The sequence below is a fragment of the Elephas maximus genome, chromosome 1 (genome assembly GCF_024166365.1).
Source record: "Elephas maximus indicus isolate mEleMax1 chromosome 1, mEleMax1 primary haplotype, whole genome shotgun sequence".
Classification (NCBI taxonomy): domain Eukaryota; kingdom Metazoa; phylum Chordata; class Mammalia; order Proboscidea; family Elephantidae; genus Elephas; species Elephas maximus.
In genome coordinates, this window is record NC_064819.1 from 91,613,436 (window position 1) to 92,099,629 (window position 486,194).

Consider the following 486,194-nt stretch of genomic DNA (forward strand, 5'->3'; position numbering starts at 1 on the left):
GACCCATAGCGACCCTATGTACCACAGAAAGAAACACTGCCCGGTCCTGCGCTATCCTTACAATTGTTGTTATACTTGAGTCCATTGTTCCAGACACTGTGTCAATCCTCTTTTCCACTGACCCTGTACTATACCAAGCATGACGTCCTTGTCCAGGGACTGATCCCTCCTGACAACATGTCTAAAGTATGTAAGACACAGTCTCACCATTCTTGCTTTTTAAGGAGCGTTCTGGTTGTACTTCTTCCAAGACAGATTTGTTCATTCTTTTGGCAGTCCATGGTATATTCAATATTCTTCATCAACACCACAATTCAAAGGCTCCGAGTCTAATGAAAATTCAAGTGGGACCTATATCAGATATGGGAAATTCCTGATGATGTGGATTAATCAAGTATTGTCTCAATTATCTAGTGCTGCTATAATAGAAATACCATAAGTGGGTGGATTTAACAAACAGAAACTTATTTTCTTACAGTTTAGAAGGCTAGAAGGCCGAATTCAGAGCACCAGGTTTAGGGGAAGACTTTTTCTCTCTGTAAGCTCTGGAGGAATGTTCTTGTCTCTTCAGCTTCTGCTTCCTGATTCTTTTATATCTCAAAAGAGATTGACTCAAGATATATCCTATACCAATCCTGCCTCATTAACATAACAAGGACAACACATTCTCATAATGGGATTTTAACCATGGGCATAGAGGCTAGTGTTTACATGTATTTTGGGGGGACACAATTCAATCCATAACACTCGATCTTTGGCCCCCCCAAAATTTAATTCCTTGCCACATGCAAAATACATTCACCCCATCACATCATTCCAAAAGCCTTAAATCAACTCCAAGTTCAAAATCTCATCTCCTGAATCATCTATATCAAATATGGGTGAGACTTCATCCCATCCTGGGACAAAATTTCTTTTCGTCAGTGAACCTGTGAAATCTAGATTACAAATTATGTGTTTACAAAGTGGAGCCCTGGTTGCTCAGTGTTTAAGAACTATGGTTACTAACCAAAAGACTGGCAGTTTGAATCCACCAGCCAGTCCTTGGAAATCCTATGGGGCAGTTCTACTCTGTCCTATAGGGTCACTGTGAGTTGGAATTGACTTGATGGCAGTGGGTTATTTTGGGTTTCCAAAGTACAGTGGTAGAACAGGCACAAGGTAGACATTTCCATTACTAATGGGAGAAATTGGAGGAAAAGAAGGAATAATGGGCACCAAGCAAGTTCAAAACCCAGCAGAACAATTTACATTAGCTCTTAAGCTTTGAAAATAATCCTCTGTTCTCTGGGCAATGACCCCACCCTCCATATTCTGGGTGTTGGTCATGCCCTCTGGATTCTGGGTGGAGGCACTTCTGCCCAGGGATTCAGCTGTGCCTTCCAGGCCTCTGGTATGGCAACTTGGCTCCCTCAGGTTTAGACGTTCCATTCTCCTAGTCCATCTGCGTGGCTACCTTATCCCCTTGGCCCCAGCAATTCTCGTTCTTCTGCCTCTAAGCATGACAGCCCTGCTCCCTCAGCTTGGGGCAGTTGCTCCATCCCCTGGCACACCTTAGGCAGATTCACACTCCAGAACCAAGTTGATGAATACCTGACTCTTTGAGACCTAGGAGGCAGTGGTCCTGCCTTTTGAGATCCAGGAGACGGTAGCCCAACCCTTTGAAACCAAGAAAGCCCTGGTTCCACTGCTCCTTCCAATAGTTCTGGTCATCTCTGAGCTGCTTCAGGGATGGTCCTTTTCTTGTCTTGGGGGACAACAGATACAGCTCCTTTGGCCTGTTTCCTGCCTGTAGAACTCTAAGGGGCAGACAGTGTTCTTTCCTTTGGTTCTTTTTCTGTCCCCTTCAGTCTTTTTTTTTTTTTTTCAGTCTAAGCCGATGTTTTTTTTTGTTGCAGTAGTTGGTTAGACCCATCAGTCACAGGCTTTATCTCTTTAACAAAAGATTGTATAGCCAGGTCCTTGTTGAACATTCTAGGACACATGTCCTTAGTTTGTACAACAGAATCTTCCAAATCTTTAAGTTCTGTTTTTATTTTGCACAGTTCATTTTTTTAAAAATAATTTTTATTGTGCTTTAAGTGAAAGTTTACAAATCAAGTCAGTCTCTCACACAAAAACTTATATACACCTTGCTCCATACTCCCAATTACTCTCCCCCTAATGAGACAGCCCACTCTCTCCCTCCACTCTCTCTTTTCATCTCCATTTTGCCAGCTTCTAACCCCCTCTACCCTCTCATCTCTCCTCCAGGCAGGAGATGCCAATATAGTCTCAAGTGTCCACCTGATTCAAGAAGCTCACTCCTCACCAGCATCCCTCTCTAACCCATTGTCCAGTGCAATCCATGTCTGAAGAGTTGGCTTCAGGAATGGTTCCTGTCCTGGGGCAACAGAAGGTCTGGGGGCCATGACCACCGAGGTCCTTCTAGTCTCAGTCAGGCCATTAAGTCTGGTCTTTTTATAAGAATTTGGGGTCTGCATCCCACTGCTCTCCTGCTCCCTCAGGGGTTCTCTGTTGTGTTCCCTGTCAGGGCAGTCATTGGTTGTAGCCAGGCACCATCTAGTTCTACTGGTCTCAGGATGATGTAGTCTCTGGTTAATGCGGCCCTTTCTGTCTCTTGGGCTCGTAATCACCTTGTGTCCTTGGTGTTCTTCATTCTCCTTTGATCCAGGTGGGTTGAGACCAATTGATGCATCTTAGATGGCCGCTTGCTAGTGTTTAAGACCCCAGACACCACTCTTCAAAGTGGGATGCATAATGTTTTCTTAATAGATTTTATTATGCCAATGTACTTAGATGTCCCCTGAAACCATGGTCCCCAAACCCCTGCCCCTGCTACACTGGCCTTCGAAGCATTCAGTTTATTGAGGAAACTTCTTTGTTTTTGGTTTAGTCCAGCTGTGCTGACCTCCGCTGTATTGTGTGTTGTCTTCCCTTCACCTAAAGTAGTTCTTACCTACTATCTAATTAGTGAATACCCCTCTCGCACCCTCCCTTCCTCCCCCCTCTTGTAACCACAAAAGAATGTTTTCTTCTCAGTTTAAACTATTTCTCAAGTTCTTATAGTAGTGGTCTTATACAATATTTGTCTTTTTGCAACTAATTTCATTCAGCTTAATGCCTTCCAGGTTCCTCCATGTTATGAAATATTTCACAGATTCCTCACTGTTCTTTATCGATGTGTAGTATTCCATTGTGTGAATATACCATAATTTATCCATTCATCCATTGATGGGCACCTTGGTTGCTTCCATCTTTTTGCTATTGCAAACAGTGCTGCAATAAACATGGGTGTGCATATATCTGTTCGTGTAAAGGCTCTTATTTCTCTAGGATATATTCCGAGGAGTGGGATTGCTGGATTGTATCGTACTTCTATTTCTAGCTTTTTAAGGAAGTGCCAAATCGATTTCCAAAGTGGTTATACCATTTGACATTCCCACCAGCAGTGTAGAAGTGTTCCAATCTCTCCACAGCCCCTCCAACATTTATTATTTTGTGTTTTTTGGACTAAAGCCAGCCTTGTTGGAGTGAGATGAAATCTCATTGCAGTTTTGATCTGCATTTCTCTAATGGCTAATGATTGTGAACATTTCTTCACGTATCTGTTAGCTACCTGAATGTCTTTAGTGAAGTGTCTATTCATATCTTTTGCCCATTTTTTAATTGGATTATTTGTCTTTTTGCAGTTGAGTTTTTGCAGTATCATGTAGATTTTAGAGATCAGGTGCTGATCGGAAATGTCATAGCTAAAAACTTTTTCCCAGTCTGTAGGTAATCTTCTTACTCTTTTTGTGAAGTCTTTGGATGAGCATAGGTGTTTGATTTTTAGGATCTCCCAGTTATCTAGTTTTTCTTCTGCATTCTTAATAATGTTTTGTATACTGTTTATGCCATGTATTAGGGCTCCTAACGTTGTCCCTATTTTTTCTTCCATGATCTTTATCGTTTTAGACTTTATATTTAGGTCTTTGATTCATTTTGAGCTAGTTTTTGTGCATGGAGTGAGATATGGGTCTTCTTACATTTTTTGCAGATGGATATCCAGTTATGCCAGCACCATTTGTTAAAAAGACTGTCTTTTCCCCATTTAACTGTTTTGGGCTGACGGCAGTGGGTGGTGTGTGTTGGTGTGGGGCCTTTCTCAAATATCAACTGCTCATATGTGGATGGATTCTCAATTCTGTTCCATTGGTCTATATATCTTTTGTTGTACAAATACTAGGCTGTTTTGACTACTGTGATGGTACAATAGGTCCTAAAATCAGGTAAAGTAAGGCTTCCCATTTTGTTCTTATTTTTCAGAAATGCCTTATTTATCTGGGGCCTCTTTCCCTTCCATATGAAGTTGGTGATTTTTTTCTCCATCTCATTAAAGATTATCATTGGGATTTGGATCGGAATTGCATTAAATGTATAGATCACTTTTGGTAGAATAGACATTTTTATAATGTTAATTCTTTCTATCCATGAACAAGGTATGTTTTTCTACTTATGTAAGTCTCTTTTGGTTTCTTGTAGAACTGTACTGTAGTTGTCTTTGTATAAGCCTTTTACATCTCTGGTAAGATTTATTCCTCAGTATTTTATCTTCTTGGGGGCTACTATAAATGGCACTGATTTGGTGATTTCCTCTTCGATGTTCTTTTTGTTGGTGTAGAGGAATCCAACTGATTTTTGTATGTTTATCTTGTATCCCGATACTCTGCTGAACTCTTCTATTAGTTTCAGGAGTTTTCTTGAGGATTCCTTAGGGTTTTCTATGTATAAGATCATGTCATCTGCAAATAGAGATTCTTTTACTTCTTCCTTGCCAATCTGGATGCTCTTTATTTGATTATGTAGCCTAATTGCTCTGGCTAGGACCTCCAACACAATGCTGAATAAGAGCGGTGATAAATGGGGTCCTTGTCTGGTTCCCGATCTCAATGGGAATGCTTTCAGGCTCTCTCCATTTAGGGTGATGTTGGCTGTTGGCTTTGTATAAATGCCCCTTATTGTGTTGAGGAATTTTCCTTCTATTCCTATTTTGATGAGAGTTTTTATCGTGAATGGGTGTTGAGCTTTGTCAAATGCCTCTTCTGCATCAGTTGATAAAATCATGTGATTCTTGTCTATTGTTTTATTTATGTGGTAGATTACATTAATTGTTTTTCTAATGTTAAACCATCCCTGCATGCCTTGTATGAATCCCACTTGGTCATGGTGAATTATTTTTTTGATACGTTGTTGAATTCTATTGGCTAGAACTTTGTCAAGGATTTTTGCATCTACATTCGTGAGGGATACAGGTTTATAATTTTCTTTTCTTGTGGTGTCTTTACCTGGTTTTGGTATAGGGGATATGGTGGCTTCATAGAATGAGTTTGATAGTATTTCATCCTTTTCTATGTTCTGAAATAACCTTTAGTAAGTAGTGGTGTTAACTCTTCTCTGAAAGTTTGGTAGAACTCTGCAGTGAAGCCATCCAGACCAGGGCTTTTTTTTGTTGGGAGTTTTTTGATCATCTTTTCAATGTCTTCTTTTGTTATGGGTCTATTTAGTTGTTCTACCTCTGTTTGTGTTAGTTTAGGTAGGTAGTGTGTTTCTAGGAATTCATCCATTTCTTCTACGTTTTCAAATTTGTTAGAGTACACTTTTTCATAGTAATCTGATATGATTCTTTTAATTTCAGTTGGGCCTGTTGTAATATCGCCCATCTCGTTTCTTATTCATGTTGTTTGCTTCTTCTTCTGTTTTTGTTTTGTCAGTTGGGCCAGTAGTTTATCAATTTTGTTGTTTTTTCAAAAAAAAGGTTTTGGTCTTGTTAATGTTTTCAATTGTTTTTCTGTTTTCTATTTCATTTAGTTCAGCTCTAATTTTTATTATTTGTTTTTTTCTGGTGCCTGGAGGCTTCTTTTCTTGCTCTCTTTCTATTTGTTCAAGTTGTAGGGATAGTTCTTTGATTTTGGCCATTTCTTTTTTTTGGATGTGGGCATTTGTTGATATAAATTGGCCTCTGAGCACCGCTTTTGCTGTGTCCCAAAGGTTCTGATAGAAAGTGTTTTCATTCTCATTGGGTGCTATGAATTTCTTTATCTCATCCTTATATGTCTTCTATAATCCAGTCTTTTTTGAGCAGGGTATTGTTCAGTTTCCAAGTTTTTGATTTCATTTCCCTGCTTTTCCTGTTATTGATTTCCACTTTTATGGCCTTATGGTCAGAGAAGGTGCTTTGTAATATTTCAATGTTTTGGATTCTGCTGAGGCTTGCTTTATGGTGTAATATGTGGTCTATTCTAGAGAATGTTCCATGTTCACTAGAAAAGAAATTGTACTTGAGCTGTTGGGTGGAGCGTTCTGTATATGTCTACGAGGTCAATTTGGTAGACTGTAGCATTTAGATCTTCTGTGCCTTTATTGAGCTTCTTACTGGATTTCGTGTCCTTCACTGAAAGTGGTGTGTTGAAGTCTTCTACTATTATTGTGGAGCTGTCTATCTCACTTTTCAATGCTGATAGAGTTTGTTGTTTGTATCTTGCAGCCCTGTCATTGGGTGCATAAATATCTAAAATGATTATATCTTCTTGGTGTATTGTCCCTTTAATCATTATATAGTGTGCTTCCTTATCCTTTCTGACGGGTTTAACTTTAAAGTCTATTTTGTCAGAAATAAATATTGCACTCTTGCTTTTTTTTGATTGCTGTTTGCTTGATACATTTTTTCCATCCTTTGAGTTTTAGTTTTTTTGTGTCTATAGGTCTAAGGTGTGTCTCTTGTAGGCAGCATATAGATGGATCTTGTTTTTTAATCCATCTGCCACTCTGTCTCTTTATTGGTGCATTTAGTCCATTTATATTCAGGGATAGGTATGAATTTAGTGCTATCATTTTGATGTCTTTTTTTTTTGTGTTGTTGACAGTTTCTTTTTCCCATTTAATTTGACGTGCTGAGTAGGTTATCTTTATATATTGTCCCTTCCTCATATTTGTTGTTGTTGATTTTGTTTCTGCTGGGTCTCTATTTTTTTCTTGTATTTTATTTTGATGAGTAGGATAGTTTGCCTCCTTTGTGGTTACCTCATTACTTACCCCTATTTTTCTAAATTTAAACCTAACTTTTATTTCTTTGTATCGCCATATCTTCCTCTCCATATTGAAGATGTATGATTACATTTCTTAGTCCTTCTTTATTATTTTAATGTTGTCTTCTTTTATATAATAACTTCGATGTTACCCTGTGTTGGGCTTTTCTTTTTTTTTAAATTACCTTGCTTTGTTTTTTTGGATTTCCCTGTGTGGGCTGACTTCTGGTTGCTCTGCCCAGTGTTCTAGTCTTGGGTTGATACCTGATATTATAGATTTTCTAACCAAAGAACTCTCTTTAGTATTTCTTGTAGATTTGGTTTGGTTTTTATGAATTCCCTAAACTTCTGTTTATCTGGAAATGTCTTAATTTCACCTTCATATTTAAGAGACAGTTTTGATGGATATATGATTCTTGGCAGGCAATTTTTCTCTTTCAATTTTTTAAATATGTCATCCCATTGCCTTCTTGCCTGCATGGTTTCTGCTGAGTAATCTGAGCTTATTCTTATTGGCTCTCCTTTGTAGGTGACTTTTCTTTTATCCCTCGCTGCTCTTAGAATTCTCTCTTTAACTTTGGTTTTGGAAAGTTTGATTCTAATATGTCTTGGTGGCTTTCTTTTAACATCTACCTTATGTGGAATTTGATAAGCATTTTGGATAGATATCTTCTCATCTTTCACAATATCAGGGAAGCTTTCTGCCAACAAATCTTCAACAATTCTGTCTGCATTTTCTGTTATCCCTCCCTGTTCTTGTAGTCCAATCACTTGTAGGTTATTTCTCTTGATAGAGTCCCGCATAATTCTTAAGTTTTCTTCATTTTTTAAAAATTCTTTTATCTGATTTTTCTTCCAATATGTTAGTGCCCAGTGATTTATCTTCAAGTTCAGAAATTCTAGCTTCTAATTGCTCAATTCTGCTCCTCTGACTTTCTACTGAGTTGTCTGCTTCTGTAATTTCATTGTTAATCTTCTGAATTTCTGATTGCTGTCTGTCTATGGATTTTTCCAGCTTATTAAGCTTTTCATTATGTTCTTGAAAAATCTTTCTAATTTCTTCAATTGCTTTACCTGTGTGTTCCTTGGCTTGTTCTGTGTATTGCCTCATTTCCTTACTGATGTCTTGAAGGGTTCTGTATATTAAACTTTTGTATTCTGGCTCTGGTAATTTCAGGAATGCACTTTCATCTAGAAGATCCTTGGATTCTTTGTTTTGAGAGCTTGTTGAGGTGATCATGGGCTGTTTCTTTATGTGACTTGATATTGACTGTTGTCTCCAAGCCATCTATAAGTTATTGTATTAGTTTATGCTTGCTTACTGTGTGGCAGCTTCTTTCTTTGTTTTGTTTTGGTATACCCCTGTGGGTTGCTTGAGTTAGCTAGCTTGGTTATTTTTACCTTTGGGGCTCTGACGTCCTGTCCCAGCTGTCTAGAGCTGTTATCAGGTATATCATTCTAGGAGTCCATTCAGTTTTCTTGTATTAATTCAGCTCAGGTTTCCAGGTAGCTGATCATCAAGTGTGTTGTACAGTCTCTGTCCTACAGTCTTAAAGGGGCAGGAGTGATTGGTGTATATGCCGGTATCTGATTTCAGCAAGGGGTCATGGTCTCAACAAGGCAGGAGGCTCGAATGGATCCCTGAGTGTCTCTGAGGAATGCGTTTCCCTGTTCCCTACAGCACGCAGGTGGGTGGTTTCTGCAGATGGACCTTGGGCACCCAGAGTTTTTGCTTGTAGGGACTGGGAGGTACCAGTTATCTTTGGACCCCTCTTGCGGGTGGCTGAGTGAACTGAGTGGAGCTACCAGTCCTTAGGTCCCTGACGTGGGTAGGTGAGGACCTTGTTTAATAGGCAAAGCAATGTCAAACATCAAACACCCACCTCTCAACCACACAGCTGAAACGTTTGGAGTCTGCCAAGAAGGGTCTATTCTCCCAAAATAGGCCCATACAGGTCCATGCAGAAGGGAAAGGTGCTCAAAGTCAGTGGACGGTTTATTCCTGGACAGGAGCTGCTTCTGTCCTGAGCCTCCCTAGTTGTGGAGCTAGCAGATTATCTTTTCCCTGAATTGCAAATTTTTTCCTTCCCCAAGGCTGAGAGGATGGCTCTAGGTGCTCAACAGTGCCTGTCTCAGGCCCAGGGAATTCAGCTGCTGAAGCTGGCTTTCGGGTGGGGGGGGGCACGGTAAAATATAGGGAAGTACTTAGCTTTTGCTGAGAGTGCTGCTCTTCTCAGGTTCCAGAGGTGTGAATAGGCTGTGTGTCTGGCTGCTTCTCCCTGAGGAAATTGTGGCCGAACACTAGTACCAGCCCGCTGCCATGGCTCCGGGAATGGTGCCTGAGGGTTTCCTGTGATTCAGGTCTGGTAACTCCTCTCTGCTTCTGAACAGTCTCTTCCTCCCCCTCCCCTCACTTCTTTTTCTAAGCTTACCTTTGAAGCTCAGGGCTCCTAGCTTGTCACAAATATACTTGTTTCACTTGTTTTTTCGGGTCTTTGTTGTAAAGAGGGCTCACTGGAAGAACCTGTCTATACCGCCATCTTGGCTCCGTCTCCTGCACAGTTCATTTTTAAGTCCATCTCTTTCCTCTTGCATTTTCCTGTAAGTTTCAAGAAGAACCACTTGGTCCCTTTAAGATCTTGCTTAGAAATTTCATCAACCAGATATCCAAGTTCATCAGTTAGAATTTCTACCTTCCACCAAACATTTGAACATAATTCAGACAAATTCCTTCCACTGCATAAAAAGCATCATCCTCCATTGTCCAAGCACATGTTCATCATTTTCTTTTAAAGCCTCACCAGAAGCACAGTTAACATCCACATTTCTAGAAACACGTTTCTAGTGCCACATGTATTTTCTAAGATGATACAGACTTTCTCTATAACTCTCCTCACTTTATTCTGAGCCCTCACCAGAATTGCCTTTGAGGTCCATAATTCTACTAATGGTCTCTTCAAGGAAATTAAGGCTTTTTAAAAGTTTTCTCACAGTTTAGGAAGTTAAATGTCTGAAGTCAGGGTGTTGGCTCTAGGGGAAAGCTTTGTCTCTCTGTTGGGTCTGGAGGAGAGTTCTTGTCTCTTCTTAGCTTCTGCTCCATGTGACGAAGTATCTCTCTTCCCCCTTGTCTGCTTGCTCGCTTGCTTGTTTGATCTCTTTTATATCTCAAAAGAGATAGACTCAAGACACACACTACACTAATCCTGCCTCATTAACATAACCAGGATAACCCACTCCCAAAATGGGACTATAACCACAGGCATAGAGGTTAACATCTACAACACATATTTTGGGGGAACACAATTCAATCCATTACAACCAGGGTACGAAACCACTTGTTTTGACTCCTGGGTTCTGCCAATGTGAAGGCAGAAGAAAGGCAAGGAAAAGAGGGCTGAGAAAAAGGACTCAGGTCTTGCTCACCTTGGAAATTACTTTCCTCCACTTCAACTTATACATATCCCACTGCTCATGGAGAAAGACGCTGCTTTTCTCAACAATTGACACTCTGACCTCCCCACTAGGCTTTCATTCCAAAATCTTTTCCCAGACCCAGACACTCTTACCTCAGACAGAGGGGTGAGCTCTTGGTTGTAGTCTGCAGGGAGATGGAGAGGTTAGGGGGTGGTGAAGCTGGGAGAAGCAGTTAGGAATCAAATAAGAATTGGTAGACCAGAGCTCTAGGCTCTGGCTCTTGGCCTGACTTCCCCAGCTAATGATACCTCCCCTTTCTGTGCCTCGGTTTCCTCATCTATAAAAAGGAAATGGACTGAATGAATTCTAAATTCCTTTCCAAATCAGCCATAAAATTACAGCCCCATTTGTATGTGCCCTCCTGTCTACTTCCTTGATATGGGAATATAGATTTCTCTTTGCATACCTGTGAAGAGAAATTTGGATTGGAGGAGTGGGAGGGGAGGCACTTAGTGAGATGTTGGCACAGGCCTTCCCTGCACCCCACTTCCAAGTAGTCTTCCTGAGAAATTGAAGTTTTCCCCCTCAATTTTGATCAAGATATGTTGAGGAGAGTCTTAGTTATCTAGGCGTGGTATGACAAAAATACCATAAGTGGCTGGTTTTAAAAACGAGAAATTCATTTGTCACAGTCTAGGGGGCCAGAAGTCTGAATTCAGGGTGCCAGCCCTAGGGGAAGGCTTTTTCTCTGTTGGCTCTGGAGAAAGGTCCTTGTCATCAATCTTCCTTTGGTCTAGAAGCTTCTCCACTCAGGAACTCTGGGTCCAAGGCGTGTGCTCTGCTCCAGGTTCTGCTTTCTGGGTGATATGAGCTCTCCACGTCTCTCTGATCATTTCTCTCTCTTATATCTTAAAAGTGATTGGCTTAAGACGTAAACTAATCTTGTAGCTTGAGTCCTGCCTCATTAACATATGTGTCACTGGTCCCATGTCATTAACATCTTAGAGCTAGGATTTGCAACACAAAGGAAAATCACACAATAGTGGGAATCATGGCCTAGTCAAATTGATGCACATATTTTTTGGGGACACAATTCAATGCATGACAAGGAGTTTGGGAGCCCAGTTTTGATTTAGTTTTCAGTGCATGGGAGTGTTATCAAATCAAGAAAAATGCCAAATTTTCCCCAAGTTAAAATTTATATGTGTTATATGCTTAATACTAGACAGCAAACATACAACATTGTCATAATTTTATTATTTCAGTTGCTCACTTAGTTACAACTTTATTTATTTGTTAATCTAATGTCATCAAAGCCAATGATTTGACTGGGAAATTCATATTGTTTACATAGGAAGCGTTTTTTACTGCTATTCAGATATTTAGAGACTTGATAATCTTGGTATATTCTTGGTATATCCTGACTATATGATAGTGTGTCTCAAGATTACTATTCACTATATCTGAAGCTCTTTGAAAATAAGGCTAATCATTATATTTGGAGATATATTTGTCTAAAGTTTTCAAAATTTATTTAAATGACCTTTTAAATTAATTTCTATTAATTCACTTTCAAGAGTGTTTTTCTAAATTAATCATTACCATATTAAGTTTTGTCATCTGCAGATAAGTTTTTACTTTGCTAATGCGCTGAAAATGTTTGACCAAAATAACTCAACAAAAAGATGGACTATATTGGACTCACTAAAAAGACTGATTAGACTGAATAATGATTTCCATAACTCTTACATAGAAGCTGACAGGTTCATGGACTGCAGCTGATCCAGTATAATATGGAACCAAAATTAGCTATATGGGACTGAGTAAATGAAAAAAAAAATTTAAATTGAACTCATAGATATGGTTTGTGCCTCTAATCCATTGAACCTGACACTGTCACTGCTTCCCCTCCCCCTTTTGAGGCCCAGCAGAGCATCTCTCTCTAAAGCATGGTGAAGTGAGGGAAAACATTGCAGAAGGCAAGTTACTTCTTTGTTAGCCACATGAGGCCACCCCAGCCTGAAATGGAGAACTCCACTATGTGAAGGTAAAGGGAGAACACTCAGTGGTGCTTGGTCACAATTGTAGTGTGGTGTCCCAAGTCTTAAATGCTTGATAATTCAAGCAGCCCCTAGAGTAAGCAATAGTAGCAATCATGTCCATGTGAGAGAAACTACTTGATTCGTCATGGATCAAAAGATGCTCTAGGAAATCTTTGGTCAAAAGGAGGGAAATGTCTCAGGAAAAGACAACTTTCAGTGAAGTCAGTGAGACAGATGCATAATATGCTGACCATGCTATCTAATTTTAGTCTGGATTTCTAGACTAACAGTTTTTCCTAGGTGGTCAAAACCAGATGTGAAACTATATGCCCCAAAGGACCTTAGACAAGTGACCATCTGCACCCCTCAAAATACAGGTACTCAGGAAGAGTGCTGTCTGGGTGCTGTTGCCAACAAGATATGTTTGCAAAATAGACCAAGAAAATACATTTAACTGTTTTGTGATCATGATTTAAGCATCCTGTGAAACTATCTGTAATCACTAAGTATGCTATCAATAATCAGTAACTAATCAGAGTGTGATTATAACAATAGTCATTGATTTTCCTGTAATACCCTCCCTCTGGTTTGGTTCCTCTTTCTACCCCATAAAAATATATAATGAAACTGCCCTGGGACTACCTGGTTGCATTTTCAATGGGCTACATAGATCCTCAATTGAAATTGTTTTAAATCCTTAATAAACCTCCCTGTTTTGACTTGAAACACATTCAAGTATTTTTCTACAACATTGGTTAATTGTCTTTTTAATTATTGAGTTGGTTTATACATTCTGTGTAAGAGTTTTTTGTCAGATACAGCTACTGCAAAAATTCTAACAAGGAATTTGAAAAAATCCTCTGGAGGGCAAAACATACTGATTTTTCACACATTATGGAGAATAATGCTTCATATTGGGAGGTGCAGGCTCCAGGAACCTCACATAATTCATCTTTGTATTCAGAAACCAGGGCTAAGTGCTTAATTTCTCTGAGGGGGCCAGGGGCTGCTGGAGGAATTCCTGCTCAACTTGTAAAACCTACCTGAGAAGAGTTCTCTGAAGATTGTGTAAAGACCTCCCAAACCCAAACCTAAATAAAGGTTAATTCTCTTTCCCTAAGCTTGAATGCTCAGAATTCAACCCTATCTCCTGGTTGGCCTACCCCAACCCCAGTGTTTGACACCTAGGTCTGTTGGCCCCTGCCTCCACAGTTCCTTATCCTTTTTTCACATTCTATCCCCTCCATTCTGGCTTCAACTCAGATTCCTCCAGGAAAACTTGTCAAGGTCACGAACATCCAGAGTGTTGCCATATGTAATGGAGACGTTTTGTGATCTCATCTTTCTTTGCCTCTCAGCAGCTTTCCCTGCATTGAACAACTCCATCTTTTTATTTATTTTGCTTAATTTCTGTGAATTTACTTCACAACTTATATTATGAAGTAGTTCTAGCAGAAAGAAAAGAATAAAGATTGTAAGAAATATTTGTGAAGCCACCTCCAGCTTTGTCAGTAACTAATATTTGTAATATTATTTGTTATAAGTAATATATAAAGCAAATAATATAAATATATACAAGCAGTCCTTACATTGCATGGTTCTGATATTCATGTGTTTCATTTAATATGGTACTGTGCCAAGCCAGGACTGCCTGTGGTGAGTGCGTATCTTGAATTTGATGTATACCTCTATCTTTTTACTACTATTTTTTTTAACCTCTTTGTTTTTCATGTCTTTACACTTTGTATAAATGGATTCTTGCTGAATGTATCATTCTGCAGCTTGCTTTTTCAGTTAACGTTATATATGAGATGAATCCATGTTTATACATATAGCTCATTTGTTTTCATTCCAGAATACTATTCCACGGTATGAATGTGCTACAAGTTATCTTATCCCCTCTTCTTTGACCTTCAGGTTGTTTCTAGTTTTTTTCTATTACAGATATTTCTGTAGTGAACATTTTAGGTTTGGCCTCCTTGGTCCTGGGTGCAAATTCCTCTAGGATATGTATCTAGGAGTGGAATTACTGGTAACATGTGTGGATATCTTTAGCTTTCCTACACGATATCAGATTGTTCTCCAAAGTGGTTGTATTAATTTATACTCCTGCCCTTCTTAAAATACTGCCCCCGCCCCAAGCTTCTGTGATGTTATGCAGTTCTTGTTTTCTCTGCCACACTGGCTGCTGCTTCTCAGTCTCCTTTGTGATTGCTTTTGCTCTAAATTTTGAAGAGCTGGAGAGCTTTACCTTGGTAACTTGTGACTTGCTCTTCTCTCCATGATCTTTCTAATTTTAAATACCGTCTATACACAGATGGATCTCAAATATGTATATCTACACATTTTTATAATTTAAAAAATAACTGCACCTGGGTTGTCATTACTGTTCCACATTGGTCAATGTGTCTGTCGTTGTACCAGTACCAGGCTGTTTTGACTTCTGAGATCAAGTAGTGCAAGTCCTCCTACTTTATTCTTCTTCTTCAGTAGTGCTTTACTTATTTGGGGCCTCTTTACTTTCCATATAAAGTTAATGGTTTGATTTTCCATCTCCTCAAAGAATGTTGTTGGTATTTGGGTCTGGATTGCATTATATTTGTAGATTGCTTTGGGTAGAATTGACATTTTCACAACATTAAGTCTACCTATCCATGAATATGGTATGTTTTTCCATTTATGTAGGCCTCTTGGTTTCTTGCAGTAGTGTTTTGTAGTTTTCTTTGTATAGGTCTTTTACATCCCTGGTTAGATTTATTCCTATGTATTTTATTTTTTTTAGGGGCTATTATAAATTGTATTGTTTTCCTGGTTTCCTTTTTGTAGTTCTTTTTATTGGTATACAGGAATTCAACTGACTTTTGTGTGTTTATCTGGTCTCCTGTTACTCTGCTGAATCTTTCTATTCTTTCCAGTAGTTTTCTCATACAGTCTCTTGGGTTTTCTATATATAGTATCATATCATCCACAAATACGGGGAATTTTATTTCTTACTTACCAATTTGGATGCCCTTTATTTCTTTTTCTTGCCTTATTGCTCTAGCTAGGACTTCCAGCACAATGTTAAATAAGAGTGGCGATAAAGGGCATTCTTGTCTTGCTCCTGTTTTCAAGGGGAATGTTTTCAGCCTCTCTCCATTAAGAATGATGTTGGTTGTTGATTTTGAATAGATTCCCTTTCTTATGTTGAGACATTTTCCTTCTAAACATATTTTATTAAGAGTTTTTATCAGGAATGGGTGTTGGACTTTGTCAAATGCCTTTTCTGCTTCAACTGAGATTATCATGTGATTCTTTTATTTATGTGATAGATTACATTGATTGATTTTCTAATGTCGAACCATCCTTGCATACCTGGTATGAATCCCACTTGACCATGGTGGTATATTATTTTTTTGATAAGATGCTGAATTCTACTGGCTAGAATTTTGTTGAGAATTTTTCATTTATATTCATGAGAAATATTGGTCTGTAAGTTTGGCTGTTAACCAAAAGGTCAGCAGTTTGAATCCACCAGCTGCTCCTTGGAAACCCTATGGGGCAGTTCTACTTTGTTCTATAGGGTGTCTATGAACTGGAATCGACTTGACAGAAATGGGTTTGGTTTGGTTTTGGTATCAGCGTTATGCTGACTTCATAGAATGAGTTTGAAAATATCCCTTCCATTTCTATGTTCTGAAATATTTGAGTAGTACTGGTGTAAGCCCTTCTTGGAATATTTGGTAGAATTCTCCCTTGAAGCCATCTAGGCCAGGGTTTTTTTGTTGTTGTTGTTGGGAGGTTTTTTTTTTATTACCTTTTCAATTTTTTCTCTTGTTATGGGTCTGTTCAGATTCTCAACTTCAGTTTACGTTAGTTTGGGTAGGTAGTGTGTTTCTAGAAATTTGTCCATTTGCTCTAGGTTTTCATTTTTTTTTGGAGTGTAGTTTTTCATAGTACTCTGTTATGATCCTTTTTATTTCAGTTGTTTCTACTGTAAAGTCCCCAATTTCATTTCTCCTTTGGGGTATTTGCATCCTATCCTGTTTTTCTTTTGTCACTTTGGCCAATGCTTTTTTAAGTTTGTTGAGCCTTTCGAAGAACCAACTTTTGGTTTTGTTAGTTCTTTCTATTGTTCTTCTTTTCTCTATTTCATTTATTTCTGTGCAATCTTTATTATTTCCTTTTCTCTAGTGGCTGTGGGCTTCTTTTGCTGTTCTCTTTCTACTTGTTCGAGTTGTGTAGCTAATGTTTCGATTTTGTTGCTTTCTCATTTTTTTTTTCCTTTACATTATCTTTATTTCATCATAATTCTTGAAAACTGTATTGCCTGGGTTCACAATTGGTAGTTATTTTCTTTAAGCACACTGAAAGTGTTATTCTACTATGTTTTGGCTTTCATTATTACCATTGAGAAGCTAGCTGTCTAAATGCCATTCCTTTGTAGGTAAAAACATCTTTTAGTGAGTGGAATCAGACTGCCTGCATTTGAAATTCAGCTCGGTGGTTTACGAGCTGTGTGATATTAACTCTTAATCCATTGCCATCGAGTGAATTTCAACTCATAGTGACCCTATAGGACAGAGTAGAACTGTCCCATATGGTTTCCAGGAAGCACCTGGTGGAATCAAACTGCCAACTTTTGGTTAGCAGCTGTAGCTCTTACCCGCTATACCATCAGGGTTTCCATGTGATATTGGACAAGTTAATTAATCTCCCTATGCCTCAATTTCCTCTTCTGTAAAATGGAGACAATAATAGTACCAGTATCTACCTATAGGTTTATTGTGAGGATTAAAATAACTAATATGTGAAACATTCAGAACAGTAGTAGCACATTTTAAATGCTGTTAAAGTGTTAGCTATTATTATTTTTTTTATTTCCTTGCTTTCAAGATCTTGTTATCACTTATGTTCAGGAATTTTACTATGATGTATCTAAAAATGTGGATTAATTTTTATTTGCCTTGTTTGGAATTCACTGAGCTCTTTGAATCTGTGAATTGGTATCTTTTATTGCCTTAGTTATCTAGTGCTGCCATAACAGAAATACCACAAGTGGATAGCTTTAACAAAGAGAAATTTATTTTCTCAGAGTAAAGTAGGCTAAAAGTAAAAATTCAAGGTGTCAGCTCCAGGGGAAGGCTTTCTGTCTCTGTCAGCTCTGGAAGAAGGTCCTTGTCCTCAATCTTCCCATGGTCAAGGAGCTTGGCATGTGCAGGGACTCTGGGTCCAAAGGACACTCTCTGCTCTTGGTGCTGCTTTCTTGGTAGTATGAGGTCCCCAACTCTCTGCTTCTTTCCTTTCCTGAGAGATAAAAGGTGGTGCAGGCTACACCCTGGGGAAACTCCATTTACACTGAAACAGGGAGGTGGCATGGGTAAGCGTGGTGTTACAATCCTACCTAATCCTCTTAACATAAAATTACAATCACAAAATGGAGAACAACCACACAATACTGGGAATCATGGCCTACCCAAGCTGACACATATTTTTTGGGGGACACAATTCAATCCATGATATTTACCAATTCTGGAAAATTTTTAGTCATCCTCTTTAAAAAATTCTTTTTTTTAAGCTAAAAAAATTTTTTATTCGGCTTTAAGTGAAAGTTTACAAATCAGCTAAGTCTCTCATACAAAAATCCATACACACCTTGCTATGTACTCCTGGTTGCTCTCCCCTTAATGAGACAGCACACTCCTTCTCTCCACCCTATATTTCCCTGTCCATTCAGCCAGCTTCTGTCCCCCTCTGCCTTCTCATCTCCCCTCCAGACAGGAGCTGCACACATAGTCTCATGTGTCTACTTGATCTAAGAAGCTCACTTCTCACCAGTACCATTTTCTATCTTACAGTCCACTCCAATCCCTGTTTGAAGAGTTGGCTTTGGGAATAGTTCCACTCTTGGGCTAACAGAAGATCTGGTGACTATGACATCCAGGGTCCTTCTAGTCTCAGTCAGATCATTAAGTCCAGTCTTTTTAAAAGAGTTTGAGGTCTGCATCCCACTGCACTCCTGCTTCATCAGGGATTCTCTGTTTTGTTCCCTGTCAGGGCAGTCATCGGTTGATGCCAGGCTCCATCTAGTTCTTCTGGTCTCAGGCTGTTGTAGTCTCTGATTTATCTGGCCCTTTCTGTCTTTTGGGTTCATAATTACCTTGTGACTTTGCTGTTCTTCATTCTCCTTTGCTTCAGGTGGGTTGAGACCAACTGATGCATCTTAGATAGACCCTTGCTAACCCCTAAGGCCCCGGAAGCCACTCACCAAAGTGGGATGCAGAATGTTTTCTTAATATATTTTACTATGCCAATTGAACCAGATGTCCCCTGAAACCATGGTCTCCAGGCCCCCATCCTTGCTACTCTGGCCTTCAAATTGTTTGATTTATTCAGGAAACTTCTTTGCTTTTGGTTTAGTCCAGTTGTGCTGACCTCTCCTGTATTGTGTGTTGTCTTTTCCTTCACCTAAAATAGTTCTTGTCTACTACGTAACTACTGAATACCCCTCTCCCCCCCTCCCTCCACACCCTCGTAAACGTCAAAGAATATTTCCTCTGTGTTTAAAGTATTTCTTGAGTTATTTTAATAGTGGTCTCATACAATATTTGTCTTCTGGCAACTGACTAATTTCACTCAGCATGATGCCTTCCAGATTCCTCCATGTTATGAAACGTTTCACAGACTCAACATTGTTCTTTATCAAGGCATAGTATTCCATTGTGTGAATATACCATAATTTATTTACCATCCCTTGATGGTCACCTTGGTTTCTTCCATCTTTTTGCTATTGTAAACAGTACTGCAATGACCTTGGGTCTGCATATATGTGTTTGTGTAAAGGCTTTTATTTCTCTAGGATATATTCCATGGAGTGGGATTACTGGATCATATGGTAGTTTAATTTCTGGCTTTTTAAGGAATCATCATACAGATTGCCAAAGTGGTTGTACCATTTTACATTCCCAACAGCAGTGTATAAGTGTTCCAGTCTCTCCACAATCTCTCCAACATTTATTATTTTGGATTAATGCCAGCCTTGTTGGAGTGAGATGGAATCTCATTGTAGTTTTAATGGCTAATGATCACGAGCATTTCCTCATGTATCTGTTAGCTGTCTGAATATCTTCCTTGGTGACGTGTCTGTTCATATCCTTTGCCCGTTTTGTAATTGTGTTATTTGTCTTTTTGTTGTTGAGTTTTTGCAGTATCATGTAGATTTTAGAGATCAGGGGCTAATCGGAAATGTCATAGCAAAACCTTTTTCCCAGTCTGCTGTAGGTAGTCTTTTTTACTCTTTTGGTGAAGTCTTTGGATGAGCATAGGTGTTTGATTTTTAGGAGCTCCCAGTTATCTAGCTTCTCTTCTGCATTGTTAGTAATGTTTTTTATACTCTTTATGCCATGTATTAGAACTCCTAGCATTGTCCCTATTTTGTCTTCCATGATCTTTATTGTTTTAGATTTAGGTCTTTGACTCATTTTCAGTTAGTTTTTGTGCATGGTGTGAGGTAGGGGTCTTGTTTCATTTTTTTGCAGATGGATATCCAGTCATGCCAGCACCATTTGTTAAATGGAACGTCTTTATCCTATTTAACTGACTTTGGGCCTTTGTCAAATATCACCTACTCATATGTGGGTGGATTTATGTCTGGATTCTCAATTCTGTTCCATTGGTCTGTGTATCTGTTGTTCTACCAGTACCAGGCCATTTTGACTACTGTGGTGGTACAATAGGCTCTAAAATTAGGTAGTGTGAGGCCTCCCACTCTGTTCTTTTTCAGTAATGCTTTACTTATCCGGGGCCTCTTTCTTTTCCATATGAAGTTGGTGATTTGTTTCTCCATCTCATTAAAAAATGTCATTGGAATTTGGATCAGAATTGCATTGTATCTATAGATCGCTTTTGGTAGAATAGACATTTTACAATATTGAGTCTTTCTATCCATGAGCAAGGTATGATTGTCTACTTATGTAGGTCTCTTTCGGTTTCTTGCAGTAGTGTCTTGTAGTTTTCTTTGTATAGGTCTTTTACGTCTCTGGTTAGATTTATTCCTAAGTATTTTATCTTCTCGGGGGCTATTGTAAATGATGTTGATTTGGTGGTTTCCTCTTTGACGTTCTCTTTGGTATAGAGGAATCCTACTGATTTTTGTATGTTTATCTTGTATCCTGATTCTCTGCTGAACTCTTCTAATAGTTTCAGTAGTTTTCTTGAGGATTCTTTAGGGTTTTCTGTGTATAAGATCATGTCATCTGCAAATAGAGATACTTTTACTTCTTCCTTGCCAATCTGGATCCTCTTTATTTCTTTATCTAGTCTAATTGCTTTGGCTAGGACCTCCAGCACAATGTTGAATAAGAGTAGTGGTAAAGGGCATCCTTGTCTGGTTCCCGGTCTCAAAGGGAATGCTTTCACTCTCCACTTAGGATGATGTTGACTGTTGGCTTTGTATAAATGCCCTTTATTGTGTTGAGCATTTCCCTTCTATTCCTAATTTGCTGAGAGTTTTTATCACGAATAGGTGTTGGACTTTCTCAAATGCCTTTTCTGCATCAATTGATAAGATCATGTGGTTCTTGTCTTTTGTGTTATTTATATGATGGATTACATTGATTGTTTTTCTGATGTTGAACCATCCCTGCATATCCAGTATGAATCTGATGTGGTAATGGTGAATTATTTTTTTGATATGTTGTTGAATTCTATTGGCTAGAATTTTGTTGACGGTTTTTGCATCTAAGTTCATGAGGGATACAGGCCCGTAATTTTCTTTTCTTGTGATGTCTTTACCTGGTTTTGGTATCAGGGATATGCTGGCTTCATAGAATGAGTTTGGGAGTACTCCATCCTTTTCTATGCTCTGAAATACTTTTAGTTGTAGTGGTGTTATCCCTTCTCTGAAAGTTTGGTAGAACTCGCCAATGAAGCCAGGCCAGGGCTTTTTTTTGTTGGGAGTGTTTTAATTGCCTTTTCAATCTCTTCTTTTGTTATGGGTTTATTTATTTGTTCTACCTCTATTTGTGTTAGTTTAGGTAGGCAGTGTGTTTCTAGAAATTCATCCATTTCTTCTAGGTTTTCTAATTTGTTAGAGTACAATTTTTTGTAGTAAACTGATATGATTCTTTTAATTTCATTTGTCTGTTGTGGTATCGCCCATCTCATTTCTTATTTGGGTTATTTGCTTCCTCTCCTGTTTTTCTTTTGTCAGTTTGGCAAAGGGCTTATCAATTTTTTAAATTTTTTCAAAGAACCAGCTTTTGGTCTTGTTAACTCTTTCAGTTGTTTTTCTGTTCTCTCTTTTAATTCTGCTCTAATTTTTATTATTTGCTTTCTTCTGGTGCCTGAAGGCTTCTTTTCTTGCTCTCTATTTGTTCAAGTTGTAGGGATAATTCTTTGATTTTGGCCCTCTCTTCTTTTTGTATGTGTGCATTTATTGCTATTAATTGACCTTTGAGCACTGCTTTTGCTGTGTCCCATAGGTTCTGATAGGAAGGATTTCATTCTCATTGGATTCTATGAATTGGTTTATTCTATCCTTAATGTCTTCTATGACCCAGTCATTTTTGAGCAGGGTATTATTCAGTTTCCAAGTGTTTGATTTCTTTTCCCTAGTTTTTCTGTTATTGATCTCTGGTTTTATTGCCTTGTGGTCTGAGAAGATGCTTTGTAATATTTCGATGTTTTGGATTCTGCTAAGGCTTGCTGTATGACCTAATACATGGTCTGCTCTAGAGAATGTTTCATGCACTTTAGAAAAGAAAGAATACTTGGCTGTTGTTGGGTGGAGTGTTCTGTATTATGTCTATGAGGTCAATTTGGTTGATTGTGGCATTTAGATCTTCCATGTCTTTATTGAGCTTCTTTCTGGATGTTCTGTCCTTCACCGAAAGTGGTATGTTGAAGTCTCCTACTGTTAATGTGGAGGTCTTTATCTCACTTTTCAAAGCCTTTAGAGTTTGTTTTATGTATCTTGCAGCCCTGTCACTGGGTGCATAAATATTTAATATGGTTATATCCTCCTGTTGTCTCTTTAATCATTATATAGTGTGGTTTGTGGTGGATTTAACTTTAAAGTCTATTTTGTTAGAAATTAATATTGCCACTACTGCTCTTTTTTGATTATTTTTGCTTGATACATATGTTTTTTCATCCTTCGAGTTTCAGTTTGTTTGTGTCTCTAAGTCTATGGTGTGTAGGCAGCTTGTAAGAGTTTTTTTTTTTTTGTCCATTCTACCACTCTCTGTCTCTTTATTGGTGCATTTAGGCCACTTACATTCAGCATAATCATGGATAGGTATGAGTTTAGCGCTGTCATTTTAATGTCTTTTTGTCTGTGTTGTTGAATTTCTTTTTTCCACTTTATTTTTTGTGCTGAGGCGTTTATCTTTATATATTGTCTTTTCCTCTTATTCGTGGTTGATTTTGTGTTTGCTGAGTCTTTACGCTTTTCTTGTTTTTTATTTTGATATGTAGGATTGTGAATCTCCTTTGTGGGTTACCTTATTTACCCCTATTTTTCTAAGTTGAAACCTAACTTTTATTTCTTTATATTGTCTTGACTTCCTCTCCATATGAAGGATCTATGACTACATTTTTCAGTCCCTCTTTATTGTTTTAATATTGTCATCTTTTACATAATGACATTGCTTTTTCCCTGTTTTGAGCATTTTCTTAAATCTTAATTTATTTTTGTAATTTCCCTATCTGGGTTGATATCTTGATGCTGTGTCCTGTGTTCTAGTCTTGTGTTGATATCTAATATTATCGATTTTGTAACCAGAGAACTCCCTTTAGTATTTTCTGTAGTTTTGATTTATTTTTACAAATTCCCTAAACTTCTGTTTATCTGGAAATGTCCTAATTTTGCCTTCATTTTTGAGAGACAGTTTTGCTGGATATATGATTCTTGGCTGGCAATTTTTTTTTCTTTAGCGCTGTACATAAGTCATCCCATTGACTTCTTGCTTGCATGGTTTCTGCTGAGTAGTCCAGGCGCTCCTTGGAAACTCTATGGGGCAGTTCTACTCTGTCCTATATATATGGTCACTATGAGTTGGAGTCGACTCGACAGCAGTGGGTTTTTTTTAGTCCAAGCTTATTCTTATTGACCCTTCTTTGTAGGTGACTTTTCTTTTATCCCTAACCAAAAAACAAACCTGTTGCCATCAAGTTGCTTCAGACTCATAGCAACCCTATAGGACAGGGAAGAACTGCCCCACAGACTTTACAAGGAATACCTGGTGGATTTGAACTGCTGACTCTTTGGTTAGCAGCTTTAGCACTTAACCACTACACCACCAGGGTTATCATAAGGTCACTCCAGGGGATCATGCCTGAGGGGTACCAGTTCCCACTGGGTCAGGTCTGACAACTCCTTACTGCTTCTGAACCGTCTCTCCCTCCCCCTGCCGCTCAGTTGGATTTTCTAACTTTGCCTTTGATGTTCAGGGCTCCTAGCTTGTAATATATATAATCGTTCACATGTTTTTTTCTGGTCTGTGTTGTAAGAGCAATCACTGGAAGTGTCTGACTACTCTGCCATCTTGGCTCTGCTTCCCAATTTCTTCTTTTTTGATGTGTGCATCTACTGATATAAATTGACCTCTGAGCTCTGCCTTTGCTGTGTTCCAAAGATTTTGGTATGATGTATTTTCATTCTCCTTTGATTCTAGGAATTTTTTGATTCCATCTCTGATTTCTTCTATTACCTGGTGGATTTTAAGCAGGGTGTTATTCAGTTTCCATGTACTTTTTTTTTTTCCTTGCTGTTCCTGTTCTTAATTTCTACTTTGATGGCAATGTGGAGAGAAGATGCTTTGTGTTATCTTAATGTTTTGGATTTTGTTGAGGGTTGCTGTGTGGCCCAAGATGTGGTCTATTCTGGAGAATGTTCCATGTGTGTTGGAAAAGAATGTGTATTTTGCAGCTATTGGGTGGAGTGCTCTATATACAGTAGTTCAAGTTGGCTGATTGTGCTTTTTAGCTCTTCTGTATCTTTGTTGAGTTTCTTTCTAGATGTTCTGTCCTTAACGAGAGTGGTGTGTTGAAGTCTCCTACTATTATTGTGGAACTGTCAATTTCTCTTTTCAGTGTCGTTAGAGTTTTTTTTTTTTTAATGTATTTCAAAGCCCTGTCATTGGGTGTATAGATGTTTTTTATGGTTAAGTCTTCATGGTGGATTGTCCCTTTAATTATTTTGTAGTGCCCTTCTTTGTCTTTTATGGTGGATTTTGTTTTAAAGTCTATTTTATCTGAGATTAGTATTGCTACTCCTGCTCTTTTTTGGTAGTTATTTGCTTGATGTATTTTTTAATAAATTTACATCTTTGTTTCTAACATGTGTCTCTTATAGACAGTATATTTATGGATCCTGTTTTTTTTTTAAATCTATTCTGTCACTCTCTGTCTCTTTATGGGTGCATTTAGGCCATTTCCATTCAGTGGAAGTATTGATGGGTGTGATTTTATTGCTGTCATTTTGTAGTGCTTTTTTTGTGGTGCTAACATTTTCTTTGTTCCTCTTACTCTTCTGTGCTGAGTTCCTTCTGTTTGTGGATTTCTTTCATTTTTGTAAATTTTGTTTTTATTGAGACTTTATGTTTTTCTTCTCCATTTTGATGAGTAGGTTTTTTAACTTTCTTTGTGGTTGTCTTGAAATTTACCCTTATCTTCCTAGGTATGAACCAGTCTATTTTAACTTGGTATTGCATTGTCTTCTTCTCCATCAGAAAGCGCTATACCTATTCTGTGTATTCCCTCTTTAACTGTTCTTATGTTGTTGTCATTTACAGATTAACCTCTCTGGTTCCCTGTTGTAATTCTTTTGATTTCAGATAGTTCTTGAGAGTTTATTTCCTACATTGGTATCTGGCTGGTAAGATCTTGCATCTTAGATTCAGGTGTGGTTTCATGTTCTTTGTTCTCAGACCAAAGGAATCCCTTTAAGAATTCTTGTAAGTTTGGTTTGGTTTTTTACATATTCCTTTAATTTCTGCTTATCTGGAAACATCCTAATTTCAGTATCATATTTGAACAAGAGTTTTGCAGGATATATTATTCTTGGTTGGCAATTTTTTTCTTTCAAGGGTTTATATATGTCATCCTGTTGCCTTGTTGCCTGCATGGTTTCTGCCAAATAATCAGAGCTTAGACTTATCGTTTCTCCTCTGTATGTGACTTTTTATTTTTCTCAAGATGCTCTCTGGAGTTTGTCTTTGACTTTAGCTAGTGTGATTATGATATGCCTTGGTGTTTTTCTTTTGGGGTCTGTCCTATATGGGGTTCGTTGAGCTTCTTGGATGGTCAGCTTTTCATCATTCATGATCTTAGGGAAGTTTCCTGTCAGCAGTTCTTGAGTGATCCTCCCTGTGTTTTCCGTTTTCTCTCCCTGTTCTGGAACTCCGATACTTGAGCATTTTTGCTTTTGATTGTATCCCACATAATTCTCAGGGTTTCCTTATTTGTCTTCATTCTTTTTTGATTTTTCCTCAAACAGAGTTGTATTCAAGTGTTTGTCTTCAATTTCACTGATCCTGTCTTCCATCATTTTAAACCTGCTCCTCAGCCCTTCTATGACACTATTTCTGAAATCTTGTTGTTTATCTTCTGGATTTCTAATTCTTGTTTCTGTATGATTTCTAGTTGTGAATTTATTTGGGCATTTTGTTCCTGTATTCTTCCATTTTTTTTGTCTGTATTTTCCATGAATTTGTCTGCCTTTTCCATAAATTTGTCCATTTTTCCTCATTTTTGTCTGCTTTTTGCTTCAACTGTTGGATAGCTCTGAGTATTAGAGGTTTGAATTCCCTGTCAGGTAGTTCTAGTGCCTTTTCTTTGCTGGAAAGTCACCTGGTGTTTTATTATGGATGCCTACTGGAACCATCATGTCCTTTTTTTTTTTTTAAATATGTTTTGATATTTTGCGCAGTCTTTGGTACATTCAGTAGTTATTTTCTTTGTTTCTTGATTGTAGATTTGTTTGTTTCATACTGCTTTTATGTTTTATTTTGTTGTGTCTAAGCAGGCAGGCTGTGTGTTGTTTGTTATTTGCTTATCTGTAGTTGTGATACTTTTCACATCCTTATCCAATAGGCAGGGCCAGTCACTCAGTTATGGTGCAGCAGGGTAGGTTCAGCTGATGAGAAAGGCTGAGATTGGTTGTTTGTGGCATGCACTGGGTCCAACAGGATGGGCCAGGAATAAGTGCCAGGCAGGTTCCTGTAAGCCGTGCCTGTGCTGCTCGGCATTGTGATGTTTAGCACATGGTGCAGGTAGGCAGGATAGAGGGGGGAGATTGTGATGTGTGGAGCTAATATGGGTATGTGAAAGAGGTGAGAGAAACAGTATCAAAACAAACAAACAGAGGGGGAAAAAGAGAGTGCTAAGCGAGCTTGCCATTGGAGTGGAGAGATGAGAAACTGACAAACTGAGAAAAGTAAAAAAAGAAAGAAAGAAAAGAAAAAGGGAAAAAAGTAACTAGACAAAAATTTGGAAAAGAAAAAAAAGTAAAGTCCCCAGGGGTCCCACTGGTGTGGCCATGAAGATTGGGGAAATGGCTCCCAGGCTTCACAGTGTAGCCTGGCAAGGGAGGGTATAAATGTCACACAGCATCAGGTATTCAGGAGACAGGAAAAGAAGGTAAGTATAGACAGATGAGAACTGAGAAATGAAGAAAGACAGAAAGGGAGAAAGAGAGGAAAAAAGAAAAGAAAGAAAAATGATATGCCTCCAGGTGTCCCACCTATGTAGATTGAGGGAGTGCCTCCTAAGCCATGCAGTGCAGCGCAGCTAGAAGGGGCTCCCAGGTGCACAAAAAGAAAGAAAAAGAACAGACAAAACAGAACAAAGCAAAACAAAACAAGCAAAAAAAAAAAAAAAAAAGCCCAGGAGATCCCACCAGTGTGATGTCACAGGCTGGGGGAATGGTTTCCCAGTCGAGCACGGCTTCACAGCCTTTCGATAAGAAGCAAAGGTGGCACATGCAGCCAGGTGTTCTAGAGAAAGGAGGGGAAGGTGGTGGGAGGCACGAAGAAACCAAAAGAAACAGAAAGAAGCAACAACAACTCAGGGACCCGGTCAGCGTGGGCAGGGCGAATCCAAGTGGCCTGGACCAGAGGTAGTTGCCCCCCAACCAAGAGACTGTGGCTGTCCGGAAGCAGAGGAGGCTGAAGGGGTGGGGAAAAAGGGTGGGGGTTAGGAAAGTGTATATTTTTTGTTATCAGGTGCTCTGTCTCCTGCTGGGGAACTTCGTGAAGCTGCTTTTCAGTACTCCCTGTCCACTGATCTGTGATGTGGGTGGGGCAAATCAAGCAGCACGGATGCTGCACTTCCCAGCCTGCCAATCCACCACAGCCAGACAGGAAGCTCGGAGGTAGAGCAGGGGGGAGAGGATGGGGGGGTGGGAAAGTTTGTGTCCCTGGTTACCGGGTGCTCTGTCTCCTTCTGGGAGCTCTGTGAAGCTGCTTTCCCTTGCTCCCTGTCTGCCAGTCCCCAAAAGGAGTCCAAGATGGTGAACCCGTGCTGCGTTAGCTGATAGGGCACTTCCGCATGTATCTCTCCTCAGTTTCTTATTCCTTTTGGTGTTTGGCTGAGTTCTTTATCTCTTCATTTGACACTTCGGGTTCTAGGAATGATGTTTATCACTGTTTTCCTTAGTTTTTTGGGTGTTTGGTATGGAGGGACAATGTGGTGCTTCTGTCTCTGGTGCTGTGTTTGCAGGAAGTTCACTCAAAGATTCTTGAAACTTCTTTTGATCAGAAAATTGGTCACATTCTTCAAATTTGCTTCAGAGCCTTTGACTTTCGCAAAGCAAATTAATACAAAAGAGATAAAATTTGCCCCCATTTTGTCCAACACCCAAGGATAATATCACACAACTTGGGTTTCAAACTTGGTTGGAGTATAAATGTGACAAACTCTTTGGCTGCACACAACTTGTGTTTCTATGATTCATTCACCTTCTGTAAACATTTAGTACATCTCTCTCTATTCCACTAAAACATCCCTTTAAAAAGCACTTTAAGAAAGAATCAATGCTTTGTTAATGTGAAGGATTATCTTTTCTGAGGTTGAGTTGTAATAAACATTGTGTTTTTGACATCCATAACTTTTCAATTTGGGGCTTAGTTTTCAAATATTTTAAAACTAAAATATTCTTTCCCTGACCTTCCTTCCAATATAAACCCAAGTTTATACTAAAAGATAAAATTCCAACATTTCAGAGAAAGTGAAAGTCTGCAAGTTACCTTGCTCCCTGGAGGTATCACTGTCGATAGGTTTTTCCCCCATTGAAAATATATTTTTAGTAAGTGGTATCATAATTCAGTATGTTCTTAGCCTTTTAAAAACCTGGAAAGTCTGTAAAGCACATATATATTTTTTAAAGCAATCTATTTAACCATTCTTTCATTTTCTTCTCAAACTTTTTATTGTCCACTTTTGTTTTAAGGTATAATTTTTAAATAGTTATGAATTTGTAAGGGATGAAGCAGAGGAAGATTTACTGTGAAGCTAATGAAGCTTAAACTTTAGGGCTCCTCACCTACATGGGCACCTTCCAAGGCCTGTCCAGGGCCCCAGAAATGTAAGCACATCTGTTTTGTAGCAATACATTATAATCTAGCTTCTTTTTTTGGCTGCATAGACATTTATTGCATGGCTTTTCTTTTTGGGATGATGGAAATGTTCTATATGTGGTGACATAAAGAGGGTATGTACAATTGCTAAAACTGAATGAGCTGTACGTTTAAAATAGATGTCTTTTCTTATGTGAAAATTATGCCACAATAAGGTTGGTTTTTAAAGTACTATTCTCTTTGACTTTTTTTTGTTGTTGTTCTTGTTCTTAGGAGCTATGCCCTTCAATACCTTCAGGTTAAAGGTCATGATGTCTGTAACTTAGGAAAAACAGGAATAGCCATATATTTACATATTCAGAGAGAGATCAAACAGCTGTGGTAAAATGTTAGTAAATGATGAAACTAGGAAAAGCATTTAAAAATTAGAAATAAAAAAATTGCATCTTTGCTTTCTGTCTGGACATTGGCATTTTCTTCAATTGTGATTATAGGTAGAACACCACAGTAGTATTAGCCTTATCTCTGACTTTGCAATCACTAACAATACAGGTGTGTTCACGTCTCATTCTCATTGCATTGTCGCAGTGAGCTCAACACATTATTTATACACATCCATGCTATGCAGCTGTGGGAGCTGTTAGGCTTGCTCCCAGCCCTTGTTATCTGACATGTTAAGAAAGAAGTAAGTTATTGTATTTTAGTATTCTCAATGATTTATTGTATTTTGATGAGAATTACATCCAAGATCCAAACTCTGTTGTTATTTTTATTGTTAATATCATAATTTAACTCTGATTTTAAATAAGAAAGTGTAAGAAGGCTTGACACATAAAGTATTTTCATAAATATTTGCTATTCTTAGTGCTATTCAACCTTGCACTCTTGAAACAAACAGAAATAATTTTTTTTATTTTTAGTTTCTTTTTTTAATTTTTTTTGTTCTTTAAGTGAAAGTTTACAAATCAAGTCAGTCTCTCATACAAAAATTTATATATACCTTGTTATATATTCCTAGTTGCTCTCAATGAGACAGCACACTCCTTCTCTCCACCCTATATTTCCGTGTCCATTCAATCAGCTCCTGTCCCCCTCTGCCTTCTCATCCCCCCTCCAGACAGGAGCTGCACACATAGTCTCATGTGTCTGCTTGAGCCAAGAAGCTCACTCCTCACCAGTATCAATTTCTATCCTATAGTCCAGACCAATCCTTGTCAGAGGAGTTGGTTTTGGGAATGGTTCCTGTCTTAGGCTAACAGAAGGTCTGGGGACCATGACAACCAGGGTCCTTCTAGTCTCAGCCAGACCATTAAGTCTGATCTTTATATGAGAATTAGAGGTCTGCATCCCACTGCTCTTCCGATCCCTCAGGGGTTCTCTGTTGTGTTCCCTGTCAGGGCAGTCATCAGTTGTAGGTGGGTACCACCTAGTTCTTCTGGTCTCAGGCTGATGTAGTCTCTGGTTTATGTGTTTATGTTTAAGTGGCCCTTTCTGTCTCTTGGGCTTGTAATTACCTTACAAACAGAAATACTATGAAATACAATATTTGGTATTCTCAAAAGGCTTTGGAGTTGTAATAATGGAAACAAACTTTGTCGCACTTCCTACTTGTTTTTTGCTTAAAATAGTTTTTGTTTTAAATATAATAAAGGGGAGAAAGCTGTAGTCTGTTCTGCAGTAAGGGGGTCTCTAAGGGTTTAAAACATGCCCTGGAGACTTAAGTGGGTCACTGTGTCCTGGGAGGGACACTGGAGAAAGGGTGGTCTGCAGACCCCTCCCAGCCTGCATTTGCTACCATTTCCCACTTTTCTTCTCTCTTCCTTCCTTTTTTTATTTTTTCTTTTATCCTTTTTCTCCCTCTTCCTTCCTCTCCTCTCCCTTTCACGAACACCTTCCCTCATCTTCCCCTTTTCCATTTTCTCCTTTGTATTTCCTCCCCACTGTACCCTCACACGTGACTGGGCTCACCTCAGACCAGGCCAGGGAGAGACATTGGAGAGGCTCAGAGAGGTGTCAGCCAGGGGACTTTGTAACCATAAAGTGCTATTGTTGTTTTGTGCCCTCTAGTGGATTCCGACTCATAGCGACCCTATATGACAGAATAGAGTTGCCCCAGGGGTTTCCTAGGCAGTAAGGCCACTACTATCAAACCGTGTCAGCGAAAGTCTTTCAGTCTCTGATGGAAATCACTCAGGGAGGAAATTAGGATTCTCACTGATGGTGGACTGTTCACAGGATCTTAGTTGTAGCTCTTTGACCGGGCTGGCCAAGTCCCCGTTTCAAACAGGACGGCCCAGAGGCGGCACTGTCTCTTCTGGGGTGATGCGAGGGTACAGGAGGTGTTTCTGGGTCTCTCAGAGTGCAGGGTGGGGCCCAGGGGAGAAAGCAGGTTGGGAGCAGCATTTTCCTACTCACGTGCCTGGGAATCAACCGGGGTGCTAGGTTTTAAATCAAACATAATTCGGATAGGACCCCAGGAACCAGAAATCCCCCGGAACTGGCAAGATCTGCATTTTCTCACCCTCAAAACCCAGGCACATTCGGTTTGAGGACTAGAAAGTAAAAAGGAGCTTGTCCTCTGCCCCCAAAAGCGCAGTTATTCTGTTCGGATCGTCAGTCAAAAGTTTTTATTTTCTTTTGGCCAGAGTGTGGTGATGGTGGACTTCAGTCCTCCCAGTGACTTCCATCCCAGCAAAGGAGAAAAAGAGCAGTCTGGGAGACTGACACAGCTGTGTCCTGGGTTACACAAGCCCTGGTGATGAATGGTTTGTTTTCTTTCTGGACCCAATGGTGGTGACTAAAGTCTGTGGGGAGCTCGGCTTCCTGTGCCCCGTGGCTGAACATAAGGATATGAAAAGTCCTCAAGTGGTTCTAATAAACAGGCACTTTTGAGGACCATTGACCAGATGTTCCAACCAGGAGGGGTGTGTGGGGATAAGGCAAAACTTTCAGGGGAAGGCAGCTTTAGGATGACAATATTATTAAGATGTAATTCGTAAGCTACACCATTCCCCTTTATAAAATCCCATGTGAAAGTGTACAATTCAGTGGTTTTTAGTATATTCACAAGGTGTGCAGCCATCACCACTATCTAATCAGGATGATCATTAAGAGTATACAGATGTCTGACGATGGGTCTCAAGACAGAAGTGAGGGCATTCCATGGCAGGAGACTACTTGAGCAGTGGCATCCTGGTGGGACAAGGTAAGACTGGGGGAATCCATTTTGACAGGAAACTAGGGATGATGTCATCAGAGAAATGGTGGGTGATGCCAGATAGCAGGTTGATGCAGCTGTGCTGGGCTTTGGGTGGTAGAATAAGGTATTATGTGTTAAATTCAGGAGACAGGAAGCTGTAGTGGTTTTGTGGCCTCAAGGTTTTATGTGGGTGTGGGAATGGAGTTTAGGAAGCCTGGGCAGTATTCTAAGCTGAAGGAACATGAACGCCTGGACTTGGGTGGTGCCAGTGGGATTGGAAAAGGGGTGGAGGAGCTCACTCTGAGTACATGAGAGACAGGAGAGAGCTAGGAGTTAGAAGGGATTCAGGATGGTGATGCTGATAAGGGCGTGATGATGGGAGGGAGAGACTGGTGTGCTGGGACAGGCAGGGTTTCTCTGAAGACCTGCTGGGTTTGAGGGCAGTGGTTTCTGGACACACAGATGTCCTGAAGAGGGACTGGAAGAGGGACAGGAGCCTGCAGAGAGGTTTGTGTTTTCGTGGACATTGAGTCACATCATTGGGCTTATGATCACCAGGGGCTGAAGAGGCAGGCCACCCTGGGTGAGCGCAGACATTTACAGGATGTGACCCGAAGCAAGAAAACTGGCTGGATCTGAGAATCACTGGAAGGAGAAGGAGGGGATTATAGTGGCTGACATATCTAAGGGAGTTTGGAGTATGACTTACTCAACTGTGGAAGGTGCTTCTGAAAGGCAGGGGTGGCTGAAATCTGCAAATTGGTGGTTGGTGGTGACGTCGTCAGTCAGGCTATGCCTGGTTGAGGGTGGGTGTGTTGGGAGAATGTCAATGCAGTTGCCTCTCTCCAAGTTAGTCCTGGATGATAAAGCAAGAGTGAGGCTTGTGGGGTGGAGTTTGGGGAGACCAGCGGTACTCTGCAGGTGGGGAGTCACCTTTTCTGGGAAGGTGGCGGTGACCTGGATGCACTTCTGGGATTGGGCCAGAACCCTAAACTGCTCAGTGCTGTCCTTGCACCATTTAGCTTCTAAAACTCTGGTGGTATAGTGGTTAAGAGCTACAGCTGCTAACCAAGAGGTCGGCAGTTCGAATTCACCAGGCGTTCCTTGGAAACTCTATGGGGCAGTTTTACTCTGTCCTATAGGGTCGTTATGAGTCGGAATCGACTCTATGGTGGTGGGTTTGGTTTTTGGTTTTGAGTCCCCACAGATCTAACCTACCTGGAGAGTCTGAAACTGCAGGGTCTTCTCGCCTCTGGTTCTTTTCTTTTTTGTTGTTGTTCTTTCTTTCTAAATTTAAGAGAGTCCCTGAGTAAGTTCCTAGGGCTGCTGCACTAAAGTACCTTAAGTTGGGTGGCTTATAAGAACAGACATTTATTGTCTCATAGTTCTACTGTTGTTGCTGTTGTTGGGTGCCATCAAGTCGACTTCAACTCACAGCGAGTCCGTATGACAGACTACAACTCCCACACAGGGTCTTCTTGGCTGTAATCTTTACCGAAGCAGAACGCCGGTCCTCCTCCTGCGGAGCCACTGGGTGGGTTCAAACCAGCGACCTTTTTGTTAGCAGCCGAGGGCTTAACATTGCGCCACAAGGGTCCCACCGCCTCCGGTACCTTACTGCATCTGACTTTGTTCTGCACCCTGCTGCACGTTTCCGAGTTCTTGGCCCCTCCCCTTGATTAGGTTTACTTGGTAGAACTTTCAATTCTGAATCCACAAGTGTAGTCCCACCCCCTCCTGGGCGTGGGGGGAAGCTCACCCACTGCTTTTAACCGCCGTTCCAGCTCGCGGAAGTGGGCCTCTGCTGGGGCCTGCGGCTGACTTGGCTGTGATGCAGGTGGGCTGCCACCCCCGGGCCCTTTTCGGGGCTGCCCTTTTCCCACCCATGGGTACTGCAGCTGATGAGTGGGGTTTCTTGAGGTCCTCAGTCGAGCTCCGGGAGGGTTTCATTGAGAGTCACGGCAGCGTCTCTCCCGTCCCAGCGGATCTCTGGTGCGGTGACTGTGGGCTGGGATGGGGCTGCAAGCAGCCAGTTAGCGCACCGCGTTCGGTTTTTCTGAATCTTTTGGCCCTCCTTGGGGTCTCGCATCCACCTCCCCGCCTCTCTGCTCCCTCCCCCCATCTGTTCTGGTGTCCTGGCTACACCTGCTCTCTCATCCTGGCCGCTGCCATGCCTTCGTGCCCTCTTCCTTTTCGGGCGACCCAATCTGATGCCCCTGGGGCCCTGACCACCTCCTGGTTTGCCCCTTTGAATGATATGTGCGGCTCTTGGCTGTCTGAGGCTCAGGAGACCACTTTCTACTCTGTGCGTGATGGCATCTCCGGCCGCAGTCACACAGCACCCCGCTCAGGTCAGATGCACTGATGAAACTCCGGTCAGACACCTTTCCTCTTCTCGCTTTAGCTAACAAGAAGGATCCAAGCGCCACTCGTGGGTTTCTCAGTACCCGGGGTCGGGGGCCAACCTTTGATGAGGGACCACAAGCTCATGTGGGGACCCCAGGTCTGAACCACTCTTCCCCCTGCTGTGAGAACAACAGGCTGCTCCTGACTCTTAGATGAGGCACTTTAGACTCTGAAGGCTTCAAGGGCCAAGAGATTCTTTTGGAGACTTCTGTGGTGTGTACCCTCACCTCTACCTCTCCCCTGGCCTCCTGTTCTTCTGGACCCTCTCCCCTCTTGATTCTCCCCCACTCCCCACTCTGATTTTCTCCTATGTCTGTGTCCCCAGCATCTCTCTCCACCCCCGTTTCTTGTACCCCCTGCCCTCCCCTCTCCTTGCTGTCTCCTCCTTTCTTCAGTTCTCTGATCCATTTCTAGTGTCCTCACTCTCATCTCCTCCCTCTCCTACTGCAGGTTCCTCCCCCTCCTCTTCTGTGGGCCATTTCTCCCCTCTTTCTTTCACTGTAACTTTCTGGTGGTGTCCTTTGCCCAGCTGGATCCCTCCATCCCCACCCACTTGAAGCCTCACCCCAGGGAGCCCTGAGCTAACAATCATTGGGCCTCAAGAACAGTGTGCAGCCCCTAGTCTGAGCCTCCCCATTCCTGGCATTTTCACCCTCCTTGTCACTATGAGTTAGAATCAACTCGATGGCAATGGGTTTGGTTTTTTGGTTCTTCACCTGTTCAGGTATCTGCTCATGGCCTTCTGCCACCATGGGACTTGGTCTGGAGCCACCTTTTCCCCATGCCTTCATCCCAAACCTAACCCTTTGTGGCCTCCTCTCTCCAGCCCACAGATGTGGACCCCCTCCCTACCTAATCTCTCTGCACATCTCCTCGCATGGGACCTTGCCACCTTCTTAGGCACTCACCAAGTTCACATCTCTCACAAGCCCACTCCCATGGGACCCTTGTAATCACCACCCCACTCCACATTGGCCTTCACCCCAGAGCACCCCTCCTCACTTGATCTCACCCCAACCCAAGTTCCACCAGTGCCATCCCTGCCCCATGTGTCCCTCCCCAATCCTGGGCCTTCACCACCATCTTCCCTGTTCCTCTCACCCTCCTGCCTCCCTCTCTTCCCCAGACCCCACAGTGCTCTTGGTCCAGCTGCCCAGCTCCTTGGCTGTCACCCTCCCTCTTTCTTCTCTGACCCCAGCAGCTCCCACAATGGGCTTTCTCCACCCTTCTCCTGTGATGGGATGGTTTTTTAACCCTGTCATCTTTTGTGTGTGCCCTAACCTTCTTCCACTAACACTGGCACAGCCCTATACCTCTTCCACCACGCAGCTTGTGCATTTTGCCCACCTGCCTTGGGCATTGAAGTTCTCTCTTTTCAGGCCAGTGCTCTTACCCCTCTTTTGTACCTCATACTCCCCTTGAGCACACTGCTCAACACTTTGAGACCTCTGACACCCCCCAGGGTCACTGTTGATCCATCCAGCATGCTATCTGGGGCCTCACCATTCCTTCTTCCACTTGGGTCAAGGCCCCAACTTTATTCCCCTAGGCATACTGATCCCAGCCCTGATTCAAGGGTACTAACCCTGTGACACATGGGGCTACAACCCAGGCCACCTCCTACCTTGCTGCCACACCCTTCCTTGCCCCCCACTTGTCCTTGTTGAGCCTTCACCAGAGGCAATAGGCCCTAGCTGTCCTTCTAACCTTAACCCCCATTTGCACCCCAGCACTGCAGGCCATGGATCCGCCAGGCCCTGGGCCCTTCACTGCCACTCTGTCTCCTTTGGCAGGACCTTCCTCCCACCTCTGGCTTTCACTCCTGTCCCAGAGATCTCACCCAGGTATTCCTATACCCTTAGGTAGCCCGGGCCTCCCTCCCCTGGCACCTGTCCTATATGTTTGTCTATCTTCATTCCCCCTTCTTCCATTCCCTAACTCCCCTCCCCTTCCTTCCTCTTAGTTCTCTTCCCTATTCCCTTTGCATTTGAAATCTTTGTTCATGTCTCTTTGTACGTGTCTATTTTTGCATCTTTAGGAAGTCAGAATAACAGAACCTTCTATTGAATCTGACAGCTAGTGGGCTAATGTGGCTTCAGGCCAGAGCAGAAAACGTGCAGAGGACCAGCTCTGTTCTGTCTCTCTTAGACTTGGAGGCAGGGCTTGGTACGTGACTCACTGGTTCTGTCCTCTCCCTTCCCAGGGCCCTCCGCAGTGAAAGTGACCCGCACGAGGTCATGGAGGGCATCAAGGATCCTAGAGGTGTCCTATCTGATGGAAATGGGACCTATGAGACACAGTTGTCCACAAGACTTCCTCAGTGAGAGGAGCAGAGGTACAACTGCCATGTGGAACACAGCGGGAAGAACAGTACACACTCTGTGACCTGTGGTGAGCACGAGTGATCCTGGAGGGAGCCCTGACCCTGGTAGTCAGGGGTTAGGGTGGAGGAGAGGATATAAGACTTGTGGATGGAGGTGGCCCAGTGGATAATAAAAGTTCTTTTTATTTCTAGGAAGAAGTTTCATCTATGGTTTCCTCCTTCCCAGAACTCCACACTCTTCGCGATGACATCATGGTGGTCTCCAAGGATGGATCTGTGCAACCGTGAATCCTAGCTGTGGGGCATTTGGATGAAAAGTCTTTCCTGCACTATGACAGTGAGACAGGTAAGACAGAGACCAGGGGGGCATGGGCAGAAGCTCACCTGGGAGCTGAGACTTGGGACACAGAGACCATGAACTTGACAGACATGGGGATGGAGTTCAGAACAATTTTGGCAGAAATCATGGCCTTTCCTGGCCAGCAAGAAGGTGAGAATGAAGAGGGGGACTTTTCCTGGAGGATTTGGGGCAGAGAAGTGGGGACTTGTCTCTTTCCATTGGATTTAGTTGGGGATGTGGGTGACAGGGATGGGAGTCTATGGAATTCAACTGGGAGGTGTATTGTCTCTCAGCCACCTCCAGGGAGAGAAGGAGGGGAGCAAAGAGAGGCCCTCTGAGCTGGAGTCTCTCGCCATGGGTGGGTAAGGCAGAGTGGCCCAGGGGATGGAGAAGTGACTGCTGGGTGGGGGCAGGCTTGCATTCCCTCCAGCAGGTGATGGGCTATGAGATCCAGGAAGATGACAAGGCAGGGGCTTCTGGGGTTTCTTCCATGACGGGGAGACCTTCCTCTTCTGTCACCCGGAGATCCAGACATGGACGGTGCCCCTGTCCTTGGCCCACACCTTGGGTACGGAAATCAAGAATATCTAGGATGAAGATAGGGACAAAAGCAACGATTATGGTCCCTGTGTGCAGGGAGATATTTGTGGAAAATTACAGAAATATCTAAAATCCTGGATGAGCTTCAAGGAGCAAACAGGTACTGATGCAGGGGCAGGGCCTTCATCTTCCCTGCTGTGCTCTGGGTTCTCCTCACTCTGCATTACCTGAGGGAAACCATCAGTGTCTTATGGGATCCTTACATGTCTTGTTGGCACATTGTGTTCCGAGTTGCTCATCCTCTTAAAGCCACTGGGTAAAGACGCACAGATGGGTGGGGAATGACCTGTCCAGTGTCAACATAAAGGAAAGCAGAGGGCCCTTAGACAGAAAACTGAACTTGGGAAAGTGAGAGTTAGTCAAGAGACATTGCCTTTTGTCCATGGGGGTCTCAGAGCCTTGGGGCTACTCCCATCTGGCTCCCAGCCTAGCTCGGCCTGGAGAGTTCCCCCTAGCTCTCATGACCCAGGAGACCCCCTAGTCATTTTCCCTCCCCAACATCAACTTGTGGATCCCGAGAGTGAGGCTACAAACTGAGGCCCCATCCTGCTGCCAAACTAAGTAATTGGGGTTCCATGGTCCCAAATAGACTTGTGAGCAGTATGAAGCATGAGCGTTGATGGGTGAATGTGGCTTCAGGCCAGAGCAGAAAACATGGAGAGGACCAGTGCTGTTCTATCTTCTTTAGACTTGGAGGCAGGGCTTGGCCATGTGCCTCACTGGTTCTGCCCTCTCCCCTCCCAGTGCCCCCAGCAGTGAATGTGACTCACCGCAAGGCCATGGAGGACAACGAGGAGCCTGGGGATGTCCTATCTGGTGTGAATGGGGCCTACATGACCAGGGTGTCCACAAGACTCCCTTGAGAAGAGGAGCAGAGGGACAGCTGCTATGTGGTACACAGCAGGAAGAAGAGTACACACCCTGTGACCTGTGGTGAACATGGGTGGTCCCAGAAGAGGCTGCAACTTGGTAATCAAGGACCAGGGTGGAGGAAAGGATAGAAGGCTTGTGGGCCTGGGGGGCCAGTGGGTAATGAGGTTCTTTTTCAGGATGGACCTTGGTACAAGACAGTTTATGGCCGATCATTCCTGGTATTGTTGCTGCTGTCATTATTAGTGTTATTAATGTTGTCCTTTGATGCTGCAAGAGGAGGAGGCGAGCCAGAAGCAGAAGACCCAGGTGAGAAAACTGTGTAGTGTGAGTTGGGGATGGGAAGGGCCCTGCCAGGAAGTGGGGTTCCCTTACATCTCCTGCTGTACAGATAGGGGTGGAGAGGACACGCCTTCTCACTCTCACTAGAGTGTAACAGGAGATGAAAGCTGGGGTATTTGGGAGGGGAAGTGGGAACCACAGGTTCATCAACATCCCTCAGCGCTGCCCAAAGCCAGGGTGAGGCCAGGGTTCCCTAATGTCCAGCCTGGGCCTCTTGCTACCTGGTTTGGGGGGGCAGGTGGGGAGCCGGGGCTTCCCTCTGTGCTCCCACCTTTCTCTCTCCATCTCCCAGGCTCCCAGGCATAGCCCAGACAGGATGTATGGTGAAGCCTGAGCTGATCGACAAGACCTTGGATGATTATGGAATCAGAGGGAACAAATAGTGCAAGAGTTTATGATCTGGTGAGGTGGGAGTCGTTATTTCTTACAGGAATATGGATGAAATGTGATGACTCTAGTCCATGTCTGCCTCTCCCTCCAAGTGTCTCCAGTCCTCATGAGGAAACAAGAAAAAGACCCCTGAGCCTCCTGCCTGAAGCTCCCTGGGGAGCCCCCACTTAGAGCAGACATTTGAGCCTTGAGCACAGGTGGGCGTCTTCTGTGCATTTGGTAGCTCCTCAGATCCCTCCTGCAGACCTGAGTCCTGTGTTTGGTTTTCTCTGTCCAACTCCTGTCCTGTGCTCTTTTCAAGTCCCCATCACACGTCTTCATGTTCTTGCTGCTTTCTCGTGGATGATGTGGAGAGGACATGAGTGATGAACCCTACTGTTTGGGAAGAGGAACCAGCCCATCCTCAGGGGAGCTATGGTGTTTGGTGTTGTCCTGTCTCTGAGGGTTTCCTGTCCATCCGTCTGGGTGACAGTCCGCAGTGTCTCTTTACTAGGTCATTTGGCCTGAGCTCTCTCCTCCTTGAGCCAGTTCTGCTCTCTTGTGATGGTCACTGTCCTGTAAATGTGGAATAAGGGATGGCCAAAATGCTTTCCCCGATAATCAGATTGCTTGAGGAGAAAGAAAGAGAGAAAACAGAAAGTTTATCTTACTGCAAAAAAGCAAATGTGATTCATGAAGCCATGAGAGGGTGGGGTGTCTTTCTGCTGCTTCTACCGCTTCTGTGTGACCAGTGGGAGGGAGACAGCAGCACTGACTTCTCCTTGAACGCAATTTCATCACAGTTTGTTCCTTGTTCCTGGGCAATCTTGGACAGTGAGTCTCCTCCCTCACTGCAAAGGGATCCATCCATGTTGTACCAGGTGGTGGCAGTGCAGGCCCGTTGTTGCCCCTGCTCTCAACTGCAGTGTGGGTTCCTTGTGGGGCAGAAAGTATTGCCTCCATGTAAGTGGGGGCATTTGTCAGGAAAAAAGTGTGACAAGCATGTGCTAATTTCTCAAAAGTCCTGCATTAAATTTTGATATCCAATAATGGTTTTATGAATATAGCATTTCCTCTAGTACTGATCTTCCAACATTTTAAAGGAAGCAGGAATTTACATGTGGAGAGCCCTTGCAGCGAGACCCCAGGCTTAGAGGGTGGGGAGACACAGCCTCAGGCTGAGGGGTCTCAAGAATTCCCCTCTTCTGCATTGAGAAGGTCCCCTGTGGGCAGTGGCCTGGTCAGATCCCTGTGAGGAACAGGGACAGGGAGGCCTGGCCATTTCAGCCAAGCAGCTGGACTTGGGGTGTGGCTGTGTTTCCTATGGCCGTGTGAAATGGTCAATAGCAAGAAGACCTCAGTGCAGCTTGAGAGCCTGGCAGGTGCAGGGGAAGGTGGGGTCTCTGCAAGCAAGGGGTGCCCCTGGGTCAGGGCAGTTACAGACCCTGTGTTGGCCACATTTTTCTTGATGAATCTTCTGGTCACCTGAGCCTCCTGATGGGCCCTCCTGCTAGGAGCTGCTGGCTCAGAGAGTGGCAGGGGTAGGAGGTAGAGAGGTGCTGAGCTGCAGGTGGTGGTCGGTGCCTGTATTTGAGCAGGGTCAGTGAAGCAGGGATGGGCACTTGTGTGTATGAGCTTCTGCAGGTGAAGAGAGTGGAGAATTAAAGGAGAGAATGAATTGCGTTTGTAACCCGTGCCAAGGCCTCAAAGAACAAGGAGTTGGGGCCTTGTTCACTCTGTCAGGGGGTGAGTGGGGCTTGAGAGGAGGGAGGGCACTGGGTTTCCATGTCTTGATCTTGTCTTTTTGTCTTGCCACCTTTTCACTTCTAGGTGACAAGCAGGGACAAGTGACAGTGTTGCTGTCATGATGGGAGGAAACTAGTAAAGGCTGGAAAAGTGGGGTGAGAGGCATAAGAAAGTGGAGCGTCTCTTTCCTGAGGACAAGGCAGAATCCATTTTTGGAGAGAGCAAGAAGAAGTTCTGAGCGATTAGAAACTGTTCTGTAACAGTTGAACACTCACTGATTTCTCTTGATGGTTTTCCATTTGCCCTTTGTCTCCAGAGCAAGTGGAGTTACAACACATGGATGGATACCAGAAGGTGCCAGTAGACCAAATGGTGTTGGGCAGCTGGGCTCTCAGTCTCTGCTGTCAGCTCCTGAGTGTGCTGATTCACCTGTGGATGCATAGGCTTTTTTTTTTTTTTTTAATTTTTATTGTGATTTAAGTGAAAGTTTACAAATCAAGTCAGAGTCTCATACAGAAATTTATAAACACCTTGCTATATACTCCTAATTGCTCTCCCCTTATTTTTTATTGAGACAGCACACTCCTTCCCTCCACTCTCACTTTTCATGTCCATTCAGCCAGCTTCTGACGCCCTCTACCCTCTCATCTTCCCTTCAGACAGAAGGTGCCAACATAGTCTCATGTGTCTACTTGATCCAAGAAGCTCATTCCTCACCAGTATCACTTTCTATCCCATAGTCCAGTCCAATCCCTGTCTGAAGAGTTGGCTTCAGGAATGGTTCCTGTCTTAGGCTAACAGAAGGTCTGTAGACCATGACCTCTGGGGTCATTCCAGCCTCAGTCAGACCATTAAGTCTGGTCTTTTGATGAGAATTTGGGGTCTGCATCCCACTGCTCTCCCACTTCCTCAGGGGCTCTCTGTTGTGTTCCCTGTCAGGGCAGTCATCAATTGTAGCTGGGCACCATCTAGTTCTTCTGGTCTCAGGCTGATGTAGTCTCTGGTTTATGTAGCCCTTTCTGTCTCTTGGTCTCATAATTACCTTGAGTCTTTGGTGTTTTCCATTCTCCTTTTGGATGCATAGACTTTTGTAATTATTATCATAAATTGTTGTTGTTAGTTGCTATCAAGTCAGTACTGACTCATGATGACCCCATGTGTGGAAAGTAGAACTGCTGCATGGTTTTTTTTGTTTTTTTTTATGTATAATTTAAAAATTCAACAATTTTGGGCCCTTGGGGCACAGTGGCTAAAGCACTCAGCTATTAACTGGAAGGTCGGAGGTTTGAACCCACCAACTGCTCTGCAGGAGAAAGATATGGCAGTCTGTTTCTTTAACAATTTACAGCCTCAGAAACTCTATGGAGCAGTTGTACTCTATCTTATAGTGTCGCTGTGAATCAGAATCAACTCAGTGCTAGTGGCTTGGGCTTGGGCTCTTACCCTCCTTTTCTGAGTTTTTCTTCCTTCCTTGACATGAACTCATTGCCCTCTGAGTTTCCTATTTAATCTTTCAAATTGCTGTTGTCAATTTGATCCCATATAGATAGTTCTTAAAAGAGATCAGTGCTCAAGGTAGACACTCTTTACTAGTTAAGTCAAGCTATTGTTTGTTTTTTAGAAGACTGGAGGAGATATTTTTTTGTTTAAGGTTTAAAGATTATCTCAGGGCAATAGTTTCAGGGATCATCCAGCCTCTATGGCTCCAGAAATCTGGATTCCATGAGATTTTAAATCCTGTTCTGCATTTTCTCCCTTTTGATCCGGATTCTGTTAGAGAATCTTTGTTCAAAATATTCAGTAATAGTAGCTGGGCACCATCCAGTCCTCTGGTCTCATAGCAGAGGAGGCAGTTGTTCATGGAGGCAAGTAGCCACACATTCCAGTTTTCCTCCTATTCTTAATTCTCGTTCTTCCTCTGGTGCTGCAAACAATGGAGACCAATTGTTTTACTTTGGGTGGCCGTTTGCAACCTTTTAAGACCCTAGGCACAATACCCGAACTAGGAGATTGAACAGAAGCACAAACACAATATTAGGCGAGTTAACTGAGATGTCCAATGAAACCATGACTCTAAACCTCCGGAACAAGACACCAAATCCCATGATATGTATTATGGATTGAATCGTGTCCCCCCAAAATATGTGTCTACTTGGCTAGGCCATGATTCCCAGTATTGTGTGGTTGTTCTCCATTTTGTGATCTGATGTAATTACCTATGTGTTGTAAATACTAACCTCTATGATATTAATGGAGCCCTGCTGGTGTAGTGTTTAAGAGCTTGTCTGTTAACCAAAAGGTTGGCAGTTTGAATCCACCAGCTGCTCCTTGGAAACTCTAGGGGGCAGTTCTACTCTGTCTTATAGGGGCTCTATGAGCTGGAATCAGCTTGATTGGCAATGGGTTTGGCTTTTTGTTTTTGGCTTATGATGTTAGTGAGGGAGGATTAGAGGCAGTTATGTTAATGAAGCTGGACACAATTTACAGGATTAGGTTGTATTTTGAATCAATCACTTTTGAGATGTAAAATAGAGAAGTGAGCTGAGAGGAGAGGCACCTCATTACTACCAAGCAAGAAGAGCCATGAGCAGAGCGTGTCCTTCCACCTTCCTGGGATGTCCTTCCCCCACCCCCTGGGAGAGTGCTTTTATGTTATGGAGTCACCTGGGATCCTACTAAATTGTAGACTGAAAATGTCGGGAGTGGGGCCTGTGAGCCTACTTTTCCAACCAGTTTCAGGCAATGCTGAAGCTTGCTGGTCTGAGGATCACACTTGGAGTAGCAAGCATCTCTCCTTGTCTCTCTCCTGTGTTGTGTCTAGTTGTCTGTGTCCTATGTCTTTCTCTTCTTTTACACCCTTTCAGATTTTTGGCAGAATTAATATTTTGGTAGCTTATTTATATTGTATTTATTTTTGGTGGCAATATATATAATGAAACGTGTCCATTCAGAATTCATACGTGACCAGCTCAATGACATTGGTTACATACTTCACATTGTGTCACCATTCTTAAATCTCTACCCACATTTTTTTCTTCACCATTACTTTAGGCTGTCTGCCCCTTAAAGCTTTCATCTGTGCTTTAGATTGACTGTTGTCAGGTTACACTCATCTAGATAATTCTTTATAAGAGCGCTAGCTAGAAGCAAACATTCTTTATTAATAGGTCTAAATAAAATGTTGTTTAGTATAATGATGGCTTCATGGGATAGTTTCAGTTCAAGGTTTAAAGGTTATTTTTAGGCATTAGTGTCATGGATTGAAATGTGTCCTCGAAAAATATGTGGCAGCTTGGTTAGGCCATGATTCCCAGTATTGTGTGGTCGTCCTCCATTTTGTGATTGTAATTTTATGTTAAAGAAGATTAGGGTGGGATTGTAACACCCTTACTAAGGTCACATTCCTGATCTAATGTAAAGGGAGTTTCTCTGGGGCGTGGCCTACACCACCTTTTATCTTACAAGAGATAAAAGGAAAGGGAAGCTAGCAGAGAGTTGGGGACCTCATACCACCAAGAAAAAAGCACCAGGAGCAGAGCACATCCTTTGCACCCAGGGTCCCTGTGTAGAGAAGCTCCTAGTCCGGGGGAAGATTGATGAGAAGGGCAACAAAGAGAGAAACCCTTCCCCTGGAGCTGATTCCCTGAATTTGGACTTTTAGCCTACTTTACTGTGAGGAAATAAACTTTTCTTTGTTAAAGCCATCCACGAGTGTGATTTGGGGATTTGCCCAGTCTCAATGAATCCACTGAGTCAGGTTTCCATATGAGTCTGAAGTTCTGTTCCATGCTTTCCCTCCTTTTGATTAGGATCAATCTATTGGGTCCTTGATCAATATGTTCAGTAAAGGTAACTGGGCACCATCCATTTCTTCTGGTCTCATGGTAATGAAGGTAGCAGTTTATGGAGGCAATTAACCCTGCAGCCTATTTCCTTCTCCAAATTCTGGGTCTCCTTGCTCTGCTGTTCCAGATGAATAGAGACCAAATTGTTGTATCTTGTGTGGCCCCTCTCAAGCTTTTAAGACTTCTTGTGGTAGTATATATATACAAGGTATGTTTGCATGCTTCAAAAATGTCTATAATAATTGTTCTGCTTGATTAATAGCTTGGCTGAGTACAGAATTCTATGCCTGAAATTATTTTCCCTCAGAATTTTGCTTCATATGTTTATTTCTTCCCTTGAGAAAACACAGGGCTCAGGCATTTACAATGTAAAAGTTTCATTTCAGGGCTGCCCACAGTTTTGGGAAATAGTAGAGATTTATACTACTGTTACTGTACTTGTTGCTGTGACAATTGGCATTTGGAGGAAGACAACAACTTCACATTCAGAGAGTATAGGTGAGGAGCAACCTGGACACCTGGAAATGAGAAGATAGGACTCTGAGATATTCCAAGGTAAGGGACTGTATTTTTTTTTTTTTTTTTTTTTATGTATCCTTCCCTTCTTCCTTCCACCAGCCCAGTTACAAGTGTGGTTAGGGCATTGGGCTCTTGGTTCATTGATTTTGTGAAATTTTTTTTTCCCCCATGGAGAAGGATAGAACAGCAGCTGGGTGTCAGGTGTGACTCCAATTCTTGTCAGCCTAGAAAACTGAACTGACAAGATTTAGGGGTCCCTGACCTTGGTCTCCTCCTCCTTTAACTTAGTTTGTGATTCAGAGCCTTACTCCATTCACTTGGGCCTCAATTTTAATCAGCCTTACATCAGGCTCAATGTTTCCTGCCTGACCTGTATCACAGGAATTGAGACCAGAAGGAATGGAGGAAAGGTTAAGGTTGTGATATTCACCCTAAGCCCACTTTTGCAGATGATTGCCTTGCCTACCCTCCCCACAAGCCTAGCTAAGCCCCTGTGTCCCTGCCTTAAGTTCTCAGTGGGGAACCCTTGCAGTTAGCTTCTGCTAGGATGTGTGGTGAAGGAGGAGAGAGCAAGTTAGATTCTCTACCCTCAACCCTTAAGACCCCATAGTATTGTCTGAAGTTTTTTCACAACACGCTTTCCCAGAAATTCTTGTACAGCCAATGTCTGTGCCTGTATTTTTGGAAGACCCATCATGGAGTGAGGGTGATCTATATCCCTGATGACACTCTGAAATCATTTTTCTTCTCACGGAAACCAGGTGAGATTGACAGAACATGACTTGTGTCTTTTTCCCTCTAAGCTATATATCTATTTCTATGTCTTTCTATCTTAGAATATTTTTACCAGCAACAAAATCAGCAAGATTAATATCATGAGTTATTGTTACCCAAGTCAACAATCATGAACATTTATCTCACTATATATCTCTTCCAACCTTATTTGCTTGGCTCTTTTCCAGCACGTGGGAGGCATCATTAAGCAGGTATGTTAAGGTCTTTGTGGCCTATCCATGAGAATATCCACATCTGTAAAGGCAAAGAAGAACATGTAACACCTGTAAATTTTTAGCTAAATGCTCTTTTGTTACAAATCACGCTTGCTTGCTTGTGATGAATTTCTAAAACTTAGAGAGCAGTTTTTTTTTTTTTTTGTCGTGCTTAGGTATTACTATTGTTGCTAGCTGAGGTCAGGTAGGACCCTGATTCACAGCAACCCCATGCACAACAGAAAGATTGTGGATTGCATCATTGTGATTCATGTAGTTTTCATCCACTGATTTTTGAAACCGTATCGCCAGGACACTTCTAGCTCATCTTACTCTGGAAGTTTCATTATCATAGCAACACAAAGCCTCCTTGAGACTATCTTAATTGGATGTCACTATTGGCCCCCATTCTCTGCCTTGAACTGATAAAGTCATGGAAACATCCCCTCTCCTCAGTTCTCCAAGACTCAGCTGCAAGTCTTCACAACATCTGGTACATCCACCCAGTTGCCAGTTGGGCCAGTCTATGTCTTGTTTAGATAGTTGAGCAATGCCACCTCCAAGAAAAGTAGGGAAATATATTGGATCACTATTTGACCCTGCATTTAATGGTGAATAAAGTGATTGAGTGGGGCAGGAGGATGTGGGAAAAGGTATCTTAATGGTGAAGAAAAAATTGCATTGATTAAGGGTAGGGTTGCACAGCCAATTATTGTAATTGCTGTCAATAAGTTGTGCACCTTTAAAAAGTTAAATTGGCAGAAATTGTGTGATAGATATATTTACAGCAACAACAAAGAGAGTAGCAGCTGAGGGGACTAATTGGTAAGTATAAGCAAACACCCCATGGGATTTGGCTCTTTGTTTGGAGGTTTTAGGGTCATGGTTTCATGGGACATTCCAGTTAATTGGCCTAATAATGTGTTTAGTGCTTCCGTTCTACCTAGTTAATTGTGAAGTGCCTGGGGTATTGAAAGCTTGCAAGCGGCCATTCACACCACAACAGGTGGTCTCTATTCACCTGGAGCAACAGAGGAAGAAGGAGAATCAGGAATAGGAGGAGGATATGGAATGTGTGGCTAATTACCTCCATGAACAACTGCCTTCTTTGCCATGTGACCAGAAGAACTGGATGGTGCCCAGCTACCACTGCTGAACATCTTGATCAAAGATTCCATCAAAGAGCCCTGATCTAAAGGGGGGAAATTTAGAATGAAATTTTAAATTCTCACTGTGGACTTTGTGGAAACTCTGGTGGCTTAGTGGTTAAGTACTACGGCTGCCAACCAAAGGGTCGGCAGTTCAAATCCGTCAGGCGCTCCTTGGAAACTCTATGGGGCAGTTCTACTCTGTCCTATAGGGTCGCTATGAGTCGGAATCGACTCAACAGCACTGGGTTTGGTTTAGTTTTTTTTGTAGACTTTCTGGAGTCTTGGAGGGGCGATGGACCCCTGAAACTATTGCTCTGATATAATCTTTAAACCTTAAACTGAAATATAACCCAACACTCACTGCCGTCGAGTCGATATCTGACTCATAGCGACCCTATAGGACAGAGTAGAACTGCCCCATAGAGTTTCCAAGTTTAACTTAACTAGTGAAAAATGGATGCCTTGAGCATTATGCCTTTTAAGAACTATACATGGAATCAGACTGACAACAGCAACTAGAAAGATTAAATAGGAACCTAAGGGGCAGTGAGTTTATGTTAATGGGGGAGAAACAACTCAGAAAAGGAGGGTGGGAATGGCTGCACAACTCGGAGAATGCAATCAATGTCACTGAATGGTACCTGTAGAAACTGTTGAATTGGTGTATGTTTTGCTTTGTATATTCTCAGCAACAACAACAAAACAATTAAAATTTAGAAGAAAAAAAAAAGTGATCATGTAACACCAAGACACCATTCTTGGTGTCTCAGTGTCCTGCACTTTGAGTGCAACTGTCATTACAAAAAGAATCAAAGAATAGACGTGCCCAGAGTTGAGAGTAATCCCTCAGTATGGTAGGCCTGGGACACCAAGTCCCTCACCCCTGTAGCTCTTCACCCTTGTGCCCTTCTTGTGTGATTCTGGTTCCTTCCTAGTTTATTCTACCCAAGTGTCCTGACCCAACAGAAAAGGCATATCTGCAGCTGTGCTCACACTTTGAGAAGGAAACTTCAATGGTGTAAATACCTTGTGAACATTTGCTAAGTATGGGTTACTTTATTTTTCTATATTATTCATTAGAATTTTTATTTCATTTTACTGTCTGCACAATAAACCCTGACCTAGTGAACCTGGAGATCTCATCACTTTTTCTGTTCAAGCAGACCCTGACTAGTGAGGTGAGGAGAAGACAGTCCTTTTTTACAGTTGAGAGTGGAGGGAGAACCAGATAGGCAAGGACAGGGGGATTTTTACTTGGAATCTAGTAGTATCTCTCTCCCCACCACCAAATTCAGCCCTTTTACTCCATTTCCTGGGAATGGGAGTGGTGCAGCATTGACCCCCTGTGGTTGGTGGTCTTTCTTTACCCAATTCTTACACAACCTTGAGATCAACTGACCTTCTTATGTCCTTGTGAATTTCTTTATGAGACACGAGGTCTGGCTCCATTTTCCTGTAAAGTAGAAAAGGCCTGAGACGCAGCTATGTTGGCTAAGGAATGGTGTCATCTCTACCTCTGGAGAGACCATTACCATGTTCAGGGGAAGGGCCAACCCTCACTTATACTGAGAGGAAGGTCTGAGATATGATAAGATATGCTTGAGTGATGAGGACCTGCCGCCTCAACACTAATGGCACAAGAGCATGGAGATGCAGGTAAGACTTCTCCCTCAGCTGTGTGTTAGGTCATCTAGACCTCAAGGAATAGACCATGAACATTTCCTCAGGTGCCTGAGACATACCTAGAATGAGATAGTCCTGCCATGGGGTCTTAGGCTACAATTACTCTGGTGGATTTTAGGGCTCTAAGAGGAGGGTGTGTAGGAGGCTTTGTGTAAAACAGAAACCATAGCCCATTACTTATTTGATTTTACAGTAGCTTTTTCATTGTAAAAAAAAAAACAGATCCCCTCCCTCCCCCCGAAAAAAGAACCTAACAAAAACACTGTGTCTTTAACAAAAGGCAAACACACCTGTTGTCTTAGTTATCTAGTGCTGCTGTAACAGAAATACAGGTGGGTGGCTTTAACAAACATAAATTTTTTTTTCTGTTAGTTTAGAAGGATAGAAGTTTGAATTCAGGGCGCTGGCTCCAGGGGAAGGCATTCTGTCTCTGTCAGCTCTAGGGGAAAGTCCTTGTCTCTTTTCAGCTTCTATTCCTTGGCTCCTTGGTGATCTTCATGTGGCATGGCATCTATCTTCCCCTATCTCTGTTTACTTCTCTGTCCTAATCTGCACTTTTTATGTCAAAGGTGGTTGGCTAAAAACACGTTCTACACTGATAGGGCCTGTGAACATAACAAAGAAAACCCATTTTGAAACTGGATTATAATCACAGGAATAGGAGTTAGGATTTACAATACATATTCTGGGGGGACCCAATTCAATCCATAACACCTGTTAACCACCGAAAAGATGGAACTTTTGTTTCCAGAAGTCCTCACATTTGCCACATCTCAATCATAACATTTTCCCTCCCTCAAATAAAAGGATTTCCTGTCTTTTATGATAACCACTTCTTTGCTCTATCTTATACTTTCATTATTCAAAGTTGTAGTTTCGTTCACCTTTAAAAATGTATCTTTTGTTCCCTTTTATTCTTCCTTTATCTCTTTTCTTCTCCTGAAATTTAAGTGCCCTGTAGTTTCCCATAGATTTGATTTTGCCGATTCAATCCCCAAAGTGTGGTTTAATCTGTCTCTCTAACCTCTGTATTTCCTATAGATTCATAGTTGAGTATAGAGGCTTGATCATATTCAGGTTGAATTAATTAATTTATTTTTGACAAGGGTACTTCATTTGTGGTTTTATGTTCTTCCACCAAGAAATACTTCATTTCTGGTTCTCTCTTTTTCCTTTTGTTTTTGGAGGGGGACTGTTTACTGTCACTGCTTTTTAATGGCTAAATCCACTAATTCATTACGGGTTACAAAAGAGTGTTATTCTCAGTCTCTCATTCCTTCTTCATTTATTAGCTAAAAAAAACTTCTATAATAAGAGATTTATTTTAATTCTACTACTTGGTACAATTTTTTTTTTTTTTAATGAGAAACAACCCAACCAAGTGTCCTGCAGTGTTTGGGTACAGAAAGCATTTTACTACTCAATAGAGAAATCTGATTAGATGAGTTGTCTCCATCCACTGTCGGGCCCCTCAAAACAGTGCACTCGGGATGGCCCTGGCTCAGATCCACCACTGACTGCTCTGGTAGGGATCACAATAGAGAACACAGCTGGTAAAAAGTGTAGAACAAACTTCAAATTCACACACAAAAAAGACCAGACTTACTGGTCTGACAGAGACTGAAAAAGCCCCTGAGATTATGGTTCCTGGACACCCTTTTAACTAAAAACTGAAGATTAGTCCAAAGGACTAATTAGTCCAAAGGATTAAAAGACTGAGTCCAGTACAACTAGATGGTGCCCAACTACCACCACTGAATGCTCTGACAGGGATCACAAGAGAGGGTCCCAGGCAAAGCTAGAGATAAATGTAGAACAAAATTCTAACTCATAAAAAAAGACCAGACTTATTGGCCTGACTGAGACCGGAGAAATCCCAAGAGTATGGCCCCTGGACACCCTTTTAGCCCAGTAATGAAGTGAATCCTGAAGTTCACCCTCCATCCAATAAGGGAGAGGAGGGCTGACTGTAGGTGAATAGATTTATGCCTGGGTTCTCAATTTTGTTTCATTGGCCTATTTGTCATTGTACCAGCACCAGGCTGTTCTGACTACTGTGGCTGTACAGTAGATTCTAACATCAGGTAGTGTGAGGCCTCCTACTTTGTTCTTCGTTTTCAATAACGCTTTACTTATTGGGAGCCTCTTTCCTTTCTATATGAAGTTAGTGAGAAGTTTTTCCATCATGTTAAAGAATGCTGCTGGTATTTGGACGGGGATTGCATTTTATCTGTAGATGGCTTTGGGTTGAATTGATATTTCACAATGTTGAGTCTTCCTATCCATGAGTGCGGTATGGTTTTCCATTTATGTAGATCTCTTTTGGTTTCTTGCAGTAGTGTTTTGTAGTTTTCTAATGCATAGGTCTTGTACGTCCCTGGTTACATTTACTCCTAAGTATTTCATTTTTTAGGGGCGATTATAAATGGTATTGTTTTCTTGACTTCCTTTTTGAAGTTCTCTTTGTTGGTGTATAGGAATCCAACTGATTTTTGTGTGTTGATTTTGTATTCTGCTATTCTGCTGAATCTAGTAGTTATAGTAGTTTTCTTGTGCAATCTTTGGGGTTCTCTATGTATAATATCATATTATCTAAAAACAGGGATAGTTTTACTTCTTCCTTTCCAATTAAAAAAAAAGAAAAACTTGTTGCCTTCAAGTCGATTCCGACTCATAGCAACCCATAGGACACAGTAGAACTGCCGCACAGGGTTTCCAAGGAGCAGCCAGTGGATTTGAACTGCCCACCTTTTCGTTGGCAGTTGATCTCTTAACCACTATGCCACTATCCGATTTGGATGCCCTTTCTTTTTCTTGCCTTATTGCACTAGGTAGAACTTCAAGCACACTGGTAGACAGGAGTGGCATTAAAGGGCATCCTTGTCTTTTCCTCTTCTCAGGGGGAATGCTTTCAACCTTTTTCCATTGAGAATGATGTCAGCAGTTGGCTTTGTATAGATGTTGGTTATTATGTTGAGGAATTTCCCTTTTATTCCTATTTTGCTGAGAGTTTTTATCAGGAATGGGTATTGGACTTTATCAAATGCCATTCTTCATTGATTGATATGATCATGTGATTCTTTTCTTTCATTTTATTTATGTGATGGATTACAGTAATTGATTTCTAATGTTGAAGCATTCTTGCATACCTGGTTCGAATCCCACTTGGCCATAGTGTATTATTTAGGCACTGAGTTCTTGATAGACACCCTGCCAGTATAAGCAGAATTACCATCTGTGTACTTAGATATCTGTCTATCCAATGGTTCCTTCTACCATTTCTGCCTAGGAGCTAAGGTGCTTGTCTTTTCCTGAACAATGTGGGATGATTTTATTTTGAAATTCAGAAAAAGGAGATCCAGGCCAAGGAGCCAGTATGAGAAAAAGCCCATACCACAGAAACACATGACATATTTGGAGAAAGGTGGGTGTTTAGGGGACGTTCAAAATGACTACCACCCTCCAAAATCACATCAACCAACACCAGATCTGAGCTCCTACCACATATCAGGCACTGGTCTTTGTGGTTTGTGTACTATAACTCCAAGCATCTTCATCAGGGCCCCGTGGGATCAGTATAGCTTGTGAAGCACAGAAACGTAGAGGAACTTACCCACAGTCACCAACCATTAATTAGGGGAACATGGAATCTGAATGTGCATGTTCTTTATTCTGAAGCCCAGAGCAGTGGAACAGATTCTGCAAAGGTTGTTTGGACACAAATTGGGATTTAAAAAAAGTCATTTTTAAGTAATGATTTAAATGATAGTCAACATCTGTGTAAAAATTACTAGCGTTAAACTTGCCATAATGGAATTCATAATTTATTTTCAAAAATGTTTCCATATGCTCAAATATCAATAGGAAATTAACACAACTCCACTAGAAAAACAAGCAAAGCATATTAACACCAAATTCACAGAATCAAGAAATAAGTATTACCAATTAATGATGAAAATAACCAACTTCACTAACTAGAGTGATAGTATATAATTTGCCGACCCAGATACCAATATGTAGATTTTTATTACATCCCTACATACACTATTGAAAATCTGGAAGCGATAAAAATGTCACTTACCAAGGATTTAGTTACATGCCTTAGAGCATATATTCAGCCATAAAATGAAATACTATGTGATTTTAAAGAAAAGTTGACATAAATCTATATACTTTTAATTGGCAAGCTATCCATGTGGTAGTGTTATATAAAAAAGATGTATAATTTATATGATATGGTTTATATGACTCTATTTTAATGCAAATACCTTTGGAAGTATATAAACACTAAAATAGTTATTGGTAAGTGGAGGGTTGGATTAAGCAAGAGGAAACCAAAAAACAAAACCTGTTGCCGTCTGGTCTATTCCAACTCATGGTGACCCCATGTGTTACAGAGAACAGTTTGAAACGGTTTTCTTGGCTGTAATCTTTATGGAAGCAGCTTGCCAGGCTTTTCTTCCATGGAGCCACCAGACACAGTCTAATTTCCATTTTTATGTTGTGACTAAGAGTTTCGGGTATCTACACCACACCTATTAACAGTTTCCTCCATGTTATTCAGGGTCCCTGCGTCCAGCCCTGTATGATGCATGATGCTTGCACTCAGAGAGTCATGACTATCTGGTTCCTCACATTCCCACCTGCCCTGAAGGGGAGCTGGGACACTGACACCTGAGCAGCTGTGTGAATGACTGTCAGGGCAGGGACTAGGAATGAAAATCCAAATGGGCCCATTAGAGGAGGAGAGTGTAAAACGATGTTTTGAGTGGTGCTGGGCCCTAGAAAGGCTCCACTCGCAGCAAAGTGAAGAAAGAACTTCTTTGCCCAGGGAACAAGGAAGCGTGTCTCTGCCCATGTCTGTAGGTGAAGAAGGTGTAGCCTGTAAATCCTGAATCTCCCTCACGCTTCTCCAAAGTTACCTGAGGCCATTTGCCAAGGAGATGTGCCCTAGGGAAAAAGATTAATAACATATCCCAGATATGAGATACTGAAGAATGAAAACACTACCATGGCCCCAGTGTGGTCTAAGCAATAGCAGATTGACACCACTTGGGAACACAGAACTACTATCTGACCCAGCAATCCCAATCCTGGGTACACACCCAGACGAATGAAGGCAGTCACACAAACAGAAACCTGTACCCCAATGTCCATTGCAGCACATTTCACAATTGCCAAAAGGTGGAAACAACTGAAATGTCCCTTACGAGATGAATGGATAAACAAAATGTGGTATACACCCACAATGGACTATTACACAGCCATAAAGAGGAATGAAGTCCTGATGCATGCCACAACATGGATGAACATTGACAACATCCTGCTGAGTGAAATACATCAATCCCCAAATGACAAATACTGTGTTATCTCACTTAAACATGAAATAAGCAAATATATAGAAACCAAAGATTATCACTGGTTACCAGGGATGGGAAGGAGGGGGAAGGGGGAGTTTTTGCTTATGGGGCAGTGAGTTAATGGTGATAAAATGATTTGGAAAAGGATATCGCAAGAATGGTTACACAACTTGAAGAATGTAATCAATGTCAGTGAACTGTATAGGTAGAAATTGTTGAGTTGGTGTAAGTTTTATGTATATTATCACCATAAGAAAATAATGTTTAACCCAGACATCTCCGCAAAGTAGACAACCACGAGGGGTGGCTCAGGAGAGGCTGGATCAATCTTGTGGGCACTAGAAATGCTCTGTCTCTGACCTGGAAACTGCTTCCGTGGTGTGTCCAATCTATGGGAACTCCGCCTGCTGCATTATGATACCTGCATTTTTCATATGAACCAAATACTTCAATAAACAACAATGAACAAAACAACTTGGAAGCTTGTTAGAAAAACAATCTCAGGCCCTTTTCCACCCTCTGGAATCAGGATCTGCATTTTAAGAAGCTCCAGGGGGGTCACGGTGCCCATCACAGTCTGAGAAGAGCTGCCCTGAAAGCCTGGAAGAGCAAATAGGCTGCTTCACTCTCCCTGACTCACACCTATGGCACCAGGGAGTGCCTGAGGCCAGTAGTTGTCACACTTTATCATAAAGGTCACCAAAGAGCTTGTTAGAGCACAGAATCCTGGACTCCACCTCTAGACAGTCTGGTTGGGCATGGGGCAATGGCAAAAATGTGCATTTCTGCTAATTTTCCAGATGCCATAATGCTGCAGGTCAGTGAGTCTCACTTGGAGGACAGCTGGCCTGAACCAAAGGAAAGGGAGCGAGTGGAAGCCTGACTCCCAGAAGGATCTGGAAGTGATGCCTACCAGGCACATCCATGGCTGCCCACAACACTTGGGCCAGGTGATTTGATTGATGGTGTCAGTCAGCCTTTGCCCAGGACCACAAGGCTTACTTGCTGAGTCCATGCACGAAGTGGCCATGGGGTGTCAGGGATACAGAGGTGACAACCTGACAAGGTTTGTATCTCACCTATTGCCTTTGAGTTGATTTCAACTTATAGCCACCCTACAAGACAGAGTAGAACTGTCTGCATTTGGTTTTGAAGCCCGTAATCTTTATGGAAGCCCAGTGTCACATCTTTCTCCCATGGAGCAACTGGTGGATTTGAATAACCGGTTTTTTAGTTAACAGCTGAGCCTTTAACCACTGCTCCACCAGAGCTATTTATGTGTCAAGGTACATGTATGTGTAGTCCCTGACTTACAATGGAGTTCTGTTCCTAGGACTCCATTGTAAGTCAGTTCTGACGTAAATCAGATACTTCATTTTTTAGAATAATTTTCATTATTATTGCCTTTTATTATTAGTATTTTTATAAATCTGATTTATTTGTCTTTGGGGATTGGAAACATTACATATACACTTACAGATATATTTAAATATATACATCATAAAACATTACATATGTCCATAAAAAGCAGATGACATTGGCTTACAACTCCACTTGCAGAAGCTCCTGTGTCATCTGTATTACCCCGGGAATGGAGATGGCATTTCTAGTCAGAAAATTACTAAGAGTTTCTGTAACTTTGTATGTAGTACATTTTACTAATGATAAGAAGTAAAAAAAAAAAAAAAAAGGCAGTCACAAGTGGGGTTTGTCGTAACTCAAAAACATTGAAAATTGGGGACTACCTGTATTTCAATGATAGAGACACACAATATATAAACACGTTTATTATAATGTTAATGGTAACTGTCTTGGAGAAAACTATGCCAGGCTAGAAGATTGGTGGTGGAGCAGATGGCAGCAGTGATATTTCAGACCGGGTGGTTAGGGAAGGTCTTTCTGAGGATTTGACCTGTGGATATTTGAGCAGAGGCCAGCATAGGTGGGGAGGAGATATGTGAATACCTGGGGAGGGGAGGTGTACTGGGGAGAGTCAGCAGGCACAGATGCCCTGAGACAGGACTGACCATGTCAAGAGACCAGAGCTCATAGAGGTGAGAGAGCTAGGCTGAGAGTGGTGGGTGAGGCCAGAGTAGTCAGAGGGGCTTGTAGAAAATGGTGGGGTTGCAATTTCATTGTGCCTAAGAAGGGAACTCCCTGTGTGATGCAATGGGTTAAGGTGTTGGGCTGCTAACCAAAGAGTTGGTAGTTCGAGTCCACCCAGAGGCACCTAGGAAGAAAGATATAGGGATGTACTTCTGAAAAATCAGCAATTGAGAACCCTATGGAGTACGGTTCTACTCTGACACATAAGGGGTTGCCATGAGTTAGAGTTGACTCAATGGCAACAGATTACTGGAAGAGGAACACACTGGAGTGCTATGTGATTTTTAGTGTTGGGGATATGTTGTAATTCACATAGAAAAAGATCATGTCCGTCGTGCGGGTCACGGACAGCAGGGCACGAGGGTCAACAGGGAGTGGAGCTGGAAGGCCCAGCCAGTGTCCTGGTGTAGAGGCCATGGTTCTAGGACAGAAGCAGTAGTGGTGTGAGTAGTGAGCGGATTTAGTGTTCATGTATTTTTAAGACAGTGCTAGCAGTAATCCAGGAGCACTGGTGGCATAGTGGTTAAGCACTCAGCTACTAATGGAAAGTTCAGCAGTTGGAACCCACAAGCTGCTCTACGGGAGAAAGATGTGGCAGTTAGCTTCCATAAAGATGACAGTTTTGGAAACCATATGGGACAGTTCTACACTGTCCTACTCCAAGATGGCGAAGTAGTCAGATGCTTCTGGTGATCCCTCTTACAACAAAGACCCCCCCCAAAAAGTGAAATGATTGTATATATGACAAACTAGGAGCCCTGAACATCAAAGGCAATGTTAGGAAATCTGACTGAGCGGCAGGGGAGGGAGATGCGGTTCAGAAGTGGCGAGGAGTTGCCAGGCCTGACACAGAGGAAACCGTTGCCACTCAGGCACATCCTCCTGGAGTGACCGTGGCAGGGCTGGCTGCAGCATTGGGGTTCAGTTTCCTCACAGAGAGACAGTGAGTTGCACAATCTACTCACACGTCCGGAACAAGAGAAGAACAGTGCTCTTGGCAAAAGCTAAGTACTTGCATTTATTTTACGATGTCCCCAGCCCCCAAGCCTGCTTCAGTGGCTGTAGATTCCCCTGGGCCAGATATAGCTCCTGCTGTACTCTCAGAGCCATTCTCCTGGCCTTGAAAAAGAAATAAATTAACAATTGGGGGAAAAGATAATCTGCCAGTTCCACTAAGCTGGGGAGCTCAGGACAGAAGTGGCTCCTGTCCAGGCACAAACGGTCCGTGGACTTTGAATACTTTTACCCCTGTATGGACCTGAGTGGGCCCATTTCAGGAGATTAGGCCCTCATTGGCAGACTGCAACGGTGTGTGTGCTCAATAACTGACTTCAACTGTTTCAGCTGTGTGGTGGAAAGGTGGGTTTTTGATGTTTGACACTGCTTCACCTATTAAACAGGGTCCTTACCTACTCACATCAGGGGCCTGAGGACTGGCGGCTCCACCAAAGTCACCTAGCCAACCACAACAGAGGTCAAGGATAAGTAGCGCCTCCCAGTCCTTACAACCAAAAGCATTTGGTGCCCATAGTCGAGCTGCAGAACCCACCCACCTGTGCGCCCTAGGGAACAGAAATGTGCTTTCTTCACAGACACTCGGGATGGTTGTCAGCCCCCTGCTTTGTTTAGAACGTGACCCCCTGCTGCTACCAGTTACCTGTGTGGGCGCCAGTCACCCCTGCCTCTCTAAGATTGTAGGACAAAGCGTGTACCACACATTTGATAACCAACTACCTGGACACGTGAGGTGAATCCATACAAGAAAAGTGAATGGATTCCTAGGCTCATATCCCTGGTAACAACTTTAGCCATCTGGTGACAGGATGTTAGAGCTTTAAAGGCGTAAATAATCAAGCTAACTCGCTCAAGCACCCTACCTGGGCATATCAAAACAAAACAAAGCAAGTAGCTAGGATACAGTAAACAAAATAATACAATAACTTATAGATGGCTTGGAGACAACAGTCAATATAAAATCACATAAAGAAGCAGACCATGAATGCTTCATCAAGCTCTCAAAACAAATAGTGAAGGAATCTTCTGGATGAAGATGTTTTCCTGGAATTACCAGGTGTAGAATACAAAAGATTAATAAACGGAACCTTCAAGACATTATGAAGGGAATCAGGCAAAACACAGAACAAGCCAATGAACACACAGATAAAGCAGTTAAGAAATTTAAAAGGTTATTCAAGAAAACAATGAAAAATTTAATAGACTGCAAGAAACCATAGAGAGACAGCAATCAGAAATTCAGAATTAGGCATCTCAAAAGAAAGAGGAGCAGGACTGAGGAACTGGAAGGCAGATATAGTGAGTATGAAGATAAAACACTTGGCACCAATATATTCGATAAAAAGTCAAAAGAATTTAAAAAAAATGAAGAAAGCCTAAGAATCATGTGGGACACTGTCAAAAGAAATAAGCTATGAGTGATTGGAGTACTAGAACAGGGAGGGAAAATAGAAAATACAGAGAGAATTGTTGAAGATTTGTTGGCAGAAAACTTCCCTGATATCATGAAACATGAGAAAATATTTACCCAAGATGCTCATCAAACACCACATAAGGTAGATCTCAAAAGAAAGTCACCAAGACATATTATAATCAAACTTGCCAAAAGCGAAGATAAAGAGAGGATTTTAATAGCAGCTAGGGATAAATGAAAAATCAACTACAAAGGAGAGTCAATAAGAATAAGTTTGGACTACTTGGCAGAAAACATGCAGGAAAGAAGGCATTGGGATGACTTATATAAAGTGTTGAAGGAAAAAAAACTGCCAGCCAAGAATCATATATCTAATAAAATTGTCTCGCAAACATGAAGGCTAAATTAGGACATTTCCAGATAAACAGAAGTTTAGGGAATTTGTAAAAACCAAGCCAAAACTACAAGAAATACTAAGGGGAGTTCTCTGGTTACAAAATCACTAATATCAGATATCAACCCAAGACTAGACCACAGGACAGAGCAAGCAGATATCAATCCAGAAAGGGAAATCACAAAAACAAATCAAGATAAAAAACACTGAAAACAGGGAACCAGTGATGTCATTATGTAAAAGATGACAATATTAAATGAATAAAGAGGGACTAAAAAATGTATTTATAGATCTTTCATATGGAGAGGAAGTCAAGGTGATATAAAGAAATAAAAGTTCGATTTAAACTTAGAAAAATAAGGGTAAATATTGAGGTAACCACAAAGGAGAGTCACAATCCTACACATCAAAATAAAATAAATAAAAACATAAAGACTCAGCAAAAACAAAATCAACAACAAGAAATAAGAGGAAAGACAATATATAAAGATAAACTACTCAGCACAAAAAATTAAGTAGAAAAAAGAAACTCAACAACACACAAAGACATCAAAATGACAGCACTAAACTCATACCTATCCATAATTACACTGAATGTAAATGGACTAGATGCAGCAATGAAGAGACAGAGAGTGGCAGAATGGATAAAAATACACGATCCGCCTATATTCTGTCTACAAGAGACATACCTTAGATTTAAAGACACACACCCAAAAAAATCAAAGGATAAAAAAAAAATCAAGCAAACAATAATCAAAAAAGAGCAGGAGTGGCAATATTAATTCCTGTCAAAATAGACTTTAAAGTTAAATCCACCACAAAGGATAAGGAAGGACACTATATAATTATTAAAGGGACAATATACCAGGAGGATATAACCATATTAAATATTTATGCACCTAACGGCAGGGCTTCAAGATACATAAAACAAACTCTATCAGCATTGAAAAGTGAGATAGACAGCTCCACGATAACAGTAGGAGACTTCAACATACCACTTTTGGTGAAAGACAGAACATCCAGAAAGAAGGTCAACAAAGATGCAGAAGATCTAAATGTCACAATCAACCAAATCGACCTCATAGACATATACAGAGCACCCCACAAAACAGCAGCCGAGTATACTTTCTTTTCCAGTGCACATGGAACATTTTCCAGAATAGACCACATATTAGGTCATAAAGCAAGCCTTAACAGAATCCAAAACATTGAAATATTACAAAGCATCTTCTCTGACCAGAAGGCCATAAAGTAGAAATGAATAACAAAAAAAGCAGGGAAAAAAGATCAAACACTTGGAAACTGAGCAATACCCTGCTCAAAAATGTGTGGGTTATAGAAGACACTAAGGATGAAATAAAGAAATTCCTAGAATCCAATAAGAATGAAAACACTTGCTATCAGAACCTTTGGGACACAGCAAAAGCGGTGCTCAGAGGCCAATTTTTAGCAATAAATGCACACATCCAAAAAGAAGAAAGGGCCAAAATTGAAGAATTATCCCTACAACTTGAACAAATAGAAAGAGAGCAACGAAAGAAACCCTCAGGCACCAGAAGAAAGCAAATAATAAAAATTATTAAATGAAATAGAGAACAGAAAAATAATTGAAGGAGTTATCAAGACCAAAAGCTGGTTCTTTGAAAAAAATCAACAAAATTGATAAACCATTGGCCAAACAGACAAAGGAAAACAGGAGAGGAAGCAAAAAACCCAAATAAGAAATGAGATGGTTGATATTACAACAGACTCAACTGAAATTAAGAGTTATATCAGACTACTATGAAAAATTGCACTCCAACAAACTTGAAAACCTAGAAGAAATGGATGAATTTCTAGAAACACACTAACTAGTTAACCTAACACAAACAGAGGTAGAACAACTAAATAAACCCATAAAGAAAGAAGAGATTGAAAAGGTAATTAAAAAACTCCCAACAACAACAACAACAAAAAAGCCCTGGCCCGGACGGCTTCACTGCATCGTTCTACCGAACTTTCAGAGAAGAGTTAACACCACTACTACTAAAGGTATTTCAGAGCATAGAAAAGGACGGTACATTCCCAAACTCATTCTATGAAATCAGCATATATCTGATACCAAAATTAGGTAAAGACACCACAAAAAAAGAAAATTATAGACCTATATCCCTTTATCCCTCATGAACTTAGATGCAAAAATCCTCAACAAAATTCTAGCCAACAGAATTCAACAATATATCAAAAAAAATAACACACCATTACCACGTTGGATTCGTACCAGATATGCAGGGATGGTTCAACATCAGAAAAACAATCAATGTCATCCATCATATAAATAACACAAAAGACAAGAACCACATGATCTTATCAATTGATGTAGAAAAGGCATCTGACAAAGTCCAACACTTATTCATGATAAAAACTCTCAGCAAATTAGGAATAGAAGGAAAATTTCTCAACATAATAAAGGGCATTTATACAAAGCCAACAGCCAACATCATCCTAAATGGAGAGAGTCTGAAAGCATTCCCCCTGAGGATAGGAAACAGACAAGGATGCCCTTTATCACCACTCATATTCAACATTGTGTTGGAGGTCCTAGCAAGAGCAATTAGGCTAGATAAAGAAATAAAGAGCATCCACATTGGCAAGGAAGAAGTAAAAGTATCTCTATTTGCAGATGACATGATCTAATACACAGAAAATCCTAAAGAATCCTCTAGAAAACTAATGAAACTAATAAGAGTTCAGCAGAGAATCAGGATACAAGATAAACATACAAAAATCAGTTGAATTCCTCTACACCAACAAAGAGAACGTTGAAGAGGAAATTACCAAATCAATGCCATTTACGGTAGCCCCAAGAAGATAAAATACTTAGGAATAAGTCTTACCAGAGACATAAAAGACCTGTACAAAGAAAACTACAAGACACTACTGCAAGAAACCAAAAGAGACCTACATAAGTGGAAAAACATTCCTTGCTCATGGATAGGAAGACTCAACATTGTAAAAATGTCTATACTACCAAAAGTGATCTATAGATACAATGCAATTCCGATCCAAATTCCAATGACATTTTTTAATGAGATGAAGAAACAAATCACCAACTTCATAAGGAAGGGAAAGAGGCCCTGGATAAATAAAGCATAACTGAAAAAGAAGAACAAAGTGGGAGGCCTCACACCACCTGATTTGAGAACCTATTATGCCGCGACTTTGGCCAAAACAGCCTGATACTGGTACTATAACAGACACATAGACCAATGGGACAGAATTGAGAATCCAGACATAAATCCAACCACATATGAGCAGCCGATATTTGACAAAGTCCCAAAGTCAGTTAAACCGGGAAAAGACAGTCTTTTTAACAAATGCTGCTGTCATAACTGAATATCCATCTGCAAAAAAATGAAACAAGACCCATACCTCACACCATGCACAAAAAAGAACTCAAAATGGATCAAAGACCTAAATATAAAGTCTAAAATGATAAAGATCACAGAAGAAAAAATAGGGACAACATTAGGAGCCCTAATACATAGCATGAACAGTAAACAAAATATTATAAACAACGCAGAAACACCACAAAAGAAACCTAGAAATAGAAGTACCATATGATCTGACAGTCCCGCTCCTTGGAATACATCCTGGAGAAATAAGAGCCTTTATAGGAACAGATATAAGACAGAAAATGATACTGGTGAGGAGCGAGCTTCTTGGCTCAAGTAGACACATGAGGCTATGTGGGCAGCTCCTGCCTGCAGGGGAGATGAGAAGGCGGAGAGGGACAGAAGCTGGCTAAATGGACACAGGGAATACACGGTGGAGAGAAGGAATGTGCTGTTTCATTAGGGGGAGAGCAACTAGGAGTATATAGCAAGGTATATATAAATTTTTGTATGAGAGACTGACTTGATTTGTAAATTTTCACTTAAAGCACAATAAAAAAAAAAGATATGAAATTGACTGGATAGAAGCCTTTTTTTTTTTTTTTTTTAGAAGTAGTTCAATGGAGAACCACACATTTATTTACCTTAAATCACCGTTGTTTGGAGGTGGCTTACTATACAAGTGCATTATAATAAATACACTCTAATTATTTAAAAATCAACACCAAAGAAAACAGAAAATTTAAATATTAACACTGAGGTAAAACCAGAACAGTACTGGACAAGCTGGCATATCTGAAACATTTGCTGTAAAGCTTTTACTATTTACCTAGCCATCCGGATCTTCAGCCCTTTAAGGGACCTCAGTCCCCGCAGAGGAGAAAAGAGCTGGGCAGCCCTGGAGCCCAGCCATGCCACCCTGGGTTATACAAGCAGGGGCGCTGGCTGGTTTGGGGTTTCTTTCTGGACCCAGCTGGGGTGACTAAACTCGGTGCAGAGCCTGGCGTCCCGTGCCCCTATGCTCGCGAGTCAGGGGTCAGAGGGCGAGAGTGCAGGAAGAACAAGAAGTTTATGGGACAGAGTAGAGGGGGCTGGAGGCAGGCAGGGAGAGGGCTTCTTACAGCCCTTGACCTTGGAGTTTGGTGGGAGAGGGGAAGCCTAGGCAGGTTCTATCCCGAAATGGAGAACCCAAGCTTTCAGAGAAAGGGAGATTAGGCTCCATCTTTTTTTTTTTTTCCTCATTGCAATCATATGTAAATGCTTTGGGACAAACCTAGCTTATTATAATCATTATTGTTAAAGTATTGAAAGTATGTGGAGGGGTGAGCTGCTTGAGAGTTTGCTGCAGCCACTGTGCCTAGGAAATCCCTGAGAAGGGCAGAGGTGCTAAGGTGGGGGATAGGGGGTAGCAATGGTAGAGGACTGTATTTGTCCTGGGGGAGCAAATCCAAGGGGGTGCCAGATGAGACTGTCCAGCAATTCACCACTTGGTGGTGGGGGGAATCACACCGCCCTACCCTTTTGGAGAGGCCTGCAGAGAATTGCATCCCTTCCTCCCACCCTGTCCCCTGTCCCCCCAAGTCCATGAATCACCCTCTCTCCCACCCTTCAGGAAGACAAGGCAGGCAGGGGCTGGGAGTGGTTGCTCTTGAGAGCTGGTTACCTTCCACAGGAATCTGGAGAAGGGTAGTCATCATGGAGAACAGGGCTCAGGACCAGTTGTCAGAGGTGCTGGGTTCCATCTCCCTCTCTGCCCCTCACTATATTGTGTCCTCTAGCAATTAAAACAGTCTCTGGGATAATGAGTTTTTCTTATCTGTAGGAGGACAGACAGGACCCTCCATCCCGATTGTCCAGCAAGTAATTGGCCTAGGTCCAAACCAAGGGATTCTGATTCAGAAGATTTTGGCTGTAGCTTGGGCTTAAGGATATGAAAAGTCCTCAGGTGGTTCTAATAATCAACCACCATTGAGGACCACCGGTTAGATGTTCCAAACACCAGGACATGTGTGCGGGGATAAGGCAGAGCTTTAAGTAGAAGGCAGCTTTAGGATGACATATTGCCTTAGGCTGGGTTCCATAGAGAAGTAAAGCATATAAATATACATATATAGATTTATACCAAGGAAATGGTTAACATGGTTGTAGAGGCTGAAATGTCAGGGTAAGATTAAGGGAGTCAATTTTGACAGCCAACTAGGAGAAATGAGGGCTAATGCCAGAGGGCAAGTTGGTGCAGCTGTACTGGGCTTCCCATGGTGGAGTAGAGGCTTATGTGTTAAATTTAGCAGAGGGGGAGCTGTAGATGGCTTTTGGGCATCGAGGTTCATCTGGGTGCAGGCATGGTGTTTAGGAGCCTGTGCAGTATTCTAGGCTGAAGAGAGCTGAAAACCTGTTCTAGAGTGGGGACAGTGGGGTTGGAAATGTGGCGGAAGAGCTGCATTTGAGTACATGAGAGGCAGGAGAGAGGGGGGAGTCTGATCCTGTTGAGAGCAATAAGGGAGGGAGAGGCTGGCATGGAAGGGAGGCAGAGTTTCTCTGTAGGTCTGTTGGGTTTGAGGGCAGTGGTCCCCAGAGATGCAGATGTCCTGAAGGTCGACTGGAAACGGAAGCCTGCAGAGAGGTTGGTGTTGGAGTGGACCATGAGGAGTCACCTCACTGGGCTTGTGGTCGCCATGGGCTGCATAGCAAGGTGGCCCTGTTCCAGCGCAGACACCTCTAGGATGTGGCCTGAAGCAAGGCATCGTGGCTGGACCTGGGAGTCATTGGGAGAAGAAGGAGAGGATTATAGTGACTGAAATGTCTAAGGGAGTTTAGAGTGTTACTGAGTCAACTGTGGAAGGTGCTTCTGTAGACAGAGGTGGCTGAAATCTGAAAATAGGGGTCAGTGGTGATGTGGTCACTCAGGCTGTGCATGGCGGAGGTTGGGTATGTTGGGAGGATGACTATGCAGTGGTTTCTGCCGACGTTTGTTCTGGATAGAGGAGCAAGCATGAGGCATCCAGGTGGATGGCCAGGTGAAAAGAGCTTGGGGAGACCAGTGCTGCTCTGCAGGTGGGGAGTTGCCTTTTTTGGGAAGGAAGGGGCTGATTACCTAAGCAAGGTAATCATGTGCTGAGGGCATCAACAAGATAGGGCCACCAGTTGTCCAAAGCAAAGACCCACAGATACCAGGCAGACAAGACACAAGGAAAAGTGAGCGCTGTGGTGAAATTGTCAGGGCACTAAATGAAATTGATAGCAGCTCCAGTGCGTGAGAATGGGCAGACCTAAAAAGAAATTCACACAGGGCCTTGAGGGTGCCCACAAAAAAAACATGCAATGTTTTTTAAGCTATGAGTCCCCTACCACTTTACCACCTTTGTTGACATCTGTCTCCTACAGTCACCTCCCATGTAATTGAAACTCCTTATCTCATTGGGTCTTTTAGGAGTATACTCTTTCTTTCTAATAGACAAGAGTTGAGGGTGGGCTGTCTAGTCTAATTCTTGCTACATTTACCCAATATGTAGCTGGATCCAAATGAGTGGTTACTGGGCAGGGCAGATTATATTAATAGCCAGGTCTCTGATTTATTTTGAGAGAATGGCCTTCTATGTCCAAGTCAGCTAATCCAGTAACTCCAGCCAGCAGGGCCAGCAATGCTCCGTGACATGATCTAAACACCAGGGTACGCTCTTGCTCCTGTCCTGGTAAATAACCAAGAGGAGCTCCAGTCAATTTTTCATTGTGGGAGATAACAGAATTTTACACTCATTGTCGAAACAACTAAGTCCACTGAGTCATTTTCTTCTTCGAGGAATATTCTTTTTCGAGAAAATGTGGTATATAGTAAAAATCTTAGTCTCTCACATCCACTAAAAATGTTATAACCCAGTTCATTTCATTCCACTAAAATGGCATATGCCACTTTTGTGTTTTGTTAATATCATAGTCACATTAAAAAATTACACCACAGATAGTATACAGAGAAGGGGGTGCCACTAATTTTCAGTGTTTAGGGCCCTCACATGCCTTAATCCCACCCTGGGGGAGGGTGGCATGAACTAAATATGCTTCTGGGATTTGAGTCAGAGCAGGCAGCTGCTTAGGGCTATCTGTGCACCCTTTGGCTGAGAGCCGGTGGGAAAACCCCCAGCATTCCCCTCAGGGACTCTGTCACCTGCTGGTTTCCTAGTTTTGAGCCTCCCCTTGGTGACTGGCTCACCAGTACAACTTTCCTTTGGGGCTTCGTAAGTGCAGCCCTGCCCATCCCTTTCCAGGGAACTTTTCTGTACTTTATTCACAGGTCGGCGGGGACCTTCACTGGCCACTTTTACCTGCGGGCTGCAGGCACACGGAGCTCAGCTTCTGCTCTGGCCCCTGGAGGCCCTGATGGTGATGTGGGTGGCCCGCGTCCTGCCTGTCCTTTTCAGAGCTGCCTTTCTCACACCCCTGGGCACTGCCACTGGTGAGTGGGACTCGTTGCGATCTTGGGTCAAACTTCGGCAGAGTGTATCATTGGGCGTTACTGGGTGTTGCTCCGGCCCCAGTGGGTCTCTGGTGGGGTGACTGGGGGCGTGGATGAGGCTGCAAACTGCCCATTGTCACAGCGCACTCGGCTTTTCCAAATCTTTTCTGTGCTCTTGCTCCCCTCCTTCCCCTGCCCCCACATGGCTTTTCTGAGTCCTGGCCGCATCTGCTCCCCCTCCAGGATCTGCCTGCCTTCTTGTCAGTCCACTGGCTTTTCAGACTGCCCAGTCATCTGAGGCTCCTGGGGTTTCGGCCACCTCCTGGGTTGCTACTTTGATTGACAGGCAAGTCCCTTGGCTGTGTCAGGCTCAGGAGACCACTTCCCACCCTGTGTGAGGAGGTACTCTCAGGCTCCAGGCGCACCCACACCTACCACCGGAACCACCAGGCCCCTTCCTCCCTTTGCTGCCTGGATGAGTCAGCAGCTTAGCTCCCTGCCCACTTCCCTCCTCTGGGAACAAGAAGGATCCCAGCGCAACTTCACTAATAGGTGTCTCAGTACCTGGAGGGAGCAGGGGAGGCTTCTTTCCAATAACCAGGAGCTCATATAGGGGCCTCAGGCGAACCACCCTCCCTCCTACTGTGTGGAAAGACTGTCACACTGAGGGAGGTTTGAATCTGAAGGCTTCAGTGGTCAGGGGATTCTTTTAGAGACTTCTCTGCTCTGGACTCTCACCTCTCCCCTGATCTCCTGTTCCTGGGGGTCCTCTCCCCTCTTGATTCTCCCCTACCACTCTAAGATCAGCTCTGATTTTCTTGTACGCTGATGTCTCCACACCAGCATTTCTCCTGACCCCCACCCTTATTTCTTGTACCCCCTGACCCTACCCTCTCCTTACCATCTCCTTCTTTGTTCAGTTCTCTGATCTATTTCTAGTTTGTCCTCACTCTCATCTCCTCCCTCTCCTACTGCAGGCCCTTCCTCTCTTTTGAGCCATTTCCTAAGAGACCATCTAAGTCCCCTTTCATCTTTCTGTTGCCTTTTGTTTTTTGAACATTTCATTGTGTTTTGGATGAAACTTTACATAGCACATTATTTTTGCATTCAACAATTTATACACAAATTTTTCCGTGACATTGTTGCTATGCTCACAGTGTGTCAGCACCCTTCCCATTTCCACCCCGCCTTCCGCTCCACTTTTCATGCCTCTCCTTGCCTTCTTATCTCTGCTTTTGGGCAAATGTTGCCCGTTTGGTCTCCTGTAGTTGGTTGTTCTAAGGAGAACATTCCTCACTGGTGTTATTGTTTATTTTATAGGCCTATCTATTATTTGGCTAAAAGGGGACCTCCAGGAGTGGCTTCAGCTTCAGGTTAAAAGGGTATCTTAGGGCAATAGTTTCAGGGGTTCCTCCAGTCTCATCAGTCCAGGAAGTCTGGTCTTTTTTATGAATTTGAGCTTTGTCCCACATTTTTCTTCCATTCTAACTGGGACCTTCTGTTGTGTCCCTGGTCAGAGTGTCATTAGTGGTTGTTGTTGTTAGGTGCCGTTGAGTCGTTGAGCTCACTGTTGCAGCCACTGTGTCAGTCTACCTTGTTGAGGGTCTTCCTCTTTTCCGCTGACCCTATACTCTGCCAAGCACGATGTCCTTCTCCAGGGACTGATCCCTTCTGACAACATGTCCAAGGTATGTAAGGCACAGTCTCCCCATCCTTGCCTCTAAGGAGCATTCTGGCTACACTTCTTCCAAGACAGATTTGTTCGTTCTTTTGGCAGTCCATGGTATATTCAATATTCTTTGGCAACGCCACAATTCAAAGACATCAATTCTTCTTTGGTTTTCCTTATTCATTGTCCAGCTTTCACGTGCATATGATGCGATTGAAAATACCGTGGGCCAGGGGCACCTTAGTCTTCAAGGTGACATCTTTGCTCTTCAACACTTTAAAGAGGTCCTTTGCAGCAGATTTACCCAATGCAACACGTGTTTTGATTTCTTGACTGCTGCTTCCATGGCTGCTGATTGTGGATCCAAGTAAAATGAAATCCTTGACAACTTCAATATTTCCTCTGTTTATCATGATGTTACTCATTGGTCCAGTTGTGAGGATTTTTGTTTTCTTTATGTTGAGGTGCAATCCATACTGAAGGCTGTGATCTTTGATCTTCATTAGTAAGTGCTTCAAGTCCTCTTCACTTTCAGGAAGCAAGGTTGTGTCATCTGCATAATGCAGGTTGTTAATGAGTCTTCCTCCAATCCTGATACCCCGTTCTTCTTCATATGGTCCAGCTTCTCATATTATTTGCTCAGCATACAGACTGAATAGGTATGGTGAAAGAACACAATCCTGATACACACCTTTCCTGACTTTAAACCAATCAGTATCTGAAGAAAATCAGAGCAAGTCCACGGGAGCCAAAATATGACCTTGAGTATATCCCACCTGAATTTAGAGACCATCTCAAGAATAGATTTGACGCATTGAACACTAGTGACCAACGACCAGACGAGTTGTGGAATGACATCAAGGACATCATAGGTGAAGAAAGCAAGAGGTCATTGAAAAGACAGGAAAGAAAGAAAAAGCCAAGGTGGATGTCAGAGGAGACTCTGAAACTTGCTCTCGAATGTCGAGCAGCTAAAGGAAAAGGAAGAATTGATGAAGTAAAAGAACTGAACAGAAGATTTCAAAGTGCGTATCGAGAAGACAAAGTAAAGTATTATAATGACACGTGCAACGAGATGGAGATGGAAAACCAAAAGGGAAGAACACGCTTGGTATTTCTCAAGCTGAAAGAAATGAAGAAAAAATTCAAACCTTGGGTTGCAATAGTGAAGGATTCCATGGGGAAAATATTAAACAACACAGGAAGAATCAAAAGAAGATGGAAGAAATACACAGAGTCATTATACTAAAAAGAATTCGTCGATGTTCAACCATTTCAAGAGGTGGCATATGATCAGGAACCGATGGTACTGAAGGAAGAAGTCCAAGCTGCTCTGAAGACATTGGCAAAAAACAAGCCTCCAGGAACTGATGGATGGAATATCAATCGAGATGTTTAAACAAACAGATGCAGCGCTGGAGGTGCTCACTCGTCTATGCCAAGAAATATGGAAGACAGCTTCCTGGCCAACTGACTGGAAGAGATCCATATTTATGCCTATTCTCAAGAAAGGTGATCCAACCGAATGTGGAAATTATAGAACAATATCATTAATATCACACTCAAGCAAAATTTTGGTGAAGATCATTCAAAAACAGCTGCAGCAGTCTATCTACAGGGAACTGCCAGAAATTCAGGTCGGCTTCAGAAGAGGACATGGAACCAGGGATATCATTGCTGATGTCAGGTGGATCCTGGCTGAAAGCAGAGAATACCAGAAGGATGTTTACCTGTGTTTTATTGACTATGCAAATGCATTTGACTGTGTGGATCATAACAAACTATGGATAAAAAAAAAAAGATAACATTGCGAAAAATGGGAATTTCAGAACCCTTAATTGTGCTCATGAGGAACCTTTACATAGATTAATTGTCATTAGTGGTAGCTGAGCACTGTCTAGTTCTTCTGGTCTCAGGCTAGAGGAGACTCTGTTTTGTGTGTGCTGTTAGGCCTGTGGACTGATTGCTTCCTTGAGTCTTTGGTTTCCTTTGCTCTTCTTTGCTCCTGAGGAGAAGAAACCAATAGTTGTATCTTGGATGGCTGCTCGCAAGCTTTTAAGACCCCAGATGCTACTCACCAAACTAGGATATAAAACATTATCTTTATGGACCTTGTTATGCCAATTGACCTAACTGTCTCCTGAGACTATGGTCCTTAGCCTTCAAACCCAGTAACTCAGTCCCACAAGGTGTTCGGATATGTCTAAGAAATTTCCATAAGTGTGCTCTAGTATATATATGAATATATATGTAGCACACACAAATATGTACATACAAATAGCTACAACTACACCTATATATGCACAGCATGTACCCCCATATGCCCTCCCACACTTATATAGCATTCATATCTACCTATGTAACCACTTACAAATTTTTTATTGCTATTCCTGTTGTCGCAGAATTGTACACGTTATAGCATTTACCATAGTTTTCCTTTATTCTTGCATACCTCTCAGTGTCTTTGTTTACTTTGGTCACATTGTGCTGACATCCCCCATATGGTGTATTGCCTTTCTTTTCACCAGAATTAACACTTGTCTACTATCTAGTAGGAAACCCTGGTGGCTTAGTGGTTAAGTGCTATGGCTGCTAACCAAAGGGTGGGCAGTTCGAATCTGCCAGGCGCTCCTTGGAAACTCTTTGGGGCAGTTCTACTCTGTCCTACAGGGTCGCTATGAGTCGGAATTGACTTGATGGCACTGGGTTTGGTTTACTATCTAGTAAGTGATTCCCCCCTCTTTCCCTCCTATTACTGGTAACCTCCGAAGAATGTTGCTTTATGTGTGAATCTCTTCTTGACTCTTTATAATAGTGGTTCATACAATATTTGTCCTTTTGTGATTGACTTCTTTCACTCAGCATAATGTCTTCCAGATCCATCCATGTTATCAGATATTTTACAGGCCCATCACTATTCTTTACGGCGGTGTAGTATTACATTGTGTGTACATACTGTAGTTCATTTATCCATTCATCCACTAGGTTTCCATCTTTATGAATAATGCTGCAAAGAACATGGGTGTACATATGTCTATTTATATCACTGCTCTTATTTCTCTATGTTATATACTTAGGAGTGGGATTGTTGGATCATGTGGTATTACTATTTCTAGCTTTTTGAGGGAGTGCCATACCAATTTCCATAATGGTTGTACTACTTTACAGTCCCACCAACAGTGTATGACTTCTGATCTCCCCACAGCTTCGCTAGTATTTGTTATTTCCTTTTTTTTTTTGATCAGTACCATTCTTGTAGGGGTTAGAAGGTATTTCAATGTAGTTTTGATTTGCATCTCTTTTAATGGCTATTGATCACAAGCATGTCTTCATGTGTTTGTTAGCCACCTGAAAGTCTGCTTTGGTGAAGTGTCCGTTCATGTCCTTTGCCCATTTTTTGATTGGATTGTTTGTCTTTTCGTTGCCAAGGTGTTGACGTTTTCTGTAACTTTTAGAGATTAGACCCTTTCAGCTATGTCATTGCCAAATTTTTTTTCCACTCTGTAGGTTCCCTTTTTACTCTTTTGGTAACTTCTTTTGTTGGGTGTAAGTATTTAATTTTTAGGAGGTCCCAGTTATTTAGTTTATCTTCTGCTGTTTCTGCATTTTCATATATTCGATAGTGTATTTATGCCATGGATTAGGACCCCTAGTTTTGTCCTTATGTTAACTTCCAGGAACTTTATAGTTTTATGTTTTTAGGTCTTTGATCCATTTAGTGTTTGCTTTTGTGTGTGGGGTGAGATATGGATCCTGTTTCATTTTTCTGCAAGTGGATGTCCAGTTTTGCCTGCACCGTTTGTTATAGAGACCATCTCTTCCATATTGAATGGAATTCAACCCTTTGTCAAAGATCAGCTGTCCATATGGATTTAATTCTGGGTTCTAATTCTGTTCCATTGATCTATGTATCTGCCATTATACAGTGCCAGGCTGCTTTCACCTCTGTAGATTTTTAGTAAGGTCTGAGATCAGGAAGTGTGACGTCTCCTACTTTACTTTGTCCTTCTTCTTCAATAACGATTTAGCTATTTCAGGCCTCTTTCCTTTCCATATAAAGTTAGAGATTAGTTTTTCCATTTCATTAAAGAATGTTATTGGGATTCGGATCAGGATTGTATTATATCTATAGATTATTTTGGGTGGTATGGTGGTTAAGATTGTGCATCAACTTGGCTGGGCCATGATTCTCAGTGTTTTGACAGTTGTATAAGGTGAACTTCCAGTACAATATTGAGTAACTGTGGTGTTAATGGGCATCCTTGGCTCATTCTTGTTTTCAAGGAGAATGTTTTCAATCTCTCTCTATTGAGAATAATGTTGGCAGTTGGTTTTATCTATATGCCCTTAATTATGATGAGGAGTTTAGCTTCAATTGCTATTTTGTTGAGAATTTTTATCAGGAAAAGGTGCTAGATTTTTATCAAATGCCTTTTCTGCATTGATTGAGATGATCAGGTGATTCTTGTCCTTTGATTTATTTATGTGGTAAATTATGTTGATTGATTTTCTAATGTCTAACCACCTTTGCATCCCTGGTATGAATTCCACCTGATCGTGATGTATTATTTTTTTGATATCCTGTAGAATTCTGCGTTGTGTTAAAATTTCCTACTATTATTGCAGAACTATCTATTTCTCTTATCAAGTCTCTTAGAGTTTGTTTTATGTATTTTGGTGTTCTATCATTGGGTGCATAAATATTTATTATGGTTATGTCCTCTTGGTTAATTGATTTCTTGATCAGTATATAATGCCCTTCTTTGTCTCTTATAATGGAGTTTGACTTAAAGTCTAGTTTATCAGAGATTAATATTGTCACTCATGCTCTTTTTTAGATACTATTTGCTAGATATAGTTTTTCCATTCTTTGATTTTTAAACTTTTTATGTCTTTGTGTCTAAGTCACATATTGATACGTCATTTTTTAAAATATATTGTACCATTCTGTATCTCTTGACTGTTGCATTTAAACCATTTACAAGCAGTGTGATTATCAGTAGATATGGATTTACTGCTGCCATTTTGTTATTTATTTATTTATTTATTTTTGTGGTGTTAACACTTTCTTTGTTCTGGTTAATTTTCTGTGCTGAAATTCTTTTTATTTATGGATTTTCTTTTCATATCCTTCATTGTTGTTGATTTCTTCTTTATTTTGGTGAGTAGATTTATTAATTTTCTTTGTGGTTACTCTGAAGTTTACCTTTATCTTCCTTAATTTTGAACATTCTGTTATACCTTTTTTTATTTTTATTTTTGTTGTGCTTTAAGTGGAAGTTTACGAATCAAGTCAGTCTGTCATACAAAATCTTATACACACCTTGCTATGTATTTCTAGTTGCTCTCCCCTTAATTAGACAGTGCACTCCTCCTCTCCACCCTGTATTGTCATGTCCATTCAGCCAGATTCAGTCCCCCTTTGTCTTCTCATCTCCCCTCCAGACAGGAGCTACCCACATAGTCTCATGTGTCTATTTAAGCCAAGAAGCTCACTTCTCACCAGTACCATTTTCCAGTCTATGTTTTTTAATAATTTTTATTGTGCTTTAAGTGAATGTTTACAAATCAAGTTCGTCTCTCACATAAAAACTTATATACACCTTACTACACGCTCCTAATTACTCCCCCCCCCAAAGAAACAGCCCGCTCCCTCCTTCCAGTCTATCTTTTCGTGACCATTTTGCCAGCTTCTAACCCCCTCTACCCTCCCATCTTCCCTCCAGACAGGATATACCAAAATAGACTTAAGTACCCACCTGATGCAAGTAGCTCACTCCTCATCAGCATCCCTCTCCAACCCATTGTCCAGTCCAGTCCATGTCTAACGAGTTGGCTTTGGGAATGGTTCCTGTCCTGGGCTAACAGAAGGTTTGGGGACCATGACCTCTGGGGTCTTTCTAGTCTCAGTCAGACCATAAAGTCTGGTCTTTTTCTGAGAATTTGGGGTCTGCATCCCACTGTTCTCCTGCTCCCACAGGAGTTCTCTGTTGTGTTCCCTGTCAGGGCAGTCATCGGTTGTGGCTGGGCACCATCTAGTTCTTCTGGTCTCAGAATGATGTAGTCTCTGGTTCATGTGGCCATTTCTGTCTCTTGGGCTCATAATTACCTTGTGTCCTTGGTGTTCTTCATTCTCCTTTGATCCAGGTGGGTTGAGACTCATTGATACATCTTAGATGGCCGCTTGCTAGCGTTTAAGACCCCAGATGCCACTCTTCAAAGTGGGATGCAGAATATTTTCTTTATAGGTTTTATTTTGCCAATTGACTTAGATGTCCCCTGAAACCATGGTCCCCGAACCCCAGCCCCTGCTTTGCTAACCTTCGAAGCATTCAGTTTATTCAGGAAACTTCTTTGCTTTTGGTTTAGCCCAGTTGTGCTGACCTCCGCTGTATTGAGTGTTGTCTTTCCCCTCACCTAAAGTAGCTCTTATCTGCTATCTAATTAGTAAATACCCCGTCTTACCCTCCTTCCCTCCCCCCTCTCGTAACCACAAAAGAGTGTTTTCTTCTCAGTTTAAACTATTTCTCAAGTTCTTATAATAGTGGTCTTATACAATATTTGTCCTTTTGCAACTGACTAATTTCACTCAGCATAATGCCTTCCAGGTTCCTCCATGTTATGAAATTTTTCACAGATTCCTCACTGTTCTTTATCGATGCGTAGTATTCCATTGTGTGAATATACCATAATTTATTTATCCATTCATTTGCTGATGGGCACCTTGGTTGCTTTCGTCTTTTTGCTATTGTAAACAGTGCTGCAATAAACATTGGTGTCAGTCTGTTATGTCTTGATATCACCTTGACTTCCTTTCCATGTAGAAGTTCTATAACTACAGCATTTATTCCCCGTTTTTGTTTTGAGGTTGTCTTTATTTACAGACTGACATCTCTGGTTTCCTGTTTTCAGTTTTCCTGATTTATTTTATTTTATTTTTTAAATAATTTTTATTGTGCTTTAAGTGAATGTTTACGAATCAAGTCAGTCTCTCACATATAAACTTATATACACCTTGCTACATACTCCCATTTACTCTCCCGCAATGAGTCAGCCTGCTCCCTCCTTCCCGTCTCTCCTTTTGTGACCATTTTGCCAGTTTCTAACCCCCTCCACCCTCCCATCTCCCCTCCAGACAGGAGATGCCAACATAGACTCAAGTGCCCACCTGATGCAAGTAGCTCACTCCTCATCAGCATCCCTCTCCAACCCACTGTCCAGTCCAATCCATGTCTGACGTGTTGGCTTTGGGAATGGTTCCTGTCCTGGGCCAACAGAAGGTTTGGGGATCCTGACCACTGGGGTCCTTCTAGTCTCGGTCAGACCATTAAGTCTGGTCTTTTTCTGAGAATTTGGGGTCTGCATCCCACTGTTCTCCTGCTCCCTCAGGGGTTCTCTGTTGTGTTCCCTGTCAGGGCAGTCATCGGTTGTGGCTGGGCACCATCTAGTTCTTCTGGTCTCAGGATGATGTAGTCTCTGGTTCATGTGGCCTTTTCTGTCTCTTGGGCTCATAATTACCTTGTGTCCTTGGTGTTCTTCATTCTCCTTTGATCCAGGTGGGTTGAGACCAGTTGGTGCATCTTAGATGGCCGCTTGCTAGCATTTAAGACCCCAGGCTCCACTCTTCAAAGTGGGATGCAGAATGTTTTCTTAATAGATTTTATTATGCCAATTGACTTAGATGTCCCCTGAAACCATGGTCCCCAAACCCCAGCTCCTGCTTTGCTGACCTTTGAAGCATTCAGTTTATTCAGGAAACTTCTTTGCTTTTGGTTTAGTCCAGTTGTGCTGACCTCCACTGTATTGAGTGTTGTCCTTCCCTTCACCTAAAGTAGTTCTTATCTACTGTCTAATCAGTAAATACCCCTGTCCCACCCTTCCCCCTCTCATAACCACAAAAGAGTGTTTTCTTCTCAGTTTAAACTATTTCTCAAGTTCTTATAATAGTGGTCTTATACAATATTTGTCCTTTTGCAAATGACTAATTTCACTCAGCATAATGCCTTCCAGGTTCCTCCATGTTATGAAATGTTTCACAGATTCCTCACTGTTCTTTATCGATGCATAGTATTCCATTTTGTGAATATACCACAATTTATTTATCCATTCTTCTGTTGATGGACACCTTGGTTGCTTCCAGCTTTTTGCTATTGTAAACAGTGCTGCAGTAAACATGGGTGTGCATATATCTGTTCGTGTAAAGGGCCTTATTTCTCTAGGATATATTCCGAGGAGTGGGATAGCTGGGTTGTATGGTAGCTCTATTTCTAGCTTTTTAAGGAAGCACCAAATTGTTTTCCATAGTGGTTGTACCATTTAACATTCCCACCAGCAGTGTAGAAGTGTTCCAATCTCTCCACAGCCTCTCCAACATTTATCATTTTGTGTTTTTTGGGTTAATGCCAGCCTTGTTGGAGTGAGATGGAATCTCATTGCAGTTTTTTTTTTCTTTTATTTTTGTATTGTGCTTTAAGTGAAAGTTTACAAATCAAGTCAGTGTCCCATAGAAAAACTTATATACACCTTGCTATGTACTACTGGTTGCTCTCCCGCTAATGAGACAGCACATTCCTCCTCTCCACCCTGTATTCCCCGTATCCATTCAGTCAGCTGCTGTCCTCCTATGCCTTCTCATCTCACCTCCAGACAGGAACTGCCACATAGTCTCATGAGTCTACTTGAGCCAAGAAACTTATTTCTCACCAGTATCATTTTCTGTCCTATATTCCAGTCTAATCCCTGTCTGAAGAGTTAGATTTGAGAATGGTTCCAGTCTTGGGCAAACAGAAGGACCTGGGACCATGAACTCTGAGGTCCTTCTAGTTTCAGTCAGACCATTAAGCTTTGCTTTTTTATGAGAATTTGAGGTCTGCATCCCACGGCTCTCCTGCTCCCTCAGGGGTTCTCTTTTTTTTTTTTTTAATTAACTTTTATTAAGCTTTAAGTGAACATTTATAAATCAAGTCAAACTGTCACATATAAGTTTATATACACCTTACTCCATAGTCCCTCTTGCTCTCCCCCTAATGAGTCAGCCCTTCCAGTCTCTCCTTTCGTGACAATTTTGCCAGCTTCCAACTCTCTCTATCCTCCCATCCCCCCTCCAGACAGGAGATGCCAACACAGTCTCAAGTGTCCACCTGATACAAATAGCTCACTCTTCATCAGCATCTCTCTCCTACCCACTGTCCAGTCCCTTTCATGTCTGATGAGTTGTCTTCGGGAATGGTTCCTGTCCTGGGCCAACAGAAGGTTTGGGGACCATGACCGCCAGGATTCCTCTAGTCTCAGTCAGACCATTAAGTATGGTCTTTTTGTGAGAATTTGGCTTCTGCATCCCACTGATCTCCTGCTCCCTTAGGGGTTCTCTGTTGTGCTCCCTGTCAGGGCAGTCATCTATTGTGGCCGGGCACCAACTAGTTCTTCTGGTCTCAGGATGATGTAGGTCTCTGGTTCATGTGGCGCTTTCTGTCTCTTGGGCTTTTAGTTATCGTGTGACCTTGGTGTTGTTCATTCTCCTTTGCTCCAGGTGGGTTGAGACCAATTGATGCATCTTAGTTGGCCGCTTGTTAGCATTTAAGACCCCAGACGCCACATTTCAAAGTGGGATGCAGAATGTTTTCATACTAGAATTATTTTGCCAATTGATTTAGAAGTCCCCTTAAACCATGGTCCCCAAACCCCTGCCTTTGCTCCGCTGACCTTTGAAGCATTCAGTTTATTCCGGAAACTTGTTTGCTTTTGGTCCAGTCCAGTTGAGCTGACCTTCCATGTATTGAGTGTTGTCCTTCCCTTCACCTAAAGCAGTTCTTATCTACTAACTAATCAGTAAAAAAAACCCTCTCCCACCCTCCCTCCCTCCCCCCCTCATAACCACAAAAGTACGTGCTCTTCTCAGTTTATACTATTTCTCAAGATCTTGTAATAGTGGTCTTATACAATATTTGTCCTTTTGCCTCTGATTAATTTTGCTCAGCATAATGCCTTCCAGGTTCCTCCATGTTATGAAATGTGTCACAGATTCCTCACTGTTCTTTATTGATGTGTAGTCTTCCATTGTGTGAATATACCACAATTTATTTACCCATTCATCCGTTGATGGACACCTTGGTTGCTTCCAGCTTTTTGCTATTTTAAACAGAGCTGCAATAAACATGGGTGTGCATATATCTGTTTGTGTGAAGGCTCTTATTTCTCTAGGGTATATTCCGAGGAGTGGGATTTCTGGGTTGTATGTTAGTTCTATTTCTAACTGTTTAAGATAATGCCAGATAGATTTCCAAAGTGGTTGTACCATTTTACATTCCCACCAGCAGTGTATAAGAGTTCCAATCTCTCCGCAGCCTCTCCAACATTTATTATTTTGTGTTTTTTGGATTAAATTTTTTGTTGTTGTTGTTGGAGTGAGATGGAATCTCATCGTACTTTTAATTTGCGTTTCTCTAATGGCTAATGATCGAGAGCATTTTCTCATGTATCTGTTAGCTGCCTGAATATCTTCTTTAGTGAAGTGCGTGTTCATATCCTTTGCCCACTTCTTGATTGGGTTGTTTGTCTTTTTGTGGTTGAGTTTTGACAGAATCGTATAGATTTTAGAGATCAGGCGCTGGTCGGAGATGTCATAGCTGAAAATTCTTTCCCAGTCTGTAGGTGGTCTTTTTACTCTTTTGGTGAAGTCTTTAGATGAGCATGGGTGTTTGATTTTTAGGAGCTCCCAGTTATTGGGTTTCTCTTCGTCATTTTTGGTAATGTTTTGTATTCTGTTTCTGCCTTGTATTAGGGCTCCTAACGTTGTCCCTATTTTTTCTTCCATGATCTTTATCATTTTAGTCTTTATGTTTAGCTCTTTGATCCACTTGGAGTTAGTTTTTGTGCATGGTGTGAGGTATGGGTCCTGTTTCATTTTTTTGCAAATGGATATCCAGTTATGCCAGCACCATTTGTTGAAAAGACTATCTTTTCCCCAATTAACTGACACTGGGCCTTTGTCAAATATCAGCTGCTCATAAGTGGATGGATTTATATCTGGGTTCTCAATTCTGTTCCATTGGCCTATGTGTCTATTATTGTACCAGTACCAGGCTGTTTTGATTACTGTGGCTGTAAAATAGGTTCTGAAATCAGATAGAGTGAGGCCTCCCACTTTCTTCTTCTTTTTCAGTAATGCTTTGCTTATCCGAGGCTTCTTTCCCTTCCATATGAAGGTGGTGATTTGTTTCTCTATCACATTAAAAAATGACATTGGAATTTGGATCGGAAGTGCATTGTATGTATAGATGGCTTTTGGTAGAATAGACATTTTTACTGTATTAAGTCTTCCTATCCATGAGCAAGGTATGTTTTTCCACGTAAGTATGTCCTTTTTAATTTCTTGTAGTAGAGCTTTGTAGTTTTCTTTGTATAAGTCTTTTACATCCTTGGTAAGATTTATTCCTAAGTATTTTTTCTTCTTGGGCGCTACCGTGAATGGTATTGATTTGGTGATTTCCTCTTCAATGTTCTTTTTGTTGATGTAGAGGAATCCAACTGATTTTTGTATGTTTTTCTTGTAACCTGAAACTCTGCTGAACTCTTCTACTAGTTTCAGTAGTTTTCTTGAGGATTCCTTGGGGTTTTCTGCATATAAGATCATGTCATCTGCAAATAGAGATAATTTTACTTCTTCCTTGCCAATGTGGATGCCCTTTATTTCTTTGTCTAGCCTAATTCTTCTGGCTAGGACTTCCAGCACAATGCTGAATAAAAGAGGTGATAAAGGGCATCCTTGACTGGTTCCTGTTCTCAAGGGAAATGCTTTCAGGCCCTCTCCATTTAGGATGATGTTGGCTGTTGGCTTTGTATAGATGCCCTTTGTTGTTGAGGAATTGTCTTTGTATTACTATTTTCCTGAGAGTTTTTGTCATGAAAGGGTGTTGGACTTGTCAAATGTCTTGTCTGTATCAATTGATAAGATCATGTGATTTTTGTCTTTTATTTATATGGTGGATTACATTAATTGTTTTTCTAATATTGAACCATCCCTGCATACCTGGTATGAATTCCACTTGGGCATTGTGGATTATTTTTTTGACATTTTGTTGAATTCTATTGGCTAGAATCTTGTTGAGGATTTTTGCATCTATGTTCATGAGGGATATAGGTCTGTAATTTTCTCTTTTTTTTGTGTTGTCTTACCTGGTTTTGGTATCAGGGATATGCTGGCTTCATAGAATGAGTTAGGTAGTATTCCATCCTTTTTATTGCCTTGAAATACCTTTAGTTGTAGTGGTGTTAACTCTTCTCTGAAAGTTTGGTAGAACTCTGCAGTGAAGCCTTCCGGGCCAGCGCTTTTTTTCGTTGGGAGTTTTTTGATTACCTTTTCAATCTCTTTTTTTGTTATGGGTCTATTTAGCTGTTCTACTTCTGATTGTGTTAGTTTGGGTAGGTAGTGTATTTCTAGGAATTCATCCATTTCTTCTAGGTTTGCAAATTTGTTACAGTACAATATTTCCTAGTAAACTGATATGATTCTTTTAATTTCAGTTGGGTTTGTTGTGATATGGCCCACCTGATTTCTTATTCGGTTATTCGTTTCCTTTCCTGTATTTCTTTAGTCAGTCTGGCCAATTGTTCGTCAGTTTTGTTTATTTTTTCAAAGAACCAGCTTTTGGCTTTTTTTTATTCTTTCATTTGTTTTTCTGTTCTCTAATTCATTTAATTCTGCTCTAATTTTTATTATTTGTTTTCTTCTGTTGCCTGATGGATTCTTTTGCTGCTCACTTTCTATTTGTTCAAGTTGTAGGGATAGTTGTCCGATTTTGGCTCTTTCTTCTTTATATATGTGTGCATTTATTGATATAAATTGACCCCTGAGCACTGCTTTTGCTGTGTCCCAGAGGTTTTGATAGGAAGTATTTTCATTCTCTTTGCATTCTCTGAATTCTTTATTCCGTCCTTAATGTCTTCTATAACCCAGTCTTTTTTGAGCAGGGTATTGTTCAGTTTCCAAGTATTTGATTTCTTTTCCCTGATTTTTCTGTTATTGATTTTTACTTTTATGGCCTTATGGTCTGAGAAGATGCTTTGTAATATTTTGATGTTTTGGATTCTGCTCTGGTTTGTTTTTTGACCTAATATGTGATCTATTCTAGAGAATGTTCCATGTGCACTAGAAAAAAAAGTATACTTTGCAGCTGTTTGGTGGAGTGTTCTGTATAAGTCTATGAGGTCAAGTTGGTTGATTGTAGCAATTAGATCTTCTGTGTCTCTATTGAGCTTCTTACTGGAAGTCCTATCCTCCGATAGTGGTGTGTTGAAGTCTCCTACTATAATTGTTGAGCTGTCTATCTCTCTTTTCAATTCTGTTAAAGTTTTTTTTATGTATCTTGCAGCCCTTTCATTGGGTGCATAAATATTTAATATGGTTATATCTTCCTTGTAAATTGTAGCTTTAGTCATTATGTAGAGTCCTTCTTTATCCTTTGTGGTGGATTTAACTTTAAAGTCTATTTTGTCAGATATTAACATTGCCACTCCTGCTCTTTTTTGATTGTTATTTGCATGATATATTTTTTTCCATCCTTTGAGTTTTAGTTTGTGTCTCTAAGTCTAAGGGTTGTCTCTTGTAGGCAGCATATACACAGATTGCGTTTTTTTTATCAAGTCTGAGACTCTCTGTCTCTTTATTGGTGTATTTAGTCCATTTACATTCAGCATAATTATAGATAGGTATGAGTTTAGTGCTGTCATTTTGATGCCTTTTTATGTGTGTTGTTGACAATTTCATTTTTCCACTTACTTTTTTGTGCTGAGAAGCTTTTCTTTGTAAATTGTGTGTTCCTCATTTTCATAGTAGTTGAATTTATTTTTGCTGAGTCATTATGTTTACCTTGGTTTTTACTTTGAAGTATGGAATTGTTAGACCTCTTTGTGGTTACCTTAATATTTACCCCTGTTTTTCTAAGTAAAAACCTAACTTGTATCTTCCTATATCGCCTTGTTTTCCTCTCCATATGGAAGATCTATGCCTCCTGTGTTTAGTCCTTCTTTTTTGATTATTGTAATCTTCAACATAATTGCTTCAATTAGTCCCTATTTTGACAATTTTTTTCTTTTTTAAATTAATCTTATTTTGTTTTTGTGATTTCCCTATTTGAGTTGATATCAGGATGTTCTGTTCTGTGACCTTGTGTTGTGCTGGTATCTGATATTATTGATTTTCTGACCAAACAATTTCCTTTAGTGATTCTTGTAGCTTTGGTTTTTTTTTTTTTTTTTTTGCAAATTCTCTAAGCTTATGTTTATCTGTAAATCTCTTAATTTCACCTTCATATTTGAGAGAGAGTTTTGCTGGATATATGATTCTTGGCCTGCAGTTTTTCTCCTTCAGTGCTCTATTTATGTCATCCCATTGCCTTCTTGACTGCATGGTTTCTGCTGAGTAGTCTGAACTTTTTCTTATTGATTCTCCTTTGTAGGTGACTTTTCTTTTATCCCTGGCTGCTTTTAAAATTTTCTCTTTATTTTTGGTTTGGCAAGTTTGATGATAATATGTCTTGGTGATTTTCTTTTGGGATCTATCTTGTGTGGTGTTCGATGAGCATCTTGAGTAGATATCCTTTCATCTTTCACCATGCCAGGAAAGTTTTCTGCCAAAAGATCTTCAGCTATTCTCTCTGTATTTTCTGTTGTCCCTCCCTGTTCTGGAACTCCAAGCACACGCAAGTTATCCTTCTTGATAGAGTCCCACATGATTCTTAGGGTTTCTTCATTTTTTTAAATTCTTTTTCTGATTTTTTTTCAGCTATGTTGGTGTTAATTCCCTGGTCCTCCAGATTTCCCACTCTGCATTCTAATTGCTCAAGTCTGCTCCTCTGACTTCCTATTGCGTTGTCTAATTCTGTAATTTTATTGTTAATCTTTTGGATTTCTGCATGCTGTCTCTCTATGGATTCTTGCAACTTATTAATTTTTCCACTATGTTCTTGAATAATCTTTTTGAGTTCTTCAACAGTTTTATCAGTGTGTTCCTTGGCTTTTTCTGCAGTTTGCCTTATTTCATTTCTGAGGTCATCCCTGATGTCTTGAAGCATTCTGTAAATTAGTTTTTTATATTCTGTATCTGATAATTCCAGGATTGTATCTTCGTTTGGGAAAGATTTTGATTCTTTTGTTTGGGGGGTTGTAGAAGCTGCCATGGTCTGCTTCTTTATGTGGTTTGATATCGACTGCTGTCTCCGAGCCATCGCTAAGATATAAATTTTTTTTTTTTTTTTAGTAGTGGTTTATTCTGTAATTGCTCACTAAGTCTTATCTTGTTTTGTTTTCTTTCGATATACATGGATGGGCTACTAGATTGTGCTGTCTTGTTTGTTGTAGCCCTTGACTTACTTATGACCTATTATCAGCTGGTTTGGGCTGTTGCCAGATATATATGCCTGAGTCTATTGACTATTCTTGAGTAGAATCTGATTTGGGGTCATCAAGTGTGTGCTGCACCCTAACACCTATCCACCTCGAGAAGTAGTGGTGATAGTTGTGTGCACCAGATTCTATTAGCAGCTGGGGTTCACTCTCCAGGGGGGGCAGGATGCTGACAGGCTTCCCCCAAGTGTCAGTGAGGTAGGTGTGTCTCTATTCCTGTAGCACCTTGGTAGGAGGGCACTACAGCTGTACCTTAGGCCCCCAATGCAAGTACCTCTACCGATTAGTAGGTGTCACCCTCCTTAGACCCCTAAGGCAAGAGGCTAGGTGGTCTGGGGGGAGCTTCAGCCCTCAGTTCCCTGTTGTGGGTCAGTGAGTGTTCTGTTGAATAAGCAGAGATATCAGACCTGGGAAACTTGTTTTTCCAGAATATCCGCTAAAAAAAAAAATGCAGTCAGATCGGTATCAAAACTGCCTTTGGATTATAACTGCCACCTTGTTCCCTGTAAGGATGAAAGTCCGAGATTTGGATCATATATGCTTGGCTGTAGCTGTTTCTGTGTTTTTAGTCCAATTAGGGGTGGATTTTTGGTCCCTGGGTTTTTTGTGGTTGCTTCTCTCAGGCCAGAAGAATGGGTTAGGAAAAGACCAAAAAAAAAAAAAAAAAAAAGGGAAAAGCAAAGCCTCCGCGGAGCTGGAGCTGGAGCCGTTCTCCCTCTGGCTCAGGAAATTCCAATGTTAATGAAGCCGCCTGGGAAGGGTGGGGGAGGGTTCAGAAAAACAGGAGAGTAGCACCCCGGAATATAGCCAAAGTTGCTTATCTTGCTTGGAATGACTGTTTTATCTGAGATTCCTGAGGGGCATGTCGCCTATGTGTGCTGGCTGTGTGGAGATTGCCCCTGAGGGTCTGGCCTGTTGAGGCCACAGTCAGATCCTCCGCTGCCAATCCAAAGCCCAGCATCAAGGTTCCCCTGCTGGGATGCTGCACTCCTGGCTCCAAAATCAGTTGCGCCTCCGGGGACTTCTCGTCCCGCCAGCCGCGTCGTCGCGCCACCTCCGCGGATCGGCTGGTCCCCCTCCCGGGGTCAGTTCAGGGGGGTAGGGCTGCACCCCTAGTTTGCGCCGTCACAAGATTTTGTGTTCAGCTCCCCTGGGCCCAGACCTAAGCCCCGCGCCAAGGTTACCTGACTGGGACGCTGGCTCCAGGCTCCGAAAACAGTTGCTGCTTCCCCGTATTTGTTCGTTCTCCATCTCTAAATCTGTGTTTGTTGTTCAGGGTTCGTAGATTGTTATGTATGTGATCGGTTCACTTGTTTTTCCAAGTCTTTGTTGCAAGAGGGATCCGAGGTAGCGTCTACCTAGTCCGCCATCTTGGCCCCACCTCCCCAGTTGTGGTAATTCTATTATAGCAGTGCTGAGTAACTAAAACACATGGTGGAGTAGACAATGGCTTGGAAATATAAGAGGAGTTGGGCTCCATTTCCCTCTCTGCCCCTCACTAGCCCCGTTGCCTTGTGACCTTAGCATCTAAACATCATCTCTCTGAATATTAGTATTCTCATCTGTAATATGGAGGCAAGATTCACCCTTTTTCTGTGCTGAATAAATTATGAAGGCCAGCTTGAAGAATGTGAAGATAAAATCTAAGAAATTGTTTAGCACTTTCTGAAAGAAGTTTTAATTTCATCCATTGAGGAAAAACATGGGTTTAGGAATTTGGGGCCATGGTCAGTAGAGACAAGGAAGTTTAAAATTCACATTCTATGTGCTAAGCTTTGTATTCAGTTTTGCAGGGTGAAGAAGATGAGATGAACACAGGGAATGGTTTGCTATCTAGTAAGCAAGTATAAGATGAGATACAAGGTGGGGCACAAATATTTTATATAACTGGAACCATCAAACATGTTCAGGTAAAGGACTACCTCAGTGGTCTCAAAATTTACTGCACATTGAAATTGCCAGGGGTGCTTTGAAATAAATACTAATGCCTGGAACGCTTACCACATTCTGACTCAATACCTGGACATACATGCTTAAAAAAAACCCTCAGGAGATTCTTCTAATGTGTAGCTAAATTTGAGGACCATTTGGCTAGTGTTCCAATGAGCAAGAGAAGTGTGGGGATAAGGCAGAGTTTTATCTAGAAGGTGGACTTTAGAATGAACTTGGAGCATGTGGAAAGGCAGGGGTGAATGTATTCTAGAGGTTTTACTGCAACCTAGGAGACACATCACCAGAGAAAGGGGGAGAAATGCTAGACAGCAGGCTGGGGCCTGATGATAGAGTGGAGGTGTTAGGTGTTAAATTCAGTAGACGGGGTGGCGACAGGGTAGCCATGGAGAGCTTTTCAGCACTGCTGCTAGAAGTAAAGTGTTTAGGAAGTCTTTGCGATATTCTAGAGAGAAAACCAAGGAGGTCTGGACCAGGTTAATTGACTGTGGGATTGGAAAGGAGGTGGAGAAACAGAAGACAGAGGGGGAAGGCAGAGAGGACCCAGGCTGGTGATGCTATGAAGAGAAACAGGGGTGGAGGGGAGGCTGGCCAGGTGGGTGATTTGAGAAATTCACTGTAGACAGGTTGGACTTGAGTGGTGAATGGACTGAGAGGTGGAGATATTCCAGAGGCAGAGTTGTCTCAGATGAGGGTTGAAATTGGGAGTTTGGAGAAAGGCTGGTGTTGGAGACAGACACTGGTGAGCTGCCCTGGGAGACTGCTGACTCTTCAGATGTGGTCAGAAAAAGAGGACCTGGTAGGATCTGTGAGTCTTTTGGAGAAGTAGGAGATTATAGTGACTGAAAAGTGTAAGAATATACGTTTAATTTGTGGCAAGCATATATATAACAAAATCTTGTGTAAGAGCCTGTCCAATCTCAATGATTCAAGTGCGTGGCTTCCTCCTGTGAGGCATGGGTAGGCAAATCTGGAATCACAGGTGGGTGTGCCTGGGGAATAACAATTTGATCGTGTCTCGTGGGCGGGGCCCTCATTAGCATGGCCGAGCTGGGGCTGCAGGTGCTATTTAATCTTCCTCAGTGGGCAGTGGACTGTGGCTGTGGCTGCGGGAGGGAGTGCAGCAGTTTGGTGCTATGAGACTATATGGAGTCTTGATATTCCTGGCAAGAGCTGCCCTTTTGTCACCCTGACCACCGCCGCTGGCAAGTGGGAACCATCGTACTGTTTGCACAGCTGGGCTCGGGACGCCTTCTGGGAGTTCGAAAGGGTTTTGGTGAGAATCTCCCTGGATCCTGACCCAGGAGAGGCCTGTTGAGTCAGTGATGGGGTGGGACATGTCCATCACCACTCGTGTTCTTCTTCTGATCGCTGAACGGACACGCTGCAAACTCCTGGAAGCAGATCTCACCCCTTCCTCGCCATCGTAATGTTAGGGGAGAATAGCCTCTGTTCTTGTCTTTGATGTGGGAAAGAATTCAAACACTGAGGCAAAAAGTGTCAAGAAAGCAAGGGGTTTAATTAGCTAACAGAGGGTTAATAGCAAAAGTACACTTGACCAGAGAGCATCAAGCGGGCTGCTCAGAGGGAGAGTCTGAGAGCCCCGATAGTCGTTTTCTTAGGGTTTTATACCCTTTTTCTCTTCTCTCTCCCTGTTAACATTTAACAGCCAAGTCAGGCATCCCGTAGAGACTATTTCCTGGGCTTATTGATAATTACCAAGTTTAGGAGCCCTATCAAGTTAGAGGCCCCCATAGGGACCATTTCCTTGGCTGAACATTTAACTACATAGGAACCATCTTACTGAGGAATGTCACCACCCCGTCTCTTCCTCCTCCCAAGTGCAAACTCTCCCCCTCCCTCTTACATCTTTTCCCCCTCAAGTGCCATTCTCCCAAATCTTTGGGGTTGTTGAAGGGGGTTGGTCTGTCTTCTGTAGCTACTTCTTGCTGTCATTAAGGTGTAGAGCTGCCCCTAAGAGAGGTACTTGTTCTCTAACGGAGGGGGTTAGCTTGACTTCGGAGCCGAAGATGGAAGCGAGGATGGAAGCAGAGAGGATGGAAGCGTTGGGCAGCTTGATCCAAAGGGCTTTCAGGACTTGCATTATTTGATGATGTCTGAATTACAGCTATTAGCACCTGAAAGTTTACTGACCTGGAGGATACAAAACGAGTTAGTGTTTTAAAGAGGCAGGGCCCAAATAGTGAAAGAAGAATCAAAGACATTAAAGGGCCAAAGAATAGTGTTTTCTTGGGGACCTTGGTTGACAGTGGCCAGTTTACTGAAATTGGTAGATTTTATTCCGTAGGCTTTCATTTCGTCAACCAGGCACACTAACATGGTCTCTCTCCCATCTGCCTCCTTGGGCATTATAATCCCATCCCAGGTCTATGCCTGGGACTGTGGCGGTGCCCATGGAGTAGGCCTGTTGGTTTTGTATATATAACCCATCTGCAAATCGTCTGACTGCCTCGGTGAGATTTAATCTTTCCCCCTGGGTGAGCGTTTGGTTACAGATTATCATTATGTCTGTCCAACTCAAATCAAAGGTGAGTGTTAAGTTCTTAAATTTTTCTATATAGTTGTTAGGGTCGTCAGAGAAACTTCCTAGCTCTGTTTTTGCTTTCCTAAGTCCTGCATTAAAAAGGGAACCTGTAGCCTGACTGGTCCATGAGGGCCAGCCACTTCTTGAAGGGGGCACAGGTAGGGTGGTGAAGGTGCTGTGGGTGAGGAATTGAAGTAGGGAGGAGTAGGAAGACCAAACATTTCTTTGGTATTTAAGGGTGTGGTTGTAGGGTTGGTGTTGTTTTGTGGGTTAGTAGGGTTTGGGTTTTTTTTTTTTAGGGTTTGGGTCTAAGGTGCCTGTTGTTTGGTTCTGGCCAGATTTCTCTATTTATATTGAGAATTTATATTGAGGCCATGCGGTGTTATAAAAGAAGACTAATCTCTTTTTCTTCAGGGTTTGAGGGTCAAACCTGTCTCAATTTTTTTTTTTTTTTTGAGGGTACATCCCAGGGGCGAGGCTGGTGGTACTGAGTTTTGGTTTCCCATCTGAAAAGGGACAGAGTGAGTCATAGGGGGTAGGACATCTCCTGTGCTCCCTATGTTAAATTGCTGCCCAGAGAAGGCATCCCTTGTCAGGCCTGGTCTTCTAGAATTAACTAATCTTACTGTGTAGCCTGCACCTGAAGTTTCTTGCCTAGAAACTTCTTACTGTCTCTGTCCTTATTTATGTTGGGCTTCCAGAATTAACTAGTGTTACTGTGTAACCCGTCCTGAAGTTTCTTGTCTAGAAAGTTCTTACTGCGTGGGGCTTTCAGAATTAACTAATCTTACCTTGTAGCCCTTCCTGAAGTTTCTTGCCTAGAAACTTCCTACTGACCCTGTCAGCCATTTAAGGATGGGGGTCCTTTTGTGCCTCTTCTCTGGGAAGTCTTCATTTCACTGGCAAATTTTACTATCCATTGAGGCTGATGCCTTGATTGCCTCACCCCCTGGCCCACCGTATAATCTTGTGGGTCCCTTGGAATTGGGCGTAGGAGATGATTTAGCATTTGTGAAAGTCCCTCTTCTGTCCATACCCAAGGGGGGATAATCTTATTATTTTCTGGGCCTCTCCCTTCCTTTTCTCTGTAGAACCAACAAACCGGCTCCTCATGTCTGCCCCTGTCTGTATACTTTACGAATTGTTTCTGCACACAGAAAGAGGGAATCAGGGCATGGAAGGCTGTCATAAAGTAGGCTCCTGCAGCCCACTTCTTTGTATACTCTCAGACATTCAGATTCTTTGTAAGCAGGGTAACAGATGTAACTTTAGTTAGCCTAATGAATGACTTTAAGATTCTTGATTCAATGAGGCAGACCAGTGTGTCCATATTCATTCTTTTATAACATGAAAGCAGGAGAAGCTGATCAAGGAAAGGCCGCGTGTGTTTAGCTTCACAATGGCAGTATAAACAGGAAAGGGAGAGAGGTCCTTCACTGGAACAATTAGCCTATCACAAATACAGCACTGATCTCTTTGGCAAAGCATACATGGAGGAGATAGATGTAAGTATGTTAGCCAGAAGTTGAATGGGGCTGAGAGGTCCAAAAAGTAGTTGGGTGACTGACCTCTTAAAGAGACTCACTGATTTGGCATGACTATTGCTAAGGTTACCAGGGGTCAGGTATTCTGGGCTGAAAATATGCCGTTTTGTGTTTTATACCCTTTTTCTCTTATCTCTCCTTGTTAACATTTAACAGCCAAGTCAGGGACCCTGATAGAGACTATTTCCTGAGCTTATCATTTAATTACCAAATTTAGGGACCCTATCAAGTTTTTTTTTTTTTTTTTATCAAGTTAGGGACCCCTATAGGGACCATTTCCCATCTTATTGAGGAATGTCACCACCCCCGTTTCTTCCTCCTCCCAAGTGTAAGCTCTCCCCCTCCCTCTTACACTAACACTAACCTTAACTGGCACAGCCTCTCCCCACCAGCCTCGCTCTTTGCCCCCGCTGCTCAGCCTCCTCCCCACCACTCCTCTTGTTTCTCTACTCTCAGGTGCTGGTCCATCTTCTCCCTGCCTGGTCTTGTGTCCTGTGCTGATGCTTGTCTCTACCCCTCCCGTGCTGCCTCACCCCCAAAACCCTAGTCATTTGGTTCCTTGAGCCATCCATTCCCAGAGTGCCCTTGTCCCCAACTCCATCCTTGGGCTATGCCCTGCATCCCAGATCATTGCACTCACCACTCTGAGGGCCCTGCCACAAGATGAGCCAGTGCCCAGTGTCACCTCTTTACCTCGAACTTTCTTCCAGCTGTATTCATCTTGCTGTGCCATTTGTATACCCCCCTGACCCATGGGCCCTCACTACCCCAAGTTCTGGAGCTGACACTTAACTGGCCTTAGGATCATTGCCCAGCGGCTCAACTCCACAGTAGCTAACACCACCACCACCACGTAAACTTAACTCTTTTGAGCTTCTACTCCAGCTTCCCTCCCAGCTTCCCCTGGCTCCACTACCTCCCACCTCTCCCAGTGCTCTTCCCTGTCCCCAGGAAGAACCCCCTCCCTGCTCCACAGGTCTTTGCTGCCTGCTCCCTTGTCTCCTGCAGGCCAACCTTCACCCTTGACCCTTGTCTGTGGCCTGAGCAGGAGACTTCTACCTTTCCTGGCCCCTGTGCTACATCCATTCTCCATCTACCTCCTTTCCTCAATTCCCCTCCCATTCTGTCATTTCCTATCTTCCTTTCATTTGAAATCTTCCTTTTTGTCCCTTGTATATATCCCCCTCCTGCATTATCAGGAACATCAGGACACTAGAACTTTCGTGTCAAACCTTTGAGATTTCGTCCTTTTCTGTAAGACTGTGTATGTGTTCTCCTCCTCCTACAGGATCCCACAGTCTTCGTTATGACCTCATGGTGGACTCCCAGGATGGACAGTGAAACCATGATTCCTCCCTGAGGGGCATTTGGGTGGAAAGCCCTTCCCGTACTATGACAGTGTGACTGACAGGGCAGAGCCCTGGGGGCCCATGGACAGAAGCCCACCTGGGAGTTGAGTCCTGGGACATAGAGACCAAGTATTTGACAGATACAGGGATGGAGCTCAGAATCATCTGGTAGAACTGTGATAAGGTGAGAGTGGGAGGGGACAACAGGGTATAAGAGCTTTGACACAGGGGCAGAGAGGCGGAGACCTGTCTCTTTCCACTGGATTGAATTATGGATGCAGGTGACAGGGATGGGGTCTGTGGAATTCAGCAAGGAGGTGAGCCTTTTCTCAGCCAGCACCAGGGAAGAGATGGTGGGAGGGCCTCTCTTGGCTGGAGTTTCTCACTATGGGTGTGGGAGGCAGAGGGACCAGGGGATGGAGAAGTGATTGCTGGGTTGGAGCAGGCTTGCATTCCCTCCAGGAGATGCTGAACAATGAGATCCAGGAAGACAACAGCACCAGGGTCTTCTGGGATTTCCTGCTTTGATGGGGAGCCCTTCCTCTCCTGTCATCCAGAGACCTAGAGATGGACAGTGCTGGCTCAGACCTTGGCTATGAAAATCAAGATCTGAGATGCAAATAGGTATAAAAGCAAGGATTACCAGGCTGTGTGCAGAGCTATCATGAATCCTGGACACACTACATGGAGAAAATAGGTACTGACCCTGGGCAGGGTCTTCATCTCCTCCTGCTCTGGGCCCCCTGGATTACCTGAGGGAAACCCTCCCTATCCTTTGGGATACGTATGGTTTCTGTTGGCATATGGTGTTCTGAGTTGTCACTGGGTAAAGACACACAGGTTGGTGGGGGAATGCACTCTCTGGTGTCAACATCTAGGGAAGCAGGGGACCCTTGGCCAGAAAACTGAACCTGGAAAGGTTGGTGTTAGGCAGGAGAGGCTGCCCTTTGTCCTTGGGGGCCTCAGAGCTGTGAGCCTGCCCCCATCTGGCTCCCAGCCTGCTTCAACCTAAAGAGTTACCTCTTAGTCCCTGTCTTAGTCATCTAGTGCTGCCACAACAGAAATACCACAAGTGGATGGTTTTAACAAAGAGAAGTTTGTTTTCTCACAGTAAAGTAGGCTAAAAGTCCAAATTCAGGGTGTCAGCTCCAGGGGAAGGCTTTCTTTCTCTGTTGGCCCTGGAGGAAGTTCTTTCTCATCAATCTTCCCCTGGACTAGGAGCTCCTCTGTGTAGGAACCCTGGGTCTAAAAGGCACACTCTGCTCCCAGTGCTTCCTTCTTGGTGGTATGAGGTCCCCAACTCTCTGCTTTCTTCCCTTTCCTTTTATCTCTTGGGAGAGAAAAGGTTGTACAGGCTACGCCCCAGGGAAACTACCTTTACCTTGGATCAGGGAGGTGACCTGAGTGAGGGTGATGTTATAGTCCCACCCTAATGCTCTTAACATAAAATTACAATCACAAAATGGAGGACAACCGCACAATATTGGGAATCATGGCCTAACCAAGTTGATATACACATTTTTGGGGGAACGTAATTCAACCCATGACAATCCCCATGACCCAGAAGCCCCCTTAACCACTTCCCCTCTCCAGCATCAACATGTGGATCCAGAGAATGAGGCTATGACCCAAGGCCCCATTCTTCTGCCGGTCTAAGAATTGGGGTCCTATGTTCCAAACAGACTTGTGAGCAGCATGCAGTCTGAGCGCTGGTGGGGGAATGCGGCTTCAGCCAAGAGCAGGAAAAGTAGAAAGGACCAGTGCTGTTCTGTCTACCTTCAATGGGGAGGCAGAGCATGGCCATGTGCCTCCAAGGTTCTGCTCTTTCTTCTCCCAGTGCCCTGGAAGTGAATGTGACTTGCAGCAAGGCTGTGGAGGGCAATGTCACCCTGATATGCTGGGCTTCTGTCCCTGGAAAATATCACTGACCTGGTTTTGGGGTTGGAAGCCCCTTAGCTGAGACTTTTAGGAGTATGGATGTATCCTGCCTGATGGGCATGGATGTACCAGACTTGGGTGTCCACAAGGATTCCCCAAGTAGAGAAGCAGAGGTTCTGCTGCCACGTGGAACCCAGAGGGAAGAAAGTACACACACTGTTATCTCTGGTAAGCAGGGGCCATCCTGGAGTGGGCCCTGACTTTGGTAGCCAGGGGCCAGGGTGGTAGAAATGATAGAAGGCTGTGGGTCTGGGGGACCTGGTAGATATTAAGGTTCTTTTTCAAGAGTGGGACTGGTGCAAGAGAGTTCATGGCTTATCATTCCTGGTGTTCTTGTTGCTGCTGTCATTATTTTTGTCCTTTGATGCTGCAAAAGGCAGCGGGAAACATCAGGTGTGGAAAGCCCAGGTGAGAAAACTTTGCCACTTGAGTGGGGGTGGGGGTGGGGGTGGGTTCAGCCCGGAAAGTGGGGATCCTTCTTATTTCCCCTTGCACAGATAGGAGTGGAGAGGACATGCCTTCTTCTTGCTCACTGGAGTGTAACAAGATATGGAAGCTAGAGTATTCAATAGAATTCAATAGAATACCAGAGAGCAGATATACACCAACCATTTGAGGGGATCAGCCCATTCTCAGTGGGGCTGTGGTCACTGTTTTTATCTTGCTGCTAAGCTCTTTTCCCGTCCAGCCCCTCCTTTGCACAGAACATAGAGACCATTTACAGAGGGTCATTTGGTCCCTGTTCTTGTGCCCTTACCTTGCCTTTCCTGAGCCAATTCTCATTTCTTATGGTGGTCAGTGCCAAGTGAATTTAGAGTAAGGAATAGCAGAAAATGACTTTTGCTCTACAATCTAATTGCTTTAAAGAAGAGGAAAAGAGAAAATAGGAATATTTGTTCTTCAATAAAAAATAACAATGATGCTGTGACACATAGGTGGAGGTTGGGGGCTGCACACTGTGGTGTCTTCTAAAAAGCAAAAACAGGCAGAGACACACACATATAGAGGGAAGAGACCAGATGCGGAACCAACCACCTACAAACCAAGGAATGCCAAGGAACACCTGGGGCTACTTCCAAGGAGGGACTTTACCCTAGAACTGATGCTCTGATTTGGATTTCTAGCCTCCAAAACTGTAAAACAATAGATATCTGTTCTTTAAAGCCACCCATTTGTGTTATTTTTGTGACTGCAGCACTAGGTAACTAAGACAATATTCAATTGTCTTCACATAATTTGTTAAAAAGACTGTTCTTTTCTCACTGAATTACCTAGGCAACTTTGTCAAAAATCACTTGACCATAAATGTAAGAGTTTATTTTTAGAATTTCATTTTTGTTGTATTTATCTACATGCCTATCCTTACACCACTAGCACACCATCTCGATTATACTAAGGTCCAACTTTGCTTTTTTTTCAAATTTGTGTTGGCTATTCTGTGTCCTTTGCATTTCCATATAAATTTCAGGATTATTTTTACAAAATTGCCTTCTGGGATTTTAATAGGGATTGCACTGAATCTATAGATCAATGTGGGGAGAATTGCCATCTTAGCAACACTGAGCTTCCCAATCCATGTCTCTCCATTTACTTAGACCTTTAATTTCTCTCAGCAATGTTTTGAACTTTTCAATGTACAAGTCTTGCACTTTTCCTAAATTTATTCCTGTTTAAGTTATTTTTATGCTATTGTGTAATAAAAATTTTGGATTGTTTGTTGCTGATATATAGAAATGAGATTAATTTTTTATATAGATTTTGTATACTGTGACTTTGGTGAGCTCTTTTATTTGTTCTCACAGGTTTTCAGTCTGGATTGATTCTTGATTGATTTACCTTCCTTATTCCACTGGCTAGAACCTCTAGTACAATGTTAAATAGAAGTGGTAAGAGAGGACACCCTTGCTTTAAACCTGATCTTAAGGGGAAAAGCATTCAATCTTTCATCAGTATGATTTTAGCTGTAGGCTTCTAATAGATGCCCTTTATATCAGATTGAGGAAGTTCCCCTCTATTCCTAATTTGTTGAAAGTTGTTATCATGAATGGTTGTTAGAATTTTGTCAAATGCTTTTTCTGCACCTATCAAAATAATTATGTGTTTATCCTCTATTAATATGGTTTATTTAATTGATTCTCAAATATTAAAATAACCTTGTATTCCTGGGATAGATTCCAACTGGTCATGGGGTATGTATAATACTTTTTATATGCTTCTGTATTTGGTTCACTAATATTTTGTTAAGGATGTTTGTGGTTATGTTGATTAGTAATATTAGCTTGTAGTTTTCTTTTCTTCTGGTGTCTTCGTCTGGCTTTGGTGTTAGGGAAATGCTAGTCCTATAGGATGAACTGGAAGTCTTCCCTTCGTCCCTATTGTCTGAAATATTTAAATGATTGCATTTAAACATTTGATAGAATTCACTAGTGAGGTTATCTGGGCCTGGGCATTTTTTTTGTGGGAAGATTTTAAATTACTAAATTAATTTCTTTACTTTGTTATAGGTCTATTCAGATTGTCTGTTCTTGATTCAGTTTTGGTAATTTATGTCTTTCTAGAATTTGTCCATTTCTTCTATGTTATCCAATTTTTTGGCATAAAGTTGTCTATTTTATTCCCTTATGGTCCTTTTTAATTTCTGTAGGGTTGTTAGGGATAGTCCCAGTTTTATTTATGATATGGTAATTTGTGTGTTCTTTCTTTTGCTCAGTTAGTCTAGCTAAAAGTTTGTGTTTTCAAAGAACAGACTTTTGGCTCTATTGATTTTTCTCTATTGTTTATCTGTTTTCTATTTCATTGATTTCCACTCTAATCTTTATTTTTTCCTTCTTCTGCTTGCTTTGTGTCTAGTTTGCTCTTCTATATCTAGTTGTTTTTTTAAAGTGAAAACTTAGTGGTTGATTTGACACCTTATTTTCTAATACAGGAGTTTAAAACCATCAACTTTTCTTCAATCACTACTTTAGCTTTATCCCATATTTGTGTGTGTGTGTGTGTGTTTTAGATGAAGGTTTACAGAGCAAATCGCTTTTCCATGAAACAATACACATGCTATTTTGACATTGGTTGCCACCCCTGTGACATGTCAACGCTCTCCCTTTCTTGACCTTGGGTTCCCATTTTCCATTCATCTAGCTTTCCTGTCCCTTCCTGCCTTGCCCCTGGGCTGTTGTGCCCAGTTGAGCTACATGTATTATTGTTTGTTCTAAGTCCCTGTCTAATCTTTGGCTGAAGGGTGAACCTCAGGAGTGACCTCAGTACTGAGTTAAAAGGGTATCTGGAGGACATACTTTTGGGATTTCTCCAGTCTCTGTCTCCAGTCTCCAGTTAGGCCCTTTTTGTTAGTTTGAATTTTGTTCTACATTTTTCTCCAGCTCTGTCTGAGACCCTCTATTGTGATCCCTGTCAAAGCAGTCCATGGTGGTAGCCAGGCACCATCTAGTTGTGCTGGACTCCACGGTGCAGGCTATGGTAGTTGTGGTCCATTAGTCCTTTGGACTTATCTTTCCCTTGTGTCTTTGGTTTTCTTCATTCTCCTTTGCTCCAGATGGGGTGGTACCAGTGGAGTTTTAAGACCCCAGATGCTACTTAGCAAAGTAGGATGTAGAACATTTTCTTTATAAACTATGTTATGCCAATTGAGCTAGATGTCCCCTGGGATTTAACCTATAAATTTTGGATGTGTTGTGTTTCCATTTTAATTTAGTTCAAAATATTTTCTAATTTCTGTTTTGATTTCTTCTGTGATTCATAGGCTATCACAGACCTGTAACTCCAAATATTTGGAGATTTCCCAAATTTATTTCAGTGGTTGATTTCTAAATTAATTCCCTTGTAGTTGGAGAAGATACTTTGAATATTGTCAATCCTTTTAAATTTACTGAGACTTATTTTATGGCTTAGCACATGATCTATCATGGAGAATGTTTGATATGTACTTGAAAAGAATGTATTTTGCTCTTGTTGAGTGGAGTTTTCTATAAATGTCATCTAGGTCAAGGTTGTTGATAGTATTGTTCAAAGTCCTCTGTATGCTGTCTAATTTGCTGTAGAGTTGTTCTATTACTGAGAGTGAGGTATGAAAGTCTCCAACTACTATCACTGAATTGTCTATTTCTTCTTTAAATTCTGTCAATTTTTCTTCATGTATTTTAGAGCTGTTTTGTTAGGTGTCTATGCTTATGTAATTGCTTTATCTTTCTGATGAATTGGCCCTTTTATAAGTAGAAAGTGTTTCTCTTTGTTTCTAATAATATTACTTGTCTTAACATCTGACATTTATTTCTTGTTTTATTTTGTCTGATATTAGTATAACCACTCCAGCTCTTACAGTTACTGTTTACATGCTGTATATTTTTCCATCCTTTTTCTTTCAACCTATTTGAATCTGAAGTGTGTCTCTTGTAGGTAGCATATGGTGGGATATATGTTTTTAAATCCAGCCTGACCACTCTGCCTTTCAGTTGGAGTGTTTAGTCCATTCACATTTAATATAACTGATAGTTGGATTTCTGTTTGTAATTTTGCTATTTGTTTTCTATATGTCTCAGATTTTTTTTGTTTCTTTATTTCTCCTTTATTGTCTTCTTTTGTGTGTTGTTTTTTAAATGCATGATTTTAATTCCTTTGCTTTTTTTTTTCCAGTGGTTGCTCTAGAGATTATGATTATAATATACATCTTAATTTATGACAATCTACTGCAGATGAGGAAACCCTGGTGGCATAGTGGTTAAGTGCTACAGCTGCTAACCAAAAGGTCAATTGAAGTCTACCAGGTGCTCCTTGGAAACTCTGTGGGGCAGTTCTACTCTGTCCTATGGGGTCACTATGAGTTGGAATTGACTCAACAGCAACGGGTATTACAGATGAATACTAACTTAATTCCAGTGGAATATAACAGCTTAGCTCCAAAATAGCTCCATTTCTTCCCCATTTCTTTGTGTTATTAATATTACACACACACATCTATGTAAAAACACCTTATTATTATTATTTTATGTGATCTTATGAATTTGTAAAGAAGAGGAAAAAAGAAAGATATATATCTATCCAGTCTTTTATATTTACTTACACATTTACTTCTCCTGGTGTCCTTTATTTCTTCGCGTGGATTTGAGTTACCTTCTGGTGTTATTTCCTTTCAGTCTGAAGGAGTTCCATCAGGCAATTCAGCTAGCAACAAATTCTCTCAGTCTTTGTCTTAGAATGTTTTTATTTCACTTTCATTTTTGAAAAATACTTTTGCTAGATATAGAATCCCTGACTGACAGTATTTTTTCTTAAAAAAAAAAAAATTGGTGTCAAGTTGAATTCTACCTCATAGAGATCCTATAGGACAGAGTAGAACTGCCCATTAGTGTTTCCAAAGCTGTAAATCTTTATGGAAGCAGATCACTATATCTTTCTCATGCACAGCGGCTGGTGGGTTTGAACTGCTGACCTTTTAGTTAGGAGCTGAGCCCTTAACCACTGTACCACCAGGGATCCTTTTTTCTTTTAGTGCTTCAAATGTGTGATTACACTGCTTTCTGGCCTACATTGTTTCTGATTAGAAGTCATCCATTAATAATATTGTTGTTCCGCTATATGTGATGAGTTTATTACTGTTATTTTACTTTCATATTTTGGTCTTACTGCCTTCCCAATGTTCTCTTTGTCTTTCAACAATTTGACTATGATGTCTCTATGTATAAATTCTTTTTTGTTTATCCTACTTGGAGTTCATTGAGCTTCTTGGATCTGTAATTTTTTCATCAAATTTGGAAAGAATTTGGCCATTATTTCTTCAAATACTTTTTCTACCCCTTTCTTTCTCCCCTCTCCTTCTGGAGCCCATTACATGCATATTGACATGCTTGATATTATCCCACAAGTTTCTTAGAGTCCATATTCATTCTTTTTTCTCTCTGCTTGTCATGGATTGAATTGTGTCCCCCAGAAATATGTGTCAATTTGGCTAGGCCATGATTCCCACTATTGTGTGATTGTCCACCATTTTGCCATATGATGTGATTTTCCTATGTGTTGTAAACCCTACCTCTGTGATGTTAATGAGGCAGAATTAGAGGCAGTTATGTTAATGAGGCAGGACTCGGTCTAAAAGATTAGGTTGTGTCTTAAGCCAATGTCTTTTGAGATATAAAAGAGAGAAGTGAGCAGAGAGACATAAGGACTTCTTACCACCAAGAAAGCAGCACCTGGAGCAGAGCTCATCCTTTAGACCTGGAGTCCCTGCACCTGAGAACCTCCTAGACCAGGGGAAGATTGATGACAAGGACCTTCCTCCAGAGCCAACAGAGAAAGAAAGCCTTCCCCTGAACCTGGCACCCTGAATTTGGACTTCTAGACTACTAGACTGTGAGAGAATGAATTTCTCTTTGTTAAGCCAACCACTTGTGGTATTTCTGGTATAGCAGCACTAGCTGACTAAGATAATATATTTTCTCTTTATCTGTATTCCCCACCTCTACAAGATGTTCTTCAATATCAGATTTTGGTTTTAAGTGAGGTTTCTTTTGTTATTTATTGCTTTTACTAAAACTTTAATTAAGAAATCTTCTGAAAAATTATTTTTCAGACTTTTATTCTCAGATTGCTTTTTTTTTCATGGTAGGCTGGTTTTGTTTATTCCAATAGGTATTTTTGAATTTCACCTAGAATATGTATTATTTTTTTTCTTCTTTTGAGTGAAAATTTTCCAGGTGGTTGGGGAGAAGGGCATTTTATACAGAAGATTTGCTCCTATAAAATCATGATTGTGAAGGAATAGGAACCCTGGATTCTCAAGTAGAAGCTTTAAAATATTTATGCCTAGACATCACATTCAGAGGTTCTATTTAAGTAGTCTAGGGTGGATTGAACACCAGTATTCTTTTTTTTTTTTTTTCCAGTATTCTTCTTGAGGCTTGTCAGATGATTTTAAAGTTTAGTCATCCTTAAGAATTTCTGCTGTAGGGAGATCTTAGATGATTTCCCCTATTTCTGCATCTACTCTTTATTATATAACATACAAACTGGATCAGTCCTCTGTATCTTATCTTTTTTCTTATGATTTCTCGTTCTTTTGTGATTTTATTCTACATTTGTGGTGTCTTCAAGTTGGACTTCAAAGTCAGTAACATGATTTTAGAATGCAATTCACTCTGTTACTCATTTCTATTAAAATATCATTTCATTTCAGCAATGCCTTTTATTTTTAAAGGCCAGTGGTAACTGGGTTTTCTTATTAGTTTTACCAAGTGAGGCTGGAAATCTTGGTTTCTCCCTGGACAAGCATTAGATTCCCTCTCATGTGTACCAGAGGGGAGGTCAGCTCTGCCTAAAGACAGGAACCTGCTGTTAGACCATGTGGGCAGCTGCAGGCTTTGTTGGCTTCTGGTGGCCTGGCAGTGGGGAAAGAAAGGCTCAGGCAAGGTAGAGATTGTCTTGGTCCAGCAGAGTGAGCTGCCCAAAGCAAGAGGTTGACATCCACCTTGAGCCCAGATCAGGAGAGCAGTGTCTCTATATAAACCCTTAGATGGGCCACTCCTTCTGGCTTTCCGTGCAGAAAGTACCTGTTATATCAATAAAATTACTTCAGCAGAGATTGTCCAGAGAAAAGCAGTCAGGGAATGTGCTCATTTCTCATAATCCCTGTTTTGTATTTTGAAGTGAATAAAAATGTTTTCTAATTTTACTTGGATACTCATCATATACTTTCCTGTATTGCAGATCTTGTAATGAAATTTAATTAGAAAAGGAAGTTACATTTGAAAATGCCACCTAGGAGGGTTCCAGGTGGTAATGGCAATCCTGAGGTGCAGGAGGTGGCAGACACAGCCTCAGGCTGAGGAATCTCAGTGAGGCTTCTATTCAATCTTGAGATGAAGATCCCTATGGGCTGTGAGGGCAGAAGCCTAATAAAGAATTAACTTTGACTATTAAGAATCAGGACAAAGCTGGTTCCTAGGAGGTGAAGGTCAAATACATCCTCACTTTCCAACTTCTTTATTTTGGACACCAGCCATCTCTCCACGGCACTCTCTCTCTCTACTGGATTTGAAAGTGTGTTGCAAGATCTCAAGAGCTCATGGAAACACCATATCTGCACATTTATTATAACGGAGTAGGATATAAATGAAGAAGAGTATAGGGCGAGGTGTGGGAGGGGCCCCAGCTCAGAGCTTCTGTATTCCCAGGGAGCATGCTTACCCTCCGGAGAACAGATGATCGTGCTCTTCAGTCAGGATATTTTAAACCAGAAAATGCTCTACGATATCTGTATCTTTGCTAGGAGCCTCTGCCAAGACATCAGCACACCAAAACTTTCAAGGGACAGTAGGTTCAGCCACTGTACTTGTCTAGTATGTGCCTACCCTCAATCCACTCATTTACAATTACAGCTTCTACAATTATAATTTTCATAATTGTAATTACGTCTGTGACAATCATTCCTGATTCCATTCTTCACAGCTGAATCACAGTCATATCATCATCCTCCCCGCCCTTTCTCCCCCAGATCCACCAGGAGAAAAGAAATATATCCAGTGGGGATTCTCCCTTGTGTCTCTTCATTTGGGCGTAAGTACAAACTCATGAAGACATGTGAGCCTGTCCCTCATGCCATTAATCGTCCTGTATTTTAGATAGCCAGTGTTTTAATTCCCCATCCCTACCCAACCAGTATGCAGAGGAGAAAATCATGTCTGTTAGTTCAAAGAATATTTTGTTCCAGTTAGAACTCTGAGCATCTGCATCAATAAGCAAAGCCCAGACCAAGGCAACGAGGGCAAGCCACCATTTTGCAGCAAGTCTTGTTGCCTACGCTAATTTGTCACTTCAAACATCTCTCTCTTCCCATACCTCACTCCATGCACAAAAACGAGCTCAAAACGCATCAAAGACCTAAATATAAAATCTAAAGCAATAAAGATCATGGAAGAAAAATTAGGGACAACGTTAGGAGCCCTAATACATGGCATAAACAGTGTAGAAAACATTATAAAGAATACAGAAGAAAAACTAGATAACTGGGAGCTCCTAAAAAATCAAACACCTATACTCATCCAAATACTTCACCAAAAGTGTAAAAAGACTACCTACAGACCGGGAGAAAGTTTTTAGCTATGACATTTCTGATCAGCACCTGATCTCTAAAATCTACATGATACTGTGAAAACTCAACTGCAAAAAGACAAATAACACAATTAAAAAATGGGCAAAAGATATGAATAGACACTTCACTAAAGAAGACATTCAGGTAGCTAACAGATATATGAGGAAATGTTCACGATCAGTAGCAATTAGAGAAATATGCAGATCAAAACTACATGAGATTTCATCTCACTCCAATCACTCCAATAGGCTGGCACTAATCCAAAAAACACAAAATAATAAATGTTGGAGAGGCTGTGGAGAGATTGGAACACTTCTACACTGCTGGTGGGAATGTCAAATGGTATAACCACTTTCGAAATTGATTTGGTGCTTCATTAGAAAGCTAGAAATAGAACTACCATACAGTCTAGCAATCCCACTCCTTGGAATATACCCTAGAGAAATAAGAGCCTTTACATGAACAGATATATGCACACCCATGTTTACTGCAGCACTGCTTACAATAGGAAAAAGATGGAAGCAACCAAGGTGTCCATCAATGGATGAATGGATAAATAAATTATGGTATATTCACACAATGGAATACTATACATCAGTAAAGAACAGTGAGGACTCTGTGAAACATTTCATAACATGGAGGAACCTGGAAGGCTTTATGCTGACTGAAATTAGTCAGTTGCAAAAGGACAAATGTTATATAAGACCACTATTATAAGAACTGGAGAAATAGTTTAAACTGAGAAGAAAACATTCTTTTGTGGTTATAAGGGGGGGGGAGGGGAGGGAGGGAGGGTGGGAGAAGTACATTCACTAATTAGATAGTAGATAGGAACTACTTTAGGTGAAGGGAAAGACAACACAATACGGGGAGGTCAGCGCAATTGGACTAAACCAAAAGCAAAGAAGTTTCCTGAGTAAACTGAATGCTTCGAAGGCCAGTGTAGCAGGGGCAGGGGTCCGGGGACCATGGTTTTGGGGGACATCTAAGTCAATCGGCATAATAAAATCTATTAAGAAAACATTCTGTACCCCACTTTGAAGAGTGGCATCTAGGGTCTTAAACGCTGGCAAGCAGCCATCTAAGATGCATCAATGTGTCTCAACCCACCTGGATCAAAGGAGAATGAAGTACACCAAGGAGACAAGGTGACTATGAGCCCAAGAGACAGAAAGGGCCACAGGAACCAGCAACTACATCATCCAGAGACCAGAAGAACTAGGTGGTGCCCAGCTACAACCTATGACTGTCCTGACAGGGAACACAACAGAGAACCCCTGAGGGAGCAGGAGAGCAGTGGGATGTAGACTTCAAATTCTCATAAGACTAGACTTAATGGTCTGACTGAAACTAGAAGGACCCGGTGGTCATGGCCCCCAGACCTTCTGTTGGCCCAGGACAGGAACCATTCCTGAAGCCAACTCTTCAGACATAGATTGGACTGGACAATGGGTTGGAGAGGGATGCTGGTGAGGAGTGAGCTTCTTGGATCGGGTGGACACTTGAGACTAAGTTGGCATCTTCTGCCTGGAGGGGAGATGAGAGGGTGGAGGGGGGTTAGAAGCTGGGGAAATGGACACGAAAAGAGAGAGTGGAGGGAGAGAATGGGCTGTCTCATTAGGTGGAGAGTAATTGGGGGTGTGTAGCAAGGTAAAAAAAAAAAAAAAAACTAGTCGAGGTGTATATGGGTTTATGTGTGAGAGACTGACTTAATTTGTAAACTTGCACTTAAAGCAGAATAAAAATTATATGTATATATAAAAAAAACTCTCTTATGCCTAGCTACCTGAGGCCAGGTAATCTCATCCCGAGCCACCCAGGGCTAGATCAACGAGTGCAAGAGGAACATGTCCTGATCCAGCCCATCCCTATATTTCTGCACCTCCTCTAGTTCCACCCAGGTGGTTCTCTCAAGCGAGTATACGATGCTATCTATTTGCCGACTCCCATTAACTGCTAGTCCTGGAAGTGGGTTCTTCTGATGGGCACTAACATGTCTTACTCCAGTGCACCCATCATATTCCATAGGGCTGGGCCTCATTCGGGCATCCGTTTACTGTTCATTCAGCTAGCAGCTCTTCAGTCAATCGAGCCTTCAATCATTGTGGTACTCTCAATCAAAGTCCAATATAATTGTCTCTCAAATGCAAATCTCTTGATCTCACGGGCTTTTGGTAAAAGCCCCATGTATTTTTTCCCCTTTTAGGATATCTAGTAAAAGCTGGCTTAAAGGCAGTTGTGCATGCCTTTTGAAATATTCCCCGGTCAGATACAGTATCCATTTTCTTTCATGTAACAGTTTTACTAAACCTTTTTAAACATTCAGGTCTCATAAATTTCACGTTACCCCTTTCATTTGAGCTACTACTGATAACAGCAACCAAGGAATTGTACAAGCCCAGTGTTAACACCAGATGGTGCCAACTCCCAAAAGAAAAAAAAAAATGCAAACCCATTGTGGTCAAGTAGATTTCCACTCACAGTGACCCTATAGGACAAGGTAGAATGCTCTGTAGGGTTTCCAAGGAGCACCCGGTGGATTCAAACTGCTGACCATTTGTTTAGCAACCATAGCTCTTAATCACTATGCCACAAAGTTTTCTAGTGTCAGCTCAGGTCTTGTCAATAACCAGGAAAAATTAAGAAATCCTTAGGAGCAGTCAGTAACTTGGGAAAGCCCTTAAATTGTTTTTCTAAAAACTAAGGGCAAAAGGCCACACGAGTAAACTCATCATACCCCAGGTGCTGGTCTGGCTTGAAAGAACCAAGAACAAAGGCCACATAAGGCAATTCCACAATTTTTACCTAAATTGAATCCCTGGTAGAAAAAGGGGCAGGAAGGCCTTGAAATCTTCAACCAAGCAGCAGGAGTTTGGGGAAAGGCTGTGTTTGCAGTGGCAGAGTGGATCATTAAGGGGCAAGGAAGGCCGAAGTGCAGCTTGAGAGCCTGGGCTGGTGCAGGGGAAGGTGAACAGGGGGTGCTCCAGGATCAGGTCCCATACAGACATTGTGGAAGCCAAGTTTTTCTAGAACCGGGTCCACTTCTCACCTGAGCCTCCTGGATGGGCTTTCCTTTGTTGTTGTTGTTAGGTGCCATCTGGTTCCGACTCATAGCAACCTTATGCACAACAGAATGAAACACTGCCTGGTCCTGCGCCATCCATACAATCATTGTTATGCTTGAGCCCATTGTTCCAGCCACTGTGTCAATCCACCTTGTTGAGGGTCTTCCCCTTTTCCGCTGACCCTGTACCCTGCCAAGCATGATGTCCTTCTCCAGGGACTGATCCCTCCTGACAACATGTCCAAAGTATGTAAGACACAGTCTCACCATCCTTGCCTCTAAGGAGGATTCTGGCCGCACTTCTTCCAAGACCGGTTTGTTCATTCTTTTTTTTTAAATTTATTATTTTTTTAAAAAATAATTTTTATTGTGCTTTAAGTGCAAGTTTACAAATCAAGTCAGTCTCTCACACAGAAACCCATATACACCTTGCTACACACTCCCAATTACTCTCCCCCTAATGAGACAGTCTGCTTTCTCCTTCTGCTCTCTCTTTCCTGTCCTTTTCGCCAGCTTCTAACCCCCTCCACCCTCTCATCTCCCCTCCAGGCAAGAGATGCCAACTTAGTCTCAAGTGTCCACCTGATCCAAGAAGCTCACTCCTCACCAGCATCCCTCTCCAACCCATTGTCCAGTCCAATCCATGTCTGAAGAGTTGGCTTCAGGAATGGTTCCTGTCCTGGGCCAACAGAAGGTGTGGGGGCCATGACCACTGGGGTCCTTCCAGTCTTAGTTAGACCATTAAGTCTAGTCTTATGAGAATTTGGAGTCTACATCCCACTGCTCTCCTGCTCCCTCAGGGGTTCTCTGTTGTGTTCCCTGTCAGGGAAGTCATCGGTTGTAGGCAGGCACCACCTAGTTCTTCTGGTCTCAGAATGGTGTAGTCGCTGGTTCTTGCGGCCCTTTCTGTCTCTTAGGCTCGTAATCACCTTGTGTCCTCGTCATTCTCCTTTGATCCAGGTAGGTTGAGACCAACTGATGCATCTTAGATGGCTGCTTGCTAGCATTTAAGACCCCAGACGCCACTCTTCAAAGTGGGATGCAGAATGTTTTGTTAATAGATTTTATTATACCAATTGACTTAGATGTCCCCTGAAACCATGGTCCCCAGACCCCTGCCCCTGCTACACTGGCCTTCGAAGCATTCAGTTTGTTCAGGAAACTTCTTTGCTTTTGGTTTAGTCCGGTTGTGCTGACCTCCCTGTATTGTGTTCTGTGTTTCCCGTCACTTAAAGTAATTCTTATCTACTATCTAATTAGTGAATACCCCTCTCCCATCCTCCCTCCCTCCCCCTTCTCGTAACCACAAAAGAATGTTTTCTTGTCAGTTTAAACTATTTCTAAAGTTCTTATAGTAGTGGTCTTATACAATATTTGTCCTTTTGCAACTAACTAATTTCAGTCAGCATAAAGCCTTCCAGGTTCCTCCATGTTATGAAATGTTTCACAGATTCGTCACTGTTCTTTATCGATGCGTAGTATTCCATTGTGTGAATATAGCATAATGTATTGATCCATTCATCCTTCGATGGGCACCTTGGTTGCTTCCATCTTTTTGCTATTGTAAACAGTGCTGCAATGAACATGGGTGTGCATATATCTGTTCATGTAAAGGTTCTTATTTCTCTAGGATATATTCCAAGGAGTGGGATTGCTGGATCCTATAGTAGTTCCATTTCTAACTTTTTAAGGAAGTGCCAAATCGATTTCCAAAGTGGGTGTACCATTTGACATTCCCACCAGCAGTATAGAAGTGTTCCAATCTCTCCACAGCCTCTCCAACATTTATTATTTTGTGTTTTTTGGATTAATGCCAGCCTTGTTGGAGTGACAGGGAATCTCACTGTAGTTTTGATCTGCATTTCTCTAATGGCTACTGATCGTGAACATTTCCTCGTATACCTGTTAGCTACCTGAATGTCTTCTTTAGTGAAGTATCTATTCATATCTTTTGCCCATTTTTTAATTGCATTATTTGTCTTTTTGCAGTTGAGTTTTTACAGTATCATGTAGATTTTAGAGATCAGGTGCTGATCGGAAATGTATTAGCTAAAAACTTTTTCCCAGTCTGTAGGTAGTCTTTTTACTCTTTTGGTGAAGTCTTTGGGTGAGCAAAAGTATTTGATTTTTAGGAGCTCCCAGTTATCTAGTTTTTCTTCTATGTTCCTCACAATGTTTTCTATACTGTTTATACCATGCATTAGGGCTCCTAATATTGTCCCTATTTTTTCTTCCATGATCTTTACTGTTTTAGATTTTATATTTAGGTCTTTGATCCATTTTGATTTAGCTTTTGTGCATGGAGTGAGGTATGGGTCTTGTTTCATTTTTTTTGCAGATGGTTATCCAGTTATGCCAGCACCATTTGTTAAAAAGACTGTCTTTACCCCATTTAACTGTTTTTGGGCCTTTCTCAAGCATCAACTGCTCATATGTGGATGGATTTATGTCTGGATTCTCAATTCAGTTCCATTGGTCCATGTATCTGTTGTACCAGTACAAGGCTTTTTTGACTACTGTTGCAGTATAATAGGTTCTAAAATCAGGTAAAGTAAGGACTCCCACTTTGTTCTTCTTTTTCAGTAATGCCATATTTATCCGGGGCCTCGTTCTCTTCCATATGAAATTGGTGATTTGTTTCTCCATATCATTAAAGAATGTCCTCGAGATTTGGATCAGAATTGCATTAAATGTATAGATCGCTTTTGGTAGAATAGACATTTTTATAATGTTAAGTCTTCCTATCCGTGAGCAAGGTATGTTCTTTCACTTTTGTAAGTCTCTTTTGGTTTCTTGCAGAAATGTACTGTAATTTTCTTTGTATAAGTCTTTTACATATCTGGTAAGATTTATTCGTAAGTATTTTATCTTCTTGTGGGTACTGTAAATGGCATTGATTTGGTGATTTCCTCTTCAATGTTCTTTTTGTTGGTGTAGAGGAATCCAACTGATTTTTGTATGTTTATCTTGTATCCTGATACTCTGCTGAACTCTTCTATTAGTTTCAGTAGTTTTTGTGAGGATTCTTTAGGGTTTTCTGTGTATAAGATCGTGTCATCTGCAAATAGAGTTACTTTTACTTCTTCCTTGCCATTCTGAATGCCCTTTATTTCTTTATCTAGCCTAATTGCTCTGGCTCGGACTTCCAGCACAATGTTGAATAAGAGTGGTGATAAAGGGCATCCTTGTCTGGTCCCCGATCTTAGTGGGAATGTTTTCAGGCTTTCTCTATTTGTATAAATGCCCTTTATTATGTTCAGAAATTTTCCTTCTATTCCTATTTTGCTGAGAGTTTTTATTATGAATGAGTGTTGAACTTTGTCAAATGCCTTTTCTGCATCAACTGATAAAATCATGTGATTCTTGTCTTTTGTTTTATTTATGTGGTAGATTACGTTAATTGTTTTTCTAATGTTGAACCATCCCTGTGTACCTGGTATGAATCCCACTTGGTCATGGTGAATTATTTTTTTGATATGTTGTTGAATTCTACTGGCTAGAATTTTGTTGAGGATTTTTGCTTCTACGTTCATGAGGAATATAGGTCTATAATTTTCTTTTCTTGTGGTGTCTTTACCTGGTTTTGGTATCAGGGATATGGTGGCTTCATAGCATGAGTTAGGTACTATTCCATGCTTTTCTATGCTCTGAAATACCTTTAGTAGTAGTGGTGTTAACTCTTGTCTGAAAGTTTGGTAGAACTCTGCAGTGAAGCCACCCGGACCAGGGCTTATTTTTCTTGGGAGTTTTTTGATTACCTTTTCAATCTCTTCTTTTGTTACGGGTCTGTTTTAGTTGTTCTACCTCCGTTTGTGTTAGTTTAGGTGGGTAGTGTGTTTCTAGGAATTCATCCAGTTCTTCTAGGTTTTCAAATTTGTTTGAGTATAGTTTTTCATAGTAAACTGATATGATTCTTTTAATTTCAGTTGGGTCTGTTGTAATATCGCCTATCTCATTTCTTATTCGGGTTATTTGCTTTGTCTCCTGTTTTTCTTTTGTCAGTTTGGCCAATGGTTTATCAATTTTGTTGAGTTTTTAAAAAAACCAGCTTTATGTCTTGTTAATTCTTTGAATCGTTTTTCTGTTTTCTATTTCATTTAGTTCAGCTCTAATTTTTATTATTTGTTTTCTTCTGGTGCCTGAGGGTTTCTTTTGTTGCTCTTTTTCTATTTGTTCAAGTTGTAGCGATAATTCTTTGATTTTGACCCTTTCTTCTTTTAGTATGTGTGCACTTATTGATATAAATTGGCGTCTGAGCACCGCTTTTGCTGTGTCCCAAAGGTTCTGATAGGAAGTGTTTTCATTCTTATTGGATTCTATGAATTTCTTTATTCCATCCTTAATGTTTTCTATAATCCAGTCTTTTTTGATCAGGGTATTGTTTGGTTTCCAAGTGTTTGATTTCTTTTCCCTGCTTTTCCGGTTAATGATTTCCACTTTTATGGCCTTATGGTCAGAGAAGATGCTTTGTAATATTTCAGTATTTTGGATTCTGCTAAGGCTTGCTTTATGACTTCATACATGTTCTATTCTAGAGAATGTTCCATGTGCACTAGAAAAGAAAGCATAGTTGGTTGCTGTTGGGTGGAGTGTTCTGTACATATATATGAGGTCAATTTGGTTGATTGTGGCATTTAGATCTTCCGTGTCTTTATTGAGGTTGTTTTTGGATGTCCTGTCCTTCACTGAAAGTGGTGTGTTGAAGCCTCCTACTATTATTGTGGAGCTGTCTATCTCAGTTTTCAATGCTGTTAGAGTTTGTTTTATGTATCTTGCTGCCCTGTCATTGGGTGCATAAATATTTAATATGGTTATATCTTCTTGGTGTATTGTCCCTTTAATCATTATATAGTGCCCTTCCTTATCCTTTCTGATGGATTTAACTTTAAAGTCTATTTTGTCAGAAACTAATATTTCCACTTCTGCTCTTTTTTGATTGTCTTTTGCTTGATATATTTTTTTTCCATCTTTCGAGTTTTAGTTTGTTTGTGTCTCTAAGTCTAAGGTGTTTCTCTTGTAGGCAGCATATAGACAACTCTTGGTTTTAATCCATTCTGCCACTCTCTGTCTCTTTATTGGTGCATTTAGTCCATTTACATTCAGGGTAATTATGGATAGGTGTGAATTTAGTGCTATCATTTTGATGTCTTTTTTTGCGTGTGTTGACAGCTTCTTTTTCCCACTTGATTTTATGTGCTGAGTAGATTTTCTTCATATATTGTTCTTTCCTAATATTTGTTGTTGTTGATTTTGTTTCTGCTGAGTCTGTATTTTTCCTTTGTATTTTATTTTGATGAGTAGGATAGTTTGTCTCCTTTGTGGTTACCTTATTATTTTTCTAAATTTATAACTAACTTTTATTTCTTTGTTCACCATATGTTCCTCTCCATATGGAAGGTGTATGATTACATTTCTTAGTCCCTTTTTATTATTTTAATGTTGTCTTCTTTTATATAATAACATCTCCATTACCCTGTATTAGGCTTTTTTTTTTTTTTTTAATCTTGCCCTTTTTTGTTTCAGATTTCCCTGTCTGTGTTGGCTTCTGGTTGCTCTGCCCAGTGTTCAAGTCTTGGGTTGATATGTGCTATTATTGATTTTCTAACCAAAGAACTCCCCTTAGTATTTCTTGTAGTTTTGGTTTGGTTTTTATGAATTCCCTCAACTTGTGTTTATCTGGAAATGTCTTAATTTCACCTTCATATTTAAGAGACAGTTTTGCTGGATATATGATTCTTGGCAGGCAATTTTTTCCCTTTGATTTTTTAAATATGTCATCCCATTGCCTTCTTGCCTGCATGGTTTCTGCTGAGTAGTTCGAGCTTATTCTTATTGGCTCTCCCTTGTAGGTGACTTTTCTTTTATCCCTCGCTGCTCTTATAACTGTCTCTTTATCTTTGGTTTGGCAAGCTTGATTCTAATATGTCTTGGTGACTTTCTTTTAAGATCTACCTTATGTGGAGCTCGACGAGCATCTTGGATAGATATCTTCTCATCTTTCAGGATATCAGGGAAGTTTTCTGCCAACAAATCCTCAACAATTTTCTCTGTATTTTCTGTTATCCCTCCCTGTTCTGGTACTCCAATCACTCGTAGGTTATTTCTCTTGATAGAGTGCCACATGATTCTTAAGAGTTCTTCATTTTTTTTAAATTCTTTTATCTGATTTTTCTTCAAATCTGTTAGTGTCAAGTGATTTATCTTCGAGTTCAGAAATTCTAGCTTCTACTTGCTCAGTTCTGCTCCTCTGACTTTCTATTGAGTTACCTAATTCTGTAATTTTATTGTTAATCTTCTGAATTTCTGATTGCTGTCTATGGATTTTTCCAGCTTATTAAGTTTTTCATTATAGTCCTGAATAATCTTTCTGATTTCTTCAGTTGCTTTATCTGTGTGTTCCTTGGCTTGTTCTGCATATTGCCTCATTTCTTTCCTGATGTCATGAAGGGTTCTGTATATTAAACTTTTGTATCCTGGCTCTGGTAATTCCAGGAATGCACTTTCATCTAAAAGATCCCTGGATTCTTTGTTTTGAGAGCCTGTTGAGGTGATCATGGTCTATTTCCTTATGTGACTTGATATTGAGTGTTGTCTCCGAGCCATCTATAAGTTACTGTATTAGTTTATGCTTGCTTACTGTGTCATAGCCACTTGCTTTGTTTTGTTTTGGTATACCCCTATGGGTTGCTTGAGTGAGCTAGTTTGATTGTTTTCGCCTTTGGAGCTCTGGTGTCCTGTCCCAGCTGGATAGAGCTGTTACCAGGTATATCAGTGTAGGAGTCCATTCAGTTTTCTTGTATGAATTCAGCTCAGGTTTCCAGGTAGCTGATATCAAGTGTGTGGTACAGGCTCTGTCCTATAGTCTTAGAGGGGCAGGGGTGATTGGCGTATATTCCCGTAACTGATTGCAGCAGGGGGTAATGCTCTGAACAAGGCAGGGCGCTGAGAACCGACCCCCAAGTGTCTCTGAGGAAAACGCATCTCTGTTCCCTAGAGTGTGCTGGTGGGTGGGCTCCGCAGAGGGACCATGGGCATCCAAAGTTTTTGCTTTAAGGACTGGGAGGTACCAGTTATCCCTGGGCCCCTGTCATGGGTGTCTGGGTGACCCAAGTAGAGCCACTAGTCCTTAGGTCCCTGTTGCATGTAGGTGAGGACGTTGTTTGATAGGCAAAGCAAAGTCAAACGTCAAACACCCACCTGTCCACCGCACCGCTGAAATGGTTGGAGTTTGCCTATTTCGGGAGAATAGGCCCACAGAGGTCCATGCAGAAGGGAAAGGTGCTCAGAGTCCACGGATGGTTTATGTCTGGACAGGAGCTGCTTCTGTCATGAGCTCCCCCAGTTAATGGAGCTAGCAAATTATCTTTTCACCCCAGTTGCAAATTTTTTCCTTCCCCAAGGCAGGGAGGACGGCTCCAGGTGCTCCCCAGGGTCTATCTCAGGCCTAGGGATTCAGCTGCTAAAGCTGGGCTGGGAGAATGGGGTGGGCATGGTAAAATATACGCAAGTACTTAGCTTTTGCCCAGAGTGCCCTTCTCCTCAGGTTCCGGAGGTGTGAGTGGGCTGTGTGGGTGGCTGCTTCTCCCTGAGGAATCTGCAGCCGAACTCTAGGACCAGCCTGCCATTGTTGCTACTGCTGCCACAGTCACTCCGGGAATGGTGCCTGAGGGCTTCCCATGATTCAGGTCTGGTAACTCCTCTCCGCTTCTGAAAGGTCTCTTCCTTCCCCTGCCCCTCAGTTTGTTGTCTAAGCTTGCCTTTGATGCTCAGGGCTCCCAGCTTGTCACAAATATACTGGTTACACTTGTTTTTCGGCTCTTTGTGGTAAAGAGGGCTCCACGGAAGTATCTGTCTGTTCCGCCATCTTGGCTCCGTCCACCAGATTTCTTGTTCTTTTGGTAGTTCATGGTGTATTCAATAGTCTTCGCCAACACCACAATTCAAAGGCTTCAAGTCTTCTTTGGTCTTCCTTATTCATTGTCCAGCTTTCACATGCATATGATGTGATTGAAAATGCCATGGCTTGGATCAGGTGAGCCTTAGCCTTCAGGGTAACATCTTTGCTCTTCGACACTTTGAAGAGGTCCTTTGCAGCAGATTTGCCCAATGCAATGCGTCTTTTGATTTCTTGACTGCTGCTTCCATGGTTATTGATTGTGGATCCAAGTAAAATGAAATCCTTGACAACTTCAGTCTTTTCTCCGTTTATCATGATGTTGCTCATTGGTCCAATTGTGAGGATTTTTGTTTTCTTTATGTTGAGGCGTAATCCATACTGAAGGCTGTGGTCTTTGATCTTCATTAGTAAGTGCTTCAAGTCCTCTTCACTTTCAGCAAGCAAGGTTGTGTCATCTGCATAACGCAGGTTGTTAATGAGTCTTCCTCCAATCCTGATGCCCCGTTCTTCTTTATATAGTTCAGCTTCTTGGATTATTTGTTCAGCATACAAATTAAATAGGTATGGTGAAGGAATACAACCCTGGCGCACACGTTTCCTGATTTTAAACCAATCAGCATCCCCTTGTTCTGTCTGAAAAACTGCCTCTTGATCTATGTAAAGGGTCCTCATGAGCACAATTCAGTGTTCTGGAATTCCCGTTCTTCGCAATGTTCTCCATAGTTTGTTATGATCCACACAGTCAAATGCATTTGCATAGTCAATAAAACACAGGTAAACATCCTTCTGGTATTCTCTGCTTTCAGCCAGGATCCACCTGACATCAGCAATGATATCCCTGGCTCCACATCCTCTTCTGAAACCAGCCTGAATTTCTGGCAGTTCCCTGTCGATATATTCCTGCAGCTGTTTTTGAATGATCTTCACCAAAATTTTGCTTGCATGTGATATTAATGATATTGTTCTATAATTTCCACATTCGGTTGGATCACCTTTCTTGGGAATAGGCATAAATATGGATCTCTTCCAGTCAGTTGGCCAGGAAGATGTCTTCCATATTTCTTGGCATAGATGAGTGAGCACCTCCAGTGCTGCATCTGTTTGTTTAAACATCTCAGTTGATATTCCATCAGTTCCTGGAGCCTTATTTTTCGCCAATGCCTTCAAAGCAGCTTGGACTGCTTCCTTCAGTACCATCAGTTACTGATCACATGCTACCTCTTGAAATGGTTGAACATTGACTAATTCTTTTTTGTATAATGACTCTGTGTATTCCTTCCATCTTCTTTCAATGCTTCCTGCGTCATTTAATATTTTCCCCATTGAATCCTTCACTATTGCAACTCGAGGCTTAAATTTTTTCTTCAGTTCTTTCAGCTTGAGAAATACCAAGCGTGTTCTTCCCTTTTGGTTTTCCATCTCCAACTCTTTGCACATGTAATTATAATGCTTTACTTTCTCTTCTCAAGCTGCCTTTTGAAATCTTCTGTTCAGTTCTTTTACTTCATCAATTCTTCCTTTTCCTTTAGCTGCTCAACATTCGAGAGCAAGTTTCAGAGTCTCCTCTGACATCCACCTTGGCCTTTTCTTTCTTTCCTGTCTTTTCAATGACCTCTTCCTTTCTTTATGTATGATGTCCTTGATGTCATTCCACAACTCGTCTGGTCGTTGGTCACTAATGTTCAGTGCATCAAATCTATTCTTGAGATGGTCTCTAAATTCAGGTGGAATATACTCGAGGTCATATTTTGGCTCTCAAGTTTCAGCTTGAACTTGCATATGAGCAATTGATGGTCTGTTCCACAGTCAGCCCCTGGCCTTGTTCTGACTGATAATATTGAGCTTTTCCATCATCTCTTTCCACAGACGTAGTCAATTTGATTTCTGCATGTTCCATCTGGCGAGGTCCATGTGTATAGAGAAAGAAGGTATTTGCAATGAAGAAGTTGTTGGTCTTGCAAAATTCTATCATTCGATCTCCAGCATTGTTTCTATCACCCAGGCCATATTTTCCAACTACTGATTCTTCTTCTTTGTTTCCAACTTTCGCATTCCAGGCTTTCCTTTAGCAGCTGCTAACTCAGGAGCTGTAGCGGTTAAGAGGTATGTCTGCTAGCCAAAAGTTCGGCAGTTTGAATCCACCAGGCACTCCTTGGAAACTCTAAGGAGCAGTGCCACTCTGTCCTATAGGGTCACTATGTGTTGGAATCGACTCAATGACAACGGTTTTTTTTTTTTAACTTAGGAGCTGAGGGCTAGGGGAAAAGACTGAGTGGCAGGTTGAGGCCAGTGAGGACCCCTGAGCAGGATCTGTGGAGCAGGGACTGGCACAGGTGTGTATTTGTTTCTCCAGGATAAGAGAGTCTTACACTTTTGAGAGAAAGAACTGTGTTTTTGACCCACTGCTAGGGTGAAAGAACAAGGAGTTGGGGACCTTTCTTCGCCAAGCACATCCCATTCTTTAAAGGCTCTTGGCCCTACTGTCACAGGACAGAACACTGTATTTTTTCTACCCCTGTATTCCTTCCTTTAGTACTGAGGCTCTGATACTTCCTAGCATTGCTTAGATGGTGAGGGCAGGAGCACGTGACAAGGTTCAGAGGTTGCTAGGAGGAGATTATTCTGAGTTTGTGTGGCTACAAACCCAGCGCCAACACCAGATGGTGCCAACAGAACATAATAGCACGTGAAGCTGAGATTTCAGTCTCGGTGGTCAGGCCTGAGTCCACTGGTTCTGTTGGGGAAGAATAGCATCTATAGCCAGATGGCGTGGACTCAAGTCCCTGCTCTGCTCTTGCTGGCAATTTCCCTCTTGGTGCCTCAGTTTTCCCACCTGTGAAATGGGGAGGAAATTAGGGCACTTACCTCTAGAGCAGGTTTCTCAGCCTTGGCACTATTGACATTTTAGGCCGGATAGTTCCTTGTCGTGGGTGGGGGGGCGTTCTGCACATTGCGGGACGTTTAGCAGCATCCCTGGCCTCTACCCACTATATAGCAGTAGGGTTCTCCAGTTGTCACAAGCAAAAATGTCCCCAAACATTTCGAATGTCCCTGGGGTTGAAATTACACCTGATTAAGAACGGCACCAAGAGGCTCACTGGGTTGGGTATTGCTGGGAGTCTAAAGGCAGTACTGAGTCAGACATTTTTATACCCTGAAGCTTGAAAGCATCTTTTGCTTTGGTCAAAATAAGGGTCCCCCCCCCATATATTTTGTCTTTAGATACTCTATCTTTTAAATACTGGTGGAGAAGTTTTTGAGAGTTACGGTGAACTACGGCTGCTAACCAAAAGGTCGGCAGTTCAAATCCACCAGCTGTTCCTAAGTTAACTTTTGAGTTTTTTCATTCCTTCTTAGGTATATTCTGAAATGTATGAAATTCAGTTCTTATAATTAGTGTAATTTGAATTGGACGATGCATGCTATTACCCCTAGTGGAGTTCTGATTCCTTTAAGGCAGGGAATGTGTGTTCTCTATTCTGCTATCTGGATGATCTAATTCAATTTCTTTACTTTAATTCTCTGAGCATATTGCTCCTCATCTATGAAATGTGAATATGAATAATACTATACTTGCATTGTCTTTGTTCCTGGGTGGCTTATTGCTTCATTCAATAAATATTTATTGTGCACCCTCTACATGTCAAGTACATGGCATTATACTGTTTCAGGGATCAGATCAAATCAAATGAGAAATTATTTCAAAACTTTGTAAACTTTCTATATGTACTCTATGCCTAAGAAGATTCACTGAGACAGTGAAAAATGAAGGAAAGCTGACAGCGTCCTGGAATTCTACAGACAGGAAATGGACTAATGGAATGACTTGGTGGCAAACATCTAATGTCCTCCAGGAAAAGGAACTTTTCCTGAGAAAAGTTCAGAGACAGGCAGAACTGTTGGAGGGCCCTGTGAGCAGGGTTGAGATTGTATCTCATTGTACTTTTGAGAGCTCTGGATGCATAGTGGTTAATGAGAGCTCTGGTCACATAGTGGTTAAGAGCTATAGCTGCTAACCAAAAGATCAGCAGTTCAAATCCACCAGTCGCTCTTTGGAGACCCTGTGGGGCAGCTCTACTCTGTTTTACATGGTTCCTTGAGTCAGAAACGACTCGGCAGCACCTAAAAACAAAAGTAGTTAATGACAGAGAGTATCTTTTCATGTGTTTGTTGGACCCTTAAATGCCCTCCTTGGTGAAGTGTCTGCTTTGTGACTTTTGCCCATTTTCTAAATGAGTTATTTGTCTTTTTGCTGTTGAGTTGTAGAGTTTTACATGTATTTTGGAAATTAGATCCTTATTGGATATGTTGTTTCCAAAGATTTTTTTCTCCAGTTTGTAGGTTGTGTTTTTACTCTTTCGATAAAATCTTTCAATGAGAGTAATTTTTGTGAGGTCCTAGTTAACCATTTTCTCTTCTGTTGTTTGTGTATTTGCAGTTGTGTTTGGTAATCTATCTTTAAAAAAAAATTAGGTTCCATAGTTTTCACTCTATGAACTTTATAATTCTAGCTTTAACATTTAGATGTTTGGTCCATTTGAGTTAGTTTTTGTGTATGATGTGAGGTATGGGTCCTGTTTCATTTTCCTGCTTGCGGAAATCCACTTTTGCCAGTCCCATTTGTTAAAGGGACTGTTTCTTCGCCCTTGAATGGACTTTGACCCCTTGTAGAAAATCAGTCATCCATACGCACTCTCTTTTTAGTTAACGAATCAGACTCTGCTTTTGCTGCTTACAACCAAATAATCCAACCAATTACTTTATGAAGTGCACAACCGTGTGGAGGAAGTGGATTGTGATATACATAGAGGTATTTGGACCATTTTTGTTTTTAAAAAATAAAAAAAAGATTGGCTATTGGAGAAAAACACGTTTCTTCCTACTCGGTAAAATTTTTAATGTCAGATGGAACTTGTAGGATTGTGAAGGGGCTTTCCAAATAAAAGGATAAGAAATGAGCATATGTGACCCTTATGAACTTCACAGCATGTGAGTGAGAGCAAACACATGATTTGTCTGTCATTGTTTTTAATTGCCATCAAGTCAGCTCCAACTCATGGAAATCTTATGTATAATAGAATGAAATGTTGCCCAGTCCTGTGCCATCCTCAGGACTGTTGGTATGTTTGAACGCATTTTTGCAACTATTGTGTCAACCCATCCCATTGAGGGTTTCCTATGTTTTCACTCACCCTTTCCCAAATATGTCCTTTTCTAGCCATTGGTCTTTCCTGATGACACACCTGAAGTAAGCTAGATGAAGTTTTATCATCTTTGCTTCTAAGTAGTATTCTGCTTAAATTTCTTCTAAGACTAATTTGTTCATTCTTCTTGCAGTCCAGGGTATATTCAGTATTCTTCTTTGTCTTCCTTTTTCCTTGTCCAGCTTTCACATGCATATGAGGTGATTGAAAAGATCATGGCTTGGGTCAGGTACACCTTAAATATCAAACTGATATCTTTGCCTTTTAAAACTTTAAAGAGATCTTTTGCAGCAGATTTGCCCAATGCAATATGTCACTTGATTTCTTGACTGCCGCTTCTGTGGTTGTTAACTGTTGATCCAAGTAGGATGAAATCCTTGACAACTTCAATTTCCTCTCCATTTATCATGATGTTGTTTATCGGTCCAGTTGTGAGGATTTCCATTTTCTTTATGTTCAGGTGTAATCCATACTGAAGGTCTTTGACCTTTATCAGTAAGTATTTCAAGTCATCTTCGTTTTCAGCAAACATGTTTGTGTCATCTGCTTGTCACAGGTTCTTAATGAGTCTTCAATTTTGGTGCCTCATTCTTCTTCTTCTTTTTTTTTTTTTTTCATTCTTCTTCTTATAGTCTGGCTTGTCATATTATTTGTGAAGGGGCTTTCCTTTAATTGAATAATTAAGATGAAAGGATAAAATCTTGCCTCATACCTTTTCCAATTTTGAACCACACAGTATCCCCTTGTTCTGTTTGAACAACTGCTTCTTTTTTTGTGTGTGTTTTATAGATTTTATTGCTATTCTTGAGATTATATTTAAAGAGCAATCTTTGATGTATATATTAATTTTGATTCGTAGAAGCTGGTCTAAGATATGACTTGTGAAAATCAGACCAGAGTCACTGAATTTATTCTTCTTGGTTTTTCTCGTTTTCCTCTTTGTTTAGTTACTGGCCATTTGTATAGTCACTTTGTTAGGCAACTTTCTTACCACAGTTACTAGCATGGATTCTGCTCTTCAAACTCCCATGTACTTCTTTCTTCAAAATTTATCACTTCTTGAAGTTTGTTTCACCTTGGTCATGGTGCCTAAGATGCTGGTAGACCTAAAGTTCCCAAGAAAAATCATCTCTTTGTAGGCTGTGGTATCCAGATGTATTTCTTCTTCTTTGGCAGCTCTGAATGTTTCCTCCTCTCTATGATGGCTTACAATCACTTGTGGCTACCTGTTACCCTCTCCATTACGCAGTCATAATGAACAAGACCTTGTGCTTGTGGATGTCCACAAGCTCTTGGATGTCTGGTGTTCTGATCTCTATGCTATAGACACCTGGGATTCTTTCTGTGAACCAAATGCCGTAGACTACTTTTTTTGTGCTGACCTCCCACAATTGAAACTAATCCCTGAGGACACAACCATGTATGAAATGCAAGCACTGGTCTCCACATTACTATTTATGTTTCCCTTCTCCCTCATTTTGGTTTTCTACACCTGCATTATGATAACCATCCTGAGAATGCTTTCTAGTAGTCGCCACCAGAAGACACCCTCCGCTTGTTCACCTCACCTCATTGTAGTGTCCCTCTTCTATGGAACTGCTAATCTGACCTACCTATGGCCTGAATCCAACCAGTCATCTGGGAACAAGAAGCTAGTGTCATTGTCCTACTCTGCCATGACCCCTATGCTAAACCCTATCATCTACAACCTGAGGAACAATGACGTCAAGGGGGCAGTCAAGGGGACATTCACTTGGAGAGTCTTGCAGAAGTTAGATATGCTTTGAGTCCCCGTATGTAGAGTGTTTACAAAAAAAGAGGGGCAACCAAACTCACTAAAGCTTAGGGTGAGGGAGTAGAAGATCTGTTCTTATTTCATCCGTGTAACTTACAGTAATGGGTATAGATCAGTGTATCAGCCACGGTTCTAGCAAAAAACAGATGTTGCTGTCAAATTGAGATGATTGAGAAAGATTTTAGAAGGAGATATTTACAAATTGTGGTCAGGATTAGGGAATTACCACATAGTTATACAAGAGAAATTCCATGCCTCTTTGCCCAAAGTGGCAAGATGGAGTATTAACTGGAACCTAGGGAATTTTACAGGTTAAAAAAAAAAAAAAAGCCAATCAACAGGATCTGTGTCTTTTAGTAGAGGAAGGCATCTTCACAAGCCTTATTCTGCTCTGACCCTGTCAAATCTACTGCCGGTACCTATTCTTGACCAAATGAAGTATGAGACAGAGGGAAGAATGCCTGTTGATGTAGTACATAAAGGACAGCCATCTGGAGCACAGAATAGGATAAAAAAGGGTAAAGGATAGAAACTGAAATACCAACTATAAACCACTACATATTCTGTAGTGAATTTGCTACAAAGATGAATCATGTAATATGTTTTTTCTTTTTTAAAAAAATTTTTATTGTACTTTAAGTGAAAGTTTACAAATCAAGTCAGTCCCTCATACAAAACGTTATATACACCTTGGTATATACTCCTAATTGCTCTTCCCCTAATGAAACAACACACTCCTTCCCTCCACTCTCTATTTTCATGTCCATTCGGCCCTGAACAACTGCTTCTTGCTCCATCTACAGGTTCCACACGAGCACAAATAAGTGTTCTGGAATTCCCATTGTTTTAATATTATCCATAATTTGTTGTGGCCCACACAGTTGAATGCCCTTGCATAGTAGATAAAACACAGGTTAACATCTTTCTGATATTCTCTGCTTTAGGCCAAGATCCATCAGACATTAGCAATAATATCTCATTCCACATTCTCTTCTGAATCTGGCTTGAAATTCTGACAACTGCCTGTGTAAGTATGGTCACAGTTGTTTTTGAATTATCATCAGCAAAATTTTACTAGCATGCGATATTAATGATACTGATTTGCCTAGTAACATAAAATTATATTTAAAAAGACATGAAATAAGAAAAGCAGGTTAGATCAGGCCATGACTTTTTTTTTTGAAAGAAATTGAGAGAAGGAAATAGATTCCTTTTAGCAGTAGACTAATTCCCTCAGGCTGTGAGCTGTCACGAACTAGTAGAATCTGAGGGAAGCATTCCTAGTTACCACCTTTATACTTGTCTCTAGATTTATGCTTTGATACAAAGCCCAGAACTTGAAGGTTGAGATCATCTAGTCCAGAGTGTAAATCTGAAACAACATCCCTTTTAAGTGGGTGTGTGGTCTGTGTGTGGATGTTGTAGACCTCATCACATTTCATTTTGGGTATTTCACATAGGAAGCTCTTAATCATGGTTATCTATAGCCGTTTCCTCTTTCATCTACCTAGACATGACTCATAAGCCCACATAGAATAAGCCTAATAGCTCAAAATTCTCTCCTAATTTCTTCTTATAATAGAAGACGTGTATCCTGCCTTTTGTCCCCCTCACAGAATCCGTATAATCTCATCACCCTGATTGTTCTCCTTTGTCTACTCTCCGGGTCACAAACGCGTAGTCGGGCATCATGTGTCTGTCCTGTTATAGAATGCATCATCTGGGGTTCTTTGCCCTGTGGTTTCCAGTTGGGTTTGACAAGAGGAAACACAGCATATGGATCATTGTATGGAAGGAGAAAGAATTCAAGGCATTCCCTACCACCACTTCCTCCCTTTTCCTCCAGCGCTGTTCTACTGTAATGGCTTCATTCCTCTACCTACAGTGCATGCTGGGCAGTGCTTCTCCAAAGGGTGTAGCTTTGCTGGATTCTTGAAACTCCCTTTTGCTGTCTCTTCAGACTAGAGATGGTAATAGCATCCAGCTGTTCCTAGTTCTAGGAAGCTTGACCATCCATTGCTGTTACCTGCTTACCCCTCTGAAAGTACTTCAGTAATTAAATGCTTTTCAGTGACCACTTTGATTGTGCCATCTGTTCTCTGCCAGGACTCTACCTTATATGGAGTCCTAATAGGTAATTTACTCATGTTGGAGAATTGACACATTGCTTCTCTATGCTCATGCCAACATTTGGTTTACTATATTACATGGGAATTGGGAAGTGTACTGGTAACAGAGATGGAAGAAAGGCAAAGGCAGCAATAGGCTGGCAATTAATGTGTGAAGTTCAGAGGGACACCCATGTGTAGAGGCTTCCCTGGGTGTCTTGGGGAGATCAATGAAAAGGATGACAAACTCGCTGTCAGAGGGAGAGCACAGCCAGAGCAGAATGATTACTGTTGTCTCCCAAAATAACAGAGATGAATTCCAAAAGGAAGGAATATAACCTAGAAGCAAAAAGCAAACATGTCCAGAGGTGGGGGCAGGATTGAGGCATGCCATTCTCTGCTCTTGATCTCCAGTGTTTGGAGATTGGTGCAGCTTGTGGGATGTCTGAGGCCCTATGACCTGGTGCGACAGTGGTCTCCCTAGAGAACAAGTACAAAGTACAACACAAGGAAGGAATGCAGACAAGTATCCAAGAGTGGCCGGGTGAAAGCTGAAGCTTTCTTGAGCACAGAGTGAGGACACACACTATTCCACCACCTTCTCTCCTCCACCTGCCCTTCTCATCCCCACCTGCTACTTACCTGAAGCAAATATGCACAATCTAAAAGATATTCTAATCTCATCTTTTTTTTCTAATTTATAATCTTTCACTCATCATATTAACCATTTATCGCATCCTCAATGAAAGGGTATGAGAAAAATTAGTAAAACAATGAGTTCCTCTTTAGGGCAAGTAAATGATAAGGCTGGACTGGGAGTAAGACATTTTAGCCCTTTCATCCCCAGGAAAGGAGGGTTGCTACCCTGGCCTAGGGTATTGGATACTATGTGGAAGGGCTTCTGAGCACCTGGGGTGATAGACCCTCCTCCTTACATCTCCTTACATCTTCCTTCGTGTTATATAGCAGAAGACAGACCTCATCACAGAGAAGCTCAAGGAAGAGAAGTCAGGGTCCAGAGAGAAATGAAGTAGAAGTGAGAACCACTGAAGTCTTGTTAGTCCCACACAGAGCAGCTCTCTCATCCTGTGAGAGAAAATGTTAATGACCAGATTCAGATGCTCTGGGCGTTTTGAAGTTAAAAGGTTCACCTTTGACTTGATAAGATCCTCTATAGCATAAGGCTGTTCCCCACTGCCTCAGTTCTTGTCATATTTCAGAAGCCATGAGCAACACATCCGTGTCTAGGGCCCAGTCACTGCCTGGGGAATGACAATAAAGGATCCGAGCAGAGCCTAGGAGAAGATGATACTTAAGGCAGGACGGTGAGATGCACGAAGTGAAAGACATTGGCACCCATCATCTCTATTTCAGGGTTATACAGCTGGCCCATCCACCCAGCCTCCCCTTCCATACTAGTACATGCAGAGTACACCCCTCAAGTAGTTCTCATGCCATGTTGGGTCAATGAGTTTCTTGAATAACCGATTAATATTGTTACCCAGTTGAGATTGAGGAGGCTTAGCCCCAGAAACCAGAGCAGTGTCAGGAAAAAATGGAAGAAAAGAACAGTACCGGGTCCACGCATTTACTCTCCTGGAAGTCAGTTTGCAGCTTTCTGTTCGGTGTGAGTGGGCACCCGGTGTCCCTAACCAGAATGTTGCCTCTCTGCTGTTCTCATCAGTAACTGGGGCTTAACTTCTTTCTTCCTGCCAGTGTGCACAACTGGGAGGCTGTATCAACATATACCTGTTACCCATTAACCTATCGCTATCGATTTGATTCCAAGTCACAGTGACCTTATAAGACAGAGTAGAACTGCCCCATAGAGTCTCCAAGGAGCGCCCTGTGGATTCAAACTGCTGACCTTTTGGTTAGCAGCCATAGCTCTTAACCACTACACCACCAGGGTTTCCATATACATATTAATTACACTTCATTAATCCTTTACGAGTACTTTGTTTAATGACATATTCTTTCTTGTCAGGAAAGAGAATAGCAGAAGGGTGACATTTTCCATACAGGTAATTTAGTTGACATGAGAACCAGTTCCTGGTGCCCTGGGTGGCGTATTAGCAGCACTCAGGCAACTTTCCAATTCTGCTGTTTAGGATCCTCATGGAGGTTCAGGGGAACCATGGAGCCCAGAGGTGTTAACAAGTGTGAGGGTCCCTGGTGAAAGACAGTGTACCCTGGATAACGGTGCTCAGGGTAGGCGATGACAGTGACTGAGCAGGCCTCCAGCCTCTGGTTTCGGCCTTCAGTCTGCATTTTCTCAGGCTTCCTGGCTACCAAGCTCCTGGATCCCAGCAATCCCCTCTGTTACCCTTAACTTCTCACGGCTGGGTGCAAAGGCTGCTAGACCAGGAGCGATCTGTCTGCTAGTCTGTCTGTCTGCCAAGTCCTGTCCAGGATTTTTGGCCTGTGTGGGTCACCATCTCTGGGCACAGAGTAACAATGGGAAGGAATAGGGCAAATCATCCCTGTGCAGTAGGACTCCTACAGGTCGGACAAAGGAAGGCCAATCCCAGCGCCTTCCATACCTGAGACCTTCCTCTTGCGCATCACAGCCCCAAGGATCAGAGCGGCAAGGAGAACTCGTGATTCCCACAGTGATTGGGGTGAGCTGGGAAGCTGCTTCTAAGAAGAGGATGGAAGCGGTCCTGAGCCCTCAGGCCAAAGCCTGACCCTGCCACGGGCACCCAGAACAGCTCCAGTTATGCCAGTTCTGCTAAGAGGTTTCCACTCCTACATCCCCCTCTTTAGCCCACTTAAGTGTAAGGGGCCTAGGAAGCCCCTCGTACTGCACAAAGCACGTGTATCTCTGCTCCTCTCCAGAGGGCACCACCATGGCTGCCCACCTCTGGATGGTCCCTTGCCCTGCAGGCCTGGTCTGCACAAGCTCTGTGTCTTGGGTCTGGTCCACCCCATCCTGCTGCCGGGTCATGGTGATCTCTGCCATGTAGAAGCCCAGGGCCCAACACCTCAGGGTAATGTTCCCATCAGGGCCTGGGTGATGGGTCACATATGCTGATGGCTGATCTGAAGAAGGTCAGACATCTCCGTAACATTTAAACACATAGAGGAGGCATACGGTTTTTGCAGGGTAAGGAAAATAAGCCAGCAACCCAGACAGCAACCTGCTATCTAGGGGTCAGCAATTGTCAGACTTAAAATTTGGGTTCTAGGATAGTCTTTCTTGTTAACTATTAATTCTCTCCTTTTTCAAATGTGCCTCATCTGCTGTTATTTTTCAGATTTGCAATTTCTGTTTGGTTTCTTTTCTAGCTCTCTCTCAGGTTTTTTAACTTCCAGTTCTCTGATCAGGTTTTCAAGAATGTCATTTCTTTGAACAAAAACACAAAGTAGCTTCACAATCAGGGAACTGTTTCTGGGACGACTTCCATCACTGTTATCTCTGTTGTTTCTGCTTCATGGTGTCTTATCTCCTCAGTGTGAACACAGATATCTTTGATTGTGCACTGCATCTTTTTACAAATAATAAAAATAACAAAAAAAAGATAGAATTAATTTTAGCCTAAGATGATGATTTTTTTTATCTCCAGAAATTTTCTGTACATACGTGTCTGTTACACCTGATAGGTTTCCGATTCAGGACTGCTTCATTCCAAACTGGAAGGTGGAATCCAAATCAGATCACCAAGAGGAAACGTGCACTATGATAAAATTTTGTGGGAGTTGTTTACAGCAGGTCAAAACTACCTGTGGAAGCAGCATTTTTGAGTCCCTGCTTAAAGTGGAGTGGTTCACCAGAGTCCCTACCTTCATGTCCTCTGGCATCCACCTCTGTTTCCACTCAGCACCAGAAGGCAGCCAAGAGCTTCTTATATCTGCAGGTTCAGCAAATGCCTTCAGGGAAGAAGGGGCCCTAGTGCCCTAGATTCCTGAGCTCACCTTCCTGGGCTGTGTTCTCACCTGGGGCCATCTCCAAGCTGGAGAAGTTCCCTCCTGCCTTCCCAAGGGCACTGAGCCTCAGGGCTCCCTGTCACAACCTCTTACATCATGCCTGTCTCTTGGGGCACTTCACTGTGAGGCATGCAGAGTTGAGGAGAGGGATGAGAAACCCCTGGGAGGATGGGGATGGGTGGTGGAGAGAGAAACCAAAATGAAATGAGGACTCTGGAGACAACCCCCCCCACCTGTCTTTTTCCCCACTTGCTTTGGCCACCCCACCCCCCCAGTCAAGGGGTTGAGGCCCTTCTTAAGGGCTTGCTCAGCACCCACGAGGCCAGACCTTTGGCTCCTCCCTCCCCAGCATCAGTTTATCCTGATTCTTTACTCACCTGCCAGATCTCAGTCAAGGTCAGGACCCACTAGACCAGCAGGAGGAGAGCTCCAGGAAGCATGATCTGGCTTCTCTTGGAGTCCAGAAATGATTCTGGACTATTATTCTGTTTTATTGAGACAATTCCCCCACTATCTCTGATTGGCAAACCCAATGGAAACCAGAGAGGGTATGGTGTCACTCGTTCTGGGCAGGATAACAAAAGCAAGTAATGAGAGGTGGGCACTAGGAAAGGAATGTGCTACAGAGTTCTCAGGAGAGACCTAGCCTCACAGTTGGTCCCTTGGCTGAGTTTGTCTTGCCCACCCTGCCATCTGTGTCACAGCTGGAGATGTTTATATCCAAGTGGAGAGTTTCTGATATTCCTTGATCCTTTAACCAAGAAACAGTTGTTGTCCCCCTCTCCCCGTGAGTCCTGGACCCTGCTTTCAGAGTGAACCGCTATGCTCATTTTTTCTCCTTCTTTTCCTAGAATCTCTCTTCCTGAGCTAGACTTGCAGGTCCCAGCTCTCCTATTCTGGAATAGTGCAATGGTTATGAACATGGGGTATGAGGCCAAATGCCTGGATGCTCCACCACTACTTGTGGTGTGACTTTTGGTGGGTAACTGAACCTCTCATTCCTTTTCCAGTGTGTGTCAAAGAGAAGAAAGGCAGTGACCCCCCATAGAAATATTGTGAAGATGAAGTTTCAGTAGCTTCAGGGTAACTCTGCTTCAGGCTGTAAACCTGACCGAGGAGATTCCAGGAAGTGTATCCAGCTGAATCAAGAGCTGAAGGAGCAATGACTGCCACAGAGGATCCCTGTCTGGGCTGGTGACTTAGAATTGTTTGACACCTGTGTCTCCAGTGTTGTCCCTCAGAGTCAGTCAGATGGGCAAACTCTCATTCAATACTCTCATTCCTTCAGTGGATTATAAAACCCTTCTACAATCTGATGAGAGCCTTCCCAATGCCTGCCTCCAGCTAAAGTACCTGCAATCCCATAAAATTTTGCATGCAGCTTTTAGGGAGTTTGGGGAACCCTGGAGGCCAAGGATTTATGGTGTCTGTCCACACTTTCTTTCAGAGTGAAAAAGAAATTCATGGAAACAGCATCTCTTCACGTGTCTCCTGCCTGTCCCCTCCCCTCTCAATGTCAAACGTATTTCCTGCTATTGATCATAATACAGTTTTAAATCCCCACTCTGTCCCTTCTGAGGTTGGGCTCCAGCACTTACCCACAGGGAACCAATGGAAGAAAGAATGCATTCATTTGAGAAGAGGAAAAGGAGGAGTTAAAGGTGTCTTTTCCCTGTGGTTGTCACTGTGGAGTAGTGGTTAAGAGCTATGACTGCTAACTAAAAGGTTGGCAGTTGGAACCCACCAGCACTCCTTGGAAGCCCTATGGGGCAGTTCTACTCTGTCCTTTACGGTTGCTATGAGTTGGAATACATGGCAAGGTTTTTAAAAGTTTTTATTGGAACTTTGATTGAAATTATAAGGGGTATTTATTGATTCTTCAGGATATGCAATGCCCTTCTGGGTCTTAGGTTATCTTGGTGCTTGTTTTTTAAACTCTGAGCTGTGGAAATTTTAAATATACATTAAAGTAGAGAGAAAAATACAGTGAATCTCCATGCACTCTTCACTCAGCTGTCAATCTTGGTTTATCTATATTCTCAACCATCAGCCCAGCTGAATTATGTAGATGTAAATCTGAGACAGTACATTATTATTTTTTAAACAATTTTTATTGTGCTTTAAGTGAAAGTTAACAAATCAAGTCAGTCTCCAACACAAAAACCCTATATACCTTGCTACACACTCCCAATTACTCTCCCTGTAATGAGACAGCCCTCTCTGTCCCTCCACTCTCTCTTTTTGTGTCCATTTCACCAGCTTCTAACCCCCTCCACCCTCTCATCTCCCCTCCAGGCAGGGGATGCCAACATAGTCTCAAGTGTCCACCTGATCCAAGAAGCTCACTGCTCACCAGCATCCCTCTCCAACCCATTGTCCAGTCCAATTCATGTCTGAAGAGTTGGCTTCGGGAATGGTTCTTGTCCTGGGGCAACAGAAGGTCTGGGGCCCATGACCACCAGGGTCCTTCTAGTCTCAGTCAGACCATTAAGTCTGGCCTTATGAGTATTTGGGGTCTGCATTCCCACTGCTCTCCTCCTCCCTCAGGGATTCTCTCTTGTGTTCCCTGTCAGGGCTGTCTTCGGTTGTAGCCGGGCACCATCTAGTTCTTATGGTCTCAGGATGATGTAATCTCTGGTTCATGTGGCCCTTTCTGTGAGACATTATATTGTTTTACCTGTTGGTAATTTTTTTAAAAAAGATGCCAGCATTTAGCTTCTTTGAGAGGAAGAGCAAGAGAGACAGGAGAATGATGAAAATGACAAAACATATTTTCAAATACAACTAAAATATATATTTGTGAGAATTCTGTGTGTGTATATATATATATATATATGGAAAACCCGATGGCGTAGTGGTTAGGAGCTACAGCTGCTAAGCAAAAGGTCAGCAGTTTGAGTCTACCATGTGCTCCTTGAAAACTCTATGGGACAGTTCAACTCTGTTCTACAGGGTTGCTATGAGTCAGAATTGACTGGATGGCAACTGGTTTGGTTTCTTTTGGTTTATGTATACATTCCATATAAATATACCTACTAACATTGCAAAGAATGGGAATTGCAGAACACTTAATTGTGCTCAAGAGGAGGGGATACTGATTGGCTTAAAGTCAGGGAAGGTGTGTATCAGGGTTGTATTCTTTCACCATACCTATTCAATTTGTATCCCGAACAAATAATAAGAGAAGCTGGACTATATGAAGAAGAACGGGGCATCAGGATTGGAGGAAGACTCATTAACAACCTGTGTGATGCAGATGACACAACCTTCCTTGCTGAAAGTGAAGAGGACTTGAAGACTTACTGATGATGATCAAAGACCACAGCCTTCAGTATGGATTGCACCTCAACATAAAGAAAACAAAATTCCTCACAACTGGACCAATGAGCAACATCATGATAAACAGAGAAAAGGTTGAGGTTGTCAAGGATTTCATTTTACTTCAATCCAGAATCAACAGCCATGGAAGCAGCAGTCAAGAAATCAAAAGATGGATTGCATTGGGTAAATCTGCTGCAAACGACCTCTTTAAAGTGTTGAAGAGCAAAGATGTCACCTTGAAGACTAAGGTGCACCTGACCCAAGCCATGGTATTTTCAATTGCATCATATGTACATGAAAGCTGGACAGTGAATAAGGAAGACTGAAGAAGAATTGACACCTTTAAATTGTGGTGTTGGAGAAGAATACTGAATATATCATGGACTGTCAAAAGAACAAAAAAATCTGTCTTAAAAGAAGTACAGGAGGCGAGGCCAAGATGGCTGACTAGGTAGAAGCTACCTCGGATCCCTCTTGCAACAAAGACTTGGAAAAACAAGTAAATCGATCACATACATGACAATCTATGAACCCTGACCATCAAACACAGATCTAAAGAGTTGGCCCGAGTGACAGAGACTCAGCCAGCTCAAGCAGGCTGCACACTGACTCCGCTAACGAGAGAACGAGCAACCACAGGGAAGGAGCGACTGTTTTCGGAGCCTGGAGCCAGCGTCGCAGTCAGAAAACCTTGACGCTGGGCTTTGGACTGGGCACAGGGGATCACGGCATCCTGAGATGGCACAAACATGGGACGCAGCCCTAGTCCCCAGAAGTGACCTCGGGGGAAGCCCAGACAGTGCACACAGGCAGCGCAGTGATGCGGCTGACAGGAGGAGAAGTCAACGGGACGCAGTGACTGATTTTGGAGCCTGGAGTGCAGTGTCCCAGCCAGGGAACCTTGGCGATAGGCTTTGGACTGGGAACGGAGGAACTGACTTCGGCTTCTGAGACAGCACAAGCACAGGACGTGGGCTTTACCCTCGGGGGCAATCTTGACCGAGACAGTGCACACAGGCTACACACCCCTGGGGAGACTCAGATAAAACAGTCATCATCAAGCAAGATAAGTAACTTTGTCTGTATTCCTGGGTGCTACTCTCTCCTATCTATCTGATCCCTCCCCTCCCCTTCCAAGGCTGCCTCATTAACATTGGAATTTCCTGGGCCACAGAGTGAAGTGCTCTGTGTTTTTTTTTGTCTTTTCTTAACCCATTCTCCTGGCCTGAGAGAAGCAGCTTCAAAAAACCCAGGGACCAAAAATTCTTCCCTGACTTCCTGAAATTGGACTAAAAATACAGAACCTGCTCCAGCCAAGCATATGAGATCCACTGTCTTGGGCTTTCATCTCTACAGGGAACAAGGTGGCTATTATAATGCAAAGGCAATTCTGATAGTGATCTGACAGTAATTGTTTTATCGGATTACTGGAAAGACAAGTTTCCCAGGTCTGATATCTCTACCCATTAAACAGAGCCCTCACTGACCCACAACAGGGAACTGAGGGCTGAAGCTCCACCCAAACCACCTAATCTCCTGCCATAGGGGTCTGAGGATAGTGACACCTACCAGTCTGTAGAGGTACATGCATTGGGTGCCTAAGGTACAGCTGCAGAGCCCACCCACCAAAGTGCTTTAGGAATAGAGACACACCTACCTCACTGGCACTTGGGAGAAGCCTGTCAGCATCCTGCCGCCCCTGGAGTGTGACCCCCCGCTGCTCCTAGAATCTGGTGCACACATCTATCACCACTACTTCTCTAAGTGAATAGGTGACAGTCTACACCACACACTTGGTGACCCAAAATCAGATTCTACTCAAGAATAGTGAATAGACTCTTATGCTGATATATCTGGTAACAACCCAAACCAGCTGGTAATAGGACATAAGTGAATCAAGACAGCGCAATCTAGTAGCCCATCTACATATATTGAAAGAAAACAAAACAAAATAAGACTCAGTGAGCAAATGTAAAATAAATCATTACAATACCTTATAGATGGCTCGGAGACAGCAGTCGATATCAAACCACATAAAGAAGCAGACCATGATTGCTTCTACAACTCCCCAAATTAAAGAATCAAAATCTTTCCCAATGAAGATACAATCCTGGAATTGCCAGATACAGAATATAAAAAACTAATTTACAGAATGCTTCAAGACATCAGGGATGACCTCAAAAATGAAATAAGGGAATCTACAGAAAAAGCCAAGGAACACACTGATAAAGCAGTTGAAGAAATCAAAAAGATTTCTCAAGAACATAGTGGAAAAATTAATAAGTTGCAAGAATCCACAGAGAGACAGCATTCAGAAAACCAAAAGATTTACAGTAAAATTACAGAATTAGAGGAGCAGAATCGAGCAATTGGAAGGCAGAGTGGGGGAGTAAGAGGATACAGCAATTGACACCAATATAGTTGAAGAAAAATCAGATAAAAGAATTAAAAAAAATGAAGAAACCCTAAGAATCATGTGGGACTCTATCAAGAAGAATAACTTGTGTATGATTGGAGTTCCAAAATAGGAATGGATAACAGAAAATACAGAGAGAATAGTTGAAGATCTGTTGGCAGAAAACTTCCCTGACGTCATGAAAGACAAAAGGATATCTATCCAAGATGCTCATTGAACCCCATATAAGACTGACCCCAAAAGAAAATCACCGAGACATATTATCATCAAACTTGCCAAAACCAGAGATAAAGAGAAAATTTTAAAAGCAGCCAGGGATAAAAGAAGGACCTCCTACAAAGGAGAATCAATAAGAAGAAGTTCAGACTACTCAGCAGAAACCATGCAGTCAAGAAGGCAGTGGGATGACATATATAGAGCACTGAAGGAGAAAAACTGCCAGCCAAGGATCACATATCCAGCAAAACTCTCTCTCAAATATGAAGGTGAAATTAAAACATTTACAAGTAAACACAAGCTTAGAGAATTTGCAAAAACCAAACCAAAGCTAAGAGAAATAGTAAAGGAAATTGTTTGGTCAGAAAATCAATAATATCAGATACCAACACAACACAAGGTCACAGAACAGAACATCCGGATATCAACTCAAATAGGGAAATCACAAAACCAAATTAAGATTAATTTTAATAAGAAAAAAATGCTCAAAACAGGGAATCATTGAAGTCATTATGTAAAAGATCACAATAATCAAAAAGAGGGACTAAATACAGGAGGCATAGAACTGTCACATGGAGAGGAAAACAAGGTGATATAGGACGATACAAGTTAGGTTTTTACTTAGAAAAATAGGGGTAAATATTAAGGTAACCATGAAGAGGTCTAACAATTCCATAACTCAAAATAAAAACCAAGAAAAACATAACGACTGAGCAAACATAAATTCGACTACTATGAAAATGAGGAACACACAATTTAGAAAGACAAACATCTCAGCACAAAAAAGTAAGTGGAAAAATGAAATTGTCAACACCACACACAAAAAGGTATCAAAATGACAGCACTAAACACATACTTATCTATATATGACGCTGAATGTAAATGGACTAAATGCACCAGTAAAGAGACAGAGAGTGTCAGACCGGATAAAGAAACATGATCTGTCTATATGGTATCTACAAGAGACACACCTTAGACTTAGAGACACAAACAAACTAAAACTCAAAGGTTGGAAAAAAAATATATCAAGCAAACAAGAATAAAAAAAAAGCAGAAGTAGCAATATTAATTTCTGACAAAATAGACTTTAAAGTTAAATCCACCACAAAGGGTAAAGAAGGACACTACATAATGATTAAAGGGATAATTGACTGGGAAGATATAACCAAATTAAATATTTATGCACCCAATGACAGCGCTGCAAGATACATAAAACAAACTTTTACAGAACTGAAAAGTGAGATAGATACCTCCAAAATTATAGTAGGAGACTTCAACACACCACTATCAGAGAAGGATAGGACTTCCAGTAAGAAGCTCAATAGAGACATGGAAGACCTAATTGCTACAATCAACCAACTTGACCTCATAAACTTATACAGAACGCTTCACCCAACAGCTGGAAAGTATACTTTTTTTTCTTGTGCACATGGAACATTCTCTAGAATAGATCACGTATTAGGTCATAAAAAAAACCTTTGCAGAATCAAAAACATCGAAATATTACAAAGCATCTTCTCGGACCACAAGGCCATAAAAGTGGAAATCAATAGCAGAAAAATCAAGGAAAAGAAATCAAATACTTGGAAACTGAACAATATCCTGCTCAAAAAAGACTGGGTTATAGAAGACATTAAGGAGGGAATAAAGAAATTCATAGAATGCAATGAGAATGAAAACACTTCCTATCAAAACCTCTGGGACACAGCAAAAGCAGTGCTCAGAGGTCAATTTATATCGATAAATGCACACATACATAAAGAAGAAAGAGCCAAAATCAGAGAACTGTCCCTGCAACTTGAACAAACAGAAAGCGAGCAACAAAAGAATCCATCAGGCACTAGAAAAAAACAAATAGTAAAACTTAGAGCTGAACAAAATGAATTAGAGAACAGAAAAAAAATTGAAAGAATTAACAAAGCCAAAAGCTGGTTCTTTGAAAAAGTTAACAAAATTGATAAACCATTGGCCAGACTGACTAAAGAAATATAGGAAAGGAAACAAATGACCCAAATAAGAAATGAGATGGGCCATATCACAACAGACCCAACTGAAATTAAAAGAATCATATCAGATTATTATGAAAAATTGTGCTAACAAATTTGCAAACCTAGAAGAAATGGATGAATTCCTAGAAAAACACTACCTACCTAAACTAACACAATCAGAAGTAGAACAACTAAATAGACCCATAACAAAAAAAGAGATTGAAAAGGTAATCAAAAAACTCCCAACAAAAAAAAGCCCTGGCCCGGATGGCTTCACTGCAGAGTTCTACCAAACTTTCAGAGAAGAGTTAACACCACTACTACTAAAGGTATTTAAACCATAGAAAATGATGGAATACTACCTAACTCATTCTATGAAGCCACCATATCCCTGATACCAAAACCAGGCAAAGACACCACCAAGAAAGAAAATTACAGACCTATATCTCTTATGAACATAGTTGCAAAAATCCTCAACAAAATTCTAGCCAATAGAATTGAACAACATATTAAAAAAAAATCCACCATGATTAAGTGGGATTTATACTAGGTTGGGTTATTTTATGCAAGGTTGGTTTAATATTAGAAAAACCATTAACGTAATCCAGCATATAAATAACACAAAAGACAAAAACCACATGATCTTATCAATCGATGCAGAAAGGACATTTGACAAAGTCCAACACCCATTCATGATTAAAACTCTCAGCAAAATAGGAATTGAAGGAAAATTCCTCAACATAATAAAGGGCACCTAGGGTTTTTTTTTTTTTTTTTCATATAAAGCCAACAGCCAACATCATTCTAAACGGAGAGAGCCTGAAAGCATTTCCCTTGAGAATGGGAACCAGGCAAAGATGCCCTTTATCACCGCTCTTATTCAGCATTGTGCTAGAGGCCCTAGCCAGAGCAATTAGGCTAGACAAAGAAATAAAGTGCATCCGAATTTGCAAGGAAGAAGTCAAATTATCTCTATTTGCAGATGACACAATCCTATATACAGAAAACCGTAAAAAATCCTCCAGAAAACTACTGAAACTTATAGAAGAGTTTGGCAGAGTCTCAGGTTACAAGTTAAACATACAAAAATCATTTGGATTCCTCTACATCAACAAAAAGAACATCGAAGAAGAAATCACCAAATCAATACCATTCACAGTAGCCCCCAAGAAGATAAAATACTTAGGAATAAATCTTACCAAAGATGTAAAAGACCTATACAAAGAAAACTACAAAGCACTAATACAAGAAATTCAAAAGGACATACTTAAGTGGAAAAACATACCTTGCTCATGGATAGGAAGACTTAACATAGTCAAAATGTCTGTTGTACCAAAAGCCATCTATACGTACAATGCACTTCCAATCCAAATTCCAATGACATATTTAATGTGATGGAGAAACAAATCACCAACTTTATATGGAAGGGAAAGAAGCCCCGGATAAGTGAAGCATTCCTAAAAAAGAAGAAGAAAGTAGGAGGCCTCACTCTACCTGATTTTAGAACCTATTATACAGCCACAGTAGTCAAAACAGCCTGGTACCGGTACAAAAACAGGCACATAGGACAATGGAACAGAATTGAGAACCCAGATATAAATCCATCCACATATGAGCAGCTGATATTTGACAAAGGCCCAGTGTCAGTTAACTGGGGAAAAGATAGTCTTTTTAACAAATGGTGCTGGCATAACTGGATATTCATTTGGTGAAAAATGAAACAGGACCCATACCTCACACTATGCACAAAAACTAACTCCAAGTGGATCAAAGAGCTAAACATAAAGACTAAAATGATAAAGATCATGGAAGAAAAAATAGGGACAACGTTAGGAGCCCTAATACAAGGCAGAAACAGAATACAAAGCATTACTAAAAATGACGAAGAGAAACCAGATAACTGGGAGCTCCTAAAAATCAAACACCTATGCTCATCTAAGGACTTCACCAAAAGAGTAAAAAGACCACCTACAGACTGGGAAAGAATTTTCAGCTATGACATCTCCGACCAGCACCTGATCTCTAAAATCTATATGATTCTGTTAAAACTCAACCACAAAAAGACAAACAACCCAATCAAAAAGTGGGCAAAGGATATGAACACACACTTCACTAAAGAAGATATTCAGGCAGCGAACAGATACGTGAGAAAATGCTCTCGATCATTAGCCATTAGAGAAATGGAAATTAAAACTATGATGAGATTCCATCTCACTCCAACAAGGCTGGCATTAATCCAAAAAACACAAAATAATAAATGTTGGAGAGGCTGCGGAGAGATTGGAACTCTTATACACTGCTGGTGGGAATGTAAAATGGTACAACCACTTTGGAAATCTATCTGGTGTTTTCTTAAAAAGTTAGAAATAGAACTACCATAAAAAACAAAAAACTACACAACCCAGAAATCCCACTCCTCGGAATATACCCTAGAGAAATAAGAGCCTTTACACAAACAGATATATGCACACCTATGTTTACTGTAGGACTGTTTACAATAGCAAAAAGCTGGAAGCAACCAAGGTGTATACCAACGGATGAATGGTTAAATAAATTATGGTACATTCACACAATGGAATACTACGCATCAATAAAGAACAGTGATGAATCTGTGAAACATTTCATAACATGGAGGAACCTGGAAGGCATTATGCTGAGTGAAATTAGACAGATGGAAAAGGACAAATATTGTATAAGACCACTCTTATAAGATCTTGAGAAATAGTATAAATTGAGAAGAAAACATTCTTTTGTGGTTATGAGAAGGGGGAGGGAGGGAGGGTGGGAGAGGGTTATTTACTGATTAGTTAGTAGATAAGAACTAGTTTAGGTGAAGGGAAGGTCATCTCAACTGGACTGGACCAAAAGCAAAGAAGTTTCCGGGATAAAGTGAGTGCTTCGACCTTCGGCGGAGCAAGGGCGGGGGTTTGGGGACTATGGTTTAAGGGGACTTCTAAGTCAATTGGCAAAATAAATTCTATTATGAAAACATTCTGCATCCCACTTTGAAGTGTGGTGTCTGGGGTCTTAAATGCCAACAAGCGGCTATCTAAGATGCATCAATTGGTCTTAAACCACCTGGATCAAAGGAGAATGAACACCAAGGTCACATGATAACTATGAGCCCAAGAGACAGAAAGGGCCACATGAACTAGAGACTTACTTCATCCTGAGACCAGAAGAACTAGATGGTGCCCGGCCACAACCGATGACTGCCCTGACAGGGAGCACAACAGAGAACCCCCGAGGGAGCAGGAGAACAGTGGGATGCAGACCCCAAATTCTCATAAAAAGACCAGACTTAATGGTCTGAGTGAGACTAGAAGAATCCTGGCGGTCATGGTCCCCAAACCTTCTGTTTGCCCAGGACAGGAACCATTCCCGAAGACAACTCATCAGACATGGAAGGGACTGGACAATGGTTTGGAGAGAGATGCTGATGAAGAGTTAGCTACTTGTATCAGGTGGACACCTGAGACTGTGTTGGCATCTCCTGTCTGGCGGGGAGATGGGAGGGTAGAGAGGGTTAGAAGCTGGGAAAATGGCCATGAAAGGAGAGACTGGAAGGAGGGAGCGGTCTGACTCATTAGGGGGAGAGTAAATGGGAATAGGTAGTAAGGTGTGTATAAGCTTATATGTGACAGACTGGCTTGATTTGTAAACTTTCACTTAAAGCACAATAAAAATTATTTAAAAAAAAACCGAAATACAGCCAGAAAGCTCCTTAGAGGCAAGGATGGTGAGACTGCGTCTTACATACTTTGGACATGTTGTCAAGAGGGATCAGTCCCTGGAGAGGGACATGATGCTTGGCAGAGCACAGGGTCGGCGGATAAGAGGAAGACCCTCAGAAAGGTAGATTGACACAGTGCCTGCAACAATGAGCTCAAGCATAACAAGTGTTGTGAGGATGGCTCAGGACTGGGTGGTGTTCCATTCTGTTATGCATAGGATCCCTATGAGTTGGAACCGACTCGACAGCACCTAACAACAACATATATATACTGAATAATTGGTATCTCTGAACCAAACCCAAAACTGAACCCATTGCTGTCAAGTCCTGTGGTGTGACGGATGGTTTTTGTGTGGCCTTTCTCACCATGGTCTTGTAACCCCTACCCAAGTGCAAATAGGGTAATTGTGGCCAAGGAGATTGGTTTGAAATGACCCATCCCAAGGGAGGAAAGAGAGGATCTCACCACCAACAAGGAAGTAGTGCCAAGAGCAGAGTGCCTCCTTTGGACCCAGGATCCCTGTGCTGAGAAGCTCCTGGAATCAGAAGACAGAGGAGAGAAAGCTATAACATTGAAGATGTTGAGTAGTGGTGGCAGAGAAACAGTGACAGCAGAGATGGCCAGGAGATCGTGCTTTGGGCTTCTTGGCCCCAGTGAGCAAGAAAGCTGAGTGGTTTCGGCCAGGAGGGTTGCTGGAAGAGTAGGAAGCCTTCAGGTACTTGGTGGAGCTAGGTTTGCTAACCCACAGTGCTAGGACTGAGCACCTTCGGGCTAAGGTTTACTGGCAGCGTGGGGTGCCTCTGGACACTTATTACACTAAAAGAGCTTTGTTAACACTTGCCCAAGCAGGGCAGAGGCCAAGAGCCAGAGAGGCGTGCCCGTGAGCACAGCTGAGATGGAAGAACTGTATCCTGAGCATTCCTGAACCTGAATTGTAACCTCTTACATCTCTGATAAACCCCATAATCATGAGTATTATCTGTGAGCTCTTTGTGGCCATTGCAATGAATTATTGGACACAGCAGAGAAGCAAAGAGTGCCGGGGAAGGGATTGGTGGGGTCAGAATTTGTAAAGATGGCAGAGAAAGGAGGCATGCCTAACCTCCGCGTCAAAGGAACCAGAATTGGGCTATAGATCTCGATTCTCCTTCCCCTTTGTGAAGTTAGAGGAAGTCAGACATGCCAGTTGTACAAGTCCATCCTGACACAAGGTGACTCCGTGTGTTACACAGTAGGACTGCTCCTTAGGGTTTTCTTGGCTGTGATCTTTTATGGAAGCAGATCGCCAGGACTTTCTTCCTAGGCATCTCTGGGTGGATCCAAAGAACCAACCTTTAGGTTAGCAGTTGAGCGCAAACTGCTGGTACCACCTAGGGACCTTCAGCACCTCTTAGACACTTAATAAAAGAAAGTTCAAAGCTGAGAAGCCAACAGGAAGCATATCCTTTCTAAAATTTCTTTTGGCTTGTTTTCAGGGCAGCATCTCTGAATTGTAACACTGGACATTTCTATTCCCCCATTGCAAAGGGACTCCTGAGGTCAAATGAAAAAAAAAATTGTCACTCCTGTTAATTTGTACTTGTGAGGTCCCTACCCACTTCATGGGCCTCCCTTTGGATTAGGTAGAATAGAGAAAAAACCGGGGCAAGAAAATGACACCTGGATCGTTGCCTTCAAGAAATTTTCCCTAGGACAGACAGACCAAGAGCATTAGAGCAACAAATGGGAGCAGGTCGATCAGGGAGGGTTTGATCTTGCGTTTGCATTCTCACCTTTCCCCTTTGCCATCCATAAACCAAATAAAGAAACCCGTTGCCACAGAGCTGATTCTGACTCACAGTGAGCACATAGGTCAGAGCAGAACTTCCCCCTAGGGTTTCCAAGGAACTGCTGGTAGATTTGAACTGCTGACCTTTTGTTTAGCAGCCAAGCTCTTAACCACTGTGCCAGCAGGGCTCCTAGCCAGGCCCAAACTTCAGCATGATGGATACTACACAATGTCAGGATACAATTCTATCCCCACGGTATAGCCTCCTGGAGAATGCTCATGAGGTATTCTGAGAACTTCTCTAAAAAGTGGTCTACTTGCACCAATTACCCTGGTTATCCCACAGAAGAAGATTTATTATAATAGACCCATTATGGTAGAGAAAAGTGCAAAGTGTTTTTATTCATTGGGATATTTTTCAAATCGTGGAAGTTTCACTTAACAATAAGTGGACACCGACGACCACACTCTCTCACTTTTGTTCCAAGCCGTTTTGAGACAGATTCCCACTTCTGCATTAGGCCAGTCTTCGTGTGCAGCAATTTTAGTCTAATGGCTTCTGTACTGGGTGGTGGGTGGCTGGTTTTTATTTTCCTTTTCAGAGACGTGGAGTATCTTTCTTCTTAACTGATTTTCCAGACGTCAGGGCTTCTTTAGGGGGAAGCTGCTTAAGGAGGGTTCTGGGTGGACAAGTCCTTGAGGATTTGCTTAGGTGTCCCCAGACACTGTGCTGACTGCCTCCTGAAGGTCCTAAAAAGGCCTCTTATGCTGCCGTGTAACTAGAGGTGGTGACAGATCCTCCCAGCCCCATCACACAGCTTTCACATGAAATCTGGGATCAGAAAGGTCTCTTAGTGTTTCTTCAAGGACCTCACATTTGGCTTTGTTTCCTCTTTTTTCTATATTTGAATTTGGACAAGTTTCCTCTGCAATTTGCTCTCTGGAAGGGTATACAGTGAAAATCCAGGTCATTTTCAGATTCTGAATGGGATTGGAAAGTCCAATTGTCTAGTTGCCTGGGGTGGGCACAGGGGGACTGGGTACCCAAAAGGATTTGAAGTGTTTTTAGGAGAATCTTCCCCTTCCAGTAGGGCAGAAGTAACTTCTATAAGGAGTCAAACAGTCTATGGACATCTCTGGGATGGAGGGAGTAGAGCTATGTATCTTTTTGATGTGGGTCCTGAGGGGAGTGTTTGAGACCGTGTGTTTGCCAGTAGATAGTTCACTGAGCAAGTGTTTCTACTTGCAGTAATGTCAAGGGAATTGAAACCATTTTGCAACCAACGAAGCACAGATGAGAAGATGAAAACAGGAACTTCTGGAGAAATCCTTGTTTGTAGGTTTCTCTTAAACTTTGTACTTGAGATTGTATAGCAGTATCTTCTTGAAACAACTTCCACGTAAGAAAGTCATTGAGAGGGCATTTAGCAAGTTGTCACAGGGCAAATATTGAAAAATTAGTGCTTGACCGGTACCTGAAAGGCCTGGCCCTCTGCCAGAGGCCCCAAAATCACTGCTGTAGCCTAAGTTGGCAGGAAGAGTCAGATGGAACTGCCATGTACTGTCTCTGGTGGAAATTACTGATACCACAGGGATAGCAGGCCAGCCAGACTCTTTCCAGGATGGAAGATTGTTAGTATTAAGCTTGGAGCCTTCATCATTACAAGAGGTTCCTGGTGCCTGGAGAGTCACTCATCTCTGTCTCCAAGGCAACTACGACCTACAATCTGTACAGCTGACGTTCTTACCCTCTTTGGGTCTTGTCATCTCTATCCCAGACTGTACACAGGCAACGGGTGCAGTAGGTGTCCCCACAGCTGCTGAAAGGAACCCTGGTGACATCTGTCCTCTTGACACCAGGATTCTGCCCTTCCCGGTGTGAAGAGGCTTCCAAAGACCCATGTGACTTTAGGAATATCTACATCTCAGTAATGGTGCTGTGGTCTTCCAGGCTACCTGGTCCCTTCCTGGCCTCCTGAGGGGTGGTGGAAAGAGGTATTTTCAACAACCAGTTCATTCAAGAAAAACGCTTACTGGCTCACCCATCTGTGTTCCTAATGCAGGAGTGGTGGGTGATTGGGGTGGAGTAGCACCCGGGTCCTGTGTTGCAGCTAATTGCATTTGTCACTGATGACCATAGAGGAAATCACTAAGACCTTAGGATGAAAAGTATGAATACTTGTGTACAAGCTACAGTTTTGAGCCTTAACCCTAGGTCACACAGAAGAAAGAGCTCCACTGCCCCTTCTTTAGGAACTGTTTGTGCAGATGGGCTGGCTGGACTTCTCAACAGTTCTAACTTGAAGTTGGGCACTTTACATGCAAATGGTTCTGATGACCCATGTGGCTGGTTACATCACTGACTGCCCCGGGAGCTCAGAGCCACAGCCAGGCTGTCCCTCAGAGAAGGCGCAGTGTTTGGCACCATCAAAGCAGGGTGGGAAAAATTCTCAGTCCAGGAAGAAGCACCACTGTTGCTGGTTACTTGCTTACCCAGTAAGAACTGGATGAACCTTAGACCAGATTCTGTCTCTACACTTTTCTATAATAAATACAACTGCACGTCCCTGCAGGTGGTCTGAAGTCCCACACTACTCAGTTTGGCTGTCTTCACCTGTACTTGCCCTGACATTTCTTTAGAGGTAGGATGGGTTATACTCTTTTTACCCCCTCCCCAAATAATGACACATTAAATGAAGAAATTTCCTCTTCAGAGCCCTGCAATGCCTACTCCCCGAGCCCCAGCCCTCCTCACTTTAGGTCCTACTGCTGACAGGGGTTTTTTCACAGGGAGAAGTCAGAAAGCTCCACAGAACGGGGGCAATCTGATAGTCCCACAGTCCATGACACATGCAAAGTTACTGAGGCAGAAGAGTGTAAATGATGTATTGGCCAAGACTCGCTTGAACTGAGTTGCCATATTACCTCTTCACTTGTTCATAAAGCAGCCTTGACGTGTCTCGCTAGGAATTCGATGGACACAGATCCTGATGAGGAAGGGGCTTCAATCAAATGCACTCTTTTCACATTTTGTTGAAATAAACCTCCACATTTGGAGAAGAGTCACTGTTTGTCATTTCAGCACATGCCCAGCCACCTCATCTACTCCATTTTCGGGAAGGGGGTGAAGGACGCAGTGGCGGAGGGAGCCCCATCATGCCCCTGCTACATGTTCCTATGCTTTGTCTCTTGAACTCACATAGGAATGAGCTGGGGAAGGTGGTAAAAAGCTGGCCTGGCCAGCCCTGACTTAGTGGTTAAATCAAGGTAAAGATGCTGCAAGGCTCTCAGTACTCTGGAACTCCACGACTGAGAGTGAACCCTTACGTTACATTTTTTTCTGGGAATGGGTTTAGGGCAGAGGTGAGAAAGGCCACAAGGAAGAAGGAAGTTGGCCCACTGGGAGCATGTGCTGAGCAGGAAAACTACCTGAAAGAAAGTCTTGGAAGCCCCAAGTCCATTCTCTCAGAAGTCTCCTTCCCAGCAGGCAACAAGTTGAGAAGGTTCTAACACGCTCAGTAATTAACACTGGGACCAAATGGCAGATACTGAAGATTTTATGAAAAGGTTTCAGGTTGTCTTCACCATTAACTAGCTACTTAATACTTCTTGAAGTCTAACTTTGGACACAGAAGGGCACTAGGGGAGGGGACTTACACGGTTGTGTGCCTTTAACCCTCTACCTCAGGTTCTCTGAAAAGGATCTCTCTATGAACCACCATGGCAGAGGCTGGAACAAACACCAATGTCTAAACATCTAGAAAGAAAGGTGCAGGCCACAAGGAAGCAGTAGGGGCTTACTGGCTTTTGCTGATTGTTGAAACTTAGTTCTACGTGTCCAACTCCCTCTTTGGAATATGTGGTAAAGCAAAGGATGGCTTTTCTAAAATGAAATAAAATGTTGTGTTATTAAAAAGAAAACATTAGTGCTTGATTCAAAGATAGTTATGATTCCAGGATGATCGTGTCTCCCAGATGGCAAGAGTGAGGTGGGCCAGGGACTTTTCTCAAGGATCAAAGAGAAAAGCATCAGGGAGATAAGCACTGGGAGGTTATCTCACAATCAGGTACAGTGAAGAGCCTGGTGTTGATGGATCACAAGTGTCTATTCCTATTCAGATTTCAGTGATCAGAACCAGGTACAGAATGTGGCCAACACTGAGGAATCAATTATCTAAGCAAAAGAGGGCAGGTGTAAGTGGACAGGGAAAACCCTGTGATTTCTGCCTTGGAATAAATTTAAAATGTTGATATGCTTACCTTGTAAACAGGCAGATAGGCAGGTAGGTGGATCAATGGATGGGTGAATGGATGGATGGACAGGTATGAATTTTCCATATGTGTCTCTCTCTACCTCTGTCTATGTCCGTCTGTACTTTGTCTCTATATTTCTGTCAATATCTGCCATTGTCCCCTCATAACCATACCTCTGCTTTCATAAGTAACATCTTTTATCTCATTTTAGAGGATCTTGACTGTAAATTTTATTACTGGCCACACAACAACAAAAAAAAAAAAAGAAGGAAAGAAATCTGTGCAAACCAGGATAGGAGAATCAAACTCTTCTGACTTGGAGCAGAGGGAAGGTGCATGGAGCTGAGGTCTGCAGGGGAGAGCAGGGCTGTGTTTCACTTGCAGAGCTGAGCCTGCTGAAAGCAAACAGAGTGTGGGAAGAGTGCCCAGACATTGTGCCCTGGTGGATTTGAAGGGAGGGCTACTCCTCCAGATCCCTCTCTGTGTGTCCTTCGATCTTTGTTCTCTAGGTCCAAGTTGTTGGTATGAAAAGGATTTGAGAATTTCCAGTCTTTCAATCAATCTCTTTTCATTGGTCTTTCTGCATTTTCAAAACACAGCCAGAGATACAAGTTGGTAGTTTCGATGGAAATGAAATTGTAGATAATTCTTGTGAAACTTGCTACAATAGTTGAACTCTCTGTAAATGCCAGAGTTACATTTTTGGTCACACGTCAAAGTCAGGTGTGGCCAACTCGGAGTTAAGTTAGACCTTGAGCTCTCTCATTCTGGGTGGATTCTATGTGAAACATATTTCCAGTGAGAATATTAGAGCCAGAATTTATTGCTCCACTATTGCTCCTATTTTTCAGAACAAGAAAGGCTAGCTTGATATCTGTGAAGTCCAGGCCTGTCTGGAAGGCACCTTCATTTTCCCATGAATGTCCAGCTTCCTGGTCAGCCACATCTACCTCACTCAAACCGCAGTACAGAAAGAACCCTCCTGTGCTGCTCACTCAGAATCAGAGAGAGCAGAGTAGCGGTGCCCCTGGGTGGCCACAGGGCTGAGGCTAGACTATCCAAGCTCCTCTTTTACCCCTCAATTGGGATATCGTCAGGGTCTCCCTCTGCTCCCAGGATACTGCACACAGTTCTGGATGTAAGGGTTGCCTTGGTCACGGGTCAGGCTCAGGTCCAGTTCAGCTTTCCAAAATCCACATTGATATTGACATTTCCTTTCACCACTGGGTGACTCTGGACTTTGGCCCCAACACAAAGCGAGAACTCCAGGCCATAACAGGTGAGATTCAGGCCTGGCGTTAGTCTATCCCAAAAGCTTTGGTACCCCAGACCTAGTCCCTCAGCCTCCTGGGATGGGACCTTGAACTCCTGGACCCTGTCCCTTGTTCCTGCTGCTGTTTTTGGGAGTGGAGGCTGCTCATCCCAGGAATCAGCTCTGTCTCCATCTCCCGAGGTCCAGGAAGGAGGGAGACCCCAGAGAGGTGAAAGGAAAAGAAATGGAACATGAGGGTGTTAGGGGGGAGGAGAGAGGAAGGAGCCAGGGAGGAGAAGGAAGTGGGAAGGGTTACAAGTTCTGTGTCTAGGTATGTTTAGGGACAGGCACAGGGAATTTGGAATCAGTGGCAACTGGTTTGTTTTTTTTGTTTGCTTGTTTAGGGAAAGAACTAAGGACAGGTGTTAAGACACTCAGCCCTGGGTATTCCAGGGTCCCACTCCTGGGAAAGGACGTCACCGCTATGTCCGAGTCCACCCCTGAGCACCCTGCGGTTACAGCCCTCGGCTACCTGGAAGGCCAACTGTTCGTTGCCTATGACCGCAAGAGCTACAGCGCCAGGCCCAGGGGCTCTCAGCCCGCAGGCAGGGAACTGTTTCCTCTGCTGGCCGCCAAGGAGGCGGCGTTCTTGGAAGGTCGCTCAGAGGAAGTAGTTTGGGGTCTGAAGACCATCATGGGCTACAATGAGCTCAGCGGTGAGTCTGGCCCAGGTGTCTGGCCCTAATTCCCCTGGATCCCAAGGGCAGGCCCTTCGTCTGTCCCCAGTTTCCCGTTTCTTCCTTTCTACCTCCTGGGCTCCGAGGGCTGCCCTGCACCCTCTCCACTCTCTGAGCGCTTATGGCCCAGGCGTCCTGCCTCTTTCTATCTCCTCTGGCAATCCAAGCCTCCAGAACTTCAGTCTAGACCCCCTTCGGTCTCGCTCCCTGCCACCCCCAACCCTGCACTTGTGGTCCCTGCAGCTTGGTCCCAAATATCATTTCTTCCCTGACAACTAATCCAGGGGTTTGGGGGTTTCGGGCCAGGGGAGGCCGCCCAAGGACTCCACAAACTGCAGCTGAGCCACGACTGCGAGCTGCGCAGCACTGGGAGGTTCTGGCGCTATGGCTACGACGAGGACGACTTCACAGCTTATGACCAACCACCTGGGCCTGGGGCGTGATGCTCCCCGAGCCCGAGAGCCCGGGAGGAGGCAGCTAGTGGTCGGGCGCCGCCTGTCTGCAGTGCGCAGGTGGCTGTACCGAGTGAGACATAGCGCTGCGGGCCCTACTGGCTGCGGGCCTTGGGGGCCAGGCACCAGTCGGTAAGGAACCCACAAGCACACAAAGAAACATCATTCCCGAATCAGACAGTGAGAAAGACTCCCACGCCCAACCCTCCCAGTCCCAGATCCGTGTCTTGACATGTTCAGGTCTCCGGTTTCAGTTGATAATGTGATAAATTAGAAAGCATTAGTACTTGTTAAAAACGAAAAAACAAAACAAACCCGTTGCCATGGAGTCCATTCTGACTCATAGTGACCCCAGAGGACAGAGTAGAACTGCCCCATAGAGTTTCCAAGGAACGCCTGGCGGATTCGAACTGCCAAGCTTTCGGTCAGCAGCGGTAGCTCTTAACCATGACACCACCACGGTTTCCATTACATTATATTAAAAAAAAAAAAAAACCAAACCCACTGCCCTTGAGTCGATTCTGATTAAACTCTGGTGGCGTAGTGGTTAAGTGCTACGGCAGCTAACCAAGAGGTTGGCAGTTCGAATCCGCGAAGCGCTCCTTGGAAACTACTGGGCAATTCTACTCTGTCCTATAGGGTTGCTTTCAGTATGAGTGATGAGTTACATGACATAGAGTGGGGAAAATAGAACGACGAAGGTAGGCGTAGGGGAACGGGTGGTAATTTGAAGTAAGGCGATCAGGTAGGTGACATTTAGCAATGTCTTGAAGAAGGTCAGGGGCTGGGCCATGCAGTTAGCTGGGGGAAGAGCTCCCAGGGATCACCCTTTGCGAATGCCTAAGGCTCCCCACGGGGGCAAGCACTGACGCTGCAGCGGAAATGGAGGCTGGTGGACCGACGCAAAGGAGCCCGGGTGGCGCAGAGATAAAGCGGTTAACTGCTAACTGAAAGGTGGGCGATTCAGGCCACCAGCGGTCTGCTTCATAAAGATTTACAGCCTTGGAAGCCCTATGGGGTCATTATGAGTTGCATTTAACTCCACGGCAGTGGGCTTGATTGGTTTGATTTTGGACGACTTCCTGCAGGTTGTGGGGACCTGGATTTCTGTGTTCCCTGACCACATTACTGCCTGGGGTTTCTTAAAAACTGTAGGATTGAAAGATGAGGAAGGGGCTGGTGAGTGGAGGAGGCTCGGAGGGAAGTACCTGAGGTGGAGTCCCACTCCCACCCTGTCTCTGTACTGTTTCTTGGATCTAGTGGCCCCCAGTGTCGTGGTGACCCAGCGGAAGGACCCTGAGGGCAATCACACCCTGTGAAAGAGAGCATTCGGTTTCTCACCTGCCAACATCACGCTGACCTGGCTGCGAGACTGGAAGGAGCTGATCCCGGACTCAGGACTCGGGGGAATCCGACCTGGGGGGAATGAGACCTACCAGGGCTGGGCAGCTGTGGGGGTCCTCCTGGGAGAGAAGCTGAGATATACCTGCCTGGTGGAGTACCTGGGTCTGAGGGGGCCCCTCAGTGTGACTTGGGGTGAGGTGTTGTCAGACGACCAGGAATGAGTGGGGGGGGGGGTGAATCTCATCCAAACCCTGCCCATATTTTCCACCCTTCTACTCAAGCCCCTCCCTTCTTTCCTAAATGGAGACCCTGGAAATGTTCGCAGTGGTCCTATGATCACTCACATCTCAGCCCTCACTGGGAAGTCCTCCTCACTGCAACCCCCTTCAATCCTCTGGACCTTCTGTCACAGCCCCAGGCTCTGACCTCTCTCTCTTCTACCTTCCAGGGAGTAATGATGGCTCACTTCCCACTGATAAGCCAGCTCTAGGTGAGTCTGAGATCTAGCTGAAGCTTAGAGAAGGGAAACATTCATGGCGAAGGGTTGGAGAGGGAGAAAACGCACAGCCAGAGAAGAAGCTGAAGGGTTGAGGGAGGTGACGAAGAAAGATATTCCCACATCATCATTTCTCTCTCACGATCTGTTGTTATAGGTTGAATTCTGTCCCCAGAAATATGTGTTTTAACAAAGTTCTCATCAATTTTATTGTTGAAGTGAGCAGACCCAATGTACACCAACATTTTAGCCTGAGGCCTTCTTTTGCCTTTTAGGTGTGTAAGACAATAGGATAAACTTTTATTATGCCTAATACTATCAGGATGTAGACTAAGAATATTGCTTGTAGTAGTACAAATAAATCTGGCGTTTGTAAGGGTGTTACAGTGTGTAACCAAGTAGCTTGTTATCCAATGTTATGTATATCCTGTTCTATTTCTCCTGGGTTATTTATCTAAATGTAACAAGAGGTATTTGTTACAGCACATATTACACTTTCTTGGACCAATAAATAAAAATCTAAGGCTATTTTGTTATCTCATGTCACCTTGGCTTAAATAAGTAGAGAACACTGTTGTGTTTCTATTTCACTAGCAACATGTCTATTATTTGTTCCATAGCGATTGATAAATTTCTTAAGAAGATTTCTCCAATTCCAATATACCATGAGTAGGAATTAAATTTACCAACCATGCCTTGAGTGTTGGACCAAAGGGTAAAAAATTAACATGACCTTTCTAGTATTTACTACGAATATCTAAAGATAATCTTAAAGTTCTCAAAGTGTATTCATTGCCCGGAATAGCTAGGAATCTAAATGAGAGATTGTCTATGCAAATTCTCTATTAGTTGGAAAGGGATCATCTAAATTTGTTTTGTTGGATCTACCACACAAAAACGTATTATTTATAAGGCACACGAAGTTTGTCTAGAGAAAACAGAAGGCATAGAAAAATTTATATATGACAAACTAGTTTCCATTAAAGAATACATGATTAGCAAGATAATACAGGATGGATTTTCCTGTTAGAGGTCTCTAGTTAATCTGTCTAAAACATATTAAGTGTTTTCCCTGAGGGCAAGCTGTCTCTCATTGGTTTACCTATTAAGTCATGGCTCAGTTTCTCAAAAGCAGAAGTGGAATTTAAGACAAAATGGAGTCTGAGTCATGAGGTTGATCTCTGAGAACCTGACTTCTTTAAGTTACAAAATTTTCTATATAGCAAGAGGGTAAGAGTTTGATACAAGCATTAGACAGGTATTTCATACAACATTGTCTTGAAAACTGATTAAACCTTAAATAGAACTCTATTTACTGATCTTTGGAGTCAGTTTCTCAAAACAGGCTGAATTCTTCAACAACGACAACAATAAAAAGCTTAATGTCTGGAGCAAAATGGTCTTATTAGTTTATCTGGACAATTGTTTGAATACAAGTGGCTTTAGGAATCAGTTTTTTTCTCAAAGCTCAAGGTTTAAAAGGACACCCAAAGGTGATGGCCTATGTAGGTTGTCTCAACTTCTATGAAAGTCAGAAATCTGGATTTTTGGAAAATTATATATAGTCTTTCATGGTTCCCTCTTTGGATCAGGATCTTGTAATAGAATCTTTGATTAAAAATGTTCAATAAATGGTAATTGGGCACTATTTGGTTTTTAAGATCTCAGGCACCATTCAGTAAGTCAGGAGGTAGAATAGAAACACTAACACTAGGACAATTGTCTGAAATAATCAATGAAACCATGACTCTAAGATCTTTGAACCAAGGAAACAAATCTCATGAGGTGTTTGTTTACACATAAGTAGCATCAGTAGCTGTTTTTCATGTGTCTCAGTAACAAATACATTCTCTCAAACCTAAGATTGTGTATTGATATACACACAGCAACATTTATCTATGAAGTAACAAACTATTCTTTGAGAGAACTAAAAGAAAATCTAATGTTATTCTAATTTGTAAAATCATAGCCCAAATTTTAGACACTTTTCTGGTTATGATATTTACAACTTTGCTAAGTTTACCAAAAGGAACTTTTAATTCAAGAGTTAAAATAATTAAACCCATTAGTTAGAGAATTTAGGAGAAAAGAGGAAAATGGTTTCTTATACCCAGAATGTAGGACCTCAAAGCATTATTTCCAGAAAGAAAGACTTTAAAATATCAGAAATATTTTTACATAAAACGCATAGTATCATTTTGTTTACTCAGTCTTATGCAGTTAACTTCTGTTGCAAGTGATTCCGGATCAACTGCAGTCTGCAAAACCATCAACTTCTGTATCCTGGAAACCTTGATCGAGTGTAGTCACAGTCTTTTTGCAAGTTCAATACAGTCCATATTTTTTGTTGAGCTATTCTGGTCCAATGTTCTCAGAAAATTAGCAAAGTGAAAATTTACCTGTAGATGACAAAACTCATTATGGCCATGATTAATTTGTAAACATAACTCTTAATAGTCAAAGACCTGATAGAAATTAATCATAAGCATAATGTAAAGGCCAAGTAAAATCATTTAAAAACAATTTAGATAAAAATATTTTTAAATACACCCACTAACTATATTTTTAAAGAACTTCAGACATAACACATAATAATCTTGAGACATAAAACCATATAGTCAGTATATACTAAGAACATACCAAGATTATCAAGTCTCTACCTGAATAGTAATAAAAAAAAAATAACTTCGTAAGTAAGAGATTTGAATTCTCTAGTAAAACTATTGGCTTTGATGATGTTAGATTAAAAAAATAAAGTTTGAACTAAGCAATTAAGAAATAATAATAAAATTATGACATAATATTATGCATCTGTTGTCTAATATTAGGCAAAAACATAAGAGGAAATACTAACATATAAATTTTAACCCAAAGAGAAAGAATCAGCACTTCTCTTGATTTTAACAACAGGCTTCACATATTTTATAACATGTTAAATAAACCTTTTTAAAACTTTTATAAAAATTTTGTGGCTTTCCATGAAGTCTCAAACTTATCAAGAGTATAAGTTACCATGAAACAACACTTAAGGTATGTAACCAAAGATCTCAAAATAAAAACCTTAGCTTTTTTTTCTTCTCAAAGCCGTGTGGGTTGGTTTCTGACTCAGGAATCTTATTCTAATGAGACCGAACTTTTGTTTTAGAGGCAGACTACATTAATAAATTAACTCTTTAACTCAGAAATCAAAGAAAATTTTGTTATTTTAACAGTGAGAAACCTTATTCTTTTTTTTATATAGTATAAAAGCTCTTAAAAATCTCATAAATTAAACCATTAAACTTCACTCAGACTGATAAAACTTTTGACCATATCAAATAAATTTCTTTTTAATAAACTTCTTAAAAGTTGTCTTTGTTGTATATCTCTTATAGTACATCCCTTTCAATGGTAAAAATGAACTCACTTATGAGCTGACCCAAATATACACACACATATATCCTTTCTCTTGTGGTATAAAAAGCAAAAGTATGTACGCTTAAATTATGTCAAATATCTATTAACTCAATTCAACATCAATAAGTTACCTAAAGGTCTTAGAAATTATTTTAAGCTTGTATACCATAAAACATAACAAATTGAAATAAAATTGCTTCAAATATTACAAGTTTTCATTTAACTTTTACTATTTTTCCTATTTTTTCTCCCAATCTAAATTTAGCCCTTAAAGATTTCATCAACTGGCTTTGGAAATCACAAAGTCAGTTTAACTGACCAATTCATTGATATGGATATAACCTTTAAGTCTCTGACCAGGGTTGGAAACATTTTTCTAGGCCATTTTAGGTGTGTCATTATGATTTTTATTTGACCTTGGTGCCTGAGGGCTGGGGGCTGAGGAGGCCTGATTTTGTCCTGCCCTACCTACCTCGGAAGCCCTGTTGGCATAGTGGTCAAGTGCTATGGCTGCTAACCAAATGGTCAGCAGTTCGAATCCACCAGGCGCTCCTTGGAAACTGCATGGGACAGTTCCACTCTGTCCCTTAGGGTGGCTATGAGTTGGAATCTACTCGACAGCACTGGGTTTGGCTTTTTGGTTTCTACCTACCTTTTAAATCCAAGTAGAAGAAAAGATTAGGTCATTCTGATTCATTTACATATGTTTAAATTGACAGAGGTATTTTGAAAGGCTATCTACCCAGTAAATACCAAAGCTCTTTAGCAATTTTGTAAATGAATCCATCAATTCTTAGCTAGGGAGACTGGGGCCTGGAGAGAATAATCTCAATTCACTTACATATGTTTAAGTGCACCTAGGCATTTTGAAAGGCAAAAGATAACAATTTCTTTCTCTTTATCTCAGAGTAAACTTGGCAGGTCAGTTCTATTAGCCAAGGGATTTTTAACCCTATACTTCTTTCAGTTTTTGGAGCTTTTCTTTTAGCCTAATAGGAATTTATTTGTCTCATGCACTGCAGCCAAGAGTTTTCTCAGCTCTGGGAGATAACCTCTTTTTAAAATTTTAACACTCTGCCTGGAGTGTTCTCTGTATTGTGATTCAAATCCCAGTCTAGACTGAAAATCTGTTCTCACCATGTATCTCTCTTTCTCTTTTTTTTTAAGAAAACAAAAACAAAAACTTTAAGGCCACGGAGGGACTCTCAAGCTTATTTTCTCAGGCTATTCTCAAACTGAGACATATCTACAACCCACAGATAGGGTTGGTAATTCCTGGGATTACAGTCTTCTCAGGGGTGAACACAAAAAACCACCCTTTTCTACGTGGAAAAGAAAGAGAGAGGAAATAAAATAAAGAAAGAGGAGAGCAAAAAGAGCAGAGTGGATACTAAGATGAGAAAGAGGAGAAGAGTGTTCCAAAAAATCGCAGAGGGACTTCAACCCCCCAAGTCACCAATGGGGAGAGGGCCCCTTAATTAGGCGAGAGAGGGTCCAGTGGGCCACAACCCCTATTTCCCTCGTTGTTATGGTGTCTGGTCTTAGGACTGTGCTTGGCCACCCTCTTCTTGCCTAATTTCCTGAGACCAGTGGAACAACCTGGTTGAGCACGCTTACCTGAAGTTAGAGGCCTCTCCCATCCAGTTTCTGTTCCCGAGCTGAGGTGGGGACCCGGTGGGCTTTGTCCCAAGCCAGAACTGTGGTAGCTGCCCAAGACTACTTACCGATCAAATGAGATCAGGGCATGCCTTAAGGGGTATCAGGGGTCCGGATACTCACTGCCTGGGTTTCACAGTCAGCAGTCTCCTGTGGAAGTTGCCAGAATTTGTAACCAAACACCACTAGGGTTCTTGTCCTGTCTTATTAAAAAAAAAAATTATCCTATCGAAATAAGATGGACACTGATTGCAACGGAAACAGAAAGTGCTAAGTTTATTGTCTGCACATACAAGGAGCACCTGGGGTCTAGTGACCATAAGGCCACGTGCTTGATGACTACGGGGGCTAGGGAAGTTTTTGTTTCCAATGGCATCAGGGGGTTGGGTTTGGTACCGGGAACTTTCTGCCTTTAGCCCTCCCATGCCTATATTTGGGGGTCGGGGGGTCAGCTGAAGAATGGGATTTCAATCTGTAAAAAAAACAAGGTGTAATTAGGGCTAGTTAGTGGACAGGGCCACTACCTACCGTGACTTCCTGCTCAAAACAAGCTTGTGGTTAGCAAGACAAAGGGGGGGAAGGGGTGTGGATTGGGGTTTTCAATATGGGTGAGCAGCCTGTTTCACTTGGACCCCTGTTGCGGGTGGCTGGGTGACCTGAGTGGAGCCACCAGTCCTTAGGCCCCTGATGTGGGTAGGTGAGGACCCTGTATAATAGGCAAAGTGGTGTCAAATATCAAACACCCACCTCTCCACTGCACAGATCAAACAGTTGTAGTCTGCCAACAAGAGCCTATTCTCCTGAAATAGGCCCACACAGGTCCATGCAGGGGGAAAGGTATTCAAAGTCCATGGACCATTTATGCCTGGACAGGAGCTGCTTCTGTCCTGAGCTCCCCAGGTTAGTGGAGCTGTCAAATTATCTTTTCTCCCAGGTGCAGAATTATTCCTTCTCCAAGGCCGGGAGGATGGCTCCAGGTGCTCAACAGGGCCTATCACAGGCCCAAAGAAATCAACAGCCACAGAAGCTGGCTTGGGGGAGGGGTTGCGGTAAAATATACGCAAGTACTAGCTGTTACAAAGAGCACCATTCCTCTCTGGTTCCAGAAGTGTGAGTCGACTGGCTGCTTCTCCCTGAGGAAACTGTGGTCAAACACTGTTATCAGCCTACAGCGGTTGCTCCCGGGAATGGCACCTGAGGGTTCCCAGTGATTCAGGTCCTGCATCTCCTCTCCGCTTCTGAACCGACTCTCCCACCCCTGGCACTCACTTCACTTTCTAAGTCTGCCTTTGATGTTCAGGGCTCCTAAAAAAAAAAAAAAAACAAAAAAACTCCTAGCTTGTCATAAATATAATGGTTTCACTTGTTTTTTCAGGTTTTTGTTGTAAGAGGGTTCACAGGAAACGTCTGGCTATTCTGCCATCTTGGTCCCACCTCGTCGGAAATTATCAATGCCAAAAGAAGGGGAGAGGAAGCAAGGGAGTAGAGCAGCACATGGAGTACTGGCACAGGAGACACCTGTGGTGAAGGGTTTGAAGAGGGTACCCAGGCACTGGGCCATGTGAGTGAGGGACAGGTACCTGTGCCACTCTGGGTGGACTAGCCCTGGTCCCAGATTCCCCTCACAGATATGTCTGAGCTCAGCCCCAAGCAGCCTGCAGTCATGGCCTCAGTTGTGCCTTTATTGCCTACAACAAGGAGGGCTGCCATAGTAGACCAAGTGGCCCTGGAGGACCATGAAGAAGACATGGGGACTGTATACCATCCTGGACACAAGGATCTCAGCAGTAAGACGTGTTCCAGGTGATCTACTACCCATCTCCCAGGATCCCAGGGCTGCCCCTGTCCCTCGCCAGCTCCCACCCGCAGATTCTGGGATCCTTCCTCTTTCTCCTTTAGATTCCAGCACCGGGATCTGGATGCCCTCAGACCCTGCTCTCTGCTACCCAACCCCAGAGCATAAGAACTCTACAGTTCCGACCTCAAATCTCAGTTTTGGTGGTTGACCTAGGGGCTTGGAGGTCATAGGCAGGGGAGGCTCCACAGGTCATCACATGCTGGTGCTGAGCCAAGGCTTTGACCTGGGCAACAGGTGGAGGTTCTGGTACTAGGGCTCTGGCTCCTATGAAAGGACTTCCCTATTGACCACCCCGCCACCTGGCTGACCATCCATATACTCCTGGGGCACAGTATGCACCACAGACAGCAGGTGTACATGGCACTGCCTGTCTACTATGTGGGTGAGGCTGGACCAGGGCAGGGTGGCACCGAGGGGCCTGCTGGTTGTCGGTGGGGCTCAGGGACACAGCGTAATTAGTGAGACATTGTAGATGAAACCTCTGCTGGTGCAAATACACACAATTACACACCAGGGCTAAGTAACTCCTCCCCACCCCCAATTTAAAATTGCCAGATTAGCAGCAATTAAAAAATCAAGACACCCTACACCCTTCCAACAACACAGTATCCTTCCTTAAAGCCGTGGAAGTTCCTACCATCTGTGTGTGTCTTTAGGCTGTGAACACAGGTCAGAGAAGCCCTCACCTCACAGCAGGCTGCTCTAAGCCATTAGTTAAAATGCGATTCTATGGACTAGGCCTTGTTCACCTGTGAGAAGTGAAGAAAGGGGTGTATTCTGGGGAAGTTCAAGGTCTGTCAGTAGCTTTTTCGTTTCCTACTGGATTTCTGGGCTGAAATCTAGGAGTTCATTGATGCATGTTTCTTCTCTTCCTCTCAGAAATCAAAAGTCACAAGAGTGTAGATTCAGAAATTTCAAATTTATCTTAAAAGAAACTAGTCAGGGTTTCAACTCCAGCCATGGCAGATTGGACTGTTTCAGACCAACCCCCCCTCCAGGACAACTACAAAAGCTGATCAAGAGGTAAGAACATCCACTTGAAGGCACAGGAATTGCCAGGGCAGTGAGGACTTGGTAGAGACAGATTTAGACAGAAGAAATCCCAGGAGTGTGGGCCCAGTATTGGTAATATTCTCTCTTTCAAAGCACTTGTCAAGTTGAGTGGTAGCTGAGAGCCTGAGAAGCTGAGTAAGCCTTTTGGCAGATGCTACAGGAAGAGAGAGAAAAACTGAACTGTAGAATGCTACACAGAAATATAAATGAATGAATGAACTATCACTATGCACATACACATGGATGAATCCCAGCCAAAAAAAAAAAAAAAGTGAGCAAAAAAAGTCAGACACAGAAGAGCAGATATCAGATGATTCCATCAAACCAATTGATGAATTAAACCAAATCTGTTGCCATCAAGTCGATTCTGACCATATAGAACAGAGTAGAACTGCCCCATAGGGATTCCAAGGAGTGGCTGGTGGATTTGAACTGCAGATATTTTAGTAGCAGCCAAGCTTTTAACCACTGTGCCACCAGGGCTCTGTACTGGGCACAGGACCCAGGAGCTGCTTGCTTAACAAACCCAACCGCTGAGGCTGATACACATCTACGTTGAGAATTCCTGGTCTACATGCTTGCTACTAGAAGACTGGCAGCATCAACGTCAACCTTGTTACAAATACAGAGTCACATGCTCTCTCCAGACTTTCTGAATATTAACGAAATTTCCGGGTGATTCCTCTGCACACTACAGTTTAGCCTCCCTGATCTGTGTGCTTTTTTTTTTTTTATTTTTTTATAATTTTTATTTTGCTTTAACTTTACAAATCAGGTCAGTCTCTTACACAAAAACTATATATACCTTGCTACACACTCCCAATTACTCTCCCCCTAACGAGACAGCCTCCTCCCTCCCTCCACTCTCTCCTTTCGTGTCCATTTCGCCAGCTTCTAACCCCCTCCACCCTCTTATCTCCCTTTTGGGCAGGAGACGCCAACATAGTGTCAAGTGTCCACCTGAAAAAAGAAGCTCACTCCTCACCAGCATCCGTCTCCAACCCATTGTTCACTCCAATCCATGTCTGAACAGTTAGCTTTGGGAATGGTTCCTGTCCTGGGCCAACAGAAGGTCTGGGGGCCATGACCACCGGGGTCCTTCTAGTCTCAGTCAGAACATTAAGTCTGGTCTTTTTACGAGAATTTGGAGTCTGCATCCCACTGTTCTCCTGCTCCCTCAGGGGTTCTCTGTTGTGTTCCCTGTCAGGGCAGTCATCCGTTGTAGCTGGGCACCATCTAGTTCTTCTGGTCTCAGGATGATATAGTCTCTGGTTTATGTGGCCCTTTCTGTCTCTTGGGCTCGTAATTACCTTGTGTCCTTGGTGTTCTTCATTCTCCTGATCCAGGCAAGTTGAGACTCATTGATGCATTTTAGATGGCCACTCGGTAGCGTTTAAGACCCCAGACACCACTCTTCAAAGTGGGATGCAGAATGTTTTCTTAATAGATTTTATTATGCCAATTGACTTACATTTCCCTGAAACCATAGTCCCCAAACCCCTGCCCCTGTTATACTGGCCTTCGAAGCATTCAGTTTATTCAGGAAACTTCTTTGCTTTTGGCTTAGTCCAGTGGTGCTGACCTCCCCTGTATTGTGTGTTGTCTTTCCCTTCACTTAAAGTAGTTCTTAACTACTATCTAATTAGTGAATACCCCTCTCCCATCCTCCCTTCCTCCCCCCTCTCGTAACCACCAAAGAATGTTTTCTTCTCAGTTTAAACTATTTCTCAAGTTCTGTAATAGTGGTCTTTACAATATTTGTCCTTTTGCAACCGACTAATTTCACTCAGCATAATGCCTTCCAGGTTCCTCCGTGTTATGAAATGTTTCACAGATTCATCACTGGTCTTTATTGATGTATAGTATTCTTTTGTGTGAATGTACCATAATTTATTTATCCAGTCATTTGTTGATGGGCACCTTGGTTGCTTCCATCTTTTGGTATTGTAAACAGAGCTGCAATAAACATGGGTGTGCATATATCTGTTTGTGTAAAGGTCTTATTTCTCCAGATTTATCCTGAGGAGTGGGATTGCTGGATCTTATAGTAGTTCTATTTCTAGCTTTTTAAGAAAATGCCAAATTGATTTTCAGAGTGGTTGTACCATTTGACATTCCCGCCAGCAGTGTAGAAGTGTTCCAATCTCTCCACAGCCTCTCCAACATTTACTATTTTCTATTTTTTTGGATTAATGCCAGCCTTGTTGGAGTAAGATGAAATCTCATTGTAGTTTTGATCTGCATTTCTCTAATGGCTAATGATCGTGAGCATTTCCTCATGTATCTATTAGCTACCTGAATGTCTTCTTTAGTGAAGTGTCTGTTTATATCTTTTGTCCATTTTTAAATTGGGTTATTGGTCTTTATGTAGTTGAGTTTTTGCAGTATCACGTAGATTTTAGAGATCAGGTGCTGATCGGAAATGTATTAGCTAAAAATTTTTTCATACTCTGTAGATAGTGTTTTTACTCTTTTGGTGAAGTCTTTGGATGAGCATAGGTGTTTGATTTTTAGCAGCTCCCAGTTATCTAGTTTTTCTTCTGCATTGTTAATAATATTTTGTATACTGTTTATGCTGTGTATTAGGGCTCCTAATGTTGTCCCTATTTTTTCTTCCATGATCTTTATCGTTTTAGATTTTATATTTAGGTCTTTGACCCATTTTGAGCTCGTTTTTGTGCATGGAGTGAGGTATGGGTCTTGTTTCATTTTTTTGCAGATGGATATCCAGTTATGCCAGTACCTTTTGTTAAAAAGACTATCTTTTTCCCCATTTATCTGTTTTGGGGCCTTTGTCAAATATCAGCTGCTCATATGTGGATGTATTTATGTCTGGATTCTCAATTCTGTTCCATTCGTCTATGTATCTTTTGCTGTACCAGTACCAGGCTGTTTTGACTACTGTGGCGGTATAATAGGTTCTAAAATCAGGTAGAGCAAGGCCTTCCATTTTGTTCTTCTTCTTCAGTAATGCTTTACTTTTCTGGGGTCTCTTTTCCTTCCATATGAAGTTGGTGATTTCCTTCTCCATCTCATTAAAGAATGTCGTTGGAATTTGGATCAGAATTGCATTAAATGTACAGATCGCTTTTGGTAGAATAGACATTTTTATAATGTTAAATCTTCCTATCCATGATGAAGGTATGTTTCTCCACTTATGTAGATCTCTTTTAGTTTCTTGCAGAAGTGTACTGTAGTTTTCTTTGTATAAGTCTTTTACATCTCTCATAAGATTTATTCCTAAGTATTTTATCTTCTTGGAGGCTACCGTAAATCGTATTGATTTGGTGATTTCCTCTTGATGTTCTTTTTGTTGGTGTAGAGGAACCCAAGTGATTTTTGTATGTTTATCTTGTATTCCGATACTCTGCTGAACTCTTCTACTAGTTTCAGTAGTTTTCTGGAGGATTCCTTAGGGTTTTCTGTGTATAAGATCATGTTGTCTGCAAATGGAGATAATTTTACTTCTTCCTTGCCAATTTGGATGCCCTTTATTTCTTTGTCTAGCCTAATTGCTCTGGCTAAGATTTCTAGCACAATGTTGAATAAGAGTGGTGATAAAGGGCATCCTTGTCTGCTTCCTGATCTCAAACGAAATTCTTTCAGGCTCTCTCCATTTAGAATGATGTTGGCTGTTGACTTTGAATAAATGGCCTTTATTATGTTGAGGGATTTTCCATCTAGTCCTATTTTGTTGAGAGTTTTTATCATGAATGGGTGTTGAAGTTTATCAAATGCCTTTTCTGCATCAATTGATAAAATCATGTGATTCTTGTGTCTTGTTTTATATATGTGACGGATTATGTTAATTGTTTTTCTAATGTTGAACCTCCCTGCATACCTAGTATGAATTCCACTTGGTCGTGGTGAATTATTTTTTGGCATTTTGTTGAATTCTATTGGCTACAATTTTGTTGAGGATTTTGCATTTGAGTTCATGAGGGATATAGGTGTGTAATTTTCTTTTTTTGTAGTGTCTTTCTTTGGTTTTTGTATCAGGGACATGCTGGCTTCATAGAATGAGTTTGGGAGTATTCTGTCCTTTTCTAAGCTCTGGAATACATTTAGTAGTAGTGGTGTTAACTCTTCTCTGTAACTTTGGTAGGACTCTGCAGCAAAGCTGTCTGAGCTAGGGCTGGTTTTTTTTTTTTTTTTTTTTTACCTTTCCAATCTCTTCTTTTGTTATGGGTCTATTTAGTTGTTCTACCTTTGTTTGTGTTAGTTTGGGTAGGTATGTGTTTCTAGGAAATCATCCGTTTCTTCTAGGTTTTCAAATTTGTTATAGTACAATTTTTCAAAGTAATCTCATATGATTCTTTTAATTTCAGTTGGGTCTGCTGTAATATCGCCCATTTCATTTCTTATTTGGGTTATTTGCTTCCTCTCTTGTTTTTCTTTTGTCAGTTTGGCCAACAGTTTATCAATTTTGTTGACTTTTTTCAAAGAACCAGCTTTTGGTCTTGCTAATTCTTTCAGTTGTTTTCCTGTGTTGTATTTCATTTAGTTCTGCTCTAATTTTTATTGTTTGTTTTCTTCTGGTGCCTGAGGGTTTCTTTTGTTGCTCTCTTTCTATTTGTTCAAATTGTAGGGATAGTTCTTTGATTCTGGCCCTTTTTTCTTTTTGGATGTGTGCATTTATTGATATAAATTGGCCTCTGAGTACCGCTTTTGCTGTGACCCAAAGGTTCTGATAGGAAGTGTTTTCGTTCTCATTGGATTCTATGAATTTCTTTATTCCATCCTTAATGTCTTCTGTAATTCAGTCTTTTTTGTGCAGGATTTTGTTCGGTTTCCAAGTATTTGATTTCTTTTCCCAGCTTTTCCTGTTATTGATTTCCACTTTTATGGCCTTAAGGTCAGAGAAGGTGCTTTGTAATATTTGAATGTTTTGTATTCTGCTAAGGCTTCCTTTATGACCTAATACGTGGTCTCTTCTAGAGAATGTTCCATGTGCCCTAGAAAAGAAAGTATATGTGGTTGCTGTTGGGTGGAGTGTTCTGTATATGTCTACGAGGTCAAGTTGGTTGATTGTGGCATTTAGACCTTCCGTGTCTTTATTGAGCTTGTTTCTGGATGTCCTGTCCTTCACTGAAAGTGGTGTGTTGAAGTCTCCTACTGTTATTGTGGAGGTGTCCATCTCACTTTTCAATGCTGATAGAGTTTGTTTTATGTATCTTGCAGCCCTATCGTTGGGTGCATAAATATTTAATATGGTTATATCTTCTTTGTGTATTGTCCCTTTAATCATTATATAGTGTCCTTCCTTATCCTTTCTGATGGATTTAACTTTAAAGTCTATTTTGTCAGAAACTAATATTTCCACTTCTGCTCTTTTTTGATTGTTGTTTGCTTGATATATTTTTTTTCCATCTTTTGAGTTTTAGTTTGTTTGTGTCTCTAAGCCTAAGGTGTTTCTCTTGTAGGCAGCATATAGACGGCTCTTGGTTTTAATCCATTCTGCCACTCTCTGTCTCTTTATTGGTGTAATTAGTCCAATTTACATTCAGGGTAATTATGGATAGGTGTGAATTTAGTGCTATCATTTTGATGTCTTTTTTTGTGTGTTGACAGCTTCTTTTTCCCACTTGATTTTATGTGCTGAGTAGATTTTCTTTATATATTGTCCTTTCCTCATATTCGTTGTTGTTGATTTTGTTTCTGCTGAGTCTGTGTTTTTCCTTTGTATTTTATTTTGATGAGTAGGATAGTTTGTCTCCTTTGTGGTTACCTTATTATTTACCCTTATTTTTCTAAATTTATAACTAACTTTCATTTCTTTGTATCGCCATATCTTCCTCTCCATATGGAAGGTGTATGACTACAATTTCATAGTCCCTCTTTATTATTTTAATGTTGTCTTTTTTTATATAATAACATCGCTGTTACCCTGTGTTGGGCTTTTTTTTTTTAATCTTGCTTTTTTTTTTTTGTATTTCCCTGTCTGGGTTGATTTCTGGTTGCTCTGCTCAGTGTTCTAGTTTTGTGTTGATACCTGATATTATTAATTTTCTAACCAAAGAAATTTCTTTAGTATTTCTTGTAGTTTTGGTTTGGTTTTTACAAATTCCCTCAACTTGTGTTTATCCGGAAATGTCTTAATTTCACCTTCATATTTAAGAGACAGTTTTGCTGGATATATGATTCTTGGCAGGCAATTTTTTTCCTTCAATTTTTAAAATCTGTCATCGCATTGCCTTCTTGCCTGCATGGTTTCTGCCGAGTAGTTTGAGCTTAATTCTTATTGGCTTTCCCTTGTAGGTGACTTTTATTTTATCCCTTGCTGCTCTTATAATTGTCGCTTCATCTTTGGTTTGGGAAGCTTGATTTTAATATGTCTTGATGACTTTCTTTTAAGATCTACCTTATGTGGAGTTCGGTGAGCATCTTGGATAGATATCTTCTCATCTTTCAGGATATCAGGGAAGTTTTCTGCCAACAAATCCTCAACAATTTTCTCTGTATTTTCTGTTATCCCTCCCTGTTCTGGTACTCCAATCACTCGTAGGTTATTTCTCTTGATAGAGTCCCACATGATTCTTAAGGTTTCTTAATTTTTTCTAAAAATTCTTTTACCTGATTTTTCTTCAAATCTGTTAGTGTCAAGTGATTTATCTTCGAGTTCAGAAATTCTAGCTTCTACTTGCTCAATTCTGCTCCTCTTTCTATTGAGTTATCTAATTCTGTAATTTTATTGTTAATCTTCTGAATTTCTGATTGCTGTCTGTCTATGGAGTTTTTCAGCTTATTAAACTTTTCATTTTATTCCTGAATAATCTTTCTAATTTCTTCAGTGGCTTTATCTGTGTGTTCCTTGGCTTGGCTCCTCTCCCATGTGAAAAGTCTCTTCCTCCCCCATCCCTCAGTTCGTTTTCTAAGCTTGCCTTTAAAGCTCAGGGCTCCTAGCTTGTCACAAATATACTCGTTTCACTTGTTTTTGGGTCATTGTTGTAAAGAGGGCTCACCAGAAGCGACGGTCTATTCTGCCATCTCGCTTGTCTCAATCTGTGTGCTTTATAGACACAGTACCCGAACTCTCCAGTCTGCTTTTTGAGTGTGGTCTTATCAGACTGCTTAGCAATGGACAGTCCAGGGTTCAGTCTTTGTTCCTTTCTCTTCTGTAGGTATTCACTCCCTTGGTGAGTTCATCCATACTCGAAGCTTCAAATATAATTCATATTATATTTAATTTCCCAAATCTATCTTTCCGACCCAGGCTTTTCCCTTAAGTCTAGGCTCATATATCCAGCTGACTACTCAAAAAACTTACATTTCTAATAGACATCTCAGATATAACATTTCTGAAACTGCATGCTTGTGATGCCCCTGTCTCAAATATACTTCTTCCAGAGACTTCCCCATCTCTACTGACATCAGCTCGATCTTCCTATTTACACAGACCAAAAAAGTTGGTGTTCTCCTTGGTTCCTCTCTCTCATACTGCAAATTTTGTCCATTAGGAAATCCTATAACACCCAACTCCAAAATATATGCAGAATCCAATCACTTCCCACTATTTTCATTGCTCACACCCAGGCAAAGCAACCAACATCTCTAGCTGGAATGCAACACATGCTTCTCAGGTTTCCTACTGCCTTGCTTACCTGTTGTGTCTTGATTCTATTCTCAGCACAGAAGCCAGAGAGACCATTTCAAAAGAGGAGTCATGCCATATCTCTCTTTGGCTCAAAACTGTCTTGTAACTCCCCATCTCACTCAGTAGAAGTCAGAAGCCTTCCTTACACCCTCAGGCCCTACAGAATCTGGCAGCACTTCTAACCTCATCTCAATGACTCAGCTGCAGCTACACTGGGCTCCTCCCCGCTCCCAGAACACAGACACAGCCCTGTTCTGGTGTGTCTACACTTGATGTCACCCCGCCTGGAAAGATTATGCCAGATAATCATCATGGCTACTTCATTCATGTTCTTCAAATCTTTCCTCAAAGGTCACATTCTCAACAAACTCATGCCAGCCACCTGAGTTACAACAGCCATCTTCCCTCTTCCCACATTCCCCCACTCTGAGTCATCTTCCCATAGCACTTACCACTTTCTAATCTAAACACTTGTTTTATTTCTATGTTTCAAAGTAGTGGGTTTCTTTAAAGGTTTTTTCTGTCCTTGGGTTTGTAATTCTCTCAAAATGATTTTTGGGCCACAGTCTGCCAAATGATTGTTCTCTTTGTGCCTTGCAGTGATTGGTCTCTTTGCTAAAACCACATAAGTGGCTTGCAATTATTGTCTGTTTTGCTATCTGCATAAACAGCTTGCAATCAACTCAATAGGACTGGGTGGTTTACATCTACCCAGTAGGATTGGCTGGATTGGTAGGTGTCTTAGACTGAGTTCTCTCTATATATATTGAGAGTGACTTATATCAAGGAAACGGCTCATGAGGGTGTAGAAGCTGTAACATTTCAAGTCCATGGGTCAAGAAAAAGGCTTTTCCTGATTCACATAGCCACAGGGCCTGGCAAACACAAGATCTGCAGGCTGGAGAGCAGAGTTGTTGCTCACAGCCTGTGAAGATTGTGAAATCAACAAGATTGGCAGGCAGGGCCACAGGTAAACTGCTAGCTCAAGGCCAAAGAACCAGAGGTCAGACAAAAAGGAGCCAGCTTCAGGATCCAGAATGAGACCGAGAACCCCTGCCTGAACGTCCACCCACACTCCATGCAGGCCACACTGCCAAGGAAATTTCCCCTCAACTGATTGGCTACTCACAGTAGATGCCACCATGTGGGTGATCACATATCAGCTCTCAACAGGGAAGTGCTCACAACATTATATGACTGCCAAAACACTGAGAATCATGGCCCAGCCAAGTTGACACACATCACAGTAGGCATATGGAAAGCCATACTTTGAAATTAACAAGCAGTTTGTGTATAAAAGTAGGTAGTTTCACAGAAGTTTGTGGGCGGTCTCCTGATCAACAAGAGTTTAAAAAAGAGTGTGTCCTTGGGACCTGGGGTCCTTTACCTGAGAATCTCCTAGACACCTCCCAAAAGGAGTTATAATATGGGTAAAGGGCTAGAACACTGAGCTGATAACACTGAAGATGGAGAGGAAAAAACGGCCAAGCCAGTGGCAGAGAGACATAGAAGGAGTCCAGGGCAGAGCGGGTGGCAAAGGTCTTGCAGGTGCCCAGTAGCAGAGAGAGCAGTCAGAATTGGCCTACTGAGCAGATGGGGGCTGAGCTGGCTTGCCTTTGGCAGTGGCAGACTACCTGGTTGTGCTGAAAACGGTAACTCTAAGGCCAAGAAGTTGCCCTCAGAGGCTTGGGCATGCACTGTTCAGATTGTTGTTGGTAGATGATGTTGGGTCGATTTTCGATTCATAGTAACCCCATGTGACAGAGGAGAACTACCACCATAAGTTTTTTTTAGGCTGTAATCTTTACAGAAGCAGATCTTCGGGTCTTTTTCCCACAGAGCCTCGGAGTGGGTGCAAACCACCAACCTTTCAGTTGGCAGTCAATTACTTAACCGTTGAACCATCAGTGCTCCTTCACTGTACAGGTGTTACCTGCGAACAGTTTCGAATTAAGAGCTGTTGTAATGTTAGCTTAAGCCTGGTGCTGGCTCAGAGTTCTCCCCAAAGATGCTGGTTGAGAGTTAGACCAATAGCACCGGGGTCCAGTCCCAGCCAAGGAAAGCCACAGAGAGACAGTGCAGAGAAAGACAGAGAACAAACACAGTTATGCTGCACCTGACCTGAGCTGGCGACACACTTGCTTAGAGAAATACAGAGCTGGTAACACCTGATTCGCAGTATGACCACCCAGTCACACAAAAATGGACATGGGTAATTTGGGACGAGTAAATGGGCCCCCCTTTTAGACCTAAGCGTGTTCCTCTCCTACGATGCTAAATTGGGTACTCGTGGGGATAGAAGGGACCGGTTCAGTTCAAGTATGTTCCTATCATTTTTGGTTTGTTTTGTATAGATAGTAATGACAACTTTTGATTGCCAACAATTTGTAAAGTGTCTTTGTGTGTACGGCCCAATCAGATTGGACAACTGATTCCTTATACTAACAGTCTCATGATTGCTTAGAATTTAGAATACATTCTGGGTGTATGCAAACGGGTATGCGCACACGTAGGGCACAGGCCTGGTCCACACTCAGCTCCTCCACAGCATCCTCCTGTCCCCACTTGCGACAGAATCAGCATAGCAAAGAAGCAAATTCTGGAAGGCTCTCAGATCTTCCATTTATTTCCTCTCTCAAATTTTGAGTATTCCTCACCTTGAATTAACCCATCATCTGCACCTCTTGCCAAGAAATAGAAAAAAATTCATATCCAGATTCTAATTTCAATAGGGAAGCGAGAAGCTGCAACTCAGAGCAACACAAAGTTATGATAGGGATGGAGAAGTTCTAGCCTTTCCTTTGCTGGAACAGGAATGCTGATCAGGGAAAGGACACAAGTCAGTGTGGGGAGGGAGTCCTACTGAGCAGGGGTGGGCTAGTCTCCCCACATCCTCACATTACGCTGACAGGAACACAGATATATTCAGCCACCAGTTGCAGGAAGATAAGTCAGGGTTTCTTGAAGTCACAAAGTGAGATGTGAACACATCTTGTATCACTCAGTCCCACGCAAGGCAGGAGTCTCACGCTACAGAAGAAAAGAATCATTAACAAAACAGGTGAGTGACTCTAAATATTGATACGATGAACGACTCATCACAAGCTCAAAATGTCCAAGTCCCCATAACCCAGTCATTTCCTCCCTACCCCAACCCCTCCCAAACATCAGGCCCTCCAGAACTACACCTTTAGAATCTGTGAGAGGCACATCAGAGCCCTGGGCACTGTTACCACCTGGGGAAGAACAAAAACAGGATCTGGTCAGAGCCCACAGGAGGAGATGAGACTAAAGAAAGAATTATGTGGTGGTGCGGAGGGGCTAATGGGCTTCTGTCTACAATGTCCTAAGGGTCTGAACATAGTTCCTTTTTTTCCACCTGTCCAGGGAGGAGGTAGAGCCATAAGTTCTAGAGGAACCAGCTAGTCCTGGACCCCAGGGAAGTTTCCAGAACTGTGATTGTACACCCAGGACAGGGTCCAGAAACAAGGGTAAAGATGTGTGGGAACTGGACAAACCACCCTTCTGCAGGTCTGTCCTCAGCAGAGACCTTTCCCTCTGACCTATAACTGCTGAGAATCAGCTCCCATCACCAGAATTGTCAAGGTGAGAGGTTTCCACTTCATGTTTACACGTGCTTTACATAAGAATAACTGTTAACACCCAGGGTCCCAGATTGGGTAGGTGTGGGTATGTGGATGGTGTCTTCTATAGTGAGGCAGGACAGAAACAAACTCTTACCTGGGGTTTGAAAGCCACCAGTGGGATAAGAAAACTCAGACCCCAGCCCCTCCCCTACCTGAGCTCTTCTTTATCCAGATCACAACGCCAGTGACCACAGCTCCTAGGATAGCCAGGCCAGCAAAAATTCCCAGGATGGAAGTGGTGGGATGAGGAGGCACTTCTAGGAAGGGAAGGAAAGGCAAGGGAAGGAAGGGGAAGGGAAGGTGCCCTGACCTCTAGGTCTCAGCCCTGACCCTGCTGGAGGTGCCCCCTTAGAAGAGGCTTTGCCCTTGTCCCCTACTTACTCCATCTCAGGGTGAGGGGCTCAGGCAGCCCCTCGTGCTGCACACGGCACACATATCTCTGCTCCTTTCCAGAGGGTACTACCAGGGCGGCCCACTTCTGGAAGGTCCCGTCCCCCGCAGGCCTGGTCTCCACAAGCTCTGTGTCCTGGGTCTGGTCCTCTCCATCTCGCTGCCAGGTCAGTGTGATCTCCGCAGGGTAGAAGCCCAGGGCCCAGCACCTCAGTGTGACCTCACGGTCAGAGATGGGGTGGTGGGTCACATAAGCCTTTGGGGGATCTGAGTGGAAGGGTCAGAAAACTTAGGAACTTTCCATTGCCTCCATGGACCGCTTGAGCAGGGCTCACGTGACCATCCCGAGAATGAACAGGACAACTGGAGTGGGGAGATGGAGAGCAAAACCCAAACCCTAGTCTGCACCCAGGGGTGTAGAATAATCTCCTACTCCTTGGAAAGTTCTAGATTTGGGTGAGCTTAGGATAGTAGGCTCTGTGTCTTGAGGGGAAGAACAGGTGCTTCTGGTCCTGACCAGATAGACTCAGAAAAGCTGGAAGCAGACCTTCAAAGAGGTTGAATGTGGGGCGGAGAACAAGGCCTGAGAGAGAAAGTCCCCTGTAGTTCCCAAGGCCACTGACAGGCTCGATGGGAACTGCCAATCAGTTATTCCAAGAACCATCTCTCCCTCCATCCCCAGAGACTGGAGCCCTTAATTATCCCTAAGACCCTTCCTTAGCAGCCCTCTGGACAAGCCACTCTCTGGTGCAGGACCTGGAAACTCGGGTGGAATCGGGTCTCTCCCGACCCATTGGACGTGGGTATTCTGGCGCTGATGCCATTTTTCTCTCCTCCTTGTGTGACACCAGCTGGGGGAACAGTCCCAGGCTGAGAGGAAATCAGGGAGGCACCCCGTGGCCCCCCTTACCTGCTCGCAGCAGCGTCTCCTTCCCTTTCTCCAGGTATCTATGCAGCCACTCCAAACAGTCCTCCTCCAGGAAGGCTCTGACAATCTCCGCCTCGCCGGCCTCCTCCCACTCCCGCCGGGTGATCTGAGCCGCGGCGTCCGCCGCCGTCCAGGAGCGCAGGTCCTCGTTCAGGGCAATGTAATCGGTGCCATCGTAGGCCATCTGACGGTACCCGCGGAGGAAGCGCCCGTCCGACCTCACCTCGCAGGCAGACAGCGCCTGGATGGTATGAGAACCTGGCCGACCCCGTGGTCGGCCCAGCCAACTTAGCGGTTTCGGCCTAAAATGAAAACTCGAGCGAATCCCGGCGGCTCTTCCGGGTCGAGGGGCTGGGCGGGTCCGAAGGCCTCAGTGTGAAGTTGGGACCCGGATAATCGGGGCGACCGGTCTGTGGGGGCGAGGGGACCCGTGAGCTGCAACCCGGGCCCGGCGTCACTCACCGGAGGCGCTCTGGTTGTAGTAGCCGCGCAGGGTCCACAGGTCCACTCGCAAATCCTGTGCGACGCCCTTGGCTCTGCGCGTCAGCTCTTCCAAGTGCTCCTGCTCCTCCTGCTCCATCCACCACGTCCGCGGCTCCGCTCTGGGATTCGCGGCGTCGCTGTCAAAGCGTCCCAATTGCGTGTCGTCCACGTAGCCGACGGCGATGACGCGGGGCTCCCCGCCGCCGGGCCGGGACACGGCGGTGAAGAAATGGCTCAGGGAGTGGGAGCCTGGGGGCGGGAGCGGCTGAGACCACCGACCCTCTCCCTATGCGGCGCCCGGGTCCGGGATCCATGGGGGCTGGGGTGGGGGAGGAGCGGGAAGGGAGGGTGGGCGGACAAGGGGCGGTGGGAGGAGCAGGGCCAGGACACAGGGGTGGGAGAGGCTGGGGCCGGGGCGGGGGAAGGGGCCCTGGGAGGGCGTGGTGGTGAGGCAGCTTCCCCGGTGGTCCTGAGCTCCCGCTGGGCGGTCCCCTCTCTCCTCTTCTCTCCACAGAGGCCCTTTCCTTCCCAACCCCACGCTCACCCGCCTGGGTCTGGGTCAGGGCCAGGGACCCCGAGAGCAAGAAGAGGAGGATCTGGGACGCCATCACCATGATCACTAGAGTCTGGGGAGGCTGATTTCCAGTGGGCCCCTGGGGACCTTATAATCCCTAACTGAGGAGACACTGATTGGCTCCTGCAGAAACCAGACACTCAATGGGAGTGAGAACTGCTGTCGCGTCAGCTGTGGCTGGGCAGGAGGAACTGACATAGGTTGTGAGAGGGAGAAGTGAAACTCTGGGGAGACCAGGCATGGGAATCCCCAGTGCTTGGCTTTCTCACTCCAGTCGCCGCCCTCGGGGCCTGAGAGCCATGCCTGGGCACTAGGAGTTTGTCCTGACCCCTGTCCTCAGGTATGGGGCACTCTTTGTCACACTGGCTCCCTGAGTCCTACCCTGGGCTGTCAGAGGAAACCTGGGACAGAACCCCAGGCTGGGGCCAGCCCTATTCTTCTTCTTCCATCCTTGGAATGCCTTTCGCTGAACTGGACTCTCCACCTTCCACCTCTTGTTTCTCCCTGGCCACCCCTGGACTTCTGGAGAATAAAATTCACCCCCAAAGAATTTGATGCCAGAGAGTGAGCTCACCTTAGGAATGAAGGTAGAAGAACAGGGGCCTCCTCTTTAAACCTAGACGAGGTTGTGTCTGAAGACACCGGAGAGATATTCCCATAGAGACAAGTTTCCTTTTTATTAACAGCAGTGGCTAGCTCAACTCTGATAACCCCGAACCATCAGGAATTTAACCTGTAAGAGAAGGGATTTTGTCCATTCATGTATAAATGTGTCTGAAAGGCTCTGCAGTCAGGCTCACAAAGTTTTGAAGTTTGACTTTCCCAAACAATGTATCTATGACTCCTGGGTTAGTGTATATTAAAATTATCTTCATTCCATAGCTCTGAGTTTGTCTGAGTCCCACACCTATCTTCAGTACAAAGCAGCTCATAAAAGCACAATTTGTTACTGTATATTTTAACCAGAAGAGTGTAGGAACTTTAACCTCTTCAAAGCTGCAAGTATTCAACAGTCAAAATGCCTTCACCAGGGCACAGGCATTGACTGTGTTTATGAATTATTAACTTCTAAAGGATATAACAGAAAGGTTGGCACTCGGAGCCCACTCAGGGTCCCGGGGGGAAGAAGAGGCCTGTTGATCTATTTCCCTTAAGATTTCAGCCAAGAAAACCCTATGGAGCAGTTCTACTCTGTAACACGTGGGCTTTGGCATGGGTCAGTCCAAGACAACAAAAAGGGATGTCCATATTTTATTGGGACACTTGATATTGTTATTTTCTTTAACCTGGTTAACATGAAGAGGCAATTCATTTTTAGGTAGCCTCAAAGAATGTATTAAAGATCAAATGGAGAGAATACCCAGCTAGATCCTCAGGTATATATAATGTATTAATTAAAAATCTATAACACAACGTACTTAAGTTTGATAATGCCACTGCTTAGAATTCTTCGGCATCTTTTCTTGTCTCCTGCTTCTCCAGGCCTTTTCGCTGTCTCTCTCATACCTCAGGCCTTCTTCTCCCCGTTGGTCTCTACCACCCTCTCTCTTTTGTTTTTTGTCCCTTTTTTTTTCAATTGAACTTTTGATGTAGGTTTATAGAACAAACTAGCTTCTCATTAAATAGCTAGTACACATATTGTTGCATGACATTGGTTCACAACCCCACGACATGTCAACACTCTCCCTTCTCAACCTTGGGTTCCCTATGACCAGCTCTCCTGTCCCCTCCTGCCTTCTAGTCTTTGCCCCTGGGCTGATGTGTCCCTTAGTCTTTCTTTGTTTTATGGGCCTGTCTAATCTTTGGCTGAAGAGTTAACCTCACGAGTGACTTCATTACTGAGCTAAAAGGGTGTCCAGAGGCCAAAGTCTCAGGGTTCCTCTAATATATATAGACAAAGTCTCATCATCCTTGCTTCTAAAGAGCATTCTTGCTGTACTTCTTTCAAGACAGATTTGTTCATTCTTTTGCCAGTCCATGGTACATTCAATATTCTTTGCCAGCACCACAACTTGAAGGAGTCAATTCTTCTTTGGACTTCTTCACTGTCCAGCTTTCACCTGCATACGATGCGTTTGAAAAATACCATTGCACCTTAGTCCTCAAAGTGACATCTTTGGTTTTTAATACTTTAAAGAGGTCTTTTGCAGCAGATTTGCCCAAAGTAACTCATCATTTGATTTCTTGACTGCTGCTTCCATGGCTGTTGATTGTAGATTCAAGTCAAATGAAATCCTTGATGACTTCAATCTTTATCCTGATGTGCCTGTACATAGTAGGCATTTTTATTGAATGAATGACAAATATGATTGTAGAAAAATTTACTTGCATCACATAAAAATCAAAATGAAAAATATTAAATAAATTAGGAAAGATTTTATTTTATGCAACTAGTGTGCATGACAGTTGATAACTTCATTCAGTGGAGAAGGTGCTGTGTGCTTATCCGTGGCAGAGTTGAGCCTGTGTATTAGTTTTCTACTGCTGCAGAACAAAATACCACAAACTTAGTGGCTTAAAACACCACCCATTTATTTCTTCACAGGTCTGTAGGTCAGCTGTCCAGGCATGGTGCAGATGGATTCTTCAGACCAGGGTTTCAAAAACTTATGCTCTCATCTGGAGCTGGGATTTTCCTCCAAGCTCATACAGAGCTGTTGGCAGAAATCCGTTTCTTGCAGTTGTAGTGCTGAGGTTCTTATTTCCTTCTTGGATGTCAGCGAGGAGGTCCTTCCAATCGCAGTGGCCACCAGCTTTCCTTGCAATGTGACTCCCACCATCTTTAAGCTCATCGTCCAAAGCCTCCTCACATTGACCCCCTCTCACACTTTGAATCTCTTTGATCAGGAAGAGCCCAGTCCTTTTAAGGGCTCACCTGATTGCATACTCTCCCTGTCTAAGGCTGACTGATTTGGACCTTAATTACGTCTGCAAAACCTCTTCACAGCAGCACCTACGTTAATGTCTCAATAACTGGAAGAAGGTGAGCCCATATTTTTACAAAGATAATGTTCTGTGTATGTTTGCCAATGGCATCCCCCCACCATTCACTACAAACTATTTACTTGAACTTCCATTTCCAATTGTAACCAAATAAAACACAAAAGGAAGAACCAGGCCATGCTAAGCAGATTACAAGATGGCCTCCAATAATCACCCTCTGATTACTGTATTTTTCTACTCATTCTCTGTTTGTTTGCTGACCGTGCCCTCCACACCACCCCTCCCAGGTATTTTCATAAATGCACTACTGGAAACCCTGGTTGCACAGTAGTTAAGACCTCAAGTGCTAACCAAAAGGTCGGCAGTTTGAATCCACCAGGCGCTTCTCAGAAACTCTATGGGGCAGTTCTACTCTGACCTATAGGGTCGTATGAGTTGGAATTGACTCGTTGGCAGTGGCTTTGGTTTTTTATAGGAAAATACCTGATGGGTGGGAGTGCAGTTGGCAAACAGACATATAGCAGGCTTATGAAAATACCTGGGGAGGGGGTGCGGAGGGCACAGTTGGCAAGCAAACCGAGAATGCACAGAACAATAATCAGAGGGTGGTTATTGGAGGCCATCTTGTAACCTACTTAGCATGGCCTGGTTCTTCCTTTTGTGTTTTATTTGATTCCAATTGGAAATTGAATTTCAAGTAAACAGTTTGTAGTGAATGGTAATAAAATACTATCTGTCTATGGATCACTTTTATATGGCTTTTCTCACCATGATCTTGTAACTCCCACCAAATGATTGGGTGGCACTATGCTAATAAGGTGATTGTGGCCCACCAAGGGAGTTAGAAATTTTGCTAATAATGCAAATGAGGTGCATGGCACTTCTGTGGGTGTGGGACCATGCAAATAAGGTGTATGGAGCATATAGAGGGGATTGGTCAGTTTTGCCACCTTGCAAAGCTTCAAATGAGCCATCCCAGAGGCAGAAAGAGGGAACCTCACTACCACTAAGAAAGAAGAGCTGAGAACAGCTCATGTCCTTTGGACCCAGGATGCCTACACTGACTGCTAGACCCAGGAGACAGAGAGCTACAACACCAGAGATTGCACAAGACAGCAAGAAGTGGTGGGAAGCATAACAGAGAACCAGCAGCAGCAGAACCAGGGGACCAGCAGGAGACAGCACAGCGGGGTTCCCGGCCCTCAAAGCAAGAAAGCCGAATGCTTACAGGCTGTCCAAGTGGGGTGCCTCCAAACACTTGTTGGCAGAGCTAGTCTCGCCAACCCACGAAGCTAGAGAGCTCAGCGCCTTCGAGCCAAGGCTTACTGGTGAAGTGGGGTGCCTCTGGGCATTTATCAGTGGAACTAAAGAGTTTTCTAACACTTGCCGGAGCACGGCAGAGGCTGGCCAGCCCAAGAGGCCCAAGGGGCCGAGGGCCAGGGAGAGGCCTGCCTGTGGGCACAACCAAGAAGCTGTCCAGACTGAAGAACTGTATCCTGAGTCTTTCCTGATCCTGAATTGTAACCTGTTACTTGCCTAATAAACCCCCAAATCATGAGTATTGTCTGTAAGTCCTGTGTGGCCATTGCAATTATTGAGCCCAGCAGAGAAGTAGAGAGTGCCGTGGGACAGACGGCTGGTATCAGAATTGGTTAAAAAAGGTTGGAGAGAGGAGGTATGTCTGACTTTTGCCTTATTGGAATCAGCCTTGGGCTTTTGTTGCTGACGGTAATTCTCCTCTCTCCCATGAAGTTAGAGGACCTCGGATGCCATAGTGCCATTTATATACCCTACTTAGTCATGAACTTAATCTAAAGTCAAATAATGATACATTTAAAATCTTATAATAAGTGTAATGCAAACAGAAATGAAAGTACAGTAATTTACTCCCTTGGGTACTGCGTTAGCTATCTACTGCCACATAAGAAGTTACCCTGAACGCAGCTAAACACAACAAACATTTATCATCTCTCACAGTTTCCAAAGATCACGAATCTGGGCATGTTTTACCCAAGTGCTAGATGCTCAAGGGCCTCTCAAGCTGTCGTTTAGGTCTGCATCATCTGAAGGCTTGACTGGGGCTGGGGCATCCACATTGTGATATGGTGCATTTATATGGCTGTTGGGAGAAGCCTCAGTCGCTCCATGGCTGGTCCCATTAAGCCCCAGTTCTTAGCCACTGTGACCTTTCCATGGGACTGCTTATGATATAGCAGCTGGCTTCCTTCAGAGCAAGTGATCTGAGATAGGGACTAAGATGGAAATCAGTATGGTATCTCCTATACTCAGTCACACACCATCAGGTTGGCCTTACTCTATTTGTTAGAAATGATTAAGTTTGTTCTACACTTAAGAGGAATGAATTAAGCTCCACCTTTGGAAGGAAAGAGTATCAAAGAATTTACTTACATGTTAAAACCAAAATTATAATTAAGTATTGTTTCAGGATTTTGTAAATCAAACGCTTCTTTTGCCCAATTCTTATTTTTTAATGCTTCAACACTTCTCTTTTGGAAAGTAATGATTAAAAGTTTGAAACAGACAAGGGAGATACCCAAATATCTCTCATTTTTCTTGCAAATGCCTTTATTAATAATATCTTCTTAATTAAATCGCAATGATGTTGAGAACATGGAGTAGCTAGAACAAATAATTCCAAGACTTGGATGCCGTAATAATAATGACCCCCCGCCTTTCTGTACTTTAGGTGAAAGTTTACAGCACAAATTAGCTTCTCATTGAAGAATTTATACATACATCGTTTTATGACGCTGGCTGCAATCCACACGTTGTGTCAGCACTCTCCCCCTTTCCATCCCAGGTTCGCTGTCTCCGTTGGTCCAGTTTTCCTGTACCTTCCTGCCTTCTTGTCTTGCTTTTGGTCAGGATTTGCCCATTTGGTTTTGTATACTGGATTGAACTAAGAAGCATGTTCCTCATGCATGTTATTGTTTGTTTTCTAGGCCTGTCTAATCTTTGGCTGAAAAGTGAGCTTCAGGAGTGGTTTCAGTTTTGGGTTAGCGGGGTTTCCGGGGGCCAGAGTATCAGGAGTCCTTCCAGTCTCTGTCAGGCCAGTAAGCCTGGTCTTTTTGTGTGAGTTTGCATTTTTTTTCTACATTTTTCTCTCACTCTGTCTGAAACCCTGTATTATGATCACTTTCAGAGCAGTTGATGGTGGTAGCTGGGCACCATCTAGCTCTTCTGGGCTCAGGCTGGTTGAAGCTGTGGTTCATGTGGTCCTTTAGTCCTTTGGGCTAATATTCTCCTTGTGCCTTTGGTTTTCTTCATTCTCCTTTGCTGCAGACAGGATGAGACCAATAGATGTATCTTAGACAGCAGCTCACAGGTTTTTAAGACCCCAGTTGCTCCTCACCAAAGTAGGATGCAGAATATTTTCTTTATGAACTAGGTTATGCCAATTGACCTAGATGTCTCCCAAGACCATGGGCCCCAGCCCTCAGCCCCGATAGCTTGATCCCTCAAGGTGTTTGGGTATGTCTAGGAAGCTTTTACGACTTTCTCTTGGTCAAGTTGTGCTGACTCCCCGTGTATTGTTTTGTCTTTCCCTTCACCAAAGTTGACACTTGTCTACTATCTAGTTAGTGATATTCCCCCTCTACCCCTCCTCCCTATTAATCATCAAAGATTGTTTTTTTCTGTTTAAACCTTTTCTTGAGTTTTCGTAATAGTGGTTTTATACAGTATTTGTCCTTGTATGATTAACTTATTTCACTCAGCATAATGCCCCCCATATTCATCCATGTTGTGAGATGTTTGGTGGATTCATCATTGTACTTTATGATTGCCTAGTATTCCATTGTGTGTATGTATCATAATTTGTTTATCCATTCATCTGTTGATGAGAACTTAGGTTGTTTCCATTTTTTTGCTATTGTGAATAATGCTGCAATGAACGTGGGCATGCATATGTCTATTCGTTTGACAGCTCTTATTTCTCTAGGATATATTTTAGGTTGGGATTGATGGAACCTATGGTATTTCTATTTCTAGCTTTTCAAGGAGGTGCCATATCACTTTCCATAGTGGTTGTACCATTTTATATTCCGACCAGCAGTGCATAAGAGTTCCAATCTCCCCCAAAACCTCTCCAACATTTTTTTATTTTCATTAGTGCCAGTATTGTTGGGGTGAGATGGTATCTCATTGTAGTTTTGATTTCCATTTCTCTAATGACTAATGATCATGAGCATTTCCCCATGTGTCTGTTAGGTGCCTGAATGTCTTCTTTGGTGAAGTGTCTGTTTATATCCTTTGCCCATTTTTAAATCAGATTATTCGTCTTTTTGTTGTTGAGGTGTTGAAGTATTTTGTAGATTTTAGAGATTAGACCCTTGCCGGATATCTCAGAGCCAAAATGTTTTCCGTGTCTGTAGGTTCTCTTTTGACTGTTTTGGTGAAGTCTTTTGATAAGCATAAGTGTTTACTTTTTAGGAGTTCCCAGTTAACAAGTTTATCTTCTGGTTTTTGTGCATTATTAGTTATGGTTTGTATTATATTTATGCCATGTATTAGGGCCCCTAACATTGCCCCTATTTTTTCTTCTATGATCCTTATCTATTTAGATTTTGTATTTAGGTCTTTGTTCCATTCTGTGTTAGTTTTTGTGTATGGTGTGATGTATGGGTCCTGTTTCATTTTCTTTCTTTTTTTTTAATTGAACTTTAGATGAACAAACTAGTTTCTCATCACACGGTTAGTACACACATTGTTGTATGGCATTGGTTAACAACCCCACAGCATGTCCATACTTCCCTTTCTTAACCCTGGGTTCCCTATTACCAGCTTTCCTGTTCCCTCCTGCCCTCCAGTCCCCGCCTCAGGGCTGGTACACCCCTTCAGTCTTGCTTTGTTCCATGGGCCTGTTCAATCCTTGGCTGAAAGGTGAACCTCAAGAGTGACCTCATTGCTGAGCTGAAAGGGTGACCAGGGGCCATACTCTCTGGGTTTCTCCAGTCTTTGTCAGGCCAGCAAGTCTGGTCTTTCTTTTTGAGTTAGAATTTTGTTCTACATTTTTCTTCAGCTCTGTCTGGGACCCTCTATTGTGATCCCTTTCAGAGCAGTTGGTGGTGATGGCTGGGTACCATCTAGTTGTACCAGACTCAGTCTGGTGAAGGCCATGGTAGATATGGTCCATTAGTGCTCTGGACTAATCTTTCCCATGTTTCTTTAGTTTTCTTCATTCTTCCTTGCTCCTGAAGGGGTGAGACCAGTGGAATATCCTAGACGGCCACTCATAAGCTTTTAAGATGCCAGACACTATTCAACATAGTAGAATGGAGAACGTTTTCTTTATACACTCTGTTATGGTAATTAAGCTAGATGTTCCCTGAGACCATGGTCCTCACAATCCTCACCAAACACAACTCACCAGAGTAGAATGTAGAACATTTTCTTATACACTCTGTTATGCCATTTGAGCTAGATGTTATCTCAGACTGTGGTTCCCACAGCCCTCAGCCCAGCAACTCGGTCCCTTAGGAAGTTTGGATATGTCTATGAAGCTTCCATGACTTTGCCTTGTACAAGTTGTTCTGGCTTCCCCAGTATTGTATACTGTCTTACCCTTCACTATTGTATCTATTGCCTATTTAGTGTTTTTCCATCCCTACCCCTCCCCTCCCTCAAAACCATCAAAGATTGTTTCTTTTTGTGTGTAAACCTTTTCATGAGTTTTTATAGTAATGGCCTCATACAATATTTCTCCTTTTGTGATTGGGTTATTTCACTCAGTGTAATGCCCTCCATATTCACCTATGTTGTGAGATATTTTGCAGATTGTTATTTATAGGTATGTAGTACTCCATTGTGTATATGTACCATAGTTTGTTTATCCTTTCGTCTGTTGATGAGCACATTGGTTGTTTCCATCTTTTTGCTATTGTGAATAATACTGCAGTGAACATGGGTGTGCACATGTGTATTTGTGTGATGGCGGTTATTTCTCTAGGATATATTCCTAGGAATGGGATTGATGATCGTATGATAATCTATTTCTAGCTTCTTAAGGAAGCACCATATTGTTTTCCGTAGACTATTCCGTAGACTATTCCACATTTTCACCAAGAGTGCATAAACATTCCAATCTCCTCGCAACCTCTCCAATACTTACTATTTTCTTTTTTATGATCGGTGCCAGTAATGTCAGGGTGAGATGATATCTCAGTGTAGTTTTGATGTGCACTTCTCTAATGTCGAATAATCACCAGCATTTCCTCATGTGTCTTTTAGCTGCCTGAATGACTTCTTTGTTGAAGTGTCTTTTAATATCCTTAGCCTATTTTTTAATTGGATTTTCTTTTTGTTGTTGAGATGTTGCAGTATTTTACAGATTTAAGAGATTAGACACTTGTCGGATATGTCGTAGCCAAAATTTTTTTCCTAGTCTGTGGGTTCTCCTTTTACTCTTTTGGTGAAGTTTTTTGATGAGCAATGATGTTTAATTTTTAGGATCTCCCAGTAATTCAGTTTATCTTCTGGTGCTAGTGCACTGTTAGTTATGGTTTTAATCCAATTTACACTATATATTAAGGCCCCTAGATCGTCTCTATTTTTTCTTCCATAATCTTTATACTTTTAGGCTTTCTATATAAGTCTTTGATCCATTTTGAATTAGTTTTTGTGTATGGTGAGGGCTGGGTCCTCTTTAATTTTTTACAGACGGACTTTGAGTTTTGCCAGCACCAGTTGTACAAAGAGATTGTCTTTTCCACATTTAATGGGCTTTGGGCCTTTTTCAAAGATCTGCTGACCATAGGTGGTTGGATTTACACCTGGGTTCTCAATTCTGTTTCATTGATCTATGTGTCTGTCATTGTACCAGCACCAGGCTGTTCTGACTACCATGGCTGCATAATAGATTCTAACATCAGGTAGTGTGAGGCCTCCTACTTTGTTCTTTTTCAATAATGCTTTACTTATTGGGAGCCTCTTTCCTTTCTGGATGAAGTTAGTGAGTAGTTTTTCCATCACGTTAAAGAATGCTGCTGGTATTTGGATTGAGATTGCATTTTATCTGTAGGTGGCTTTGGGTTGAATTGACATTTCACAATGTTGAGTCTTCCTATCCATGAGCATGGTATGTTATTCCATTTTTGTAGGTCTCTTTTGGTTTCTTACAGTAGTGTTTTGTACTTTTCTAATGTATAGGTTTGTACATCCCTGGGGCAATTACAATTCACATTGTTTTTTTTCTTTTTTTGTTTTCTTGACTTTCTTTTTGAAGTTCTGTTTGTTGGTGTATAGGAATCCAACTGATTTTTGTATGTTGATCTTGTATCCTGCTATTCTGCTGAATCTTTCTATTAGTTCTAGTAGTTTTCTTGTGGAATCTTTGGGGTTTCCTATGTATAATATCATATTATCTGCAAACAGGGCTAGTTTTACTTCTTCCTTTCCAATTAAAAAAACAAAGCTCTTTGCCTTGAGGTCGATTCTGACTCATAGTGACCCATGGGACACAGTAGAACTGCCCCATAGGGTTTCCAAGGAGCATTCGGTAGATTTGAACTGCCCACCATTTGTTTAGAATCGAGCTCTTAACCACTGTGCCACTGTCCAATTTGTATGCCGTTTCTTTTTCTTGCGTTATTGCACTAGCCAGAACTTCCAGTACGCTGTTAAACAGGAGTGGCAATAATGGGCATCTTGTCTTTTCCTGTTCTCAGGGAGAACACTTTCAACATCTTTCCATTGGGAACGATGTTAGCAGTTGGCTTTGTCTAGAAGTCAGTTATTATGTTGGGGACTTTCCCTTTTATTCCTATTTTGCTGAGAGTTTTTATCAGGAATGGGTGTTGGATTTTATCAAATGCCATTCTTTGTTGATTGAGATGATCATGTGATTCTTTTCCTTCACTTTATTTATGTGATGGATTACATTGATTGATTTTCTAATGTCAAAACATTCTTGCATACCTAGTTTGAATCCCACTTGGTCGTGGTGTGTTATTTAGGCACTGAATTCTTGATAGACACCCTGCCAGTATAAGGAGAATTACCATCTGTACACTTAGATGTGTGTCTATCCTAATGGTTCCTTTACCTTTTCTGCCTAGGAGCTAAGGTGCTTGTCTTTCTCTGAACAATGTGGGATGATTTTATTTTGAAATTCAGAAAAAGGAGATCTAGGCCAAGGAAAAAGCCCAAATCACAAAAATGCATGACATGTTTGGAGAAAGGTGGGTGTTTAGGGGACGTTCAAAATCACTCCCACCCTCCAAAGCCACATCAACCAACACCAGATCTGAGCTCTTACCACATATCAGGCACTGGTCTTCCCAGTTTGTGTACTGTAACTCCAAGCATCATCATCAGGGCCCCATGGGATCGGTATAGCTTGTGAAGCACAGAAACATAGAGGAACTTACCCACAGCCACCAACCATTAATTAGGGGAACATGGAATCTGAAAGTGCATGTTCTTTATTCTAAAGCCCAAAGCAGTGGAACAGATTGTGCAAAGGTTGTTTGCACACAAATTAAGATTTAAAAAAAGTCATTTTTAACTAAAGGTTTAAATGATAGTCAACATGTGCATAAAAATTATTAGGGCTAAAGTTGCCATAATGGAATTCATAATTTATATTCAAAAAATGTTTCTATGTCCTCGAAAAACAAAACAAAACAACCTACTGCCGTCGAGTCAATTCTGACTCATAGCGACCATATAGGGCAGAGTAGAACTGCTCCATAGAGTTTCCAAGGAGTGCCTGGTGGATTTGAACTGCTGACCTTTTGGTTAGCAGCCATAGCACTTAACCACTATGCCACCAGGTTTTCCTATATGCTCAAATATCAATAGGAAATTAATGAAACTCCACTAGAAAAACAAGCAAAGCATATTAACACCAAATTCACAAAATCAAGAAAGAAATATTTCCAATTAATTCTGAAAATAACCAACTTCACTAGAGTGATGGTGTATCATTTTCCAGCCCAGATACCAATATATAGATTTTTATTACATCCCTACATAAACTAGTGAAATCCCAGAAGTGATATAAATGTCACTCACCAAGGATTTAGTTATATGCGTTGGAGCATATATTTAGCCATAAAATGAAATACTATGTGATTTTAAAGAAAAGATGACATAAATCTATATGCTTGTAAGTGGCAAGCTACCCATGTGGTAGTGTTGTATAAAAAAGATGTATAATTTCTATGATACGGTTTATATGAATATATTTTAATGTAAATACCTTAAAAAGTATACAAACACTAGAAGAATAGTTACTGGCAAGTGGAGGGTTGAATTAAGTAAGAGGAAACTAAAAAAACAAAACCTGTTGCCATCCAGTCTATTCTGACTCATGGTGACCCCATGTGTTACAGAGAACAGTCTGAAAGGGTTTTCTTGGCTGTAATCTTTACAGAAGCAGCTTGCCAGGCTTTTCTTCCCTGGAGCCACCAGACACAGTCTAATTTCCATTTTTATATCATGACTGAGAGTTTCTGGTGTCCACACCATACCTATTAACAGTTTCTTCCTTGTCATTCAGGGTCCCTCTGTCCAGCCATGTATGACGCATGATGCTTGCACTGAGAGAGTCACAACAATCTGGTTCCGCACATTCCCACCTGCCCTGAAGGGGAGCTGGGACACTGACACTAGAACAGCTGTGTGGATGACTGTCAGGACAGGGGCTAGGAATCAAAACCCAAAGAAGCCCATGAGAGGAGGAGATTATAAAATGATGCCTTGAGTGGTGCTGGACCCTGGAAAGGCTCCACTCACAGCAAAGAGAAGAGAGAACATCTTTGCCCAGGGAAAAAGGAAGCATGCCTCTGCCCATGTCTCTAGGAGAAGAAGGTGTAGCCTGAAAATCCTGAATCTCCCTCACACTTCTCCAAAGTTACCTGAGGCCATTTGCAAAGGAGGTATGCCCTGGAAGAAAAGATTAATAAGATATTCCGGGTATGAGATACTAAAGAATGAAAACACTACCATGGCCCCAGTGTGGTCTAAGCAATAGCAGATTGACACCACCTGGGAAGACAGAACTACTATCTGACCCAGCAATCCCAATCCTGGTTACATACCCAGAAGAATGAAGGCAGTCACACAAACAGGAACGTGTACACCAATGTCCATTGCAGCACATTTCACAATTGCCAAAAAGTGGAAACAACTGAAATGTCCCTTGTGAGATGAATGGATAAACAAAATGTGGTATATACTCAGAATGGAATACTACATAGCCATAAAGACAAATTAAGTCCTGATGCATGTCACAGCATGGATGAACATTGAAAACATCCTGCTGAGTGAAATACATCAGTCCCAAAACTAATACTGTAGAATCTCACTTAAACATGAAATAAAAAATTATATAGAAACCAAAGATTACCAGTGGTTAGAAAGGATGGGAGGGAGGGGGGAAGGGGAGTTTTTGCTTAAGGGGCAGTGAGTTTATGTTAATGGTGATAAAATGATTTAGAAGAGGGTATTGCGAGAATGGTTACACAACATGAAGAATGTAATGAATGTCACTGAAGTGTATAGGTAGAAATTGTTGAGCTGGTGTAAGTTTTATATATATAATCACCACAAGAAATAATGTTTAACTGAGACATCCCCGCAAAGTAGGCAACTACTAGGGGTGGCTCAGGAGAGGCTGGATCAGTCTCTTGGGCACTAGAAATTCTCTGTCTCTAACCTCGGAGCTGCTTCCACGGTGTGTCCAGTGTATAGGAATTCCACCTGCTGCATTATGATCCTTGCATTTTTCATATGAACCAAATACTTCAATAAACAACAATGAACAAAACCACTTGGAAGCTTGTTAGAAAAACAATCTCAGGCCCTTTTCCACACCTCTGGAGTCAGGATCTGCATTTTAACAAGCTCCCAGGGGGTCATGGTGCCCATCACAGTCTGAGAAGCGCTGCCCTGAAGGCCTGGAAGCACAAATAAGCTGATTCACTCTCCCTGACTCACACCTATGGGCTCCGGGAAGTGCCTGAGACCAGTAGTTTTCACACCTTAGCATAAAGGTCACCAAAGAGCTTGTTAGAGCACAGAGTCTTGGACTCCACCTCTAGATAGTCTGGTTGGGCATGAGGCAATGCCAAAAATGTGCCTTTCTGCTAATTTCCCAGGTGCTATAATGCTGCAGGTCAGTGGGTCTCACTTGGAGGACTGCTGGCCTGAGCCAATCAAAGGAGAGGGAATGAGTAGAGGCCTGACTCCCAGAAGGATTGGAAGTGATGTCTACAGGGCACATCCATGGCTGCCCATAACAGTTGGGCAAGATGATTTGATTGATGGTGTCAATCTCCCTTGTTCTAGGACCACAGGGCTTACTTGTTGAGTCCATGCACAAAGTGGCCTTGGGGTGTCAGGGATATAGAGGTGACAACCTGAGAAGGTTTGTGTCTCACCTATTACCTTCGAATTGATATCAACCTATAGTGACCCTATAAGACAGAGTAGAACTGTCCCCATCTGGTTTCCAAGGCTGTAATCTTTATGGAAGCCCGCTGCCACATCTTTCTGCCATGGAGCAGCTGGTGGGTTTGAACAACCAATTTTTTAGTTAACAGCCAAGCATTGAACCACTGCTCCACCAGGGCTATTTATGTGTCAAGGAACATGTACAGGTAGTCCCTGACTTATGATGGAGTTCCGTTCCTAGGACTCCATTGTAAGTCAGTTCTGACGTAAATCGAATACTTTATTTTTTAAAATAATTTTCATTATTCTTTTCTTTTATTAGTAGTATTCTTATAAATCCAATTTATTTGTTTTTTGGTGTTAGAAACATTACATATACACACATATATTTTAATATATACATCATAAAATGTTACACATGTCTATAAAAAGCAGACAGCACTGGCATACAACCCCACTTATAGGTGTTCCTGTATCATCTGTATTATCCCTGGGAATGGAGATGGCGTTTCTAGTCAGAAAATTAGTAAGAGTTTCTGTACGGTCTCTTCATACACTGTAAGTATATGTAGTGCATATTACCAAGAATAAAAAGAACAAAAAGAGAAATAAATAAAGTCGGTCATAAGCGCAGTTTGTCATAACTTGAAAACATTGAAAATTGGGGACTACCTCTATTTCAATGATAGAGACAGACAATATATAAATGTATTTATTATAATATTAACAATAACTGCCATGGAGAAAACTAGGCCAGGCTAGAAGATTGGTGGTGAAGGGGATGGCAGCAGCGATATTTCAGACAGGGTGGTTGGGGAAGGTCTTTCTGAAGATTTGACCTGTGGATAGTTGAGCAGAGGCCTACATAGCTGGGGAGGAGATAAGTGAATACCTGGGGAAGGGAGGTGTACTGGGGAGGGTCAGCAGGCACAGATTCCTTGAGACAGGACTGACCATGTCAAGAAGCCAGAGTTCATAGAGGTGAGAGATCTAGGCTGAGAGTGGTGGGTGAGGTCAGAGTAGTCACAGGGGCCACATCATGAGGGGCTTGTAGGAAATGAGGCTGTGATTTCATTGTGCCTGAGAAGGGAAGTCCCTGTGTTGTGCAATGGGTTAAGGTCCACCCAGAGGCACCTAGGAAGAAAGATATAGTGATGTACTTCCAAAAAATCAGCCATGGAGAAACCTATGGAGTACAGTTTTACTCTGACACATAAGGGGTTGCCATGAGTCAGAGTTGACTCAACGGCAACAGATTACTGGACGAGGAAGACACCAGTGCTGTGTGAGTTTCAGTGTTGGGGATATGTTGTAATTCACTTAGAAAAAGATCATGTCTGTTGTGTGAGTCATGGACAGCAGGGCATGAGGGTTGACAGGGGGTGGAGCTGGAAGGCCCCTCCAGTGTCCTGGTGTAGAGGCCATGGTTCTAGGAGAGAAGCTGGAGTAATGTGAGTACTGAAAGGATGTAATGCTCATGTATTTTTAAGACAGTGTTAGCAGTGATTCAGGAGCACTGGTCGTATAGTGGTTAAGCACTCAGCTACTAATGGAAAGACCAGCAGTTGGAACCCACAAGCTGCTCTATGGAAGAAAGATGCAGCAGTTAGCTTCCATAAAGATTAGCTTTGGAAACCATATGCGACAGTTCTACTCCGTCTTACTTAAGATGGCAAAGTAATCAGATGCTTCTGGTGATCCCTCTTACAACAAAGACCCAAAAAACAAATGAAATGATTATATATATCTGAGAAGCTAGGAGCCCTGAACATCAAAGGCAACATTAGGAAATCTGTCTTAGTGGCAGGGGGAGGGAGAGGTGGCTCAGAAACAGTGAGGAATTGCCAGACCTAACACGGAGGAAACCAGTGCCACACAGGCACATTCTCCTGGAATGACTGTGGCAGGGCTGGCTGTAGCACTGGGGTGTGGTTTCCTCAGGGAGAGAGAGCAAGCCGCACAGTCTACTCACACACCCAGAACAAGTGAAGAGCAGAGCTCTTGGCAAAAGCGAAGTACTTGCATTTATTTTACCATGCCCCAGCCCCAAAGCCTGCTTCAGTGGTTGCAGATTCCCCTGCGCCAAGGAGAGGTTTTGCTGCACTTCCAGAGCCATTCTCCTGCCTTGAAAAAGGAATAAATTAACAATTGGGGGAAAAGATACTCTGCCAGCTCCACTAAGCTGGGGAGCTCAGGACAGAAGTGGCTCCTGTCCAGGCACAAATGGTTCATGGACTTTGAATACTTTTATCCCACTATGGACCTGAGTGGAGCCATTTTAGGAGATTAGGCCCTTGTTGGTAGACTGCAATGCTGTGTGTACTTGAGAACTGACTTCAACTGTTTCAGCTGTGTGGTGGAGAGGTGGGTTTTTGAAGTTTGACACTGCTTTGCATATTAAACAGGGTCCTCAGCTACTCACATCAGGGGCCTGAGGTCTGACGGCTCCACCAACGTCACCTAGGTACCCCCAACAGGGGTCCAAGAATAAATATTGCCTCCCAGTCCTTACAACCAAAACCATTTGGTGCCCATGGTCCGGCTGCAGAACCCACTCACCTGCACACTCTAGGGAATGGGAACATGCTTTCTTCACAGACACTCATGATGGTTGTCAGCCCCCTGCTTTTTCAGAACCTGACCCCCTGAAGCAACCAGATATCTGTGCCTACACCAATCACCCTGCCTCTCTAAGATTGTAGGACAGAGTCTGTACCACACACTTGATAACCATCTACCTGGACTCCTGAGCTGAATCCATACAAGAAACATGAATGGATTCCTAAGCTCATATACCTGGTAATAGCTCTAGCCATCTGGTGACAGGACATTAGTGCTTCAAAGGCACAAATAGTCAAACTAGCTCACTCAAGCAGCCTACTTGAACATATTGAAACAGAAGAAAGCTAGAAGCTAAGATATAGTAAACAAACATAAAATGATACAATAGCTTATAGATGGCTTGGAGACAACAGTCAATATCAAATCACACAAAGAACCAGACCATGATCACTTCAACAAGCTCTCAAAACAAACAGTTAAGGAATCTTCTGGATGAAGATGTTTTCCTGGAATTACCAGATGTAATACAAAGAACTTTTCAAGACATTGGGAACGAGTTAAGGAAAACACTGAACAAGCCAATGAACACACAGATAAAGCAGTTAAGATTTTAAAAAGTTTATTTAAGAACATAAGGGAAAATCTAATAGGCTCCGAGAATCCATAGAGAGGCACCAATCAGAAATTCAGAAGATGAACAGTAAAATTACAGAATTAGACAACTCAATAGAAATTCAGAGGAGCAGAATTGAGGAACTGAAAGGTAGAGATAATGAGTATGAAGATAAAACACTTGGCACCAATATATTCAAATAAAAGTCAGATAAAAGAATTAAAAAAAAATGAAGAAAGCCTAAGAATCATGTGGTACTCTGTCAAAAGAAATAAACTGTGAGTGATTGGAGTACCAGAACCGGGAGGGATAACAGAAAATACAGAGAGAATTGTTGAAGGTTTGTTGGCAGAAAAGTTCTGTGATACCGTGAAAGATGAGACGATATCTACCCAAGATGCTCATTGAAGCCCACAAAAGGTAGATCTCAAAAGAAAGTCACCAAGACATATTATAATCAAATTTGCCAAAACAAAATGTACAGAGGGGATTTTAATAGTGGCTAGAGTGAAATGAAAAATCACCTACAAAGGAGAGTCAATAAGAATAAGTTTGGACTATTTGGCAGAAACCACCCAGGTAAGAAGGCAATGGGATAATTTATATAAAGTGTTGAAGGAAAACCATTGCCAGCCAAGAATCATATATCCAGCAAAACTGTCCCTCAAATATGAAGGCAAAATTAGGACATTTCCAGATAAACAGAAGTTTAGGGAATTTGTAAAAACCAAACCAAAACTGCAAGAAATACTAAGGGGAGTTCTCTGGTTACAATATCAATAATATCAGATATCAACCCAAGACTAGACCACAGGACAGAGCAAGCAGATATCAATCCAGATAGGGAAATCGCAAAAATAAATCAAGATAAAAAGCACTGAAAACAAGGAAACAGTGATGTCATTATGTAAAAGATGATAACATTAAGTCAATAAAAAGGGACTAAAAAATGTAGTTATAGATCTTTCATATGGAGAGGAAGTCAAGGTGATATGAAGAAATAAAAGTTAAATTTAAACATAGAAAAATAAGGGCAAATATTTAGGTAACCACAAAGGATATTCACAATCCTACACATCAAAATAAAATAAAGAAAAACATACTCATCAAAACCAAAATCAAGAACAAAAAATAAGAAGAAAGGAGAATATACAGAGATAAACTACTCAGCACAAAAAAAAATTAAGTGGAAAAAACAATCTCAACCACCCACAAAGACATCAAAATGACAGCACTAAATGCATTAACCTATCCATAATTACGCTAAATGTAAATGGATTAATGCACCAATAAACAGACAGAGAATGGCAAGGTGGTTAAAACAAACACAATCTGCATATATGCTGCCTACAAGAGACACACCTAAGACTTAAAGACACAAACAAAAACTCAAAGGATGAAAAAAAATATATATGTCAAGCAAACAATAATAAAAAAAAAGTAGAAGTGGTAACATTAATTCCCGACAAAACAGACTTTTAAGTTAAATCCACCACAAAGGATAAGGAAGCACACTACATAATGATTAAAGGGACAATATAGCAGGAGGATATAACCATATTAAATACTTACGCACCCAATGGCAGGGCTTCAAGATACATAAAACAAACTCCAACAGCATTGAACAGTGACATGGACAGCTCCATGATAACAATAGGAGACTTCAACATACCATTTCCAGTGAAAGGCAGAACATCCAGAAAGAAGCTCAATAACGACACAGAAGATCTAAATGCCACAATCATCCAAATTGCCCTGGTAGACATATAGAGAACACCCCACAAAACAGCAGCCAAGTGTACTTTCTTTTCCAAAGCACATGGAACATTCTCTAGAACAGGCCACATATTAGGTGATAAAGCAAGACTTTTCAGAATCCAAAACATTGAAATATTACAAAGCATCTTCTCTGACCACAAAAAAAAAAAAAACCAAACCCAGTGCCATCAAGTCGATTCTGACTCATAGCGACCCTATAAGACAGAGTAGAACTGCCTGATAGGGTTTCCAAGGAGCGCCTGGCAGATTCAGACTGCTGAGCTCTTGGTTTGCAGCCCTAACACTTAACCATTATGCCATCAGGGTTTCCTCTCTGACCATAAGGACATAAAAGTAGAATCAATAACAGGAAAAGCAGGGAAAAGAAATCAAACACTTGGTAACTGAACAAAACCCTGCTCAAAAAAAAAAACAACTGGGTTATAGAAAATGCTAAGGATGGAATAAAGAAATTCCTAGAATCCAATGAGAATGAAAACAGTTTCTATCAGAACATTTGGGACATAGCTAAAGCAGTGCTAAGAGGTCAATTAATAGCAATAAATGCACATGTACACAAGAAGAAAGGTACAAAATCAAAGAATTATCCCTACAACTTGAACAAATAGAAGAAGAACAACAAAAGAAACTCATAGGCACCAGAAGAAAGCAAATAATAAAAATTAGAGCAGAATTAAATGAAAGAGAACAGAAAAACAATTGAAGGAGTTAACAAGACCAAAGGCTGGTTCTTTAAAAAAATCAACAAAATTGATAAACCATTGGCTAAACCAACAAAACAGAAACAGCAGAGGAAGCAAATAACCCAAATAAGAAATGAGAGGGGTGATATTATAACAGACCCAACTGAAAATTAAAAGAATTATATCAAACTACTATGAAAAATTGTACACTAACAAATTTGAAAACCTAGAGGAAATGGATGAATTTCTAGAAACACACTTACTTGTTAAACTAACACGAACAGAGGTAGAACAACTAAATAAATCCATAAAGAAAGAAGAGATTGAAAAGGTAATTTAAAAACTCCCAACAACAGCAACAAAAAAAGCCCTGGCCCAGACAGATTCACAGAAGAGTTCTACCAAAATCTCAGAGAAAAGTTAACATCAGTACTACTAAAGGTATTTCAGAGCATAGAAAAGGATGGAATATTCCCAGACTCATTCTATGAAGCCGGCATATCCCTGATATCAAAACCAGGTAAAGACACCACACAAAAAAAGAAAATTATACACCTATATCCCTCGTGAATTCAGATGCAAAAAACCTCAACAAAATTCTAGCCAACAGAATTCCACAATATATCAAAAAAATAATTCACCATGACCACATCAGATTCATATCAGATGTGCAGGGATGGTTCAACATCAGAAAAACGATCAATGTAATCCATCATGTAAATAACACAAAAGACAAGAACCACATGATCTTATTAACTGTTGCAGAAAAGGCATCTGACAAAGTCCAACACTAATTCATGATAAAAACTTTCAGCAAATTAGGAATAGGAGGGAAATTCCTCAGCAAAATAAAGGGCATTTATACAAAGTCAACAGACAACATCATCCTAAATGGAGAGAGTCTGAAAGCATTCCCCTTGAGAACAGGGACCAGACAAGGATGCCCTTTATCACCACTCATATTCAACATTGTGTTGGAGGTCCTACAAGAGCAATTAGGCTTGTTAAAGAAATAGAGGGCATCCAGACTGGCAAGGAAGAAGTAAAAGTATCTCTATTTGCAGATGACATGATCTTATACACAGAAAATCCTAAAGAATCCTCAAGAAAACTAATGAAACTAATAAAAGAGTTCAGCAGAGGATCACGATACAAGATAAATACACAAAAATCAGAGGAATTCCTCTACACCAACCAAGAGATCATTGAAGAGGAAATCACCAAATCAATACCATTTACAGTAGCCCCAAGAAGATAAAATACTTAGGAATAAATCTTACCTGAGATATAAAAGACCTATACAAAGAAAACTACAAGACACTACTGCAAGAAACCAAAAGAGACCTACATAAGTGGAAAAACATTCCTTGCTCATGGATAGGAAGACTCAATATTGTAAAAATGTCTATACTACCAAAAGTGATCTATAGATACAATGCAATTCCAATCCAAATTCCAACAACATTTTTTAATGAGATGAAGGAACTAATCACCAACTTCATATGGAAGGGAAAGAGGTTCCACATATATAAAGCATAACTGAAAAAGAAGAACAAAGTGGGAGGCCCCAGACTACCTGATTTGAGAACCTATTTATACAACCACAGTAGTCAAAACAGCCTGGTACTGGTACCAAAACAGACACGTAGACCAGTGAAATAGAATTGAGAACCCAGACATAAATTCAACCACATATGAGCAGCTGATATATGACAAAGCCCCAAGGTCAGTTCAATTGGGTAAAGAAAGTCTTTTTAACAAATGGTGCTGGCCTAACTGGATGTCCATCTGCAAAAAAATGAAACAAGACCCATACCTCACACCATGCACAAAAACAAGCTCAAAATGGATCAAAGACCTAAATATAAAATCTAAAAAGATAAAGATCATGGAAGAAAAAATAGGGGCAACATTAGGAGCCCTAATACATAGCATAAACAGTATACAAAACATTATAAACAATGCAGAAACACCAGAAGAGAAACTAGAACTAGAAGTACCATACGATCCAGCAATCCCGCTCCTTGGAATACATCCTACAGAAATAAGCGTTTACACAAAAAGATATAAAATAGAAAATGATACTGGTGAGGAGCGAGCTTCTTGGCTCAAGTAGATACATGAGGCTTTGTGGGCAGCTTCTGGCAGGAGGGGAGATGAGAAGGCGGAGAGGGACAGAAGCTGGCTAAATGGACACAGGGAATACAGGGTGGAGAGAAGGAGTGTGCTGTCTCATTAGGGGGAGAGCAACTAGGAGTACATAGCAAGGTGTATATAAATTTTTGTATGAGAGACTGACTTGATTTGTAAACTTTCACTTAAAGCACAGTAAAAAAAAATTATTTTTAAAGGATTTGAAATTGGATGGCAGCCAGTTTTTTTTTCTTCTTTTTTAAAGCAGTAATTCAATGGAGAACCACACATTTATTTATTTACCTTAAGTCACTGTTGTTTGGAGGTGACTTATTATACCAGTCCATTATAATAAATATAGAAGAATTATTTAAAAATCAACACCAAGGAAAATAGAAAATTTAAATATTAACACTAGGGTAAAACCAGAACCCTACTGGACAAGTTGGAATATCTGAAACATTTACTATAAATAATATTTACCTAGCTTTTCAGATCTTCAGTCCTTCAAGGGAGCTCAGTCCCTGCAGAGCAGAAAAGAGCTGGGCAGCCCTGGAGCCCAGCCATGCCACCCTGGGTTATACAAGCAGGGGCGCTGGCTGGTTTTGGGTTTCTTTCTGGACCCAGCTGGGGTGACTAAACTCAGTGCAGAGCCTGGCATCCCACTCCCCTATGCTCATGAGTCAGGGGTCAGATGGTGAGAGTGGAAGGAGAAAAAGAAGTTTACGGGACAGAGTGGAGGGGGCTGGAGGCAGGCAGGGAGAGGGCTTCTTACTGCGGTGGAGCTTGGAGTTTGGTGGGAGAGGGGAAGCCTGGCCAGATTGTGTCCCTGAGCCCAGAATCCGAGCCTTCAGAGAAAGGGAGATTTGGCTCCATCTCTCGTTGCAATCATATCTAAATTCTTTCGGACAAACGCAGCTCATTATTATTATTATTGTTAAAGTATTGAAAGTGTGCGGAGGAGTGAGCTGCTTGAGAGTTTGCTGCAGCCCCAGTGCCTAGGAAATCCCTGAGAAGGGCAGAGGTGCTGTGGTGGGGGGAAGGGGCTGGCAGGGGCAGAGGGGTGCATTTGCCCTGGGGGTGCAGATCTGAGGGGGTGCCAGATGAGACTGTGGAGCAAATCACCACTTGGTGGTGGGAGGAATCACCCCCCCCTGCCCTTTCGGAAAGGCCTACAGAGAATTGCATCCCTTCCTCCCACTGTCCCTGTCCCCTGCACCCCCTGGTCAACCAATCACCCTCTCCTCCACCCTTCTGGAAGACAAGGTGGGCAGGGGCTGGGAGCGGTTGCTCTTTGGAGCTGGTTATGCTCCACAGGACTCTGGGGAAGGGTAGTCATCATGGAGGACAGGGCTCAGGACTAGCTGTTAGAGGTGCTGGGTACCACCTCCCTCTCTGCCCCTCACTATCCTGTGTCCTCTGGCAATCCAAACAGTCTCTGGGATAATGAGTTTTTCTTATCTGTAAAATGGGGATAGACAGGACCCTCTATCCCTATTGTCCAGCAAGTGATAGGCCTAGGTCCAAACCAAGGGATTGTGATTCAGAAGATTTTGGCTGTAGCCTTTGCTTAAGGGTATGAAAAGCCCCCAGATGGTTCTAATAAACAACCACCATTGAGGACCACTGGGTAGACGTTCCAAACACCAGGAGATGTGTATGGGGATAAGGCAGAGCTTTCAGTAGAAAAAAAAAAAAAAAAGGAAGGCAGCCTTAAAAAAAAAAAAAGAAGTCAGCCTTAGGATGACTTATTGTCTTAGGCTGGGTAATGTAGAGAAGTAAAGTGTATAAATGTACTTATATATAAAAAAAAATAGAGAGAGATTTATATCAAGGAAATGGCTCACATGGTTGTAGAGGCTGAAATGTCCCATGTCTGGGGGTCAAAATAGAGGATTCTCCTGAGTTGTGTAGCCACAGGGGTGAGGAACCCAAGATGGGCATGTCAGAGAGCAGGACTCTTGCTGACAGGCTGCAAAAATCAATGAATCTCAATATCGGCAGGCAAGACTGCAGGTAAGCCTCTAGCTCAAGTCCTAAGAACCTGAGGTTAAATGAACAGGAGCCAGCTGCGGGATCCAGCAGAAGCAAAAAGCCCCCAAGCCTTGCCAGAATGTCTGCTTATATTCAATTCAGGCCACACACCCAAGGAAACTGCCTCTCAACTGATTGGCTACTTACAGCAGATGCTATCATGGGGGTGATCACATATCAAATCTCAACAGAAAAGTGATCACAACATTGTATGACTGCCAAAACACTGAGAATCAGGGCTTAGCCAAGTTTACGCACAATCTTAACCATCACGCGTATTAAGATACAATTGACAAATGATAAAATTTATCTTTTATAAAATCACACTTTACACTGTACAATTCAATGCTTTTTTAGTATATTCGTAGGGCCTGCACCCATCAACACTCTCTAATCAGGACAATCTTTGAGGATACGGGGAGGTCTGATGATGGGTCAGAAGGCAGAGGTGAGGATATTCCACAAGTGGAAGACTGCTTGAGCAGTGGTATCCTGGTGGGTCAGGGTGAAATTGAGAGAGTCAATTTTGACAGCAGTCTAGGAGAAATGAGGAGTGATGCCAGAGGACAAGTTGGTGCTTCCCAAGGTGGAGCAGAAGCTTATAGGTTAAATTTAGCAGATGGGGAGCTATAGATGGCTTTTGGAGATTAAATTTACCAGATGGGGAGCTGTAGATGGCTTTTGGGCATTGAGGTTTCACTGGGTACAGGCATGGTGTTTAGGAGCCTGTGCAGTATTCTAGGCTGAAGCGAGATGAAAGCCTGTCCTATAATGGGGGCAGTGGGATTGGAAACATAGTGGAGGAGCTGCATTTGAGCATATGGGAGGCAGGAGAGAAGGGGTTTCAGAAGGGACCAAGGATGGTGATCCTGCTGAGAGCAATAGGGGAGGGAGAGGCTGGCATGGAAGGGAGGCAGAGTTTCTCTGTAGGCTTGTTGGGTTTGAGGGCAGTGGTCCCTGGAGACGCAGATGTCCTGAAGGCAGACTGGAAACAGAGCCTGCAGAGAGGCTGGTGTTGGAGTGGACCATGAGGAGTCACCTCACTGGGCTTGTGATCGCCATGGGCTGCATAGCAAGGTGGCCCTGTTCCAGCGCAGACACTTCTAGGATGTGGCCTGAAGCAAGGCATCCTGGCTGGACCTGGGAGTCATTGGGAGAAGAAGGAGAGGATTATAATGACTGAAATGTCTAAGGGAGTTTAGGGTGTTACTGAGTCAACTGTGGAAGGTGCTTCTGTAGGCAGAGGTGGCTGAAATCTGAAAATAGGGGTCAGGGGTGACGTGGCCAGTCAGGCTGTGCATGGCGGAGGTTGGATGTGTCGGGAGAATGACTGTGCAGTGGTCTCTGTTGAAGTTTGTTCTCGATAGGAGAGCAAACATGAGGCATCCAGGTGGGGTGGCCAGGTAAAAAGAGCCTGGGGACACCAGTGCTGCTCTGTAGGCGGGGAGTTGCCTTTTCCAGGAAGTCAGGGACTGATAACCTAATAAGCAAGGTAAGCACATGCTTGGGGTATCAACAAAATAGGGGCACCAGTTGTCCAAAGCAAAGACCCACAGATGCCAGGCAGACAAGACACAAGGAAAAGTGAGTGTCACGGTGGTACTGGCACGGCACTAAATGAAACTGATAGCAGCTCCAGTGCGTGAGAATGGGCGGACCTAAAAAGAAATTCACACAGGGCCTTGAGGGTGCCCACATGCAAAGTTGTTTAAGGTATGAGGTCCCCACCACTTCACCACCTTTGTTGACATCTGTCTCCTACAGTCCCCTCCCAGGTAATTGAAACTCCTTATCTGATTGGGTCTTTTAGGAGTATACTCTTTCTTTCTAATAGACAAGAGGTGGTGGCGGGCTGTCTAGTCTAACTCTTGCTACATTTACCCAATATGTAGCTGGATCCAAATGAGTGGTTACTGGGCTGGGCAGATTATATTAATAGCCAGGTCTCTGATTTATTTTGAGACAATGACCTTGTGTGTCCAAGTCAGCTAATCCAGTAACTCCAGCCAGCAGGGCCAGCAATGCTCTGTGACATGATCTAAACACCAGGGTATGCTCTTGCTCCTGTCCTGGTAAACAACCAAGAGGAGCTCCAGTCAATTTTTCATTGTGGGAGATAATAGAATTTTACACTGATTGTTGAAACAACCAAGTCCACTGAGTCATTTCTTCTTGAGGAATATTGTTTTGGAGAAAATGTGGTATACAGTAAAAATCTTTTAGTCTCTCACATCCACTAAAAATGTTATAATCCAGTTCATTTCATTCCACTAAAATGGCATATGCCACTCTTGTGTTTAATTGTTAATATCATAAATATATATATATATATATATATATATCATAGTCACGTTAAAAAACTACATCACAGGTAGTAAACAGAGGAGGAGGGACCACTGATTTTCAGTGTTTAGGGCCCTCACATGCTTTAATCCCGCCCTGGGGGAGAGTGGCATGAACTAAATATGCTTCTGGGATTTGAGTCAGAGCAGGCAGCTTCTCAGCTCTGTCTGTGCACCCTTTGGCTGAGCGCCCCGGTGGGAAAAACCCCAGCATTCTTTTCTCAGGGACTCTGTCACCTGCTGGTTTCCTAGTTTTGAGCCTCCCCTTGGTGACTGGCTCGCCAAAACAACTTTCCTTTGGGATTAGGTAAGTGCAGCCCTGGCCACCCCTTTCCAGAGAACTTTTCTGTACTTTATTCACCAGGCGGCGGGGACCTTCACTGGCCACTTTTACCGGCGGGCTGCAGGTGCAAGGAGCTCGGCTTCTGCTCTGGCCCCTGGAGGCCTTGATGGTGATGTCCGTGGCCCGCGTCCTGCCTGTCCTTTTCGGGGTTGCCCTTCTCATGCCCCTGGGCACTGCCACTGGTGAGTGGGACTCGTTGTGATCTCGGGTCAAACTTCGGGAGAGTATATCATTGGGCGTTACCGGGGTGTTACTCCGGCCCCAGCGGGTCTCTTGAGGGGTGACTGTGGGCGTGACGAGGCTGCAAGGCGCCCGTTGTCACAGCGCACTCGGCTTTTCCAAATCTTTTCTGTGCTCTTCGGGGTCTGGCATCCAGTGCCCTTCGCTCCCCCACCCCCTCACGGCTTTTCTGAGTCCTGGCTGCACCTGCTAACCCTGCAGGATCTGCCTGCCTTCTTGTCTGTCAGCTGGATTTTCAGACAGCCCAGTCATCTGAGGCTCCTGGGGATTCAGCCACCTCTTGGGTTGCTCTTAGACTGACAGGCAAGACCCTTGGCTGTGTCAGGCTCAGGAGACCACTTTCCACCCTGTGTGAGGAGGCACTCTCAGGCCCCAGGGACACCCTGCACCTACCACCACCACCACCATGCCCCCTCCCCTTTTTGCTGCCTGGATGAGTAAGCAGCTTAGCTCCCTGCCCACTTCTCTCCTCTGGGAACAAGAAGGATCCCAGGGCAACTTCACTGATGGGTGTCTCAGTACCTGGAGGGAGCAGGGGAGGCTTCTTTCCAACAACCAGGAGCCTATATGGGGACCCCAGGCCAGAACCACCCTCCCTCCTGCTGTGTGGAAAGCCTGTCACACTGAGGGAGGTTAGAATCTGAAGGCTTCAGGGGTCAGGGGATTCTTTTAGAGACTTCTCTGCTCTGGACTCTCACCTCTTCCCTGGCCTCCTGTTCCTGGGGGTCCTCTCCCCTCTTGATTCTCCCCTACCACCCTAAGATCAGCTCTGATTTTCTCATATGCTGGTGTCTCCAACCAGCATTTCTCCTCACCTCTGTCCCCAGTTCTTGTAGCCCCCTGCCCTCCCCTGTCCTTGTTGTCTCCGCCTTTCTTCAGTTCTCTTATCTATTTGTAGTTTGTCCTCACTCTCACCTCCTCCCCCTCCTACACAGGCCCTTCCCCTCTTTTGGGCCATTTCCTACAAGACCATCTAAGTTCCCTTTGGTTTTTCACCCTTTTTTATTTGAAAACTTGTTTGTGTTTTGGTGAAACTTTAAACAGTACATTTGTTTCGCATTCAGCAATTTATACACAAATTGTTCCGTGACATTATTGCTATGCTCAGAGTTTGTCAGCACTCTCCCCATTTCCACCCTGCCTTCCCCGCCTCTTTCCATGCCTCTCCTTGCCTTCTCATCTTTGCTTTTTTGCAAACGTTACCTGTTTGGTCTCTTATAGTTGATTGTTCTAAGGAGCACATCCTCACTGGTGTTATTGTTTATTTTATAGGCCAATCTATTATTTGGCTAAAAGGGGACCTCCAGGAGTGGCTTCAGTTCCAGGGTGAAAGGATATCTTAGGGCAGTAGTCTAAGGGGTTCCTCTAGCCTCATCAGTCCAGTAAGTCTAGTTAGTCTTTTTTTTGAATTTGAGCTTTGTTCAACATTTTTCTTCCAGTCTAACTGGGACCTTCTGTTGTGTCCCTGGTCAGAGTGTCATTAGTGGTAGCCGGGCACTATCTAGTTCTTCTGGTCTCAGGCTAGAGGAAGCTGTGGTTTGTGTGTGCCATTAGGTCTGTGGACTGATTGTTTCCTTGAGTCTTTGGTTTCCTTTGCTCGCCTTTGCTCCTGAGGAGAAGAAACCAATAGTAGTATCTTAGATGGCTGCTGGCAAGCTTTGAAGACCCCAGATGCTACTCACCAAACTAGGTTATAGAACATTATCTTTATGGACATGGTTATGCCAATTGACCTAGATGTCCCCTGAGACTACGGTCCTTAGCCTTCAAGCCCAGCAACTCAGTGCCAGGATTTCCGTTAAGTGTGCTCTAGCATACGTATGAATATATATGGAGCACATACAAATATGTACATACGAATAGCCACAACGACACCTATATATGTACAAGCATGTACCCCCATATGCCCTCCCACACTTATATAGCATTTATGTCTACTTTTTTTTATGTACCCACTTACAAATTTTTGATTGCTATTCCTATTGTTGCAGAATTATACATATTATAGCATTTACCGTAGTTTTCCTTTATTCTTGCATACCCCTCAGTGTCTTCATTTACTTTGGTCACATTGTGCTGACATCCCCCATATTGTGTATTGCCTTTCTTTTCACCAGAATTGACACTTGTCTACTATCTAGTAAGTGATTCCCTCTCCCTTTCCCACCAAAGAATGTTGCCTTATGTGTGAATCTCTTCTTGACTTTTTATAATAGTGGTTCATACAATATTTGTCCTTTTGTGATTGACTTCTTTTACTCAGCATAATGTCCACCAGATTCATCCATGTTATCATACATTTTACAGACCCATTACTATTCTTTATGGTGCTGTAGTATTGCATTCTGTGTACATAACGTAGGTTGTTTATCCATTCATCCACTGAGAGACACTTAGGTTTCCATCTTTATGAATAATGCTGCAATGAACATGGGTGTGCATACGTCTATTTAGATCACTGCTCTTATTTCTCTATGTTTTTATATACTTAGGAGTGGGATTGCTGGATCATGTGGTATTACTATGTCTAGCTTTTTGAGGAAGTGCCATACCAATTTCCATAATGGTTGTACTACTTTACAGTCTCACCATCAGTGTATGAGTTCCAATCTCCCCACAACCTTGCTAGTAATTCTTTTTTTTGACCAGTACCATTTTTGCAGGGGTTAGGTGGTATTTCAATGTAGTTTTGATTTGCATCTCAAAGGCTAATGATCACAAGCCTGTCTTCGTGTGTTCGTTAGCCACCTGAATGTGTGCTTTGGTGAAATGTCTGTTCATGTCCTTTGCCCATTTTTTGATTGGATCCTTTGTCTTTTTGTTGCCAAGATGTTGAAGTTTTCTATACCTTTTAGAGATTAGACCCTTTTCAGCTATGTCATTGCCAAAATTTTTTCCCACTCTGTAGCTTCCCTTTTTACTCTTTTGGTAATGTCTTTTGTTGGGCATAAGTATTTCATTTTTAGGAGGTCCCAGTTATTTAGTTTATCTTCTGTTGTTTCTGCATTTTCATATATTTGATAGTGTATTTATGCCATGGATTAGGACCCCTAGTTTTGTCTTTCTGTTAACTTCCAGGAACTTTATAGTTTTATGTTTAACATATAGGTCTTTGATCCATTTCGAGTTTGTTTTTGTATATGGGGTGAGATATGGATCCTGTTTCATTTTTCTGGAAGTGGATGTCCAGTTTCACCTGCACCGTTTGTTATAGAGTCCATCTCTTCCATATTGAATGGAATTCAACCCTTTGTCAAAGATCAACTGTCCATATGGATTTAATTCTGGGTTCTAATCCTGTTCCATTGATCTATATGTCTGTCGTTGTACCAGTGCCAGGCTGTTTTGACCTCTGTAGACTTTCAGTGAGGTGTGAGATCAGGAAGTGTGAGGTCTCCTACTTTGTTCTTCTTCAGTAGTAATGATTTAGCTATTTCAGGTCTCTTTCCTTTCCATATAAAGTTGGAGATTAGTTTTTCCGTTTCATTAAAGAATTTTATTGGGATTCGGTTCAGGAGTGCATTATATCTATAGATGGTTTTGGGTGGTATTAAGGTTAAGATTGTGTATCAACTTGGCTGGGCCATGATTCTCAGTGTTTTCGCAGTTGTATAATGTTGTGATCACTTCCCTGTTGAAATTTGTTATGTGGTCACCCCCATGATGGAATCTGCTGAGTGGTACTGGAGAGGGCGGGACCTGTGGTGGCTCACTGTCCCTTCAGCCTTCATCTTTCCACCCTCTGCAGCCTACTTCCTTCCTGCTTGCCTTGCCAAGGTTTTTGGCTTGTTCTAGATCCAGCAGCTACCTCTTGTCTGACCTCTGGTTCTTGAGACTTAAGCTACCAGCTTACCTATTGATCTCAGGATTCATCAACCTTCACAGCCTGCAAGGAAGGGTCCTGCCCCACAATGTGCGGATCTTGGGTTTGCCAGCCCCTTCAGCTTCGTGAATCAGGGGAAACCTTGCAGTCTTGCCTGCCGATCTTGGAATTCGTCAAACTTCACAGCTTGTGAGTGGGTTCGCTGCTCTCCAACCTGCCGATCTTGGGTTCACCAGCTTCTGTGGCAGCATGAATTGGAAGAGGCCTCTATCCTGATCCACAGACTTGGGACTTGGGACATTCCGGCCTCTACAATTGCATGAGGTGTTTCCTTGATATAAATATCTCACTCTCTCTCTCTTTATATGTTTTCCTTCTCTAGATAACCCAGCCTAAAACAGGTGCTATTGACCTTTTCACAGTGTTAAGTCTTCTAATCCATAAGCATGATGTTTTTCCATTTCTGTGGGTCTCTTTTGGTTTCTTGCAGTAATTTTTTTTGTGTGTGTCGGTTTCCTTGTGGAAGTCTTTTAGGCCCCTGGTTGGATTTATTCCTAGGTAATTTATCCTCTTGGGGCTAGTGTATATAGTCTTATTTTCTTGATTTCTTTTTCAGAATCCTTCTTGTTAGTATAGAGGAATCCAACTGATTTTTATATGTTGATCTTGTACCCTGTACTTTGCTGAATGCTTCTGTTAGTCCCAATAACTTTCTTGTGGAATCTCTGGGATTTTCTATGTAAAGGATCATGTCATCTGCTAATAGGGACAGTTTTGCTTCTTCCTTACCAATTTGGATGCCCTTTATTTCCCTTTCTTGCCTTATTGTTCTGGCTAGGACTTCCACACAATATTGAGTAAGAGCGGTGTTAATGGGCATCCTTGTCTCATTCTTGTTCTCAAGGGGAATGTTTTCAATCTCTCTCTACTGAGAATAATGTTGGTAGTTGGTTTTGTCTATATGCCCTTAATTATGGTGAGGAATTTCCCTTCAATTGCTATTTTGTTGAGAGTTTTTATCAGGAATAGGTACTAGATTTTATGAAATGCCTTTTCTGCATTGATTGAGGTGATCAGGTGATTCTTGTCCTTTGATTTATTTATGTGGTAAATTATGTTGATTGATTTTCTAATGTCTAACCATCTTTGCATCCGGGTATGAATTCCACCTGATGGTGATGTATTATTTTGTTGATATCCTGTAGAATTCTGTGGTGTGTTAAAATCTCCTATTATTATTGTAGAACTATCTATTTCTCTTATCAATTCTCTTAGAGTTTGTTTTATGTATTTTGGTGTTCTAGCACTCCTTGGAAACTCTATGGGGCCGTTCTCTGCTGTCCTATAGGGTCGCTATGAGTTGGAATCAACTTGACAGCACTGGGCTACTGGGGTTATCACTGGGTGAGTAAACATTGATCATGGTTATGTCCTCTTGGTTAATTAGTCTTTTAATCAGCATATAATGCCCTTCATTGTCTCTTATAATGGATTTTGACTTAAAGTCTATTTTGTCAGAGATTAGTATTGCCCCTCCTGCTTTGTTCTGGACACTATTTACTAGATATATTTTTTCCATCCTTTCATTTTTAAACCTTTTATGTGTTTGTGTCTAAGGCGTGTCTCTCACAGGCAACATATTGATAGGTCTTGTTTTTTAATACATTCTGCCATTCTCTCTCTTGACTGTTACATTGAAACCGTTTACATGCAGTGTGATTATCAATAGGTGTGCATTTACTGCTGCCATTTTGTTATTTTATTTATGTATTTATTTTTGTGGTGTTAACAGTTTCTTTGTTTTGCTCAGTTTTCTGTGCTGAGTTCTTTTTATTTATGAGTTTTCTTTTCGTATCCTTCATTGCTGTTGATTTCTTTGATTTTCTTCTTTATTTTGGTGAGTAGATTTATTAATTTTCTTTGTGGTTACTCTGAAATTTACCTTTATCTTCCTAAATTTTAAACAGTCTGTTATATCTTTTTTTATTTTTATTTTTGTCAGCTTTAAGTGAAAGTTTACAAATCAAGTCAGTCTTGCATACAAAATCTTATACACACTTGCTATGTACTTCTAGTTGCTCTCCCCTTAATTAGACAGCACACTCCTCTCTCCACCATATATTCCCATGTCCATTCAGCCGGCTTCTGTCCTCCTCTAGCTTCTTATCTCCCCTCCAGACAGGAGCTGCCCACATAGTCTCATGTGCCCATTTGAGCCAAGAAGCTCAGTCCTCACCAGTATTCTTTTCCAGTCTGTTATATCTTCATATCATCTTGACTTCCTCTCACACGGAAGCTCTATAACTACACCATTTATTTCCCCTTTTTGTTTTGAAGTTGTCATTATTTACAGATTGACATCTCTGACTTCCTATTTTCAGTTTTCCAGAATTATTTTACTTTTGACAATTCTTTATCTAGATTGGTATCTGGGTGATACTGTCATGTGTGCTGATCTTAGGTTGTTGTTTGATGTTATTGGTTTTCTGTCTGAGGGACTGACTTTTATATGGCTTTTAAGTTATGTCTGGTTTGTATAAATTCCCTTAATTTCTGTTTATCTGGAAATGTCTTAGTTTCACCGTCATATATGAAAGACCATGTATTTGCTGGATATATGATTCCTGGTTGCCAATTCTTTTATTTCAGGGTTTTATATATGTTGTTTCACTGTCTTCTTGTCTGCATGGTTTCTGCTGAGAAATCAGTGCTTGGTCTTTTTGGTGTCGCTTCATAGGTGATATTTCATTTTCCATGAGCTGCTCTCAGAGTTCTTTTTTTGTCTTTGGTTTTGGGAAGTTTGATTATGATATGTCTCGGTGACTTTCTTTTGGAATCTATCCTGTATGGGGTTCATTGAACTTCTTGGATGAAACCTTTTTCGTCTTTCATGATATTAGGGAAGTTTTCTGTCCATAAATCTTCAAAAATTCTGTCTGTGCTTTTTCTTCTCCTCCTCTTCTGGAATTTCAATTACATGTAAATTCTTCCTCTTGACAGTGTCCCACATAACTGTTAGGCTTTCTTCATTCTTTTTTTTCCGATTCTTAACCAGATTAGTATTGAGGAATTTGTCCTCTTTTCACTGATTCTTTCTTCCATTGATTCAATTCTACTTCTATGTCCTTCCATTGCGTTATCTATTTCTGATATTTTATTGTTAAACTTCCAGATTTCTAGTTTTCATATAGTTTCTAATTATCTATTTATCTTGTCATATTGTTTTCCTTAATTCATCTAGGGTTTCGTCTGTGCTTTCCTTGATCTCTTCGAGGATCCTATATATAAATCTTTTGAATTCCTTATCAGGTAGCCCCATTACCATTTCTTCCTCAGGAAGATTTACTGCCCTTTATTTTGCTCATTTATTTGAGCTGTCTTACCCTGTTTTTTTAATATGATTTGGTATATCAAGGCTGGCCTGGTGGGAGCACTTGCCATCTATCTGCAGGTGGGCGGGGCAGTGGTGGTCATAGCAAGTTCAGTGCTTTTTACCAGGTGTGTTGGGTGGTTGATGGTAGGCTGGGCAGATGAAGGATGCTGCTTGTCATCAGTCCAGTGGCAAGGGAGTGTGTGACGGCATTCGTTAGGTGGGTGGGGTAGATATGGTGGGTGACTGAAAAAATGGGAGTGTTCTCTGCCACTCCTCATGAGGGTGAGGTGGAGGTGGGGTGTGGTGGTGACTGGGAGCATTGGGCGCTCTCTGACACTCACAGGGTTTGTGTGGGGGGTGGCAGGTTTGGCAGGTGGGGGGTGTGGTGTGTAATTGGGAGCAGAGGGCACTCTGTGCCACTCACCTTGTGTGCAGGGCAATGCTAGTGGGCTGTGGTAGTCTACCAGGAGTGCAGAGCACTCACTGCTGCTTGCCAATTGGGCAGAGTAATGGGAGGTGTTATGGTGGGCTACTGGGAGGATGTTGTGGTCTCTGCCACTTGCTGGGTGGGTGGGGTGTGGGGTAGTGAGTGTAGGAAGGGGCAGGAACGTGGGACACTCACTGCTGATCTCGAGGACTCACCCTGACTTCCTGATGGTACCTTTCGCCCAGCTGGTCTTCCCTTCATCCCCACTCACTTAAGCCCTCACCGTGGTGAGCCCAGAGGTAAGAATCATTGGGCCTTAAGAGCAGCATGCAGCACCTGATCCGTAGACCTCTCTGCAGTTCTCAATATTCCACACCCTATTCCCCTCTCCAATGCGTGCCTGCACCTGGCGCTTCCCACCACCTGCTTTGGTCCAGTGCACCTGTTCCCCAAGCCTTCATCCCAAACCTAATACTTCTTGGCCTCCTCTCTTAACCCGTAAGGTATTGAACCCCCTTCCTCGCTGGTCTCTCTGTGCCTCTACCCTCACTCCAGGACCCTGCAACCTGTCTAGGCCCTAACCTGGTTCTCATCTCTCATAAGCTCTCTCCACTGGGGACCTTGCAATAACCACTCTCCACAAACTGACCCTCCTCTCCTCTCTTGATTTCACTGTAACCCAAGGTCATCTCTGCCCCATGGCCCTCGCCAATCCTGGGCCATCACCACCATCTCCCTGTTCCTCTTAGTCTCCTACCTCCCCAGCTCCCTGAGACCCCACACTGTTCTTGGTCTAAGTGCCCGGCTCCTTGACATTTAACCTCCCCCTTTGCTTCCCTGACCACAGAGGGATCTCTTTGGCTCACATAACTGACCTAAATTCTTGATTTTTCCACTGGACTTGTTCTGGCCTTTCACCATAATGACACCCAATGAATTATAAGGTTTTTTAGGTGGGACCTCAGTACAAGACAGTGCATGGCCAATCATTCTTGATATACTTGTTGCTGCTATTGTTATTATTCGTATTATTACTGCTCTTGTCCTTCACTGGTGCAAGAAGAAGGAAACACCAGATGAGGAAAGCCCAGGTGAGACAATTGTGCAGCCAGCGTGAGTGGGGGTGGGAGGGACTCTGCCAGGAAGTGGGGTTCTCTCGTGTCTCCCTCTGCACGAATAGTGGGGGAGAAGACATACCTTCTCCCTTTCGCCAGAAAATAACAGGAGATGAAATTTTTGGTAATTGGGAGGGGAATTGGAGCTGCATGCCCATCAACACCACTTAGTCCTGCCCATGGCCAAGACCAGGCGAGTGTTCGCAAGTAACTAGCCTGGGTTTCTTGCTACCTGGTGAGGTATACCAAGTGAGGGGCTCAGGCTCCCCTCTGTGCTCTCCTCTTTCTCTCTCCATCTCTCAGGCTCCTAGGGCTGGTCTACATGTGTTGTGTGGAGAATCATGGGCTGATTGACAAGACCCTGGATGATTATGGAGTTAGAGGGAACAAATAGTACAAGAGTTTATGAACTGGTAAGATGGGGGGTGGTTATCTCTCACAGGAATATGGCTGAGTTGTGGTAACTCTAGTCCCTGTCTCCCTCTTTCCATCCAAGTATCTCCAGTCCTCATGAGGAAACCAAGAAAAAAACCCATGAGCCAAGCTCACTGGTTGGGCCCTGGGCCTCCTGCCTAAAGCCCCCCAGGGAACCCCTACTTAGAGCAGACATGTGGGCCTTGAGCAGAAGTGGGCATCTTCTGTGCATCTGGCAGCTCCTCAGACCACTCCTGCAGACCTGAGTCCTGCATTTGGTTTCCTCTGGCCAACTCCTGACCTGTGGTCTTTTCAAGTCACCTTCACATATGTTCATGTCCCTGGTTCTTCCTTGTGGATTACATTGAGAGGACATGAGCAGGTGTCCCCTAATATTTGTGAAGAAGGACAAGCTAATCCTCAGGGGAGCTGTGGTCCGTGTTTTTGTCGTGCCTCTGAGGGTTTCTTGTCCATGCTTCCAGGGTAAAGTCCACAGGGTCTGTTTACTGGGGCATTTGGTCTGTGCTCTGTGGCCTCCCCTGGTCTACACTGAGCCAGTTCCCCTCTCTCATGGTGGTCACTGTCCTGTAAATGTGCGGTAAGGGATGACCAAAGTGTTTTCCCCAATAGTCAGATTGTTTAAGTAGAGAGGAAAAGAGAAAACAGAAAAGTTTTGTTCTTTAACCAATAGCAAATGTGATTCCTGAGGCCAGGAGAGGGTGAGGCATCCAGGGGATGCGGGCTTTCTGCTGTGTGCATCTCTTCTGTGTGACCAGGGAGGGGTGCGGTGGCAATGATTTCTTCCCTTTAAATCTAATTTCATCACAGTTTGCCCTCAGTGCTGGACAGCCTAGAACAGTGAGTTCCCTCCCCCTCTGCAAAGTGATCCATCCCCATTGCACCCAGTGGGGGCAGTACAGGCCTATTGTTGCCTCTGCTCTCACCTGCAGCTTTGGTTCACTGGGGGACTGAGAGGGGTGCCTCCATATCAATGAGGCATTTATCAGGAAAATGTAGGACAGGCATGTAGTAATTTCTCAAAATTCCTGCTTTAAATTTTGATGTCCAATAACAGTTTTTATGAATTCAGCAGATAATCTTAGTAGAATTTTTCCCAGTAGTGATCTTTAACACATTTGAAATGAAGCAGGAATTCACATGCGGAGATCCCTGTCTAGGCGGTTTCCTCATAGGAGGTGGTAGCTCTTGTCAGTGGGACCCCAGGGTGCAGAGGGTGAGCAGAAACAGGCTTAGGCTGATGGGTCCCAAGAAAAAGAAGGTCCCCTGTGGGCAGTGGAGTGGTCAGATTCCGCTGAGGAACAGGGGTGTGAAGGTCTTCTTGCCTCAGTGAAGCAGCTCACTTGGGGTCCAGCGTTTTTTTCAGTGGCCTGGTGAAATGGGATCAACAGCAAGGAAGGCCTGAATGTGGTTTCAGAGCCTGGCAGGTGTAGAGGGTCAGGAGAAGGTGGGTTCTCTGCCAAGAGGGGGTGCCCGAGTCAGGGCAGATGCAGATCCTATGGCAACCAAGTTTCCCTAGATGGGCCACTGGTCACCCTGAACTTTCTAGCTAGGAACTGCTGGCTCAGGGGGTGGCAGGGGTAGGGAGTTGGAGAGGTGGTGAGCTGCAGGTGGAGGTCAGTGCCCGTACTTAAGCAGCAAGTGAGCAGAGCTGGGCACTCTTGTGTATGAGCTTTTCAAGTGAGGAGGATGGAGAATTATTGGAGAGATGAAACTGTGTTTGTGATCCTCGACCAGGTCTTAAAGAATAAGGCTTTGATCCTCCTTTTGCGGAGGCCACTCGCTCTGTTGCGGGAAGGGTTGGGGCTTGACAGAAGGACCAGTCCTGGACTCATCCTTTTTTCCTGTTAACTCTTTCACTCCCTAGGTGACAAGCAAGGATAAATGACAAGGTTGTTGGGAGTGATTGGAGGAGACTCGCAAGGGCTGAGAAAGTGGGTTGAGAGGGAAAAGAAAAATGGGAGTCTTTTCTTCCCTGAGAACAAGGTGGAATCTATTTTAGGAAGATTGAGGAGGGGGAATCTCTGAGAGATTAGAAACCAACTGTTTGCAACAATTGAACACTCATGGTGTCCCTTTTATTTTAAATTAATTTTTTTTTTGAAATTATACACCACCTTCACCCCACAGATTCTAGTCATAATGATCAGTGACTTGGGTTGCATTCTTCACATTGTGTCAATATTCTTGCTGTTTCTGTTCTAGTTACTTCACTTCTATTTATTTAATCTCCCTGCCCCTCAAACTTCCCATCTATGCTTTAAAATAGCTATTGACCCTCTGGTCTTATACAGATAACTTTTTTTTTTTAAAAAAAAAACACATAGTACTCAAGGGTGACAATCTTCACTCTTTGGGCTAAGTGTTACTTAGTTTAAAGGTGACTTCTACGGCTAGTTGCCGTTCAAGGTTTGAGGAGCAATTCAGGGCCTTAGTCTCAGAGACTTTCCTGCTTAAGTAGGTCCTCACTGATTTCTCTTGATGGCTTTCATCTACCGTTTGTCTACAGAACATGAGCAGCTACAAGATCTGCACCTACGCCAGAAGGCGAGGGGAGACCACAATGGCACTGTGCGACTGAAGTCTCAGTCTCCGCTGTCAGCCCCTGAGTGCGTTGGTTCAAGTTGGGGAGCATGGAGTCTTCAGCCTGGTACCTTGGGTTCTACTCCTAGCATTTTCCCACTAGGGATCTCAGTTTCCTCATCTGTAAAATGGAAAAGTAAAGCACTTATTTCCTTGTGTAGTTGGGAATATAAAAAGCGTGAGTTGCTTGTAGCTGCTCCATGTTAGTTATCATTATTTCTGTCATTGTTAGCATAAATTAGCTTTGTACATATTTTCAATTTCCATTATGGCTCCTTCTCTATAAGAATCCTACCTCATAAAAACCCAGAAAGTATCTCTTTTCAATTTTATAGGACTAGAAAATAAATGAAACCATTTTTTAATAATTTGCATGTTTATTCCAATTATGTACAGATATTTGCATATGGAGCCCTGGTGGCTTAGTGGTTACCAGCATGGCTGCTAACCAAAAGGTCAGCAGTTTTAATCCACCAGCTGTTCCATGAAAACCCTATGGGGCAGTTTCACTCTGTCCTGTAGTGTTGACATGAGTTAGAATCAATTCAAAAGCAACAGTTTTTTTTTTTTTTTTGTACATGCATATACTGTTCAAACAAAGATATGGGTAAAATTGTCTTTTTAATAAAAACAACTATGGTCAACTGTTTGGTTTTGATAAAATTATTGAAGTAAATTTTCTAAGTTTGCAGAAAAAATGTAAAGAATAGACACAGAGAACAGCAGTGATGTCAATATGCCCCCACACACGGTAAGAATTCAAAAGGAAGTTGAAGACTGAGCCTGAATCTCTGACTCTTGTCTCTTGTACTTCTTGGAACTATTTCTGGCTTTTGCATCTGCACTTGTATTCGGGGTGCAATATCAACCATTTTCTGATTCTGTCCATGTCTCCCAAGTTCTAGCTTTCGGAGAGTATTTATTAAAAAAAGTTCTGGCTTTCAGAGAATATTTATTAGGCTGGAGTAATTGTTTTAGTGGAAAATATTTGACTTTTCCTTCTCTAGAAGGTTTCTGCCTGTCAAAGAATGGACCAGTAACTTGAAATTTGCCTCCAAAATTGGAGGGTGCGGAGAGACTGGAGAATGAGGTAGGCAACCCCAGTGTGGCAGTGAAGGAGTTTATTAGGGAGTTTTATTACGCAGTGCAGGGTGGCAGCAAGACCAAAACAGATCTCCACATTCCACAGTGGGAGGGCAGAGGTTTTATAGTTGTCAAGGGCAATAGTGGCTACAAGCCTGGGAGTTCCACAAGACTACCTCAGCAAGATCACATAACGGGGCTTGGAAACAGAAGCAAACTAACAAAAAAAGCAGTGAACTAACATAAATCCGAGGGCAGCCAAGTTCAGCCTTTCAAGCCCTGTTTTCCCCTTCCCCACCTAATGGAGGTTCCAGCTTTTGCCAGTTTTGTTGTATTTTCTATTGTCTCATAAGCTCGAGAAAGCTGGACAATAAATAAGGAAGACCAAACAATAACTGATGCATATGAATTATGGTGTTGGTGAAGAATGTTGAATATACTATGGACTGCCAAAAGGAGGTGAAAAATCTGTCCTGGAAGAAGTATAGCCAGAATGCTTCTTAGCAACAAGGATGGCAAGACTTTCTCTCATGTGCTTTGGACATGTTATCAGGAGGGACCAGTCCCTGGAGAAGGACATAATGCTTGGTAAAGTAGGGTCAGCAAAGAAAAAGGAAGACCCTCAACCAGATGGATTGACACTGTGGCTGCGATGATGGACTTGAGCATAACAAGGATTGTTGGAGGATGGTGCAGGACCGGGCAGTGTTTCATTCTGTTGCACATGGTGTCACTTTGAGTTGGAGTTGACTCTACAGCACCTACAACATCAACATTTCTTTTCTTTATGTCTGATATCTTTTTTGTTTTTGAATTCCTCCAACACTGTCTTTTGTGTTTAATTGATTTTTTCTACTGTACAATTTTGATCCCCTCTACATAAAATGGGAGGATATGGTTGTTCTAGACGAAAGGTGACTAAAAGAGACACAATGAAATGCAATATGAGAATCTTTTATGAAACCACGCTGGAAAAAAATAGCTGTAAACACCTTCCAGGAAAAAATTGGGGTATTCGAATATGCAAAGGGCTTTACATAATATCCTGGAATATTATGTAAATCATTGTTGATTTTTGTAGGTGTAGTAATGATATTGTGAGGATGTAGATCCTTATTCTTACGAGATGGACGAATGTTTTGGAGGTCAATTGTTATGAGGCCTGCAAATTACGTTAGAATGTTTTGGTTGAAAATCTTAATCTCTCTTCATCCTCTCTGTCTAGATACACATATAGGAATGACCTGTCAGTCAGTCTATCTAGATACACACACATAGATACAGACATCTATTTATATCATTAAAAAAGATTAGGCAAATATGGCAAAATTTTAATAACTATTGAATCTCGTTGTAATATTCTTTCTGCTTTTTTGCACATTTGTAGATTTTGATAAGTTGGAGAAAGAGAGAGAGAGAATGGATGCTGAATCTGAAGATCCTAGGTGATGTGTCCCATTGGGAAAGCCACCTAATCTTTCTGTATCGTGGGCAAATTTCTTGCCTACAAAATAAAGATACAAGAAAAACTTTTCTTTCTTAGTGTAGCAGTTCTCAAAGTGTGGCCTGTGGACCCCAGGAATTCTTGAATCCCTTTCAGAAGGTCCAGGAGAGAAACTTGGTTTGACAATATTATTTGCCAGTTTCACTGCACAGTATTGACTTTTCCATTGATGGTGCACATGCCAGGTAGATAAAGCACTTGCCACCTTTGTTGTCTTCATCATCTTGTGCTTGGAGTTGATTCCAATGCATGGCGACTCCATGTGTTACAGAATAGTACTGCTCCATTGGGTTTTCATGGCTGTAATCTTTATGAGAGCTGATCACCAGGCCTTTTCTCCCACAGAGCCACTGGGTAGGTTTGAATGGCCAATCTTTCTGTTACCAGCCAAGGGCAAACCATTTGCAACACTCAGGGACCTAGCCACGCACCTGAGCAGGAATCAAAACAGTAGCACCAAACTGTACTAGTAGTCTAAGTAGTCTTTAGCACCACCATTCACTAGCAAGAAAAAAAAAAAGCCAGTTTCACTTAAGAACATCTTTGATGAAGCCATAAAAATTATTAATTTCATTAAATTTAAATCCGTGAGTACATGTGTTTTTAATATTCTTTTTTTTACTCCTTTTTTATTGTGCTTTAAGTGGAAGTTCAGAATTCAAGTCAGTTTCTCATCTAAAAACATATACACACATTGTTATATGACCCTAGTTGCTCTCCCTATAATGCGACAGCACACTCCTTCTCTCCACCCTGTATTTTCCATGTCCTTTCAACCAACTCCTGTGCCCCTCTGCATTCTCATCTCGCCTCCAGACCATAGCTGCCTACATAGTCTCGTGTGTCTACTTGAGCTAAGAAGCACACTCCTCACTAGTATCATTTTATGTCTTATAGTCCAGTCTAATCATTGTCTGAAGAGTTGTCTTTGGGAATGGATTTAGTCTTGGGCTAACAGAGAGTCTGGGGGCCATGACCTCTGGGGTCCCTACGGTCTCAGTCAGACCATTAAGTCTAGTCTTTTTAGTAGAATTTGAGGTCTGCATCCCACTTTTCTCCTGCTCCATCAGCGATTCTCTGTTGTGTTTCCTGTCAGGGCAGTCATTGATGATAGCTGGGCACCATCTAGTTCTTCCATTCTCAGGCTGATGGAGTCCCTGGTTTATGTGACCCTTTCTATCACTTGGGTTCATATTTTCCCTTGTGTCTTTGGTGTTCTTCACTCTCCTTTGTTCCAGGTGGGTTGAAACCAATTGATGCAGCTTAGATGGACCTCTTTAAAGTGCTGAAAATCAAGGATGACACTTTGAAGACTAAGGTGTGCCTGACCCAAGCTATGGTATTTTCAGTCACATCATATGCATGCGAAAACTGTACAAAGAATAAGGAAGACCGAAGGAGAATTGAGTCCTTTGAATTGTGGTGTTGGCGAAGAATATTGAGTATATCATGGACTGCCAAAAAAACCAAACAAATCTGTGTTGGAAGAAGTACACAGAATGTTTCTTAGAAGCAAGGATGGTGAGACTGCACCTTACATACTTTGGACATGTTGTCAGGAGGGATCAGTCCCTAGAGACGGACATCATGCTTGGTAAAGTAAAGGGTCAGCGGAAAAGAAGAAGACCTGCGAGGAGGTAGATTGACACAGTCGCTGCAACAATGGGCTGAAGCATAGCAACGATTGTAAGGATGGCGTGGACTGGACAGTGTTTTGCTCTGTTGTGCATAGGGTCGCTCCGAGTTGGAAGCGACAACGATTATACTTTGCAAATCCAGAATTTTCATTGAGCTCTTCTTTATAACTTTTTTTTTTGTTGTTGAGACTCTGTTGAGTCATTGCTTTTATCTCTTTCTTTTTTCGTGTATGGTTTATTTTTAGTTCTTTGAGCATGTTTTTAATATCTGCTTTAAAGTCTTCATCTGACAAGGCCAACACATGGTCCCCTTCAGAGAAGGTTTCTATGAGCTCCTTTATTTCCTGCGTATGGTTCACAGTTTTCTGGGTTTGCTTGTTTTTATGTGTTTTATTGAAAATTACACATTTTACATAAAATACTGTAGCAACTCTGCCTTCTGATTCTCTCCCAGGGTTGTTGCTGTCACCTTATTTATTTATTTGCTAATTTGCCTGCAGTAGACCTGTGGGATAGGTTTCCCCACAGACTGTGGTCACTGTGTCTTTGCTGAGTTTTTTTTTTTTTTTTCTTGGCTTAATTTTTAAGCCTGGCCTCCTAGAGGTGCCCCTGTGTCTCCATAGCTTAGTTTTCAGCCAATGATTCTTCAGAGATTGTGCTCAAACACCTTGAATCAGTAAGACTTCCGCCCTCTTGTTCCATATTTGCATGTATGGACGGTGGAACGTTCAAAGGTCAGCCATTTTTAAAGTCTCTAGTTTTTTTTGTTTTTTTTTTTTTACAACAGGTTCTTTCATGTCTCCTGTGTGCATGCATGCAGAGTCACAGTCAGCCAGGCTTTTGTGGACAGCTTGGGCCTTTTCCATTTTCTCTTATGTGGATGTGTAGAGAGTACACCAAGGACTCCTATTGCTGCTTAATTTCTTGGATCCCCCTATTTCTGGCTAGTCTGCCAGTTTGTTGATTGTCCCAACCAGGATCATAAAACCGGGCTAGGTGACCTGCTGATCTTCCCATTTCACTTGCCACTGAGATTGCTAAAGTTACTGGCAATGCTGTTTGGAGTGGGATTTTTCTGTGCTCTGCTCTTAGTCCTCTCTGGCAACAAATCTGCTGGTTTATATGGTTTGCTTGTCCTTATTAAAATTTTCAAGCCTAAGAAAGAATGTCACAGACTCCTACTGTTCTTGTATGACTTTTAGTAGCTTTTTATGAATAATCGATTCTTGATTTTGTATATGTCTTTGGTCAGTTTTCAGACCCTTGACATGGTTGTTTTTGAGAAATTTGTCGAGTTTTATTATTGGTTTTTGAGTTGAAAATTTGCCAAGATACTCCACGTACTGAAAGTCCCACCCCACGTGTATTAGTTTCTTGTGGCTGAGGTAACAAGTTAGCACACACTTGGTGGCTTAAACAGCACACATTTATTCTTTTACAGTTCTGGAGCCCAGAAGTCCAAAATCAGATGTGCTATGCCAAAAACAGGGTGACAGCAGGACCTTATTCACTCCGGAGCCTCTAGGGGAGAATTCATTCCTTGCCTATTCCAGCTACTGGTTGCTACCAGCAGTCCTTGGCTTGTGGACACATCACTTCAATCTCTGCTTCTGTGGTCACGTTGTCTTTCGGTCTGTGTCAAATCTCCCTCTGGTTTCCTTTTATAAGGTTACCTGTGATTGCATTTAGGGCTCATATGGGTAGTCCAGAATGATCTGTGCATCTCAGCATCCTTAATCATATCTGCAAAATGTCTTTTGCCATGTAAGGTAAGATTCACATGTTCCAAGGATTAGGACCTGGATATCTTGAGGGCCATTATTAAGTTTACCACACCATTTCTTTCCTTTTAAATAATTTTTTCACAGTTAATGTATGTCATGGATTGAATTATGTCCCCCCAAAATATCTGTCAACTTGGCTAGGCTATGATTCCCACTATTGTGTGATTATCCAACATTTTGTCATCTGATGTGATTTTCCTGTGTGTTATAAATCCTACCTCTATGATGTTAATAAGATGGGATTAGCAGCAGTTATATTAATGAAGCAGGACTCAATCTACAAGATGAGGTTGTGTCTTAAGCCAATCTTTTTTGAGATATAAAACAGAGAACTGAGGAGAGAGACATGAGAACCTCATACCACCAAGAAAGCAGCACCTGGAGAAGAGCTCACCCTTTAGACCCAGTGTCCCTGTGCCTGAGAATCTCCTAGTCCAGGGGAAGATTGATGACAAGGACTTCCTCCAGAGCCAACAGAGAAAGAAAGCCTTCCTCTGGAGATGGCACCCCAATTTGGACTTCTAGCCTACTAGACTGTGAGAGAATAAATTTCTTTTTGTTAAAGCCAACCACTTGTAGTATTTCTGGCACAGAACCACTAGCTGACTAAGGCAATATAGTTTCTTTTTTTCTGTATTCTGCACCTCTACAAGATGTTCTTCAATATCAGATTCTGATTTTAAGTGAGGTTTGTTTTGTTATTTATCGCTCTTACTAAAACTTTATTTAAGAAATCTTTTGAAAAATTATTTTTAAGACTTTTATTCTCAGATTGCTCCTTTTGTCATGGCAGGCTAGTTTTGTTCATTCCAATAGGTGGTTTTGAATTTCACCTAGAATATGCATTAAGTTAGTTTTTTTTCTTTTTTTGAGTGAAAGTTCTCCAGGTAGTTGGGGAGAGGGGCATTTTAGACAGAGGGTTGGCTAGTGTAAAATCATGATCATGAAGGAATAGGAACCCTGGATTCACAAGTAGAAGCTTTAAAATATTTATGTCTTGACATTACACCCAGAGGTTCTGATTTAAGTAGTCTAGGGTGGATTGAATGCCAGTATTCTTCTTGAACTTGTCAGGTGATACTAATGTTTAGTCATCCTTGAGAATCCCTGCAAGAGGGAGATCTTCGATGATTTCCTTTATTTCTGTATCCACTCTTTATTAGATACCATATATACTGGATCAGTCCTCTGTATCTTATCTTTTTTCTCATTCCTTTGTGATTTTATTCTACATTTGTGGTGTCCTCAAGTTGGAGTTCAAAATCAATCACATGATTTTAGAATACAATTTGCCTTGTTTCTCATTTCTATGAAAATATCATTTTGTGTCAGCAATGGCTTTTATTTTTAGAGGCCAGTGGTAACTGGGTTTTCTTATTAGTTTTACCAAGTCAGGCTGGAGATCTTGATTTCTCCCGGGCAAGCATTAGATTCCCTCTCACGTGTACCAGAGGGAGGGTCAGCTCTGCCTAAAGGGAAGAACCTGCTGTTAGACCATGTAGGCAGCTGCAGGTTTGTTGGCTTCTGGTGGCCTGACAGTGGGGAAGGAAAGGCCCAGGCAAAGTAAATAGTGTCCTGGTCCAGCAGAGTGAGCTGCCCAAAGCAAGAGGTCGACATCCACCTTGAGCCCAGAGCAGGGGAGCAGTGCAGGTCTGCTGTTGCTCTTCCCCTCACTTACAGTGTCTCTCTATAAACCCTTAGATGGGCTGCTCTTTCCGGTTTTCTGCGCAGAAAGTACCTGTTACGTCAATAAAATCACTTCAGCAGGGATTGTCCCGAGAGAAGTAGTCAGGGAATGTGCTCATATCTCATAATTCCTGTTTTGAATTTTGAAGTGAATAAAAATGATTTCTAATTTTGCTTGGATACTCATCATATACTTTCCTGTATTGCAGATCTTTGAATGACATTTAATTAGAAAAGGAAGTTAGATTTGAACATGCCACCTAGGAGGGTTCCAGGTGGTAATGGCAATCCTGAGGTGCAGGAGGTGGCAGACACAACCTCAGGCTGAGGAATCTCAGTAAGGCTTCTATTCAGTGTTGATATGAAGATCCCTATGGGCTGCGAGGGCAGAAGCCTAATAAATAACTAACTTTGACTATTAAGAATCAGGACAAAGCTGGTTCCTAGGAGGTGAAGGTCAAAATCCTCACTTTCCAACTTCTTTATTTTGGACACCAGCCATCCCTCCATGGCACTCTCTCTCTCTACTGGGTTTGAAAGTGTGTTGCAAGATCTCAAGAGCTCATGGAAACTCCATATCTGCACCAACAAATTTAATATAATGGAGTAGGATATAAGTGAAGAAACGTTCTGGGCGAGGTCTGGGAGGGGCCTCAGCTCAGAGCTTCTGTATTCCCAGGGTGCACGCTCACCCTCCGGAGAACAGATGATCATGCTCATCAGTTAGGATATTTTTAACCAGAAAATGCCCTATGATATCTCTATCTTTGCTCTGAGCCTCTGCCAAGACATCAGCACACCAAAATTTTCAAGGGACAGAAGGTTCAGCCACTGTACTTGTTTAGTATGTGCTTATGCTCAATCCACTCATTTACAACTACAGCTTCTATAATTACCATTTTCATAATTGCAATTATGTATGTGACAATCATTCCTGATTCCATTCTTCACAGCTGAATCACAGTCATATCAGCATCCTCCCCACCCTTTCTTCCCCAGAACAACCAGGAGAAAAGAAATACATCCAATGGGGATTCTCCCTTGTTCCTTTTCATTTGGGAGTGAGTACAAACTCATGAAGACAGGGAGCCAGTCCCTCATGCCTTTAATCTTCCCCTATTTTAGATAGCCAATGTTTTAATTGCCCATCCCTACCAAATCAGTATGCTGAGGAGAAAACCATGTGTCTTAGTCTGAAGAATATTCTGTTCCAGTTAGAACTCAGAGCATCTGCATCGATAAGCAAAGTCTAGACCACGGCAAGCCACCGAATTGCAGGAAATCTTGTTGCCTACACCGGTTTGTCATGCCAAAAATCTCTCTCTTATCCCTAGCTACCTGCGGCTAGGTCATCTCATCCCTAGCGACCCAGGGCTAGGTCATCTCATCCCTAGCCACCCAGAGCTAGATCAACGAGTGCAAGAGGAACATGCCCCAATCCGGCCCATCTCTGTATTGCTGCATCTCCCCTACTTCCACCCAAGTGGTTCTCTCAAGTGAGTATACGATGCTATCTATTTGCCGACTCCCATTAACTGCTAGTCCCGGAAGCGGGTTCTTCTGATGGGCACTAACATGTCCTACTCCAATGCCCCCGTCATATTCCATAGGGCTGGGCCTCAGTTGGGCATTGTTTACTGTTCATTCAGCTAGCAGCTCTTCAGTCAATCAACCCTTCAATCATTGTGGTACTCTCAATCAAAGTCCAATATAATTGTCTGTCAAATGAAAATCTCTTGATCTCATGGGCTTTTGGTATAAGCCCCACGCATTATTTCCCCTTTTAGGATACCTTTCAAAATGTTACCCAGTCAGATACAGTATCCATTTTCTTCCACGTAACAGTCTTATTAAACATTTTTGAACATTCAGGTCTCATAAATTTCACTTTACCCCTTTCATTTCAGCTACTACTGATAACAGCAACCAAAGAATTGTACAAGTCCAGTGTTAACACCAGATGGTGCCACCACAAAAAAAGATTGCAAACCCATTGTACTCAAGTCAATTCCCACTCACTGTGACCCTATAGGACAGGGCAGATCTGCTGCATAGGGTTTCCTAGGAGTGCCTGGGGGATTCAAACTGCTGATCTTTTTTTAGCAGCCATAGCTCTTAATCACTATGCTGCAAGAATTTCTGTCACCAACTTGGATCTTGTCAATTACAAGGAAAAATTAAGAAATCCTTAGGAGCAGTCAGTAACTTGGGAAAGCCCTTAAATTGTTTTTCTAAAAACTAAGGGCAAAAGGCCACACGAGTAAACTCATCATACCCCAGGTGCTGGTCTGGCTTGAAAGAACCAAGAACAAAGGCCACATAAGGCAAATCTACACCTTTTACCTAAATTGAATCCCTTGTAGGAAAAGAGGAAGGAGACCTTGAAATCCTCAACCAAGCAGCAGGACTTTGGGGAAAGGCTGTGTTTGCAGTGGCAGAGTGGATCATTAAGGGGCAAGGAAGGCCGAAGTGCAGCTTGAGAGCCTGGTCTGGCGCAGGGGCTCAGGGGAAGGTGAACAGGAAATGCTCCAGGATCAGGTCACATACAGACGCTTTGGAAAGCCAGGTTTTTCTAGACTGGGTCAGCTTCTTGGAAACTCTGGTGGCGTAGTGGTTAAGTGCTATGGCTGCTAAACAAAGGGTTGGCAGTTCAAATCCACCAGGAACTCCTTGGAAACTCCATGGGACAGTTCTACTCTGTCTTATGAGTCGGAATCAACTTGACAGCACTGGGTTTGGTTTTTGTGGGCTTGGGTCCAATTGTCTCCTGAGCCTCCTGGATGGGCTTTCCATTAGCAGCTGCTACCTCAGGAGCTTAGTGGTCAAGAGGTACATCTGCTAGCCAAAAGTTCGGCAGTTTGAATCCACCAGGCGCTCCTTGGAAACTCTACGGAGTAGTGCCACTCTGTCCTATAGGGTCACTATGAATGGGAATCAACTCAATGACAATGTTTTTTTTTTTTTTTTAACTTCGGAGCTGGGGGCTAGGGGAGAAGACTGAGCTGCAGATTGAGGCCAGCGACTATCCCTGAGCAGGGCCTGTGGAGCAGGGACTGGCACTGGTGTGTATTCGTTTCTCCAGGATATGAGAGTCTTACAATTATGAAAGAGAAAGAACTGTGTTTTTGACCCACTGCTAGGCTGAAAGAACAAGGAGTTGTGGACCTTTCTTCACCAAGCGCTTCCCGTTCTTTAAAGGCACATGGCCTTACTGTCACAGAAGGAGAGAACATTGTATTTATTCTCCTCCTGGATTTCTCCCTTCAGTACTGAGTCTTTGCTACTTCCTAGCATTGCTTAGATGGTGAGGGCAGGAGGATGTGACAGGGTTCAGGGGGTGCTAGGAGGAGACTATCTCGAGTATGTGTGGCTACAAACCCAAGGCCAACACCAGGTGGTGCCAACAGAACATAATAGCACGTGCAGCTGAGATTTCAGTCTCAGTGGTCAGCTTCTGGGGAAGAAAAGCATCTATAGCCAGATGGCCTGGACTCAACTCCCTGCTCTGCTCTTGCTGGCAGTTTCCCTCTTGGTGCCTCAATTTTCTCATCTGTGAAATGGTGAAGACATTAGGGCACTTACCTCTAGAGCAGGTTTCTCAGCCTTGCCACTATTGACATTTTGGGCTGGATAGTTCCCTTTCGTGGGGGGCTGTTCTGTACATTGTGTGATGTTTAGCATCATCCCTGGCCTCTACCCACTATAAATCAGTAGCACTCCCCAGTTGTCACAAGTAAGAATGTCCCCAGACGTTTGAGATATCCCCTGGGGTTGAAATTACACCTGATTAAGAACGGCGCCGAGAGGCTCACTTGCTTGACTCTTGCTGAGAGTCTAAAGGCAGTACTGAGTCAGACATTTTTATACCTTGATGCTTGAAAACATCTTTTGCTTTAGTCCAAATAAAGGTTTTTATCTCTTTTTTTCCACATATATTTTGTCTTTAGATACTCTGTCTTCTAAATACTGGTGGTGAAGTTGTTAAGGGTTACGGTTAACTACAGCTGCTAACCAAAAGGCAGGCAGTTTAAATCCACCAGCTGCTCCTAACTTAACTTTTGAACTTCTTCATTCCTTCTTAGGTATACCCTGAAATGTATCAAATTCAGTTCTTATAATTAGCATATTTTGAATTGGATGATACATGCTATTACCCTTAGTAGAGTTCTGATTCCTTTAAGGCAGGGAATGTGTGTTCTCTATTCTGCTATCTGGATGATCTAATTCAATTTCTTTACTTTAACTCTCTGAGCACATTGCTCCTCATCTATAAAATGTGAATATGAATAATACTGTACTTGCATTGTATTTGTTCCTGGCAGCTTATTACTTCATTCAATAAATATTTATTGTGTACCCACTACAAGTCAAGTACATGGTATTATACTATTTCAGGGATGAGATCAAATCAAATGAGAAATTATGTCAAAACTTAGTACGCTGTCTATATGTACTCTATGCCTAAGGAGATTCACGGAGACAGTACAAAATGAAGGAAAGCTGACAGCCTCCTGGAATTCTACAGACAGGCAACGGGCTAATGGAGTGACTTGGTGGCAAACATCTATTGTCCTCCAAGAAAAGGAACTATTCCCAAGAAAAGTTCAGAGATCACCAGAACTGTTGGAGAGATCTGTAAGCAGTGGTGAGATTGTATCTCATTGTACTTTTGATTTGCATCTCTCTAATGGTTGATGAGAACTCTGGTGGCATAGTGGTTAAGAGCTATAGCTGCTAACCAAAGGGTCAGTAGTTCAAATCCACCATCTGCTCCTTGGAAACCCTGTGGGGCAGCTCTACTCTGGCCTATATGGCCGCTGCGAGTCAGAAACAGCTCAGGAGCACCTAAAACAACAGTGGTTAATGACAGAGAGTATCTTTGCATGTGTTTGTTGGCTCCTTAAATGCCCTCCTTGGAGAAGTGTCTGCTTTGTGCCTTTTGCCCATTTTTTAATTGAGTTGTCTTTTTGGTGTTGAGTTGTAGAGTTCTACATGTATTTTGGAAATTAGATCCTTATTGGATATGTTCTTCCCAAAGGTTTTTTCCCTAGTCTGTAGGTTGTCTTTTTACTCTTTCAGTAAAGCCTTTTGATGAGCATGTTTAATTTTTGTGAAGTTCCAGTTAAACATTTTCTCTTCTGTTGTTTGTGTATTTGCAGCTATGTTTGGTAATCTATCTTTAAAAAAAAATAGGTTCCATAGTTTTGACTCTATGACCTTTATAATTGTAGCTTTAAAATTTAGGTCTTTGATCCATTTAAGTTAGTTTTTGTGTATGGTGTGAGGTATGGGTCCTGTTTCATTTTCCTGCATGTGGAAATCCAGTTTTGCCAGTCCCATTTGTTAAAGAGACTGTTTCTTCGCCATTGGATGGACTTTGACCCCTTGTAGAAAATCAGTTGTCCATACACATTCTCTGTTTAGTTAAATAATCAGAGTCCGCTTTTGTTGCTTACAACCAAATAACCCGACCAATTACTTTATGAAGTGCACAACCGTGTGGAGGAAGTGGATTGAGATGTACATAGAGGTGATTGGACAATTTTTATTTTTAAAAAACACAAAAACTGATTGCCTATTGAAGAAAAGCACATGTTTGTTACCTACTCAGCATAATTTTTAATGTCAGATGGAACTTGTAGGATTGTGAAGGGGCTTTCCAAATAAAAACTTGACGGATGAGCATATGTGACCCTTATGAACTTCACAGCATGGGAGTGAGAGCAAACACATGATTTGCCTGTTATTGTTGTTAGTTGCCATCCAGTCAGCTCCAACTCATGGAAACCTTATATATAATGGAATGAAACGTTGCCCAGTCCTGTGCCATCCTCAGGATTGCTGGCATGATTGAACCCATTTTTGCAACTATTGTGTCAACCCATCCCATTGGATGTTTGCTTTGTTTTCACTGGCCCTTTCCCAAATATGATGTCCTTTTCTAGGCATTGGTCTTTCCTGATGACTTGTCCAAAGTAAGCTCGACAAAGTTTCACCATCCTTGCTTCTAAGGACTATTCTGCTTATATTTCTTCTAAGACTAATTTGTTCTTTCTTCTTGCAGTCCAGGGTATATTCAGTATTCTTTGTCTTCCTTTTTCCTTGTCCAGCTTTCACATGCGTATGAGGTGATTGAAAGGATCATGGCTTGAGTTAGGTACACCTTAAACATCAAACTGACATCTTTGTTTTTTAAAACTTTAAAGAGAGCTTTTGAAGCAGATTTGTCTAATGCAATATGTCACTTGATTTCTTGACTGCTGCTTCCATGGACGTTGACTGTTGATCCAAGTAGGATGAAATCCCTGACAACTTCAATTTCTTCTCCATCTATCATGTTGTTGTTTATCAATCTGGCTGTGAGGATTTTCATTTTCCTTATATTCAGGTGTAATCCATACTGAAGGTCTTTGACCTTTATCAGTAAGTATTTCAAGTCATCTTCATTTTCAGCAAGCATGTTTGTGTCATCTGCGTATCACCGGTTGTTAATGAGTCTTCAATTTTGGTGCCATATTCTTCTTCTTATAGTCTGGCTTGTCGTATTATTTGTGAAGGGGCTTTCCCTTAATTGAATAATTAAGATCAAAGGAGAAAATCTTGCCTCATATCTTTTCCAGTTTTGAACCACACAGTATCTATCCCCTTGTTCTGTTTGAACAATCGCTTCTTTTTTTCTGTGTGTGTTTCATAGATTTTATTGCTATTCTTGAGATTATATTTAAAGAGCAATCTTTGACATCCATATTAAGTTTGATTCTTAGAAGCTGCTCTAAGATATGACTTGTGACAATCAGACCAGAGTCTCTGAATTTATTCTTCTTGGTTTTCCTCATTTTCCTCTTTGTTTAGCTCCTGGCCATCTGTATAGTCACTTTGTTAGACAACTTTCTTATCACAGTTACTAGCATGGATTCTGCTCTTCAGACTCCCATGTACTTCTTTCTTCAAATTTTATCACTTCTTGAAGTTTGTTTCACCTTGGTCATGATGCCTAAGATGTTGGTAGATCTAATGTTCCCAAGAAAAATCATCTCTTTGTAGGCTGTGGTACCCAGATGTACTTCTTCTTCTTTGGCAGCTCAGAATATTTCCTCCTCTCTATGTTGGCTTACAATCACTTGTGGCTACCTGTTACCATCTCCATTACACAGTCAGAATGAACAGGACCTAGTGCTTGCGGATGTGCCTAGGCTCTTGGACGTCTGGTGTTCCAATCTCTATGCTATAGATAGACACCTGGGATTCTTTCTGTGAACCGAATGCCATAGACCACTTTTTTTGTGCTGATCTCCCAGAATTGAAACTAATCACTGAGGACACAACCATATATGAAATGCAAGCACTGGTCTCCACATTACTATTTATGTTTCCCTTCTCCCTCATTTTGTTTTTCTACTCCTGCATTATGATAAACATCCTGAGAATGCTTTCTGCTACTGGCCACCAGAAGGCACTCTCCACTTGTTCACCTCACCTCATTGTAGTGTCCCTCTTCTTTGGAACTGCTAATCTGACCTACCTATGGCCTTAATCTGACCAGTCACCTGAGAACAAGAAGCTAGTGTCATTGTCCTACACTGTCATCACCCCTGTGCTAAACCCCATCATCTACAACCTGAGGAACAATGACCTCAAGGGGGCAATCAAGAGGACATTCACTTGCAGAGTCTTGCAGAAGTTAGATATGCTTTGAGTCCCTGTATGTAGAGTGTTTACAAAAAAAGAGGGGCAACTGAACTCACTAACAAAAGCTTAGGGTGAGGGAGTAGAAGATCTGTTTTTATTTCATCAGTGTCACTTACTGTGATGGGTATAGATCAGTGTATCGGCCACGGTTCTAGCAAAAAACAGATGGTACTGTCAAATTGAGATGATTGAGAGAGACTTTTGAAGGAGATATTTACAAATTGTGGGCAGGATCAGGTAATTACCACATAGTTTACACAAGAGAAATTCCATGCCTGTTTCCCCAAAGTGGCAGGAAGGAGTATTAACTGGAACCTAGGGAATTTTATAGGTTAAAAAAAAAAAAAAAAAAGCCAGTCAACAGGAGCTGTGTCTTTTCGTAGAGGAAGACATCTGCACAAGCCTTATCCTGCTCTGACCCTCTCAAATCTACTGCCGGTACCTATTCTTCAGCAAACCAAGTATGAGACAGAGGGCAAGACTGCCTGTTGATGTAGCACGTGAAGGACAGCCTTCTGGAGCACAGTACAGGATGCAGAAGTGTAAAGAATAGTTAATGAAATACGAACCATAAAACACTTACATTCTTCAGTCAATTTGCTACAAAGATGAATCATGTAATATGTTTTTTTCCTTTTTTTAATTTTTTTGTGCTTTAAGTGAAAGTTTACAAATCAAGTCAGTCTCTCATACAAAAACTTATATATACCTTGCTATATACTCCTAATTGCTCTTCCCCTAATGAGACAGCACACTCCTTCCCTCCACTCTCTATTTTCATGTCCATTTGGCCCTCAACAACTGCTTCTTGTTCCATCAACAGGCTCCACATGAGTACAAATAAGTGTTCTGGAACTCCCATTGTTTTAATGTTATCCATAATTTGTTATGACCCACACAGTTGAATGTCTTTGCATAGTAGATAAAAGACAGGTTAATATCTTTCTGATATTCTCTGCTTTAGGCCAAGATCCATCAGACATTAGCAATAATATCTCATTCCACATTATCTTGTGAATCTGGCTTGAAATCCGGACAACTCCCTGTCTACGTATGGTCACAGTCATTTTTGAATTATCGCCAGCAAAATTTTACTAGCATGTGATATTAATGATACTGATTTACCTAGTAACATAAAATTATATTTAAAAAGACATGAAATAGGAAAAGCAGGTTAGCTCAGGCCATGACTTTTTTTTTTTTTTGAAAGAAATCAAGGGAAGCAAACAGATTCCTTTCAGCAGTAGACTAATTCCCTCAGGCCGTGAGCCATCACGAGCTAGTAGAATCTGAGGGAAGGATTCCTAGTTACCACCTTTATACTTGTCTCTAGCTTTATGCTTTGATACAAAGCCCAGGACTTGAAGGTTGAGATCATCTAGTCCAGAGTGTAAATCTGAAACAACACCCCTTTTAAGTGGGTGTGCGGCCTGTGTGTGGATGTTGTAGACCTCATCACATTTCATTTTGGGTATTTCACATAGGAAGCTCTTAATCGTGGTTATCTATAGCCATTTCCTCTTTCATCTGCCTAGACATGACTCATAAGGCCACACAGAATAAGCTTAAGAGCTCAAAATTTTCTCCTAATTTCTTCTTATAATAGAAGATATGTATCCTGTCTTTAGTGCTCCTCACAGAATCCGTAAAATCTCATCGTCCTGATTGTTCTCCGTTGTCTGCTCTCCAGGTCACAAACGCGTAGTGGGGCATCATGTGTCTGTCCTGTTATAGAATGCATCATCTGGGGTTCTTTGCCCTGTGGTTTCCAGTTGGGTTTGACAAGAGGAAACACAGCATATGGATCATTGTGTGGAAGGAGAAAGAACTCAAGGCATTCCCTACCACCACTCCCTCCCTTTTCCTCCAGCGCTGTGCTACTGTAATGGCTTCATTCCTCTACCTACAGTGCATGCTGGGCAGCACTTCTCCAAAGGGTGTAGCTTTGCTGGATTCTCGAAACTCCCTTCTGCTGTGTCTTCAGATTAGAGATGGTAATAGCCTCCAGCTGTTCCTAGTTCCAGGAAGCTTGACCATCTATTGTTGTTACCTGCCTACACCTCTGTAAGTACTCTAGTTGTTACATGCTTTTCAGTGACCACTTTGATTGTGCCATCTATTCCCTGCCAGAACTCTACCTGATGTAGAGTCCTCAAAGGTCATTTATTCATGTTGCAGAATTGACACATTGTTTCTCTATGCTCATGCCAACATTTGGTTTACCATACTACATGTGAAGTGTACTGGTAACAGAGATGGAAGAAAGGCAAAGGCAGCAATAGTCTGGCAATTAATACGTGAAGTTCAGAGGGACTCCCATGTGTAGAGGCTTCCCTGGGTGTCTTGGGGAGATCTACAAAAAGGATGACAAGCCCACTGTCAGAGGGAGGGCACAGTCAGAGCGGAAAGGTTACTGTTGTCACCCAAAATAACAGAGATGAAATCCATAAGGAAGGTATATAACCTAGAAGCAAAAAGCAAACATGTCCAGAGGTGGTGGCAGGATTGAGATGTGCCATTCTCAGCCCTTGATCTCCAGTGTTTGGAGATTGTTGCAGCTTGTGGGATGTCTGAGGCCCTATGACCTGGTGCGACAGTGGTCCTCCTAGAGAACAAGTACAAAGTACAGCACAAGGAAGGAATGTAGACAAGTATCCAAGAGTGGCCAGGTCAAAGCTGAAGCTTTCTTGAGCACAGAGTGAGGACACACACTATTCCACCACTTTCTCTCCTCCACCTGCCCTTCTCATCCCCACCTGCTACTCACCTCAAGCAAATATGCACATTCTAAAAGATATTCTAATCTCATCTTTTTTTTCTAATTTATAATCTTTCACTCATCATATTAACCATTTACTGCATCCTCAATGAAAGTGTATGAGAAAAATTACTAAAACAATGAGTTCCTCTTAAGGGCAAGTAAATGATAAGGCTGGACTGGGAGTAAGACATTTTAGCCCTTTCATCCCCAGGAAAGGAAGGTTGCTACACTGGCCCAGGGTATTGGATACCATGTGGAAGGGCTTCTGAGCACCTGGGGTGAGAGACCCTCCTCCTTACATCTTCCTTTGTGTTATATAGCAGAAGACAGACCTCATCACAGAGAAGCTCAAGGAAGAGAAGTCAGGGTCCAGAGAGAAATGAAGTAGAAGTGAGAACCACTGAAGTCTTGTTAGTCCCACACCGAGCAGCTCTCTCATCCTGTGAGAGAAAATGTTAATGACCAGATTCAGATGCTCTGGGCATTTTGAAGTTAAAAGGTTCACCTTTGACTTGATAAGATCCTCTATAGCATAAAGCTGTTCCCCACTGCCTCAGTTCTTGTCATATTTCAGAAGCCATGAGCAACACATCCGTGTCTAGGGCCCAGTCACTGCCTGGGGAATGACAATAGAGGATCTCAGCAGAGCCTACAGGAGAAGATGATACTTAAGACAGGATGGTGAGATGCACGAAGTGAACGACATTGGCATCCATCCTCTCTATTTCAGGTTTATAGAGATGGCCCATCCACCCAGCCTCCCCTTCCATATTAGTACGTGCAAAGTACACCCCTCAAATAGTTCTCATGCCATGTTGGGGGCAATGAGTTTCTGGAATAACTGATTAATACTGTTGCCCAGTTGAGATTCAGGAGGCTTAGCCCCAGAAACCAGAGCAGTGTCAGGAAAAAATAGAAGAAAACAACAGTACCAGGTCCATGCATTTACTCTGCTGGAAGTCAGTTTGCCGCTCTCTTCGATGTGAGTGAGCACCCGGTGTCCCTAACCTGAATGTTGCCTCTCTGCTGTTCTCATCAGTAACTGGGACTTAACTTCTTTCTTCCTGCCAGTGTGCACAACTGGGAGGCTGTATCAACATATACCTGTTACCCATTAACCCATCGCTATCGATTTGATTCCAAGTCACAGTGACCTTATAGGACAGAGTAGAACTGCTCCATAGGGTCTCCAAGGAGCACCTTGTGGATTCAAACTGCTGACCTTTTGGTTAGCAGCCATAGCTCTTAACCACTACACCACCAGGGTTTCCATATACATATTAGTTACACTTCATTAATCCTTTACCAGTACTTCGTTTAATGACATATTCTATCTTGTCAGGAAAGAGAATAGCGGAAGGATGACATTTTCCATACGGGTCATTTAAGTGACATGAGAATCAGTTTCTGGTGCCCTGGGTGCCCTATCAGCGGCACTCAGGCAACTTTCCAGTTCTGCTGTTTAGGATCCTCATGGAAGTTCAGGGGAAACATGGAGCCCAGAGGTGTTAACAAGTGTGAGGGTCCCTGGTGAAATACGGTGTACCCTGGATAACGGTGCTCAGGGGAGGCGATGACAGTGACCGACCAGGCCTCCAGCCTCCAGTCTCGGCCTTCAGCCTGCACTTTCGTAAGCTTCCTGGCTACCAAGCTCCTGGATCCCAGCAACCCCCTCTGTTACCCTTAACTTCTCACAGCTCGGTGCAAAAGGCCGCTAGACCAGGCAGCGATCTGTCTGCTAGTCTGTCTGTCTGCCAAGTCCTGTCCAGGATTTTTGGCTTGTGTGCATCATCATCTCTGGCCACGCAGTAACAATCGGAAGGAATAGGGCAAATCATCGTTTGCAGTAGGATCCCTACAGGTCAGACAAAGAAGGCCATTCCCAGCGCCTTCCATACCTGAGACCTTTCTCTTGCCCATCACAGCCCCAAGGATCAGAGTGGCAAGGAGAACTCGTGATTCCCACAATGATTGGGGTGAGCTGGGAAGCTGGTTCTAAGAAGAGGATGCAAGGGGTTCTGAACCCTCAGGCCAAAGCCTGACCCTGCAACAGGCACCCAGAACAGCTCCAGTTATGCCAGTTCTGCTAAGAGGTTTCCACTCCTACATCCCCCTCTTTAGTGCACTTAAGTGTAAGCGGCCTAGGAAGCCCCTTGTACTGCACAAAGCATGTGTATCTCTGCTCCTCTCCAGAGGGCACCACCATGGCTGCCCACCTCTGGATGGTCCCTTCCCGTGCATGCCTGATCTCCACAAGCTCTGTGTCTTGGGTCTGGTCCTCCCCATCCTGCTGCCGGGTAATGGTGATCTCTGCCAGGTAGAAGCCCAGGGCCCAGCTCCTCAGGGTAATGTTCCCATCAGGGCCTGGGTGACGGGTCACATATGCTGATGGGGGACCTGAAGAAGATCAGGTGTCTCCGTAACATTTAAGCACGTAGAGGAGACTTACAGTTTTTGCAGGGTAAGGAAAATAAGACAGAAACCCAGACACCAGCCTGCTATCTAGGGGTCAGCAATTCTCAGACCTAAAATTTGAGTTCTAGGATAGCCTTTGTTGTTAACCATTAACTCTCTCCTTTTTCAAATGTGCCTCATCTGCTGTTATTTTTCAGGTTTGTAATTTCTGTTTGGTTTCTTTTCTAGCTCTCTCTCAGGTTTTTCAACTTCCAGTTCTCTGATCAGATTTTCAAGAATGTCATTTCATTAAACAAAAAGACAAAGGAGTTTCACAATCAGGGAAGTGCTTCTGGAAGGACTTCCATCACTGTTATCTCTGCTGTTTCTACTTCCTGGTGTCTTATCTCCTCAATGTGAACACAGGTATCTTTGATTGTGTACTGCATCTTTTTACAAATAATAATAATAATAAAAAAAGAAAAAATTAATTTTATCCTAAGATGATGATTTTTTTTTTTTATCTCCAGAAAGTTTTCCGTACATTTGTGTCTGTTATAACTGTTAGATTTCTTATTCAGGAGTGCTTCAATCCAAACTGGAAGTTAGAATCCAAATCAGATCACCAAGAGAAAACGTGCACTCTGATAAAATTCTGTGGGAGTTGTTTACAGCAGGTCAAAACTACCTGTGGAAGCAGCATTTCTGAGTCCCTGTGGAAGCAGCATTTCTGAGTCCCTGCTTAAAGTGGGATGGTCCACCAGAGTCTCTACCTTCATGTCCTCTGGCTTTCACCTTTGTTTCCACTCAGCACCAGAAGACAGCCAAGAGCTTCTTATATCTTCAGGTTCAGCAAATGCCTTCAGGGAAGAAGGGGCCCTAGTGTCCAAGATTCCTGAGCTCACTTTCCTAGGCTGTGTTCTCACCTGGGCCTGTCTCCATGCTGGAGAAGTTCCCTCCTGCCTTCCCATGGGCACTGAGCCTCGGGGCTCCCTGTCACATCCTCTTACATCATGCCTGTCTCTTGGGGAACTTCACTGTGAGGCATGCAGAGTTGAGGAGAGAGATGAGAAACACCCCGGAAGAATGGGGATGGGTGGTGGAGAGAGAAACCAAAATGAAACGAGGATTCTGGAGGCAACACCCCCATCACCAGTCCTTTTCCCCACTCACTTTGGCCACCCCCCCTAAATCAACGGGTTGAGGCCCTTCTTAAGGGCTTGCTCAGCGCCCACCAGGCCAGTCCTTTTGCTCCTCCCTCCCCAGCATCAGTTCATCCTGATTCTTTACTCACCTGCCAGATCTCAGTCAAGGTCAGGACCCACTAGACCAGCAGGAGGAGAGCTCCAGGAAGCATGATCTGGCTTCTCTTGGAGTCCAGAAATGATTCTGGACTATTATTCTGTTTTATTGAGACAATTCCCCCACTATCTCTGATTGGTATACCCAGTGGAAACCAGAGAGGGTATGGTGTCACTCGTTCTGGGCAGGATAACAAAAGCAAGTAATGAGAGGTGGGCACTAGGAAAGGAATGTGCTACAGAATTCTCAGGAGAGAGCTAGCCTCACAGATGGTCCCTTGGCTGAGTTTGTCTTGCCCACCTAGCCATCTGTGTCACAGCTGGAGATGTTCATATCCAAGTGGAAACTTTCTGATATTCCTTGATCCTTTAACCAAGAAACAGTTGTTGTCCCCCTCTCCCCGTGAGTCCTGGGCCCTACTTTCAGAGTGAACAACTATGCTCATTTTTCTCCTTCTCTTCCTAGAATCTCTCTTCCTGAGCTAGACTTGCAGGTCCCAGCTCTCCTATTCTGGAATAGTGCAGTGACTATGAACATGGGGTATGAGGCCAAATGCCTGGGTGCTCCACCACTACCTGTGGTGTGACTTTTGGTGGGTAACTGAACCTCTCATTCATTTTCCAGTACTTGTCAAGGAGAAGAAAGGCAGTCACCCCTCCCCCCCCCCCCTTAGAAGTATTGTGAGGATGAAGTCTCAGTAGCTTCAGGGTAACTCTTTCTCAGGCTGTGAACATGAGTGGGAAGATTTCAGGAAGTGTATCCAGCTGAAGCAAGAGCTGAAGGAGCAATGACTGCCACAGGGGATCCCTGTCTGGCTGGTGACTTAGAATTGTTTGACACCTGTGTCTCCAGTGTTGTCCCTCAGAGTCAGTCAGATGGGCAAACTCTCATTCAGTACTCTTATTCCTTCAGTGGATTATAAAACCCTTGTACAATCTGATGAGAGACTTCTCAAAACCTGCCTCCAGCTGAAGTAACTGCAATCCCATAAAATTTTGCATGCAGCTTTTAGGGAGTTTGGGGAACCCAAGGATCTATGGTGTCTGTCCACACTTTCTCTCAGAATGAAAAAGAAATTCATGGAAACAGCATCTCTTCAAGTGTCTCCTGCCTGTGCCCTCCCCTCTCAATGTCAAACCTATCCTGGTATTGATCATAAAACAGTTTTAAATGCCCACTCTGCCCCTTCAGAGATTGGGCTCCAGCACTTACCCACCGGGAACCAATGAAAGAAAAAATGCATTCATTTGAGAAGAGAAAAAGGAGGCGTTAAAGGCGTCTGGTCTCTGTGGTTTTCACTATGGAGCAGTGGTTAAGAGCTATGACTGCTAACTAAAAGGTTGGCAGTTGGTATCCACCAGCACTCCTTGGAAGCCCTATGGGGTGGTTCTACTCTGTCCTTTACGGTCGCTATGAGTTGGAATACATGGCAAGGTTTTTAAAAGTTTTTTGGCAGTTTGATTAGAAATTATATGGGGTATTTCTTGATTCTTTAGGATATGCGATGCCCTTCTGGGTCTTAGGCTTTCTTGGTGCTTGTTTTTTAAACTCTGAGCTGTGGAAATTTTAAATATACATGAAAGTAGAGAGAAGAATACAATGAATCTCCATGCACTCTTTACTCAGCTGTCAGTCTTGGTTTATCTATATTCTCAACCGTAAGCCAAGCTGAATTATGTTGAAGTAAATCTGAGACAGTATATTATTACTATTTTTAAAATAATTTTTATTGTGCTTTAAGCGAAAGTTTACAAATCAAGTCAGTCTCTAACACAAAAACCCATATACACCTTGCTACACACTCCCAATTACTCTCCCCATAATGAGACAGCCTGCTCTGTCCCTCCACTCTCTCTTTTCGTGTCCATTTTGCCAGCTTCTAACCCCCTCTACCCTCTCATCTCCCCTCCAGACAGGAGATGCCAACATAGTCTCAAGTGTCCACCTGATCCAAGAAACTCACTCCTCACCAGCATCCCTCTCCAACCCATTGTCCAGTCCAATCCATGTTTGAAAAGTTGACTTCGGGAATGGTTCCTGTCCTGGGCCAACAGATGGTCTGGGGCCATGACCACCGGGGTCCTCCTAGTCTCAGTCAGAACATTAAGTCTGGTCTTATGAGTATTTGGGGTCTGCATTCCCACTGCTCTCCTGCTGCCTCAGGGATTCTCTCTTGTGTTGCCTGTCAGGGCTGTCTTCAGTTGTAGCTGGGCCCCATCTAGTTCTTATGGTCTCAGGATGATGTAGTCTCTGGTTCATGTGGCCCTTTCTGTGAGACATTATATTATTTTACCTGTTGGTAATTTTTTAAAAAGATGACAGCATTTAGCTTCTTTGAGAGGAAGAGCAAGAGAGACAGATGGGAGAATGATGAAACTGACAAAACGTATTTTCAAATACAATTAAAATATATATTTGTGAGAACTCTGTACATATATATATATACATATATATATATATATATATGGAAAACCTGATGGCATAATGGTTAGGAGCTATAGCTGCTAACCAAAAAGTCAGCAGTTCGAATCTACCGTGTGCTCCTTGGAAACTCTATGGGGCAGTTCAACTCTGTTCTACAGGGTTGCTACGAGTCAGAGTCGACTGGATGGCAACTGGTTTGGTTTTTTTTGGTTTACATATATATTCTACATACATATACATACTAACATTGCAAAGAATGGGAATTGCAGAACACTTAATTCTGCTCATGAGGAGGGGATACTGATTGGTTTAAAGTCAGGAAAGTTGTGTATCAGGGTTGTATTCTTTCACCATATCTATTCAATTTGTATCCCGAACAAATAATAAGAGAAGCCGGACTATATGAAGAAGAACGGGGCATCAGGATTGGAGGAAGACTCATTAACAACCTGTGTGATGCAGATGACACAGCCTTCCTTGCTGAAAGTGAAGAGGACTTGAAGACTTACTAATGATGATCAAAGACCACAGCCTTCAGTATGGATTGCACCTCAACATAAAGAAAACAAAATTCCTCACAACTGGACCAATAAGCAACATCATGATGAATGGAGAAAAGGTTGAAGTTGTCAAGGATTTCATTTCACTTGAATCCAGAATCAACAGCCATGGAAGCAGGAGTCAAGAAAGCAAAAGATGCATTGCATTGGGTAAATCTGCTGCAAAGGACCTCTTTAAAGTGTTGAAGAGCAAAGATGTCACCTTGAAGACTAAGGTGTGCCTGACCCAAGCCATGGTATTTTCAATTGCATCATATGCACGTGAAGGTTGGACAGTGAATAAGGAAGACTGAAGAAGAATTGATGCCTTTGAACTGTGTGTTGGAGAATAATATTGAATATACCGTGGGCTGCCAAAAGAATGAAAAAATCTGTCTTAAAAGAAGAACAGGAGGCGAGGCCAAGATGGCTGACTAGGCAGAAGCTACCTCGGGTCCCTCTTGCAACAAAGACTCGGAAAAACAAGTGAATCAATCACACACCTGACAATCTACGAACCCTGACCATCAAACACAGATCTAAAGAGTTGACCTGAGTGACAGAGACTCAGCCAGAGCAAGCAGGCTGCACACTGACGCCGCTAAGAAGAGAACGAGCAACCATGGGGAAGCAGCAACTGTTTTCGGAGCCTGGAGCCAGCGTCCCAGGCAGAAAACTTTGGTGCCGGGCTTTGGACTGGGTGCAGCGGAGCTGAGCATGGTATCATGAGATGGCACAAACAAGGGATGCAGCCCTAGCCCCCAGAAGTGACCTCGGGGGAAGCCCAGCCAGTGCACACAGGCAGCGCAGTGACACGGCTGACACAAGGAGAAGTCACTGTGAGGCAGGGACTGGTTTTGGAGCCTGGAGTGTGGCATCCCAGCTGGGGAACCTTGGTGCTGGCCTTTGGACTGGGAGCAGAGGAGCTGACCACGGCTTCTGAGACAGCACAAGCACAGGATGCGGGCCAGACCCTCGGAGGCACTCTCGACCCAGCCAGCGCACACAGGCTACATACCCCTGGGGAATCTCAGATAAAACAGTCATCACCAAGCAAGATAAGTAACTTTCTCTATATTCCTGGGTGCTACTCTCTGCTATCTATCTGATCCCTCCCCTCCCCTTCCCAGGTGGCTTCATCAACGTTGGAATTTCCTGCGCCAGAGAGTGAAGTGCTCTGCGGTTTTTTGTTTTTTGTCTTTTCTTAACCCATTCTCCTGGCCTGAGAGAAGCAGCTACAAAAAACCCAGGGACCAAAAATCCTTCCCTGACTTCCTGAAATTGGACTAAGAATACAGAACCAGCTCCAGCCAAGCATATGAGATCCATTGTCTTGGACTTTCATCCCTACAGGGAACAAGGTGGCTGTTATAAAGCAAAGGCAATTCTGATAGTGATCTGACAGTAATTGCTTTATCGGATTACTGGAAAGATAAGTTTCCCAGGTCTGATATCTCCACGTATTAAACAGAGTGCTCACTGACCCACAACAGGGAACTGAGAGCTGAAGCTCCACCCAAACCACCTAGCCTCCTGCCATAGGGGCCTGAGGATACTGACAACTACCAGTCTGTAGAGGTACATGCATTGGGTGCTGAAGGTACAGCTGCAGAGCCCACCCACCAAAGTGCTTTAGGAATAGAGACACACCTACCTCACTGGCACTTGGGAGAAGCCTGTCAGCATCCTGCCCCCCCCCAGAGTGTGACCCCTTGCTGCTACTAGAATCTGGTGCACACAACTATCACCACTACTCCTCTAAGTGAATAGGTGACAGTCTGCACCACACACTTGGTGACACAAAATCAGGTTCTACTCAAGTATAGTGAATGGACTCTTAGGCTTATATATTTGGTAACAGCCCATACCAGCTGGTAGTAGGACATAAGTGATTCAAAGGCTACAACAATCAAGACAGCACAATCTAATAGCCCATCTACGTATACTGAAAGAAAACAAAACAAGGTAAGACTCAGTGAGCAAATATAAAATAAATCATTACAATATCTTATAGATGGCTCGGAGACAGCAGTCGATATCAAACCATGTAAAGAAGCAGACCATGATTGCTTCTACAACTCCCCAAATTAAAGAATAAAAATCTTTCCCAAATGAAGATACAATCCTGGAATTGCCAGATACAGAATATAAAAAACTAATTTACAGAATGCTTTTTTTTTTTCCCAAGACATCAGAGATAACCTCAAAAATGAAATAAGGCAATCTACAGAAAAAGCCAAGGAACACACTGATGAAGCATTTGAAGAAATAAAAAAGAGTGTTCAGGAATATAGTGGAAAATTTAATAAGCTGCAAGAATCCATAGAGAGACAGGATTCAGAAATCCAAAAGATTAACAGTAAAATTACAGAATTAGACAACTCAATAGACGTCAGAGGAACTGAATCGAGCAATTGGAATGCACAGTGGGGGAGATGGAGGATAAGGCAATTGACACCAATATAGTTGAAGAAAAATCAGATAAAAGAATTAAAAAAAATGAAGAAACCCTAAGAATCATGTGGGACTCTATAAAAAAGAATAACTTGCGTGTGACTGGAGTTCCAGAACAGGGAGGGATAACAGAAAATATAGAGAGAATAGTTGAAGATCTGTTGGCAGAAAACTTCCCTGACATCATGAAAGACCAAAGCACATCTATCCAAGATGCTCATCGAACCCCATTTAAGATAGATCCCAAAAGAAAATCACCAAGACAAATTATCATCAAACTTGCCAAAACCAAAGATAAAGAGAAAATTTTAAAAGCAGCCAGGGATAAAAGAAAGGTCTCCTACAAAAGAGAATCAATAAAAATAAGTTCAGACTACTCAGCAGAAACCATGCAGTCAAGAAGGCAATGGGATGACATATATAGAGCACTGAAGGAGAAAAACTGCCAGCCAAGGATCATATAATCAGCAAAACTCTCTCCCAAATATGAAGGTGAAATTAAAACATTTCCAGATAAACACAAGCTTAGAGAATTTGCAAAAACCAAACCAAAGCTACAAGAAATACTAAAGGAAATTGCTCAGAAAATCAATAATATCAGATACCAACACAGCACAGTGTCACAGAACTGAACATCCTGATATCGACTCAAATAGGGAAATCACCAAAACAAATTAAGATTAATTTCAAAAAGAAAAAAACGCTCAAAACAGGGAATCATTGAAGTCATTATGTAAAAGATCACAATAATCAAAAAGAGGGACTAAATACAGGAGGCATAGAACTGCCAGATGGAGAGGAAAACAAGGTGATATAGGATGATACAGATAAGGTTTTTACTTAGAAAAATAGGGGTAAATATTAAGGTAACCACAAAGAGGTGTTCCAGTAAGAAGCTCAATAGAGGCATGGAAGACCTAATTGCTACAATCAACCAACTTGACCTCATAGACTTGTACAGAACACTTTACCTAACAGTTGCAAAGTATACTTTTCTTCTAGTGCACATGGAACATTCTCTAGAATAGATCACATATTAGGTCATAAAACAAACCTTTGCAGAATCCAAAACGTTGAAATATTACAAAGCATCTTCTCAGACCACAAGGCCATACAAGTGGAAATCAATAACAGAAAAATCAGGGAAAAGAAATCAAATACTTAGAAACTGAACAATACCCTGCTCAAAAAAGACTGACTTATAGAAGACATTAAGGAGGAAATAAAGAAATTCATAGAATGCAACAAGAATGAAAATACTTCCTATCAAAAGCTCTGGGACACAGCAAAAGCAGTGCTCAGAGGCCAATTTATATCGATAAATGCACACATCCATAAAGAAGAAAGAGCCAAAATCAGAGAACTGTCCCTACAACTTGAACAAATAGAAAACGAGCAACAAAAGAATCCATCAGGCAGCAGAAGAAAACAAATAGTAAAAATTAGAGCTGAACTAAATGAATTAGAGAACAGAAAAACAATTGAAAGAATTAACAAAGCCAAAAGCTGGTTCTCTGAAAAAATTAACAGAATTGATAAACCATTGGCCAGACTGACTAAAGAAATACAGGAAAGGAAACAAATAACCCGAATAAGAAATGAGACGGGCCATAACACGACAGATCCAACAGAAATTAAAAGAATCATATCAGATTATTACGAAAAATTGTACTCTAACAAATCTGCAAACCTAGAAGAAATGGATGAATTCCTAGAAAAACACTACCTACCTAAACTAACACAATCAGAAGTAGAACAACTAAATAGACCCATAACAAAAAAAGAGATTGAAAAGGTAATCAAAAAACTCCCAACAAAAAAAAGCCCTGGCCCAGACGGCTTCACTGCAGAGTTCTACCAAACTTTCAGAGAAGAGTTAACACCACTACTACTAAAGGTATTTCAAACCATAGAAAATGATGGAACACTACCTAACTCATTCGATGAAGCCACCGTATCCCTGATACCAAAACCAGGTAAAGACACCACAAAAAAAGAAAATTACAGACCTATATCCCTCATGAACGTAGTTGCAAAAATCCTCAACAAAATTCTAGCCAATAGAATTCAACAATATATTAAGAAAATAATCCACCATGATCAAGTGGGATTTAGAACAGGTTGGGTTATTTTATGCAAGGTTGGTATAATATTAGAAAAACCATTAATGTAATCCACCATATAAATAAAACAAAAGACAAAAACCACATGATCTTATCAATTGATGCAGAAATGGCATTTGACAAAGTCCAACACTCATTCATGATAAAAACTCTCAGCAAAATAGGAATTGAAGGAAAATTTCTCAACATACTAAAGGGCATCTATACAAAGTCAACAGCCAACATCACTCTAAATGGAGAGAGCCTGAAAGCATTTCCCTTGAGAACGGGAACCAGACAACGATGCCCTTTATCACCTCTTTTATTCAACATTGTGCTAGAGGTGCTAGCCAGAGCAACTAGGCTAGACAAAGAAATAAAGTGCATCCGGATTGGCAAGGACGAAGTCAAATTATCTCTATTTGCAGATGACATGATCTTATATACAGAAAACCCTAAGGAATCCTCCAGAAAACTACTGAAACTAATAGAAGAGTTTGGCAGAGTCTCAGGTTACAAGATAAACATACAAAAATCACTTGGATTCAACAAAAAGAACATCGAAGAGGAAATCACCAATCAATACCATTCACAGTAGCCCCCAAGAAGTTAAAATACTTAGGAATAAATCTTACCAAAGATGTAAAAGACCTATACAAAGAAAACTACAAAGCACTAGTGCAAGAAACTAAAAGGGACCTACATAAGCGGAAAAACATACCTTGCTCATGGATAGGAAGACTTAACATAGTCAAAATGTTTATTGTACCAAAAGCCATCTATACATACAATGCACTTCCGATCCAAATTCCAATGACATTTTTTAATGTGATGGAGAAACAAATCACCAACTTCATATGGAAGGGAAACAAGCCCCGGATAAGTGAAGCATTCCTGAAAAAGAAGAAGAAAGTAGGAGGCCTCACTCTATCTGATTTTAGAACCTATTATACATCCACAGTAGTCAAAACAGCCTCATACTGGTACAACAACAGGCACATACGCCAATGGAACAGAATTGAGAACCCAGATATAAATCCATCCACATATGAGCAGCTGATATTTGACAAAGGCCCAGTGTCAGTTAACTGGGGAAAAGATAGTCTTTTTAACAAATGGGGCTGGCCTAACTGGATATCCATTTGGTGAAAAATGAAACAGGACCCATACCTCACACTATGCACAAAAACTAACTCCAAGTGGATCAAAGACCTAAACATAAAGAGTAAAACGATAAAGATCATGGAAGAAAAAACAGGGACAACGTTAGGAGCCCTAATACAAGGCAGAAACAGAATACAAAACATTACCAAAAATGACAAAGAGAAACCAGATAACTGGGAGCTCCTAAAAATCAAACACCTATGCTCATCTAAAGACTTCACCAAAAGAGTAAAAAGACCACCTAAAGACTGGGAAAAAATTTTCAGCTATGACATCTCCGGCTAGCGCCTGATCTCTAAAATCTATATGATTCTGTTAAAACTCAACCACAAAAAGACAAACAACCCAATCAAAAAGTGGGCAAAGGATATGAACACACACTTCACGAAAGAAGATATTCAGGCAGCGAACAGATATATGAGAAAATGCTCTCGATCATTAGCCATTAGAGAAATGCAAATTAAAACTACGATGAGATTCCATCTCACTCCAACAAAGCTGGCGTTACTCCAAAAAACACAAAATAAGAAATGTTGGAGAGGCTGCGGAGAGATTGGAATTCTTATACACTGCTGGTGGGAATGTAAAATGGTACATCCACTTTGGAAATCTATCTGGTGTTTTCTTAAATAGTTAGAAATAAAACTACCATAAAAAAAAAAAAAATAGAACCCAGAAATTCCACTCCTCGGAATATACCCTAGAGAAATAAGAGCCTTTACACGAACAGATATATGCATACCCATGTTTATTGCAACACTGTTTACAATAGCAAAAAGTTGGAAGCAACCAAGATGTCCATCAGTGGATGAATGGTTAAATAAATTATGGTATAGTCACACAATGGAATACTATGCATCGATAAAGAGCAGTGAGGAATCTGTGAAACATTTCATAACTTGGACGAACCTGGAAGGCATTATGCTGAGTGAAACTAGTCAGAGGCAAAAGTACAAATAGTGTATAAGACCACTATTATAAGATCTTGAGAAATAGTATAAATTGAGAAGAACACATTCTTTTGTGGTTACGAGAGGGGGGAGGGAGGAAGGGTGGGAGAGGGTGATTTACTGATTAGTCAGTAGATAAGAACTAGTTTAGGTGAAGGGAAGGACAATACTCAATACAGGGAAGGTCAGCTCAACTGGACTAGACAAAAAGCAAAGAAGTTTCCAGGATAAACTGAGTGTTCCGAAGGTTAGCGGAGCAAGGGCGGGGGTTTGGGGACTGTGGCTTAAGGGGACTTTCTAAGTCAATTGGCAAAATAAATTCTATTATGAAAACATTCTGCATCCCACTTTGAAGTGTGGCATCTGGTGTCTTAAATGCCAAGAAGCGGCCATCTAAGATGCATCAATTGGTCTCAACCCACATGGATCAAAGGAGAATGAACACCAAGGTCACATGAGAACTATGAGCCCAAGAGACAGAAAGGGCCACATGAACCAGAGACTTACATCATCCTGAGACCAGAAGAACTAGATGGTGCCCGGACACAACTGATGACTGCCCTGACAGGGAGCGCAACACAGAACCCCTGAGGGAGCAGGAGAACGGTGGGATGCAGACCCCAAATTCTCATAAAAAGACCGGACTTAATGGTCTGACTGAGACTAGAAGAATCCTGGCAGTCATGGTCCCCAAACCTTCTGTTTGCCCAGGACAGGAACCATTCCCGAAGACAACTCGTCAGACATGGAAGGGACTGGTCAATGGGTTGGAGAGAGATGGTGATGAAGAGTGAGCTACTTGTATCAGGTGGACACTTGAGACTGTGTTGGCATCTCCTGTCTGGAGGGGAGATGGGAGGGTACAGAGAGTTAGAAACTGGCAAAACGGTCACGAAAGGAGGGACTGGAAGAAGGAAGCAGGCTGACTCACCAGGGGGAGAGTAAATGGGAGTATGTAGTAAGGTGTATATAAGCTTATATGTGACAGACTGACTTGATTTGTAAACTTTCACTTAAAGCACAATAAAAATTATTAAAAAAAAAAAGAAAGAAAGAAATACAACCAGAATGCTCCTTAGAGGCAAGGATGGCGAGACTGCGTCTTACATACTTTGGACATGTTGTCAGGAGGGATCAGTCCCTAGAGAGGGACGTCATGCTTGGCAGAGTACAGGATCAGCAGAAAAGAGGAAGACCCTCAACAAGGTGGATTGATATAGTGCCTGCAACAACGAGCTCAAGCATAACAAGGGTTGTGAGGATGGCTCAGAACCAGGTGGTGTTTCATTCTGCATAGGATCCCTATGAGTTGGAACCGACTTGACGGCACCTAACAACAACATATATAATGAATAATCAGTATCTCTGAACCAAACCCAAAACTGAACCCATTGCTGTCAAGTCCTGGGGTGTGACGGATGGTTTTTGTGTGGCCTTTCTCACCATGGCCTTGTAACCCCTACCCAAGTGCAAATAGCGTAATTGTGGCCAGGAGATTGGCTTGAAATGACCCATCCCAAGGGAGGAAAGGGAGGATCTCACCACCAACAAGGAAGTAGTGCCAAGAGCAGAGTGCATCCTTTGGACCCAGGATCCCTGTGCTGAGAAGCTCCTGGAATCAGAAGACAGAGGAGAAAAAGCTATAACATTGAAGATGTTGAGTAGTGGTGGCAGAGAAACAGTGACAGCAGAGATGGCCAGGAGATCGTGCTTTGGGCTTCTTGGCCCCAGTGAGCAAGAAAGCTGAGTGGTTTCGGCCAGGAGGGTTGCTGGAAGAGTAGGAAGCCTCCAGGTACTTGGTGGAGCTGGGTTTGCTAACCCACAGAGCTAGGACTGAGCACCTTCGGGCTAAGGTTTTACTGGCAGCGTGGGTTGCCTCTGGACACTTATTATGCTAAAAGAGCTTTGTTAACACTTGCCCAAGCAGAGCAGAGGCCAAGAGCCAGAGAGGCGTGCCCGTGAGCACAGCTGAGATGGAAGAACTGTATCCTGAGCATTCCTGAACCTGAATTGTAACCTGTTACAACTCTGATAAACTCCATAATCATGAGTATTATGTGTGAGTTCTTTGTGGCCATTGCAATGAATTATTGGACACAGCAGAGAAGCAAAGAGTGCCGTGGAAGGGATTGGTGGGGTCAGAATTTGTAAAGATGGCAGAGAAAGGAGGCATGCCTAACCTCCGCGTCAAAGGAACCAGAATTGGGCTATAGATCTTGATTCTCCTTCCCCTTTGTGAAGTCAGAGGAAGTCAGACATGCCAGTTGTACAAGTCCATCCTGACACAAGGTGACTCCGTGTGTTACACAGTAGGACTGCTCCCTAGGGTTTTCTTGGCTGTGATCTTTTATGGAAGCAGATCGCCAGGAATTTCTTCCTAGGCATCTCTGGGTGGATCCAAAGAACCAACCTTTAGGTTAGCAGTTGAGCGCAAACTGCTGGTACCACCTAGGGACCTTCAGCACCTCTTAGACACTTAATAAAAGAAAGTTCAAAGCTGAGAAGCCAACAGGAAGCATATCCTTTCTAAAATTTCTTTTGGCTTGTTTTCAGGGCAGCATCTCTGAATTGTAACACTGGACATTTCTATTCCCCCCATCGCAAAGGGACTCCTGAGGTCAAATGAAAAAAAAAAAATTGTCACTCCTGTTAATTTGTACTTGTGAGGTCCCTACCCACTTCATGGGCCTCCCTTTGGATTAGGTAGAATAGAGAAAAAACCGGGGCAAGAAAATGACACCTGGATCATTGCCTTCAAGAAATTTTCCCTAGGACAGACAGACCAAGAGCATTAGAGCAACAAATGGGAGCAGGTCCATCAGGGAGGGTTTGATCTTGCGTTTGCACTCTCATCTTTCCCCTTTGCCATCCATAAACCAAATAAAGAAACCCATTGCCACAGAGTTGATTCTGAGCCACAGTGAGCATATAGGTCAGAGCAGAACTTCCCCCTAGGGTTTCCAAGGAACTGCTGGTAGATTTGAACTGCTGACCTTTTGTTTAGCAGCCAAGCTCTTAACCACTGTGCCAGCAGGGCTCCTAGCCAGGCCCAAACTTCAGCATGATGGATACTACACAATGTCAGGATACAATTCTATCCCCACGGTATAGCCTCCTGGAGAATGCTCATGAGGTATTCCGAGAACTTCTCTAAAAAGTGGTCTACTCACACCAATTACCCTGGTTATCCCACAGAAGACGATTTATTATAATAGACCTATCATGGTAGAGAAAGGTGCAAATGTGTTTTTATTCATTGGGATATTATTCAAATAGTGGAAGTTTCACTTAACAATAAGTGGACATTGACGACCACCCTCTCTCACTTTTGTTCCAAGCCGTTTTGAGACAGATTCCCACTTCTGCATTAGGCCAGTCTTCGTGTGCAGCAATTCTAGTCTAATAGCTTCCGTACTGGGTGGTGGGTGGTTGGTTTTTATTTTCCTTTTCAGAGACATGGAGTTATCTTTCTTCTTAACTGATGTTCCAGACGTCAGGGCTTCTTTAGGGGGAAGCTGCTTAAGGAGGGTTCTGGGTGGACAAGTCCTTGAGGATTTGCTTAGGTGTCCCCAGACACTGTGCTGACTGCCTCCTGAAGGTCCTAAAAAGGCCTCTTATGCTGCCGTGTAACTAGAGGTGCTGACAGATCCTCCCAGCCCCATCACACAGCTTTCACATGAAATCTGGGATCAGAAAGGTCTCTTAGTGTTTCTTCAAGGACCTCACATTTGGCTTTGTTTCCTCTGTTTTCTATATTTGGATTTGGACAAGTTTCCTCTGCAATTTACTCTCTGGAAGGGTATACACTGAAAACCCAGCTCATTTTCAGATTCTGAATGGGATTGAAAAGTCCAATTGTCTAGTTGCCTGGGGTGGGCACAGGGGGACTGGCTACGCAAAAGGATTTGAAGTGTTTTTAGGAGAATCTTCCTCTTCCAGTAGGGCAGAAGTAAAGTCTATAAGGAGTCAAACAGTCTATGGACATCTCTGGGATGGAGGGAGTAGAGCTATGTATCTTTTTGATGTGAGTCCTGAGGGGAGTGTTTGAGACCCTGTGTTTGCCAATAGATCAGTTCACTGAGCAAGTGATTCTACTGACAGTAAAGTCAAGGGGAATGCAACCACTTTGCAACCAACAAAGCACAGATGAGAAGATGAAAATGAGAACTTCTGCAGAAATCCTTGTTTGCAGGTTTCTCTTAAACTTTGTACTTGAGATTGTATAGCAGTATCTTCTTGAAACAACTTCCACGTGAGAAAGTCGTTGAAAGGGCATTTAGCAAGTTGTCACAGCGCAAATATTGAAAAATTTCTGGTTGACCCTTCAAGGGTCTGGCCCTCTGCCAGAGGCCCCAAAATCACTGCTGTAGCCTAAGTTGGCAGGAAGAGTCAGATGGAACTGCCATGTACTGTCTCTGATGGAAATTACTGATACCACAGGGATAGCAGGCCAGCCAGACTCTTTCCAGGATGGAAGATTGTTAGTATTAAGCTTGGAGCCTTCATCATTACAAGAGGTTCCTGGTGCCTGGAGAGTCACTCATCTCTGTCTCCAAGGCAACTACGACCTACAATCTGTACAGCTGACGTTCTTACCCTCTTTGGGTCTTGTCATCTCTATCCCAGACTGTACACAGGCAACGGGTGCAGTAGGTGTCCCCACAGCTGCTGAAAGGAACCCTGGTGACATCTGTCCTCTTGACACCAGGATTCTGCCCTTCCCGGTGTGAAGAGGCTTCCAAAGACCCATGTGACTTTAGGAATATCTACATCTCAGTAATGGTGCTGTGGTCTTCCAGGCTACCTGGTCCCTTCCTGGCCTCCTGAGGGGTGGTGGAAAGAGGTATTTTCAACAACCAGTTCATTCAAGAAAAACGCTTACTGGCTCACCCATCTGTGTTCCTAATGCAGGAGTGGTGGGTGATTGGGGTGGAGTAGCACCCGGGTCCTGTGTTGCAGCTAATTGCATTTGTCACTGATGACCATAGAGGAAATCACTAAGACCTTAGGATGAAAAGTATGAATACTTGTGTACAAGCTACAGTTTTGAGCCTTAACCCTAGGTCACACAGAAGAAAGAGCTCCACTGCCCCTTCTTTAGGAACTGTTTGTGCAGATGGGCTGGCTGGACTTCTCAACAGTTCTAACTTGAAGTTGGGCACTTTACATGCAAATTGTTCTGATGACCTATGTGGCTGGGTACATCACTGACTGCCCCGGGAGCTCAGAGCCACAGCCAGGCTGTCCCTCAGAGAAGGCGCAGTGTTTGGCACCATCAAAGCAGGGTGGGAAAAATTCTCAGTCCAGGAAGAAGCACCACTGTTGCTGGTTACTTGCTTACCCAGTAAGAACTGGATGAACCTTAGACCAGATTCTGTCTCTACACTTTTCTATAATAAATACAACTGCACATCCCTGCAGGTGGTCTGAAGCCCTACACTCCTCAGTTGGCCTGTCTTCACCTGTACTTGACCTGACATTTCTTTAGAGGCAGAATAGGTTATACTCTTTTTACCCCCTCCCGAAAGAATGACACATTAAATGAAGAAATTTCCTCTCCAGAACCCTGTAATGCCTACTCCCCCGGCCCCAGCCCTCCTCACTTTAGTTCCTACCGTTGACAGGGATTTTTCACATGGAGAAGTCAGAAAGCTCCAGAGAAAGGGGGCAATCTGATAGTCCCACAGGCCATGACACATGCAAAGTTACTGAGGCAGAAGAGTGTAAATGATGTATTGGCCAAGACTCGCTTGAACTGAGTTGCCATATTATCTCTTCACTTGTTCGCAAAGCAGCCTTGACGTGTCTCGCTGAGAATTCAATGGACACAGATCCTGATGAGCAAGGAGCTTCAGTCAAATGCACTCTTTTCACATTTTGTTGAAATAAACCTCCACATTTGTGAAAGAGTCACTGTTTGTCATTTCAGCGCATTCCCAGCCACCTCATCTACTCCATTTTCAGGAAGGGGGTGAGGGACCCAGTGGCAGAGGGAGCCCCACCAGGCCCCTGCTACATGTTCCGATGCTTTGTCTCTTGAACTCACATAGGAATGAGCTGGGGAAGGCGGTAAAAAGCTGGCCTGGTCAGCCCTGACGTAGTGGTTGAAACAAGGTAAAGATGCTGCAAGGCTGTCAGTACTCTAGAACTCCACGGCTGAGAGTGAAACCTTACATGTCATTTTTTTCTGGGAATGGGTTTAGGGCAGAGGTGAGAAAGGCCACAAGGAAGTAGGAACTTGGCCCACTGGGAGCATGTGCTGAGCAGGAAAACTACCTGAAAGAAAGTCTTGGAAGCCCCAAGTCCATTCTCTCAGAAGTCTCCTTCCCAGCTGGCAACAAGTTGAGAAGGTTCTAATACGCTCAGTAATTAACACTGGCACCAAATGGCAGATACTGAAGATTTTATGAAAAGGTTTTAGGTTGTCTTCACCATGAACTAGCTTTTTTTTTTTTTTTTTAATACTTCTTGAAGTCTAACTTTGGACACAGAAAGGCACTAGGGGAGGGGACTTACACGGTTGTGTGCCTTTAACCCTCTACCTCAGGTTCTCTGAAAAGGATCTCTCTATGAACCACCATGGCAGAGGCTGGAACAAACACCAATGCCTAAACATCTAGAAAGAAAGGTGCAGGCCACAAGGAAGCAGTAGGGGCTTACTGGCTTTTGCTGATTGTTGAAACTCGGTGCTACGTGTCCAACTTCCTCTTTGGAATATGTGGTAAAGCAAAGGATGGCTTTTTCTAAAATGAAATAAAATGTTGTGTTATTAAAAAGAAAACATTAGTGCTTGATTCAAAGATAGTTATGGTTCCAGGATGATCGTGTCTCCCAGATGGCAAGAGTGAGGTGGGCCAGGGCCTTTTCTCAAGGATCAAAGAGAAAAGCATCAGGGAGATAAGCACTGGGAGGTTATCTCACAATCAGGTACAGTGAAGAGCCTGGTGTTGATGGATCACAAGTGTCTATTCCTATTCAGATTTCAGTGCTCAGCACCAGGTACAGAATGTGGCCAAATTTACGCACGAACCACGAGTGCCAAGATGAAGAAATAGAAGATTTTTATCAGCTGCTGCAGCCTGAAATTGATCGAACATGCAGTCAAGATGCATTGATAATTACTGGTGATTTTAACACGAAAGTTGGAAAAAAGGAAGGATCAGTAGCTGGAAACTATGGCCTTGGTGATAGAAACAATGCTGGAGATCGAATGATAGAATTTTGCAAGACCAATGACTTCTTCATTGCAAATACCTTCTTTCATCAACATAAATGGCAACTATACACATGTTCCTTCCCAGATAGAACATACAGAAATCAAATTGACTACATCTATGGAAAGAGACAATGGAAAAGCTCAATATCATCAGTCAGAACAAGGCCAGGAGCCGACTGTGGGACAGACCATCAATTGCTCATTTGCAAGTTCAAGCCGAAACTGAAGAAAATCAGAGCAAGTCCATGAGAGTGAAAATATGACCTTGAGTATATCCCAATGGAATTTACAGACCATCTCAAGAATAGATTTGACGCATTGAACATTAGTGACCGAAGACCAGACGAGTTGTGGAATGACATCAAGGATATCATACATGAAGAAAGCAAGAGGTCATTGAAAAGACAGGAAAGAAAGAAAAGACCAAGGTGAATGTCAGAGGAGACGCTGAAACTTGCTCTCGAATGTCGAGAAGCTAAACGAAAAGGAAGAATTGATGAAGTAAAAGAACTGAACAGAACATTTGGAAAGGCGGCTTGAGAAGACAAAGTAAAGCATTATAATGACATGTGCAAAGAGATGGAGACGGAAAACCAAAAGGGAAGAACACGCTTGGTGTTTCTCAAGCTGAAAGAACTGAAGAAAAAATTTAAGCCTCCAGTTGCAATGGTGAAGCATTCTATGGGGAAAATATTAAACGATGCAGGAAGCATCAAAAGAAGATGGAAGGAATACACAGAGTCATTATACAAAAAAGAATTAGACGATGTTCAACCATTTCAAGAGGTAGCATATGATCAGTAACCAATGGTACTGAAGGAAGCAGTCCAAGCTGCTCTGAAGGCATTCGTGAAAAACAAGGCTCCAGGAACTGATGGAATATCAACTGAGATGTTTCATCAAACAGATGCAGTGCTGGAGGTGCTCTCTTGTCTATGCCAAGAAATATGGAAGACAGCTTCCTGGGAGCTGACTGGAAGAGATCCATATTTATGCTTATTCCCAAGAAAGGTGATCCAACTGAATGTGGAAATTATAGGACAATATCATTAATATCACATGCAAGCAAAATTTTGGTGAAGATCATTCAAAATGGCTGCAGCAATATATCGACTGGGAACTGCTAGAAATTCAGGCCGGTTTCAGAAGAGGACGTGGAACCAGGGATATCATTGCTGATGTCAGATGGATCCTGGCTGAAAGCAGACAATACCAGAAGGATGTTTACCTGTGTTTTATTGACTATGCAAAGGCATTTGACTGTGTGGATCATAACTAACTATGGAGAACACTGAGAAGAATGGGAATTCCAGAATCCTTAATTGTGCTCATGAGAACCCTTTACATAGATCAAGAGGAAGTTGTTCGGACAGAACAAGGGGATACTGATTGGTTTAAAGTCAGGAAAGGTGTGTGCCAGGGTTGTATTCTTTCACCATATCTATTCAATCTGTGTGCTGAGCAAATAATACGAGAAGCTGGACTATATGAAATAGAACGGGGCATCAGGACTGGAGGAAGACTCATTAACAACCTGCGTTATGCAGATGACACAACCTTGCTTGCTGAAAGTGAAGAGGACTTGAGGAACTTACTAATGAAGATCAAGGACCACAGCCTTCAGTATGGATTGCACCTCAACATAAAGGAAACAAAAATCCTCACAACTGGACCAATGAGCAACATCGTGATAAACAGAGAAAAGATTGAAGTTATCAAGGATTTCATTTTACTTGGATCCACAATCAACAGCCATGGAAGCAGCAGTCGAGAAATCAGAAGTTGCATTGCATTGGGTAAATCTGCTGCAAACAAACTCTTTATAGTGTTGAAGAGCAAAGATGTCACCTTGAAGACTAAGGTGTGCCTGACCCAAGCCATGGTACTTTCAATCACATCATATGCATGTGAAAGCTGGACAATGAATAAGGAAGAGTGAAAGAATTGACGCCTTTGAATTGTGGTGTTGGCGAAGAATATTGAATATACCATGAACTGCCAGAAGAATGAATAAATCTGTCTTGGAAGAAGCACAACCAGATGCTGCTTAGAAGCAAAGATGGCGAGACTGTGTCTTACATACTTTGGACATGTTGTCAGGAGGGATCAGTCTCTGGAGAAGGACATCGTGCTTGGTAGAGTACAGGGTCAGCGGAAAAGAGGAAGACCCTGAACGAGGTGGATTGACACAGTGGCTGCAACAATGGGCTCAAGCATAACAGCAATTGTGAGGATGGCACAGGACCGGGCAGTGTTTCGTTCTTTTGTGGATGCAGTCGCTATGAGTCAGAGCTGACTGGAAGGCACCTGTGAAGAACAATAATAAGCATAGCAGAGTAGCAAAATGGACCAATCTCCTACAAAGGTTGCATGCACCTTATTTGCATTATAGCAGGTTGTCCAATCTCCTTGGTGGGCCAGAGCACCCTATTTGCATAGTCCCATCCAATCAATTTGTGCAAGTCACAAAACCATGGCTGGAAGTGTCATATAAAGTAACTCACTGCACTGCAGTTAGCATATCTGTCCTTATTTAACCTTCACAAATTGTCACAGTAATGTTCTTTATAGGCATTTCTCCCAGTCTAGATCTAATTCAGAAATATACATTTCACTCAGTGATCAGGCTCTTTAAAACCACAGCCAAACCTATTGCTGTCACGTCGATTCTGACTCATAGCAAGTCAAAGTAGAACTTCCCCATACAGTTTCCAAGGAGGGGCTGGTGGATTCAAACTGCCAACATTTTTTCCTTTTTTGGTTAGCAGCCAAGCCCTTAACCACTCTGCCACCAGGGCTCTACCACATAGCTGGAGGGGCTGGTAAACCCAAGATTGGCAAGTAAGCTAGCAGTCCACTGACTGACTCACAGACTTCAGAGACTGAGGAATCCCAAGATCAGGAGGTAACCTGCTAGCTCAAATCCCAATAACCGGAGGTCAGAGGAACAGGAGCCATACGCAGTGTACAGAATGAGCAAAAGCCTGCAAGGCTTGTCAGAAAGTCTACCTATATTGAATGCAGGCTACACTCCCACGGAAACTCCCTTTCAACTGATTGGCTAGGTTAAGCAAAGATTTTTCGTATAATGTTTTGTTTCTCTATTTGCTTTTTACCTATATTTCTCCTTTAAATATTGGTTTTAACAAAATGTTATATATTTTTAAAATGTAAAGACATTATAAAAAGAAAAATATTTATAGAATTTTGTGTTTGCTCACATGATTACTTAAAGATACCATCACGGAGGTGATCACATTATATCAGGTCTCATCATGAAGGTGATTACATCTTTAAACTACAGCCAAATTACATCATAACTGCCAAACCAGTGAGAATCATGGCCCAGCCAAGATGACACACAGCCTTAAAAATCACAAAAACTTTTATTTTACATGTCAGAGAACCAGTGTGAGGGTTCTCCCAACTGCTTAATGTGTCTATTTGGATTATATATTTGGAAACCAGGGAAATGACTGCCAAGTAGTTGTGTGGACACGGAGAATCTGCTGAAAGATGGAAGGACCTGAAATAGGACCCCACTTATTTCTTGTTCCCCATATGCCTCTCTTCTAATGGGGGTCCATGATGTTTCTTTAATTCTCCTAGGTATGTTCATCAAATTGAACCCTATATCTGATAGCCCCAGATAGGGAGAAGAGTGGAAGATGTGTTCTAGACAGTTGTGTAGTCTAAGCAAGCTTCAGCAAAGGTGTGGAGGAGTCCTTGAGCTGAAATCAGCTGACAAATGACTCCTATGTCTCTCAGGACGGAATCTTCCTTAGTATCCTGATCACACTAAGTCGTTGATGGAGAGCAGCCCATAGGAGATGTGGCCTCACCACAAGCACTATGATGGCTTTCAAAATGCAGTAACTGAGGCCCTTGGGAAATTATCATACCTATAGAGTCACTATGGGTTCCAATCAACTCGATGGTAATGGGTTTTTTTTTAATAGTAGAAGTTCAGAAAGGCACATTCTCGTGACTGTCACAGTTTATGGCATGGTTCAAGTTATCTCTATCCTATTTTCTCTGCTTATTCTATCAGTCACTGAGAGAGGGAGATTGATATCTCCAAATGCTATCATTAATTTGACTATTTCTGTTTTCAGTTGCGTCAGTCCAGGCTTCATCTATTTTAAGCCTGCATTAGGTTTATGGAGCCCTGGTGGTGAAGTGATTAAGCACTCATCTGTTAACTGAAAGGTCGACAGTTGGAACCCACCAGCTACTCCATAGAAGAAAGATGTGGCAGTCTGCTTCTGTAAAGGTTTATAGCCTTGGAATCCCTGTGGGGCAGTTCTACTCTGTCCTGTAGGGTAGATATGAGTTGGAATCGACTTGACAGCAATGGGTTAAGTTTATTTATAATTGTTATTTCTTACTTTATAGACACTTCTATTACTATAAAATGTCCCTCTTTGTGTCTAATGCAGTCCCTGGGTGGCACAAATGACTTGTGCTCATCTACAAATCTAAAGGTTGGTAGTTCACACCCACCCAGTGGTGCTACAGAAGAAAGGCCTGGGGGCCTGCTTCTGTAGAGATTACAGCCAAGAAAACCCTATGGAAAGCTACCCTCTAACACATAGGGTTGCCATGAGCCTGAATCAGCTCAATGGCAACAGGCTTGGTTTTTATTTTTCGTGCATATCTAATAACATTCCTTGTGTTACAGTCTATTTTGTTTCATATTAATGTATTAGTGCTAGTTTTCTTGTGATTATTGTCCCATTGTATATCTTTTCATGCTTTTACTTTCAACCTACACTGTCTTTCTATTTAAAATGTGTATCTTTTATACAGCATATAGTTAGGTTTTTGTCATATTTTCCAATCTGACAGTATCTGTCTTTAGATTGGAGTTTTTAGTCCTTTTAGATTTAATATAATTATCGATAAACTTAGATTTAGATCTGTCATTTTTGTACTTATTTTGTATTTGTCTCGTCTCTTGCTTAGTCTGTTTCTCCTTTTCTACTTTCTTTTAGGTTAAGCAAAGACTTTAGGTATACTATTTTGTTTCCCTATTTGCTTTTTACCTGTATTTCTGCTTTAAATATTTGTTTTAACCAAAATTTATATATTTTTATAATTTAAAGATATTATAAAAAGAAAAATATTTATAGAATTTTGTATTTGCTCACATGATTAACTTTTCCAGGCTAATCATCATTTTTCTACATATGCATATGCATCTTTCCCAGACCTCCTTGTCCTTGATCTTCTAATCTGTTTTCCTCCAAGCAACTGACCAGTCAGCTAAGTTACTCTCCATTGTTCATGAGTCCGTGCATATCTTTTCTTCATGTCACTTTTTACACAGTGTGGATGATTAAGTAAACCCCTTGAAGTTCTGCTCATTGAAAGAATTGTCTGTCACCACTCTCTCTGAGTCATCCCTGAGTGGGTCTGCAGTGCAGCAGTAGTATAGGTTTGGCTCACATGAACATACTGAGCTGACCTATCTGTGAACTAAGCTCCAATTTTTCCCTTTTCTGTGAACTAGTCATAGGAATTCCCAATATGAACTTTCTTCTTTTTTAATAAGGAAACACAGTGCTATAAATACCCCAACATTCTGCTTTAGAAGATTTACAGAAATTTGATATATTGTGTTTCAATTGTCATCCAAAATGCATTCTAATTTCCCTTTTATTTCTTCTTTAATCAATGGATTACTTAGAAGTGTATGAATTCATTTCCAAAAAAAATTTGAGGACTGTCTAGAGATCCTACTGTTGTTAATTTCAAATTTAATTCCATTCTGATTAAATAAGATACTTTATATGATTTGAATTCTTTTAAATATATTAAGACTTGCTTTATGGCCCAGAATATGATTGATCTTAATAAATTCATGTGTACTTGAAAAGAATGCATATTCTCCTGGGATTTCAGGGATTAATTTGTTATGTTTTGGTGCAGTGTTCCAATAAATGTCAGTTAGGTGAAGTTCAGTGATAGAGTTGTTCAAGTCTTGTATATCCTTAGTAGTTTTCTATCTGCTTATTCTAATAATTACTGAGATTCAGATATTGAAATTTCCAACTGTAATGGGGAGTTTATCTAAGTCTTTTTGAGTTCCATCAGTTTTTGCTTCATATATTTTGAAGTTCTGTTATTATATGCATAACACGAAGGATTTTTATGTCCCCTTTATATATCGACCTATTATCATTATCAAATGATGTTCATTATCCCTGGTAAAATTCATTGTTTTTAAACCTACTTTGCCTGATACTCAGATAGCCACTCCATGTTAATGCATAATATTAAAAATACTAATTATTGTAATTTAACGGTATTATTATTAGTGTTAGTATATTGTATGTCTATGTCCATCTTTTTACTTTTAAACTATTTGTATCTTTACATATAAAGACATTATTTAAGGCACATAGAGATCAATCTTGCTTTTTTATCCAACCTGACCATCTCTGCCTTTTGGTTGTTCAGATGATTTACATTTAATGTCGTTATTGATATTATTAGATTTATGTCTATCGTCTCACTATTTAGCTTTTATTCATCCCATATGTTTTTTGTTTCCTCATTCCTCTTTATCTGCATTTATTTATAACTGGGGTTTTTCTACTATTGCATTTTTTCTCTTTTTTTGGCTTATTAACTATGACTGTTTTGTTATTTTAATGGTTGCTTTACAGTTTATAGTAAACACTTTTGACTTTTCACAGTCTACTTTCAAGTGATATTATTCCAATTAAAGACAACGTAAGAACCTGATATCAGTGTACTTCCATCTCTTCCTGCCTGGCCTTTGTGCTATTGTCATACATTTCACTTTACATATGTTACAAACCCCATATGGTATAGTTGTCATTTTTGTTTAGCCAAATCTCTTTTTATATAATTTATTTTCATTTTTGTTTTTGAGAATACACACAGCAGAACGTGCACCAATTCAATAATTTCTACATGTACAATTCAGTGACACTGATTACATTCTTCAAGTTATGCAACCATTCTCATCTTCCTTTTCTGAATTGTTTCTCCTCCAATAACATAAACTCACCACCCCCTAAGTTTCCTATCTAATCTTTTGAGTTGCTGTTGTCAATTTGATCCCATATAGATTGCTCTTAAAAAACTACAGTGCTCAAGGCATACATTCTTTACTAGCTAAGCTATGTTTGGTTTTAAGAAGACTTCAGGGGATATTTTTGATTTAAGTTTTAAAGGTAATCTCAGGGCAATAATTCCAGGGATTTCCTGAGAATTTGAAACTGTTTTCTGCTTTTTTCTCCCTTTTGATTAGGATTCTTCTTTAGCATCTTTGATCAAAACGTTCAGTAATGGTAGCTGCCTGGCACCATCCAGTTTTTCTGGTCTCATGGCAAACGAGGCAGTTGTTCATGGAGGCAATTAGCCTCACATTCCATTTTCTCCTCCTATTCCTGACTCTCCTTCTTCTCTGTTGCTGCAGGGGAATCAACACCAATTGTTCTACCCTGAATGGCCCCATGAAGGGCCCAGGAACTATGCGCTGAACTAGGAGCTAGGGCAGAAGCACTAGCTTGATATTCAGCCAACTAACTGGGGTGTCCAATGAAGCCGTAACCCTAAGCCATCAAACCAAGGAACCAAATCTCATGAGGTGTTTGTTTGAACTTAAGCAGCCCCAGCAGCCACTTATGTGCTTTGTTGTAAATATATCTATCACACAACTTTTTACCAATTAAACTTTTTACAGATGTACAATTTATTGACAGCAATTTCTTAATCAGCTGTGCTTCTCTATCCTTAATCAATGTGATTTTTCTACCATTGTAAATTGAAACTTTGTACCCCATATGCAATAATCCCCTCCCCTTGTGCCAGTTCTGAGGTTCCATCTTCTCTCTGAAACCCCTTAGACACGGCACAGGGGCTCCTGAGCTTTCCTCTCCCCCAACACCTCCTCCACTCCTGAGCCTGACTCCTGTGGAATCCAGAGCTGCTTAGAAGGCATCCTCATTCCTCCATGGATGCCCAGCTTCAGGGTCAGCCTTCCCTACCCCACTCAGACCAGAGCCATACCCCTCCTGAATCTGAGATCAGACTGGTGGCAACCCCGTGGGGCTACAGGCTAAGGGCCAATGACCAGAGTTCCCTGTTTACCCTCTCAGCCTGGACCTCCCCAGGGTCCCTGGACTCTCAGCAGCAGGACAAGGCTCTGCACACAAGGAGGTGTCCCCATTCAGGGTCAGATTCAAGTGAGAAGTGTTTCCTAAGCTACACTGACATAGATGTCTTCTTGCATTGAGTCGCCGTGGACTCTGGCCTCAGTGCAGACCAAGGTCTTCAGACCCTAAGAGTTGGTTCAGAGTTCTGGAGCTGTACCCACAAATATACCTCTTGCCTCAATACCCAGTCCCACAGGCTCCCAGGATGGGGCCTTGGACTCCTGAGTCCCTGTCACTTATTCCTGTGGCTGCTTCTGGAAATGGAGGCTCCTACTCCCGGGAATCGATCAGTGACTCTCCAGATCTGGGATCTGCGGAAGGACCTCCTGGGGCCATTATGTCCCACAAGGAGAGGAGACTCCTGGAGAACTGAAGAGAGGAAAGAAATTGTCAGAGATGATGCTTTGTAATATTTCAGCGTTTTGGATTCTGCTAAGGCTTGCTTTATGACCTGATATGTGGTCTATTCTAGAGAATGTTCCATGTGCACTAGAAAAGAAATTACGCTTGACTGTTGTCGGGTAGAGTGTTCTGTATATGTCTATAAGGTCAGGTTGGTTGATTGTGGCATTTAGATCTTCCGTGTCTTTATTGAGTTTGTTTCTGGATGTCCTGTCCTTCACTGAAAGTGGTGTGTTGAAGTTTCCTACTATTATTGTGGAGCTGTCTATCTCACTTTTCAATGCTGTTAGAGTTTGTTTTATGTATCTTGCTGCCCTGTCATTGGGTGCGTAAATATTTAATATGCTTATATCCCCTTGGTATATTGTGCTTTTAATCATTATATAGTGTCCTTCCTTAACCTTTGTGGTGGATTTAACTTTAAAGTCTATTTTGTCAGATATTAATATTGCCACTTCTGCTGTTTTTTGATTGTTGTTTGCTTGGTACATTTTTTTCCAACCTCTGAGTTTTAGTTTGTTTCTGTCTGTTAAGTCTAAGATGTGTCTCATGTAGGCAGCATATAGACAGACCGTTTTTTTTAATCCATTCTGCCACTCTCTGTCTCTTTATTGGTGCATTTAGACCATTTACTTTAGGCGTAATTATGGATAGGTATGAATTCAGTGCTGTCACTTTGATGTGTTTTTTGGTATGTTGTCAACAGTTTCTTTTTCCCACTTAATTTTTTGTGCTGAGTAGTTTATCTTTATATACTGTCTTTTCCTCATATTCTTTGCTGTTGACTTTGTTTCTGCTGAGTCTCTATTTTTTCTTGTATTTTATTTTGATGTGTAGGATAGTTTGTCTCCTTTGTGATTACATTAATACTTACCTGTATTTTTCTAAATTTAAACCTAACTTTTATTTCTTTGTATCACCTAATCTTTTTCTCCATGTGAAAGATCTATGACTACATTTCTTAAAAAAAAAAAAAAAAATTTCTTAGTCCCTCTTTATTGCTTTAATGTTGTCTCCTTTTACGTAATAACATCACTGTTTCCCTGTTTTGAGAAGTATTTTATCTTGATTTATGTTTGTGATTTCCGTCTGGGTTGACATCTGATTGCTCTGTCCAGTGTTCTAGTCTTAGGTTGATACCTGATATATTGATTTTCTAACCAAAGAACTCTCTTTAGTATTTCTCATAGTTTTTTTTTTTTTTTTTACCAATTCCTTAAACTTCCGTTTATCTGGAAATGTCCCAATTTCACCTTCATATTTGAGAGACAGTTTTGCTGGATATCTGATTCTTGGCTGGCAATTTTTTTCCTTCAATACATTATATAAGTCATCCCATTGCCTTCTTGCCTGCATGGCTTCTGCTGAGTAGTCCGAGCTTATTCTTATTGACACTCCTTTGTAGGTGACTTCGTTTATTTCTAGGTGCCCTTAAAATCCTCTCTTTTTCTTTGGTTTTGGCAAGTTTGATTATAATATGTCTTGGTGACTTCCTTTTAAAATCTTCCCTATGTGGAATTCAATGAGCATCTTGGATAGATATCTTCTCATATGTCACAGTATCAGAGAAGTTTTCTGCCAACTAATCTTCAACAATTCTCTCTGTGTTTTCTGTTACCATTCCCTTTCTGGTACTCCAATCTTGATTCTTAAGGTTTTTTCAGTTTTTTAAATTCTTTTGTCTGATTTTTCTTCAAATACATTGGTGTCAAATGCTTTATCTTCAAGTTCACTAATTCTGCCTTTCACTTGCTCAATTCTGCTCCTCTTTCCACCGAGTTGTCTAATTCTGTAATTTTATTGTTTATCTTCTAAATTTCTGATTGCTCTGTCTATGGATTCTTGCCATTTATTAAATTTTTCATTATGTTCTTGAATAACCTTTTTAATTTCTTCAACTACTTTATCTGTATGTTCCTTGGCTTCTTCTGCGTATTGTCTGATCTTCTTCCTAACTTCATTTGTGATGTCTTGAAGAGTTCCGTATATTAATCTTTTGAATTCTGTACCCAGTAATTTCAGGAAGGCACCTTCATCCACAGTATTCACTGATTCTTCATTTTGAGAGCTTGTTGAGGTGATCATGGTCTGTTTTTTTATGTGGCTCGATATTGACTGTTATCTCCAAGCCATCTGTAAGTTATTGTATTAGTTTATTTTATATTTGCTTACTGTATGGTAGCTTCTTCTTTTTTTTTTTTTTGATATGCCCAAATGGGTTGCTTGAGTGAGCTAGCTTGATTATTTTCACCTTTGGAGCTTTGATGACCTGTCACCAGATGGCTAGAGGTGTTATGAGTATGTCAGTCTAGGAGTCCATTCACTTTCCTTGTATAAATTCAGCTCAGGTGTCCAGGTAGCTGCTCATCAAGTGTGTGGTACAGGCTCAATCCTACAGTCTTAGAGGGGTAGGGGTGATTGGTGTAGGTACTGGTATCTGGTTGCAGCAGGGGGTCATTCTCTGAACAAGTCAGGGGACTGTGAATCATCCCCCAAGTGTCTCTGAGGAAAGCACATCCTCTTCCCTAGAGTGTACAGGTGGGTGGGTTCTGCAGACGGACCATGGGCACCCAGTGTTTGAGTTGTAAGGACTGGGAGGTACCAGTTATCTTTGTGTAGCTGAATGCCACTCGGGTTCTCGTCCTGTCTTATTAGCCTATTGAAATAAGATGAGCACTGACTGCAATGGAAACAGAGAGTCGCAAGTTTATTGTCTGTGCATACAAGGAGCACATGGGGTCTAGTGAACATAAGGCCATGTGCTCACTGACTAAGGGGGCTGGGGAGGTTTTTGTTTCCAGTGGTGTCAGGGGGTTGTGTTTGGTACTGGAAAATTTCTGCCTTTAGCCCTCCCATGCCTATATGTGGGAGTGGGGGCTCAGCTGAAGGATGTGATTTCAATCTGTGCATGCTTCAAGGTGTAACTAGGGCTAGTCAGTGGATGGAGCCACTACCTGCTGCGACTTCCTGCTCGAAACAAGCTTGTGGTTATCAAGACAAAGAGAATGAGGAAGGGGTGTTGATTGGGGTTTTCAATATGGCTGAGCAGCCTGTTTCAATCCCCCCTTTTTGTTGTAGGTTTCTCAATCTTGGAAAACAGGGCACTTTGTGTCTCTAGCTGCTTCTGGCTGGATGGGGGCATAGAGGTCTAAGGGTTAGAGCAAAAACAATTCTTAATACTTCTATAGTACTTATTTTTATGACAGTTAGTCACCGGTCTTTCTTTAATCTCTTGAATAGCTACCTAAGTCTTTTCACTGGTTCATATTTTTTAAAAAAAGCAAAAGTGGGAAGTAGACAAGCATGTTGTTAGAACCATGTCTCTTCAAGCCTTAAGAGTATTACAGGGCATAAAATTTTTTTTTAATATGAGCAAAACCATTGAGAGCTTCACCTTTTCACAAATTGGCTAGAACCTGTGATCTTATATTTTGAATTGTCTTTCTTAATGATCATTGGTAAAGGTTTCAGTAATGACACTCAGGAGGGTCTTCACTGGTCCAACAAATTTGTATTTACTAAATGTTAATAGAAAAATATGAGTGGAAAGTCTTTTGTGTTCTGCCTTACGTGAAAGTTTCTCTACAAGACCTTTTCTAAGATTATTCTATTTATTGTCTTTATACCTCATGGCCCAGTTGATGTGTCCTTGTGAGTCCAGCTCTAGCTGGGTCACATTCTCTATGCTCAAGGACAGGTAATAATGACTAATATTATTTCTTAAATCATTTCTTCTTTTTGATCAGAGATTGGAGATACCACATTGATGATCAATACTTGGACTTAGTCAAGTTCCTAGATGGCGACCATGGCAGGTTCTTTAAACTCACAGTGCTCGTTTTCCACCAGATACCATCTGGTTCTTCACCAGGATCTTAAGTAAGAACAAAGTTCTCATCAATTTTATTGTTGAAGTGAGCAGAGCCAATGTACACCAACATTTTAGCCTGAGGCCTTCTTTTGCCTTTTAGGTGTGTAAGACAATAGGATAAATTTTTATTATGCCTAATACTATCAGGATGTAGACTAAGAACATTGCTTGCAGTAGTACAAATAAATCTGGCATTTGTAAGGGTGTTACAGCGTGTAATCAAGTAGCTTGTTATCCAATGTTATGTATATCCTGTTCTGTTTCTCCTGGGTTATTTATCTAAATGTAACAAGAGGTATTTGTTAGAGCACGTTTTACACTTTATTGGACCAATAAATAAAAATCTAAGGCTATATTTTCTTATCTCATGTCACCTTGGCTTAACTAGGTAGAGAATAGAGAACACTTTTGTGTTACTATCTCACTAGCAACATGTCTATTATTTGTCCCATAGCGATTGATAAATTTCTTAAGAAGATTTCTCCAATTCCAATATACCATGAGTAAGAATTAAATTTACCAACCATACCTTGAGTGTTGGACCAATGGGCTTTCTTCTGATTCTCATTTTACAAAGGATAAAAAATTAACATGACCTTTTTAGTATTTACTATTAATATCTAAAGATAATCTTAAAGTTCTCAAAGTGTATTCATTGCCCGGAATAGCTAGGAATCTGAACAAGAGATTGTCTACGCAAATTCTCTATTAGTTGGAAAGGGATCATCTAAATTTGTTTCGTGGGATCTACCACACAAAAACATATTATTTATAAAGCACACGAAGTTTGTCTAGAGAAAACAGAAGGCATAGAAAAATTTATATATGACAAACTAGTTTTTATTAAAGAATACATGATTAGCAAGATAATACAGGATGGATTTTCCTGTTAGAGGTCTCTAGTTAATCTGTCTAAAACATATTAAGTGTTTTCCCTGAGGGCAAGCTGTCTCTCATTGGTTTACCTATTAAGTCATGGGTCAGTTTCTCAAAAGCAGAAGTGGAATTTAAGACAAAATGGAGTCTGAGTCATGAGGTTGATCTCTGAGAATGTGACTTCTTTAAGTTACATAATTTTCTATACAGTAAGAGGGTAAGAGTTTGATACAAGCATTAGACAGGTATTTCATACAACATTGTCTTGAAAACTGATTAAACCTTAAATAGAACTCTATTTACTGATCTTTGAAGTCAGTTTCTCAAAACAGGCTGAATTCTTCAACAACGACAACAACAAAAAGCTTAATGTCTGGAGCAAAATGGTCTTATTAGCTTATCTGGACAATCGTTTGAACACAAGTGGCTTTAGGAATCAGTTTTTTTCTCAAAGCTCGAGGTTTAAAAGGACACCCAAAGGCGATGGCCTATGTAGGTTGTCTCAACTTCTATGAAAGTCAGAAATCTGGATTTTTGGAAAATTATATATAGTCTTTCATGGTTCCCTCTTTGGATCAGGATCTTGTAATAGAATCTTTGATTAAAAATGTTCAATAAATGGTAATTGGGCACTATTTGGTTTTTAAGATCTCAGGCACCATTCAGTAAGTCAGGAGGTAGAATAGAAACACTAACACTAGGACAATTGTCTGAAATAATCAATGAAACCATGACTCTAAGATCTTTGAACCAAGGAAACAAATCTCATGAGGTGTTTGTTTACAAGTAGCATCAGTAGCTGCTTTTCATGTGTCTCAGTAACAAATACATTCTCTCAAACCTAAGACTGTGTATTAATATACACACAGCAACATTTATCTATGAAGTAACAAACTATTCTTTGAGAGAACTAATAGAAAATTTAATGCTATTCTAATTTGTAAAATCATAGCCCAAATTTTAGACACCTTTCTGGTTATGATATTTACAACTTTGCTAAGTTTACCAAAAGGAACTTTTAATTCAAGAGTTAAAATAATTAAACCCATTAGTTAGAGAATTTAGGAGAAAAGAGGAAAATGGTTTCTTATATCCAGAATGTAGGACCTTAAAGCATTATTTCCAGAAAGAAGGACTTTAAAATATCAGAAATATTTTTACATAAACCCCATAGTATCATTTTGTTTACTTAGTCTTATGTAGTTAACTTCTGTTGCAAGTGATTCCGGATCAACTGCAGTCTGCAAAACCATCAACTTCTGTATCCTGGAAACCTTGATTGAGTGTAGTCACAGTCTTTTTGCAAGTTCAATACAGTCCATATTTTTTGTTGAGCTATTCTGGTCCAATGTTCCCAGAAAATTAGCGAAGTAAAAATTTGTCTGTAGATGACAAAACTTATTATGGCCATGATTAACATATAAACGTAACTCTTAACAGTCAAAGACCTGATAGAAATAATTATAAGCATAATGTAAAGGCCAAGTAAAATCATTTAAAAAAAATTTAGATAAAAATATTTTTAAATATGAGGCAGGGCCAAGATGGCTGAGTAGGTAGAAGCTACCTTGGATCCCTCTTGCAACAAAGACTCGGAAAAACAAGTGAATCGATTGCATACGTGACAATCTACGAACCCTGACCATCAAACACACACCTAAAGAGTTGACCTGAGTGACAGAGACTGAGAACGAACAACCACAGGGAAGCAGTGACTGTTTTCAGAGCCTGGAGCTAGCGTCCCAGTCAGGAAACTTTGGCGCCGGGCTTTGGACTGGGCAGGGGAGCTGAGCACGGCATCCTGAGACGGTGAGTGACCTCGGTGGAAACCCAGCCAGTGCACGCAGACAGCCAGCGACGCGGCTGACAGGAGGAGAAGTCACTGGGAGGGAGCACTGGTTTTGGAGCCGGGAGTGCAGTGTCCCAGCTGGGGAACCTTGGTGCTGGACTTTGGATTGGGAGCGGAGGAACTAACCACGGCTTCTGGAACAGCGCAAGCACAGGACGCGGCCTGACCCTCGGGGGAAATCTCTATGCAGCCAGCGCACACAGTCGGTGCACCCATCGGGAATCTCAGATAAAACAGTCATCCCAAGCGAGATAAGTAACTTTGTCTATATTCTGGGGTGCTACTCTTTCCTATTTATCTGAACCCTTCCCTCCCCTTCCCAGGCGGCTTCATTAACATTGGAATTTCCTGAGGCAGAGAGTAAACGGCCCTGCGGTTTTTCTTTCTTTTTTTTTTTTTTAGTCTTTTCCTAACCCATTCTCCTGGCCTGAGAGAAGCAGCTTCAAAAAACCCAGGGACCAAAAATCCTTCCCTAATTGGACTAAAAACACAGAACCAGCTCCAGCCAAGCATATGTGATCCACAGTCTTGGGCTTTCATCCTTACAGGGAACAAGGTGGCTATTATAATGCAAAGGCATTTCTGATAGGGATCTGCCTGGAATTGTTTTAGCGGATTACTGGAAAGACAAGTTTCCCAGGTCTGATATCTCTGCATATTCAACAGAGCCCTCACTGACCCACAACAGGGAACTGAGGGCTGAAGCTTCCCCAGACCACCTAGCTTCCTGCCTTAGGGGTCTAAGGAGCGTGACACATACCAATCTGTAGAGGTACTTGCATTGGGGGCCTAAGGTACAGCTGCAGAGCCCACCCACCAAGGTGCTTTAGGAATAGAGACACACCTACCTCACTGGCACTGGGGAGAAGCCTGTCAGCATCCTGCCCCCCCTGGAGTGTGAATCCCTGCTGCTACTAGAATCTGGTGCACACAACTATCACCACTACTTCTCTAGGTGGGTAGGTGTCAGTCTGCCCACACACTTGGTGACCCAAAATCAGATTCTACTCAAGAATAGTGAATGGACATTTAGGCTTATATATCTGGTAACAGCCCAAACCAGCTGGTAATAGGACATAAGTGATTCGAGGGCTACAACAATCAAGACAGCACAATCTAGTAGCCCATCTATGTATATTGAAAGAAAACAAAACAAGATAAGGCTCACTGAGCAAATATAGAATAAATCACTACAATATCTTAGAGATGGCTCAGAGACAATAGTCGATATCAAACCACATAAAGAAGCAGACCATGATTGCATCTACAACTCCCCAAATTAAAGAATCGAAATCTTTCCCAAATGAAGATACAATCCTGGAATTATCAGATACAGAATATAAAAAACTAATTTACAGAATGCTTCAAGACATCAGGGATGACCTCAGAAATGAAATAAGGCAATCTACAGAAAAAGCCAAGGAACACACTGATAAAGCAGTTGAAGAACTCAAAAAAATTACTCAAGAACATCGCGGAAAAATTAATAAGCTGCAAGAATCCATAGAGAGACAGCATTCAGAAATCCAAAAGATTAACAGTAAAATTACAGAATTGGACAACACAATAGAAGTCAGAGGAGCAGACTCAAGCATTTGGAATGCAGAGTGGGAAATCTGGAGGACCAGGGAATTGACACCAATACAGCTGAAAAAAAATCAGATAAAAGAATTAAAAAAAATGAAGAAACCCTAAGAATCATGTGGGATTCTATCAAGAAGAATAACTTGGGTGTGATTGGAGCCCCAGAACAGGTAGGGATATCAGAAAACACAGAGAGAATAGTTGAAGATCTGTTGGCAGAAAACTTCCCTGACATCATGAAAGATGAAAGGATATCTATCCAAGATGCTCATCGAACCCCATTTAAGATTGATCCAAAAAGAAAAATATTTTTAAATACACCCACTAACTATATTTTTAAAGAACTTCAGACATAACACATAATAATCTTGAGACATAAAACCATATAGTCAATATATGCTAAGAATATGCCAAGATTATCAAGTCTCTAAATATCTGAATAGTAATAAAAAAAAAATAACTTCATAAGTAAGTGATTTGAATTCTCTAGTAAAACTATTGGCTTTGATGATGTTAGATTAAAAAAATAAAATTTGAACTAAGTTAGCAATTAAGAAATAATAATAACATTATGACATAATATAATGCATTTGTTGTCTAATATTAGGCAAAAACATAAGAGGGAATACTAACATATAAATTTTAACCCAAAGAGAAAAAATCAGGACTTCTCTTGATTTTAATAACAGGCTTCATATGTTTTATAACATGTTAAATAAACCTTTTTAGCAGTTTTATAAAAATTTTATGGCTTTCCATGAAGTCTCAAACTTATCAAGAGTATACTATAAGTTACCATGAAACAACACTTAAGCTATTTAACCAAGGATCTCAAAATAAAAACCTTAGCTTTTTTTTTTTCTTCTTAAAGCCATGTGGCTTGGTTTCTGACTCAGGAATCTTATTCTAATGAGACCAAACCTTTGTTTTAGAGGCAGATTACATTAATAAATTAACTCTTTAACTCAGAAATCAAAGAAAATTTTGTTATTTTAACAGTGAGAAATCTTATTCTTTTTTTATATGCTATAAAAGCTCTTAAAAATCTCATAAATTAAACCATTAAACTTCACTCAGACTGATAAAATTTTTGACCATATCAAATAAATTTCTTTTTAATAAACTTCTTAAAAGTTGTCTTTGTTGTATACCTCTTATAGTACATTCCTTTCAATGGCAAAAATGAACTCACTTATGAGCTGACCCAAATAAACACACACATATATCCTTTCTCTTGTGGTATAAAAAGCAAAAGTATTTAAGCTTAAATTATGACAAATATCTATTAACTCAATTCAACATCAATAAGTTACCTAAAGTTCTTAGAAATTATTTTAACCTTGTATACCATAAAACATAACAAACTGAAATAAAATTGCTTTAAATATTCCAAGTTTTCATTTAACTTTTACTATTTTTCCTATTTTTTCTCCCAATCTGAATTTAGTCCTTAAAGATTTCATCAACTGGCTTTGGAAATCACAAAGCCTGTTTAACTGACCAATTCATTGATATGGATATAAGCTTTAAGTCTCTGACCAGGGTTGGAAACATTTTTCTAGGCCATTTTAGGTGTGTCATTATGATTTTTATTTGACCTTGGTGCCTGAGGGCTGGGAGCTGAGGAGGCCTGATTTTGTCCTGCCCTACCTACCTCGGAAGCCCTGTTGGCATAGTGGTCAAGTGCTATGGCTGCTAACCAAATGGTCAGCAGTTCGAATCCACCAGGCGTTCCTTGGAAACTGCTTCCGACAGTTCCACTCTGTCCCATAGGGTGGCTATGAGTTGGAATCTACTCCACAGCACTGGGGGTTTGGCTTTTTGGTTTCTACCTACCTTTTAAATCCAAGTAGAAGAAAAGATTAGGTCATTCTGATTCATTTACATATGTTTAAGTTGACAGAGGTATTTTGAAAGGCTATCTACCCAGTAAATACCAAAGCTCTTTAGCAATTTTGTAAATGAATCCATCAATTCTTAGCTAGGGAGACTGGGGCCTGGAGAGAATAATCTCAATTCACTTACATATGTTTAAGTGCACCTAGGCATTTTGAAAGGCAAAAGATAACAATTTCTTTCTCTTTATCTCAGCATAAACTTGGCAGGTCAGTTCTATTAGCCAAGGGATTTTTAACCCTATACTTCTTTCAGTTTTTGGAGCTTTTCTTTTAGCCTAATAGGAATTTATTTGTCTCATGCACTGCAGCCAAGAGTCTTCTCAGCTCTGGGAGATAACCTCTTTTTAAAATTTTAACACTCTGCCTGGAGTGTTCTCTGTATTGTGATTCAAATCCCAGTCTAGACTGAAAATCTGTTCTCGCCATGTATCTCCTCTTCTTTTTTTAAGAAAAAAAAAAAAAAACTTTAAGGCCACGGAGGGACTCTGAAGCTTATTTTCTCAGGCTATTCTTTTTTTATTCTCAAACCGAGACTTACATCTACAACCCACAGATAGGGTTGGTAATTCCTGGGATTACAGTCTTCTCAGGGTGAAAACAAAAAACCACCCTTTTCTACGTGGAAAAGAAAGAGAGAGGAAATAAAAGAAAGAAAGAGGAGAGCAAAAAAAAAAAAGCAGACTGGACACTAAGATGAGAAAGAGGAAAAGAGTGTTCCAAAAAACTACACAGGGACTTGAACCCCCCATATCACCAATGGGGTGAGGGCCCCTTAATTAGGCGAGAGAGGGTCCAGTGGGCCACAACCCCTATTTCCCTTGTTGTTATGCGGTCTGATCTTAGGACTGTGCTTGGCCACCCTCTTCTTGCCTAATTTCCTGAGATCAGTGGAACAACCTGGTTGAGTACGCTTACCTGAAGTTAGAGGCCTCTCCCATCCAGTTTCTGTTCCCGAGCTGAGGTGGGGACCCGGCGGACTTCGTCCCAAGCCGGAATCGTGGTAGCTGCCCAAGACTACTTACCAATCAAATGAGATCCGGGCATGCCTTAAGGGGTATAGGGGGTCCGGATACCCACTGCCTGGGTTTCGCAGTCAGCAGTCCCCGGTGGAAGTTGCCAGAATTTGTACCTGAACGCCACTCGGGTTCTTCTCCTGCCTTATTATCCTATCGAAATAAGATGGACACTGATTGCAACTGAAACAGAAAGTGCTAAGTTTATCGTATGCGCATACAAGGAGCACCTGGGGTCTAGTGACCATAAGGCCACGTGCTCGACGGCTAAGGGGGCTAGGGAAGTTTTTGTCTCCAATGGCATCAGGGGGTTGGGTTTGGTACCGGTTACTTTCTGCCTTTAGCCCTCCCATGCATATATTTGGGGGTCGGGGGGTCAGCTGAAGAATGTGATTTCAATCTGTGTGTGCTTCAAGGTGTAATTAGGGCTAGTCAGTGGACAGGGCCACTAACTACCGCAACTTCCTTCTCAAAACAAGCTTGTGGTTAGCAAGACAAAGAGGGGGAAGGGGTGTGGATTGGGGTTTTCAATATGGGTGAGCAGCCTGTTTTACTTGGACCCTTGTTGAGGGTGGCTGGATGACCTGAGTGGAGCCACCAGTCCTTAGGCCCCTGATGTGGGTAGGTGAGGACCCTGTATGATAGGCAAAGTGGTGTCAAATATCAAACACCCACCTCTCCACTGCACAGATCAAACAGTTGTAGTCTGCCAACAAGAGCCTATTCTCCTGAAATAGGCCCACACAGGTCCATGCAGGGGGAAAGGTATTCAAAGTCCATGGACCATTTATGCCTGGACAGGAGCTGCTTCTGTCCTGAGCTCCCCAGGTTAGTGGAGCTGTCAAATTATCTTTTCTCCCAGGTGCAGAATTATTCCTTCTCCAAGGCCGGGAGGATGGCTCCAGGTGCTCAACAGGGCCTATCACAGGCCCAAAGAAATCAACAGCCACGGAAGCTGGCTTGGGGGAGGGGTTGCGGTAAAATATACGCAAGTACTAGCTGTTGCCAAGAGTGCCATTCCTCTCCGGTTCCAGAAGAGTGAGTCGACTGACTGCTTCTCCCTGAGGAAACTGTGGCCAAGCACTGTTATCAGCCCACAGCAGCTGCTCCCGGGAATGGTGCCTGAGGGTTCCCAGCGATTCAGGTCCGGCATCTCCTCTCTGCTTCTGAACCGACTCTCCCACCCCCTGCCACTCGCTTCACTTTCTAAGTCGGCCTTTGATGTTCAGGGCTCCTAGCTTGTCATAAATATAATGGTTTCACTTGTTTTTTCAGGTTTTTGTTGTAAGAGGGTTCACAGGACTTGTCTGGCTATTCTGCCATCTTGGCCCCACCTCATCGGAAATTATCAATGCCAAAAGAAGGGGAGAGGAAGCAAGGGAGTAGAGCAGCACATGGAGTACTGGCACAGGAGACACCTGTGATGAAGGGTTTGAAGAGGGTACCCAGGCACTGGGCCATGTGAGTGAGGGACAGGTGCCTGTGCCACTCTGGGTGGACTAGCCCTGGTTCCAAATTCCCCTCACAGATATGTCTGAGCTCAGCCCCAAGCAGCCTGCAGTCATGGCCTCAGTTGTGCCTTTATCGCCTACAACAAGGAGGGCTGCCATAGTAGACCAAGTGGCCCTGGAGGAACATGAAGAAGACATGGTGACTGTATACCATCCTGGACACAAGGATCTCAGCATTAAGACGTGTTCCAGGTGATCCACTCCCCATCTCCCAGGATCCCAGGGCTGCCCCTGTCCCCTTGCCAGCTCCCACCCGCAGATTCTGGGATCCTTCCTCTTTCTCCTTCAGATCACCGCACTGGCATCTGGATGCCCTCAGACCCTGCTCTCTGCTACCCAACCCCAGAACATAGGAACTCTGTAGTTCTGACCTCAAATCTCAGTTTTGGTGGTTGACCTAGGGGCTTGGAGGTCATAGGCAGGGGAGGCTCTACAGGGCATCACATGTTGTGGCTGAGCCAAGGCTTCCACCTGGGCAACAGCTGCAGGTTCTGGTGCTCGGGCTCTGGCTCCTATGAAAGAACTTCCCTATTGACCACCCCGCCACCTGGTGGACCATCCATATATGCTCAGGCTCTGGCTCCTATGAAAGGACTTCCCTATTGACCACCCCGCCACCTGGCTGACCATCCATATACTCCTGGGGCACAGTATGCACCACAGAGAGCAGGTGTACATGGCACTGCCTGTCTACTATGTGGGTGAGGCTGGACCAGGGCAGGGTGGCACCGAGGGGCCTGCTGGTTGTCGGTGGGGCTCAGGGACACAGCGTAATTAGTGAGACATTGTAGATGAAACCTCCGCTGGTGTAAATACACACAATTACACACCAGGGCTAAGTAACTCCTCCCCACCCCCAATTTAAAATTGCCAGATTAGCAGCAATTAAAAAATCAAGACACCCTACCACCTTCCAACCACACAGTATCCTTTCTTAAAGCCGTGGAAGTTCCTACCATCTGTGTGTGTCTTTAGGCTGTGAACACAGGTCAGAGAAGCCCTCACCTCACAGCAGGCTGCTCTAAGCCATTAGTTAAAATGCGATTCTATGGACTAGGCCTTGTTCACCTGTGAGAAGTGAAGAAAGGGCTGTATTTTGGGGAAGTTCAAGGTCTGTCAGTAGCTTTTTTGTTTCCTACTGGATTTCTGGGCTGAAATCTAGGAGTTCATTTATACATGTTTCTTCTCTTCCTCTCAGAAATCAAAAGTCACGAGTATGTAGAGATTCAGAAATTTCAAATCTATCTTAAAAGAAACTAGTCAGGGTTTCAACTCCAGCCATGGCAGATTGGACTGTTTCAGACCAACCCCCCCTCCAGGACAACTACAAAAGCTGGTCAAGAGGTAAGAACATCCACTTGAAGGCATCGGAGTTACCAGGGCAGTGAGGACTTGATGGAGCCAGATTTAAACAGAAGAAATCCCAGAAATGTGGGCCCAGTATTGGTAATATTCTCTCTTTCAAAGCACTTGTCAAGTTGAGTGGTAGCTGAGAGCCTGAGAAGCTGAGTAAGCCTTTTGGCAGATGCTACAGGAAGAGAGAGAAAAACTGAAGTATAGAATGCTACACAGAAATGTAAATGAATGAACTATCACTATGCACATACACATGGATGAATTCCAGCCCCCCCCCAAAAAAAAGTGAGCAAAGAAAGTCAAACACAGAAGAGCAGATATCAGATGATTCCATCAAACCAATTGATGAATTAAACCAAATCTGTTGCCATCAAGTCGATTCTGACCATAAAGAACAGAGTAGAACTGCCCCATAGGGATTCCAAGGAGTGGCTGGTGGATTTGAACTGCAGATATTTTAGTAGCAGCCAAGCTTTTAACCACTGTGCCACCAGGGCTCCGTATTGGGCACAGGACCCAGGAGCTGCTTGCTTAACAAACCCAACCGCTGAGGCTGGTTCACATCTACGTTGAGAATTCCTGGTCTACATGCTTGCTACTAGAAGACTGGCAGCATCAACATCAACCTTGTTACAAATACAGAGTCACATGCTCTACTCCAGACTTTCTGATTATTAATGAGATTTCCGGGTGATTCCTCTGCACACTACAGTTTAGACTCCCTGATCTGTGTGCTTTTTTTTTTTCTATATATATAATTTTTATTTTGCTTTAACTTAAACTTTACAAATCAGGTCAGTCTCTTACACAAAAACTTATACACACCTTGCTACATACTCCCAATTACTCTCCCCCTAATCAGACAGCCTCCTCCCTCCCTCCACTCTCTCCTTTCATTTCCATTTCCCCAGCTTCTAACCCTCTCCACCGTCTTATCTCCCTTCCGGGCAGGAGATGCCAACATATTGTCAAGTGTCCACCCGATCCAAGAAGCTCACTCCTCACCAGCATCCCTGTCCAACCCATTGTTCACTTCAATCCATGTCTGAAGAGTTAGCTTCGGGAATGGTTCCTGTCCTTGGCCAACAGAAGGTCTGGGGACCATGACCACTGGGGTCCTTCTAGTCTCAGTCAGAACATTAAGTCTGGTCTTTTTATGAGAATTTGGAGTCTGCATCCCACTGTTCTCCTGCTCCCTCAGGGGTTCTCTGTTGTGTTCCCTGTCAGGGCAGTCATCCGTTGTAGCTGGGCACCATCTAGTTCTTCTGGTCTCAGGATGATGTAGTCTTTGGTTTGTGTGGCCCTTTCTGTCTCTTGGGCTCGTAATTACCTTGTGTCCTTGGTGTTCTTCATTCTCCTTTGATCCAGGTGGGTTGAGACTCATGACGCATCTTAGATGGCCGCTTGCTAGTGTTTAAGACCCCAGATGCCACTCTTTAAAGTGGGATGCAGAATGTTTTCTTAATAGATTTTATTATGCCAATTGACTTAGTTGTCCCCTGAAACCATAGTCTCCAAACCCCTGCCCCTGCTATGCTGCCTTCGAAGCATTCAGTTTATTCAGGAAACTTCTTTGCTTTTGGCTTAGTCCCATTGTGCTGACCTCCCCTGTATTGTGTGTTGTCTTTCCCTTCACTTAAAGTAGTTCTTAACTACTATCTAATTAGTGAATACCCCCTCCGATCCTCCCTTCCTCCCCCCTCTCGTAACCAGCAAAGAATGTTTTCTTCTCAGTTTAAACTATTTCTCAAGTTCGATAGTAGTGGTCTTTACAATATTTGTCCTTTTGTGACTAATTTCACTCAGCATAATGCCTTCCAGGTTCCTCTATGTTATGAAATGTTTCACAGATTCATCCCTGTTCTTCATTGATGTGTGGTATTCTTTTGTGTGAATATACCATAATTTATTTATCCATTCATCCGTTGATGGGCACCTTGGTTGCTTCCATCTTTTTGCTATTGTAAACAGTGCTGCAATAAACATGGGTGTGCATATATCTGTTCGTGTAAAGGTTTTATTTCTCCACATTTATGCTGAGGAGTGGGATTGCTGGATGTTATGGTAGTTCTATTTCTAGCTTTTTAAGGAAGTGCCAAATCGATTTCCAAAGTGGTTGTACCATTTTACACTCCCACCAGCAGTGTAGAAGTGTTCCAAATTCTCCACAGCCTCTCCAACATTTATTATTTTCTGTTTTTTGGGTTAATGCCAGCATTGATGGAGTGAGGTAAAATCTCATTGTAGTTTTAATATGCATTTCTCTAATGGCTAATGATCATGAGCATTTCCTCATGTATCTGTTAGCTATCTGAATGTCTTCTTTAGTGAAGTGTCTGTTTATATCTTTTGTCCATTTTTAAATTGGGTTATTTGTCTTTATGTAGTTGAGTTTTTGCAGTATCATGTAGATTTTAGAGATCAGGTGCTGATCAGAAATGTATTAGCTAAAATTTTTTTCATACTCTGTAGATAGTGTTTTTACTCTTTTGGTGAAGTCTTTGGATGAGCATAGGTGTTTGATTTTTAGGAGCTCCCAGTTATCTAGTTATCCTTCCAGAGTGTTCCCCATCTCTACTGACATCAGCTCGATCTTCCTATTTACACAGACCAAAAAAGTTGGTGTCCTCCTTGGTTCCTCTCTCTCGTACTGCAGATTTTGTCCATTAGGAAATCCTATAACATCCAACTTCAAAATATATGCAGAATCCAATCACTTCCCACTATTTTCATTGCTCACACCCAGGCAAAGCAACCAACCTCTCTAGCTGGAATGCAACACATACTTCTCAGATTTCCTACTGCCTCGCTTACCCATTGCGTCTTGATTCTATTCTCAGCACAGAAGCCAGAGCGATCATTTCAAAAGAGCAGTCATGCCATATCTCTCTTTGGCTCGAAACTGTCTTGTAACTCCCTATCTCACTCAGTAGAAGTCAGAAGCCTTCCTTACACCCTCAGGCCCTACAGAATCTGGCAACACATCTAACCTCATCTCAATGACTCTGCTGCAGCTACACTGGGCTCCTCCCTGCTCGGAGAACACAGACACAGCTCTGCTCTGGTGTTTCTACACTTGATGTCCCCCTGCCTGGAAAGATTATGCCAGATAATCATCGTGGCTACTTCCTTCATGTTCTTCAAATCTTTCCTCAAAGGCCACCTTCTCAAGGAAGCTCATGCCAACCACCTGAGTTACAACAGCCATCTTCCCTCTTCCCACATTCCCCCACTCTGAGTCATCTTCCCATAGCACTTACCACTTTCTAAATACTTGTTTTATTTCTATGTTTCAATGTAGTGGGTTTCTTTAGAGGTTTTTTCTGTCCTTGGGTTTGTAATTCTCTCAAAATGATTTTGGGCCACAGTCTGCCAAGTGATTGTTCTCTTTGTGCCTTGCAGTGATTGGTCTCTTTGCTAACCGCATATGTGGCTTGCAATTATTGTCTGTTTTCCTATCTTGCAATCAACTCAATAGGACTGGGTGGTTTACATCCACCCAATAGGATTGGCTGGATTGGTAGGTGTCTTAGACTGAGTTCTCTATATATATATATTGAGAGTGACTTATATCAAGGAAATGGCTCATGAGGCTGTAGAAGCTGTAACATCTCAAGTCCATGGGTCAAGAAAAAGGCTTTTCCTGATTCACATAGCCACAGGGGCTGGCAAACACAAGATCTGCAGGCCAGAGAGCAGGGTTGTTGCTCACAGCCTGTGAAGATTGTGAAATCCCAAGATTGGCAGGCAGGGCCACAGGTAAACTGCTAGCTCAAGGCCAAAGAACCAGAGGTCAGACCAAAAGGTACCAGCTTCAGTTTCCAGAATGAGCCCCAGAACCCCTGCCTGAATGTCCACCCACATTCCATGCAGGCCACACTGCCACGGAAATTTCCCCTCAACTGATTGGCTACTCATAGCAGATGCCGTCGTGGGGGTGATCACATATCAACTCTCAACAGGGAAGTGCTCACATTATATGACTGCTAAAACACTGAGAATCATGGCCCAGCCAAGTTGACACACATCACAGTAGGCATATGGAAAGCCACACTTGAAAATTAAAAAGCAGTTTGTCTATAAAAGTAGGCAGTCTCACAGAAGTTTGTGGGGGGTCCCCTGATCAACAAGAGTTTAAAGAAAAGTGTGTCCTTTGGGCCTGTGGTCCTTTAGCTGAGAATCTCCTAGACACCTTCCAAAATGAGTTATAATGTGGGTAAAGGGCTATAGCACTGAGCTGATAACACTGAAGACTGAAACAATGGCCGAGCCAGTGGCAGAGAGGCCTAGAAGGGGCCCAGGACAGAGCTGGTGGTAAAGGTCCAGTAGGCGTCCAGTGGCAGAGGAAGCAGTCAGGGCAGCAGTAGCAGAATTGGCCTACTGAGCAGATGGGGGCTGAGCTGGCTTGCCTTTGGCAGTGGCAGACTCCCTGGCTGCACTGAGAATGGTAACCCTAAGGGCCAAGAAGTTGCCCTCAGAGGCTTGGGCATGCACTGTTCAGATTGTTGTTGGTAGGTGATGTTGGTCGATTTTCGATTCATAGTGACCCCATGTGACAGAGGAGAACTGCCACCATAAGTTTTTTAGGCTGTAATCTTTACAGAAGCAGATCTTCAGGTCTTTTTCCCACAGAGCCTTGGAGTGGGTGCAAACCACCAACCTTTCAGTTGGCAGTCGATTACTTAACCGTTGAACCATCAGTGCTCCTTCACTGTACGAGTGTTACCTGTGAACAGTTTCGAATTAAGAGCTGTCATAATGCTAGCTTAAGCCTGGTGCTGGCTCAGCGTTGTCCCCAAAGATGCTGGTTCAGAGTTAGACGAATAGAACAGGGGTCCAGGCCCAGCCAAGGAAAGCCACACAGAGACAGTGCAGAGAGAGACAGAGAGAGAACAAACACAGTTATGCTGCACCTGACCTGAGTTGGCAACACACTTGCTTAGAGAAATACACAGCTGCTAACACCTGTGGTCACAGTATGACCACCCAGTCACACAAATATGGACTTGGGTAATTTGGGACCAGTAAATGGGCCCCCCTTTTAGACATAAGTGTGTTCCTCTCCTACGGTGCTAAATTGGGTACTCGTGGGGATAGAAGGGACCGGTTCAGTTCAAGTATGTTCCTATCATTTTTGGTTAGCTTTGTATAAATAGTAATGACAACTTTTGATTGCCAGCGATTTGTAAAGTGTCTCTGTGTGTACAACCTAATCAGATTGGACAACAGATTCCTTATACTAACAGTCTCATGATTGCTTAGAATTTAGAATACATTCTGGGTGTATGCAAATGGGTATGTGCACACGTGGGGCACAGGCCCGGTCCACACTCAGCTCCTCCACAGCATCCTCCTGTCCCCACTTGTGACAGAATCAGCATAGCACAGATGCAAATTCTGGAAGGCTCTCAGATCTTCCATTTATTTCCTCTCTCAAATTTTGAGTATTCCTCACCTTGAATTAACCCATCATCCGCACCTCTTGCCAAGAAATTGAAAAAAATTCATATCCAGATTCTAATTTTAATAGGGAAGTGAGAAGCTGCTCAGCTCAGAGCAACACAAAGTTATGATAGGGATGGAGAAGTTCTAGCCCTGCCTTTGCTGGAACAGGAATGCTGATCAGGGAAAGGACACAAGTCAGTGTGGGGAGGGAGTCCTACTGAGCAGGGGTGGGCTAGTCTCCCCGCATCCTCACATTACGCTGATAGGAACACAGATATATTCAGACACCAGTTGCAGGAAGATAAGTCAGGGTTTGTTGAAGTCACAAAGTGAGATGTGAACAAATCTTGTATCACTCAGTCCCACGCAAGGCAGGAGTCTCACGCTACAGAAGAAAAGAATCATTAACAAAACAGGTGAGTGACTCTAAGTATTGATATGATGAACAACTCATCACAAGCTCAAAATGTCCAAATCCCCAAATCCCCATAACCCAGTCATTTCCCCTCTACCCCAACCCCTCCCCAACATCAGGCCCTCCAGAACCACACCTTTAGAATCTGTGAAAGACACATCAGAGCCCTGGGCACTGTTACCACCTGGGGAAGAACAAAACAGGATCTGGTCAGAGCCCACAGGAGGAGATGAGACTAAAGAAAAAATTATGTGGTGGTGGGGAGGGGCTAATGGGCTTCTGTCTACAATGTCCTAAGGGTCTGAACATAGTTCCTTCTTTTTCCACCTGTGGGAAGAAAAGTTCCTATGAGAGACCAGGGAGGAGGTAGGGCCATAAGTTCTAGAGGAACCAGAACTGTGATTGCACACCCAGGACAGGGTCCAGAAACAAGAGTAAAGATGTGTGGGAACTGGACAAACCACCCTTCTGCAGGTCTGTCCTCAGCAGAGACCTTTCTCTCTGACCTATAACTGCTGAGAATCAGCTCCCATCACCAGACTTGTCAAGGTGAGAGGTTTCTACTTCGTCTTTACACATGCTTTACATAAGAGTAACTGTTAACACCCAAGGCCCCAGATTGGGTAGGTGTGGGTATGTGGATGGTGTCTTCTATAGTGAGGCAGGAGAGAAACAAAGTCTTACCTAGGGATTGAAAGCCACCAGTGGGATAAGAAAACTCAGACCCCAGCCCCTCCCCTACCTGAGCTCTTCTTTATCCAGATTACAACGCCAGTGACCACAGCTCCTAGGAGAACCAGGCCAGCAACAATTCCCAGGATGGAAGTGGTGGGCTGAGGAGGCACTTCTAGGAAGGGAAGGAAAGGCAAGGGAAGGAAGGGGAAGGGAAGGTGCCCTGACCTCTAGGTCTCACCCCTGACCCTGCTGGAGGTGCCCAGAAGAGCACCCTGAGATGAGGCTTTGCCCTTGTCCTCTGCTTACCCCATCTCAGGGTGAGGGGCTCAGACAGCCCCTCGTGCTGCACACGGCACACGTATCTCTGCTCCTCTCCAGAGGGTACTACCAGGGCAGCCCACTTCTGGAAGGTCCCGTCCCCCGCAGGCCTGGTCTCCACAAGCTCTGTGTCCTGGGTCTGGTCCTCTCCATCTCGCTGCCAGGTCAGTGTGATCTCCACAGGGTAGAAGCCCAGGGCCCAGCACCTCAGCGTGACCTCGTGATCAGAGATGGGGTGGTGGGTCACATATGCCTTTGGGGGATCTGAGTGGAAGGGTCAGAAAACTTAGGAACTTTCCATTGCCTCCATGGACCACTTGAGCAGGGCTCACGTGACTATCCCGAGACTGAACAGGACAACTGGGGTGGGGGGATGGAGAGCAAAATCCAAACCGCAGCCTGCACCCAGGGGTATAGAATAATCTCCTATTCCTTGGAAAGTTGTAGATTTGGGTGAGCCTGGTATAATAGGCTCTATGTCTTGAGCGGAAGAACAGGTGCTTCTGGTCCTGACCAGATAGAAAAGCTGGAAGCAGATCTTCAAAGAGGTTGAATGTGGGGCAGAGAACAAGGCCTGAGAGAGAAAGTCCCCTGTAGTTCCCAAGGCCACTGACAGGCTCAATGGGAATTGCCAATCAGTTATTCCAAGAATCATCTCTCCCTCCATCCCCAGAGACTGGAGCCCTTAATTATCCCTGAGACCCTTCCTTAGCAGTCCTCTGGACAAGTCACTCTCTGGTGCAGGACCTGGAAACTCGGGTGGAATCGGGTCTCTCCCGACCCATTGGAGGTGGGTATTCTGGCGCTGATGCCATTTTTCTCTCCTCTTTGTGTGACATCAGGGGGAACAGTCCCAGCCTGAAAGGAGATCAGGGAGGCACCCCGTGGCCCCCCTTACCTGCTCGCAGCAGCGTCTCCTTCCCTTTCTCCAGGTATCTGTACAGCCACTCCACACAGTCCCCCTCCAGGAAGGCTCTGACTCGCTCCGCCCTACCGGCCTCCTCCCACTCCCGCTGGGTGATCTGAGCCGCGGCGTCCGCCGCCGTCCAGGAGCGCAGGTCCTCGTTCAGGGCAATGTAATCGGTGCCATCGTAGGCCATCTGACGGTACCCGCGGAGGAAGCGCCCGTCCGACCTTAGGTCACAGGCAGACAGCCACTGGATGGTGTGAGAACCTGGCCGACCCCGCGGTCGGCCCAGCCAACTTAGCCGTTTCGGCCTAGACTGAAACCTCGGGGGAATCCCCGCGGCTCTTCCCGGGTCGAAGGGCTGGGCGGGTCCCAAGGCCTCAGTGTGAAGTTGGGACCCGGATAATCGGGGCGACCGGTCTGTGGGGGCGAGGGGACCCGTGAGCTGCAACCCGGGCCCGGCGTCACTCACCGGAGGCGCTCTGGTTGTAGTAGCCGCGCAGGGTCCACAGGTGCACTCGCAAATTCTGTGCGACGCCCTTGGCTCTGCGGGTCAGCTCTTCCCAGGGCTCCTGCTCCTCCTGCTCCATCCACCACGTCCGCGGCTCCGCTCTGGGATTCGCGGCGTCGCTGTCAAAGCGTCCCAATTGCGTGTCGTCCACGTAGCCGACGGCGATGACGCGGGGCTCCCCGCCGCCGGGCCGGGACACGGCGGTGAAGAAATGGCTCAGGGAGTGGGAGCCTGGGGGCGGGAGCGGCTGAGACCACCGACCCCCTCCCCGTACAGTTCCCGGGTCCGGGATCCATGGGGGCGGGGAGGGATGGGAGGGGCGGGGAGGACGGACAAGGGGCGGCCGGAGGAGCAGGGCCACGACACAGGGGTGGGAGAGGCGGGGACGAGGGCGGGGGAAGGGGCCCTGGGAGGGCGTGGTGGTGAGGCAGCTTCCCCGATGGTCCTGAGCTCTCGCTGGGCGGTCCCCTCTCTCCCCTTTTCTCCACAGAGGCCGTTTCCCTCCCAACCTCGCACTCACCCGCCTGGGTCTGGGTCAGGGCCAGGGACCCGGAAAGCAAGAAGAGAAGGACCTGGGAAGCCATCACCAATGTCAGTAGAGGTTCCGAAAACTGATTTCCAGTGCGCCCCTGGGGACCTTATAATCCCTAACTGAGGAGACACTGATTGGCTACTGCAGAAGTGAGACACTCAATGGGAGTGAGAACTGCTGTCGCGTCAGCTGTGCCCAGGCAGGAAGAACTGACATAGGTTGTGAGAGGGAGAAGTGAAACTCTGGGGAGACCAGGCATGGGCATCCCCTGTGCTTGGCTTTCTCACTCCAGTCACCGCCCTTGGGGCCTGCGAGCCATGCCTGGGCACTAGGAGTTTGTCCTGACCCCTGTCCTCAGGTATGGGGCACTCTTTGTCACACTGGCTCCCTGAGTCCTACCCTGGGCTGTCAGAGGAAACCTGGGACAGAACCCCAGGCTGGGGCCAGCCCTGTTCTCCCTCTCCCATCCTTGGAATGCCTTTTGCTGAACTGGACTCTCTACCTTCCACCTCTTGTTTCTCCCCTCCCAACCCCAACCCCTGACTTCTGGATGATAAAATTCACTCCCAAAGAATTTGATGCCAGAGAGTGAGCTCACCTTAGGAATGAAGGTAGAAGAACAGGGTCTCCTCTTTAAACCTAGATGAGGCTGTGTCTGAAGACACCAGAGAGATATTCCCACAGAGACAAGTTTCCTTTTTATTAACAGCAGTGGCTAGCTCAACTTTGATAACCCCAAACCATCAGGAATTTAATCTGTAAGAGAAGTGATTTTGTCCATTCATGTATAAATGTGTCCGAAAGGCTCTACAGTCAGGCTCACAAAGTTTTGAAGTTTGACTTTCCCAAAGTATCTATGACTCCTGGGTTAGTGTATATTAAAATTATGTTCATTCCATAGCTCTGAGTTTGTCTGAGTCCCACACCTATCTTCAATACAAAGCAGCTCATGAAAGCACAATTTGTTACTGTGTATTTTAACCTGAAGAGTGTAGGAACTTTAACCTCTTCAAAGCTGCAAGTGTTCAACAGTCAAAATGCCTTCACCAGGGCACAGGCATTGACTGTGTTTATGAATTATTAACTTCTAAAAAAGTTTTTGTTTTTTTTTTAAAGGATATAACAGAAAGGTTGGCATTTGGAGCCCACTCAGGGTCCCTGGGGAAGAAGAGGCCTGTTGATCTATTTCCCTTCAGATTCCAACCAAGAAAACCCTATGGAGCAGTTCTACTCTGTAACACATGGGCTTTGGCATGAGCCAGTCCAAGACAACAACAAGGGATGTCCATATTTTATTGGGACACTTGATATTGTTATTTTCTTTAACCTGGTTAACATGAAGAGGCAATTCATTTTTAGGTAGCCTCAAAGAATGTATTAAAGATCAAATGGAGAGAATACCCAGCTAGATCCTCATGTATATATAATATATTAATTAAAAATCTATAACAACGTACTTAAGTTTGATAATGCCACTGCTTAGAATTCTTCTGCTTCTTGTCTCCTGCTTCTCCAGGCCTTTTCGCTGTCTCTCTCATACCTCAGGCCTTCTTCTTCCCCTTGGTCTCTGCCACTCTCTCTCTTTTGTTTTTTGTCCCTTTTTTTTTTAATTGAACTTTTGATCTAGGTTTATAGAACAAACTAGCTTCTCATTAAATAGCTAGTACACATATTGTTGCATGACATTGGTTCACAACCCCACGACATGTCAACACTCTCCCTTCTCAACCTTGGGTTCCCTATGACCAGCCTTCCTGTCCCCTCCTGCCTTCTTGTCTTTGCCCCTGGTCTGATGTGTCCCTTAGTCTTTCTTTGTTTTATGGGCCTGTCTAATCTTTGGCTGAAGAGTTAACCTCACGAGTGACTTCATTACTGAGCTAAAAGGGTGTCCAGGGGCCAAAGTCTCAGGGTTTCTCTAATATATATAGACAAAGTCTCATCATCTTTGCTTCTAAAGAGCATTCTTGCTGTACTTCTTTCAAGACACATTTGTTCATTCTTTTGCCAGTCCATGGTACATTCAATATTCTTTGCCAGCACCACAACTTGAAGGAGTCAATTCTTCTTTGGACTTCTTCACTGTCCAGCTTTCACCTGCATACGATGCGTTTGAAAAATACCATTGCACCTTAGTCCTCAAAGTGACATCTTTGGTTTTTAATACTTTAAAGAGGTCTTTTGCAGCAGATTTGCCCAAAGTAACTCATCATTTGATTTCTTGACTGCTGCTTCCATGGCTGTTGATTGTAGATTCAAGTCAAATGAAATCCTTGATGACTTCAATCTTTATCCTGATGTGCCTGTACATAGTAGGCATTTTTATTGAATGAATGACAAATATGATTGTAGAAAAATTTACTTGCATCACATAAAAATCAAAATGAAAAATATTAAAAAAATTAGGAAAGATTTTATTTTATGCAACTAGTGTGCATGACAGTTGATAACTTCATTCAGTGGAGAAAGTGCTGTGTGCTGATCCGTGGCAGAGTTGAGCCTGTGTATTAGTTTTCTACTGCTGCAGAACAAAATACCACAAACTTAGTGGCTTAAAACACCGCCCATTTATTTCTTCACAGGTCTGTAGGTCAGCTGTCCAGGCTTGGTGCGGATGGATTCTTCAGACCAGGGTTTCAAAAACTTATGCTCTCATCTGGAGCTGGGATCTTCCTCCAAGCTCATACAGAGCTGTTGGCAGAAATCCGTTTCTTGCAGTTGTAGTGCTGAGGTTCTCATTTCCTTCTTGGATGTCAGCGAGGAGGTCCTTCCAATCGCAGTGGCCACCAGCTTTCCTTGCAATGTGCCTCCCTCCATCTTTTAGCTCACAGTCCAAAACCTCCTCACATTGACCCCCTCTCACACTTTGAATCTCTTTGATCAGGAAGAGCCCAGGCCTTTTAAGGGCTCACCTGGTTGCATACTCTCCCTGTCTAGGGCTGACTGATTTGGACCTTAATTACATCTGCAAAATCTTTTCACAGCAGCACCTATGTTAATGTCTCAATAACTGGAAGAAGGTGAGCCCATATTTTTACAAAGATAATGTTCTACGTCTGTTTGCCAATGGCATCCCCCCACCATTCACTACAAACTACTTGAACTTCCATTTCCAATCGTAACCAAATAAAACACAAAAGGAAGAACCAGGCCATGCTAAGCAGATTACAAGATGGCCTCCAATAACCATCCTCTGATTACTGTATTTTTCTGTGCATTCTCTGTTTGTTTGCTGACTGTGCCCTCCACACCTACTCCTCAGGTATTTTCATAAATGCACTACTGGAAACCCTGGTTGCACAGTGGTTAAGACCTCAGCTGCTAACTAAAAGGTCGGCAGTTTGAATCCACCAGGCGCTTCTCAGAAACTCTATGCCGCAGTTTGCTCTGACCTATAGGGTCGTATGAGTTGGAATTGACTCGTTGGCAGCGGCTTTGGTTTTTTATAGGAAAATACCTGGTGGGTGGGAGTGCAATTGGCAAACAGACATATAGCTGGCTTATGAAAATACCTGGGGAGGGGGTGCGGAGGGCACAGTTGGCAAGCAAACAGAGAATGCGCAGAACAATACAGTAATCAGAGGGTGGTTATTGGAGGCCATCTTGTAACCTACTTAGCATGGCCTGGCTCTTCCTTTGTGTTTTATTTGGTTACAATTGGAAATTTAATTTCAAGTAAACAGTTTGTAGTGAATGGTAATGAAATACTATCTGTCTATGGATCACTTTTATATGGCTTTTCTCACCATGATCTTGTAACTCCCACCAAATGTTTGGGTGGCACTAAGCTAATAAGGTGATTGTGGCCCACCAAAAAAGGGAGTTAGAAATATTGCTAATAATGCAAATGAGGTGCATGGCACATTTGTGGGTGTGGGACCATGCAAATAAGGTATATGGAGCCTATAGAGGGGATTGGTCAGTTTTGCCACCTTGCTAAGCTTCAAATGCGCCATACCAGAGGCAGAAAGAGGGAACCTCACTACCACTAAGAAAGAAGAGCTGAGAACAGATGATGTGCTTTGGACCCAGGATGCCTACACTGACTCCTAGACCCAGGAGACAGAGAGCTACAACACCAGAGATCGCACAAGACAGCAAGAAGTGGTGGCAAGCATAACAGAGAACCAGCAGCAGCAGAACCAGGGGACCAGCAGGAGACAGCACAGTGGGGTTCCCGGCCCTCAAAGCAAGAAAGCCGAATGCCTACAGGCTGTCCAAGTGGGGTGCCTCCAAACACTTGTAGGCAGAGCTAGTCTTTCCAACCCACGAAGCTAGAGAGCTCAGCGCCTTCGAGCCAAGGCTTACTGGTGGAGTGGGGTGCCTCTGGGCATTTATCGGTGGAACTAAAGAGTTTTCTAACTCTTGCCGGAGCAGGGCAGAGGCTGGCCAGCCCAAGAGGCCCAAGGGGCCGAGGGCCAGGGAGAGGCCTGCCTGTGGGCACAACCAAGAAGCTGTCCAGACTGAAGAACTGTATCCTGAGTCTTTCCTGATCCTGAATTGTAACCTGTTACTTGCCTAAAAAAAAAAAAATTGCCTAATAAACCCCCAAATCATGAGTATTGTCTGTAAGTCCCGTGTGGCCATTGCAATGAATTATTGAGCCCAGCAGAGAAGTAGAGAGTGCCGTGGGACAGACGGCTGGTATCAGAATTGGTTAAAAAAGGTTGGAGAGAGGAGGTATGTCTGACTTTTGCCTTATTGGAATCAGCCTTGGGCTTTTATTGCTGATGGTAATTCTCCTCTCTCCCATGAAGTTAGAAGACCTTGGACGCCATAGTGCCATTTATATAGTCTACTTAGTCATGAAGTTAATCTAAAGTCAAATAATGACACATTTAAAATCTTATAATAAATGTAATGCAAACAGAAATGGAAGTACAATAATTTACTCTCTTCCTTGGACACTGCGTTAGTTATCTACTGCCACATAACAAGTTATCCTGAACGTAGCAGCTAAACACAACAAACATATATCATCTCTCACAGTTTCCAAAGATCACGAATCTGGGCATGTTTTACCCAAGTGCTAGATGCTCAAGGGCCTCTCAAGCTGTCATTTAGGTCTGCATCATCTGAAGGCTTGACTGGGGCTGGGGCATCCACATTGTGATATGGTTCATTCATATGGCTGTTGGGAGAAGCCTCAGTCGCTCCATGGCCGGTCCCACTAAGCCCCAGTTCTTAGCCACTGTTACCTTTCCATGGGACTGCTTATGATATAGCAGCTGGCTTCCTTCAGAGCAAGTGATCTGAGATAGGGACTAAGATGGAAATCAGTATGGTATCTCCTATACTCAGTCACACACCATCAGGTTGGCCTTACTCTATTTGTTAGAAGTGATTAAGTTCGTTCTACACTTAAGAGGAATGAATTAAGCTCCACCTTTGGAAGGAAAGAGTATCAAAGAATTTACTCACATGTTAAAACCAAAATTATAATTAAGTATTTCAGGATTTTGCAAATCAAATGCTTCTTTTGCCCAATTATTATTTTTTAATGCTTCACACTTCTCTTTTGGAAAGTAATGATTAAAAGTTTGAAACAGACAAGGGAGATGCCCAAATATCTCTCATTTTTCTTGCAAATGCCTTTATTAATAATGTCTTCTTAATTAAATCTCAGTGATGTTGAGAACATAGAGTAGCTAGAGGAAATAATTCCAAGACTTGCATGCCGTAATAATAATGCCCCCCTCTTTGTACTTTAGGTGAACGTTTACAGCACAGATTCGCTTCTCATTCAAGAATTTATACATACATTGTTTTATGACGCTGGCTGCAAACCACACATTGTGTCAGCACTCTCCCCCTTTCCATCCCAGGTTTGCTGTGTCTGTTGGTCCAGTTTTCTGGTACCTTCCTGCCTTCTTGTCTTGCTTTTGGGCAGGATTTGCCCATTTGGTTTTGTATACTGGATTGAACTAAGAAGCACGTTCCTCATGCATGTTATTGTTTGTTTTCTAGGCCTGTCTAATCTTTGGCTGAAAAGTGAGCCTCAGGAGTGGTTTCAGTTTTGTGTTAGCAGGGTTTCTGGGGGCCAGAGTCTTAGGAGTCCCTCCAGTCTCTGTCAGGCCAGTAAGCCTGGTCTTTTTGTGTGAGTTTGCATTTTTTTTCTACATTTTTCTCTCACTCTGTCTGAAACCCTGTATTATGATCACTTTCAGAGCAGTTGATGGTGGTAGCTGGGCACCATCTAGCTCTTCTGGGCTCAGGGTGGTTGAAGCTGTGGTTCATGTGGTCCTTTAGTCCTTCGGGCTAATATTCTCCTTGTGCCTTTGGTTTTCTTCATTCTCCTTTGCTGCAGACAGGATGAGACCAATGGATGTATCTTAGATGGCAGCTCACAGGTTTTTAAGACCCCAGTTGCTACTCACCAAAGTAGGATGCAGAATATTTTCTTTATGAACTAGGTTATGCCAATTGACCTAGATGTCTCCCAAGACCATGGGCCCCAGCCCTCAGCCCCAATAGCTTGATCCCTCAAGGTGTTTGGGTATGTCTAGGAAGCTTTTACGACTTTCTCTTGGTCAAGTTGTGCTGATTCCCCCTGTATTGTTTTGTCTTTCCCTTCACCAAAGTTGACACTTGTCTACTATCTAGTTAGTGATATTCCCCCCACCCCTCCTTCCTGTTAATCATCAAAGATTGTTTTTTTCTGTTTAAACCTTTTCTTGAGTTTTTGTAATAGTGGTTTTATACAGTATTTGTCCTTGTATGATTAACTTATTTCACTCAGCATAATGCCCTCCAGATCCATCCATGGTGTGAGATGTTTGGTGGATTCATCATTGTACTTTAGAATGCCTAGTATTCCATTGTGTGTATGTATCATAATTTGTTTATCCATTCATCTGTTGGTGAGCACATTGGTTGTTTCCATCTTTTTGCTATTGTGAATAATACTGCAGTGAACATGGGTGTGCTCATGTGTATTTGTGTGATGGCGGTTATTTCTCTAGGACATATTCCTAGGAATGGGATTGATGATCATATGGTAATCTATTTCGAGCTTCTTAAGGAAGCACCATATTGTTTTCTGTAGTGTTTGGACTATTCCACATTTTCACCAAGAGTGCATATATGTTCCAATCTCCTCGCAACCTCTCCAATACTTACTATTTTCTTTTTTATGATCAGTGCCAGTAATGTCAGGGTGAGATGATATCTCAGTGTAGTTTTGATGTGCACTTCTCTAATGTCGAATAATCACCAGCATTTCCTCATGTGTCCTTTAGCTGCCTGAATGACTTCTTTGGTGAAGTGTCTTTTAATAGTCTTAGCCTATTTTTTAATTGGATTTTCTTTTTGTTGTTGAGATGTTGCAGTATTTTACAGATTTTAGAGATTAGACCCTTGTCGGATATGTCGTAGCCAAAAATTTTTTCCTAGTCTGTAGGTTCTCCTTTTACTGTTTTGGTGAAGTTTTTTTGATGAGCAATGATGTTTAATTTTTAGGATCTCCCAGTAATCCAGTTTATCTTCTGGTGCTAGTGCACTGTTAGTTATGGTTTTTATCCAATTTGTACTATATATTAAGGCCCCTAGATCGTCTCTATTTTTTCTTCCATAATCTTTATACTTTTAGGCTTTATGTATAAGTCTTTGATCCATTTTGAATTAGTTTTTGTGTATGGTGAGGGCTGGGTCCTCTTGTTTTGCCAGCACCAGTTGTACAAAGAGATTGTCTTTTCCCCATTTAATGGACTTTGGGCCTTTTTCAAAGATCTGCTGACCATAGGTGGATGGATTTACACCTGGGTTCTCAATTCTGTTTCATTGGTCTATGTGTCTGTCATTGTACCAGCACCAGGCTGTTCTGACTACCATGGCTGCATAATAGATTCTAACATCAGGTAGTGTGAGGCCTCCTACTTTCTTGTTTTTCAATAATGCTTTACTTATTGGAAGTCTCTTTCCCTTCTGTATAAAGTTAGTGAGTAGTTTTTCCATCACGTTAAAGAATGCTGCTGGTATTTGGATTGAGATTGCATTTTATCTGTAGGTGGCTTTGGGTTGAATTGACATTTCACAATGTTGAGTCTTCCTGTCCATGAGCATGGTATGTTATTCCATTTATGTAGGTCTCTTACAGTACTGTTTTGTAGTTTTCTAATGTATAGGTTTTGTACATCCCTGGGGCAATTACAATTCACATTGTTTTCTTGACTTTTGTTTGTTTGTTTGTTTTCTTGACTTTCGTTTTGAAGTTCTTTTTTTTGGTGTATAGGAATCCAACTGATTTTTGTATGTTGATCTTGTATCCTGCTATTCTGCTGAATCTTTCTATTAGTTCTAGTAGTTTTCTTATGGAATCTTTGGGGTTTCCTATGTATAATATCATATTATCTGCAAACAGGGATAGTTTTACTTCTTCCTTTCCAATTAAAAAAAGAAAACTCTTTGCCTTGAGGTCGATTCTGACTCATAGTGACCCATGGGACACAGTAGAACTGCCCCATAGGGTTTCCAAGGAGCATTCGGTAGATTTGAACTGCCCACCATTTGTTTAGAATCGAGCTCTTAACCACTGTGCCACTGTCCAATTTGTATGCCGTTTCTTTTTCTTGCATTATTGCACTAGCCAGAACTTCCAGTACGCTGTTAAACAGGAGTGGCAATAATGGGCATCTTGTCTTTTCCTGTTCTCAGGGAGAACACTTTCAACATCTTTCCATTGGGAACGATGTTAGCAGTTGGCTTTGTCTAGAAGTCAGTTATTATGTTGGGGACTTTCCCTTTTATTCCTATTTTGCTGAGAGTTTTTATCAGGAATGGGTGTTGGATTTTATCAAATGCCATTCTTCGTTGATTGAGATGATCATGTGATTCTTTTCCTTCACTTTATTTATGTGATGGATTACATTGATTGATTTTCTAATGTCAAAACATTCTTGCATACCTAGTTTGAATCCCACTTGGTCGTGGTGTGTTATTTAGGCACTGAATTCTTGATAGACACCCTGTCAGTATAAGGAGAATTACCATCTGTACACTTAGATGTGTGTCTATCCTAATGGTTCCTTTACCTTTTCTGCCTAGGAGCTAAGGTGCTTGTCTTTCTCTGAACAATGTGGGATGATTTTATTTTGAAATTCAGAAAAAAGAGATCTAGACCAAGGAGTCAGTATGAGAAAAAGCCCAAATCACAAAAATGCATGACATGTTTGGAGAAAGGTGGGTGTTTAGGGGACGTTCAAAATCACTCCCACCCTCCAAAATCACATCAACCAACACCAGATCTGAGCTCTTACCACATATCAAGCACTGGTCTTCCCAGTTTGTGTACTGTAACTCCAAGCATCATCATCAGGGCCCCATGGGATCGGTATAGCTTGTGAAGCACAGAAACATAGAGGAACTTACCCACAGCCACCAACCATTAATTAGGGGAACGTGGAATCTGAACGTGCGTGTTCTTTATTCTAAAGCCCAGAGCAGTGGAACAGATTGTGCAAAGGTTGTTTGCACACAAATTAGGATTTAAAAAAAGTCATTTTTAACTAAGGATTTAAACGATAGTCAACATGTGCATAAAAATTATTAGGGCTAAAGTTGCCATAATGGAATTCATAATCTATTTTAAAAAATGCTTCTATATCTTCAAAAAAAAAAAAAAAAAAAAAAACCTACTGTCGTAGAGTCGATTCCAACTCATAGCGACCATATAGGGCAGAGTAGAACTGCTCCATAGAGTTTCCAAGGAGTGCCTGGTGGATTTGAACTGCTGACCTTTTGGTTAGCAGCCATAGCACTTAACCGCTACGCCACCAGGTTTTCCTATATGCTCAAATATCAATAGGAAATTAATGAAACTCCACTAGAAAAACAAGCAAAGCATATTAACACCAAATTCACAAAATCAAGAAAGAAATATTTCCAATTAATTCTGAAAATAACCAACTTCACTAGAGTGATGGTGTATCATTTTCCAGCCCAGATACCAATATATAGATTTTTATTACATCCCTACATAAACTAGTGAAATCCCAGAAGTGATATAAATGTCACTCACCAAGGATTTAGTTATACGCCTTGGAGCATATATTTAGCCATAAAATGAAACACTATGTGATTTTAAAGAAAAGATGACATAAATCCATATGCTTGTAAGTGGCAAGCTACCCATGTGGTAGTGTTGTATAAAAAAGATGTATAATTTCTATGATATGGTTTATATGAATATATTTTAATGCAAATACCTTAAAAAGTATACAAACACTAGAAGAATAGTTACTGGCAAGTGGAGGGTTGAATTAAGTAAGAGGAAACTAAAAAAACAAAACCTGTTGCCACCGAGTCTATTCCGACTCATGGTGACCCCATGTGTTACAGAGAACAGTCTGAAAGGATTTTCTTGGCTGTAATCTTTACAGAAGCAGCTTGCCAGGCTTTTCTTCCTTGGAGCCACCAGACACAGTCTAATTGCCATTTTTATATCATGACTGAGAGTTTCTGGAGTCCACATCATACCTATTAGCAGTTTCCTCCTTGTCATTCAGGGTCCCTGTGTTCAGTCATGTATCATGCATGATGCTTAGACTGAGAGACTCACAACAATCTGGTTCCTCAGATTCCCACCTGCTCTGAAGGGAGGCTGGGACACTGACACTGGAACAGCTGTGTGAATGACTGTCAGGACAGGGGCTAGGAATCAAAACCCAAACAAGCCCATGAGAGGAGGAGATTATAAAATGATGCCTTGAGTGGTGCTGGACCCTGGAAAGGCTCCACTCACAGCAAAGAGAAGAGAGAATATCTTTGCCCAGGGAAAAAGGAAGCATGCCTCTGCCCATGTCTCTAGGAGAAGAAGGTGTAGCCTGAAAATCCTAAATCTCCCTCACACTTCTCCAAAGTTACCTGAGGCCATTTGCAAAGGAGGTATGCCCTGGAAGAAAAGATTAATAAGATATTCCGGGTATGAGATACTAAAGAATGAAAACACTACCATGGCCCCAGTGTGGTCTAAGCAATAGCAGATTGACACCACCTGGGAAGACAGAACTACTATCTGACCCAGCAATCCCAATCCTGGTTACATACCCAGAAGAATGAAGGCAGTCACACAAACAGGAACCTGTACACCAATGTCCATTGCAGCACATTTCACAATTGCCAAAAAGTGGAAACAACTGAAATGTCCCTTGTGAGATGAATGGATAAACAAAATGTGGTATATACTCACAATGGAATACTACACAGCCATAAAGAGAAATTAAGTCCTGATGCATGCCACAACATGGATGAACCTTGAAAACATCCTGCTGAGTGAAATACATCAGTCCCAAAACTAATACTGTAGAATCTCACTTAAACATGAAATAAACAATTATATAGAAACCAAAGATTACCAGTGGTTAGAAAGGATGGGAGGGAGAGGGGAGGGGAGTTTTTGCTTATGGAGCAGTGAATTTATGTTAATGGTGATAAAATGATTTGGAAAAGGGTATTGCGAGAATAGTTACACAACTTGAAGAATGTAGTGAATGTCACTGAAGTGTATAGGTAGAAATTGTTGAGTTGGTGTAAGTTTTATATACATAATCACCACAAGAAATAATGTTTAACTGAGACATTCCAGCAAAGTAGGCAACTACTAGGGGTGGCTCAGGAGAGGCTGGATGAGTCTCTTGGGCACTAGAAATTCTCTGTCTCTAACCTGGGAGCTGCTTCAATGGTGTGTCCAGTCTATAGGAATTCCACCTGCTGCGTTATGATCCTTGCATTTTTCATGTGAACCAAATACTTCAATAAACAACAATGAACAAAACCACTTGGAAGCTTGTTAGAAAAGCAATCTCAGGCCCTTTTCCACACCTCTGGAGTCAAGATCTGCATTTTATCAAGCTCCCAGGGGGTCATGGTGCCCATCACAGTCTGAGAAGCGCTGCCCTGAAGGCCTGGAAGCACAAATAGGCTGATTAACTCTCCCTGACTCACACCTATGGGCTCCGGGAAGTGCCTGAGACCAGGAGTTTTCACTCCTTAGCATAAAGTTCACCAAAGAGCTTGTTAGAGCACAGAGTCCTGGACTCCACCTCCAGATAGTCTGGTTGGGCTTGGGGCAATGCCAAAAATATGCATTTCTGCTAATTTCCCAGGTGCTATAATGCTGCAGGTCAGTGGGTCTCACTTGGAGGACTGCTGGCCTGAACCAATCAAAGGAGAGGGAATGAGTAGAGGCCTGACTCCCAGAAGGATTGGAAGTGATGTCTATGGGGCACATCCATGGCTGCCCATAACAGTTGGGCAAGATGATTTGATTGATGGTGTCAATCTCCCTTTTTCTAGAACCACAGGGCTTACTTGTTGAATCCATGCACAACGTGGCCATGGGGTGTCAGGGATACAGAGGTGACAGCCTGAGAAGGTTTGTGTCTCACCTATTACCTTCGAATTGATATCAACCTATAGTGACCCTATAAGACAGAGTAGAACTGTCCCCATCTGGTTTCCAAGGCTGTAATCTTTCTGGAAGCCCGCTGCCACATCTTTCTGCCATGGAGCAGCTGGTGGGTTTGAACAACCAATTTTTTAGTTGACCGCCAAGCATTTAACCACTGCTCCACCAGGGTATTTATGTGTCAAGGAACATGTACAGGTAGTCCCCGACTTATGATGGAGTTCTGTTCCTAGGACTCCATTGTAAGTCAGTTCTGATGTAACTCGTACTTTATTTTTTAAAATAATTTTCATTATTATTGTCTTTTATTAGTAGTATTCTTATAAACCCAATTTATTTGTTTTTGGGGGTTAGAAACATTACATATACACACATATATTTTAATATATACATCATAAAATGTTACACATGTCTACAAAAAGCAGACAACACTGGCATACAACCCCACTTATAGGTGTTCCTGTATCATCTGTATTATCCCTGGGAATGGAGATGGCGTTTCTAGTCAGAAAACTGGTAAGAGTTTCTGTACGGTCCCTTCATACACTGTAAGCATATGTAGTGCATATTACCAAGAATAAAAAGAACAAAAAGATAAATAAATAAAGTCAGTCATAAGTGCAGTTTGTCATAACTTGAAAACATTGAAAATTGGGGACTACCTCTATTTCAATGATAGAGACAGACAATATATAAATGTATTTATTATAATATTAACAATAACTGCCATGGAGAAAACTAGGCCAAGCTAGAAGATTGGTGGTGAAGGGGATGGCAGCAGCGATATTTCAGACAGGGTGGTTGGGGAAGATCTTTCTGAAGATTTGACCTGTGGATAGTTGAGCAGAGGCCTAGATAGCTGGGGAGGAGATATGTGAATACCTGGGGAAGGAAGGTGTACTGGGGAGGGTCAGCAGGCACAGATTCCTTGAGACAGGACTGACCATGTCAAGAAGCCAGAGTTCATAGAGGTGAGAGATCTAGGCTGAGAGTGGTGGGTGAGGCCAGAGTAGCCACAGGGGCCACATCGTGAGGGGCTTGTAGGAAATGAGGCTGTGATTTCATTGTGCCTGAGAAGGGAAGTCCCTGTGTTGTGCAATGGGTTAAGGTCCACCTAGAGGCACCTAGGAAGAAAGATATAGGGACGTACTTCTGAAAAATCAGCCATGGAGAAACTTATGGAGTACAGTTTTACTCTGACACATAAGGGGTTGCCATGAGTCAGATTTGACTCAATGGCAACAGATTACTGGAAGAGTAAGACACGAGTGCTGTGTGAGTTTTAGTGTTGGGGATATGTTGTAATTTACATAGAAAAAGATCATGTCTGTTGTATGGGTCATGGACAGCAGGGCATGAGGGTTGACAGGGAGTGGAGCTGGAAGGCCCCTCCAGTGTCCTGGTGTAGAGGCCATGGTTCTAGGAGAGAAGCTGGAGTAATGTGAGTCCTGAGAGGATGTAACGCTCATGTATTTTTAAGACAGTGTTAGCAGTGATTCAGGAGCACTGGTGGTATAGTGGTTAAGCACTCAGCTACTAATGGAAAGGCCAGCAGTTGGAACCCACAAGCTGCTCTACGGGAGAAAGATGTGGCAGTCAGCTTCCATAAAGATTAGTTTTGGAAACCATATGCGACAGTTCTACTCCGTCTTACTTAAGATGGCAAAGTAGTCAGATGCTTCTGGTGATCCTTCTTACAACAAAGACCCAAAAAACAAATGAAATGATTATATATATGACAAGCTAGGAGCCCTGAACATCAAAGGCAACATTAGGAAATCTGTCTTAGTGGCAGGGGGAGGGAGAGGCGGCTCAGAAACGGTGAGGAGTTGCCAGACCTAACACAGAGGAAACCAGTGCCGCACAGGCACATTCTCCTGGAATGACTGTGGCAGGGCTGGCTGTAGCACTGGGGTGTGGTTTCCTCAGGGAGAGAGAGCAGGCCGCACAGTCTACTCACACACCCAGAACAAGCGAAGAGCAGAGCTCTTGGCAAAAGCTAAGTACTTGCATTTATTTTACCATGCCCCAGCCCCAAAGCCTGCTTCTGTGGCTGCAGATTCCCCTGGGCCAGAGAGAGGTCCTGCTGTACTCCCAGAGCCATTCTCCTGCCGTGAAAAAGGAATAAATTAACAATTGGGGGAAAAGATACTCTGCCAGCTCCACTAAGCTGGGTAGCTCAGGACAGAAGTGGCTCCTGTCCAGGCACAAATGGTCCACGGACTTTGAATACTTTTATCCCACTATGGACCTGAGTGGGGCCATTTTAGGAGATTAGGCCCTTGTTGGTAGACTGCAATGCTGTGTGTACTTGAGAACTGACTTCAACTGTTTCAGCTGTGTGGTGGAGAGGTGGGTTTTTGAAATCTGACACTGCTTTGCAGATTAAACAGGGTCCTCACCTGCTCACATCAGGGGCCTGAGGTCTGGTGGCTCCACCAACGTCACCTAGGCACCCGCAACAGGGGTCCAAGAATAAATATTGCCTCCCAGTCCTTTACAACCAAAACCATTTGGTGCCCATGGTCCGGCTGCAGAACCCACCCACCTGTACACTCTAGGGAATGGGAACATACTTTCTTCACAGACACTCGTGATGGTTGTCAGCCCCCTGCTTTTTCAGAACCTGACCCCCTGAAGCAACCAGATATCTGTGCCTACACCAATCACCCCTGCCTCTCTAAGACTGTAGGAGAGAGCCTGTACCACACACTTGATAACCAACTACCTGGACTCCTGAGCTGAATCCATACAGGAAACATGAATGGATTCCTAGGCTCATATACCTGGTAATAGCTCTAGCCATTTGGTGACAGGACGTTAGCGCTTCAAAGGCACAAATAATGAAGCTAGCTCACTGAAGCAGCCTACTTGGACATATTGAAACAGAAGAAAGCTAGAAGCTAAGATATAGTAAGCAAACATAAAATAATACAATAGCTTATAGATGGCTTGGAGAGAGCAGTCAATATCAAATCACACAAAGAACCAGACCATGATCACTTCAACAAGCTCTGAAAAGAAACAGTTAAGGAATCTTCTGGATAAAGATGTTTTCCTGGAATTACCAGATGTAATGTAAAGAACTTTTCAAGACATCGAGAACGAGTTAAGGAAAACACAGAACAAGCCAATGAACACACAGATAAAGCAGTTAAGATTTTAAAAAGTTTATTTAAGAACATAAGGGAAAATTTAATAGGCTGCGAGAATCCATAGAGAGACACCAATCAGAAATTCAGAAGATGAACAATAAAATTACAGAATTAGACAACTCAACAGAAAGTCAGAGGAGCAGAATTGAGGAACTGAAAGGTAGAGATAATGAGTATGAAGATAAAACACTTGGCACCAATATATTCAAATAAAAGTCAGAAAAAAAATGAAGAAAGACTAAGAATCATGTGGTACTCTGTCAAAAGAAATAAACTGTGAGTGATTGGAGTACCAGAACAGGGAGGGATAACAGAAAATACAGAGAGAATTGTTGAAGGTTTGTTGGCGAAAAAGTTCTGTGATACCGTGAAAGATGAGATGATATCTACCCAAGATGCTAATTGAAGCCCACAAAAGGTAGATCTCAAAAGAAAGTCACCAAGACATATTATAATCAAATTTGCCAAAACAAAATATACAGAGGGGATTTTAATAGTGGCTAGAGTGAAATGAAAAATCACCTACAAAGGAGAGTCAATAAAAATAAGTTTGGACTATTTGGCAGAAACCACACAGGTAAGAAGGCAATGGGATAATTTATATAAAGTGTTGAAGGAAAACCATTGCCAGCCAAGAATCATATATCCAGCAAAACTGTCTCTCAAATATGAAGGCAAAATTAGGACATTTCCAGATAAACAGAAGCTTAGGGAATTTGTAAAAATCAAACCAAAACTACAAGAAATACTAAGGGGAGTTCTCTGGTTACAATCTCAATAATATCAGATATCAACCCAAGACTAGACCGCAGGACAGAGCAAGCAGATATCAATCCAGATAGGGAAATCGCAAAAATAAATCAAGATAAAAAATACTGAAAACAAGGAAACAGTGATGTCATTATGTAAAAGATGACAACATTAAGTCAATAAAAAGGGACTAAACAATTAAAAAATGTAGTTATAGATCTTTCATATGGAGAGGAAGTCAAGGTGATATGAAGAAATAAAAGTTAAATTTAAACATAGAAAAATAATGGTAAATATTTAGGTAACCACAAAGGATATTCAGAATCCTACGCATCAAAATAAAATAAAGAAAAACATACTCATCAAAACCAAAATCAAGCCATTAGAGAAATGCAAACTAAAACTACGATAAGATTCCATCTCACTCCAACAAAGGCTGGCATTAATCCAAAAAACACAAAATAATAAATGTCGGAGAGGCTGCGGAGAGATTGGAACTCTTATACACTGCTGGTGGGAATGTAAAATGGTACAACCACTTTGGAAATCTATCTGGCTTTATCTTAAACAGTTAGAAATAGAACTACCATACAACCCAGAAATCCCACTCCTCGGAATATACCCTAGAGAAATAAGAGCCTTCACACAAACAGATATATGCACACCCATGTTTATTGCAGCTCTGTTTACAATAGCAAAAAGTTGGAAGCAACCAAGGTGTCCATCAACAGATGAATGGTTAAATAAATTGTGGTATATTCACACAATGAAATACTACGCATCGATAAAGAACAGTGAGGAATCTGTGAAACATTTCATAACATGGAGGAACCTGGAAGGCATTATGCTGAGTGAAATTAGTCAGAGGCAAAAGGACCAATATTGTATAAGACCACTATTACAAGATCTTGAGAAACAGTATAAACTGAGAAGAACACATACTTTTGTGGTTACGAGAGGGGAGGGAGGGAGGGTGGGAGGGGGTGTTTTACTGATTAATTAGTAGGTAAAAACTGCTTTAGGTGAAGGGAAGGACAATACGCAATACATGGAAGGTCAGCTCAACTGGACTGGACCAAAAGCAAACAAGTTTCCGGGGTAAACAGAATGCTTCAAAGGTCAGTGGAGCAAGGGCAGGGCCTTGGGGACCATGGTTTAAGGGGACTTCTAACTCAATTGGCAAAATAATTCTATTATGAAAACATTCTGCATCCCACTTTGAAATGTGGCGTCTGAGGTCTTAAATGCTAACAAGCGGCCATCTAACATGCATCAATTGGTCTCAACCCACCTGGATCAAAGAAGAATGAAGAACACCAAGGTCACACGATTACTAAAAGCCCAAGAGACAGAAAGGGCCACATGAACCAGAGACCTACATCATCCTGAGACCAGAAGAACTAGTTGGTGCCCAGCCACAATCGATGACTGCCCTGACAGGGAGCTGAGCAGAGAACCCCTGAGGGAGCAGGAAATCAGTGGGATGCAGACCCCAAATTCTCACAAAAAGACCATACTTGATTGTCTGACTGAGACTAGAGGAATCCTGGTGGTCATGGTCCCCAAACCTTCTGATGGCACAGGACAGGAACCATTCCCGAAGACAACTCATCAGATATGAAAGGTACTGGACAGTGGGTAGGAGAGAGATGCTGATGAAGAGTGAGCTAATTATATCAGGTGGACACTTGAGACTGTGTTAGCATCTCCTGTCTGGAGGGGGGATGGGAGGATAGAGAGAGTTGGAAGCTGGCAAAATTGTCAAGAAAGGAGAGACTGGAAGGGCTGACTCATTAGGGGGAGAGTAAGTGGGAGTATGGAGTAAGGTGTATATAAACTTATATGTGACAGTCTGACTTGATTTGTAAACGTTGACCTGAAGCTCAATAAAAGTTAAAAAAAACAAACAAACAAAATTAAGAGCAAAAAATAAGCAGAAAGAACAGTATATAAAGATAAACTACTCAGCACAAAAAATTAAGTGGAAAAAACAAACTCAACCACACACAAAGACATCAAAATGACAGCACTAAACTCATAAAAAACTCATACCTACCCATAATTACGCTAAATATAAATGGATTAATGCACCAATAAACAGACAGAGAATGGGAAGGTGGTTAAAAAAACACAATCTGCAAATATGCTGCCTACAAGAGACACACCTTAGACTTAAAGACACAAACAAAAACTCAAAGGATGAAAAAATATATATATGTCAAGCAAACAATAATAAAAAAAAGTAGAAGTGCTAATATTAATTCCCAACAAAACAGACTTTTAACTTAAATCCACCACAAAGGATAAGGAAGCACACTACATAATGATTAAAGGGACAATGTAGCAGGAGGATATAACCATATTAAATACTTATGCACCCAATAGCAGGGCTTCAAGATACACAAAACAAACTCCAACAGCATTGAACAGTGACATGGACAGCTCCATGATAACAATAGGAGACTTCAACATACCACTTCCAGTGAAAGGCAGAACATCCAGAAACAAGCTCAATAACGACACAGAAGATCTAAATGCCACAATCAACCAAATTGCCCTGGTAGACATATAGAGAACACCCCACAAAACAGCAGCCAAGTATACTTTCTTTTCCAAAGCACATGGAGCATTCTCTAGAAGAGGCCACATATTAGGTCATAAAGCAAGCCTTTGCAGAATCCAAAACATTGAAATATTACAAAGCATCTTCTCTTTTTTTATCTTCTCTGACCACACACACAAACAAAAACCAAACCCACTGCCATCGAGTCGATTCTGACTCATAGTGACACTATAAGACAGAGTAGAACTGTCCGATAGGGCTTCCAAGGAGCGCCTGGCAGACTCAAACTGCTGAGCTCTTGGTTTGCAGCCCTAGCACTTAACCACTATGCCACCAGGGTTTTCTCTCTGACCATAAGGACATAAAAGTAGAATCAATAACAGGAAAAGCAGGGAAAAGAAATCAAACACTTGGTAACTGAACAATACCCTGCTCAAAAAAAGAAAACAACTGGGTTATAGAAAACGCTAAGGATGGAATAAAGAAATTCCTAGAATCCAATGAGAATGAAAACAGTTCCTATCAGAACCTTTGGGACATAGCTAAAGCAGTGCTAAGAGGTCAATTAATAGCAATAAATGTACATGTACAAAAGAAGAAAGGTACAAAATCAAGGAATTATCCCTACAACTTGAACAAATAGAAGAAGAACAACAAAAGAAACTCATAGGCACCAGAAGAAAGCAAATAATAAAAATTAGAGCAGAATTAAATGAAAGAGAACAGAAAAACAATTGAAGGAGTTAACAAGACCGAAGGCTGGTTCTTTGAAAAAATCAACAAAATTGATAAACCATTGGCTAAACCAATAAAACAGAAAGAGCAGAGGAAGCAAATAACCGAAATAAGAAATGAGATGGGTGATACTATAACAGACCCAACTGAAAATTAAAAGAATTATATCAAACTACTATGAAAAATTGTACACTAACAAATTTGAAAACCTAGAGGAAATGGATGAATTTCTAGAAACACACTTACTTGTTAAACTAACACGAACAGAGGTAGAACAACTAAATAAATCCGTAAAGAAAGAAGAGATTGAAAAGGTAATTAAAAAACTCCCAACAACAGCAACAAAAAAAGCCCTGGCCCAGACAGATTCACAGCAGAGTTCTACCAAACTCTCAGAGAAAAGTTAACATTAGTACTACTAAAGGTATTTCAGAGCATAGAAAAGGATGGAATATTCCCAAACTCATTCTATGAAGCCAGCATATCCCTGATACCAAAACCAGGTAAAGACACCACACAAAAAAAGAAAATTATACACCTATATCCCTCGTGAATTCAGATGCAAAAAACCTCAACAAAATTCTAGCCAACAGAATTCCACAATATATCAAAAAAATAATTCACCATGACCACATCAGATTCATATCAGATGTGCAGGGATGGTTCAACATCAGAAAAACAATCAATGTAATCCATCATATAAATAACACAAAAGACAAGAACCACATGATCTTATTAACTGTTGCAGAAAAGGCATCTGACAAAGTCCAACACTAATTCATGATAAAAACTTTCAGCAAATTAGGAATAGGAGGGAAATTCCTCAGCATAATAAAGGGCGTTTATACAAAGTCAACAGACAACATCATCCTAAATGGAGAGAGTCTGAAAGCATTCCCCTTGAGAATAGGGACCAGACAAGGATGCCCTTTATCACCACTCATATTCAACATTGTGTTGGAGGTCCTACAAGAGCAATTAGGCTTGTTAAAGAAATAGAGGGCATCCAGACTGGCAAGGAAGAAGTAAAAGTATCTCTATTTGCAGATGACATGATCTCATACACAGAAAATCCTAAAGAATCCTCAAGAAAACTAATGAAACTAATAAAAGAGTTCAGCAGAGGATCACGATACAAGATAAATATACAAAAATCAGAGGAATTCCTCTACACCAACAAAGAGAGCATTGAAGAGGAAATCACCAAATCAATACCATTTACGGTAGCCCCAAGAAGATAAAATACTTAGGAATAAATCTTACCTGAGATGTAAAAGACCTATACAAAGAAAACTACAAGACGCTACTGCAAGGAATCAAAAGAGACCAACATAAGTGGAAAAACATTCCTTGCTCATGGATAGGAAGACTCAATATTGTAAAAATGTCTATACTACCAAAAGCGATCTATAGATACAATGCAATTCCAATCCAAATTCCAACAACATTTTTTAATGAGATGAAGGAACTAATCACCAACTTCATACGGAAGGGAAAGAGGTTCCACATATATAAAGCATAACTGAAAAAGAAGAACAAAGTGGGAGGCCCCAGACTACCTGATTTGAGAACCTATTTATACAACCACAGTAGTCAAAACAGCCTGGTACTGGTACCAAAACAGACACGTAGACCAATGGAATAGAATTGAGAACCCAGACATAAATTCAACCACATATGAGCAGCTGATATATGACAAAGCCCCAAGGTCAGTTCAATTGGGTAAAGAAAGTCTTTTTAACAAATGGTGCTGGCATAACTAGATATCCATCTGCAAAAAAATGAAACAAGACCCATACCTCACACCATGCACAAAAACAAGCTCAAAATGGATCAAAGACCTAAATATGAAATCTAAAAAGATAAAGATCATGGAAGAAAAAATAAGGGCAACATTAGGAGCCCTAATACATAGCATAAACAGTATACAAAACATTATAAACAATGCAGAAACACCAGAAGAGAAACTAGAACTAGAGGTACCACACGATCCAGCAATCCCGCTCCTTGGAATACATCCTACAGAAATAAGAGCCTTTACACAAACAGACATAAAATAGAAAATGATACTGGTGAGGAGTGAGCTTCTTGGCTCAAGTAGATACATGAGGCTTTGTGGGCAGCTTCTGGCAGGAGGGGAGATGAGAAGGCGGAGAGGGACAGAAGCTGGCTAAATGGACACAGGGAATACAGGGTGGAGAGAAGGAGTGTGCTGTCTCATTAGGGGGAGAGCAACTAGGAGTACATAGCAAGGTGTATATAAATTTTTGTATGAGAGACTGACTTGATTTGTAAACTTTCACTTAAAGCACAGTAAAAAAAAATTTTTTTTAAGGATTTGAGATTGGATGGCAGCCAGTTTTTTTTTCTTCTTTTTTGAAGAAGTAATTCAATGGAGAACCACACATTTATTTATTTACCTTAAGTCACTGTTGTTTGGAGGTGACTTATTATACAAGTCCATTATAATAAATATAGAAGAATTATTTAAAAATCAACACCAAGGAAAAAAGAAAATTTGAATATTAACACTAGGGTAAAACCAGAACACTACTGGACAAGTTGGAATATCTGAAACATTTGCTATAAAAAATATTTACCTAGCTATTCAGATGTTCAGTCCTTCAAGGGAGCTCAGTCCCTGCAGAGCAGAAAAGAGCTGGGCAGCCCTGGAGCCCAGCCATGCTACCCTGGGTTATACAAGCAGGGGCGCTGGCTGGTTTTGGGTTTCTTTCTGGACCCAGCTGAGGTGACTAAACTCAGTGCAGAGCCTGGCATCCCACTCCCCTATGCTCATGAGTCAGGGGTCAGATGGTGAGAGTGGAAGGAGAAAAAGAAGCTTATGGGACAGAGTAAAGGGGGCTGGAGGCAGGCAGGGAGAGGGCTTCTTACTGCGGTGGAGCTTGGAGTTTGGTGGGAGAGGGGAAGCCTGGCCAGATTGTGTCCCTGAGCCCAGAATCTGAGCCTTCAGAGAAAGGGAGATTTGGCTCCATCTCTCGTTGCAATCATATCTAAATGCTTTCGGACAAACCTAGCTTATTATTATCATTATTGTTAAAGTATTGAAAATGTGCGGAGGAGTGAGCTGCTTGAGAGTTTGCTGCAGCCCCAGTGCCTAGGAAATCCCTGAGAAGGGCAGAGGTGCTGTGGTGGGGGGAAGGGGGTGGCGGGGGCATAGGGGTGCCTTTGCCCTGGGGGGTAAATCTGAGGGGTTGCCAGATGAGACTGTGGAGCAAATCACCACTTGGCGGTGGGAGGAATCACACTCCCCTACCCTTTTGGAAAGGCCTACAGAGAATTGCATCCCTTCCTCCCACTGCCCCTGTCCCCTGCACCCCCTGGTCAACCAATCACCCTCTCCTCCACCCTTCTGGAAGACAAGGTGGGCAGGGGCTGGGAGCGGTTGCTCGTTGGAGCTGGTTATGCTCCACAAGGCTCTGGGGAAGGGTAGTCATCATGGAGGACAGGGCTCAGGACCAGCTGTTAGAGGTGCTGGGTACCACCTCCCTCTCTGCCCCTCACTATCCTGTGTCCTCTGGCAATCCAAACAGTCTCTGGGATAATGAGTTTTTCTTATCTGTAAAATGGGGACAGACAGGACCCTCTATCCCTATTGTCCAGCAAGTGATAGGCCTAGGATATGAAAAGCCCCCAGATGGTTCTAATAAACAACCACCATTGAGGACCACTGGGTAGACGTTCCAAACACCAGGAGATGTGTATGGGGATAAGGCAGAGCTTTCAGTAGAAAAAAAAAAAAAAGGAAGGCAGCCTTGAAAAAAAAAAAAAAAATGAAGTCAGCCTTAGGATGACTTATTGTCTTAGGCTGGGTAATGTAGAGAAGTAAAGTGTATAAATGTACTTATATAGAGAGATTTATATCAAGGAAATGGCTCACATGGTTGTAGAGGCTGAAATGTCCCATGTCTGGGGGTCAAAATAGAGGCTTCTCCTGAGTCGTGTAGCCACAGGGGTGAGGAACCCAAGATGGGCATGTCAGAGAGCAGGACTCTTGCTGACAGGCTGCAAAAATCAATGAATCTCAATATCGGCAGGCAAGACTGCAGGTAAGCCTCTAGCTCAAGTCCCAAGAACCTGAGGTTAGATGAACAGGAGCCAGCTGCAGGATCCAGCAGAAGCAAAAAGCCCCCAAGCCTTGCCAGAATTTTTGCTTGTATTCAATACAGGCCACACACCCAAGTAAACTGCCTCTTAACTGATTGGGTACTTATAGCAGATGCCATCATGGGGGTGATCACATATTAAATCTCAACAGGAAAGTGATCACAACATTGTATGACTGCCAAAACACTGAGAATCGTGGCTTAGCCAAGTTTACTCACAATCTTAACCATCACGCGTAATTAAGTAAGATATAATTGACAAATGATAAAATTTATCTTTTATAAAATCACACTTTACACTGTACAATTCAGTGTTTTTTTAGTATATTCGTAGGGCCTGCACCCATCAACACTCTCTAATCAGGACAATCTTTGAGGATACAGGGAGGTCTGACGATAGGTCAGAAGGCAGAGGTGAGGATATTCCACAAGTGGAAGACTGCTTGAGCAGTGGTATCCTGGTGGGTCAGGGTGAAATTGAGGGAGTCAATTTTGACAGCAGCCTAGGAGAAACGAGGGGTGATGCCAGAGGGCAAGTTGGTGCTTCCCATGGTGGAGCAGAAGCTTATATGTTAAATTTAGCAGATGGGGAGCTGTAGATGGCTTTTGGGCGTTGAGGTTTCACTGGGTACAGGCATGGTGTTTAGGAGCCTATGCAATATTCTAGGCTGAAGGGAGATGAAAGCCTGATCTATAGTGGGGGCAGTGGGGATTGGAAACATAGTGGAGGAGCTGCATTTGAGCATATGGGAGGCAGGAGAGAAGGGGTTTCAGAAGAGACCAAGGATGGTGATCCTGCTGAGAGCAATAGGGGAGGGAGAGGCTGGCATGGAAGGGAGGCAGAGTTTCTCTGTAGGCTTGTTGGGTTTGAGGGCAGTGGTCCCTGGAGACGCAGATGTCCTGAAGGCAGACTGGAAACAGAGCCTGCAGAGAGGCTGGTGTTGGAGTGGACCATGAGGAGTCACCTCACTGGGCTTGTGATCGCCATGGGCTGCATAGCAAGGTGGCCCTGTTCCAGCGCAGACACTTCTAGGATGTGGCCTGAAGCAAGGCATCCTGGCTGGACCTGGGAGTCATTGGGAGAAGAAGGAGAGGATTATAATGACTGAAATGTCTAAGGGAGTTTAGGGTGTTACTGAGTCAACTGTGGAAGGTGCTTCTGTAGGCAGAGGTGGCTGAAGTCTGAAAATAGGGGTCAGGGGTGATGTTGCCAGTCAGGCTGTGCATGGCGGAGGTTGGATGTGTCGGGAGGATGACTATGCAGTGGTCTCTGTCGAAGTTTGTTCTCAATAGGAGAGCAAACATGAGGCATCCAGGTGGGGTGGCCAGGTAAAAAGAGCCTGGGGACACCAGTGCTGCTCTGTAGGCGGGGAGTTGCCTTTTCCAGGAAGTCAGGGACTGATATCCTAATAAGCAAGGTAAGCACATGCTTGGGGTATCAACAAAATAGGGGCACCAGTTGTCCAAAGCAAAGACCCACAGACGCCAGGCAGACAAGACACAAGGAAAAGTGAGTGCCACGGTGGTCCTGGCACGGCACTAAATGAAACTGATAGCAGCTCCAGTGCGTGAGAATGGGCAGACCTAAAAAGAAATTCACACAGGGCCTTGAGGGTTCCCACATGCAAAGTTGTTTAAGCTTTGAGGTCCCTACCACTTCACCACCTTTGTTGACATCTGTCTCCTACAGTCCCCTCCCAGGTAATTGAAACTCCTTATCTGATTGGGTCTTTTAGGAGTATACTCTTTCTTTCTAATAGACAAGAGTTGAGGGTGGGCTGTCTAGTCTAACTCTTGCTACATTTACCCAGTATGTAGCTGGATCCAAATGAGTGGTTACTGGGCTGGGCAGATTATATTAATAGCCAGGTCTCTGATTCATTTTGAGACAATGACCTTGTGTGTCCAAGTCAGCTAATCCAGTAACTCCAGCCAGCAGGGCCAGCAACGCTCTGTGACATGATCTAAACACCAGGGTACGCTTTTGCTCCTGTCCTGGTAAACAATCAAGAGGAGCTCCAGTCAGCTTTTCATTGTGGGAGATAATAGAATTTTACACTGATTGTTGAAACAACCAAGTCCACTGAGTCATTTCTTCTTGAGGAATATTGTTTTTGGAGAAAATGTGGTACAGTAAAAATCTTTTAGTCTCTCACATCCACTAAAAATGTTATAATCCAGTTCATTTCATTCCACTAAAATGGCATATGCCACTCTTGTGTTTAATTGTTAATATCATAAAAAAAATATATATATATATCATAGTCACGTTAAAAAACTACATCACAGGTAGTAAACAGAGGAGGAGGGACCACTAATTTTCAGTGTTTAGGGCCCTCACATGCTTTAATCCCACCCTGGGGGAGAGTGGCATGAACTAAATATGCTTCTGGGATTTGAGTCAGAGCACTTAGCTGCTCAGCTCTGTGCACCCTTTGGCTGAGCGCCCCGGTGGGAAAACCCCCAGCATTCCTTTCTCAGGGACTCTGTCACCTGCTGGTTTCCTAGTTTTGAGCCTCCCCTTGGTGACTGGCTCGCCAAAACAACTTTCCTTTGGGATTAGGTAAGTGCAGCCCTGGCCACCCCTTTCCAGAGAACTTTTCTGTACTTTATTCACCAGGCGGCGGGGACCTTCACTGGCCACTTTTACCGGCGGGCTGCAGGTGCAAGGAGCTCGGCTTCTGCTCTGGCCCCTGGAGGCCTTGATGGTGATGTCCGTGGCCCGCGTCCTGCCTGTCCTTTTCGGGGTTGCCCTTCTCATGCCCCTGGGCACTGCCACTGGTGAGTGGGACTCGTTGTGATCTCGGGTCAAACTTCGGGAGAGTATATCATTGGGCGTTACCGGGGTGTTACTCCGGCCCCAGCGGGTCTCTCGAGGGGTGACTGTGGGCGTGACGAGGCTGCAAGGTGACCGTTGTCACAGCGCACTTGGCTTTTCCAAATCTTTTCTGTGCTCTTCGGGGTCTGGCATCCAGTGCCCTTCGCTCCCCCACCCCCTCACGCTTTTCTGAGTCCTGGCTGCACCTGCTAACCCTGCAGCATCTGCCTGCCTTCTTGTCTGTCAGCTGGCTTTTCAGACAGCCCAGTCATCTGAGGCTCCTGGGGATTCAGCCACCTCTTGGGTTGCTCTTAGACTGACAGGCAAGACCCTTGGCTGTGTCAGGCTCAGGAGACCACTTTCCACCCGGTGTGAGGGGGCACTCTCAGGCCCCAGGGACACCCTGCACCTACCACCACCACCACCATGCCCCCTCCCCTTTTTGCTGCCTGGATGAGTAAGCAGCTTAGGTCCCTGCCCACTTCTCTCCTCTGGGAACAAGAAGGATCCCAGGGCAACTTCACTGATGGGTGTCTCAGTACTTGGAGGGAGCAGGGGAGGCTTCTTTCCAACAACCAGGAGCCTATATGGGGACCCCAGGCCGGAACCACCCTCCCTCCTGCTGTGTGGAAAGCCTGTCACACTGAGGGAGGTTAGAATCTGAAGGCTTCAGGGGTCAGGGGATTCTTTTAGAGACTTCTCTGCTCTGGACTCTCACCTCTTCCCTGCCTCCTGTTCCTGGGGGTCCTCTCCCCTCTTGATTCTCCCCTACCACCCTAAGATCAGCGCTGATTTTCTCATATGCTGGTGTCTCCAACCAGCATTTCTCCTCACCTCTGTCCCCAGTTCTTGTAGCCGCCTGCCCTCCCCTGTCCTTGTTGTCTCCGTCTTTCTTCAGTTCTCTTATCTATTTGTAGTTTGTCCTCACTCTCATCTCCTCCCCCTCCTACACAGGCCCTTCCCCTCTTTTGGGCCATTTCCTACAAGACCATCTAAGTTCCCTTTGGTTTTTCACCCTTTTTTATTTGAAAACTTGTTTGTGTTTTGGTGAAACTTTAAACAGTACATTTGTTTCGCATTCAGCAATTTATACACAAATTGTTCCGTGACATTATTGCTATGCTCAGAGTTTGTCAGCACTCTCCCCATTTCCACCCTGCCTTCCCCGCCTCTTTCCATGCCTCTCCTTGCCTTCTCATCTTTGCTTTTTTGCAAACGTTACCTGTTTGGTCTCTTATAGTTGATTGTTCTAAGGAGCACATCCTCACTGGTGTTATTGTTTATTTTATAGGCCAATCTATTATTTGGCTAAAAGGGGACCTCCAGGAGTGGCTTCAGTTCCAGGGTGAAAGGATATCTTAGGGCAGTAGTCTAAGGGGTTCCTCTAGCCTCATCAGTCCAGTAAGTCTAGTCTTTTTTTTGAATTTGAGCTTTGTTCAACATTTTTCTTCCAGTCTAACTGGGACCTTCTGTTGTGTCCCTGGTCAGAGTGTCATTAGTGGTAGCCGGGCACTATCTAGTTCTTCTGGTCTCAGGCTAGAGGAAGCTGTGGTTTGTGTGTGCCATTAGGTCTGTGGACTGATTGTTTCCTTGAGTCTTTGGTTTCCTTTGCTCGCCTTTGCTCCTGAGGAGAAGAAACCAATAGTAGTATCTTAGATGGCTGCTGGCAAGCTTTGAAGACCCCAGATGCTACTCACCAAACTAGGTTATAGAACATTATCTTTATGGACATGGTTATGCCAATTGACCTAGATGTCCCCTGAGACTACGGTCCTTAGCCTTCAAGCCCAGCAACTCAGTGCCAGGATTTCCGTTAAGTGTGCTCTAGCATACGTATGAATATATATGGAGCACATACAAATATGTACATACGAATAGCCACAACGACACCTATATATGTACAAGCATGTACCCCCATATGGCCTCCCACACTTATATAGCATTTATGTCTACTTTTTTTTATGTACCCACTTACAAATTTTTGATTGCTATTCCTATTGTTGCAGAATTATACATATTATAGCATTTACCGTAGTTTTCCTTTATTCTTGCATACCCCTCAGTGTCTTCATTTACTTTGGTCACATTGTGCTGACATCCCCCATATTGTGTATTGCCTTTCTTTTCACCAGAATTGACACTTGTCTACTATCTAGTAAGTGATTCCCTCTCCCTTTCCCACCAAAGAATGTTGCCTTATGTGTGAATCTCTTCTTGACTCTTTATAATAGTGGTTCATACAATATTTGTCCTTTTGTGATTGACTTCTTTTACTCAGCATAATGTCCACCAGATTCATCCATGTTATCATACATTTTACAGACCCATTACTATTCTTTATGGTGCTGTAGTATTACATTCTGTGTACATAACGTAGGTTGTTTATCCATTCATCCACTGAGAGACACTTAGGTTTCCATCTTTATGAATAATGCAATGAACATGGGTGTGCATGTTCTATTTAGATCACTGCTCTTATTTCTCTATGTTATATACTTAGGAGTGGGATTGCTGGATCATGTGGTATTACTACGTCTAGCTTTTTGAGGAAGTGCCGTACCAATTTCCATAATGGTTGTACTACTTTACAGTCTCACCATCAGTATATGAGTTCCAATCTTCCCACAACCTTGCTAGTAATTGTTTTTTTTGACCAGTACCATTTTTGCAGGGGTTAGGTGGTATTTCAATGTAGTTTTGATTTGCATCTCTCTAATGGCTAATGATCACAAGCCTGTCTCCGTGTGTTCGTTAGCCACCTGAATGTGTGCTTTGGTGAAATGTCTGCTCATGTCCTTTGCCCATTTTTTGATTGGATCCTTTGTCTTTTTGTTGCCAAGATGTTGAAGTTTTCTATACCTTTTAGAGATTAGACCCTTTTCAGCTATGTCATTGCCAAAATTTTTTCCCACTCTGTAGCTTCCCTTTTTACTCTTTTGGTAACGTCTTTTGTTGGGCATAAGTATTTCATTTTTAGGAGGTCCCAGTTATTTAGTTTATCTTCTGTTGTTTCTGCATTTTCATATATTTGATAGTGTATTTATGCCATGGATTAGGACCCCTAGTTTTGTCTTTCTGTTAACTTCCAGGAACTTTATAGTTTTATGTTTAACATATAGGTCTTTGATCCATTTTGTGTTTGTTTTTGTATATGGGGTGAGATACGGATCCTGTTTCATTTTTCTGGAAGTGGATGTCCAGTTTCACCTGCCCCATTTGTTATAGAGTCCATCTCTTCCATATTGAATGGAATTCAACCCTTTGTCAAAGATCAGCTGTCCATATGGATTTAATTCTGGGTTCTAATCCTGTTCCATTGATCTATATGTCTGTCGTTGTACCAGTGCCAGGCTGTTTTGACCTCTGTAGACTTTCAGTGAGGTGTGAGATCAGGAAGTGTGAGGTCTCCTACTTTGTTCTTCTTCAGTAGTAATGATTTAGCTATTTCAGGTCTCTTTCCTTTCCATATAAAGTTGGAGATTAGTTTTTCCATTTCATTAAAGAATTTTATTGGGATTCGGTTCAGGAGTGCATTATATCTATAGATGGTTTTGGGTGGTATTAAGGTTAAGATTGTGTATCAACTTGGCTGGGCCATGATTCTCAGTGTTTTCGCAGTTGTATAATGTTGTGATCACTTCCCTGTTGAAATTTGATATGTGGTCACCCCCTTGATGGAATCTGCTGAGTGGTACTGGAGAGGGCGGGACCTGTGGTGGCTCACTGTCTCTTCAGCCTTCATCTTTCCACCCTCTGCAGCCTACTTCCTTCCTGCTTGCCTTGCCAAGGTTTTTGGCTTGTTCTAGATCCAGCAGCTGCCTCTTGTCTGACCTCTGGTTCTTGAGACTTAAGCTACCAGCTTACCTATTGATCTCAGGATTCATCAACCTTCACAGCCTGCAAGGAAGGGTCCTGCCCCACAATGTGCGGATCTTGGATTTGCCAGCCCCTTCAGCTTCGTGAATCAGGGGAAACCTTGCAGTCTTGCCTGCCGATCTTGGAATTCGTCAACCTTCACAGCTTGTGAGTGGGTTCGCTGCTCTCCAACCTGCCGATCTTGGGTTCACCAGCTTCTGTGGCAGCATGAATTGGAAGAGGCCTCTATCCTGATCCACGGACTTGGGACTTGGGACGTTCCGGCCTCTACAATTGCATGAGGTGTTTCCTTGATATAAATATCTCACTCTCTCTCTATATATATGTTTTCCTTCTCTAGATAACCTAGCCTAAAACAGGTGCTATTGACCTTTTCACAGTGTTAAGTCTTCTAATCCATGAGCATGATGTTTTTCCATTTCTGTGGGTCTCTTTTGGTTTCTTGCAGTAATTTTTTTTGTGTGTGTCGGTTTCCTTGTGGAAGTCTTCTAGGCCCCTGGTTGGATTTATTCCTAGGTAGTTTATCCTCTTGGGGCTACTGTATATAGTCTTATTTTCTTGATTTCTTTTTCAGAATCCTTCTTGTTAGTGTAGAGGAATCCAACTGATTTTTTTTTTTTATTAACTTTTATTGAGCTTCAAGTGAACGTTTACAAATCAAGTCAGACTGTCACATGTAAGTTTATATACACCTTACTCTGTACTCCCACTTACTCTCCTCCTAATGAGTCAGCCCTTCCAGTCTCTCCATTCATGACAATTTTGCCAGCTTCCAACTCTCTCTATCCTCCCATCCCCCCTCCAGACAGAAGATGCCAACACAGTCTCAAGTGTCCACCTGATATAATTAGCTCCCTCTTCATCAGCATCTGTCTCCTACCCACTGTCCAGTCCCTTTCATGTCTGATGAGTTGTCTTCAGGAATGGTTCCTGTCCTGTGCCATCAGAAGGTTTGGGGACCATGACCACCAGGATTCCTCTAGTCTCAGTCAGACCATTAAGTATGGTCTTTTTATGAGAATTTGGGGTTTGCATCCCACTGATCTCCTGCTCCCTCTGGGATTCTCTGTTGTGCTCCCTGTCAGGGCAGTCATCGATTGTGGCCGGGCACCAACTAGTTCTTCTGGTCTCAGGATGATGTAGGTCTCTGGTTCATGTGGCCCTTTCTGTCTCTTGGGCTCATAGTTATCATTCGACCTCGGTGTTCTTCATTCTCCTTTGATCCAGGTGGGTTGAGACCAATTGATGCATTTAGTTGGCCGCTTGTTAGCATTTAAGGCCCCAGACGCCACATTTCAAAGTGGGATGCAGAATGTTTTCATAATAGAATTATTTTGCCAATTGACTTAGACGTCCCCTTAAACCATGGTCCCCAAACCCCCGCCCTTGCTCTGCTGACCTTTGAAGCATTCAGTTTATCCTGGAAACTTGTTTGCTTTTGGTCCAGTCCAGTTGAGCTGACCTTCCATGTATTGAGTATTGTTCTTCCCTTCACCTAAAGCAGTTCTTAGCTACTAATTAATCAGTAAAAAACCCTCTCCCACCCTCTCTCCCTGCCCTCCTCGTAACCACAAAAGTATGTGTTCTTCTCAGTTTATACTATTTCTCAAGATCTTATAATAGTGGTCTTATACAATATTTGCCCTTTTGCCTCTGACTAATTTCACTCAGCATAATGCCTTCCAGGTTCCTCCATGTTATGAAATGTTTCACAGATTCGTCACTGTTCTTTATCAATGCGTAGTATTCCATTGTGTGAATATACCACAATTTATTTACGCATTCATCCGTTGATGGACACCTTGGTTGCTTCCAGCTTTTTCTATTGTAAACAGAGCTGCAATAAACGTGGGTGTGCATACATCTGTTTGTGTGAAGGCTCTTGTTTCTCTAGGGTATATTCCGAGGAGTGGGATTTCTGGGTTGTATGGTAGTTCTATTTCTAACTGTTTAAGATAACGCCAGATAGATTTCCAAAGTGGTTGTAAGATTTTACATTCTCACCAGCAGTGTATAAGAGTTCCAGTCTCTCCGCAGCCTCTCCAACATTTATTATTTTGTGTTTTTTGGATTAATGCCAGCCTTGTTGGAGTGAGATGGAATCTTATCGCATTTCTCTAATGGCTAATGATCGAGAGCATTTCCTCATGTATCTGTTAGGTGCCTGAATATCTTCTTTAGTGAAGTGTGTGTTCATATCCTTTGCCCACTTCTTGATTGGGTTGTCTTTTTGTGGTTGAGTTTTGAGAGAATCATAAACATTTTAGAGATCAGGTGCTGGTCGGAGATGTCATAGCTGAAAATTCTTTCCCAGTCTATGGGTGGTCTTTTCACTCTTTTGGTGAAGTCTTTAGATGAGCATAGGTGTTTGATTTTTAGGAGCTCCCAGTTGTCTGGTTTCTCTTTGTCATTTTTGGTATTGTTTTGTATCCTGTTTATGCCTTGTATTAGGGCTCCTAACGTTGTCCCTATTTTTTCTTCCATGATCTTTATCGTTTTAGTCTTTATGTTTAGGTCTTTGATCCACTTGGAGTTAGTTTTTGTGCACGGTGTGAGGGATGGGTCCTGTTTCATTTTTCTGCAAATGGATATGCAGTTATGCCAGCACCATTTGTTAAAAAGACTATCTTTTCCCCAATTAGCTGACACTGGGCCTTTGTCAAATATCAGCTGCTCATATGTGGATGGATTTATATCTGGGTTCTCAATTCTGTTCCATTGGTCTATGTGTCTGTTGTTGTACCAGTACCAGGCTGTTTTGACTACTGTGGCTGTATAGTAGTTTCTGAAATCAGGTAGAGTGAGGCCTCCAACTTTCTTCATCTTTTTCAGTAATGCTTTGCTTATCCGAGGCTTCTTTCCCTTCCATATGAAGTTGGTGATTTGTTTCTTTATCACCTTAAAAAATGACATTGGAATTTGGATCGGAAGTGCATTGTATGTATAGACGGCTTTTGGTAGAATAGACATTTTTACTATGTTAAGTCTTCCTATCCATGAGCAGGGTATGTTTTTCCACTTAAGTATGTCCTTTTTAATTTCTTGTAGTAGAGCTTTGTAGTTTCCTTTGTATAGGTCTTTTACATCCTCGGTAAGATTTATTCCTAAGTATTTTATCTTCTTGGGGGCTACTGTGAATGGTATTGATTTGGTGATTTCCTCTTCGATGTTCTTTTTGTTGATGTAGAGGAATCCAAGTGATTTTTGTATGTTTATCTTGTAACCTGAGACTCTGCCAAACTCTTCTATTAGTTTCAGTAGTTTTCTGGAGGATTCCTTGGGGTTTTCTGTGTATAAGATCATGTCATCGGCAAATAGAGATAATTTTAATTCCTCTTTGCCAATCCGGATTCCCTTTATTTCTTTGTCTAGCCTAGTTGCTCTGGCTAGGACTTCTAGCACAATGTTGAATGAGAGCGGTGATAAAGGGCATCCTTGTCTGGTTCCCTTTCTCAAGGGAAATGCTTTCAGGCTCTCTCCTTTTAGAGTGATGTTGGCTGTTGGCTTTGCATAGATGCCCTTTATTATGTTGAGGAATTTTCCTTCAATTCCTATTTTGCTGAGAGTTTTTATCATAAATGGGTGTTGGACTTTGTCAAATGCCTTTTCTGCATCAATTGATAAGATCATGTGGTTTTTGTCTTTTGTTTTATTTATATGGTGGATTACATTAATGGTTTTTCTAATATTAAACCAGCCTTGCATACCTGGTATAAATCCCACTTGGTCGTGGCGAATTATTTTTTTGATATGTTGTTGAATTCTATTGGCTAGAATTTTGTTAAGGATTTTTGCATCTATGTTCATGAGGGATATAGGTCTGTAATTTTCTTTTTTTGTGATGTCTTTACCTGGTTTTGGTATCACGGAGATGGTGGCTTCATAGAATGAGTTGGGTAGTATTCCGTCATTTTCTATGCTTTGAAATACCTTTAGTAGTAGTGGTGTTATCTCTTCTCTGAAAGTTTGGTAGAACTCTGCTGTATAGCCATCCGGGCCAGGGCTTTTTTTTTGTTGGGAGTTTTTTGATTACCGTTTCAATCTCTTTTTTTGTTATGGGTCTATTTAGTTGTTCTACTTCTGATTGTGTTAGTTTAGGTAGGTAGTGTTCTTCCAGGAATTCATCCATTTCTTCTAGGTTTGCAAATTTGTTAGAGTACAATTTTTCATAATAATTTGATATGATTCTTTTAATTTCAGTTATGTCTGTTGTGATGTGGCCCTTCTCGTTTCTTATTTGAGTTATTTGTTTCCTTTCCTTTATTTCTTTAGTCAGTCTAGCCAATGGTTTATCAATTTTGTTAATTTTTTCGAAGAACGAGCTTTTGGCTTTGTTAATTCTTTCAATTGTTTTCCTGTTCTCTAATTCATTTATTTCAGCTCTAATTTTTATTTTTTGTTTTCTTCTGGTGGCTGATGGATTCTTTTGTTTCTCACTTTCTATTTGTTCAAGTTGTAGGGACAGTTCTCTGCTTTTGGCTCTTTCTTCTTTATGGATGTGTGCATTTATGGATATAAATTGGCCTCTGAGCACTGCTTTTGCTGTGTCCCAGAGGTTTTGATAGGAAGTATTTTCATTCTCGTTGCATTCTATGAATTTCCTTATTCTCTCCTTAATGTATTCTATAACCCAGTCTTTTTTCATGAGGATATTGTTCAGTTTCCAAGTATTTGATTTATTTTCCCTAGTTTTTCTGTTATTGATTTCTAGTTTTATTGCCTTGTGGTCTGAGAAGATGCTTTGTAATATTTCAATGTTTTGGATTCTGCAAAAGTTTGTTTTATGACCTAATATGAGATCTATTCTAGAGAATGTTCCATGTGTGCTAGGAGAAAAAGTCTACTTTGCAGCAGTTGGGTGGAGAGTTCTGTATAAGTCCATGAGGTCAAGTTGGTTGATTGTTGTAATTAGGTCTTTCATGTCTCTATTGAGCTTCTTGCTTGATGTCGAGTCCTTCTCCAAAAGTGGTGTGTTGAAGTCTCCTACTATAATTGTGGAGGTGTCTATCTCACTTTTCAGTTCTGTTAAAATTTGATTTATGTATCTTGCAGCCCTGTCATTGGGTGCATAAATATTTAATATGGTTATATCTTCCTGATCAATTGTCCGTTTTGTCATTATGTAGTGTCCTTCTCTATCCTTTGTGGTGGTTTTAAGTGTAAAGTCTATATTGTCAGAAATTAATATTGCTACTCCTCTTCTTTTTTGCTTGATATATTTTTTTCCATCCTTTGAGTTTTAGTTTGTTTGTGTCTCTAAGTCTAAGGTGTGTCTCTTGCAGGCAGCATATAGACGGATCGTGTTTCTTTATCCAGTCCGAGACTCTCTGTCTCTTTATTGGTGCATTTAGTCCATTTACATTCCACGTAATTATAGATAAGTGTTTAGTGTTGTCATTTTGATGCCTTTTTATGTGTGTTGTTGACAATTTCATTTTTCCACTTACTTTTTTGTGCTGAGACATTTTTCTTTGTAAATTGTGAGATCCTCATTTTCATAGTATTTGAGTTTAAGTTTGTTGAGTCGTTACGTTTTTCTTGGCTTTTATTTTGAGTTATGGAGTTGTTATACCTCTTTGTGGTTACCTTAATATTTACCCCTATTTTTCTAAGTAAAAACCTAACTTGTATTGTCCTATATCGCCTTGTATCCCTCTCCATATGGCAGTCCTATGCCACCTGTATTTAGTCCCTCTTTTTGATTATTGTGATCTTTTACATATTGACTTCAATGATTCCCTGTTATGAGCGTTTTTTTTTAATTAATCTCAATTTGTTTTTGTGATTTCCCTATTTGAGTTGATATCAGGATGTTCTGTTCTGTGACCTTGTCTTGTGCTGGTATCTGCTATTATTGGTTTTCTGACCAATTTCCTTTAGTATTTCTTGTAGCTTTGGTTTGGTTTTTGCAAATTCTCTAAGCTTGTGTTTATCTGTAAATATCTTAATTTCGCCTTCATCTTTCAGAGAGAGTTTTGCTGGCTACATGATCCTTGGCTGGCAGTTTTTCTCCTTCAGTGCTCTGTATATGTCATCCCATTGCCTTCTTGCCTGCATGGTTTCTGCTGAGTAGTCCGAACTTATTCTTATTGATTCTCCCTTGAAGGAGACCTTTCTTTTATCCCTGGCTGCTTTTAAAATTTTCTCTTTATCTTTGGTTTTGGCAAGTTTGATGACAATATGTCTTGGTGTTTTTCTTTTTGGATCAGTCTTAAATGGGGTTCGATGAGCATCTTGGAGAGATATCCTTTCGTCTTTCATGATGTCAGGGAAGTTTTCTGTCAGCAGATCTTTAACTATTTTCTCTTTGTTTTCTGTCCTCCCTCCCTGTTCTGGGACTCCAATCACACGCAAGTTATCCTTCTTGATAGAGTCCCACATGATTCTTAGGGTTTCTTCATTTTTTTTAATTCTTTTTCTGATTTTTTTTCAGCTATGTTGGTGTTAATTCCCTTGTCCTCCAGATTTCCTAGTCTGCATTCTAATTGCTCAAGTCTGCTCCTCTGACTTCCTATTTCGTTGTCTAAGTCTGTAATTTTATTATTAATCTTTTGGATTTCTACATGCTGTCTCTCTATGGATTCTTGCAACTTATTAATTTTTCCACTATGTTCTTGAATAATCTTTTTGAGTTCTTCAACAGTTTTATCAGTGTGTTCCTTGGCTTTTTCTGCAGTTTGCCTTATTTCATTTCTGAGGTCATCCCTGATGTCTTGAAGCATTCTGTAAATTAGTTTTTTATAGTTTGTATCTGGTAATTCCAGGATTGTTTCTTCATTTGGGAAAGATTTTGATTCTTTTTTGGGGGGGGTTGTAGAAGCTGCCATGGTCTGCTTCTTTATGTGGTTTGATATCGACTGCTGTCTCCGAGCCATCACTAAGATATACTGATTTATTCTATAATTGCTCACTGAGTCTTACCTTGTTTTGTTTTTTTCAATATTCGTGGATGGGCTACTAGACTGTGTTGTCTTGTTTGTTGTAGCCCTTGACTTACTTATGACCTATTACCAGCTGGTTTGGGCTGTTGTCAGATATATATGCCTGAGTCTATTCACTATTCTTGAGTAGAATCTGATTTTGGGTCATCAAGTGTGTGCTGCACCCTAACACCTATCCACCTCGAGAAGTAGTGGTGATAGGTGTGTGCACCAGATTCTATTAGCAGCTGGGGTTCACCTTCCAGGGGGGGCAGGATGCTGACAGGCTTCCCCCAAGTGTCAGTGAGGTAGGTGTGTCTCTATTCCTATAGCACCTTGGTGGGAGGGCTCTGCAGCTGTACCTTAGGCCCCCAATGCAAGTACCTCTACTGATTAGTAGGTGTCACCCTCCCTAGACCCCTAAGGAAAGAGGCTAAGTGGTCTGGGGGAGCTTCAGCCCTCAGTTCCCTGTTGTGTGTCAGTTAGGGCTCTGTTGAATAAGCAGAGATATCAGACCTGGGAAACTTGTTTTCCCAGTAAATTCGCTAAAAAAAAAAAAATGCAGTCAGATCCCTATCAGAACTGCCTTTGCATTATGATAGCCACCTTGTTCCCTGTAAGGATGAAAGCCCGAGATTTGGATCATATATGCTTGGCTGGAGCTGGTTCTGTGTTTTTAGTCCAATTAGGGAAGGATTTTTGGTCCCTGGGTTTTTTGTGGTTGCTTCTCTCAGGCGAGAAGAATGGGTTAGGAAAAGACCAAAAAAAAAAAAAAGGGAAAACAAAACCACGGAGCTGGAGCCATTTTCCCTCTGGCTCAGGAAATTCCAATGTTAATGAAGTCGCCTGGGAAGGGGGGGGAGGGTTCAGATAAATAGGAAAGAGTAGCACCCCAGAATATAGACAAAGTTACTTATCTCGCTTGGGATGACTGTTTTATCTGAGATTCCCGAGGTGCGTGTCGCCTATGTGTGCTGGCTGTGTGGAGATTGTCCCCGAGGGTCTGGCCCGCTGAAGCCACAGTCAGATTGTCCGCTGCCAATCCAAAGCCCAGCGTCAAGGTTCCCCTGCTGGGACGCTGTACTCCTGGCTCCAAAATCAGTCACTGCCTCCCGGAGACTTCTCGTCCCACCAGCCGAATCGCCGTGCCACCCCCGCAGACCAGCTGGGCCCCCTCCCGGGTTTAGTTCAGGGGAGTAGGGCTACACCCCGTGTTTGCGCCGTGACCAGATGCCGTGTTCAGCTCCCCTGTGCCCAGACCAAAGCCTGGCGCCAAGGTTCCCCAGCTGGGACACTGCACTCCTGGCTCCAAAACCTGTCACTGCCTCCCGGGGACTTCTCCTCCCACCAGCAGCGTCCCCACGCCGCCAGCGCGGACCGGCTGGGCCTCCTCCCGGGGTCAGTTCAGGGGGCTAGGGCTGTGCCCGGTATTTGTGCCATCACAGATGTAGTGTTCAGCTTCCCTGGGGCCAATCCTAAGCCCAGCGCCAAGGTTACCTGACTGGGACGCTGGCTCCAGGCTCTGAAAACAGTCGCTGCTTCCCCGTAGTTGTTCGTTCTCCGTCTCTGTCACTCAGGTCAACTCTTTAAATCTGTGTTTGTTGTTCAGGGTTCGTAGATTGTCATGTATGTGATCGATTCACTTGTTTTTCCAAGTCTTTGTTGCAAGAGGGATCTGAGGTAGCGTCTACCTAGTCAGCCATCTTGGCCCCCCCCAACTGATTTTTATATGTTGATTTTGTACCCTGCAGTTTACTGAGTGCTTCTGTTAGTCCCAGTAACTTTCTTGTGGAATCTGTGGGATTTTCTATGTATAGGGTCATGTCATCTGCAAATAGGGACAGTTTTGCTTTTTCCTTACCAATTTGGATGCCCTTTTTTTTTTTTTTTTTATTTACCTTTCTTGCCTTATTGCTCTGGCTAGGAGTTCCAGTACAATATTGAGTAAGAGCAGTGTTAATGGGCACCCTTGTCTTATTCTTGTTCTCAAGGGGAATGTTTTCAATCTCTCTCTATTGAGAATAATGTTGGCAGTTGGTTTTGTCTATATGCCCTTAACTGTGATGAGGAATTTCCCTTCAACTGCTATTTTGTTGAGAGTTTTTATCAGGAAAAATGCTAGATTTTATGAAATGCCTTTTCTGCATTGATTGAGATGATCAAGTGATTCTTGTCCTTTGATTTATTTATGTGGTAAATTATGTTGATTAATTTTCTAATGTCTAATCACCTTTGCATCCCTGGTATGAATTCCACCTGATCGTGATGTATTACTTTTTTGATATCTTCTAGAATTCTGTGGTGTGTTAAAGTCTCCTATTATTATTGTAGAGCTGTCTATTTCTCTTATCAATTCTCTAAGAGTTTGTTGTATGTATTTTGGTGTTCTATTATTGGGTGAGTAAATATTGATCACGGTTTTGTCCTCTTGGTTAATTAGTCATTTAATCAGTATATAATGCCCTTCATTGTCTCTTATAATGGATTTTGACTTAAAGTCTGTTTTATCAGAGATTAATATTGCCCCTCCTGCTTTGCTTTGAATACTATTTGCTGGATATATTTTTTCCATCCTTTGATTTTTAAACCTTTTATGTGTTTGTGTCTAAGGTGTATCTCTCATAGGCAATATATTGATAGGTCATTTTTTTTTTTTTAATACGTTGCGCCATTCTCTATCTCTTGACTGTTGCATTGAAACCGTTTACATGCAGTGTGATTATCAATAGGTATGCATTTACTGCTGCCATTTTGTTATTTATTTATTTATTTTTGTGGTGTTAACGCTTTGTTTTGCTTAGTTTTCTGTGCAGAGTTCTTTTCTTTTACGAATTTTCTTTTTGTATCCTTCAATGTTGTTGATTTCTTTGATTTTCATCTTTATTTTGTTGAGTAGATTTATTAATTTTCTTTGTGGTTACTCTGATATTTACCTTTATCTTCCTAAATTTTAAACAGTCTGTTATATCTTTTTATTGTTTTTATTTTTGTTGTGCTTTAAGTGAAAGTTTACGAATCAAGTCAGTCTCTCATACAAAATCCTATACACAATTGCTGTGTACCTGTAGTTGCTCTCCCCTTAATTAGACAGCACACTCCTTCTCTCCACCCTATATTCCACGTCCATTCAGCCCCTCTAGCTTCTTATCTCCCCTCCAGACAGGAGATGCCCACATAGCCTCCTGTGTCTATTTGAGCCAAGGAGCTCGGTCCTCACCAGTATCCTTTCCCAGTCTGTTATATCTTAATATCATCTTGACTTCCTCTCACATGGAAGTTCTATAACTATACCATTTATTCCCCCTTTTTGTTTTGAAGTTGTCATTATTTACAGATTGACATCTGTGGCTTCTATTTTCAGTTTTCCAGACTTATTTCACTTTTGGCAATTCTTTATCTAGGTTGGTATCTGGGTGATACTATCACGTGTGTTGATCTCAGGTTGCTGTTTGATGTTATTGGTTTTCTGTCTGAAGGACTGCCTTTTACATTGCTTGTAAGGTATGTCTGTTTTTTACAAATTCCCTTAATTTCTGTTTACCTGGGAATGTCTTAGTTTCACCATCGTATGTGAAAGACAATATATTTGCCGCATATATGATTCTTGGTTGCCAATTCTTTTATTTCAGGTTTATATATGTTGTTTCACTGTGTTTTTGTCTGCATAGTTTGTGCCAAGCAATCAGTGCTTGGTCTTTTTGTTGTCCCTTTCTAGGTGATATTTCATTTTTCATGAGCTGCTCTCAAAATTCTTTTTTTGTCTTTGGTCTTGAGAAGTTTGATTATGATATGTCTTGGTGACTTTCTTTTGGAATCTATTCTTTATGGCGTACATTGAGCTTCTTGGATGAAACCTTTCTTGTCTTTAATGATATTAGGGAAGTTTTCTGTCCATAAATCTTCAAAAATTCTCTCTCTGCTTTTTCTTCTCTTCCTCTTCTGGAATTTCAATTACATGTAAATTCTTCCTCTTGATAGTGTCCCACATAACTGTTAGGCTTTCTTCATTCTTTTTTTCTGATTCTTAAACAGATTAATATCGAGGGATTTGTCCTCTGTTCAGTGCTTCTTTCTTTCATTGGTTCAATTCTACTTCTATGTCCTCGCATTGAGTTATCTATTTCTGATATTTTATTGTTAAACCTCCAGATTTCTAGTTGTTGTTTTCATATAGCTTCTAATTATCTATTTGTTTTGTCATTTTGTTCTTATATTGTTTTCCTTAATTCATCTAGGGTTTCGTCTGTGCTTTCCTTGATCTCTTTGAGGATCCTATATATAAACCTTTTGAATTCCTTATCAGGTAGCCCCATTACCATTTCTTCCTCAGGAAGGTTTTCTGCGCCTTTATTTTGTTCACTTATTTGAGCCATCGTATCCTGTTTTTTCATATGATTTGGTATATCAAGGCTGGCTTGGTGGGCACACTCACCATCTATCTCCAGGTGGGCAGGGCAGTGGTGGTCACAGCAAGTTCATTGCTTTTTACCAGGTGTGTTCGGTGGTTGATGGTAGGCTGGGCAGATGAAGGATGCTGCTTGTCATTAGTCCAGTGGCAAGGGAGTGTGTGATGGCATTCATTAGGTGGTTGGCGTAGGTGTGGTGGGTGACTGGAAAAACGGGAGTGTTCTCCGTCACTCATCATGAGGGTGAGGTGGGGGGGTGTGGTGGTGACTGGGAGCACTGGGCACTCTCTGACACTCACAGGGTTTGTGTGAGGGGTTGCAGGTTTGGCAGGTGGGGCATGTGGTGTGCAATTGGGAGCACAGAGCACTCTGTGCCGCTCGCCAGGTGTACAGGGCAATGAGAGTTGGCTGTGGGGGTCTACAAGGAGTGAACAGCACTCACTGCTGCTCACCGCTTGGGCAGGGGAATGGGAGGGGGCATCGTGGGCTACTGGGAGGATGTTCCTGTCTCTCCTAATTGCTGGGTGGGTGGGGTGTAGGACAGGGGGTGTAGCAAGGGACCAGGAACGTGGGGCACTCACTGCCGATCTCGAAGACTCACCCTGACTTCCTGGTGGTGCCTTTTGCCTAGCTGGCCTTCCCTTCATCCCCACTCACTTGAGCCCTCACCATGGTGAGCCCAGAGCTAAGAATAACTGGACCTTAAGAGCAGCATGCAGCACCTGATCCATAGACCTCTCTACAGTTCTCAATATTCCACACCCTATTCCCCTCTCCAACGTGTGTGTCTGCTCCTGGCCCTTCCCACCACTGGCTTTGGTCCAGTGCACCTCTTCCCCAAGCCTTCATTCCAAACCTAATACTTCTTGGCCTCCTCTTTTAACCCTTAAGGTATTGAACACCCTTCCTCGCTGGTCTCTCTGCGCCTCTACGCTAACTCCAGGACCCTGTAACCTGTCTAGGCCCTAACCAGGTTCTCATATCTCATAAGCTCTCTCCACTGGGGACCTTCCAATAACCATTCTCCTCTAGCTGGCCCTCTTCTCCTCTCTTGATTTCACTGTAAACCAAGATCATCTCTGCCCCATGTCCCTCACGAATCCTGGGCCCTCATCACCATCTCCCTGTTCCTCCTACCCTCCTACCTCCCCAGCTCCCTGAGACCACACACTCTTCTTGGTCTAAGTGCCCAGCTCCCTGGCCTTTAATCTCCCCCTTTGCTTCCCTGACCACAGAGGGATCTCTTTGGCTCACATAACTGACCTAAATTCTTGATTTTTCCACTGGACTTGTTCTGGCCTTTCTCCATAATGATACCCAATGAATTATAAGGTTTTTCAGGTGAGACCTCAGTACAAGACAGTGCTTGGCCAATCATTCTTGATGTACTTGTTGCTGCTATTGTTATTATTCGTATTATTACTGCTCTTGTCCTTCGCTGGTGCAAGAAGAAGGAAACACCAGATGAGGAAAGCCCAGGTGAGACAACTGTGCAGCCAGCGTGAGTAGGGGTGGGAAGGGCTGCCAGGAAGTGGGGTTTCCTCATGTCTCCCTCTGCACGAATAGTGGGGGAGAAGACATACCTTCTCCCTTTCACCAGAGAGTAACAGGAGATGAAATTTTTGACATGGCCAAGACCAGGCAAGGGTTCTCAAGTAAGGAGCCTGGGCTTCCTGCTACCTGGTGAGGGGTACCAAGTGAGGGGCTTGGGCTCCCCTCTGTGCTCTCCTCTTTCTCTCTCCATCTCTTAGGCTCCTAGGGCTGGTCTACATGGGTTGTGTGGGGAATCATGGGCTGATTGACAAGGCCCTGGATGATTATGGGGTAAGAGGGAACAAATAGTATAAGAGTTTATGAACTGGTGAGACAGGGGGTGGTTATCTCTCACAGAAATATGGCTAAGATGTGATAACACTAGTCCCTGTCTGCCTCCTTTCCTCCAAGTATCTCCAGTCCTCATGAGGAAACCAAGAAAAAAACCCATGAGCCAGGTTCACTGGTTGGCCCCTGAGCCTCCTGCCTAAAGACCCCCGGGGAACCCCTACTTAGAGCAGACATGTGGGCCTTGAGCAGAGGCGGGCATCTTCTGTGCATTTGGGAGCTTCTCAGATCCCTCCTGCAGACCTAAGTCCAGCGTTTGATTTCCTCTGGCCAACTCCTGTCCTGTGGTCTTTTCAAGTCCCCATCACATGTATTCATGTCCCTGGCTCTTCCTTGTGGATGACATTGCGAGGACATGAGCAGGCGTCCCCTAATATTTGTGAAGAAGGACCAGCCAATCCTCAGGGGAGCTGTGGTCCCTGGTTTTGTCCTGCCTCTGAGTGTTTCCTGTCCATCCTTCCAGGGTAGAGTCCACCGGGGCTGTTTACTGGGGCATTTGGACTGTGCTCTGTGGCCTTCCCTGGTCCACATTGAGCCAGTTCCCCTCTCTCATGGTGGTCACTGTCCTGTAAATGTGGGGTAAGAGATGACCAAAGTGTTTTCCCCAATAATTAGATTTTTTAAGAAGAGAGAAAACAGAAAAGTTTTGTTCTTCAACCAAGAGCAAATGTGATTCATGAAGCCATGAGAGGTGAGGTATCCAGGAGATGCGGGCTTTCTGCTGTGTCCACCTCTTCTGTGTGACCGGAGGGAGGGGGCAATGGCACTGATTTCTCCCCCTTAAATCTAATTTCATCGCAGTTTGCCTTCAATGCTGGACAGCCTGGAACAGTGAGTTCCCTCCCCTCTGCAAAGTGATCCATCCACATTGCACCGGGTGCGGGAAGTGCAGGCCTGTTGTTGCCTCTGCTCTCACCTGCAGTTCTGGTTCCCTGGGGAACAGAGAGGGTTGCCTCCATATCAATGAGGCATTTGTCAGGAAAAGTGTATGATAAAAAAAAAAGATAGGCATGTGGTAATTTCTCCAAATTCCTGCTTTAAATTTTGATAACAGTTTTTATGAATGCACCAGATAGCAGAATTTTTTCCAGTAGTGATCTTTAACACATTTGAAATGAGGCAGGAATTCACATGTGGAGATCCCTGTCTAGGAGGTTTCCCTGTAGGAGTTGGTCGTTCCTGTCAGTGGGACCCCAGGGTGCAGAGGGTGGGCAGAAACAGACTTAGGCTGATGGGTCACAAGAAGGCCCCTCTTCTACATTGAGAAGAAGGTTTCCTGTGGGCAGTGGCCTGGTCAGATTCCGCTGAGGAACGGGGGTGCGAAGGCCTGGTTGCCTCAGCTAAGCAGCTGATTGGGGTGCAGCACTTTTTTCCGTGGCCTGGTGAAATGGTCAACAGCAAGGAAGTCCCGAATGCATTTTCAGAGTCTGGAAGGTGTAGAGGGTCAGAGGAAGGTGAGGTCTCTGCCAAGAGGGGTGCCCTGAGTCAGGGCAGATAGAGATCCTGTGGCAGCCAAGTTTTCTTAAATGGGCTGCTCGTCACCCTGAGCCTTCTAGCTGGGAGTTGCTGGCTCAGGGGGTGGCAGGGGCAGGGAGGTGGAGAGGTGGTGAGCTGCAGGTGGAGGTCAGTGCCTGTACTTGAGCAGGAAGGTGGAGCAGGGCTGGACACTGTTGTATATGAGCTTTTCAGGTGAGGAGGATGGAGAATTAATGGAGAGATGAAACTGTGTTTTTGATCCTCAACAAGGCCTCAAAGGATATGGCTTTGATCCTCCTTTTGTGGAGGCCACTCACTCTGTTGGGGCATGGGTTGGGGCTTGACGGGAGGACCACTCCTGGACTCATCCTTTTTTCCTGTTACTGTTTCACTCTCTAGCTGACAAGCAAGGATAAAGGACAATGTTGTTGGGAGTGTTGGGAGAAGACTAGCAAGGGTTGAGAAAGTGGGGTGAGCGGGGAAAGAAAAATGGGAGTCTTTTCTTCCTTGAGAACAAGGCAGAATCTATTTTAGGAAGATTGAAGAGGGAGAATCTCTGAGGGATTAGAAACCAACTTTTTGCAATAATTGAACACTCATGGTGTTCCTTTTATTTTAAATTAATTTTTGGTGAAATGATACACCACCCCCAACCCACGAATTCTAGACATGATGATCAATGACATTGGTTCCATTCTCCACATTGTGTCAATATTCTTGTTTCTGTTCTAGTTATTTCACTTCCATTTACTTCATCCCTTTGTCTACAGAACATGAGCAGCTGCAAGACCTGCACCTACACCAGAAGGCGAGGGCAGACTACGATGGCACTGTGCTCCTGGGCTTTCAGTCTCTGCTGTCAGCCCCTGCGTGCATTGGTTCAAGTGGGAGAGCATGGAGTCTTTAGCCTGGTACCTTGGATACTACTCCTAGTGTTTTCTCACTAGGGATCTCAGTTTCCTCATCTGTAAAATGGAAAAGTAAAGCACTTATTTCCTTGTATAGTTGGGAAAATAAAAAGTGTGAGTTACTTGTAGCTGCTCCATGTTAGTTACCATTATTTCTGTCATTGTTAGCATAAATTAACTTTGTACATATATTCCATTTCCATTATGGCTCCTTCTCTATAAGAATCCTACCTCATAAAAACCCAGAAAGTATTTCTTTTCAATTTTGTAGGACTGGAAAATAAATGAAACCACTTTTTTAATAATTTGCATCTTTATTCAAATTATGTACAGATATTTGCATATGGAGCCCTGGTGGCTTACTGGTTAAGAGCATGGCTGCTAACCAAAAGGTCAGCAGTTTGAATCCACTAGCTGCTCCTTGGAAACCCTATGAGGCAGTTTCACTCTGTCCTGTAGTGTCGACATGAGTTGGAATCAGTTCAATAACAACAAGTTTTTTTTTTGTACATGCATATACTGTGCAAACAAAGATATGAGTAAAATTGAGTTTTTAATAAAAACAACTAAGATCACTTGTTTGGTTTTGATAAAATTATTGAAGCAAATTTTCTATGTTTGTGGAAAAAATGTAAAGAATAGACACAGTCCGAGAACAGTAGTGATGTCAATATGCCCCCTACACACAATAAGAATTCAAAAGGAAGTGGAAGACTGAGCCTGAATCTCTGACTCTTGTCTCTTGTACTTCTTGGAACTATTTGTGGCTTTTGCATCTGCCCTTCCTTGTATTCGGGTTGCAATACCAACCATTTTCTGACTCTGTCCACGTCTCGCAGGTTCTGGTTTTCAGAGAATATTTATTAGGCTGGAATAATAGTTTTAGTGGAAAATATTTGACTTTTCATTCTCTGGAAGGTTTCTGCTTGTCAAAGAATGGACCAGTAACTTGAAATTTGCCTCCAAAATTGGAGGGTGCCGAGAGATTGAAGAATGAGGCAGGCAACCCCAGTGTGGCAGTGAAGGAGTTTATTAGAGAGTTTAATCTCGCGGTGCAGGGTGGCAACAGGACCCAAACAGATCTCCATATTCCACAGTGGGAGGGCAGAGGTTTTATAGTTGTCAAGGGCAGTAGTGGTTACAAGCCTGGGAGTTCCACAAGACTACCTCAGCAAGATCACATAACAGGGGTTTGGAAACAGAAGCAAACTAACAAAAATAGCAGTGACATTAGATAAATCCTGAGGGCGGCCAAGTTCAGCCATTCAAGCCCTGTTTTCCCCTTCACCACCTAACACAGGTTCCAGCTTTTGCCAGTTTTACTGTATTTTCTATTGTCTCATAAGCTTGAGAAAGCTGGGCAATAAATAAGGAAGACCAAAGAAGAATTGACACATGTGAATTATGATGTTGGTGAAGGATATTTAATATACAATGGACTGCCAGAAGAAGGGACAAATCTGTCCTGGAAGTAGTACAGCCAGAATGCTTCCTAGCAACAAGGATGGTGAGACTTTGTCTCATGTACTTTGGACATGTTAACAGGAGGGACCAGTCCCTGGAGAAGGACATAATGCCTGGTAAAGTATGATCAGCAAAAAAGAGGAAGACCCTCAACCAGATGGATTGATATGGGCTGCAATGATGCACTCGAGCATAACAAGGATTGTGAGGATGGTGCAGGACTGGGCAGTGTTTCATTCTGTTGTACATAGGGCCACTTTGAGTTGGAGTTGACACGACAGCACCTACAACAACAACATTTGTTTTCTTTATGTCTGATATCTTTTTTGTTTTTGAATTCCTCCAACACTGTCTTTTGTGTTTAATTGATTTTTTTCTAGTGAACCATTCTGACACCCTCTACAAAAAGTGGGTGGATATAGTTGTTTTAGATTAAAGGTGACTAAAGAGGGAAAATAAAATGCAATATGAGAATCTTTTATGAACCCACGTTGGAAAAAAAATAGCTGTAAAGACCTTCCAGGAAAAAATTGGGATATTTGAATGTGGAAAGGGCTTTACATAATATTCTGGAATCACTGTTGATTTTCTTAGGTGTAATAATGATATTGTGAGGACGTAGATCCTTGTTCTTAGGAGATGTGCAAATGTTTTGGAGGTCAATTGTTATGAGGCCTGCAAATTACTTTAGAATGTTTTGGTTGAAAATCTTAATCTCTCTTCATTCTCTCTGTCTAGGTATACATATAGAAATGAACTGTCAGTCAGTCTATCTAGATACACACACATATATAATATCATTAAAAAGAGATGAGGCAAATATTACAAAATTTTAATAGGTGTTGAATCTCATTGCAATATTCTTTCTGCTTTTTTGCACATTTGTAGATTTTGATAAGTTGGGGAAAGAGAGAGAATGGATGCTGAATCTGAATATCCTAGTTGATATGTCCCACTGGGAAAGCCACTTAATCTTTCTGTATCATGGGTGAACTTCTTGCCTACAAAATAAAGATACAAGAAAAACCTTTCTTGCTTAACTTAAAGTAGCAATTCTCAAAGTGTGGCCTGTGGACCCCAGGAATTCTTGAATCCCTTTCAGAAGGTCCAGGAGGGAAACTTGGTTTGACAATATTATTTGCCAGATTCACCGTATAGTATTGACTTTTCCATTGATGGTGCACATGCCAGGTAGGTAAAACACTTGCCACCTTTGTTGTCTTCATCATTTTGTACTTGGAGTTGATTCCAATGCATGGTGACCCCATGTGTTACAGAATAGAACTGCTCCATTGGGTTTTCATGGCTGTAGTCTTCCACAGAGCCACTGGGTAGGTTTGAATGGCCAATCTTTCTGTTACCAGCCAAGGGCAAACAATTTGCGTCATTCAGGGACCTAGCCAAGCACCTTAGAAGGAATCAAAACTGTGGCACCAAACTCTACTAGTAGTCAAGGTAGTCTTTACCACCACCATTCACTTGCAGAAAAAAAAAAAAAAGCCAGTTTCACTTAAGAATATTTTTGATGAAGCCATAAAAATTATTAATTTCATTAAATTTAAATCCTTGAGTACATGTGTTTTTAATATTCTTTTTTTACTCCTTTTTTATTGTGCTTTAAGTGGAAGTTTAGAATTCAAGTCAGTGCCTCATCTAAAAATGTATACACACATAGTTATGTGACCCTAGTTGCTCTCCCTATAATGTGACAGCACACTTCTTCTCTCCAGCCTGAATTTTCCATGTCCGTTTACCCAACTCCTTCCCCCTCTGCATTCTCATCTCCCCTCCAGACCATAGCTGCCTACATAGTCTCGTGTGTCTACTTGAGCTAAGAAGCACACTCCTGACCAGTATCATTTTACTTCTTATACTCCAGTCTAATCTTTGTCTGAATAGTTTTCTTTGGGAGTGGTTTTAGTCTTGGGCTAACAGAGAGTCTGGGGGCCATGACCTCTGGGGTCCCTCCAGTCTCAATCAGACCATTAAGTCTAGTCTTTTTACTAGACTTGGAGGTCCTCAGCCCACTTTTCTCCTGCTCCATCAGCAATTCTCTGTTGTGTTTCCTGTCAGGGCAGTCATTGGTGATAGCTGGGCACCATCTAGTTCTTCCATTCTCAGGCTGATGGAGTCCCTGGTTTATGCGACCCTTTCTATCTCTTGGCCTCATATTTTCCTTGTGTCTTTGGTGTTCTTCTTTCTCCTTTGCTCCACGTGGGTTGAGACCAATTGATGCAGCTTAGATGGACCTCTTTAAAGTGCTGAAAAGCAAAGATGTCACCTTGAAGACTAAGGTGCACTTGACCCAAGCCATGGTATTTTCAATCGCATCATATACATGTGAAAGCTGGACAAAGAATAAGGAAGATCGAAGAAGAATTGACTCCTTTGAAATGTGGTGTTGGCAAAGAATATTGAATATACCACGGAGTGCCAAAAAAGGGAACAATTCTGTGTTGGAAGAAGTACAACCCAAATGTTCCTTAGAAACAAGGATGGCGAGACTGCATCTTACATACTTTGGAGATGTTGTCAGAAGGGATTAGTCCCCAGAGAAGGACATCATGCTTGGTAAAGTACAGGGTCAGTGGAAAAGAGGAAGACCTGCAATGAAGTGGATTGACACAGTCGCTGAAACAATGGGCTCAAGCGTAACAACCATTGTAAGGATGGCGCAGACCGGACGGTGTTTTGCTCTATTGTGCGTAGGGTCACTACGAGTTGGAACCGACAACAACTGTCCTTTCAAATCCAGAATTTTCATTGAGTTCTTCTTTATAATTCTTTTTTGTTGTTATTGAGACTCTGTTGATTCATTGCTTTTATGTCTTTATTTTTTAATGTATGGTTTATTTTTAGTTCTTTGAACATATTTTTAATATCTGTTTTGAAGTCTTCGTCTGACAAGGCCAACACATGGTCCCCTTCAGAGAATGTTTGTATGAGCTGCTTTATTTCCTGCATATGGTTCACAGTTTCCTGGGTTTGCTTGTTTTTGTGTATTTTTTTGAAAATTATACATTTTACATAAAATATTGTAGCAACTCTGCCTTCTGATTCTCTCCCAGGGTTGTTGCTGTCACATTATTTATTTATTTGCTAATTTGCCTGCAGTAGAACTGTGGGATAGGTTTCCCCACAGACTGTGGTTACTGTGTCTTTGCTCAGTATTTTTTTTTCCCCTTGGTTTAATTTTTAAGCCTGGCTTCCTAGAGGTGACCACTGTGTCTCCATAGCTTAGTTTTCAGCCAACAATTCATCTGAGGTTGTGCTCAAACACCTTGAATCAGTAAGACTTCCACCGTCTTCTTCTGTATTGACATGCATGGAGGGTGGAATAGTCAAAGATCAGGCATTTTTAAAGTCTCAATTTTTTTTTTTTAAATTTACACCAGGCTTTTTTATGTCTCCTGTGTGCATGCATGCAGAGTCACAGTCAGCAAGGCTTTTGTGGATAGCTTGGGCCTTTTCCATTCTCTCCTATGTGGATGTGTAAAGAGCATATCAAGGATTCCTACTGCTGCCTAATTTCTTGGATCCTGCTATTTCTGGCTAATCTGCAGTTTGTTGCTTGTCCCATCCAGGATCATAATACTAGGCTAGATGAGCTGCTGATCTTCCCGTTTCACCTGCCACTGAGATTGCTAATGTTACTGGCAATCCTATTTGGAGTGGAATTTTTCTGTGCTCTGCTCTTAGTCCTCTCTGGCAGCAAATCTGCTGGTTTATATGGTTTGCTTGTCCTTATTAAAATATTGAAGCCCAGGAAAGAATGTCACAGAACACTACAGTTCTTGTGTGACTTTCAGTAGCTTTTTATGAATAATTCATTCTTGATTTTGTATATGTCTTCTGTCAGTTTTCAGAACCTTGAAATGGCTGTTTTTGAGAAATTTGTTGAGTTTTATTATTGGCTTTTGAGTTGAAAATTTGCCAAGATACTCCACATACTGAAAGTCCCACCCCATGTGTATTAGTTTCTTACGGCTGCTGTAACAAATTAGCAAACACTTGGTGGCTTAAAACAGCATACATTTATTCTCTTACAGTTCTGGACCCCAGAAACCAAAATCAGTTTTGCTGTGACAAAAACAAGGTGTCAACAGGACCTTATTCCCTCCAGAAACCCTAGGGGAGAATTCATTCCTTGCTTATTCCATCTACTGGTTGCTACCAACAGTCCTTGGCTTGTGGACACATCACTTCAATCTCTGCTTCTGTGGTCACATTGTCTTTAGGTCTGTGTCAAATCTCCCTCTGGTTTCCTTTTATAAGGTTATCTGTGATTGCATTTAGGGCTCGAATGGGTAATGTGGAATGATCTGTGCATCTCAGCATCCTTAATCATATCTGCAAAATGTCTTTTGCCGTGTAAGGTAAGATTCACGTGTTCCAAGGATTAGGACCTGGATATCTTGAGGGCCATTATTAAGTTTGCCATACCATTTCTTTCTTTTTAAATAATTTTTTCATAGTTAGTATATGTCATGGATTGAATTGTGTCCCCCAAAAATATCTGTCAACTTGGCTAGGCCATGATTCCCACTATTGTGTGATTGTCCAACATTTTGTCATCTGATGTGATTTTCAGTGTGTTGTAAATCCTACCTCTATGATGTTAATAAGATGGGATTAGCAGCAGTTTTGTTAATGAGGCAAGACTCAATCTACAAGGTGAGGCTGTGTCTTAAGCCAATCTGTCTTGACATATAAAAGAGAGAAGTGAGTGGAGACACATGAGGACCTCATACTACCAAGAAAGCAGCACCTGGAGCAGAGCTCATCCTTTAGACCCAGTGTTCCTGTGCCTGAGAAACTCCTAAACCAGGGGACGATTGATGACAAGGACCTTCCTCCAGAGCCAACAGAGAAAGAAAACCTTCCCCTGGAGATCCACCCCAGTTTGGACTTCTAGCCTACTAGGCTGTGAGAGAATAAATTTCTTTTTGTTAAAGCCAACCGCTGGTGGTACTTCTGGTATAGTACCACTAGCTGACTAAGACAATATATTTTCTTTTTTTCTGTATTCCCCACCTCTACAAGATGTTCTTCAATATCAGATTCTGGCTTTAAGTGAGGTTTGTTTTGTTATTTATTGCTCTTACTAAAACGTCATTTAAGAACTCTTTTAAAACATTATTTTTAAGACTTTTATTCTCAGATTGCTCCTTTTGTCATGGCAGGCTAGTTTTGTTTATTCCAATAGGTATTTTTGAATTTCACCTAGAATATGTATTAACTTAGTTTTTTTCTTCTTTTGAGTGAGAATCTTCCAGGTGGTTGGGGAAAGGGGTATTTGAGACAGAAGATTTGCTCCTATGAAATCATGATCGTGACGGAATAGGAACCCTTGATTCATAAGTAGAAGTTTTAAAATATTTATGTCTTGACATCACACCCAGAGGTTCTGATTTAAGTAGTCTAGGGTGGATTGAACACCAGTGTTCTTCTTGAGGCTTGTCAGATGATACTAATATTTAGTCATCCTTGAGAATCCCTGCAAGAGGGAGATCTTCAATGATTTCCTCTCTATTTCCTCTATTTCTGTCTCCACTCACTGGATCAGTCCTCTGTATCTTATTTTTTCTCATTCTTTTGTGATTTTATTCTACCTTTGTGGTATCTTCAAGTTGGATTTCAAACTCAATAACATGATTTTAGAATAAGATTCACCTTATTACTCATTCCTATTAAACTATCATTTTGTGTCAGCAATGCCTTTTATTTTTAGAGGCCAGTGGTAACTGGGTTTTCTTATTAGTTTTACCAAGTCAGGCTGGAGATCTTGGTTTCTCCCCGGACAAGCATTAGATTCCCTCTCCTGTGTACCAAAGGGAGGGTCAGCTCCGCCTAAAGGGAAGAACCTGCTGTTAGACCATGTGGGCAGCTCAGGTTTGTTGGCTTCTGGTGGCCTGGCAGTGGGGAAGGAAAGACCCAGGCAAGGTAGAGAGTGTCCAGGTCCAGCAGAGTGAGCTGCCCAAAGCAAGAGGTTGACATCAACCTTGAGCCCATAGCAGGGGAGCAGTGTAGGTCTGCTGTTGCTCTTCCCCTCACTTACAGTGTCTCTATATAAACCCTTAGATGGGCCGCTCTTTCTGGTTTTCTGTGCAGAAAGTACCTGTTACGTCAATAAAATCACTTCAGCAGGGATTGTCCCTAGAAAAGCAGTCAGGGAATGTGCTCATTTCTCATAATCCCTGTTTTGAATTTTGAACTGAATAAAAATGTTTTCCAATTTTACTTGGATAAACGTCATATAATTTCCTGTATTGCAGATCTTGTAATGAAATATAATTAGAAAAGGAAGCTAGATTTGAAAATGCCACCTAGGAGGGTTCCAGGTGGTAATGGCAATCCTGAGGTGCAGGAGGTGGCAGACACAGCCTCAGGCTGAGGAATCTCAGTAAGGCTTCTATTCAGTGTTGAGATGTGATCCCTATGGACTGCGAGAGCACTAGCCTAATAAATAATTAACTTTGACTGTAAGAATCAGAACAAAGCTGGTTCCCAGGAGGTGAAGGTCAAATACATCCTCTCTTTCCAACTTCTTTATTTTGGACACCAGCCATCCCTTCACGGCACTCTGTCTTTCTACTGGATTTGAAAGTGTGTTGCAAGATTTCAAGAGCTCATGGAAACAGCATATCTGCACAAACAAATTTAATATAACAGAGTAGGATAGAAATGAAGAAACCTATAGGGCGAGGTCTGGGAGTGGTCCCAGCTCAGAGCTTCTGTATTCCCAGGGTGCACGCTCACCCTCCAGAGAACAGATGATCGTGCTCATCGGTCAGGATATTTTTAACCAGAAAATGCTCTACGATATCTGTATCTTTGCTCTGAGCCTCTGCCAAGACATCAGCACACCAAAATTTTCAAGGGACGGTATGTTCAGCCACTGTACTTGTCTAGTATGTGCTTATGCTCAATCTACTCATTTACAATTACAGCTTCTACAATTACCATTTTCATAATCGCAATTACGTCTGTGACAATCATTCCTGATTCCATTCTTCGCAGCTGAATCACAGTCATATCAGCATCCTCCCCACCCTTTCTTCCCCAGACCCACTAGGAGAAAAGAAATACATCCAATGGGGATTCTCCCTTGTACCTCTTCATTTGGGCGTGAGTACAAAGTCATGAAGACATGTGAGCCAGTCCCTCGTGCTGTTAATCTTCCCCTGTTTTAGATACCCAATGTTTTAATTGCCCATTCCTACCGAACCAGTATGCTGAGGAGAAAACCATGTGCCTTAGTTCGAAGAATATTCTGTTCCAGTTAGCACTCTGAGCACCTGCATCGATAAGCAAAGTCCAGACCAGGGCAAGCCACCAAACTGCAGCAAATCTTGTTGCCTACTCCAGTTCGTCACATCAAAAATCTCTCTCTTATCCTTAGCTACCTGAGGGTAGGTCTTCTCATCCCTAGCTACCCAGGGCTAGGTCATCTCATCCCTTGCCACCCGTGGCTTGGTCTTCTCATCCCTAGCCACCCAGGGCTAGGTCATCTCATCCCTAGCCACCCAGGGCTAGATCAACGAGTGCAAGAGGAATATGTCCCTATCCGGCCCATCTCTGTATTGCTGCGCCTCCCCTACTTCCACCCAGGTGGTTCTCGCAAGTGAGTATAGGAAGCTATCTATTTGCCGACTCCCTTTAACTGCTAGTCCTGGAATTGAATTCTTCTGATGGCCACTAACATGTCCTTCTCCAATATACCTGTTATATTCCATAGGGCTGTGCCTCAGTTGGGCATCGTTTACTGTTCATTCAGCTAGCAGCTTTTCAGTCACTCAAGCCTTCAATCGTTGTGGTACTCTCAATCAAAGTCCAATATAATTGTCTCTCAAATTAAAAACTCTTGATCTCACGGGCTTTTGGTGTAAGCCCCATGTATTATTTCCACTTTTCGGGTATCTAATAAAAGCTGGCTTAAAAGCAAGTTTGCATGCCTCTTCAAATGTTCCCCAGTCAGATACAGTATCCATTTTCATTCACAAAACAGTTTCATGTAAACTTTTTAAAACATTCATGTCTCATAAATTTCACTTTATCCCGTTCATTTCAGCTACTGCTGATCACAGTAACCAAAGAATTGTACAAGCCCAGTGTTAACACCAGTTGGCGCCAACTCAAAAAAAAATGTAAACCCAGTGCCTTCAAGTAGACTTAGACTCTCAGTGACCCTATAGGACAGGGTAGAACTACTCCATAGGGTCTCAAAGGAGCACCTAGTGGATTCAAACTGCTGACCTTTTGTTTAGCAGCCATAGCTCTTAACCACTACGCCACAAGGGTTTCCAGTGCCAACTTAAAAAACCTTTTGTTTAGCAGCCATAGCTCTTAACCACTACGCCACAAGGGTTTCCAGTGCCAACTTAGATCCTCTCAATTGCCAGGAAAAATAACAAATCCTTAGGAGCAGTCGATAATTTGGGAAACCCCCTAAATTATTTTTCCAAAAACCAAGGGGAAAAGGCCACAGAAATATACTCATCATACCCCAGGTGCTGGTCTGGCTTGAAAGAACCAAGAACAAAGGCCACATAAGGCAATTCCACAGTTTTTACCTAAATTGAATCCCTGGTAGGAAAGGGGCAGGAAGGCCTTGAAATCCTCAACCAAGCAGCAGGAGTTTGGGGAAAGGCTGTGTTTGCAGTGGCAGAGTGGATCATTAGAGGGCAAGGAAGGCCGAAGTGCAGCTTGAGAGCCTGGGCTGGTGCAGGTGAAGGTGAACAGGAGGTGCTCCAGGGTCAGGTCACATACAGACATTGTGGAAGCCAAGTTTTTCTAGACTGGGTCCACTTGTCACCTGAGCCTCCATGATGGGCTTTCCATTAGCAGCTGCTAACTCAAGAGCTGCAGTGATTAAGAGATATGACTGCTAGCCAAAAGGTCGGCAGTTTGAATCCACCAGGCGCTCCTTGGAAAATCTATGGTGTGGTGCCACTCTGTCCTATAGAGTCACTAGGAGTCGGAATCAATTCGAGGACAATGGTTTTTTTTTTTTTTTTTTTTTAACCTAGGAGCTGGGGGCTCGGGGAAAAGATTGAGCTGCAGATTGAGGCCAGCGACTATCCCTGAGCAGGGCCTGTGGAACAGGGACTGGCACTGGTGTGTATTCGTTTGTCCAGGATAAGAGAGTCTTATAATTATGATAGAGAACTGTGTTTCTGACCCACTGCTAGGCTGAAAGAACAAGGAGCTGGGGACCCTTCTTCCCCAAGGACTTCCCATTTTTTAAAGGCACATGGCCTTACTGTCACAGAAGGACTGAACATCATATTTCTTCTACTCCTATATTCCTTCCTTCAGTATTGAGGCTGTGCTACTTCCTAGCATTGCTTAGATGGTGAGGGCAGGAGCACATGACAAGGTTCAAAGGGTGCTAGGAGGAGGCTATCCCGAGTTTGTGTGGCTACAAACCCAGCGCCAGCACCAGATGGTGCCAACAGAATATAATAGCACGTACAGCTGAGATTTCAATCTCAGTGGTCAGGTCTGAGTCCGCTGGTTCTACTGGGTAAGAATAACATCTGTAGCCAGATGGCCTGGACTCAAGTCCCTGCTCTGCTCTTGCTGGCAATTTCCCTCTTGGTGCCTCAGTTTTCCCACCTGTGAACTGGTGAGGACATTAAGGCACTTACCTCTAGAGCAGGTTTCTCAGCCTTGGCACTACTGACATTTTAGGCCAGATAGTTCCTTGTTGTGGGAGGGCTGTTCTGTACATTGTGGGACGTTTAGCAGCATCCCTGGCCTCTACCCACTGTATACCAGTAGCATTCCCCAGTTGTTACAAGCAAAAATGTCCCCAGATATTTCAAATGTCCCTAGGGTTGAAATTACACCTGATTAAGAATGGTGCCGGAAACCATGGTGGCGTAGTGGTTAAGTGCTACAGCAGCTAACCAAAAGGTCGGCAGTTCAAATCCGCCAGGCGCACCTTGGAAACCCTATGGAGCAGTTCTACTCTTTCCTGTAGGGTTACTATGCATTGGAATTGACTGGACGCCAGTGATTTTTTTAAGAACAGTACCAAGAGGCTCACTTGCTTGGGTCTTGCTGGAAGTCTAAAGGAAGTACTGAGTCAGACATTTTTATACATTGACTCTTGAAAACTTCCTTTGCTTTAGTCCAAATAAGGGTTTTTATTTTTCTTTTCCCACATATATTTTGTCTTTAGATACTCTATCTTCTAAATCCTGGTGGTGAAGTTGTTAAGAGTTACAGCGAACTACAGCTGCTAACCAAAAAGCAGGCAGTTTAAATCCACCAGCTGCTCCTAACTTAACTTTTGAACTTCTTCATTCCTTCTAAGGTATATCCTGAAATGTATCAAATTCAGTTCTTATAATTAGCATATTTTGAATTGGATGATACATGCTATTACCCTTAGTAGAGTTCTGATTCCTTTAAGGCAGGGAATGTGTGTTCTCTATTCCACTATCTGGATGATCTAATTTAATTTCTTTACTTTAATTTTCTGAGCACATTGTTCCTCATCTATAAAATGTGAATATGAATAATACTGTACTTGCATTGTATTTGTTCCTGGTGGCTTATTACTTCAATCAATAAATATTTATTGTGTACCCACTACAAGTCAAGTACATGGCATTATACTATTTCAGGGATCAGATCAAATCAAATCATAAATTCTTTCAAAACTTAGTAAACTGTCTATACGTACTCTACGCCTAAGGAGATTCACTGAGACAGTGCAAAATGAAGGAAAGCTGACAGCCTCCTGGAATTCTATAGACAGGAAATGGGCTAATGGAGTGACTTGGTGGCAAACATCTATTGTCCTCCAAGAAAAGGACCTTTTCCTGAGGAAAGTTCAGAGATCAGCAGAACTGTTGCAGGGACCTGTGAGCAGGGTGAGATTGTATCTCATTGTACTTTTGATTTGCATCTCCCTGAGGGTTAATGAGATCTCTGGTGGCATAGCAGTTAAGAGCTATAGCTGCTAACGAAATGGCTGGCAGTTCAAATCCACCAGCCACTCCTTGGAGACCTGTGGGGGAGTTCTATTCTGTCCTATACTGTCGCTATGAGTCAGAAACGACTTGGCAGCACCTAAAAACAACAGTGGTTAATGACACAGAGTATATTTTTATGTGTTTGTTGGCCCCTTAAATGTCCTCCTTGGTGAAGTGTCTGCTTTGTGTGCCTTTTGCCCATTTTTTAATTGAGTTATTTGCCTTTTTGCTGTTGAGTTGTAGAGTTTTACATGTCTTTTGGAAATTAGACCTTTATTGGATACATTGTTCCCAAAGATTTTTTCCCCAGTCTGTAGGTTGTCTTTTTACTCTTTCGATAAAGTCTTTGATGAGAGTATTTAGTTTTTGTGAGGTCCAAGTTAACCGTTTTATCTTCTGTTGTTTGTGTATTTGTAGTTGTGTTTGATAATCTATCTTTAAAAAAAAATTAGGTTCTATAGTTTTGACTCTATGAACTTTATAATTCTAGCTTTGACATTTAGGTATTTGGTCCATTTGAATTAATTTTTGTGTATGGTGTGAGGTATGGGTCCTGTTTCATTTTCCTGCATGTGGAAATCCAGTTTTGCCAGTCCCATTTGTTAAACAGACTGTTTCTTTGCCATTGAATGGGCTTTGACCCCTTGTAGAAAATCAGTTTTCCATACACATTCTCTTTTAGTTAAGTAATCAGACTCTACTTTCTTTGCATACAACCAAATAACCCAACCAATTACTTTACGAAGTGCACAACTGTGTGGAGGAAGTGGACTGAGATATACATTGAGGTACTTGAAAATTTTTTATTTTTTAATTAATTTTTATTGTGCTTTAAGTGAAAGTTTACAAATCAGGTCAGTCTCTCATATAAAAATTTACATACACCTTGCTATACACTCCTGACTGCTCTCACACTAATGACATAGCACAGCCCTTCCCTCCACTCTCTCTCCTTGTTTCCATTTGGGCAGCTTCTGGCCCTCTGTGCCCTCTCATCTCCCCTTCAGACAGGGGATGGCCACATAGTCTCACCTGTCTACTTGATTCAAGCAGCTCGCTCCTCACCAGTATCATTTTCCATCCCATATTCCAGTCCAATGCCTGTCTGGACAGTTGGCTTTGGGAGTGGTTCCTGTCTTGGGCTAACAGAAGGTCTGGCGACCATGGGCTCCAGGGTCCTACTAGTCCCAGTCTGACAATTAAGGCTGGTATTTTAAAGAGAATTTGAGGTCTTCACCCCATTGCTGTCCTGCTCCCTCAGGGGTTCTCTGTTGTGTTCCCTGTCAGGGCAGTCATCGGTTGTGGCCGGGCACCATCTAGTTCTTCTGGCCTCAGGCTGATGTAGTCTCTGGTTTATGTGGCCCTTCCTGACTCTTAGGCTCATAATTACCTTGTGTCTTTGGTGTTCTTCATTCTTCCTTGATCCAGGTGGGTTGAGACCAATTGATGCAGCTTAGATGGCCTTTTGGTTTGTTTAACACCCCAGATGCCACTCTCCAAAGCGGTAGGTATAATGTTTTCTTAATAGATTTTATTATGCCAATTTACTTAGATGTCCCCTGAAACCATGGTCCTCAAACCCCTGCCCCTGCTACATTGGCCTTTGATGCGTTCACTTTATTCAGGAAACTTCTTTGCTTTTGGTTTAGTCCAGCTGTGTTGACATCTCTTGTATTGCGTGTTGTCTCCTCTTCACCTAAAATAAAACTTATCTACTATCTAATTAGTGAAAACACCTCTCCTTCCCTCTTCCCCCCATCATAACCATCAAAGAATATTTTCTTCTCTGTTTAAACTATTTCTCCAGTTCTTATAATAGTGGTCTTATACAATATTTGTCCTTTGGCAACTGACTAATTTCACTCAGCACAGTATCTTCCAGATTTCTCCAAGTTATGAAATGTTTCATGGATTCATCATTGTTCTTTATCGATGTGTCGTATTCCATTGTGTGAATATACAATAATCTATTTATCCATTCATCCATTGATGGACAGCTTGGTTGCTTCCATCTTTTTGCTATTGTAAACAGTGCTGCAATGAACATGGGTGTGCATATATCTGTTAGTGTAAAGGCTCTTATTTCTCTAGAATATATTCCAAGGAGTGGGATTGCTGGATCGTATGGTAGTTCTATTTGTAGCTTTTTAAGGAAGCACCAAATCGATTTCCAAAGTGGTTGTACCATTTTACATCCCAGCAGCAGTGTAGAAGTGTTCCAGTCTCTTCACAACCTCTCCAACATTTTTTATTACTGTGTGTTTTTTGGATGAATGCCAGCCTTGTTGGAGTGAGATGGAATCTCATTGTAGTTTTAATTTACATTACTCTAAAAAAAAAAAAAAAAGATTTTTTTTTTTTAATGGCTAATGATGGTGAGCTTTTCCTCATGTATCTGTTAGCAGCCTGAATGCCTTCTTTAGTGAAGTGTCTATTCATATCTTTTGCCCATTTTGAAATTGGGTTATTTGTCTTTTCGTAGTTGAGTTTTTGCAGAATCATGTAGATTTTAGAGATCAGGCACTGATCAGAAATGTCATAGCTAAAAACTTTTTCCCAGTCTGTAGGTAACCTTTTTACTCTTTTGGTGAAGTCTTTGGATGAGCATAGGTGTTTCATTTTTCGGAGCTCCCAGTTATCTGGTTTCTCTTCTGCATTTTTAGTAATGTTTTGTATACTGTTTATGCCATGTATTAGGGCACCTAACATTGTCCCTATTTTTTCTTCCATGATCTTTATTGTTTTAGATTTTATGTTTAGGTCTTTAACCCATTTTGAGTTTGTTTTTGTGCATGGTGTGAGGCATGGGTCTTGTTTACTTTTTTTTGCAGGTGGATATCCACTTATGTTAGCACCAGTTGTTAAAAAGACTGTCTTTCCCCCAATTACCTGACATTGGACCTTTGTCAAATATCTGCTGCTCATATGTGGATGGATTTATGTCTGGATTCTCAGTTCTGTTCCACTGGTCTATGTATCTGTTGTTGTACCAGTAGCAGGCTGTTTTGACTACTGTGGCGGTATAACAGGCTTTCAAATCAGGTAGAGTGGGGCCTCCCACTTTATTCTTCTCTTTTAGTAATGCTTTACTTATGCGGGGTCTCTTGCCCTTCCATATGAAGTTGGTGATTTGTTTCTCCATTCATTAAAAAATGTCATTGGAATTTGGATCGGAATTGCATTGTATCTGTAGATGACTTTTGGTAGAATAGACATTTTTACAATGTTAAGTCTTCCTATCCATGAGCAAGGTATGTTTTTCCACTTATGTAGGTCTCTTTTGGTTACTTACAGTAGTGTCTTGTAGTTTTCTTTGTACAGGTCTTTTACATCTCTGGTAAGTATTTATCTTCTTGGGGGCTACTGTAAATGATACTGATTTAGTGATTTCCTCTTGGATGTTCTTTATGTTGGCGAAGAGGAATCCAACTGATTTTTGTATGTTTATCTTGTATCCTGATCCTCTGCTGAACTCTTCTGTTAGTTTCAGTATTTTTCTTGTGGATTCTTTAGTGTTTTCTGTGTATAAAATCATGTCATCTGCAAGTAGAGATACTTGTACTTCTTCCTTGCATCTGGATGCCCTTTATTTCTTTATCTAGCCTAATTGCTCTGGCCAGGACCTCCAGCACAATGTTGAATAAGAGCAGTGATAAAGGCACCCTTGTCTGTTCCCATCCTCAAGGGGAATGTTTTCAGACTCTCTCCATTTAAGATGATGCTGGCTGTTGGTTTTGTATAAGTGATGTTGAGGAATTTTCCTTCTATTCCTTTTTTGTTGAGAGTTTTTATCATGAATGGGTGTTGGACTTTGTCAAATGCTTTTCTGCATCAATGGATGAAATCATGTGGTTCTTGCCTTTTGTTTTATTTATATGGTGGATTACATTAATTGTTTTTCTAATGTTGAACCATCGCTGCCTACCTGGTATGAATCCCTCTTGGTCATGGTGAATTATTTTTGTGATATATTGTTGAATTATATTGGCTAGATTTTTATTTAGGATTTTTCATTTAAGCTCATGAGGGATAAAAAAAAAAATTTTTTTTTTTTTTTTTTTTTTTTTGTGGTGTCTTTACCTGGTTTTGGTATCAGGGTTATGCTGGCTTCATAGAATGAATTTGGGAGTATTCTGTCCTTTTCTATGCTCTGAAATACCTTTAGTAGTAGTGGTGTTACCTCCTCTCTGAAAGTTTGGTAGAACTCTGCAGTGAAGCCCCAGGGCCAGGCCTGTTTTTTTTTTTTTTTTTTTTTTTTAATTTTTATTAAGCTTCAAGTGAACATTTACCATTCCAATCAGTCTGTCACATGTAGGTTTACATACATCTTACTCCCTTCTCCCACTTGCTCTTCCCCTATTGAGTCAGCCCTTACAGTCTCTCGTTTCGTGCCAATTTTACCATCTTCCCTCTCTCTCTATCTTCCCATCCCCCCTCCAGTCAAGAGTTGCCAACACACTCTCCCGTGTCCACCTGATTTAATTAGCTCACTCTTCATCAGTATCTCTCTCCCCCCCACTGACCAGTCCTTTTCATGCCTGATGATTTGTCTTCAGGGATGGTTCCTGTCCTGTGCCATCAGAAGTTCTGGGGAGCATTGTCTCTGGGATTCCTCTAGTCGCAATCATACCATTAGGTGTGGTCTTTTAATGAGAATTTGGGGTCTGTATCCCATTGGTCTCCTGCTCCCTCAGGAGTTGTCTGTTGTGTTCCCCGACAGGGCAGACATCGATTGTGGCCGGGCACCAACTAGTTCTTCTGGTCTCAGGATAATGTAGGTCTCTGGTTCAAGTGGCCCTTTCTGTCTCTTGGGTTCTTAGTTGTCGTGTGACCTTGGTGTTCTTCCTTTGCCTTTGCTCCCGGTGGGTTGAGACCAATTAATGTATTTTAGATGGCCGCTTGTTGGCATTTAGGACCCCAGGGGCCACAATTCAAAGTGGGATGCAGAGTGTTTTCATAATAGAATTGTTTTGCCCATTGACTTAGAAGTCCCCTCAAACCAAGTTTCCCAGACCCCAGCCCCTGCTTCGCTGACCTTTGAAGCTTTCATTTTATCTCGGAAACCTCTTTACTTTTAATCCAGTCCAATTAGGCTGACCTTCCTTGTTTTGAGTGTTGTCTTTCCCTTCACCCAAAGCAGTTCCCATTTTTTGATTATCTTTTCAATCTCTTCTTTTGTTAAGGGCCTATTTAATTGTTCTACCTCTGTTTGTGTTAGCTCAGGTAGGTAGTATGTTTCTAGGAATTTCATCCATTTCTTCTAGGTTTTCAAGTTTGTTAGAGTACAGTTTTTCATAGTAATCTGATATGATTCTTTTAATTTCAGTTGGATCTGTTGTGATATGGCCCATCTCATTTCTATTTCAGGTTATTTGTTTCCTTTCCTGTTTTCCTTTTGTCAATCTGGCCGATGATTTATTAATTTTTTCAGAGAGCCAGCTTTTGGTCTTGTTAACTCTTTCAATCATTTTTCTGTTTTCTAGTTCATTTAATTCTGCTCTGATTTTCATTATTTGTTTTCTTCTGGTGCCTGAGGGTTTCTTTTGTTGCTCTCTTTCTATGTGTTCAAGTTGTAGGGATAGTTCTTTGCTTTTGGCCATTTCTTCTTTTTGTATGTTTCTGTTTGTTGATATAGATTGACTTCTGAGCACTGCTTTTGCTGTGTCCCAAAGGTTCTGATAGGAAGTGTTTTCATTCTCACTGGATTCTATGAATTTCTTAATTCCCTCCTTAATGTCTTCTCTAACCCAGTCTTTTTTGAGCAGGGTATTGTTCAGTTTCCAAGTATTTGATTTCTTTTCCCTAGTTTTTCTGTTTTTGATTTGTACTTTTATGGCCTTATGATCTGAAAAGATGCTTTGTAATATTTTGATGCTTTGCTTTATGACCTAATATGTGGTCTATTCTAGAGAATGTTTCATGTGCACTAGAAAAGAAAGTATACTTTGCAGTTGTTGGGTGGAGTGTTGTGTATGTGTCTATGAGGTCAAGTTGGTTGATTGTGGCATTTAGATCTTCTGTGTCTTTACTGAGTTTCTTACTGGATGTTCTGTCCTTCACCGAAAGTGGTGATTAAGATTCCTACTGTAATTGTGGAGCCGTCTAGCTCACTTTTCAGTGCTGTTAGAGTTTGTTTTATGTATCTTGCAGCCCTGTCGTTGGGTGCATAAATATTTAATATGGTTCTATATTCCTGGTAGATTGTCCCTTTAATCATTATACAGTGTCCTTCTTTATCCTTTGTGGTGGATTGAACTCTAAGCTCCATTTTGTCAGAAATTAATATGGCCACTCCTGCTCATTTTTGATTGTTGTTTGCTTGATAAATTTTTTCCACCCTTTGAGTTTTGGTTGGTTTGTGCCTCTAAGTCTAACGTGTGTCTCTTGTAGGCAGCATATAGCTGGATTATGGTTTTTATCCAATCTGCAACTGTCTATCTCTTTATTGGTGCATTTAGTCCATTTACATTCAGCGTAATTATAGATAGGTATGAGTTTTAGTGCTGTCATTTGGATGCCTTTTTTTATACTTTGTTGACAATTTCATTTCCACTTACTTTTTTGTGTTGAAAAGTTTTTCTTTGTAAATTGTGTGTTCCTCTTTTTCATTGTGGTTGAATTTGTTTTTGCTGAGCCTTTATAATTGGTGTTTTATTTTCAAGCATGGGATTGTTAGTCTTCTTTGTGGTTACCTGAATATTTACCCCTATTTTTTCTAAGTATAAACCTAACTTGTATCTCCCTATATGGGCCTTGATTTCCTCTCCATATGGAAGATCTATGCCTACTGTATTTAGTCTCTCTTTATTGATTATTGTCACCTTTGACACAATGACATCAGTGATTCCCTGTTTTGAGTGTTTTTTGTTTTTTTTTTAATAAATCTTCTTTTGTTTTTGTGATTTCCCTATCTGAGTTGATATCAGGATGCTCTGTTCTGTGTCCTTGTGTTGTGTTGATATCTGATATTATTGTTTTTTTAACGAAAGCCTTCCCTTTAGTATTTCTTGTAGTTTTGGTTTGATTTTTGCAAATTTTCTAAGGTTGTGTTTATGTGTAAATGACTGAATTTCACCTTCATATTTGAGAGGCAGTTTTGCTGGATATATGATTCTTGGCTGGCAAGTTTTCTCCTTCAATGCTTCATATATGTCATCCCATTGCCTTCTTGGCTGCATGGTTTCTGCCAAGTAGTCCAAACGTATTCTTATTGATTCTCCTTTGTAGGTAACTTTTCCTTTATCACTGGCTGCTCTTAAAATTTTCTCTTCATCATTGGTTTTGGCAAGTTTGATGATAATATGTCTTGATGACTTTCTTTTGGGATCTACCTCATATGGGGTTCTATAAGCATATTGCATAGATATCCTTTCATCTTTCATGATGTCAGGGAAATTTTCTGCCAACAAATCTTCAACAATTTTCTCTGTATTTTCTGCTATCCCTCCCTGCTCTGGAATTCCAATCACACACAAGTTATTCTTCTTGATAGAGTCCCACATGATTCTTAGGCTTTCTTCATTTTTTTAAAATTATATTATCTGATTTTTCCTCAAATATATAGGTGCCAAGTGCCTTATCCTCCATCTCCCCAATTCTGCATTCCAATTCCTCAATTGTGCTCCTCTGACTTCCTATTGAGTTGTCTAATTCTGTAATTTTATTGTTAATCTTTTGATTTTCTGAATGCTGTCTGTCTATGGATTCTTGGAGCTTATTACATTTTTCATTATGTTCTTGTAGAATCTTTTTAACTTCGTCAACTGCTTTATCTGTGAGTTCCTTGGCTTTTTCTGTACAATGCCTGATTTTGTTCCTGATGTCTTGAAGTGTTCTGTATATTAATCTTTTGTAGTGTACATCTGACAATTCCAGGAATACATCTTCATCTGGGAGAGACCCTAATTCTCTGTTTGGTGGTTTGTAGAAGCAACCATGGTTGGCTTCCTTATGTGATTTGACATCGACTGCTGTCTCCGAGCCATGTATAAGTTAATGTAATAATTTATTTTATATTTGCTCACTGTGTCCTATCTTCTTGTTTTGTTTTGTTTCAGTATACCCACATAGGCTACTAGAGTGTGTTAACTTGATTATTGGAGCCTTCAAAGTACTAATGTCCAGTCACTAGATAGTTAGACCTGTTACCCGGTATATGAGCATATGAGTCCATTCACTATTCTTGAACAGAATCAGCTAAGGTGTCCTGATAGTCAGTCACCTAGTGTGTGGTGTAGGCTCTCACCTACTATCTTAGAGGAGTAGTGGTAATAGTTGTATGCACCGGTTTCTGGTAGCAGCAGGGGGTCACACTCTGAGGAGGGTAGGGTGCTGACAGCCTTCCCCCAAGTGTCAGTGAGGAAGGAGCGTCTCTATTCTCTACAGCACTCTGGTGGGTGGGCTCTGCAGCTGTACCTTAGGCACCCAATGCTTATACCTATAAAGACTGGTAGGCACCACTATCCTCAGACCCCTTTTGCAGGTGGCTAGGTGGCGTGGATGGAGCCTCAGCTCTCAGGTCCCTGTTGTGGGTAGATGAGGGCTCTGTTTAATAGGTAGAGAGGTATGAGACCTCCAAAATCTGCCTCTCCACCACGCAGCTGAAATGGTTACAGTCGGACCTCTAACAGATTTGCCTTTGTATTATAAGAGCCACCTGGTTCCATGGAGGGGTGAAAGCCAAAGTCTGTGGATCTCTTATGCCTGGACTGGAGCCACTTCTTGACTGATCTTCTAGTTTAGGGGAGTCGGGAAAATATTTTTCCCCTGTTTCTTAATTTGCTACTTCTCCCAGGCCAGGAGGATGGGTCCGAAAAAGCAGGACACTTCTAGCTCAGGCTAGGGAATTTGAATGTTAATGACGCCATTTGGGGCAGAGAGAGGAGGGATCAGATAGATAGGACAGAGTAAACGACCAAATCAAACCCACTGCTGTCGAGTCAATTCCGACTCATAGAAATCCTATAGCATGGGAAAATAGACAAAATCACTTATCTTGTGTCCAGAGCACTGTTTTATCTCATATTGCAGAGGTTTGTGTAGCCTGCGTGTGCTGGCTGGGTCACGGTATGTTTGAACCCATTTTTGCAACTATTGTGTCAACCCACCCCATTGAGGGTTTTCTTTGTTTTCCCTGACCCTTTCCCAAATATGCTGTCCTTTTCTAGCCATTGGTCTTTCCTGATGACATGTCCAAAGTAAGCTAGAGGAAGTTTCACCATCCTTGCTTCTATGGACTATTCTGCTTATATTTCTTCTAAGACTAATTTGTTCATTCTTCTTGCAGTCCAGGGGATATTCAGTATCCTTCTTCTGTCTTCCTTTTTCATTGTCCTGCTTTCACATGCATATGAGGCGATTGAAAAGATGATGGCTTGGGTCAGTCACACCTTAAACATCAAATTGACCTCTTTGCTTTTGAAAACGTTAAAGAGGTCTTTTACAGCAGATTTGCCCAATGCAATCTGTTACTTGATTTCTTGACTGCTACCTCTGTGGAGGTTAACTGTTGATCCAAGTAGGAGGAAATCTCCGACAACTTCAGTTTCTTCTCCATTTATGATGACGTTGTTTATCAGTCCAGTTGTGAGATTTTCATTTTCTTTATGTTCAGGTATACTCCATACTGAAGGTCTTTGACCTTTATCAGTAAGTATTTCAAGTCATCTTCATTTTCAGCAAGTAAGTTTGTGTTATCTACATATCTCAGGTTGTTAAAGAGTCTTCAATTTTGGTGCCACGTTCTTCTTCTTAAAGTCTGGCTTGACATATTATTTGTGAAGGGGCTTTCCATTAATTGAATAATTAAGATGAAAGGATAAAATCTTGCCTCATACCTTTTTGAATTTTGAAACACAGTATTCCCCTGTTCTGTTTGAACAACTACTTCTTGATCCATGTAGAGGTTCCACATGAGCACAAATAAGTATTATGGAATTCCCATTGTTTTAATGTTATCCATAATTTGTTACAACCCACACAGTTGAATGCCTTTGCATAGAAGATAAAAGACAGGTTAACATCTTTCTGATATTCTCTGCTTTAGGCCAAGATCATTAGACATTAACAATAATATCTCATTCCACATCCTCTTCTGAAGCTGGCTTGAAATTCTGACAATTCCCTGTCTATGTATGGTCACAGTCATTTTTGAATTATGATCAGTAAAATTTTACTAGCATGTGATAATGATACTGATTTGCCTAGTAACAAAATTATATGTAAAAAGACATGAAGTAGGAAACGCAGATTAGCTAGGGCCATGACTTTTTTTTTTTAAATCAAGGGAAACAAAGAGATTCCTTTTACCAGTAGACTAATTTCCTCAGGCTGTGAGCTGTCAGGAGCTAGTAGAATCTGAGGGAAGCATTCCTAGTTACCACCTTGATACTTGTCTCTAGATTTATGCTTTGATACAAAGCCCAGGACTTGGAGGTTGAGATCATCTAGTCCAGAGTGTAAATCTGAAACAACATCCCTTTTAAGTGGGTGTGCGGCCTGTGTGTGGTTGATGTAGACCTCATCACATTTCATTTTGGGGATTTCACATAGGAAGATCTTCCTCATGGTTATCTGTAGCCATTTCCTCTTTCATCTACCTAGACATGACTCATAAGCCCACATACAATAAGCCTAATAGCTCGAAATTTTCTCCAAATCTCATGTTATAATAAAAGACAAGTATCCTGCCTTTTGTCCCCCTCACACAATCGGTATAATCTCATCATCCTGATTGTTTTCCTCTGTCTATTCTCCAGGTCACAAACGCATAGTAGAGAATCATGTATATGTCCTGTTATAGAATGCATCATCTGGGGTTCTTTGCCCTGTGGCTTCCAGTTGGGTTTGACGAGAGGAAACAAAGTATATGGATCATTGTGTGGAAGGAGAAAGAACTCAAGGCACTCACTACCACCACTCCTTCCCTTTTCCTCCAGCCCTGTGCTGCTGTAATGGCTTCATTCCTCCACCAACACTGCATATTGGGCAGCACTTCTCCAAAGTGTGTAGTTTTGCTGGATTCTGGAAATTCCCTTCTGCTGTGTCTTCAGATCAGAGATGGTAACAGCATCCAGCTGTTCCTAGATCCAGGGAGCTTTACCATCTATTGTTGTTACCTGCCTACACCTCTGTAAGTACTCCAGTTATTAAATGCTTTTCAGTGACCACTTTGATTGTGCCATCTGTCTTCTGCCAGGAATCTACCTGATATAGAGTCCTCATAGGTAATTTACTCATGATGCAGAGTTGACACATTGTTTCTCTATGCTCATGCCAACATTTGGTTTACTATACTACATGTGAATTCAGAAGTGTACTGGTAACAGAGATGGAAGAAAGGCAAAGGCAGCAATAGGCTGGCAATTAATGTGTGAAGTTCAGAGGGACCCCCATGTGTAGAGGCTTTCCTGGGTGTCATGGAGAGATCAACGAAAAGAATGAGAAATGCACTGTCAGAGGGAGAGCACAGCCAGAGCAAAATGATTACAGTTGTCTTCCAAAATAAAAAAAAATAACATAGATAAATTCCAAAAGGAAGGAATATAATCTACAAGCAAAAAGCAAACATGTCCAGAGGTGGGGGCAGGCTTGAGATGTGCCATTCTCAGCCCTTGATCTCCAGTGTTTGGAGATTAGTGCAGCTAGTGGGGTGTCTGAGGCCCTATGACCTGGGAGGGGGAAGTGGTCTCCCTAAAGAACAAGTACAAAGTACAGCACAAGGAAGGAATGCAGACAAGTATCCAAGAGTGGCCAGGTCAAAGCTGAAGCTTTCTTGAGCACAGAGTGAGGACACACACTATTCCACCACCTTCTCTCCTCCACCTGCCCTTCTCATCCCCAACTGCTACTCACGTCAGCCCAGCAAATATGCACATTCTAAAAGATATTCTAATCTCAACTTTTTTTCCTAATTTGTAATCTTTCACTCATCATATTAACCATTTACTGCATCCTCAATGAAAGGGTAAGAGAAAAATTACTAAACCAATGAGTTCCTCTTTAGGGCAAGTAAATGATAAGGCTGGACTGGGAGTAAGACATTTTAGCCCTTTCATCCCCAGGAAAGGAAGGTTGCTACACTGGCCCAGGGTATTGGATACTATGTGGAAGGGCTTCTGAGCACCTGGGGTAATAGACCCTTCTCCTTACATGTCCTTACATCTTCCTACATGTTATATCGGAGGAGACAGACCTCATCACAGAGAAGGCAAAAGAAGAGAATTCAGGGTCCACAGAGAGACAAAGTGGAAGTGAGAACCACTGAAGTCTTGTTAGTCCCACACAGAGCAGCTCTCTCATCCTGTGAGAGAAAATGTTAATGACCAGACTTAGACGCTCTGGGCATTTTGAAGTTAAAAGGTTCACCTTTGACTTGATAAGATCCTCTACAGCATAAGGCTGTTCCCCACTGCCTCAGTTCTTGTCATATTTCAGAAACCATGAGCAACACATCCGTGTCTAGGGCCCAGTCACTGCCTGGGGAATGACAATAGAGGATCCGAGCAGAGTCTAGGAGAAGATGATACTTAAGGCAGGATGGTGAGATGCCCGACGTGAAAGACATTGTCACCCATCGTCTGTACTTCAGGTTTATACAGATGGCCCATCCACCCATCGTCCCCTTCCATACTTGTACATGCAGAGTGCATCCCTCAAGTAGTTCTCATGCCATGATGGGGGCAGTGAGTTTCTTGAATAACTTATTAGTATTGTTACCCAGTTGAGATTCAGGAGGCTAAGCCCCAGAAACCAGAGAAGTGTAAGGAAAACACGGAAGAAAAGAACAGTGCTGGGTCCATGCATTCACTCTCCTGGAAGTCAGTTTGCAGCTCTCTTCGGTGTGCGGGGGCACCTGGTGTCCTTGACCTGAATGTTGCCACTCTGTTGTTCTCATCAGTAACTGGGGCTTAACTTCTTTCTTCCCAGCAGTGAGCACAACTGGGAGGCTGTATCAACATATACCTGTTACCCATTAACCCATCGGTATCGATTTGATTCCAAGTCACAGTGACCTTATAGGACAGAGTAGAACTGCCCCATAGGTCTCCAACGAGCACCCTGTGGATTCAAACTGCTGCCCTTTTGGTTAGCAGCCATAGCTCTTAACCGCTACACCACCAGCGTTTCCAAATACACATTAGTTACACTTCATTAATCCTTTACGAATACTTGGTTTAATGACATATTGTATCTTGTCAGGAATGAGAAAAGTGGAAGGATGACATTTTCCATAAAGGTAATTCAGGTGGCATGAGAATCAGCTCCTGGTGCCCTGGGTGCCCTATCAGCAGAGCTCAGGCAACTTTCCAGCTCTGCTCTTTAGGATCCTCATGGAAGTTCAGGGGAAACATGGAGCCCAGAGGTGTACACAAGGGCTGAGGCTCCCTGGTGAAAGACTATGTACCCTGGATAATGGTGCTCAGGGGAGGTGATGTCAGTGACTGACCAGGCCTCCAGCCTCTGGCCTCGGCCTTCAGCCTTCACTATCTCAGGCTCACTGGCTGCCAAGCTCCCGAATCCCAGCAATCTCCTCTCTTACCTTTAACTTCTCATGACTGGGTGCAAAAGGCCGTTAGACCAGGCAGTGTTCTGTTTGCTTGTCTGTCTGTCTGTCTGCCAAGTCCTATCCAGGATTTTTTGCCTGTGTGGGTCACCATCTCTGGCCACACAGTAACAATGGGAAGGAATAGGGCAAATCATTGTGTGCAGTAGGACCCCGACAGGCCAAAGGAAGGCCATATTCCCAGTGCCTTCCTTACCTGAGACCTTCCCCTTGCCCATCACAGCCCCGAGGATCAGAGCTGCAAGGAGCACTAGTGATTCCAACAACGATTGGGGTGAGCTGGGGAGCTGGTTCTAAGAAGAGGATAGAGGGGGTTCTGAGCCCTCAGGCCAAAGTCTGACCCTGCCATGGGCACCCAGAACAGCTCCTGTTATGCTAGTTCTGCTAAGAGGTTTCCACTCCTACATCCCCTTCTTTAGCCCACCTAAATAAGTGTAAGGGGCCTGGGAAGCCCCTCGTACTACGCAAAGCACGTGTATCTCTGCGCCTCTCCAGAGGGCACCACCATGGCTGCCCACCTCTAGATGGTCCCTTCCCCCACAGGCCTGGTCTCCACAAGCTCTGTGTCTTGGGTCTGGTCCTCCCCGTCCTGCTGCCAGGTCATGGTGATCTCTGCCAGGTAGAAGCCCAGGGCCCAGCACGTCAGGGTGATGTTCCCATCAGGGTCTGAATGACGGGTCACATATGCTGATGGTGGATCTGAAGAAGGTCAGACGTCTCAGTAACATTTAAGCACATAGAGGAGACATATGGTTTTTCCAGGGTAAGGAAAATAGCCAGAAACCAAGACACCAGCCTATTATCTAAGGGTCAGCAATTCTCAAACTTAAAATTTGGGTTCTAGGATAGCCTTTCTTGTTAACTGTTAATTCTCTCTGTTTTTCAAATGTGCCTCATCTGCTGTTATATTTCAGGTTTGTAATTTCTGTTTGGTTTCTTTTCTAGTTCTCTCTCAGATTTTTTAACTTCCAGTTCTCTGATCAGGTTTTCAAGTATGTCATTTCGTTAAACAAAAAGACAAAGGAGTTTCACAATCCGGGAAGTGTTTGTGGGACGACTTCCATCACTGTTATCTCTGCTGTTTCTGCTTCATGGTGTCTTATTTCCTCAATGTGAACACAGGTATCTTTGATTGCGTACTGCATCTTTTTACAAATAATAAGAATGATAAAAAAAAATTGTAGAATTAATTTTAGCCTGAGATGATGATTTTTTTTATCTCCAGCAAGTTTTCTGTACATTTGTGTCTGTTATACCTGATAGGTTTCCGATTCAGGACTGCTTCATTCCAAACTGGAAGCTGGAATCCAAATCAGATCACCAAGAGGAAACATGCACTATAATAAAATCCTGTGGGAGTTGTTACAGCAGGTCAAAACTACTTCTGGAAGCAGCATTTCTGAGTTCCTGCTTAAAGTGGAGTGGTCCACCAGAGTCCCTACCTTCATGTCCTCTGGCTTTCACCTCTGTTTCCACTCAGCACCAGAAGGCAGCCAAGAGCTTCTTATATCTTCAGGTTCAGCAAATGCCTTCAGGGAAGAAGTGACCCTAGTGCCCTAGATTCCTGAGCTTACCTTCCTGGGCTGTGTTCTTACCTGGGCCTGTCTCCATGCTGGGGATTCTCCCTGCTGCGTTCCTGTGGGCACTGAGACTCGGGGTTCCCTGTCACATCCTTACATCATGCCTGCCTCTTGGGCCACTTCACTGTGAGGCATGCAGAGTTGATGAGAGGGTTGAGAAATCCTGGGAGGATGGGGATAGGTGGTGGAGAGAGAAACCGAAATGAAACGAGGATTCTGGAGACAACTCCCGCACAACCACCCCGTTTCCCCACATCCCCCTCATTCAAGGGGCTGAGGCCCTTCATAAGGGCTTGCTCAGCACCCACCAGTCCAGGCCTTTGGCTCCTCCCTCCCCAGCATCAGTTTATCCTGATTCTTTACTCACCTGCCAGATCTCAGTCAAGGTCAGGACCACTAGACCAGCAGGAGGAGAGCTTCTCTTGGAGTCCAGAAATGATTCTGGACTATTATTCTGTTTTATTGGGACAATTCACCCACTAACTCTGATTGGCAATCCCAAGGGAAACTAGAGAGTGTATGGCATCACCCTTTCTGGGCAGGATAACAAGAGCAAGGAATGAGAGATGGCCGCTAGGAAGGGCAAGTGCTACAGAGTTCTCAGGAGAGAGCTAGCGTCACAGTTGGTCCCTTGGCTGATTTTGTCTTGCCTACCCTGCCATCTGTGTCACAGCTGGAGATGTTCATGTCCAAGTGGAGACTTTCTGATATTCCTTGATCCTTTAGCAAACAGTTGTTGTCCCCTTCTCCCCTAGAGTCCTGGGCTCCGCTATCAGAGTAAACAACTATGCTCATTTTTCTTCTTTTTCTCTTTCTAGAATCTCTCTTCCAGAGCTAGACTTGCAGCTCCCAGCTCTCCCATTCTGGAATAGCACAGTGGCTGTGAACATGGGCTATGGGGCCAAATGCCTGGGTGCTCCACCACTACTTGTGATGTGACTTTCGGTGGGTAACTGAACCTCTCATTCCTATTGCATTACGTGTCAAAGAGAAGAAAGGCAGTTAACCACCCCCTCCCCGCCCTGCATAGAAGAATTGTGAGGATGAAATTTCAGTAGCTTCAGGGTAACTCTACTTCAGGCTGTGAACATGACCGGGAAGATTTCAGGAAGTGTATCCAGCTGAAGCAAGAGCTAAAGGAGCAATGACTGCCACAGGGGATCCCTCTCTGGGCTGGTGACTTGGAATTGTTCGACACCTGTGTCTCCAGTGTTGTCCCTCAGAGTCAGTCAGATGGGCAAACTCTCATTCAATATTCTTATTCTTCCAGTGAGTTATAAAACCCTTCTACAATCTGATGAGAGCCTTCCCAATGCCTGCCTCCAGCTAAAATACCTGCAATCCCATAAAACTTTGCATGCAGCTTTCAGGGAGTTTGGGGACCCCTGAAGGACAAGGATCTATGGTGTCTGTCCACACTTTCTCTCAGAGTGAAAAAGAAATTCATGGTAACAGCATCTCTTCAAGTGTCTCCTGCCTGTCCCCTCCCCTCTCAATGTCAAACCTATTTCCTGCTATTGATCATAATACAGTTTTAAATCCCCACTCTGTCCCTTCAGAGGTTGGGCTCCAGCACTTACCCACATGGAACCAGCGGAAGAAAGAAAGCATTCAGTTGAGAAGAGGAAAAGGAGGAGTTAAAGGCATCTTGTCTCTGTGGTTTTCACTGTGGAGTAGTGGTTAAGAGCTATGGCTGCTAACTAAAAGGCTGGCAGTTGGAATCCACCAGCAGTCCTTGGAAACCCTGTGGGGCAGTTCTACTCTGTCCTTTACGGTCGCTATGAGTTGGAATCGATGGCATGGTTTTTTAAAGTTTTTACTGGCAGTTTGATTAGAAATTATGACCGGTATTTCTTGATTCTTTAGGATATCCAATGCCCTGCTGGGTCTTAGGTTATCTTGGTGCTTATTTTTTAAACGCTGTGCTGTGGCAATTTTAAACATACATGAAAGTAGAGAGAAGAATACAATGAATCTCCATGCACTCTTCACTCACCTGCCAATCTTGGTTTATCTATATTCTCAACCATCACCCACACTGAATTATGCTGCAGCAATCTCAGACAGTATATTATTTCATCTGTTGGTTATTTTTTAAAAAGATGCCAGCATTTAGCTTCTTTGAGAGAAATTGCAAGAGAGACGGGGAGAATGCTGAAACTGACAAAAGATATTTTCAAATACAATTAAAATATGTATTTGTGAGAACTCTATGTGCGTGTATATATATATATGTATATGGAAACCCTGATGGCATAGTGGTTAGGAGCTACGGCTGCTAACCAAAAGGTCAGCAGTTTGAATCCACCAGGTGCTCCTTGGAAACTCTATGGGGCAGTTCAACTCTGTTCTGTAGGGTTGCTGAGTTGGAATCAACTTGATGGCAACAAGTTTGGGTTTTTTTTGGATTTTATATATACTGAATGATCAGTATTTCTTAACCAAACCCAAAACTGAGTCCACTGCTGTCATGTGACAGAGATTTTTGTGTGGCCTTTCTCACCATGGTCTCATAACTCCTACCCAAGTGCAAATAGGGTAATTGTGGCCAAGGAGGTTGTTCAGTTTTGCCATCCTACTGGGCTTGAAATGAGCCACCCCAGAGGCAGAAAAGAGAGGATCTCACCAACACCAAGAAAGAAGGCCCAAGATCAGAGTGCATCCTTTGGACCCAGGATCCCTGTGCTGAGAAACTCCTGGAATCAGAAGACAGAGGAGAGAAAGCTATAACATTGAAGATGTTGAGAAGTGGTGGCAGAGAAACGGTGACAGGGGACAGGGGCAGGAGACAGCGCATTGGGCTTCTCTGCCCCAGGGAGCAAAAAAGCTGAGTGCCATTGGCCAGGAGGCTTGCTGGAAGAGCAAGGGGCCTCCAGGTACTTGGTGGAGCTAGGTTTGCTAACCCAAGGGGCTAGGACTGAGCACCTTTGGACCAAGGTTTACTGGCAGCGTGGGGTGCCTCTTGGCACTTATTACACTAAAAGAGCTTTGTTAACACTTGTCCAAGTAGGCGGAGGCCAAGGGCCAGAGAGGCGTGCCTGTGAGCACAGCTGACAAGAGGCTGTCCTGATGGAAGAACTGTATCCTGAGCATTCCTGAACCTGAATTGTAACCTGTTACATCTCTGATAAACCCCATAATCATGAATATTATCTGTGAGTTCTTTGTGGCCGTTGCAATGAATTATTGGACACAGCAGAGAAGGGATTGCTGGGGGCAGAATTTGTAAAGATGGCAGAGAAAGGAGACATGTCTAACCTCTGCGTCAAAGGAACCAGACTTGGGCTGTTGACCTTGATTCTCCTTCCCCTTTATGAAGTTAGAGGAAGTCAGACATGCCAGATGTACAAGTCCATCCTGACACAAGGTGACTCCGTGTGTCACACAGTAGGACTGCTCCCTAGGGTTTTCTTGGCTGTGATCGTTTATGGAAGCAGATCGCCAGGACTTTCTTCCTAGGCACCTCTGGGTGGATTCGATGAACCAACCTTTAGGTTAGCAGTTGAGTGCAAACTGCTTGTACCACCTAGGGACCTTCAGCACCTCTTAGACACTTAATAAAAGAAAGCTCAAAGCTGAGAAGCCAACAGGAACCATATCCTTTCTAAAATTTCTTTTGGCTTGTTTTCAGGGCAGTATTTGGTATCTCTGAATTGGGACACTGGACATTTCTATACCCCCATTGCATAGGGACTCCCGAGTTCAAAAGAAAAAAAAAATTGTCACTCCTGTTAATTTGTACTTGTGAGGCCCCTACCCACCTCATGGGCCCTCCTTTTGGATTGGGTAGAATAGAGAAAAAACAGAGACAAGAAAATGACACCCAGATCTTTGCCTTCAGGAAATTTTCTCTAGAACAGACAGACCAAATGCAATAGGGTAACATATGGGAGCAGGTCCATCAGGGAGGGTTTGATCTTGCGTTTGCATTCTCACCTTTCCCCTTTGCCATTCGCAAACCAAATAAACAAATCCATTGTCACAGAGTCGATTCTGACTCACAGTGAGCATATAGATCAGAGTAGAACTTCCCCATAGGGTTTCCAAGGAACTGCTGGTAGATTTGAACTGCTGACCTTTTGGTTAGCAGCCAAGCTCTTAACCACTGTGCCAGCAGGGCTCCTAGCCAGGCCCAAACCTCAGCGTGACGGATACTACACAATGGCAGGATACAAGGTCTCATCCCCCTGGTACAGCCTCCTGGAGAACGCTCATTAGGTGTCCTGAAAACTTCCCTAAAAAGTGGTCTACTCACACCAATTACGCTGGTTATCCCACAGAAGAAGATTTATTATAATAGACTTATTATGGTCGAGAAAGGTGCAAAGTGTTTCTATTCATTTTAATATTATTTAAATAGTGGAAGTTTCACTTAGCAAGTAATAAATGGTTGGTGGCACTGACAACCACACTCTCTCACTTTTGTTCCAAGCCTTTTTGAGACACATTTCCACTTCTGCATTAGGCCAGTCTTCCTGTTTTGCAATTTTAGTCTAATAGCTTCTGTACTGGGTGGTGGGTGGTTGGTTTTTATTTTCTTTTTCAGAGACATGGAGTATTTTTCTTCTTAACTGATTTTCCAGACTTCAGGGTTTCTTTAGGGGGCAGCTGCTTAAGGAGAGTTCTGGGTGGGCAAGTCCTTGAGATTTTGCTTAGGTGTCCCCAGACACTGTGTGCTGACTGCCTCCTGAAGGTCCTAAAAAGGCCTCTCCTGCTGCTGTATGACTAGAGGTGGTGACAGATCCTCCCAGCCCCATCACACAGCTTTCACATGAAATCTGGGATCAGAAAGGTCTCTTAGTGTTTCTTGAAGGACCTCACGTTTGGCTTTGTTTCCTCTGTTTTCTATATTTGGATTTGGACAAGTTTCCTCTGCAATTTGCTCTCTGGAAGGGTATACACTGAAAACCCAGTTCATTTTCAGATTCTGAACTGGATTGAAAAGTCCAGTTGTCTAGTTGCCTGTGGTGGGCACAGAGGGACTGGCTACCCAAAAGGATTTGAAGTGTTTTTAGGAGAATCTTCCTCTTCCAGTAGGGCAGAAGTAAAGTCTATAAGGAGTCAAACAGCCTATGGACATTTCTGGGATGGAGGGAGTAGAGTTTTGTATCTTTTTGTTGTGAGCCCCGACGGGAGTGTTTGAGATTCTCAGTTTGCTGGTGGATTTGTTCACTGAGCAAGTGTTTCTACTTCTTCCAAAAAAATCAAGGGGAATGGAACCACTCTGCAACCAACCAAACACAGATGAGAAGATGAAAATGAGAATTTCTGGAGAAATCCTTGTTTGTAGGGTTCTCTTAAACTTTGTGCTTAAGATTGTATAGCAGTATCTTCTTGAAACAAATTCCAAGTGAGAAAGTCATTGAGAGGGCATTTAGCAAGTTGTCACAGGACAAATACTGAAAAATCAGTGCTTGACCAGTACCTTAAAGGTCTGGCCCTCTGCCAGAGGCCCCACAAGCACTGCTGTAGCTTATGTTGGCAAGAAGAGTCAGATGAAACTCCTATATACTGTCTCTGGTGGAAATTACTGATACCACAGGGAGAGCAGGCCAGCCAGCCTCTTTCTAGGTCTTGGAAAATTGTTACTATTAAGCCTGGAGCTTTGATCGTTACAAGAGGTTCATGGTGCCTACAGAGCCACTCAACTCTGTCTCCAAGGCAACTACGGCCTCGTCTCTGAGCAGCTGACATTCCTGCCCCGTTTGGTTCTTGTCTCTTCCCCAGACTGTACACAGGCAACAGGTGCAGCAGGTCTCCCCACAGCTGCTGAAAGGGACCCTGGTGACATCTGCCCTCTTGGCACCAGGATTCTGCCCTTTCTGGTGTGGGGAGGCTTCTAAGGATCCATGTGACCTTAAGAATATCTACAACTCGGTAATGGTTCTTTGGCCTTTCAGGCTAAATGGTCCCTTCCTGGACTCCTCAGGGGTGCTGGAGAGAGTTATTTTCAACAACCAGTTCATTCAAGAGAAGTACTTACTGGCTTACCCATCTGTAGTCCTAAAGCAAGAGTGGTAGGTATTCGGGGCTGGGGTAGCTCCCGGGTCCTGTGTTGTAGCTAATTGCATCTGTCACCGATGACCACACAGGGAATCACTAAGACCACAGAATGAGAAGTATGAATACTTGTGTACAAACTACAGTTTTGAGCCTTAATCCTAGTTCGCACAGAAGAAAGAGCTCCACTGCCCCTTCTTCAGGAACTGTTTGTGCAGATGGCTTAGCTGGACTTCTCAACAGTTCTAAATTGCAGGTGGGCACTTTACATGCAAATGGTTCTGATGACCTATGTGGCTGGGTACATCACTGACTGCCCCCTAGGAGCCAGAGACACAGCAGGCTGCCCCTCAGAGAAGGCCCAGTGCTTGGCACCATCAAAGCAGGGTGGGAAAAATTCTTAGTCCAGGAAGAAGCACCGCTGTTGCTGGTTACTTGCTTACCCAGTAGGAACTGGATGAACCTTAGACCAGATTATGTCTCTACACTTTTCTGTAATAAATACAATTGCACATCCCTGAAGGTGGTCTGAAGCCCTACACTCCTCAGTTGGCCTGTCTTCACCTGTACTTGCCCTGACATTTCTTTAGAGGTAGGATGGGTTATACTCTTTTTATCCCCTCCCCAAATCATGACACATTAAATGAAGAAATTTCCTCTCCAGAACCCTGTAATGCCTACTCCCCCGGCCCCAGCCATCCTCACTTTAGGTTTTACCCCTGACAGGGGTTTTTCAGAGGGAGAAGTCAGAAAGCTCCACAGAACAGGGGAAATCTGATAGTCCCACAGCCCATAACACATGCAAAGTTACTGAGGCAGAAGAGTGTAAATGATGTATTGGCCAAGACTCGCTTGAACTGAGTTGCCATATTACCTCTTCACTTGTTCGCAAAGCAGCCTTGACTTGTCTCGCTGAGAATTCGATGGACACAGATCCTGATGAGCAAGGAGCTTCAATCAAATGCACTCTTTTCACATTTTGTGGAAATAAACCTCCACATTTCGAGAAGAGTCATGGTTTGTCATTTCAGCCCATGCCCAGCCACCCCCTCTACTCTACTTTCGGCAAGGGGGTGGGGGACGCAGTGGTGGAGGGAGCCCCACCATGACCCTGCAATATGTTCCTATGCTTTGTCTCTTGAACTCACATAGGAATGAGCTGGGGAAGGTGATAAAAAGCTGGCCTGGCCAGCCCTGACTTAGTGGTTGAATCAAGGTAAAGATGCTGCAAGGCTGTCAGTACTCTGGAACTCCACAGCTGAGAGTTAACCCTTCTGTGCCATTTTTTCTGGGAATGGATTTAGGGCAGAGGTGAAAAAGGCCACAAGGAAGAAGGAACTTGGCCCACTGGGAGCATGTGCTGAGCAGGAAAAGTACCTGAAAGAAAGTCTTGGAAGCTCCAAGTCCATTCTCTCAGAAGTCTCCTTCCCAGCAGGGAAGTTGAGAAGGCTCTCATATACTTAGTAATTAACCCTGCGACCAAATGGAAGATATTGGAGATTTTATGGAAAGGTTTTAGATTCTCCTCACCATAAACTAGCTACTTAATGCTTCTTGAAGTCTAACTTTGGGCACAGGAAGGCACTAGGGGAAGACACTTAGAGGATTGTGTGCCTTTAACCCTCTACCTCAGCTTCTCTGAAAAGGATCTCTCTACGAACCCACATGGCAGAGGCAGGAACAAACACCAATGCCTAAACATCTACAAAGAAAGGTGCAGGCCACAAGGAAGTAGTAGGGGATTACTGGCTTTTGCTGATTGTTGAAACTCAGCGCTACGTGTCTATGTCCCTTGTTGGAATATGTGGTAAAGCAAAGGATGGTTTTTTCTAAAATGAAATAAAATGTTAGGTTATTAAAAAGAAAACATTAGTGCTTGAGTCAAAGATAGTTATGATTCCAGGATGATTGTGTCTCCCAAATGGCAATAGTGAGGTGGGCCAGAGACTTTTCTCAAGGACCGAAGAGAAAAGCATCAGGGAGATAAGCACTGGGAGGTTATCTCACAATCGAGTACAGTGAAGAGCCTGGTGCGGATGGATCACAAATGTCTCTTCCTATTCAGATTCCAGTGCTCAGTACCCGGTACAGAATGTGGCCAAAACTCACCAATCAATCAATTATCTAAGCAAAAGAGGGCAGGTGTAAGTGGACAGGGAAAACCCTGTGATTCCTCTCTTGACATAAATCTAAAAATTGTTGATATATGCTTACCTTGCAAACAGATAGGTAGGTAGGTGGATCAATGGATGGGTGAATGGATGGATGGACAGGTATGAATTTCCCGTGTGTGTCTCTCTCTCTACCTCTGTCTATGTCTGTCCTCCTGCCCTTTGTCTCTATATCTCTGTCTATATCTGTCATTGTCTCCTCATAATCATACCTCTACTTACATAAGTAACATCTTTCATCTCATTTTAGAGGATCTTGCCTATAAATTGTACTACTAGTCACACAGCAAAAAGAAAAAAAAAGAGAAATCTGTGAAAACCAGGATAGGGGAATCAAACACTTCTGACTTGGAGCAGGGAGAAGATGCATGGAGCTGAGGTCTCCAGGGGAGGGCAGGGTTGTGTTTCACTTGCAGACGTGAGCCTGCAAAAAGGAAAGAGAGTGTGGGAAGAGTGCCCAGACATTGTGCCCTGGTGGATTTGGAGGGAGGGCTATTTCTCCAGATCCCTCTCTGTGTGTCCTTCGATCTTTGTTCTCTAGGTCCCAGTTGTCGGTATGAAAAGGATTAGAGAATTTCCAGAGTCTTTTCATCAATCTCTTTTCATTGGTCTTTCTGCCTTTTCAAAAACACAACCAGGGATACAAGCTGGTAGTTTCATTACAAATGAAATTGTGAATAATTCTATTGAAACTTGCTACAATAGTTGAACTTTCTGTAAATGCCTGAGTTACATTTTTGGTCCCCCATCAAAGTCAGGTGTGCCCAAGTCAGAATTAACCTTGAACTCTCTCATTCTGGGTGGATTCTATCTGATCCATACCTGCAGTAAGAATTTTAGAGCCAGAATTGATTGCTCCACTATTGCTCCTATTTTTCAGAACAAGAAAGGCTAGCCTGAGCTCTGTGGAGTCCCGGGCCACGCAGAAGGCACCTTCATTTTCCCATGGATGTCCAGCTTCCTGGTCAGCCACCTCTGGCCCACTCAAACCACAGTACAGAAAGAACCCTTCTGTGCTGCTCAGTCAGAACTACAGCGAGCAGAGCAGCGTCGCCCCCGTGTGGCCACAGGGCTGAGGGAGACTCTGAGCTCTCATTAAAAAAAAAAAAAAATTAATTTTTAATTTTTAATTATTGTCCCTCAATTTGGATATCCTCAGGGTCTCCCTCTGCTCCCAGCAACTGCACAGGTTTGTGCGCATAAGGGGTGCCCTGGTCACACGGGTCAGGCTCAGGTCCAGTTCAGCTTTCCAAAATCCACATTGATATTGACATTTCTTTCCACCACTGGGTGACTCCGGACTGTGGCCCCAGTGCAGAGCGAGGCCTCCAGGCCAGAACAGGTGAGATCAGGTTTGGGGTTGGTCTATCCCAAAACTTTGGTACCCCAGACCTAGTCCCTTAGCCTCCCGGGATGGAACCTTGGACTCCTGGACCCTGTCGCTTGCTTCTGCTGCTGCTTTTGGGAGTGGAGGCTGCTCAACCCGGGAATCAGCCCTGTGAGTCTCCGACCCTGGGGTCCAGAAAGGGGTGAGTAGGGGAAAGGGAGAGGAAGGAACCAGGGAGGAGAGAGAACTGGCAAGGGTTAGAAGTTCTTTGTGTAGGCATGTTTAGGTGCAGGGCCTTCAGAATCGGCAGCAACTGGTTTGGGGTTACTTTGTTTGCTGGCTTGCTTGCTTGCTTGGGGAAAGAACTAAGGAGATATGTTAAGACACTCAGCCCTGAGTATTCCAGGGTCCCTATCCCTGCGGTACAACCTCACCGCTGTGTCTGAGTCCAGCCCTGGGCAGCCTGCAGTTACCGCCCTCGGCTACCTGGATGGACAACTGTTCGTTGCCTATGGCAGCAAGAGCCTCAGAGCCAGGCTCAGGGGCCCTCAGCCCAACCGGGCCCTCAGCCCTAGGGGGGGTCACTGTCTGGCTGCCGGCAACCAAGGAGACCCCGTTCCTGGAAGTTTGCTCGCGGGAAGTAGCTTGGGGTCTGAAGACCATTATGGGCTACAATGAGCTCAGTGATGAGTTTGGCCAGGGTGTCCGACCCTCATTCCCCTGGATCCCAAGGGTGGGCCCTTCCCCTGGCCCCAATTTCCCATTTCTTCCTTTCAGCCTCCTGGGCTCCAGGGGCCACCCCGCACCCTCTCCACTCTCTGAGACCCTAGGGCCCAGGCATCCTGCTTCTTTCTATCTCCTCCTGCGACCAAGCCTCCGGAACTCAGTCTAGGCCACCTCAGGTTTCGCTCCCTGCCACCCCCAACCCTGCGCTTATGGCCCCTGCAGCTTGGTCCCAAATCTCATGTCTTCCCTGACGACTAACCTAAGGGCGTGGGGGTCATGGGCCAGGGGAAGCATCCGCAGCTCCCCATACCCTCCAGCTGAACCATGGCTGCGAGCCGGGCAACAGTGGTAGGTTCTGGCGCTATGGCTAAGACCGGGAGGACTTCACCGCTTATGATTCGGCGACCTGGCTCTGGGGCGTGATGCTCCCCGAGCCGAGAGGCAGCGGAGGCAGCTAGTGGTCGGGCGCCCCCTGTCTGCAGTGCGCGGGTGGCTGGACTGCTAGTGCGGCGCGGCTCTGCGGGCCCTGCTCGCTGTGGGACTTGGGGGCCAGGCACCAGTCAGTAAGGAACCCCCAAGCACACACACAAACATCATTCCCAAATCACACAGTGAGAAAGACTCCCACGCCCAACACTGCCAGTCCCAGATTCGTATCTCAACGTGTTCAGGTCTTGATTTCAGTTGACAGTATGATAGGTTAGAAAGCATTACTTGTTATAAACCAAATCAAACCCGTTGCCATGGAGTCGATTCCGACTCACAGTGACCCTAGAGGGCAGAGTAGAACTGCCCCACAGAGTTTCCAAGGAGCACTTGCTGGAGTCGAACTGCCAAGCTTTTGGTCAGCACCCATAGCTCTTAACCGTAGGGCCTCCAGGGTTTCCGTTGCATGATATAAAATCAAAAACACCAAACCCACTATAGTCGAGTCAATTCGGACTCATAGCGACCCTATCTATTACATGATATAAAACATGATATATAGAGGGGGGAAAATAGAATGAGGAAGGAGGTGTAGGGGAAGGGGTGGTAATTTGAAGTAAGACGATCAGGTAGGTGATATTTCAGCAATGTCTTGAAGAAGGTGAGGGGCTGGGCCATGCAGTTAACTCAGGGAAGAGCTTCCAGGGATCACCCTTTTTGAATACCCGAGGCTCCCCAAGAGGACAAGCATTGACCCTGCAGCGGGAATGGAGGCAGGTGGACCAACGCAAAGAAGCCCTGGTGGCGCAGTGATTAAAGCAGTTGACTGCTAACTGAAAGGTGGGAGATTCAAAGCCACCAGCTGCTCACCAGGAGAAAGGTGTGGCAGTCTGCTTCATAAAGACTCACAGCCTTTGAAACTCTATGGGGTCATTATGAGTCAGAATTGACTCCAGGGCAGTGGGTTTGGTTGGTTTGATTTTGGATGACTTCCAGCAGGAAGTTGTGGGGACCTGGATTTCTGTGTTCTGTGACCACATTACTGCCCGTGGTTGATTAAAAACCCTAGGATTGAAAGATGAGGAAGGCTCTGATGTGTGATGGAGGCTGGGAGGGAAGAAGCTGAGGTGGGGTCCCACCCCCACCCTGTCTCTGTGTTCTTTCTTGGATCTGGTAGTCCCCAGTGTCCTGGTGACCCAGCAGAAGGGCCCTGAGAGCAATCACAGCCTGTGACATAGAGCATTCGGTTTCTCACCTGCCAATATTACGCTGACCTGGCTGCGAGATCAGAAGGAGCTGATCCTGGATTCAGGACTCAGGGGAATCCGACCTGGGGGGAACGAGACCTACCAGCGCTGGGTAGCTGTGGGGGTCCTCCCAGGAGAGGAGCTGAGATAAATCTGCCTGGTGGAGCACCTGGACCTGAAGGGGTCCCTCAGTGTGACTTGGGGTGAGGTGCTGTCAGAGGACCAGGAATGAGTGGGGGGTGAATCTCATTCAAACCCTGCCTGTACTCTCTGCCCTTCTACTCAAGCCCCTCCCTTCTCTCCTAAATGGAGACTCTGGAAATGTTCACAGTGGCCCTCTGATCACTCACATCTCGGCCCTCACTGGGAAGTCCATCTCACTCCAACCTCCTTCATTCCTCTGGACCTTCTGCCACAGCCCCAGGCTCTGACCTCTCTCCCTTCTACCCTCCGGGGAGTAATGGCTCACTTCGCACTGATGAGCCAGCTCTAGGTAAGTCTGTGCTCTAGTTGAGGTTCAGAGAAGGAAAATATTCATGGATGAAGGGTTGGAGATGGAGAATGGGCATAGCCAGAGAAGAAGCTGAAGGGTTGAGGGAGGTGATGAAGAAAGATGTTCCTACACCATCATTTCTCTCTCACAACCTGTTGTTATAGGTTGAATTCTGTCCCCCCAAAATATGTGTTTTAAATTCTAACCTCTATACCTGTGGTTATAATCCCATTTGGGAATGGGTTGTCTCTGTTATATTAACGAGTCAGGAAACATAGGGTTTATCTTGAGTCAATGTCTTTTGAGATATAAAAGAGATTGAACAAGTGAGCAGGGCAGAAATGGGGGCAAGAGAGATGCTATGTCACATGGAGATCCCCGGTGAGCCAAGGAATAGAAACTGAAGATACAAAGATCCTCCCCCAGAACTGACAGAGAGAGAACGCCTTCCCCTAGGGCCAGCACCCTGAATTGAACTTGTAGCCTCCTAACCTGTGAGAAAATAATCGTCTGTTTGTTCGAGCCACCCTCTTGTGTTCTTTCTGTTAGAGCACCACTAGATACCTGACACAGCCCAAGGAAGCCATCTTTCCCCTATACCCAAGGACATAGGAAGAGCAGCGGGAACCGGGAGATATTTCAAGTGGAAGAAAAATACAAATATTTTCTCCCTGTTTGCCTTACTCCTCTTACATTGCTGGCCAGTGTTTGTGGTATAAGATACACTGGTTTGCTCACAAACCCAGAATATCAGATTTAGAGACTTTCTGTGAACTGGAAAGATATTTTTTGGAAAGCCTCCAAATAGCAGGGAATAATATTAAGGATATTATAATACCTGGAAACTTGAAACAAATGATTTCCAGAAGGGGTCAAAACATTCATGGAGAAAGGAGCATTGAAAGCCTTTAGGCCCCAAAACCCACTCTTCATACAAAGATTAGACAGGCGTATAAGTCAAACAGTGGTATAAGTCAAACAAAAACACTTGTGAGGAACATGCTTCTTAGTTCAGTTAAACATACAAGGCCAAACAGGCAACTCCTGTCCTAAAGTAAGATGAGAAGGCAGGACGGGACAGGAACTGGATAAAAGGACACTAGGAACCCAGGGTGGAAAGGGGGATCATGCTGTCACATTGTGGGGATTGCAACCAATGTTACCAAACAACATGTGTATAAATTTTTGAACGAGGAATTAACTTGAGCTGCAAACTTGCACCTAAAGCAGAATAAATTTTTTTAAAAAAGGCTTTAGGGACTAAATAAATTATGATATGATATTAAAGTCAGACGAATTTGTTTTCTTTTAGCTTTTACTATGAAATAATTTTAAATTTAGGGAAAAGTTGTAGGTTAGTACAAAGAAATCTCATATAATCTTTTCCCACGTTCACCAAAACTATCGTTTTTGCCACACTTGTTTGTAGATAATGATTTGAGAGAAAGTTGAAAATATTCTCCTTTTATTTCTGAATATTTCAGTGTGTGTTCCGTAAGAACGAGGACATTATCTTTCATAATCAGAGCACAATGATCAAAACCAGGAAAATTAGCATTGCATAAGTGCAAAAACGGCGTGGCATCAGAGGTCCTCTAACTTCAGAAGCGGAGAGGAGAATCACCAAGGACGATTCCTGGGGGTGGAGGTCAAACATACCTCACTCTCCAACCTTTTCACCTATTCTGACATCAGCTGTCCCTCTCACAGCACTTTACGCTTCCCTGCTAGGTTCAGTAATTCCTTGCAATGGACACACACAACTCACAGAGCATGCCCACGGTTATGGGGTTTATTAGGAAAGTAGCAGCTTACAATGCAGGATCAACTTGGAGGTAACAGGAACAACTCTGGATATAGTTCTTCTATGAGGACAACGTCTCAGCTATTGACGCTGGGCCTTCCTCTTGGCCTGGGCCCTACACTGTCAGCCTGGCCTCTGCCCCTGCTTGGGCTTGACCTCTGCTCCCCCCTTGAGGCTGGCCTTTTCCCTGCTCAGAAAAGTGTTCAAAGCTCTTTAGCCCCACAGATAGGTGTTCAGAAGCACCCCATTCTACCAGGAAGCCTCCTGTATGAAGGTACTCATGTCTCTTGCTCTGTGGGTCGGCGAGTCCAGCCTGCTGGTCCCGTGCCACTGTCGTCTCTCACCATCTCCAGTGTTAAAGCTCTGTCTCCTGGGTCTAGGAGGTTCTCAGCACAGGGACCCTGGATGCAAAGGACTTGCTCCACTCCTGGCTCTTCTTCTTGATGGTAGTGTGGTTCCCCCTCCTCTGGGATTGGCTCCCTTTAAGGGTAGCAGAGTGGCAAAACTGGCCAATCCCCTACAAGGGTTTCATGCTCCTTATTTGTATAGTTCCACCCCCGCCCCCACAAGGGTTGCAGGCACCTTATTTGCATTATAGCAGGTTGTCCAATCTCCTTGGTGGGCCACAGCACCTTATTTGCATAGTCCCATCCAGTCAATTTGTGGGAGTCACAAAACCATGGCTGGAAGTATAATATGAAGTAATTCACTGTACACCAATGAGCGTAACTGTCCTTACCCAACCTTCACAAATTGTCACAGTAATGTTCTTTATAGGCATTTCTTCCAGTCTAGATCTAATCCAGGAATACACATCATACTCAGCGGTCAGGCTCCTTTAAAACCAAATCCAAACCCATTGCTGTGGAGTCAGTTATGACTCATTAGCAACCGTATAGGACAGACTAGAACTGCCCCATAGGGTTTCAAAGAAGCAGCTGGTGGATTCAAACTGCTAACGTTTTTTCTTCTTTTTTTTTTTTGGTTAGCAGCCAGGTGCTTAACCACTCTGCCACCAGGGCTCCACCATGTAGTTGGAGGGGCTGGTAAACCCAAGATTGGCAGGTAAGCTAGCAGGCCACTGACTCACAGACTTCAGAGACTGAGGAATCCCAATAGCAGCAGGTAAGCCACTAGCTCAAATCCCAAGAACCAGAGGTCAGGTGAACAGGAGCCATACGCAGTGTACAGAATGAGCAAAAGCCTGCAAGGCTTGTCAGAGAGTCTACCTGTATTGAATGCAGGCCACACTCCCAAGGAAACTCCCTTTCAACAGATTGGCTAGGTTAAGCAAAGATTTTTGGTGTACTCTTTTGTTTCTCTATCTGCTTTTTACCTATATTTCTGCTTTAAATATTTGTCTTAACCAAAATTTATATATTTTTATAATTTAAAGGCATTATAAAAAGAAAAATATTTATAGAGTTTTGTGTTTGCTCACATGATTACTTAAAGATTCCATCACGGAGGTGATCACATTATATCAGGTCTCATCATGGAGGTGATTACATCATTAAATGACTCCAAACTACATCATAACTGCCAAACCACTGAGAATCATGCTCCAGCCAACCTGACACACAACCTTAACAGTCACAAAAACTTTTAATCTACAAGTCAAAGAACCAATGTGAGGGTTCTGCCAACTCCTTAATATGTCTATTTTAATTATGTATTTGGAAACCAGGGAAATAACCACCAAGTAGTTGTATGGACACAGAGAACCTACTGCAGGATGGAAGGACCTGAAATAGGACCCCACTTATTTCCTGTTCCCCATATGCCTCTCTTCTAATGGGGGTCCATGATGATTCTTTAATTCTCCTAGGTGTCTTGATCAAATTGAACCCTATATCTGATACCCCTAGATAGGGAAAAGGGTGAAAGATGTGTTCTAGACAGTTGTGTAGTCTAAGTAAGTTTCAACAAAGGTGTAGAGGAGTCCTTGAGCTGAATCAGCTGATGAATGAGTCCTATGTCTCTCAGGATGGCATCTTCCTTAGTATCCGGATCACACTAAGTTATTGATGGCGAGCAGCCCATGGGAGATGTAGCCTCACCACAAACACTATGATGGCTTTTAATGCAGTAGCTGAGGCCCTTGGGAAATTATGATACCTGTAGGGTCGCTATGGGTCAGAATCAACTTGATGGTCATGGGATTGGTTTCTTTTCTTTTTATTTTGATAGCAGAAGTTCAGAAAGGCACATTCTCATGGCTGTCACAGTTGATAGTATGGTTCAAGTTCTCTCTATCTTTACTATTTTCTCTGCTTATTCTATCAGTTACTGAGAGAGGGAGATTAATATTTCCGAAGGTAATTATTAATTTGTCTATTTCTGTTTTCAGTTGTGTCAGTCCAGGCTTCATCTATTTTAAGCCTGTGTTAAGTTTATGGAGCCCGGGTGGGGAAGTGATTAAGCCCTCAGCTGTTAACTGAAAGCTCAAGAGTTGGAAACAACCAGCCGCTCCATAGAAGAAAGATGTGGCAGTCTGCTTCTGTAAAGATTTACGGCCTTTGAAGCCCTGTGAGGCAGTTCTACTCTGTCCTATAGGGTAGATATGAGTCAGAACTGACTTGACAGTCATGGGTTAAGTTTATTTATAATTGTTATTTCTCATTTTATTATAGACACTTCTATTACTATAAAATGTCCCTCTTTGTGTCTAATGCAGTCCCTGGGTGGCACAAATGGTTTGTGCTCGTCTACAAACCTAAAGGTTGGCAGTTCACGTCCACCCAGTGGCACCAGAGGAGAAAGTCCTGGGGGCCTGCTTCTGTAGAGATTACAGCCTAGAAAACGCTATGGAATGCTACTCTCTAACACATGGGGTTGCCATGAGTCTGAATCAACTCAATGGCAACAGGTTTGTTTTTTTTTTTTTTTTCCGCATCTAATAACATTCCTTGTGTTACAGTCTATTTTGTCTCATATTAATGTATTCATGCTAGTTTTCTTGCGATTATTGTCCCATTGTATATATTTTTCCATGCTTTTACTTTCAACCTAGCATTGTCTTTGTATTTAAAGTACATCTCTTTTATACAGCATATAGTTAGGTCTCGTCATATTTCCCAGCCTGACAGTATCTGACTTTAGATTGGAGCTTTTAGTCCACTTACATTTAATATAATTACTGATATGCTTAGATTTAGATCTGCCATTTTTGTACTTATTTTTCTGTTCGTTTCATCTCTTGCTTAGTCTGTTTCTCCTTTGCTACTTTCTTTTAGGTTAAGCAAAGACTTTTGGTATACTATTTTGTTTCTCTATTTGATTTTTACCTATATTTCTACTTTAAATATTTGTTTTAACCAAAATTTATATATTTTAAAGACATTATAAAAAGAGAAATATTTATAAAATTTTGTATTTGCCCACATGATTAACTTTTCCAGAGCTAATCATCATTTTTCTATATATGCATATGCATCTTCCCCAGACCTCCTTGTCTTTGATCTTCCAATCTGGTTTCTTCCAAGCAACTGACCAACCAGCTAAGCTATTCTCCATTGTTCATGAGTCCGTGCATATCTTTACTTCACATCACTTTTCTCTTTACATGGTGTGGATGATTAAGTAAACCACTTGAAGTTCTGCTCATTGAAAGAATTGCCTTTCACCACTGTCCTCTGAGTCATCCCTGAGTGGGTCTGTAGTGCAGCAGTAGTATACGTTTGGCTCACACCAACATACTGAGCTGACTCTTCTGTGAACTAAGCTCCAATTTTTTCCTTTTCTGTGAACTAGTCATAGGAATTCCCAGTATCAGCTTTTTTCTTTTTTAATAAGGAAATATAGTGCTATAAATACCCCCTACATTCTGCTTTAGAAGATTTGCAAAAATTTGATATATTGTGTTTTAATTTTCCTTCATTTCAAAATATATTCTTATTTTCCTTTTATTTCTTCTTTGATCAATGGATTTCTTAGAAGTGTATGAATTCATTTCCAAAAAGACATTTGAAAACTGTCTACAGATCATACTCTTGTTAATTTCAAATTTAATTCCATTGTGATTAAATAAGGTACTTTATATGATTTGAATTATTTTAAATATATTGAGACTTGCTTTCCAGCCCAGAATAGAATCGATCTTCATAAATTCCTGTGTACTTGAAAAGAATGCGTATTCTCCTGAGATTTCAGGGATTAATTTGTTATGTTTTGGTGGTGTGTTACAATAAATGTCAGTTAGGTCAAGTTCATTGCTAGAGTTGTTCAAGTCTTGTATATCCTTAGTAGTTTTCTGTCTACTTATTCTAACAATTACTGAGATTCAGATAGTGAAATCTCCAACTATAATGGGGAGTTTACCTATGTCTTTTTGCAGTTCCATTGGTTTTTGCTTCATGTATTTTGAAATTCTGTTATTATGTGCATAACATTAAGGATTTTTATGTCCCCTTTATGAATTGACCCTATTATCATTATCAAATGATGTTCATTATCCCTGCTCGAATTCTTTGTTTTTAAACCTACTTTGCCTGATACTCATCTAGCCTCTCCATGTTAATGCATAATATTAAAAATACTAATTATTATAATATCAATAGTATTATTATTAAACCAAAATTAGTGTTAGTATTATATGTCTATGTCCAGCTTCTTACTTTTCAACTATTTGTATCTTTATATATAAAGACATTATTTAAGGCACATAGAGATCGATCTTGCTTTTTTATCCAACTTGATGATCTCCGCCTTTTGTTTGCTTAGATGATTTATAATTAATGTAATTATTGATATTATTAGATTTATGTCTATCATCATGCTATTTGCTTTTTATTCTTCCCATATGTTTTTTCTTTCCTCATTCCTCTTTATCTGCCTCTATTTATAATTTTTTATTATTGCATTTTATCTCTTTCATTGGTTTATTAACTATGACTCTTTGTTTTGTTATTTTAGTGTTTGCTTTACAGTTTATAGTACATACTTTTGGCTTTTCACAGCCACCCTTCAAGTGATATTACTCCACTTAAAGATAATGTAAGAACCTAATAATAGTGTACTTCCATCTCTTCCCTCCTGGCCTTTGTGCTCTTGTCATACATTTTACTTTTACGTATGTTACAAACCCCACACAGTATAGTTATCGTTTTTGCTTAGTCAATTATCTTTTTATATAATTTAGTTTCATTTTTGTTTTTGAGAATACACACAGCAGAACATACACCAATTCAATAATTTTTACGTGCACAATTCAGTGACACTGATTATGTTCTTCAAGTTATGCAACCGTTCTCATCTTCCTTTTTTGAACTGTTCCTCCGCCATTAACATAAACTCACTGCCCCCCAAGTTTCCTATCTAATCTTTTGAGTTGCTGATGTCAATTTGATCCCATATACATTGTTCTCAAAAAGTTACAATGCTCAAGGCAGACATTCTTTACTAGTTAAGCTATGTCTGGTTTTAAGGAGACTTCAGGGGATATTTTTGGTCTAAGTGTTAAAGGTAATCTCAGGGCAATAGTTCCAGGGGTTCATCCAGCCCTGGATTTCATGAGAATTTGAAATTTTTTTCTCCCTTTTGATTAGGATCCTTCTTTACCATCTTCAATCAAAATATTCAGAAATGGTAGCTGCCTGGCACCATCCAGTTTTTCTGGTCTCGTAGCAAAGGAGGCAGTTGTTCATGGAGGCAATAGTCTCACATCCCATTTTCTCCTATTTCTGACTCTCCTTCCTCTGTTGCTGCAGGTGTATCAACAGCAATTGTTGTACCCTGGATGGCCACTTGCAAGCTTTTAAGACCCCAGGAACTATGCACTGAACTAGGAGCTAGGACAGAAGCACTAGCTTGATACTCAACCAGTTAACTGGGATGCCCCCTGAAGCCATAACCCTACACTGTCAAACCAAGGAACTAAATCCCATGAGGTGTTTGTTTGAACATAAGCAGCCTCAGCAGCTGCTTATGTGCTTTGTTGTAAATATATCTATCACACAACTGTTTTCCAATTAAACTTTTTACAGATGTACAATTTACTGACAGCAATGTCTTAATCAGCTGTGCATCTCTATCCTTAATTAATATAATTTTTCCATCACAGTAAATTGAAACTTGGTACCCCATATGCAATAATCCCCTCCCCTTGTGCCATTCCTGAGGTTCCACCTCCTCCTTGAAACCCCTCAGGCACGGCACAGGGGCTCCTGAGCTTTCCTCTCCCCCAACCCCTCCTCCACTCCTGAGCCTGACCCCTGTGGAACCCAGGGCTGCATAGAAGGCATCTTCATTCCTCCATAGATGCCCAGCCTTCCCTGCCCCACTCAGGCCACAGCCAGACCCCTCCTAAATCTGAGAGTTGACCGGTGGTGCCCCCTCGTGGCTACAGGCTGAGGGACAATGACAAGAGTTCCCTGTTTACCATCTCAGCCTGGACCTCCCCAGGGTCCCTGGACTCTCAGCAGCAGGACAAGGCTCTGCACACAAGGAGGTGTCCCCATTCAGGGTCAGATTCAGGTGAGAAGTGTTTCCTAAGCCACACTGACATAGATGTCTTCTTGCATTGAGTGGCCGTGGACTCTGGCCTCAGTGCAGACCAAGGTCTTCAGACCCTAAGAGTTGGTTCAGAGTTCTGGAGCTGTCCCCACAAATATACCTCGTGCCTCAATACCCAGTTCCACAGTCTCCCAGGATGGGGCCTTGGACTCCTGAGTCCCTGTCACTTATTCCTGTGGCTGCTTCTGGAAATGCAGGCTCCTACTCCCGGGAATCGATCAGTGGCTCTCCAGACCTGGGATCTGCGGAAGGACCTCCTGGGGCCATTAAGTCCCCAAAGGAGAGAGACTCCTGGAGAACTGAAGAGAGGGAGGAAATTGTCAGAGAAGATGCTTTGTAACATTTCAATGTTTTGGATTCTGCTAAGGTTTGCTTTATGGCCTAATATGTGGTCTATTCTAGAGAATGTTCCATGTGCACTAGAAAAGAAAGTATACTTGACTGCTGTTGGGTGGAGTGTTCTGTATACGTCTATAAGGAGAAGTTGGTTGATTGTGGCAATTTGATCTTTCTGGATGTCCTGTCCTTCACTGAAAGTGGTGTGTTGAAGTCTCTTACTGTTATTGTGGAGCTGTCTATCTCACTTTTCAATGCTGTTAGAGTTTGTTTTATGTACCTTGCTGCCCTGTCATTGGGTGCATAAATATTTAATATGCTTATATCCTTGGTATATTGTCCCTTTAATCATTATGTAGAGTCCTTCCTTTTCCTTTGTGGTGGATAATTTAACTTTAAAGTCTACTTTGTCAGAAATTAATATTGCCACTCCTGCTCTTTTTTGTTGTTTGCTTGATATACCTTTTTTCCATCCTTTCAGTTTTTAGTTTGTTTGTGTCTCTAAGTCCAAGATGTGTCTCTTGTAGGCAGCATATAGAGAAATCATGTTTTTTAATCCATTCTACTACCCTCTGTCTCTTTATTGATGCATTTAATCCATTTACTTTCAGCGTAATTTTGGGTAGGTATTTTATTTTTATGAATTTAGTGCTGTCACTTTGATGTGTTTTCTTGTGTGTTGTCAACAGTTTCTTATTCCCACTTAATTTTTTGTGCTGAGTAGTTTATACACTGTCTTTTCCTTATATTCTTTGCTGTTGATTTTGTTTCTCCTGAGTCACTATTTTTACTTGTATTTATTTTGATGTGTAGGATAGTTTGTTTCCTTTGCAGTTACCTTAATACTTAACCCTATTTTTCTAAATTTAAACCTGTTATTTCTTTGTATTGCCTTGTTTTCTTCTCCATATGAAAGATCTATGACTACATTTCTTAGTCCCTCTTTATTGCTTTAATGTTGCCTTCTTTTACATAATAACATCGCTGTTTCCCTGCGTTGAGCATTATTTTATCTTGATTTATGTTTGTGATTTTCTGGTCTGGGTTGATATCTGATTGCTCTGTCCAGTGTTCTACTCTTGGATTGATACCTGGTATTATTGGTTTTCTAACCAAAGAACTCCCTTTAGTATTTCTTAGAGTTTTTTTTTTTTTTCAAATTCCCTAAACTTGTTTATCTGGAAATGTCCTAATTTCACCTTCATGTTTGAAAGACAGTTTTGCTGGATATATGATTCTTGGCTGGCAATTTTTTTGCTTCGATGCTTTGTATGAGTCATCCTATTGCCTTCTTGGTGCACGATTTCTGCCAAGTAGTCCGAGCTTACCCTTATTGACTCTCCTTTGTAGGTGACTTCTCATTTATCCCTGGCTGCTCTTAAAATTCTCTCTTTAACCTTTGGTTTTGCCAAGTTTGATTATAATATGTCTTGGTGACTTTCTTTTAAAATCTACCCTATGTGGAGTTCAATGAGCATCTTAGATAGATATCTTCTCATTTTTCACAATATCAGGGAAGTTTTTTGCCAACAAATCTTCAACAATTCTCTCTGTATTTTCTGTTATCCTTCCTGTTCTGGTACTCCAATCACTTGTAGGTTATTTCTTTTGATAGAGTCCCACTTGATTCTTACAGTTTCTTCAGTTTTTTAAATTCTTTTGTCTGATTTTTCTTCAAATATGTTGGTGTCAAGTGCTTTATCTTCAAGTTCACCAATTCTGCCTTCCACTTGCTCAATTCTACTCCTCTGACTTTCTATTAAGTTGTTAATCTTCCAAATTTCTGATTGCTGCCTTTCTATGGATTCTTGCAGCTTATTAAATTTTTTGTTATGTTCTCGAATTACCTTTTAAATTTCTTTAACTACTTTATCTGTGTGTTCCTTGGCTTGTTCTATGTGTTGCCTGATCTCCTTTCTAATTTTGTTTCTGATGTCTTGAAGAGTTCTGTATATTAATCTTTTAAATTCTGCATCCAGTAATTCCAGAAAGGCACCTTCATCCACAAGATTCACTGATTCTTTGTTTTGAGAGCTTCTTGAAGTGATCATGGTCTGTTTCTTTATGTGGCTTGATATTGTCTGTTGCCTCCGAGCTATCTATAAGTTATTGCATTATTTTATGTTTGCTTACTGTATCCTAGCTTCTTAATTTGTTTTGTTTTAATATGCTCAAATGGGTTGCTTGAGTGAGCTAGCTTGATTTCTTTTCACTGTTGGAGCTCTGATGACCTGTCACCAGATGGCTAGAGCTGTTATCAGTTATATCAGTCTAGGAGTCCATTCACTTTTCTTGTAAGAATTCAGTTCAGGTGTCCAGGTAGCTGCTCATCAAGTGTGTGGTACAGGCTCTGTCCTGCAGTCTCAGAGGGGCAGGGGTGATCAGCATATATACCAGTATCCGATTGCAGCAGGGGGTCATGCTCTGAAGAGCCCCCCAGTGTCTCTGAGGAAAGCACGTCCCTCCTCCCTAGAGTGTACAGGTGGATGGGTTCTGCAGATGGACCATGGTCACCCAATGTTTTTGGTTGTAAAGATCGGGAGGTACCAGTTATCTTTGGACCCCTGTTGTGGGTGGCTGGGTGACCTGAGTGGAACTACCAGTCCTTAGGCTTCTGATGTGGGTAGGTGAGGATCGTGTTTAATAGTAAAAGCGGTGTCAAACATCAAACACCCACATCTCCAGCACACAGCTCAAACAGTTGTAGTCTGCCAACAAGGGCCTATTCTCCTGAAATAGGCCCACACAGGTCCATGCAGGGGGAAAAGGTATTCAAAGCCCATGGACCATTTATGCCTGGACAGGAGCCACTTCTGTCCTGAGCTCCCCAGGTTAAGGGAGCTGGCAAATTATCTTTTCTCCCAATTGTAAAACTATTCCTTCTCCAAGGCTGGGAGGATGGCTCCAGCTGCTCAACAGGGTCTATCCCAGGCCAAGGGAAATGAAACCCACTGAAGCTGGCTTGAGGGCTGGGGGTGTGGTAAAATATACACAAGTAATTAGCATTTGCTGAGAGCGGCATTCCTGTCTGGTTCCGGAGGTGTGAGTAGGCTGTGCAGCTGGCTGCTCCTCCCTGAGGAAACTGCATCCAGATGCTACTTCCAGCCTGCCGCAGTTGCTCCCGGGAATGGTGCTTGAGGGTTCCCGGCAATTCAGGTCTGGCAACTCCTCTCTGCTTCTGAACTGACTCTCCCACCTCCTGCCACTCAGTCTGTTTTCTAACTCTGCCTTTGATGTTCTGGGCTCTGAGCTTATCATAAATATAACTGTTTCAGTTGTTTTTTTGGTCTTTGTTGTAAGAGGTTTCTCATGAAGCATCTGGCTATTCTGCCATCTTTGCCCCACCTCCTTGGAAATTGTCAATGCCAAAAGGAGGGGAGAGGAAGAATCCAGGGAGAAGAGCAGCACACAGAGGACTGGCACAGGAGACACCTGTGGAGAGGATTTTGAAGAAAATTCCTGGGCACTGGGGCATGTAAGTGAGGAACAGGTGCCTGTGCCACCATGGGTGGACTAGCTCTAGTCCCAAATTCCCCTCACAGATATGTGTGAGCTCAGCCCAAGCAGCCCACAGTCATGGCCTCAGTTGTGCCTTCATCACCTACAACAAGGAGAGTTGCTGTATTAGACCCAGTGGCCCTGGAGGACCATGAAGAAGACATGGAGACTGTACACCATCTTGGACACAAGGATCTCAGCAGTAAGACACATTCCAGGTGACCGACTACCCATCTCCCAGGATCCCAGGGCTGCCCTGTCCCTTCACCAGTTCCCACCCATGGATTCTGGGATCCTTCCTCTTTCTCCTTCGGACCCCAGCACCCAGATCTTAAGTCTAGATGCCCTCAGACCCTACTCTCTCTGCTACCCAACCCTTGAACTTAGGAACCCTATAGTCCCGACCTCAAATCTTGGTTTTGGTGGTTAACCTAGGGGTTTGGGAGTCACAGGCAGGGGATGCTCCTTAAAGCATCACACGCTGTGGCTGAGCCAAGGCTTCAAACTGGGCAGCAGCTACAGATTCTGGTGCTAGGGCTCTGGCTCCTATGGAAGGAGTTCCCTATTGACCACCCCGACATCTGGCTGACCATCCATCCTCCTGGAGCACAGCATGCAGGACAGACAGCAGGTGTGCATGACAGTCCCTGTCTACTATGTGGGTGAGGCTGGACCAGGGCAGGTTGACACCAAGGGGCCTGCTGGTTGCAGATGGGGCTCAGGGACACAGCGTAATTAGTGAGACATTGAGGATGAAACCTCTGCTGGTGCAAATGTGCACAATTACATACCAGGACTGAGTAACCCCTCCCCACCCCCAATTGAACATTGCCACATTAGCAGCAATTTAAATTCAAGACACCCTACACCCTTCCAAAAACACAGTATCCTTCCTTAAAGCTGTGGAAGCTCCTACCATCTGTGTTTGTCTTTAGGTTGTGAACACAGGTCAGAAAAGCCCTCACCTCACAGCAGGCTGCTCTAAGCCATTAGTTAAAATGCAATTCTATGGACTAGGCCTTGTTCAGCTCTCAGAAGTGAAGGAAGGGCTGTATTTTGGGGAAGATTAAGGGCTGTCAGTAGCTTTTTCATCTCCTACTGGATTTCTGGGCTGAAAACTATGAGTTAATTGATGCAAGTTTCTTCCCTGCCTCTCAGAAATCATGTCACGAGGGTGTAGAGATTCAGAAATTTCAAATCTATCTTAAAAGAAACTATTCAGGGTTTCAACTTCAATGATGTCCAACTGGACTGTTTCGGACCAACCCTCCTTCCAGAGCTACTACAAAAGCTGGCCAAGAGGGAAGAACATCCACATGAAGGCACTGGAGTTACCAGGGCAGTGAGGACTTGATGGAGCCAGATTTAGAAAGAAGAAATCCCAGATGTGTGGGCCCCATATTTGTAACATTCTTTGTTTCAAGTTGTCAAGTTCAGTGTGGTGGTTGAGAGCCTGAGAAACTGAGTAAGCCATTTGGCAGATGCCACAGGAAAGAGATAAAAACTGAAGCATAGAATGCTACACAGAAATGTAAATGAATGAACTGTCACTATGCATACACACATGGATGAATCCCAGGAAAAAAAAAAAAGTGAGCAAAAAAAGTCAGACACAGAAGACCAGATATCCATCTGAATAAATTCAAGAACACACCAAACTAACTGATGAATTAAACCAAAGCTGTTGCCGTCGAGTCGATTCTGACCCTATAGAACAGAGTAGAACTGCCCCATAGGGTTTCCAAGGAGTGGCTGGTGGATTCGAACTGCGGACATTTTGTTAAGCAGTCAAGCTTTTAAACACCCACCACCAGGGCTCCATTTTGGGCACAGGACCCAGGAACTGCTTGCTTAACAAACCCAACCGCTGAGGCTGATGTACATCCATGCTGGGAGTTCCATAATCTGAAGACTGGCAGCATCAGCACCAACCTTATTACAAATACAGAGTCTCATGCTCTCTTCCAGACCTTTTAAATATTAATGAGATTTCCAGGTGATTCCTGTGCACAGTACAGTTTAGACTCCCTGATCTGTGTGCTTTATAGACACGGTACCAGAACTCTCCAGTCTGCTTTTTGAGTGTGGTCTTATCAGATTGCTTAGCAATGGACAGTCCAGGGTTCCGTCTTTGTCCCTTTTTCTTCTGTAGTTAATCACTCCCTTGGTGAGTTCATCCATACTCGAAACTTTAAACATAAATCATATTATGTTTAATTTCCCAAATCTATTTCTCCAGCCCAGACTTTTCCCTAAAGTCTAGACTCGTATATCCAGCTGACAACTCAAAAAACTGACATTTCTAATAGGCATCTCAGATATAACATTTCTGAAACTGCATGCCTGTGATGCCCCTTCTCAAGCATACTCCTCCCAGAGTCTTCCCCATCTCTACTGACATCAGCTCCATCTTCCTATTTACACAGACCAAAAAAGTTAGTGTCCTCCCTGGTTCCCCTCTCTCATACCACAAATTTCATCCATTAGGGAATCCTGTAACATCCAGCTTTAAAATACTTGCAGAGTCCAATCACTTCCTACTACATTCATTGCTCACACACAGGCAAAGCAACCAACATCTCTAGCTGGAATGCGGCACATATTTCTCAGATTTCCTACTGCCTCACTCACTCCTGGCCTCTTGATTCTATTCTCAGCACAGAAGCCAGAGTGACCCTTTCAAAAGTAGAGTCACACCATATCTCTCCTTGGTTCAAAACTGTCTTGCAACTCCCCATCTCCCTCAGTAAAAGTCAGAACCCTTCCTACACCCTCAGGCCCTACACAATCTAGCAGCACTTCTGACTTCATCTCAATGACTCTGCTGCAGCTACACTGGCCTCCTGCCTGCTGGTGGTGGATTTATAGTGGATGTCCCACCCACCTGGAAATATTATGCCAGACATCTTCATGGCTAGTTCCTTCATGTTCTTCAAATCTTTCCTCAAAGGTCACCTTCTCAATGAAGCTCATGCCGGCCACCTGAGTTACAACAGCCACCTTCCCTCTCCCCACGTTCCCCCACTCTGAGTCATCTTCCCATAGCACTTACCACTTTCTAATTTAAACACTTGATTTATTTCTATGTTTCAATGTAGTGGGTTTCCTTAAAGGGTCTTTCTGTCCCTGGGTTTGTAATTCTCTCAAAATGATTTTTGGAACACAGTCTGCCAAATGATTATTCTCTTTATGTCTTGCAGCGATTGGTCTGCTTGCTAACTGTATAAGTGCTTGCAAGTATTGGCTGTTTTGCTATCTGCATAAACAGCTTGCAATCAACTCAACAGGACTGGCTGGTTTACATCCACCCAATAAGATAGGCTGGATTGGTAGGTGTCTTAGACTGGGTTCTCTCTATATGTACAGAGAGAGACTTATATCAAGGAAATAGCTCATGAGGGTGTAGAAGCTGTAACATCCCAAGTCCGTGGGTGAGGAGAAAGGCTTCTCCTGGTGCACGTAGCCACAGGGGATGGCAAACCCAAGATTGGCAGGCCAGACAGCAGAGTTGTTGCTCACAGGCTGTGAAGATCGTTGAATCCCAAGATCGGCAGGCTAGACTACAGGTAAGCTGCTAGCTCAAGTCCCAAGAATCAGAGGTCAGACCAACAGAAGCCAGCTTCAGGACCCAGAATTAGCCCCTGAACCCCTTCCTGAACATCCCCCCACACTCCATGCAGGCCACACTGCCAAGGAAATTTCCCCTCAACTGATTGGCTACTCACAGCAGATGCCATCATGAGGGTGATCACATATCAGCTCTCAACAGGGAAGTGCTCACAACATTACATGACTGCCAAAACACTGAGAATCATGGCCCAGACAAGGTGACACACATCACAGTAGACATACGGAAAGCCACACCTTGAAATTAACAAGCAGTTTGTCTATAAAAGTAGGCAGTCTCACAGAATTTTGTGGGGGGCCTCCTGATCAACAGGATTCTAGAGAAGAGTGTGTCCTTTGGGCCTGGGGTCCTTTAGCTGAGAATGTCCTAGACACCTCCAAAAAGGAGTTATAATATGGGTGAAGGGCTATAACACTGAGCTGATAACACTGAAGACTGAGAGGAAAAAATGGCAGAGCCAGTGGCAGAGAGGCCTAGAAGGGACCCAGGGCAGAGCCGATGGCAAAGGTGCAGTAGGTGCCCAGTGGCAGAGAGAGCAGTCAGGGCAGCAGTAGCAGAATTGGCCTAGTGAGCAGATGGGGGCTGAGCTGGTTTGCCTTTGACAGTGGCAGACTCCCTGGTTGTGCTGAGAACAGTAACTCTAGGGGGCCAAGAGGTTGCCCTCAGAGGTTTGGGCATGCACTGTACAGATTGACTTTGGTAGGCGCTGTTGAGTCGATTTTCGATTCACACTGACCTCATGTGACACAGTAGAACTGCCCCCATAAGGTTTTCTAGGCTGTAATCTTTTTTTTTTTTTTTATCTTTACAGAAGCAGATTGTCAGGTTTTTTCCCCACAGAGCCCCTGAGTGGGTGCTAACCACTAACCTTTCAGTTAGCAGCCAAGTGCTTAAAAGTTGAACCAGCAGTGCTCCTTCACTGTACAGGTGCTGCCTGTAAACAGTTTTGCATCAAGAGCTGTCATAATGCTAGCTTAAGCTTGGCACTGGCTCAGGGTTCTCCCCAAAGCTGCTGGTTGAGAGTTAGACTAATAGCACAGGGGTCCAGGCCCAGCCAAGGACAGCCACAGAGAGACAGTGCAGAGAGAGACAGAGAGAGAACAAACACAGTTATGCTGCACCTGACCTGAGCTGGTCACACTTGCTTAAAGAAATACATAGCTGGTAACACCTGATTCAAAGAATGGCCACCCAGTCACAAAAAAATGGACATGGGTAATTTGGGACGAGTAAATGGGCCCCCTTTTTAGACATAAGTGGGTTCCTCTCCTACAATGCTAAATGGGGTACTCATGGGGATGAAAGGGACCGGTTCGCTTCAAGTATGTTCCTATCGTTTTTGGTTTGCTTTGTGTAAATAATAACAGCCTTTGATTGCCAATAATTTGTAAAGTGTCTTTGTGTGTACGACCCAATCAGATTGGACAGCAGAGTCCTTAAACTAACAGTCTCATGATTGCTTAGAATTTAGAATACATTCTGAGTGTACGCAAACGAGTATGTGCACATGTGGGGCACAGGCCTCATCCATGCTCTGCTTCTCCACAGCATCCCCCTGTTCCCACTTGTGACAGAATCAGCATAGCAAAGATGCAAATTCTGGAAGGTTCTCAGATCTTCCATTTATTTCCTCTCTCAAATTTTGAGTATTCCTCACCTTTAATTAACTCGTCAACCCCACCTCTTAGCAAGAAAGTGAAAAAAATTCATACCCAGATTCTAATTTCAATAGGGAAGTGAGAAGCTGCTCAGCTCAGAGCAACACAAAATTATGATAGGGATGGAGAAGTTCTAGCCCTGCCTCTGCTGGAATAGGAATGTTGATCAGGGAAAATACACAAGTCAGTGTGGGGAGGGGGTCCTACTGAGCAGGGGTGGGCTAGTCTCCCCACATCCTCACATTATGCTGATAGGAACACAGACACATTCAGAACAAAGTTGCAGGAAGATAAGTCAGGGGTTCTTGGAGTCACAAAGTAAGAAGTGAACAAATCTTGTATCACTCAGTCCCACACAAGGCAGGAGGCTCACACTACAGAAGAAAAGAATCATTAACAAGTACATCACTGTAAATGTTGATATGCTGAACAGCTCATCACAAGCTCAAAATGTCCAAAAATGTCCAAATCCCCAAATCCCCGTAACCCAGACATTTCGCCTCTACCCCAACCCCTCCCCAACACCAGGCCCTCCAGGGTCACAACTTTAGAATCTGTGAGAGACACATCAGAGCCCTAGGCAGTGTCACCAACTGGAGAAGAACAAAAACAGGATCTGGTCAGAGCCCACAGGAGGAGAGAAACTAAAGAAAGAATTATGGGGAGGGGGAGAATGGCTAATGGGCTTCTGTCTACAATGTCCTAAGGGTCTGAATGTAGTTCCTTCTTTTTCCACCTGTGGGAAGAAAGGTCCTGTGAGAAACCAGGGAGGAGGTAGGGCCATAAGTTCTAGAAGAACCAGCTATTTCCGGAACCCAGGGAAGTTTCTAGAACTGTGATCGCAGACCCAGGGCAGGATCCAGAAACAAGAGTAAAGATGTGTGGGAACTGGGCCAGCCAGACTCCTGCAGGTCTGTCCTCAGCAGAGACCATCCCCTCTGACCTGTGACTGCTGAGAATCAGCTCTCATCACCAGAATTATCCAAGGTGAGAGGTTTGTCCTCCATGTTCACATCTGCTTTACATAATAGTAAGTGTTAGCACACAGGGCCCCAGACTGGATAGGTGTGTGTGTGCAGATGGTGGCTTCTATAGTGAGGCAGGACAGGAACAAACTCTTACCTGGTGATTGAAAGCCACCAGTGGGATAAGAAAGCTCAGACCCCAGCCCCTCCCCTACCTGAGCTCTTCTTTATCCAGATCACAACTCCAGTGACCACAGCTCCTAGGAGAACCAGGCCAGCAACAACTCCCAGGATGGAAGTGGTGGGATGAGGAAGCATCTCTAGGAAGGGAAGGAAAGGAAAGGGAAGAGAAGGGGCCCTGACTTCTAGGTCTCACCCCTGACCCTGCTGGAGGTGCCCAAAAGAGCAACCTGAGAAGAGGCTTTGCCCTTGTCCCTCCTTACCCCATCTCAGGGTGAGGGGCTTAGAGAGCCCCTTGTGCTGCACACGGCACACATATCTCTGCTCCTCTCCAGAGGGTACCACCAGGGTGGCCCACTTCTGGAAGGTCCCATCCCCGGCAGGCCTGGTCTCCACAAGCTCTGTGTCCTGGGTCTGGTCCTCTCCATCTCGCTGCCAGGTCAGTGTGATCTCCGCAGGATAGAAGCCCAGGGCCCAGCACCTCAGCGTGACCTCATGGTCAGAGATGGGGTGGTGGGTCACATAAGCCTTTGGGGCATCTGAGTGAAAGGGTCAGAAAGCTTAGGAACTTTCCATTGCCTCCATGGGCCGCTTGAGCAGGGCTCAGTGACCATTCTGAGAATGAACAGGACAACTGGGGTGGGGGGATGGAGAGCAAAACCCAAACCCCAGCTTGTATCCAGGGGTGTAGAATAATCTACTCCTTGGAAAGCTCTAGAATTTGGGTGAGTCCAGGATAACAGGTTCTAGGTCTCTGAGGGGAAGAATAGGTACTTCTGGTCCTAACCAGACAGACTCAGAAAAGCTGGAGTCAGACCTCCAAAGAGGTTGAGTGTGGGCAGAGAACAAGGCCTGAGAGAGAAAGTCCCCTGAGGCCAGTGACAGATGCAATGGGAACTGCCAATCAGTTATTTCAGCAACCGTCTCCCCCTCCATCCCCAGAGACTGGAGCCCTTAATTTTCCCTGAGACCCTTAGCAGTCCTCTGGGCAAGTCTTTCTCTGGTACAGGACCTGGAAACTCGGGTGGACTCCGCTCTCTCCCGACTCATGCAAGGTGGGTATTATGGCACTGATGCTATTTTTCTCTCCTCCTTGTGTGACACCAGCTGGGGGAACAGTCCCAGCGTGAGAGGAGATAAGGTAGGTGCCCCGTGACCCCTCTAACCTGCTCGCAGCAGCGTCTCCTTCCCTTTCTCCAGGTATCTACACAGCAACTCCACACACTCCCCTTCCAGGAAGGCTCTGACGCGCTCCGCCTCACCGGCCTCGTCCCACTCACGCCGGGTGATCTGAGCCGCGCCGTCCACCGCCGTCCAGGAGCGCAGGTCCTCGTTCAGGGCAATGTAATCGGTTCCGTCGTAGGCGATCCGAGGGCACCCGCGGAGGAAGCGCCCGTCCGACCTTACGTCGCAGGTAGACAGCGCCTGGATGGTGTGAGAACCTGACCGCCCCCGCGGTCGGCCCAGCCAACTTCGCCGTTTCGGCCTAAACTGAAAACTCCAGCGAATCCCCACGGCTCTTCCCGAGTGGAGGGGCTGGGCGGGTCCCAAGGCCTCAGTGTGAAGTTGGGACCCGGAGATTCAGGGCGACCGGTCTGCGTGGGCGAGGTGACCCGTGACCTGCGATCTTGCGTCACTCACTGGTGTCGCTGTGGTTGTAGTAGCCGCGGAAGGCCTGCAGGCCCACTCGGAGAGCCTGTGCGATGTCCTTGGCTCCGCGCGTCAGCTCTGCCCAATGCTCCGGCCCCTCCTGCTCCGCCCACGGTGTCCGCGGCTCCGACCCCGGATTCGCGGCGTCGCTGTCAAAGTGTCCGAACTGCGTGTCATCCACGTAGCCGACGGCGATGACCGATGACGCGGGGCTCCCCGACGCCGGGCCGGGACACGGTAGTGAAGAAATAGTTCAGGGAGTGGGAGCCCGGGAGCGGGGAGTGGCTGAGACCACCGACCCTCTCCCGGTGGGGCGCCCAGCTCCGGGACCGATGGGGGCGGGGAGGGGCGAGGAGGGGCTGGTAGGCGGAGAAGGGGCGGCGGGAGGAGCAGGACCAGGACACAGGGGTGGGAGAGGCTGGGGACGGGGCGGGGGAGGGGGCCCTGGGAGGGGGTGGTGGTGACGTGGCTTCCCCTAGGGTCCTGAGCTCCAACTGGGTGGTCCCCTCTCTCCTCTTCTCTCCACAGAGGCCATTTCCCTCCTGACCACACACTCACCCGCCCGGGTCTGGGTCAGGGGCAGGGTCCCGGAGAGCAACAAGAGGAGGATCTGGGAAGCCATTAGCATGATCACTGGAGTCTGGGGAGATGGAGTTCCAGTGGGCCCCTGAGGACCTGATAACCAGGATCGGAGGAGACACTGATTGGCTACTGCAGAAACCTATCAATGAAAGTGAGAACTGTTGTCCTGTCCTGTGCCCAGGCAGAAAGAACTGAAACAGGTTGTGAGGGGGAGAAGTGAAACTCTGGGGAGACCAGGAATCCCCAGCGCTTGGCTTTCTCACGTCAGACACCGCCCTAGGGGCCTGAGAGCCAAGCCCGGGTGCAAGGAGTTTGTCCTGACGCCTCTCCTCAGGTAAGGACCACTCTTTCTCAGAGGGGCTCCCTGAGTCCTACCCTGGGCTGTCAGAGGAAACCTGGGACAGAACCCCAGACTGGGGCCAGCCCTTCTTCTCCTCTTCCCTTCTTGGAATGCCTTTCGCTGAACTGGACTCTCTACCTTCCACCTCTTGTTTCCCCCCTCCCCCCACCCCGACTTCTCGAAAATAAAATTCACCCTCAAAGATTTTGATGCCACAGAGTGAGCTCACCTTACGAATGAAGGTGGAAGGACAGGGGTCTCCTCTTTAAACCTAGACGAGGCTGTGTCTGAAGACACCAGATAGATACTCCCACAGAGGCAAGTTTCCTTTTTATTAACAGCAGTGGCTAGCTCAACTCTGATAACCCCAAACCATCAGGAATTTAACCTGTAAGAGAAGGGATTTTGTCCATTCATGTATAAATGTGTCTGAAAAGCTCTGCAGTCAGGCTCACAGAGTTCTGAAGTTTGACTTTCCCAAACAATGTATCTATGACTCCTGGGTTAGTGTTTATTAAAATTATCTTCATTTCATAGCTCTGAGTTTGTCTGAGTGCCACGTCTATCTTCAGTACAAAGCAGCTCATGAAAGCACAATTTGTTACTGTATATTTTAACCAGAAGAGTGTGGGAACTTTAACCTCTTCAAAGTTGCAAGTGTTCAACAGTCAAAATGCCTTCACCAGTGCACACACATTGACTGTGTTTATGAATTATTAACATTTAAAGGATACAACACAAAGGTTGGCACTGGGAGCCCACTCAGGGTCCCTGGGGAAGAAGAGGCCTGTTGATCTATTTCCCTTAAGATTTCAACCAAGAAAACCCCATGGAGCAGTTCTACTCTGTATCACATGGGCTTTGGCATGAGTCAGTACAAGACAACAAGGGATGTCCATATTTTTTTTTAAATAATTTTTACTGTGCTTTCAGTGAAAGATTACAAAACAAGTCAGTCTCTCACATATAAACTTATATATACCTTACTACATACTCCCATTTACTCTCCCTCAGTGAGTCAGCCTGCTCCCTCCTTCAAGTCTCTCCTTTCATGGCCGTTTTCCCAGTTTCCAACCCCCTCTACCCTCCCATCTCCCCTCCAGACAGGAGATGCCAACACAGTCTCAAGCGTCCACCTGATACAAGTAGCTCACTCTTCATCAGCATCTCTCTCCAACCCATTGACCAGTCCCTTCCATGTCTGATGAGTTGTCTTTGGGAATGGTTCCTGTCCTGGGCGAACAGAAGGTTTGGGGACCATGACCACCGGGATTCGTCTAGTCTCAGTCAGACCATTAAGTCTGGTCTTTTTATGAGAATTTGGGGTCTGCCTCCCACTGATCTCCTGCTCCCTCAGGGGTTCTCTGTTGCGCTCCCTGTCAGGGCAGTCATCAGTTGTGTCCGGGCACCATCTAATTCTTCTGGTCTCAGGATGATGTAAGTATCTAGTTCAGGTGGCCCTTTCTGTCTCTTGGGCTCATAGTTATCGTGTGACCTTGGTGTTCTTCATTCTCCTTCGATCCCGGTGGGTTGAGACCAACTGATGCATCTTAGGTGGCCGCTTGTTGGCATTTAAGACCCCAGATGCCACACTTCAAAGTGGGATGCAGAATGTTTTCTTAATAGAATTTATTTTGCCAATTGACTTAGAAGTCCCCTTAAGCCATAGTCCCCAAACCCCCGCCCTTGCTCCACTAACCGCCGAAGCATTCAGTTTATCCTGGAAACTTCTTTGCTTTTTCTCCAGTCCAGTCGAGCTGACCTTCTTTGTATTGAGTATTGTCCTTCCCTTCACCTAAAGTAGTTCTTATCTACTATCTAATCAGTAAATAACCCTCTCCCACCCTCCCTCCCTCCCCCCTCTCATAACCACAAAAAATGTGTTCTTCTCAGTTTATACTATTTCTCAAGATCTTATAATAGTGGTCTTATACACTATTTGTCCTTTTGCATCTGACTAATTTCACTCAGCATAATGCCTTCCAGGTTCCTCCATGTTATGAAATATTTCACAGATTCATCACTGTTCTTTATTGATGTGTAGTATTCCATTGTGTGACTATACCATAATTTTTTTAACCATTCATCTGTTGATGGACACCGTTGTTGCTTCCACCTTTTTGCTATTGTAAACACTGCTGCAATAAACATGGGTGTGCATATATCTGTTCATGTAAAGCCTCTTGTTTTTCTAGGGTATATTCCGAGGAGTGGGATTTCTGGGTTGCATGGTGGTTCTATTTCTATCTTTTTTTCTTTTCACTTATATTTTAACTTTATTTTTGCCATGTAGAAGTTGTTAGTTTGTCAGATTATACCTGTCAGTCCTTTCCTTCATGGCTTCTCTAGATTTTATGCCTTGCTTACAAATGTCTTCTCCATTCCAATGTTATCAAAATATTCTCTTTTTTTTTTTTTTAACTTCTATTGAGCTTCAAGTGAACGTTTACAATTCAAGTCAGTCTGTCACATATAAGTTTATATACATCTTACTCCGTACTCCCACTTGCTCTCCCCCTAATGAGTCAGCCCTTCCAGTCTCTCCTTTCATGACAATTTTGCCAGCTTCCCACTCTCTCTATCCTCCCATCCTCCCTCCAGACAGGAGATGCCAACACAGTCTCAGGTGTCCACCTGATATTATTAGCTCACTCTTCATCGGCATCTCTCTCCCACCCACTGTCCAGTCCCTTTCATGTCTAATGAATTGTCTTCGGGGATCGTTCCCGTCCTGTGCCAACAGAAGGTTTGGGGACCATGGCCGCCGGGATTCCTCTAGTCTCAGTCAGACCATTAAGTATGGTCTTTTTATGAGAATTTGGGGTCTGCATCCCACTGTTCTCCTGCTCCCTCAGGGGTTCTCTGTTGTGCTCCCTGTCAGGGCAGTCATCGATTGTGGCCGGGCACCAACTAGTTCTTCTGGTCTCAGGATGATGTAGGTCTCTGGTTCATGTGGCCCTTTCTGTCTCTTGGGCTCTTAGTTATCGTGTGACCTTGGTGTTCTTCATTCTCCTTTGCTCCAGGTGGGTTGAGACCAATTGATGCATCTTAGATGGCCGCTTGTTAGCATTTAAGACCCTAGACGCCACATTTCAAAGTGGGATGCAGAATGTTTTCATAATAGAATTATTTTGCCAATTGACTTACAAGTCCCCTTAAACCATGGTCCCCAAACCCCCGCCCTTGCTCCGCTGACCTTTGAAGCATTCATTTTATCCCAGAAACTTCTTTGCTTTTGGTCCAGTCCAATTGAGCTAATCTTCCATGTATTGAGTGTTGTCTTTCCCTTCACCTAAAGCAGTTCTTATCTACTAATTAATCAATAAAAAACCCTCTCCCTCCCTCCCTCCCTCCCCCCGTCGTAACCACAAAAGTATGTGTTCTTCTCAGTTTATACTATTTCTCAAGATCTCATAATAGTGGTCTTATACAATATTTGTCCTTTTGCCTCTGACTAATTTCACTCATCATAATGCCTTCCAGGTTCATCCATGTTATGAAATGTTTCACAGATTCGTCACTGTTCTTTATCGATGCGTTGTATTCCATTGTGTGAATATACCACAATTTATTTACCCATTCATCCGTTGATGGACACCTTGGTTGCTTCCAGCTTTTTGCTATTTTAAACAGAGCTGCAATAAACATGGGTGTGCATATATCTGTTTGTGTGAAGGCTCTTGTTTCTCTAGGGTGTATTCCGAGGAGTGGGATTTCTGGGTTGTATGGTAGTTCTAACTGTTTAAGATAACGCCAGATAGATTTCCAAAGTGGTTGTACCATTTTACATTCCCACCAGCAGTGTATAAGAGTTCCAATCTCTCCGCAGCCTCTCCAACATTTATTATTTTGTGTTTTTTGGATTAATGCCAGCCTTGTTGGAGTGAGATGGAATCTCATCACAGTTTTAATTTGCATTTCTCTAATGGCTAATGATCGAGAGCATTTTCTCATATATCTGTTAGCTGCCTGAATATCTTTTTTAGTGAAGTGTGTGTTCATATCCTTTGCCCACTTCTTGATTGGGTTGTCTTTTTGTGGTTGAGTTTTGACAGAATCATGTAGATTTTAGAGATCAGTCGCTGGTCGGAGATGTCATAGCTGAAAATTCTTTCCCAGTCTGTAGGTGGTCTTTTTACTCTTTTGGTGAAGTCTTTAGATGAGCATAGGTGTTTGATTTTTAGGAGCTCCCAGTCATCTGGTTTCTCTTCGTCATTTTTGGTAATGTTTTGTATTCTGTTTCTGCCTTGTATTAAGGCTCCTAACGTTGTCCCTATTTTTTCTTCCATGATCTTTTTCGTTTTAGTCGTTAGGTCTTTGATCCACTTGGAGTTAGTTTTTGTGCATGGTGTGAGGAATGGGTCCTGTTTCATTTTTCTGCAGATGGAGATCCAGTTAGGCCAGCACCGTTTGTTAAAAAGACTATCTTTTCCCCAATTAACTGACACTGGGCCTTTGTCAAATATCAGCTGCTCATATGTGGATGGATTTATATCTGGGTTCTCAATTCTGTTCCATTGGTCTATGTGCCTGTTGTTGTACCAGTACCAGGCTGTTTTGACTTCTGTGGCTGTATAACATGTTCTAAAATCAGGTAGAGTGAGGCCTCCCACTTTCTTCTTTTTTTTCAGTAATGCTTTACTCATCCGGGCTTCTTTCCCTTCCATATGAAGTTGGTGATTTGTTTCTCCAGCACATTAAAAAATGTCATTGGAATTTGGATCGCAAGTGCCTTGCATGTATAGATGGCTTTTGGTAGAATAGACATTTTGACTATGTTAAGTCTTCCTATCCATGAGCAAGGTATGTTTTTCCACTTATGTATGTCCCTTTTAGTTTCTTGCACTAGTACTTTGTAGTTTTCTTTGTATAGGTCTTTTACATCTTTGGTAAGATTTATTCCTAAGTATTTTATTTGGGGGCTACTGTGAATGGTATTGATTTGGTGATTTCCCCTTTGATGTTCTTTTTCTTGATGTAGACGAATCCAAGTGATTTTTGTATCTTTATCTTGTAACCTGAGACTCTGCTGAACTCTTCTATTAGCTTCAGTAGTTTTCTGGAGGATTCCTTAGGGTTTTCTGTGTATAAGACCGTGTCATCTGCAAATACAGATAATTTTACTTCTTCCTTGCCAATCCGGATGCGCTTTATTTCTTTGTCTAGCCTAATTGCTCTGGCTAGGACCTCCAGCACAATGTTGAATAAGAGCAGTGATAAAGGGCATCCTTGTCTGGTTCCCATTCTCAAGGGAAATGCTTTCAGGCTCTCTCCATTTAGAATGATGTTGGCTGTTGGCTTTGTATAGATGCCCTTTATTACGTTGAGGAATTTTCCTTCAATTCCTATTTTGCTGGGAGTTTTTATCGTGAATTGGTGTTGGACTTTGTCAAATGCCTTTTCTGCATCAATTGATAAGATCATGTGGTTTTTGTCTTTTGTTTTATTTATATGGTGGATTACATTAATGGTTTTTCTAATATTAAACCAGCCTTGCATACCTGGTATAAATCCCACTTGGTCGTGGTGGATTATTTTTTTGATATGTTGTTGAATTCTATTGGCTAGAATTTTGTTTAGGATTTTTGCATCTATGTTCATGAGGGATATAGGTCTGTAATTTTCTTTTTTTGTGGTGTCTTTACCTGGTTTTGGTATCAGGGATATGGTGGCTTCATAGAATGAGTTAGGTAGTATTCCATCCTTTTCTATGCTTTGAAATACCTTTAGTAGCAGTGGTGTTAACTCTTCTCTGAAAGTTTGGGAGAAGTCTTCAGTGAAGCCGTCCGGGCCAGGGTTTTTTTTGTTGGGAGTTTTTTGATTACCTTTTCAATCTCTTTTTTTGTTATGCGTCTATCTAGTTGTTTTACTTCTGATTGTGTTAGTTTAGGTAGGTAGTGTTTTTCTAGGAATTCATCCATTTCTTCTAGGTTTTCAAATTTGTTAGAGTACAATGTTTCGTAATAATCTGATATGATTCTTTTAATTTCAGTTTGGCCTGTTGTGATAGGGCCCATCTCGTTTCTTATTTGGGTTATTTGTTTCCTTTCCTGTATTTCTTTAGTCAGCCTGGCCAATGGTTTATCAATATTGTTAATTTTTTCAAAGAACCAGCTTTTGGCTTTGTTAATTCTTTCAGTTGTTTTTCTGTTCTCTAATTCATTTTTTTTTTTTAATTCATTTAGTTCAGCTCTAATTTTTAGTATTTGTTTTGTTCTGGTGTCTGATGGATTCTTTTGTTGCTCGCTTTCTATTTGTTCAAGTTGTAGGGACAGTTGTCTCATTTTGGCTCTTTCGTCTTTATGAATTTGTGCATTTATCGATATAAATTGACCTCTGAGCCCTGCTTTTGCTGTGTCCCAGAGGTTTTGATAGGAAGTGTTTTCATTCTCATTGCATTCTATGTATTTCTTTATTCCCTCCTTAATGTCTTCTATAACCCAGTCTTTTTTGAGCAGGGTATTGTTCAGTTTCTAAGTGTTTCATTTCTTTTCCCTGATTTTTCTGTTATTGATTTCCACTTTTATGGCCTCGTGGTCTGAGAAGATGCTTTGTAATATTTTGATATTTTGGATTCTGCAAAGGTTTTTTTTTAATATGTAATTCCATGTGCACTAGAAAAAAAAGTATACTTTGCAGCTGTTGGGTGGAGTGTTCTGTATAAGTCTATGAGGTCAAGTTGGTTGATTGTGGCAATTAGGTCTTTCGTGTCTCTGCTGAGCTTCTTACCGGAAGTCCTATCCTTCTCCAAAAGTGGTGTGTTGAAGTCTCCTACTATAATTGTGGAGGTGTCTATCTCACTTTTCAGTTCTGTTAAAGTTTGTTTTATGTATCTTGCAGCCCTGTCATTGGGTACATAAATATTTAATATGGTTATATCTTCATGGTAAATTGTCCCTTTAATCATTATGTAGTGTCCTTCTTTATCCTTTGTGGTGGATTTAAGTTTAAAGTCTATTTTGTCAGAAATTAATATTGCTACTCCTGATCTTTTTTGATTCTTGTTTGCTTGATATATTTTTTCCATCCTTTGAGTTTTAGTTTGTTTGTGTCTCTAAGTCTAAGTGTGTCTCTTGTAGGCAGCATATAGATGGATTTTGTTTCTTTATCGAGTCTGACACTCTCTGTCTCTTTATTGGTGCATTTAGTCCATTTATATTCTGGGTAATTATAGACAAGTATGTGTTTAGTGCTGTCATTTTGATGCCTTCTTGTGTGTGTTGTTGACAATTTCATTTTTCCACTTACTTTTTTGTGCTGAGACATTTTTCTCTGTAAATCGTGTGTTCCTCATTTTCATAGTAGTTGAATTTATGTTTGCTGAGTCGTTATGTATTTCTTGGTTTTTATTTTGAGTTATGGAATTGTTAGACCTCTTTGTGGTTACCTTAATATTTACCCCTATTTTTCTAAGTAAAAACCTAACTTGTATTGTCCTATATCGCCTTGTTTTCCTCTCCATATGGCAGTTCTATGCCTCCTGTATTTAGTCCCTCTTTTTCATTTTTGTGATCTTTTACATAATGACTTCAATGATTCCCTGTTTTGAGCATTTTTTTCTTTTTAAAATTAATCTTAATTTGTTTTTGTGATTTCCCTATTTGAGATGATATCAGGATGTTCTGTGATCTTGTGTTGTGTTTGTATCTGATATTATTGATTTTCTTACCAATCAATTTCCTTTAGTATTTCTTGTAGTTTTGGTTTGCTTTTTGTAAATTCTCTATGCTCGTCTTTATCTGTAAATGTTTTAACTTCACCTTCATATTTGAGAGAGAGTTTTGCTGGATATATGATCCTTGGCTGAAAGTTTTTCTCCTTCAGTGCTCTATATATGTCATCCCATTGCCTTCTTGACTGCATGGTTTCTGCTGAGTAGTCTGAACTTATTCTTATTGATTCTCCTTTGTAGTCAACCTTTCTTTTATCCCTGGCTGCTTTTAAAATTTTCTCTTTATCTTTGGCTTTGGCAAGTTTGATGATAATATGTCTTGGTGATTTTCTTTTTGGATCAATCTTATATGGGGTTCGATGAGCATCTTGGATAGATATCCTTTCGTCTTTCATGATGTCAGGGAAGTTTTCTGCCAACAGATCTTCAACTATCTCTCTGTATTTTCTGTTATCCCTCCCTATTCTGGAACTCCAATAACACCCAAGTTATTCTTCTTGACAGAGTCCCACATGATTCTTAGGGTTTCTTCATTTTTTTTTTAATTCTTTTATCTGATTTTTCTTCGACTATATTGGTGTCAATTGCCTTCTCCTCCAGCTTCCCCACTCTGCATTTGAATTGCCTGAGTCTGCTGCTCTAACTTCCTATTGAGTTGTCTAATTCTGTAATTTTACTGTTAATCTTTTGGATTTCTGAATGCTGTCTCTCTATGGATTCTTGCAGCTTATTAATTTTTCCACTATGTTCTTGAATAATTGTTTTGATTTCTTCAACTGCTTTATCAGTGTATTCCTTGGCTTTTTCTGTAGATTGCCTTATTCCATTTTTGAGGTCATCCCTGATGTCTTGAAGCATTCTGTAAATTAGTTTTTGATATTCTGCATCTGGCGATTCCACGATTGTATCTTCATTTGGGAGAGATTTTGATTCTTTAATTTGGGGAGCTGTAGAAGCAATCATGTTCTGCTTCTTTATGTGGTTTGATATCGACTGCTGTCTCTGAGTCATCTATAAGGTATTGTAATGATTTATTTTATATTTACTCACTGAGTCATCTTGTTTTCTTTCAATATACGTAGATGGGCTACTAGATTGTGCTGTCTTGATTGTTGTAGCCTTTGAATCACTTATGTCCTGTTACCAGCTGGTTTGGGCTGTTACCAGATATATAACCCTAAATGTCCATTCACTATTCTTGAGTAGAATCTGATTTTGGGTCACCAAGTGTGTGGGGTAGACTGTCACCTATTAACCTAGAGGAGTAGTGGTGATAGTTGTGTGCACCAGATTCTAGTAGCAGCAGGGAGTCACACTCCAGGGGGGGCAGGATGCTGACAGGCTTCCCCCAAGTGCCAGTGAGGTAGGTGTGTCTCTGTTCCTAAAGCACTTTGGTGGGTGGGCTCTTCAGCTGTACATTGGGCACCCAATGCATGTACCTCTACAGATTGGTAGGTGTCACTATCCTCAGATCCCTGTGGCAGGAGGCTAGGTGGTTTGGGTGGAGCTTCAGCCTTAAGATCCCTGTTGTGGGTCAGTGAGGAGTCTGTTAATAGGTAGAGATATCAGACCTGGAAAATCTGTCTTTCCAGTAATTGGCTAAAACAATTACAGTCAGATCCCTATGAGAATTGCCTTTGCATTATAATAGCCACCTTGTTGCCTGTAGGGATGAAAGCCCAAGACAGTGGATCTCATATGCTTGGCTGGAGCTGGTTCTGTATTTTTAGTCCAATTATGGAAGGATTTTTGGTCCCTAGGTTTTTTGTAGCTGTTTTTTTTTTTTTTTTTTTCTCTCAGGCCAGGAGAATGGGTTAGAAAAAGAGCAAAAAAGAAAGAAAAACCTCAGAGCACTTCACTCTCTGGCTCAGGAAATTCCAATGTCAATGAAGCCACCTGGGAAGGGGAAGGGAAGGATCAGATAAATGGGAGAGAGTAGCACTCAGGAATATAGACAAAGTTACTTCTCTTGTTTGGTGATGACTGTTTTATCTGAGATTCCCGAGGGGTGTTTAGCCTGTGTGGGTTGGCTGGGTCGAGATTGTCCCTGAGGGCCAGGCCCGCGTCCTGTGCTTGTGTTGTCTCAGAAGCCATGGTCAGTTCCTGTGCTCCTGGTCCAAAGCCCAGCGCCAAGGTTCCCCAGCTGGGATGCTGCACTCCAGGCTCCAAAATCAGTCACTGCCTCCCGGTGACTTCTCCTCCTGTCAGCCATGTCGCTGCGCTGCCTGCGTGCACTGCCTGGGTTTCCCCTGATGTCTCTTCTGGGGCCTAGGGCTGTGTCTCATGTTTGCGCCATCTCAGGATGCCATGCTCAGCTCCCCTGTGCCCAGTCCAAAGCCCGGCGCCAAGGTTTTCTGACTGGAACGGTGGCTCCAGGCTCCAAAAGCAGTCGTTGCTTCCCTGAGGTTGTTCGTTCTCAGTCTCTGTCACTCAGGTCAACTCTTTAGATCTGTGTTTGATGGTCGGAGTTCATAGATTGTCATGTATGTGATCGATTCACTTGTTCTTCCACGTCTTTGTTGCAAGAGGGATCCGAGGTAGCTTCTACCTAGTCAGCCATCTTGGCCCCGCCTCTCTGTGTATTAGTTTTTTACTGCTGCAGAACAAAATACCACAAACTTAGTGGCTTAAAACACCACCCATTATTTGTTCACAGGTCTATAGGTCAGCTCTCTAGGCATGGTGCCGATGGATTCTTCAGACCAGGGTTTCACAAACTTATTCTCTCATCTGGAGCTGGGATCCTTCTCCAAGCTCATACAGAAATGTTGGCAGAAATCAGTTTCTTGCAGTTGTAGTGCTGAGGCCCTCATTTCCTTAGTGGATATCAGCGAGAAGGTCCTCCCAATCCTAATGGCCACCAGCATTCCTTGCAATGTGGCTGCCTGCATCTTTAAGCTCACAGTCCAAAACCTCCTCACATTGACCCCCTCTCTCACTTTGAATCTCCTTGCTTAGGAAGAGCCCAGTCCTTTTAAGGGCTCACCTGATTGTATGCTCTCCCTGTCGTAAGGCTAACTGATTTCGACCTTAATTACATCTGCTAAATCTCTTCACAGCAGCACCTACATTAATGTCTCAATAACTGGAAGAAGGTGAACCCATACTTTTACAAAGATAATGTTCTATGTATGTTTGCCAATGGCATCCCCCTGCCAGGTATTTTCATGAATGCACTATAGGAAACCCTGGTTGCACAGTGGTTAAGATCTTGGCTGCTAAATAAAAGGTCAGCAGTTTGAATCCCCCAGGTGCTTCTCAGAAAGTCTATGGGGCAGTTCTACTCTGTCCTATAGGGTCGTTATGAGTCCGAATCGACTCTTTAGCAATGGCTTTGGTTTCTCATAGGAAAATACCTGGAGGGTGGGAGTGCAGTTGGCAAACAGATATATAGCAGGTTTATGAAAATATCTGAGAAGGGGTATGGAGGGCACAGTTGGAAAACAAACATAGAATGCACAGAAAAATACAGTAATCAGAGGGTGGTTATGGGAGGCCATCTTGTAACCTGCTTAGCATGGCCTGCTTTTCCTTTTGTGTTTTACTGCGTTGTAATTGGAAATGGAAGTTCAAGTAAACTGTAGTGAATGTTAAAAAAATACTATCTGTGCATGGATCACTTTTATATGGCCTTTCTCACCATGATCTTGTAACTCCCAACAAATGATTGGGTGGGACTCTCCAAATAAGGTGATTGTGGCCCACCAAAGGGGTTGAAATCTTGCTAATAATGCAAATAAGGTGCATGGTACCTTTGTGGGGGTGGGACCATGCAAATAAAGTGTATGGAACCCTATAGGGTGGATTGGTCAGTTTTGCCATCTTGCTATGCTTCAAATGGCCCATTCCAGAGGCAGAAAGAGGGAACCTTACTAAAACCAAGAAAGAAGAGCTGAGAATGGACCACATCCTTTGGACCCAGGGTACCTGCAGTGACTCCTAGACCCAGGAGACAGAGAGCTATAACATCAGAGACTGTGCAAGACAGCAAGAAGTGGTGGCAAGTGCAACAGAGAACCAGCAGCAGCAGAACCAAGAAACCAGTGGGAGATGGCATATTGGGGTTGCTGTCCCACAAAGTGAGAAATCTGAATGCCTACAGGCAGGATACTTGTGCGAGTGGGGTGCCTACAAACACTTGTTGGCAGAGCTAGCCTTACCAGCCCACAAAGCTAGAGAGCTCAGCGCCTTCGAGCCAAGGCTTACTGGTGGAGTGGGGTGCCTCTGGGCATTTTTCGGTGGAACTAAGGAGTTTTCTAACACTTGCCAGAGCGGGGCAGAGGCCTGGACAGCCCAAGAGGCCCAAGGGACCAAGGGCCAGGGAAAGGCCTGCCTGTGGGCACCACCAAGAAGCTGTTCTGACTGAAGAGCTGCATCCTAAGTCGTTCCTGATCCTGAATTGTAACCTTTTACCTGCCTAATAAACCCCCAAATCATGAGTGTTGTCTGTAAGTTCTGTGTGGCCATTGCAATGAATTGTTGAGCCCAGCAGAGAAGTAGAGAGTGCCTTGGGCGGGACGGCTAGTATCAGAATTGGTTAAAAAAGGTCGGAGAGAGGAGGTATGTCTGACTTTTGCCTCACTGGAATCAGCCTTGGGCTTTTGTTGCTGACGGTAACTCTCCTCTCTCCCCATGAAGTTAGAGGACCTCGAATGCCATGGCGCCATTTATATAGTCTACTTAGTCATGACATTAGTCTAAAATCAAATAAGGATACATTTACTATCTTATAATAAATTTAAAGCAAATAAAAATGAAAGTAGAATAATTTATTCTATTCTTTGGATACTGTGTTAGTTATCTACTGCTACATAACCAGTTACCCAGAACGTAGCAGCTAAACATAACAAACATTTATCATCTCCCACAGTTTCCAACGATCACGAATCTGGGCATGTTTTATCTGAGAGCTAGAGGCTCAAGGCCTCTCAAGCTGTCCTTTAGGTCTGCATCATCTGAAGGCTTGACTGGGGTTGGGGCAACTGCATTATGACATGGCTCATTGATATGGCTGTTGGGAGAGGCTTCAGTCCCTCTGTGGCTGGTCCCAGGAAGCCTCAGTTCTTAGCCACTGTGACCTTTCCGTGGGACTGCTTATGATATAGCAGCTGGCTTTGCTCAGAGTGAGTCATCTGACATAGAGACCAAGGTGGAAGTCACAAGGGGTTGTACCTTCTATATTTGGTCAGACACCATCACATTGGCCTTCCTCTATTTGTTAGAAGTGATTCATTAAGTTCAATCTACACTTAAGAAGAATGAATTAAGCTCTGCCTTTGGAAGGAAAGATGATCAAAAAATTTACTTACATGTTAAAACCAAAATTAAAATTAAGTATTGTTTCAGGACTTTGTAAATCAAATGCTTCTTTTATACAATTCTTGTTTTTTAAGGCTTCACACTTCTCTTTTGGAAAGTAATGATTATAAGTTTGAAACAGACAAGGGAGATATACAAATACTCATTTTTCTTGCAAATGCCTTTATTAATAATATCTTCTTAATTAAATCACAATGATGTCGAGAACATACAGTAGCTAGAGCAAATAATTCCAAGACTTAGATGCCATAATAATAATGCCCCCCCTTTGTACTTTAGGTGAAAGTTTACAGCACAAATTAGCTTCTCATTCAAGAATTTATACACAGATTGTTTTATGACATTGATTGCAAACCACAAGGTGTGTCAGCACTCTCCCGCTTCCCACCCCTGGGTTCCTGCGTCCATTGGTCCAGTTTTCCTGTACCTTCCTGCCTTCTTGTCCTGCTTTTGGGCAGAAGTTGCCCATTTGGTTTTGTATAATGGATTGAACTAAGAAGCACATTCCTCATGCGTGTTATTGTTTGTTTTCCAGGCCTGTCTAATCTTTGGCTGGAAAGTGAGCTTCAGAACTGGTTTCAGTTGTGTGTTAGCAGGGTTTCTCAGGGTCAGAGTCTCAGGGGTCCCTCCAGTCTGTGTCAGACCAGTTAGTCTGGTCTTTTTGTGTGAATTTGAATTTTACTCTACATTTTTCTCCCACTCTGTCTGAGACCCTCTACTATAATTACTGTCAGAGCAGTCGGTGGTAGCTGGGCACCATCTAGTTCTTCTGGGCTCAGACTGGTTGAAGCTGTGATTCATATAGTCCTTCAGTCCTTTGGGCAAATATTGTGTCTTTGGTTTTCTTCATTCTCCTTTTCTCCAGACAGGATGGGCCCAATAGATGTATCTTAGATGGCAGGTCACAGGTTTTTAAGACCCTAGACGCTACTCACCAAAGTAGGATGTAGAATATTTTCTTTTTGAACTAGGTTATGCCAACTGACCTAGATGTCTCCCAAGACCATGGGCCCCAGCCCTCAGCCCTGATAGCTTGATCCCTCAAAGTGTTTGGGTATGTCTAGGAAGCTTCTATGACTTTGACTTGGTCAAGTTGTGCTGACTTCCCCTCAGTTGTATGTTGTCTTTCCCTTCACCGAAGTTGACACTTGTCTGCTATCTAGTTAGTAATTTCCCCTCCCTACCCCTCCTCCCTGTTAATCATTAAAGGTTGTCTTTTTTTCTGTTTAAACCTTTTCTTGTGTTTTTATAATAGTGGTTTCATACAGTATTTGTCCTTTTATGATTGACTTATTTCACTGAGCATAATGCCCTCCAGATTCATCCATGTTGTGAGATGTTTGGTGGATTCATCATTGTACTTTATCATTGCATAGTATTCCATTGTGTGTATGTATCATAATTTATCCATTCATCTGTTGATGAGCGCTTAGGTTGTTTCCATTTTTTTGCTACTGTAAATAATGCTGCAATGAACATGGGCATGCATGTGTCTATTCATGTGACGGCTCTTATTTCTCTAGGATATATTCTAGGAGTGGGATTGTTGCAATCTGTGGTATTTCTATTTCTAGCTTCTCAAGGTCGATGGCACTAGAAAAAAAAAAAAAAAGCTTCTCAAGGAGGTGCCATATCATTTTCCATAGTGGTTGTACCATTTTACATTCCCACCAGCAGTGCATAACAGTTCCAATCTCCCCACAACCTCTTCAACATTTTTTTTTTTTAATTAGTTCCGGTATTGTCAGGGTGAGATGGTATCTCATTGTAGTTTTGATTTGCATTTCTCTATTGGCTAATGATTATGAGCATTTCCCCATGTGTCTGTTAGCTGCCTGAATGTCTTCTTTGGTGAAGTGTCTGTTTATAGCCTTTGCCTATTTTTAAATTGGATTATTTGTCTTTTTGTTGCTGAGGTGTTGAAGTATTTTGTAGATTTTAGAGATTATAGACCCTTGTCGGATATCTCAGAGCCAGAAATCCCCGTCTGTAGGTTCTCTTTTTACTCTTTTGGAGAAGTCTTTGATGAGCATAAATGTTTAAGTTTTAGGAGTTCCCAGTTAACAAGTTTATCTTCTGGTGTTTGTGCATTATTAGTTATGGTTTCTATTATATTTATGCCATGTATTAGGGCCCCTGACATTCCCCCTATTTTTTCTGCTATCTTCCATATCTTTTTATATTTTATGCTTAGGTCTTTGATCCATTCTGTGTTAGTTTTTGTTTATGGTGTGATGTATAGGTCCTGTTTCATCTGCTTTCTTTTTTTTTATTATTATTTTATTGAACTTTAGATGAAGGTTTACAAAACCAACAAGTTTCTCATCAAACAATTAATACACCTTGGTTAACAACCCCATGACACGTCAACACTCCCCCTTCTTAACCCTGGGTTCCGTATTACCAGCTTTCCTGTTCCCTTCTGCCCTCCATTCCTGGCCTCAGAGCTGGTGCACCCCTCAACTCTTGCTTTTTTCCATGGGTCTGTTCAATGTTTGCCTAAAAGGTGAACCTCAGGAGTGGCCTTATTACAGAGCTGAAAGAGTGACCAGGGGCCATACTGTCAGAGTTTCTCTAGTCTTTGTCAGGCCAGCAAGCCTGGTCTTTCCTTTTGAATTAGAATTTTGTTCGCCATTCTTCTCTAGCTCTGTCTGGGACCTTCTATTGTGATCCCTGTCAGAGCAGTCAGTGGTGGTAGCTGGGCGATATCTACTTGTACTGCACTCAGTCTGGTGGAGGCCATGGTAGATGTGGTCCATTAGTCCTCCGGACTAATCTTTCCCGTGTGTATTTAGTTTTCTTCATTCTTCCTTGTTCCTGAAGGTGTGAGACCAGTGGAATATCCTAGATGTCCACTCACAGGCTTTTAAGACCCCAGACACTACTCACCAAAGTAGAATGTAGAACATTTTCTTTATACAATCTATTATGCCAATTGAGCTAGATGTTCCCTGAGACCATGGTCCCCACAGCCGTGACCGGATACTACTCACCAGAGTAGAATATAGAACATTTTCTTATACACTTTGTTATGCCAATTGAGCTAGATATTCCCTAAGACCATGGTCCCCACAGCCCTCAGCCCAGCAACTCGTTCCCTCAGGGAGTTTGGATGCGTCTATGAGGCTTCCATGACCTTGCCTTGTACAAGTTATGCTGGCTTCCCCAGTATTGTGTACTGTCTTACCCTTCACTAAACTCTCTATTGCCTATTTAGTGTTTTTCCACCCCTACCCCTCCCCCCCATAACCATCAAAGATTGTTTCTTTTTGTGTATAAACATTTTCATGAGTTTTTATAGTAATGGCCTCATACAATATTTGTCCTTTTGTGATTGACTTATTTCACTCAGTATAATGCGCTCCATATTCATCCACGTTGTGAGATGCTTTGCAAATTCATCATTGCTATTTACAGGTACGTAGTATTCCGTCGTTTGTATGTACCACGGTTTGTTTATCCATTCGTCTGTTGATGAGCACTTTGGTTGTTTCCATCTTTTTGCTATTGTGAATAATGCTGCAGTGAACATGGGCGTGCATATGTGTATTTGTGTGATAGCGCTTTTTTCTCTAGGATATATTCCTAGGAATGGGATTGCTGAATTTTACGGTATTTCTATTTCTAACTGCTAAGGAAGCACCATATTGTTTTCCGTAGTGCTTGGACTATTCCACATTTCCACCAAGAGTGCATACACGTTCCAATCTCCTCACAACCTCTCCAACACTTGCTTTTTGTTTTTTTGATTAGTGCCAGTAATGTCAGGGTGAGGTGATATCTCAGTGTAGTTTTGATGTACATTTCTTTAATGTCTAATAATCACCAGCATTTCCTCACGTGTCTGTTAGCTGCTGGAATGACTTCTTTGGTGAAGTGTCTTTTAATATTCTTAGCCTATTTTTTAATTGGATTGTCTTTTTATTGTTGAGATGTTGCAGTATTTTGTAGATTTTAGAGATTAGACCCTTGTCGGATATGTTGTAACCAAAATTCTTTTCCTAGTCTGTAGGTTCTTCTTTTACTCTTTTGGTAAAGTTTTTTTGATGAACAGGGATGTATAATTTTTTTAGAATCTGCCAGGAATCCAGTTTATGTTCTGGTGCTAGTGCACTATTAGTTATGGTTTGTATCCTATTTATACTATATATTAGGGCCCCTAGATTGTCTCTATTTTTTCTTCCATAATCTTTATAGTTTTAGACTTGTCTATTTAGGTCTTTGATCCATTTTGAATTAGTTTTCGTGTATGGTGAGGGCTGGGTCCTCTTTAATTTCTTTACAGATGGACATTCAGTTTTGCCAGCACCAGTTTTAAAGAGATTGTCTTTTCCACATTTGATGGACTTTGAGCCTTTTTCAAAGATCTGCTGACTGTAGGAGGATGGATTTATGCCTGGGTTCTCAATTCTGTTTCATTGGTCTATGTGTCTGTCATTGTACCAACACCAGGCTGTTCTGACTACCGTGGCTGCATAATAGATTCTAACATCAGGGAGTGTGAGGCCTCCTACTTTTTTCTTCTTATTCAATAATGCTTTTTTACTTATTGGGAGCCTCTTTCCTTTCTGTATGAAGTTAGTGAGTAGTTTCTCCATCACAGTAAAGAATGCTGCTGGTATTTGGATTGAGATTGCATTTTATCTGTAGATGGCCTTGGGTTCAATTGACATTTCACAATGTTGAGTCTTCCTATCCACGAGCATGGTATATTTTTCCATTTATGTAGGTCTCTTTTGTTTTCTTGCAATACTTTTTTGTAGTTTTCTAATGTATAGGTTTTGTACATACCTGGTCAGAGCTATTCCTAAGTATTTCATTTTTTAGGGGTGATTACAAATGGTGTTGTTTTCTTGACTTCCTTTTTGAAGTTCTCTTTGTTGGTGTATAGGAATCCAACTGATTTTTGTATGTTGATCTTGTATCCTGCTATTCTGCTGAATCTTTCTATTAGTTCTAGTAGTTTTCTTGTGGAATCTTTGGGGTTCCCTATGTATAATATCATGTTATCTTTAAACAGGGATAGTTTTACTTCTTCCATTCCAATTAAAAAAAACAAAACTCTTTGCCTTCAGGTCGATTCCAACTCATAGTGACCCATAGGACACAGTAGAACTGCCCCATGGGGTTTCTAAGGAGCAGTCAGTAGATTTGAACTGCCCACCATTGGGTTAGAATCGAGCTCTTAACCACTGTGCCACTATCCAATTTGGATGCCCTTTCTTTTTCTTGCTTTATTGCACTGGCTAGAACTTCCAGTACACTGGTAAACAGGAGTGGCGATAATGGGCATCCTTGTCTTTTCCTATTCTCAGGGAGAATGCTTTCAATGTCTTTCCATTGAGAATGATGTTAGCAGCTGACTTTGTATAGATGTCAGTTATTATGTTGAGGAATTTCCCTTTTATTCCTATTTTGCTGAGAGTTTTTATCAGGAATGGGTGTTGGATTTTATCAAATGCCATTCTTTATTGATTGAGATGATCATGTGATTCTTTTCCTTCACTTTATTTATGTGATGGATTACACTGATTGATTTTCAAACATCAAACCATTCTTGCATACCTAGTTTGAATCCCACTTGGTCGTGGTGTGTTATTTAGGCACTGAATTCTTGATAGATACCCTGCCAGTATAAGGAGAATTACCATCTGTGTACTTAGATGTGTGTCTATCCTAATGGTTCCTTCTACCATTTCTGCCTAGGAGCTAAGGTGCTTGTCTTTCCCTGAACCATGTGGGATGATTTTATTTTGAAATTCAGAGAAAGGAGATTTAGGCCAAGGAGTCAGTATGAGAAAAAGCCCAAATCACAAAAACACATGACATGTTTGGAGAAAGGTGGGTGTTTAGGGACCTTCAAAATCACTACCACGCTCCAAAACCACACCAACCAACACCAGATCGGAGCTCCTACCACATATCAGGCACTTGTCTTCACAGTCTGTGTACTATACCTCCAAGCATCATCTTCAGGGCCCCAAGGGATCAGTATAGCTTGTGAAACACAGAAACATAGAGGAACTCACCCACAGCCACCAACCATTAATTACGGGAACGTGGAATCTGAACGTGCATGTTCTTTATTCTAAAGCCCAGAGCACTGGAACAGATTGTGCAAAGGTTTTTTGGACACAAATTAGGGTTTAAGAAAAGTCATTTTTAACTAAAGATTTAAATGATAGTCAACATGTGCGTAAAAATCATTAGGGCTAAAGTTGCCATAATGGAATTCATAATTTATTTTCAAAAAATGTTTCTATATGCTCAAATATCAACAGGAAATTAATGAAACTGCACGTTCAGATTCCACGTTCCCGTAATTAATGGTTGGTGGCTGTGGGTGAGTTCCTCTATGTTTCTGTGTTTCACAAGCTATACTGATCCCTTGGGGCCCTGAAGATGATGCTTGGAGGTATAGTACACAAACTGTGAAGACAAGTGCCTGATATGTGGTAGGAGCTCCGATCTGGTGTTTCATTAATAAAAGCAAAGCATATTAACACCAAAATCACAGAATCGAGAAATTAGTATTTCCAATTAATACCGAAAACAACCATCTTCACTAACTAGAGTGATGGTGTATCATTTTCTAGCCCAGATACCAATATGTAGATTTTTATTACATCCCTACATAAACTAGTGAAATTCTGGAAGTGATATAAATGTCACTTACCAGGGATTTAGTTATATGCCTTAGAGCATATATTTAGCCATAAAATGAAATACTATGTGATTTTAAAGAAAAGGTGATATAAATCTATATGCTTTTAATTGGCAAGCTACCCATATAGTAGTGTTATATGAAAAAGATGTATAATTTCTATGATATGGTTTGTATGAATATATTTTAATGTAAATACCTTAAAAAGTATATGAACACTAGAAGAATAATTACTGGCAAGTGGATTGGTTGAATTAAGTAAGAGGAAACCAAAAAACAAAAACATGTTGCTGTCCAGTCTATTCCAACTCATGGTGACCCCATGTGTTACAGAGAACAGTCTGAATGGGTTTTCTTGGCTGTAATCTTTACAGAAGCAGCTTGCCAGGCTTTTCTTCCCTGGAGCCACCAGACACAGTCTAATTTCCATTTTTATATCATGACTGAGAGTTTCTGGTGTCCACATCATAACTATTAGCAGTTTCCTCCTTGTCATTCAAGGTCCCTGTGTCCAGCCATGTATCATGCATGATGCTTGCACTCAGAGACTCACAACAATCTGGTTCCGCACATTCCCACCTGCCCTGAAGGGAAGCTGGAACACTGACACTAGAACAGCTGTGTGAATGACTGTCAGGACAGGGACTAAGAATCAAAACCCAAACAAGCCCATGAGAGGAGGAGATTATAAAATGATGCCTTGAGTGGTGCTGGACCCTGGAAAGGCTCCACTCACAGCAAAGAGAAGAGAGAACATCTTTGCCCAGGGAAAAAGGAAGCATGTCTCTGCCCATGTCTGTAGGTGAAGAAGGTGTAGTCTGAAAATCCTGAATCTCCCTCACACTTCTCCAAAGTTACCTGAGGCCATTTGCAAAGGAGGTGTGCCCTGGAGGAAAAGATTAATAAGATATTCCAGGTATGAGATACTAAAGAATGAAAACACTACCATGGCCCTAGTGTGGTCTAAGCAATAGCAGATTGACACTACTTGGGAAGACAGAACTACTATCTTACCCAGCAATCCCAATCCTGGTTACATACCCAGAAGAATGAAGGCAGTCACACAGACAGGAACCTGTACGCCAATGTCCATTGCAGCACATTTCACAATTGCCAAAAATTGGAACCAACTGAAATGCCTGTTACAAGATGAATGGATAAACAAAATGTGGTATACACACACAATGGAATACTACACAGCCATAAAGAGAAATGAAGTTCTGATGCATACCACAACATGAATGAACCTTGAAAACATCCTGCTGAGTGAAATACATCAGTCCCCAAACAATAAATACTGTGTAATCTCACTTCAACATGAAGTAAGCAAATATATAGAAACCAAAGATTATCAGTGGTTAGAAAGGATGGGAAGGAGGGGGAAGGGGAGTTTTTGCTTATGGGGCAGTGAGTTTATGTTAATGGTGATAAAATGATTTGGAAAAGGGTATTGCAAGAATAGTTACACAACTTGAAGAATGTAATGAATGTTACTGAAGTGTATAGGTAGAAATTGTTGAGTTGGTGTAAGTTTTATATATATAATCACTGCAAGAAATAATGTTCAACCCAGACATCCCCACAAAGAAGCCACTAGGGTTGGCTCAAGAAAGGCTGGATGAGTCTCTTGGGCACTAGAAATTCTCTGTCTCTGAACTGGGAGCTGCTTCCGTGGTGTGTGGAGTCTATGGGAACTCTGCCTGCTGCATTATGATACCTGCATTTTTCATATGAGCCAAATACTTCAATAAACAACAATGAACAAAACCACTTGGAAGCTTGTTAGAAAAACAATTTCAGGCCCTTTTCCACACCTCTGGAGTAAGGATCTGCATTTTAACAAGCTCCCAGGGGGTCATGGTGCCCATCACAGTCTGAGAAGCGCTGCCCTGAAGGTCTGGAAGCACAAATACGCTGCTTCACTCTCCCTGACTCCCACCTATGGGCTCCAAGTGGAGCCTGAGACCAGTGCTTTTCACACCTTAGCATATAGGTCACCAAAAAGCTTGTTAGAGCACAGAGTACTGGGCTCCACCTCTAGATAGTCTGGTTGGGCATGGGCAATGCCAAAAATGTGCATTTCTACTAATTTCCCAAATGCCATAATGCTGCAGGTCAGTGAGTCTCACTTGGAGGACAGATGGCCTGAACCAATCAAAGGAGAGGGAGTGAGTGGAGGCCTGACTCCCAGACAGACCTGGAAGTGATGCCTATGGGACACATCCATGGCTGTGCAAAACAGTTGGGCAAGATGATTTCATTGATGGTGTCAGTCAGCCTTTTCCAGGACCACAGGGCTTACTTGTTGAGTCCATGCACAAAGTGGCCTTGTGGTGTCAGGGTATATAGGTGACAACCTGACAAGGTTTGTGTCTCACCTATTGCCTTCAAGTTGATATCAACCCATAGCGACCCTATAAGACAGAGTAGAACTGTCCCCATCTGGTTTCCAAGGCTATAATCTTTATGGAAGCCCACTGCCACATCTTTCTGCCATGGAGCAGGTGGTGGGTTTGAACAACCAATTTTTTAGTTAACAGCCAAGCATTTAACCACTGCTCCACCAGGGCTATTTATGTGTCAAGAAATATGTACAGGTAGTCCCTGACTTACAGTGTAGTTCTGTTCCTAGGACTAAGTCAGTTCTGTTGTAAGTCGGATACTTCATTTTTAAAAATAATTTTCATTATTTTTGCCTTTTATTAGTAGTATTTTTATAAATCCAATTTATTTGTTTTTGGTGGTTAGAAACATTACATATACACTTACAGATATATTTTAATATCCCAGTTTTTTGGGTACCAAATATATACATCATAAAACGTTACACTGTCTATAAAAAGCAGATGACACTGGCATACGACTCCACTTATAGAAGGTCCTATATCATCTGTAGTATCCCCGGGAATAGAGATGGCATTTCTAGTCAGAAAATTAGTAAGAGTTTCTGTATGGCCACTTCATGCACTATAACTTTGTATGTAGTACATATTACTAAGAATAAGAAGAACAAACAACAAAAAAAGTTGGTCATAAGCACAATTTGTCGTAACTTGAAAACATTGAAAATTGGGGACTACCTGTATTTCAGCGACAGAGACAGACAATATATAAACTTATTTATTATAATATTAACAATAACTGCCATGGAGAAAACTATGCCAGGCTAGAAGATTGATGGTGGAGGGGATGGCAGCAGTGATATTTCAGACAGGGTGGTTGGGGAAGGTCTTTCTGAGGATTTGACCTGTGGATAGTTGAGCAGAGGCCTGCATAGGTGGGGAGGAGATATGTGAATACCTGGGGAGGGGAGGTGCCCTAGAGAGAGTCAGCAGGTACAGATTCCCTGAGACAGGATTGACCATGCCAAGAGGCCAGAGTTCATAAAGGTGAGAGAGCTAGGCTGAGAGTGGTGGGTGAGGCCAGAGTAGTCAGAGGGGCCACATCGTGAGGGGCTTATAGGAAATGAGGAGGTTGCGATTTCATTGTGCCTAGGAAGGGAAGTCCCTGTGTGATGCAATGGGTTAAGGTGTTGGGCTGCTAACCAAAAAGTTGGTAGCTCAAGTTCACCCAGAGGCATCTAGGAAGAAACATATAGTGATGTACTTCTGAAAAATCAGCAATTGAGAACCCTATGGAGTACAGTTCTACTCTGACATATAAGGGGTTGCCAAGGGGCAGAGTCAACTCAATGGCAGCAGATTACTGAAAGAGGAAGACACTGGAGTGCTATGTGAGTTTTAGTGTTGGGGACATGTTGTAATTCACATGGAAAAATATCATGTCCGTGGTGTGGGTCATGGACAGCAGGGCACGAGGGTCGACATGGAGTGGAGCTGGAAGGCCCCGCCAGTGTCCTAATGTAGAGGCCATGGTTCTAGGCTAGAAACAGTAGTGATGTGAGTACTGAGCAGATGTGGTGCTCATGTATTTTTAAGACAGTGTAAGCAGTGATTCAGGAGCACTGGTAGCATAGTGGTTAAGCACTTGGCTACTAACGGAAAGGCCAGCAGATGGAACCCACAAGCTGCTCTACAGGAGAGATATGTGGCAGTCAGCTTCCATAAACATTATAGTTTTAGAAACCATATGGGAGAGTTCTACTCTGTCTTACTCCAAGACGGCGAAGTAGTCAAATGGTTCTTGTGATCCCTCGTACAACAAAGACCCAAAAACAAGTGAAATAATTATATATATGACAAGCTAGGAGCCCTGAACATCAAAGGCAACATTAAGAAATCTCACTGAGCGGAAGCGGGAGGGAGAGGTGGTTCAGAAGCGGTGAGGAGTTGCCAGACCTTACACAGAAGAAACCGGCACCACTCAGGCACATTCTCCTGGAATGATCAGGGCAGGGTTGGCTGTAGCTTTGGGGCGCAGTTTCATCAGGGAGAGACAGTGGGCCACACAATCTACTCACAGGTCTGGAACAAGTGAAGAGCAGTGCTCTTGGCAAAAGCTCAATACTTTAGTTTATTTGACCATGCCCACAGCCCCCAAGCCTGCTTCAGTGGCTGTAGATTCCCCTGGGCCAGAGATAGGTCCTGCTGCATTTCCAGAGCCATTCTTCTGTCCTTGAAAAGTAATAAATTAACAGTTGGTGGAAAAGATACTCTGCCAGCTTCACTAAGCTGGGAAGCTCAGGACAGAAGAGGCTCCTTTCCAGGCACAAGCAGTCCATGGACTTTGAATACTTTTACAACACTATGGACTTGATTGGGCCCATTTCAGGAGATTAGGCCTTTGTTGGTAGACTGCAATGGGGTGTGTGTTTGAAAACTGACTTCAACTGTTTCAGCTGTGCAGTGGAGAGGTGGGTTTTTGACATTTGACACTGCTTTGCATATTAAACAAGGTCCTCACTTACTCACGTCAGGGGCCTGAGGTCTGGTGGCCCGACCAATGTCACCTAGGCACCCCAACAGGGGCCCAAGAATAAGTAGTGTCTCCCAGTTCTTACATCCAAAAGCATTCGGAGCCCATGGTCTGGCTGCAGAATGCACCCACCTGTGTGCTCTAGGCAACAGGAACATGCTTTCTTCACAGACACTTAGGATGGTTGTCAGCCCCCTGCTTTGTTTAGAATGTGACCCCCTGTTGCTATCAGATACCCGTGCCTACATTAATCACCCCTGCCACTCTAAGAATGTAAGACAGAGCCTGTACCACACACTTGATCACCAACTACCTGGACTCCTGAGCTGAATCCATACAAGAAAAGGGAATGGATTCCTAGGCTTATATACCTGGTAATAGCTCTAGCCATTTGGTGACAGGATGTTAGAGCTTCAAAGGCAGAAATAATTGAGCTAGCTCACTTAAGCAGCCTACTTGGACATAGTGAAACAAAACAAACCTAGAAGCTAGGTTATAGTAAACAAACATAAAATAATGCAATAACTTATAGATGGCTTGGAGACAGCAGTCAATATCAAATCACTTAAAGACGCAGACCATGATTGCTTCAACAAGCTCTCAGAACAAACAGTTAAGTAATCTTCAGGATGAAGATGTTTTCATGGAATTACCAGATGTAGAATACAAAAGATTAATATACAGAACTCTTGAAGACATCAGGAGGTGATCAGGCAAAACACAGAACAAGCCAATGAACACACAGATGAAGCAGTTAAGAAATTAAAAAGATTATTGAAGAACATAAGGAAAAATTTAATAGGCTGCAAGAATCTATAGAGAGACACCAATCAGAAATTCATAAGATGAACAAAAAAATTTTCAGAATTAGACAACTCAATAGAAAGTCAGATGAGCAGAATTAAGGAACTGAAAGGCAGAGATAATGAGTATGAAGATAAAACACTTGGCATCAATATATTTGAATAAAAGTCAAATAAAAGGATTAAAAAAAAAACTGAAGAAAGCCTAAGAATCATGTGGGACTCTGTCAAAAGAAACAAACTATGAGTGATTGGAGTACCAGAAGAGGGAGGAATAATAGAAAATACAGACAGAGTTGTTGAAAATTTGTTGGCAGAAAACTTCCCTGATACACTAAAAGATGAGAAGATATCTACCCAAGATGCTCATCGAACCCCACATAAGGTAGATCTCAAAAGAAAGTCACCAAGACATATTATAATTAAACTTGCCAAAACCAAAGATAAAGAGAGGATTTTAATAGGGGCTAGAGTGAAATGAAAAATCACCTACAAAGGAGAGTCAATAAGAATAAGTTTGGACTACTGGGCTTTTTACTGGGCAGAAACCATGCAGGTAAGAAGGCAATGGGATGACTTATATAAAGTGTTGAAGGAAAAAAATTGCCAACCAAGAATCATATATCCAGCAAAACTGTCTCTCAAATATGAAGGCAAAATTAGGACATTTCCAGATAAACAGAAGTTTAAGGAATTTGTAAAAACCAAACCCAAACTACAAGAAATGCTAAGGGGAGTTCTCTGGTTATAATATCAATAACATCAGATTTCAAGCCAAGACCAGAACACAGGACAGAGCAAGCAAATATCAATCCAGATAGGGAAATCACAAAAGTACAAGATAAAAAACACCAAAAACAGGGAAACAGTGATGTCATTACGTAAAAGATGACAACATTAAGTCAATAAAGAGGGACCAAAAAATGTAGTTATAGATCTTTCACATGCAGAGGAAGTCAAGGCGATAAAAAGAAATAAAATTTACATTTAAACATAGAAACATAAGGCTAAATATTAAGGTAACCACAATGGAGAGTCACAATCCTACACATCAAAATAAAATAAAGAAAAACATATTCATCAAAACCAAAATCAACAACAAAAGATAAGCGGAAAAGACAATATATAAAGATAAACTACTCAGCCCAAAAAATTAAGTGGAAAAAACAAACTCAACCACACGCAAACAAAGACATCAAAATGACAGCACTAAACCCATACCTACCCAACCCCAGTGCTGTCGAGTCGATTCCGACTCATAGCGACCCTATAGGACAGAGTAGAACTGCCCCGTAGAGTTTCCAAGGAGCGCCTGGCAGATTTGAACTGCCAACCCTTTGGTTAGCCACCGTAGCACTTAACCACTACGCCACCTATCTATAATTACGCTGAATGTGAATGGATTAATGCACCAATAAAGAGACAGAGAGTGGCGGAATGGTTAAAAAAACAAGATCCTCCTATATGCTGCCTACAAGAGACAAACCTTAGACTTAAAGACACAAACAAAAACTCAAAGGATGGAAGAAAAAGAAAAACATATCAAGCAAACAGCAATCAAAAAAAATCAGGAGTGGTAATATTAATTTCTCACAAAACAGACTTTAAAGTTAAATCCACCACAAAGGATAAGGAAGCACACTATGTAATGATTAAAGGGACAATATAGCAGGAGGATATAACCATATTAAATACTTATGCACCCAATGGCTGGGCTTCAAGATACATAAAAGAAACTCTAACAGCATTGAAAAGTGACATGGATAACTCCATGTTAACAATAGGAAACTTCAACATACCACTTTCAGTGAAAGAACATCCAGAAAGAAGCTCAATAAAGACACAGAAGATCTAAATGCCACCATCAACCAAATTGTCCTGGTAGACATATAGAGAACACCCCACAAAACAGCAGCCAAGTATACTTTCTTTTCCAAAGCACATGGAACATTCTCTAGAATAGGCCACATATTAGGTCATAAAGCAAGCCTTAACAGAATCCAAAACATTGAAATATTACAAAGCATCTTCTCTGACTATAAGACCATAAAAGTAGAAATCAATAACAGAAAAAGCAGGGAAAAGAAATCAAACAATTGGAAACTGAACAATACCCTGCTCAAAAATGACTGGGTTATAGAAGACATGAAGGATGGAATAAAGAAATTCCTAGAATCCAATGAAAATGAAAACACTTCCTATGAGAACCTTTGGGACATAGCTAAAGCAGTGCTTAGAGGTCAATTAATAGCAACAAATGCACACGTACAAAAAGAAAAAGGGCCAAAATCAAAGAATTATCCCTACAGCTTGAACAGATAGAAAGAGAGCAACAAAAGAAAACCTCAGGCACCAGAAGAAAGCAAATAATAAAAAATAGAGCAGAAATAATGAAACAGAGGACAGAAATCAATTGAAGGAGTTAACAAGACCAAAGGCTGGTTCTTTGAAAAAATCAACAATATTGATCAACCATTGGCCAAAGAGACAAAACAAAAACAGGAGAGGAAGCAAATAGCCCAAATAAGAAATGATATGAGTGATATTACAACAGACCCAACTGAAATGAAAAGAATTATATCAAACAACTACGAAAAATTGCACCCTAACAAATTTGAAACCCTAGAAGAAATGGATAAATTTCTAGAAAGACACTAACTTGTTAAACTTACACAAACAGAGGTAGAACAACTAAATAAATCCAAAACGAAAGAAGAGGTTCAAAAGGTAATTTATATACTCCCAACAACAACAACAACAACAACAAAGCCCTGGCCTGGACAGATTCACTCCAGAGTTCTACCAAACTTTCAGAGAAGAGTTAACATCACTATTACTATAGGTATTTCAGAGCACAGAAAAGGATGGAATATTCCTAAACTCATCCTATGAAGCCAGCATATCCCTGATACCAAAACCAAGTAAAGACACCAAAGAAAGAAATTATAGACCTATATCTTTCATGAACTCAGATGCAAAAATCCTCAACAAAATTCTAGACAATAGGATTCAACAACATATGAAAAAAAATTCGTCATTACCACATCAGATTCCTACCAGATGTGCAGGGACGGTTCAACATTAGAAAAACAATCAATGCACTCCATCGTATAAATAACACAAAAGACCAGAACCACATGATCTTATCAACTGTTGCAGAAAAGGCCTGACAAAGTCCAACACTTATTCATGATAAAAACTCTCAGTAAATTAGGAATAGGAGGGAAATTTCTCAACATAATAAATGGCATTTATTCAAAGCCAACAGCCAGCATCATCCTAAATGGGGAGAGCCTGAAAACATTCCCATTGAGAATAGGAACCAGACAGGGATGCCCTTTATCACCACTCTTATTCAACATTGTATTGGAGGTCCTAGCAAGAGCAATTAGGCTAGATAAAGAAATAAAGGGCATCCAGGTTGGCAAGGAAGAAGTTAAAGTATCTCTATTTGCAGATGACATGATCTTTTTTAGGGGGGAGAGGTTTATAATTTTTTATTGTGCTTTACGTGAAAGTTTACAAATCAAGTCAGTCTCTCACATATAAACTTATATACATACACACCTTACTACATACTCCCATTTACTCTCTCCCTAATGAGTCAGCCCGTTACCTCCTTCCAGTCTCTCCTTCGTGACCATTTCCCAAGTTTCTAGTCCCCTCTACCCTCCCATGTCCCCTCCAGACAGGAGATGCCAACATAGTCTCAAGTGACCATCTGATGCAAGTAGCTCACTCATCATCATTATCATCTCTGTCCAACCCACTGTCCAGTCCAATCCATATCTGTCAAGTTGGCTTCGGGAATGGTTCCTGTCCTGGGCAAACAGAAGGTTTGGGGACCATGACCGCTGGGATCCTTCTAGTCTTAATCAGACCATTAAATCTGGTGTTTTTATGGGAATTTGGGGTCTGCATCCCACTGTTCTCCTGCTCCCTCAGGGGTTCTCTGTTGTGTTCCCTGTCAGGGCAGTCCTCGGTTGTGCCCAGGCACCATATAGTTCTGGTCTCAGGATGATGTAGTCTCTAGTTCATGTAGCCCTTTCTGTTTCTTGGGCTCATAATTATCTTGTGACTTTGATGTTCTTCATTCTCCTTTAATCCAGGCGGGTTAAGACTCATTGATGCGTCTTAGAGGGCCACTTGCTAGTGTTTAAGACCCCAGATGCCACACTTCAAAGTGGGATGCAGAATGTTTTCTTAATAGATTTTATTTTGCCAATTGACTTAGATGTTCCCTGAAGCCATCGTCCCCAAACCCCTGCCCCTGCTCTGCTGACCTTCGAAGCATTCAGTTTATTCAGGAAATTTCTTTGCTTTTGGTTTAGTCCAGTTGTGCTGACCTCCCCTGCATTGAGTGTTGTCCTTCCCTTCAGCTAAAGCAGTTCTTATCTACTATCTAATCAGTAAATAACCCTCTCCCACCCTCCCTCCCTCCCCCATCTCATAACCACATAAGAATGTGTCCTTCTCAGTTTATACTATTTCTCAAGATCTTATAATAGTGGTCTTATACAATATTTGTCTTTTTGCATTTGTCTTTTATCACTCAGCATAATGCCTTCCAGGTTCCTCCATGTTATGAAATGTTTCACAGATTCGTCACTGTTCTTTATCGATGCGTAGTATTCCATTGTGTGAATATACCACAATTTATTTAACCATTCATCCGTTGATGGACACCTTGGTTGCTTCCAGCTTTTTGTTATTGTAAACAGTGCTGCAATGAACATGGGTGTGCCTATATCTGTTCATCTAAAGGTTCTTATTTCTCTAAGATGTATTCCAAGGAGTGGGGTTGCTGGGTCGTATGGTAGTTCTATTCTTAGCTTTTTAAGGAAACGCCAAATGGATTTCCAAAGTGGTTGTACCATTTTACATTCCCATCAGCAGTGTATAAGAATTCCAATCTCTCTGCAGCCTCTCCAACATTTATTATTTTGTGTTTTTTGGATTAATGCCAGCCTTGTTGGAGTGAGATGGAATCTCATTGTAGTTTTAATTTGCATTTCTCTAATGGCTAATGATCGAGAGCATTTCCTCATGTATCTGTTAGTTGCCTGAATATCTTCTTTAGTGAAGGGCGTATTCATATCCTTTGCCCAATTTTTAGTTGGGTTGTTTGTCTTTTTGCGGCTGAGTTTTAGCAGAATCATGTGGATTTTTGAAATCAGGTGCTGGTCGGAAATGTCATAGCTGAAAATTTTTACTCTTTCGGTGAAGTCTTTGGATGAGCATAGGTGTTTGATTTTTAGGAGCTCCCAGTTGTCTGGTTTCTCTTCGTCATTTTTAGTAATGTTTTGTATTCTGTTGTATTAGAAGCCTTGTATTAGGGCTTCTAATGTTGTCCCTATGTTTTCTTCCATGATCTTTTTTGTTTTAGACTTTATGTTTAGGTCTTTGATCCAGTTAGAGTTAGTTTTTGTGCATGGTGTGAGGGATGGGTACTGTTTCATGTTTTTGCAAATGGGTATCCAGTTAGGCCAGCACCGTTTGTTAAAAAGACTATCTTTTCCCCAATTAACTGACACTGGGCCTTTGTCAAATATCAGCTGTTCATACGCAGATGGATTTTTATCCGGGTTCTCAATTTTGTTCCATCGGTCTATGTATCTATTGTTGTACCCATATCGGGCTGTTTTGACTACTGTGGCTATATAATATGTTCTAAAATCAGGTAGAGTGAGGCCTCCCATTTTGTCCTTCTTTTTCAGTAATGCTTTACTTATCCGGGGCTTCTTTCCCTTCCATATGAAGTTGGTGATTTGTTTCTCCATCACATTAAAAAATGTTGTTGGAATTTGGATCGGAAGTGCATTGTATGTATAGATAGCTTTTGGTAGAATAGACATTTTTTCTATGTTAAGTCTTCCTATCCAGAAGCAAGGTATGTTTTTCCACTCATGTAGGTCCCTTTTGGTTTCTTGCAGCAGTACCTTGTAGTTTTCTTTGTATAGGTCTTTTACATCTTTGGTAAGATTTATTCCTAAGCATTTTATCTTCTTGGGGGCTACTGTGAATGGTATTGATTTGGTGATTTCCTCTTTGATGTTCTTTTTGTTGATGTAGAGGAATCCAACTGATTTTTGTATGTTTATCTTGTAACCTGAAACTCTGTTGAACTCTTCTATTAGTTTCAGTAGTTTTCTGGAGGATTCCTTAGGGTTTTCTGTGCCAGGAAGCATGATCTGGCTTCTCTTGGAGTCCAGAAATGATTCTGGACTATTATTCTGTTTTATTGAGACAATTCCCCCACTATCTCTGATTGGCAAACCCAGTGGAAACCAGAGAGGGTATGGCGTCACCCGTTCTGAGCAGGATAACAAAAGCAAGTAATGAGAGGTGGGCACTAGGAAAGGAATGTGCTGCAGAGTTCTCAGGAGAGAGCTAGCCTCACAGATGGTCCCTTGGCTGAGTTTGTCTTGCCCACCCTGCCACCTGTGTCACGGCTGGAGATGTTCATATCCAAGTGGACATTTTCTGATATTCCTTGATCCTTTAACAAACAAACAGTTGTTGTCCCCTTCTCCCCGTGAGTCCTGGGCCCTGCTTTCAGAGTGAACCGCTATGCTCATTTTTCTCCTTCTCTTTCTAGAATTTCTCTTCCTGAGCTAGACTTGCAGGTCCAAGCTCTCCTATTCTGGAATAGTGCAGTGGTTATGAACATAGGGTATGAGGCCAAATGCCTGGGTGCTCCACCACTATTTGTGGTGTAACTTTTGGTGGGTAACTGAACCTCTCATTCCTATTCCAGTATGTGTCAAAGAGAAGAAAGGCAGTCACCCCCCGCCCCATAGAAGTATTGTGAGAATGAAGTTTCAGTAGCTTCAGGGTAACTCTACCTTAGGCTGTGAACATGAGTGGGAAGATTTCAGGAAGTGTATCCAGCTGAAGCAAGAGCTGAAGGAGCAATGACTGCCACAGGGGATCCCTGTCTGGGCTGGTGACTTGGAATTGTTTGACACCTGTGTCTCCAGTGTTGTCCCTCAGAGTCAGTCAGATGGGCAAACTCTCATTCAATACTCTTATTCCTTCAGTGGATTATAAAACCCTTCTACAATCTGATGAGAGCCTTCTCAACACCTGCCTCCAGCTGAAGTACCTGCAATCCTATAAAATTTTGCATGCAGCTTTTAGGGAGTTTGGGGACCCTTGAAGGCCCAGGATCTATGGTGTCTGTCCACACTTTCTCTCAGAGTGAAAAAGAAATTCATGGAAACAGCATCTCTTCAAGTGTCTCCTGCCTGTCCCCTCCCCTCTCAATGTCAAGCCTGTTTCCTGCTATTGATCATAATACAGTTTTAAATGCCCACTCTGTCCCTTCAGAGTTTGGGCTCCAGCACTTACCCACCGGGAACCAACGGAAGAAAGAAAGCATTCATTTGAGAAGAGGAAAAGGAGGAGATGAAAGTGTCTTGTCTCTGTGGTTTTCACTGTGGAGTAGTGGTTAAGAGCTATGACTGCTAACTAAAAGGTTCACAGTTGGAACCCACCAGCACTCCTTGGAAGCCCTATGGGGCAGTTCTACTCTGTCCCTTACGGTCGCTATGGGTTGGAATACATGCCAAGGTTTTTAAAAGTTTTTTGGCACTTTTATTAGAAATTATAAGGGGTATTTCTTGATTCTTTAGGATATGCAATGCCCTTCTGGGTCTTAGGCTTTCTTGGTGCTTGTTTTTTAAACTCTGAGCTGTGGAAATTTTAAATATACATGAAAGTAGAGAGAAGAATACAATGAATCTCCATGCACTCTTTACTCAGCTGTCAATCTTGGTTTATCTGTATTCTCAACCATCAACCAAGCTGAATTATGTTGAAGTAAATCTGAGACAGTATATTACTATTTTTTTAATAATTTTTATTGTGCTTTAAGTGAAAGTTTACAAATCAAGTCAGTCTCTAACACAAAAACCCATATACACCTTGCTACACACTCACGATTACTTTCCCCATAATGAGACACCCTGCTCTGTCCCTCTACTCTCTCTTTTCTTGTCCATTTTGCCAGGTTCTAACCCCCTCCACCCTCTCTCTCCCCTCCAGGCAGGAGATGCCAACATAGTCTCAAGTGTCCACCTGATCCAAGAAACTCACTCCTCACCAGCATCCCTCTCCAACCCATTGTCCAGTCCGATCCATGTCTGAAGAGTTGGCTTCGGGAATTGTTCTTGTCCTGGGCCAACAGAAGGTCTAGGGGCCATGACCACCGGGGTCCTTCTAGTCTCAGTCAAACCATTAAGTCTGGTCTTATGAGTATTTAGGGTCTGCATTCCCACTGCTCTCCTGCTCCCTCAGGGGTTCTCTCTTGTGTTCCCTGTCAGGGCTATCTTCAGTTGTAGCCGGGCCCCATCTAGTTCTCATGGTCTCAGGATGGTGTAGTGTCTGGTTCATGTGGCCCTTTCTGTGAGACATTATATTATTTTACCTGTTGGTAATTTTTAAAAAAGATGCCAGCATTCAGCTTCTTTGAGAGGAAGAGCAAGAGAGACAGACAGGAGAATGATGAAACTGACAAAACATATTTTCAAATACAATTAAAATATATATTTGTGAGAACTCTGTGTATATATTTATGGAAAACCTGATGGCATAATGGTTAGGAGCTACAGATGCTAACCAAAAGGTCAGCAGTTCGAATCTAACATGTGCTCCTTGGAAACTCTATGGGGCAGTTCAACTCTGTTCTACAGGGTTGCTATGAGTCAGAATTGACTGGATGGCAACTGGTTTGGTTTTTTTTTGGTTTATATATATATTCTATATACATATACATACTAACGTTGCAAAGAACGGGAATTGCAGAACACTTAATTCTGCTCATGAGGAGGGGATACTGATTGGTTTAAAGTCAGGAAAGGTGTGTATCAGGGTTGTATTCTTTCACCATACCTATTCACTTTGTATCCTGAACAAATAATAAGAGAAGCCGGACTATATGAAGAAGAACGGGGGATCAGGATTGGAGGAAGACTCATTAACAACCTGTGTGATGCAGATGGCACAACCTTGCTTGCGAAAGTGAAGAGGACTGGAAGACTTACTAATGATGATCAAAGACCAGAGCCTTCAGTATGGATTGCACCTCAAAATAAAGAAAAAATAATTCCTCACAACTGGACCAATGAGAAAAATCATGATAAACAGAGAAAAGATTGAAGTTGTCAAGGATTTTATTTCACTTGAATCCAGAATCAACAGCCATGGAAGCAGTAGTCAAGAAATCAAAAGATGCATTGCATTGGGTAAATCTGCTGCAAAGGACCTCTTTCAAGTGTTGAAGAGCAAAGATGTTACCTTGAAGACTAAGGTGCACCTGACCCAAGCCATTGTATTTTCAATTGCATCATATGCACGTGAAAGCTGGACAGTGAATGAGGAAGACTGAATAAGAATTGATGCCTTTGAATTGTGGTGTTGGAAAAGAATATTGAATATACCATGGACTGTGAAAAGAACGAAAAAAATCTGTCTTAAAAGAAGAATAGGAGGCGGGACCAAGATGGCTGACTAGGTAGATGCTACCTCGGATCCCTCTTGCAACAAAGACTTGGAAAAACAAGTGAATCGATCACATACATGACAATCTATGAACCTGACCATCAAGCACAGCTCTAAAGAGATGACCTGAGTGACAGAGACTCAGCCAGAGCAAGCAGGCTGCACACTGGTGCCACTAACAAGAGAACGAGCAATCACGGGGAAGCAGCGACTGTTTTCAGAGCCTGGAGAGAGTGTTCCAGTCAGAAAACCTTGGCGCTGGGCTTTGGACTGGGCACAGGGGAGCTGAGCATGGCATCATGAGACAGCATAAACACAGGATGCAGCCCTAGCCCCCAGAAGTGACCTCAGGGGAAGCCCAGAGAGTGCCCGCAGGCAGCACAGCGACGCAGCTGACAGGAGGAGAAGTCACCGGAAGGCAGTGACTGGTTTTGGAGCCTGGAGTGCGGCGTCCCAGCTGGGGAACCTTGGCACTGGGCTTTGGACTGGGAACAGAGGAACTGACCACGGTTTCTGCGACAGCACAAGCGCAGGATGTGGGCCTGACCCTTGGGGGCAATCTCGACCCAGCCAGTGCACACAGGCTACACAACCCTGGGGAATCTCAGATAAAACAGTCATCACCTAGCAAGATAAGTAACTTCCTCTATATTCCTGGGTGCTACCCTCTCCTATCTACCTGATCCCTCCCCTCCCCTCCCCTTCCCAGGCGGCTTCATTAACATTGGAATTTCCTGGGCCAGAGAGTGAAGTGCTCTGCATTTTTTTTTTTTTTTTTTTTTTGTCTTTTCCTAACCCATTCTCCTGGCTTCAGAGAAGCATCCACAAAAAACCCAGGGACCAAAAATCCTTCCCTGACTTCCTGAAATTGGACTAAAAATACAGAACCAGCTCCAGCCAAGCATTTGAGATCCACTGTCTTGGGCTTTCATCCCTACGGGGAACAAGGTGGCTATTATACAGCAAAGGCAATTCTGATAGTGATCTGACTGTAATTGTTTTATCGGATTACTGGAAAGACAAGTTTCCCAGGTCTGATATCTGTACCTATTAAACAGAGCCCTCACTGACCCACAACAGGGAACTGAGGGCTGAAGCTCTACCCAAACCACCTAGCCTCCTGCCACAGTGGTCTGAAGATAGTGACACCTACCAATCTGTAGAGGTACATGCATTGGGTACCTAAGGTACAGCAGCAGAGACCATGCACGAAAGAGCTTTAGGAATACAGACACACCTACCTCACTGGCACTTGGGAGAAGCCTGTCAGCATCCTGACCCCCCTGGAGTGTGATCTCCTGCTGCTACTAGAATCTGGTGCACACAACTATCACCACTACTCCTCTAAGTGAATAGGTGACAGTCTACACCACACACTTGGTGACCCAAAATCAGATTCTACTCAAGAATAGTGAATGGACTCTTAGGCTTATATATCTGATAACAGCCCAAACCAGCTGGTAATAGGACATAAGTGATTCAAAGGCTACAACAATCAAGACAGCGTATTCTAGTAGCCCATCTAGATAAGACTCAGTGAGCAAATATAAAATAAATCATTACAGTATCTTATAGATGGCTCGGAGACAGCAGCCGATATCAAACCACATAAAGAAGCAGAACATGATTGCTTCTACAGCTCCCCAAATTAAAGAATCAAAACCTCTCCCAAATGAAGATACAATCCTGGAATTGCCAGATGCAGAATATCAAAAACTAATTTACAGAATGCTTCAAGACATCAGGGATGACCTCAAAAATGGAATAAGGCAATCTACAGAGAATGCCAAGGAACACACCGATAAAGCAGTTGAAGAAATCAAAACGATTATTCAAGAACATAGTGGAAAAATTAATAAGCTGCAAGAATCCATAGAGAGACAGCATTCAGAAATCCAAAAGATTAACAGTAAAATTACAGAATTAGACAACTCAATAGGAAGTTAGAGGAGCAGAATCGAGCAATTTGAATGCAGAGTGTGGGAGATGGAGGATAAGACAATTGACACCAATATAGTTGAGAAAAATCAGATAAAAGAACTAAAAAAAATGAAGAAACCCTAAGAATCATGTGGGACTCTGTCAAGAAGAATAACTTGCGTGTGACTGGAGTTCCAGAAGAGGGAGGGATAACAGAAAATACAGAGAGAATAGTTGAAGATCTGTTGGCAGAAAACTTCCCTGATACCATGAAAGACGAAAGGATATCTATCCAAGATGCTCATTGAACCCCATATAAGATTGACCCCAAAAGAAAATCACCAAGACATATTATCATTGAACTTACCAAAACCAAAGATAAAGAGAAAATTTTAAAAGCAGCCAGGGATAAAAGAAAGGTCGACTACAAAGGAGAAGCAATAACAATAAGTTCAGACTACTCAGCAGAAACCATGCAGTCAAGAAGGCAATGGGATGCCATATATAGAGCACTGAAGGAGAAAAACTTTCAGCCAAGGATCATATATCCAGCAAAACTCTCTGTCAAATATGAAGGTGAAATTAAAACATTTACAGATAAACACAAGCTTAGAGAATTTGCAAAAACCAAACCAAAGCTACAAGAAATACTAAAGGAAATTGGTCAGAAAATCAATAATATCAGATACCAACACAACACAAGATCACAGAACATCCTGATATTGACTCAAATAGGGAAATCACAAAAACATATTAAGATTAATTTTAAAAAGAAAAAAATGCTCAAAACAGGGAATCATTGAAGTCATTATGTAAAAGATCACAATAATCAAAAAGAGGGACTAAATACAGAAGGCATAGAACTGCCATATGGAGAGGAAAACAAGGCAATATAGGACGATACAAGTTACTTTTTTACTTAGAAAAATAGGGGAAAATATTAAGGTAACCACAAAGGGGTCTTCCAGTAAGAAGCTCAATAGAGACACGGAAGACCTAATTGCTACAATCAACCAACTTGACCTCATAGACTTATACAGAACACTCCACCCAACAGGTGCAAAGTATACTTTTTTTCTAGTGCACATGGAACATTCTCTAGAATAGATCACATATTAGGTCATAAAACAAACCTTTGCAGAATCAAAAACATGGAAGTATTACAAAGCATCTTCTCAGACCACAAGGCCATAAAAGTGGAAATCAATAAGAGAAAAATCAGGGAAAAGAAATCAAATACTTGGAAACTGAACAATACCCTCCTGAAAAAAGACTGGGTTATAGAAGACATTAAGGAGGGAATAAAGAAATTCATAGAGTGCAACGAGAATGAAAACATTTCCTATCAAAACCTCTGGGACACAGCAAAAGCAGTGCTCAGAGGTCAATTTATATCGATAAATGCACACATACATAAAGAAGAAAGAGCCAACATGAGAGAACTGTCCCTTCAACTTGAACAAATAGAAAGCGAGCAACAAAAGAATCCACCAGGCACTAGAAGAAAGCAAATAGTAAAAATTAGAGCTGAACTAAATGAATTAGAGAACAGAAAAACAATTGAAAGAATTAACAAAGCCAAAAGCTGGTTCTTCGAAAAAATTAACAAAATTGATAAACCATTAACCAGACTGACTAAAGAAATGCAGGAAAGGAAACAAATAACCCAAACAAGGAATGAGATGGGCCATATCACAACAGACCCAACTGAAATTAGAAGGATCAAATCAGATTATTATGAACAATTGTACTCTAACAAATTTGCAAACGTAGAAGAAATGGATGAGTTTCTAGAATAAAACTACCTACCTAAACTACCACAATCAGAAGTAGAATAACAAAACAGACCCATAACAAAAAAAGAGATCGAAAAGTTAATCAAAAAACTCCCAACAAAAAAAAGCCCTGGCCCGGACGGCTTCACTGAAGAGTTCTACCAAACTTTCAGAGAAGAGTTAACACAACTACTACTAAAGGTATTTCAAAGCATAGAAAATGACGAAATTCTGCCTAACTCATTCTATGAAGCCACCATAGCCCTGATACCAAAACCAGGTAAAGACACCACAAAAAATGAAAATTACATACCTATATCCCTCATGAACATAGTTGCAAAAATCCTCAACAAAATTCTAGCCAATAGAATTCAACAACATATCAGAAAAATAATCCACCATGATCAAGTGAGATTTATACCAGGTTGGGTTATTTTATGCAAGGTTGGTATAATATTAGAAAAACCATTATTGTAATCAACCATATAAGTAAAACAAAAGACAAAAACCACAGGATCTTATCAATTGATGCAGAAAAGGCATTTGGCAAAGTCCAACACCCATTCATGATTAAAACTCTCAGCAAAATAGGAATTGAAGGAAAATTCCTCAGCATAATAAAGGGCATCTATACAAAGCCAACAGCCAACATCATTCTAAAAGGAGAGAGCCTGAAAGCATTTCTCTTGAGAACGGGAACCAGACAAGGATGCCCTTTATCACCTCTTTTATTCAACATTGTGCTAGAGGTCCTAGCCAGAGCAATTAGGCTACACAAAGAAATAAAGGGTATCCGGATTGGCAAGGAAGAAGTCAAATTATCTCTATTTGCAGATGACATGATCTTATACACAGAAAACCCTAAGGAATCCTCCAGAAATCTACTGAAACTAATAGAAGAGTTTGGCAGAGGCTCAGGTTACAAGATAAAGATACAAAAATCACTTGGATTCCTCTACATCAACAAAAAGAACATCAAAGAGGAAATCATCAAATCAATACCATTCACAGTAGCCCCGAAGAAGATAAAATACTTAGGAATGAATCTTACCAAAGATGTAAAAGACCTATACAAAGAAAACTACAAAGTACTAGTGCAAGAAACTAAAAGGGACCTACATAAGTGGAAATATATACCTTGCTCATAGATAGGAAGACTTAACATAGTAAAAATGTCTATTCTACCAAAAGCCATCTATACATACAATGCACTTCCGATCCAAATTCCAATGACATTTTTTAATGTGCTGGAGAAACAAATCACCAACTTCATATGGAAGGGGAAGAAGCCCCAGATAAGTGAAGCATTCCTGAAAAAGAAGAAAAAAGTGGGAGGCCTCACTCTATCTGATTTAAGAACCGATTATACAGCCACAGTAGTCAAAACAGCCTGGTACTGGTGCGACAGCACGCACATAGACCAATGGAACAGAATTGAGAACCCAGATATAAATCCATCCACATATGAGCAGCTGATATTTGACAAAGGCCCAGTGTCAGCTAATTGGGAAAAGATAGTCTTTTTAACAAATGGTGCTGGCATAACTGGATATCCATTTGCAAGAAAATGAAACAGGAACCATCCCTCACACCATGCACAAAAACTAACTCCAAGTGGATCAAAGACCTAAACATAAAGCCAAAAACAAAAAAGATCATAGAAGAAAAAAATAGGGACAACGTTAGGAGCCCTAATACAAGGCAGAAACAGAGTACAAAACAATACCAAAAATGACGAAGAGAAAGCTGATAACTGGGAGCTCCTAAAAATCAAACACCTATGCTCATCTAAAGACTTCACCAAAAGAGTAAAAAGACCACCTACAGATTGGGAAAAAATTTTTTACTGTGACATCTCCGGCCAGCGCCTGATCTCTAAAATCTATATGGTTCTGTTAAAACTCAACCACAAAAAGACAAACAACCCAATCAAAAAGTGGGCAAAGGATATGAATACGCCCTTCACTAAAGAAGATATTCAGGCAGCTAACAGATACATGAGAAAATGCTCTCGATCATTAGCCATTAGTGAAATGCAAATTAAAACTGTGATGAGATTCCATCTCACTCCAACAAGGCTGGCATTAATCCAAAAAACGCAAAATAATAAATGTTGGAGAGGCTGCGGAGAGATTGGAATTCTTATACACTGCTGGTGGGAATGTAAAATGGTACAACCACTTTGGAAATCTATCTGGCATTTTCTTAAAAAGTTAGAAATAGAACTAACATAAAAAAAAAAAAAATACAACCCAGAAATCCCACTCCTTGGAATATACCCTAGAGAAATAAGAGCCTTTACACAAACAGATATATGCATACCCATGTTTATTGCAACACTGTTTACAATAGCAATAAGTTGGAAGCAATCAAGGTGTCCATCAACTGATGAATGGTTAAATAAATCGTGGTATATTCACACAATGGAATACTACGCACTGATAAAAAACAGTGATGAATCTGTGAAACATTTCATAACATGGAGGAACCTGGAAGGCATTATGCTGAGTGAAATTAGTCATTTGCAAAAGGACAAGTATTGTATAAGACCACTATTATAAGATCTTGAGAAATAGTATAAATTGAGAAGAACACATTCTTTTGTGGTTACGAGAAGGGGGAGGGAGGGAGGGTGGGAGAGGTTTTTTTACTGATTAGTTAGTAGATAAGAACTACTTTAGGTGAAGGGAAGGACAATACTCAATACAGGGAAGGTCAGCTCAACTGGACTGGTCAAAAAGCAAAGAAGTTTCTGGGATAAACTGAGTGCTTCAATGGTCAGCGGAGCAAGGGTGCAGGTTTCAGGACTATGGCTTAAGGAACTTCTAAGTCAATTGGCAAAATAATTCTATTATGAAAACATTCTTCATCCCACTTTGAAGTGTGGCGTCTGGGGTCTTAAATGCCAACAAGCTGCCATCTAAGATGCATCAATCGGTCTCAACCCACCCGGATCAAAGGAGAATGAACACCAAGATCACATGATAACTATGAGCCCAAGAGACAGAAAGGGCCACATGAACCAGAGACTTACATCATCCTGAGACCAGAAGAACTAGATGGTGCCCGTCCACAACCGATGACTGCCCTGACAGGGAGCACAACAGAGAACCCCTGAGGGAGCAGAAGAACAGTGGGATGCAGACCCCAAATTCTCATAAAAAGACCAGACTTAATGGTCTGACTGAGACTAGGAGAATCCTGGTGGTCACGATCCCCAATCCTTCTGTTGGCCCAGGACAGGAACCATTCCCGAAGACAACTCATCAGACATGGAAGGGACTGGTCAATGGGTTGGAGAGAGATGCTGATGAAGAGTTAGCTACTTGTATCAGGTGGACGCTTGAGACTGTGTTGGCATCTCCTGTCTGGAGGGGAGATGGGAGGGTAGAGGGGGTTGGAAACTGGGAAAACGGCCATGAAAGGAGAGACTGGAAGGAGGGAGCGGGCTGACTCATTGGGGGAGAGTAAATGGGAGTAGGTAGTAAGGTGTGTATAAGCTTATATGTGACTGACTGACTTGATTTGTAAACTTTCACTTAAAGCACAATAAAAATTATTTAAAAAAAGAAATACAACCAGAATGCTCCTTAGAGGCAAGGATGGCGAGACTGCATCTTACATATTTTGGACATGTTGTCAGGAGGGATCAGTCCCTGGAGAGGGACATCATGCTTGGCAGAGCACAGGGTCAGCGGAAAAGAGGAATACCCTCAACAAGGTGGATTGATATAGTGCCTGCAACAACGAGCTCAAGCATAACAAGGGTTGTGAGGATGACTCAGGACCAGGCGGTGTTTCATTCTGTTATGCATAGGATCCCTATGAGTTGGAACCGACTCGATGCCACCTAACAACAACATATATATACTGAATAATCGGTATCTCTGAACCAAACCCAAAACTGAACCCATTGCTGTCAAGTCCTGTGGTGTGACGGATGGCTTTTGTGTGGCCTTTCTCACCATGGTCTTGTAACCCCTACCCAAGTGCAAATAGGGTAATTGTGGCCGAGGAGATTGGCTTGAAATGATCCATCCCAAGGGAAGAAAGCGAGGATCTCACCACCAACAAGGAAGTAGTGCCAAGAGCAGAGTGCATCCTTTGGACCCAGGATCCCTGGGCTGAGAAGCTCCTGGAATCAGAAGACAGAGGAGAGAAAGCTATAACATTGAAGATGTTGAGTAGTGGTGGCAGAGAAACAGTGACAGCAGAGATGGCCAGGAGATCGTGCTTTGGGCTTCTTGGCCCCAGTGAGCAAGAAAGCTGAGTGGTTTTGGCCAGGAGGGTTGCTGGAAGAGTAGGAAGCCTCCAGGTACTTGGTGGAGCTAGGTTTGCTAACCCACGGAGCTAGGACTGAGCACCTTTGGGCTAAGGTTTACTGGCAGCATTGGGTGCCTCTGGGCATTTATTACACTAAAAGAGCTTTATTAACACTTGCCCAAGCAGGGCAGAGGCCAAGGGCCAGAGAGGCATGCCTGTGAGCACAGCTGAGATGGAAGAACTGTATCCTGAGCATTCCTGAACCTGAATTGTAACCTGTTACGACTCTGATAAACCACATAATCATGAGTATTATCTGTGAGTTCTTTTTTTTTATTTTTTAAAATAATTTTTATTAAAATTAAGCTTTAAGTGAACATTTACAAATCAAGTCAGTCAGTCACATATAAGCTTATATACATCTTACTCCGTACTCCCACTTGTTCTCTCCCTAATGAGTCAGCCCTTCCAGTCTCTACTTTCGTGACAATTTTGCCAGTTTCTAACCCTCTACCCTCCTATCTCCTCTCCAGACCAGAGATGCCAACACAGTCTCAATTGTCCACCTGATACAAGTAGCTCACTCTTCATCAGCATCTCTCTCCAACCCATTGTCCAGTTCCTTCCATGTCTGATGAGTTGTCTTCAGGAATGGTTCCTGTCCTGGGCAAACAGAAGGTTTGGGGACCATGACCGCCGGGATTCCTCTAGTCTCAGTCAGACCATTAAGTATGGTCTTTTTATGAGAATTTGGGGTCTGCATCCCACTGATTTCCTGCTCCCTCAGGGGTTCTCTGTTGTGCTCCCTGTCAGGGCAGTCATCGGTTGTGGCTGGGCAGCATCTAGTTCTTCTCGTCTCAGGATGATGTAGGTCTCTGGTTCATGTGGCCCTTTCTGTCTCTTGGGCTCATAGTTATCATTCGACCTCGGTGTTCTTCATTCTCCTTTGATCCAGGTGGGTTGAGACCAATTGATGCATCTTAGATGGCCACTTGTTAGCATCTAAGACCCCAGATGCCACACTTCAAAGTGGGATGCAGAATGTTTTCATAATAGAATTTATTTGGCCAATTGACTTAAAAATCCCATTAAGCCATAGTCTCCAAGCCCCTGCCCTTGCTCCGCTGACCTTTGAAGCATTCAGTTTATCCCAGAAACTTCTTTGCTTTTGGTCCAGTCCAGTTGAGCCGACCTTCCATGTACTGAGTGTTGTCCTTCCCTTCACCTAAAGTAGTTCTTATCTATTAACTAATCAGTAAATAACCCTCTCCCACCCTCCCTCCCTTCCCCTCTCATAACCACAAAAGTATGTGTTCTTCTCAGTTTATACTATTTCTCAAGATCTCATAATAGTGGTCTTATACAATATTTGTCCTTTTGCCTCTGACTAATTTCACTCAGCATAATGCCTTCCAGGTTCCTCCATGTTATGAAATGTTTCACAGATTCATCACTGTTCTTTATCGATGCGTAGTATTCCATTGTGTGAATATACCACAATTTATTTAACCATTCATCCGTTGATGGACACCTTGGTTGCTTCCAGCTTTTTGCTATTGTGAACAGAGCTGCAATAAACATGGGTGTGCATACATCTGTTCTTGTGAAGGCTCTTATTTCTCTAGGGTATATTCCGAGGAGTGGGATTTCTGGGTTGTATGGTAGTTCTATTTCTAACTTCTTAAGAAAATGCCAGATAGATTTCCAAAGTGGTTGTACCATTTTACATTCCCACCAGCAGTGTATAAGAGTTCCAATCTCTCCGCAGCCTCTCCAACATTTATTATTTTGTGTTTTTTGGATTAATGCCAGCCTTGTTGGAGTGAGATGGAATCTCATCACAGTTTTAATTTGCGTTTCTCTAAAAAAAAAAAAAATTTTTTTTTTTTTTTAATGGCTAATGATCCAGAGCATTTTCTCATGTATCTGTTAGCTGCCTGAATATCTTCTTTAGTGAAGGGCGTGTTCATATCCTTTGCCCACTTCTTGATTGGGTTGTTTGTCTTTTTGTGGTTGAGTTTTAACAGAATCATACAGATTTTAGAGATCAGGCGCTGGTCGGAGATGTCATAGCTGAAAATTCTTTCCCAATCTGTAGGTGGTCTTTTTACTCTTTTGGTGAAGTCTTTAGATGGGCATAGGTGTTTGATTTTTAGGAGCTCCCAGTTATCTGGTTTCTCTTCATCATTTTTGGTAATGTTTTGTATTCTGTTTCTGCCTTGTATTAGGGCTCCTAACATTGTCCCTATTTTTTCTTCTATGATCTTTTTTGTTTTAGGCTTTATGTTTAGGTCTTTGATCCACTTGGAGTTAGTTTTTGTGCATGGTGTGAGGGATGGTTCCTGTTTCATTTTCTTGCAAATGGATATCCAGTTATGCCAGCACCATTTGTTAAAAAGACTATCTTTTCCCAATTAGCTGACACTGGGCCTTTGTCAAATATCAGCTGCTCATATGTGGATGGATTTATATCTGGGTTCTCAATTCTGTTCCATTGGTCTATGTGCGTGCTGTCGCACCAGTACCAGGCTGTTTTGACTACTGTGGCTGTATAATAGGTTCTGAAATCAGGTAGAGTGAGGCCTCCCACTTTCTTCTTCCTTTTCAGTAATACTTTACTTATCCGAGGCTTCTTCCCCTTCCATATGAAGTTGGTGATTTGTTTCTCTATCACATTAAAAAATTACATTGGAATTTGGATCGGAAGTGCATTGTATGTATAGACGGCTTTTGGTAGAATAGACATTTTTACTATGTTAAGTCTTCCTATCCATGAGCAAGGTATGTTTTTCCACTTAAGTAGGTCCTTTTTAGTTTCTTGCACTAGTACTTTGTAGTTTTCTTTACGTAGGTCTTTTACATCTTTGGTGAGATTTATTCCTAAGTATTTTATCTTCTTGGGGGCTACTGTGAATGGTATTGATTTGGTGATTTCCTCTTCGATGTTCTTTTTGTTGATGTAAAGGAATCCAAGTGATTTTTGTATGTTTTTCTTATAACCTGAGACTCTGCCAAACTCTTCTATTAGTTTCAGTAGATTTCTGGAGGATTCCTTAGGGTTTTCTGTGTATAAGATCATGTCATCTGCAAATAGAGATAATTTTACTTCCTCCTTGCCAATCCAGATGCCCTTTATTTCTTTGTCTAGCCTAATTGCTCTGGCTAGGACCTCTAGCACAATGTTGAATAAGAGTGGTGATAAAGGGCATCCTTGTCTGGTTCCTGTTCTCAAGGGAAATGGTTTCAGGCTGTCTCCATTTAGAGTGATGTTGGCTGTTGGCTCTGTATAGATGCCCTTTATCATGTTGAGGCATTTTCCTTCAATTCCTATTTTGGTAAGCGTTTTTATCATAAATGGGTGTTGGACTTTGTCAAACGCCTTTTCTGCATCGATTAATAAGATCATGTGGTTTTTGTCTTTTGTTTTATTTATATGGTGGATTACATTAATGGTTTTTCTAATATTAAGCCAGCCTTGCATACCTGGTATAAATTCCACTTGTTCATGGTGGATTATTTTTTTGATATGTTGTTGAATTCTATCGGCTAGAATTTTGTTGAGAATTTTTGCATCTATGTTCATGTTCATTTTTTTGTTTGTTTGTTTATGAGGGATATAGCTCTGTAATTTTCTTTTTTTGTGATGTCTTTACCTGGTTTTGGTATCAGGGATTTGGTGGCTTCATACAATGAGTTAGGCAGAGTTCCGTCATTTTCTATGCTTTGAAATACCTTTAGTAGTAGTGGTGTTAACTCTTCTCTGAAAGTTTGGTAGAACTCTGCAGTGAAGCCCTCCGGGCCAGGGCTTTTTTTTGTTGGGAGTCTTTTGATTACCGTTTCAATCTCTTTTTTTGTTATGGGTCTATTTAGTTGTTCTACTTCTGAATGTGTTAGTTTAGGCAGGTAGTGTTTTTCTAGGAATTCATCCATTTCTTCTAGGTTTGCAAATTTGTTAGAGTACAATTTTTCATACTAACCTGATATGATTCTTTTAATTTCAGTTGGGTCTGTTGTGATGTGGCCCATCTCGTCTCTTATTCGGGTTATTTATTTCCTTTCCTGTATTTCTTTAGTCAGTCTGGCCAATGGTTTATCAATTTTGTTAATTTTTTCAAAGAACCAGCTTTTGGCTTTGTTAATTCTTTCAATTCTTTTTCTGGTCTCTAATTCATTTAGTTCAGCTCTAATTTTTATTATTTGTTTTCTTCTGGTGCCTGATGGATTCTTTTGTTGCTCAGTTTCTATTTGTTTAAGTTGTAGGGACAGTTCTCTCATTTTGGCTCTTTCTTCTTTTTGTATGTGTGCATTTATCGATATAAATTGGCCTCTGAGCACTGCTTTTGCTGTGTCCCAGAGGTTTTGACAGGAAGTATTTTCATTCCCGTTGCCTTCTATGAATTTCTTTATTCCCTCCTTAATGTCTTCTATAACCCAGTCTTTTTTGAGCAGGGTATTGTTCAGTTTCCAAGTATTTGATTTCTTTTCCCTGATTTTTCTCTTATTGATTTCCACTTTTATGGCCTTGTGGTCTGAGAAGATGCTTTGTAATATTCTGATGTTTTGGATTCTGCAAAGGTTTGTTTTATGACCTAATATGTGGTCTATTCTAGAGAATGTTCCATGTGAGCTAGAAAAAAAAGTATACTTTGCAGCTGTTGGGTGGAGTGTTCTGTATAAGTCAATGAGGTCAAGTTGGTTGATTGTAGCAATTAGGTCTTCCGTGTCTCTGTTGAGCTTCTTACTGGATGTCCTGTCCTTCTCCGAAAGTAGTGTGTTGAAGTCTCCTGCGTTATTTGTGGAGGTGTCTATCTCACTTTTCAGTTTTGTTAAAGTTTGTTTTATGTATCTTGCAGCCCTGTCATTGGGTGCATAAATATTTAATATGGTTATATCTTCCTGATCAATTGTCCCTTTTATCATTATGTAGTGTCCTTCTTTATCCTTTCTGGTGGATTTAACTTTAAAGTCTATTTTGTCAGAAATTAATATTGCAACTCCTGATCTTTTTTGCTTATTGTTGTTTGATATATGTTTTTCTATCCTTTGAGTTTCAGTTTGTTTGTGTCTCTAAGTCTAAGGTGTGTCTCTTGTAAACAGCATATAGACGGATCATGTTTCTTTATCCAGTCTGAGGCTCTCTGTCTCTTTATTGGTGCTTTTAGTCCATTTACATTCAGTATAATTATAGATAAGTATAAAAAATTTTTTTTTATGTGTTTAGTGCTGTCATTTTGATGGCTTTTTGTGTGTGTTGTTGACAATTTCATTTTTCCACTTACGTTTTTGTGCTGAGACATTTTTCTTTGTAAATTGTGTTTTCCTCATTTTCATAGTATTTGACTTTATGTTTGCTGAGTCGTTATGTTTTTGTTGGTTTTTATTTTTAGTTATGGAGTTGTTATACCTCTTTGTGGTTACCTTAATATTTACCCCTATTTTTCTAAGTAAAAACCTAACTTGTGTTGCCCTGTATCGCCTTGTATCCCTCTCCATATGGCCGTTCTATGCCACCTGTATTTAGTCCCTCTTTTTTGATTATTGTGATCTTTTACATATTCACTTCAATGATTCCGTTTTAAGCGTGTTTTTTTTTTTTTTAATTAATCTTAATTTGCTTCTGTCATTTCCCTATTTGAGTTGATATCAGGATGCTCTGTTCTGTGACCTTGTGTTGTGCTGGTACCTGATATTATTGGTTTGCTGACCAAACAATTTCCTTTAGTATTTCTTGTAGCTTTGTTTTGGTTTTTGCAAATTCTCTAAGCTTGTGTTTATCTGTAAATGTCTTAATTTCGCCTTCACATTTCAGAGAGAGTTTTGCTGGCTATATGATCCTTGGCTGGCAGTTTTTCTCCTTCAGTGCTCTATATATGTCATCCCATTGCCTTCTTGACTGCATGGTTTCTGCTGAGTAGTCTGAACTTATTCTTTTTTTTTTTTTCAGTTGCAGTATCGCTCTTTTTTTTTATTAACTTTTATTGATCTTCAAGTGAACGTTTACAAATCAAGTCAGACTGTCACATATAAGTTTATATACACCTCACTCCGTACTCCCACTTGCTTTCCCCCTAATGAGTCAGCCCTTCCAGTCTCTCCTTTCGTGACAATTTTGCCAGCTTCCAACTCTCTCTATCCTCCCATCCCCCCTCCAGACAGGAGATGCCAACACAGCCTCCAGTGTCCACCTGATATAATTAGCTCACTCTTCATCAGCATCTCTCTCCTACCCCCTGTCCAGTCCCTTTCATGTCTGATGAGTTGTCTTCGAAAATGGTTCCTGTGATGTGCCAACAGAAGGTTTGGGGACCATGACTGCCGGGATTCCTCTAGTCTCAGTCAGACCATTAAGTCTGGTCTTTTTATGAGAATTTGGGGTCTGCATCCCACTGATCTCCTGCTCCCTCAGGGGTTCTCTGTTGTGCTCCCTGTCAGGGCAGTCATCGATTGTGGCCGGGCACCAACTAGTTCTTCTGGTCTCAGGATGATGTAGGTCTCTAGTTCATGTGGCCCTTTCTGTCTCTTGGGCTCTTAGTTATCGTGTGATCTTGGTGTTCTTCATTCTCCTTTGCTCCAGGTGGGTTGAGACCAATTGATGCATCTTAGTTGGCCGCTTGTTACCATTTAAGACCCCAGAAGTCACATTTCAAAGTGGGATGCAGAATGTTTTCATAATAGAATTATTTTGCCAATTGACTTACACGTCCCCTTAAACCATGGTCCCCAAACCCCTGCCATTGCTCTGCTGACCTTTGAAGCATTCAGTTTATCCCGGAAACTTCTTTGCTTTTGGTCCAGTCCATTTGAGCTGACCTTCCATGTATTGAGTATTGTCCTTCCCTTCACCTAAAGTAGCTTAAAAAAAAATTTCTTAGCTACTAATTAATCAGTAAAAAACCCTCTCCCACGCTCCCTCCCTCCCCGCCTCGTAACCACAAAAGTATGTGTTCTTCTCAGTTTATACTGTTTCTCAAGATCTTATAATAGTGGTCTTATACAATATTTGTCCTTTTGCCTCTGACTAATTTCACTCAGCATAATGCCTTCCAGGTTCCTCCATGTTATGAAATGTTTCACAGATTCCTCACTGTTCTTTATCGATGCATAGTATTGCATTGTGTGAATATACCACAATTTATTTAACCATTCATCCGTTGATGGACACCTTGGTTGCTTCCAGCTTTTTGCTATTTTAAACAGAGCTGCAATAAACATGGGTGTGCATATATCTGTTTGTGTGAAGGCTCTTATTTCTCTAGGGTATATTCCGAGGAGTGGGATTTCTGGGTTGTATGGTAGTTCTATTTCTAACTGTTTAAGATAACGCCAGATAGATTTCCAAAGTGGTCGTACCATTTTACATTCCCACCAGCAGTGTATAAGGGTTCCAATCTTTCCACAGCCTCTCCAACATTTATTATTTTGTGTTTTTTGGATTAATGCCAGCCTTATTGGAGTGAGATGGAATCTCATCACAGTTTTAATTTGCATTTCTCTAATGGCTAATGATCGAGAGCATTTTCTCATATATCTGTTAGCTGCCTGAATATCTTCTTTAGTGAAGTGTGTGTTCATATCCTTTGCCCACTTCTTGATTGGGTTGTTTGTCTTTTTGTGGTTCAGTTTTGACAGAATCATATAGATTTTAGAGATCAGTCGCTGGTCGGAGATGTCATAGCTGAAAATTCTTTCCCAATCTGTAGGTGGTCTTTTTACTCTTTTGATGAAGTCTTTAAATGAGCATAGGTGTTTGATTTTTAGGAGCTCCCAGTTATCTGGTTTCTCTTCATCATTTTTGGTAATGTTTTGTATTCTGTTTCTGCCTTGTATTAGGGCTCCTAACGTTGTCCCTATTTTTTCTTCCATGATCTTTATCGTTTTAGTCTTTATGTTTAGGTCTTTGATCCACTTGGAGTTAGTTTTTGTGCATGGTGTGAGGTATGGGTCCTGTTTCATTTTTTTGCAAATGGATATCCAGTTATGCCAGCACCATTTGTTAAAAAGACTATCTTTCCCCCAATTAACTGACACTGGTCCTTTGTCAAATATCAGCTGCTCATATGTTGATGGATTTATATCTGCGTTCTCAATTCTGTTGCGCTGGTCTATGTGTCTGTTGTTCTACCTGTACCAGGCTGTTTTGACTACTGTGGCTGTATAATAGGTTCTGAAATCAGGTAGAGTGAGGCCTCCCACTTTCTTCTTCTTTTTCAGTAATGCTTTACTTATCCGAGGCTTCTTTCCCTTCCGTATGAAGTTGGTGATTTGTTTCTCTATCACCTTAAAAAATGACATTGGAATTTGGATTGGAAGTGCATTGTATGTATACACGGCTTTTGGTAGCATAGGCATTTTTACTATGTTAAGTCTTCCTATCCATGAGCAAGGTATGTTTTTCCACTTAACTATGTCCTTTTTAATTTCTTGTAGTAGAGCTTTGTAGTTTTCTTTGTATAGGTCTTTTACAACCTTGGTAAGATTTATTCATAAGTATTTTATCTTCTTGGGGGCTGAACTTATTGTTATTGCTTCTCCTTTGTAGTCGACCTTTCTTTTATCCCTGGCTGCTTTTAAAATTTTCTCTTTATCTTTGGTTTTGGCAAGTTTGTTGATAATATGTCTTGGTGATTTTCTTTTTGGACCAATCTTAAATGGGGTTCGATGAGCATCTTGAACAGATATCCTTTCGTCTTTCATGATGTCAGGGAACTTTTCTGCCAACAGATCTTCAACTATTCTCTCTGTGTTTTCTGTTATCCCTCCCTGTTCTGGGACTCCAGTCACACACAAGTTATTCTTCTTGATAGAGTCCCACATGATTCTTAGGGTTTCTTCTTTTTTTAAACTCTTTTATCTGATTTTTTTTCAGCTATATTGGTGTTAATTCCCTGGTCCTCCAGATCTCCCACTCTGCATTCTAATTGCTCGAGTCTGCTCCTGTGACTTTGTATTGCGTTGTCTAATTCTGTAATTTTATTGTTAATCTTTTGGATTTCTGAATGCTGTCTCTTTACGGATTCTTGCAACTTATTATTTTTTCCACTATGTTCTTGAATAATCTCTTTGATTTCTTCAACTGCTTTATCAGTGTGTTCCTTGGCTTTTTCTGTAGATTGCCTTGTTTCATTCCTGAGGTCATTCATGATGTCTTGAAGCATTCCATAAATTAGTTTTTTTATATTCTGTATCTGGCAATTCCAGGATTGTATCTTCATTTGGGAAAGATTTTGATTTTTTAGTTTGGGGAGTTGTAGAAGCAAGCACGGTCTGCTTCTTTATGTGTTTTGATATCGACTGTTGTCTTCGAGCCATCTCTAAGATATTGTAGTGATTTATTCTATATTTGCTCACTGAGTCTTATCTTGTTTTGCTTTCTTTCAATATACGTAGATGGGCTACTAGATTGTGCTGTCTTGATTGTTGCAGCCCTTGACTCACTTACGACCTATTACCAGCTGGTTTGGGCTGTTACCAGATATATAAGCCTGAGTCCATTCACTGTTCTTGAGTATAATCTGATTTTGTGTCACCAAGTGTGCGGTGCAGACTGTCACCTATCCACCTAGAGAAGTAGTGGTGATATTTGTATGTACCAGATTCTAGTTGCAGCAGGGTTTCACACTCCAGGGGAGGCAGGATGCTGACAGGCTTCCCCCAAGTGCCAGAGATGTAGGTGTGTCCCTATTCCTAAAGCACCTTGGTGGGTGGGCTCTGCAGCTGTACCTTAGGCCCCCAATGCAAGTACCTCTACAGATTGGTAGGTGTCACCCTCCTTAGACCCCTAGGGCAGGAGGATAGGTGGTCTGGGGGAGCTTCAGCCCTCAGTTCCCTGTTGTGGGTCAGTGAGGGCTCTGTTGAATACGCAGAGATATCAGACCTGGGTAACTTGTCTTTCCAGTAATCTGCTAAAACAATTACAGGCAGATCCCTATCAGAAATGCCTTTGCATTATAATAGTCACCTTGTTCCCTGTAGGGATTAAAGCCCAAGACTGTGGATCTCATATGCTTGGCTGGAGCTGGTTCTGTGTTTTTAGTCCAATTAGGGAAGGATTTTTGGTCCCTGGGTTTTTTGAAGCTGCTTCTCTCAGGCCAGGGGAATGGGTTAGGAAAGGACCAAAAAAAAAAAAAAAAAGAAAGAAAGAAAGAAAACCTGCAGCCCAGTTCTCTCTCTGGCTCAGGAAATTCCAATGTTAATGAAGCTGCCTGGGAGAGGGAGGAGGGTGTTCAGATAAATAGGAGAGAGTAGCACCCCAAAATATAGACAAAGTTACTTATCTTGCTTGGGATGACTGTTTTATCTGAGATTCCTGAGAGGCATGTCCACTGTGTACACTGGCTGGGTAGAGATTGCCCCTGAGGGTCAGGCTGCGTCCTGTGCTTGGGCTGTCTCAGAAGCTGTGGTTAGTTCCTCTGCTCCCACTCCAAAGCCCAGTGCCAAGGTTCCCTGGGTGGGACGCCGCACTCCAGACTCCAAAACTGGTGCTGCCTCCCGGTGACTTCTCCTTCTGTCAGCTGCGTCGCTGTGCTGCCTGCATGCACTAGCTGGGCTTCCCCCGAGGTCAGTTCAGGGGGCTAGGGCTGGGCCCCTTCTTTGTGCCATCACAGGATGCTGTCTTCGGCTCCCCTGTGCCCAGTCCAAAGCCCGGCGCCAAGGTTTCCTGACTGGGACGCTGGCTGCAAGCTCCGAAAACAGTCCCTGCTTCCCCGTGGTTGTTCGTTCTCCGTCTCTGTTACTCAGGTCAACTCTTTAGATCTGTGTTTGATGGTCAGGGTTCGTAGATTGTCATGTATGTGATCGATTCACTTGTTTTTCAGGGTCTTTGTTGCAAGAGGGATCCGAGGTAGCTTCTACCTAGTCAGCCATCTTGGCCCCCCAACTATCTGTGAGTTCTTTGTGGCCATTGCAATGAATTACTGGACAGAGCAGAGAAGCAAAGACTGCCGTGGAAGGGATTGGTGGGGTCAGAATTTGTAAAGATGGCAGAGAAAGGAGGCATGTCTAACCTTCTCCACAGAGGAACCAGACTTGGGCTGTTGATCTTGACTCTCCTTCCCCTTTGAGAAGTTAGAGGAAGTCAGACATGCCAGTTTTACATGTCAATCCTGACACAAGGTGACTCCATGTGTTACATAGTAAGACTGCTCCCTAGGGTTTTCTTGGCTGTGATCTTTTATGGAAGCAGATCGCCAGGGCTTTCTTCCTAGGCACCTCTGGGTGGATCCGAAGAACCAACCTTTAGGTTAGCAGTTGAGTGCAAACTGCTTGTACCACCTTGGGACCTTCAGCACTTCTTAGACACTTAATAAAAGAAAGGTCAAAGCTGAGAAGCCAACAGGAAGCATATCCTTTCTAAAATTTCTTTTGGCTTGTTTTCAGGGCAGCATCTCTGAATTGTAACACTGGACATTTCTATTCCCCCCATTGTAAAGGGACTCCTGAGGTCAAATGAAAAAAAAATGCCACTCCTGTTAATTTGTAATTGTGAGGTCCCTACCCACTTCATGGGCCTCCCTTTGGATTAGGTAGAATAGAGAAAAAACCAGGGGAAGAATATGACAGCTGGGTCGTTGCCTTCAAGAAATTTTCCCTAGAACAGACAGACCAAGAGCAGTAGAGCAACAAATGGGAGCAGGTCCATCAGGGAGGTTTGATCTTGCGTTTGCATTCTCACCTTTCCCCTTTGCCATCCATAAACCAAATAAAGAAACCCATTGCCACAGAGTTGATTCTGACTCATAGTGAGAATATAGGTCAGAGTAGAACTTCCCTTAGGGTTTCCAAGGAACTGCTGGTAGGTTTGAACTGCTGACCTTTTGCTTAGAAGCCAAGCTCTTAACCACTGTGCCAGCAAGGCTCTTAGCCAGGCCCAAACTTCAGCATGATGGATATTACACAATGGCAGGATACAAGGTCCATCCCCATGGTATAGCCTCCTGGAGAATGCTCATGAGGTATTCTGAGAACTTCTCTAAAAAGTGGTCTACTCACACCAATTACCCTGGTTATCCCACAGAAGAAGATTTATTGTAATAGACCTATTATGGTAGAGAAAGGTGCAAATGTGTTTTTATTCATTGGGATATTATTCAAATAGTGGAAGTTTCACTTAACAATAAGTGGACATTGATGACCACGCTCTCTCACTTTTGTTCCAAGCCTTTTTGAGACAGATTCCCACTTCTGCATTAGGCCAGTCTTCGTGTGCAGCAATTTTAGTCTAATGGCTTCTGTACTGGGTGGTGGGTGGTTGGTTTTTATTTTCCTTTTCAGAGACATGAAGTATCTTTCTTCTTATCTGATTTTCCAGACTTCAGGGCTTCTTTAGGGGGAAACGGCTTAAGGAGGGTTCTGGGTGGACAAGTCCTTGAGGATTTGCTTAGGTGTCCCCAGACACTGTGTGCTGACTGCCTCCCAAAGGTCCTAACAAGGCCTCTTATGCTGCTGTGTAACTAGAGATGGTGACAGATCCTCCCAGCCCCATCACACAGCTTTCACATGAAATCTGGGATCAGAAAGGTCTCTTAGTGTTTCTTGAAGGACCTCACGTTTGGCTTTGTTTCCTCTGTTTTCTATATTTGGATTTGGACAAGTTTCCTCTGCAATTTACTCTCTGGAAGGGTATACACTGAAAACCCAGCTCATTTTCAGATTCTGAACGGGATTAAAAAGTCCGATTGTCTAGTTGCCTGTGGTGGGCACAGCGGGATTGGCTACCCAAAAGGATTTGAAGTGTTTTTAGGAGAATCTTCCTCTCCCAGTAGGGCAGAAGTAAAGTCTATAAGGAGTCAAACAGTCTATGGACATCTCTGGGATGAAGGGAGTAGAGCTATGTATCTTTTTGATGTGAGTCCTGAGGGGAGTGTTTGAGACCCTGTGTTTGCCAATAGATCAGTTCACTGAGCAAGTGTTTCTACTTGCAGTAAAGTCAAGGGGAATGGAACCACTTTGCAACCAACAAAGCACAGATGAGAAGATAAAAATGAGAACTTCTGGAGAAATCCTTGTTTGTAGAGTTCTCTTAAACTTTGTACTTGAGATTGTATAGCAGTATCTTCTTGAAACAACTTCCAAGTGAGAAAGTCATTGAGAGGATATTTAGCAAGTTGTCACAGGGCAAATATTGAAAAATTAGTGCTTGAGCAGTACCTGAAAGGCCTGGCCCTCTGCCAGAGGCCCCACAAGCACTGCTGTAGCCTAAGTTGGCAGGAAGAGTCAGATGGTACTGCCATATACTGTCTCTGGTGGAAATTACTCATACCACAGGGAGAGCAGGCCAGCTAGCCTCTTTCCAGGTCTTGGAAGGTTGTTATTATTAAGCCTGGAGGCTTCATCATTATAAGAGGTTCATGGCACCTGGAGAGCCACTCATCTCTGTCTCCAAGGCAACTACAACCTACTCTCTGAACAGCTGACATTCCTACCCCCTTTGGGTCTTGTCTCTTCCGCAGACTGTACACAGGCAACAGGTGCAGTAGGTGTCCCCACAGCTGCTGAAAGGAACCCTGGTGACATCTGGCCTCTTGGCACCAGGATTCTGCCCTCCCCGGTGTGAGGAGGCTTCCAAAGACCCATGTGACTTTAGGAATATCTACAACTCAGTAATGATGCTGTGGCCTTCCAGGCTAACTAGTCCCTTCCTGGCCTCCTCAGGGGTGGTAGAAAGAGTTATTTTCAACAACCAGTTCATTCAAGAAAACCGCTTACTGGCTCACCCATTTATATTCCTAAAGCGAGAGTGGTGGGTGATTGGGGTGGGGTAGCTCCCGGGTCCTGTGTTGCAGCTAATTGCATTTGTCACCGATGACCACAGAGGAAATCGCTAAGACCTTAGGATGAAAAGTATGAATACTTGTGTACAAGCTACAGTTTTGAGCCTTAACCTTAGTTCACACAGAAGAAGAGCTCCACTGCCCCTTCTTTAGGAACTGTTTGTGCAGATGGGCTGGCTAGACTTCTCAACAGTTCTAACTTGCAGGTGGGCACTTTACATGCAAATGGTTCTGATGACCTATGTGGCTGGGTACATCACTGACTGTCCCCGGGAGCTCAGAGCCACAGCCAGGCTGTCCCTCAGAGAAGGCGCAGTGTTTGGCACCATCAAAGCAGGGTGGGAAAAATTCTCAGTCCAGGAAGAAGCACCACTGTTGCTGGTTACTTGCTTACCCAGTAAGAACTAGATGAACCTCAGACCAGATTATGCCTCTACTTTTCTGTAGTAAATACAATTGCGCGTCCCTGCAGGTGGTCCGAAGTCCTACTCTCCTCAGTTGGCCTGTCTGCACCTCTACTTGACCTGACATTTCTTTAGAGGCAGGATAGGTTACACTCTTTTTACCCTCTTCCCAAATAAAAAAAATTCCCAAATAATGACGCATTAAATGAAGAAATTTCCTCTTCAGAGCCCTGTAATGCCTACGCCCCCAGCCCCAGCCCTCCTCACTTTAGGTCCTACTGCTGACAGGGATTTTTCACAGGGAGAAGTCAGAAAGATCCACAGAACGGGGGCAATCTGATAGTCCCACAGACCATGACACTGAGGCAGAAGAGTGTAAATGATGTATTGCCCAAGACTCGCTTGAACTGAGTTGCCATATTATTTCTTCAGGTGTTTGCAAAGCAGCCTTGACGTGTCTCACTGAGAATTCGATGGACACAGATCCTGATGAGCAAGGAGCTTCAATCAAATGCACTCTTTTCACATTTGGTTGAAATAAACCTCCACATTTGTAAAAGAGTCACTGTTTGTCATTTCAGCGCATACCCAGCCACCTCATCGCCTCCATTTTCAGGAAGGGGGTGAGGGACGCAGTGGCAGAGGGAGCCCCACCATGCCCCTGCTACATGTTCCTATGCTTTGTCTCTTGAACTCACATAGGAATGAGCTGGGGAAGGCGGTAAAAAGCTGGCCTGGCCAGCCCCGACTTAGTGGTTGAATCAAGGTAAAGATGCTGCAAGGCTGTCAGTACTCTAGAACTCCACGGCTGCGAGTGAACCCTTACGTGTCATTTTTTTCTGGGAGTGGGTTTAGGGCAGAGGTGAAAAAGGCCACAAGGATGAAGGAAGTTGGCCCACTGGTAGTATGTGCTGAGCAGGAAAACTACCTGAAAGAAAGTCTTGGAAGCCCCAAGTCCATTCTCTCAGAAGTCTCCTTCCCAGCAGGCAACAAGTTGAGAAGGTTCTAATACGTTCAGTAATTAACACTGGGACCAAATGGCCGATACTGTAGATTTTATGAAAATGTTTTAGATTGTCTTCACCATTAACTAGCTACTTAATGCTTCTTGAAGTCTAACTTCAACTAGGGGACGGGACTTACACGGCTGTGTGCCTTTAACCCTCTACCTCAGCTTCTCTGAAAAGGATCTCTCTATGAACCCACATGGCAGAGGCAGGAACAAACACCAATGCCTAAACATCTACAAAGAAAGGTGCAGGCCACAAGGAAGTAGTAGGGGATTACTGGCTTTTGCTGACTGTTGAAACTCAGTGCTACGTGTCCAACTCCCTCTTTGGAATATGTGGTAAAGCAAAGGATGGCTTTTTCTAAAATGAAATAAAATGTTGTGTTATGAAAAAGAAAACATTAGTGCTTGATTCAAAGATAGTTATGATTCCAGGATGATCGTGTCTCCCAGATGGCAAGAGTGAGGTGGGCCAGGGCCTTTTCTCAAGGATCAAAGAGAAAAGCATCAGGGAGATAAGCACTGGTAGGTTATCTCACAATTGGGTACAGTGAAGAGCCTGGTGTTGATGGATCACAAGTGTCTATTCCTATTCAGATTCCAGTGCTCAGAACCAGGTACAGAATGTGGCCAACACTCAGGAATCAATTATCTAAGCAAAAGAGGGCAGGTGTAAGTGGACAGGGAAAACCCTGTGATTTCTGCCTTGGAATAAATTTAAAATGTTGATATGCTTACCTTGTAAACAGGCAGATGGGCAGGTAGGTGGATCAATGGATGGGTGAATGGATGGATGGACAGGTATGAATTTTCCGTGTGTGTCTCTCTCTACCTCTGTCTATGTTCGTCTGCACTTTGTCTCTATATTTCTGTCTGTATCTGCCATTGTCCCCTCATAACAAAACCTCTGCTTTCATAAGTAACATCTTTTATCTCATTTTAGAGGATCTTGCCTGTAAATTTTCTTACTGGTCACACAACAACCAAAAAAAAAAAAAAAAAGAAGGAAAGAAATCTGTGAAAACCAGGATAGGGGAATCAAACTCTTCTGACTTGGAGCAGAGGGAAGGTGCATGGAGCTGAGGTCTGCAGGGGAGAGCAGGGCTGTGTTTCACTTGCAGAGTTGAGCCTGCTGAAAGCAAACAGAGAGTGGGAAGAGTGCCCAGACATTGTGCCCTGGTGGATTTGAAGGGAGGGCTACTCCTCCAGATCTCTCTCTAAGTGTCCTTCGATCCTTGTTCTCTAGGTCCAAGTCGTTGGTATGAAAAGGATTGGAGAATTTCCAGAGTCTTTCAATCAGTCTCTTTTCATTGGTCTTTCTGCATTTTCAAAACATAGCCAGAGATACAAGTTGGTAGTTGCAATGGAAATAAAATTGTAGATAATTCTTGTGAAACTTGCTACTCTTCTGAAACTTTCTGTAAATGCCAGAGTTACGTTTTTGGTCACATGTCAAAGTCAGGTGTGCCCAAGTCAGAGTTAAGTTAGCTCTTGAGCTCTCTCACTCTGGGTGGATTCTATGTGAACCATATTTCCAGTGAGAATTTTAGAGCCAGAGTTTATTGCTCCACTATTGCTCCTATTTTTCAGAACAAGAAAGGCTAGCTTGATATCTGTGAAGTCCAGGCCTGTCTGGAAGGCACCTTCATTTTCCCATGGATGTCCAGCTTCCTGGTCAGCCACATCTGCCTCACTCAAACCGCAGTACAGAAAGAACCCTCCTGTGCTGCTCACTCAGAATCAGAGAGAGCAGAGCAGCGGTGCCCCTGGGTGGCCACAGGGCTGAGGCTAGACTATCCAAGCTCCTCTTTTACCCCTCAATTGGGATATCGTCAGGGTCTCCCTCTGCTCCCAGGAAACTGCACAGAGTTCTGGACGTAAGGGTTGCCTTGGTCACGGGTCAGGCTCAGGTCCGGTTCAGCTTTCCAAAATCCACATTGATATTGACATTTCCTTTCACCACTGGGTGACTCTGGACTTTGGCCCCAACACAAACCGAGGCCTCCAGGCCATAACAGGTGAGATTCAGGCCTGGCATTGGTCTATCCCAAAACTTTGGTACCCTAGACCTAGTCCCTCAGCCTCCTGGGATGGGACCTTGGATTTCTGGACCGTGTCCCTTGCTCCTGCTGCCGCTTTTGGGAGTGGAGGCTGCTCATCCCAGGAATTAGTTCTGTGAGTCTCCAACCCCTGAGGTCCAGGAAGGAGGGAGACCCCAGAGAGGTGAAAGGAAAAGAAATGGAACATGAGGGTGTTGGGGGAAGGAAAGAGGAAGGAGCCAGGGAGGAGAAAGAAGTGGGAAGGGTTACAGGTTCTGTGTCTAGGTATGTTTAGCGACAGGCACAGGGCGTTTGGAATCGGTGGCAGCTGGTTTGGTTTTTTTGTTTGCTTGTTTGGGGAAAGAACTAAGGACAGGTGTTAAGACACTCAGCCCTGGGTATTCCAGGGTCCCACTCCTGGGAAACGATGTCACCGCTGTGTCCGAGTCCACCCCTGAGCAGCCTGCGATTACAGCCCTCGGCTACCTGGACGGCCAACTGTTCGTTGCCTATGACAGCAAGAGCTACAGCGCCAGGCCCAGGGGCCCTCAGCCCGCGGGCAGGGAACCGTTTCCTCTGCTGGCCGCCAAGGAGACAGCTTTCTTGGAAGGTGGCTCAGAGGAAGTAGCTTAGTGTCTGAAGACCATCATGGGCTACAATGAGCTCAGCGGTGAGTCTGGCCCAGGCGTCAGGCCCTAATTCCCCTGGATCCCAAGGGTGGGCCCTTCGTCTGTCCCCAGTTTCCCATTTCTTCCTTTCTACCTCCTGGGCTCCGAGGGCTGCCCTGCACCCTCTCCACTCTCTGAGTGCTTAGGGCCCAGGCGTCCTGCCTCTTTCTATCTCCTCTGGCAATCCAAGCCTCCGGAACTTAAGTCTAGACCCCCTTAGGTCTCTCTCCCTGCCACCCCCAACCCTTCACTTGTGGCCCCTGCAGCTTGGTCCCAAATCTCATTTCTTCCCTGACAACTAATCCAGGGGTTTGGGGGTTTCGGGCCAGGGGAGGCCGCCCCAGGGCTCCACACACTGCAGCTGAGCCACGACTGCGAGCTGCGCAGCACTGGGAGGTTCTGGCGCTATGGCTACGACGAGGACGACTTCACAGCTTATGACCAACCACCTGGGCCTGGAGCGTGATGCTCCCCGAGCCCGAGAGCCCGGGCGGAGGCAGCTAGTGGTCGGGCGCCGCCTGTCTGCAGTGCGCAGGTGGCTGGACCGAGTGAGACATAGCGCTGCGGGCCCTACTGGCTGCGGGCCTTGGGGGCCAGGCACCAGTCGGTAAGGAACCCACAAGCACACACAGAAACATCATTCCGAAGCACACACAGAAACATCATTCGGAATCACACAGTGAGAAAGACTCCCACGCCCAACCATCCCAGTCCCAGATCCATGTCTTAACATGTTCAGGTCTCCGGTTTCAGTTGATAATGTGATAGATTAGAAAGCATTACTTGTTAAAAACGAAAAAACAAAACAAACCCGTTGCCATGGAGTCCATTCTGACTCATAGTGACCCTAGAGGACAGAGTAGAACTGCCCCATAGAGTTTCCAAGGAAAGCCTCGTGGATCGAACTGCCAAGCTTTTGGTCAGCAGCGGTAGCTCTTAACCACGACACCACCCCGGTTTCCATTACATTATATTAAAAAAAAAAAAAAAACCCAAACCCACTGCCGTTGAGTCGATTCTGATTAAACCCTGGAGGCGTAGTGGTTAAGTGCTACGACAGCTAACCAAGAGGTCGGCAGTTCGAATCTGCCAAGGGCTCTTTGGAAACTCTACTGGGCAGTTCTACTCTGTCCTGTAGGGTTGCTATCAGTATGAGAGATGAGTTACATGACATAAAAGAAAAAAAAATTTTTTTTCTTTTATGTGGGGGAAAACAGAACGAAGAAGGGAGTCATAGGGAAATGGGTGGTAATTTGAAGTAAGGCGATCAGGTAGGTGACATTTGAGCAATGTCTTGAAGAAGGTCAGGGGCTGGGCCATGCAGTTAACTGGGGGAAGAGCTCCCAGGGATTACCCTTTGCGAATGCCTAAGGCTCCCCACGGGGGCAAGCACTGACCCTGCAGCGGAAATGGAGTTTGGTGGACCAATGCAAAGGAGCCCTGGTAGCGCAGTGATTAAAGCGGTTAACTGCTAACTGAAAGGTGGGCGATTCAAAGCCACCAGCGGCTCCGCAGGAGAAAGGTGTGGCGGTCTGCTTCATAAAGATTTACAGCCTTGGAAGCCCTATGGGGTCATTATGAGTTGCATTTGACTCCACAGCAGTAGGTTTGGTTGGTTTGATTTTGGATGACTTCCTGCAGGTTGTGGGGACCTGGATTTGTGTGTTCCTTGACCACATTACCACCTGGGGTTTCTTAAAAACTGTAGGATCGAAAGATGAGGAAGGGGCTGGTGAGTGGAGGAGGCTCGGAGGGAAGAAGCTGAGGTGGAGTCCTGCCCCCACCCTGTCTCTGTACTGTTTCTTGGATCTAGTGGACCCCAGGGTCGTGGTGACCCAGCAGAAGGACCCTGAGGGCAATCACACCCTGTGACATAGAGCATTCGGTTTCTCATCTGCCAACATCACACTGACCTGGCTGCGAGACTGGAAGGAGCTGATCCTGGACTCAGGACTCGGGGGAATCCGATCTGGGGGGAATGAGACCCACAAGGGCTGGGCAGCTGTGGGGGTCCTCCTGGGAGAGCAGCTGAGATATACCTGCCTGGTGGAGTACCTGGGTCTGAGGGGGCCCCTCAGTGTGACTTGGGGTGAGGTGTTATCAGACGACCATGAATGAGTGGGGGGTGAATCTCATTCAAACCCTGCTCATACTTTCCACCCTTCTACTCAGGCCCCTCCCTTCTCTCCTAAATGGAGACTCTGGAAATATTCTCAGTGGCCCTCTGATCACTCACATCTCAGCCCTCACTGGGAAGTCCGCCTCACTCCAACCTCCTTTAATCCTCTGGACCTTCTGTCACAGCCCCAGGCTCTGACCTCTCTCTCTTCTACCCTCCAGGGAGTAATGGCTCACTTCCCACTGATAAGCCAACTCTAGGTGAGTCTGCGCTCTAGCTGAAGCTCAGAGAAGGAAAATATTCATGGTAAAGGGTTGGAGAGGGAGAGAGCGCACAACCAGAGAAGAAGCTGAAGGGTTGAGGGAGGTGACGAAGAACGATATTCCCACATCATCATTTCTCTCTCACGATCTGTTGTTATAGGTTGAATTCTGTCCCCCCAAAATATGTGTTTTAAATTTTAACCTCTATACCTGTGGTTGTAATCCCATTTGGGAATGGGTTGTCTTTGTTACATTAATGCAGCAGGAGACATAGGGTGTCTCTTGAGTCAACGTCTTTTGAGATATAAAAGAGATTGAACAAGTGAGCAGGGCAGAAATGGGGGGAAGAGAGATGCTATGTCACGTGGAGATCCCCAGTGAGCCAAGGAATAGAAACTGAAGATACAAAGACCTTCCCCCAGAACTGACAGAGAGAGAACGCCTTTCCCTAGAGCCAGCACCCTGAATTGGACTTCTAGCGTCCTAACCTGTGAGAAAATAATTGTCTGTTCGAGCCACCCTCTTGTGTTCCTTCTGTTAGAGCACCGCTAGATACCTAAGACACAGCCCAAGGAAGCCGTCTTTCCCCTATACCCAAGGACATGGGAAGAGCAACAGGAACCGGGAGATATTTCAAGTGGAAGAAAAATAAAAATGTTTTCTCCCTGTTTGCCTTACTCCTCTTACATTGCTGGCCAGTGTTTGTGGTATAAGATACACTGATTTGTTCACAAACCCCAGAATCTCAGATTTGGAGACTTTCTGTGAACTGGAAAGATATTTTTTGGAAAGCCTCCAAATAGCAGGGAATAATATTAAGGATATTCTAATACCTGGAGACTTGAAACAAATGATTTCCAGAAGGGATCAAAACATTTTTGGAGAAAGGACCATTGATGTTTGGTTCTTAAAGCATTTAGGCCCCAAAGCCCACTCTTCAGACAAAGATTAGACAGGCCTATAAAACAAACAATAACACTTGTGAGGAACATGCTTCTGAGTTCAATCAAACATACGAGGCCAAACAGGCAACTCTTGTCCTTAAGTAAGACCAGAAGGCAGGACAGGACAGGAACTGGATGAAAGGACACTAGAAACCAGGGTGGAAAGGGGGGTCGTGCTGTCACATTGTGGGGATTGAAACCAATGGTACCAAACAATACGTGTATAAATTTTTGAATGAGAAATTAACTCGAGCCGCAAGCTTGCACCTAAAGCACAATAAATTTTTTTTAAAAGCCTTTAGGCACTAAAACTATGATATAGTATTAACGTCAGAAGAATTTTTCTTTTAGCTTTTATTTTGAAATAATTTTAAATTTAGTGTAAAGTTATGAGTTAGTACAAGGAAATCTCATATAATTCTTACCCACATTCTCCAAAAGTATCATTTTTGCCATATTTGGTTGTAGATAATGATTTGAGTATAAGTCAGAAATATTCTCCTTTTATGTCTAAATATTTTATTGTATGTTCCCTAAGAACAAGGACATTATCTTTCAGAATCAGAGCACAACAATCAAAACCAGGAAAATTAACATTGCATAAGTGCAAAAATGGCATGGTGTCAGAGGTCCTCTAACCTCAGGAGCGGAGAGGAGAATCACCAAGGCCGATTCCTATGAGGTGGAGGTCAAACATACCTCCACTCTCCAAGCTTTTCACCAATTCTGACATTAGCCGTCCCTCTCACAGCACTTTCTACTTCTAGGTTAGATAATTCTTTGTAATGGCCACACAGAACTCACAGATCATGCCCATGATTGTGGGGTTTATTAGGAAAGTAAGAGGTTACAATTCAGGATCAACTTGGAGGTAACAGGAACAACTCAGGATACAGTTCTTTCATCAGGATAACTTCTTAGCTGCTGCCACTGGGCCTTCCTCTTGGCCTGAGCCCTGCACTGTCAGCCTGGCCTCTGCCCAATCTTGGGCTTGGCCTCTGCCACAAATTGGGCCTAGCCTTTTCCCTGCTTGGACAATTGTTCAAAGCTCTGTAGCTCCACAGATAGGTGTCCAGAAGAACCCCATTTTACCAGGAAGCCTCCTGTCTGAAGGTATCCAGCTCTCCCTCTCTGTGGGTCGGCAAGTCTAGCCTGCTGGTCCCGTGCCACTGTCATTTCTCACCATTTCTGGTGTTAAAGATCTGTCTCCTGGGTCTAGGTGGTTTTCGGCACAGGGACCCTGGGTCCAAAGGACATGCTCCACTCCTGGCTCTTCTTCTTGATGGTCGTAAGGTTCCTCCCTTCCTCTGGGATTGGCTCCCTTTAAGCGTAGCAGCCCCCAAGTGTCTGTCAGTTTGTCGTACTGTGGGGGCTTGCATGTTGCTGTGATGCTGGAAACTATGCCACCGGTATTCAGATACCAGCAGGGTCACCCATGGAGGACAGGTTTCAGCTGAGCTTCCAGACTAAGACAGACTAGGGAGAAGGACCCGGCAGTCTACTTCTGAAAAATATTAGCCAGTGAAAACTATATGAATAGCAGTGGAACCATGTCTGATACAATGCTGGAAGATGAGCCCCCCAGGCTGGAAGGCACTCAAAAGATGACTGGGGAAGAGCTGCCTCCTCAAAGTAGAGTCGACCTTAATGACGTGGGTGGAGTAAAGCTTTCGGGAGCCTCATTTGCTGATGTGGCATGACTGAAAATGAGAAGAAACAGCTGCAAACATCCAATAATAATTGGAACCTGGAATGTACGCAGTATGAATCTAGGAAAATTAGAAATTGTCAAAAATTAAATGGAACACATAAACATTGATATCCTAGGCGTTAGTGAACTGAAATGGACTGATATTGGCCATTTTGAATTGGACAATCATATACTCTACCATGCTGGGAATGACAACTTGAAGAGAAATGGTGCTGCATTCATCATCAAAAAAAAAAAAAAAAAAAATTTCAAGATCTATCCTGAAGTACAATGCTGTCGGTGATAGGATAATATCTATATGCCTACAAGGAAGAGCAGTTAATACGAATATTATTCAAATTTACACACGAACCACTAGTGCCAAGATGAAGAAATAGAAGATTTTAATCAGCTGCTGCAGCCTGAAATTGATCGAACATGCAATCAAGATGCATTGATAATTACTGGTCATTTTAACCTGAAAGTTGGAAAAAAGGAAGGATCAGTAGTTGGAAACTATGGCCTTGGTGATAGAAACAATGCTGGAGATTGAATGATAGAAATTTGCAAGACCAATGACTTCTTCATTGCAAATACCTTCTTTCATCCACATAAATGGCAACTACACACATGGTCCTTGCCAGATGGAACACACAGAAATCAAATCGACTACATCTGTGGAAAGAGACAATGGAAAAGCTCAATATCATCAGTCAGAACAAAGCCAGGGGCCGACTGTGGGACAGACTATCAATTGCTCATATGCAAGTTCAAGCTGAAACTGAAGAAAATCAGAGCAAGTCCATGAGAGCCAAAATATGACCTAGAGTATATCCCACCTGAATTTAGAGACCATCTCAGGAATAGGATTTGACGCATTGAACATTAGTGACCGAAGACCAGACGAGTTGTGGAATGACATCAAGGATATCATACATGAAGAAAGCAAGAGGTCATTGAAAAGACAGGAAAGAAAGAAAAGGCCAATGTGGATGTCAGAGGAGACTCTGAAACTTGCTCTCGAATGTCGAGCAGCTAAAGGAAAAGGAAGAATTGATGAAGTAAAAGAACTGAACAGAAGATTTCAAAAGGCGGCTCGAGAAGACAAAGTAAAACATTATAATTGCATGTGCAAAGAGTTGGAGATGGAAAACCAAAAGGGAAGAACACGCTTGGTATTTCTCAAGCTGAAAGAACTGAAGAAAAAATTTAAGCCTCAAGTTTCAATAGGGAAGGTTTCTATGGGGAAAATATTGAATGACGCAGGAGCATCGAAAGAAGATGGAGGGAATACACAGAGTCATTATACAAAAAAGAATTAGTCGATGTTCAACCATTTCAAGAGGTGGCATATGATCAGTAACCGATGGTACCGAAGGAAGAAGTCCAAGCTGCTCTGAAGGCATTGGCGAAAAATAAGGCTCCAGGAACTGATGGAATATCAACTGAGATGTTTAAACAAACAGATGCAGTGCTGGAGGTGCTCACTCGTCTATGACAAGAAATAAGGAAGACAGCTTCCTGGCCAACTGACTGGAAGAGATCCATATTTATGCTTATTCCCAAGAAAGGTGATCCAACTGAATGTGGAAATTATAGAACAATATAATTAATATCACATGCAAGCAAAATTTTGCTGAAGATCATTCAAAAACAGCTGCAGGAATATATCGACAGGGAACTGCCAGAAATTCAGGCCAGTTTCAGAAGAAGACATGGAGCCAGAGATATCATTGCTGATGTCAGATGGATCCTGGCTGAAAGCAGAGAATACTAGAAGGACGTTTACCTGTGTTTTATTGACTATGCAAAGGCATTCGACTGTGCAGATATAAGAAATTATGGGTAACGTTGTGAAGAATGGGAATTCCAGAATCCTTAATTGTGCTCATGAGGAACCTTTACATAGATCATGAGGCAGTTGTTCGGACAGAACAAGGGGATACTGATTGGTTTAAAGTCAGGAAAGGTATGCGCCAGGGTTGTACTCTTTCACCATATCTATTCAATCTGTGTGCTGAGCAAATAATACGAGAAGCTGGACTATATGAAGAAGAATGGGGCATCAGGACTGGAGGAAGACTCATTAACAACCTGCGTTATGCAGATGACACAACCTTGCTTGCTGAAAGTGAAGAGGACTTGAAGCACTTACTAATGAAGATCAAGGACCACAGCCTTCAGTATGGATTGCACCTCAACATAAAGAAAACAAAAATCCTCACAACTGGACCAATGAGCACCATCATGATAAACAGAGAAAAGATTGAAGTTGTCAAGGATTTCATCGTACTTGAATCCAGAATCAACAGCCATGGAAGTAGCAGTCAAGAAATCAAAAGATGCATTGCATTGGGTAAATCTGCTGCAAAGGACCTCTTTCAAGTGTTGAAGAGCAAAGATGTCACCTTGAAGACTAAGGTGTGCTGACCCAAGCCATGTTATTTTCAATCGCATCATATGCATGTGAAAGCTGGACAGTGAATAAGGAAGACTGAATAAGAATTGATGCCTTTGAATTGTGGTGTTGGAAAAGAATATTGAATATACCATGAACTGGCAGAAGAACGAATAAATCTGTCTTGGAAGAAGCACAACCAGATGCTGCTTAGAAGCAAGGATGGCGAGACTGTGTCTTACATACTTTGGACATGTTGTCAGGAGGGACAAGTCTCTGGAGAAGGACATCATGCTTGGTAGAGTACAGGGTCAGCGGAAAAGAGGAAGACTGTGAATGAGGTGGATTGACACAGTGGCTGCAACAATGGGCTCAAGCATAACAATGATTGTGAGGATGGCACAGGACCGGGCAGTGTTTCGTTCTGTTGTGGATACAGTCGCTATGAGTCAGAGCCGACTAGATGGCACCTAACAAGAACAGCAATAAGCGTAGCAGAGTAACAAAATGGACCAATCTCCTACAAGGGTTGCAGGCACCTTATTTGCATTATAGCAGGTTGTCCAATCTCCTTGGTGGGCCTCAGCACCTTATTTGCATAGTCCCATCTAACCAATTTGTGGGAGTCACAAAACCATGGCTAGAAGTGTCATATAAAGTAACTCACTGCACTGCAATTAGCATATGTGTCCTTATTTAACCTTTGCAAATTATCACAGTAATGTTCTTTATAGGCATTTCTCCCAGTCTAGATCTAATTCAGAAATATACACTTCACTCAGTGATCAGGCTCTTTAAAACCACAGCCAAACCTATTGCTGTCACGTCGATTCTGACTCATAGCAAGTCAAAGTAGAACTTCCCCATACGGTTTCCAAGGAGGGGCTGGTGGATTCAAACTGCCAACATTTTTTCCTTTTTTGGTTAGCAGCCAAGCCCTTAACCATTCTGCCACCAGGGCTCTACCACATAGCTGAAGGGGCTGGTAAACCCAAGATTGGCAAGTATGCTAGCAGGCCACTGACTCACAGACTTCAGACACTAAGGAATCCGAAGATCAGGAGGTAACCTGCTAGCTCAAATCCCAAGAACCAGAGGTCAGACGAACAGGAGCCATATGCAGTGTACAGAATGAGCAAAAGCCTGCAAGACTTCTCAGAAAGTCTACCTATATTGAATGCAGGCTACACCCCCATGGAAACTCCCTTTCAACTGATTGGCTAGGTTAAGCAAAGATTTTTCGTATAATATTTTGTTTCTCTATTTGCTTTTTACCTATATTTCTCCTTTAAATATTAGTTTTAACAAAAATTTATATATTCTTATAATTTAAAGACATTATAAAAGGAAAAATATTTATAGAATTTTGTGTTTGCTCACATGATTACTTAAAGATACCATCACGGAGGTGATCACATTATATCAGGTCTCATCATGGAGGTGATTACATCATTAAACTACAGCCAAACTACATCATAACTGCCAAACCACTGAGAATCACGGCCCAGTCAAGCTGACACACAGCCTTAACAATCACAAAAACTTTTATCTTGCTGTCAGAGAACTAGCGTGAGGGTTCTGCCAACTGCTTAATGTGTCTATTTGGATTATATATTTGGAAACCAGGGAAATGACTGCCAAGTAGTTGTGTGGACATGGAGAATCTGCTGAAAGATGGAAGGACCTGAACTAAAAAAAAAAAAAAAATTTTTTTTTTTTTTTGAACTAGGACCCCACTTATTTCCTTTTCCCCATATGCCTCTCTTCTAATGGGGGGTCCATGATGTTTCTTTAATTGTTCTAGGTATGTTCATCAAATTGAACCCTATATCCGATAGCCCCAGATAGGGAAAAGGGTGGAAGATGTGTTCTAGACAGTTGTGTAGTCTAAGTAAGCTTCAGCAAAAGTGTGGAGGAATCCTTGAGCTGAAATCAGCTGACAAATGACTCCTATGTCTCTCAGGACGGAATCTTCCTTAGTATCCTGATCACACTAAGTCGTTGATGGAGAGCAGCCCATAGGAGATGTGGCCTCACCACAAGCACTATGATGGCTTTCAAAATGCAGTAACTGAGGCCCTTGGGAAATTATTATATTTTTTTTTATAGAGTCACTATGGGTAACAATCAACTTGATGGTAATGGTTTTTTTTTTTTTTAATAGTAGAAGTTCAGAAAGGCACATTCTCATGACTGTCACAGTTTATAGCATGGTTCAAGTTCTCTCTATCCTTACTGTGTTCTCTGCTTATTCTATCAGTTACTGAGAGAGGGAGATTGATATCTCCAAATGCTATCATTAATTTGTCTATTTCTCTTTTCAGTTGCGTCAGTCCAGGCTTCATCTATTTTAAGCCTGCATTAGGTTTATGCAGCCCTGGTGGTGAAGTGATTAAGCACTCATCTGTTAACTGAAAGGTTGACAGTTGGAACCCACCAGCTGCTCCATAGAAGAAAGATGTGGCAGTCTGCTTCTGTAAAGGTTTATAGCCTTGGAATCCCTGTGGGGCAGTTCTACTCTGTCCTGTAGGTTAGATATGAGCTGGAATCGACTTGACAGCAATGGGTTAAGTTTACTTATAATTGTTATTTCTTACTTTATAGACACTTCTATTACTATAAAATGTCCCTCTTTGTGTCTAATGCAGTCCCTGGGTGGCACAAATGATTTGTGCTCATCTACAAATTTTTTTTTTTTTTTACAAATCTAAAGGTTGATAGTTCACACCCACCCAGTGGTGCTACAGAAGAAAGGCCTGGGGGCCTGCTTCTGTAGAGATTACAGCCAAGAAAACCCTATGGAAAGCTACCCTCTAACACATAGGGTTGCCATGAGCCTGAATCAGCTCAATGGCAACAGGCTTGGTTTTTATTTTTTGTGCATATCTAATAACATTCCTTGTGTTACAGTCTATTTTGTTTCATATTAATGTATTAGTGCTAGTTTTCTTGTGATTATTGTCCCATTGTATATCTTTTCATGCTTTTACTTTCAACCTACACTGTCTTTCTATTTAAAATGTGTAACTTTAATACAGCGTGTAGTTAGGTTTTTGCCATATTTTCCAATCTGACAGTATCTGTCTTTAGATTGGAGTTTTTAGTCCATTTACATTTAATGTAATTATTGATATACTTAGATTTAGATCTGTCATTTTTGTGCTTATTTTCTGTTTGTCTCATCTCTTGCTTAGTCTGTTTCTCCTTTTCTACTTTCTTTTAGGTTAAGCAAAGACTTTTGGTATACTGTTTTGTTTCCTTATTTGCTTTTTACCTGTATTTCTGCTTTAAATATTTGTTTTAACCAAAATTTATATATTTTTATAATTTAAAGATATTATAAAAAGAAAAATATTTATAGAATTTTGTATTTGCTCACATGATTAACTTTTCCAGAGCTAATCATCATTTTTCTACATATGCATATGCATCTTCCCCAGACCTCCTTGTCCTTGATCTTCCAATCTCTTTTCTTGCAAGCAACTGACCAGTCAGCTAAGTTACTCTGCATTGTTCATGAGTCCATGCATATCTTTTCTTCATGTCACTTTTTACACAGTGTGGATGATTAAGTAAACCCCTTGAAGTTCTGCTCATTGAAAGAATTGTCTGTCACCACTCTCTGAGTCATCCCTGAGTGGGTCTGCAGTGCAGCAGTAGTATAGGTTTGGCTCACACGAACATACTGAGCTGACCCATCTGTGAACGAAGCTCCAATTTTTTCCTTTTCTGTGAACTAGTCATAGGAATTCCCAACATCAGCTTTCTTCTTTTTTAATAAGGAAACATAGTGCTATAAATACCCCAACATTCTGCTTTAGAAGATTTGCAGAAATTAGATATATTGTGTTTCCATTGTCATCCAAAATACATTCTAATTTCCCTTTTATTTCTTCTTTGATCAATGGATTACTTAGAAGTGTATGAATTCATTTCCAAAAAAACATTTGAGGACTGTCTAGAGATCCTACTGTTGTTAATTTCACATTTAATTCCATTCTGATTAAATAAGATACTTTATATGATTTGAATTCTTTTAAATATATTAAGACTTGCTTTATGGCCCAGAATATGATTGATCTTAATAAATTCCTGTGTACTTGAAAAGAATGCATATTCTCCTGGGATTTCAGGGATTAATTTGTTATGTTTTGGTGCAGTGTTCCAATAAATATCAGTTAGGTCAAGCTCAGTGATAGAGTTGTTCAAGTCTTGTATATCCTTAGTAGTTTTCTCTCTGCTTATTCTAATAATTACTGAGATTCAGATATTGAAATTTCCAACTGTAATGGGGAGTTTATCTAAGTCTTTTTGAGTTCCATCAGTTTTTGCTTCATATATTTTGAAGTTCTGTTATTATATGCATAACATTAAGGATTTTTATGTCCCCTTTATATATTGACCTATTATCATTATCAAATGATGTTCATTATCCCTGGTAAAATTCTTTGTTTTTAAACCTACTTTGCCTGATACTCAGCCACTCCATATTAATGCATACTATTAAAAATACTAATTATTGTAATTTAATTGTATTATTATTAGTGTTAGTATATTATATGTCTATGTCCATCTTTTTACTTTTAAACTATTTGTATCTTCACATATAAACACATTATTTAAGGGACATAGAGATCAATCTTGTTTTTTTATCCAACCTGACCATCTCTGCCTTTTGGTTGTTTAGGTGATTTACATTTAATGTGATTATTGATATTATTAGATTGATGTCTATCATCTCGCTTTTTGCTTTTTATTCATCCCATATGTTTTTTTGTTTCCTCATTCCTCTTTATCTGCATTTATTTATAACTGGGGTTTTTTTACTATTGCATTTTTTCTGTTTTTTTTGGCTTATTAACTATGACTGTTTTGTTATTTTAATGGTTGCTTTACAGTTTATAGTAAACACTTTTGACTTTTCACAGTCAACCTTCAAGTGATATTATTCCAATTAAAGATAATGTAAGAACCTGATATCAGTGTACTTCCATCTCTTCCTGCCTGGCCTTTGTGCTATTGTCATACGTTTCACTTTATATATGTTACAAACCCCATACGGTATAGTTGTTATTTTTGTTTAGCCAAATCTCTTTTTATATAATTTATTTTCATTTTTGTTTTTGAGAATACACAGCAGAACGTGCACCAATTCAATAATCTCTACATGCACAATTCAGTGACACTGATTACATTCTTCAAGTTATGCAACCATTCTCATCTTCCTTTTCTGAATTGTTTCTCCTCCAATAGCATAAACTCACCACTCCCTAAGTTTCCTATCTAATCTTTTGAGTTGCTGTTGTCAATTTGATCCCATATAGATTGCTCTTAAAAAACTACAATGCTCAAGGCATACATTCTTTACTAGCTAAGCTATGTTTGGTTTTAAGAAGACTTCAGGGGATATTTTTGGTTTAAGTTTTAAAGGTAATCTCAGGGCAATAATTCCAGGGATTTCATGAGAATTTGAAATTGTTTTCTGCTTTTTTCTCCCTTTTGATTAGGATTCTTCTTTAGCATCTTTGATCAAAATGTTCAGTAATGGTAGCTGCCTGGCACCCTCCAGTTTTTCTGATCTCATGGCAAACGAGGCAGTTGTTCATGGAGGCAATTAGCCTCACATTCCATTTTCTCCTCCTATTCCTGACTCTCCTTCTTCCTCTGTTGCTGCAGGGGAATCAACAGCAATTGTACCCTGAATGGCCACATGAAGGGCCCAGGAACTATGCACTAAACTAAGAGCTAGGACAGAAGCACTAGCTTGATATTCAGCCAACTAACTGGGGTGTCCAATGAAGCCATAACCCTAAGCCATCAAACCAAGGAACCAAATCCCATGAGGTGTTTGTTTGAACTTAAGCAGCCTCAGCAGCTGCTTATGGTCTTTGTTGTAAATATATCTATCACACAACTTTCTACCAATTAAACTTTTTACAGATGTACAATTTATTGACAACAATTTCTTAATCAGCTGTGCTTCTCTATCCTTAATCAATGCAATTTTTCTACAATTGTAAATTGAAATTCTGTCCCCCATATGCAATAATCCCCTCCCCTTGTGCCGTTTCTGAGGTTCCATCTTCTCCCTGAAACGCCTCAGGCACGGCGCAGGGGCTCCTGAGCTTTCCTCTCCCCCAACACCTCCTCCCCTCCCTAGCCTGACTCCTGTGGAATCCAGAGCTGCTTAGAAGGCATCCTCATTCCTCCATGGATGCCCGGCTTCAGGGTCAGCCTTCCCTACCCCACTCAGACCAGAGCCATACCCCTCCTAAATCTGAGATCAGACTGGTGGCACCCCTGTGGGGCTACAGGCTGAGGGCCAATGACCAGAGTTCCCTGTTTACCCTCTCAGCCTGGACCTCCCCAGGGTCCCTGGACTCTCAGCAGCAAGAGAAGGCTGTGCACACAAGGAGGTGTCCCCATTCAGGGTCAGATTCAAGTGAGAAGTGTTTCCTAAGCTACACTGACATAGATGTCTTCTTGCATTGAGTGGCCATGGACTCTGGCCTCAGTGCAGACCAAGGTCTTCAGACCCTAAGAGTTGGTTCAGAGTTCTGGAGCTGTCCCCACAAATATACCTCTTGCCTCAATACCCAGTCCCACAGGCTCCCAGGATGGGGCCTTGGACTCCTGAGTCCCTGTCACTTATTCCTGTGGCTGCTTCTGGAAATGGAGGCTCCTACTCCCGGGAATCGATCAGTGACTCTCCAGACCTGGGATCTGCGGAAGGACCTCCTGGGGCCATTATGTCCCACAAGGAGAGGAGACTCCTGGAGAACTGAAGAGAGGGAAGAAATTGTCAGAGATGATGCTTTGTAATATTCCAGTGTTTTGGATTCTGTTAAGGTTTGCTTTATGACCTGATATGTGGTCTATTCTAGAGAATGTTTCATGTGCACTAGAAAAGAAATTACGCTTGACTGTTGTTGGGTAGAGCGTTCTGTATATGTCTATAAGGTCAGGTTGGTTGATTGTGGCATTTAGATCTTCCGTGTCTTTATTGAGGTTGTTTCTGGATGTCCTGTCCTTCACTGAAAGTGGTGTGTTGAAGTCTCCTACTATTATTGTGGAGCTGTCTATCTCACTTTTCAATGCTGTTAGAGTTTGTTTTATGTATCTTGCTGCCCTGTCATTGGGTGCATAAATATTTAATATGCTTATATCCCCTTGCTATATTGTGCTTTTAATCATTATATAGTGTTCTTCCTTAACCTTTGTGGTGGATTTAACTTTAAAGTCTATTTTGTCAGATATTAATATTGCCACTCCTGCTGCTTTTTGATTGTTGTTTGCTTGGTATATTTTTTCCAACCTCTGAGTTTTAGTTTGTTTGTGTCTGTAAGTCTAAGATGTGTCTCCTGTAGGCAGCATATAGAAGGACCATTTTTTTTAATCCATTCTGCCACCCTCTGTCTCTTTATTGGTGCATTTAGACCATTTAATTTAGGTGTAATTATGGATAGGTATGAATTCAGTGCTGTCACTTCGATGTGTTTTTTTGTGTGTTGTCAACAGTTTCTTTTTCCCACTTAATTTTTTGTGCTGAGTAGTTTATCTTTATATACTGTCTTTTTGTCATATTCTTTGCTGTTGACTTTGTTTTTGCTGGGTCTCTATTTTTTCTTGTATTTTATTTTGATGTGTAGGATAGTTTGTCTCCTTTGTGATTACATTAATACCTACCTGTATTTTTCTAAATTTGAACCTAACTTTTATTTCTTTGTATCACCTAATCTTTTTCTCCATACGAAAGATCTATAACTACATTTCTTAGTCCCTCTTTATTGCTTTAATGTTGTCTCCTTTTACATAATAACATCACTGTTTCCCTGTTTTGAGAAGTATTTTATCTTGATTTATGTTTGTGATTTCTGTCTGGGTTGACATCTGATTGCTCTGTCCAGTGTTCTAGTCTCAGGTTGATACCATCAGGTATTGATTTTCTAACCAAAGAACTCCCTTTAGTATTTCTCATAGTTTTTTTTTTTTTTTTTTTTTTTTACCAATTCCTTAAACTTCTGTTTATCTGGAAATGTCCCAATTTCACCTTCATATTTGAGAGACAGTTTTGCTGGATACCTGATTCTTGGCTGGCAGTTTTTTTCCTTCAATACATTACATAAGTCATCCCATTGCCTTCTTGCCTGCATGGCTTCTGCTGAGTAAAAAACTGAGCTTAGTCTTATTGACTCTCCTTTGTAGGTGACTTTTTGTTTATTCCTAGCTGCCCTTAAAATCCTCTCTTTATCTTTGGTTTTGCAAGTTTGATTATAATCTATCTTGGTGACTTTCTTTTAAAATCTACCCTCTGTGGAATTCAATGAGCATCTTGGATAGATATCTTCTCATCTGTCACAGTATCAGAGAAGTTTTCTGCCAACCAATCTTCAACAATTCTCTCTGTATTTTCTGTTATCCTTCCCTGTTCTGGTACTCCAATCTTGATTGTTAAGGTTTCTTCAGTTTTTTTAATTCTTTTGTCTGATTTTTCTTCAAATACATTGGTGTCAAATGCTTTATCTTCAAGTTCACCAATTCTGCCTTTCACTTGCTCAATTCTGCTTCTCTGACTTTCCACCGAGTTGTCTAATTCTGTAATTTTATTGTTTGTGTTCTGAATTTCTGATTGCTCTCTCTATGGATTCTTGCCATTTATTAAATTTTTCATTATGTTCTTGAATAACCTTTTTAATTTCTTCAACTACTTTATCTGTATGTTCCTTGGCTTCTTCTGCGTATTGTCTGATCTTCTTCCTAATTTCATTTGTGATGTCTTGAAGAGTTCTGTATATTAATCTTTTGAATTCTGCACCCAGTAATTTCAGGAAGGCACCTTCATCCACAGTATTCACTGATTCTTCATTTTGAGAGCTTGTTGAGGCGATCATGGTCTGTTTTTTTACGTGGCTTGATATTGACTGCTGTCTCCAAGCCATCTGTAAGTTATTGTATTAGTTTATTTTATATTTGCTTACTGTATCGTAGCTTCTTGGTTTTTTTTTTTTTTTTTTTTATATGCCCAAATGGGTTGCTTGAGTGAGCTAGCTTGATTATTTTCACCTTTGGAGCTTTGATGACCTGTCACCAGATGGCTAGAGCTGTTATCAGGTATGTCAGTCTAGGAGTCCATCCACTTTTCTTGTATAAATTCAGCTCAGGTGTCCAGCTAGCTGTTCATCAAGTGTGTGGTACAGGCTCAATCCTACAGTCTTAGAGGGGTAGGGGTGATTGGTGTAGGTACTGGTATCTGGTTGCAGAAGGGGGTCATTCTCTGAACAAGGCAGGGGACTATGAATCGTCACCCAAGTGTGTCTGAGGAAAGCACATCCCTCTTCCCTAGAGTGTACAGGTGGGTGGGTTCTGCAGACGGACCATGGGCACCCAGTTTGTGGTTGTAAGGACTGGGAGGTACCAGTTATCTTTGTGTAGCTGAACACCACTAGGGTTCTTGTCCTGTCTTATTAGCCTATTGAAATAAGATGGACACTGACTGCAATGGAAACAGAAAGTGGCAAGTTTATTGTCTGTGCATACAAGGAGCACATGGGGTCTAGTGAACGTAAGGCCACCTTCTCACTGACTAAGGGGGCTGGGGAGGTTTTTGTTTCCAGTGGTGCCAGGGGTTGGGTTTGGTACTGGAAACTTTCTGCCTTTATCCCTCCCATGCCTATATTTGGGAGTGGGGGGGTCAGCTGAAGGATGTGATTTCAATCTGTGCATGCTTCAAGGTGTAACTAGGGCTAGTCAGTGGAAGGAGCCACTACCTGCTGCGACTTCCTGCTCAAAACAAGCTTGTGGTTATCAAGACAAAGAGAGTGGGGAAGGGATGTTGTTTGGGGTTTTCAATATGGCTGAGCAGCCTGTTTCAATCCCCCCTTTTTGTTGTAGGTTTCTCAATCTTGGGAAACAGGGCACTGTGTGTCTCTAGCTGCTTCTTGCTGGATGGGGGCATAGAGGTCTAAGGGTTAGAGCAAAAACAATTCTTAATACTTCTATAGCACTTATTTTTATGATAGTTAGTCACCGGTCTTTGTTTCATCTCTTGAATAGCTACCTAAGTCTTTTCACTGGTTCATATTTTTTAAAAAAAAGCAAAAGTGGGAAGTAGACAATCATGTTGTTACAGCCATGTCTTTTCAAGCCTTAAAAAAAAAAAAAAAAAAAAAAGAATATTACAGGGTATAAAATGAGCAAAACCATTGAGAGCTTCACCTTTTCACAAATTGGCTAGAACCTGTGATCTTATATTTTGAATTGTCTTTCTTAACAATCATTGGTACAGGTTTCAGTAATGACAGTCAGGAGGGTCTTCATTGGTCCAACAAATTTGTATTTACTAAATGTAAATAGAAAAATATGAGTGGAAAGTCTTTTGTGCTCTGCCTTATGTGAAAGTTTCTCTACAAGACCTTTTCTAAGATTATTCTGTTTATTGTCTTTATACCTCATGGCCCAGTTGATGTGTCCTTGTGAGTCCAGCTCTAGCTGGGTCACATTCTCTATGCTCAAGGACAGGTAATAATGACTAATATTATTTCTTAAATCATTTCTTCTTTTTGATCAGAGATTGGAGATACCACATTGATGATCAATACTTGGACTTAGTCAAGTTCCTAGATGGTGACCATGGCAGGTTCCTTAAACTCACAGTGCTGGTTTTCCACCAGGTACCATCTGGTTCTTCACCAGGATCTTAAGTAAGAACAAAGTTCTCATCAATTTTATTGTTGAAGTGAGCAGACCCAATGTACACCAACATTTTAGCCTGAGGCCTTCTTTTGCCTTTTAGGTGTGTAAGACAACAGGATAAATTTTTATTATGCCTAATACTATCAGGATATAGACTAAGAGCATTGCTTGTAGTAGTACAAATAAATCTGGTGTTTGTAAGGGTGTTACAGTGTGTAACCAAGTAGCTTGTTATCCAATGTTATGTATATCCTGTTCTATTTCTCCTGGGTTATTTATCTAAATGTAACAAGAGGTATTTGTTACAGTACATATTAAACTTTCTTGGACCAATAAATAAAAATCTAAGGCTATTTTGTCATCTCATGTCACCTTGGCTTAAATAAGTAGAGAACACTGTTGTGTTTCTATCTCACTAGCAACATGTCTATTATTTGTCCCATAGCGATTGATAAATTTCTTAAGAAGATTTCTCCAATTCCAATATACCATGAGTAGGAATTAAATTTACCAACCATACCTTGAGTGTTGGACCAATGGGCTTTCTTCTGATTCTCATTTTACAAAGGATAAAAAATTAACATGACCTTTCTAGTATTTACTATGAATATCTAATGATAATCTTAAAGTTCTCAAAGTGTATTCATTGCCCGGAATAGCTAGGAATCTAAACAAGAGATTTTCTATGCAAATTCTCTATTAGTTGGAAAGGGATCATCTAAATTTGTTTCGTGGGATCTACCACACAAAAACCTATTATTTATAAAGCACACGAAGTTTGTCTAGAGAAAACAGAAGGCATAGAAAAATTTATATATGACAAACTAGTTTGTATTAAAGAATACATGATTAGCAAGATAATACAGGATGGATTTTCCTGTTAGAGGTCTCTAGTTAATCTGTCTAAAACATATTAAGTCTTTTCCCTGAGGGCAAGCTGTCTCTCATTGGTTTACCTATTAAGTCATGGCTCAGTTTCTCAAAAGCAGAAGTGGAATTTAAGACAAAATGGAGTCTGAGTCATGAGATTGGTCTCTGAGAACCTGACTTCTTTAAGTTACATAATTTTCTATATAGTAAGAAGTTAAGAGTTTGATACAAGCATTAGACAGGTATTTCATACAACATTGTCTTGAAAACTGATTAAACCTTAAATAGAACTCTATTTACTGATCTTTGGAGTCAGTTTCTCAAAACAGGCTGAATTCTTCAATAACAACAACAACAAAAAGCTTAATGTCTGGAGCAAAATGGTCTTATTAGTTTATCTGGACAATCGTTTGAATACAAGTGGCTTTAGGAATCAGTATTTTTCTCAAAGCTCGAGGTTTAAAAGGACACCCAAAGGTGATGGCCTATGTAGGTTGTCTCAACTTCTATGAAAGTCAGAAATCTGGATTTTTGGAAAGTTATATATAGTCTTTCATGGTTCCCTCTTTGGATCAGGATCTTGTAATAGAATCTTTGATTAAAAATGTTCAATAAATGGTAATTGGGCACTATCTGGTTTTTAAGATCTCAGGCACCATACAGTAAATCAGGAGGCAGAATACAAACACTAACACTAGGATGATTGTCTGAAATAAGCAATGAAACCATGACTCTAAGATCTTTGAACCAAGGAAACAAATCTCATGAGGTGTTTGTTTACACATAAGTAGCATCAGTAGCTGCTTTTCACATGTCTCGGTAACAAATACATTCTCTCAAACCTAAGACTGTGTATTAATATAAACACAGCAACATTTATCTATGAAGTAACAAACTTTTCTTTGAGAGAACTAATAGAAAATCTAATGTTATTCTAATTTGTAAAATCATAGCCCAAATTTTAGACACTTTTCTGGTTATGATATCTACAACTTTGCTAAGTTTACCAAAAGGAACTTTTAATTCAAGAGTTAAAATAATTAAACCCATTAGTTAGAGAATTTAGGAGAAAAGAGGAAAATGGTTTCTTATATCCAGAATGTAGGACCTTAAAGCATTATTTCCAGAAAGAAAGACTTTAAAATATCAGAAATATTTTTACATAAAACACACAGTATCATTTTGTTTACTTAGTCTTATATAGTTAACTTCTGTTGCAAGTGATTCTGGATCAACTGCAGTCTGCAAAACCATCAACTTCTGTATCCTGGAAACCTTGATCGAGTGTAGTCACAGTGTTTTTGCAAGTTCAATACAGTCCATATTTTTTGTTGAGCTATTCTGGTCAAATGTTCTCAGAAAATTAGCAAAGTAAAAATTTGTAGATGACAAAACTTATTATGGTCATGATTAATATATAAACATAACTCTTAACAGTCAAAGACCTTATAGAAATAATTATAAGCATAATGTAAAGGCTAAGTGAAATCATTTAAAAAAAATTTAGATAAAAATATTTTTAAATATGGGGCAGGGCCAAGATGGCTGACTAGGTAGAAGCTACCTTGGATCCCTCTTGCAACAAAGACTCGGAAAAACAAGTGAATCAATCACACACCTGACAATCTACGAACCCTGACCATCAAACACAGATCTAAAGATTTGACCTGAGTGACAGAGATTGAGAACGAACAACCAAAGGGAAGCAGGCACTGTTTTCAGAGCCTGGAGCCAACGTCCCAGTCAGGAAACTTTGGTGCTGAGCTTTGGACTGGGCAGGGATGTTGAGCACGGCATCCTGAGATGGTGCAAACACGGGGCGCAGCCCTAGGCCCCAGAACTGAACTCGGGGGAAGCCCAGCCAGTGCACGCAGACAGCGCAGGGACAGGGCTGACAGGAGGAGAAGCCACTAGGAGGCAGCGACTGGTTTTGGAGCTGGGAGTGTGGCGTCCCAGCCGTGGAAACTTGGCACTGGGTTTTGGACTGGGCACAGGAGAGCTGAGCAGGGCATCCTGAGACGGCGAGTGACCTTGAGGGAAGCCCAGCCAGTGCATGCAGACAGCCAGCGACGCGGCTGACAGGAGGAGAAGTCCCTGGGAGGCAGCGACTGGTTTTGGAGCCAGAAGTGCGGTGTCCCAGCTGGGGAATCTTGGCTCTGGGCTTTGGACTGGGAGTGGAGGAACTAACCACGGCTTCTGAGACAGTGCAAGCACAGGACGCGGCCTGACCCTCGGGGGAAATCTCTACCCAGCCAGCGCACACAGTTGATGCACCACTCAGGAATCTCAGATTAAACAGTCATCCCAAGAAAGATAAGTAACTTTGTGTATATTCTGGGGTGCTACTCTCTCCTATTTATCTGAACCCTCCCCTCCCCTTCCCAGGCGGCTTCATTAGCATTGGAATTTCCTAAGCCAGAGAGTAAACTGCCCTGTGGTTTTTCTTTCTTTTCTTTTTTTTTTTTGGTCTTTTCCTAACCCATTCTCCTGGCCTGAGAGAAAATGAGAAAAGCAGCTTCAAAAAACCCTAGGACCAAAAATCCTTCCCTAATTGGACTAAAAACACAGAACCTGCTCCAGCCAAGCATATGAGATCCACAGTCTTGGGCTTTGATCCCTACAGGGAACGAGGTGGCTATTATAATGCAAAGACATTTCTGATAGGGATCTGCCTGTAATTGTTTTAGCGGATTGCTGGAAAGACAAGTTTCCCAGGTCTGATATCTCTGCGTATTCAACAGAGCCCTCACTGAGCCACAACAGGGAACTGAGGGCTGAAGCTCCCCCCAGACCACCTATCCTCCTGCCCTAGGGGTCTAAGAAGGGTGACACCTACCAATCTGTAGAGGTACTTGCATCGGGGGCCTAAGGTACAGCTGCAGAGCCCACCCACCAAGGTGCTTTAGGAATAGGGACACACCTACCTCACTGGCACTTGGGGAAAGCCTGTCAGCATCCTGCCCCCCCCCCGGAGTGTGAACACTTGCTGCAACTAGAATCTGGTGCACACAACTATCACCACTACTTCTCTAGGTGGATAGGTGACAGTCTGCATCACACACTTGGTGACACAAAATCAGATTCTACTCAAGAATAGTGAATGGACTCTTAGGCTTATATATCTGGTAACAGCCCAAACCAGCTGGTAATAGGACATAAGTGACTCAAGGGCTACAACAATCAAGACAGCGCAATCTAGTAGCCCATCTACGTATATTGAAAGAAAACAGAACAAGATAAGACTCAGTGAGCAAATATAGAATAAATCACTACAATATCTTAGAGATGGCTCGGAGACAGCAGTCGATATCAAACCACATAAAGAAGCAGACCATGATTGCTTCTACAACTCCCCAAATTAAAGAATCAACATCTTTCCCAAATGAAGATACAATCCTGGAATTGCCAGATGCAGAATATAAAAAACTACTTTACAGAATGCTTCAAGACATCAGGGATGAGCTCAGAAATGAAATAAGGCAATCTACAGAAAAAGCCAAGGAACACACTGATACAGCAGTTGAAGAACTCAAAAAGATTATTCAAGAACATAGTGGAAAAATTAATAAGCTGCAAGAATCCATAGATAGCATTCAGAAATCCAAAAGATTAACAATAAAATTATAGAATTAGACAACGCAATAGGAAGTCACAGGAGCAGACTTGAGCATTTGGAACGCAGAGTGGGAAATCTGGAGGATCAGGGAATTGATACCAATATAGCTGAAAAAAAAATCAGATAAAAGAATTAAAAAAAATGAAGAAACCCTAAGAATCATGTGGGATTCTATCAAGAAGAATAACTTGCGTGTGATTGGAGTCCCAGAACAGGGAGGGATATCAGAAAACACAGAGAGAATAGTTGAAGATCTGTTGGCAGAAAACTTCCCTGACATCATGAAAGACGAAAGGATATCTATCCAAGATGCTCATCGAGCCCCATTTAAGATTGATCCAAAAAGAAAAATATTTTTAAATACACCCACTAACTATATTTTTAAAGAACTTCAGACATAACACATAATAATCTTGAGACATAAAACCATATAGTCAGTATATACTAAGAACATACCAAGATTATCAAGTCTCTAAATATCTGAATAGTAATTAAAAAAAATAACTTCATAAGTAAGAGATTTGAATTCTCTAGTAAAACCATTGGCTTTGATGATGTTAGATTAAAAAAATAAAGTTTGAACTAAGTTAGCAATTAAGAAATAATAATAACATTATGACATAATATTATGCATTTGTTGTCTAATATTAGGCAAAAACATAAGAGGAAATACTAACATATAAATTTTAACCCAAAGAGAAAGAATCAGCACTTCTCTTGATTTTAATAACAGGCTTCATATATTTTATAATGTGTTAAATAAACCTTTTTAGCACTTTTATAAAAATTTTATGGCTTTCCATGAAGTCTCAAACTTATCAAGAGTATAAGTTACCATGAAACAACACTTAAGCTATTTAACCAAGGATCTCAAAATAAAAACCTTAGCTCTTTTTTTTTTTCTTCTTAAAGCCATGTGGCTTGGTTTCTGACTCAGGAATCTTATTCCAATGAGACCGAACCTTTGTTTTAGAGGCAGATTACATTAATAAACTAACTCTTTAACTCAGAAATCAAAGAAAATTTTGTTATTTTAACAGTGAGAAACCTTATTCTTTTTTTATATGGTATAAAAAAAATTTTTTTTATAAAAGCTCTTAAAAATCTCATAAATTAAACCATTAAACTTCACTCAGACTGATAAAACTTTTGACCGTATCAAATAAATTTCTTTTTAATAAACTTCTTAAAAGTTGTCTTTATTGTATACCTCTTATAGTACATTCCTTTCAATGGCAAAAATGAACTCACTTATGAGCTGACCCAAATATACACACGCATATATCCTTTCTCTTGTGGTATAAAAAGCAAAAGTATATAAACTTAAATTACGACAAATATCTATTAACTCAATTCAACATCAATAAGTTACCTAAAGGTCTTAGAAATTATTTTAAGCTTGTATACCATAAAACATAACAAATTGAAATAAAATCGCTTTAAATATTCCAAGTTTTCATGTAACTTTTACTATTTTTCCTATTTTTTCTCCCAATCTAAATTTAGTCCTTAAAGATTTCATCAACTGGCTTTGGAAATCACAAAGTCTGTTTAACTGACCAATTCATTGATATGGATATAAGCTTTAAGTCTCTGACCAGGGTTGGAAACATTTTTCTAGGCCATTTTAGGTGTGTCATTATGATTTTTATTTGACCTTGGTGCCTGAGGGCTGGGGGCTGAGGAGGCCTGATTTTGTCCTGCCCTACCTACCTCGGAAACCCTGGTGGCATAGCGGTCAAGTGCTACGGCTACTCACCAAATGGTCAGTAGTTCAAACCCACCAGGTGCTCCTTGGAAACTGCATGGGACAGTTCCACTCTGTCCCATAGGGTGGCTATGAGTTGGAATCTACTGAACAGCACTGGGTTTGGCTTTTTGGTTTCTACCTACCTTTTAAATCCAAGTAGAAGAAAAGATTAGGTCATTCTGATTCATTTACATATGTTTAAATTGACAGAGGTATTTTGAAAGGCTATCTACCCAGTAAATACCAAAGCTCTTTAGCAATTTTGTAAATGAATCCATCAATTCTTAGCTAGGGAGACTGGGGCCTGGAGAGAGTAATCTCAATTCACTTACATATGTTTAAGTGCACCTAGGCATTTTGAAAGGCAAAAGATAACAATTTCTTTCTCTTTATCTCAGCATAAACTTGGCAGGTCAGTTCTATTAGCCAACGGATTTTTAACCCTATACTTCTTTCAGTTTTTGGAGCTTTTCTTTTAGCCTAACAGGAATTTATTTGTCTCAGGCACTGCAGCCAAGAGTTTTCTCAGCTCTGGGAGATAACCTCTTTTTAAAATCTTAACACTCTGCCCGGCGTGTTCTCTGTGTTGTGATTCAAATCCCAGTCTAGACTGAAAATCTGTTCTCGCCATGTATCTCTCTCTCTCTTTTTTTTAAGAAAAAAAAAAAAAAAAAAAAAAAACTTTGAGGCCACAGAGGGACTCTGAAGCTTATTTTCTCAGGCTATTCTCAAACCGAGACTTATATCTACAACCCACAGATAGGGTGGATTGTTCTGGGATTACAGTCTTCTCAGGGGTGAAAACAAAAAACCACCCTTTTCTACCTGGGAAAGAAAGAGAGAGGAAATAAAAGAAAGAAAGAGGAGAGCAAAAAGAGCAGAGTGGATACTAAGATGAGAAAGAGGAGAAGAGTGTTCCAAAACACCACAGAGGGACTTGAACCCCTCAAATCACCAATGGGGTGAGGGCCCCTAAATTAGGCAAGAGAGGGTCCAGTGGGCCACGACCCCTATTTCCCTCGTTGTTATGGGGTCTGGTCTTAGGACTGTGCTTGGCCACCTTGTTCTTGTCTAATTTCCTGAGATCAGTGGAACAACCTGGTTGAGCACGCTTACCTGAAGTTAGAGGCCTCTCCCATCCAGTTTCTGTTCCCGAGCTGAGGTGGGGACCCGGCGGACTTCGTCCCAAGCCGGAATCGTGGTAGCTGCCCAAGACTACTTACCAATCAAATGAGATCAGGGAATGCCTTAAGGAGTATAGGGGGTCCAGATACCCACTGCCTGGGTTTCGCAGTCAGCAGTCCCAGGTGGAAGTTGCCAGAATTTGTAACTGAATGCCACTCGGGTTCTTGTCCTGTCTTATTATCCTATCAAAATAAGATGGACACTGACTGCAACGGGAACAGAAAGTGGCAAGTTTATCGTGTGCGCATACAAGGAGCACCTGGGGTCTAGTGACCATAAGGCCACGTGCTCAACGACTAAGGGGGCTAGGGAAGTTTTTGTCTCCAATGGCATCAGCGGGTTGGGTTTGGTAGCGGGTACTTTCTGCCTTTAGCCCTCCCATGCCTATATTTGGGGGTCGGGGGGTCAGCTGAAGAATGGGATTTCAATCTGTAAAAAAAACAAGGTGTAATTAGGGCTAGTCAGTGGACAGGGCCACTACCTACTGTGACTTCCTGCTCAAAACAAGCTTGTGGTTAGCAAGACAAAGGGGGGGAAGGGGTGTGGATTGGGGTTTTCAATATGGGTGAGAAGCCTGTTTCACTTGGACCCCTGTTGCGGGTGACTGGGTGACCTGAGTGGAGCCACCAGTCCTTAGGCCCCTGATGTGGGTAGGTGAGGACCCTGTATAATAGCCAAAGTGGTGTCAAACATCAAACAGCCACCTCTCCACTGCACAGATCAAACAGTTGTAGTCTGCCAACAAGAGCCTATTCTCCTGACATAGGCCCACACAGGTCCATGCAGGGGGAAAGGTATTCAAAGTCCACGGACCATTTATGCCTGGACAGGAGCTGCTTCTGTCCTGAGCTCCCCAGGTTAGTGGAGCTGTCAAATTATCTTTTCTCCCAGGTGCAGAATTATTCCTTCTCCAAGGCCGGGAGGATGGCTCCAGGTGCTCAACAGGGCCTATCACAGGCCCAAAGAGATCAACAGCCACAGAAGCTGGCTTGGGGGAGGGGTTGCGGTAAAATATACGCAAGTACTAGCTGTTGCCAAAAGCGCCCTTCCTCTCCGGTTCCAGAAGTGTGAGTCGACTGACTGCTTCTCCCTGAGGAAACCGTGGCCGGACACTCTTATCAGCCCACAGCAGCTGCTCCCGGGAACGGTGCCTGAGGGTTCCCAGTGATTCAGGTCCGGCATCTCCTCTCCACTTCTGAACCGACTCTCCCACCCCCGCCACTCACTTCACTTTCTAATTCTGCCTTTGATGTTCAGGGCTTCTAGCTTGTCATAAATATAATGGTTTCACTTGTTTTTTCAGGTTTATGTTGTAAGAGAGCTCCAGGAAATGTCTGGCTATTCTGCCATCTTGGCCCCACCTCTTCAGAAATTATCAATGCCAAAAGGAGGGGAGAGGAAGCAAGGGAGTAGAGCAGCACATGGAGTACTGGCACAGGAGACACCTGTGGCGAAGGGTTTGAAGAGGGTACCCAGGCACTGGGCCATGTGAGTGAGGGACAGGTGCCTGTGCCACCCTGGGTGGACTAGCCCTGGTCCCAAATTCCCCTCACAGATATGTCTGAGCTCAGCCCCAAGCAGCCTGCAGTCATGGCCTCAGTTGTGCCTTTATTGCCCACAACAAGGAGGGCTGCCATACTAGACCAAGTGGCCCTGGAGGAACATGAAGAAGACATGGGGGCTGTACACCATCCTGGACACAAGGATCTCAGCAGTAAGACGTGTTCCAGGTGATCCACTCCCCATTTCCCAGGATCCCAGGGCTGCCCCTGTCCCCTTGCCAGCTCCCACCCGCAGATTCTGGGATCCTTCCTCTTTCTCCTTCAGATCCCAGCACCGGGATCTGGATGCCCTCAGACCCGGCTCTCTGCTACCCAGCCCCAGAACATAGGAACTCTATACTTCGACCTCAAATCTCAGTTTTGGTGGTTGACCTAGGGGCTTGGAGGTCATAGGCAGGGGAGGCTCCACAGGGCATCACATGTTGTGGCTGAGCCAAGGCTTCCACCTGGGCAACAGCTGCAGGTTCTGGTGCTCGGGCTCTGGCTCCTATGAAAGAACTTCCCTATTGACCACCCCGCCACCTGGTGGACCATCCATATATGCTCAGGCTCTGGCTCCTATGAAAGGACTTCCCTATTGACCACCCCGCCACCTGGCTGACCATCCATATACTCCTGGGGCACAGTATGCACCACAGACAGCAGGTGTACATGGCACTGTCTGTCTACTATGTGGGTGAGGCTGGACCAGGGCAGGGTGGCACCGAGGGGCCTGCTGGTTGTGGGTGGGGCTCAGGGACACAGTGTAATTAGTGAGACATTGTAGATGAAACCTCTGCTGGTGCAAATACACACAATTACACACCAGGGCTAAGTAACTTCTCCCCACCCCCAATTTAAAATTGCCAGATTAGCAGCAATTAAAAAATCAAGACACCCCACACCCTTCCAACAACACAGCATCCTTCCTTAAAGCTGTTGATGTTCCTACCATCTGTGTTTGTCTTTAGGTTGTGAACACAGGTCAGAGAAGCCCTCACCTCACAGCAGGCTGCTCTAAGCCATTAGTTAAAATGCAATTGTATGGACTAGGCCTTGTTCACCTGTGAGAAGTGAAGGAAGGGCTGTATTCTGGGGAAGTTCAAGGTCTGTCAGTAGCTTTTTTGTTTCCTACTGGATTTCTGGGCTGAAATCTAGGAGTTCATTTATACATGTTTCTTCTCTTCTTCTCAGAAATCAAAAGTCATGAGTGTGTAGAGATTCAGAAATTTCAAATCTATCTTAAAAGAAACTAGTCAGGGTTTCAACTCCAGCCATGGCAGATTGGACTGTTTCAGACCAACCCCCCTCCAGGACAACTACAAAAGCTGGTCAAGAGGAAAGAACATCCGCTTGAAGGCACTGGAGTTACCAGGGCAGTAAGGACTTGATGGAGCCAGATTTAGACAGAAGAAATCCCAGAGGTGTGGGCCCAATATTAGTAATATTCTCTCCTTAAAAGCACTTGTCAAGTAGAGTGGTAGCTGAAAGCCTGAGAAGCTGAGTAAGCCTTTTGGCAGATGCTACAGGAAGAGAGAGAAAAACTGAAGTATAGAATGCTACACAGAAATGTAAATGAATGAATGAACTATCACTATGCACATACACATGGATGAATCCCAGCCCCCCCCCAAAAAAGTGAGCAAAGAAAGTCAAGCACAGAAGAGCAGGTATCAGATGATTCCATCAAACCAACTGATGAATTAAGCCAAATCTGTTGCCATCAAGTCGATTCCGACCATATAGAACAGAGTAGAACTGCCCCATAGGGATTCCAAGGAGTGGCTGGTGGATTTGAACTGCAGATATTTTAGTAGCAGCCAAGCTTTTAACCACTGTGCCACCAGGGCTCTGTACTGGGCACAGGACCCAGGAGCTGCTTGCTTAACAAACCCAACCGCTGAGGCTGATACACATCTACGTTGAGAATTCCTGGTCTACATGCTTGCTACTAGAAGACTGGCAGCATCAACATCAACCTTGTTACAAATACAGAGTCACATGCTCTACTCCAGACTTTCTGAATATTAACGAAATTTCTGGGTGATTCCCCTGCACACTACAGTTTAGCCTCCCTGATCTGTGTGCGTTTTTTTTTTTTTTTATTATAATTTTTATTTTGCTTTAACTTAAACTTTACAAATCAGGTCAGTCTCTTACACAAAAACTTATGCACACCTTGCTACATACTCCCAATTACTCTCCTCCTAATCAGACAGCCTCCTCCCTCCCTCCACTCTCTCCTTTCGTGTCCATTTCCCCAGCTTCTAACCCTCTCCACCGTCTTATCTCCCTTCCGGGCAGGAGATGCCAACATATTGTCAAGTGTCCACCTGATCCAAGAAGCTCACTCCTCACCAGCATCCCTCTCCAACCCATTGTTCACTTCAATCCATGTCTGAAGAGTTAGCTTCTGGAGTGGTTCTTGTCCTTGGCCAACAGAAGGTCTGGGGACCATGACCCCTGGGGTCCTTCTAGTCTTAGCTAGATCATTAAGTCTGGTCTTTTTATGAGAATTTGGGGTCTGCATCCCACTGCTCTCCTGCTCCCTCAGGGGTTCTCTGTTGTGTTCCCTGTCAGGGCAGTCATCCGTTGTAGCTGGGCACCATCTAGTTCTTCTGGTCTCAGGATGATGTAGTCTTTGGTTTGTGTGGCCCTTTCTGTCTCTTGGGCTCATAATTACCTTGTGTCCTTGGTGTTCTTCATTCTCCTTTGATCCAGGTGGGTTGAGACTCATGATGCATCTTAGATGGCCGCTTGCTAGTGTTTAAGACCCCAGATGCCACTCTTCAAAGTGGGATGCAGAATGTTTTCTTAATAGATTTTATTATGTCAATTGACTTAGATGTCCCCTGAAACCATAGTCTCCAAACCCTGCCCGTGCTATGCTGGCCTTCAAAGCATTCAGTTTATTCAGGAAACTTCTTTGCTTTTGGCTTATTACCTTTGTGCTGACCTCCCCCGTCTTGTGTGTTGTCTTTCCCTTCACTTAAAGTAGTTCTTAACTACTATCTAATTAGTGAATACCCCCTCCCATCTTCCCTTCCTCCCCCATCTCGTAACCACCAAAGAATGTTTTCTTCTCAGTTTAAACTATTTCTCAAGTTCTATAATAGTGGTCTTTACAATATTTGTCCTTTTGCAACTAATTTCACTCAGCATAATGCCTTCCAGGTTCCTCCATGTTATGAAATGTTTCACAGACTCATCCCTGTTCTTTATTGATGTGTAGTATTCTTTTGTGTGAATATACCATAATTTATTTATCCATTCATCCATTGATGGGCACCTTGGTTGCTTCCATCTTTTTGCTATTGTAAACAGTGCTGCAGTAAACATGGGTGTGCATATATCTGTTCGTGTAAAGGTTTTATTTCTCCACATTTATCCTGAGGAGTGGGATTGCTGGATCATATGGTAGTTCTATTTCTAGCTTTTTAAGGAAGTGCCAAATGGATTTCCAGAGTGGTTGTACCATTTTACACTCCCACCAGCAGTGTAGAAGTGTTCCAAATTCTCCACAGCCTCTCCAACATTTATTATTTTCTGTTTTTTGGGTTAATGCCAGCATTGATGGAGTGAGATGAAATCTCATTGTAGTTTTGATCTGCATTTCTCTAATGGCTAATGATAGTGAGCATTTCCTCATTTATCTGTTAGGTACCTGAATGTCTTCTTTAGTGAAGTGTCTGTTTATATCTTTTGTCCGTTTTTAAATTGGGTTATTTGTCTTTATGTAGTTGAGTTTCTGCAGTATCATGTAGATTTTAGAGATCAGGTGCTGATCGGAAATGTTTTAGCTAAAAATTTTTTCACACTCTGTAGATAGTGTTTTTACTCTTTTGGTGAAGTCTTTGGATGAGCATAGGTGTTTGATTTTTAGGAGCTCCCAGTTATCTAGTTACCCTTCCAGAGTGTTCCCCATCTCTACTGACATGAGCTCGATCTTCCTATTTACACAGACCAAAAAAGTTGGTGTCCTCCTTGGTTCCTCTCTTTCGTACTGCAAATTTTGTCCATTAGGAAATCCTATAACATCCAACTTCAAAATATATGCAGAATCCAATCACTTCCCACTATTTTCATTGCTCACACCCAGGCAAAGCAACCAACCTCTCTAGCTGGAATGCAACACATACTTCTCAGATTTCCTACTGCCTCACTTACCCATTGCGTCTTGATTCTATTCTCAGCACAGAAGCCAGAGCGATCATTTCAAAAGAGCGGTCATGCCATATCTCTCTTTGGCTCAAAACTGTCTTATAACTCCCCATCTCACTCAGTAGAAGTCAGAAGCCTTCCTTACACCCTCAGACCCTACAGAATCTGGCAGCGCTTCTAACCTCATCTCAATGACTCTGCTGCAGCTACACTGGGCTCCTCCCTGCTCCCAGAACACAGACACAGCTCTGCTTTGGTGTGTCTACACTTGATGTCCCCCTGCCTGGAAAGATTATGCCAGATAATTATCATGGCTACTTCCTTCATGTTCTTCAAATCTTTCCTCAAAGGCCACCTTCTCAAGGAAGCTCATGCCAACCACCTGAGTTACAACAGCCATCTTTCCTCTTCCCACATTCCCCCACTCTGAGTCATCTTCCCATAGCACTTACCACTTTGTAATCTAAATACTTGTTTTATTTCTATGTTTCAATATACTGGGTTTCTTTAAAGGTTTTTTTCTGTCCTTGTGTTTGTAATTCTCTCAAAATGATTTTGGGCCACAGTCTGCCAAATTATTGTTCTCTTTGTGCCTTGCAGTGATTGGTCTCTTTGCTAACTGCATATGTGGCTTGCAATTATTGTCTGTTTTGCTATCTGCATAAAAAGCTTGCAATCAACTCAACAGGACTGGGTGGTTTACATCCACCCAATAGGACTGGCTGGATTGGTAAGTGTCTTAGACTGAGTTCTCTATATATATATTGAGAGTGACTTATATCAAGGAAGTGGCTCATGAGGGTGTAGAAGCTGTAATGCCTCAAGTCCATGGGTCAAGAAAAAGGCTTTTCCTGATTCACATAGCCACAGGGGCTGGCAAACAAGATCTGCAGGCCGGAGAACAGGATTGTTGCTCACAGCCTGTGAAGATTGTGAAATCCCAAGATTGGCAGGCAGGGCCACAGGCAAACTGCTAGCTCAAGGCCAAAGAACCAGAGGTCAGACAAAAAGGTGCCAGCTTCAGGTTCCAGAATGAGCCCCAGAACCCCTGCCTGAACGTCCACCCACACTCCATGCAGGCCACACTGCCACGGAAATTTCCTCTCAACTGATTGGCTACTCATAGCAGATGCCATCATGGGGGGTGATCACATATCAACTCTCAACAGGGAAGTGCTCACATTATATGACTGCCAAAACACTGAGAATCATGGCCCAGCCAAGTTGACACACATCACAGTAGGCATATGGAAAGCCACACTTGAAAATTAAAAAGCAGTTTGTCTATAAAAGTAGGCAGTCTCACAGAAGTTTGTGGGGGGCCCCCTGATCAACAAGAGTTTAAAGAAGAGTGTGTCCTTTGGGCCTGTGGTCCTTTAGCTGAGAATCTCCTAGACACCTTCCAAAAGGAGTTATAATGTGGGTAAAGGGCTATAGCACTGAGCTGATAACACTGAAGACTGAAACAATGGCAGAGCCAGTGGCAGAGAGGCCTAGAAGGGGCCCAGGGCAGAGCTGGTGGTAAAGGTCCAGTAGGCGCCCAGTGGCAGAGGAAGCAGTCAGGGCAGCAGTAGCAGAATTGGCCTACTGAGCAGGTGGGGGCTGAGCTGGCTTGCCTTTGGCAGTGGCAGACTCCCTGGCTGCGCTGAGAATGGTAACCCTAAGGGCCAAGAAGTTGCCCTCAGGGGCTTGGGCATGCACTGTTCAGACTGTCGTTGGTAGGTGATGTTGGTCGATTTTCGATTCATAGTGACCCCATGTGACAGAGGAGAACTGCCGCCATAAGTTTTTTTAGGCTGTAATCTTTACAGAAGCAGATCGTTGGGTCTTTTTCCCACAGAGCCTCGGAGTGGGTACAAACCACCAACCTTTCAGTTGGCAGTCAATTACTTAACCGTTGAACCATCAGTGCTCCTTTACTGTACAGGTGTTACCTGTGAACAGTTTTGAATTAAGAGCTGTCATAATGCTAGCTTAAGCCTGGTGCTGGCTCAGCGTTGTCCCCAAAGATGCTGGTTGAGAGTTGGACCAATAGCACAGGGGTCCAGGCCCAGCCAAGGAAAGCCAGAGAGAGATAGTGCAGAGAGAGACAGAGAGAGAACAAACACAGTTATGCTGCACCTGACCTGAGTTGGCAACACACTTGCTTAGAGAAATACACAGCTCCTGTCACCTGATTCACAGTATGACCACCCAGTTACACAAATATGGACATGGGTAGTTTGGGACCAGTAAATGGGCCCCCCCTTTAGACATAAGTGTGTTCCTCTCCTACGGTGCTAAATTGGGTACTTGTGGGGATAGAAGGGACCGGTTCAGTTCAAGTATGTTCCTACCGTTTTTGGTTAGCTTTGTATAAATAGTAATGACAACTTTTGATTGCCAACGATTTGTAAGTGTCTTTGTGTGTACAACCCAATCAGATTGGACAACAGATTCCTTATACTAACAGTCTCATGATTGCTTAGAATTTAGAATACATTCTGGGTGTATGCAAACGGGTATGTGCACACGTGGGGCACAGGCCTGGTCCACACTCAGCTCCTCCACAGCATCCTCCTGTCCCCACTTGTGACAGAATCAGCATAGCAAAGAAGCAAATTCTGGAAGGTTCTCAGATCTTCCATTTATTTCCTCTCTCAAATTTTGAGTATTCCTCACCTTGAATTAACCCATCATCCGCACCTCTTGCCAGAAATGGAAAAAAATTCATATCCAGATTCTAATTTCAATAGGGAAGTGAGAAGCTGCAACTCAGAGCAACACAAAGTTATGATAGGGATGGAGAAGTTCTAGCCCTTCCTTTGCTGGAACAGGAATGCTGATCAGGGAAATGACACAAGTCAGTGTGGGGAGGGAGTCCTACTGAGCAGGGGTGGGCTAGTCTCCCCACATCCTCACATTATGCTGATAGGAACACAGATATATTCAGACACCAGTTGCAGGAAGACAAGTCAGGGTTTGTTGAAGTCACAAAGTGAGATGTGAACAAATCTTGTATCACTCAGTCCCACGCAAGGCAGGAGTCTCACGCTACAGAAGAAAAGAATCATTAACAAAACAGGTGAGTGACTCTAAGTATTGATATGACGAACAACTCATCACAAGCTCAAAATATCCAAATCCCCAAATCCCCATAACCCAGTCATTTCCCCTCTACCCCAACCCCTCCCCAACATCAGGCCCTCTAAGACCACACCTTTAGAATCTGTGAAAGACACTTCAGAGCCCTGGGCACTGTTACCACCTGGGGAAGAACAAAAACAGGATCTGTTCAGAGCCCACAGGAGGAGATGAGACTAAAGAAAAAATTATGTGGTGGTGGGGAGGGGCTAATGGGCTTCTGTCTACAATGTCCTAAGGGTCTGAACATAGTTCCTTCTTTTTCCACCTGTGGGAAGAAAAGTTCCTATGAGAGACCAGGGAGGAGGTAGGGCCATAAGTTCTAGAGGAACCAGAACTGTGATTGCACACCCAGGACAGGGTCCAGAAACAAGGGTAAAGATGTGTGGGAACTGGACAAACCACCCTTCTGCAGGTCTGTCCTCAGCAGAGACCTTTCCCTCTGACCTATAACTGCTGAGAATCAGCTCCCATCACCAGAACTGTCAAGGTGAGACGTTTCTACTTCGTGTTTACACGTGCTTTACATAAGAGTAACTGTTAACACCCAGGACCCCAGATTGGGTAGGTGTGGGTATGTGGATGGTGTCTTCTATAGTGAGGCAGGACAGAAACAAACTCTTACCTGGGGCTTGAAAGCCACCAGTGGGATAAGAAAACTCAGACCCCAGCCCCTCCCCTACCTGAGCTCTTCTTTATCCAGATTACAATGCCAGTGACCACAGCTCCTAGGAGAACCAGGCCAGCAACAATTCCCAGGATGGAAGTGGTGGGATGAGGAGGCACTTCTAGGAAGGGAAGGAAAGGGAAGGGAAGGTGCCCTGACTTCTAGGTCTCACCCCTGACCCTGCTGAAGGTGCCCAGAAGAGCACCCTGAGGTGAGGCTTTGCCCTTGTCCTCTGCTTACCCCATCTCAGGGTGAGGGGCTCAGATAGCCCCTCGTGCTGCACACGGCACACGTATCTCTGCTCCTCTCCAGAGGGTACTACCAGGGCAGCCCACTTCTGGAAGGTCCCGTCCCCCGCAGGCCTGGTCTCCACAAGCTCTGTGTCCTGGATCTGGTCCTCTCCATCTCGCTGCCAGGTCAGTGTGATCTCCACAGGGTAGAAGCCCAGGGCCCAGCACCTCAGCGTTACCTCGTGATCAGAGATGGGGTGGTGGGTCACATATGCCTTTGGGGGATCTGAGTGGAAGGGTCAGAAAACTTAGGAACTTTCCATTGCCTCCATGGACCACTTGAGCAGGGCTCAAGTGACCATCCCGAAAATGAACAGGACAACTGGGGTGGGGGGTTGGAGAGCAAAACCCAAACCCCAGTCTGCACCTAGGGGTATAGAATAATCTCCTATTCCTTGGAAAGTTGTAGATTTGGGTGAGCCTGGTATAATAGCCTCTGTGTCTTGAGGGGAAGAACAGGTGCTTCTGGTCCTGACCAGATAGACTCAGAAAAGCTGGAAGCAGATCTTCAAAGTGGTTGAATGTGGGGCAGAGAACAAGGCCTGAGAGAGAAAGCCCCCTGTAGTTCCCAAGGCCACTGATAGGCTCAATGGGAATTGCCAGTCAGTTATTCCAAAAATCATCTCTACCTCCATCCCCAGAGACTGGAGCCCTTAATTATCCCTGAGACCCTTCCTTAGCAGTCCTCTGGACAAGTCACTCTCTGGTGCAGGACCTGGAAACTCGGGTGGAATCGGGTCTCTCCCGACCCATTGGAGGTGGGTATTATGGCACTGATGCTATTTTTCTCTCCTCCTTGTGTGACACCAGCTGGGGGAACAGTCCCAGCCTGAGAGGAGATCAGGGAGGCACCCCGTGGCCCCTCTTACCTGCTCGCAGCAGCGTCTCCTTCCCTTTCTCCAGGTATCTATGCAGCCACTCCACACACTCCCCTTCCAGGAAGGCTCTGGCGAGCTCCGCCTCACCGGCCTCCTCCCACTCGCGCCGGGTGATCTGAGCCGCGGCGTCCGCCGCCGTCCAGGAGCGCAGGTCCTCGTTCAGGGCAATGTAATCGCTGCCATCGTAGGCCATCTGACGGTACCCGCGGAGGAAGCGCCCGTCCGACCTCACCTCGCAGGCAGACAGCGCCTGGATGGTATGAGAACCTGGCCGACCCCGCGGTCGGCCCAGCCAACTTAGCGGTTTCGGCCTAAACTGAAAACTCCAGCGAATCCTCGCGGCTCTTCCCGGGTCGAGGGGCTGGGCGGGTCCCAAGGCCTCAGTGTGAAGTTGGGACCCGGAGATTCAGGGCGACCGGTCTGTGGGGGCGAGGGGACCCGTGAGCTGCAACCCGGGCCCGGCGTCACTCACTGGAGTCGCTCTGGTTGTAGTAGCCGCGCAGGGTCCGCAGGTCCAGGCGCAAATCCCGTGCGACGCCCTTGGCTCTGCGCGTCAGATCTTCCCAGTGCTCCTGCTCCACCTCCTCCATCCACCACGTCCGCGGCTCCGCTCTGGGATTCGCGGCGTCGCTGTCAAAGCGTCCCAATTGCGTGTCGTCCAGGTAGCCGACTGCGATGACGCGGGGCTCCCCGCCGCCGGGCCGGGACACGGCGGTGAAGAAATGGCTCAGGGAGTGGGAGCCTGGGGGAGGGAGCGGCTGAGACCACCGACCCTCTCTGTGTGCGGCGCCGGGGTCCGGGATCCATGGGGGCGGGGGGGGGGGAAGGCGGGGAGGGGCGGGGGGCAGGGGGCGGGGCGGGGCAGGGAGTAGCGCGTGGGCGGACAAGGGGCGGTGGGAGGAGCAGGGCCACTACACAGGGGTGGAAGAGGCGGTGGCCAGGCCGGGCCGGGGGAAGGGGCCCTGGGACGGGGTGGTGGTGACGAGGCTTCCCCGATGGTCCTGAGCTCCCGCTGGGCGGTCCCCTCTCTCCTCTTCTCTCCACAGAGGCCGTTTCCCTCCCAACCTCGCACTCACCCGCCTGGGTCTGGGTCAGGGCCAGGGACCCCGAAAGCAAGAAGAGAAGGACCTGGGAAGCCATCACCAATGTCAGTAGAGTCTGGGGACACTGATTTCCAGTGGGCCCCTGGGGACCTTTTAATCCCTAACTGAGGAGACACTGATTGGCTACTGCAGAAGCGAGACACTCAGTGGGAGTGAGAACTGCTGTCGCGTCAGCTGTGCCCAGGCAGGAAGAACTGACATAGGTTGTGAGAGGGAGAAGTGAAACTCTGGGGAGACCAGGCATGGGAATCCCCTGTGCCTGGCTTTCTCACTCCAGTCACCGCCCGTGGTACCTGAGAGCCATGTCCGGGCACTAGGAGTTTGTCCGGACCCCTGACCTCAGGTATGGACCACTCTTTGTCACACTGGCTCCCTGAGTCCTACCCTGGGCTGTCAGAGGACACCTGGGACAGAACACCAGGCTGGGGCCAGCCCTGTTCTCCCTCTCCCATCCTTGGAATGTCTTTTGCTGAACTGGACACTCTACCTTCCACCTCTTGTTTCTCCCCTCCCACCCCCCAGCCCCTGACTTCTGGATAATAAAATTCACCCCCAAAGAATGTGATGCCAGAGAGTGAGCTCACCTGAGGAATGAAGGTAGAAGAACAGGGTCTCCTCTTTAAACCTAGACGAGGTTGTGTCTGAAGACACCAGAGAGATATTCCCACAGAGACAAGTTTCCTTTTTATTAACAGCAGTGGCTAGCTCAACTCTGATAACCCCAAACCATCAGGAATTTAATCTGTAAGAGAAGGGATTTTGTCCTTTCATGTATAAACGTGTCTGAAAGGCTCTGCAGTCAGGCTCACAAGTTCTGAAGTTTGACTTTCCCAAACAATGTATATATGACTCCTGGGTTACTGTATATTAAAATTATCTTCATTCCATAGCTCTGAGTTTGTCTGAGTCCCACACCTATCTTCAACACAAAGCAGCTCATGAAAGCACAATTTGTTACTGTATATTTTAACCAGAAGAGTGTGGGAACTTTAACCTCTTCAAAGCTGCAAGTGTTCAACAGTCAAAAATGCCTTCACCAGTGCACAGGCATTGACTGTTCATGAATTATTAACTTCTAAAGGATATAACAGAAAGGTTGGCACTCGGAGCCCACTCAGGGACACTGGGGAAGAAAAGGGCTGTTGATCTATTTCCCTTAAGATTTCAACCAAGAAAACCCTATGGAGCAGTTCTACACTGTAACACGTGGGCTTTGGCTTGAGTCAGTCCAAGACAACAACAAGGGATGTCCATATTTTATTGGGACACTTGATATTGTTATTTTCTTTAACCTGGTTAGCATGAGGAGGCAATTCATTTTTAGGTAGCCTCACAAAATGTATTAAATATCAAATGGAGAGGATACCCAGCTAGATCCTCAGGTATATATAATGTATTAATTAAAAATCTGTAACACAACATACTTAAGTTTCGTAATGCCACTGCTTAGAGTTCTTCTGCTTCTTTCCTTGTCTCCTGCTTCTCCAGGCCTTTTCTCTATCTCTCTCATACCTCAGGCCTTCTTCTCCCCCTTGGTCTCTACCGCCCTCTCTCTTTTGTTTTTTGTCCCTTTTTTT

The 486,194-nt window shown here is 42.5% G+C and overlaps 1 protein-coding gene, 2 long non-coding RNA genes and 1 pseudogene across 11 annotated transcripts; 3 read left to right on the forward strand and 1 right to left on the reverse strand.

Moving 5' to 3' along the window:
• The first annotated feature begins 34,026 nt into the window (after nucleotides 1-34,026).
• Nucleotides 34,027-50,269, forward strand: LOC126078228 (uncharacterized). Of its 5 annotated transcripts, XR_007517999.1 has the most exons (8): nucleotides 36,431-36,528; nucleotides 36,888-37,075; nucleotides 37,200-37,353; nucleotides 38,692-38,916; nucleotides 38,997-39,126; nucleotides 39,452-39,746; nucleotides 41,359-46,399; nucleotides 47,575-50,269. It is a non-coding gene; the product is annotated as an uncharacterized LOC126078228 (long non-coding RNA). The 5 variants fall into 5 exon arrangements; XR_007517998.1 differs by lacking the exons at nucleotides 36,431-36,528; nucleotides 47,575-50,269 and adding an exon at nucleotides 34,027-34,115 and having other exon boundaries at nucleotides 41,359-47,411; XR_007517997.1 differs by lacking the exon at nucleotides 47,575-50,269 and having other exon boundaries at nucleotides 41,359-47,411.
• A 69,834-nt stretch (nucleotides 50,270-120,103) lies between these two features.
• Nucleotides 120,104-121,016, forward strand: LOC126067164 (olfactory receptor 10A7-like; annotated as a pseudogene).
• Nucleotides 121,017-167,187: 46,171 nt separating this feature from the next.
• Nucleotides 167,188-484,671, reverse strand: LOC126078018 (HLA class I histocompatibility antigen, A alpha chain-like). Of its 4 annotated transcripts, none has more exons than XM_049887971.1 (13): nucleotides 484,591-484,671; nucleotides 483,987-484,256; nucleotides 385,241-385,516; nucleotides 384,338-384,613; nucleotides 384,110-384,214; nucleotides 279,486-279,537; nucleotides 278,927-279,084; nucleotides 278,446-278,721; nucleotides 277,754-277,811; nucleotides 168,623-168,840; nucleotides 168,394-168,498; nucleotides 167,783-167,830; nucleotides 167,188-167,624 (listed from the first exon to the last, which is right to left on the reverse strand). In XM_049887971.1, exons 1-13 carry the CDS (start codon nucleotides 484,652-484,654, stop codon nucleotides 167,620-167,622), a joined length of 1,911 nt encoding a protein of 636 aa, XP_049743928.1. In that variant the 5' UTR covers nucleotides 484,655-484,671; the 3' UTR covers nucleotides 167,188-167,619. The 4 variants fall into 4 exon arrangements, 3 of the variants coding, with proteins under 3 accessions (XP_049743928.1, XP_049743918.1, XP_049743936.1); XM_049887961.1 differs by lacking the exons at nucleotides 384,110-384,214; nucleotides 384,338-384,613; nucleotides 385,241-385,516 and adding exons at nucleotides 482,363-482,467; nucleotides 482,587-482,862; nucleotides 483,506-483,781; XR_007517938.1 differs by lacking the exons at nucleotides 167,783-167,830; nucleotides 168,394-168,498; nucleotides 168,623-168,840; ... (3 more) ...; nucleotides 483,987-484,256; nucleotides 484,591-484,671 and adding exons at nucleotides 276,174-276,524; nucleotides 276,691-276,738; nucleotides 277,297-277,401 and having other exon boundaries at nucleotides 167,188-167,275; nucleotides 277,536-277,811; nucleotides 278,927-279,196; nucleotides 279,486-279,647.
• LOC126078235 (uncharacterized) lies at nucleotides 169,659-444,134 on the forward strand. Of its 2 annotated transcripts, none has more exons than XR_007518003.1 (3): nucleotides 169,659-169,701; nucleotides 385,401-385,961; nucleotides 386,253-386,343. It is a non-coding gene; the product is annotated as an uncharacterized LOC126078235 (long non-coding RNA). The 2 variants fall into 2 exon arrangements; XR_007518002.1 differs by lacking the exon at nucleotides 169,659-169,701 and adding an exon at nucleotides 444,044-444,134 and having other exon boundaries at nucleotides 385,514-385,961; nucleotides 386,253-386,640.
• Nucleotides 484,672-486,194: the final 1,523 nt, after the last annotated feature.

Excerpts from the sequence above, each read along its gene's own strand:
- LOC126078018 (XM_049887971.1), bottom strand. The coding sequence starts at position 484,654 with ATGGCTTCCCAGGTCCTTCTCTTCTTGCTTTCGGGGTCCCTGGCCCTG. Across the intron at positions 279,085-279,485 it reads CCTGACCCAGACCCAGGCGG|CGACGCCGCGAATCCCAGAG; the intron begins GTGAGTGCGAGG and ends ACGCTTTGACAG. Across the intron at positions 168,841-277,753 it reads GATCACGAGGTCACGCTGAG|GTGCTGGGCCCTGGGCTTCT; the intron begins GTGCTGGGCCCT and ends GGTCACACTGAG.